The sequence below is a fragment of the Peromyscus maniculatus genome, chromosome 8, assembly GCF_049852395.1.
Source record: "Peromyscus maniculatus bairdii isolate BWxNUB_F1_BW_parent chromosome 8, HU_Pman_BW_mat_3.1, whole genome shotgun sequence".
Lineage (NCBI taxonomy): Eukaryota > Metazoa > Chordata > Mammalia > Rodentia > Cricetidae > Peromyscus > Peromyscus maniculatus.
This window is the reverse complement of record NC_134859.1, coordinates 92,642,347-93,138,551: the sequence shown is the minus strand read 5'-3', so window position 1 is coordinate 93,138,551 and position 496,205 is coordinate 92,642,347. Positions and strand designations below refer to the sequence as shown.

The 496,205-nt window shown below is 40.6% G+C and overlaps 2 protein-coding genes, 1 long non-coding RNA gene, 3 other non-coding genes and 1 pseudogene across 32 annotated transcripts; 3 read left to right on the top strand and 4 right to left on the bottom strand.

Moving 5' to 3' along the window:
- Positions 1-21,276: 21,276 nt before the first annotated feature.
- On the top strand, positions 21,277-32,177 carry Cyb561 (cytochrome b561). Of its 4 annotated transcripts, none has more exons than XM_076543547.1 (7): positions 21,277-21,394; positions 26,848-27,001; positions 28,074-28,285; positions 29,189-29,287; positions 29,534-29,637; positions 30,065-30,222; positions 30,409-32,177. In XM_076543547.1, the coding sequence occupies exons 3-7, from the start codon at positions 28,087-28,089 to the stop codon at positions 30,599-30,601; spliced, it is 753 nt and encodes a 250-aa protein (XP_076399662.1). In that variant the 5' UTR covers positions 21,277-21,394; positions 26,848-27,001; positions 28,074-28,086; the 3' UTR covers positions 30,602-32,177. The 4 variants fall into 4 exon arrangements, with proteins under 4 accessions (XP_076399662.1, XP_076399663.1, XP_006970581.1 ...); XM_076543548.1 differs by having other exon boundaries at positions 21,296-21,394; positions 26,853-27,001; XM_006970519.4 differs by lacking the exon at positions 21,277-21,394 and adding an exon at positions 25,038-25,795 and having other exon boundaries at positions 26,853-27,001.
- Positions 32,178-37,945: 5,768 nt separating this feature from the next.
- Positions 37,946-376,512, bottom strand: Tanc2 (tetratricopeptide repeat, ankyrin repeat and coiled-coil containing 2). 24 transcript variants are annotated; one of them, XM_076577705.1, is made up of 28 exons: positions 376,398-376,512; positions 319,659-319,748; positions 270,859-270,930; positions 241,264-241,446; positions 198,598-198,708; positions 184,530-184,678; positions 179,206-179,392; positions 167,967-168,230; positions 156,245-156,370; positions 137,741-138,022; positions 132,264-132,397; positions 123,504-123,735; positions 110,001-110,167; positions 105,873-106,480; positions 88,400-88,508; positions 76,282-76,404; positions 75,546-75,782; positions 69,779-69,964; positions 67,593-67,686; positions 57,662-57,795; positions 55,882-56,005; positions 53,296-53,471; positions 52,878-53,010; positions 52,315-52,344; positions 51,399-51,490; positions 49,486-49,632; positions 46,902-47,002; positions 37,946-45,258 (listed from the first exon to the last, which is right to left on the bottom strand). In XM_076577705.1, exons 2-28 carry the CDS (start codon positions 319,723-319,725, stop codon positions 43,290-43,292), a joined length of 6,237 nt encoding a protein of 2,078 aa, XP_076433820.1. In that variant the 5' UTR covers positions 319,726-319,748; positions 376,398-376,512; the 3' UTR covers positions 37,946-43,289. The 24 variants fall into 24 exon arrangements, with proteins under 24 accessions (XP_076433820.1, XP_076433828.1, XP_076433818.1 ...); XM_076577713.1 differs by lacking the exon at positions 376,398-376,512 and adding an exon at positions 359,982-360,360 and having other exon boundaries at positions 241,375-241,446; XM_076577703.1 differs by lacking the exon at positions 376,398-376,512 and adding an exon at positions 359,982-360,359.
- Positions 113,949-114,969, bottom strand: LOC102907980 (nucleophosmin pseudogene; annotated as a pseudogene).
- Positions 171,428-191,856, top strand: LOC121831481 (uncharacterized). The gene is made up of 3 exons (XR_006074948.2): positions 171,428-171,828; positions 189,650-189,813; positions 191,698-191,856. It is a non-coding gene; the product is annotated as an uncharacterized LOC121831481 (long non-coding RNA).
- On the top strand, positions 189,976-190,079 carry LOC121831868 (U6 spliceosomal RNA). The gene has a single exon (XR_006075470.1). It is a non-coding gene; the product is annotated as a U6 spliceosomal RNA (small nuclear RNA).
- Positions 300,128-300,260, bottom strand: LOC121831917 (small nucleolar RNA SNORA51). The gene has a single exon (XR_006075512.1). It is a non-coding gene; the product is annotated as a small nucleolar RNA SNORA51 (small nucleolar RNA).
- Positions 333,550-333,656, bottom strand: LOC121831837 (U6 spliceosomal RNA). Its single transcript, XR_006075442.1, has one exon. It is a non-coding gene; the product is annotated as a U6 spliceosomal RNA (small nuclear RNA).
- Positions 376,513-496,205: the final 119,693 nt, after the last annotated feature.

Genomic DNA, 496,205 nt, shown 5'->3' with positions numbered 1-496,205 from the left:
GCTCATTCTCAGGCCCAGCTGTGTGGCAACGTGACAACGTGACATCGTCTATAGTCGTGGGTTAGGGGCTGAGGAGTGAGGAGCTGTGCCTTACAGAAAGACGACAAAGTCAAAGGTTAATTACTGTTATCAGGGACAGGTTGGAGTCATCACCCTCCCTCTCCCCCTGGGTGACATTTTATTAAGAGCTGGTTGAAACACAGCTTCCCCTACTACACCATACTTTCCAGGAGGGTAGAGACGAGGTCAGTCTGCCTTCTTCTCTGTGGCTTTCCCAGAACTTAGCACATACCTGTTACAGAGAGGGAGGCATGGAGATGTGAGGAAGGAATGGCCAGCGTCCATGTTCACACCTCTGGGTGGAAGCTCCAGTACCCACAAGAGTAATCTATGAAGAGCCAAACCTCACCAATTTGGAACTTACGGTAATACAGACATTGCAACCTTGATATCCTGAAAAGTAAAAGTTAAAAATAGCTTTCTCTATTTTTAGGGTCTTACTCATGAGGGAGAGGAGAAATAAAAATATACCTTACATTTGTCTGGCATGTTGGATGTTTCTATACCCTTAATGTGTGAATGGTATAATTTGACATTTATGATGACCTTGAGGTAGGGTAATTTGCCATTTATGATAACCTTGAGAGCTAGGGAAGAGGGAAGGTCCTCTACTGCCAGCTCCCTCCCCAGCTGCCACTGAAACTGTGGAGGAGGCTCCCAATCCAGCAGGAAGATTGAATCAGGGTGGGGCCAGGAGGAGCCCTGAAGATCCGCCTGTGGAAGTACAGCCTGCTTGTTCAGGCAAGCTCTCATCTTTTAGATTCTTCCCAGTTACTAGTAACCACAGATAGAGGAAAATTAGCCCCTAAAGATGTCGTCAACAAACCTAAGCATTGGTGGCACACTCCTGTAATCCCTGCACTTGGGAAACAGAGGCAGGAGAACCAAAACTTGGAAGTCAGCCTAGACTACATGAGTTCCAGGTCCATCTTGAGCTATATAGGGAGTCCCTTCTTCAAAAAAAAAATAATAATAATGTGACAAAATCAATAGTAGAGGGGCTAGAGAGATGGCTCAGTGGTTGAGAGCACTTGCTGCCCATGCAGAGACCCTAGGTTCCCAGTACACACATTGGGTGACTCCCAATGCCTGTAACTCCAGCTTCTGGCGGGGGGGGGGGGGGGGGGGTGGGGGGTGGTGGGGGGTGGTGGGGTGTCTAATGCCCTCTTCAGGCCTCTGTAGGTACTGCATGCATGTGGTGCACACACATACACTCCTATACATTAAAAAAGAAGAATAGAATTGGGAACTCAAAAATAAAACCTTACATTTATTTCTATTGCTTTTGTTGTCACTGTTTTGCAACATAACCCAATAAGCCATTTTAATGTCACTTGAGGGAGATGCAGGGTGATTTTGCCAACCAACCCTGGTTATCAGTTTGCTTCTTATAAAAAAGATTATATTCTTTTACAATAGGGGTTAGCCTTTGATTTTTCAGTAAGGTACAGCTTCAAACTAAGAGCAATTCTGCTCCCTCTATCCCCTAACTGCTAGGAGAATAGGTGTGTACAAACTACTATTCAGCTGTTCAACTGATTGTTTTTGTTTTTGAGCACTGAGAAGGTGGAGGTAATATCCCTGTGAGTTTGAGACTAGCCTGATTGTCATAGAGAGATGAGAAATCCAGGAAAACCAGGACTAAATAGACCCTGTTTCAAAACAAAGCTGTGTGTGCGTGTGTGTGTGCGTGTGCGTGTGCGTGTGTGTGTGTGTGTGTGTGCGCGCGCGCGCGTGCATAAATACCGGATCTCAGGAGCTGAGAAGGAAAGCCTGTGTTCGGCATACATCATACTGTTTATATAAACAGTTTAGGAGCAACAAGCCCTGTTCAACTGATTTGCGTGTGTGGTGTACGTAGATGTAGCTGTAGTGTGTGTGCCATGCACATAGAGGCCTGTGGCCAGTGTCCGCTGTTTCTCAATTGATCTCTACCTTATCTTTTGAGACAGCGTCTCTCACTGAACCTACTGCTCGATTTGGCTAGACGGGCTGGCCAGCAAGCCCAGGAATCTTCCTGTCTCTGCCTTCCCAGCTCTGGGCTCCTGCTGCTATGCCTGGCTTTCCACACAGGTGCTAGGGTCCAAACTCAGCTCCTCTTACCTACATGGCAAGCACTTTTCTGACTGAGCCATCTCCCAGGCCCCTCCATCGAGTTTTTGAGGAGGATGCCAGGATAACTAAATGCAAGGGTAGGGGAATTATTTTTTTCTAAGACAGATGGATTGAGATCTTGAGGCCAGCCTCAAGCTAGACTACACAGAGAACAGTAAAAGTAGACATAAAAATGTTAGCAAGAATATAGAGAAATTAGAAAATTATAATCCTTATATATTGTTGGAAAGATAGTAAAATGGGGTGGAGAAACACAAACAACACACACACACACACACACACAGAGAGAGAGAGAGAGAGAGAGAGAGAGAGAGAGAGAGAGAGAGAGAGAGAGAGAGGAGAGAGAGAGAGCAGGAAGGATTGGAAACTGCCCATACGAAAGTTGTGCTGAAATGTTAACGGCAGTATATTTTATTCATAACTCCAAAACATTGGAAACAATCCCAATGTCAGCCAATTAATGAAAGGATAATCAAAATGTATTCACACGATGCAGTATTCATTCCTCCAAGAAAGGAATGAAGTGCTGATACATGCTACAACATGAACGAAACCTGAAACACTATGCTAAGTGAAAACAAAAAAACAAAAAACAAAACAAAACAAAAAAAACAGTCACAAGACTGTACGGGAATCTGTGTACGTGAGCCGTCCAGAATAAGCAATCACTGAGCAGAAAGCCGGTTAGTGGTTTCCATGCCTGGGACAGGACGGCAGAGAGGCTGCCAAAGGGTATAGATTTTCTTTAAGGATGATGAAAGCGTGCTGAAATTGGTAATAATGGTCGCACAACTCTGTAAATGGAAAGGCCACTCTATATACTTTAAGAGGGGAAATCTTATGATATGTGAATTCTATCTTGGTAAACTGTTAATTAAAGAAAAATGCCCAGAGTGGGGATATTGAAGAACACTTACCTACCATGTGCAAGGCCCTGGGTTCCATCTCCAGGATTATCATCCTACACCAAAGTCCAAAGGTTTAATTATAGCATCATGTGCTCATCAAGAAATCTGACCAGTGATTGGTTTTGACTCGCAGAGTGCATGCATACTCCCCCTTTCTTAGTCCAAACCTGCCACCCCTCAAGACCCAGCTCAGGTACTGCCTCTACCAGGGAGTAGCCCTTGATTCCCTGTCCCATATGGGCCCCTCCTTCTAATGTATTCCATATCAGCTGTTGTCTATAGCACTGGGATTGAACAAAGGGCCCTGTGTTCTACCACTGGACTATACTCCTATCCCTCTTTATGGCTTTTTTTTTTTTGAGAGAGAGAGAGAGAGAGAGAGAGAGAGAGAGAGAGAGAGAGAGAGAGAGAGAACCTGGTAGGCAGGCAGGCAGGTAGACTGACAGACTAACTTGCCACATTGTCCATGCTGGCCTCCAAATCGCAATTCTGCCTTAACCTCTGTAGCAGTTGGTACTATAGGCTGTAGCACCATACCCTGCCAGTGGCTGCACCCTTACACGGGCACTATTGTGTGACTGTTTGGGGAGTTTATTTCTCCTCACATCAGATAGAAAGGACAAAGACAGACCAAAGACACAGTTCTACCGGAGTCCAGTTTCAGGAGCCAATGGATGTTTTGGGAGCACTTACAGGAGCCTGGAGAACTTGTGGGCAGCTACAGCACCAGTCTCCTGTCAACAGTTATTAACTACTTCTATCCCTGGGAGGGGAGGGGCCTCCCGAGCCTTCTTGGTGTTCTAACCCCTTCCATGAGGCTAACCCCTAATGGGCACAATTGTGTGAACATCTGATGAGGCTGATCACTGCCTCTGTGACTCAAGAGAGCAATGACTATCTCCAGCCTTGAGGAAACAGCCTAACAACACTCACCTCAAAGAAGGGTGAGGCAGCAGCCTCAGACAGAGTAGGAAAAGCCAGGACCGCGCACTCACACACACCTTAGGACCTTAGCCCAGCACCCAGTTTGAGCCTCTGCTTCCCATGTGTGCAGTGATGGTGATAGTGTTTACCCATCCTCTCTTTCAGGCTTGTGGGAAGATGGATGCAGGTCCTTCATCAGTTGTACAGCACCTCACAGAACCATCATGTTTGAAAGGGTGGTCTGGCATGTGCCAGCAATCCCAGCACTCAGGAGGCAGACGCAGGATTGAAAAACAACACCAAAATATTATTAATATTGTCAAAAGTATCCATGGATGACCCTCCCCTGCATGATGGTGAGCTGGGAGAAGACTGGTGTCTTTAACATAAAAACTGGGGTGAAGAAGAAACTGGTCCTCCAGGGCACTGGGTTGAAGGTTGGTTTCTGTAGTAGGTGGTAGGGAGGAAGGTGGCTATTGCCAGCTAGAAGGGACAGGCAAAGTGGCTTAATCCCAAGGAAAGCGGGGTTTAGCCTCAGTGGATCAGAGGTTAGGGTCCCCAGATTAGAAAATTGGAGCCAATCGGGTATGGTAGAACATGCCTTTAATCCCAGTCTCTGAAGGTCACAAAACTCACTATTTTGGGTTTTGTTGTTGTTTAGGTGAAAGCAGTGTTGGGGAGCGACCCTAGGACCTCGTGCCCAGTAGGCAAGCACTCTAGCGTTGAGCCCTACTCACTATTCTCACTACCTCAAAACCATCTACAGTTACTGGGGTCACAAGCGTCCGATTGTGCTCTTCTAGCCTAAAGACAGAGCAGCTTGTCCTGACAGCGCCAGCGGGCCATCGGATCCCGCGTCCGGGTGCCCGGAGGATTCCTCCCGCATTTCTGAACATGGTCTGGCAGTGCCGAGCCGGCAGCAGCGTGGGGATGAGGATGCTGCGCCAAAAGTAGCCAAGGCAGACACTGACAGGTGGTCACGCGCCTGTGCCCGCCTGGAGTAGGGGGTGGGGCAAGTGCGGCTGCGCAGAAGAGCCTCCTTTTGGGACGTCAGGTTGAAACCTCTATAGCATGCGTCAGGAATGGGAGACAGGCTTTCACTCTTCAGATGCCTAATTAATGGGGTGTGTGTACATGACATGTAATGCATGTGAAAGCTAAGAAACGTGATAGAAATGTAACACACACCACACTACCATACATCCGTCCATCTTTCCCATCCTTCATTTCGAGCGCCCCCCCACTACCGTGCCATGTGTGCGCACATGCGTGAGCGCGCATGCGTGTGCGCATGTGTGTGTCGTGGAGTCGGTTCTTTCCTGCCGTCTTTATGTAGGGTCCCGGGATGAAACTCCGGTCCTTGCGTTTGTATGGGAAGCTTTTTTTTTCCAAGCCGAACTATTTCACCTGCCGCTGAACGCTTCTATTCCCGGTGCCAGAGTAGCGCTGAGTGGAAACAGCCCAAAGGTACAATGGCTGGGGATAAAAGAACACAATGTGCTGTATCCGCACATGAGATATTATCTGATAATAATAAAAAAAGAAACTGATACATATCAGGGCTCAGAAAACAAAAGACCGCTGGACATGTGACTCATGTCTGTAATCCCAACACTTGGGGAGGCAAAGCCAGAATTGCCACAGTTTGAGGTCTCCCTGGCCTCAAGAATGAGACACTATCTCCAAAACAAAACACAAGCTGGGCGTGGTGGCGCACATCTTTAGTCCCAGCATTCTGGAGGCAGAGCCAGGCGGATCTCTGTGAGTTCAAAGCCAGCCTGGTCTACAGAGTGAGTTCCAGGACAGCCAGGGCTATGTAGAGAGACCCTGTCTAATAACACACTATGGCATACTGGTGCTGGGGATGAAGCCCTTGCCTAGCAGGAGGGGAAGGTGGGGGGCAGCAGGGAGGGATTGCTAAATTTTATGTATTTATAGCCCTGCATGGTGTGAGCTCAGGGACAGCCAGGACTACACAGAGAAACCCTGTCTCAAAAAACAAAACAAAACAAGAAATAAACAACAACAACAACAACAAAAAAGAGTTCAAGGTTGTCTTTGTCTATATAATCTGTTGGAAGCCAGTCTAGGATCCTGGGATGTGTGAAACCCTGTCTAAAAGAAAAGTACAAAAGGACATCTAAATTCTCACTATTTATCAAGTAGACAGGGTATAGCTGTGTGGGAAGCTCAAATTGACCGTGAACTTGTGATCTTCCTTCCTCGACCTCTCCAGAGCTGGGATTACGGGCGTGTGTACCCAACCTACCTAAGTCTTTCTTTAGATTCCCACAGTTCAGAGCATCTCATGACCTGTCACTTTTGTAATACCCTCCCAAGTTTTAGTTCTATAATAAGTAGCATGTCATGCGTCATTAACTAACGTAGGTCTCATGATGGGCAGTAAAGTGATCTGAAACTCGGGAACCACTGCTGGCTCTGGCTAGGAGACACAGGACACAGGCGACCAGGACCCAGCTCCATGCACAGCCCTCCAGGAGCCTCCTTCTCTCCTCACCAAAGCCCTTTGCGGCCCTGGGCTGCTTTTCCTCTCATTGCTCAGGCCTTTGAAAAAACCCTTTGTTTTCACTGCTTCACATCCTGTCTCTCAAACTGACTGGCCTGCGTCAGGCCCTTCATTCCAGGGATTCGGGATCCAGCAGGCGGAGGGAGGGTAGGCGTCCCACACCACTCTCCGATGCCATTGTCCGGCTTTCCTTGTCGTTTAGGGGATATTTATTCTCTTGTTGCTACTGAGGCTAAACATCCTGTCAAGTTTATGAAGCACAAACTTAGTGTTTCTTACTCTTACACATTCTTGCTTGTTTCTTTTGCCTGTTTAACTAGATTAAATTAATTGCATGTAGCCCCAGTTGGCCTGGACCTCCATAAGTAGATGAGGCTGGTCTTGAACTCACAGAGATCTGCCTACCTCTGTGTTCCAAGTGCTGGGGTTAGAGGTGTGCACCACCATGCCCAGAGAGTATATTGATTTTTAAAGAGACCGTTCAACACAATGGATTTTCCTAGAGCACTAGCCTAACACTTCCCCTTCCCATTGCCCTTCCCGGCTGCTCCACCTTCCACAGCCCCTTCCACTCTCATAAGTACCCAGGACCCTCGCCGCCGCCGCTGCCCGCTGCCGCCACCACCACCATCTCACCATCATTACCACAGCCACCACCACCACCACCGCTGCCTTAAGATCATTTTTTTTCCACTCTCATGCTTCCCTTCTAGTTTCATCACACTCCACCCCTACCCCCACCCCTACCCACACCCCCACCCCTACCCACACCTCCACTCCTACCCATGCCCCACCCCTACCCACACCCCACCCCTACCCACACACACTCCACCCCTACCCACACCCCACCCCTACCCACACCTCCACTCCTACCCATGCCCCACCCCACCCATACCCCACCCCTACCCACACACACTCCACCCCTACCCACACACACTCCACCCCTACCCACACACACTCCACCCCTACCCACACATACCTCACCTCTACCTCCACACACTATGTGAATTCTTTCTCTTTCGTTTGTTTTTGTTTTCCTGGGGGTTAAACACCCCAGGACCTCCTGCCCGCTGGGCAAATGCTCTATCTACCACACCCCAGGGCAGAGCCCCTTAGGGATGGTGTTGATGCTGTCCGAAGTCAGCCGTGTTTGGGCAGCCTGGTCTCACTGTGACAACCTGCAGTGGTGAAAAGCTTCAAGTCTTTTTCACGTGAAGAATCACTGGTTTGGTCTGCCGCTATCACTCAGTGGTAGAGCTCTTGCCCAGATTTAATTCTCAACACCACAAATAAATAAACATTTCTAGTTCCCTCACCACACAAAGACTGCCAGGTTCAGTCTTATTGCTTCACTCATTACTATTATTATTATTGATTGATTGATTGATTTTTTTTTTTCCAGTGCTGGGCATGGACCCCAGGGCCTTGTATATGCTAAGCAGGTAGGTACTCTACCACCAAGTTACATTCCAAAGCAGTTCTTTTCTTTCTTTTTCTTTCATTATGATGCTTTCTGGGAGGTTGCTTTAGAGGCCCACGTTGGCCTACAGCTCGAGATTCTCCTGCCTCAGCCTCCAGAGTGCTGGGATTACAGTACTGAGTGCAGTATTACCACCATGCCTGGCTCTAATTCTGTCTCTTGTTTTGAGATGGAGACTCAGGTAGCCCAGGCTAGCCTGGGCATGTGTGTGGAACTCAGAATGTTCCTGCTTCCTCCTCCCAGTCCTAGCACCGTGGTGGGTGTGTGTATCTGCCCTGTTTTCTGAGACATTCCTTTCCTCTCTTACTTGAGTATTCCCTCCAGTTTTAGGTCAGATATAAACTTAATGAGTAAGACATTGCTTTTAAAAATGGTTGAGTTAGTATTTAATAGGTAGAGTTTTAATCTTGGAGAAGAATCCTGTGATCGGATGGTGGTGATGGTTGTACTACATTAAGAATGTGTTTCTTCTTTCTCTCTGGCAATGTAGAACTCACTACATAGACCAGGCTGGCCTCGAATTTACAGAGATCCCCCTACCTCCCAAATGCTGGGATTAAAGGGGTACACCACCATACCAGGCAAGAATGTATTTCTCAAACTGAACAGTGGTGGTGCACACCTTCAATCCCAGCACTCAGGAGGCAGAGGCAGGAGGATCTCTGCACGTTTAAGGCCAGCCTGGGCTACAGATCGAGTTCCAGGACAGCCAGGGCTACACAGGGAAACTCTGTCTTGAAAAACCAAAAAAAGAAAAAAGAATGTATTTCTTACGGTGCCCTGTACATTTAAATGCTACAGAGGGTGGTGCAGTGGTTAACGGCAGCACTTGCTGCCCAGCCTGACAGCCTGGCATCTCTTTGGGCACCACATGGTGGAAGGAGAGAGCCAATTCCCACAGATGTCCTCTGACCTGTGTATACACACGATAGTAATAATAATTTTTTAAAAGAAATTAAAAACAGTAAAGAGGTTGAGTGCAGGCCCACATCTACAATACCAGCGTTCGGGAGGCTGAGGCGAGGACTGCCACAGGTTCAAGGCTGTCCTGGATCACATAGACAGCTCCTTAAAATAAAAACAAACCAGAAGCCTCGGGAAAATAAACAATTCGAAAGTTGACATGCTGCCGAACAGCCCTGGAGCCGTTCAGTGTGTCCAGCCCCGTCTCTAGACTTCCAGGCAGCAAAAGGGAGCTGGGCATCTTCCTGCCAGCCTGGGAGGCAGCCTGGCTCTGCCGCAGCTTCGAACAGCGCCGGTGTATCTTGGCCTCCCAGGCCAGGAACATATGAGTAATCTGTGACTCACATCTGTCCTTCCTCTCTTGCCTAATCTGGCCTGGTCTTCTTCGGAACCACCTCCCACTTTCCTTCACTCCTTCCTTGGCACGTTTCCAGCGGGATCCAGGAAACACAGGCCCTGTGCTGGTGATCGGCGACACAGTGGGGACAGCCCTGAGCATGGGCAGCCTGGCCTCACCTGCACAGACCCACCGGGGTTGACCCGAGGTGGTTCCTGAAGAGCTTGAAATCCATCAGTGTTGTGACCTAGGGGAGACTCACATTTCAGCAGAGAGTTGTGGCCAGGGCGTTGTGGTGGGGGTCGGGGTGGGAGCAGGGGTGGGGTGGGGGTACAGGGGAGGAGGATGTCAGGTGACTGAAGAGTCACCCAGTGCTCTGCATGAAGGGACCAGGGAGTGATAGATAGACTAGCTGGGAAGAAAGGCAGGCTGAGCTTCCCGGCTAAGGAGGGTGGATGTCCCCTCTCCGGACACATCATTTTCCCTCCTTATCTCCAGAGCAGGGAGAGCAGGGAACCGGCAAGAGTGGAGGCCCCGAGATCAGAGGCTGTGACTCAGTAGAACTGTGCGCTTGAGGCTGGTCCGCGGGTGACTCCCTAGACGTCCAGGTTGAAGGGAGGAAGGGGAAGAGAGGAAAGGAAGTGCCCCTCACAGAGGGAACGTGCTCAGACCAGCTTAGGCGAGGGCTTGGAAACAGGCAGAGGGAGGTCTGGTTTGGGAGGCGGGTCTGCTGGGCCTTTGCTGGGAAGAGAAATGACCGCACTAAGGTATCTCACCCTGCAGCTGCCATGGACTCCAGTGGTCTGGTCTCCTTCCCACAACCACAAGGGCCTTTGACCTTTTCCTGTTCTCTGCATGCTGATGGTCAGACTTCCATTCCAGAGAACTTGCTAGGAGGCATTCAGCCCTCTCCGAGAGCCCGGGAAGCGGCTACCAGGGCCTTCTCTAAAGCTAGACCTGTGCTGGCCTCCTTCCTCAGTTTACCAATATCGACGCCCTCCACCCAGGGCGCTGCAGGGATGTGGAGAGCAACTTGACCACCCTGTCTCCCTCGGCGTTTGAGCCCTTCACCTATTTCCACTAAGGCACTGGGGTGTTAGCTGAATGAGCCGTACAGGGGTGGAGCCCAGCACGGCGGGACAGGGGCGCCAAGAGAACAGCGGCATGGCCTGATCTTTCTCCTCCCCACAAACTTTGAGGACGTCCCGTCTAGGTGTAGATGGTGCCGAGGATCACGCTCTTGCCTTGTTGAGTTTGGTATGCAGCATAGGCTGGCCTCAAGTTGGCAGTCTTCCTGCCTGGGGATGCACGGGTGTGCCCATGCCCAGCCGAGTTTCCTACTCTTTCTGTTACTGTTTCTTCGCAAACTGCATTGGGTATTGTTACTGTTTAATCGTAAATCTTAAACCTATTTCTTCCTGCTTTGCCGCTAGAAAGTCAAAGTTCCTTCTGCTGCTGTCCTTAGGTGAACAGGGACAGGATGGCAGCTCCCTATTGGTCCTGTGGGGCCCTCCCCACTGCCCACCCTCACCCCAGCACCCGGCATAACAAACTGGCAGGAATGAAGGTTTACTAAGAAGACACCCCTGTGCCCTTCCCTTGGTGGCCAGATACTGAACTAGATCCCGGGGAACTGGAGTCCTCCTGGGAGCCCCATATCGGCCGAAGCCTGGTGCCAGCCGGAGGGCAGAGCTCACCTCTTCACAAGATTCCACACGGCACGGTTCTGTCCGAAGACCTTGCAGGAGAGGCTGGAGGGGTCACACTGAATAAATCTTTTTTCTGTTCTTCATCGTTCACCACCCTCCCGCTGTGTGTGGGGGGGGATGGTGGTGGTGGTGTGGCGTGGTGTGGAGTGGTGTGGCGTGGTGTGGTGTGGTGTGGCGTGGTGTGGCGTGGCGTGGCGTGGTGTGTGCATGTGGAAGCCAGAGGTCAACACCAGGTGTCTTTTCTCAATGGTGTTTAACTGGAAGCTGAGCCTCCTGTTTTGCCTCTGGTGATGGAATTCCAAGTGAGCCACAGCTGTGCCTGGCTTGCTTTCATTTGCCTGCCTGCTTCCCTCCTTCCCTTCCCTTTCCTTCTTTCCTTCCTTCCTTCCTTCCTTCCTTCCTTCCTTCCTTCCTTCCTTCCTTCCTTCCTTCCTTCCTCCCTCCCTCCCTCCCTTCCTTCTTTCCTTCGTTTTTTAGTCTTTTCTTTTTGTTTTTTTTTTTTTTTTGTTTTTTTTTTTTTTTTTTTTTTGGTTTTTTTCGAGACAGGGTTTCTCTGTGTAGCTTTGCGCCTTTCCTGGAACTCACTTGGTAGCCCAGGCTGGCCTTGAACTCACAGAGATCCGCCTGCCTCTGCCTCCCGAGTGCTGGGATTAAAGGCGTGCGCCACCAACGCCCGGCTTTGTTTTGTTTTTTGAAACAGGGTCTCTCTATGTAGTCCTGGAGCTTGATATACAGACAAGGCTGGCCTTGAACTCACAGAGATTGGTTTGCCTCCTGAGTGCTGGGATTAAAGGTGTGCACCACCACACCGGGCTTTTCTTTCTTCTTTTAATGTAGGCCTGGGGCTCACTCAGGTGTCCACGCTGGAGTGGTATGTGCTCTGCTGACTGAGCTAGCTCCCAGGCCCGGTACTTGGCTCTTTAATTGGCCTGCTGATGAGCATGCTGAGCCTTGCTCAATAGGGCGTCAGTGCACAAGCTTTTGCTCTAACGACTCTGGGAATATCAGCCCTTTGCAAGTCTTCCTCTGCGCACTTCTTGAATCTGTCCTCTGTCCTGTGTCCTCTGTCCACGCGCACTGCCTGCCTCACACAGACCCTCGCTGCCTCGCCAACCCACTTCTACACTGCTGTGAAAGTGTTCGTTAAAGTCCACTCTGCAGAATCTTCAGCAAAACCTTCCTCATGGCGGTCACCTCAGGGATAGAAGCCGCACTAGCCACTACAAAGTCCTCCCTGCTGTGGCCCTGCCTCCTCCATGTCACCAGGTTTGGTTCAATTGCGTATGGACCTCAGGCCAGCTGACTCTGATAATGTGTTCCTGAGTCAGCAATAGAGGAAATGGAATGCCGAAGCTTAACCCTCCACTCTTTTGAGGTGGGGTTGCAGGAAGTGGTCTGAAATCGCCCCCTGCTGTAGTGGGTAGCTGTGCCAGCTTTGACCTCGAAGCACTGCCCCTAGTGTGGCAACAAGTAACTGCCACCCCCGCCTATGACCTGCCCCTGGGCGTGGCCGAGAAGAGACCCCTTAAGACCCCAGATGCGTACACGCTTGCTCTCTTGACTCCTCGTGGTCCTGGAGGCTGGATTGCAGACCAAGTCAGAGTTCTCCAGAGAACTACGCTGGACTGCACCTCATCTCTCCTGGATCCTGTAATCGACCCCTTATTGGTTGTAAGTTACCCCTGAAATAAACCTCCTTTAATTACCAGATAAACCACGTGGAATTGCCTCGTTAACTGCCGCTCTACCCTGCTTTTCCTTCCCAGTGCTGGAATGACAAGCGAGCCATTATGCACGGCTTAGGACGCCTTTCTCAGCACAATAGCTTTATTCTAACTAGCTAGTCTATGGTTTTGTAATTAAAATATATTTCTTTCATAAAATGGTGATGAGAATGAACGAGGTTGTTTGTTGGCTTTGGTTTTTCGAGACAGGGTTGCTCTGTGTAGCTTTGCGCCTTTCCTGGAACTCACTCTATAGCCCAGGCTGGCCTCGAACTCACAGAGATCCGCCTGGCTCTGCCTCCCGAGTGCTGGGATTAAAGGCATGCCCACCACTGCCCGGCAAACGAGGTATTTTAAAAACGCCCTTGGGGCTGGGAGATGGCTCGGTGGCACCTGTGCAGCAAGCCTGAGGCCCTGAGTTCAGATCCCCAGAACTTATGTAAAAGTTGAATACACAGCATGAGTGTCTGTAGTCCCTGGGCTCCTATAGGAGACAAGAGGTAGGGATGGGAGAATCCCCACTGGGGCCGGCTAGCCGAGCATCCACAGTAGCAGAACCACAGAGTCAGACTAGGTGGGAGGCAGGGACACAGGAGCTGTTTGTCATGCACATTCACACGTACAAACATGTCATTCACACACCAAAAACACATTTAAATATTTAGAAGATGTTTGAAGAGAATATGATGGCAGACACCAACCAAACCACAAGTCCGTGCTTGGCAAACTATATAATAGGCCTGCAGCTCTAGCCTTCCTTTGGGGGCTTGTGCACTGCAGTTCCCAGGCTGTGACCTTTCCTTTAAGTTCTGCCTGGGATACTCCTCACTTATTACCTGCTCACCATCCCTCCTCACTCAAGGTCTGTGTGTAGAGGTTGACAGCCCAGCCTGGGTGGGAACTGGTTGGAGCCAAGACTTCTAGCCAGAACTCTGTGCCATGATGGGCAGAAGAGGCTCTTCTGGGTGGGAAGATGGCTGTTCTCAGTTCACTTGGAGTCATTTGCATTGTTCTAAGTGGCACCTCTAGAGGACTTTTGTTCAGGTGCCAGACAAGTCCCAAAGCAAGGAGACGGTAGAGGCCACAGCAGAGGCCAGGGCACGCCGTTCTCCTCGGGAGGCGTGTGGTGGGTGTGTAAAGAGGGGAGAGTTGTGAGGAGTCAAGAACTCTTCAGGGCTGGCAGGCTGGCTCAGTGCTCGGTTGCCAGGCTGACGACCTGGGACCTGCATGGTGAAGCAAAGGACCAGCTTCTATAGGTGGTCTTCTGACCTCTGCGTGTGCATTGTGCAATGTGCACAGGTGCGTGTACACACACACACACACACACACACACACACACACACACACGCACGCACGCACGCATGCACACACACACACACACACACACACACACACACACACACACACACCATACAAAAATAAGGAAAGGTAATAATTTTTTAATCCTCCAAGAAGCCAGGTATACACATACACCTGCAGTCCCAGGACTTCAGAGAACAAGACAGGAGGCTCACAGCAGGGGTTAGGCTAGCCTGGTCTACATAGGGAGACCTAATATCAAAACACAACAGACTCGCGATATCTGTCTATCTGTCAGTGTATTTGCTGAGGTGACAGGCAGAAACCCTACAGCCAGTCTATGGCTTGTTGAGTATTGAACCCAGGGCTCCATGCACGGTAGGTGAGCACACTACCATCTGAGTGACATCCCAAGACCAGTTAAGATTTTAAAACAGCGTCTAAGTAGTAACCCTGTCTCTTCGGTAGCCTTAGGATCTGCACCTGAGCCCCTGTCCTGGGGAAACATTTTTGGTGTCCCAGTGCTGGAGGCTAGGCCTTGAATCACATGCGCCCAGGGTCTCTGAGCTGTAGGAGTAGACGGGTCCAGTGGGAAGAGGAGGAAGGACTGAGGGTCCCACAGGGACCATGGGGACAAGCTGAAGGTGATTCCCTGAGCTTCAGCCACTGCCTGTGGCTTCCTGGGTAAGGGAGATTGGGGGTGAGGTCAAGGAAGCCTTCAAATCAAAGGTTTTCTCCTGATATCAGCACTCAAGGCAGAAGGCAATGGCCAAGACCAGCATGAAGAGAAGTAGGAAACATGGCGGCAGGAGAGTCCAGAGCATGGAGAGGTGAAACTCTGGACTCAGAACAAAGGCTGTTGCCTGGCTGTGACCTTGGAAAGTCAGCTGGTCTAGCCACCTCATGGCTACCTCATCTTGTAGATTGTGGTGGTTTAAAAGAAAATAGCCCTGAAAGGGAGTGGCACTATTAGGAAGTGTGGTATTGTTGGAGGAAGTGTGTCACTGTGGGGTGGACTTTGAGGTCTCTTTTGCTCAAGCTTCCCTCGTGTGACTGTCAAGATGTAGACTCTCAGCTCCAGCACCATGTCTGCCTGCACACTGCCCTGCTCACCATCACGATGATAATGGACTGAACCTCTGAAACTATAATCGAGCCACTCCAATAATTAAATGTTTTCTTTATAAGAATTGCCGTGGTCATGGTGTCTCTTCACAGCAATAAAAGCCCTAACTAAGACAGAAGTTGGTACCAGAGACTGTGGTACTGCTGTGCTAGGCCTGACCATGATTTTGTTTGGAATAATGTGGATTTTAGGACTGTGGATTAGAAAAGCAGTTGAACGTTTTAAGTGCTACTTAATGGACCATACTAATGGGAGCATGGGAGACAGTGGTGTTGCGTGAGATTTGATGAAGTGTGGGGGGGCTCACTCAAGAGGTTTCAGAGGAGAAGAATTATAGTATGTTGCCTAGAGATCATTCTTGTGATATTTTGGAGAAGAAAATGGCCACATTTGCTCTTGTCTGAAGAGTCTGCCTGAGGTTAAAGTGAAGAGTTTTGTATTAATTCCAAAATTTTGAGGAGAAAAAGAGCACCAGGAAGTGGAATGGAGCTAAATTCTATGTTCAAGGAGATAAGCAGATTAAGAACTGGAATAGAGGGAGTAGTGACCTCAGGGCAAGATCCCACCCAGCTAAATTTCCAACGTGTGAAAAGGAACTAAAGAAAAACTTAGAGCCAGGTATGGTGGGGCACACCTTTAATCCCAGCACTGAGAAGGCAGAGGCTGGCAGATCTCTGAATTCGAGGCCAGCCTTGTCTACAGAACAAGTTTCAGGACAGTAAAACTTAGGCAGTGAAGGACAGAAAGCTGGTGAAGATGTAATTGAATGAGGGAGCCATGTTCCAGCCCCAGCAAGCAGCAGAACTTGGCAGCTTCAGGCACATGGTTTTGGCTTTAGAGTTAAGGACAGAAGAAACAGGTTATGAAATTTGCCTCCATGCCTAAAGAAAGTCACTGAGGCCAGGTGTGGTGATATTTTATTTGTGCTCTAACAAATTAAGCTTGTCTAGAGATGTCAGGCAATGGTAGCACAAGCCTAGCATTCAGGAGGCAGAGATTCATCCAGATCTCTGTGAGTTCAAGGCCACAATGGGAACAGAGTCAGGGGTGGTGGCACATGCCTTTAATCCCAGCACTAGTTAACCATAAAGGTCTGGAGGTCTGTACAGACAGACAGGAAGTAAGATGGCAGGGCACAGAAAGGTATATAGGCGTGAATTTATAGGAAGTAGCTCTCTCTTGGGCTGAGGATTTCCTAGCAGTAAGAACTTGTGGCTGGCTTGTTCTATTCCTCTGATCTCTCAACTTTCACTCCAATATCTGGCTCTGTTTTTTTTTTTTTTTTTTTTTTTAAATAAGACTGTTTAGCAATTCGTGTTATCGCCAGGCATGTATCAGGGGTGTTCCTGATAGGGAGGCCATTGCGTGAAGCTGTGAAGTTGAAGCCTGGATTGCTTTGGAGAACCCAAGATGTTGGAGATGCCAGAGCCATGGGATATCTGCCGAGAAGAGCTGCCAACAGGGAGTGGAGCCAGCCCAAGAGAAAGAAGTGTGCTGCAGTCAACAGAGCTGAAAGGAGTTGGAGATCTGAAGAGCGCTTTGACATCAGACATAAAGATGTAGACTTCAGAGTTTGCCCAGCTGGTTTTTGGTCTTGCTTTTGTCCAGTATTTCCTCCCTTCCCTGCATTTTGGAATGGTAATGTATATTCTGTGCTATTATATGTTGGAATATATTATATTATCTGTTTTTTTATTTTGATTTTTACAGAGGATTGCAGTTAAGAGATTGCCATGTATCTCAGAAGAGACTTTGGACTTTGAAACAAGTTTAAGACTGTTACAGACTACGGGGACTTTTGAAGTTGGACTGAATGCATTTTTTTTTTTTTTTTTTTTTTTTTTTTGCATTATGATTTGGCTATAAGCCTTTGGGGGCCAGGGTGTAGAATGTGGTGGTTTGAAAGAAAATGGTCCTGAAAGGGAGTGGCACTATTAGGAGGTGCGGCCTTGTTGGAGGAAGTGTGTCACTGTGGGGGCGGGCTTTGAGGTCTCTTTTGCTCAAGTTTCCATCAGTGTGACAGTCAGTTGACTTCCTGTTGTCTGCAAGATGTAGACTCTCAGCTCCAGCACCATGTCTGCCTGCACACTGCCCTTCTTCTTTCCCCAAATTCTCTCTGCCCTGAAAACCCTGCCTAGCCATCGGCCAATCAGCTTTTAATTAATAATGAGAGCAATACTTCTTCACAATGTACAAAAGGATTATTTCACAGCAAGCAGAGGCAGAGGGCAGGGCAGATGTACTTATCCATTCCTGCTTCGGGGCCTTTGTCCCTCCTCAGCTCTTCCCTGGAATTCCCTTCCCCAGGTCCTCATGGCCCTCCTGTGCCCTCAGACAGTCATCTCAGCACTGGCTCAGCGCTGGCTGCCTCTGCTCTTTGCTCTCTGCCTGTTGCCTGCTTTATTACCTTTTCATAATGTTTGCTGTGTTGAAGCATGACACCTAAGCCTCATACGATTAGGTTGGTGTGTAGACATCTATCCACCTGCACATGAACGTGTCTGTGTGTGGAATTTGTTAGTTCACTTTTCCACTTCATTGGAGTTACATGAAAGCAAGGTCCTTGTCTGTCTTCATTAGTACAGTCTCTCCAGGGCCTAGAACAATGCCTGGCACACAGCACATGTCCAGTAAACCCATCTTAGAAGGAAGGAGGAAGAGAGGGAAGGAGGAAGAGAACCGGGAAAAGGAGGGAGGGGAACCATGAAGAAAATGACACCTAAAAGCGTGGTCCCCAGTGCTGCCACACTGAAGGACAAGGCGTAGACGGACTCCCTGGTGGGCAGACAGACAGGGAGAAGGGCCATGGCTCGGTAATAAAGTTGGTGAACTTCCAAGATGGCCGGCTTCTTCCTCACCCTGGACCTGAGACAAAAGCCTGGCAGCTTCAAACAAAGGCTTGTGGGCTTCTTCTCCTACCAGCAGGCCGCCTGCTGATGGACCGGCTCAGCAAGTTCAAGGCTGGGTGAGGACATGTTTATACAACAGTTGTGGCCAATCAGCAACTCGTCTGTCTTCTGACTGACCAATCCTAACTTAGGGGAGGCAGACTCTTCTCAGCCCTGGAGGGAGACTGGGTTTTCTGGCTTCCAGAGTACCCCTCTGCTTGAAGGTCTTTTTCTCTGAGTGGTTGCTGTGTGCATGTGTGTCCTCTGTCCTCACCTCCAATAAATGCTTTTCTTCAACTGCTGAGGCTCTCTGTCTGCTCCTGTTTGCAGGTTCGAGATTTTCCCCTGCTTTTGAGTTCTTGAACTGGCAGAGAACATGAACCTCATCAAGACCCCTAGCCTTTAAGGAGACCACTGCCTGCACAAGGCTGGTTCCCTAGCCAGCTGGTGTCCTGTTCCCTCAGGGTCTAGCAGAGGGAAAGTCAATCTGACTGTCATACCTCACTGCTTCTCCACATCTGGGTTCAGTAGCTACAGGCCTCCTGCTTGTCTGAGTCTTATTTTCTCAGATGAACCCGCCTTGGGATCAACCAGGGGTGGGGTAACCACTCAGTCTTTGATGTCCCCGGCCCCTTAGTGTCCCCTTCGTGTTCCCGAGGTAACTCACTGTCTTCACCGTGGCTAGTGCCCAGCTCCATGGCACTTTTTCCAATGGATGCTCTGACCGTTCCTGGGTCTCTAGGACTTCTTGGTCACCTCCAGTGCCCATGCATCTGGAAGATAAACTTTTCTTCCAGAGTGATTCATGGTTCTATTTTTAACTTTATCACAGTCGCCATCACATAGCATACACAGTTCCCAAGGGCCTGAGGATGCTGCTGCCTGAGTCTGAGGATGGTGTAGACGGAGCCTGAGAATGTTGCTGTCTGGGCTGAGAGCTGGCCAGGGGACATTGCAGGGCAGGGCCCAGTTTTCAGAGCGGAGACAAATTTGTTTGGCTCAGGCATGTGGATTTTCGCATCCCTCTTGACATTCCTCTGGATTCTAGGGACTCCCAGGAACACTTGGGAGCTAGGCCTACATTGGACTTCCTGGAGAAACGACCAAAAAATTAACAACTATCTTTAAAATAAAAACAGGAGACCTGGTTACATTCGAGGAACGATTAGGATATATTCATGCTAAATTCTTAAAATAGAAATTTAACTGGGAATCCTGACTTTCCCCTCAGCTTTCTGAGCCAGGTAACCCCAGGGGGGCAGGGGAGGCAAAATCCATCAATCAGGTGGGAGTGGGTCTCCTCTCTGGCACCCTGGTTATGAGACCAGGATCCGCTGTGTCTGGTGCTCTTTCTGCTCCTTAAAGCATTTGCTCGGAGCCCCGAGCTGTCCCTAACACACCGAGTCTGGGGGAGTCGAATCTCTAGCCCCTCCCATACTGCCACACTGGTGGTCAGGAAATGCCTTCGGAAGCAGTGAGCTTGGGGACGAGAAGGAATGAGTTTAGGGATGATCCAGGAAAGACCATTCCAAGGAGAAATCAACACTGTGTGTGTGTGAGAAACCACGAGGTCCGCAGAGCAGCCGATGCCAAGGGAGGATTTCTGTAGACAAACATCTTCAGCTTCCAAGCCTGGACCACATGTGACGGTGGCCGGAGAAAGGGAAGTGGGGGACTGTTCCTCTGCTCACTACAAGCACATTGCTCGGGCTTTGGAGGCAGGGATTCCTGCACCAGGACAGGGGGAAAGGTGGTTCGGAGGTCCCCGTTCTGAGCTGGGAACTTGGGCATCTGGGCCAGGCTGAAATTCAGTGTTTGAAAGCACTGTGATGTGCTCCCCCATTCTTTAAAGTGGGGTACATGGACCCTTACAGCTGAGTCTCTATAAGCTGGGGCAGAGGTCTCTCCCTCTCTTAATATTACATCTCACTTTTGGCAGGCCCTGAGGACACTGTGTGTGTGTGTGTATGTGTCCCCCCCCCCTTCTAGAGCCCTACTACAGGACTATTGGGGACAAGAACCCGTAGGGTCCCCTGAGTCCCCAGCAGGCGTCTCCCCAGGCTTTGGGAGACACTGAAAGCCCTTGCTCTGTAGCCAGGGAACTCAGCACTTGAACAAGATCCCATCCTGCCAAATCTGTCCCTCCTTTTCCTCCCAGAAGCCCCAATATACCCACCAAACAATGAGAAATGGCTCAGCTCCATCTTTAGTTTATAAGCACACCAAGGAAGCTGCTGCTTACCATAACATGTCCATTAGCTTCCTCCAGATTAAAGCTACCTTAGCGCAATTCCGGCCCTTGGCGCTATCTCAACCATACACTAGACAGCATGCTCACTTATGAGGGTTCCCCCTCTAGAAGGCCCCCACCCAATTCTGGCTTCGGCCCGTGGGAAGCTCCCAGTGTGCTGAGGAGCTCCAAGGACTGCCTTCCTTGGGGGAGGGCAGGTGAGGGAGGTCAGTCCCACAGTCAAAGATGCTTTGCCTCACGGGAAAATACCCCATTGCTCCCCCATTCTTGGACCCATGGTGAGTCTGGCCAGGCATCCAACAGGAAAGAACCTTTTGTTCCCAGCTTGTAGGAAGTCTGAGCTGGGCTCTTATCTACCCATAGCACTTCCTGCATAGGGGGCCAGGATCCGCGGCCCAAGCTCCTAGCCTCGGCCTTGGCAACCTCCTTAAGTACAGACCTTGGCAACAGGTCTAGGCCTTAAATGAGAAGTTGGAAGAACCGTATCTATCCTTAGATTGGCGTCTCTCCCCTCCGTGTGTGTGTGTGTGTGTGTGTGTGTGTGTGTGTGTCCGTCCGTCCGTCCTGGAGTGGAAAAAGAGGGAGGCAAACTATCAACAACAGTGTCTGCGTGGCGGGTGTGCAGAGGCGGGAAGGACAGGGTTATTCTCAGCCTTCCAGTAAAGTGCAAAGTGCCATCTCCGCCCACGGGGGCTGGGAGAGGCGACCCCGGGGTTCCCGGAGCTGAGCTTGGGCCCAGGCGGGGCCTGACACCTAGCGGCTGCCCGAGCTCGGAAGAGAGCTAGAGGCTAGAGACCGGGAACCGGGGCGCCGAACCCGCACCGCCAACCCTCTCCTCCCCACGCTGGTCCCGAGCCGGCTCCCAAGCTGCCGGAACCCGGGTCGCGAGTGCGGGTCGGTGTGCCGGCGCCTGGCGGTACTTCCGGCGCAGGTGACCGTCGCCTCCCCGCGCGCGCTACCGCCGCCCCGCCGCCGCCCCGTCACCATGGCGACGCCGTCGCGCCGAGGCCCGCGGAACCGGCAGAGCGGCCGGGGCGCGGCGCGGCACGGGGACGCGCGCAGGCCTGGCGGCGGCGGGACGAGGTAGGCGACAGGGCGCCGAGGTCCACGCGGAGGGGCGGCGGGGACCGCGGCCAGGCGACGCGGGGCTTCGAGCCGCTCTCCCGCGCGCACCTGCCCGCCCCGGCCCGGGCGCCTCCCCGCCTGTCCCCTGCAGTGGCCCCGCGAGGCGGCGGCCTGACGTGGGAGTTCCTGCTGCTGGGAACCGGGAAAGGCGGCCTGGGGACCGCGGGCCGCGTCTCTGCGGGAGTTAGAATGGGGACCCTGTGACTATAGTCAAAATAAAGTGGGTGGGAGTGGACCCATCTGCGTCTGCCACGACCGTTCTTAGCCGAACCCTCCACTGTCCCCGCGCCTGGTTCCTGCGCTCAGGTGCGGGCCAGGTAGATCCTTTCTTCCGCATCCCGCCGTCCTCGGGTGGGATTAAGAGTTCCTAGACTGGCAGGTAGCCAGGCTTCATGCTTTGGCCTTGGAGCTGACGCAGGTGCTGAACTTCTCGGAGGAAGGGATCTGCTGTCACCTTTGACATCTCCGAGTGGTGGCCTGGCCACCTCCCCTTTCCGGTCACTTCTCTTACCCCTACCCTCTTTCCCGTGCTCCACCACAAGTCACTGAAGGGTCTTTGTGGACTCTGGCTTCCCTTTTGGTTGCCATTCTGTCTTGGCAATCTTGAGAGTTTTTAAAAACTCTTTAAGAAAAGTTCCATCTCTTGGATTCTGCCCTGCTGTTTTCATAGCAAAACAAAGCAATGCACAGCACCTCCCTTAAATACCTTGATTGCTCCCGGCACTCCGATCCAGGGGGAAAATACTGGAGCGCTCCAATCCCACCCCTTGTAGGAGGAGCTCCTGGAACCAGAAGTGGAATCGCCCACAGATGCCCTGCCCTGCCGCTGTCCCCGGGTGGGCAGAGCCCAGGCTTCTTGAACTCACAGAGATCTGAGTGCTGGGATTAAAGGCCACCGTGCCAGGGTCCACTCTCCATTTTTGAATTAGCTGATAATGAATTAGAATACAAGTGGGAGTATAAAATTTCAGAGATTAAAACTACCATCTGGGTCCTGTGTGGTGTCAAGTGGCTGTAATCCTAGCGTTTAGGAGGCTGATGCAGGCAGACTGCAAGTTTAAAGCCAGCCCGGGCTACAGAGGGAGATCCTGATTCAACGTCACTGTTTGACATTCTTCCATACTCTAGACGCTTCTGTTCCATAGGGGCATGGGTTGGTGGTGGCCTTAGGCCAGGGGTTTGCGCTGTCCGGACCCTCTGGCTCTTTGGGGTACTATCCCCATGTGTCGGTTGCCACCACTATGACCCACAGGTGATAGCATTTTTATTCAACTGCTGTTTGGCTGAGCGCTCACCAGGTGGCAGGTACCGTACGAAGCATTTGGGCATATTTTTCCCATTTCACTTTCCTTCTGTCCAGTAATACAGGTCTGCATGCCCCTCCTCCTTACAGCTGAGGAGGCCAGCTCGGAGAAGGGACACGGCCTTCCTGATGGTACACACGGCAGTTACCAGTGGGCACACTTTGAATCTTGGATGTCTTTGTGACCCAGGCTGCACTGTAACTCTGAGATAGATGTTAGGTGCTTTGGCATGCAGGGGGCCCATTCACCATAACAGTAAATAATGACATTTTCAGATTACATTGCTATAAAGACAGCATATACATTGGATTAAAAATGAAACCATTTCGACCCTTAAAGTTCACCTTTTCCCTTGTGAAATGAAATAACCCCTTTGTTTTTAACCGCTGTGAGTTCTGGCGCAGACTCAAGGACCACTTTCTGCCTGGAGCATCTGGGGTGCCCCCTGCAACAGCTCAGCTCCTTTCTGCCTTTCGTCCCACCACGTTTTAGGGGCTCATCCATCAGGAAAGGCTCCAGTCCCTGCCCCCACTGTAATCTTTGAAAACTCAATTAAAGCCTGCAGCTGATAGGGAGGGTAGTGGCCAAGCCAGGTTTCCTATTGCCCAGCTCCCCTCTGCTCTGCCTGCGCCTCCTGGGCTGTACAGCATGTGCAGTGTCTGGTACCAGTAATGAGGTTAGCCATGGTTGCCTTTTAATAAAACACACTGGGCCTGGAGAGGGAGCGTGATGTTCAGCACAGGCTAAGCCCTGCGGGTAACGGTGTCCCTGTGTGATTGCATTACGTGGGAGCCAGTCTGCAGGTGATGTGTAGAGATTGGGATGTATCTGCTTGACTGTCACGGCCCAGAGATCTGTCACCCCACCCTGAACTCTCAGAAAGGAAGGAGAGTAGCCATGTAAGGGGCCGCATGAGCCCCTGTGCCTTGCAAGACTCTAGTGTGAACCAAGTGGGATGTTGTAGTTAGGAAGCTGAGGCAGGGGGATGTCAAGTTAGAAGCCAGCTTAGATTACATTGTGAGACCCTGTCTTGAGAGGAAGAAAAAGAAAGGAGGAGGGGAAGGCAGAGAGAACACAGGTCTGTGGGAGCTGAAGAAACCTGGGGTCAAGAGTGGCCATTCCAGGCTGCGGAGCCATGGTCTACGGTTCCGCCCTGGGAGCACAGGCGAGGACAGCCAAGAGTGAGCGGCATCCACATCAGGAGGGAAGAGTAGGGTCTCCTCACCGTTGGGGTGACCGGGCACCATGATGCAAATGTACATGCTTACAGGGGAACAACTTACAGCCCCTTTCAAGCTTGCAGATGCCGCAGGCTGAGCAGCTCTGTCCAGAGCCCTGGGGCATCTGCCCTAAGCACAGAGAACTGTTAGCTGTGCTGAACTGAGCTGCAGCCGGGAACATTTTTACTGAAGGAGTCCAGGAGGCACAGGACAACACAACGATTTTCGTTTTTGAAGCAGGGTCTCCCTATGTAGCCCAGGCTGGCCCGGCACTTGGAATCCTCCTGCCGTAGCCCCTGAGTGCTGGGGTTGCTGCTGCTTTATCTTTTCTGTAGCTCCTGATTTTGCACGTACAGCAAGCCTCCTTCAAGCAAGCCGAGCCTGCCCGAATGGAGTGGTCCCGCTTGGCGAGCGAGCGAGCGAGCGACGGCCCTCTCAGGCCTCTGACAACCTCACCCTCGCATCCAAAGCAGCCATGTTTCTGGAGGCCAGTCTGCCTCACTTTCTCCTCAGGCTGGCCTTCTTGCTCTCAGGACCGCTTGGCTGGGTGTCCTACCCAAGAGTAAATTAAAATTGAGACCCCGCTGCTCACTCACCCCCCTGAAACCCCCTTTCTCCTGCTCACACCCATTTTCTCCCGGGGAGCTGCGGGCAGTACCCGGGTTTGGTGCCGTGACAGTGAGTGGTGAGCAGGGACCAGGGAGCCTCCCTTATTCAACAGGGGCCACCAGAGCCTTGAGTGGCTAAGTGTTTGGAAAGTGACAGTGTCACCCTCGTTACTACTGAGCATTAGAAAGTTCAGTGCTGGTGGGAGACTTCGACCACCGGGGAGGAGACCCAGGAGAGTGTCCCCTTTGTCAAAGGATGGCGCCCTTTTCCTAGTCTGATGGGAAGGGCCATGCAGGGTTGCCTTGAGTTTTTAATACTCCCCCCCCCCCAACCTCCGCATCCTGTCTTGGGCAGTGCTGGGGATCGAATCCAGGGCCCTGAGTAGGCCCAGTCTGTGCGCTGTCATTGAGCCACATCCCAGCTCTCTATGGCCCTTCGTGTAGCATCTGCTACTCCTTGTCTTGGCAGGGCCCAAGTCTTTGCTGGGGAATCCCAACATCTACCAGCATCTAAGGAGCAGTGGTGAGCGGAACAGCTGTTTGCTGGTGGTGACTTTGAGCGTGACCTCCACTGTCTTTGAGCCCTACTTTCCTGTCTGTTACACTGGGGTGGCACTTGGTATGCTAACAGTACTGTTGAGGGGTAAATAGAGAGGGTAGAAGCGCCTGGCGCAGAGCACGAGGCTCCCAGGCTGTCGGTCCCGCCCTCCTGATGCATACAGGTTCACTTCACCCTAAGGTTGGGTGTGCCGGCAGCACTGGGGGCTCGCTTCACAGGGAATTCAGGACGCCATTTCCAGTGCGGGATGGTAAAGCCACCCTCCCACCCGTTACCTTGTGAAGACACCTTCTCTAGGGTCTCTGCCCCTTTCGGGAGGAGACTGACTCGGGCAGAAGAAGCAGGCAGGGCCTGATGCTGCAGCCCAGATCTGCCCTTTGTATTGTATGGAGCGTGAGGAAGCTGTGGCAGGTCACCTGCTCCTGCTGCTCTTCCTCGCTGGGAGCTAATCAGATTCCGCTGTGCTCCGGGCTCTGGGGAGCTGAATCTAATAAGGGAGGAGTGACCTGGAGAGGAGGCAGGACAAAGGACGGCAGGGGACAGCGTTCTCTGTTGGGTACCTGAGGAGTCTTGGAGGAGGGTGCAGTGAGGGACCATCTTGTCCTCAAGGAGCCGGGCACATCAGCAGAGAGCGTCGTGGGATTAAATCTAGAGCAGAGCCCAAGAGGGTAAGGAAGTTTTGGGGAGCCTTGAGGACTGAGGCGGGGCTGGAGCTGCACTTGGGGACAAGGTAGTGAGCAAGATGCCATTGCCCTGGAGTGAGTCTCCAGGGCAGTGTAGCCGCATGGAGCAGAGCAGGAAGTCGGGTCTCACCAGGAGAAGGCTACCAACAGCAGGTTGTATTGCTAACCCAGGGGAGCTGATGCCTCCGTGTGGACCTGGCGGGAACACAGTGGGGCTGCAGAAGGACACGTTAGGATCATGTGGCAGCAGCAGGCATTCCTCTGGCTGGCCAGGGCGATATGACTTAGGAAGGGAGGCATGTTCCAGTGTGTCAGGCAGACTGAAAACGGAGAGGCTTGTGTCATGAGTGGATAGGACAGCGGAGCTGGCTGAGAGGAAAGTGATGACTGAGATCTGGGAGCCCCTGAGCTGTGTAGCCTTCAATGGACCCCCTGGGCAGGAGGAGGGCAGCCCATGGCTATCTGGGGGCTTGAGAGGGCGTGGTTGTGATGAGAGAGGACACTGATCCTGGATGAGGCTGATGTGTCAGTGAGGTGGGAATCTGAGGGAAGACAGAATTGGCCTAAGATTTTGCAGTCACATGTGTGGGGACAGACAGGAATAGCAGCAAGAGTTCCAGAAATAGGGGTTTACTCCTGGCTGGGGCTTCAGAAAGAATTGCCACACAGCAGGCATGACTTGGAAGAACATGTCAAGAATTTGAGGAAGAGGCCAGCCTGCTTCACACAAGTCTCTGAGTGGTGCCTATCCCATGAAAGCCAAGAGCCAGCCCCCCTGTAAGTTCAGTCAGCAGGGGTTAGGGGCTCAGCCAGAGACAGAGATAAGGACAGTGCGGTGGCGTTGTTGAACCGATGAGGCAGAAGTATGTTCACCTGCATGAAAAGATGTGTGTCACTACAGTAAGATGGGTTAGAAGATGTCATGTGCCTATTTCTATGAAAAATGTGTGTGTTTCTCACAAATGCATGTGGGGATGCTGGTGACTGGCTTTGGTCTCTCACAGTGTCTTATTAACTGCCTCGTTCTTCTTTTCAAGTGCAGGAGTTGCTGTCGGAGAACTGGAGTTGGAGCTGGAGCTGACCCACTGGAGGAGCGGGCAGACCCAGCCCGGCCCAGCCAGAACACCAGCGCCGCTGGTGTTGGGGAACCTGCTGCTACAGCTTCTGTTGGCTGCTGCCACGCACCTTCTGGTACCCACTGCTGCTGGGTGGGGCTGTAAGCGTAAGCGGGAGCTCTGATGTCCCGCTTGGGGGTGGGCATGGGTGGTAGGTAGTCTTGTCCAGCCAGAGGAGGACCTTTGTGTACTCGGCCACTGCCAGCCCTGAGGCAAAGGGAACCGAGGCCAGAGCCAGCTTGCTCCCCTCCACCCTTTCTTCTCATGGAACATGGTGGGGGCAGGAGAAGATTCAGGGGCAGGGTTGAGAGCTGGCCTGGGGTTGGCCTGCATGCACAGAGCCTCTCAAGGGTCTTCTGGTCCAGGCGGTGCCTCCTTAGATAGTGACATAGGACTCTGTCCTCCTGCATAGATCATGGGCAGTTCAGTAGGGTGAATGGGAACACATGAGTTCTGCACGTGAGGCCACATTGCTGGGGCCTCTGGTTCTGGAAACCTCACCTGAGGGAGGACAGCAACCTCTCTCACCCTTGGTGTGGGCAGGAGCTGGAAGGGTCAGACTCGGGGTGGGGGTGGGGCTCCCAGGCTGGCCTGTGCTCTGGCACAGCTACACAGAACAAGGGGACCCTCTCTGGGGTGCCCTGGCTCTTAGGATCAGGGGTTGAGGCTTACAAATGAGTGACAGAGCAAGGCTTCCACTTCCCACCCGGGAAGGACCTTCCCACCCATCTGGAGAAAGGAGTGCCAGGCGCCCGGCAGCTTGAGGGCATCTGCTGTGTCTCTGGTGTGTCCGTCAGTCCCACCCCAGAAAACCCAGGGCCTCGGGAAAAATGCAATGACAAGGCAGGGATGGGGTCCATGCTGTCACCAGAACTCGGGGTGCTTTTAAACTTGTGCCCCCCTTTGTATGCGGAGCCCAGGTCAGGTTTTCTCTGTGGGAAGGCCTGGCCTCCTGCTGAGGTGTTCCTAGGATTTGGGGACTCTGCCCCAGGATGTTGACAGGGGTCTTGGAGGTGGGAGGGCGAGTGTGCACAGCTTAGACCCGGGGTGGAGCAGGGGGCAGCTGCCGTCATCATCGTTGTCGTCATCCGCAGCTCGTACCTTCTGAAGGTTGTGGGAGGCTCCCTAGAGCTCTGTCTCTCCTGCAGCTGGGGTCTCGACATGGAGCACGGTGCCTCCTCCGTGCCTGCTGCGTTGCCGTACTACGTGGCCTTCTCCCAGCTGCTGGGCCTCACCGTGGTGGCTGTGACTGGTGCGTGGCTGGGTCTCTACCGAGGTGGCATTGCCTGGGAAGGCTCTCTGCAGTTTAACGTGCACCCCCTCTGCATGGTCATAGGCATGATCTTCCTGCAAGGAGATGGTGAGTCCCGGGGCTAATCCGGGGAGCCCGTGGTTGGAGGGCCGCAGCTGCTCTCCAGCAGGCTTCATTGGTTCTGCGTCTGCCTTCAGCAGGGGGCAGCTCAGGGGCCACCGCTGCCATCTGGAGCAGAGCCAGCCTGGGTTGTGAGCTATACTGTCTTCAGGGGCAGCTGGAAGTTGGGAAAGGTAGACACGTGTGTACGCGTGCATTGTTGAATGGGGATGTGGCTGAGCTGGAGTGCCGGTCCTTGGGATAAGAGCCAGCAGGTGCTTGGCCTGAGTACTGCCTGCAGGGAGCTGGATTGGGGTGGGAGGAACCGGCAGCCACCTCCCAGCAGCAGGTCCTAGAGGCATCCAGGGGCCTGTCCTCCCTCAGTAGCAGTGGGGACTAGGCAGGATCACATTTCGCCTTGGACGCTGGGAGTCTGCCTGAGAAGAGCAGTGATTATCTATCCAGAAAGGCTCCTGAGTCGCGCTCTTTGCTAATAGGTACACGAGGTCTGGCCAGCACCTCAGTCTGACTGCACGATAAACCCTGAACCCCCAAATCAATGAGTTACAGGACACCTTGCAAGGCCCAGCGGCTCCCAGGCCTAGCAGTTGCCCTGAGTGGGTACTCAGGGCAGAGTCCTGCCTTTGCTGCCTCTGATGGTGGCAGGAAGTGTGGCATAGCATCCTTTCCTGGTCCTTGAGTGTGCACGGGCCAGAAAGACTCAGGGGCAACCTTGACCCAAACCAGGATGGGTGCGAGGTCCCTGTGCAGTCCTGTTCTCTCCTCCAGTTTCTTTCTGGGACTGTCGGACCTTGACAGGCTCTTGGTACAGATCTCTGTGTAGCCAGCCAGGCTTCCCTGTGTGTCCAGTACAGGCCTACACACTTAAAACGTTCTCTCACTTCCCACAAGCTCTGCTGGTGTACCGTGTCTTCAGAAAAGAAGCCAAACGCACGACCAAGATCCTGCATGGACTGCTCCATGTCGCTGCTCTCATCATCGCCCTGGTGGGTGAGTTCTTGGACACAGCCTTTCTTCCTCCACCGCTGCTGCAGGATATACAGTCCCTACCCCAGGCTTCTTGGCCTTGTCCCACTCTCCTCCTCCCAGGCATCCCAGGCAGCGGCACTGGATCCTGGCCATCATCGGGATGGACCAAAGCCCAGAAGTTCTGGCTAGCAGTTTGCCCTGGGTTTCCCTTCCTCTCCCTTTTCCATGTTCAGCCCTGTCCTCAGATGGCCCCTGTCTCTGCTCCAGGCTTGGTGGCCGTGTTCGACTACCACAAGAAGAAGGGCTACGCTGACCTGTACAGCCTGCACGGCTGGTGTGGGATCACAGTCTTTATTCTGTACCTGGTACAGGTGAGTCTAGCTCCATCGAGGCTCAGATACGCCATAGAGGGCCCATTCTTCCAGGGTGCCATGTCCAGAGAAGAAGGAGCAGGTTAATAGAGTTGGATGTTGTTTTCAGAGCCTGAACTGGGTATACACCCAGGGCTGTAGAGGACAGGGCGCCCCAGACCCTTTGGGCGCCCCAGACCCTTTGCCCTGCCCACTGACTGTACAAGTGTTGAGTCACATGCCTCAGGTTCCCAAATCCACGGGGTGATGAGCTGCTGTTGGAGGTCCAAGGCCTCAAGGCAAAAGGCTTCCAGTACTGGAGAGCAAGCCAGCTTCCCTCTAAGTGTTCCACGCTCCACTGCGGGCACGTGAGGGATGCAGGGGCTTTAGTGGCCTCCTGGTGGGTCATAGCCAGCTCAGGGCTCAGTGGAGTCCTCTCTTCTTTTAGTGGCTCATGGGTTTCAGCTTCTTCCTGTTCCCCGGAGCTTCGTTCTCTCTGCGGAGCCGTTATCGGCCCCAGCACATCTTCTTCGGGGCCGCCATATTCCTCCTTTCTGTGGGCACAGCTCTCCTGGGCCTGAAGGAGGCCCTGCTCTTCAAACTCGGGTAAGTGTCCTGAGGAGGAAGGGTCCCAAGTGCCCTCTGCTTCACTGGGAGCCTCTTGTGAGCTGGCTTTTCTCTCTGGGAGGGTGGAAGGGCTGCCCCTGAGAAACCTGAGGTATTTTTAAGGCCTGGGCTGCATTTGTCCTAACTGGGACCCTTGGTGGCTTCTCCCTTCACCATACCCTACAGGACCAAGTACAGCACGTTTGAACCTGAGGGGATCCTGGCCAACGTGCTGGGCCTGCTGCTGGTCTGTTTTGGGGTAGTTGTGCTCTACATCTTGGCTCAAGCCGACTGGAAGCGGCCTTCCCAGGCTGAAGAGCAAGCCCTCTCCATGGACTTCAAGACGCTGACGGAGGGAGACAGCCCCAGTCCCCAGTGACGGCCTGGGGTGGTCCTCCCGGTTCTGTGGGTTCCCAGATGTCTTTCTGTTCCTCCCTGCAGAACCTGAGTCTTTAGGTCCAGGAGTGCAGGGCAGCAATGTTAGTTTAGTGGGGTTCCATGTTTTGGGGTTGTCCTCTGCTTTCCCTTTCTCGCTTGTGGCTTTTGATGCATCCTGTGAGCCCTGTGTAGGCCCTGCCTGTATCCGCTGTTGCCCTTTCACATGCAGAAAGCTTAGTCAGGGGTCCCGGGGGTCAAGCCTGGTCTTGATCCTTAGGGGAGCTCCACCCTCGAGGCAGCAGATGGCTGGGGCTGGGCCTGGGGAACTGGCATGGGAGGCCAAGACTGTTGCTTGTGTATTCAACCCAGGAGTCCCAGCAGCTCGGGAAGCACGTGTCCTTGGCAGTAGAGCAAGTGATATTATGTGTAAAGTATGCTGGTGTTCAGAATAAGGTCCCCCAGAAGGGCTGAGCATGTCCCGAAGGAGCCCTGCCATGTGGCTTGGCCACAGTCGCGGACCTTTCTGTTCTCTAATCCCTGAGCCTTAAATAGGCTTTTCAGGGAAGGGCCTGGGTGCTCAGAACGCAGGTTTGTACCCGCCCTGGTGGACGAGGGCAGGCTGCTGGCCGTGAGGGGCCTCCTGACCTCCAGCTGCCCTGGCGGATCCTCCCTCCAACAGGGGCTGAGCCTGCCCAGGCTGGCCTGCAGAAGGAAGCCAGGCCTCAGCCTGCTGTTTGTCTTGCTCTCCAGGGGCCTGCTGGGGTGCCCTGGCTTGGCTGAAGCCGGCTGGGAGGATGACTGTCCTCCCACACCTGGCCGGGTCCATGTTCTCGGGACAATAGGACTGGAGTGGAGGAATGGGATTTGTCTCCTGTGGTGTGGCACGCAGCTTCAACCCCTACTGCCTGTTGTGGTGTTAGCTGAGTCACTGTTTGGCTTGAGTCTAGAAATAATGTGATTAGAGCATTGATCTCATGCTTCTTGGGCTTGGCAAAGGCTCTCTCTCTCTCCTCTCCAGGAGCCTCACGGTTTGTGACAGACACGCTTAACTTAACGGGAAACGAGCAGTTTCTGAACCTGACAATTTCTTTAGGTCAACAGGCCGGTCTTCTGTCAGATTTCTAAGAACTGTGCTTCGGGTGATGTCTCTTTCCCCAGCTGGGGTGAGCCCCTCCCCCTGGGGCTGCCCATCACCCTGGCCATCTCTCCATCTCTCCAGTTGCAGGGATGATGAGGCTTCCCTCCCGGGTGGACGGCATCTGCTGCAAGGATAGGGATCTTGTCAATTCTTTCATCAGCCGGCACACTCGTACAGTCAAATGTTTACATGTGGGAGACTGGTCCTTAGGCAGAGCACTGAGTGCCATGGTGAATCTCCCTTGCCAGACTACACAGAAAATTACAACTTCGAGAGCCTGTAAACTTGTCTTTTTGCCAAAGTGTGTGATGCATGACTAAGGACCAAAGAAGGCCTCTAGCAGATGTGTGCGGTTTCTTCTGTTTGCCTGTGGCCTGTCTCCTGTGACGTACAGAGTGTTGTTGGTGCAACAGATGAATCAATAAATGTCTACAGCAGACCACTTGCCTTCTGTTCTCATTTGCTGAGGCAAGAAAAGGGTCTAAAGCTCTAAGCTGTCAGATTCATGACATTAGTTCTACTAGGGATGAGAGAAATTGTCCCCAGGGTGGGTACAGCAGATAAAGTGACTGACAGGTCCTCAGCACAGGACTGACATGTCTCTGTGGTGGTGAGGTTTGGCCCCAGTGGAGGGGATCCTGAAGGGCTCTAGCAGGCCTGGGCATGGCAAACATGGTGCCCCCATTTTTTGTCTTACCTTTCTCCCCCATTCCCTCTTCCTTGTTAAACTGTAGATTCCATTCCTAAAGCTGGCACCAAGGTCTATTTCCATATTTGGTCACATCTTCCTCCTGAGGCTAACCACTAAAGTCCAGCCATCAAAGCATTGAAGTCCAGCAATCAAAAACCCCCTTTTGGCTCATCTAATTAACATGCTCGGTCAAAACAAACCAACTCATCCTAACACAGGGTTTCCCCTGTACCTTTATAAACCGCCATTTGCTCGTGGGCCATATGTAGGGAAAAGGGGCTGGCTAGAGAAACCCACCCTGAACCTGGAGCCCAGAATTAGGAAAGGATGTCTCAGATAAAGCAGTGAGAGAAACACAGTTTAGCTCAGATCAGAGCCATCTCTGCTCCTGTCCAACTGACTTGTGAAATCAACCAAGCACAGAGCAGGAGTGAGCTGTTCTCTCCACCCTGGTAGAGGCAGCTACTCTCTTGGACTCCTCCTTCCCAAATAAACCTCTTTCTCAAAAGAGTATTGGGTGAAAACCTTCATTGACAGCTGAACAGAAGAACCTTGCTAGGACGTCCCATAGTGGACTGAGCAAGGGGGAGCTGAACAGAAGAACCTTACTAAGACATCCCATAGTGGCCTGAGTGAGAGAGAGCTGGTAACACTGAGCCAGAGATTGTGGCTCTCCAGGAGAGGAGCAGGATTGCTGTGTCCCGCGGGGAAACCATCCCCCATCATACCATCATACCAGGTATATCCTGGCCTTCCCGAAGAGTCAGGATACCCTGACTTTCCCGGAGAGTCAGGATACCCTTCCTTGCTGAAGCAGTTCCAGGCCTGACTCTCCCGAGAAGTCAGAAAACCTTCCTTTCCAAGGCTGGGCTGTTTCTTTGCAGTCTCAGCCATCAGAGCTGTGCTAAACAGCTCCAGGTGTCCGGGACACCTTCAGGGCAGAGCTCTTGTTCTGAGTAGCCCTGAGGTGTCCGGGACACCTCGCCCTCTAGGGCTGAGCTGTCTCCTCGCAGTTTCAGCCATCAATTTACTTGCACGGTATCTGTCTCCTCTCTATCCAAAGGCAATCCTTTGTCCCTCCAGGGCAAGCACCCTTTTCCCCCCCCTGTTCCCGTCCCCTTCTCCCTCTTCCTCTGTCTCCTGTCTTTGTCTCTTGTCCCTGCCCTCTGTCCCTCTGGGGCAAAAAAGTCTTCTTTGTGCTGAGAACTTGGTCTGGGGTGTCTTAGGCCAACTTCGAGGTCCTTTCAGGGCCTTCCTTGTTTTTTCCCTGCCTGGGCCTGGGAAGGTTCATGCCCAAGTCCAGCATCTATTTGATCCTTTCCACATCTCTTTCTGATCCTTAAGAAGAGTGAAGCTTTTAAGAATGAGCTGAGAGTCTACGTTAGGTTGATTTATGTGACTCATACAGGAGCTATGCTTATGGTAAATTTGGGTGGGTCTCACCGTGCCTCTCTATGCATGGTGGTACATGCCTGTAATCACAGCACATGGCAGCAGGAGTATCTTGAGGCCAGCCTGGACTGCAAGGGCAGGGCCCATCTTAAAATAACAGCACTGGGGGTGGTAGAGTACTTGCCTAGCATAGGCAAGGCCCTGGGTTCTGTATTGGGACAAACAAAATAAGCAAAAACACCCTCAATGACATAAACAAAGCTAAAAATACCTCACTGGAGGGCTCGCTATTTCTTATTTTTTTTTTTATTTTGTTTTACAAGACAGCATTTCTGTGTGTAGCCCTGGCTGTCCTGGAACTCACTCTATAGATCATGCTAGCCTAGGACTCAGAGATCCGCCTGCCTCTGCCTCCGGGGGTGCTGGCATCAAAGGTGTGAGCCACCACCGCCTGGCCCAGAGCTCACTATTTAAAGGGAGCTTACAGCAGATCCTCTCATAAGTAAGGGGTTCCCCAGACTTTGTTCAGCTTTACCCTCTGTTGCTGGTTTTGCCAGTGTGTAGGGGCCAGAATCCAGGTCCTTCCTCTAAACCAGGACTCGCGACCTTCCTGATGCTGTGACCCTTTCATACAGTTCCTCATGTTGTGGTGACCCCCAACCATAAAGTTACTTTCATTGCTATTTCATAACTGTAATGTTGCTAGTTATGAATCGTAATGTAAATTATCTGTGTTTTCCAATGATCTTAGGTGACCTCTATGCAAATCATCTGACCCACCAAGGGGTCATGACCCACAGGTTGAGAACCTTTGCTTTTAACCAAGGCTTCCTTGTAGACTTTCACTTAATTAAAGGTATCTAAGCACGTGGCTCAGTGCATGCACACACCGTCACTGCCAAACACAGTGGGAGAAGGCAGAGGGATCCTGATGGTGAGTACTAGGTCTCGCTCATCTTACTTCTGGGTCTGGGTTACCCCTGAATCCTGTGCTTGTTAGGAACTTTCTTTCTTTCCTTCTTTCTTTCTTTCTTTCTTTCTTTCTTTCTTTCTTTCTTTCTTTCTTTCTTTCTTTCTTTCTTTCTTTCTTTCTTTCTTTCTCTCTCTCTCTCTCTCTCTCTCTCTCTCTCTCTCTCTCTCTCTCTCTTGGTTTTTCGAGGCAGGGTTTCTCTGTGTAGTTTTAGAGCCTTTCCTGGATCTCGCTCTGTAGACCAGACTGGCCTCGAACTCACAAAGATCCGCCTGCCTCTGCCTCCCGAGTGCTGGGATTAAAGGCGTGTGCCACCATCGCCTGGCGTTATGAATTTCCAAGTGATCCCAGACACTGGCGGCCAAGGCTGCACCATGGCTCTGACTCCTATACCGATCTCAAGTTAGATGAGAGCCAGAGCTCACTCTAGCTGGCTTTGGGGTCCTAAGTCGCAAAGTCAACCTTCTTGAACTCTGGCCACCTGTAGCAAGGTCTGCATTCGGACCCAGTGCAGACTTGGCTTCTTCAGTGTCCTTCTGCTGACTTTCTCCTTGGCCACCCTTTGAGAAAGCAGCAGCAGGGCAGGTCAGTTCTGAGCTCTGCCTTTGCCTCTGTGACCTTGAGAAGCCTCAACCCTCAGGATCCACTCTGGCACATGCACTTGGGAGAAAGCAAGGTCATCTGTTATAGGCTTGTGTAAAGAATACAGAATTTTCTCTGACCCTGGCTTTTAAACCACTCATTGTGAACCTTTGCCAACTGCAACAATGACCAGTCTGGAAAGCTGTCTACTGGTATATTAGTGGCATGACTATTCTCGGGGCAACCAACTGCTTTCTGACTGAATTTAAGGCCTGCTCCACAGACAGTCATGCCTGGTCTGACTGGTCCAAGAGCCTGTGGCTGGTTATTGGCTCTAAAGGAGAATAAACTATTCTTTTGCTAAGTGGACATAATATCAACTTGCTTTCTAAATACTTGGGCAGCTCTCAGCTCTCACCAGTGAAGCTTCTTTTTGCAGCAGATGGCAGTTATATAGAGAATGGTCCAAGTGCAGAGAGTAATATCCCATCCTTCTCCCCAAGGCTCAGGGATCATTATGAAGGAGGGAGGTGCAAAAAGATCTTAAGTGCCAAGGACTGTTCCTAAAAGTGTCTTTTGGACACGAGAGGGTCAATGCACACTAACTTATAGCAATTATAACTATGCACATGACCTGCACAAGATCAAGCCAGCCAAAAATGCAAGCATGGATGGAGGGGCTGATGAGGCCCAGTCCTCTAGTGGAGGCACTATTGGCAGCTGATGGCTTCCGTGGGAAGGACAGTTTCCTTTGGGGATGTGGCCCTTGCTAGGCTACTCTTGCTCCAATAGATAGCCTTACACCCAGTACATACTTGTAGCACTAACTAAACACAGTGGGTTAAAAAACCATGAAGTTAGGAAGGAGACATGGGCGAGGTCTGGGAGGAGTCAAGAGGGACTGAGGGGTGAATATGATCTAAATCCACATGTACGAAATTCTCAGTAAGAACTATTTTTAAAGAGCCACCGGGAAAGGCAGAAACAACAAGTTTGGAGACTGGGGCAGTACTTTTTACCTCCCCCTCTGACTAGCCCGGTGTTGGATGGAGTAGCCTGTGATGTTTTCAGCCATGTGCTTAAATACTTTTAAGTAAATAAGGGTCCACAGAGGGAGGCTTTGCTCTGGGTCTGGCTGCTGTGTGTCACAGGAGTGTCAAGTCCCTAGTTCAGTCTCTGGGTGGATCCAGCCCAGATGAGAGAACAGACTCTTTTGGTCCTTTAACCCTGGGCTTTCCAGGGAACACAATGACTCAGTCATCAGGGCCTCCATGCTCCTGCGGCTTGACTTTTAAGCTGTCCTGCTCCACTCCCCTCTACCGGATCCTGCCTGACTTTTCCTGGTCCAATGGAGAAGTATAGCTCCTTCATACACCAGCACAGGGAAGAACCTACCCGCAGAGTTACCAAAAGGCAGCTAGCAAGGGACGAAGTAACAAGGAACTTCTGAGAACTCATGAAGGTATCCGCTGCTCATTGCTTCACTGAGTGGCTTTTTATCTAGGAAAATTCTTTGAAGAATTACTCCCCCCACCCCGCCCCAACTCTACCTTGTTTTATTCTTTCAATACTCCAGGAATCCTTTATAAGTTGGGGTCTTGCCAACTATTTTCTTTTTTTTTTTTTTTTTTTTTTTTTTTTTTTTGGTTTTTCGAGACAGGGTTTCTCTGTGTAGCTTTGCGCCTTTCCTGGGACTCACTTGGTAGTCCAGGCTGGCCTCGAACTCACAGAGATCCACCTGGCTCTGCCTCCCGAGTGCTGGGATTAAAGGCGTGCGCCACCACCGCCCGGCAAAGTTTTTTTTTTTTTTTTTTTTGTTACTATTTTCTTTTTTTAAAAAAGAATTTCTAGAAGCTGGGTGGTGGTGGCGCATGTCTTTAATTTGAGCACTCGGGAGGCAGAGGCAGGTGGATCTCTGTGAGTTCAAGACCAGTTTGGTCTACAGAGCAAGATCCAGGACAGGCACCAAAGCTACACAGAGAAACTCTGTCTCTAAAAACCAGAAAAAAGAAAAAAAATCCTAATTGTTAATGAAGCAAACAGTTTTCAGACCTGGCATGTGGTTCCTTCCAGAACCTTCTCTACTTTAAGGTGACTGTGGCATGCAGGCTGTGCTGACTAAGCCAGGCTTGGGAGGCTAAGGCAAAAGGATTACTAGAGTTCAGGAGTTCATGGTCAGTTCCAGAAAACACAGTGAAGCCATGAGTTAATCAGTCAAACTCACTCCAAACAAGCTGTTCCTGTACAGCTGCTACTGAAGAATAAGGCCCTTTAACTCCACACATGGGCAGTCTTCACTGAGGTTCTAGAGCTGTCTGTCTTGGGCCAACAGCTCCCTCAAGTGCTCTCAGTGTCCACCTTAGAGACACTCGACAACTTGGTGAACAGAGACAGAAGGCATGACTCTGAGCCTCTCGTGGCAGAGCAACCACGTCGTCAGGAGTCTGGCCTTAGCCATAACCCCTGAATTCTCCCCGGGGTGGCATCCTCAGCACTGCCGTTTCAGGTAAGGGCGAGCTTGGAAGTCAGTTCCCTGAACAGAGCACAAAGGAGAAAAGCACCAGACACAAGGTTTCTCCAAGTGTTGACCATTTATAAATAAGTACATTTGCTTTCATACATACAGTTCATTGTACAGCTGACGCTCTGTATACATGGGGCAGGAAAATGCATTCATTTGAACTTTTCACATCTATCTCACACAGCTCACATGTACAGACAATAAAACTGTTCAAGCAAGTACAGCAAAGGAAATGTCTTCCTTATACACGGGGCTGGAGGCCTCCGCTAGGTGTGGGGCATCCCCACCGCACGAGTTCACGACTGTGTGGTGTTCAATATATTAGGCTAGAGAACAAACATGCATTGGATAATATACTGTACAGAGAAAGTCCTTTACATCTGAGTTATAGAAAACCTAAAGGAAAACTAAGTGCATTAAAGCTTTTTCCAGCAAGTGTCTTGAAAGGACAGCAAAGAGGAATAATCAAAATCATATTAGTACAAATCACTCTTTAATTGTAGACTGTACATGTCTGTACTAATTAAAATCATCTTGGATTTGGAGGAGACAGAACAGAGAGACACAGACGCTGTGCTAGATGGAAGGGAGGCCATGCCTGAGAAGGGCACCTGCCCTGAGCCCCACAGGAACTGGCCCACCTCGGCAGGAGTCAGCCAAATGTTCAAAACAAAACAAAACAAATCAGGACAGGAAGTATAACTTACAGGATTCCCAAAATAATCTGTGAATGAAGTGGCTATCTAGAGCTGGCATTTCTAGTTCCCCCCTCCCCCCAGTGAATGGGTACACAGTAAGGCAGGTACATTCAAGTACTGAATTTTCCAGAATTAACTCTCTGTCTGGTCCTGGGGATTGAAGGGAGTGATTTGAGTCCTAGCCAGATTTTCTGGTTAGTGATTAGCAAAGGGAAAAATCCAGCCATCAAGTGCTACAGAAACAAAGCAGCTAGGCCACGTCCTTCCCACAGAGTAGGTCTATCTGAAACCAGGAGATGGTGCTGGCTGGCATCTGTGTGCAGCCAGCCGCAGCCTGACTGGTCAACTTAGTGTAGAAATCACAGTCAGCAGGAAGAAATGAGATGATAGGGTGAGGAAACATGAGAGTAACACTTGATTTTTGGTGTCCAATTATACGTTCATTTGGTACTGACTTTCAAAGCTCTGACTGTGGCCATTATGTGGCCACAAGCATCTCAGGGTGGCTCAGCTGCTGTGAGGCATTGGACACCGGAATGAAGGTTACCAACACTTCAGCCCTTGAGTGGTCTGTGTTACAGAAGGAGTTGATGAAGACCCAGTGAGTATTCAAGTAGCTCTGCACAGTGGCTCCACCAGCCCCGTTGTGCTTGTGTCCAGGCCCCTAGCCAGCCACCTTTTCTTGGGAGCAGCCAGAGCTGAGTTCAAGGCATTGCATGGTGAAGGTTTCCATGACGCGTCTTTGTAGGTAGCTCTTACCCCTAAGCCCTTTGTTCATTGTTAGTCATGGTAGATGGTCAGTCTGGAATTCCCAGAGGAAAAGGAGAAGTCACACCTCTCAACAAGCATGCGGCAGGGCAGGACGGCCTTCATAGTAAAGGCGGCAGCAGACCGCTTCTTGAGAACTGGGCAGCCAGGCAGGGTGGGTGGGGCTGCTGAGCACTGGAAGGCTCAGCAGGAGATGGGCACAGAGGCAGCACATCCTGCCACTGGGGAGCCTGTTCCACTGAGTGGCAAAGATTCAGTGAGCAACTGGTTTTGTCCAAGGCATTTCTGCAGTAGAAAAATAACTATCTTTAATCAAACCCCCAAACACGATACTTCTGGAGTTATAAAAGTTGGAGGCTGAGTGGAACTGAAAGGATGCTTATGGGGAGAAAAGGCTCCTTTACATACCCATCCACCAGAGAAAGGGAACTCAATTTAACCTCCCAAGAAAGTGGTGTTCGGAGTCTGTCTTGCTACAGGTGCATGGATGCATGAAGGCCCTCCGGTCTTTGTTCCCTTCCTCCTGAACCCCCAGTCTATGGGCCTGCCCAGCAGCTCCACCAAGCCGGTCCCGCTAAATATGATGCAGAGCCACAGTGACACCTAGTGGTAGAAGATGGTGAAGCACACGTGACATCCACATATCCCACTGCATATGACTAAACTCTAAGGAAAAATACTTATGGATATTAAATTAGATACTGGTTTAAAATTTTTCTGTTGGGTATATCTCTGGAATATAAAAATACCGATATTTAGAAGGGGGTCATAAACTACTATACAATATAAGGGCTGAGAACACCTTTCTCTAAGCTGTTCTGTTTACAATAATTTAGGCAAAGTGGTTAATAATCCAGGCTTAACTAAAACCAGGAAACTTAGATTCTGGACAACCACCTCGGATACTGTACACGATTCTAATTAGTGGAATTTTCCTGAGCCATCGAGTTTCAGTTCAACACCTAGAAAGGGGCGCCTGGGGAAGAAACGAGAGGGGTTGTGCTCTATTAACTCGGGACTTTAATAGTGCACTCTGCAATCTGGACAGACACAACAGCAGATACAAAATGATCTCCATTTGTCCATGCCAAATTCTCGTGTTACACAGGTTTTCCCTTTACTTTGTAAATAAACATTAATTTTAATTGTTACTTGTGTGCCTTACTGATCCAGTAAATAAATGAACCATGTCTCAGGAGTCCCTAAGAAAATTGCTGGAAAGCACTTTAAAATCACTGCAAATATTTTCTTGTGTTTAAAAATTCTTAATCTTTTTGAGGCTTATATACAACAGTTATTTCTTGTGCTATAAATGCTGTGATCCACTGCTTGACTTCTTTCCTTGTTTGTTTTTCTTGAAAACACTAGAGACAAGAGTGACTGCTAATTTCTAATGAAGACATTATCACACTTAAATATCCAGTATTGATCAGAGTTACAACTTCAAACAGTAAAGTGCACCCATTTATAGACATGATGTGATGGACACCTGTTAGTGCAAGAGTTCGGGGCAAAGGAACATGTTTGGTGAGAAACCTACAAGCTGAAGTTTGTCACCTGTCTCTACTTAAGGGGGTTGTGGATTGAGTGAGCAGAATTTGCCAGTTTCATTTGAAAACTTTCTTCCATCCTGAAGCTCGCCGTGTCTGGCAAATGCTCATGGTTGGGAAGGGAGGGGCACGCTGAAAATACAGTACTAAGATCAACCCATGGCAGTGAAGTAGCAAAGCAGGGCACAGGCATCTGCATCTAGGGAAGACCCTTGGTTTTTCCGGCCTCAAGAAGCTCCTGTTGGTGTTTTCTAGTCAAATCCACTGGCACCCAGTAGTGACAGCCATTCTCGTATGATGGCCAGGAAAGAGCTGTAGTTTGACACTGACCTCTCAGGTAGGGTAGAGACGCTAACTCTCTTGCTTTTCCTGGAATAATGAGGGGCCATGGGGGAAAGAGGCAGTTGTGGTGTATTTATATGACTGCATGGCATTCTAACCCACCTGGGCAGGTAAGTGTAGCTTTCCAAACAGGCAGGAACACTTTTCTAGTGGGTTGTGGTAGCTCCCTTAGAGACCAACAGGGCTGTGTCCAGGCCACACCAGGAGCCAAGAAGCTGCTGTTCCTAGCTACAGGCTAACTTCACAGCTATAAACTTCTTCCAGATGGGAGAGATGGAGATACAGACAGGTGGATGCACAGGTAGGAAGAGATCACCGATGCCTATCCTAGTCTAGGAGAATGGGGCAATTCTTCCATAGCAAAGCGAAAACTGTCCTGCTTACAGAGATGAGTCCTGATCCATTTTAGGCTCGGGGTCTATCTACTAGCATAATCTAAATCAGTGAAGAAAGGTTTTTTGATCTCAGTGTCATGTTCTGCATGTCTTATAGGTCCTTTCATAGAACCTGTATCCCAAAGAGGTCACAGCTGGGTTTTGTTCAAGACACTGTCCTTCCTGTAGCCCCTTACTACCAAGAGTAAAATGCCCCCTAGGAACACAGGGCCAATACCCCCTGGTTAGTTTGCTGGGCTGAGTTACTTGGTTTTAAGAGCTGACATGAGCTAGAGACAGGACTGTGCTGCAGCTTTGGTTCCTGTGTTCTTGCTGCCTACCTCACAGTTGTCTCAGCTCTTCCGAAGTCAGGTGAGCAGACATCCACAAGACCTAGATGTGTAGACATTGATGGAAGATAAGGCCTGTGGTCATCTCATGACCCTACCCAGGGCTCAAAGGAGTCTGCAACACTCTTGGCCATTTCTGATTTTCAAAGATTACCCCTAAACACTCCTAGATAAAGACATAATTCCTTTAACAGTGAGTAATGAAACCAGAGGTCTTAAATGGAGTTAACAGTTGGCATGGAATGCAGTGGCCTGGACAGAAACCCTGGGATGGGTCTTACAGTCCCAAGAGAATCTAAGCAGGCTCTACAAGAACCTTTCCTTCCTAACACCATGTGGGTGTGAGACAGTGAAGGGCACCTGGCTTCAGGTGGAGATGCACCAGCCAGACCGCAGCAGTCTGCTCAGATCTAAAAAGCAGACTTCTCCAAGACAGATTTCTTCCAGTGAGAAGCAAGAACAGTCATATTTATCCTCGTGTCTCCTCTATTCTCTGTATCTATTCTCTCCTCTAGCCTTGGAAAATCAGTAGCCTTTAGTGGCTAATTGTTGGTTAAAATTGGTGAGTGCTTTAAAAATACCCACAGTTCTGGAATTTCCTTGGCTGATCAACTTATTTAAAGGGCTGAATGTTTACTAAATGTTCTTAAAATGCCTCTTGGAAAACATGGTAACATTTCAAATAATTATAGTGGTCTTTTCTTCCGATTTAGCAGCTTGCTTGCTTGCTTTCTCACACTCCCCTAGACCCTTTTATCCCAGGGGAAGACCAGCAATACAGTAAATGAAGATTCTAGACCCGATGCCTGCAGGGAGCTGGAGTCTGGGAAGGTGACCACGGCCCGGGAATGCACCGGGGCTGGCCATGTGGAACACTGAATAAGAATGCAAGACAGAGAGGCATCACACACTTCCTAGAGTTTCTAGAAGAAAACAAACAAGAACATCTTACTTTTCAAAGGAAAAAGACATTCACACAACAAGGACATCAGGGAAAGCGATTGTCTCCTGGAAAAAGCTGACCAGTATGTCTGATCTCCCTGGTTAAAGCTCACGGCACAAAAATCTCCTCGTTGGCATCGGAAGAGAGGGAGAGAGCATGTGGCTGGGGCACAGACCCGAGAAAGTCCTGGCTCACCAGAGGCCAGCTTCCCAGTCAGCTGCATGCAAAGGATTTCAACATGTGGGCTGTCACCTCTGAACACCACACAGAAACTACATGAGAAATTAAGCCAGAGAACTACCTCAGATGTGGAAACCAAGCCTGAAAATGTGCAGTGAAAACATATGAGTCTCACTCCAACAAATGTCTCTTAAACATTAGACTCCACAAATGGTCTCTTTGGTTTGATAGGCGATGTCTGCCCTTGTCGAGAGTCCCGAGACAATTGCCTGTACAGGTTGTCCTGGTATGCCTGAGCCACGGGTAGGGTCCGTGCCACCTTCACGTCAGGATAGGAGGAGGCCTGGCTGACTCTTTCTAAGAGGTCTCCACGTGACCCATTAGCCAGCATCCCATGGGGGCTGTAATAATCGTCCTCCAGCAAATGGCCATTCTGTGCATTGTTGGTTTTGTTATAAAAGGCAATGTTGCTAATGGATGATGGTGGACTGAAGGACTCCGGCTGAGGCAGGTTGCCTGGAGATGTGGGACTGAGAACGGTATCCACTGACGACACTGCCCAGGTCCGATTCTGCTGGTGAAGGTGGGGGTACTGTTGAGTCCGGGCTGTTTTATCTATGATCCCCATGAATGGTGTGGTCCTGGATCGGGTGGGCTCACTGGGGTAACCTCCCTGAGTGGGAGACACTGGCGACAGCTCGTCACATGACCTATCATAGGTTGGTTTCAGCGGGATCTCCATTTGCTGAATTGAAGAGGAAGGCCGGAAGGTGGGAGTCAGGTTGGAGGTGGATGCGATGCTGTTGCTAGATGGAGAGAAGCGAAGGCCCACGCTCTGCGAGTGCAGCAGGGGCCTGGGGGTCGGTGGGTGGGGCTTGATCTCATTCGGGTTGATACTGACAGGTCTTCTGATTAGATGTGACACATCAGGGGAGCCCAGCTGGCTGGAGGAACGTTCCAGATCTAGTTTTGAGTGACAGACTGGATAATAAGATGCTGACTGGCTACGCCCAATCTGTGGTGTCTGGCTGTACCTCATGCCACCTCGGTAGGCAGAGGAGGGTCGCTGTGGCAGATCTTCTTTGGTCAATCCTCCATGCTGACAGATGGCACCGGCGCTCAGGCTGGCTTGGACATGCTGAACGGGTCTCCCGTCTCCCACAATCCCCCCTATGGATCCCTGATAAACCAATCGGCTCTGACTCACTCCCATGTCTCCCTGTGGAGACTGGTATTTACTAGCCATTGAATGGGCTACTTGGCCATAGGCTCCTGTTGGGATGACAGTACTTGAGTGAACTGCTGAGCTAGGCTGGTTACTTCGGACAATCTGGGCCTTGGCAGGCTGTAGCCTGAGCCCTTGCTGGGGAACTGCCACTGGAAGCTGAGGCATCTGGTAGGGCCGCTGGGCCATCTTGGATAGTGGAGATTTTGGTCTGCCGGGAAGCTGACTCACATTTGTTTCTTGCTGATACCGTACAGGAGAGCCAGACTGGGATCTATAGACACTCATGCTCTCAGCCGGAGGACTGGCCCGGTACTGAGGGCCTCTACGGAGAGGGGAAGGGGGAGGGCTCGGGTATTCCTTGCCTTGTCCTCCCACAGGAGGTGGGCTAAACCGGTAAGATGTACCCTGGTGAGCTGGGGAAGTATGTGGTGGGCTTGGCCTGTAATGAGAGTTCTGGTGAGTTGGAGAAAGAGCAGGTGAGGTGGACTGATAACCTTGTCTAGTGGGAGACCCTACAGAACTGTTGGACCGGAAATCAAAAACCTGATGAGACCCAAGAGGTGAGCTAGAGATATATGCTGAGTCCCGATGGGCTGGAGAGGAGGGTGGGCTCTGGATTACTGGGAGCCCCTGAGTGGGTCGAGCCTCTGTCTGGAGGCCAATAGAAACGTTTTCAACATCCTGTTCCAAGTACTCCTCCTCAAATATGTCTTGTACAGAGTATATATCTTCATGTGGGGGCTCAGGCTCTGCTTCTTCCTCTGGTAACTCCTGCTGAGGCTGCTGGGGTGGTGGGGGTGGCTGCTGCTGCTGCTGCTGCATCTGCCTACACTCCTCCTCCACTCGCATCAGAAGCCTCTGGATCTCACGGTTGTTTGGACAGAGCTTGATGGCCTCTTTCAGGTCCTCTAAGGCTGCTGCAAACTGTCTGCTTGACAAAACGCAAACATAAGAACGGGAGTTATTCTGAGTGACATGAATCACCAGGAGCCGAGAACACGGTCACCGGTTCAGAGAACTGCATCAGGTAGCATCTGTGGGACTCCAAGAGGGTCTGTTCAGTTTGACTAGTCAGGAAGGGAAGGAAGAGGCTGCTAGTCTAAGAGTCTAGAATGATTTCCCAGACATTTTGGCCTTCATCTTCCCTCTGGCCTCTTTGGGGTTAATAGAGAACGTCTTCATCTGTCAGTCAAGACAGGCCCTTCAGGAAGAGCTCATGCCAAGTAAAGCCTAGGCAGGGTGAGGGTGGGCTGGGGTCGTCCTTTACAGCATCACTGTCAATCAGCTTAGGAACAAAACAGTAAGTAACTGCAGTGTTGAAAAACATTGCTGATCCAGTGTTAATTTTTTTTCTGGGGGGAGGGGGCAGTGTTTGAGACAGGGTTTCTCTGTGTAGCCCTGGCTGTCCTGGAACTCACTGTGTAGACCACGCTGGCCTTGCATTCAGAGAGATCCTCCTGACTCTGCCTCCTGAGTGCTGGGATTAAAGGTGTACATTATCATACCCAGCTGATCTTGTGGAATTAAAAAAATATTCTCAATATTTTGGCCTAAACTTTAGGCCTCTTACACCCTAGGGATGAAGCCTGTCTGTCTTCTGTCCCTTTTCTCCATCACCTAAGAGCACTGCTGTGTCTTTCTGCCAGGTCACAGCCCACAGGAATTACACTGGCTGGTCAGGTGACTGGGAGTGTAGCTGAGCTTAATTCAAGGCCCTCATCTACACAGGAGGGAGTGAACCATGGAGACAGTCCTATCCTCCCAGGTACAACTACCCAGGAAGTGGATAACTCACTTGTGAAGAAGGAACAACCCCAGACGGAGAGGATTAACATTTGACTTTCTATAAAAATGTCCCGACTCTATCTAGATCACAGCCTTCAGTGTCACCAGGCTTGGTTTGATTTTTGGAGACATACCCCCCTAGGTCATAGCAACAAATTCCAAACAGTTCCTTCCCATGCATGGAAGAAGGCAGATGCTGGGCAGGAGACATCAAGAACAGTGAATGGCAGCTTTTAGCTCCTTCTGGAGGCTTTCTTGTTCAGTGGCCAAGGCACAGCAGTTGGGCACAAGGAATGGGGCCACCTCAGCCCTGGCAGCAGGGTCTCCTCTCTCTCCCTCTGTGTGGTAGTTTAGGTGAGAAGGGTCAATGCCATCAGACTTAGGAGAACCCTCTATGGAGGACTAAATAATCTGGGGAGTCCCCAAATGCTTGGAGGAAAGGACAAGAATCTGTAGGTGACTGTCCTGCTCTTCCTGCTAAGAAGGTAGATGGGCGGTTTGGCCTAAGTGGCTTCCCCTCTACGTCATCAGTGTCTCTTCATGCCATTGGCTTGGGGCTGAAAAGGTGACTGAGATATGACATACACTTCCTGGAAGAAAGTGCCTTTTTCCATTTGACTTTTCTCCTAAGGCGCCCAGGAAAAGTGCCGACTGTGAGCTCTATCCTGTGTACAAGGTCTGGCCCTGAGTTCCACAAGGGCAGGCCCACTGGGCACACACTGCAGGGCGGCCTGCATGGCCTCGGCCAGATTTCTGGGTACTGCTGTTCCTCACCCTCCCCTGCCTCACCTGCTGCTGCGCTTTGCCCTTGCTCTCGCATAGTATGCTTCATAAGATTTCGGTTTCAGCTCCAGGGCCTTAGTAGCAAATTCCTCCGCCATTCCAAAGTCCTGCCATTGCAACAGGTATGCAGATGAGTCATTGAAGAGATACATAAAAGACAACTTGGGAATAAAACAAGTTATATCTACAATTCTTTGACATTTGTGGGTGGAATGCCTGGGGTTCGTGACATGTCTGGCATGGCTCTAACCATGTGGCCCACAGACTTTAAGTTCCTTTCTGCCTTCCTCTGTGTGGCTCTGAAACCACTATGAACTTTCTTTGTCCAAAGTATTAAAAAATGTTTGAATTTGGCCTCTTTTTACTTTTCTAGGAGTTTTTTATATCCCAGAAGCCAGATGTCAGCCCTCTGTAATAAGGACCCTAAAGCTGGAAACCTAAATTCTCCACACAGGAGGAGACACTCATCCTGTTGGTCCTCCTTCCTGCTGTGACTTCCCGAGGGTCACTGAGGATGTACCCAGAGTGCAGGTGAAGGGTCTGGGCAACAGCAGGGAGCACCAACTGGAGCCAAGATGCCATGGGGATGCCAGGCAGGCAGGCACAGTCCTCTGGTCTGTTCCAACTGAAGCAGGGCGAACATTTTCACACCTCCCGTTTCAGGGTAAGGCCAAGCATAATGTAACACTTAAGTGCTGTACATACCGGACATATAGTAAATGTTCCATAAACTGTTCTTTGTATTGCTCTGGCTGGTTCCTTCTCATATTTGATCCCTTACTTATGAAACACTCAAAATTGAAAAAAGAAAGAAAGAGAGAAAAACAAACAAGCAGACTCTGGCTGTGACCAAGTTCTGTGCTGTCTCTGGAGACACCTGGAGGAACATGGTCTCAGAGCTACCGGTGTTACTATGACAACCTTCAGGAATAGAGTCTGAGGCACACAACACTGAGCAGGCAGAGCCTGTGGTCTTTAAGATCTCCTTAAATACAAAGCTAAAGGGGAATGTTTTAATCTTCATAGGGAGTGGTTCTACTTTTGAGACCTGGTCCTTGCTATGCACCCCAAACTAGCCTAGAACCTCCAATCTTTCTACTTCTGCCTTGAAGTACTGGCATTATAGATACATGCCACCATGTTCAGCTTGGGTTTTTCTTTTCTTTATATGTCAAAGCCATAGCTGAGCATGATTACATTCACAATTCCTAAGGCAGAACACGAGGTAGAACAAAGGCCCTGGGGCAGAGGTAAGGGTTCATAAGACATTTCCTAGTGCAGTGCAGAGACTTCTGCTGCTTAGCACAGTGTTGGTCCATGGGGGTAATTATTAGTTCTGTGGATAAATACAGAGCTACCAAGGAAGCAGTCCAACCTGCACGGGCTATGTTCTATCCTTGCTGTTTCCCACCTGCCCCTTTACTTACTTGAGAGACAATTGTTTCTGAGTATGAGAGTGGAACCTCTCTTCTTCCTTGGTGCTAGAACCCACAGCAGGGTTTTGTGCATGCTAAGCAAGAACTCTTAGATATTTTTAAAAAACTGATTAACTGCTAGGGAAAAAAGAAGCCAGCAGACTGGCACACACTGCTGAGTTTTGCTGTCTTCTAAGGGGAGGGCCAGAGACCTTTGGTACTGACGATTTTTTGACATGAGAAACCTCATGCAGGACTTTCCTATCTTGTCCCCAAACACCTTCCTCACTTCCATCTCCACCCAAAGGTATCTCTTCCATGTCCCCACTCCTCTCTGCCTTTGAAGGTCAGAACTGTGTCCTCTGAGATGGCCAAGTCCATCCCAGGGCTTTCACTGTAGGTCTCAGTGCTGGACTAGATGATGCAAAGTTATATATACAAGTCCTTCTGGGCGTGATGGCAGATCCTTAGCTACTGTAGCCAGAACCTTTGTCTGGACAGCTGAGTCCCTTACTGATCAGAAATGCCTGCTTGGTTTGGATTATTTCTGTCTCCTGAGGAACTGGGAAACCTCTGGTGATGTCAATGACTCTTCATGACTGTAAGCATTTCCAGTGTCTGTGAGAGGCTCACGAGTGTCTGTTGGACAAAGAAGCACTGGCTGAAACTATACCTGCAAAGAAGTGAGAAGAGCCAAGGACAGCGAGGGAGATGACAGAGGGCCAGAAGGGGCATGACACACTGGAATACAGAGGTGAGGGAAGAGGTAGAAAGTTCAAGAACAGTCTTAGACAATTAACCTTGGAATCTACAGCCCTGACGCATATGACGAGGGAGTGCACTAGAAACAGAGTGACTGGAATCTAGGCCTAACTGCAGCTGAGATTCTGCTGAGGACTGACTGGCGTGTGCATGGAGGGGACAGTGTTCTGGTCACTTTAGTGGATTATGAAAATGCAGAATGCTGCCAACTGCTCATAGCACTGGCTCTTCTACAGCTTGAGGGATCTGTGTGCAGTGTGGATTTATTTCAACTGCAAATGTCAGTGCTGTGTGAAGGACAACCAAGTTTCAAACGGGGCAGACAGGATTTTCGGGGTCTAGTATAAGTTAGTGAGTGACATGAACTTTCAACTTCCAGCACTGCAGAAAGAGTGGGGATTAGAGGAACTTACGTTCATTTTCCTGCGACATCGAGAGAGGTTGAGGAGGAGAGACACTTTTAGCTCCCGGAAGGTTTTCAAGTCCTCACCAAACCCTTCTCTAGGGAATTTCTTCAGAGCATACTGGTAGCGCTGGGCAGCTTCCTTTACTTTACCTTTCTAATGGGCACAAATGAAGAGTACAATGTTGGTTTGCTGAGTGGCTGAGATCGGTTCCTAGCTGTTGTCTGCTCTTGGCAGTTGTTACAAAGGCTAAGTGTATTGGTCCTGTGGAGTTGAGAGCAGAAGTCTAGTCTTTTCTATAGGAAACTCCCTTGGCAAAAAAAGGAAGGTCGAAGGAGACACCTAAAATCACAAGTCGGAGAAACAAAATCTTGGCAAGCAGACGTGACAGTTTGTGAACTGTTCTCTAGGGCTGACCTTGATCACTGGGAGATTCCTTCTTTCCTTGAACTGCTCTCATTGGGACATATATGACTTCCTAGTCCCAAAACTCCAGAGTGATTGATTGCTCCTCCCTAGCTTCTGGCTTCTGTGACTCCTGTCTGATGCTCTACCTCACTGTCCCATAGAACAGATCATTCTCTTCCTCAGGAAACATGCAGGACCTAAAATGGTCCAGCTGTGGTTTCTCTAACATAATGGGAGAAAATTGTATTAATTGCCTCTTTCTATTTGTGGATCAGGCATGAGGTAGGATGGCTGAGAGGAGAAGCTTGGAATTTGGGACTCTCACTTTGTAGGAGACATTTTCCCAAGCTGAAATAAATCTGACCAACTCAGGGATCCTGCTGCAGAAACCCTGGGCTCCCGTTGCATTTTGCACCTGAAAAGCTGTACATAAAGTGCAGAAAGATGCAGGTGGAAGCTCCTACCTTTACTCTCCTCCTCCGTACAGCTGCGACTCTCGAGGCAGCATCACTTTATTCAACTTTCATCATCTTTTAATTACAAGTGTAGAGTTTTCCAAGGTAGAATTCTGGATGTGATTAATAATAGCTCGGGATAGCAGAAATGATGTTGTGATCAGGGCTTAGACTCTTGAGAGTGACATAAAGGTCCATAAATGTGATACGGACAGAAATGAAGATCTTTGAATTTATGTGATTTTATGTGATCAAGTTTGGATCAAGGTTCAAGCTTTCTAAAAGTCATGATTATCATGATGCGCTCAAAGGGTGTCCAGGAACTGAATTCTGCTCAGGACCTTGTATATTTATAACACAAGGGAGCTTTACCATCGTTCTTTCAGATCTGTGATGTTTCAAGGATGTCTGCTGCTAAAAACTGGGTTGGAGTTATTTACCTTCAGGGACGATCCACTGAAGTGACTGACCTGGAACACCCTAAGAGCTTCCTTCTGGCCAAGTGTGTGTTAAGGGTACCCATTTTTTAAAAGCCCTGAGTCATTCAGTGAGTGACTTTAAGCGAATGTGTAACAATCACTGTTTATCCTATTGAAAATTCTATTATTACTGTAAATTTTTTTTTTCCAGGCTGCCCTCCAACTCCTTCTAGAGCCAAAGAGGACCTCCAAGTGCCTGATAGTCTCCTGTCTCTACCTCCAAAGTGCTGGGGTTACAGGTGTGTGTGCGGCCATGCATTAAAAATTAAGACAAATAAAACTGGAAATAGCTATAGTATATATTCTGTTTTTAATTGCCCTGTGAGTTCCTCGTTTAGAAGATTCCATGTAAAATCTGTTACCAAACTGTAAGTGACCAGGTAAAACCAGAGTTTTCTGGTGATGTGCACGAAGCACTTGTTGGCCGTTTTGGCTTTCTTGTCAGGAAGGCAAAAACCTCAGGACCCTAACTTAGAAGCCATGAGTAGGGAATGGCTTTCTACCTTTGCTTCTATAGAAAATAATGAAAACTGTCAAGTTTTCAAGATTCTACATAGAAAACAGTTCTTCCTGCCCTCACCTTATAAAACATGTCCCCCTCTTCCATCAGCTTGCTCAACAGGATGATCATGATGTCTGGTTTGGAGGTGGCCATCGCCCATGTGGCTGGACCTGTAGTGTACAGGATGCATGATGGGTAAAGAACTCATACAATGTAAGGTGGTAGGAAGCTAGGTGAAAAAAACACCCTGGGGGATTTCTGCTGAGAGAACAACTTGTTCCACAATAATGACCTCATCTTTTAGTCCTGGGAGAATTTTAGTGACTCCCACTGCCAAGAAGCTGCACCGGACTGTTTGTATTCACCTTAAAATAAGAGCATCTGAACTGTCCCAGTTTGTGCCACACGAGAGCAGTAATGTCTGAGTGTACATATGAGCACATGATGGCTTAGTTTGGAATTATTTTAAGTCAGAAGTTGGAAGAAAGGGTTTATATTAAAGGTTACCATAAGATTAGAAAAATCCAAAAAAGAATAATTTATTTTCTATCTGAGGTAGAAAACTCCCACATTTAGACTCAATTTTGAAGTGTGTACTCTGCAGAAGGGAACCTCATTAAAGACTCTGAAGGCTCCCTTAGAGCTAAGGACCAAATAAGACTCCCTGGGATTCATTTGGAACCAGGGGCACAACTCAATGTCAGTAGATATGAAACAAGCATTAATAAGAACTACTTTCACTCATGAAAGAAAAGAATAAAGTTAAATTGATTAGTTTACTAAGGACTGAATTATTTACCATCTAAGCTTTTCAGAGTTAGTTATCAAAAGTTCAAGTTATTCTCTGCAACAGTCATTAAAAGAATCTTCTTTGAAGGTGAAGTAAATTAACAGATTAGAGGTGTAGGGAACTCATGCAGGCTAAATCAAAGAGGAGAAGGCAAAGCTGACCAAGCCATCAGACCACGCCTGATGCTGACAGCGGGGAATATACCTCGTGGGCGACTCGGTAACGTCTGACAACCTTCAAAGAAAGGAGAAAACAAAAAGTTGTAGGAGAGGAAAAAAAAATGGATGAAGGTGAAAAAAAAAGAAGGAAAAAGCAGCAGTGAGAGGCAGGCAGCAAAAAGCCAGCACATCAGCCAACCCTTGTCTACAGTCTGTGGGTGGGGGAGCAGCTGGGACAGCAGCAGCAGGGGCTGGAGAGTCTGAAGCACATACAGAGCAAGGGAAAGCAAAGGCTTACGGCACTGCAGGGAGCCAGGATGCTCTCAGGGTAGGGCCAGTGCAGAGGCAGCGCTAAGATGTGCACAAGCTCAGCGCAGCCTCCTGGCTAAGGCTACAAAGGGCAGGGCAGAGAGTCATGTGACTCTGGACACAGGTTTCTATAGACTATGGCTCAGATGGTACTCTCTCTGGGCCAGTAGCCTTTGTTCACTTGGACAGTAACTGGACCGGGGCAGAGGGAGAACTATATACATTCACACCAAACACCCAGGGCAGCCAGACCACTGGCCCCTGGGCACAGATGGTCAATATCACCTTTCTTTCTCTTACCTATTTTGGCTCCTTTCTTCAGTAGAGTGACTACAACAGAAGTGTTCCTGCAACCCACTGCCCTGTCCAAAGGGCGCATCCCACTGTAGTCAACATGCTCAATCATGGCCCCGTGATCCACCAGGAACTGGACCTAAGCAAGGAATGAGCAGAACTGTTAACAGGCACAATGCATACAGCTTGGCCCTTTTCAAACTGCCTGTCTGAACCGGGATATAGAAATAATTTCAGACCATAGTGATATTCTTGGTTTTGAATAACGGTTTGTATATTCCTGCCCTCCAGCAATTATAAATCTGGAGAATTTATGTTAGAATCACCGAAATAGTACTTCACATTAGGTCCTAGATTAATTATTATTATTGTCGGATAACATTCCCTGTCCTTACTTTTCTGAGGTCTGTTTAAAGGCACTCACCACCTCAGCATCGCCATAGAAAGCTGCCAGGTCCAGTGGGGTGCGGCCATTCTTGTCAGCATGGTCTGTAGCAGCTCCATTATCCACCAGAGAACGCACTACTGAGAGATGGCCCTTCAAACAAGCCCAGCTGAGGGCTGTCAATCCTTCTTTGTCCATTAGGGCAATGGAGGCACCTATAAGAACAAATGAGAATCCTGTGTTAACAGGACTGAAGACACTAAAATTTGTAGCAGAAAGGAGTGCTGATACTGAAGGTATATATGCTGCCAAAGAACAGCTTTTACTTCTAGATTTTTCTATTTTGAGATTGACCCTGGTTGGCCATGGTGACATATACCAGTAATCCCAGAAGCAGAGGAAGTAAGCAGGAAGATCCTGAGTTTGAGGCTAGTTTGGGCTCCACAGTGACTTCAAGGCCTGCCTGAGCTACGTCTCCATATCCTAAGTGCTGTGATTACAGGTGTGTGCCAGCCCAATTTGTGTGGTGCTGGGGATTGAACCTAGAGCTTTGTGTATGCTAGGCAAGCACTCTGCCAGCTGAACTTTATTCCCAGACCTCAAATTACAGCTTACTTAAAAAAAATTAAAATCACATTAAGTGTTCCTATTCTAGAATATTCTACAAATAATGTAGGCTAAATAATTTTTGTTGACTTAGTGAAAACTCACTTAAGTGAAAAAAACAAAATAAAACACCCAAAGAAAATATAAAAGGACTCAAAGATGCTGAGTAAGGCAGAACAAATCTCTGGAGTGTCTACTGGCATGTGGCAAACATGGTAGTCACCTAAGGGTCATCAGTGCTGAAGAGGCCCTGCCTCTTCTATTGGATACAGTTTGTTCTGGAACATTGCTTCATGCCACATCTTAAAAATTTCGGTCTATCCCCTCTGAGTGCTGCTCCCCTCCTCTAGCAGAAATAAAAATAGGTATCATGAAGTCAGACTTGTTTGGAAATTTGTATTGGGGAGGCAAGAGCTACAATATATCCTGGAAGAGCAACTCTTGATTTTAGCCACCTTTGAGTGTCAGGTTGTGGAAACAAATCTTCCTTGAAAGGACAGAGCTGAAGCCACAGCAAATCTCTTAGGAGAAGCCTAGCCTTCCTGCTCTTTGGCTGTTCAGGTCTGGGTATGGTTCTTCAGAAGGCTGGTTTCTCTTGAAGGAAAGTGCATATATGTATAGATAATTATATATATTTAAGTCTGGTTTATTAACAGTGCAGGCTAACTGGAATGATGTCATTCATGGTTTCCAATCTCCTCACTATCCACTGCTTGATGCAAATCCACGGGCTCCACTAGATGGTGCTGCAGTGCCACTAGTGATGAGCCTTTTTTTTTACTACAGCTGTTGGGGACACTACTCCTGCACAGGGGCTGAGCTTCCAGCAGCAGCACAGGCTGAAATGATTACCATTGTGCACCTGCAGGGAAAAAGCACACTAGGCTCATAAAGGACACCCCCTTTGACTTGTTTCTTATTTACCAAGGATGTGGGTATGCTGGAAGATGCCACAAGGAATTTATTATAACTTAATGGTAATATCCCAAGTCTCCAAAGAGGGTCTCATTGTTACCAAGTGTCTTCCCTTTACCTTTTGGATTCAAGAAAAATATTAGCTGTGCAGGCCGACAAACTGATGCCCAGCTTCACCTGGTGTGGTGGCACACACCTTTAATCCCAACACTCGGGAGGAAGAGGCAGGTGGATCTGTTTGAGTCTGAGACTAGCCTGGTCTACAAACACATTCCAGGCCAGCCAGGGCTACATAGAGACCCCACACTACCACAACCGGCGGCAGCAGTGGCAGCGGCAGCAGCAGCAAATTAGCTTCTAAAATAGATGCATATTTCTTGGGTACACATTAAAAAGATTGAAGTTTGGAGATTATTGATTTGAAAGAAAGAGTTCAGAACGTGCTGGTTTCATAACAATCCCTCAGGCTATAAAGAAAAAGAGAATGTCAGCATAAAGAGAACTCCACAGTGTATAAGCGGGCAGGCTGGGAGTGGTGAGGCACACCTGTTTAAACTTGGCTTCCTGGAAACTAAGACAAGAGGATCACTTCAAGTTTGAGGCCAGCCTAGTCTACATATTGATAAACCACACACACATGCAAAAGAGCATAACACACACACACACACACACACACACACACACACACACACACACACACACTCCACAAGAAAGTGCCAGGTGATGGAGACAGAAAATAAATGTGAGTTCAAGGCCAACATGGAATCTTATTCTAAAAAACTGGAGGAAACAAAATAAATAAGAGGGCAGGAGCTTCTGGCTTTGTATTTTCTAATCAACTGAATTAGTAAATTATTATTATTATTATCATTATTATTATTATTATTTTGTGGGAATGGTGGTTTGAGATAGGGTTTCTCTGGAACTTGCTTTGTAGACCAGGTTGTCCTCAAATTCGCCTGCCTCTGCCTCCTGAGTGCTGGGATTAAAGGTGTGCACTACTACTGCCCAACTGAATTAGTAAATTCTTAACATGTCCTGAAAGTCAAGAGTTCAGTGGGTTATTACAGGCTTTATTCACAGCTCTGGCCTCTCAGGACTTACCTTGTGCAAGTAGGAAGTCCACAGTTCCTAGATGGCCTTCAGAAGCAGCCATCATCAGGGGAGTACGACCCTGCTTGTCTGCCATGTTGACATCAGCTCCGTGGGTAAGTAAAAGATCAACAATCTACAAGTGTAGAGAAGCAGAGACTGGTTATTCTAAGAGCTATTGAGATGACACATGCATGTGGTCTCCTGCAGTATGAATGACTATTTGCAGAGGTGAGTCCAATCTATAAGTAGTTTTCTACTTATGAGTTTCTGTCCAGTCCTAATGACACATAACTTACTCTCTTAACTCCTGTAGGGATAAGAAAGTGAGGATTCATCATATGAACATCTGACTAAGACATTAAGTTAGAAGAAAAAAGACAAGACAATATGTGGTCTGAACCATCCCATAATGGAAGTTTCAGCGCAAGTAACTAGCCATGTCAGTTCCATTTTATCACTCTCTTAGAGGCTGCAAGCCTGCAGCAGCAGTAAACATTTACCACCGAACTGACTACAATAAAGTGTTTCTGTAACAACAGTGCCTTTTGTTAAATATTGTTTGGCTTCTAGAGCCTTTTTTCTACTCAAGTACTTCCAAAGATCATTATCAGTATCCTTTTCCATCCTAGTGCATAAGTTAATGGTTTCTCCAGAGTCCAAACCTCTGGAAAGATCAAATAACTAGAGTTTGCATAGTGTGTTTTCTTCTGCAAGTCTGAAACATCTGTGAGTAACTGGTCTGCGGGGGTCTACTGAGATGTGAACCTTTCAGGCCACTGGCAAATACTGTCGCAGGAAAAGGAGGTTGCTCCACGACCACAGCAAATCAATCTAGCTCACAACAATGGTTTTGAGTGTTAATTCCCCACCACCCTTTCTTATGAGCAGTGTCTCACTATGTAGTTCTGGCTGTCCTAGAACTCACTCTGTAGACCAGGCTGGCCTTAAATTCAGAGATCCACCTGCCTCTGCCTCTCTAGTGCTGGGATTAAAGGCATTTACTACAATGCTGCCAGGTGAGTGTTAATTTCTTACATTCTCAAGTAAGTGGAACATTAGTAACAAAGGTGCTGTGGATATCACTCTATATAAATAAAACACTGATGGCCAGTGACCAGGCAGGAAGTATAGGCGGGACAAAGACAGAGGAGAATTGGGGAAACAGGAAGAAGGAGGGAGGGACACTGCAGCCACTGCCAGGAGAAGCAGCATGTAAAGATGCCGGTAAGCCACCAGCCACGTGGCAAGGTATAGATTTATAAAAATGGGTTAATTTAAGATATAAGAACAGTTAGCAAGAAGCCTGCCACGGCCATACAGTTTGAAGCAATATAAGTCTTTGTGTTTACTTGGTTGGGTCTGAGTGGCTGTGGGACTGGCGGGTGATAGAGATTTGTCCTGACTGTGGGCAAGGCAGGAAAACTCTAGCTACGCAAAGGCCCATGTCCTCAAGCCTCATGATTGCTGAGAAACCCATTTGTGGCTTCTTTTTTTTGTATCAGAAGTTTCCACCAGGAACTCATTTTTTTTTTTTTTTCCTCAAGACAGGGTTTCTCTGTATCGTTTTGGTGCCTATCCTGGATCTCACTCTGTAGCCCAGGCTGGCCTTGAACTCACAGAGATCCACCTGGCTCTGCCTCCCAAGCACTGGGATTAAAGGTGTGCTGCACCACCACCACCACCACCACCACCACCACCACCACCACCACCACCACCACCACCACCACCACCACCACCACCAGGCCAGGACTATTTCTTATCAGAGGGCTGGAAGCAGTGCTGTACTTACCTGCCAGTGGCCCTGGCGGACAGTGCTGAATAGGGGCACCGCTCCTCTGCGGTTTGGCTGGGCCACTGCTGCCCCTTGTTCCAGAAGCAGACGGCACACGTCCAGTTTGCCCCTTCCAGCTGCGGCTGTCAGGGCTAAGGGCAGATAACAAATACTGAGGATGGCCGTCTCTCCTCTTTTCTAGTGTTCAATGTTAAACATGGATTAATATGTTTTTAAACGCTATGTTTCATGCAAACACAGTAAATCACTGTCTGATTAATGTAATTAATTAACAATTAATGTAACAACTTTACCTCCAAGAATAATAATTTTGGCTGCCTTTTCCAGAAAGATTTTTTGAAGAAAAGTAATAAATAAAGACATTTAAAAGGGCTCATAATATCTGGGGCCAATCATAATAATGAATCATTGAAAAATCACTTTGGTCAGATTCACCTGGTTTCACTTTTCTATACCCAGATTGTCTTCTCTGCTATGGGTATCTCTTTTTTGAGGTTCTCAACCTAGTTACAAATCTATCACTCTATATGTGAGTGGAATCTAGAGAAGTGACTCTGCAGAGAAAATCAGTGGGCAAAGTCTTGGCCAACCTCTACTCCTGTGCCTTCAAATCTAAAGAGCCAAAGGCAGGAAGTGTAGCTTAAGGCCTAGGACTACTTTTACTGTTTTTTTTTTCTTTAAACTAATTAAGACAATAAGTTTTAAAAAACAGATTTAAAAGCATCAGTGTCAGAATTGTTCAAAGTAAGATGGTCTTAAAGATGAGAAAACAGGTGTGAAAAAGACAAATTTCTTCCCCTTATGGGGGGAGGGTTGGGGTTGGACAAGATCTCACATGGCCCAAGCTGGCTTCAAACTTACTTTGTAGCCAAGAATGACCTTGAATGTCTGGTTAGGGATTACAGGTATGCAACAAAACACTAGGCTTTCTTCTTCTAAACATAAAACAATGGAGCCACAGACTTAAAGAAAGCCATAAGGAGACTATAAAGGATACAGGAGAAAAATCAATCATTTTCTTTCTATACTATTGTCTATTATGTTCTTTGGTGCAGTGGACATTCTGAGTGCATATTTCATTTTTTTGTACTGTTTGTGTAATAGGAAGAATAATTTGGAGATATACAGACAAACATTTATTTAGCCATGACATTTAAAATGCACAGGTTTGTTTATTATTTGGAGGTAAGGTCTCCCTATGTACCACAGGTTGGGCTTGAACTTAGTGTTCCCTTTTAGCTTCCCAATGCTGGGAGTACAGGTGTATGCTACCATACCTAGCTGGAATTTGTTGTTTTAATAAAAAAAAAATCTGTATGTGTATGGTGTTTGTGCTGATGTGTGCCCATGTATGTGCAGGTTGTCAGAGGTTGACACCAGTGTCCTCCTTACTCTCTGCTGTGATTTGAATAAGATGGCCTCCACCTCCACAGGTTTGTATATCCGAATGCTTTGCCACCAGGGAGTAGAACTCTTTAATATTAAAAGGATTAGCAAGCATGGCCTTGTTGGAGGAAGTGTAGGTAGGGTGACAGGCCCAATCTCTCTCTGTTTGTAGATCACTAAGTATGTAGCTCTCAGCTACTGTCCCAGCCCCACACTTGTCACCATGATCCCGTCACAACAGACTGACCCTCTGAAACTGTAAGCAAGGCCCCAACGAAACATTTTCTTCTCTAAGAGTTGCTGTGGTCATGGTGTCTCTTCACAGAGCAGTGACTAAGACATTCTCCATTTGACTTTTGTTGAGACAGGATCTCTCACTGAACGTAGAGCTCACTGATTCAGCTGGCCAGCAAGCTCCTGAGTTATAACTGTTTCTACTTCCTCAGTTCTGGGCTTACAGATGTGTACCACTGTATCCAATTTTGTATGTGGGTGCTGGGGATCTGAACTCAAGTCCTATATTTGTGGGACAAAACTTTACCAAGCTCTCTCCCCAGCCTTGAATTTAATGTTTTAAAGACTGGACAAAAGTTAGGAAAAATAGAAAACTATTAGAAAATAGTAGGAGTTATGCTTCATTAGTGTGTGTGTGTGTGTGTGTGTGTGTGTGTGTGTGTGTGTGAGAGAGAGAGAGAGAGAGAGAGAGAGAGAGAGAGAGAGAGAGAGAGAGAGAGAGAGAGAGAGAGCGCGAGCGCACAGATGTTTCCCCAACTTTCAAATTGATTTGGGAAACTGATGTAGTAGACTGACAAAAGATCCTTCCTTTATCACAGCCATATATTCTAATGACAACCCAAAACTATTAGGCTACACCATCGATGCTGGGCCCTCACTGGAGCTCCTCTTGGTTGTCCTGAAGATCCTGCAGCTTTGGGTCTGCAGGACTGGCCCCTTCACTTGCAGCAGCAGATCAAGATGGGGTGGATGTTGGGTTGGGGTGGGTCAACTTGTAACCCTAGTTTTGGGCCTGGGTAGTTGCAGGGCTGGTCAGCTTGCCAGTTCCCCCTTGTCCTCACCACCAGGGTGAGCTCCCCCACATTGCCCTGGCTAGTTCACCCCTTGAAGCAATGAGCAAGGGGTGGGGCCAGTTCTGCTTTCATGTCCTCAGGGTCAGCTCTCCCACACCTACACCATCAGGGCCAGCTCTACTGTGTTACCCGGGCAAGACGCAGGGAGCACTCTCCCGAGTGCTGCAGCTGGCAAGGGGCAGGGACAGCTCTCCTTCTCTTATGACCTCAGGGCCAGTTCCCCACCTGCCACAGGTGTCAAGGGATGAGGGAGCACCCCTGACCCATGCCACCATATGGCAGATGAAGGATGAGGGGCCAGCTGTTCTACATTTGTGTCCTCTGGGCAGTTCACCTACACCCTTATCAGTAGGGACACCTCTGCTGTGCTGCTCAGGTGAAGTGCTGGGCCCACTTTCCTAGTGCTGCAGCTAGTAAGGAGGAGGGTCAGCTCCCTCACCCACCACAGGTGGTAGGGGAAGGAGGGGAAAGGCATCTTTCCCTCGCCTTCACCACCACATGGTAGCTAGTGGGATGTGGCCAGCTGTCCCCACTCTCATCCTCAGGGCCAGCTCACCTATACTTCCACCAATGGGGTCAGCTCTATCTACTGTGCTGCCCAGGTGAGGGGTAGGGACTGCTTTCCTGAGTGCTGTAGCTGGTAAGGGGAGGGGCAAATCTCCCCTGCCCACACCTCCACAGAACAGACAAGTAGTGGGGACAGATCTCTCATGCTCACCTACACCAACAGGGTCTGCTAGCTCTCCTGCTCTTATGACCTCAGGGCCAGCTCTCCCAACCACCTCAAGCACAGAGGGGTAGGGGCAGAGACCAGGGGCCTTGAACTAGACCAATGACTCTTTGCAGAGAACACTTGCAAGTGAAGATATATGGATAAAAGGGTTTAACTGTGTGACTCACTGTGTCACACTACAGCTCACATGATGAGATTGATTTTTCCTTTTTTTCCTCCTCTTAAATTTTATTTTATTTTTGGGAGGAGGTTGCAAGGGCGGAGGGCAGATATGAATAGATGGGGGAATGGATGGGATCAAGAAGTATGATGTAAAAGACAGAAAGAATAAAAAAAAGTTTAAAAAAACTATTAGGTATGCACAGATTTATTTTATTTTGTTTTGAGACAGGGTTTCTCTGTGTTGTTTTGGTGCCTGTCCTGGATCTCGCTCTGTAGCCCAGGCTGGCCTCGAACTCATAGAGATCCACCTGCCTCTGCCTCCCGAGTGCTGGGATTAAAGGTATGTGCCATTGCCACCCGGCTAAATATTTTAGTTTTCAAATGATGGATTCTAATCAAAGAAGCTAATGAAATTAAAATCAACTGGTCACTTGTAATTTTTTTCACCTAAGTGGAAATTACAGCATTTAAAAGATTTGCATTTATTTATTTGGTGTCTACATATAAACAAATGTGGACAGAGGACAACTTGTGGGTTTCAGTTCTCCCCTTCTCCCACATGAGTCCCTGAAACAGAACTCAGGTCATTAGGCTAATGAGTGAGTGTCCTTATTCACTGAGCCATCTTGCTGGCCTGGCATTTGCCTTTGGCTTTGGCTTAATTATCTGTAACCGAGCCATATGCCAAACTAAAACTCACTATAATTTATACAAAGCTAAGCTTTCAAATAATCTGTTCCTGCCCTAAGGGTAAATGGGTTCAAAAGGGAAAATGTGGCAATTTTTAAAAAATATATGTACTCAATTTCATTTTGCAACTCTTGACATTGGCTTTTCTGTTTAGATTGTCACAGGAGGGCAGAACTTGGTCCTCTCTGGAGTGAAGGTCATTTTAAGCCCTAACCGAATGTACACAGGGGTACAGTCTTTAGTTCTACTTCTCAAGCTCATCTATCTATCTATCTATCTATCTATCTATCTATCTATCTATCTATCTATCTATCTATCTATCTATCCACCCTATCACCCACTCATCCATCTATCATCTATCTGTCTGTCTGTCTAAAGAGAGACAGAGTCTCTCTACACACCCCTGAACTCACTCTGTAGACCATGCTGGCCTCAAACTCATGGAAAGCCACCTGCCTCTGCCTCTTGAGTGCTAGGATTAAAGGCATTCGCTACCATGCCCAGCTCAAGTTCATATTTTTAATAGTTTAAAAAGTCGTTAGTCATGCACAGGCATTTGAACACAAGAGTAGCTAAAAACTTAAGACATGCTCTATGCCTCAAACCACTTGGAAAATTTCTAACTCCCATATTTTGATTCTGTTTAAAGTAACTGCTAGGTTATACAGTGTGGCAAACTTCCAAGTGTGTATAGGCCAAGAACATTCTTTTTCTTTAAACAAAGCAAAGCTGATAGCACTCTGGAGAAAATAAGACTAGTATTTCAGAACCAAGCCTTTCACTAATGATGCCAGTTCACAGAACACATTATTCACAGACAGTACTCGCCTGGGAAGTGGCACTGTCTACTCTAACAATTCTATTACTCTGGTTGGCCCATTTCTCTCTATGGAATAACACAATTTTATGAGAGAGAATGTTCCATTTGGCCTTCTTCTTTGTTGTATAATCTCTGTTGTTTAGGTTATGATGTCATTTGGCAGAAACCTTCAGATGCTAGCTAGACATGGTTATTATTACAGCTGGCCAAAATTTCATCTCAAAACAATGCAACTATGTAGAATAGAGTCTGGACTTCTCAAAATCATGACCAAGGAATCATGGATAGATTTTTATGAGTATTATCAAAAACTGTTAAAGAGCTTTTGGAAGAAAGGAGATTAAGGTGAAGCACTTTCCATAAACCGTAACAGGAGAAAAAGAAAAACTTTTTCCAAGAGACTAGAAACGGACTTTGTTTCCCTAGCTGATCAACATCTGATGAGATTATCTCACACAAATGGTTTGTGGTGTGTGTGTGTGTGTGTGTGTGTGTGTGTGTGTGTGTGTGTGTGTGTGTACGTGTATGCATGCTTGAAGAGGCAGGTACGATGTAGCTCAGAGATGGGGGAATAGCTTGGATGGAATGCTGACACTACACTGAATATAGAAAAGCAAATGATTCTTTTTTTTTTTTTTTTTTTTTTTTTTTTTTTGTGTTGTGATATATATTTTTTATTTTATAATACCATTCAGTTCTACATGTCAGCCATGGGTTCCCCTATTCTCCCCCCCCTCCCACGCCCTCCCCTTACCCCCAGCCCACCTCCATTCCCACCTCCTCCAGGACAAGTCCTCCCCCGAGGACTGTGATCGACTTGGTAAACTCAGTCCAGGGAGGTCCAGTCCCTTCCTCTCAGACTGAGCCAAGTGTCCCTGCATAAGTTCCTGGTTTCAAAGAGCCAACTCATGGAATGAGCACAGGACTTGGTCCCACTGCCTAGATGCCTCCCAAACTGATCAAGCCAATCAACTGTCTCACCTATTCAGAGGGCCTGATCCAGCTGGGAGCCCCTCAGTCTTTGGTTCATAGTTCATGTGTTTCCATTCAGCAAATGATTCTTTTTATCTATTTCCATTTTAAAGGATTGCAACATATATGATCAATGGAGAAAGGTGGTTGGGGAGACAAACTGATTACTGCATCTACAACATTAATTAAACTTTAATGGAGCTATTTGTTACATGCTGTCTATTCTCAACAAACTCACAGTTGACTAAGGAAAACAGATAAATACACCATAGTGTGATAATCACAACAGTGATATCCTGTGGGATTGAGAAGTAGTATCTCATGAGGCATCCAGGGAGAGAGGGCAATCTGGGTTGCGTGAATGCAAGATAAGAAAGGATAAGACAGAATGCTAGACAAAGGTATGTATGAAGGCACTGAAGTGGAAACAATGTATGCTTGTTATTACTAGAATTGCCAGAGAAGATAAGCAATAGATGAGCCTGGAGATCATGACCGGTCTTATGCTACAGTAAAGAACTTAATTCTACAAATAATATAAACAAAGGTTGGTTAAGTAGAAAAGTGATATTAGACTATGATGTAAAAGATCCCTTTTTGGCTACATTCTGGGACATCAATCAGAGAGTAAGGGTAGAAAGTCTTAAAGATCAGGAGGTAGTCAGCTGCAACAATCTTGACCAAAGATTACACAAGTACAAAGTATGGGAATCTTATTTTGTGAACTCGGTCTTTATAGCTGCTAGGAGCTCTAAGTGGCTGGTCCTGGTCTATACCTGTACACAAGGAGTAGGAAAGGACAATGTGTTTCCTTACTGCTTTTCTTGTGTTGTTCCCTAAGAAGTCTGTGACAACCCTGTGTGATAGGAGGGGACAACCTTTTATTTTTGTGTTGGCATAAGAAATAATGGTTGTAAGTTTCTCCTTTTTAGTGGTGTTTTGGATTTTATATAGCTAGCCAGATAGTGAAGAACAGATGTAAGATGACATCTGGAGGGATTAAAGAGGCTGCCAAAGGAAGACAAAAGCACCAAGCACACTCTAGTGATCTGATTTTAGGAACTACAATATGTAAAAATATTATCTCAGTACTATTTTATTATATTCTAAGATGCATTTCATTGATTCTAGATTCACTGCTACCCATATTAACATCTCTGAAACTGGGATATGACACGATTGTTGTGAGAGTAAGGAACTTGTATTAGTACAACCGACAGAAATGTCTTTTGTTTCTTCTTTTTAGTGGAGCTTTGGGTTTGATAGTTAAGTAATACAGTTGTAAAACTCTGACCACTGTATTTTCCCTCCGTAAAGTTTCCTCAATTAGGTCAGGGTTGTAGATGTGAGACTTCTACCAGCTTAAAAATAAATACATATCTTATATAAATATATGTAAGATTTTGCCACTGAAGCAAATGTCACAATGCAATCGCCATTATAAATTGTAAACCATGTGCTATAAATGAGAAAGAAACATGCAGACTAAGTACAAGTCACTGCAGTTAAAGAAGCAAGCTGAAGTTCATACTACATTAGTGCTAAGTTGTAGGGTCATTTTCACATAGCAAAGACAGCAGTCATTCCCAAAAAAATCTCTCTGAAGTCAATTAATTTTGTTTTGGTTTTGTACATAGCTGTGGCTAGCCTGGAACTTGCTATGTGGACCAGGTGCAATAATCTTTCTGCATCTGCCTCTCCAGTGTTGGGGTTACAGATGTATGCAACAATGCCTTGCCTTAAGTAATTTTTTTTATAGATTCAGAAATTATATTTTGTTCAAATGTATATTTAACATTGTTTTTAATAGTAAAATTATTGCATGTAAATACCAAGTTAAATATAATACAATACTGACTATAAGCAAATGGACATGAAATTTTACTTTTAGACTTTTGAGGTGGGATATGTATATTAACATTAATAAAAATTTATGTGCTTTTAAGTAGGAAATATTTTAAAATTCTGAGTCTATAAATATTTATTCTTTTCTTTTCTTTTTTACATAACACAGTGAGCATGAAGAGGTCAAAGATTACCTTAGGGAATTGCTCTTCTCTTTCTATTATGTGGGTTTAGCAGACTAAACTCCAGTCAACATGGTAGGTTGGCAGCAAGTGCATTTATGTTTTGAGCCATTGTACCAGCCAGGACATAAAGTTTTATTTAAAAATAAGAAATTCATATTCAGCTGGGCAGTGGTGGCACATGCCTTTAATACTAGCATTTGGGAGTCAGAGGCTGGAAGATTTCTGAGTTTGAGGCCAGCCTGGTCTACAGAGTGAGTTCCAGGACAGCCAGGTATATACAAAGAAACCTATCTTGAAAAACCGAAAAAAGGAAAAATAATAACAACAAAACCCAACCAAACAACCAAACAAAAACCCCAATCAACTAAACAAACCTCCCCTTCCAAAAGAAATTATTATTTAATAAAAATTTAAGCCCCCCTGTTTATAGTTAGTTTCTCTCTCTCTCTCTCTCTCTCTCTCTCTCTCTCTCTCTCTCTCTCTCTCTCTCTCTCTCTCTCTCTCTCTGTGTGTGTGTGTGTGTGTGTGTGTGTGTGTGTGTGTGTGTGTATGTGCACCCGTATTTACCTGTGGAAATCAGAGGTTGATGTCTTGGGTGTCTTCCTTAATTACTCTCTACCGTAGTTTTTGAGACAGGATTTTCACTGTTGTTTCTGTTAGACTGGCTAGTCAGAGAACCCCTTGGATCTGCCTGTTTCCATTCTCCCAGTGTTGGGGCTTCAGATTATGTTGCCATGCTTGACTTTTATGTGGGTACTGGGGATCCAAACTCAGGTTCTCATGTTGTACAGCAGGCAGTAAGCTGTACCCAGTGAGCCATCTCCCAGACATAGTTTAGACCCTTTGAAATCTTTCTAAGGACTCCTTTGAAGTACAGCACTAGGATAAGTTTGATATTACACATTATGATTATTGACCTTATAATTTCTACCCATTATGACTACTGGACCAGCATTTTTGGCCACCTTCCTACTCCCATACCCTTGGTTAGAAGGGTCTATCAGGAGGTATGGCAGCCCTGTACTGGAGAAGGTTTTGCTGACAGGAGAGGTAAACCAACATGTCCCTTCTGTAGTTCTAGGTTCCATATGGAGAATCCTGGCTGGTCCCCATCCTCTGACTTCTCTCAGGATGGGGTTCCAGGGACAGCAGCTGTTTCTAGCTACATATTTTCCTTTAATCTATCATGGGCTCTTAAGCTGCAGCTGCCTGGCATCTGCTCTCTTTGGCTTTTACAGAGGGAAAAATTGTTTGAGAAGAGAATTCCTGGGCTCTGGACCATTACACATGTAAAAGAAGTCATGAAATCGATGCACACTTTTATCAGAAGAAGAAAGAAAACAATTCAAAAAGTTGTTATAACTTTTAGTTAAGTTCAAAATTCTTATCTGATTTTTAACAACATTCTCACCTTTACCAAAAACCATACCCTTCTTCTTTAGTGAAATATGTTACCTACATTTGTCAACTCATTATTAGTCTCTTTCTCCTGGCAAATATGACACACATCTGGGGTAACTCTACCGTTTTCTCTGCCCCAGTCTCACAAAGACACATCAAAGCTTACTAATGTTTCTTCAGATGCTCCAGTTTAGACTTGGAAGAAATACAACATTCACTACCTGCATCAATCACAAGGAAGAGGCTACTGCTGGTGAGGCCAGGCCCACACGATAAAGAAAATGCTTCACTCGACATCAGAGATTGCATTAGATCAGTTGGCATCTAGCTAGCAACTTTAGTCACAAGGTAAAGTCTGAAAGGTCACAATTATCTTCTGTTTTGTTTATCATATTGTAAGGAAAGTTTATCGTTTAAAGATAGTTGGAAACAAGAGTGGTGATTCTTTTAAAAAAGAGCTAAAGGAAAGTGGGCTGAAAGAGGAAAATTGACTAACTTTTCACTTGGGCTGACCTGGTCTCCAACACAAAAGTCTTAAGACAGAGTGCTGAAGTATGCCAGACTCAAAATAATGGTATGAGAGACCCAGAAAGTCTGCATGAGCACAACAACACACCACTAAGACAGCAATGTCCAAGACAAGTACCTGTCTCTCCCCAGAGACTGTCAAAACTGTTGATCTGTGCTCGCTCCACTTCCTCTTCATCTTTTTCTGGAAGATCAAGTAGGTAGGAGACAATCTGAAACAAGAAGTCATGTCAGCTCACACTGAGGTGAAAAGCTATGCTGTTGGCACTAATCTGGGAGCTTTGGAAGACAATCCTCTAAGCATTTCTTACATACAAAAGAAATCAGTATTGATTGCCTCACCAAAGAAACTCCAAACCGTTCTGATGGAAAGCTGTCCTATCAGATATAGTTTACATGTTTTTCTTTAACATAATCCATATATCATGTGATTTAAAAATTATATATATACTTTTTTGTTTTTTGAGACAGGGTTTCTCTGTGTAGCTTTGGAGCCTGTCCTGGAACTCACTCTGTAGCTCAGGCTGGCCTTGAACTCACAGAGATCTGCCTGCCTCTGTCTCCCAAGTGTTGGGATTAAAGGCATGAGACACCATCACCCAGCTAAATTACATATTCTTATTTAAGCTAATGACAATAAAAACCCAGGAAAGAAATATGGAGAAAATTGAGGCCTCCATCTCTTTAAAGGGATTGTTTTCTCTTTTCCTCTCAGAAGTATGAGGGCTCTCTGGGAGGTGGGAGGGAGAATGACTGACTGCAAACCACCAAGAAAAGTGACAGCTGTTTCCAGGAACCTGACTGTACCGAGAGTTAAAGACTTTCCATAGACAACAGACAAATCTCAGCTTTGCTTTGTATTTCCTTGGAGACAGCCCAAGCCAGCTGAGAGGGCTGCTGCTTCACTGGAACATCCCTTGCAGTGGATGGGCTGGGGAGTAGTGGCCATGAGAACTGATTCTAAAATTTTCAGACATTTTACAAGTTGATTGTTAAACAAAGCCAGTCATTTATTAAAAATCGAGTAACAAATAAATTGTATGAAAATGAAGAATAAAATACCTAAACTCGGGCTGGAGACATAGCTCACTGGTAAGAGTGCTTTCCTAGAATGAGTGAGATCCTGAATTTGATCCCAACACCACAAACAAACAAACAAGCCCCTCAACTCTGAAACTTTCTCAATTATTTAACTATATCCTATTATTATCATCTGCAATATTAAAGTTATTTATATTTACTGTATACGTATGGTGGAAACATTGTCACCACGTGCAACTGTGCATTCTTCCCACCTTCATGCTCAGTGACGTAACACTGGCAGTTTAAAGTCAGCCATGGTGGGAATAGTTACAAACTTTATAAATCAATGTTTGGTTTAGAGCTAAACCTGAAATATGTTTCAGTTTAATCAGCAGAGTTTACATTAAGGTGAGAGACAGTTTAACAGTAAATCAAATATCAGATTTAATGGCAACAAAATTATTGGGACAAAGAGGGAATTAGATGAAACTCTATTTGAAACATCATAGTTAGGTTACAACCATAGGTTAGTTAGTTAGATTCCAATTTGGTCAAAGCCAATATTTAGTTAACCATTCAATTGAGAACACTGTTTATTAAACCACGTGTAATCCATTCTTTAGATTGGTAAAATTTATAATAACTTAAGCATGTATGTACCTGCTCCCTGGGTATACTCTTCTCCTTTCCTCATGGTCCGTTATTTAACATTTCACAGAATACTACCAATTCCATGTATTTGCCACAGTTACTAATAATGTAGAAAATACCATCTGTATGGTGTCAATTATTTACAGAGAATCCTTCATACAGCCTTGTAAAAAGGTTTCAGTAACTTTACTTTATGGATGAAAAACTAGGGTTCTAAGACATTAAAAAAACTGTAAGATCTAGGATCAAAACAGATCTTTCTGAGGTTCTGTGGGTTACGTATACTTCCTGTCCAACAATGTCTGACCATATGTCCACAAATCAGTAACCCCTCTGTGTCTTGGTGCCATTCTCTGCTAAATAGTGGTGAAAGTATGGGAGGAGCTGTGTGAGATAATTTCCAAACTCCTCTCTGACTCTCATGTTTGTTCCGCACACATAATTCTAGGTACCATGGTATCTGAGTAGTGCTTTGTGGAGTTTAATCCCCTTATTCTTCACAATAGTGATTAAAAGCTTTGCACCAATTTGGTTGGCATTTTTGTAGTATGCAAGTTTTCCCCCTATAGTTTCCTAGGTCCTTCAATACATAACTTGGGGGAAAAAAAAAATCCCATCGCCTTTTCTTACCTCAGTGTAGCCCATGCTGGCTGCAGCAATGAGGGCCTGCTGGATGGCATGGCTCTTCTTAAACACTCCTTGCTGCTGGCCTGCCATTGTCCAGTCACACTGAATCAGAAACTTGACAACCTCTAGATGACCCCGCAGAGCAGCATGAACCAAAGCACACTGTCCATTCTTATCCAAGTGATCTACCTAAGGGAAGAGAACAGAGACCTGTATGAACAAAGATTGGTGGCTGCATTCTAACCTAGTCATACTGGCCTAGTGCAGCATGTGTCTACATCATCCTTTCCCACTCTCTGAACTTAGAGGAGGATACTTTCTATTCAGGCTAGATCATAAATGATCTCCAAATACCCTGGGCAACCCTCTGTGGAGAACTTCTTTCCCCAGAAAATGAGGTAAGGTTTTTGTTTCCACATTAAAAGAAAACTAAAACAGAACCCTCAGGTGAAGCTGAGGTAGTTCTCTTTGCTCTTAAATAGTTCTTTTCAGACCAAGACTCAAGAGACCTATGGCTCTACTGGCACAAAAAATTGTCCATGTTGTTCCAAAGAAGAAATATCCCATGTCATGAATCACTCAATGACTACTGAACTTTGGCAGAAACAATTTCTTCTTCCAGTAGGAGGGAGGGAGGAATGTCAAAGATCTGGCCTAAATGGCTAGAAGCACTTGTAGCTTTACTCTAGATTAAGCTCCAAAAGCAGTTCAGTGTTGGTTCAAAGTTTAGGTTGAAAGATTGATTATGATCCACCTACCAGAAGGTCCTTAGACAGAAGTTTCCAGTCAGAATGTGGTTATCTGTCTAGGACACTTAGAACATCTGAACCTAAGTTTTGTTTTGCTACCACCCTGTAACCTACATGATAACTTAATGCTAATATATGCAAGCATCATACAGGATAAAAAGGTGGAAAAGTAATAAATTCTGCTATCAAGATTTTCAAATAAGAGAGGGGGAGAAGTGACCAAGCCTGTCTTAAAATATATATATATATATATATATATATATATATATATATATATATATATATATATATAATAAATTAAATAAGGAAAGTCAAAGCACAAAGACTTACTATGATTTGGTGTGTTGTATGAACATTTGTGTGCATGCACATGTGAATGGTGGATGTTTGCCTTAATTGCTCTCTACCTTATTTTTTTGAGACAGGGTCTCTCACAAAACCTCGAGCTCACTGTTTCCGTTTGGCTGACTGGACAGTAAGCCATTGCGATATCCCTGCCTCTGCCTCCCACCAGTGATGGAGTTACAGATGTGAGTCACTGCCTCCAGCTTTTATATGGACACCAGGATTTGAACTCAGATTCTCATGCTTATGAAGCAAGCATTTTACTGACTAAGCCATTTCCCCAGCCTGCTAAAATCAATCCTGAGTACAGTCAGGACGATATGGTAGGAAGTCTTTCTCAACTGGCTGAAATAGGAACTGATTGCCTTATTCTAGGTTTTTATGGTAGGCACCTGAAAGAAGAACTTTATAAGATTGGAAGCATGGATACTTTTCAATGCCAGACCAAGTAATCCAGATTTTAATCATCAGGTAGTTTTCATGTTCAGAACTGAATCTGTAAAACCTAAGGGATGAATGAGATTCTCACTCCCTTAGTAGAAGGCTGATTCCAGGGCTGGTATGTAACGGGAAAAGAAGAGGCTGGAACATTTTGTGGTGCAAAAGAAAAGTTGTTCTAAAAAAATATTAGAAACCAATTTGAACTAATGGCCGATTCTGGGACAATCTGACACTCTAACAAAATTAATAATAATAATAATAATGAATAATGATAATGAATTGCAGACTATAGAATAAAATAAACATCCATGAATCCACATATACATATACATAATGAGTGACACAAATACATAATGAGTAAGTATTGGATAAATACACGGGGGAGTAGGGACAAGGCCTCACTACGTATGTAAAGCTGCCTCTGAGCTCATGAGCTTCTGTTTCAGTTCCCCGAGTTCTGGGATTCACAAGCACAGTTTGAGACAGCTCTTCTTTACAATGGAATTGCTCTCAATAAATAAGTCAAGAGTGGAAATAGAAAATCACCCTTTAAACAGGCATCATGGCCATAACCTCTCTCAGTAAAAATCAAGAACTGATCTTAACACAAGTAAACAAAAGTGTGAGGTGCAACAACCAATTTGTTTATCAGGTCTCAAATCATCTCCTTGAAAGAGATTTTTCTTATTACAAAGGGAAAAACATACTTTCAGAGTTACTACTTGGAAGACACTACCCATAACCAAGTGATAAGAGTAATCATCTTATAATAAGATATATGGACATCATGTACCTCACATACACATTTCAATTAAGAGATGGAGATCACCCCTTGCGATCCTTTCACCAAATGAATAAATGGAAATATAATGAAATATCTAAATTGAAACTTTCTACAAAACAACTGATCAGAATTCTTCAAAAATTTCAAATCATAAAAGACAATGAAGAACCAAGAAGTCTCCTAGACCAGAGGAGGACTGAATGGAATGAAATGTATTAAACAAAATGCAGATCACTTACTGCAGTGAGAAAAGGGCCTTAGTGGGTCAGATGGAGAAATTTCAGGAAGGTTTATTTATGGGTTGACTAATCATATTGTATCAATATTAATTTCTTAGTTTTGATACTGTTATTACTGTTATCACTTAAACTGTTAACATCAATGAAAAGCTGGATATAAGATGTATGAGAATTCTCGATTTTTGCAAGTCTAAATTTTTTCAAAATAAAAGATTTCAAGAAATTAAGGAGCTGGACATAGTGGCATATGCCTTCAATCCTACCACTTGGGAGGTAGAGGCAGATCTCTGTGAGTTTGTGGCCAGCCTGGTCTACATAGTGAATTCCAGGACAGTCAGGGAGGGCTACATAGAGAGACACTATCTCAAACGAAACAAAACAAACACAGAAAAAAAAGAAAAATTAAAGGGTGCTGTCTAGTAGGTCAAATCATAATGACAGAAGAGGACAAGAGCACTAGCTGGGATACAGATGAACGGTGCCCAGGCATTTTCAAGATAAAACTGAACAGAGTTGGCTACTCAATGATTTGGTAAAGGCAAAAGAGACACAAATATCAAAGGGTCTTCAGCATTAGCAAATTTTAAAAGCAGGAAGAGAAAGTCATGCAGTAAAGACAGTGAGTTATTTTGGAAGGTTAATGTGAGGTGCCAGTGAGGCATCTGGGTATAACTGTCACGAAGGCTGCCAGGAATGTGAGTCAGAGCTCAAAGTTTCTTCTCAGGAATTAGCATCCTGGGGTCAAGAATCACTCAGATGTGAGTATAAGAACCAGAAGGCAGTTGTCTTTTACTCCAAAGCCTATGATTTTAATGTTGAGAGAGTATGAGGACAAAGACCAGAAGGCGGAATCTCAGTGAATTTATATCAGGAGAAAGAGAATAAAGAGAGAGGAGCAGCCACAGAGGCGGGAGAACTTGGACAAGAGCAGAAGCTGAACATTTCCACATCGCAGGGAGGCTCAGGGATGGGAAGGGCAAGAACTACATTTCTGGTGACTGGCAAAGTAGTTCATAACTTTGGGAGAATCTTAGTTGAGTGATGGAAAGTTAGAGTTCTCTCTCCTTTCTTTCTAGCACTCTTTATTAGGTATTCTATGAGATTTAGACCACTTTATCCCTTAATCTCCACAATCTGTGAATTGTTTTAATATATGGAAAAAGTGAGATTAAGGAAGGTAAGATAATATGCTTAGATCCTACAGGAAGGAAGTGTGGACTCAGTTGTGAATTTAAACAATTATGTTTGATTTTAAAGCTTATGATTTTAATAACCCAATTTGTTTATCACTCATGGAAGCTGATTACAAGTGGTTAGGGAGTAGTGAGGAAGCGGAAGTAACTCTTAGGACAGATCTAAGGGGTGCAGAAAGGAAGGGGAGAGGTGAGCTGTAGCTTCTGGTTAGCAGCTGAGAGGAGTTTCTTTTTAAGGTAGGGAGACACTTCTGGTTTATAGATATTGAGAAAAAGGTAATGTGAATTAAGAAAAGAAATGACATAACAGGGAGAAAAAAGAGCAGCATGCCAGGACCAAGCACAGGCAGAGGCAAGTGTTGAGAGGAACCAAGTACTTCCTTGTTAGGCAAGAGCACAGGCCAGTGTAGGAAAGAACTTGTGGCGGATGTTCGCAGAGACAGACAGACCCTTCCTTCCTCCATTTTTCTTTTTTTAATTGAGGGCCTTCCTATATATTCCAACTGATTTTGAACTTTTGATTCTCTTGTCTCAGTCTCCCAAGTCCTGGGGTTACACCACCACACCTTGTTTTTAACTTAATCTTTCTAATACTAAACACGGAAGAGGTGACAGGATTTTGAAAAAGAGAGTGAACAGTGTAACCATTCGCTCTAGGAGAACAATGAAAAACAAGTAAAACAATGGCACAGACAGAGAAGATTCATGGACCTAGCTAGGATGTGAATTTATATCAAGAGTGACATCAGGACCAGATATTCTCTCTAGAGCATCCATTCAAACAAAGGGGACATTGTTACGGGTGGGTAATCTGTGTCACAGTAACATCTAAGATTCTGTGACTTCATTGAGAACCCCAGGTTTCTTTTCCCAAAGAAGTCTCAGAAATTTCACTTTCTTCCCTGGTGACAGCACTGAACATCTCAAAATGAGGTCACACATATCACTGAGGTGTTACTGGGAAACCACCAACATTCTTAAGTTTTCATGACAATCAAAATACCACAAGGCTACAATTTTCCTTGGTGGCCTACATTTATGAAGCCAGTGGTTTTCTTTTACCAGTATTTTGAAACTGAATTCTTCTATATCAGTGGCTTGGAAAATATTATAAAGAAAACATTTTGGGGACTGAGGTGATGACTCACTGGGAAGAATGCTTGCTTTGTAAGCATGAGAGCCTGAGCTTGATCCCCAGCACCCACATGAAAGCAGGCCATGGCTGTGTACCTGCAATACCGATGTTAGTGGGTAGAGACAGGAGGATCCTGGGAGCTCATTAGCTAGCCAGCCTAGTTGAAAAGTGAAGCTTCTGTTCAATGAAGGATTCTTTCTTAAGACAATAAGGTAGAAAATGACAGGAGGAAGACACCAGTGTTCTGCTCTGGTCTCCATATGTATGCACCTGTGTGTGTGCATGCACCTAAACATTCATGCATATATTCCCTCATACCACATAAAAAACAGTAACATACTTTGGGAATGTTTTCAGAGAACTGAAATGTGCTAATGAACATTTTGGGTGCCCTTGGCTAGGCTGTGGATCTTTTCTCCAAATCTTTAGGATGGTGGTTTTCAAGGATCTTTCACATCTCTACACCTAAAGTTTCTTTCTCTATATAAAAGCCTTCGGGTCTGCAGGCACTGATCAGTTCAGACCTCCCACTGCAGGCTCTCTGCCCCTTGCTTCTCTTCTGTATTTTTGTTAGAAAGGGGATTCTTCTGTGATCAATAGATACCTCCTGGGCTGTTAGGTAGGAATTTTTGTGGTTGCTGATAAATGTTGTTTTACAAGTCCTTCTCAAAGATTTTAAAACTATGTCCTGATGTAATATGTATTGGAAAGGCCATGAGGACAAACAATGGGACATGAGCTCAGTGAACCCTCCCTTTGATCTGCTCCATACCAGGGTCGGGTACACCTAGACTGCTGAGGTAACAAATGAGTTAAGAAGACTACACTGGGAGGAAAGGAAAAGAGAAGAGAAGAGAAGCAGCAGCAGAGTGGGCAGCTGTTACCTTGGCCCGTTTCTTGCACAGCAGCACCACGATGCTCAGGAACCCTGCTGCTGCAGCATAACCCAGAGGGGTCAGGCCACTCTCAGAAGAGGCATCCACGTTGGCCCCAAATTCCAAAAGCAGGGCCACCATTTCTGTGTAGCCAAGGTGAGACTGGACACATAGGATGGGGGCATTATTTAAAACCTCTGTCCGGTAATTAATATTGGCACCTCCCAAAATCAGCAGTCTGCTGACCTAGAAACAGAAACAATAATCAGACATCAGTCATAATTTTTTAATCATTTTTAAATTAAATCACTTGAGACTCTACAGTAGTGTTCAGTAGCATTTAGGAGCCATCTTTTTTATTCTTTATTTGTTCCCTTTTGACTATTTTGTTTTGGAAAATAATGTAAAACATCTCCTTTATATAAACTGCTCATTGGCTAGAATGAGAGCTCACATACTGAGCGCTGAATATTGGCTCACTTAAGCGAATTCTTGATTTTAAGAGTTCCTCCCCAAATAGAGGCTACCTGAGATCAATTTACCCTTCAGAACCAAGTATCAGTTGGCTATATAACAGCCTTAGTCCTCAGTTACCAGAATAAAACATAGCAATTTAAAATACATTACAACTACTAAAAGAGTATTCATTGTAAACAGTCAGAGATCAACTAAATGGCTACTTGATACCCTTCTAGCTATATTTTCCAGTCAATTCTTCAATCTATTTGCAGTTTCTTTGTGTTACCTTTATATTTGGAGTGTAGAGATTTCGTAAAGAGGCCAATGCCATGGAAAGGCCTTCTGTACTATAGGAGATCCAGAGACCTTGGAGGATGGAGGATGATACACCGACTTTTTTACTCAAACCCTGAAAAAGAAATATAGAGACAATAATATGGAGACAAAAAAATTATTAATAAAAATAATTTTTGTGAGACAAGGTCTCTTTATGTAGTAGTCCTGGCTGTCATGGAACTCGTTTTGTAGACCAGACTGATTTCAAATTCACAGAGATCCACCTGCCTCTGCCTCTCAAGTGCTGGGATTAAAGGTGTGCACCACCACTTTCAGTGAGATAATTACATTATTAACCCAGTTAAAAAGTATCATCAGTTGTGAGTGAGTAAGTGGCCCTTAGGTTTTTGGTAGCAATGAATGAGTGTAGAATCCCATTTTAACAATGTTCATACACTGCAAAGCTGGTAGGGACAAAGACTAGTTTTAGAGAAACAAATTAACTTAAGTTGTCTCCAGTAGTATATGACTTAACATCTTTTTTTTGCTCTATATCTGAATATAATTTATTTTCCTATTAGCTTCCTTAAGTAACTTAAATCACTAAGATAATACTGTGGCAGAGATAATTTTTTATTAACTTATTTATTTTTGTTTTATGTGCATTGGTGTTGCCTGCATATATGTCTGTGTGAGGATCATGGATCTGCGGGAACTGGAGTGACAGACAGTTGTGAGCTGCCATGTGGGTGCTGGGAATTGAACCTGGGTCCTCTGGAAGAGCAGCCAGTGCTCTTAACCACTGAGCCATCTCTCTAGCCCCGGCAGAGATAATTTTATCCTTGATTTTCATTTCATTTTCTTCCTGGACATTTGGGAAAATTATAGTTACTAGCCTCCTTTGCAGCTAGGTGGATCACATGACTCAACTCTGGCTAAAAAAAAATCTAGGCCTTAGAAAAATGTCTTGTTTAGGCTGGCTCCCAACCCCACTGTGTGCTTCTGCAGACTTTCTACTGTTTCTCTTACAGTAGATGCAGAGGATCCAATGGAGAATTTTGAAGCCTAAGGTGATTTCAGAACTATTACACAGAAGGAAACTGCACAAGTGATCTGCACTAGACTACAGTGTAAGAGAGAAATGAATAATTGTCTTTAAATTGCCCAGTGGCTAGACACTTTCCACCAAGCATCTTGCTCTTCTGCCAAAATATGGGTGAATTAAACAGAAAATCTCAAGGGAAGGAAAATAGTAGCAATAAAATTTGGGAGCTTGCATGCCTTTAATTCTAGCACTCGGGAAGCAGAGGCAGGTGGATCTCTGAGTTGGAGGCCAGCTTGGTCTACAGAGTGAATTCCAGGACAGGGCTACAGAGAATGCCTGTCTTGGACCAAAAAAAAAAAAAAAAAAGAAAAAATTGGGGGGCGGGGGGCTAAGTGTTCTGGGGAAGAATGTTTTTAAAAAAATGTATGTTACTTCTGCTTGCTTTGCCCCTTAAAATGTAAACTGTTCTATTCATTTGATATACTACAGAAGGAACATTTACAAAGAAATACTTGTTGCTTATGGATATAAGTTTATCTAGCAAAATATCAAGTCACAGTGGGTATGCCTTTCCATAGAAGGCAGAGACTCTTATTTTCCAGAGGGAATTCTTCTAGAGAAAAGGTGCAAAGACAAATAATGAATGCCATGGGAAGCTGGACCTGTGAACATTGTCAAAGGCTTTTCTGGCAAAGGTGTCTTTTTTCTTTCTGTAGGGATAATGTGATGGCATAAAAATTACGTGTGTGTGTGTGTGTGTGTGTGTGTGTGTGTGTGTGTATAAACACTCCCACTCACACACACATATATCTTAAGGAACAGTTTATGAGTATACTGCATGAGGGGAGTGGGTAGGGCAATAGCTAAAGTACTGCCTACAGCTGAAATAAACATTTAGATTTTAATTTTTATTTCTTATGGTATGGTGGCTTCCAGCACTCAGGAAGATTAGACAGGAATATTTAAGGCTTGCTTGGGCTACACAGTAAAACTGTCTCAATTAAAAAAGAAACAAAAATCAAATTGGGTTATTTATTTTTAATTAATTTTTTAAATGTAAAAGTTTAAATGTGCTTTGATAATTTTATACAGTACTGTATTTATATCATTTCCAAACCTCTCCCCATTCTAATTCTTCCCATGCCCATCACTCCAAGTTCATGACTTCTATAGTTACACACACATACACAAGCACACTCATGCTCTACTGAGACCATTTAGGGTTGCTCCTATCTATGTGTGTTTAGGGTTGACCACTTGCATGCATAATTTATGAGGAAGTTCATTTCTGAAGAAGACTGGTTTCCACTCTCTCAACAGCCACTGACTGCTTCATCTGTATGTGGGGCCTTCTAAAATTTTCCTTGTTCAAATTGGCACGTTGACTGGTGTTGCCACTTTGCAGGTCATGTTTAGGCAACCAAATTCATGGGTGCAACGTTCCTATCATGTCCAGAAGACATTATCTAACAGCAGGCATCCTGGCTCTTTGGCTCTTAGAATCTTTCTGTCCCCTTTTCTGCAATGTCTTATAAGTGGATTTTTTTTTCTTTTTGAGACAGGGTCTCATTCATGTTTTCCATGCTGCCTAATTCATTGCACAGCAGGGATAACCCTAAAATTCTGATCCTCCTGTCTTTTATCGACCTAATCTGGGGAGAGGAAGATCAAGGAATGAGAGAGGATGTCAGAGACCAGGGACCAGCCACCCAGCCACCCAGCCACATAGCAAGCCATGGAGGAAGAAGTAAAGAAAGATATGCAGAAATAGAGAAAGATAAAAGCCTGGAGGCAAAAGATAGCTGGGGGTAATCTAAGTTAAGAAAAGCTGACTAGAAATAAGCCAAGCTAAGGCTGGGCATCTATAAGAACAAATAAGCCTCCATGTGATTTATTTGGGAGCTGGTTGGTGGGTCCCCCAAAGAGTAAACAGTAAAAAACAACTAACAATCAAGTGATGGGATTACAGGCATACAACCCTCATACTTGGTTTATTATATGTTGCACTGAACCCAGGGCTTTGTGCATGCTAGGCAAACACTCTATTGGTCATATCCCTAACCTGGATTAAAAGAGAAAAAAGTGCCTTTAATGACATGACTTTGTCAAAGTGGCTGCCTGTGTCTAAATATTCTCAACATGAAACACACAGCTGGACAAAATGAGGAACAAGGATGCTAATCACTTCCACCCATCCTCTTGTTTCATCCTATCTTGATTGCAGAGAAAGGACAAGAGGATGAACCCTAAGAGCTGGTCAAATCTTGGTAGGGAGGACCGGTGGAATCTCAGCAACACAATGCCTCTGGGAGGATGAAACAATCTAGTTTAAAGCCCTCACATTATAAGGAAATTATTGCTCCTTTAATCCTCTTCCACTATTTAAAAATGGCTAATTAATTTACAAATTTTCCATATTGTTTACAGCCTTGAGGAGTTCTGTTCTGAATCTTTACACTAGAGTCGTCATCTAGTTGCCAAAAATTAGTCACACTAAAGGAGGAAGGGTAGACAACAGCATCTAATCGGTCATTTTTTAGAACTTCTTTTAATTTGTGCTAAAAACAAGGATATCAAATTCTTATTTGGCTAATTAGTTAATATGCAAACACACCTAAAATTATGAAGCAAGCCTATCACTAAGTTATGATTGCTTGTTTTGACACATGAGATCAAATATTTTAGAGTTCTTTTTCAAATAATTCCAAAGCTCCTCAGTCAGGCTTAAGAGTTCAGTTATAGGGTTCATCTTCACTGCAGAGCCTAGAAAATCAGGAAATATAGCTCCAACTCCCCATTTGGGCCTCAGTTTCTTCATTTAGAATATGTATGGGCTTCACCAAGACCTTTGAGGAATGATATAGTACATTAACAACTTGGTAGAAAAATCACCATAAAGTATCAGTATCAATAGAAACATTTAGCAGTGAGGCCCCACCCCATCTTACACATTGTAGGCGAGGAAAAAGAAAGGGAATATAACATTTACTCAGCATCTAATGTGTCAAGTTCTGTATTTAGAACCTTCCATGCATTAGCTCCCTCAGCTGACTTCACTCTGCACAACGCTGCCTGGGAGACAGAATTTACTATTTTAGCAGAGGAAACTACCTAGAAATGATTAAGTAATTTGCTCAAAGCCACAAAGTTACTGGAGCTGCAATTAGAAGACAAGTCTTTTTATTTTTTAAAGACTTATTTATGTATAGTGTTCTGCCTGCATGTATGCCTGCAGGCCAGTAGAAGGCACCAGATTTCATTACAGATGGCTGTGAGCTACCATGTATGTGGTTGCTGGAAATTGAAATCAGGAACTCTGGAAGAGCAGCCAGTGCTCTTAACTGCTGAGCCATCTCTCCAGCCCCATTTTTATTTTAAAAAAACTCTAAAGTTTGGGGTTGGAGAGATGTCTCAGCAGTTAAGAGTACTGACTGCTCTTCCAGGGAACCCAGGTTCAACTCCCAGCACCCACATGGCAGCCAACAACTGTCTGTAACTACAAGATCTGACACTCTCACACAGATAGCTATATATGCAGGCAAAACACCAATGCACATAAAACAAACAAACAAGCAAAACAAAACTCTAAAGTTCATGTTCTGTCTACTACACCAAGATTACTAAAAAGTTCACAGTACCTGATTCAGGATGTTACTTCTGAATTCTCAGCTGGAAAAGTAGCAACTACAATAGACAAAGCAGTTGATTGCTGGCTCTTTCCTTTACTATAATTCCAAATCATTCTACAGTTGGCCCTCTGTTTCATCCCAGACAATGCCATTTACTCCTATGGCTTCATTTATTTTTATGATTTCATCTGGGCATTATATGCTTCTTGTAAAGAATAATTAAAAAAATCAAACTCAATGGTTTAATTTTTTTTTTTTAGTGACTCACAAGTTAGGTTGGTGAGTCATTTAACCTTGTTAAGAGCTAGAGGGAAAAGAAATGGAAAGGCTGGGTCCACATGGCGGTAGACAGGCGATGTCTCAGCACTTCAGAGAAAGAGGCAGGAGGATCACTGTAAAATTGAAGCCAGTCTGGTCTATATGTGAGTCTCAGGCCAAAAAGGGCTACACAGTGAGATCCTGTCTCAAACAAAAATAACCAACAAAACAAAAACAAAAGAAAAAGACAAAAAGATAACAGAAAAGGCAAGACCAGACAGTGGTGGAAGGATTACAGAGCAGCACTGGGAGTCCTAGTGCAGGTGGAGTAAACACACAAGAAAGAAATCTAAGATATAGAAGCAGAGTCTAGACCTGGAATATTAGCTCTACCTGTACTATAGACTTTTGATTTCTTCTGGTTGATGAAGTTGACTCTTTGCCCCTTTGAGATACAAGGAAAGTTTCAGTTAAAACTCAGCAAAGATAACAGAGTAAATGTAATTTTATTACCAGCCAGCATGTAGCAAAAAATAACTCAATTACTTAATCTTTTTGAATATTTCAAGAAAACATGAAAAAACAAGAGCAATCTCTTCTCCTAAGAACCATCTTATGCATGATTCAAACTCATCTAACTTTGGGACTGAGCTAGTGACTTTCTTAGAAGTTTATTATTTGTAAAATTTGTCATTAGCAACCCACTTACAGATGCACAGTTGTCTTTTTTAAAAAAATTATTTATTTTACATCCCAACCACAGTTTCCCCTCTCTCCTCTCCTCCCATTCCTTCCCTCCACCTTCTTTTTGCACCACCAACCCCACAATTCACTCCTCTGTTTCTGTTCAGAAAGGAAAAGGCTTTCATGGGTATCAACAAAGCATGGCACATCAAGTTGCCATACGACTAAGACTAAGCTCCTCCCCTTGTATTAGGGCCAGGCAAGGAAATCCAGTATGGGGAATAGGTTCCCAAGAGCCAGCCAAAGTGTTAGGCACAGCCCCTCTTCCCATTGCTAGGAGTTCCACAAGTGGACCAAGATACACATCTGCCACACATATGCAGAGGGCCTAGGTTGGTTCCATGTAGGCTCCCTGATTGCCGGTTCAGACTTTGTGAGCTCTTACGAGCCCAGGTTAGTTGTTTCTGTGGGTTTTCTTGTAATGTCCTTGACCCCTCTGGCTCCTACAATCCTTCCTCTCTCTTTTCAGTGGGATTCCCCAACATTATCATCATTATCATTTGACCATCACATACAGCCATGTTTGAGTGTAGTAAAGGGAAACTGGTCAGCAAAGGGGAAGTGCTCTTCCTTGCAGAAAAGGGACTGAAAAACCAAGGCCCGTGCGGCTTTTCATCTGTTGTTCTTGCAAATCAGGTTTTATTGTAATATAGCCATACTTATTTATTTCTGTAATGTCATACTGTTTTTTAGCTACAATGGCAGAGTTGTAGTGATAGTAAAATAGACTACAAAGCCATATGTAGTTATTTACAAAAACAGCCTGTGAACTATTGCTGTAAGAAGTGATGGGGTGATATTTTCATATGGAATTTATGCTTATTAAGTCTTATTTCATGAAGAATATTGGTAATTTTGATCCTAAAACCTCATATTTTATATATATATCTTTTATATTTAATATTTTTAACAATTTTGAGTTGTTACTATTTTATATATGAGAAAAGCGACAATAAGTGGTAAACTTTACTATTTATTTATTTGAGATGCTCTTCTCATCTAGACTCCTAAATTCTGGGATTACAGGTGTGAACCACCATGCTTTCCCTCAGTTTATACTTAAACTCATGCCATTTGTCCAAGGATTTTTCTTCTATTTACAAGTTTTCTCCCTGGCCAATATTTCTGTTCTAATAAGAAATGCTGTATGATTGACTAACCAAAGGAACATTTTAGAGGCAAGAATTCTGGAAGAAACTGCAAGGATACTCTAACATCCTCCCAGTGACTAGACTCAATCATATTAAAATACCCCAAGTTACAAACTGGATTGGAATATCTCTGGCCACAACTTTCATAATCATGCTTTCTTGTAGTTTGAAAAAAACCTAAAGTTGAGTACAGTGATGCTTGTCTATAATCCCACCATTTGAGAGGCAAAGGATGGAGGATGAGGAGTCCAAGGTAATCTTTTACTACAGGGAATTCTTGGGGCCAGTCTGGGTTACAGAAAACTCTGTCTCAAAAGGAAAAAGAATCCAAATGACAACTACAGGCTATAAGACAATTTTAAGTGATCAGTAATATGTCATTAGGAAATGCAAATCAAAACCACAACGAAGCCAGGTACGATGGCATGGGTCTGCAATTCCAGCTCGTGGGAGGTAGTGGCAGGAAGATCAGAAGTTCAAGGACAGTCTCAACTACATGGGGAGTTTAAAGTCAGCCTGACCTACATGAGACTTTATCTTAAAAACTAAACCATACCATACCACACAATGAAATACTACTTTGCATTCACTTTTGGATGAAACAAAAGACAGATGCTTTTTTCCCCTCTTTTGGTGCTGGGGACTGTGTTATACCACTAAGCACTATTTCCAGACTGGTATGAGGAAACTAGAACCCTCACACACTGCTGGTGGGACACTTTGGAAAACAGATCAATAATTCTTCAAAATGTCAAATCCAGTTACTATATGACCTAGAAATTCTGTTGCTTCTTGTTTTTGTTTCTTTTGAGATGTGGTCTTGCTATGTTACTCAGCCCAGCCCAAATTTGTGCCTTAGATCTCTGAGTACTGAGACTATATACACAATTCTACTTCTAGGTATATACTCAAGAGAACTGAAGACAAATCTGGGTGTGGTGGCTGCACACACACAAATCAGGGGCAGGAAAATTATGAATTTTTTGTATAGTATGGTTGTGTAGTAAGTTCCAGGCCAGCCAGGCCTAGAGAGTAGGAGAGAGATAGTAAGATTAAGTAAGATAAAGATGGCCAGATAAATAGATGATAGAGAACAGACTGTCCATATAAATCTGTACCTTATTATAAATGTACTAGATGTTACTGAGTTATAGATGTAATAAATGCCATGTTAAAGTAGCTAATTTTCTTTAAACAAATAGAACTTATTTGCTAATGTACTTAGCAATAAATAGTATTCACAGTATTCATTCATATTCATTTCAAAAGTGGAACGACTCAAGTATTTTAATAAATGAATAAATAAAATTACATATCCACAAATGGAATACTATTTTATAATAAAATGAATAAGGTACTGATCTATACTACAATATTAATAAACCATGAAAATATTATGTTAAGTGAAAGAAGACAGGGACAAGCGAACACATTATGTAGTACCATTTCTATGAAATGTTTTGAAAAGTCAAATTTACAAGGCAGAATGTAGAGTGAGAATTGACTTAAACTGGTAATGAGGCTTATGTTTTAGGGTAAATAAATATATTCAACGTTTGTTGTATGAATTCATGAAAAAGCTGATTGGCTGTGGCCTTGTGGGCCCCAGCTCAGGCCCAAGCTACACTCGGTCAGTTGTGGTGGTGCACGCCAGTTGGATTTACTGAAGGAGGCAGAGGCAGGAGGATCCCAAGTTTGAGGCCAACCTAGGAAAAGCTTCGGCTGGGGCCGAGCCACAAACAGCAGTGGGACCATGGAGGTAGCAGTGACTACTGCTCCACGTTGCCAGCTCCTTCTCATCATGTTGGTGACTGTGGTGATGCTGCTACCTGGGACGAAGGGTTTACTGCTGCTGGTTCAGAGAAGAATTGCCAGGACCATCACGTTACAAGAAAGCATCGGCAAAGGTCAGTTTGGAAAAGTTTGGCAAGACAAATGGTGGGGAGAAATTGCTGTGAAGATTTTCTGTTCTAGGGAAGAATGTTCATGGTTCCTAGAGACAGACATTTATCAGACTGTGATTGCTGCAAATCACAGAGGAGGAACAAACAAACAAACAAACAAACAAACAAACAAACAAAAAAGTCTGCAGTCAGCCATGACCACACCTAACAGTGACTTTGAAATCTTCAAAAAGATGACAGGACTCCACAATGATTATGGTAAAGCCATTAAGCTGATTAACACCACCAAAAGATCGACTTTGGACTACAAACTGCTTAGGACAATTTTGAGATGGCTAGCTGAGATGATCCAGCCTGACAGACTACTTGAACAAGGACTTGAAACAAGCCCTGCACTTTCTCATTATGCAGCGGCTGGGCAAATGAAATAGGACTTGACAATTAACCCAAAAATTTTCTTTTCAGGATCCCCTAAAGATGGAAGTAATTTTAAGAAAACACCCATATTCCCAAGAGCTGGGATGGGAGGTTTTTGGTTGTTTAATGAGTTATGGATATTGTTATTGTTTATGATGGTTGGTTACAAGTTGTTAATTGTTAATGGTCAGGAAAAAAGCTGAACATGGAGATTAGATTCAGAAGTTTTGTTTAAAAAAGGAAGAAAAAAGAGAAAAGAATATAGATATGAGATAGATCACTGAATCTATTCTGAGAAAAAAGATAAAGAATAATAGGATAAATGGGTAGATCACTGAATCTACACTAAAAAGAAAAAGAGGAAGATATAAAAATGACAAAAAGTGGATTACTGAATCTATTATGAAAAGAAAAATACTTTTAAAAAGGAATTACTTGTTTTAGATAAGTAATAAAAACTTTTTGTCTGAGTTTATCAAATGTTACTGGACTGGACATTGTTAACATATATAATGGAGTTTTTGTCTGAATCTGTCAAATGTTAATGGACTAGACATCCTTAATGTAATCTTGACTGTGTATATTGTATATACTTATTGGACATAATTTTTCTTGTATTATAAGCTTTTTTTAAATTTTAGACAAAAAGAGGGGAAATGTTCCCCAAAATATTGTGCATCCTAATAAACTTATCTGCGGTCAGAGACAGAACAGCTACTAGATACAAAGGCTAGAAAATGGTGGCACTCACACCTTTAATCCTAGCATTTCAGAGGTATCCCTCTGGATCTCTGTGAGTTCAAGGCCACATTGGAAACAGCCAAGCATGGTGACACACGCCTTTAATCCCAGAAAGCAAACTTTTAATCCCAGGGAGTGATGGTAGAAAGGAAAGATATATAAGGCATGAAGATCAGAAACAAGAAGCATTTGGCCTGGTTAAGCATTTGGCTGGTTAAGCTTTTAGGTTTTGAGCAGCACAGTTCAGCTGAGAGCCATTCTGGATGAGGACTCAGAGGCCTCCAATCTGAGGAAACAAGACCAGCTGAGGATCCGACGAGGTGAGGTAGCTGTGCCTTGTTCTGGTTCTCTGATCTTCCAGTTCACCCAAATACCTGGCTCAGGTTTGATTTTATTAATAAGAACTTCTAAGATTCCTGCTACAATAATGTTAGTGATAATGGCATAAATCTAAGTAAACTAAAACACCCCCCCCCCCACACACACTCATGCACACACACACACAACTGGTGACATTAAACCTCAAAAAGGTATCAAAACAAAAGAATTTAAAAGTCTTGATAGTCAGCCCAACATTCAGAATCGTAGGCCTTTACCCTTTTCTTATTCTAAAGGTCGTTAATGACATAAATACATTTTTCATGACCAATAAGGGAAATTTAAAACTCTAAATAAATATCAGTTGGACTATATGAATGTCACTGCTCAGGGTGGAACTGGTTATGGCCATGTCTATTTTTGACTCTGCATGCCCCTTAGCTGACAGGGACTAAGGACTTCAGTCTTAGAAGCTAGAGCCTCTCAACAGCCTCTGCAACACCAGGAACACCAGAGCCTAGTCTCCACTCTTTAGCTTGCAGCCATGTCATCACTATGCTGCACACCAGAGGATTTACAGCCTGAGTCACACGGAGAGCCATTCTTATCTCACACAAGCATGCTGTCTGCATCAACGTAAGATAAAACTGTGCTCATGACAGAAACATACAGTTTAAATGTAGGTTCCTATGTGCTAAGGCCACATTTGGTTAAATGAAGCTTCATATTTTTTCTCTATGAATGTGATGCTTATTTTATGGTGTACAAAGGCAAGCATCTTCTTCATCTTTAAATCTTATCCCTTGCAGACTGTCTTGTTAGAAGACTGACAGTTATCTCCTCTCTAACTGGAGGACAATTATTTTAGTGTTTATGGATGAAGGAGATACTTTACTTGGAACTGGAACCCTGTCTGCTGTATTAGTTGTACTTACTTGGTAGGTACCGTTCCTACCAAGTAAGGAACCGAATTAAGGCTATTTTGATACAACGATTTGTTAGACAGACAGTTATTAAAGTAAAGGACTTATCACAGTGGGTTTCACTTCTGTCCACTTGATAAACAAACTTCTCTGGCTGTGTGCTTACATACTGGGAAGAACTGATGAGGCTCTTGGAGAACTGTTAATCTTTACGTCTCTTGGGGGTTTGTCTGACCTAGAGAATTGTTTAGGATATTTACATTTTTCAATTCCAAGTCAGGGAAGAACTCTGAGAAGACTATAGGGATTAGAACTATCAGAATTCATGTATTCCTGGTTGGCTTTAAACTCTCAGTAGTACTCAGCCTTTGCCTCCCTTGCTGATTACTCACATGCACCACCATTTCTGCCTGAGGCTTTTATTTCTGCAGTGCTGGGGAAAGAACACAGGGCCTTCTGCATGCTAGGCAAGTGCTTTATATTTGAGCTACACCATGAGCCCACAGGGCTGGGACTGTCGAACACAGTAATCAATAGTGAACTGTGGACTAAAAATAAGAACTATTTCCTCCTGTGCTTCCATGTGGACTATAAATTCCTCAGAATTAGAAATTACATAAATGTATGTTTAGCTAAAATAAAAACCTTTGACTTACAACACAGCTGTCTTCAGGAGATGACAGGTCATATGTAGAATACATATAAGTGTGTGTATGTGCTCTTTATGTAAATGATATTGTGTATATATCCCCTAAAATGCCTAGGTAAATGGCCTATTAACCTACTCAACCTCTCTATGGGGAGGTATTTAACTTCTCTGTCAGAACAGGGTTAGCACTTTCTAAAGGCTGAGGGATGAACAGGACACATGATTCAGGAAATGGAACAAACTAATTTCAGAATGTAGAACTATATGGGAATAGGTTTCACTCCCTACATGTAGTGTTTAGGAAAGTCTGCTAGAGATGGAAAGAGAAAAGCCTCAGTTCTCTAATTACCTTAAAGATGTGTGCTTTGAGGATGTGATGTCCCAGTTCAATAGTCTGCTGTCGGTTTAGTTTTCCCTCTTGGCGGGAAAACCAGAAGGCAAGTAATGTGTGGCCACTCCTGCAAAGAAAGAGAGTCATTGAAAAATTTTAACCTCAGTTTTGCCTTGACTATTCAGGTCCAGTCACTTCTCCAATAAAACTAGGTACCATTAAGCTAGGATTCTGGGGAAAATATTTGTTACTAGGCAAGTAACATATTTGGATATCATTTCCAGTTGGCTTATTCCTATCCTTCAAACAGAAAACATTAAAAGATTTTTTATTTTCTGTTTTTGTCAGCAACTCCTCATCAGTACTAACAAACAGGTCAGTGCTCCTCAGACTCCCTGTACTCTTCATCAATACTAACAGGTCAGTGCTCCTCAGACTCCCTGTACTCTTCATCAATACTAACAGGTCAGTGCTCCTCAGACTCCCTGTACTCTTCATCAATAATAACAGGTCAGTGCTCCTCAGACTCCCTGTACTCTTCATCAATACTAACAGGTCAGTGCTCCTCAGACTCCCTGTACTCTTCATCAATACTAACAGGTCAGTGCTCCTCAGACTCTCCATATTCTGTTCTGTATTCTCACTCAACTAGGTCATCAGTCCTCAAGCAGCACTACCATCTAGAGCCTATGCATCTTTTTTCTATCTGGATTTTTCTTCTCACCCTAGGCCTCAGTTTTAGAGCCACCCATTTATTGGATTTCTCCATTTGGAGTGTCCCTTGGTACCAAAACTAAACATGGTCCAAAATAGATTGATGGCTTCTTCCTAGAACTCCTCCCTGACAGCGTCTGTCAAGCCGCAACCTTCTCCTTCCAGCTGAGTACAGTGGAATACTTTCTTTTTGAGGCCACCAGTAGAGATGTATGATCTTTAGTACAGTATTTACTATACTGTTGCATGCTTTCTCTTCCAGTAGACTGAAATCCCCTGTATCTCTCTGATAACAGACTTCTAATCTGTTCATGAACGTGAAAGGCCTTCTTCCAAACTCTTGGATATTGTCTTATCTGCTCAGCATGGCCAAAACTGTCTCCTCGGCCCAAACCACGTGATCCGCTGTCCTGAGGACAAAGCCAAAAGCAGGGCTAGGATAAAAAGTATTGGAAAAATTCAGCCTGAGCCCTGACTGTGTAGCATCCAAGCTGCTCTAATTTTGGGTTACTTTAAATAAAGCATTTTTTTTTTTTTTGCTGTTTAATCCATTTATATTGGAATCTTCTGTTCTGTTCCAGCTCAAAGTATCCTAACGATAATCTTTTAGTGTTAATCTCACACACACACACACACACACACACACACACACACACACACACACACGCCACCCAATTATTTGTGATGCTGAATAGCAAGCCAGGGCTAACATTTTACCGAGCTGCATTGCATTCCTTGCTCAATGATCTCTTTCTTTTTTTTTTTTTTTTTTGGTTTTTCGAGACAGGGTTTCTCTGTGTAGCTTTGCGCCTTTCCTGGAGCTCACTTGGTAGCCCAGGCTGGCCTCGAACTCACAGAGATCCGCCTGGCTCTGCCTCCCGAGTGCTGGGATTAAAGGCGTGCGCCACCACCGCCCGGCGATCTCTTTCTTTTGATACAGGTCTCATGCTACATGATGCTACTTAGGCCTCCAAACCCATTTTTAATTTTCGAAACTACAGTTCTGTATGTATGCGTGTATGCATGTGGAGGCCATAGAACAACATATCCGAATCACTTCTCTCCTTCTACCATGTAGGTCTTAGGGATTAAACTCAGGTCATCCATCAAGTTTGGCAATAAGCACCTTTACCCTTTGTCCATCTCACCTGTCCAACCTTGAACTTCTGATCTTGCCCTACCTCCTGAGTCCTAGATACAGGTGTGTACTCCCATACCTGGTTTATGTGATGCTGAGGATCAATTCCAAACTCTCCTACAAACTAGGCAAGCACTTTACCAACTAAGCTATATCCCCAGGCAATATATTCTTTTAAGCGTCAATGTACATCTTTGTGGTATATGTGAGACATATATGTATGTACTCCTATTTACATTATTGAGAGAAAATCTAGATCTATATTCTCCATAATACCTAATACAGCCTAATTCATGTAAAAATGTTAACAATGTTTTTAGGACAAAAAACTGGGCATTAGGGTCTCAGCAGTGTAGGGATGTGCCACCATGCCTAATTTTATTTTAGGAATTCACTTAGTAGAAGGAGAGAATCAATTTCTGCAAGTTGTTCTCTCATTTCCATGAGTACCATGACATACCTGTGCACCCCTAAATAATAAAAGCACATAAACAAACAAAAACAGCAACAAAAAAAAAAACCCTGGACTTTTTTTTTTTTTTTAATTAAAAAAAGGTCAGTATCTGGGCAAAATGACATATACCTTAATCCTAGCACTTAAATAGACAAGGAAGATCACACGTTGAAGGCCTGTGCCCTGGGCAACAGCCTGGGATACACAGTAAGATGGCCTCAAAACAAACAAACAAACAAACAAACAAACAAACAAACAAACCCCCTCAAGCAAACAAAAACAAAACAAAGGAGGAGGGAGGATACTAGATTATCTTCCTCCCTCTCCCTTTTTCCCCCTCCCTCTCTCCTTTTGAACCTGGAGACTATGAGGTAAGGCAGCTTCTATGTTTTATACATATACCATTCCAAATCTTCATTTTAGTAAGATTTTGAAAGAAATTCCAAATTTTGTCTCCACAGAATTTCTAAACTACAATGGATGCTTTTAACCAGGCAAGGTTAATCACACAGGAAGGAAATGATTTAGGTGGAAGAATGCCCAGACAGGCTTAATCTGTGTGGACTCATCACTATCATCTTGAGGTCTGAGCACAGGGTTGTTTCACACTTACATCATCTGAAAATGCCCACTGAACTTTCACAGAAAACAAACTGAAAGCTCCATTTTAACGGTAGTCTGTCATAACAGAGCTAGGAAAGTTAGGTGTAATGGAGGCAGAGACCTCAAAATTCCCTCCAGCCAGTAACAGTAAAATTTTTGGAGCTTACTGGTGTAAGAATTATTTTTAAGTGACTCATCCATGACTGTACAGTTGTGATGACAGCTCCTGAATACACTCCTGATCTACTTTTTAAGCTTTAAGTCCTAAATAATGAGAATCCATATCTACTAGGGTTATAAAGGTAACAAAAAAGCTTGTGTCCACAGTGAATGGGATTTTGAGTTAAGACACAGAATTGACTTTGTCCTAGTGATTTCATTTATTTATACTAAGATACTTGAATCTCTTCAGTGTACATCTGTACCTAGAGATAACAATGTTTGTTACTGCTGCCACTGATAGGGCACTGAGTATATCAATAGCACATAATACAGGGTGAGGAGGGGTGACAACTATCATTTATTTCTTTTTGAATAGAAGCATGGCAGATTTTTTTTATACAAGAATGACTTTGCTGGGCCTGTACCTGTAATTGTACCAAGCAGTCAAGAGGCTGAGACAGGAGGATTATAAGTTTGAGACAAGCCTGTGTTATAAATTGAGGGGAAAAAACCAACAATAACAGTTCTGAAAAGCTCATTGAACCCAAAGCTTATAGTGTCTGGGACACAAAATTAACAGCAATTTATGCCACGTGCTGGCATTTCCAGGTTTGTCTTGTACCCAGATGTTTCTCCGGTCCTGCTTGGCCCTGAGGTCCAGCTGAATCTCTCCTCCTACCCATGGTCCACAGATGCTTATAAAATAATTATATTATAATTATTAATATAATATATTAATTACAAACTGTATGGCCTTTTATTTTTTTGGTTTTTCGAGACAAGGTTTCTCTGTGTAGCTTTGCGCCTTTCTTAGACTAGCTCTGTAGACCAGGCTGGCCTCGAACTCACAAAGATCCGCCTGCCTCTGCCTCCCAAGTGCTGGGATTAAAGGCGTGCACCACCACCACCACCACCACCACCACCACCACCACCACCACCACCACCACCACCACCACCACCACCCGGCCTGCTAGCTAGCTCTTATAACTTAACTCAACAATTTCTATTAATCTGTGTCTCACCATGTGGCTTCGTGGCTTACTGGTACTTTCACATCTTGCTTCTCCTGGCAGTGACTTGCAGTGTCTCCCCCACTTCCTTTTCTTCTCTCTCTTTCATTCAAATGTACCACCTAACCTTATTCTGCCTCGCTGTTGGCCAAGCAGCTTTATTTATCAACCAATCAGAGCAACACATGTTTATAGCATACAGAGAGACCTCAGAGCAGTGTCTTATTCTTCTGTGAAGTGCAGTACCACTAGCTAAACTAAAGTCTGAATGTGGTCTGCTTCACTTGTGCAGATTTGTTTCTCCTCCTATCATCTGCTCACTCCTAAATGTTATTCTTCTTGGCTCCTAGATCTCTAACATCATTGGTAACTGCTTAGTTGTGATTTTTCTCTTAACCTTTGATATTTTTCCCTTCTCTTATTTTTTTTCCTTACAGCATTAGGCCCTACTTACTGTTTCATTAAAACTACCTCCTAGGGCATGGTGGCACACACCTTTAATCCTGGCACTCGGGAGGCAGAGGCAGGTGGATATCTGAGTTTGAGGCCAGCCTGATCTACAGAGTGAGTTCTAGGACAGGCAGGGCTACACAGAGAAACCCTGTCTTGAAAAACCAAACCAAACAAATAAAACAACAATTCCCACCTCCCAAAAAAACCCACACCACCACCAAAAACCAGCTATCTCTTGACAACTGTGATAATATGTAGGGACTTCTCCCATGTCTTCCAATTACTCCCAATTCTTCCTTTACCTTCTTTTCTTCCTAGGTAGCTCCTGTCTCCTGGCTTCAACTTATACTTAATGTGAATGACTTCCACAGAGACATTTCAAACACAAAGATTTATTCTTTGCTTCTCTAACTGCTTGCTGGCTCTCTCTCCCTCCATTATCTGACTCCTGGTTTTCATTATTAAGACCAATTAGAATTTGTGCTACACTGACCTTAATGGGAATGCTTTGAGTTTTACTCCATTTACTCCATGATGGTGGCTATAGGCTTGTTATAGATAGCCTTTATTATGTTGAGGTATGCTTCCTTCATCCCTAGCATCTACATGACTTTTTTCATGAAGAGATGTTGGATTTTGTCAAAGACATTTTCTGTACCTATTGAGATGATCATGAGTCTTACGTCATATATGTCATATAAATTTGAGTCCATTTATATGACAAATTTCATTTATTGATTTACATATGGCAAAGGTGAACTTGGTTATAATGAATGACTTTTTTTGATGTGATCCAGAATTTGGTTTGTATTTTATTGAGAATTTTTGCATGTAAGTTCATCACAGAGATTGATTTGTAATTTTCTTTTTCTTTTTGTCATGTCTTTATCTTGTTATGGTATTAGAGCAATACTGGTTTTATAAAAAGAGTTTGGAAGCCTTCCTTCTCTTTCTATTTAAAAAATTATTTATGTGTATGGGTGTCACATCTGCATGAATGTCTGTGCACTACATGCATGCCTGATGTCCAAGGAGACGAGAAGGGCCATTGGATCCTCTGGGACTGGAGTAACACAAGTGTGAGCTGCTATGTGAGTACTGGGAATAAACCCAGGCCCACTGCAAGAGCAACATATGCTTTTAACTTCCGAGTCATCTCTCCAGCCCCCTTCCATTTCAATTACATGGAATAATTTGAGCAGTACTGCTGTTAGCTGTGGTCAAAATTACACAGTCGATGGGGAAGGAGCTTGTGAGTCCTCATCTCAAACTGAGGAGATGTGAGAGCTGATGGCCGCTGGGGAAGAGCCATCTCTCTCTGGTGGTGGTGTCACTAGCAGGTTGCCCATGCTCCAGTGGATGCTCCCACCATGTGCACAGGAGCAGATACTAGATGGATTTAGTGGGACATTAACAGGGGGGAAGGAGGGAGGAGGACACTGTGAAGTGCGTATGTTGGAGGGGCCAAGGAGGGCTTGAAGGAGGATATTGGGAGTAGATATAATATAATCAAAACACACTGTATACATATGTAGAGTTCTCAAAGGACAAACAGAATTATAAACAAACAAATAACAATTAAAATGTAGTTTAAAAACACAAAAGCTTAGGAGTAAGTTGGTATTTTGATATATATATATTACATATATATACATATATATGTAATGTTTAAACTAGGTTACTTACTTCTTCAAACATTTATATTTTCTTCATGATAAAAGCTTTCTTCCCAAGTTGCTTCTGGTCATGTTTTTTTTTTTTTTTTGTTGTTGTTGTTTGTTTTTTGTTTTTTGAAACAGGGTTTCTCTGTACAGCCCTGGCTGTCCTGGAATTCACTCTGCAGACCAGGCTAGCCTCAAACTCACAGAGATTCGCCTGGCTCTGTCTCCTAAGTGTTGGGATTAAAGGCGTGCATCACCACCGCCTGGCTGGTCATGGTGTTTATCACAGCAATCGAAACCCCAAGACAAAAGTTTATAAAGATTTTCTTCTATTTTGTCAGCTGTTTCTTCACTGTGTTGACTGATTCTATTACTGTGCAGAATCTTTTTGAATTTGATGTAATCCTATTTGATTTTGCTTCTGCAGTCTTCTAAAACTCTGTTTCATTTCATGTCCTGGGATTTCTCCTCAATTTTTTCTTTTTAGCAGTTACAGTGCACCCCTTTGCTGTCTTTGTGTCTTGCTTTGATTTTCCTCATTCTCTAATGGCTAGTTCCTAATGTCTATAACTATAGCTAAGTTTTCTGTGCAGTACTAAAATTCTGGGAAAAAATACAGTTTATGCTGGTGATCTCCACTTTCATTTCACATTAGTTTTAATGTAAACCTGGCTTCTGTTATCAACCATTCTACTCAAAGTTTTCTGGCAAAGCCACAGAGAGCTCCCTAACTTACATTTCTTTGTGATATTGATAAACTTTGAACTTTTTTGGCTTTTATAACCTTTGTCTTCCTTGTTTCTCTTAACTCTTAAGTTGTCTGGCTGACCATTCATCATCATTTCTAGCATTTAGTTAACAATTCTGTTTTCATGCATCTCAACTTATTGCTTTATATTCCCTTCTCATGCTTATTATTATTATTTTTAGACTAGATCTCACAAGTGGGTCTCAAATTTGTGATTCTCCAGTGTTTGCCACCCAGTTGCTAGGATTACAGGTCTTTGAACACCTGCTTCAAAGTCTTGACCTGGGGCTACAGTTTAGTTCTAAGTGTCTACTGTGATTTACTGACAACACCATACTATGAGCTTTCCATTTAGTCCATCTTCCAAAGCCACATCTCTAACATCTCTAAATACAGTCTGTGCACCTTTCCTTGGAAACAATTCATTCTGAACATGCCCCAAATGGGACTCATGTTCTCAGAGGCATGTTCTTCTCCCAGTATTGATGATGCTAGCTGGCCCATCCTCTAGAAAATTCTATGTTGATTAGGAGCAACATCGTCCTCCATCATTCCCATATATTCTGGAGTCATTTTGGACTCTTTTATCTTTACCTTTGAGTACTTAGGAGTATTTCTGTTTTTAAGATTTATTTATATTATGTATACAGTATTCTGCCTGTACGCCAGAAGAGGGCACCAGATCTCATTATAAATGGCTGTGAGCCACCATGTGGTTGCTGGGAATTGAACCCAAGACCTCTGGAAGAGCAGCCAGTGCTCTTAACCTCTGAGCCATCTCTCCAGCACTTAGGAGTATTTCTGAAATGTCTCTCTCACATATACTCTATTCACTATCCTCATGATACAGGTCTTAGCATTTCTCACCCTACACAATTGTCATAACCCCCCTAACTAGATCCCAACCTGCAGTCTCCCCTTCTTCAGCCTACCTTCCACATGCTACTTGTCAGAGCTGTCTTTCACATCACCAGAGCTAACGGATCACTTTCTTCTTCACAAAGAGTGCTAAAGGCCCTCTGTAAAGTCGTCAAGATGCCACTCAAGGCTTTCTTCTTAGTGATACTATCTATCATTTTTTTCTGACCAGGCATCTCACTTTCTCATTACAGTTACTCCCAATCTCCCAAAGGCACAGCATATTTTCACATTCCTCCCTACTTCTGTCCTGCTACTACATTTTCTTTTATGCTTACAAAGTCCTGATTTCTCCAGTGGAATCCAATTCATTTTTCAAGGCAGAATTAGAATGTTACCTTTTCTAAAAAGCATTTCTTCTTTATCTAGGTTCCTGTGACAATTTATACTATGATTTACTGTTGGTTACTTGTCTGACTTCCCTTTTTTAGAAGGCAACAGCTTTATACCATAGGGTGTCTGACTCATCTAAGTTTCTCTAGTGGCTGGCATAGCTTTTACTGTAGAAGTTCCATAAATTCTTACTAATAAATAAAACTAAACAGAAGGGTATCAGGAAGAGCAACACAAAAATTTCCAGGTAATTTTCACTACTTGGTTCAGCACTGAACTTGCAGGTATTTCTGCTGCCATGGTGAAGACTATGAAATGAATGTAAATATAACTCAAATGCTGAGGACAGATTGATAACTTGATTCTTACTTTTCATCTTAAGAACCCTGTCTATAGTTAAACTTTAGTTGTGCTACCTTAAAAGTCTGCTAGTTACTATCCCTTCTCAGCAAAAATAATCCATGTGTCTGTGCAATAATTCTTTCCACTGACCTTAATCAGATAGTACTACTTGGGTATATATGTATGTATCTATTCTTTCTTTCGAGAAAAAGTCTTAGCTCAAACTTGCTACCTAGCCAAGAATGCACTTAAACTTTTTTTTTTTTTGAGACAGGGTTTCATTGTGTAACAGCCTTGACTGTCCTGGATCTAGCTCTGTAGCCCAGGCTGGCCTCGAACTCACAGAGATCCACCTGCCTCTGCCTTCCAAGTGCTGGGATTAAAGGCGTGTGCCACCACTGCCTGTCAAGCTTGAACTCTTGATCTTCACATCTGGACCTCTCAAGTGCTGGCATTACAGGTGTGTAGCAATTTTATGCAGTGCTGGAGATCCAACCCAGGGCTCCATGCTGGCCAAATATTCTCTTACTTGAGCCATATCCCTTTTCACAACTTTTTCTTGGAAGCTGAGTTGAAAATGTTTTCTAATCCTGTTGTGCTACTGTTTCACATCTGAAGCAGATATGTAGGAACATGATGAACTAGAACTAGAAGTAAGTCTACTAAAGATAAAGCCCATTAGAAATGACTAGAACAGCAATTTTGGGAACAGTCAATTTGCACAGGGATTTGATGCTTTCTCCTACATTATTTCAACTCTTCCTGGGCTTTTCTGCTCTACAAATGTATCATTGCTCTAGAATGGACATCTCTGACCCAGTGAGGTCTTCAGGCAGGTAGTGAGGCTTCATGAGGCAGAAAAGCTATGACTTTACTGGACGGTCATAATTTGAAGTAACAGTAGCCATAGAAAGGTAGTCAATTTCTCACACTCCTTCTATGTCCTTAGTTCTTTATGTTTAGCACTGCACTTTGCTTTGAATTATAGCTAGTTATGAATGAGTCTATTAAAACCACTAAACTGTAAGTCCTTACTTCTTTCTTACTTACATTTGAATCCCCTGCAGTACTTAACTCTGCACCTCAAATACATTATTTAATAAGTGTTTATTGATGCTTGCTGGATGTTGGAATACATGTTTTCATTTAATTTACCTCATGATAAGAGGTAAAGAGTGAGCAAAAAAAAATATTGTCTATGGAGCTGTGAGAAGAGTGTTCTAAATATTTTATGTGATGGGGTTAGAATTAGTAGTACTTATAATTTTTTCAGTTATTAATTTATCACTAAAAATTTACAGTGTGTTTACTGTGTGCCAGGCACTCTACTAGTCATTAGGAAGGCAAAGATGAGATAGAAAAGTTATTGACCTCATTGAAGTGACTCAAATTCCAGAGGAAAAGTAGACAATAAATAATTATCAACATCCAATAAGTTAATAAACTTTAACACCAGTTAGAAAGGAAATAAAAAGGTTACTAAGGACTCAGAATCCAGGAGTGACTTAGTAAGGTGACAAACAGAAGTCTCTTTTAGGAGGTGGCGTCTAAGCTAGTCTGAAGAGGCAATAGGAGGTCTCACGATGTAATGAGACAGGGAAATCATTTAGTGCAAAGGTCTAGAGGTGAGAAAGAAACTTCTAGAAGTGGCATAAAATTGTATAATTTAGAGGCAAGCAGAAGCTATTTATGCACACAGGGCTTTGGTTTGTTCTGATGGTAAGAAAAGGCACTGAAGGGTTTCTAGAAGAGTCGTGGTATGAACTGTGTTTGAAAATAACCTCTCTTGTTGCTGGTGAGTAGACTGGAGGAGGGCAAGAAGAAAGATGAATCCATGTGGGAGACCAGAGTGTGGTCAGTGGGGACAAAAATAAATGTGTACTTACAAATCAATTTTGGGACTTAGAATCAATTAGATATGCTGATGGTTTCAGTAAATGAAAATCTCACAGCTGTGGGTTCTTACAGTTAAGAGGGTAGAAAGCTATTAGTGTTGATTTTGACTAAACATGGAGTTTTATCTGCTTTTGAAGGTCTCTAGAGATGGTGGAGTGAATTGCTCTACTCACAAGAAAGAAAATGTGTTGTCAAGTCTCACTAAGCTGGCAATAACTCCTACTGATTGCTGTGCCATTAATCCTGGTTTGACAACCTCTGGGATTCTTTTGATTCGATTAGTGTTATTTCAGAGGCTTATTAGTAGGATAAATTAGCCTCTACTTCTTAATGCTACTTTTTTTGTATAGACGTGTGTATATATATGTGCATCTGTGTTTGTGTAGGTGCATAAGTATTCATGGGGGTGCATTTATGTGTGTGTGTACATGTACACGCATGTGGAGGCAAAAGTTCAACTTTGGGTTTAATTCCTCTGGAGCTGTCATTTTTTTTTTTTTTTGAGACAGGGTCTCTCAGTGGGACTTGGTGTTCTCTGAACAAGGCAGGCTAGCTGGTCAGTGAGCTCCAAGAATCCATCTATCTACACTTCCCCAGTGCTGAGATTACAAGTGTGTGTCATTACACTTGGCTTTTCTTTTATGTGGGTTCTAGGGAATCAAGCTCAGGTCATCAAGCTTGTATAGCAAGCACTTAACCAATTGAGTTCTTCTTTAACCCTTTATGCTACTTTTAGTATTAAAAATGCCTTTGTTGGGTACATGGGTACATGCCTATAATTTCAGAACTTGAAAATTAAGGCAGGAGCTTATGAGCTCAAGGGAAGCCCAGGCTACACATACGACTCAGTTAAAAAAAAAAAGACCCTTAATCACCTCTCCATGTCCTTCCTATTTAATATTTTTAGATAAAGTTATTTTAAGACATTCCCTTCAGAAAAGAGCAGGCTTCCCAGAAATATCAACAGAACATGGCCTAACAAGTTACAATAAGACTAGGCATATACCCTCATATCAAGGCTTGACAAGGCAACCTAGTAAGAGGAAAAGGATCTCCCAAACAGGCAAAAGAGTCAGAGACAGCCCTCATTCCCGCTGTTAGGAGTCCCACAAGAACAGCAAGCTACTCAACCATAACATATGCAGAGGACCTAGGTCTGACCCATACAGGATCTCTGATTGTCCTTCTAGTCTCTATGAGCCCCTATGAGCCTTGGTTAGTTGATTCTGTGGGCTACGTTCTTGTAGTGTCCTTGACCCCTCTAAGCCAGTATTTTCTATACAGACTACAACCACCTTTAAAATAAGCTACATATGCATATTTAAGAAGACAAAGCAGTGTTACTCTCTAAAAGAATAAATACAAGCCCCTTTTGGTGTTGTTTGCTGGCTCTTTTATATAAAAGTTTCACAAATAGTAATGGCTGAACATTTATGCTGATCAAGTCAGAAAACAAAGCTCTCTGCATCTCATCATAAGCAGAACTTTCATTGTATATATTGACTTAGCACATTTCTCATGGGTTTTTATGACAGTAGAACAGTACATGTAGTTTTCAGTTTTAACTGGGCTTTTAAAATTCTTTAAAAAAAAAAAGATTTATTTATTATGTATACAATGTTCTGCCTGCATGTATGCCTGCAGGCCAGAAGAGGGCACCAGATCTCATTGTTGAGGGTTGTGAGCCACCATGTGGTTGCTGGGAATTGAACTCAGGATCTCTGGAAGAGCAGCCAGTGCTCTTAACCTCTGAGCCATCTCTCCAGCCCTAAAATTCTTATCATCAGCCTTTAATCCTCCTTTTGGATTTGGAAAAGGAAAAATAAATGTTATACCCATCTTCTGATGGTTAGACAGTTTTTCTACTTTTAGACTCTGGGTCTCACTGTGTAGCCCAGACTGGCCTCTAACTCTGATCCTTTTGCTTCAGTCTCCTGAAGCTGGAACTACGGGTAAGAATCAACACATCTACTAAATACCTGATTCACTTTTCTTCCTTCCTTTCTTTCTTATGATGGTGGGGATTGAATCTAGGGCCTTATACATGTTAGGTAAGCACTCTACCATTTAGCTATCTCCCCAACCTCCTGTTAGACTGTTTAAAAGACAGAAATACTTTGCTTATTTGACTAATGATTTATGCTGAATGAAAACAAACTTGTAAGACTGAAGGACATACTAGATTTTCATATACTTTCTCATTTGTATCATATCACAAAAACATGACATTGGGTCAGAAAAGTATTACTTTACATTTCAGTTTAAAACTTATTTTTAGATGATAATTAGATAATAGAAAAAAGTATTCATTGATTAAATTAGATAAATTCTTAGCAATATTAAGGTCAAAGTTTCCCTGGAAAACACTAAATCTAAACCATGACATTGGAATAATGATTTCCTCCTTGGTGATAGAGAAGCCTTAAAAATGAAAAAGACATCAAGGAGCCAATTCTTCCTAGGTGGTAGGGTCACTTACAAATAGCTAGGTATTAGTGGAGAATGTCTGGTACATGAGAATGCCTAAGGGCTGATTTAGTTTCAGGAGTCTCTGTCTTCTTTCCATGTTTCATCAGATTGCTAAGGTCTCTACAAACACTTCTAGGAAACAGAACCCACTTCACACTTACGGACTTACTGTGAGACACTGCAATATCTACCAGAAACACTAACATTGTGCTTCACTGAGGGCAAGATTAAATGTTATCCCACTTGGAGGTTCATGTGTGGAATTTGAAGAACAAACAAAATCCACTAACAATAATTCATCATTTTGTACACTGGCTAGACAGAGCTCTGGTATAGACAATTTTCACTTTAAGGTAGATGCTTTCTTCTTCCTTTAAGAAAATAATTTATTTATTTATTTTTATCTTATGTGCTTTTGTCTTCTGCCTGCATGTATGTCTGTTGGTTGGATCTCCTGAAACTGGAGTTATAAGCAGTAATGAGCTGCCGTGTGGGTGCTGGGAATTAAACCTGGCTCCTCTGGAAGAGCAGGCAATGCTCTTAAGTGCTGACCCCTCCCTCTACCTGCCTCTTTCTTTTAAACCTTAGGCAAACTGCTTACCTGATACGTTGCTCTAAGAGCACCAAGTCCCCAAAAGATACTTCACTAAGTGAACATATAGTTCATGCCCATATATGAAACAAACAAACAAAACCCCATTAATTATAAACAATCAACTCTGACCATGAAGAAGCAAGTTAAATATAGAATTACAGTAAAGGATTTGTGCTTTGCTGTAAAGATTTGCTATTCTTAGTTTGAAGAAATCAGGTCAAAACTAATTTAAGCTTCTATATCATGATATCATAGGTTAGGTTGTATCAGCTCTATATAAACTGTATGAGTTTCACAAGTTTATTGTGTTTAATTCAAATTCTTCAAAATAAAAATAAATAAGCCAACGTTTCTAATTTCTGTGTCAAAATAGCCCTCTCCCCCAGCAAAATGTTAAATCTGAGAGCTGTTCTTAGGGGAGGCTTGGTATCATGAAAATTGAGATAATGAGGAAAAGAAACAGAAAAGAAGTATGGAAATGTATTCAGGCTGAGCCCAATGTGGTATTGAAATGTTAAGCAGTAATTAGATAGCACCACAAGGCTGGTATCCCTCAGCTACCTCTCAGCCTCAAATTTCTACTTATGAGAGTTACTAATGTGTTAGATAGAAAATGCTAGTGCCCACTTTTCTCAGCCACCTCACTTAAAACGCACAAGTCACCTGAAATGAGTTTTCCACCTTCTTACTATTAGCATAATAGCAGGGATTAGTTTATTAGATTAGTGTGTTAATCTATATCTCAATGCACAAGGAAATAAAAAGGACAAATTAAATTCAGGATCTGATATTGATGAACAGTGGGAAACAGAAGCAGAATAAGGCTGTAAGGTCTAGGCCTGTGAATGCTCCCAGGGACTTTCACAAAGACAGAAAACACCAAAGCTTTTGATGTCAGAACAATGTTTTAAACTGGGCATGGTAGTGCATGCCTGTAATGCTAGCAGCATTTGAGATGCTGAGGCTGGAGGATTGGAGCCTGCTCTACATAGTATGATCCTGGAACAAACAAAGTTCTAATGATATAAATGATTTACAGCAATAGATTGCTTAATCTCCCCAACACAATTACTGAGCCAGAGAAAGAGTCTGTTTTTAACCCATTTCTTTCTGTCAAAATTATGTTGATGAAATGTTAAATACTTCTCTCTATTATGTCAACTCTCTGCCCAGATTCTGGGACAATAGGCACCGTGATATTTAAATTGGAAAAAGTTCAACATCAGCTCTGTAGCACTGACCTCTGGATCTGTTCCTCCTTACATCACTCCAGATCTTTTCTGTTTAGGAAGTAAACATGTCTTTAGGTAGTCTACTGCTATTTTTGAAGAATATCAACTAATTTTTGATATCAGTAGAATACTTTCCCTGTGTCTAATTCCCTAATAAGGTCAACAAGTTCACAGTGGAAAAACTGCTTAAAGTCTAGAAAATGGGCTAGAAGAAACAATGCTGTGTTGTCCCTGAGAGTACTCTCTAGACATGCACATGTTAGGCCCTGTGTAGCTAATGTCGTTAGAGGCACTGAGTCAGTCTACTCTGGCCTACTGAGGACACTGGGTACTCTAGACAGAACTGAAGAGAATGTGGAAAACAGAAGGGAGAAAATGTACAAAAAATGGAAGCTGAAGGCCATAAAGACAAACACTGAATGAAAAGCAGTTGCAGCTATTTTCTCTGAAAGGCTGAATGGGATCTGCCCTTTAGTTCCCAGTTAAATTCCACTTTGTTGGCCTAGGAAATCTCAACTATGAGATGAACATGGAAGTAACAAGGCTGGAACTGTCCAATGCTGAGGAGCAGCTTGAATTCCAACTGAATGAAATTTAAGGGTGGTGTTTTTGATAACTCCTGGACCTGTTTACAAATATACTCTGTTCTCTCTTAAATAAACTATGATGGCCATTTAGCAGCTGTGTCAGTAAATCACCCAAGAAGAGACTACCCAGCACCTGAAGCTGGAGTGTCTGCACCGTCTGTCGTTGCTCTTAGTTAATAAACAATATTGGAGAGCAAGCCCACATAGCTATAATATGCTTCATAAATACCGCATTTTCTCCTTTGGGAGCCCCTGAGGATTCTGTCCTTTGTAAGAAAGATATTATTAACTCAGTGGTAGTCTGTTTGCCTTGGACCTTACCTGCTTTTCAAACATCTGATATACTCCAGGACAGGAAAATAGATCAGTTAGCAAGAGATTGTTTGAGAATTGGCCTCAAAGTGTTTATTAAGTGTATATTAATTTTTTTAACTATACAGTTTTTAACCCTGCCAGAAGCAATATAAACCAGATTTACAGTAGTTTTCTTATCTGCCATTTCAGTTTCCAGGGTTTTAGTTAGCCATGATCAACTAGAAATATTAAATAAAAAAATTACATGAATAAGCAATTTATAAGTTAAATTGTGTGCTTTCTGAGTACTGTGATGGAATCTAAGACTACCCTACGTTGTCCTGCCTGGGACCTAGCCATTTCTTTGTCTAGTGTATCCATGTTGTACAATTGTACACCAACTAATCACTTAGTACTCCTCTTAGCACACTGGATGTCATGGTGCCTGTGTTCAAGTAAACTTTATTTTATTTAATAATGTGGGCTGGGCGGTGGTGGCACATGCCTTTAATCCCAGCAATTGGGAGGCGGAGGCAGGTGGATCTCTGTGAGTTCGAGACCAGCCTGGTCTACAGAGCGAGATCCAGGACAGGCACCAAAACTACACAGAGAAACCCTGTCTGCAAAAACAAAACAAAACAAAAAGTCCCTAAAGCCAAACAAAGTATAGTATTGCTGATTGACAAGTTGGATATGCCAAAGAGGATCTGTGAACTTGTTAAGTGTCTCTTTTAAGTGGAAAATATAAAGGCACAATAAGATATTTTGAGAGACCACATTCATGTAACCTTTATTATACCATACCACTTTGTTTTGTTGTTTTTCACTTCTTATTGTGACTAATTTATAAATTAAACTCTGTCATCAGCATATGTGAATAGAAAAAGCTATGATGCATCTATGGTTGATTCTCTTTGCACTCTCAGGTATCTGTTGAAGGTTAGAAGACATAAGGCTGGGTGTTACCTTAAAGCAAAATAGTTTCATGAACATCATACAACACATGCAAGAGACCCAGACTTGGTTACTTTAAAAAGCTGTGCATCAGCCGGGCGGTGGTGGCGCACGCCTTTAATCCCAGCACTCGGGAGGCAGAGGCAGGCAGATCTCTGTGAGTTCGAGGCCAGCCTGGACTACCAAATGAGTCCCAGGAAAGGCGCAAAGCTACACAGAGAAACCCTGTCTTGAAAAACCAAAAAAAAAAAAAAAAAGCTGTGTATCAAAATGCTAATAGCAGAAGGGTTGTTCTTCACCTAGTCACAGGACTAAGTTATGACACTCCTGAAGTGTCTGTTACTACAAAGGCAAGGGAGGAAAAGGCACACTCTCAACACTTTCTTTGAAATTGTACTAGTCTGGGTATTATATTATAAGAGGAAGGAATTATTTCTGCTTTTATGTAGGTCTAAGGTTTGGGATTATTATGTAAATGTTAGCTCCTACAGAACTCAACAGTTCCTCTTCTTTCCATGCAAGCATGCTTCCTTATTTCCTGTTCTAAGAAAATATCATAATTTCTTTTCTGCCTAGCTTAATATCATCATCAAGATACGGAACTAGCTTTCTAATGAATCAGCATGAAGAAATAAGCTGAGAGGCATGCCCACAAACGTAGTTGTCAGAACAAGGTCTGGTGAACAGCAGGGGCATAGGGGCAATAAAAGCCCAGCAGTGACAAGCTTTAGCCTCTTTGGTGAGTCACAGTGTGAGGAATAGGCACTACACTGCTAAACTCACTAAAGGCAGCCTGGCCTTGAGGAGAAGAGGAAAATCTCTGTGAGAAGTGTTCAATGAAGAGCAATCCCCACTGCTTTCCTACCCATGCCCTATGCAATACATTGAAAACAGGCTCAGAATTACTTCTCACAAATCTATGTCTTACCTGGGATCACAGAGAAATTTGGTTTTCTCTCCTTCTTCTCTCCAGATCAGCCATTCTCGAAATGAGGGGTGCACAAACATTCGAGTCATGTCTCTGCGCTTGATTAGGAACATGGAGAGGTTCTCCATTCTTTGCTGAAAGTCTTCCCATTCTAGTGTGCCTTCAATGCTCCCAGCATTGATGGCCTGGAAGATATGTTCATCAGTAAGTGGGTGGAGAGAGGCCACTGCCACATTCAGGAGAGGCATCACCCGGTCAAAGGAAGACTGAGTTGGGAACTTCATATTGCACTGGAGTAAATAAACCTCAGAGAGTGAGACAGGAACCACTTTGTAGCTAGAGCTCTTTAGCACTAGGTAGCCTTTCTCTATAAGGTCAAATGTTAGTTTCAGGTATAGATAAGACCCTTGACTGAGGGTCTTGAGGTGAGAACTGAGTTTGCCAAATGTAGTATTGTCCATCTTGCCGTTAAGTGAGATGTTATTCTGAATCTCTGAGCTGCTGTGAATCCGGTGCAGGATGTAAGCCTGCAGGTCTTGGTCTATGGCTTCATTCTCTTCTAGTCGATCCAAAAAAATCCTATGGAAAGGCAGCAACTTGGTAATTTCCTAAAATAGATGGAGAGAGAGAAAGAGAGAGATAGAGAGAGATAGACAGAAAGACCTTCAGTTTTCCTTAACTCTCTTATAGACTATGAGGTCCAGAATTAAGTCTGCATTTCTGAGTGGCCAACGAGAAAAACAGTATTAAGCATGATATCCATAGATTAAAGCAAATTATGCACACAGTAAGAACATGGCTTTTCCTAATACTGAGACTTTTTATGAGTCTTTGTAAAGGATACTTTAGGATCAAATTTAAGAACGTTTCTTTCCATTCTCTTTATTCCTTATACTCTAGCTTTACTGAAACCTTACCACCTCACTAAAAAGGGGTTATTGCCAAGATTATCAATAATCTTAACTTTGTCAAATCCAGTAATTAGCTTTCAGTTTTCATTTTCTCACAGTCTCAGTGTGTGACAGTTGACTACACCTTCCCACAGCATTTTTGGGAATTATTTTCAGCAGCCTGCTCTTAGGACATGTCTTCATTTTCTTATTACACTGATCAGTTTTACCCAGTCTCTTTTGCTAGCATCTCTTTCATTTTCCAGCCCACCTCAGGCTAAGGTCTCTATTAATTTTCCTTCCTTCTTCAGTCTTTCGCATGCTTTAAAACAGTTCTAAATATCATCTATTTTGCCAGGTTAGTCAATTCTCCTGAGTTTTCACCCTGTATCTTGGTGTACCCAGCAATTTATACTTTGCTGTTTCACAGATAAACTTAATGTGACTAAATAAAAATTATTAAATTTCATACTCAATCACAAGACATTCCCCATGTCAACAAATTGCTGTTGTTGTCACTAACCCTAACACTAAACCCGTGGAGGCATCTGTGATCTTTGCTCCTGAATATAGCATTTGCTCATGTACTCACTAAACCCCCTGAATTCATTCTTGTTTTCTTACTCATATTCACATTTAATATATTATCAAGTCTATTTTTTTAATTTTTATTTTACCATGTAGCTATGCTGGCCTTGAATTATCTTGCCTCAACTTTCAAAATGATGACATCACAGGCGTGAACTATATCACACCTGGCTGATCTACTGCTTTTTATTCTTCTTCAAGATATTTTCCAAATCTGACTATCTCACATGGTTTCCACCACTATCACTAGTTTAAGACATCAACATTCACCTGTATTTCTGCTTATAATCTCCATCCTCTATAATGTATTATTTACACAACCAGAGGGATAAATCTTTAAAAAAGGTAGATCAGATTTCATCACTTTCTAATGCTCCTTGGATGGGCTTCTTCCATCTACCTGAAACGACCGTTTCTATCTCTTTATATTATTTTATTTTTCTTCATAGTACTTGACATTACCCATAATATTACAATATGTTTAATTATATTTATTTTTGTTTGTATTCCTTCCTAAAAAAGTGTTATGAAAGCAGAGACATTGTATGTTTTAGTCATTACTGAATCCTCCCTAATTAGAACAGTGTAGGACATACACAACTCAAGAAATGTCTATGGAAGCAATGAAAATGCACACATGATTTTATGAGGAAAATAATTTTTAGAAATTTTTCATTGAAGAAGAGTGCAGTATCTTGGAAGTTACTGCAGGTCTCTCTATCCATGAAGACACTGAAATTTGGACTTATGCATAAAATCTGGAATAAGCATAGTACTCTGTCTGCTCTTTGGCACAGTTGAAAAATTAAGGTTTTTCTGCTCTATCTACCGAGACACTTAAAATTGCTTCTTCAATTATACATGATACCATGTTAGAACAGATTATCATGACAATATTGCTTATGCATAAGTATCAAGAATAGAGATCATAGCTACGTGTGGTGGCACACATCTGTAAATCCAGTACTTGGGAGGTTGAGGCAGGAGGATCATGAGTTTGAGGGCAGCCTGAGTTACACAATGAAATGTTGTTAAAAACAAACAAACAAACAAACCAAAACAAACAAAAAACAAAGCCAAACACAAGATTGTGTTTCTGGAGATCTCTCCTATTTATATTTTTAACAACCAAGCTATTACCCAATAATTAGACTGTATATGAATTTAGCTGTAAAGATCATTATGTTGATCTAGACTCTGTAACTCAAATGACCTGCAGAATAATAGAAAACGTATGTAAGGTGACAGGATTAGAGATACTGTTTCTGGTCAAGAGGGTAGGAAATATAATTTCCCAATGTATAGGAATAGTAGTAAAAGCTGGAAGAAAGGAAAAGGAGGAGACTTACTGTGACTCTTCTGTGTATTAATTATTTTAAGTGGGCTCTATCAAAATAGTGAGATGAGTTATTAATTATTGTAAGTGGGCTCTATCAAAATAATGGATGAGTATATATTCTGAGATCTTTTTTTTCTTTTCTTTTCGAGAATTCTATGAGATCTTAATAGTTATCAAGAAGGGATTTTGTTTTTAAAGATAAGAAATACTGTTCCGGGGCTGGAGAGATGGCTCAGCAGTTAAAAGAGTATTGACTGCTCTTCCAGAGGACTAGGGTTCAATTCCCAGCACCCACATGGCAGTTCACATCTGTCTGTAACCTCAAAATCTGACACCCTCACATAGACATACATGCAGGCAAAACACCAATGCACAAAACAATGAAAAAAATTATTTAGCCGGGCGGTGGTGGCGCACGCCTTTAATCCCAGCACTCGGGAGGCAGAGCCAGGCGGATCTCTGTGAGTTCGAGGCCAGCCTGGGCTACCAAGTGAGTTCCAGGAAAGGCGCAAATCTACACAGAGAAACCCTGTCTCAAAAAAACAAACAAACAAACAAACAAACAAACAAACAAAAAAAAAACCAAAAAAAAAAATTATTTAAAAAACTCCCACTGTTCCAAGCCACATATGAACACAAAAGAATGGGAGCTACAAACTCTACTCTAAAGTCCACAGCTTACGTATTTTTACAGGCTCAACTCTACATTCCTGATTCTTTCAATGAGTAGGGGTGATAATTTAAAGAAAACAAAACCTTATGTCTTAGTTGTAATAAGTTTAATCTAAAGACCTAATATTGCCAATATTCACTACAAGATGGCATCTATAGAAACAACTTTACATTCACACTACCCCCCCCCAAAAAAAAAAACCCAAAAATGAACTCAAGTAGAAGTGAGGGAAGAAGCAGAAAGTCTGAACTAGATTTTGCATAATTTTAAATGATTAAAAATGTGAAATGGAGTTCAAAGAGTGAGACATTTTGTACCACTAAGGAATAGACTTTCTTCTCATGCTATTTTCTTTCCTCCTTTAAAACCGATCTAGAACTCAGGACCCTCTTTCTTCTGCTTCCCTCATGCTTGGATTACACACCCAGCCCTTTAGGGCTATTCTGAGAAACATTTATGAAGCCTTTTCCAGAGAAATGGGAATAGGAACTTGAGAGTCACATAAGGAGAGAATGTTTTTTTATAGATCATGTCTCTTAAACTTAAGCAGAGCTAAGAGAACTGGGAACTGGAACTTTTTCAGTTTAAGCTCCCTAGGAGGGAGATAATTTATGGTTCAGAAGCAAACAAACACATACCTGTAAACTGGTCCTAACTGTTACAATTAGTTTGAGCCAAGAAGGAAAATTTCCAATCATTTTACTCAGAAATGATACAATTGTATCCCCATAATCCGGTTTGTGAAATTCTGCTTCATTTAATCCATCAATTAAAATGATGAAATCTTCATCTGGGATTTTTCTCTCTGAGATAGAAAGAAACAAATTACTTCACAATTACCAAGTGGATAGGTAAGTTCTCATTGTGTCTTCGATCACATTATCAGTCTGGAAAAAAATGTATTAGGAAAGACCTCTCATGAGGCGTTGGATACTCAGGGTGTATAACTTATTATAAAGACATGCAGTCATTGATTTGGTGAATTAACTGTTTTTCATCAGGCCACATATACATGAGCACATGCTTTTGTTTGTATGTTTTTGAGACAAGTTTCTCTGTATAATAGCTTTGGCTATCCTGGAATTAACTCTGTAGACCAGGGTGGCCTGGAACTCAGAGATCCTTCTGCCTCTACTTCCCGAGTGCTGAGATTAAGGGTGTGCACCACCATTGCCAGGCTTATGAGCATGTGTATTATAATTTCAGGAATACAATATTTTCATTGTGAGAGTCTTAAAGTTGGAGTTATGAAGATTTGCATGTGGAAATCCACTGTTTTCTCACACATATAAAATTAAATAGATTGAGGTTGTTTCTAGCATAGCTTAAATATAATAATATCATACATTCTTTTGTGAATTCCTTAAAGACTGAGGTGGTATACAGAACTATATGTGAATGTGTTCTGGGAAGAGAGGATGGAAGAATGGGTCATGCATCCATAGAAAGTATCTTTCTGAAAAACATCCCAAACACTTAAGTGTAAATAACAAGAATTTGTACCGTATTTTCTTTTTCTTCTTCTTCTTCTTTTTTTTTTTTTTTTTTTGTTTTTCAAGGCAGGGTTTCTCTGTGTAGCTTTGTGCCTTTCCTGGATCTCGCTCTGTAGACCAGGCTGGCCTCGAACTCACAAAGATCCGCCTGCCTCTGCCTCCGGAGTGCTGGGATTAAAGGCATGTGCCACCACCGCCCGGCCCGTATTTTCATTCTACAGTGTCATATGGATTAACATTTTTAAAAATTACATTTGTGATATATGTGTGTGTGTGTATGGAGTCAATTCTCTCCTTCTATCATGTGGGTCCCCAGAGGTTGAACTCAGGTTGGCAAGCTTGGAGGTAAGTGCTTTTGCCCACTGAGGAGCCATCTCATTGGCCCTGGATATTTTAATGAATGATAAAAAATTAATTTGCTTATAAAATTAAATTTCATTTGCATAAAGTTCCAGTAGAGTACATTATTCATTATATGACTAAAACACAGAGTATTTCTCTTTTCTAAAGTGGGAACTAACATGGGGCTGGCTACATAGTTTGACAGTATATTTGTCTACCATATAGAAGCTACTGGATTTGATCTCTAGTACTTTTGAAAAGGGAAACATTTCTTCCTTAATCAGGATAATGATATTTTTTTAAATCCCTGTGAGGTTTACTTGTTTAAGATTTTCCTTCTCCTCTTGGGAAGTGTTACTTAAAAGTTACCTAGGAATGTAGGTTTAGGAGATGCTGACAAATAAGTTTATTTAAGTCATTATCATATTTCTTTTTTTAATACAAAGAATTTCCTAATGTTATGGACATTATAAAACAATGAAAGATACTGCCAATTTCTTTTCCTTTGTCTAATGTGGTTTGCCAGCTACACCCTCAAAAGATTCTAATGATCTTTAGACTGCTTGTTAAATGAAACTAGTCTTATAAGAATGTTTCTTTATATTCATTTTCAAGCTTTTACAGAATATTAAAAGAATTTTTAAAATTAAAATTAAAAAATGAGGACAAACAAAAATTGCTACTTCATATTTTGCCACATATGAACACTTTTTCTTTCTGGTTTTTCAAGACAGGGTTTCTCTGTCTAACATTCCTGGCTGTCCTAGAACTCGATTTGCAGACCAGGCTAACCTCGAATTCCCTGAGATCCATCTGCCTCTGCCTCCCAAGTGCTGTGATTAAAGATGTGGCCACCTGGCTACTATGAACATTTAAAATGCAACTACTATTTATTTTTTGGTTGTGAGCCTCACCTTTAATGTCTAAATTAAAGAGCCATGTCTACAGCCTGTAACTACTATTTATTATCAGAATGTTGTCATAGAAAAATATTTTAATTAAAAATAAAGATATCAACTTTTATATACTTTTAAAATCCATTACCTATCCCCATTCAAATTCTAGACAGTCTCATTTTCTTATTTTTCATGGACTAATTGAAGACTTAAAATTGTTTGCCCCTTATGAGTCATTGTTCTAGTTGACAGTTCCTGGAAAGGTTTCCCAAGCTCTCTGACTTTTGTTTTAAACCATGTAAATAACATTCCCTGGGTATTCCTCATTACCTCTGATTACATACAGCCTCACTAAATCTTTGGAGTCTTCCCTAGCAGTCCCATTCTAAAACTGTACGTAGCTGCCTGGGATAAGTAATGATCACAGACATTGCAAGAGAAGAGGCAGCAGCTACAGCTGAAGTCACAACTGAATCTTAAAGTGCTTCTATACTAGTACATCCCTCAGGAGTTACTAATAAAGAACCACAGAGCATTTTTCTTCATCAGAGTTATCTTTCCTCAGTTATGATGCTACCTTCTGCTTTCATTTCATATTGGTGGCTAAAGCAAATGCCTACTAAGGAACTTCACACTTTTGGAATCTTTAAAAATTTTGGAAAATATTCTATTTTTTTAAACTAAAAGTGTATTATTTGAAATCTAAATTCTGACTACAAATTGAAAAGTTATTTTCCATAAAACTTTCCTGGGAGGAAAACTCTAGCTACCTCTGAGAATAAAATGGATATATAGTAAATGGAGGCCATTTCAACTATATACTCATACAACTAAAACCCTCATCAAATTAAAGAATGTTTCTGCCATTCAAGAAAATTCCTTTAGGTTCCCTTCCTGTCAGTGCTTAATGGGCAACTAACCATTGTTCTGATTTCTACCACCACAGGCTACACATACATTTGTTTCTTTTGATCAATATAAAGTTTCTGAGACTAACATTGTTGAGTGTAGTATTTGTTTCTTTTTATTACTAAGAATAATTCTATTGAACAAATATACAGCCTGCTTATCCACTATGCTGATGGACATCTGGGTTTATGTACTTATTAGGATGATTATATGGATGATCTTTTATTGTTAATATGATAAATCACAGTGATTAACTTCCAAGTGTTAACTAACACTGCATTCCTGGACAAGCAGAAACTAACTTTGCTATTAGCTTTTTTCTTCTTCTAGGATTCTGTTACAATGGCCATGAGGAATTATGGCCTATAATCTATTTCTTTTTTTTTTTTGTTTTTTTCGAGACAGGGTTTCTCTGTGTAGCTTTGCGCCTCTCCTGGAACTCACTTGGTAGCCCAGGCTGGCCTCGAACTCACAGAGATCCACCTGGCTCTGTCTCCCAAGTGCTGGGATAAAAGGCGTGCACCACCACCACCCAGCCTATAATCTATTTCTTCTTTTTTTTTTATTTTTTAAAGATCTTTATGGTTGACATTTTGATGTCAATGTTATACTTGTCTGATAAAAATAAACTGTGACAAGTTCTGTTTTTCTGAAAAACATCTGTATCAGACCGATATTTTTTTCTCAAACTGTTGACTATAATCATTAAAATCATTTGAATCTATAGTTTTCTTTTTTTAAAAATACTGAGTTTATTTCACATGTATATTTGTCTCCCTACCATTTCCACATCTGACCACCACTATTACTATGTCCTATCATAACATTCCATACATACTTAAAACCAAGTAAAGGGTGGAGTTCCATCCTTGAAAACTAAACAGGCATTTTAGACAACACATTCTTGGCAATGGAACCTGGACAACATTTATCAAACACAGTAGGGAAAGTTCTCACTTTGCATTATAAAAAGGACAGCCAGATATATCAACTGTTACAGAAATTAAGTAAGACGGAATTATTTCAAACTGTTTAAACCATTTTCTTAAAGAGACTTCCTCCACTGCCAGAGATCTTGAATAGCCTCCTGGTCAGTCGTCCGGAAGCAATTCTTCACATAATTAATGAACTTGGCTTCCACTTTGGGAAGAGAACCACCTTTTTCTATACTTGCTTGCATTTTTGCCTTAATGTCTTCTACAGAACTAGGTCCTTTTGGTGTTTTAGGAGTCTTTTCCTGTTTTTTGAAAGACTCTTGACCCTTTGATCTTGGTGTTGATGGTTTTAAGTCTTTTCCATTTTGGTTTGATTTTTGTGCATTTTTGGCTGGGGTATCTCGTACAGATTTCTTCACTGGAACTTTTTCTTCAGCTTCCTCATCATCAAAATCATCATCATCATCATCATCTTTATCATCTTCATCATCTTCGTCGTCATCCTCATCATCCTCGTCAAGTTTTACTTTTTTCTGCAGAACCTTGTTACCACCTCCAGGAGCAGATCGTTTTCCAGACATACTTAAAAGTTTTACATCCTCCACATCTTCATCTTCTGACACTGCATCTTCCTCTACAGCTACTAGGTGCTGTCCACTGATGTGCACAGGCCCTGAACCACAGTTCAACCTTAAGACCACAGGTGGTGTAATTTCAAAGCCCCCAAGAGAAACTGTTGGTTGTACAGACATTTTCAAAGTTGCCAGTTTTACTTTAATTGGACTGCCTTCATAGTTCATTGCTTCTGCCTCTACGATGTGCAATTCGTCTTTTGCCCTTGCCCCTAAACTAACCGTTCTTAGTGATAACTGGTGCTCATTCTCATCATTATCCACCTTAAAGTGATAATCCTTGTCAGCTTTTAGTTCACAACCATTTTTCAAAGTAGGTTCAATGTCCGAAAAGGTAGTTCTGAGGCCTGAGAGGGCTCATGTCCATGTCCATCGAGTCTTCCATGAGGTGGAGGCGCGCACTGGAGAGAAGTCGGACAGAGGGAACTGCCCACTGCTCCGCAGAACAGACACACAGGATGGAATCATGCCAGGGCTGAATCTATAGTTTTCATAATAGATTTTTTCTCTTTTAAATTATCATTAAATCTAACTGATATAATGCTATGTAGGTTTTCGATTTCTTTTAGAGTTACCAACTGGTAAGTTGTGTGTTTGTTTTAAGAACAACCAGGGCATTTTAGTGAATTTGATGAATTTTACTGTTGTGAAGTTGTTTATAATGGTTTCTTTTAAAAAAATATTTTATGAATTTTAGTGTATCAGCCCTTCATTTCTGATACTGTTTCTTGAACAGTGGCTGAGGCTTGCTTATCCAATTTCACATCTACTTTCTACTGCAGTTGTTTCTGTTTTTTGATTACTTCCCTCTTTATACTGTTTATTTTCCTTGTATTTTTCTAGTTTAAGTAAGAAACTTACATAAGTGATTTTATATTACTCACTTTAAAATATTACACATTCTTTGTATGACCTGTTCTTTGACCCATAGATTATTTAGAAGTAGATTAACTTATAAATATTTAGGGGCTTTATCTCACTGATTTCTAATTTAATTCCATTGTTTGAGAACACTGTTGCAATATTTTAACTTTTTGGGGTGTGCACACCCACATATGCAGGCCAGTGGACAACCTAGGTGCTGTTCCCTATGTGTTGTCTTTCTTTTGAGACAGGCTCTCTTAATGGCCAGGGACTTGCCAAATAGGCTAGAATGACTGTCTAGTGAGCCCTAGTGACCCAGCTGTCTCCTTCTTCCCAGCACTGGGATTACAAGGTGTACCTATATTCCTGTTTTTGTTTTAAAATAGGTATTGGATATGAAACTTAGGTCCTTATAACATGTTAGACTAAAGTAGCTCCCTAGACTGATATCATAACTTTGATTTTTGTTTGTTTTATGTACTCTAACCTAGCCTTGAATTCACAGTCCTCCCACATCAGTGTCCTAAGTGCTGGGATTCTTGGCATGCACCACTATACTCAGACAACTTTTAGAATTTTTGAGACTTGTTCAGAGTACAGTTTATGTTTTCTTGAAGAAAATACATATTCTGCATTTATTGGGTAATATTCTTTAAATATCAATCAGAGTAAGTTGGTCCAAATCTTCTGTATCTTTAATTTTTTCCCCCTACTTGTTTAAATAGTTACTGAGTCATTAAAATCTGCATCTGTAATAGGGCATTGCTTATTAAACTCTTTGATCAGTTTTGGATTTATGAAATCGTGATACTAGGTACAGAATTTAGAATTATTATATTATATCTCCTGATGAATGGCTTTCATGTCTATTAATTATCTTTTTTTTTTTTTTTTTTTTTTCGAGACAGGGTTTCTCTGTGTAGCTTTGCGCCTCTCCTGGAACTCACTTGGTAGCCCAGGCTGGCCTCGAACTCACAGAGATCCACCTGGCTCTGCCTCCCAAGTGCTGGGATTAAAGGTATGCGCCACCACTGCCCGGCTTAATTATCTTTATTAACACTCCTTGTCTAGAAGTCTATTCCGATATTAATAAACTACTCTAGATTTCTTACAGTTTATGTTATACCCACTATTTTTCTATCTTTTCATTTTCAATTGTGTCGAATCTGAGTAATTATGTAGACAACATATGGATCAAGATCTTGTTCTTTATTCAGTCTGACAGTTTCTACATTTTAAGTACTTACTCTATTTATATTTCACAACTAATTTTTAAATATGAATTATCTAATTTTTTCTATTATTTTCTTTTTTCTTTTTGGTTAACCATACAATTTTTAATGTTTTGTAAATTGTTTTTACAATTGCTGTTTATGACTTTAAGGGTGAGTAGAAACTAACAGAATTAAGTTGAAGCAATTGAACTCACTCAGAATTATATTAGTAGGGATATCTAAAGCTGGTTATAAAGAGATAAATGAGTATATGTATCTTATAGTACAATTATAAACTGTTTTTATTATGGTTGAGAATTTGAAGCAGACTCAGCAAACATCTTTATATTCTTTTTGAACACCTATAAGGCACAGCCCTTTGTATCATTGACCTTTTAAAATACCCAAGCAGTGCCAGGCTTGGTGGTGCATGCCTTCAATCCCAGCACAGGGGTGGGAGTGGGACATGGGGGGGGGGGTGAGGAGCAGAGGCAGACAGTTCTCTGTGAGTTTGAGGTCAACCTGGTCTACACAGTGAGCTCCAGGACATCAAGGACTATATAGAGACCATGTCTCAACAAAATAAAACAAAAACATGAATATGAGCAGTTTCCCCTTTTATGCCTCTATTCAAAATTTATTTCCTGAAATATCTACCATGTTCAAAGTTAAAATAATATGAATGATAAAAGTTGAACACGGGTAAGTTTTAAATTCAATTGCATACAATTTAGTCAAAGAGGTAAGTGCAGAAACAACTAATATTTGTACATCATGAAGCTTATCTGGCATATAGTAAATACTCATTAAATGTTCATGTTAAACAGGGCAGTGGTGGCACACGCCTTTAATCCCAGCACTTGGGAAGCAGAGGCTGGCAGAGCTCTGTGAGGTCAAAGCCCGCATGGTCTACAGAGCTAGTTTCAGGACAGCCAAGGCTACACAAAGAAACCCTGTCTTGAAAACCAAAACACAACACAACAAAACAAAATTCATGTTAAATTTTAAGATTTTTACATGTATATAATAATGTGTTGAGTAGCACAACTGAGATATCTAATCATTATGTTTTCTGTTTGGCTTCCAGTGCTGATAAAAACATTATGAATGGAGGGAGGCTGGTGAGGTGGCTTACTAGGTAAAGGAACCTGTTTCCAGATCTGATGACACCTATGAAATTAGGTAAAAATACAGTGTTAGGTATACAGATACTGTGTCGGCTTAATAGGAAGGAATTTAGGGCAAGAGTAGAATTTCCCTAGTGCTGGACCTGGTGCACAGAAAACAGCATCCAGGAACAGGCAGCCACTGCAGACTTAGCAGTTTGAGAAAGAAAAGCCGATATGAGGCAGTAAGCAGGTGTTTGAATATTCACTTGTAGAGAATTTGAAAACTAGGGGAGTTAAGGTAGAAGAGCAACAAGTATAGAGGTTCTTGGAGTTTGTATAGGAACTGTGTCCTTGGTTTTCTGACTAAGAGACTCTGGATGCAGACTCCTAGGGGAGAATCTGAGTCAAAATGCAACAATATTATGAGGAACATGGGCCAGAAAAGATTCCAGTGGAAGCTTTTGGCCTGTGGTCACTAATTCAGGACAGTTTAGATCTGAGTCCTGAGTGCCAGGGGGAAATTTTCCCTGAGGCGAGCATGGGTGAGACAAAACCCTCCGCTCTGCTATAGCTGCTGCTAGATGGGAATGCTTTTACAAAATCATTCAATCAGTGTCAGTTCCCTCTTGGCCATAAAGCTGAGTTTAAGGAACAAAAGTCTTGGGATGAGACAAGGGAGGAACTGAAGGGCTTGAGGGACTTAATTTCTCTTTCTCAAAAACTGGAGGCTCTTCAGGTCTCTCCTCAGAAGGGTACTCATCTCTCTTCTGTAGGGGCGGAATTAGACTCACCTGGGGGGTCATCTATCAGAATGGGAAAGTTGCTCATGATTGCCCTGGCGCAAAAACCTCCCAGAACATGGCAAATGCTCGATGCTAGTCCTGTGTCTCCTCTTCAAAGAAGTGTTAGAGAAGCAGCTGGCAGAGGGGAGAAGGGGCAAGGGTTTCAAATGTTCCCCATAACTGAGCAGCAGGACACCCAGGGTAATAATGTGCGAGTGCATGTTCTGATTCCTTTTAAACAACTTAAGGAATAAAAAACTGCATGCAACCAAGATGGCCTGACAGCCATGTTTACACAAGCTTTGTTAGAAAGCCTTCCTTTAGAGGCCTTGCCTCCTGGGACTGGAAACAAATGGCCAGAGCTTGTCTGTCAGGTGGAGATTACTTGTGGAAAAGCGAGTTTGTGGAGCAATGTCAGGCCACAGCTGAAATAAAAGGGTCCGGCAGATTCCCATTACTTTTGATATGCTTGCTGGAGAAGGCCCTCATTGGGAGACAGGTCAACAGTTAAATTTTGATGTGGCAGTGTATGCTCAGGTTAATGCAGCTGCCAAAAAGGCCTGGAATAAGCTTCTACCATCTGAAAGACAAATTGAGGATATATCAAAGGTAAGGCAAGGGTCTGATGAATTGTGTCAGGATTTTGTTTCTAGGCTAATGCAAACAGCAGGCAGGTTAATTGGAGATTCAGAAGCTGGACTTTTGCTTGTTAAACAGCTCACCTATGAAAATGCTAATACTGCTTGTCAAGCTGCTTTGAGATCTTTTAGAAAGCAAGGAAACATCTCTGACTATATTGAACTTTGTTTGGATATAGGGTCTTCATAACACCAGGGGATAGTCATGACTGAGGCATTACAGGGAAAAACAGTCAAAGATATTCTTTACCAGCAAAGAAATTATGGCTTCAGGCAAGGGAAAGCTGTCAGACCACTGAGAAGCTGTTTTGGGTGTGGCCAGATGGGACCTGAAAGGGAGTGTTCTGAAAGGGAAAAAGCTTAAGGGCAAATAAGGAAGCTGGGTTGTGCCTGAGATGTAAAAGAGGGACACACTGAGCTAATAGATAACTATCAAGGACAGATACACAGGAATCTGTTTCAGGGAAATGGATGGAGGGGCCAGCCCCAGGCCGGGGCAAAGCAGATCTCTGGGGTAATTCTGCAGGCTGTCTCCCAGAAAAGAAATATATTCAGGACCTCTATAGAGAAGCCCCAGGTAGTGCTGGATTAGATCTCAGTTCTTCCATCTATACAGTTTTGACTCTTGAAAGGGGGATGCAGGCACTCCTTACTGGTGTCATGAAATGTTTCTCCTTATATGGGGATACCAAAAATTATTAAAACTGATAATGGTTCTGGATATAGTAGTAAAGCATTTCAGTAATTCTGTTCCCAATGGCAAATTGAGCATAAAACAGGTATTCCTTATAATCCTCAAGGACAAGACAAGTGGAGAGAGCCCATGGGAGTCTCAAGATGCAGCTTCTAAAAGTTAAGAGGGGGGAATTGTACCCTCAGTCACCACATAATGCTCTTTTCATTCTGAATTTTTTGAATGTGGATGTCCATGAGCAATCTGCTGTGGATAGATTTTTGGCATGATGGCACGGAGCGACTTTTGCTCAGGTGAAATGGAAAGATCCTTGCTCAGGATTATGGAAGGGCCCCAACCATGTTTTAATATGGGGTCAAGGGCATGTTTTTGTTTTTTCACAAGATGAAAATGAAGCTCAATGACTGCCTGAGTACTTGGTGCAGTGTGTAGAACACAGGAATGTCAGCTCTGATGATACTGTAACTGCTGATGCTCCTCCACAGGAGCTGGAGTGAGAGCAGCTGAATAGTGTTCTTGATCCACTGATGTTTCATCCTGCAGTCTGGGGAAAGCAGGAGACTAAGAGGGCCCTCCAGACTGCTGAGAAGGAGTTTGGAAGATTTTGTCGATATTTGGTATTCAAGGACTGAGACTGTGAAAGCTGGAATGTAAATGGAGCCAGAGCCAGAGCCATACAGCTTCTGGTTGCTAGTGGCAAATCAATGTGTGGCTCCTTTACGAGACAGTTCCTGATTCCTACTAACAGAGCAGACAGCTTTCCAAAGAGCTGTGTAGCAGCTCAGTTACCTTGGCAACCACCTTTTCCTCAAGACAAGGTTCCTTGGGAAAGATTGCCATAAAATGCTGCTGTAATTGAGAGTGAAGTTTCAGCAATGCTTGTTTGAACTGAGTTGAATTGTTGCATTCAGGAGCTGAAACAAATTTGGGTAAAGGGACTGTCTCTCTGGCCAGCGATTGGCCTACCAGGCACACTTCCATCATGGTGGTGTGCTGTAACTGGCTCCAGGATGGCTGGGAGGGCCCATTGGGGAAGGTGGCTTGGCACCGCCCCAAGTGTTACAGCCCCCTGGCAGCAGTGCTTGCTGAATCTCAGGGCCAAGGGAACCAGATACAAAGACTTCAGAGCTGCTGGCGAGTTAGGCTCTAATTTCAAACTTTTAGTGGAACTTTAAGATTGTTACTAGAACCGACTTTTTTTGAGTTTTTGCAAACCTCAGAAATTTAACAGTTTTGCGTTCACCTACAATTTTAACTATGGTGACTCACAATTCATGTACCCTCTGTCTTGTTGTAAGTAAATGTAAATAATTCTGTTAAGAGATCTCTTTTAGATGTTTGCTAAAGTTTGTAAAGTATAAGCAGTCCTACAGAGTTTGCTTTTGGATGTAAGTTTGTAAGCACTGTAAATATGGATAGTAATATTCATGCTAGAATTATGTTAACTTGTTGATTTTAATGAACCATGGTTTGGTGAAGCTAAGGAAGTCTTTAGGTTTGATGCAGCTGCACCAGAAGTTTATTGATTTATTTGATGCATTGGCATCAAGAGTTTATTGATTTAAAAAAGGGCTTGGTGCAGCTAAGGCTGTTAGAGACATCTTTTTTTTTTTTTTTTTTTTTTTTTTGTTTTTGTTTTTCGAGACAGGGTTTCTCTGCGTAGCTTTGCGCCTTTCCTGGAACTCACTTGGTAGCCCAGGCTGGCCTCGAACTCACAGAGATCCACCTGCCTCTGCCTCCCGAGTGCTGGGATTAAAGGCGTGCGCCACCACCGCCCGGCTCGAGACATCTTAGATCCATTCCAAAAGGACATTCCATCTTGGTTATCCTCTACTCCTTTACTGGGGGTATGTGGCAGCCATAGGGATTGCTATGGTTGTTCCAGCTAGTTGCAAGCTCTTAGTAGGGATCTGAGTCAGAGCTGAGTTAAGCTCTGTACTTTTCCCTGCCAGAGGCTGGTAGTCAGAGATAGGTAAATCCTTTTTGCTAGCTGCCAACCTAAGATAGAGTACGCTTGACAGAAAGTGTATGTCCATGATGGGTAAGGCTGATTAGTGAAGAAGATCACCTAAGGCAGGCACAGTCTATCTGAGGGGTTTGAGGGGCCCTTTAAATATTAAGAAGGGGGAGCTGTAGAGCCCCACAGAGTCTCTACAAATTTTGTGCATGCTAATAAACTTATCTGGGGTCAGAGACAGAGCAGCCACAATATTAAACATAGAGGATAGGCAGTGGTAGCACACGCCTTTAATCCCAGCACTTGGGAGGCAGATCTAGGCAGAAATTCATGTGTTCAAGAATACAGCCAAGCATGGTGACTCACGCCTTTAATCCCAGAAAGCAAGCCTTTAATCCCAGGGAGTGATGGTAGAAGGCAGAAAGATATATAAGGTGTGAGGACCAGAAACTAGAAGCATTTGGCTGGTTAAGCTTTCAGGCTTTGGAGCAACACAGTTCAGCTGAGATTCATTCTGGATGAGGGAGGACTCAGAGGCTTCCAGTCTGAGGAAACAGGACCAGCTGAGGAATTGGCAAGGTGAGATAGCTGTGGCTTGTTCTGCATCTGATCTACCAGCATTCACCCCAATAACTGGCCCCGGGTTTGATTTTTATTAATAAGAACTTTTAAGATTCATGCTACAGACTTCCTCCCTTCTCATATGAACCCTGGGAAAGGTTCGGGAGCTGGCCTCCCATAGAAAGCTATAGAGGAAGAGACCCACCCTCATCCTCTGGCCTCTGTACATGTGGATGTGTATATTCATGTGCAGGTACTATATATGCAACCCTCCCCACACACCAACCCACTTCCCCACACCAAAAAAAAAAAAAAAATTAAAAAAGGTAAAAAAAAGTGTATAGCAGAGAGAGGTTTAGGAAGTATGCACTGGCTTAAGGAGGAGACCGTACTGAGGCTTTAATGGAGACCAGGGCTGTGGAGGAAAAGGGAGGAAAGGCATGAGTATGAGAGGAAGATAGAGCCCATTAATTACATTTTCATTTAAAAAATTAGCTTTTCTGATACAATTTATGTACCACAAAATGTTTATACACCCTTTTAAGCATCTTTCAAAGTGAATAGTTAAGTGATTTCTAGTATAAATACTCAAGTGTACAACCACAGGATGCTTTATTTGCATGGACAGGGCAATAAATATACTGCAGATATTTTCCAACTATACAACGTTCTATAGTATAGAGTTTCTAAGCACAGAAATCCTGTAACAGTGAGCAGGAGCTACAATTTTACTGATTTATTCTAATTCCACAGAAAGGATTAGAAGCTCTACTACGTTTATTATAAGAAAACTGAAATTTAGAAATCAAAATGAGAATTTTTACAAAGGAACAAAGAAGTATCAGTTTCTACAGGAACTTGTTCTTTCAAAATAGGGTCTTATTATATTGCCTAGGTTGGGCTTGACTTCCTGGACTCAAGAAGACCACTTACCCCAGCCTCTTCCAAGTGTTGGGACTACATGTGTGTACCATCACACTCAACACAAGCAGTCTTTTATAAACTATATTCTGTAGACATCAGCTATGGGACATTTAGTTTTGGCAATGTAATAAACATAATTATTTCTATATCATGACCCATGTAACCAGGGCTCCTTAAGACCTCATCTATACCTTTGTGGAGGTTCTCCAGAGGCTCTAGGACTCCCCTCCGGAAGGAGGCCATGGGGTCTTGAACACAGGACCGGAGGCTTAGCATGCTTTGCAAGTGAGGCTCCCGAAGAAGCTGCTCCCGGTAAGCTGTCAGCTGAGGTGAGCGGCAGAGCAGGGCAGCAACATTGTGGACAAATTCTGGTACCAGGCAGGTGTAGGCATTATCTGCTTGGCAATAGTGATAGGCAACCACCTACATAAAGACGAGATTGCAAACAAGCTTATCAGCAACTATGGTTACCATATGACCACTCCCCCTAACACTGTCTTTGGTTTCTCCATTTCCTCGTTTTTTTTTTTTTCCAAATAAAAATAAAAGCTACTAACTCAACTGTATAATTTATGCATAGTCCAAATTTAGATAGAACATTTCCATTGTATATACTTATAATATCACAATCTAAAATTAATATTTATAAATAAAAATAGGATATTCCTTCTGGATTATACGAAACAGGAAGCAAGACTGAGAATGAAGATGTAGATTAATATTGCTAGCATTTATTCAAAACAGTAGTATAGAAAAGGCTACTATGTAACAAAGCATTAGAAATAGAACAATTAGAGGAAAATCATGTTACTCTCAACAGATATACATGCTTATATCACTTTTTGGTTACAATTGTGTTTTTTTTTTTTTGGAGACAGGATTTCTTTGTGTAGTTTTGGTGACTGTCCTGGATCTCACTTGTAGATCAGGCTGCCCTGAAACTCACAGAGATCCGCCTGCCTCTGCCTCTAATCCCAAGTGCTGGGATTAAAGGCGTGCACCACTGCCACCCAGCTACAGTTGTGTTTTAAGATAAACCTATAAAATAAAGTAATTTAGATTTAAAAATTATCAGTAGATATTTTCTGAAAATCCAGATAGAAGAAAAGTACCAAAATTAGATAAAAGAGGTGATATGGGCCATGAGTCTTAATAACATTTAGGTTCTGAGCTTTCTGGTTGGCTGTTTTACGCTACTTGTGAGAACTGTACAGAATTTACTCCCTATCTTCTGTTCTGGCTGTTCTTTTTGCCTCAAAAGAAAGTGCAAAAGAGGGTGCCCCTCCTTTTGATAGGGTTGCATGTAACCAAGGTTGGCCCCAAACTCCTGATCCTTTTGTCTCCATCTCCACAGTATACTATTATGCCTAGCCCAGAGGGTGATTTTAATATATGTCACTCTTCTTCTGGCTCTTACTCCTCAGAAAAGTGATGGGATACTGTGGAAAACATGGCATCAGTAGGAGAAATTCAGCTTGATACATGGAAAGAATCTGACATGGTGCTCAGAACAGAATAATCACTTCTACTCTCCTCTTACTCATCAGCGCCATCATCAACATTCTACATGTTCATTTTAGCTATTAGCTTTGTGCCTATAGGTAACTCTGACATCCTACTAGCACTCGGATGTACTGGGAATGCTTTCTTCAGTTACCTCTCATAAAGGAGTTCTAGTCTGAAAAAAACTCCAAATCTATGTGTGGTCATCTCTTTAATACATTCTGGAAATGCCAACTCTTTTAAACAGTCGCTTGTGAGAAAAACAATGAAGTCTGAGCTCAATATAGGGACTAGAAATCAGAGGTTGCATTTAAAAAAGCTCCACTCTTTAGGTACACTAATCTGTGCTTTATTATCTATCTTAAAGACAGTGTAAGAAGCCCAAAGAGGCCTTGTCTTCTCAGTCAAAAAGCAAAAAAACAGCAAACCTTTGAATCAATATATAATCACACCTTTGAATCAATATATAATCACACCATATTTTGCTTCAACTGATTCCAGATGTAGAGGCAATGTACAGCTCAGCAAGCCTTGTATAATTTAACTGCTTTTTACCTAATGCAATGGGGTATCATTTTACAGATGAAGATATAATATTTAGAAGATTTTTTTTCTGATTTTGTTAAAAATCATGTGTGTACTTGGATAAATGGGGTTTCATTTAACAAAGGTCAGTGTTAAAAGTTCTATTTTCTTTTGTTTTTTTTTTGAGACAGGGTTTCTCTGTGTAGCTTTGGAACCTTTCCTGGAACTCACTCTATAGACCAGGCTGGCCTTGCACTCACAGAGATCTGCCTGCCTCTGTCTTCCCAGTGCTGGGATTAAAGGCATGCACCACCACTGCCCGGCAAAAGTTGTATTTTCTAAAGCTGCTTCTCTTTTTAATTTTATTATTTGGCATTAAAATATAAAGTCTTGATTTCTTTGGAGAATTCAGGTAGAAAATCCATTCAGATTTGCAAGGCGTTCAAAAATAGGTTACTAACTACACATTTCAAAGTAGTTATGTAGCATGTATAAGCATATAAATTCTGTCAAAACTATCAGATAGGCACTGAGATGTCAACACCCATGTAAAAACAGCTGTGTGTCAGTAATCTCAGTGCTGGGAGGCATAGATAGGTAGATCTCTGGCCAGTAAGCATAGCTTATCAGTGTGCTACAGTTTCAGTGAGAAACCCTGATTGAAAATAAGATGAAGGGCAACTAAGGAAGATGTGTGTGTCTGATGCTTGTGGAGGCCAGAAGACAGCATCAGATAACCTGGAACTGGAATTACAGACAATTATTAGCCGCCATGTGGGTGCTGGGAATTGGACCTAAGTCCTTTAGAAAAACAAGTGCTCTTAAGAATCGAATCATCTCTGTAGCCTTTCAAATTATCTTTTGATATTATCTAAAACTTTTCCTATATATAAAAGCAAGAAGCAAGCCTAGACTATGTATTTTTCCCAGTCTTGCATTGTACCAGTGATAAAAGCACATTTATACAGCACTCTACAGTGCTGAGGAAGTTATTATACTTGATTTAGTTACAGCTTCGTGGAAATGACTCAGAATGAATCTGCCTTAATAAACCCACAGACACAACCTTTACCCTGGTTGGATTCTTATTTCTCAAATAATTGTCTTATTCTCATTTATAGCTATGTCTTTCTTATACAATTAATTTTTCCATCCCAAGATGTATGTACGTTAACAATCTTTGAAGAAAAATAGTAAGTAAATATGCTCTTCCTACAAGGGAAGAACAAAAGGGGTAGGCGACATATACTAAAGGATGGAGGTCAAAATAGTATTTTGCTTGGAGGCTGGTAAAATCTCTAGTGGTAAGGGTGACTGCTGCCAAGCCTGAGGACCTCAATGCCTGGAATTCACAACTCTCATATATTATCTTCTGACCTAGACACTTGAGTATACACATAATAAATAAATGCAATACAGTATTAAAATATTTTTATTGGCTTAGAAATATAGCACAGTGGCAGAATGCTTGCTTAGCATTCATGATATCCTGGTTTTCATCTCTAGTACTGCCAAAGGTGGAGGGAGACAACTTTTGATTTAATGCCATACCTAGTAAATGATAAAACATATCATAAACCTTATCAAAGAACTGAGTGGCAGCAAATCTTCCAGGCTTATGTTAAAAGTCTTGGGCTTTCACACACCATAGAGTATTTTGTACTTCAAATGAATACCTATGGAAGAATTAAGCTAACTGTGTATTAAGGAAGAACAGTTTTGAATATATGGAACCCATTTGGACAGAAAAATCTAGCCTACACAAGTGGCGTTTGTGTCTTTTAAATTCTAGAGTTATAATAGCTCTGCCTTTAGGTTAGCTCTAACATTTGTAAGGCCATCCAATACTCAATACTCCTGATTTATTTATCAGTGCTATCCTTCAACTCTTAAGTCAGTTTAAACAAACAAACCTGGAACTCACTATGTAGATGGGACTGGCCTTACAGCGATCCTCCATCAGCCTCCTAAGAGCTGAGATTAAAGTCTGAGTCACTGAGGCTAGAGAGACGGCTTAGTGGTTAAGAACATTGGCTGTTCTTCCCAACAACCCGAGTTCAATTCCCAGCATGTATATGGCTACTCACTGCTGCCTGTGATGCCCTCTTCTGGCCTCATTGGGAACAGCACACCATGTGTTGCACAGAAAAACATGCAGGCAAAACACCTATCACATAAGATAAAATGTGTGAGCTACCTCCACACCAGCTACTTTACTATTTCTAGGGATCTGAAGACTCACTGTAAATAACTACTTTATCTTCCTTTAGTCTTGTCTCTTAACTCTGATTCTAATCTTCACTCTGGGACTACAGGTTAAAAATAGTTCCCAGGCTTGGGTTCTGTTTCAGTAATTTTCCAGTTTAGAGCCCTACCTTCTCTGCCTCCTCCCCACCCCCCCTTTTTTTTTTAAAGAAATGAGACTTTTATTTTTTAACTTGAACTCATTTCAGACTTACAGAAATGTTGCAAAAGTAGTACACAGAGCTTCCATTTATTCCTTATTCAGTCTCCCTTATTAATATTTTATATAATCATAATTTTAAAAGCCAGCAAATTAACATATAATAATTTTACCTTAAAATCTAAACAACACTTAGTAATCTTACCTAAAGACATCACTCAAATTTAAGATCCTTTCCTATTCAAAACTCATCAGGGACTCCATATAGCATATTTCTCTTTAGTCTCCTTTTATCTGTAAGAGACCTTTAGTGATTTTTCACAACTTTGATGTTTTCAAATATTGACTAGTTATTTTGTTCAATGTCTCTCAGTTTGGGGTTGTCTGATGAACTGAGACCTTTTCTTGGAAGAATACCACAAAAGCAGTGTTGCGTCCTTGATGAGTCAATGTTTGTATGTTTTGGTGAGGGTGATCTGCTTTGCTTAGTTGAAGTTAAGATTCTGCAACTGTCAATTTGCTATCTTTCTTTTTGTGGTTAAAAATACCTTAGAAGAGAGAATTATGTAAGTCATATCTCTCTCTACATACTTGCCCATTAACTTTGCTCTCTACCAGTGGATCTCTTCTGCAGCAATGATTATCATGATGCTTGATGATTTTCAATTTCCCTTTTTCTATATTTGTTATTTGGAATCCCTCTGGATTTATATGAGCTGGGGATACAGTGGATAACATCTAAGCACTGACTTATTCTAGTGTAAGAGGCAGATTAAAAACAAACAACAAACACTGAAGCTGACAAACATATATTTAGGTTGTTTTCCCCATATTTGTATCCAGAATGTAGAAGAAATCTAGGTCAGTATTAGTTTGAGAAGATAAAGTCCCTAGACACATGAAAATATTATTTAAAGGTCACTTGCTGCTTGACTTGGATCTCATTTGTCCTCAGTGTTCTCTTTAAGAATACCTACACCAATACTAATCAAACTTCACGCCACTGCCTTGTATATATTCCCTCCCTCCCTTTACCCTTCCTTATGTGTTGTCTGACATGTCCATATTATGTTCAACTTGCTTAATGTTACCAGACTGCCAAAATAATGGCTGCTTTTGCTTACAACTTTAACAGTAGCAACACCACTTCCAAGAACCAAGATCATTTGACATTTTTCTTATGTAGTATAGGAATGGCAAGCAACATTGAATTCTTTCTTACATAAAAATTCTTTTTTGGGAAAAAAACCAGCTTTTGTTTCTTTATGACATGTCTTAAAAGTAGCTGGTTTCTCTAATTAGCTGATTTCATATGCATTATCTTCTTAAAGATTAAACATTGTCATGGTAAAGAGCTGCTGGCCACATAGAAACCCCCCCCCCTTTTTTTTTTGAAAAAGTGTAACTCAGCAAAATCATTGAAAGGTGGAACTTCAACATAATTTTTTTTTTTACTTTGAAGGCACATTCAATGACTGATAGATTTTTCCAAAAGAATACTCAGCAAAGATCCTTCTTGTCACTAGAAAAATAGCAGTGGTTAAAGGCACAGGTTTTGAGCACCTGTCCCATCTTTTACAGAATGAAGACAATGATAATATTCTTAAAGAGGTACACACAGGCCCTGAATCCTAGCTCTGTTATCTATTAACAGCATAGCTTTGGAAAAATAATCACTGGAGCCAGCGTTTTCTCCATATAACATAGAGAGAATAATGACTATCATATAGGGTTAAGATACATGGGGTTAAAAAAAAAGCAAATAAAACAAATTCCAAATAGTTTAGAGTCTCCATACTTACTACATCTTCACTAAACAGGAGCCAATGTGTTGCTATTAACCCATCCCATAGGTGAATTTATATACACAAGAAAGACTCTGAATGACTCGTGGTGCCTTGCTCAGAACATAGCAATGCTGAACTGAAGACACAACTAACAGGTGCTGACCTAGCAAAAGCTGCTACAATCCAAGTGTAGTGTTTCTTCAGTGTACAAGACTGTTTTATTAAAGTTCTGACCAACTCTTTAGTGGCTCCCACTAATTAGCACAAGAAGCAGCAAGAGCACTATGAACTGCCAGTGGTAATTACTGATATTGAGGAATTGACATCAAGGACTCTCAAATCAAGAGGCTCTTGATATATATTTTTTTAAATACTGACTTGAGAATCTCATTTAAGAGTCAGATGTCCACTTACTGGTTAGTTAGGGTGAGAAGCCAGGCTGCTGCTCTGCTCTGTGCTCCCACAGCACACCCTTCTATAGCCCAACTGTAATACAGTGGCACACTTCCTAGGATAATACTCATTTTTCAACGAGGAGCCATTTCTTATACAATGTTTAGCATAAACTTACACATGCTGAAGCCTCACATGCAAAATTTATTTGTATGTTGCTCTTAGAATTCTAAAATTTATTTTTGAACTAAATGTAAATAGTCATCGATTTCCAACTTAAACAATATTTAGCATTTTTTCAGTATTAAACATAAACATCAAGTCTAAGGAGAAACTTACTGTATAATGTTAGTAAAAAATTAAAAACATCCTATTTCAAGGTATAAACAGACTCATTTATATTTTGTTTAAAGGTAACACAGTCATGAAATTTAGAATGTGATCACTTCTTCAGAAAGGATAAACAGTCACAAATATCCTTCTTACTATACTTAAAACTTTTCAAATATGGAAAATAAGTATCTTGGGATTTCTTTCCTTGGTGAGAGAGGGAGTAAGCCGTAACAAAGAGGAGAGATAGAATATCTTTTATTTTCTTAGCACCCACCACCATCTGATGTCTTATGTATTTACTTGAGTACTGCCTTTCTCCTATCATAGAATGCAGGCTATACAATGCAGAGACCATTTGTGTTGTGTGACTCAGTTCTAGATTACTGAACATGGGTTCCAAGCACACATTCTAAGTGAATAACTGGATGCTATTCTGGGACCTCTTCAATATTTATCTATTTCTGCATTTATTTAAATTACTCTAAAGAACAAGCTGGACCCATATTTATAAGAAAGCAGAGATGTCTCCTACTGTTACAACGAGTTGACAATGAATATGAGGCAAACCTGGGGCTTTTCTGGAAGTCTGTCTAAATGTGTACTTACTAAGAGGAATGATTACACCCTACCCACCCCATGGAGTTTCACTCTGTAGCCTAGGCTGAAACCCACTGTCATTCAGTCTTCCCTAAAATTCCTAGAGGCCCTCCTACCTCAGTCTCCTAAGTACTGAGATTAAGAGCCACCACACCTCACTTAGAATGGATTTCTATAAGGAAATCTGAAACTGGTAATATTACAGACCATCTGTAAAACTTCAGAAAAGCACAAGAATTAAAAGTACCAGGTACTCTGGAGGATGAAGTTGAGGAAGGGAACCCAGACCAGAATTTTCTCCCCAGCATCTAGACAGGAGATGTTTATTGTCTAGAGACACTGGGAGAGTGCAAACTTAGGGCTATCCCAAACAGGGCAAAGAAGTGAGGCTGGTGCAGAGTTGAAAACAAGGGCCTTCAGTAAAATCTGCACAGTGACTACTGGACCGCCAGCCTCACTCTGACCAGCTCTGGAATGTGGGTATTCAGTATACACATTTTCCAGGTAAAAGGCTAGAAAATTCTTTGTGAAAGGATGTGAAAAATTTAAGAAAGAAATTCCCTAAAATGTATGGATACCGATTTCTGGGTATTTCCAATAAAGAATGAATCCTCTAAATGCCCTTTGTATACCCAAGCAAACTTGGACACATGAGATCTCTCTCCCTCTTCCTTTCCTTCCCAAGACCTCCCCCAGGGAGAGGGAAGGAAGGAGGGAGAGAGGAGGAGGGAGGGAGAGGGGAGAGAGAGAGAAAGAGAGAGAAAGACAGAAAGAGAGAGAGAGAGAGAGAAAACACTAGAGGAATAAAATTTAAAAATGCTTTATAAACAAGGTAACAACTGCAGAAAAAGAAAAAAAAAACTATTTGATATTAAAATTATGATAGCCAAAAATGTTTTTTGTTTTGTTTTTTTAATGAAAGGGTTGGAAGATAATGCTGAAGAACTCTATCAAAAGGGACTGGGGATGTATAGTTTCTGGGGGTTGATAGGTTTGGTAAAGAAGTCAACTGAGTTTTGAGCATTATTTGCTTTTCTATGTGCATATGTTATTTTGAGAAAGATAAGAAATTTAAATTAAAAATATTATGGACTAGATGGTATAGTAAGAGGATTTGTGAGCCAGTAATAAAAATGAAAACTGTTGTTTACTTATATGGTGACTTTGGCTAAACCATCTAACACTCTTATCTAACCCATTAGAAGACTTTGCTTCTAAGTCTTGAAGGTTCTCATCCCATCAGAGTATTTTTATTTTTTGAACAAAAACAAAAGTACAAAGAGAAGCTTTTCTTCATATTCTCATGAATACTTTACATATTTTTGTTTATTTCTGCCAAGAGTCTCCCTATCTTTGCTTTAGTGCTAAAACGGAACTAGAAGGTCCCCAACTTGGGAATCCTAGTGTACCTGTGAGGCAAGTCTTCGCATGGCCTCCTCCTGCCGTCTGCGCATTTCTGGAGTTCCTGGGCAGCTTCCACTGGTAATAGATGAATGGGCTGAAGGCGGCTGGGTGAGTGGTAGCTCTCTGTTGGCGTCTACATCTGAATTAAAAAGATGTTTAATCAGAGAATCATAAAACTCTACATTGGTGGTTCTCAACCTTCCTAATGCTGTGACCCTTTAATGCAGTTCCTCATGTTGTGGTGACCTCCAACCATAAAATTATTTTGTTGCTACTTCATAACTATAATTTTGCTACTGTTATGAATCATAATGTAAATACCTGATATATAGGATATCTGTTATGTGGGTTGTGACCCACAGGTTGAGAACCACTGCTCTAGACTAAAGGCAAATTGAATTCCATATTGTTCTATGACCCAGCAATTCCATTCCTAACTATATACCCAAGTGAAGTTCAAAACACATTTCTAAATAGAAACTTGCACATCAACATCCAGAGAAGCATAATTTATAATAGACAGAAAGTAAAAACAAGTCAGATGTCCATCAATTAATGAATGGATAAATGTGCTACCTCCATACAATGGACTACTACTTGATGATGAGTGAGTTACACACACATGCTTCAATATAGATGACACCTTATCAGCCCCCCAAATCTCAAGTATGTGCTTCTACTTATATAAAATGTTCATTCAGATGGGGAAATCTGTACCGATAGGTAAAGTAGGAGCTTTCTGGGGTAGAAGATAGGGAGTCTGAAGGAAAGTGGGGATTTACTGCTGAAAGATACAAGTTTCTTTTAGTGGGATCAAATATTCTAAAATTAGGCTGTGGTGACTGTAATAATACAACCTTTGGATATATTAAAAATGCAGAACTGAGCATTTCATTTTATTTTGAGACAGAGCATTACTATGTAGGCAGATTTCATTATGTATACAGTAGGCTCACACAGAACTTAACAGCAATCATCGTCCTGCTTTAGTTCCGTGTCCTGGGATTACAGCTATGATACACCATGCTCATTTTATCTATCTATCTATCTATCTATCTATCTATCTATCTATCTATCTATCTGTCTGTCTGTCTGTCTGTCTGTCTGTCTGTCTGTCTGTCTGTCCGTCCGTCCGTCCGTCCGTCCGTCCGTCCGTCCGTCCGCCCGCCCGCCCGCCCGCCCACCTACCTACCTACCTACTAACCATCTGTCATCCATTCATTCATCTATCTATGGCTAATCCTCACTTAGCTACTAGGACTGGCCTCAAACTCTTCCTTGATCTTCCTGCTCTGCTTCCTGAGTGCTGGGATTACAAGCGTACACTATGCCCAGCTGGGAATTGAGCATTTTAAGTGGGTAAAATAAGATTTAAAAAAGAGAAGAAACCTTAAGACTTTTCACTGGTTCTTGCTAGTGGTAATACATATCTTTAGATTAAACAAAGAAACTAGACTTCTAAATCACAGAACGGAATATAACATACAAAGGCTGTTTAAAACATGGTAACGGCTGGGCAGTGGTGGCGCACGCCTTTAATCCCAGCACTCGGGAGGCAGAGCCAGGTGGCCCTGTAAATTCGAGGCCAGCCTGGGCTACCAAGTGAGTTCCAGGAAAGGCTCAAAGCTACACAGAGAAACCCTGTCTCAAAAAATCAAACAAACAAACAAACAAACAAAAAATCCCACCATGGTAATGTTATGCTGCCACTGAAAACTACATGGAAACCAAGCTTCAAGTGGTTTAAGTAATAAAGTATTAAAAAATGAAAAAAGAGAAATGCACTATCTATTAGAAATGACAGAACCAAACAGATAAGAAAATATTTTAAAAACAGGAACAAAAACTATTTGTAGTTATTGGATGGCCAAAAGCTGTAAGAAGGAATAGACCTCTTGGTCACCCTGCAATACCTGCTGGGGTGAGGGTACAAAAAATGGCAGTGAGGCAGGTCTGAAGAATGTGTGACACTTTGAGTTAAAGTTCAGTGACTGTATTACATTTGCTGGTCCACTCCTGTCCATGGCTCTATGCTCCCTTGTTTGGAATTTGATTTTTGAGTAATTACTGTCTAAATACTCTGTCCTCTGGCTATTCTCTCTCTCTCTCTCTCTCTCTCTCTCTCTCTCTCTCTCTCTCTCTCTCTCTCTCTCTCTCTCTTTCTCTCTGTCTCTCTCTCTGTCTCTCTCTTTGTCTAAGTGGCTTACTTTCTGTTTGGCACACAGAAATCAGTAGAAATAGAAGTTAACAGATAAGCACAAGTCAGTGTACTCAGCAAACTAGCAAAATAGATTACTGAAATGAGCTGAGTAGAAATTACTTAACTGAGTAGCTGTCTGGAGGTTTGGCAGTTGCTGACAAATGTCAAACCCAGGTAACTACACTGGGACCTCCAATGATAGGAAAATAGTCACATATCAGGCAGAACTTCCCTACCTACCGTATTGAGTAAGTCTGTAGTGGATGCAATAATGTCTGAATTATACAACAGTCTATTTTCACAAAATGTTTTTGTTCTTTGTGTGTGCTGGGGGGTGATGAAGGCAGAGAATGATGGGGGAGTCATACCTGTGAAAGTAGGCGGAAAGCAGGATGACAGGCTAGTGTCTGCCTTGACAGTTTTTCTCTACCTTCTAAGGGAAATGACAAGGAGCGGGTAGGCTGTGGAGCTGAGTGTGGGGGAAGGAGAGCTATGCAGGAAAGTACTGCAGGCTAAACTGCTCACATCTTTTGCAGCAGTACTGCTCAGTGTGGAGGAGGCAGAAGAAAGAACAACAGATGACACACAGAGATAAGTCAAAAGCTCTGTAACTTTCCAGTTTTTCATTATTACTACAACTGTATCATGGCATCACTGCCCGAGGGTTCAGAAAGCCAGTGGGATTCCAAATAAGCCTACACAAGTTTAATGTATGTTAAACTGTAGAAAATTGGGCCAAGCATCTGATATTATTCTTTTTCCTTAACCAAAGAACTTCTGCTGCTTTGGGTAATATTTTATATTTCAGCTCATATAGTAACAGATTTAAGCTGAAGAATCGTTTGCAGGCTGGAGAGATGGGTAGGTGGTTAACAGCTCTTCCTGCTCTTGCAAAAGACTCAGGACCCAGGACAGGACCCAGGATCAATCTAGCACCCACATGACAGTTCACAACCATCTGTAACTCCAGTTCCAGAGGATGTGATGTCCTCGTCTGACCTTTGTAGGTACGAAGCACACACGTGATGCATATACATATATGTAGGCAAAGCACACATTAAAATGTATAAATTTTAAGTTACAAAATAAAATAAAATAGCTTGCATCCTATTAGTCCAGTATCCTTGACTCTTTTTTAAGAAACACAAGTTCTTTGAGGATGGTAGAGGCAGAAGGTAGTTTGATCACCAACAAATTATGAGAACAAATATTTTTCATAAAGCAATGTGGGCTCTGTGTAGCTCTGACAGAGACAGCAACATCTACTCTATATTCTCCTACTCCCTTTTCAAGTTTTGAAAGTTAACTAAAGGGTCAGATCTACAGCACCAACAGTGGAGATGATCTTATAAATAAGGAGTATTTCATTGTTTTTGGAGATTCCCAAGAGATAACAGGCAACAGTTATTAGAGAATAACAATAAACTACCTTTGGAAAATCTGCTTTGGAGAGTGTACAGACTGGTTTTTATTTTCTCTTGTTCTCCCAGGCTTATGTGTGGACCCCAGAGACTCTGCTTTTAGGCAAAGCAGTTATCCTTGGCTTTGGGAATTTATCTTTTGTTAGGAATGATCCTGCCATTGCTATCTGCCACACTGATATACTGAGGAGTCAGAGAAAGTGTTAGCCATCCAGTTTTCTTTCTGGCACACTCAAATAGCTTAACTCCTGGACTACTCAGATAAGCAGTAGTATGGTGTGATAGATATTTAAGCATTCGAAGGAAATCCTGGAATAGGTGTGGAAATTCACTTCCAACCATGAAGACATGTTCTTTGACTCTACATTTCAGCATAGAAGCTATTTTTAAAACTCCTCTTCTTCATTATCATTGTTATTTGCTATATCAAGGACTGAACTCCATTTCAGGCATGCTGAGCAAGTACGCTGTCACTGGGCTACATCATTATCCTTAAAGCAGTTCTCAACAATCAGCTAGTCATACTTCTTCAGTTGCAAATGACAAAACTGAGATCCAAAGAATTAATGCAAATTTAAAGTGACAAAGTACTTTATTATAAGCAATTTGAATGCTGTGGCATAATCCTAAGTTCTTGACTCTCACAATATGATGTCAGTCTACCTTAGAAACAATTCATTTAGGAACATGAGCAAGGTATTCCTCTTAAGATAAGAGTTCACCATATAATCTACTCAGCAAGCTTTCTGTTTAGATACCAGGTCCTTTTACATGTTAGGTATTCTTAAATGTACCAGAGACAATCATCTCTTTGATATAGAGCCTGCTAGGCAATTTCAAAAGTTAAAAGGTTTGGAAGATATTCAGTGAGTTCCTGTTATGTTTCTAGACCCTGTACTACTACAGTCTCACACAAACCATTTCCAGTGTTTGTTATATCAAGTGTGTGGTGGAGTGTATGATTAATTTGGATCAGTAGAGCAAGTCCTTCCTTTTCTGTTCTAAAACAATCAAGGAGAGGCAGATTGGTTTATACAGGAAGAACTATTACACACATCCATTTTCTTTCTTTCCCCAAATGAGTTTTACCATAAGAAAAGGCAGCTGAGGAAAGGGGGAGAGAATGGCTTCTGAAACCAGGCTTCTTTGCTTCCCTATATAATGGCTGTAAAAACCTGAAGTCTCAGATCACTTATCTGTGAAATGAAGACAACAGGAACTGTCTAACTGAGTTGATAAATGACGGAATGAATTAAAATTTGTAAACACTTGAAGATTATGTGGTACATAGCTATGTGAGTGTTTTACAAACAAGTAATCAAGATCCCAGTGGTGACCATTAAGCTTGTAATGAAAAGAACCTGACTACACATGAGAACTTTGCAACCTTCCACAAGGGAGAAGGAAAAACCCTTCAAGGGCACAGAAGAGCTCAAGTTCAAGCAGTGTGGCACTGACATCAGCTGCAAAGAAATGAAGGCTACAAACAGACTGTGTTGTCACTTAACAAGAAGTGGGCACAGGTTAAGCAACCTCTGACAGTGACAGATACAAATGACTCTACAGGAAATTGCTGGAGTCATTATCCAAAAGATTGACCAACAGGTAAGCATCATGCATTTATTCCACAAAAAGGTTTTTCTTGCTACACTTTGGTGACTATTCCGTGTGTGGGCTAGATATACACAGAGTATTATGTTCTTTTTCTGAACTTCGAATTAATGGTCTTCACACAGTTCAGGTTTCATAGATTAGGAATAAAAGGATATGTGGTCTAATATAAAAATGTCAGAAAATATTTTAGGGACACAAAGAAGGGAACATTTTTTTTTTCTTTTCTTTTTAAGGAAGGAATACTTACGTTTAGGGGAGGCATGTGGGCTATCAGAGGCGATCTGTCTCATCCGTGTACCATGGCAGCTGAGGGCCACCAGTCTGGAGATGATGGCAGTTTTGCCAAACCCAATATTTCCCACAATCACTACTCCTTGGTTCACGTTGGCATTTGAACTCTGAAGCTGAACATCGATCTCATGGAATACCCAATCTCTGCCAACAAACACTGACTCTGTGGTGATGCTGGGCACTTCAAAGAGTAGGGGCTTCAGGGAGATATCTGGAGGTCTGTAAGGTGCAAAGCGAACTGGAAGGAACAATAAGAGACAACAGAACTTAATTTAAACTGTCATCATTGAGAGAAACAGAGGTGGGGAAATAGTTTAAGACCACTAGAGTTACAGTACGATGGTATTAGGGCTTTTCAGGAAATAACAAAACTCTGAAAGTTGGTCCCACAAATAAACAATGAAGATATGCTAGAGCCATTAGATACTCCAGAGGGCAGAACTAAAAAAAAAAAAAAAAAAATAGTAAAACACAATTCGTAACAGTAAGAAAATCAGAGCAATCTTAAAAAAAATTGTTAAGCAATAGTAAGGCCCCCATACCAGCAATCATCAGGGATGCAAGAGCAGTGAAAGGATCCTAAGGAGTGTGTCTGGACTTGGGGAGATAATCTTTAAGTGTTGGATGTGGGAAAAGGCAGAGGTGGAGCTCCTCAGGAGGGACCTGGGCAATCTTAGAGCTCTTTCCGAACCACTAAGTATGTATTCCAATATTTAGTAACCAATATGTGGTTGAACCAGTATGTTATTTGAAAATCAGTCCTATAGAAAAGCAATGCAAAGTAAATAGGCTTGCTTAGTCCTTAAAAATAAAGAAAAATAAAAAAATGAAAAGACAATGAGAACAGTAAGCTCCTTAGTTCATGACATTTTGTTTTTAATCTAACATTTATCACATTAGTCTGCATGAGTTTACATACTGCATGTGTACAGGTGCCCTCACAGAGGCCAAAGGGTGTTAGATCCCCTGGAGCTGTAGGTAAAGGCAGTGTGAGCTGCCTGATATGAGAGCTGGGAATTGAACCAGCATTCTCTGCAAAAACAGTAAGCATTCTTAACTGCTGAATCTTACTTCTAGCCCCTAAAGTCTATTTTGTTATTAACATAACCATAATACATCTTTATAAAACAGAGGTAAAGAATTTGTTTTAGCAGATTATACATTATATATTTGAAAGTCATGCTTAAATTTCAGTGTTATCTAGAAACACCAGAAAAAGGCTGGGGGGGTGGCTTAGCAATTAAAGAGCACTTGCTGCTCTTCCAGGGGGCCTGGGTTCAGTTTCCAGCACATGGCAGCTCACAACTGCCTATAACTCCAGTTTCAGGAGATCTGAGTCCCTTTTTTGGCCTCCATGGCCACCTGCATGCAAGTATTTTATACACACACACACACACACACACACACACACACACACACACACACACACACACACTAAACCTTAAAAACCCCAGATAATTCATAGAACAATGCAGAAAGCAAACATTTAAAAATGTTTATCTTTGAAGTGGGGCATGGTGGGAGGTAGAAGCAAAGAGATCTTCATGAGTTCAAGGCCAGCATGGTCTACATAGTGAGTTATATAGCGCTCTCTCTCTCTCTCTCTCTCTCTCTCTCTCTCTCTCTATATATATATATATATATATATATATATATATATATATATATACAAGTCTATATAGTGAAACCTTGTCTCAAAACAAAATGAAACAAAAAAAAAAACCAAAAATACAAACTAAAGCAAATAATATATACCATTAGAAAAAGCGTGGTTTTAGTACATTTTTTTTGGAAAAATTAGTGTTCTCAGTTTTATTGGTAGAATTATTGTCCAACTTGTAGGCAAATAAATAGTAATATTAGTGAATGCCACTCTGACCTTAAGATTCTGTTTAAGAAATTTACTCTAAAGAAATAATTCGAATCACAAACATACTGACATTCTTGGCAGCATGTATGATGTCAGATTATATAGATACTAAAATAGTAAATAATACAAATTTTGCATAATTATAAAAGTGTGTATATTTATGATATAAAATAGAATACATATTATTACTACATTTAAAGTATATACAATGGGAGGTAATATACACCAATAAAGCATAGTCAATGGAATCTTTGATATAATTTTCTAAAAATTAACTTTTTAATATGAGTTTTAGTTATATTAAAAAGAACTAAGGCTTGAACAATGAGGCTACTAAGGTGCTTGCACAAAACGAGGATCTGAGTTTAGACCACCAACACCCAGGTAAATGCTGGGTGTTGTGGCAGGTTTCTATAACCCCAGAGCTGGGGAAAAGGAGGCAAGTGAATCCCTGAAGCTAGTTGGTTAGCCAGTTTAGACAAACTGATGAACTCTAGGTTCAGTGAGAGACCTTGCCTAAAACAGAACAAAACAGGTGGAGAGTGCTTGAGAAAGATGTGTGGTATTGACTTCTTTCACATGTACGTACACACATCTACCCCTAAACATGGACACTTTAAAAAGGCCTAAAAATGAACTGCTATTTTCCACATAGGTAGAGGAAGAAAGTATTTCATCTAAAACTAAACAAACAATCAGTGAATTGAACAAGCAAGTTTATATTTTTGAGTGTTTTTCTCCAGTAATCAATATGTATACATATGAAAAATATATATTTACTTGATGATTTTTGTGTCATTTTAGCTACAGACTGTATATCCCTAGTTAAAAATTTAAAATCTGAAATGACCAAAAATTTGATCTGGTCCTAAACATTTTGGATAAGTTAGATTCTTCAGGATAGGACAGCTTTTGGACTAATCTCTGTAACTTGCCATTTAACTATGGTCTGGACATTCCTGGACATTTAGTATGTGCTTCTTGTTTGATGTTGTTCTTGTTGGTTGGATTTCTATTTTTGTTTATGTTACTTCCATTCCCCTCCCATGGACAATACTTGATAATTGTTCCTATTGTGCACAGTTTTGTATTAGGTTAGAACTTTCTTATTTAGACAAAAAGGGGAGATTAGTGGGTACCTGTTTCATCTATGACCTTGAGGTACCAGCCCCTAGGGTATGGCTTCAGGGCTAGCTTAAGACCAGAGGGCACATACGTCTCTCTTGTGGGCTTGGATGGTGTGGACTGACTCAGGTGGCAGAAGTAGTGTGGGACTGACCTTCCAGGACTCTGTGATGATTTTGCCTTATTCTGTTTAGTGTGTTGTTCTCCCCAATTTATATCTCAATAAACTCCCTAATGTTCCTTAAGCAGACTCACTTGGATTTCTCATTATAATACTCCAGCTGTATTAGAGGATGACTGAAATGTAAAATTGGCTCTTTCTGCCAGGATAGTCTGAATGTCAGGTGAGCAGATGATTTACACCTCTCTCATGGACAATGGCTCACTGAAGTGGATCTAATACAAGGACAGCATCACTGAAGAAAGGTAAAGACATCCTGAAGACTTCTCACTGCAGCAGTCCTGGAAAGTGCTAAGAATGGAGGCGATACAATTGTAAAGGGAAGATAAATCTTAAGGTTTTCTAGTTTCAAGTCTAAGGGCTTATGGAGGTGAGAAGAACCCAAATCTTGGTGCAAAATGAGATTTTATCACTGTGTAGAAATAGTTTTCTTACTTTAAAGTTCTTTCTTCTAAACAATTGAAGACAAAGTCTCAACATATAGGGAAAAAGAATTAAAACTTGAGATACATTGGAGTATGCTCAAATTTAAATTTTAACTGAAGTAAACAAAACCATCTATTGAATTAATCTCTATAGAAAAATCAAAGTACTGTACCACATTCAGTAGTGGTTATATGGCACTTTTATACCCATCCAAGCACGGCACTCTGTTTGAATTCTACAGAACATCAAAATCTAATAAAACCCTATGCTTGCTTTCTTAATGTTACACAGGCCACTGGGAAGAGGAATATGTATGTGTGGGATTAGGTCTGAATCTACAAGACAAGTTGGCTGAAAATTACTATCATATTATATTAAGGACAGAGATGCTTATATGAGTTGCCATAAGTACTTGCTCACATTATGGCAGGACGCTGAAAAGGAGTAGAGTTCACAAGATCTGCATGAACAAAGCAGAAGTGGTAAAAGGACACCTTTCTCACGTGATATTTGTGGCTCTGACTGAGACTAGAGTGACTAGTGCTGGCACTGGACCTGTCTGATGACAAAAAGGACCACAAAGCTCCTTACATACAAGTCTCCAGTACCTCTCTACACCCTTCATGGCCTGCAAGGCTCTGGATGGTCTGGACCTTTCCTTCTGGTTCTCCAATCTCCATCTGCTGTTCTGACTACACCAGAAGTTCCTTCTTTGGCTGTTCACCTGATAAGCTTTTCATTCTTCAGGTTTCACCTTCAAGTTACTTTGATAACTTTGTAGAGTTTGTTCCTCTACTTCCATCACTTTCTTTATGCAAAGGCTTGTTTTCTATCAGAGATACAGACTCGTTTCTATCAATGAATTATCAAAGTACTGTTTTTACTTCCTTTACTCACATTGTAATCTAATGCAAGTTTATTTTTGTTTGCTTTTTCCTTATTTATTCTCATTTCCTTAATTACAGTGTAAGAAGCAGGAGCCATTACTATTTTTAACAGCATATATAGAATCTGAGGTACACAGTAAAGCATCAAGACATGCTTTCTGAATGAACATTGAAAAGGGGACCCCCTCCAGGGAATTTTATTGGAAGGATTGTCACATATTAGGAGAGGAGATCAGTGAAGTGTTTTGTCACTGTACCGGAGCCCACGCATGTCTTCAGAATGTAATTAAAATGAAAGTTCCTGTTATTTAAGAATCAAACATGCCCTAGCAATCTCAGCCTGTCTCACAAGTCTTGAATATTTTTCCTTTCAAAGAGTTCTTATCTCAGTCACCTCTGCTGACTTCTAATTGTTCCCACTTCCCTCCCTCAGATTTTCCCTGTTAATTTTTTAGTTTTGGACCTGGCTTCCCCAATTTCACTTACTGCCTCAGGCATCTCATACTGAATATTCTATCAGACCAATTTTTATTACAATGATTATATTATTCCTTCCAAAATCTCCAATGTCCCTTTTCTGCTACATTAAATCTAAAAACCCTCATCAGATTCTCAGTAATATAATGTCACTCAATCCCTATAACCCCCTTTTTTATTTTGAGACAGAGTCTCTTACTACATAGAGTACAATCCTCCTGCTTCAGTCTTATGTCTGATTTATACAGTGCTGGAGATCAAACCCAGTGCTGGAGATCAAACCCATGGTTTTTACGAATGTAGGTAAACACTATTAACTGAACTACATCCCCAGCCCTCTTATTTTAGATTAAATCCATTGCTTCCTTTATCTCATAGTACATGTTTAATGCAGTCTTTGCCTGGCTAAGCCTAATGTATCAAATTATTCAGAGTAATTTTTGTCACTTTACTTTTTCTGATAAATGAAATATGTGAAGTTTTTTTGTATGCCTTGCAATTTGAGAACTTGATTTTTAAATACTATTATGTGGTAAGAAGGTAGAGAGTTTGAGTTCTTCCTTTGAAGTTTACTGTTGTTCCTTGTTTTGATGCTGTAGTCATTCTTTCATTTTTGACTTTTCCAAAGTAGCTGTAGTCATTATTTTGAGACAAAGTCTCAACACACTGCTCAGACTGGACTCAAACTCTTGGGGCCCACGTTTCCTGCTTTAGTCTCCCGAGTAGCTGGGACTCCAAGAGCATGTCACTGTGCCTTGCTTTCTCAATCAGTTTGGCAAAGACTATTTTATTTCCTTGTAATCTGGCCCCTAAAGTCTCTGTTCTATCATCCTGGTAGTCAACTGGCAGTCTTAGAGATTCCATCAAATGTTGAAATTCAGTACCATTTTTTTTAAATTCATCATTCTCCTGGTTAAATTTTGCTTCAATTCTAGAGAGGTGAAAAGTTGGACAGTTATTTTGTGGGCTTACGGCTCTTTCACTGGATGGACTGACTCTTGGAATTCCTCCCTTCATCTCTGTCTGCAACGGCACTTGCATCAATGGCTAGCAACTCAGAGGGGTTGTGGGGTATTTGAGTATACCCTCCTAGACAATGGATCGAGGAGGGAGAAGGGGAAGGAGCTGGGGCAGAAGAGGGAAGGAGAAAGGGTGAGCTGGCTATCTCAGAACTCCAGAGAAGGAAAACACACAGCTCAGCTGGCATGACACACTGCTACAAGCCTTAGGGAGGTAAAAAGGAAGGGGGCCCTTGTTCAAACCTGCCTCAGGGGTGAACTCTTCTGATAGAGAAATCATAGACTTTCACAAAATTCTTGTAATATTTTTATAGATGTGTCTGTCTATTTAGGACTAGAGACCTAAGTCTACATAACTGATTTCAAAATTTGAATAAAAACCTAATTCTGATGGCAAGATCCAGGCCTTTTCTATTATATTGCATCTTTTCTACAGGATGTGAGCATTACCCGGGGATTAATTAGGCTTACTGTTGCTTGTTTCCTAATTTTAAGAATTTTAAGAATTATGTTTGGAGGCTGGGAAAATGGATCTGTGGGAAAAGAGCACGTGCTGTTCCAACATGAAGACACGAGTTCATATCCTTGGTATGGCTATACATGCCTGTAAACCCCAGCCCTCCTGAAATGGGTAAGAAGAAGACATATCTGTCCATAGACTGCATTTCCAGTGAAAACAGTTCCTGAGGGACTGAGTTGCTTTCTAAACAGACTTATCTCTTCAGGTCTAAGATTACTTTATATCTGGTTTCAAAGGAGGCTTTTATGAATATGATTAATGCTAATTTATAATATGGAGTAATAGTAACTCAATGTAAATCTCCTATTTTAGAGAACAATTCTATTAACAACTTCTGGCACTGGGCATGATAGCACATGCCTGTAACCTCAGCATTTGGGAGGCAAAGGCAGGAAGATCACTTCAAGTTTGAGGTCAGCCTAGGTTATATAGAGAGTTCCATGTCAATATTGGATATAGAGTAAGACAAAGACAACATTCTCCTATTGACATAATGCTGCATTACATCTTACCCTACTGAGAAAGCTTTGACATTTTAAAAAGTTATTTTAAAATTTTTCTAAAAATGTGATCTATTCACAAAAGTCTCAAGAGAAGAACACAGACAAAATTAGACCAGTACCATATGGTAAAACAACTGTAGGCACCAAGAACAGCCAAGAAACAGTTTCTGTACCTCAGTACTTAGGACTTTTGTCAGACTGACATTAAAAGAAAGCCATATTTTTAATGTACCCATATTTTAATGTACTGTGGGGCAGGGAAGTAACAAATATTCGTAACTGAATGTTTCTTTCTTTTAAAGAGCTTTTCTGTGGTAGAAACCACTGAAATATTCCACTGAGAAGTTACTATTGCAACTACAATGGCGTGAAGAGAGAAAGAAGACTTACTCACTACTCTTCAGTAGTATATATGGCTTTTCCACTGTAGGCACCAGACAGCAGTCTCAGGGCAGCAAGAATGTAGAAGACCATCTCACCCCACCTTTAAAAAATGTTCCAGCAAACTATACTATCTGTAATTTACTTTGAAATGCTCATAGAAAGTCAAGTTGAGTATGATGTGGGTAGATGAAAAGATATATGAAAAAAAATAAAATGAAGGTGGTGGGTACATAAGCACTTATTAATTTTTAAAAACCCTTTACATAGCTGAAAAAATTTCCTAATAAAATAATGGAGAGAAAACATTATAACAAAGCATTCAAATAAGATAAGCTTTGGAAAGAAACTTTTTCAAGGGATATGAGAACCACTCCCTTGGGCTTGTGGGATAGCTCAGTGGCTAAAGATGCCTGCCATCAAGCCTGATCAGAGTGTAATCCCCAAGGACCCACATGGTAGGAGAGAACTGATTTCCACAAGTTGTACTGGCTTCTAGAGGCACATGCTATGGTGTATGTACAAGCCCACATGCACACACACACACACACACACACACACACACACACACACACACAATTAATAAATAAATATAACCCTCTCCCAAACCATTTCAGACAGAGTCAGTGTGTGCATCTTTTCAACGTAAATTATACTTGTGTCAATGAATGAACTATTTCTAGGAATGTTCTCTTATGAGCTTGTCACTAATTATAATATAGTTAGATTTATAGAAAAAATTATTATATAGTTAGATTTATAGAAAAAAACATCTTTTTGAAAAAGCAAGGGTAGACTTTAAAAAAAAAAGAAAGAAAACCAAATGAACCCAAGATGTATTGAAGTCAACAAAGCTGCTCATCCAATGAGACTATAAACAGCTATAGGGGAGAGGAGGTAGAAGGAAAAGGAGGACTCTTGTCTAAATGGCTTGACTAAAGCACACTTATTCATGGAAAATAGCATGACTTGAAAACCAAGTCAGTCATAGGACTGGCAGAAGCAAGACTGTACACAACAGACAGGATCTGGCACAAACAAGCACAGCTGTACTAGCTTACATTCTTCTAGAATGAATACAAAGCCTAGCCTGGAAGCACCCCTGTTCCTCAAAGCAAAAGACAGTTTCAGGTTCATTCTTAGGGTTCATGCCATGCATACAATTCTCTACACAAACATGTTTCAAACAAAATCTGACATTACTAACAAATAACACAAACACACACACACACACACACACACACACACACACACACACACACACACACACACGGCTTATTTATTTAGATGGGGTTTTTCTAGGTAGATCAGGCCTGGCATGGAACTTACAATCCTCCTTCATCAACCTCCCAAATCCTGGGATTATAGGTGTGAATGTGCTTACACTCAGTTTAGTTAGTCTTTTTAAAAAAAGTTTTTAAAACTTTATTATTATTATGTAAGTGTGCATGCATGCTTGTGTGTGAGACTATGGATGTGCATGTTCCATGACACACTGGCTCTGGCTTATTTAAAACTTTATTATTATTATGTAAGAGTGCATGCATGCTTGTGTGTGAGATTGTGGGTGTGCATGTTCCATGACACACTGGCTCTGGCTTATTTATTCTTAATTATTTAGGGCTGGAGAGAGATGGCTCAGCAGGTAAAGACACTTGCTACCAAGTCTGATGTTTGATCTCTAGGACCCTCGTGGTCGAAGAAGAGAACTGACTCCAACAGGTTATCCTCCGATATTTGTGTGCACACAAACATATATATATATATATATATATACAGTCCACAGAATAAAGCTTAAAAAAAAGACACACAGAGGAAAATATTTAACCAAGGTAGAGGATCACTTGTCTCTTGAGTTTCCACAAGGACTGATTAATTGACAAGAATCAAGCCTTGTTTGTTTTAGGTTCTCTAGAAAAAAACTAATGGAGGCAGGTATTCTTATCTCAGGAAATGAAATTTTGAAGATGTGAAACAATTTGAATCAGACCCTATAAAAATAGTGTAGAGACAATGGTCTAAAAACATGTTTATGCTAGATCAATTCTGTTAAAAAATAAATTGATAAAGCAGAAACACTATTTGGATGAGCATGAAAACATGGCAGATTGGGTAAAATGGTAGACACAAGACTAAGGTGCCTCAGTTTGGATCTGTTACTTGCTATCTGCGTGACCTTGGGCTAGTCACTTACATTAGCAATTTGTAGTTTTCTCATCTTCAAGTAAGGTAAACAGCACCACTATGAAGAGTAATTGCAATTGTTTATTACTTTATTTTCCCACAGCATGGACCCAAAAGGACATTTAGTGAAACCATTTATCTCTCACCCACAGATACTTATTTTAGAAAACAAAAAGGATACCAAGAACATACTGGCTCTTTTCAGGCCTTCTTCCCTTTGAAGTTTCTGCTTTATCTCCCTCCTTTCTTTCTTTGACCACCCAAGTTTTTCTTTTTTTTAATTTTGTTTTTGTTTATTGAGACAGGGCTTGTCTGTGTAACAGCCTTGGCTGTCCTGCAACTCCCTTTTCTACACCAGGCTGGCCTCGATCTCACAGAGATCCACCTATCTCTGCCTCCCAAGTGCTAGGATTAAAGGTGTGCACCATCACTGCCTGGCCCATTTTCTTTCAAAGAATCCTATTAGCAAGATTCTTTCACAGTAATAACTCAGAGCCTGCCTCCAACCTATGTTACTGTACTGGAATTATTCTGGTTTTTGTCACTGATACCTTTCCATTAAGTAAGTAATTTATTTTCAGTTTTTATCTATAATCACTGTTAGGATTTCACACTGTTAAATCGATCCCTAACTCTCGATGGGTCTTCCTTTATGGTCACCTCTCAAATACTAAAACCCTTGGTTTATATATTACTGTCCTCCCACCCCAATCTCAACGTGACAGACTGAAGTGTGTCACAGCTTTTTTAAGAGATGATGGTTTCCAGGCTTATGTTTCTATTTAGACCTCAACTCTAAACTCCTGTGCAACATTTCCCACAATTCATGACTATTATCTGTGTAGCTGTGCATGGTGGTGGAGGCCTGTAGTTCCAGCTATTCTGGGAGGCTAAGACAGGAGGATTACCCCTTCAAGGCTTTCCTGGGCTAGTGAGTGAGTTTCATGCTGGCTGGCCTGACAACTTAATGAGACCCTCTCTTAAAATAAAAAGTGCTTCAGGGTTGCAGCTGGAGCTGGGTGGCTTGACTTGCACACAGGAGGCTCTAGGTTCAATATCCACTACTTGGGGAAAAACAAGTCATCTACTTGGATATTTAATAGGAATCACAAAGTTAAGAAATTTCACCAAGATTATCTAATTTCCTTAATCTATTCTTGTTTTTCCATTTGTCTCCATAGTTAGTAAAGTATCACCATGTATTTTGGTCTTCTAAGATAAAAACTTGGGACTTATCTAGGATTTCTTCCTGCTGCATCATAAAGATCATTAATGGTCACAGTGTTACCAGTTTTTTTAAAGACAAGGAATTGTGTATCACTACGTAGCTAAGGATGACCCTAAACCTCTGATCCTCCTTCCTCTGTTTATGTGGTGCTAGGAATCACACCCAGGGCATACTGGGTAGGCACTCTACCAACTGAGCTGTATCTCTATACCCTGAACTATATCCTTATATTCCTATAAGACATATAAGACATCGTTCTTATAGGAAAGTATTTGTTTAAAAAACAATCTAGAATCACTCTTGATTGGAATCTTCAGGAAGAGGACAAGGCTCTTCAGAGAACAATAAAAGAAACAAGAAAAACCCAAGTCCTGGAATGATTACTACTATTTAAGTACTTCATCAAAATTAGTACCTCAATATATATAGAAAATATAAAAAGTAATGCCTTAAAAATGAGAAGCATTTGAGAACATAATTATATAACTATGTCAACACAGTTTGAGTTTTGTGTTATTAGATTGCTGGTATTGGAAATGAGATATATTTATTTTTGGATATATCAAAACTAGTTATTTTAATTATTTAAAATTTAAAAGTAAACACGTCTAGGTAAACGTTTATTAATGAAATGGCTATAGCCTCACAAATGAAATTTCCAGTTCTGTAATTTTATTAGTATCTTGGGAAATTATTCCATAAAAATATTTTACACATAAAATTTAATCATTTTAAAGAATTAGAAAATGTTTTGGAAAGACATTAGCCAAGTGAATTTACTGACATTATAGTTACTTCAATTGATTGTTTTACACTTTGAGGAAATGATATGAATCTTAATGTGAAGCTGATCCTTGAAGTTTAATTCAGTTGAAAACATCTTTTATAAGATGATGTGGTGTAAAATCTTTCTCAAAGGTTATTTTCCTCCTGCAGTCTAGTAGGAAAACTTCTTAAGCATTAGCTCTTATTTGGGTTTTCTAACTGTAAGATTTAGTAATTTACCAAGTAAGACTGGTTTATATAAAAACAGGATCGGTGTGTATGAAGAGCAGCTATAACTTAGTGATTAGTTAAAACAAACAAAACAGACAAATCCTGAGGACAGCCGGACACCTCAGTGGGTGAAGGTACATGCTGCTAAGCCTGATGGCCTGAGCTTGCTCCCCAGGACACAGACAGTGGAAGGGGAGAAGCTACTCCTTTAAGTTGTCCTCTGATCTCCACATGCATGCTACAGCACATGTGCAACTTCCTTATCCTAACAGAAGAAATAAAATGCAATAAAAATTAAAAAAAAATCATGGCACAGTCTAGTTTTTATCAGATGTTCAAAGAAATTCAGTTTAAATAGTTAATTTTCAATTTTTAAGGCACTCTGCAGAAGAGCTGGCTGTGGGAAAAGGGAGCAATCTCATGTAACTAGAACATACAGCCTACTATCTTAATAGGTACTTGCATTTTGATGAATGTAAGCTTTCTCTAGCTTTTGAATTTACTTAAGAAGGATATTTAATATTGCTTATAAAAACAATGAACAGTGATAACACTATTGATGGGACTAGTCCCTGTAAATGTGCTAGCCAGTTAGGCAATACCAGCTCGGATGACTAAGCAACCCCAGGGCTACATGACTCAGTGGGCTAGTGCAATAGCATTCAGCTTTATGACATGCATCTTAGTCAGCTTCATAAAGAATTCATTGTTTCAGAAATGTAAGGGACTTATACATGCTGTGATGTGTTGATTTTATTTAATGAAAACTAAACTTACTGCTTGGAAAGCAGGAACTCAAAGCCAAGTTAACTGTTCCAGGGCCAGGTTTACAAAACTGTGCCAATGAACCAGGTAAACATTTGCACACATACCCTCTATCCTAGTGTCTACCAAAGCAGCAATTATCTAAACAGAAACTCTGTAAATGTATTTATGCAATGAGATTCAGTCAAGGACCTAGGGAAACCAACATGTATTGAGAAATGAAGTTTTAATTAGAAACATGTAATCTCTTCAAGCAAAATTGTAAGATTATAATTTAACAACAGGCAGGTGAGAGTCTTATCTCTAATAAATTTTTATTAATTTACCACAAGTAGCTACTATTATCTGAAGTCACTATGCTAGAATTTATATTGTGCACCTAATTCTCTGGTTCCCTTTTGATGTTCTATTATAAGATGTATTACTTCTATCTGCAAAATTATATCTTTTTTCCTTTCAATAGATAGCAAACATAGTTTCTGTTTTTTCTGTGGCATGAAAGACTTACTTCATTAAGGTGGTCAAAAAAAAAGTAAGATATTTCAGTGTATTTTTAGCATAACCCTATATTAATACATGGTGACTAAATAAAAAAAACCAGAACTCTTAAGTAATTATAAAACTTTCAGTTAAAAGTTTCATAAAGTTGCCGGGCGGTGGTGGCGCACGTCTTTAATCCCAGCACTTGGGAGGCAGAGCCAGGCGGATCTCTGTGAGTTCGAGGCCAGCCTGGGCTACCAAGTGAGCTCCAGGAAAGGCGCAAAGCTACGCAGAGAAACCCTGTCTCGAAAAACAAAAAACAAAAAACAAAACAAAACAAAAAAGTTTCATAAAGTTAACTAAATGTACTATTCTTTAAAGACAGGTTTTAAGGGGAGGCTTGTAGTTATATATACTCTGCACTAGAGTATCACCTTTTATGACTACTTCAAAATTTGAGTTTAAGCTTTTAGGGGCCAGGCGGTGGTGGTGCACGCCTTTAATCCCAGCACTCGGGAGGCAGAGGCAGGCGGATCTCTGTGAGTTCAAGGCCAGCCTGGTCTACAGAGTGAGATCCAGGAAAGGCGCAAAGCTACACAGAGAAACCCTGTCTCGAAAAACCTAAAGAGTTTAAGTTTTTAAATAGGCGCTTGCTAGGGATCTACCACCTTGCTGCAAAGGGACCCTTGACAGTGTACTTGTGTAACTTCTCTCTATGGTTGGGCTGAGTTTCTGGAAACATCAATTTTGGTAGAACAGTTGGTCAGAACAGCTGTATTGAAAAACAAAAGGGCTTTTCACTAATGAAGCCAATGTTAAAATTTGTGACTTGAAGATCCAAAAATTCTAGCTCAGGATTACCATAATAACTTTTGCGTCAGTAGTCAAAACACAACTACTATTATGATTAAACAATTTAGTTACTGCTAAGGTAATTTTAAAATAAACTCTATTCATAAACCATGCTCATAAACAACTTCTAACATTTAAAATCTCTCAAAATATTCCCTCTTTTGCATTTCTATAAACAGACCATATAATCCTTGAGACCTAACACTCATCTTCAACTACAATGATATTCTCTAAACTGCTTATTAAAGAGTCTGAGGACCTTTGAGGGTTTCCAAGATATGTTTGGTGTCCTTAAAACTGAAGCTGTTCTCATGAAACTAAGATGTTACTTTCCTTTTACTGAGTTAATTTTTCACAATTAATTTTACAGTGGAATTCTACACCTTCTTGATGTTAACATGTAACAAATCATGTTATTTCATGTGCATGAGGGCTTTTTTTTTTGCCTGCATGTATATATATATATGCACACCATGTGTATGCCTGATACCTGCAGTGGTCAAAAGAGGGTAGTGGGTTCCCTGGAACTGGAGTTAAGGATGATTGTGAGCCATCATGTGGCTGCTGGGAAACAAACTTGTGTTTCTGTAAGAGCAGTAAAGTGCTCTTAGCCCCTAAGCCATCTTTCCAGCCCTGGATATATAGACATTTTAATAATCTCTATTACTTAAAAAACCTACTATTATATTTAATAGCTAAAAATAGTATCTGACATATTAGTTTATAATATGGTAAATACTACCTCAAGTCATATAAATAAAAGCTTTTTAGAATCCTCAATAATGTAAAAGTATAGTCCTACAGACTATACTCAGTGTACATATTTCAGGCCGTCTTTATACTTGAAATCAGCTAGACAATACAATTAATTACCACTGGATACACTATAGCTGCATAGTATACAACTTTAAAGACTTTAGCATCATATAAAACTAGAACTGTGACTAAAAAAACTATTTCAGGGCTGGAGAGATGGCTCAGTGGTTAATACTGTTTGCTAATCTTACAGAGGACTGGACTTCAGTACTGAGCACCCACAGTAAGCAGCTCACAATCTCCAGTAACTTCGGCTCTAGGGGATCTGAAACCCTTTGCTGGCCTTAGTTAGCACCTGCCATACATGTGTACATACACCCACACTCACACATAACAAAACCCTATTTCATAGGACTGGGAATGTAGTCCAGTGGCAGAAAGCTCATGGCAATGTGTAAAGCTCTAGGTTCAGTTTCCAGAACAGCTAAACCAAACCAAACCACACCAAAAGCTATTTCATAAAACTCGATAATACTTTAAAATGCAAACACATGCACATGTATTCTAAGCTAGAAGTATATTCAGTTTGTTTTTTTTTTACATTTAGTTATTTGTGTATGTTTGTGCCACACTGACTGGGGTGGAGGTCAGAGGACAGCTTGTAGGAGTTAGTTCTCTCCTTCCATCTGTGGGTTTCCAGGACTGAACTCAGGTCATCAGGCCTGAGGGTAAGGGCCTTGACCTGCTGTGCCATCTCACTGGCCTCTAGAAATATATAATACTAAAATCATTTCCAATCATTTTATTGGTTTTTAGGGAACAAGGCAGTTTTATTCAACTATAATCAGGAAAAGTGGATTTCAAATTGAAATCTGACTGTAATTGTATGTTTTTAAATGAAATTATGAAACGTAATGTAATAAGCTTTTGAAAATGATGTCAGGAAAACAATCTGGTTATGTACCTAAAAGGAAGTGGAAAGTTTTAGATATAATAATTGTAAATTATAAAGGCTTACTAAGAAGGTCTATAGTCTGTCCAAGTTGGCTTTCTTTTCCCATTAATGTTCTTTATTTCATATCATAAGCAATTCAACTTCTTTGTAAACAGTAATCAAGATAACATGTTACTTTTTGAGACTTCATTATTCTTCAGAGGCTCTACCTGAATTAGGGTATGCTAATTTTAGAAGGCCAAACTATTAAATAAACACCCTAATTCTTTTGGATCAATACACTCATCTAGAAAGCATGTTCTAACCTTTTAGACTGCCCAGTAGAAACCTCTTGAGAGAGGAGACTGAAACACGAACATAGCATCTTCACTAATGGGAAAGATCCAGCTTGAGTATTAATGTAATTTTTTTTGCAAGGAGTATAAAATTAGCATCATTATAAACACATTTTCAGGCTTTGTAAAAAGTAGGTATACTGGCCGGGCAGTGGTGGCGCACGCCTTTAATCCCAGCACTCGGGAGGCAGAGCCAGGTGGATCTCTGAGTTCGAGGCCAGCCTGGACTACCAAGTGAGTCCCAGGAAAGGCACAAAGCTATACAGAGAAACCCTGTCTTGAAAAAAAAAAAAAAAAAAAGTAGGTATACTTTGAGAAAATCTTTGGATGTACTTTTATTATTTGAATGATCAGACTGAAGCTTGATGTAATGAAAAAAAAACTTCGTTATAATCAAGAAATAACTGATATTTGTGTGCAAATATCAACTTCATCAGAATTGATATGACCTTATATCACCAAAATCTTATTAAGCCTTTAGATACCAGAGGCATATATGTGATATCAAATAACAGTAGGACTCAATATTAAGACCCTAAATTAAAAGAGCTGAAATTTGTCATCTTTTTCTATGTAGTATACAACTGTGATTAGAAAATGAAACACTGTTATGTTTTTCAGTATTGGAATACAAGGTGATGTCAATGTGGAAGATCTGCAAATAAACTGGAAGGTCTAGACAGATCAGCACTTGTGTTTAATTTTATTTAATATTCCTGTGCATTGTAGTCCTGGAACAAACAAATTATTCTTCTTATTAAATTTATTCAAGCTTTGGGTATCGTAAAGTAGTGCTTGACATAATTCCATTTTCTTTTTGAAAAACTGTTTTTTAGACTTATTTATTTATTTAGTGTGTTAATGGATGTGTAGAGGCCAGAGCACAACTTTTGAGAGTCAGCTCTTCCTCCAACATGTGGGTCTCAGGAATCAATCTCAGGTTGTCAGGCTTGGTGGTAAGTGCCCTTAATCTGCTGAGCCATTTTGACTTGCTGGTCCATAATTGCTTTTTCTAGAGGGGTAATACAAAACTGAATATACTAAGCAACTAGTATATGGTAAACTATAAAAATGACAAATATTATGGAGAAAGATTAGGAACCAAACTAAGAGATTATTAACTACTGTTAATGTGACTACTGTAACATATTGCAATATAGTAATGCAAAAAATCATTTTATGCTCCCATTTGCTTAGCCATTATTGAAAAGCTATGAAGAAAATGGTTCCCAGAATGGGCAGTAGGCATGAGTAAATTCTTTCCTGTATGAGAAATGCATGTGTAAGGCTGCTTAGGATAGGACATAGGGCAAAAGAGGAGAGCAAAAGCAATATGAAAATAAGCTATAAAATAAAAAAATGCCTGAGCTATAGATTGCTAGATATCAGAGGCATGCTATTTGTTAAAAGCTATCTGGCCAGGCGGTGGTGGCGCATGCCTTTAATCCCAACAGTCAGGAGGCAGAGCCAGGTGGATCTTTGTGAGTTTAAGGCCAGCTTGGTGGTCTACAGAATGAGATCCAGGACAGGGAACAAAAATACACACAGAAATCCTGTCTCAAAAGAAACAAATTCTACCAGAGAGGGTTCATTCTGAGCAAAGAGGCACAGAGAGCAGAACAGTCTTCTCAATGAGATTATTTTCATAATAAAATGAAAGAAAAGACTGCATTTCTTTTATAGCATGTACATTGCCACAGAGAAGGTAGAGGAATAGGTTCCTTTAATAGTTAATATTCATGATATCAACTTGAATGGATTTAGAATCACCACAGAAACACACCTTTGAGGAGTGTCCATGAAGATATTTCCAGAAAGGTTTAACTGAGGAGAGAAGACCCACCCTGAACGTGGACAGGACCATCCCATGGCTTGGGGGCCTGGACTGAATGAAAAGAAGAGTGTGAGTTTTGGCACTGCCATTCATGTTTCTCTGCTTCCTGATGCAGTGTGACAGTTGCCTGTGTTCCTGCTGACACAACTTTCCTGCTATGATGAACTATACCCTCCAACTGTGAGCTACAATAAGCTCTTCCATTCTTAAGATGCTGTGCATTCTGCTGTAAAAATGAGAAAAGTAACTAATAGAGTGCAGAAGTGAGTGAAAGGATGCTTGTTAGATGTTGCCAGCACTGTCTGAAACACCAAGAAGATAAATGTATTACATGTTACTAGAAATGGTCATTAGAAAAGAAAAGAGAAAAATTCTATAGTAAAATACAGATCACTAAACAGTTTACCTGCAATACAGCTAGGACTGAAGTTGGTCAACAGCTACCTCTGAAATTCAGGACCTTAAGAAGGTTGTTTCCTCCACCACTACCAGCTCTTTCCATCTGGTTTTTTCAATAATGACGTTTCTATGAGTATAATCTATTTGTGGAACTATCTAGTTACATATTAAGTAGATCATCTCACTTCTTAAAAGGAAGATCAAGTTTGGGGATCGGAGAAAAAGGACTTAAAAACTGTCCACTTTCATTTGTTCTCAGGCACCCCTCCAGCCCTCTGTGTTCTGACCTCTTAGATCCTGCTGTGTACGAACACCACCCATACTCTGTCTTGGCATTCGAAGAGAAGTTCTTAAAGGAGTATGTCTCTGCTCATCCAGGTAAGCAAGATCCTCCAAGTGGGCAGAGCTGGTGGCTAACAAGACAGAAAAAATATAGTTACCATACGTAAGTTTAGAAAACTTAAAAAAAAAATCTAGTTGCTATCTTCCACATCTTTGAATCAAAGCTTACACCAGCAGAAAATACACCCTTCAACAGAATAGAATTCACTTATTCTATGCCTTTAAAAAACCAAGTAATTAAAGAAAAACTTAAATTTCCTTCTACTTGATTCTTTAAGATAGAACATCATGATCTGTCACTTGCCAAGAGGTTCTATGACATTAACAGAGAAATATATTTCCTATTCAAATAGAGAACAGAAACAAACTAGAAACGCCTAAAATTATCACCTCATTAAGTTGTAGATAACAGTACAAACAAATTAGTATTTGAAAATAAGTATCTAGTCCAATATAAAATGCAACTTTTAAATGTCTGAATCATGAAAATTACAATAAAAGAAACAAAAGGGAAATTTCTTGATGTTGCTGAAAAAACAGACAGATTTCTACTAAAAGTAACGGGGAAATGAAACCTTGTTTTATATGAATGCTTCAACTTGGACGGAATACCAGAGTATTGATCTTATTGCATGAAAACAGTTACCAACTTATTACTGATGATTGGCATGAATATGGCAGAAGGGAAGAAAGCCCGAGGATTATATTTTCATGACTGCTGGGTCTCAAATGTTTTGCCACAAATTTACTACAGAGTACTTTCTATGTAAGAAACTATTACATGTGAGCTCTATAGAGGGTGGTGTGCTAGTTAGTTTTCTGTCAGCTTGACACAAGCTTCAGTTATTTGGGAAGAGGAACCTCAGTTGAGAAAATACCCTCATGAGATTGCTTATAGGCAAACCTGTAGAGCATTTTCTTGATTAATGAATGATGTGTGACAACCTAGCCCATTGTGGATGGTACCATCCCTGGGCAGGTGGCTCTAGCGGGGAGCTGTATAAGAAAACAAACTGAGCATGCTATGAAAAGCAAGCCAGTAAGTGCATTTCTCCATGGCTTCTGCTTCAGTTCCTACCTTCAATTCCTGCTTTGACTTCCCTTAGTAATGGAGTGTGACCTAAGAGTTGTAAAGATAAATTAAACTCTTTCCTCCTCAATTTGCTTTTTGTCATGGTGCTTTATTACAGCAATGGAAACCAAACTAAGAGAGATGACATGGTGGTTTGCCTTGAAAGCTTTACAAGCCCTTTTACTATCAGTAATATATATCACCTCATCTGATACCTGATTATAAATGAGCAAAAGAGGAAGCAAAAGGGGTAGAGAAAACAGCCTAGAATTTTCTCATCTTAAGGAAACAAGCCCACAGATAGAAAATATAGTAGACCACAGGCAAGTTGTTCATGGTGACTGGACTTGGGGGATAATACTTACTAATTTGTTCGTTAATTTATTCACTCAGTAAAAACTACAAAATTGGCAATAAAAATGTCAACACAGTCTCTTAATAATACTTTTGCCATGCTTTTATTTTTTTTTTTTTTAAAGATAAGGCCTCACTATCCTTGGCTGGCCCAGGAGCTGTCGACAACACGATCTCATACATAAAAAACTTCAAGTGTTTTTATGCACTGATAGCAAATATTCTAAAAAAAAAAAAAAAGAATAAAAAAAGTCTAATTTATAATAGGCTCAAAAACAATAAGTGAAATATCGAGTGCTGTGGGACGGTCTGTATGTCAAATTGCTCTGATTGGTCAATAAATAAAACACTGGTTGGCCAGTGGCCAGGCAGGAAGTAGGTGGGACAAGGAGAGAGGAGAATTCTGGGAAGCGGAAGGCTGAGGCGGAGAGACACTGCAGCCGCCGCCATGACCAGCGGCATGTGAAGATGCCGGTAAGCCACCAGCCACGTGGCAAGGTATAGATTTATGGAAATGGATTAATTTAAGCTATAAGCACAGTTAGCAAGAAGCCTGCCACGGCCATACAGTTTGTAAGCAATATAAGTCTCTGTGTTTACTTGGTTGGGTCTGAGCGGCTGTGGGACTGGCGGGTGACAAAGATTTGTCCTGACTGTGGGCAAGGCAGAAAACTCTAGCTACAATCGAGTAATAAATTTAATAACCAAAGAGGTAAAAGAGCTCTAAAATGAGAAATTAACAATAAAAGAAACAAAAAAGGGCTAGGCAGTGTTGGCCCACGTCTTTAATCCCAGTACTCGGGAGGCAGAGGCAGGTGGATGTCTGTGAGTTCGAGGCCAGCCTGGGCTACAGAGCGAGTTCCAGGAAAAGCACCAAAGCTACACATAGAAACCCTGTCTTGAAAAACAAAATTAAGAAAAAAAATGAAAAAGGACCCCAAAATTGGAAGGACATTCTGTGCTCATACATTAGAAGAATTGATAGTTAAAAATGTCCGTACTTTCTATATCCAGTAACTTTAAAAGAAAAAAGATTGTAATGTGTGGTTCTCTTGAAATTTTTTTATAGGTGACTTAAGTATCTTAATAACTACTATAGGAGCTTCAGAGCAAAGGAAGTGGCTTAATGGCCCTGCAAGGAATTCTCCTGGTGATAGCTTTTTATATTATCAAGTAAGAGATTCCATCTCAGTGTGTATAAGCAAGTCTTTCTCCTAGAGTAGGGGAAATGCTTTTCCTTTGTGACAAGATGTGAAGGTATGCCTTTTTTGTATGTATGCATTGTATACTTTGTATTTATATTTATATTTATAATTTATATTTTAAGAATGTGATAGTTCAGCCTGAATGTCTTATAGGGCGGGCTTCTGTTGATGAGGGAGGGAAGTCTTTTTTTTTTTTTTTCTGGAGACTTTTTTCAGATAACATCATCTGAGTCATAACCAGCCTGGCAGTATGATGACCTAGATGCAGAGAGAACAGCTCCTTGGTGAATGATAAGTAAAGGCAGAAAAGAAAATGTCATTATCTCCATTGGGGAATGAACATGAGCTCGAGATTCTTACTACTGATGAAAACAATGTCTTTATATGCAAAAAATTAAGCAAATGAAAGCAACCAATATAAAGTTATGGAATCTACTATGTTTAAAAGTTATCAACTTATCAAGCTTTTTCCACAAAAGTAAAGAATTGACAAAAAACAATGAAGATCAAATGTCCATCTCAAAACACTGCTTTTACAAAAGCAGAATGAAAAAAAATGAATGAAAATGATACAGTAATCCTGGAGTAAAAAGAAGCTGAAATTATTGATACAAGTGGGATCAAGTGGATTGAGAGGCGGCTGTGCAGTGTGCCAATCTTTCTTTTGCCTCATACAGGCTTCTCTTCATAATCAGAAGAGTTGCTTCATTTCATCTTGGAGCAGGAAACAGCAGACTGCTGTTAACAGATAAGTTTAACTTGAATCTGCAGTATTGCATGTTAGGGAGAAGTGCTTATTTTTCTAAGAGCTATGGAGGTATTGAATATGTCACTTGCCTGACTCTTTCTTTCAGGGATTTCAGGATAGTGAGTTTTCCCATCCAGCTTTTTAGAAATTCTAGGCCTTGTGCCAGTGGGCTTTCATGATGGGATAGGAGGTAACAGTCTCTTGCATCCTAAATAATTTTATCACAAAAGCCTTGTATACATGATTAGTGCCTGCTTTAATCACACTGCTTACAAAACTAAGGAATCTTTTTCATTTGATTATCTGAAGACCCTGTGAAAGGGATGTAGCATGCATTACGTGCTAGAAGTCAGATATGTTCATCTTGCTAAAATTTAAATGTGTTAAATGTAGTTGTGCTTAAAACCATCAAATCATACAAATTAATAAAATACTTCACTAGAGAAAAAACAAACATCCATACTATTAAAAGTGATCTATAGACTCACTGAATCCCTATCAAAATTCTTTACAGAAGATATTATATTACCCGACTTCAAAATACCCTATAAAGCTGTAGTAATCAACACTATATGTTTGGGCATAAAAATAGATACTTAGGTTGAAGGAACAGAATAAAGATTGAAAAAAAGCTATACAAGCAACTCATTTTTAGCAAAGGTGCTAAGAATATACACCAGGGAAAGGAAGCTTCTTCAGTAAATGGTGCTGGGTGGCTGGATGTGCATAAGCAGTAAAAACACTCATTACTCACCATATGAGAGAAAACATGTCAAGGTTCCCAAACTATGAAATCAATCAAAAACAAAATGGAGCAACCCTAAATGGAAAAGGGATTTTGGAGAAAACTCAAAACAGAAGTACAAGGAGCCAAATAGGATTACATCAAACTCTTCCTCCCTGCCACTTGAAGCTTCTCCATTCCCAAGTAATTTTCTGAGAAAATTGTTTGTTATATTGTGTCAAACCTCTCCTTTTGTCAAAACATGCTCTGGTTATACTTTTTCTGCTTCACTGAGTGATCTCCCAGTCAAATCATGAGCCCAAGTTGGCCTCAATTTACTAAGCTGAGGGTGGCTTTGAACTCCTGATCTTTTTGCCTTCACTCTTAACTGCTTGTATTTATAGGCATGTGTCTCTATACTACTTATTTACTAGGTTGTTTAGAGCAAGTGGTAAGATCTGATTTATTTTTGATCATCCTATCTCTTCAGACAATGACATTAATGTCCTGAACAGAATGCTCAGTGCAGGCCTACTTACATTTAGTGATCTGTTGACTATCTCCTCAATCCCATCACCTTTGCTTTACTACTTGACACTACTAAAAATATGCTTGGCCTGGTGATGTACAGATCTTTCTTCAGACAATGCTGATGCTGCTTTTACTTTTTTTGACAGAATATCATCTATCATATTATGTAAATAACTTATTATGTTTATTTTTTCCAACTAGAAAGTAAGCTTCATGATGATAGAATCTTTTGTTTCCTAATGGATTATAGTTAAGTGCTTTGAACAGTGCCTGTTCATGATCAATAAACACCTGTGCAATGATTGAATATTATACATTTATATCTGTACCTTCATCTTTGTATCTATATCTTCATCTTGAGTTTCAGGTATGCTTAAAAAAATCAACAAGCAAATTAACATTGTTCTTATGGGGCAATTTTGAAGATAACTATAACAATAATACCATCATCCTCGACAAAGACTCTTGAGAGCTTGGCAGGGACCAATATATTCCCATGTCATAACGCCACTCTTACTTTGAAACTGTACAGGCAAATATTTTTGAGATAATTATGGCAGGTTAAATTAGTATCATAATGTTTAGTGAACATTTGGCAAATATATAAGATAATTATATAAATTCAAGTGAAATGAGGGAATAGAAAAACAAATATGCAATAAAATATTTTAAGTAAAAGGAAAAAATCTAAAAAGAAGTCAATAAATCCTGTCATTTTAAAATTTTGTTTTTAGTAGAGGAAGAGGGAATAGGAAAAAGAGAGAAAACTTATTTTAAATTAGATTTTTATTAGATTGAAATAGCTGAAGACCATATACTCGTAAACCATTTAACAAATAAAAGCATTTTTAAAAAAGTGAATATAGTTTAAATACATTCTGGGCAGAAAACAAAAAAACAACCCAGAAGACAACATTTGGTAGAGAGCATTTCAGAACCAACTCCATACTGATTGTAGAAGCCCATTTAGTTTTCTTCTTATGTCAGCTGCCACTAATGCAAACAAACCATAGGAATACAGCCATCACTCTTGCTGAGCTAGAACAGGGAGGTTGGAAGGACACTTCTGTTTCCTACTCTTGGGCAGAAGCCACTTTCCTATATTTATACTAATAAAGTCATTATTTTGACTGCTGAAAAACCCCTTTGATTTTCTATAAGATCTTCATTATAGTTTCTAATTAGATTCATTTACATTCCCGTAGATTCCCAATCTGCATTTACCTGCTTAAGATCTTTTCTTAGAAAACTGTGCTGCTCCAAGAACTAGCAAGTGGATGGAAAGAGATTATATTTTTAATGGAGTTTGTGTTTTTCCAACAGAACCCTCTTTCCCACACAAAGCACAGACGACAGCTGCTGCAAACACTTCCTGCTTCCCACATACCTCCAGTTCACTGCCAATCTCATTTTAAGACAGCAAAGATGACCACAGACAGCCAGCTGATAATTCCAGCCATGCAACCACAAATCTACAATAGTCACTTCCTTCCAACACAAAGCTTAAAAACAAATATACAATAGCAATTCAAATTATGCATGCCACAGAACTCAGAGTTTAAAAATTTCATTGTTTAGAATTTTAATTTAAAGGTATATGAAATCTAAATTTGTATTTAGAAAACTGAGAAACTTCAGGAAAAACCCAAGCTGCTGGCTGTCATAAGTCAGCCTCAGTCATTTCACCACTCACGAGGCAAGTGCTCTCCCTCTAGCTATAATCCCTAGTTCATCAAGGTGAAAGTTTTTATGCCTTTAGCAAACAGTACTATCCTTGATGTAGAACCTGGAGCTTGTAATCAGCACATTTATCCTCTTAATTTATGTTTGTCATGTTTCTAAAACTATACAGCTAAATCTGCTTGACCAATATATTTATATTTATAATGCAGTTGATTAAATACAGATGATTCTTTTAGGAACTTTAAACATTTGCATATGTGCTGACTACTGTCCCTGCAAGTAAAAGTGTTCTAAAACTCCAAACAGGGTCTCTGTCTCACAGAATAATTTTGTTTTTCTTTCACTTAGGATTTTCTTTCTTTTTTGAGACAAGGTCAGCATCAAACTCACTAGGTAACTGAGGACATGGTCTTGTTTCTTGCTTCTACTCCCCACTTTCCCACTTCCAAGTTCTGGGACTACAGGTGTGTACCATCATGGGACTCAGGCAAAAGAGGGTGATTTTCTTCCCTAAGTAGGCAGAAATACCTAACATAGCAAGACTCACTTAAGAAATTATTTCTCCAAATTTTAAAAGTGACACAAATGGTATTTTAACTTTTTTTTTTTTTGTAAAGATAGTGCTTTGCTAAGTGTGTCTCCCAGTCTGGTTGCAAACTAACCATTAAGCTGCATTAGCCTCCCAACTGCTAGTTTTATAGGTGAGTCAGCACACCCAGCAGTCAATGTAGCTGTTCACACTGTTATTCAACATTATTTGAGCTCTCTGTATTACTCATATTAAGTTTAAGAAAGAAGGGACGTTTAAAGGTTGTATTTGACCAGTCCTTTATTTCTAACATCCATATCCCTTTACATGATGCCTGGGCTACGTTTAAGAAAACTGAACAAGCACATGGGCAACGAGAAGAAAAGAGGGAGGGACAAATGCTGCACACTTTCTCCTGTATGTAGAATCTTGATTAAAAATATTTTCTATGAAAGTAGGAAGGAGACCATTTCTGGGGATCACATGACACCATTGCTAAGTAGGGACGAGGGAGGCTCATAAGGAATGAGTACGGGCAAAGTACAATGATATATGAAAATAAAATGAAGCCTACTTTTTGTATGCAAACTGAAAATTTTGATAAAACAAAGAATAAATATACTTGATTTTATAAAAGAAAGAAGAATAAATATACTTGATTTTTTTCCTATTTCCTATTTGAAAACCTCAGTTACTTTTTTACTTTTTTTTTTTTTAAGATTTATTTATGTATTATGTATACAATGTTCTGCCCAGCAGAAGAGGGCGCCACATCTCCTTATAGATGGTTATGAGCCACCATGTGGTTGCTGGGAATTGAACTCAGGACCTCCGGAAGAGCAGTTAGCGCTCTTCATCTCTGAGCCATCTCTCTAGGCCCTCTACTTTTTTTTATTTTATGAGACAAGGTTTCTCTGTGTAGCCCTGGTTGTCCTCGAACTGTCTCTGTAGGCCTGGTTAGTGTCTAATTCAGAGAGCCACCTGCCTCTGCTTTCTGAGTGCTGGAATTAAAGGTATGTGCTACTACACCCAGCTTCTCAATGATTCTTGATTATCAAGGAGGTGTACCTTCCTCAGTTTGCGGGACCATTTCTATGTACATATTAAAAAGAGTATGAAAATATGTATGTATATAGACAGAGGTAAAATGTAAAGATGGGACTCTCCTGAGTTAAGGAAATTAACCTAAAATTGATTTTGATATATTATTTAAGCTAATCAGATTCTTATACATTATATACTTAGCAGGGTAATTCCCTATGAAAGTAACTATTTCCTTACATTCTGGAAACATTTTAAATTTACAGTCCACTGAATGTTTGAAAATGACTCATTTGGTTCACAGCTCACTTTCCTGTCTCTGTGGGAGCAGACTAAAACCATGGTTTCCAGAGACAGAAAACATCTAAAACAAACCATTGTCTGACCGCTGATTTGCCCTCTATGTAACAGTAAACCTGTTTGTAATACAACCAACACTGACTGTAAAAATTACCTGAAAAAGTATTTTGTTCAGCACTGCCATATATACTATTCCAAGAGTGTAAGATCCTAATTCTTCAGGGTCATCCTATCTGGCCTCTAATGGTACATTCATTTTTTTTTACTCTAATTTTACCCACTTGCTTATTGAGTGGTTTATTATGTGTGCCACCTTTTGACAGTTGGTTTTCTCCCTTTACCAAGTGGGTTCTGTGGATCTAACTAGGCAAGAGTAATGCTTATCCTAGCTGAGACATCTCATTAGACCTTCATTTTCCTTTAAAGATGTCTGATCGGATAGGTGTTCTGCTAGCTAGAAAGACTTAAAAATGACACTTCTGTGATCTCCTGGCATAATGATTAAGGATAATATAATTTTGTTTTAAGATTGGGGAGAAGGAAAGGGAAAGGGAGACACAAAGTATGTAGAGGAAGGAAATATTCTCCAAACTTGAATTAAAACAAACTCAAATGACACAGAGAAACTAGTATTATAATGTATAATATAAACAATGCACATGCAATTAAAATGATAAAAAGATATGACTAAGATCAATGTCCACCAATAATTTTGATAGTCTTAAACAAAATTCAAACTTTGGTGCTTTACAATATATCAATACAAAATTAAAAGATGATCAACCAAGTGGGAAAATATTTGCAAACACAGGTCTATAGTCAGGAAAAAAAAAAATATATATATATATATTTAAAATTCGGTAAGAGGGCAGACAATTCAATCAAAAGCTGTACCAAAGTTCTGAGTAGAGATTTCACTAAGGAAAATGATTAAGTACTAGTAAGTACATAAAATAAGCTCAGTATTATTAATCATTTGCATAATGCAAATTAAATCCATAATCAAATTATCACCTTACATTCATTAATTACAATAATAAAGGTAAAACAAATGCCAATTGTGGAAAGGATGTAGAGAAACAGGAACCCTAGTACATTGCTAGTTAGGAATGTAAAATGGCACAGCCATTTTGTATACTTTGTAAAATAGTATGTCAGGTTCTTAAAAAGTTAAATACAAAATCTAACATATGAATGACAAGTACACTCCTAAGTATCTATCTAAGAGAAATGAAAACATGAATGTCTACAGACTCACATACATGGTCAAAGCAGCACTATTAACAGAAATAAACTGACTGTCCTTCAACCAGTAAGCAATATTGTTTGTGAACACTTATTTTTCACAGACATTCTGAGTATAATCACTAGGTTTTAGGTAATATATATTTAGCTTTAATAATACCAATGTATGACATACTCTCATCATTAATGTACAGTGATTTTAGTTGTATAACATCCCCATCAATGCTTGGCAATGCCATTCCTTCTAATTTTGTAGCTATGATTGTATGTGGTATTTCATAATCATAGACTGTGAAGGATCTCATACTTTACTTAGTGAATCTGGATGATGGAAGAAGACAAAAAACTTCAAGGTCAGAATTGCAAGTTTATCACTCAGGAAAAAAGCAGTAGCAGAAAACAAACATGTTTCAGTTCCCTAATACCAACTTCCACAGGCCAACATGAAGGGGGGTAGGTGATATACGTAACTGGCTGCAATATGAGAGGCACTGTAACTAAATGAGAATCAATATGCTTTATTTAGAGGGACCTAAGAGAGAAAAATTGCTGTCACTATATAAAGGTGAAAAATCTTCTAGATGAGCCATTCCTTCATCATTATACCTGATAACAGATGATGATCATTTATTTCCCAGAGGTCAGAACCAAAAGAACAGGTAGGAAGGGAAATGAGTGGCAAGAAGCCAGCACCAACATAATGAACCATTTCATTGTTTGTTTTGCAATAGTCTTGTGTTTGTACCTCATGCTGGTCTGGAACTTACTATGTAGCTGAGACTGGCCTTCAATTACTGACTCTTTTGTCTGTATCTTCAGAATGCTGCAACTATAGGTGGGTACCACCACAACTGGCTGCAGAAGTAATAATACCCCTGGAAAGTAAGTCTAATGACAATAAATGTTTTATTATTCCTTATCATGAAATATTTGTGTCCAGGAATTAATTTGTAGAGAGGGAAAGACAAATGTAATTTTTATTTTATAGTCTGGACAAAGTGCAGATGATGACACATTTTGAAAATGTCACAATGTCTATTTCTGTAAAACTCCTGGTTTGATTTATTAAATAGCAACATAGCTGTATTAAAAATATCCCTGACATCACTCACGTGTAGTTACTGAGGAAAAAAATGACTTAGTATTTCAGTTACTTATCTTCCTATATCATCCTTTTATGACTGAGCCTGCTGGTAGCATTTGAATTGGGAAATGAAAGTACCTGGTCTTCTATACTAAGAGAAGAAGAGTTTTGTGAAAATATGAATGGAGAGAAAGAAGAAGTTGTGTTTCTTGTTGGCTCATTTGTTATCCCTTCAAACAATGGATGATGATTTCTGATATTCAAACTGTACCAAAATATTCTTTGATTAAATAATGGTTATTAAAATTCAAGCTTTAAAAGCTAAAACCTCAAACTGAAATTCTTTTTTGTTGCAATACTGGGAATTGAACCCAAGACCTTATACATGCAATGCTACACCACTGAGCTACATCCCTAGCCCTTAAAATTTTTATAAACAGTAAGACTAACTAGTTTATATGTGGTAATATTTTATCTGTGTCCCCCAATAAAGTTTATCTGAGGATCAGAGGCAAAAGCCAGTCACTATAGTAAACACAGAGGTCAAGCAGTGGTAGCACATGCCTTTAATTCTCACTCAGAAGGCCGAGATCAGTCTGGATCTCTGTGAGTTCAAGGCCACACTGGGAACAGAGCCAGGTGTGGTGGTACATACCTTTAATCCCAGCACTAACCATAAAGGTCTGGAGGTCTGTACAGACAGACAGGAAGTGACAGAGCTGGGCAGAAAGAGGAAGTGATATAGCTGGTAGAGAGAAGAAATGAGTTGGCAGAACAGAAAGGCATATAGGCATGAGTATACAGGAAGTAGGTCTCTCTGGAAGTTGCAGAGTTGGTGAGGTGAGGTTAGCTGCAGCTTTTCCTATTCTTCTGATCTCTCAGGTTTAACCCCGATATCTGGCTCTGAGTTTTTTTTTTTTAATTAATAAGACTGTGTTAACACTTCATTCTACATTTATATACTTTGTTGGCCCTCTTTTTCATTTTGTTATACATTTCTGCAAATCACAGGAGAAAAACTAGGAAACCACTTGATGAAGATGAACTTTCTCTTAGTTTCAAAGACATATATGTTACTGAAACTCAAATGGATGACTTGTCTTATTTTAATTCATTACATATTCAGCAAAATAGTCCAAAAAACAACTTACCTGCTACTGAATTTGGCCGAGGCATGAGATACAAAGGAATAGACTGTACTGATTGGGATAAAACCGTTTCCAAATTCCTCTCTTGGATCTTATTGAGACTGTATGTGGAGGCAGTCATGTTTTCATCTACTCGATACAGACAGGAGTCCATGCTGGATTTCTGAGATTGCCATGGTTTTAGGTTTCCTCCAGATCCTAATTCTTTACTGCTTTCCCCAACATATTTTGTACGCTCCATGTTTTCCGAATAATTTGTCAATGTAGCTGAAAAAGAAAGTATAAAACAAATGTGTTTAAAAAAAAATCAAAAGAAGAAATTAATCAGTTTATGATAAAAAAATCATTAGTAGATAAGAATATTACTAACATTATCTTTCAAAGTTACTATGTCCATTTGCCCCTAGAAGTTTAAATAACTGAAACCATTATACAATCGTATCTTACATATATATTTTTTAACACTTTATTTAAATAAAACAAGCAAATTCATATACCAGTGCCAAGGGAACCGAGAACAAGGCCCATCAATGCTAAAATTTTAGAATTACCAAAAATGTACTTGCATATTTTCATGGACTGCCATAGGGCACCAACAATCCCTCCAAACTCACTATCCCTCTCATTTTCTTTTCCCCACTTAACTTATTTCCTGGCTCATGTTTACATTCACACACACACACACACACCAAAACATATGACTAAAATAACAGTGAGTAAGTAGAAATTAATACAGTAGAAAGAACCTGATCAAATAAGGAAGCGACACAGGCCTTCCTTATCCAACTCTTCTCAGTTCTAATCCTTTCATATCACTTGTAAGTGGCTTGCTAAAGAATAATGATTTTAATTAAATCAAAACCTGAAAGGTCTTCTGGAATTATATCTAGTCTTACTAATAATTATACATGAGTAGGAACATTTCATAACCCCAGAAATGAAAAGATGAAAAACAGTAAAGTCTAAATTATTGAATTTTTAGTAATAACTACAAAAGAATGATGGATATCATCCCAGGAGAGTTTTATACTTAGTCCATGTTCTCTTCCCATAATTTGAAGGTTTCTATTGCCAAAGCAAAGAAAGAAATTGAGGAGGTAATTTCCATAATCCTATTTAGTGAAGTATTCTTTCTGTAAATTTAAGTGGAGTTTTAGATTTCTGTAGTACAACAGAAGGTGAATTAAAAAATAAAATCTAAACTTTTCTTTAAGAAAAAAAAAAAAGCCAAGATTTTTTTTTTCACCACACAAAGGAAAAAGATCTGGAAAAAGGAACTTATCTAGAAAAGGCGACAAAAGAAAAGATTCAACTCTGAGAACTGAGGGAAAAGAGTGGTGGCTCGGGTCTGTAACACTTGGAACACAAGGGGGATGATTACAATTGCACGGCCAGCTGGGCTACACAGTAGGCCAGCCTGGTCCATAAGAATGAGACCCTGTCTCAAAACTAAACTGAAACCAGAGAAGAGGTACACATTCAACAGCCCCTCAGAAGAAATGAAATTATAACCATCACTGAAAACTTTTAGGAACTTGTGAATGTTGGAAGTCAAATCCTCATATTTAGTGCATAGTAATTAGTTGTAAAAGCCATAAGAAATGAATAACTTATGATCAACGGTAGGCAGCTAACAAAATGAAGCAAGGAAAATTGTGTTCCTGTATCTTGGCCAGTCTTTGTAAACAAGGATAAATCAAGGTAAGTGGAAACCAAGGATGAAGTAGGTGGTGGTAACTTTAAAAAAGAAAGCAGCTGTGGAACCTGGAAACTGTTTTAATAGGAGAGCATGGAGAACAAATTAGCGACTGAAAATGACTCAGGGACCTAAGAAGTAAGGAAATAACACCCAGAAGAGCTCAGATATGAATTAAGTAATAGTTATTTCTTACTAGATAAGCTTTAATAATAGTAATAACAATAAATTCATATTTAATATTTTGTAACTTGTATTTTTGGGTGTGGTAATACCTAAGCATATGTTCTAACACTGAATTACAAACCAGCTCTACTTATAACTTTTAAATTGTGTAAATATACATTCCATTTGGTCATCAATACAACACTCTAAGCAGGACTGGTGTTTCTATTCTCATTGTACACATGAAGAAATGATGCTTGCTAAAATTAGGCATCTTGCCTACTGTTACTAGAAAGCAAGTGCCTTTTAAGTAACTATTGGGGGTCTTAACCACTTACTAATATTGTAGCAATTCTTTTGTTGATAATGCCTTACTTTCTGCACCATATTGTATGTTTCTAGAGGGTAGCTACTATACTTTCAGGGTTTTATTTTCATATTTAAATTTAAAAACTTAGTACCAGGGAGTTGGAAAGATGACTCGGTGGTTAAGAGCACTGACTGCCCTTCCAGAGAATCTGGGTTCTATCCCCAGCACCTGGAGTTATGTAACATGGTAGCTCATAACTGTCCAGAACTCCAGTCACAGGAGATCTGACACCCTCTTGCTGTGGATCATGCTCATTGTTAATAATAAAACACTGATTGGTCAGTAGCCAGGCAGGAAGTATAGGTGGGGTGACCAAATTAAGAATGCTGGGAAGAGGAAGGGCAGAGTCAGGAGTTGCCAGCCAGACGAAGAGGAAGCAAGATGATAATGCTGTACTGAAAAAAGATACCAAGCTGCATAGCTAAACATATGTAAGAATTATGGGTTAATTTAAGTGTAAGAGCTAGTTAGTAATAAGCCTGAGCTACTGGCTAAGCATTTATAAGTAATATTAAGTTGCTGAGTCAATTATTTATGAAGTGGCTGCCAGGTATTTGGGAGGTGCTGGTAGGACAGAAATTTCTGCCTACACCCTCTTCTAGCCTCCAATGGTACCAAGAACATACATGAAACACAGACATACATGCAGGCAAAACATCCATGCACATAAAAAATAAAGAAATCTTAAAAAAAAACCAAACAAACAACTTAGTGTCAACTTTATAATTCCACTTGAAAAAAGGAGAAAACAAGTGAGAGGATCCAGACTAACCCCCACTATCATCTTTCCCAAATCACAGAGAAACAGGGAACACTAAACTCTGTTTCTGGCTGTGCTGCTCTGGCAGTTTTGGAGGATGCTGCAAATGTTAACAAGATGCAGAAAATAAATGTGCTCATTCTTCAGTGCAATTTTTATAGTACTTGTACTAAAAATATTTCTACCTAGGGTATAAATATATATGTTACCTGGGCAAGCATTTAAGTAAAGAAATAATTTACTTTGAAAAAAATGTACATGATGACATATTTTGGAGATATATAAGTGAAGTTCTAAAATATGTCAGTACTGGTAAAATGTTTACACAGCTCCCAGTATCATATTATATTCAGGTATTTTAAGACTGGGAAAGGTTTTTTATTTGTGTTAGGAAAACAAGTAGAAGAGACCAATTAGACTTCTTTTTTAAGGCTACCACCAAAAAATAAACAGACTTTGAACTTTCAGCTTTTTAGAAGGCAGCTTTCTCAATAACAGTCTAGGATTTCAACAAATGAGAAAATTCATTGACATGATTCTTTCCCAGCTCTCAGCCACTCCAGATAACAATTCCACATTCACTAACTTTGGTCACTTGCTTTGACTAATTTAGACTAGTTGGCAATGTGGTGGTTTGAAAGAAAATAGCTCCCAAAGGAGTGGCACTATTAGGAGGTGGGTGCTTGTTGGAGGAAGTGTGTCACTGTGGGGTGGGCTTTGAGGTCTCTTTTGCTCAAGCTTCCCTCCGTGTGACTGTCAGCCGACTTCCTGTTGCCTCTGAGTAAAGATGAAGGACTCTCAGCTCCAGTACCACATCTGCCTTCCTGCTGCCATGCTCCCTGCCATGATGAAAACAGACAGTACCTCTGAAACTGTAAGTGAGCCCCCTAAATAAATGTTTTCATTTATAAGAGTTGCCGTTAGCATGGTGTCTCTTTATAGCAATAAAAACCTAACTAAGACAGAAGTTGGTACCAGGAGTGAACTGTGACTCTGGATATGTAAGCCAAATAAATCCTTTCCTCTCCAAGTTGCTTTTGATTGTGGTGTTTAATCACAGCAACAGTAACCCTAACTAACTAAGATACCCTGGGAGCAATTACCTTTTAATCTAAGTTTCTCAAGACTAGGAAGAAATTCTATCTTTATTATATTAGAGTATACATAGTTTTACAGCCAGACTGAACCACTCTGCTTATCTTCACAGATGCTTAGAAACTTGGTACTGGCTACTAACCAAGACAAAGGAAAGTGGAATATGTGCTGTTTAAAGTTTGAAACTTCTTTTGGTGCACCCAGGACTAGCTGTTTACTAATAGCTTATACCTGAAGGATTTGGACAGCCTGTTTTGGCTATGTGGCCAGAGGGCATCACTAATTTCAGTAGAAATTTCTAGAAGCTCTCTGTGACAGCAAGGCTGTCTGTACAAATCTTGGTTCACACTCAGGTCAGAGCACATGTGATTATAGAATAGTGGAGAGCTTCATCTGGAAGTAGTTGGGTCCACTTGTGCACATCTGCACTTTCTTCTGTTCTACAGTACCTTTATGAAAGATTTTGTAATAAGTGCTTTCTGACAAAGTTTATATAGCCTTTCAATGATCTGACCCTATTAGTTATCTATAGATTTCTTATAGGATCACAATACAGTACAAGGATTCAAAGATTATATCTGGACCATAGTCTCTGCTTAACAAAGTGGTTGCTAACCTCATCAGGTTAATTATGAAGAAAAATGTCATTTGGTCTTTTAAATTACTTAAATGAACAAAGTGTCCAGATTATTTTACAAAATACATCTTGCAATATAAATATAGTCCAATGACTACTTCAGATCTTCTAATGCTAAGTATTACTTTGCATTTGGACACTTTGGAAAGATGATGGAGTTGAGAATACAGAACCATAAAACTCAGTAGTGAGCCTGCACATTTCTGGAAACAAACGAGAAAGGCATGAAAGAACTAATTCAAATTATCTAGCACTCAGCAAATGACTCAGAGGGTGACTTGGAAGAAATAAAGAACATAACATTCTGCTGGACTAAATATTCCTCCAGGAACAAAGGAGGAGCTGTTAACTTTGCTTTTTAACTACAGAAGTGAAACATAACCATTGAACAAAGGATATGGCCACAGAAATTTAGTCTGTAGGTGCTAAATGATATTAAGATATAAAATTGGTTATTTCAAAAAACTCAAGACTGAAAGAAAAAAATAATCCCAAGATTTAACTGAAAGGGGGACTCAAGATTTAAACTCTTCTGAAGGGAACTGTGATTTTCAGGTAAATAAAAGGCAGAAACAAAAATGGATTCACACTTCAGTTCATCATTTGCTACACATCCATTCCAAAAGGATCTAAATGAAACTTGGTATGAAAAAGGAATGTTAGAAATTATATGTATACATCAACAATTTTATCTCAGAAAAACTGGGGTTATAAAAATTATTGCTTAATGTAACAGTGATAGATTATAATTAGTAGTATGATAAGGCACAAAATTTTATGCTAAAAAATTATACCAATACAAATTACAAATATGAAATTACCCTGCAAGTATTTGACAGTTTTCCACCTCAGACTTGAGGAGCACTATGATGGAAGGAAGCATTGTGAAGAAAATATGATGCCATTAGAGAATGCTTTCTTGATACATACTGTATCATATTTAAGGTGAATCAAGACCACATAGGATCAAAATACCTAGTAATTTGAAAGTTTTCAGGATTCCAGAGAAGACATTTACATATTTATAGTATTTAAAAAATTGAGCTCTGACCTCTTGGCTTTCTTCTTTGCATTGGTTCTGTGTTTCTTATTTAATAAGACGGTTGGTTACATCTACACATTTCTAGTTTCCTCTTTATCATAAATAGGATTTTAAATATTTTGGCATGCTTGCCAGAGGCTGATGCTGGGTATCTTGTTTAGCTGCTCTTCATCTTTTGAGAGGCAGCAATCTCCAAGGGATCCTCCTGTCTTGGCCTCCCCAGTCCAGGGGTCAAAGGAGCACATTACTGTAGCAGAGGTGGGACTTGTTCTCATGCTTGCATGCAAAGTACTTTATCAGGGGAGCCATCTTCCCAGTTCTCCTTCATAATAATTTTTGGTATTTTTGGACCTATTTTCTTAATTTTGTTTTTGAATTTTTTAGTTGTTAGGATATAGGAGTAGGATTTATTTTTGTGTTGATTTTGTATTATAGAACTTTGTTATATGCTTTTTACCTACTCAATATCTATTTTAAATAGGTAAATCCATGCATTGACATGTATACTGTAATAGCAGAGATATACTTATTGCCATGACATTCATACTAGCCACAACATATATAAATGCGCTGATTTGGTAGTCCTTCCACAACATATATAAATGCTCTGGTTTGGTAGTCCTTAAAAGAAAACCAATATAGAAAAAATAGTTAATTCCATTTGTTAATCGCTCTCATAGTTCTTGGGGGTCTCCAAGTTTTTTTCTTATTTCTTCACAAGACTCGACTCACTCCTTCCATCACACTTTTGTCTTCTCTGGCTTTGGGGGTACTGCACTGCTCCAGCTCTGCTATTTACCTATTACTTGATTTTGTTTCTAGTGGTTCATTTTTCTCCCACCTTTAATACTTGCTGCTTTCTTTGTGTTCATTATGCTTAGCTTTTTTCTTTTGCATATGATGGGAAGTTTATATACGAAATGCAAAGTAAAGAGAGACATAATTTTATAATCATTGGATTTACTAAGATTATTAAGTCAAATAACCCAGGTCTACAACTTCATATATGAAATTCTGAATTAGTTGTGCTACAGAATACAGAAATTTTCTAATTTTAGAAAGGCTAAGATTCATATATAAAATTACATACATGATTGGGGAGTAGCATCTTAGTATGAAATATAATAACATTTTTCTAATAAAATCTATAAATGTAAGTGGTGATCAGGAAAAGACTATAAACAACCTCACAGTTCAGATGAGATCTTGTAGTCAAACATATTTGGTGTAAATTTATCTTAAAATACTCATAGTTTGGAATTTTTGGAATTACAGTAGGAAGTCATGACAAAGATATGAGAAAAAAAGAAAAGAAGTTTTATACACTGCTGGAAACACTCTGCCACACTTTATAAAGTTAACTAATCATAAACCACATGACCCAGAAATCAGGTATAAATTTGAGGACAGCTGTGAACAATTGTAAATGAAATGTGAGGAATGTATAATTAGTATACTTGAGGTAGTTAGAGAAAATGGGTATTACATAGTTCTTTAAAAAGTTTTATATTAATTTAACATGCCACTTTGTGTATTTCACAAATACACAAACACACACACCACTGAATATATACTTTGAAAGGCTACACTGAAATTTAAGAAGCTATAAACATATTAGAATACCTACAATGGAAGGGATTGAGGATAAAGGGCAAGTAATAAACTGAAAAAAGCTTGACACAGACTAATCTGCATATACAAAGGAGTATTACTAATTACACTCTGTACTTACAGCCCAGGAAGAGAAAAACACTAATTTTGTCTAAGGATAAATGTGAATTTGCATATACAGTACTGAAGGGTAACACTCTCTGGCCTTGAATGATAGAAAACACTTGTTTCCCCATTTATTTCTTATCCCTAAGTGCTTACTTAGGGTTGGTTAACAGCCAAATTTTCTGGAGTCTAGAGAGAAATCTAGCAGTTGGTAAATTAATTAAAATAACTTTTACTTAAGAAGGGAGGGCAACATGGTTCATTGGATAAAAGGCATTTGCTGTCCAGCTTGGTGACTTGAGTTCAATCTCTGGAATCCACATAAAGGTGGAAGCAGAAAACTGATTCCACAAATGCCCTCTGACTTCCATGTGCACTGAAGCATCACATTCTGCCCCCAATTATGAGTATACAAACATGTGTGCACATACAGAAATTATAAACAAATAAAAGTTTTTTAAGCAAATTTTTGTTTTTCTTTACTTTTTACCCTCTGAAGTAGGATCTTGCTGTGTAGCCCTTGGTGGCCTAGACCTTCAACCTTTCTTCCCTACCCTCCTGAATGCTGGGCTTTTTAGATGTGCAATGTTTGTTCACTTTTTTTCCCCATAAAAGTTTACTATCCTTGTTTTGACAAAAATATTTAAAAATACTTGCTTACATTCAAGTATTTGTTCTCTATGCTGCCAATGGAAAGTTTTCTTTTAACTTATATTTAATGTTATTAATTATAATTTTATTTGCATGTATCTGTAGAACCCTGAGTTCCTAAAGCATACGATGAAGACCCAATCCTATTGCAGTCACCTTCTGTATTCTGGAGGATCTTGTCACCTGGCTCTAACAGATACATTCCCAACTCAGTAATGACAGACTAGAAGGAATGTTCATTTATGCTCAAAGGAAGCAATCCTGAAGCAATTACTCTAGCTCCTGACTTAATCCCATTTTTGAAGAAATCTTCATTTTTCTTCTTTCTCACACACTCAAATTTTGACTATATTCCAAGAAGATATGAAGATTTAAATCTTTTCTTAAAATAGGATGTGCTGTAACACGACACAGGAACACACCATGTATTGCAAATGTCTTCTTGAATATTGCAAAATATGTAGCTTCTAGCTCTGGTTTCATTTTTCTGAGTTCTTCCTTTGTCAATGACCGTTTTCTAAGCTTCTGCAGTTTCTTCTTGAAGTATCAGAATCAGGTCTTGATGGTGCTGGCATGATGATGCAACTGCAATCTATACTACCAGTGAAGGATCATGAAACCACATTGCTCAACAGAAAACTCACTTTGACAATTTGGCAATGACCTCTCTGTGACTTGCAGAGAAACAATTCGATGAAGATTCACATTTATTGTTTTAAGTCTGGGGTCTTGTCAGGGCTGTTGTCCAGGCCTTCCTGCACCACGGCTGCTCCAAGGTGACTGCTCAGTCTTACTGTCTGTATTTTAGACTTCCTCCTTAGTCTATGCAATGTTGGCCCTAGACTAGAACACTCTTATCGTCCGGTTGTCAGGCAGAAGAGAAATACACAGAAAACACACTTACATTCAGAAATAAAGCCCAACTTTCTTCACTAAGACGTTTTCTCTTCTCGGAGTATAAACACAGCTTTATACTGCTATTGTTCTTATCTGAATAGAATGTATCTCAGACTATTTGTTAAAATATACTTAATAACCCAATTATTAAAGGAAATATATTTAAAAAGACACAGTTCACTACATTTCCCTCCTAAAGGCCTTTTGACTGAGGAAGGCCTTTTGGCTGGGCTTTTTCAGCTGAAGCCCTTTCGGCTGGAGCTCTTTCAGGCTGAGGAGTTGGTGAGGTAAGACATGGTGGATGCGGCTTGCTCTGCTTCTTTGATCTTTCAGCTTTCACCCCAATATCAGGCTCCAGGTTTTTTATTAAAAGACTGCTTAGGAACTCGTGTTACAACTCTCTTTATCTATTCAGCTGCTGACAGCACTGTGGCTGACAGCATCATTTGGCTGCTATGACTAGTACAGGGTATGGACATACATAGGTATACATTCCTACTGTATGCTGACTGAGACTCCTTTAGCTGTATACCTTGAGTGGTATAGAGGACCATATAACATGTCTTTTATGGGTGATGGTGGGGGGGTGTTTACATATATTCATAGTGACTGCACTAACGTACATTCTCCATCTATTTTCCCATGTTTTTCTCTAGTTATTTCAAAGTTTTAGGCTTCATATTAAGTAAGGTCACTGATCTTCTTTGGTTTTATACAGTATGAGAAACAGAAATTTAGTTTTATTCTTATTTTTATTGATTCTTGTGGATTTCACACCATGTATCCTGATCTCATTCATTTTCCCTCTGCCCTTGCAACTTCTCCTCGACCCAAGATAAAATAAAATAAAATTTAAAAGAAAAAAAAAAACTCATTGTGGAAGCTGTACTGTGGCACAGTGAGTCACACAGTATACCCTTTAGTCCACACATCTTTACTTGTGAGTGTGTATTATAATGAGTCATTGGTGTGGTTCCAGGCCTCTGGCTTTTGCTATACTGTCAATACTGGTTCCTCACTGGGACTCCTCTTTGATAGCTTGCTGTTGCCCTGGGTTATAGAGGTCCTGCAGCTCTGGATCTGCAGGACCAGCACCTTCATATGCTTCAGCAGATCATAGATGGGATGGATGTTGGGATGGGCCAACTCCCAGTCCTGGTTCTGGCCCTGGGTAGGTATCTGGGTTGGTCAGCCTGCCAGCTCTCCCTCAACCTTACCACCAGGGCGAGCTCTCCAGCACTAGCTCACCCAATGCAGCAGGCAGTAAGGGGCAGGGCCATTTCTCCTAGTCTAATGCCCTCAGGGCTGGCTCACTCACACCCATATTGCCAGGGCCAACTCTTACTATGTTGCCCAGGTGAGGTTCAGGGTCCACTTTTCTACAAGCTGCAGCTGGTGAGGGGCAGGGCCAGCTCTCCTGCTCTCATGCCCCTGAGGCCATTATTCTTAATTTTTGAGGGACATTGTCTCACTGAATGTGGAACTCCCATTTTATCTATACTGCCTTGCCAGCGAATCCCTGAGGTGGGCTGGAGAGCGGGGAAGACGAACAGAGTGATGAGTTCTGCTCTGGAGAGGGAGAGGAAGATCATTTACTCTGCCTACTGTAGGCTCACGCCTTTAGGCTGCATTCAGCAGTAAACTACCTAGGCTCAGAGCACCATGTCTCCACAGTAACCCACAGCATGTTTTTTTTTTTTCTTGTCATAATACATTAGTCTAAGGTCCCAGAATCATAAGCAACAGAACAAATTTATTCTACTTTGTTAAGGGCAGAAAACAGGATGTCCTACTGATAAGAAACACGGTCAGAAGGGGCTTCCAAACCTCATCAAAGGACTGATACGCACAGGAAACAGACATACCCCAGGACAACTCAAATTGCAGATCTTTAGCCCTTTAATCTTAATCTCCTTTCTCTGTTTTCACAAAATTCTACTACACTAGTGAAGAATTAACTTTTCTAGACAACTACTGTGACAGCAGAGACAAAATATAGAATTTACAGAAACTAGTGTATAGAACATTATCAAATAAGGCCTGAAAAAAAGTGATTAAATAGAAATAAATGTTTTTTATTTTGTCGACCTTTATCACTTTAACATTTTAAAAAAGAACAAGTTTACATACATATCTCAAAATATACTTCTGAAAACCTTAAACTTGCATTAAAAAAAAAAGATACAAAATGATTATTATAAAAAGAAACTCACCAATGATACCACTGTCCCTGCTTTCTAGGGTGGAGGTTGGGCTCGTGACAGCCCCATAGCTACAGTCCTTGGCAGCTGCACTGGTACTGACTGGCGGGAGCGTGGAGCAGGGGCTGCTGGCTGGTGGAGAGGCAGTGCTGCTAGTCAGCGTGGAGCAGGGGCTTATCCGCTGGGTGATTGCTGAGGTCTGAAAAACCAGAGTCAGTACAAAGTAAGGTCAACTGATAAGCTGTTAAAATGTATCTCAAGGCCAAACAATAACCTGATTTAAAAAATCAACAATAATATCCATGTAGCCTTTACAACTGTTTTTGCTTTCTACGATGAGATCCCATGTTCTACAATTAAGGTTAAACTTGACCACTTAACACGAACAGAGACTTGTGGCAAGTTTTTCTGCTTTAGACTAACAGAAATGTCTTTTTAAACACAAAGTGCTATTTCCAATCAATGAAACTTTTCAGAAGGCTTGGAACTTTGTCTTGTTAAAAACTTTCTTTGGCTAGAAAAAGAATGACTCTGCAGCTAAGGAGAAATAAAAAAAGTTCTTAATGAAAAGAAGGATCTTACTGATACACAGGGCATGAATGCAGAGCAAAATACCTTATTTTATAAGCTTTTCTATTAACACAGAGTAAATGATGTTTATTTAACACAAAAATCAATTCTTGTAAAAAGTAATTATGTGTAAAGATAAATTTATATCTTGAAAAATTCTTATATCTGAGATTCTCTAAGTTTCAGAAGGAGGATGACCCTGAACTACTGACCCTCTTGCCACTACCTCCCAAGTTCTCCTATTACATGAAAGCACCATTATGTCCAGCTTTCCTTGGTAAGTTTTTAATATGAAGGAATTAAAAGTTACAAAAGGTTGGTGGTAATATATTCTGGTTTGTCCAACAAATGAGAGATCCAATTTTTTCTTCATCTCTTTCTACCCAAATAAATTACTGATGTAGTGAATAAAAGTACTTTTTTTTGTCAAACACTAAAGTCATAAGTGATCAAAGATGAAATTACTTGAAGAAGCACTACTGATAAATTTTAACATGTTCAAATATTAAATTTGAAAGAAGCCTTTCAAATATTTTACATATAGTCTCCATCAATAGTCTCTTTGCTGAAATTGAGAATCTACATTTAATAACTAGAGAATGTGTTGATTATTAACTGCAAGAATATTAATAATTTTCAACTAATTTGATAAGGATTTCTGGATGCAATCCCCTATGTTTAATTATCTATGTTCAATCTGTGTTGGATTTTAGTTTCTGTACTATGCCTGGTCATAAAAGACACATTTGACTTAAACAGAAGTAACAGTATCATCACATTACAACCAAATAAATCATTTTAATCATATTAGTAATACTAGGAACTGATTTTTCCTTACAATGAAATAAGCCCTCAAAATCTATGAGGTAACTTTCTTCTACTATATAGTATTTCTCCAGAGAAAAGAGGAGTTTCAATTTCTTTGTAACCTCTGTCTTTTATAATTCATTGGTCACTAGAGTATCAGCTTTAAGTGGGAGTGCAGCAAAACCACTTATAAGACATACTGAAAAAACAAAGCTCCAACAAATTCTGAGCCTTATAGCACCTCAACTTAAAAATTCAACACAACTTTTTTTTTTTAAGGCCCAGGTGTTCATTTCCCTAACATGTAGGATGGCTCACAAATACAACCAGGGTTTCGGCACTGTGGGAGAGGGATCATCTCTGGCCTCTTAGGGCGAGAGGATCTTGGCCTTAGTATGAACTGAGAAGGGAAGGAAGGTGTTTTCATTCTTTTGCCCTTGCTAGAACTGGAGGGGCAGAGTCACCCCCACTCCTTCCACCTCTCAGCCAGGAAGCCAGCTTGCTGACATACTGCATTCTAACTGCTGTAGTAAGTGGTAAAGGGACTAGCCTGGTGCCAACCATTATAGGGAGGTCAATACACAATTTTACCTTTCCTGCACTCAGTTCATGTAGCTTGTGGGATGATGAAATGAACTGTACTCCGTATTGTCATACACTGAAAAAAAGTTTTATTTTGGGATAGATCCATTGTAAACAACCCATTTCTATTTGTAGACAAGATTCTCATTCTGGTCTTTGTCAACAGGCAGTGTATCACGTACATAATATAGGCCATGTGAAGGTTTACCCCAAATACACAATTTTTACTATCATTTTTTACAAAATAAAGCAGTGTCATAGAATACATGCTTTAAAAGCCTTAAATATAAAAGCAAAATCTATAATTGTTTAGAAACTCAAAAATGGTTGAAGGCTTAAGAATTAAAAGACGGCCCTTACATTTATATATGGAGGCTAGTGAACAAGATATAGCTGTTATTTTCCATGCTGCAGGTCAAATGGGTATCTAATTAAGTTATTCCAACTCTAAAAGTTTTTAGCAGTTTTCCAATTGTCCTTACCATTCTCCAGAGGGAGCAACATGAAGTTCACAATCTGGACTTTTTAAAGGTTCCACATAAATTCAGGTGAGTGGCTAGTGAGATGGCACAGTGGATAAGAGCCCTTGCTATGCAAGCCTGATGCCCTGAGTCTGATCCCTGGAACCCACGTGATGGAAAGAGAGAAATGTCTCCATAAAGTTGTCCTCTGACTTCTCTATACATTCATGACTATCCATGTGCTCCTCCACACGTGCTTTTATACATACACACATCATGCACACACATACACTTGTGCAATCATAATACTTTTTTTCAATCATATTTAAAAAATGCAGGCTAGCCGAAGATAAAACTCCTAACATTCATCCTAACACCTTAGGGACTTGAAAGAAGAAAATAAAATTATTGAAGCTAATTATCACTTTCAGTAATTGTTCTTTTACAGAAAATGATCTATTCTAACCTGCCTGTTAGATTCTGTCACCATAGTACTAATCTGGGACATCTTCACTATAGGGTCTTCCTGAATGCTAGTCCATCTTTGTCAAAATGCATTTAGCTCAGAAGAAAGTTACCAAAGATAATGACCTCCTAGTTCTTAATGATCTTTCTAGTCTACAAATTCCAGTAGTCAATAGAGCCACTTTTTTTTTTTTTTTAAAGATTTATTTACTTATTATGTATACAGTGTTCTGTCTGCATGTATCCCTGCAGGCCAGAAGAGGGCACCAGATCTCAATGTTGATGGTTGTGAGCCATCATGTGGTTGCTAGGAATTGAACTCAGGACCTTTGGAAGAGCAGCCCTTAACCACTGAGTCATCTCTCCAGCCCAGAGCCACTTTTTATGTGGTTTCAAGACAGCTAAAAATATTTTCCAAGAAGCTACAACTGTCATTTTTTTACATTTATGTAATGCTTAGCCAATTTTAAATATTTTTACATATTTTCACTTATTTCTTACATTTAGGCAAAACACTCACACAGATTAAATAAGAAGAAAAGAAAGAAATGTGAAAACGGGGACCAGGGAGACAGCACAGCAAGTAAAAGCTCTTGTTGCCAAGGCTGATGACCTGAGTTTGATTCTTGGGACCCACACAGTGAAAGGAAAGAACTAACTCAGACAAGTTGTCCTCTGAGTGCCATACTTCTGCCATACGTACACAAATAATAAGTATGAAAATGAAACTATCAAAAATATGAAGGTAATGAAATAATTTTCTAAGCCATAGTCTTACACATTTTACATACTAATTATACTGTATATTACTGTATACTTTATTTATATGGCACTTTCAGCTTACAAAGTATTATTTTTACAAAAATTCCTATTGTCTTGTCACCCTTCTTTTCTTTTTTTCTTGGTGAGAGGCAAAAAATTAATCCAGGACATTTCATTTGCTGGGCTAGCATTCTACCTCCAGCTATTTCCCAGCCTTATGTTTTAGAGTTTTATTTGGAGATGTGGTCTTACAAGTGTATTTAAAAGTAAGGCAAAGTCTACATACTTGTGACTTGATTTGAAATCACAGTGACATGAAGAGTCTCAAAAGCAAAATGACTAATTTTATCATCTCTGAAAAAATGTGGCTTTGTAGAAAAAGATGAAGTAGTTGGCTATAGGAAGGAGGAGGGTATCGTGATAGTGGTAATTATTAGGACAGTCACAGGTTAACCTGACATAAATATCAAGAAACTAGAAGTTACCTTAGTTATCTGGGAGTTACCTCAGTGGTAAAGCCTTTACCTAGCAAGTACAAGGCCCTAGGTTTGGTTCCCTGGATATGGGTAGGTCAAGATATCTCCCCAGGCCTGAATAAATATTTCACTATAAGGCACTGAACTAGTTAGGTTTCTATTACTGAGAAAAAGACTAAAGGCAATTTGGGAAGGAAGGAGTTTATTTCAGCCTACAATTATAGTTTATTATGAAGGGAAGTCAGAGGAGGAACTCAAAGCAGGAACCTGGAGGAAGGAACTCAAGCAGAGGCCACGGAGGAGTGCTGCCTACTGGTTTTTCCTGCTAGGTTGCTTTCTTATCTAGTCTTAGACCACTAGCCCAGGTAGGGGTGGCACTACACACAGTGAGCTGGGCCCTCACATCAATCATTCATCAAGAAAATGCCCTACAGACCGGCTTACAGGCAATCTGACAGAGGCATTTCTCACTGAGATTTCTCTTCCCAGATAACTCTAACTTGTGTGAAGTTGATAGAAAAGTAGGACATTACCTAAAAGAAAGTTAACTATAAAATAATATTTTAAAGCTTTCTGAGATGGATACTCAGACCATTAGTTTCTCAGGTTTTCAACTTTTCTAATAAATGCATTCAAAAGTAGTCTTTATTTTTTTCAGTAAACCTTGAGTCATATCCTATACATTATACTTAGCTTTCATGCAACAGTTTGAAGTCTTTTCTAATTTCCTGGATTCAAAGGCTGCTGAGAAGCGCATTATTTAATAGCTAAGAATTTAGGGATTTTTAACTTTTAGCTGTCATTTTCTAAGTTATTTTAACATTAATTCTACTGTGGTAGAAGTAATTGGTAGTTTTAGAAATGGATTAGGATCTGCTCTAGACTCAGCATATTATTAATCTGCCAATAATGCACATATACTTGGGAATAGTGTATACTCTAATTTCTCAGTGCAGTGTTAATCCCTCAATTCTGTCATTTGAGTAGCTTATTTGTTATTTAGTAATTCATTAGTTTTCTGTTTTTTACATATATAAAACACAAACAAGAAATAGAATGATTATGGAAAATTAAGTTATATTCTAGGCCTCAAAATGAATTCTTACAATTGATATCATTCCTTCCAGAATGAGCACATATCCAATCATCTTTCTCTTCCTGCTATAAAATGCTAATTTGCATTGTTTAGCCAAGTTGATAAAGCATAGCTTACCTGATTTTCATCCTGTACCTCCATGCTGTACTGGTCACCTGGCTGTACTTCCGGGACTTTCTCTCCAAGGAGGAAACCCAGACGAGTCATGAGTGTGTTTGCTGCCTCATCTACAGATGGAGGTGGCCCAAGTTCCTGTTCAACATCACCTGGAACAAGAAGACAGCAAACATGAATCTTAAAAATAAAATGGTCTACTTTTATTACTGCTTTTATATTCAGTTTGGTTTTTTCTTTAGTTTTCACATTCTAAACTCAAAAATTATAATGCTCCAGACTATCAGCTGAATTTTTAAACTTCTGTGTGGGTTCATGTATGCTCCTGTGCGTAGAGGCCAGAGGTAAACCTCAGGTGTTCCTCAGGAGCCATCTACCTTGTTTTTGAGATGGGGGTCTTTCAGTGGTACTTGGGAAGGTTGACTAAGAAGGGCTGGCTAGTTAGTCCTAGAGATCTACCTGTTTCTACCTTCCTGGTATTGGGATTATAATCCTGGGCCACCACAACAGGTTTGTATGTGGGTGGGAGACTGAACTCAGGTCCTCCTGTGTGCATAGCAAACACTTTAATAACTGATCCATCTCCAAGCCTTTGATTCCCCTACTTTTAAAGACGGTAATTTTCACACACAATCTACTGAGACTATTCTCAATCTATCTACAGGAAATACTTGAATTTAAAAAATGTTTTTGTAACATGCCAAACATGTTCCTGTTTTTTTGACCAGTAGCTTTCAAGCACAGTTTCACTCTTGGGATCTACGTTTCAGCCACAACAGCTATTTCATTCAAGTTCTTTTGATGGTTTTTCTTTTTAAAGAGTTCATGCAAGTACTCCTTCTTATATTCTGAAGTAATTTCAACCTTTGATGAAGTTTCAAAATAGGACTAAGAATCTTCCCCCCCTTAGCCATATAAAAGTTATAATTTCTCCTCATCCTCCAAAGCTATGAATTTTTTATAAACACGCTCTTTTGTATAACTCACAAGCCAGCACAGAAATCAGGATCCTAACTCTTTCCATTACTATGACTTCAGCCCCATGCTGAACCCAAGCTTGAATCCTTGCTTGGTGACATGCTCTGGAGCAGGAGGGGGCATTTTAGCTTTACACAACTCACTTAGTTATCAGTTCATTTTTAAAACTCTGAAACAGTACTGTTAACTGCCATGACCTTGACTCTTATAAGGCTTACAGTCCAGGTGTTTAGTACAATGTTCCTCAATTTAACTTTTGATTCAGTCCAGGTTATATATGTTTTGGCAGAAATGTCAAAAAAGTTTTGCTATGTTAACTTTGATCACTTTGTTATGCCAGTGTCTGCCAGATTTTTCTATTTTAAAATTATACTTTTCCCCATTGTAGTTAATAAGTATTTTGATGGGAGGACTGGAATTATGTAAAATGTTCCATTTCCTATAATACTTTGTGGTGATTATATATTTACATATATATATACATATACAAATTCCATATCTATCTCTCTCTATATATGTAATTTTCCTTTAGGCTGTTTTTAGGTGCTCTAATTCTTTGACATTAAGTACATATACAATGTTATATAACCACAGTCACTATCCACTTTTAGAACTTTTCACTGTCCCTAAGAAATACAGTCCCATTAAACAGTGATTTTCTTTGTCCTCCTCCTCTTACCAGCCCCTAGTGACTGCTAGTCTACTTTCTTCCCTTGTGAAGTTGCCTAATCTAAGCACCCTGTGTAAATAGAATCATACAGTATTTTACTCTTTGGAGTCTGGCTTATCAGTTAGCATAGTGAGTTCAAAGTTTTTAGTGTTTTAACATGCATCAGAATGTCATTCCCTTTTAATAGAATAGTATTCATTTACCTGTTGTTGTGCATCTGGATAAGTTTTCAGCTTTTAGCTACAGTGAACAGTAAGTATGAACAGTGGTGTATAAATAGATCCTTGTCTGACTCTTCTTCAATTAATTTTTCCTATTTTGAGTATTAACGTTTCCTAGTTGGATTAATTACTGTCATTGTTTTCAAATAGTGACTTTTTCTACCCATCCATTTCACTGATTCCTATCTTATGTGGTGGGCTATAATTGGTTACTATCAGTATTGATTTAGTTTAAATTGTTTTAGATTTAGCTAAGGTAAGCAAGCTCCTTTAATTGGGCTCTTAGGGCCTTTTAACATATTCTTGCCATGTTTTAGACACAGCTCTATGGCACATGATTTTTCAGGCTCATCTGGTATTTTCCCTGTCTCAGCTATGGAATTAAATAATCTCTTCAGAAGTCTTTGTTCTTCTTAGAGAAAAAAGGTATTTAGAACATCAACAGCTATATACTAGGTGTGTCAATTGTTACTGGGATATCACTTCCTCCAGGACCTGTTCAGTGAACAGTCAGGTTGTATTCATAGATACATATATTTGCAAAGTAGTATTTGTATATACATATATGTGCAAATGTATGTACACATATTATTTCCATTTTTGTTTGTAAACACACACACACAGAGTTCTCAGTGACATCTCTAATTCTAACTCAATACTTTAGAATTAGTCCATAAGATACAATTCTCTTCCTATAATATTAACAAAGTAGGCCTCTGTTCTTCTTAGTCTGTTCTCCCTCCATGTAACACATTTCACTGCTACCTATGGTGACGCTGTACACAAATGTCCTTATGTTGGTTGTGCTCCTACTCTAAGCTAAGGTGCCTCAGTCACCACCACTTCATCCCCCTGCCCCAACTGAAACAGAATTCAGATACTGTAAATTTTACCCCAGTCAGTGAATAGTTGATTCAGTGGCTTTCAGTTTATTCATAAAATTACATCGCTATAACCACAACCCAATTTTAGAATATTTTTATCACTTCAAAAGGAAACTATGGCTCATTTTTGCCCTGAAATTTAGATCCTTAAAATCCCCAATCTCTGGCATTCATTTTAGCCCTCTTGCTTAAAGAATGTTACATTCTTTCCATACAATTAGCTTTTTGGGTTTCTCTTCTAGATAGATTGGCATTTCAATGGCTGCCAACTATAAGAATTATCTTTCCCAAACTTAGCGTTGTCTGCAGCCACCTCCCCCGCTAACCTTCGACTATTCATTCCTAAGATTTTTTTTTTAAATCATTGAAAACTGAGCCAAGAAGCTCAAAATGATCCACCATAAATGTGATATGGAAAAGTTTTTCCATGATATATTTACATGGACATAAGTCAGTATTTTTCAGGTTTTAAGTTCAGATGTGCTTACTCTCACTTTGTAAGAAGTCATACACAGATCCTATAGAGTATTTTAGAATGCTTTTTATATCTTTTTACCACAGCAAGCTTTAGCTATAGTGTCACATGGCTTGTCACCAAGACACAAAGCTTTTTATAGTTTATGATAATCTGCATTAAACATTTAAATACTTCAAATGCTAAGAAAGGTTTTGATTTTTACCATTCAGTTTCCCATTTACCTTGAATTCCCTCCTAAGGTCACAAATGGGACTATCAGACAAGGGATGCATGTATATTTTTGTATATTAGTATTAAACTAAAGTTCTGTCTGTGGAAAAATTTACACAGAATTATCATTGAATTTATGCCAAAGGATCTATTTTCCTTTCAACGGGTACCATAAATTTCTATGCAACAGAACAGAAATAATAGGCAGAATTATTTATATACTATAAATATGTGTTTATGTAGTATTATATCCTCAAATGACTGAAACTTGTTTATTGATTAAATAAAACAATAAACTGCTTTCCTTCAGCTCACAAACAATGCCTTTTCTCTGCTATATGTTAAATTAATTCTCAATTTTTATAATAAATTCTAGATCTCTAGATATTCAAGGGCTCCATTTCATTTTCTCCTAAAAAGCTGTAATTACCAAATATTTTCTAAACATAAATTTTAATACTGGGTTTTACTAGTATTTATAAAACACAAAAAAGATAAGGCTATAATCTATATGGGAAACAAAGGATCACTATATGATTGTTTAGTGACACACAATACTTAATATATATAAGTTGATATTCTAAATACTTTACAAATCTCAACTTATTTAATCATTAAAAATTATTTTTAGGCAGTATTTTGCCCACAGCCCAAGTTGAACTTGACCTTGTACCCTTCTGCCTCAGCCTCCTGAATGCTGGAATAGTAGGCATGTCACTGTACCTGGATCAACTTCTTTCTTCATAAAGAATGTGACACTATCTTCTGACTGTAAGAAGACAGTAGTGCTCTTGCCTTATCTTCCCTCATCTACTTCTAGTACTTGTCAAACAAATAATCCTATAATCTCAGTGGCTTAAAACAGAGCAGGTTGTTTCAATCATTATAGGTGTAGGAAACTCCATTTTGTTGTGTTCTGAGATAGGGTCTCACTATACAGCACAGGCTGACCTTAAACTCATGATTTTCCTGCCTCAGCCTCTTGAGTGTTAGAATTACTGCCATGTACTCCCACATTCAGCTTACCTTACTTAATCTTTATAACCTTATGAAGTAGGTATTATTACTATAACTTTACTTAAGATTAGACTGAGGCATATGGAGTATAATCAGTTCAAAGTCACACAAGCAATACACACCAAAACTAGGATTTTTTACTCAGACTCCCTTACTCCAAAATCCAGGCTTCTAATTACCATGATTTAGTGCATTGCTGGAAGGAAATGGTGTAACTAATGAATGCTGAAATATGAAATGGTGAGGGTGTATGTAGTGATCGAGCATTTGCCTACCATGCCCAAGAGCCCATGTTTGGTCTCCAACACTGTAAAACAAGTAACTTAGTAGCAGGCATACTGTTTGTAGTATTTTAATCTCAGCAATCATAACACACACATATTCTATGGTTTGCTGACCTTTATGCTATCTTGGTCAGAGACCACATTAGATTCAAGGCCTTTTAGCTATAGAACCCACCCTCATGGTCACATGTACTTTGTAAAGGAGTTTCTATGTAGTCACACCTTAAGCTTCATTGTGCATCTGAACTGGGAAGGACTGTTGCCAGGAAACTTTTTCCAAATTGTACTATGTTTGAAAATGCAGACAGTGAACTAGTTGGCATTAGATCCCCCAAAGTCAAAGTCAATCTTAACCGCGTTTTCATTCTCATCTCTTTGCAGATCACTGCCTGCATTGACACCTGCAGGGTCCCCTCACAGGTATACATAGGAGCAGGTGCCTGTGGAATCCAGAGGGCTTTGAATTCTCTGGAAATGGAGTGACAGATGCCCGGGAGATGCCTGATGAGGGTACTGGGAACTGACCTGGATCTTCTGCAAGAGTAGTAAGTATTCTTAACTTCTGAGTCATCTCCCCAGCGCCACCCCCCCCCCAAATTTCTTAATATACAAAAAAATCAACAAAGAGAAAATTTGGCAAAGTAAAGTTTATTAATAAGACACTAGTAAAGGGGTGAAAAGATAAGCTACAGAGTGGCTACAGATAACTGCAATTTGGCAGCACATACACTAAAATTTAATGATTCAGGGAAGATGATCATGGCCCATGTGCAAGGATGACACATAAACTCAAGAAGTGCTCTATAGTTTTAAATAACATCAGGATTAAAAAAAAAGATAACTGCAATTCATATAACCAACAGAGGCCTATATCCAGAAAATAAATCCCTGTACCCCAAATCAATGAGAAAAATCTAATAAAAATTGAGAAATGGCTTTCTGCATGCCTGCTATGCATGCACTTCCCATTAAATAAATATAACTTAAAATTTGTAGCATTTAACACCTGCATTTTTGCATCTCATTAGGAAAATTTAAAAAAAAATTGACATTTAACAGGCAGTCATAGAATTGTTCATATAAACAAAATCTGAACTCAACCGTCAATAATGGAAAATGAAAGAAGAGCAATCAAAACATCTGGCACAGTATTAAGAATACACACCAAAGGATTTCATTTATATAAGCTAAAAAGGCAGTGAAACAAAAGATGCTAGAGATGGGTAAGGGCATGGAGGAGGTATGAGGAAAGTGTCTGAATACAAGTGTAAGAACAGATAAGGTTCTCTATCTTGAGTCTGCTAGCACCTGATATATAGGAGTATATTCACTTCACAAGATTTCAGGACAAAGAATTACATTCAGACACTTTCTATATTTATGTTGCATCTTAATTTAAAAAAATCACAAACAATGAATTAAGGACATAGGACACTGACTTTCAGAATGAAACAATTTTTTTAAAAGAAGGAAGTGGAACTTATGAAAATGATTTCATTTTTTATATATATTTCAACTTCATTAGCTATTTAAATTGTTCAAATGAAGGATATTAATTAAATATCAACAAACTTAATACCTTACAAGTCTTGATGTTCCATGTAAAGGTCTTGTTTTAAAGACTTAAAGGGAAATTACATACAAAATGTGTTATGATTAAAGCAGACCATCAGGGTGCTGGGAAATTTGGTATGAGGACCTAAGTTTGGATGAGCTTTAGAGACACATTTAAATCACAGTACTACTTGAAATGAAACTTCTTCAGTTATATTCTGGATCTTACTATCTTTCCAACCTTCAGGGAAGTATGATACAAAGGGTGATCCTTCCTCTCTCAAAAATTAAAAATAATGTGTTTAGGTAAATTTTTCCCACTGGGTATCAAACACATTCAATATTCTTGCAATAACAAATCACAAACAACTTTACCAACTCCTCTTCCCATACTTTTCTAGTGATTACAGCGAGCAACAGTTAAAGTCTACAGAGAGGCCGATGTATATGAGAACTATTTTAGAAATCAAAGGAAGTACGAAAAATCATAGAGAAGAAATGAATAAAATTGTTTTGGGAGAGTGGAAGGCAGAAGATGGAAAAGAACTTTGGAAGAAGTCATATCTGAAATTAATACTTCAATGACTTTGATATTTAACAGCAGACTTAAAGAAAAGGAGCAGAGAAAATAATTTTCAGATACAAATTCTGCTTGAATTTCCAATTCAATACAAATACCAAATTCTATAATAAAATCAGACTTAATGCAGAATATTTTAATGTTTTAAAAACTGATGATTATTTTTAAACAACACATTACCAGTAGTGTTAAAAGCATTAACCCTAATGTTTATTAAACCACGACTACCTAATAAATTCCTATGTTCATAAAAATATATTAAATCATTTAATCTTTATAATATCCTATTTCACAGGTAGAAAAATCCGCAAAGATGAAGATCTTGCTTGCTCGGAACTCAGTGTCAGTTAAGCAACTGTTAATATTTTAAATACAGGCTGTCTGGTTCAAGAGCCCATATTCCTAAAAAAATGAATTATTATGTTAAAATGTGATTAAAAAATAAAAATGTGATTAGCAAGTATTTGGTTGTTTGATACAGGGTCTTTTAATATAGCCCAGCTTGGTCTCAAAGTCTCATCAGGCCTCTTGTTTCAGCCTTCCAAGTGCTGGATAACAAGGATGCATCACCATATCTGCTCCTGTGATTATTATTTTTTTCTTTAGCAGAATGCACTGGAGTTATCTCATGTTAGACGATATAGAAAAAATACTTAATAATTTTAAAACTTTTTTTTTTAACTAGAACTTCAGATGTCCAGCACTGTGTTAGGTGTTCGATACACACTTATGAAATATGGGCACCATTTCTATAACCATGGGAGAAATAAAATGCAATTTAAATCACAGCAAATTAAATTCTGTGATAAATATAAAACAAGCAAAAAAATAAGCTGCTGTAAAAAAGCTAGTGAATATTTCAGAAGACATTTTATGAGCCTTTACTTTTGAAGATACCAATCAATTCTCTACTCAGCAGGTATACACCACCTGCAAAAAGTACCTTCTGCTTCAAGTAGGCAATACCCAGGGAGAAAATAATGATTATTCTCCCAAGAAGCAAATACCTAATAGTAAATGATTTAAATCTCTAATCTGTATTCTAACGTGATGGCTGCATACAAATAATGAGACATTATGCCCATTTTTTAAATTCCCAGCATTCTCTTAGCATGTTCATTCAATGCTACATTATTTTCAAAATCCATTCATTACAAACTACTGATTTCTCATCTATTTAAATATGACACCTCTTTGTGCTAATAGTAAATGGATCTATGTGTTCTGTCTAACAGAGGTATAAAAAAATCATTATCTTGACCCAACTACCAAAGCAAACTTGATTATATTTCTGTTTCTTAGTTCTTAAATGATTACCTGAAATTCTCCTCTTAGGAATACTAGGAAAAGGTGTAACTCCCAGCAAGTGTTGAAAAGGTACAGGAGCTTTCCCATGTTCTTACAAAAATAGCTCCCGGTTGCACAAATCAGTGCCTACCAGGGATCAAAGTCATGGCCTCTGGCACCTCCCCACTTCCAGAGCAGCTGGCATTAAGGCACCACTCCACATTTAGTTCTCTTGGCCACAATTAAAGAAGCAGAAGAACAAATGGAGTCCAAGTGAAAATACTGACAACTGTTGAAACTGGGGTACATTCATGGAGATAGTCACTCTAAGTTTAAACCCTTCCACAGAGTTTCTTGGGCTTGGGCACATGGCATTACTCAGATAATGGAATTATTATGAACTGGAGTCTGCATAGCTAGACTCTTTTTGTGATCTGGTGATTCACCAAGAAACAAGTGGTTTCTTTGGCTGATGTCCATTCACCTTCGTTCTCAGAATGAGTATGTCTAGACCTACTCTTTTTGAGGCACATCTCAGTATGTAAGCTAGACTAGGCCAAAATTCACAGTTTGACCCAGATGAGTTTCAAACTTGTAATCCTCTTTCCTCAGGCTTCTGAGGACTGGAATTATAGTAGTATACTCAAAATATTTTTTTTCTTTTGTATGTATGAAAGTTAGAACACTACACAGCTAGCAGGTAGAGGAATCAGAAATTCAATTTAGATCAGGGTTGAGGATTTAGCTCAATGTAGCCCTTGGTTTAATTCCCAGTACCTGTCTCCCCTGTCAAAAAAAAAAAAAAAGATATTAAATCCAGGTCTAACTCAAAAACTTGAGTTTTTACTCACTAATACATGGGGCCCAAGAATAGGACATTAACGTGACATGTAACCCCAGCCACACTTAAGATCTAACTTTAGCACCACCTCACTTTGATTTCCCAATAATCTCAATCATCTTCCTCTTGGGCTAGCAATGTTATAGTTTGGTTTTTCTCCTAGATTTTTTTTCTTTTTTTTTCTCTTTTTTTTCTTTTTTCTCCTAGATTTTTATGAATATACACCCATATATAAAAAAAATATATTTATATAATTTTTAAAATTACAGAAATGTCATGTTTAGATAATGTTGCTATGATAGGAAATTGAGACACAGATATATTATTCAACATGCTATAGAGCATATGACTAGTGAGGGAGAAATTAGAATTGAAACATACTGACACTCGTTTAACTCAAAATGATTCCAACTCTGTTTGTCTCTCCAAACTTTAAATATTTCTGATTATTTAGAAATTGCTTAAGAGTTGTACACCACATTTCAGGGTTATCACTACAATATATTAACATTTCTGAGCATTCACGGTAAGCCAACCATTCTGGTAAATGCATTGATGTATTGGTCTGATTTAAGATTATCTCCATTTTTATAGATGAAGAAACTTAGGCTTAGAAAGGTTAAGTGACTCACTCAAAAATCACACAGATAATAGGGAATGCTATAAGCAGACAAGCTTTAAAGTGCAGAGTGAATCTACTTTCTTACTTGGAGAATTGTTCAATTGAAATGATTGATATCAGTTGGTTACCTCTTTTCAGAAAAATAAATTACAATCCTGTCACATATTAAAATAAAAATTCTCCTTTTTAATGTATGAATAGTAAAGTATACTTAAAGGATGTATATGGTAACTGGGTTAGAGGGCAATGTGTTTCTGGACTGACTATATGGTATCTACCAGCCATCAAGAACTAAGCAATAAATTCTGCTTATGACACTAGACAAATCCCTTATGCTCCCTAGGTCTTAGCTTGTTCACTATGAAGCAATTATCTAACCTAGTTCTTCAAGTATCCTTTACTCTGGTAGTTTAGTTATGGTGGTATTATAAATTATTTCCATGGCTGCAAAGGTAGAACCAAAGTATACCATTTCTTACATATTCACACGTTTTGTGTATATGAAATTTTTAATTTGAGGAATTATAACACATAAATATTTAAGACTCTAGGGCTATATAGACTGAAGCACTCAATTTATTAGACAAATATTCTGGATCAACAGCTACATCATAAAATAGCTTTCCTTAGACTGTAGACTAAACATTAATGGCTTAGTCTTGCTTGATTCAGAATTTCTTTTCACGTGAAGAACTACACAGAAAATACAGAAGTATAGAGATGCCAGGTACAGATGGACAAACCAAGAAAAATATGTATGTCCTTATTTCAGACACAAAAGATCTATTCTTCTGACTTAAAATGTATAGAAACAATGCCAATTACTACTCCCAAGAAGTCAAGAGTAATACAATAAACCCCACAGGCTTTCAGCATTGTTTACTGCACCATTTGTAAGCAGTCCAAGAGACTTTACACCAACTGGCTTTTTTGTTTGTTAGTTTGTTTTTCGAGACAGGGTTTCTCTGTGTAGCTTTGAGCCTTTCCTGGGACTCACTTGGTAGCCCAGGCTGGCCTTGAACTCACAAAGATCCACCTGCCTCTGCCTCCCGAGTGCTGGGATTAAAGGCGTGCGCCACCACTTCCCAGCTGGCTTTTATTTTTTTAAGAAAAAATTTTCATTCATTTTACACACTAATCAAAGATCCCCCTCTTCCCTCTTCTCATTCCCCCAGCCTCCTCCTCCCAACCCACCCTCACTCCCACCCACAAAAAGGCAAGGCTTCCCATGGGGAGGCACATCCAGTAGAGACAAGTCCAAGCCCTTCCCCCTGCCTCAAGGCTGCACAAGGAAAGGGAGATATAACAACTGACAACAAGAAAATCCAGAGAATCATCAGGTCATACTTCAAAAACCTGTACTCCACAAATTGGAAAGTCTTAAAGAAATAGACGATTTTCTGGATAGGTACCACATACCAAAGTTAAATCAAGACCAGATAAACAATTTAAATAGACCAATAACCCATAAGGAAATAGAAACTGTCATTAAAAGTCTCCCAACCAAAAAAAAGCCCAGGATCAGATGGTTTCAATGCAGAATTCTACCAGATTTTCAAAGAAGAGTTAATACCAACTGGTTCTTTAAGTATGAAACATCTATCAACAGCTTTGCCATCACCTGGGAATTTGTTAAGAAATGCAAATATTCAATCTATCTCAGACTCACTGAATCAGAAACTCTAGGGATGGGCCTAAGCAATGTGCATTTTCGACAAGGTCTGGTAATTCTGAAACCTGTTAAGATTTGAGAACCACTGCTCTAACCTTAGTTTACAACTGTTGCTTCTATGAGACAGTTCCCTAAATTTTGCAGACAATGAGTAAAACAGGTAGACAAGAACAGTGTTAACTGCTTTATTATATATAAATATAAAATAACATATACCGTTTTTTAGCATATCTTACATTAAAAATTATAAAACCCATGTATTTGATACTTGTTTTGTAAAAGTAGAAAAAAAACCCTTCTTTCTATTCTCTAAAGTTCTGATCATTGAGTCTATGAAACAAGCTACAGTAGACAGGCTAATAGAAAAGGCAGGCAAACATATTGCATGCATGCTAGGCAGAAAACCAAGTACCAAAATGCCCAGTAATATCAATATGCTTATAGTCCCTCTTCACAGAGGAGAGAGGAGAGATGATGTGGACAATTCAGGGCCAATAAATTATTTTTTAAAAAGATAAACAGACTTTCAGAAGAATAAATGGAACCGTGTGACAATGTTTAGTTGACAAGTAGACATCGTGTCAACCTTCATTCTCCTTTTCTGTGACAGTCACTCTTCTTGGCTGGTGAGATTCCCTAGAGAGGACTATTGATAACTGAGTTGCTTTTGTCAGAAAGTCTCTCTTTAGGCAGATAATGCAACTTCAGAGAAAGCCTGTCCCTGTGCTGCTTCTGGAGAGAGAGACAGGGAAAGATAGGAGGGCAGAAGGTCATGGAGGTCTCAGATCCAAGGTTGCTTCTGAAACCTTCCAATCAATGGAGTCAGCATGACAGTGCATTGTACTCTGGGGTGGCCTTCTGTAAGTCTCAAGTTTGTTTGATATGTACTCATTAATTTATTTTGCTTATTGCTAATTCTTGATACTACCTAGAGATAATACTATCTTCAAGTCTCATGTTACATTCTCATCTCAAAAGAAAACTTATTTTTAGATGCATCTAAAAACATTATTCTAAAAGAACAAATCAGTACAAAGTTTCTATGCTATAAATCTGTTTCAGATTATAAAAGGAAAGCCTACAAAGCATTGTAACAAGCATTCTGGCATCACTGAGTCTTCCTGGTGTTCTAAAGTCTTAACTGAAGTTTGGTTCTACCAACAAAGAAGTCATGCTTGTAGGAAATATGCATAAATAATCACATTGCTTGGACTGCCCAGAGTGATTTAGCACAGATTCCCAAGTCACAGCTCCTCTGCTTCATGACCAGAGTAACAGCTACAATAGACTAGTGATATAATTAATATGGTGCTAAGGAGATTAGGCTCCCCTGACAGTCATTCTGACTTGTGAATCTAGAAAAGGAAAAGCCTCTGAGGGGGCTAGAAATATAGTTGAGTGGTCGAGGGTTTGCCTAGCTTGTATGAGAACCTGGTTAGAGCCCCGATCAAAGGAGTAGAGCAGAAAGAGGAAAAGAAGGAGGGCATAAAAGAGATGAGAAGAAGAGAGGAGAAGGAAAAAAAAAAGAGTATTGAGTAGAAAGAGTGTCAAGAGGGGGCACTTAGGAAAATCAGTAGAGAATTCAGCATTTATTGTATGTTATAACACGGAAGCTTACAAATAAATGCAAAATACAATATACCATTTACCAAGAAGTGTACCTCAACAAGGGACGAAGAACCTATGCAGTGTTACCCAAAGAGCTTTTGTTGCTCTGGGAAACAGAAACTGGTTTTTAATACAAAACTATGACTGACTTAACAAAGAACAGTCTAAGAATAAAATCCCCAAGGTCTTTCAATATTCAAAATGGATTCATAAAGTCAAATATGTCTTATTAATCTGGGTGTGGCCCAAGTTTTCCTCTACTGTTTTATATTAACTTGTCCTATCTGGCTTCAGAGATATAGAACCCTGACATTTCAGATAAGAAAATGACACCTATTTTGAAGTAGAATCATTCTGTCTTCTCACTCCAAGTAGAGGGAATATGTAGTGGGTTTTTCCCCCACAGTGGTTTAACATCAATTTTAATAAGCAGGAATAAACAAAAGACCTAAAAACAAGTATCTCAAGGTTCTTTACTACTGTTCTGATCTGTATTTTCAACCAGAGCTGTGAATGTTTCTGATACAATTCTATAGAGTCACTTTAAGGAGTGTGTAAAGGATGTTGCCAGGCAACTCACTGAAATCTGAAAGAATTTAAGCACTGATAATCAGCCTGTCTCAGTTTGGCTCCCACACAAGAAGGGTTTTAGTGAAGTCCCCATGTGTTTGCAGGCTATTCACAAGAAGAGGTTATCTGTAAAAGTGAGTGTCCAAAAGGAGTCAAACTCAGGTATCTAATTCAAGTTTAATGTTTCTATTATCCGAAGTGTTTTCTGAAATTATCCAGAATTTCATAGGAATTAGGCACATGTCAAGCTTAAAAGATACAGTACTGAATGAACATTCTTACACATATCTTTAACGTTCCTGTCTACACATGGCCAAAATAACATGTCTGCAATTATTTCAAATCACAAAAATAATCCTGAGAATTTCATTTGCCAAAATTATTTTGCAATTTATCTTTGAAACTGTTTTAAATACTTACTCTCATCAATAAAAACAAGACGTACAGTAAAAACCTATGCTCTTTTAGGAGAATAGATAACAAGATACAAGAAATAACATATTTTTATGAGTAGTACACATGCAAAGCACTGCTCTGCTGGGTGGGCCGGATGCAATCCTCCCTTTTTCAAAGCAGACACTGCATGCATGCTTACCAGGGCAGTATGCATCCACGTCCAGTTTCTGAGCTGAAGTGAGGGTTGGGGAGCCAAGCTCGGACTCTGGAATTCGTGGGCTCTCAACAAACTTTGCCTTCCTCAGAGGGGCTAAGGATAAAAAGAGAGAGAGACAGAAAGAGAAGGAAAGAGAGAGGAAAGTAGAAAAGAAAAGGGGTGAGAAAAAGGAAAGAGGAACAGAGGGAAAGGGAAAAGGAAAGGGAAAGAGAGAAACACAGAGGGGTCATGAGTAAGGGGAACAGCAGGCAACAGATGGAAGCACTTAAATGAACGACACACTCTGTCAGACTCAGATCAGGTTACTCTATTTTTTGTGCCGGAAAAAAAAAATTAACTGCATTCCTCATACAGGAGATGGGTCTTGTTTAAAAGTCACTGAAAATGGGAAAAGCTAAAGTCTACTATCCAAAAGTCTGAGCATAAATTGTAATTGTCTACTACCTTTGGTCACTTCCTCTCTTTATAAAGAAAGAACTTTCTTATCTCGGCTTTCTATGCCATAAAATAGGAATATTAACTATGGAAAGTACTGAAAGAAATTTTAAGATTCTATCACAACTATAACAAAAAAGTTTAATATATCCGAAAGAACTGCTCTGATACCCAGTCATGATAAATATTAAAAGTGTGATTAAATATTGATGTAGTTTAATAAGGAAATCAATCATTTAACTGCTCAGCCTTTAATATAAGAAGTCAACAATGCTAGGATACTAAAAGTATGTGTAGGCTATGCCAATTTGACACTGATACTAAAGAGATATGTCTTAGTTACAAATTTAATCATGAAACCTACAGTATAGTAACATTCCATACCATGAAAATCATTCAATATTATATTAGTATATTCATGAAGCTGTACTTCATATTCATATTCAAAATCTTTGTGATAGAGTCTTATTATATAGCCCATACTAGCCCTGAAATCAGATTCCCAAATGCTTGGATTAGAGGTGTGTACCACTTTGCCCAACTGGGCATATAATTATTATTTAGTGGTGTGTGTGTGTGTGTGTGTGTGTGTTAAGATGCATTACTGATTTACATTCAAATGCTCAGTTAAGCATCTTTTTAAAAATCAGTTTAATATCTTAAAAAGTCGAAATTAGGTGGATTACTTTGATATTTTTCAAACTGTATTATATTACAGTCTAATGAGATAAAAGTGCTTAACATAGCACTAGCACTCGAAAGGATCAATTGGATGTGGAATTTACTTGAATGCATTAGCCCCATAGCTACAGGTGTCTTAAGATATGTGAATATGAAGCCGGGCGTTGGTGGCGCACGCCTTTAATCCCAGCACTCGGGAGGCAGAGCCAGGTGGATCGCTGTGAGTTCGAGGCCAGCCTGGGCTACCAAGTGAGCTCCAGGAAAGGCGCAAAGCTACACAGAGAAACCCTGTCTCGGAAAAAAAAAAAAAAAGAAAAAAAAAAAAAAAAGAAAAAAAAAAAAAAAAGATATGTGAATATGTAGAATCACACTACTGTTTTTTAAAAGTTTTTTCATGTGCTTCAAAATCCTTATCCATTACTGATTCCCCAAGGGATTCAAAGTTAATCCTAAAAGATGCTATAAAAAAAGTCACTGTAAAAAGTCCTTGTCATTAAAATGGCTAAAATTCTCCTTTATTATTTTTGGAGGATAAAAACTATCAATTATGAAAGAATTAAAGATTTTTTTAAATGTCAAAACTTACAAACAACAAAGTCACAATTTAAATCTTAGTGTATGTACATAAACTATAAGTACCTGCTAAAAGCACAACATAAAGCCTGTCATTGCCTCCACAGGAGCACTAACTCTCAAGACTATGGCTCTTACCCAAAAGTAAACTTTGGAAAAGCAAAAATTTCTCCTGTGCTACGAGTATAATATTTAAGCCTGTTTTAAAAAAACATCTTTGTCAGAAATGAAGATCTTGCGAGTTATATACATGGGATTAATAAGAAACACCCAAACATCTCATTATATCCCCAACTGATTAAAAAATAAGGACATTTGATTTATATAGCACTGCTTAATAAAAAGAAATTAATTAATTAATGGGTGCATATTATGTGGGGGTGTGTGCCTGTGCATGTGGCAGAGGCCAGAAAAGGTCACTGGATCTGTTTGGGGTCAGAGGCATTTTTGGGACGATGCTTGTTACTCTTAACTGCTGAGCCATCTATTTAGCTGACAATTTTATTCTTCAAGCCCCTCAGTCCTTCTCTAGGCTTTTATTAAATCACAGTCCTAGCTTTAGAATAATGATTACATCTGCTAAGTTCTGACAAAGAGAGCACTGGTTCTTGATCAAGGGAGTTTTTAGTATAAAAAAAATCTAGGAATATGTTTTATGATAAAGTTTGAGTAATGGACAGGACTAGCACCTTAAGGTAAAGATAGAAGAAAGGAATTGAGGACAACAGAAGAACTTAGGGGAGGAGCAAAGGATGTTTGAGAATTATGAGATGGAGTCAAGGGGAAAGACCATGGTCTTAGAGAATACAGAAAAATGCAAATAGCCGAAGACTACAAAGGCATTGTGGACAATGGCATACAGAAGAATTTGCAATGGTTATGGAAGAGAAAAAAAAATGAAACCTATTTCTAAAATAGATACTTTTCCAGCAAGTGGAGTTATCAGCTCTGTGGAGCTCAATGACACTCTGACGTGTTTTCCCTTCTCAGGGAATTGAAATTGAGGCTATCTTTAAAGCTCACAATGGGTATTTCATTTGTTTTTCTCTGTACCTTTATTTAGTAGATATTTAATGAATTTTACTATCTACCCTCATCACTACCTCATTTGTCTAATAAGGGGGTTAAATTATTGATTTGTTTGAGTCAAGGTCTCATTTTCTAGCCCTGGCTGGCCTAGAACTTGCCATTTAGACTAGGCTGACCTTAAACTTGCAGTGATCCTCCTGCCTCTGTCATCAGAACTCTTGGATGGCAGGTGTGTGCTGCTATGTCTGGCTAAATTATTATGTAAGATAATAATGGTGATCAGATCTACATAATTAACAGCTAGTGTTATCTGTAAGTCAACAAAACAAAAGCATAATCACAGAAAGGACAGGATGACCAAAAGTCATAACACTGTCAAGTAAAGGACATAAAAGTATAAGTCAAAGATAGTGCATGATGTTTTTCTTGAAAGCCCTGAATTTACATAGATTTCTTTGTAAAAAAGAAAAAAAATGCTACCTAACATGATTATAATACATAAGAGGAATGCACATCGAGTGTTTACCCAATCAAAACCAAAAATAAAACAAATGAAAACGGAGTGGATTAGATGAGTAAAATTAAACTAAAACTCAAATCAGGTATTTTGTCCTGACATAAGTGATGACAAGAAACTGTTGCTCTGAGAAGTGATATGAACCAACACTGGGAACCTGATTCTTATGCTACCAGGAAATCTAAGTTTGAGGATGTAGGCTGAAGAAAATGCTTATGGATTTAAGAAACATAATCATTTGAAAGGTCTAGTTCATATTTCTAGCACTTACTAGTAAGAAACCGATTATTTACATAGCCTTAGTTTTCTCAGTCATAGAATTTTGTTGAGTCTCAGTGAATTCTAATCATGAAAAATACTTAGCATGATGCTTAGAAATGATAACAGCTCACCTATAATTTATTGAGACATGGAATGGTGAAGGCTACAGTTATGCAAAATAAGCAAGATTTCAAGATACAGCATGCAGAGGAAGATAACACAGTAGCAGAACAGTGAAAAGATGGACAGAGAAGGATTTGAAAGCAAAAGCTTGAGCCCAATTCCATCCTCTGCTTTTCCTAGTGTTAAAATCCCTGCACACATGTTGCCTACAGTCAATCTAAGTTCAAAACAGTACCTACATCCTGGATGAGTTGTCAAGATTACATTAACTGAATAAGTCTAAAAGTAAGAACAACACACCTTTAACACATTTTCAGAAAATTAAGGAAGAAGTTGAGATAAGAACAACTGACCTAGAAAAACAGGCTATTTGTAGTACATGTGGCTAAAATGACAGTGTGCATAGGAAATGAACACTGATATCACAGTATGCAACTTAAAAGTCTTGCTAAGTAATTGTTCAAGTAAAAAGTGTTTTCCATTCCTTTGTAACATTTTTTGTTGTACTGTGGATCAAACCCAGAGCACTTTCACCACTGAGCTACAGCACTAGACCCTAAAGTTTAAAAGCTATTGTTTTCCACCATAATACCCATTGATAGTTTTCTTAAAGAATTTATTAATATTTTCTAAGTTATATAGTCTGAGACCTTTTGGTACTCCAAAACAGAATGGAATGCAAGAAAACAAAATTTTTAAGAATATTTCAACCAGTTGTATTAGTACACACATAATCGCAGCATCTGGAAGATAGAAACTGAAAGACAAAGAGTTTCAGGCCATCCCTGGCTACACAATGAATCTGAGGGCTAGCCTGGCCTTTGTAAGACCCTGTCCCAAAAATGAAAATGAAAAGATATTTCATTGGTAGAAAAACATTTCAGCTATGAATTTCATTTTAGGAAGAACAGTAGAAGTGTGCAGATCAGTAGTAGAATATTTACCTAATAAGAAAGAAGCCATGACTTTGAGCCCTAGTGTTACAGGTCCAACACGCAAACCAAAGGCCAGTAGGAAGAAGTTCATTTCTGTTTGGGACTTACATATATAACTTCTCTATTAGTGATATGAAACTTCTTTTAGAGCCTGATTCTAGCTGCAGATAGACAGCTCTAAAAATGACTGATGCTTTCAAAAAAGCTAAGCAACAAATATATGACAACTAAGACTTAGATAACTACTTTATACATTTACCTAAATCCACCTGACCTTCATACATTTTCATGAAGAACACTCTTAACCATATTTTGAAAATGGGACATAAGAATCACAAGACTTCTTATGAAGGGCCACAGCAATTAAATGATAGAAAACAATCTATATGTATTTTTATTTCAAATATTATTTCATTGATAATACTGCTCCCCAATATTAGGGGACTACATTGAGTTATGAGATGTTTTTAGCTAATTCAAAAAAATGGAAGTGAGCATCACGGAAGTACACAGCATGGCAGGCAAGATCCTGTCTTCATCCAGTTCTAAGCACAGGGGCAATTATGACTTGCAGTTCTTATGCAATTTAAAAAGTACTATGTGTGGAGACATACAGGCCCGGTGGCGGCTGGCAGAGACATACAGACCCGGTGGCGGCGGCTGGCAGAGACAGGCTGGCCCAGCAGGTGGCAGCCAAAACGCAGTCACAATAAAGACCAGAAACAAAGCTATTACCCACTGAAGAGCTAGTGAAAACAAGCTCTTAATCAAGAACTTGGAACAAGGATGCCTCTAACCCCAACACCCGAGGAAGAAGCTATCTCCGTGGGACAGAACCAGAATGAATCTGAACACTCTGTCTGAGGCCAACCCAGGGCCCAGCTGCTGATCCTTCGAAACCCAACAACTTGGAGGTGTTGGTGAGACTACCCCGCTCAGCTGAAATCCATCCGGGAGAGGATTCAGATCCCTACAGTTTGAAGTCTGAAGAAACAAGATCAGCTGAGGAGTTGACGAATGAACAAAACGTGACCTGGGAACACAGAAGAAGGCGCTGCCCAGCCACCAAACCAGACCACCAGAATCATAAGTATATACTTCACCGACTGAGATCAGCTGCCCCTGAAGAAACAGCACAATAGCACCAATTTAACCAAGAACTCCTAGTGAACCAAGACTAAAAATTAGAACAAGGGAGACACTCTCAGAAACAGACACCACCTGCACCGAGCAGAGGAAGAGATGAGTAGACGCCAGTGCAAATATACAGGCAACAACATAAAGACCTATATGGCAACATCAGAAACTAGTGATTCTACACCTGCAAGACCTGAACATATCAAGACAGAAGAAACAGAAGAAATCAATCCTAAAAATGACTTTAAGAAGATGATAGAGGCCCTTAAAGAAGAAATAAAACATTCCCTTAAAGAGGAAATGAAAAACTCCATTAAAAGGGAAATAAAAAAAACTCCCTTAAGGAAATGGAAGAAAAAACGAACAAAAAATGGGAAGAAATCAAAGAAAGCCAATAAAAAGCAATTAAACAGATGAAAGAAACATTCCAAGATCTGAAAAATGAATTTGAGACAATAAAGAAAACACATGCTGAGGGAATGCTGGAAATAGAAATCCTGACTAAATGAACAGGAACTACAGAAACAAGCATAACCAACCGATTGCAAGAGATGGAACAGAGAATCTCTGACACTGAAGACACAATAGAGAAAATAGATTCGTCAGTCAAAGCAAACACTAAAGACAAAAAAGCCGTAACACAAAAACGTCCAAGAAATTTGGGACACCATGAAAAGACCAAACCTAAGAATAATAAGGATAGAAGAAGGAGAAGAATACCAACTCAAAGGCACAGAAAATATATTCAACAAAATCATAGAAGAAAACTTTCCTAACCTAAAGAAAGAAATACCTATGAAGATACAAGAAGCTTACAGAACACCGAATAGGCTGGATCCAAAAAAAAAGTCCCCTCACCACATAATAATCAAAACACCCAACACACAGAACAAAGAAAAAATATTAAGAGCCGCAAAGGAAAAGACCAGGTAACATATAAAGGCAAAGCCATCAGAATAACACCAGACTTCTCTGCCTGCATGTATACTTGCATACCAGAAGAGGGCACCAGATCTCATTACAGATGGTTGTGAGCCATCATGTAGTTGCTGGGAATTGAACTCAGGCCCTACTGGAAGAGCAGTCAGTGCTCTTAACCTCTGAGCCATCTCTCCAGCCCCTACCACCAGACTTCTCAATAGACAATGGAAGCTAGAAGATCATGGACAAATCTTATACAGACACTAAGAGACCACAGATGCCAACCCAGACTATTATACCCAGCAAAACTCTCAATCACCATAGGCGGAGTAAACAAAATATTGCAGGATAAAACCAGATTTAATCAATACCTGTCCACAAACCCAGCCCTACAGAAAGCACTAGAAGGGAAAATCCAACCCAAAGAAGCTAAACACATCTATGAAAAATCAAGCAATAGATAATCCCACACCAATATACACCAAAAAAGGACAACACAACCACAGGGCTTTGCCCTGGAGGAGGTGGGAATGGGGGGTTGGCTTGGGGAAAGGAGAGGGGGTGGGAGGGGGGAGAACAGGGGAACCCGTGGCTGATATATAGAACTGAATGGTATTGTAAAATAAAATAAAAGGAAAAAAAAAAGGACTATGTGACTACTCTGGCCAATAGACAACAATGATTCAGCTTCTGCATAAGTTTATAGTCTGCCTCTTCCTTGTTAACAAAAATCATGAAGCAAATCTCATGCCGAGATAGTAGAGCTAGAAGACTAACTATCTTGCACTTATTACCAAATTCAACTGTCCTAGAGAGCTGTTCAAGCTTGTTAGATAAATCAGAAATAGACATTTGTTGCATGAAATCACAAAGATTTTTAAGGCTGTTATGGTATCAGGCCTATTATAACTAATTAAATAGCTATAAAGTAATTCTCATTTTAATTACATGTCAATCCTTCTATGACAAGGAGAACATTTTAAAGTAGCACTAATACCAACTAATCCGCATTTTAAACTAAGAGTAACAGTTTAGCTTTTAAAGCTGTTCGAAATTTTATGAATCTATCTAGTTGATCTTCTACTCATGGTATGCACTGATTTTCCAGTTTGATTATAAAATATTATTTTCTTAAATTTTTATTTTATTTTGATATATATATATATATATATATATATATATATATATATATATATCTGTGTAAGTGTATCCCGTGTGTGTGTACTCATGGGTGTGCACCCTTTGGAGGACAGCTGGAGTCACATACAGTCATGGGCTGCCCAACATGGGTACTAAGAATGGAACTCAGCTACTCTGAAGAGCAACAAATGCTTTTATACACTGAGTCATCTCTCCAGTCACTTATATTTTTAAAAATAAAATAACCTATTTAAGGGCTGGAAAGATGGCTCAGGAGATAAGAGCACTTACTGATCTTTCTGAGGACCTGAGTTTGGTTTTCAGCACCATATGGTAGCTTATAATCATCTATAACTCTAACCTAATTCTAGGGATTAGATACCCTCTTTTGGCCTCTGTGGGCACCAGGTATGCATGTAGTGTACAGATATACATTCAGACAAATACTTACATAAAATAGAACAAATCTATCTTTAAAAAATAACCTAAAAATAAGAGCACAGCACTCCAGAAAATGTTATAAACAAGTATGGTTGTAAGCAGGTACAGCAAAAACTTGTGAAGATGCTAAGCCAAATGAACAAAGCTGATAAATAATTTTATCAATACCAAACTGTACTTTAATAGGGAAACTCAATTTAATTCTCCACTTTATGCCCATTCTCTGTTGGGTTATTGTGGTGGTTTGAATGAAAATGGCCCCCATACACACACAGGGTGTGGCATTATTTGAAAAGATTAGGACATGTGGCTTTGTTGAAGCAGGTGTGGCCTTTTGGAGGAAATGTGTCACTAAGGGTGAGCTTTGAGGTATCAGAAGCTCAAGCCAGGTCCAGTGGCTCACTCTCTCTTCTAGTTGCCTGCTGATCCAGATGTAGAACTCTTAGCTACTTCTCCAGGACCATATCTGCCTGCATGCCACCATGCTCCCCACAATGATGATAATGGACTAAACTTCTGAACTGTTAACCAGCCCCAATGAAATGTTTTCCTTTATAAGAGTTGCCTTGGTCATGGTGTCTCTTCACAGCAATAGAACTTTGACTAAGACAGTTGTGAACAAAACACTTGTTCACAACTGAATTTAAATTGGTACCCAGTCCCCCGAAAAAAGTGACTAGAAATCTGGGTATGTAGCCCTTGGTAGTGACTTTCTAGCATGTACAAATCCCTGGTTTGATCCATGATGCCAGAAACAATAACAACAAAACTGGTACCTAATATGAAGGATACAACTGATGAAATATTCTCAGATAGTACGAATAACATATCAGAGTCATCATTGGGATATTGGTTAGGTAAAAAAAAAAATTGGGAAGTATCAGGTATAAATGGGAGACATAATTAGCAAGCTAAAGAACTTTCCACATGAACAGATTTAAGTCATTTGAACAAGGTAGTTGTTTGGTTAATCAGAATAGCCCACTCTGTTAATTTTCCTTGCCATCTTGCAAGAGGACCAATCCAGTTCTACATACCTTTAATAGTTTTCCCATTGATGGCACAGTAAGAAGTCAAAAGTGAGGAAAGAGAAAGTAGAGACTGAATGTGTTTTTACATGTTTCAACACAGAAAAGCTAAAGTTACTTTGTGAAATCAAGAGTAAATCATTAAGTCATTCATGAAAGCATTAGATTGATTAGTGGGCTCTCAAATTCTGTTTCTAAACTGTGCTAGGATTAGAAATGTCTAAAAATGTGTGGAAAAGCTTCATTATGGTAACTCACAAAACCTCACACAGAAAGAAAATGTGTTTCCTATAACAATGAGAGAGAAAATAAAAGATAGATAAGAAAATAAGCATTTCATTTCAGAGAATGAAAGAAAGAACAGAGTGATGAAGAACTAGGGATGGGAAGGGAAGTACATGAATTGAAGTAGTCCTTTCAAAACCCAGGAAGAATAAGAGCTAACACCAGATTTACAAGGAAGTAGCAAATTTTCCATCTCAATGAAATGCTGCATATTCAAATTATCTAAGTATAATTATATTCAAATTCAAACACTGAAGTCTGTCAAGCTCATTTTTACCTTTTGTATTTATAAAAATATATTTCTATTACAAAGTCCTATTAAGACAGCTATAGTACAATCATGTTTCTCTTTGTTTTGGCCTGGCTGGGTAGGTAAGAACTGAAATAACATGATCATCTCATCCATGGTGATTTAAAACAACAGAACAGACTGTCACTTGCTACAGATGTTATTACTATACCATGCAGCCCTGCCTCTCATCTCAGCCTTCTAAGTGCTAGGATTAGAGAGTGAGCCCCATGCCCAGCATTAATACTACTCCTCTGTGCAGTGTACTCTCCACTAGTATTTTGGAGCCCAGAAGTCCTTGCTGTATTCTAACACTCTCATCTTCATTTCCTCAGCTCAGCAGGACTGTCATTATCAGATCTCTCCACAGAATACATTCAGGCAATAAACCAAGGTGCACCTAGATCTTGACCCCTGCCCTATCCTTTCACTCGGTGATTATGTAACCATGCTATAAACAGCTCAGTGTCCAAAAACAGTTGTTTTCTATGGGAAGGCAAGTCTAACATTAGTTGCATCATCACACTGGGAAGAACCTCTTGTGATGTTTCAACTTGCATTTTTGTTTATTATTGAAGAATGTGTCTGACAAGAGACAGCTTTGTCTTATATACTGCTGTGTCCTCAGCATTGCCTATAATCATGCCAAGCACAGAACAGATATATTATTTGTTGAATAAATTAATTTTATATATTTATTTATACATTTTTGGAGGTATAAGCGATCTGTTCATGTCCTTCACCATTAGTAACTAAAGTTGACGAAGACTATTGGTTCTAAACTGTACTCAAGACTCTGGAACATATGTTATATTTTTGTGCAATTATGTTGTGCCACACAAAAGGATATACTAGATACAAAGACAGACAGAACATATAAGCAATAAATATGGAGACAACATGGTGCTAAAAAAAAGCTGCTCAAAAAATGACTGCAAAACCTTAAGACATTGCAAGACATTAATTACTGAAGTTAATGGAACTTTGAATAAATTAAACAGAAGTTCTCATTTCAAGGAGAAATCAGATGTAAATTTTTATCTCTATATGACATTACAAAGCAAAAGGAAAAACTGTTGCGGAGGATAATACAAAATGCAAGAAACAGAAATTGTGTAACTAAAAATTATCAGAGATCCTACTTCTAAAGTTTTATAGCATATGGCCTTCCTACTATTATATATAAAATATTAATGTCAACATCTAAAAAAAACTGATGACTTCCCCAAACATATGTCTATGTGTGTGCATATATATGGACAAGTAGGTACTCATTATGTGCACACATATGCACGTGTGTGGAAACCAGAAGTTGATGTTGGGTGTCCTCTTCAATAGCTTCCCACCTCACTGAGACAGGATCTTTCAGTGAAACTGGAGTTCATCCATTTGGCTAGTTGGCTGGCCATCAAGCCCCAGGGATCCTACTGTTTCCAATCTTCCAGCACTGGGATTACAGGCATACACTATGTGTTTAGTTTTATTTAGGTATTGAAGATTGAAATTAGGTTCTTCCTTTTATCAGCTGAGCCATCCCCTTGGCTCTGAAGCACATGACTTGTGAAAGAAATATGCAGACTCTAAAGATAGCAAGTAAATTCACTTGGTGATAGACACCTGTAATCCCAGCATCAGCCATGGCTACGTAGCAAGACTGAGTTTCAAGAATAAACAAATAAAAGTGAGACTTGTGTTACATGACCTACTATTGTGTGGTCTTTAACAAATTATTACATTTTTTCAACTTTTTAAGATTCCTTATCTTAAAAATGTGAACAATAAAAATCTCTCTCCATTACAAGAATTAAGTTTAAAGTATAAAAGGTAGATTCAATTAAAAAAAAAGCTATTGATATTTATTATTCAGACCACTAAACAGACTTCAAAGCTATATAATGTCACCCAAAGCCTCAGACAGAGCTATCCCTGGAACAGAAACTGAAATGTGTATATGGGATTCATTATTTAGTAATAGCATATATAATAGACTCCACTTACTTCTCAAGGTCATCACAAAGATTTATATGAATTAATCTTTGTAAAATCAGCATAATGCCTTACATTACTATGGGCTCAACACTAGACATTTTGTAGTGTATAATGATGATGACAGTGGTGGTGGTGATGTGTTCACAAGCAATGGAGGAACATAGAAAGATACACAGTAACTTTTAAGATACTGGTCAGAGTGCTAAACCTTACTGAAGATTACTTACAACATCTAACTGCGAAAAGTAATTTGCTCACAGTTCTTGGATTAGTTCTTTCTGCTTCTCTATCTTTGCTCCTAAATAAGAAACTGGTATTTAATGGATAAAGATTATTTTTAGCAGAATATATATTGTACCAAGTGTACTTGTGTGAAATGTCTTCTACAGTACAGAATGTTTGAGGCAATTTGTTTATGTAACACAAGAAAGCTAAAAACAAAATCACTGAACATTTTACCAGTGATTTAAAAGTATGCTAAGTTACATATTAGAACCCAAGATCCTGAGGTTATAAATCTGAAGCATAAACTCTTCCTGTTCTATTACTGCACATGAATAACCAAACTTCACTAGTATATACACTTTATAGGTAGGGCTATCAGATAATCTCAGGACAGAACTCATCACATAGAATGCAGTCACACTGCTGTTTGTCCTTCTGCATTTACAATTAATAGTGCCTAACAATATGCTAACTGGGTAAATTTACACAAAATTCCTTGAAGAAATAGTTTTTCCTACACTTGAGAGAGAGAAAAAGACTTGAATAATATCAAGGTACATGATAGGCACCTGTCATTTACTGGCTGCTCAGAACTGTTTTTTTTTTTTTTTTCCCTCTCCAAAACTTTAAGCAAGTTATCTGAAGATTTTAATTATTCAGTGTAGAGGTAGAAGCTGCTACAATTTACGTAAGCATGAGCATTGTGCCAGTACTAGAATAAAATCAGCTAAGAGTAAGCTAAAAGAGGGACCAGGGAGAGGGCTTAGTGGGTAAAGTGCTTGCTAGGAAAGCTTGAGGTTCTGAGTTTGGACCTTTAGCACCAAAAGTAAAAAATCTGGGCATGGTTGTCTATACCTAAATCCTAGCTCTGGAGGCAGAGATAGGGGGATTCTAGAGGCTTTGGCCAGCCATTCTAGCCATAATGGAGAGCTCCAGGTTCAGTTAGTGATCCTGTCTCTAAAAATAAGGAGAAATGATTGAGGAAGATAGTTCCAGTGTCAACGTCTGGCCTCCACACATGCTTGCCCAAAAAAGTGCACCTACACACATGTTCCAAGGATAACTGATTACAACTATGTATTTCAAAGTAGTTGGATTTTAAATATTCACAACACTAGGTAATGATGAGTGGGTTATAGATAGTCCAATTACCCTGATTTGACCATTACATACTGTATACAAGTACTAAAATACTACGGTGTATTCTACAAATATGTATAACTATTATGTGTCAATTTAAAACCTTTCAAAATTAATAGATTAAAAGTAAATGTCATCCTGTCCCATGGACAGAAATGACTATGGAGATATTTCTAAGGATTAAGTGTGAATGCCAATAACTTTCTGGCTTGTTTTTGGAATGTGCAGTTGTTACTAGTCACAATAGGAAATTCACACCAAAGAACACTGAGTAATTCTAACTCTGGCTCAAGAATCACATTTCTCTGACCTTAGAACATTAGTCAGAAATTATCAGTCCTGTAAGAGGGCAAGTTGCTTTTCAGTCTCTTGAAGCCCTGGTATCGTCTTGGAAGAGAACAAGAAAAAGGATAGGTAGATGACTGGTGGACAAGAAAAACAGGGTCTGAAGCTGAATTGCTTTCTCTGCTAGAAAGCAAATCATGGGAGGAAGGAAGCAAGAGAGGACTGGTATAGGGGTAGGACTAAGGATTGCATTAATGTGATAACAAGAGAGTTGACACACAGAGTGTAGGCACTGACTTGGCTGGGATGTATTTCTTGGGGTTTTGACAAACCTCCTGTACTTTGAACTGAATAAACGCACTGCTCTGTTCACTGTGACATTCTTAAGATGTGGAAAGAAAATCTAGGAGAATGGAGATAGCAGTCATGTTGCGTAACACAGTAAAGAAAGGAAGTAAAAAACATAAAATTTCTACCTTTAGACACTGTCTAAAGTCAGTAAATTCTGTCCTTTCATTAACTAATGTATCTCACTGGATGAATGGCAAAAACCCCAAACAAACAACAAAATTGTGTAAAAATATGGAACAATGAAAGCTAAAGAGGTGAACAATAAAATCAGTCTTCATGAAACTGGCACCACAACTGGGCATGGTGGGACATGCACAGCGCTCAGGAGACTGAGGCAGGAGGACAGAGTTTGAGACCAGTCAGGGCTACAAAGAAAATTTGAAAACAGCCATAAAAATCACTTAAGCTTCCTTTGTCCAACCGTGCTCATATACTAATGGTATAAATACAGGTAATACTAAGGGTTCACTATATGCAACACAATGCTAAGCACCTGGTACAGCATTTGTTGAAATCCATTCTTAAGAGACAGTTATTCTTATGCACATTTTATAAAATACAATACGAAAATTTGACATGAATAACTTGTGACCAGTTAATCAGTATAGAAGTGGTAATGCTGGATCCTGATACACCATGGATGTCTGACTAGAGTCCAGGTGATCAGCTTTTGCAAGTTTTTTCTTAAAAAATGACCTACTGGCCTGATCTACTAGTCCTGGTAACAGTCTTTAGGTGTCACAAAGGGAACAGAAAGTATTAATTAATTCTAGAAGCAGTTAGATAAAAGTCAGTAAAGAAAGCTTCTAAAACTGGAAGCTCAAAGCCACAGTGTCTAGGACAGGGTTATCCTCAATGTAAAGCTGGACTAAGGTTTCTAGGTGTGATGGTTAATTTTTATACTCAAACTGGCTAGATTTGTTATCACTTAGGAGACATAGGGATGTTTATTAAGGGCATTTCTAGAGATATTTAACTAACAAAGGAAGAGCCACCCTGAATAGAGACAGCACCATCCCATGGGCTGGGGTCCCAGATAGAATAAAAAGGAAGAAAAAAAACTAAGCATGACGATTCGTTTCTCTTTTTTCCTAACTATGACACAATATACCCAGCTGCCTCACATTACTGCTGCTGTGAGCTGGACCTTCAAACCATAAGTACAAAGTCTTCCTTCCTTAACCTGCTTTTTTTTTTTTAAATTTATTTTTTTAGGTATTCTGTCACAGCAATGAGAAAAATAACAATTGTAAAGTTTAGATTTAGAAAAGAGGCTGTGAGGCTGGGAACATGGCTCAGTTTGTAAAGCATGTGCACAGTGTATACAAGGCCCTGGATGCAGCCCTTGGCAACAATAAACAAACGAATAAAAAATAACAACAAAAACCAGAGCCAGTGCCAGTAACTGAAATGAGTAATGATGCAAACAGTGAAGAAATATTAAAGCATTAAATCGATGACCACAACAGGGAAGTCATTTTTACTTCACCACATTTCTATCTTGCTATTTTCTTAACAATATACTATTTGAGAAGTATCAAAAACAAAAATAGAAGCATGAAACAAAACCACTGTGGAGAGATAAGCTATGACAGATGTTTTTCAAAATCCAAGACATAGCCTAGGAAAAATTATATAATTACACTTAAAATCAAATTTCAAAAAGCTAGAAGTACAAGAGGTAACTTAAAGTTCAATGTCATATTGTACACACAAATGAAATATTGTAATCTAAGTAAACTGAGTATTACCATACCTACAAAAGTTTCTCATTAAAGCAACAATTTTTCTCCAAAGTGAGAGATGTTGAAATCACTAGACATTTGGTTCAATGTCAAGAATTCCACTACATATCAGACAATACCTATCTAATGGTGAATACAAGGAAAATAACAACAAATTTTATTTTCCTTGTTGGCAAACTAAACCTGTCCTTTTGGGGCACTTAATCATGAGGCAGTCATGAGGTCAGTGCACCTCTACCTCAGCTTAGGTGACCTGTATTTTAGACACCAGAGCAACTTTCAGTAACACATTTTGAGAGCAGGTCGAACTTGACATAAAACAAATTAATTCTCTCTGTTCTAGGCACTATAATGTCGTCAGTGAATCCTAAGAACTGGGATGAGGAATGTGACTCATATGGCATACCTCCATCTAGCCTTAGTTTAAAAGAGTTTATCATCACAAATCTGATCAGTCAGTAAAAAATGGTGAGTCATGCGTCTCAAGCTCTCACTTTTAACAAAACCTTAGTGAGGAAATGCTCTTCCCATTACAATTAGATTATCTGCTTTGGCCTGCTTAGATACAGGAACTGAAACAGAGACTATTACTGATGTACCAAGCACTGTATTCAACAAGTGTTCATGAAAGATTTTGTGACTGTCTACAACATGCCAGGCATGGGACTACAGACTGAAGATAGAATCGAGGATAAAAACTGTTTCTGTCTTATAGGGAAACAAAGCATATATTATACATTTCTTATGATTCAAACTTAAAAAATTAATTTATTCACTTAATACTTATATGACCTAATGAAAAGGCTTCAGGTATTACCTATCTCTTGAAGATAAAAAAGGAAACTGAGGCACAGAAGTGTTAAGTATTGCCCCCAAAGAGAACTGATTTGTGTTAGTCAAGATGCAAATCAAGGCAGATTCAATCCAGAGTACACACACACACACATACTGCATCGCCTTAGGCTATACTATAATGACAAATAATTTAAAACTTAGATTTCTAGGGTGCTGGAGAGATGGCTCAGCATTAAAGGGATCCAGGTTTGGTTCCCAACACCCACATGTCAGCTCACAATTGTCCGTAAGACTGATCTGAGGAGATGTATGTATGTGTGGTACACACACACACACAGGCAAAAACCTCATACATATAAACTAAAAATATGTAAAACAAACAAAACACCTCACATTTCTAATAAATGCTAAAATTTTGAAAAGCTCATTCTGTACTGAATTTGTAATTTCACAATTTTATACTTCTCATTATAGTAATGAGGCAATATATTTGTTTCTTACCTTTTTTGTTTTGGTACAGGCTTCTTTTAAATCAAACAAAAATGAAAAGTTTAAACTACTTTCTGCTCACTTTTAAAACATACTAAGTAAAAGTGAAAATGGTTTCCCTTCTTATCAAATGAAATGATAGGGAGGAGAAAGAAGTAAAGAAAGGTACAGAGAGACCATCTGGCCTTGCAATTGCCATGATGTGATGATCATCATCGGTTATTACTGGGTAGTCAGTCTTATAGCACACTGTCAGCATTTTATTTACCCTGACAAACTCTATAGGTATTATTTCTCCCATTTAATGAGCGAGGGAACTAAGGCATAGAGATGTCATCCACAACATGTCTAGTGTTACACAGCAAGCAAGTGGCAGAAATTTGTAAGATGAGCATGCTAAATTGGGAAAGACAAACATTTTATTCTTCAAAGTCTTGATGAATCCTATGTACAACCATATAATATAAACATCTCTGAATAATCAGAACTCTGAAAAGTATGTTCAGCTGTGAATTTCTTAGATGCTTCCTTATCCCACATCTACTCCTGCCAATTTTAAGTAGCCCTTTTTTCTCTTTGTTAAATAAACAGAATATGAATATTAGTAAAAGCAGAACACTATAGCTAAGAGTTTCTACAGCTCAGGAAAGTTAAAGCAGAATCACATTACAATAGATTCTTGGGCCTTTATGAATCTATTTTCTCTATGCAAATTTGAAACCAGTGCTCCAAGAATCTCTAAACTCTCATCTGCCTTTTAACATAAGCTTTAGTCTTTGGTAGATGTTTCTTAAAGTTTACTTCTTGACCCCTTAAGAGTTGATACTGGAGATAAAGACCTAAGTTGGAATCCTGATCAATCATGCCTAATTTGTGTATGAACACGAACACACACACACACACACACACACACACACACACAAAACCAGCATTCATCTTACTGACTGCAACATGAGCAGCTGCCTCGTGTTCTTGTCACTAGGATAGACTACACCCTTACACTGTGAGCCAAATAAACCCTCCCTTCTTAAGCTGCTTCTGTCACAGGACAAGACAAAGAACTGAACACGGTCTATGTGTATGACTTTGAAATGCAGAGGTTAAAAATTTGTCCTAATCGCTCTCTACTCCTACCGAGGCCACCAATACCCATCCTTAAACCTTGCTGTCAAGGATGGCTCTTTCACAGTACCAACTTGCTTGTTTTGTTTTGTTTTTTTCTTTTAAATCTTTTTCTCTTATATTTTCTCTGCTATCAGCTTAGTTTACCACTGTTCCCAAAGGCTGTTTCAATTTGATGTCAGTCATCTTCAGCATCCTTTCATAAAAGATTTACTCCAAATAAACCGATGTGTTTACTATCTGATATATTCTTACTTTCAAGATTTTTCTGGTTACTTTATCATTTTATTTTCTAATACAAATAACCAATATAAATTTTTCTCCAACTTAAAAATCACTAATCTGCTGGGTGTGGTAGTGCACACCTTTAATAGCAGCACTCTGGAGGCAGAGGCATGTGTATCCCTGTGAGTTCAAGGCTATCCTGGACTGTGCATTAAATTCTAGGACAGCCAGGGCTATGTAAAGAGAGCCTGTGCTAAAATACTAAGAAAAAAATTTCAAATCTGAAAGATTTTTCAAGTAAAATTTATCTGGAGCATTTATGTAAATTGTAATTTCCCCATCATCTCTGGAGTGCCAAGATGACTGCTGAATTGTTCACTCCACATCAATATTTTTCTTCTTTTCTTAGAACTCATAGAACTTTTATGAGCTGGCAGAGTGCTTCTTCAGGCACTTGTTCCACGTGATCTTGTAAAAGTTACTTACATTGAAAAAGGTTGGTTGTCAAATAAGTTTTAGAGATATGAAGGGGTTAAACAGGTATGTGCCTTTACTTCATAACTTTGGAGAGGTTTAGAGGCAGCTTCTCTATCATCATTCTTCTGTTGCAACACAACAGATTCCTTTCTCATTCATTACAGCTTGACTCAACTCCAAACTACTACTTTTCTCTCTTTTGAATGGTGTGGACCTTCCAGTTTGAACCAGATTCACCTTCATCTTACCTCTTGATTCTTAATCTCTTTCTCCACAGAGATGCACATGCTTCTTTCATCTCAGAATCTCCATTTTTTTATTAAGAAATTTTCTATTCATTTTACATACCAACCACAGATCCCCCTCTTATCCCTCCTCCCACCCCCCAGCTTCCCCACCCCCAATCTACTCCCCATTCCCACCTCCTCCAAGGCAAATTCTCCTATGGGGAGTCGGCAGAGCCTGGTACCTTCAGAGAATCTCTACTTTTATTTTTATTTTTTTTTAATAGAAAAAAAGAGTCTATTTGTTCTATTGTTCCAGAGGGGTGTCAGCATGGCAGAAAGAGCAGGAAGCTGAGGGCTCACATCTTGACCTGCAAGCAGGAAGCAGAGAGAGCAAACTTGAATCTCCACTTTTAAATGGAGGTGATCCAAGTAGCATGTTGACAGAAATATGTTTGGGTATGTAAATGCAAAACTCCTATAAGTTCATTTAAATATTTGGGGGAGATATATATTTTGACGATAAAATAAAAATAAATGCACACTACTTTAGGAGAGAAAAATGTGAGACTTTCTAGGAATGTCGAGGTTTGTTTTTGTTTTTCTTTGTTGTTGTTTTGTTTTTTTGAAACAAGCCTAAAGTAACTCAGGCTCAACTTCTACCTGCTACGTTAGCTGGAGATGACCTTCAACTCCTGATCTGCCTACCTCCACATCTGAGAGGTGAGACTGCAGCTGTGTGCTACCATCTGAAGTTTTTGTGTGGTGTTGGGGATTGGATCCAAGGCCAGTTGCATTTTAAGCCAACACATCGCCAACCCTGGGTCTGCTTTTAAATTAGACATCATAGCCCATTTGGTAAACATTCAAATTTCTGTCCTAACGGAACTCCTAAGGGAAAGCTCAAGCAGCAGCAATTTGGGCCAACAAAGAGTGAGGAGAGAAAGGGGAGGTATCACTAAGAGAATAATCTTCTGTGCCAAGTACACTTGCTGCTTCACAGATATTATCTTCCCGAGTTTTGTTTAACTTTACTTTTATTTTATTTTTGCTTTTTGAGGCAGGGTCTCTCTATGAAGCCTAGGATAGCCTAGAACTCATGATCTTTCTACTTCTAATTCATAAGTGCCAGGATTACAGGCATGCTTCACTCCATCGGGTTCATTACTTTTCATTTTGCTTTATTTTGGCACCGAGTCTCATGTAGCCCAGACTGGCCTCAAACTCAAGCTCAAACCTGCTATCTAAGTGAAGTTGACCATCCTCTCTTCACCCGTCAAGTACTAAGTTTTTGGCATGTGTCTCCATGCCCAGTAATCTATATTTAATGCCTAGATGATGATGATGACGACGACGACGACGACGACGACGACGACTACTACTACAAAAGTATTATTGCATTGATTGTATAGTAGAATAACAAGGAAAGGTAGCCTGCCCTAACTTGCAAGGTTTACAGTATAAAAATATAATCATGTAATGTAAGGGGGAATAAAGAACACGCATTTATCACTGAAATGTTATGACTTATTCTCATGAGGATAAAAAACAGGATAACTGGGACTCTTTGGTTTTACATATCAACTTAACTTTAAGTTTTAATATTTTAGTTTTAGTATTTTTTAATGAAATTTTATTATTGGTATTACCATATTCTTGGGTATTTAGAAGTGTTATTAGCACATTATAAAAATTTTAGTCAACAAAATTGAAGAGACAAACTTGAGTCTTTTTTATGATCTTTGCATATTGTGTATTCAGTATATTTATTATATTTCATCCCAATTAAAAGCAGTATCAACTATCAATTAAGACATTATATACCATGTGAATAATACCAAAAAGACTTAAAAATATTCCAGAAAACAAACTGCAAGACAATATCAAATAATTATGAAACAGAGGCTTAATTTTTTCATAGAACACTGTCACTTAAATCTATAGCTTGAATGTTCTTCACTTTAAGAAACCTAATGTATGACATAGACATGTAGCAACCCAACAGAATAGACTGATTATTTTAAAAGGTCCCACTGCAATATCTTCTAAAATATGAAAAATTCCAGGTAAAATTTAAATTAGCCAACATATATAAACAAACAATTTATATGCCATATTGAGTAAAGCCACAAACATGAAAATCAAAGGGTATGCCAAGGAATATTACTTGAAAATAAATAAAACAATAAAAAAATCCTAACCTTATTAAAAAATTCAGTCTTTGTTACTATTATTGAGAATTTTGATTTCAGAAATATAAAATCCTTTATACACATTTATGAGATTTATGAGTACAGACTACAAAGGAGCATCAACTTATAATGTACATAGTAGTTCAGTATATGTAAAATTTTAAATTGCAAATCAACACTTAAAATGCAAATATTAAATTTATTTAATATGTTAATCATAGATAAGAGGAGCAAAAGGAGCAAAATTGTTTTATTAATGACATATATAACTGTGAGTGTGAATAACAGATTTTACTACATTTTAATATACTAATTCTTCATATTTAAAGGTTTCCTAAACAATGGTCAGATTCATACAGAGATTTATAGGTGAAATTCTCAAACATGGAAAGATCAGAAATCAAAAGTACAAAACATGCTTTCATTTAACTATGTAAATCAAAGATACTCAGTCATGTCTAATGTGCATTTTCTGAATAACATGCTTCAAGAAAACAAATAACAAAAAGAATAAGCCCATATCAAAATGCTTTTTTTCTGTTTTGAGATGGCTGAAGATCAGCCTAAATATTCTAATTTAAAAAAAAAAAAAACCCAGTTCCTAGTTTTAGGTCATCTCTAAGTTACCATAGTTAGCCAGAGAGCTAAAAAGAGAAAATGAAAAAGCAGAAAATGAGCAGTCTAAGAAAATCCAAATGTAAACTAAATTTATCTAAAGGTAGTAACTACCAAATGATCTGAAAAATGCAAGTTTAAAAAGGGTAGACATATAATTTAGCTTAAATTTAACTGATAAAGTAGACCCAAATCAACATGACTAGCAAATAAAGCCATTTAAAAAAAATCCTTGCATCCTCAAAAAATGCAGAAATATTCATTTATTTCTAAACATTTCAGGTAATGATAGGACAGGTATGATATACTAAAGAAGCTCACTTACCAAGTCTAGATTTCTGTAATTTTTTAAAAAGGAATTTACTCACAAGGCTATTGCAATGGAAAGTAGAGATTTATTCTGGAATCATAATGTTCAAAAAAAAAATGACCTTCACATTTACATAAAAAACCCTAACAGTTCAAAACTGATTTCTCTGCAATAAATGTTCTTTTTTTAAAAAACAAGAAATTTATTTAAAGGTTCATGAAATAATACATAAAAAACAATTTAAAAATTAAATAAATGTGCCTGATGAAAATTTCTTAATGGGTTCTCTGCTAACTAGGTGTTGGGAGTCTCTTAGGCTGAATTTCTTTTCCTACAAATCTCAAAGTAGGCCTTACAGCTCAGAAACCATGGAACATACAAATATTCTGATTATCATACTCACAGCCTTTACTCTTCTTTCCTCATCTGTCAATACTTTGCAGTTTGCTTCCCATTTCCAGGCTTATTCACTGGCCATGTTCTCGTGCTGGCACATTAGTAATGATCCACACTTTAATCTTCTCCAGCCAGCTCTTCTTACTGCCCAGAACTAACTATGCCTCACAGGTGATAGTTCTTCTAGCAGATGTTGATTATAGTCCCAATGCACAAGAGATGCTCCCGAAGGGGCTTACAGCCCCTAACAACATCACCTGCTTCCTTCTGTATCCACATAAGCAAGCACTGTTGTACCTGTTTTGAACATCTAATGATTTCAAGAAATATTATACAGATGAGATCTTTTCATTAGATTGCTTGACATGAAGTTATTTTTTTCCACAATACTGCAGCAAATAGATTGTATGATTCCATTTGAGAGAAATATTTTTTATACAGGTTCTCTCTGTGGCGCAGTTTAGTTTACTCTTCTGCTAGAGAAAATTGCTGAAGAACTGGTCCTGAGGTTTCTAATGGCGCAGTGTTAACCAGAGTGAATGATTCACGGATGTTCTTAACATTCAGGAGTAACACGGAAGACTAACAGTGCAGCCTAGGTCCAAAGCTGATGAATGGCGCAGTGCTGCTGTTGTCATAGCAACCAAGAGAAAGGGGGAAAAAAGCAGCACCATAGAAGGAGCTGTGACATGGATTCTGGGAACAATTTATATTAAAAAGCTGTAAGCATCTCGTGCCTTAAAGCTACAAACTCCTCTAATTTCTCTTTAGGAATCTAAATTCTTGAATTTCTGACTCTGAGTTGTGTAAATACACATTGCAAAATACAGTAGCTATGTTAACAGCTACAACCCCCCCCAAACTATAATAAGGCAATTTAAAGGATCAATATAGTACTTTGAAAGCTAATACATAAATCTGCAGTATCTTCATAATATATTGGGTCAGATTTTAAAATTAGACACTGATATATAGCTACAATGTAAGAATTACCTAGAATCTAAGACAACCGAAAGTTGTTTTTAAATACTCAGATATATTTAGATCAAATACCTATTATTTAGATGATATACATCAGATACACTAAAAACTGCAGCATCATCAACAAACTGACTCATGAAATTGGAAAGATACCAGTTTCAAAGACAGATATGCCATTGGATTCCTTTTACATACAAGAAGGTTCAAAGATACCAACTTCACTAAAGATGCTTATTTCCTTCATTCCCAACAAAGAAATTACTGCATCATTTTGATGTGATAAGGTTACTGTTCCACCCCATGCTTCGAAAGGCCTAACTCTCTATTTAGACTGGAAAAAACTTTTTCTATGTAGTTTTTCCTCACCTCTCAAGAATCCAGAATAGTTCCTTCCCCTCCACTGGATAGTAGGATAGCTTCCAAAAGGACTTATGGGAGAAGGACTTAAGAACGGTATCAATATATGGATTGCTGAAATAGTATTCTCCTCTGCAGTATTCTATATATGGCCCTAAACTGAGCTGTGAGGGAAAAATCTTTTATTATATTCCTGAGGCATGGACCATTGGTGCTATTCTACTGCATCTATTTAGAGAGGGCAATTGCATATTAAATCATTCTTTTTCATAACAATGTGTTTCTTTTCCATTATCACTCATTTTATGAAATGTTCAGACACAATATAAAGCAAAATAATTATGAAAATTAATGCATTATTGTTCTCTTTCATAGGCTGGCAGTACAATAATAATTCTAGTATAAATTATGTATTTGTTGGTCAAAGATTCCTGATGCATTAATCTCTAGGAATGATAAGTCACCACATTAAATGTGACTAAAAGGACTGCGGTGCAGGACAAACCACATGCACTTCTGACTGTAGCTGTAGTATGAATCTGATTGCTTACCAGGCATCACTCACCATGGGTAACTCAGTAACTCCTGTCACTAGATTCGTCATCAGCAAAGTATGAACAATAACATATACTATACTTTCTTCCTAAAGTTACTGTGCTAACAGAATAAAATAAAACAACGTAATGCCAAGACTTGAAATGCAATTTTACATAAAAATACCTAGTTAAGAAAAATAATAAAGATAAAAAGGAGAAATGGGCTTCAGTAGATTTCAACCAAAAAAATGGTCTGAAAAGTTAAACATTTTCTAGGATAGGCCTTTTTTTTCCTTTGAGAGGGGAGTGAAGGAAGAAGAGGGAAAGGGAAGAGGGGTGAAGAAGGAGTGAGACAGACAAATTTACTGTTACTACATTGCCTGGCTAGTCTGGAACTCATAGATACTCTTGCATTAGCCTCTTAAGTACCCAAGATTAGAGATATACCATAGTACTTGGATTTCTAGGCTAGTTTTCATGTCTGATAGCATATTTGGTATCATCATATTTATACACTTGACACAGTGGCTGTTTCTTTTTATATCACAGTAGGTGAGGAAGCCTTGGAACACTGTTAAAGGATTATTTGAGGTTAAGTACATAAATATAATTCTACAGCCTGTCATGACATACATCTCTCAGAAGATGGTAACAGTGAGAAAGTAAAAGCAGTTTCCACAGAATGATGATACTAACAAACATACAAAGTAAGGAACTTGCTTCAGATAATCTTCAACTGCTTTTTACTTCACCTAACTAGAAACTGTAAAGTCAAGTAAAAAGTGAGCATTCATGTTGGATTTGAAAATTTCACAGCTGGCATGAGTTGGTTCTGTGCTCCCACTGTAGTCTAATCTCTTCTATCTAGTAAGTCTTTAAAATCAAATATCATTGTACTGGCTGATTGTGTGTCAACTTGACACAAGCTCTAGTCATCAGAGAGGAAGAAGCCTCAGTTGAGAAAATGGCTCCGTGAGATCCAGCTGTAAGGCATTTTCTCAGTTAGTGATCAATGGGGAGGGCACAGGCCATGGTGGGTGGGGCCATCTCTGGACATGTGGTCCTGGGCTCTATAAGAAAGCAGGCTAAACAAGCCAAGGGGAGCAAGCAAGTAAGCAAGCAAGCAGCTCCCATCCATGGCCTCTGCATCAGCTCCTGCCTCTGGCTCCTTTCCTGTTTGAGTTTCTGTCCTGAGTTCCTTCAGTGATGAACAGCAATGCTGAAGCATAAGTTTTATAAACCCTTTCCTCCCCAACTTGCTTTTTGGTCATGGTGTTTTATTACATCAATAGAAACCTTAACTAAGACATTTATTGTGTCCCAGTGGTTATTTCTGAAGAAAATTCTCTTTAGTTGTGACTTTAAAATATCAACAATTTAATACTTGGGGTCAAAGCACAAGTTTTTTTTCCTCAAAATGTCACTATACAAACCAAGCTGAGGTGATCTATGCATTAGCTAGATTCAAAAAAAAAATACTGTAAACTTGGAAATCATTTTCCCATTGTGTTTATGCTTGGTAGGAACTGAAAGATGAGGATATGGTAGAGATACATGGAAAGACAAAATGCCTTGTTTTGCTTAAAATGGTTCCTTTAACTAAAAGGCAAAAAGGGATTTAAGGAGTATTCCCTTGACTACTAATTCCTAACTCCCTTATGATTAATTCAGAAAACAAATCTGAATTTACATGAAGTCCTTTACTATTTTTATGCCTGTTCTCTTTCCACTCCTCCTCCATTATAAGCTTTCTCCAAAGGATGGGCACTATTGAGATGAGATGAATATATGAACTCTCCACTCTCGCAGAGAAATATCAGGTCTTACTTGAATTGTTACAGTAATTCAAGCTTTGGTGGGATTTCATTGTGGGCCTACATCTTTCCTATGGATGGTTGCAGCTCCAATCAGGACTTCAACTTGCAACAGTGATGACAAAGAGAAGAAGAGAAAGAAGTATGCTCAGAGGTAGGTGCATTCCTATTATGTGTGAGGCTCTAGCTTCAATCACCAGAACCCTCTCACACAGGAGTATATATATTTTAAAAATCATAAAATGTGATTGCCTACACATTGGAAATTTACTAAAGATCAATAAAAGAACAAGATACTTCCAACTCTGAAGGACAAGCTGTCAGGACTAGACATACTGAGCAGCAATGTTTTTGTTTCAAGAATGTCATGAATAATATATAAGGATTTCTGAAGGTTCATTATGCTCTGTTTTCACTTTTTATGTTGTTTTTATAACCTAAATACTAAACAAAACTTTCCCAATCATATGCTACTACCTTTAAATTACAATTACAACACTTAAAAGAGATCACTAGCTCAAAAGGGCTTTTCTTGATGTTTTTATCAGTAAGTGCTAATACATTATCCAATTCCAAGTGGTCAGCCCCAAATACATGTACATACAAACACTAAATGGGCTCAGTACAATATATACAAACATATATATTAACAGTTATAATTATAGAAGAAGCCATACATTTGAGAGGGAATGGGAGGCGAGAGACACAGGAATTGGAGGAATTGGGGGGGGGGCCGCTGGTAGAAATTGTAATTGCAGTACTCAAGAAAAAATTTGGAAAATTTACCAAATAATGTAGAAGAATATTTAAAAAAATAATCACTTTCAGAAACAAGAAACAGACATTTATCAGCAACTGGGAAAACACAGTTGTTCAACTAACTCTACTATAACTCAAAACACTGCTCACTAGACTGATAGAACAAAATCATCAATGGGCTTTTGTAGAACATTTGCTAATGGTACCATTTTGTGGTTTTCACAATTCATCTACCAACATGAAAGAATGGCTGACATTTGGGACAGGAATGGTATATTTATAATAAAAGGCAGCTGAATGAAAAGTCTTTAAGAACACTCTGCCCTCTGGTGTTTAAAATTCTCATCAGAGGGATACTTTTTCTAGAGATGTGTTTATTGCTCTTAAATGCTGAATTTGTCAATTTGGTTTAGTACTACAAAATTTCTACTATAAATCAAGTATACATTTTTTGTTAAACCTTACATAATCCTATACTATAATGTACTGCTTGTTGAGAGACCTGCTAAGAACTGCTTTTCAATTACGGGTATTTGTTTGCCCTGTGTGAAATGGTGTGAATGAGAAGTATTCTTAATGGCTGACATCACTTAGTTCTTACATTCCGCATTTGGCATTCTGAAACTCACATTCTACAGCAGGTGAGCATAAAGCAAGTAAGAAGGACAAGGTCAATGAAGCATAAAAACAGATGGTTTCTAGGAACCATCACATAAAACTGTAGTAAATTTTATGGGGAAGATCACAGAGGAATGAGGGATTCCATTTTCCTGGTATATGCCATGTTGTAAAATGGTGTCTACCTCTTAGAACCATTACACTGCTGCTAAAAACGGATATAAGGGAGTCAGTGATTGAATGATGGACAACTTTTCTACCTCATAGGATTTCTTTTATTGCATCTCCTCTACATATTTACATCTTGAAAGAGTTTAGCTCTCAAATCTAACTTATAATTTAAACAAATCAGAATTTCAAGTAAAAATGAATTTGTCATTGCTGTGGGATGTCTTTCTGAACGTTGTGAATAAGTGTTACTCTGACTGGTTGATAAATAAAGCTGTTTGGCCTATGGCAAGGCAGCTTAGAGGCAGGAGGGAAATTCAAGCAAATATACAGAGAGAAGAGAGGACAGGGAGACAGACACCAGCCACTGCTGAAGGAGCAGCAAGATACACCAGCAGATTGGTAATGCCATGGCCATGTGACAACTTATAGATTAATAAAAATGGGTTAAGTTATAAGAGTTAGCTAGCAAAAAAGCCTGCCATAGGCCATACAACTGGTAATTAATACTAAGCCTCTAAATGATTATTTTTAAGTGGCTGTGGGACCACGGGGGACTGGAGAAACCTTCTAGCTACATGTCAGAGTTAAGTTTTGTTTTTTTTTTTTAAGGCAGTGGTGGCGCACGCCTTTAATCCCAGCACTCGGGAGGCAGAGACAGGCGGATCTCTGTGAGTTCGAGGCCAGCCTGGTCTCCAAAGCGAGTTCCAGGAAAGGCGCAAAGCTACACAGAGAAACCCTGTCTCAAAAAACCAAAAAGAAAGAAAAAGAAAAAAAGAAAAAAAAAAAACAAAAAAAACCTCTCAAAACAAATAAAGAGGTCTATATAACATGGCAAGAAAAGGTTTTCTTATTTTATTTAATTAACATAGTTTCCCCTCCATTTTCTCCTCCTCCCCCCACCTCCCATCTACCCCACTCCCCATCTACTCCTCCTCTGTCTCCATTCAGAAAGGGGCAGGCCTCCCATGGGCTTGAACAAAGCATAGCACATCAAGTTGAGGCAGGACAGAGCTCCTCCCCATGCATCAAAGCTGGGCCAGGTAATCCAGCATGGAGAATAGGTTCCCCAAACAGCTAAGCACCAGGACAGGTCCTGATCTCACTGCTAGGAGTTTTACAAACAGACCAAACTACACAACTGTCACACACATGCAGAGGGTCTAGGTCGGTCCCATGCAGGCTCCTTAATTGTTGGTCCAGAGTCCATGAGCTCCCAGGTGCTCAGGTCAGCTGTCTCTGTGGGTTCCTCTGTCATGACTTTGACCAATCTGGCTCATATTCCCTCCTCCCTTTCTTCATTCAGCAGGACTCCTGGAGATCGGCTCAGTTTTTTGGTTTTTTTTTTTTTTGTTGTTGTTTTTGTTTTGTTTTTAAATGCTGAGTTTTATCCATGTTTATAGGACAGAATATTACAGATCCACAAGCAGATAAATACAGTGCTATTTCACAAATAAGTCACCCCTGGGGCTGGAGAGATGGCTCAGCAGATAAGAGTACTGGCTGCTCTTCAAGGATCCAGATTCAGTTCCCAGTACCCACGTGGCAGCTCACAACTGTTTCTAACTCCAGTTCTAGGGGATCCGGCATCATCACACAAATATACACACAGGCGAAATACCAATGCACATGAAATAAAAATAAATTATTAAAGAAAAACAAGCAACTCACCCCCAAATCATACTTATGTCACAATAAGCAACTGTCACAGAAAGAAATTGTTTACAAACACTTCTGTATTCCTTTCATCCTAAAGTACTGTCATCTTCACTTTACATGTGAGCCAACAGAAAAGCCAATCTACCTAGACAGTGAGCTTGCAAATAAATGTGTATGGAATTCTATAAAATAATAATAAAAAAACTTTAAGTTTAATTATAAAAACATTGCAAATTTTAAAAATCACATTTTACTACATTTATTTAGGTGGGTGGAGTAAGTGAGGTTATGGTGTTCATGTGGGAGTCAGGGGATAATTTGTGGGAACTGGTTCTTTCCTTGTAGGGAGGAGGCCAGGAAACCTTGAGTGAATGTGTAAAGCACAGATAAAGTCCTGAGTGAATGTGTATTGTCTGACATGGACACAGTGTACAGGCACTCCTGCAGAGACTAGCGAACTCATCCCCACTGTGCTGTACCTAATCAACATACTGAGCTTCTGCACTGCTGCAGTAATTGGTGCCTATCCATCAAAGTGTGCACAAACCAAATGGCCCAGCTCTTCTGTGTGTGTCTGTGAGTCTGTCCTTTTTTTCATTAATTTGCCACACCAGTCAGGTTTCTACACCCAAGTTGTGCATGTCACAGCACCTTCTACCACGTGGGTCTAAGGGATCAAATTCAGGTCATGGGGTTCACAGTGCTGTAGAATATTATTTTAAGGTGTGTTACTTTTGTTTATGTTGTATTTGTTTAACTCTGTGAAGCTGTGTTACTGTGCCTGTGTAAAACACCTGATTGTCTAATAAAGAGCTGAATGGCCAATAGTGAGGCAGGAGAGAAAAATAGGTGGGGCTGGCAGGCAGAGAGTATATATAGCAGAAGAAAACTGAGAGGAGAGAGCTAGCAGCCAGAGGAGGAGGAGGACTTCAGGGGCCAGCCACATAGCTACACAGCAAGTCATGGAGTAAGAGTAAGATTTACAGAAGTAAGAGAAAAGGAAACGCCCAGAGGCAAAAGGTAGATGAGATAATTCAAGGTAAGGAAAGCTGGCAAGAAACAAGCCAAAATAAGGCTGGGCATTTATAATTAAGTATAAGCTTCTGTGTGCGAATTATTTGGGAGCTGGGTGGCGCCCCCTCTCCCCCCAAAAGAGTAAAAACCTCCCAAAAATATTTTGACATCCCAACATGGGCCGTATTTCCATAGGGCCTGAGAAAGCTGGGGGGGAAAAAAAAAGATTTGGCTTCTTGAGGCGCTGCTGTTCAGCTGGCAGCACTATATAAAAACTGCAAGCTAAGTAAAAACCACCTGTGCCAACACAGTTACTGGCTTCCACAGCTTGAACGGTTGAACGAAATTCTTGATCATGAACTTCCAAGTAAACCATGAGCTTTAGGCTTGGCTCTCAGGAACCAAGACGTGGGAGAAGCCAGGTGTAGGTTAGCAGTTTAAAAGTTTGCTCATGTGGTCAAAATAGACTAGAGATTTGCATTAAAAGTGGTCCACACAGAAAAATCTCTTAACAGGTTCTAGTGTGTTTAACAATGTGTGCAGGCTTAAGAAAAAGGGTATAGTCATAAGAAAAAAATGAATAGTTTATAAAAGAATCTTTAAAGAGAGAAGTAAAGTAATATAAAAAAGAATAAGCCATGTAAGATGGGAAATACACAGAGAATATGGATCATATATGTTATTGTTGATTTTGAATTTTTTGATGATAAGCAAACAACAGCTGCTAAAAGACATAGGATTGTGAACTGGGCTGCTAAATTGAACCAATCTAGATACTTTAGAAATGTCTTAACTTTTAAAGTAAAAAAAAATGTATTTTACAAATGGAAATCAAAAATACTTTGGAGTTTTATTCCACAAGAGATGAGAGGCTGTGGATTCCTTCAGGGTTAATATGCATCAGGTTTGATCAGGCGAGACCTCCTGAAACTTGACAGGTGATATCTATTAGCAAAGGTTACTGCTGGTCTTCCCAGGACTTGGTCATTATCTCAAAATTTTCTCTCTGGGACACTAAAGATATTTTGCCCACAGACAGCAGGAAGAAGTATTGAGAAACTACACCCACATTCCACAGAGAGTTGTGGGAGGCTTTTGTTTATTTGATGGGCCATAGATGTTTGAAATCATTTAGGGGAACATAGAATATTATACAAATTTAAAGTTATTTTTGTTATACTGTATATATGTGTGTACCCTTATTTATGGGACTTCTGTATATTCATAAAAATTTAAGGTTATTTTTGTTACAACATATTATATGTATGTTCCTATTTTTGTTTGAGGTACTGTGCCTATGCATTTTATTTAAAAATGTAAGGTAAAATTCTAGATTTTTGAAAGTTATTATTATAAACTATTTATGATAATCAAGAAACATGGGTTAGTAGTCATTTATAATAATCAAATTTGTAGATATGTTAGGTATGCTTTCCAGATCATATAGAGATATATTACAGATAGTCTTCAAACTTTGCAAAGACCTACAGAATATGGCATTTAAAATGTTTTGTTAACATAGGGTTTTTCATGAAAATGAGACACATTTGCTCCCGGTAGCACTAATTTACTTCAGAGACGATGGGCATTGAAGAAACTCCTTATGGAGTTTACTTCCACTGTGGCAAGGTTAGGCACTAGGCAAAAAAACCTGCTTTGGCCTGAACTGCATGCTGTGCAAACTGGACATGCAAGACCCACAGGAAAGTGACTGCTGGACTTTGCCAAAATAAGGCTGGATGGTCCTCCAGGGTTTATAAAATCATAAAGATCAACAGCAAACAAGTATTAGTTTGTGATATATTCTCACTACTATACATTCTTCTACTGTCTATTTACCCCCTGGTATTTTGTCTGCCCTAATCCTTCAGATACTAATTAACTTTTGGAGATTAGGTCTCAGTATATAGCCTGGGCTGGCAGCAAACTCATAATGCTCCTGCCTCAGCCCTTTGAGTGCTAGAACTACATATTCTGACACATGTTTGATTCCCTAAGATTAACAGGTTCCACTCATGTCCTATTACTCTCAATTATTTAACTGCTAATTCAACTCTAATGTTCAGGGTTCCTTTTAAGAACTTCATATAACTGATCTTACACACTTGCCCCTCCATCTCAAGTCCTAGCTCGATCTTTCATTTGCCACAACTCTAAAAGAAATACTGAACAACTTAGTTCTATAATTTAGATTTTAGATAAGCAGACTTCTAATAAAAATGTAGAGAAAAGCTATGAGGCAAGAGTTGACAATTTAGGATGGAAAACAGATAGTATAGACAAAAAATGAAAAGTAATTTACATATTATTAATCATATAGCAGTATCCAAAGAAATAAATACGGTCATCCCCCCAATTTTTAAATTTAGAGAGGAAAGGGGTGCTAGGGATTGAACCCAGAGCATCATGCTAATTGTCCACTGAGCTACATCATGCCTAGCTCTGACAAAAGATGTGTCCAAAAAGGGACGTATACAGAAACAGAAAGGACAGAATCAAAGACAGAGTACAAAAATCCTCTAGTCATATTGTCGAGCAAGAACAAAGCCCCAACTAAGAAGAACTGTTTTAAGATAGCAAAGTGAAGACTGTGAAGGTATTAAAACAAACAAACAAATAAACCATGAAAAAGGGACTGACCCACTGCATAAGAAAGATAATGATGTAGTAATTTGTCTGTAAACTTGCATTTACAATTCATCTTTTATGAGCTAAACTGCCAATATTAACTTCTTGATATATATATTATCTTGCTTGATCCATGAAATACTTTGTAAGACAAAAATAACAAGTACTCAGAGTAAAAATGTTCACATAGGTAAGTAGCAGATCCAGTCAGATATGCACCCCAAGAATATCTGATTCCAAAGTTTTTCCAGGACAAATATTCTGCTTCAAGCAACAGAAAACTACAACTCTTGTACAAAGTTGACAGAATAAAAGTTGAGACCCTTGGGTCAATTTTAACAGCAAGATGAAGAATCATTTTGTATTACTTGATACACAATATCACAAAAGACTGTCCAAACCACAGCCTTACACAAAGATCATCACAACCACCCCCAACCCCCAGACACCCACTCAGCATTAACTACTCAGCGGTAGAGTGGTACCATTTCTTTTACTGATCCTTGGGGCCATGGATCATTGTTTCAATTACCAGTGCAATTTTCCTCACTTCTGTCTTTAAAGCTTCTCTTTCCCTGAAGCACTTCAACTAAACTCAGTTTACCACAGCATGCATGTTCCCATTGCAATGCTATTTTCCCCCAGATGAACCTAATCTTCAGAGGCTCTTAATCTGATAATTGCTATAGTTTAAGGTGCTCCATCCAAAATTTGGAGCTTAATGGCCAATATAGTATTAAGAGGTAGTAGGGTCTTTATGTAGTGATTTAGGCAGGAGGGTTCCTTCTTTTACAGTGTGGGATTAGATTCTTATAAAAGAGTTTTCACACAACATCCTGTTTTTTTTTGCTCTCTCATCATTACCATATGAAGACATGAGGACCCCTTCCTTCCAGAGAATGTAGCAACCAGATACCTAGTCTTGAAAGCAGACAGCAACTTTCCCCATACAACGAAACCTGCCAGTACCTTGATCTTGAACTTCTGGACTATGAAAAAATAAATTTCTGTTCTTTATAAATTACTCAGCCTTGTTTCATTATGGCAGCACAAACAGAAGAAGACAACCTTTATTTTGCCTTAATGTTTAAGGAAAATAATGCTTAAATTAAAAAGCATAGAATAAATATCATAAAGAGGTCACAGAAGTGTAAGTTATGAGGAAGGAGTTTAAAAATATATCATCAAAATCTAGTCCCACACAATTTACATTAGAGAGTTCTAAAAGAATATGAAGAAATGAACATGTAACTACTAACAGTAATTTGATAAAACCAGACAAGAAATTCAGAGAGTTATAGGTCCACAGGATGTTAAAATATGGATGTATAAAGTCTTTGCAAAAGAAAAATGCTCACTACGAGTTAATATGGGGTTAGAAGAAAATGCAATTCTAAAATATTCCAAAGTGATCTCTCTCTTGTGCTTTTTTCTAAAATTAAAAAAAAAAAAATGACAGGATCCTTGAGTGCAGCCAAGGCTGGGATTGAAATCACAACCCTACCTCAGCCACCCCCAAGTGCTAGGATTACAGGTCCACATCACCGGTCTGGATTCGTGTACATATTGGTACCACTAAGCAACATAGCTTCAGCATCCTCTTAATATTAAGCAAAATCTCTAAAGATTAACAAAATCTCTAAAGCTAGAGAAAATCATGAGGAGTACTTTCAGAATCTATAAAGTGTTGATAGCAGGAAGATGCTAATTGTATACCATATTATTCTAAAAGACAGAACTAGTGCTAATGGATTGCTGTAACTAAGAAACATATTTCATCCATGGAAATCAGAGCAGGAATGACAACTATTCAAGAAACAAACAGGCTCTGCTACAAAAGAGAAAGTGTTTAGAAAGAGGTTGCTGCTACCCACTTAGACTGCTGTGAAGACTGAATTTCCTCACATACATAAAGTACTAAGTGCTGTCTGGAACACAGTAATAGCTCAATAAGCATTATATATAATTATCGTACCTACCTCTATCATTAATACTTGAAGGTTAAGGTTTGGTTAGGCAAAGGTTTACCTGCAGCATCAGTTGGGTCTGCTGACTGCAGGCATATTTAATTCTGTGGTTATTAGGCTGGTTGTTATTTCTTGTGTCAATTTTGTATCATGTTTTCTTCCATTTTTTTGATATTGTGCTCTAAAACTGTACACTATATTCTCATTATTATTAGTGGCTAATTCATTTCTTGTCTTTTAATGTTGCTTATTATTTATCTCCTTTCCTGCTTTAATTTTTCAGTATGAATTACCATTTCTCTTTAAGACTCTACTTTCTCAGTCTTTTCCAAGAAGTGGTACCTCTAGTAACATTTGGTTAATTTTAGTCACTTCAGCTTTCTAGTTTGTCGATTTTTTTCTATTTACTCCTCCATATTTTATCTCCTATGTTAAGTGCTTAACTAATTTACTTTAATGACTTCTCTTTTGCTAACAAAGCATTCAGGGTAATGACTTTTAACAGTGCCCCAATGGGAACATTTCCTAACTTCTAATACACCTTAGACTAAACTTCTGGATTTTGTTTTGTTTTGTTTTTGTTTTTCGAGACAGGGTTTCTCTGTTTAGCTTTAGAGCCTGTCCTGGAACTCACTCTGTAGCCCAGGCTAGTCTCAAACTCACAGAGATCCGCCTGTCTCTGCCTCCTGAGTGCTGGGATTAAAGGCGTGCGCCACCACCGCCCAGCGATTTTTTAAAACTTTTTTTTTCTATTTTTAACTCAAAACTTACTTTAAAATTCTTTAAAAGTTTGCAAGTAGGAAAATAATTATTCCTTCTTTTTGGTTGTTAGATTCCATTTTCATTTTTATTTTTACTGTAAATGTATACTACACAGATTTTGTTACAACTAAATATATGATCAATACTTAGAAACGGTTCAGTGTAAAAACGAATGTGTTTTTTCTATACTTAATAATTAACTGCATTATTCAAATCCCTCATATTCATTATTCACTGAGTTATTAATTCTGAGGCACAAAATCTATATTAAATATAAATGCATCAATTTTCCTTTTTATTGTTAACAATGTCTGCCATATGCAGTGCTTTTTAAAAACAACTTACAGAATTATAATTCACATACCATAAAATTTACTCTTCCTCCACTTAAAACAGGCTTTGTATACTCACAGACTTGTGGATCTATCACCATCACCTATGCTTGGAACATTTTCATTACCCAGAGAATACCTCACACTCTTCACACTAACTTCACATACCCGTCCCTTTTGTACTAGGAAATCACTAACTGTTATGTTCAGTCTCTATTCATGACATTCCATAAACTAGAATTTCACAAATAATTATATGACCTTTTGTGACTGGCTTATTTTATTTAGAATGCATTTACAAGGTTCATCCAGGCTGCAGCATGGAAAAGTAAATAATTTATTTTTGTTGTCAAACAATATGGCAGTAATACATTCTCTTCCATTTATCAGCTAATGAACATCCAAGCTGTTAGCCTATGATGATCATACACCTCTTACCTGTTTGGTTCTGTTGGCTTTAATAATGCTGACTCATGAAAACTGAAATTATTTTTACTGAAGGAAGTAATAATTCCCTAAAATTTTCTACCTTTAGTATTGAAGGACTTAGTAAATAATCTCTGCAGGACCAGAAATAGTTCCTGCTTGCTGTTTTTAATCACTGAATTAACCTTAGGATTTATAGAAGGTAGGTCTTCATAGTCCAAAGATATTGAAAAGTCTTCATATATTTATTTTTGTATTACAAAAAACAAAAATGGGAACATAACAGCCATTAAAGATGAAGCTTGGACTACTATGTACACCTATTACATTTTTAAATCCACTATGTTGGACTCAGTGGGGCTCACGCCTTTAATCTAAGCAATAGAGAGGTAACAGCAGGAGGATCCAGAGTTTAAAGCCAGCCTTGGCTATAAAATAACTTTGAGCTTAGCTTGGGTTAGATGTCTCTGCCCCCTCCCCCACAAAAGGAATGGATAAGGCACCTAGAATGCCGTTTTTCTAAAATTCAAAATATGTACTCATATTCTATAGTATGTCTAGTAAGTCAGACTGTAAAAGACTAATAACACATTCTAGATCTTTTATATTTTCAAATTAGGTCTTTAATAATTTTCTTAGAAGGCCTATGAGATAAAGCTACATTTCCTTATTTATTCTTAGTTTTATGAGAAAACTATCATTTGGTCAATATTTAGTATATGCTAGGAGGTATGTCTAATAAATCATATTTAATTTTCACATCAATCCTAATAAAATTCAGGCTCATACATTTTGAATTCCATTGTTTCCCAAAACTGTAAGGTAAGGATAAACGCTCGATGAACAAGTTAGATCATGTAGATTAATTTAATGTATAGGCCTTTTTTAATGTCAAAAGAGCTTTAAGGTGATTCTCACAGAATGTTTCTAAACTAAGTAAATGTTTCAATTTGATCTATGACAAAAACACTACTTTGTCTATAGCCAGTATTTCAAATGTCCAAACTTATTATAATCAGATCATTTATTATGAGTTACCATCCACAATACATTGCCTAATCTATTTGGTGGGAGTATCTGAAGATTAAACATCAAGAAAGTGTAAGGGCTTTCAAAGTTAAATGAAAGTCACTTCTAAAGCTCAGAAAGCCCATTTAATATAGTTGACAGAAACTCAAGTCTCAAGTTTCGTAGACATTTTAACAGTTATGGCTAGCATTTTACTACCTACTCTAGGTTAGATACCAACTTATAAAGTTTACGGTACCTATCTATTTCTTACTGTTCTATGAAGTACATAATGTTATTATCCTTATTTTTACAAACAAAGAAAATGAAATACAGATTTTTTTTTAAATGAGTTTGAACAAGATTACACAGCAAATTTGTTATACCACCTCATGGAGTTTTTGATTTCAATTTTGCCACAGGGTAAAAATTACAAACATTAAAAATGACATAAACTAAACTTATGTCATCACTGTCCCATTTTTTAGTAGTTACATGTCTCTACCATAACCAAATGCCTGTCTTTATACTTGTGTGTGTATATATCAATTTATAACACACATGGATCCATATTAGTGACAATTAAATTTTCATTTTTATATGCAAACAACACTATATATACATGCATATAAACATAAATTTTCAAACTCATTCAAGTTTATTTGTAAAATTCAGAACAAAGTTGTTTGTATTGATGTTTACATACACAAGCATAGGTAAATGGCATAAACTAACTAGCAATGAATCAATGCACTCTTTAATATTTATAGATTAAGAAATATCAAGTCTTTGAGATACAATTAAGAAATCTTGGAAAGAGCAATAACTAAGAACCTGGCACTAATTAGGGCCAACAGTGTGTCTCTGCACTCTTCCACATCACTCCCATTACACAGCAATACATAACTAATTAACCAAATGAACAGTGGCTCCTATTCAAACTTCGGCTTTCTAGTTTTCATTTACTGCTTAAACCATTTGACTACATCTTATGTCATTAGAAACAAAAACAAAAAAGTAAATGAGATACAAATATCAAAAGGCAGGTATTCAACTTATCTAATGCTCAATTTTCTCATTGGTAAAAGATCATTTCCTAGCTGTATTATTTTTCGCAAATTTTCAATTTAGCAAGCATTTACCTCTTTTACCTCTCTGATTTAGTTAACTTATTTGTAAAATGAAGATAAATGTAAAACTCTATTAGTGAAGCATATACCACATAGAAGACCTTCAAGTGAACATTTCTAGCACTTCCAAGTGAATATTTCTAGCACTTTTCCATTATTCAATAAAAATATGATTTCAAAACATATACAGTTTGTTTGTTGATTGACTGGATCTCCTAATGTAGTCCAAACTGGCCTGGAACTGACTGTACAACCAAGGCTGGCCAATAGCTCATGATCCTGCCTCAACTTTCTTAGTGCTGGGATTATGTGCATAATTCACTACACAGTTCCTCAAAAACAGTGTTTTTTTTAAAGTTCCAACTGGCATCTAATACTAAAAGCAATTTTCAAAATATGCTCACCAAACTTAAAACAATCTTGTTTCAGTAATGACGGCTAACACTGAGTACCTAAGATTTACCAAACATGGTTTTAGGTTAGTAAAACCAGTGTATCACCATAAGACACAACCACATCCCCACTGTATAGAAGAATACAAGGATGGAATGACTAAATCAGATGTGGAATACAAACTTAAGCAGTCTTACCATTGAGCCTATGTCTCAACTGCTTTTGCTGTATCAACTTATGTTTTTACTAAATAGAGCAATGCATCTATACATTTAAAAATTACTTTCAAGCTCTAAGTTATTTGTATCTTTTAAAGTAACCTTTTGTTATTCTTACTCTTTACAAAAAGTCAAAATATCTGAAAAATGGAATTCTTTCTGCAAACAAGTCTTCACATACATCTGTGTTAAAGGACTAACGTAAAAATATGTTGAGTACAAAAGCTGCCTGAAAATAATGACATGAAAAGGTTACTCCTCTGTAGTATCTTATAATGACTACAAAAGTACTTATCTTGTTTGAATTAAGGACTATTTAAAAATCAGGAAAACATGTATAAGGTTAATGAAGAGGGTCAGTGAGACGGCTCAGTGGGTAAAGGCACTTGCTGCCAAGCCTGATGACCTGAGTTCAATCCCTGGGACTCATATAGTACAGAGAAAGAACCCACTCTTGCAAGGTTAATGAACACAGATTATTCTAGTCCCTCACACTCTATTTTCTCTCTACATGCTTACCAATAAGATCCAAAAAAAAAACATTGAAGTGGATCTTATTACTCCCCATTCCATCTCTGCTTATATCTTACAAAGTAGGCTCCTTGCCATGGTTAAAATTTCCGACTCCTACCTGCCTCTTGATTTCATTTTTTATTAATCTCTCCTCTGACATACTCTGTCAAACCTCACTTGAGCTCTTTATAGTTTCTGAATATGCCAAGATCATTTCTGTCTTAGGATTTTTCATACTGTTCCCTTTGCCTAGAAGACCCAGACTCCAGCTCTTTCCTTAGCTCTTCCCCTAAATTCTGCTCCTTCCCTTTCTTACCCTTGCATTATTCCATAAAAAGAAACTCCATTTCTACCCCAATTTCTCTGCACCCCATTCCTTATTTCATACCTTCATAGTGCTTGTTACTATCTAAAATCATTTTACTTATTGGTTATATCCCCTTCCCCCTTAAACAGGGTCTGTGTAGCCTTGGCTGTCTTGGAACTGTGCAAACCAGGCTGGCCTCAAATGCACAAAGATCTGCCTGCCTCTGCTTCACAAGTGCTGGGATTAAAGGCTTGTAATACCATGCCCAATGGTTATGTATTTCTTATCAATCTCCCTCACAACAGAAATATAAAAACCTTAAATCAAGACCTTGTCTTTTACACTGACATGTGTTATCTATAGAAATACTTAGAATTTAGTTATGAATAAATATCTGTTGAATAACTGAGCCTTATGTGTGTATACTGAAAACAGAAAACCAAACGTTAGAAAGCCATAAAAGAAATAAAACAGGTTAACTGTTTGGTAGGCAATATACATATAAGTAATACTTGGAAGTTTAAATTCATAGAAATAGATAAATTAGTTCATTTTAGCCCCAATGGCTTCATTAAATTTGTATCCTTTGGTATGTACCTCTGGAGGGTATTTCTTTATTGTCTACAGTTTCTTCTTTTAACTTTCCTTTTATTTACTTATAACAAGACATAATTAGGAAAAGGGTAACTGATAAGCAATCTACTGACCAAGGATTTCTTTTAAATTTTGAAATAATTTCACTTATTCTGTGTTAAATAGAAAAGTTTATCATCTGCCTTACTTGGGGGAATAACGGCCAAAGAAACATTTTTACAGAATCTTCTTTTAGTATACATATTTCCTTCATTCAGAAGTTTCAAAATTCACTCTCAATCTTTAATTCTTAGGTTTTGAATTTACTTTAGTAAGTAAAACTTTATGAGAAGTTCCGCATACTTTAAACACTGTGGAATTAAAATTCAGAGGTTCATACATGTTACTAATCAACTATACCCCAATCTGCTGTGCCATGACATCACCTCTGAGATACTAAGTTACTATGTTATTAAATGTATTTATCTTTTAACAAATATAGCTTATTTAGATTAACATTTGAAGTTGATGTAAGCAAATCAGGTAGGTACCACAAAAACCCAGGCAATCCACCTCATTTCATAGAAACCCAAACTTGTTGCACTTTTTCCAAGAGGTGTGGAAAAATGAAACACAACACACAGCAGCTATCAGTTTGCATTTTGTGTTTTTAGTAATGACACCTTTTACTACAAAAAAGAAGGATTTCTAAGCAATCAAAGTTTATTCTTGTCACACCATGTTAAAGTTGATTATTTAGGCTACTATGTCATTTAGGTATTTAACCAATTTTTTGTTTATTTGTTTAGGTCTTATGTTTGTTTGTTTGTTTGATAGATACAGGGTATCTCTGTGTAGCCTTGGCAGTCCTGGAAATTACTCTGTAGACCAGGCTGGCCTCGAACTCACAGAGATTCACCTGCCTTTGCCTCCCAAATGCTAGGATTAAAGGCATGAGCCACCATTACCCAGCCCTATTTTACCAATTTTTTCTAATGATCTGAGTCAATACTTTGACTCACTCAAGTTACCTAAAATACAATAAGCAATGTAAAGAGATCAAACTTACATTTTATGAAACTACAAAATAACGAAATGTTGTATTTCGGTGAAAATTATAAACATTGAGTGCTTCATTCTATTTAGAAGAGTCCAAAAGTCTCAATTTATCCTCTTCCTATTTTTTTGAACTGTCATGACAACCAAATCTCCCTACTACCTAGCTCAAAACCAATCACAGAGGAAACAATCAACATACCCTTAATTTTATGCCTTTATGCACTCAGAATCCATCAATACCAGTCAACTGACAACTATCACGAGTATGCTACCAATAACGCCATAATGAAATTCATCATTTTGTACAATTAAAATATAATAATAAAAATGTTTGGTTTTGGTTTAAGAATATACTGATAATGTCAGAAGAACCTAACAACATGGCCCAGGCTTACATATTTTCACATGGAAATAGTCTTCATTTATATCTTACAATTTCTGCCCTGAAAATGTTGAGGATAAAAGTCCATTTAATAAAGACCTAGTTCCAAACTTAACATAAATTGAATGAACAATACAAATCATGAGATATATTGAAACTCAATGGAATTTCAACATACAAATCACAATAAATATCCCAAGAAGTTATAATGTTCTATGGGGAAAAAAATCTAAGTCATCTTTGAACCCTAGAGATGAGATCTACAAATAATTATTTCAAATAAAACCATGGCTAATGTTTATACATTTGTTGAAATGTCAAGCTCTAATACAACTAAAATTATAATGTCTCCATCTGTTAATATGACAGGAACAAGCTGATAAATGAAGTCAGAACAACAGTGTATTCTGGTAAAACTAAGAACTTCCTGAAAACCTAGAAAAATATGTCCACAACAGATGGGTCACTTAGAAATGTCTGTCAAACTGAGTACTGTTCTAATTCTCTAAATGAAAATCAGTAGGAGCTGTACTTTCTAAGAGTCTTATGACACTAGGAAGACCAAAGGGGAGGAAATCTGAAGATGAACATACACACATCTGATGGGATTTAAAGTGTCATACTATCAGGTTTCCTGTCAAACATACTATATTCAGGTAAATTCCTTACCAGTTAACTTCTTCACAGGTTGGAGCCGAACACTGATAGACTGATGTGTGAGTAAGGGGGAGGATGGAAGAGAGCGAGACATGCCCTCCATAATCCGAATGTGCTGCATACCTTCACTCACTGGAAGTGGTGGAACAGCGTAGTCTGGCTCAAAAGCACAATCGCTTTCTGTGGAGATGCCACCTGTTAATAGGAAAGGATGGTACAAAAAAGCTGATGAGAACAGAGTCTTCCTTCTTTACTAAAATGTATCTTCTAGGATGATTCAGAATAGCCCCTCCGTGTGTGTGTGTGTGTGTGTGTGTGTGTGTGTGTGTGTGTGTGTGTGTTTATCACTTATGTTGCAGAATATTTGAATATTCGTTTACACTGTGAAGACATGTCTTTGCAAAGGGGACTTCTGACCAGTTTCATAAAGAGATGAATGGCCAATAGCTAGGCAGGAAGAGGTTTGGTGGGCCTTCCTGGGACTCTGGGAAGAAAAGCGGAGTCACCAGGAAGAAGCAGAGGAAGCAGGACGTGCAGGAGGAGAGGTAACAGCCTCAAACCATATGGCAGGATATAGACTTAATAGAAATGGGTTAATTTAAGTTATAAGAACTAGTTAGAAACAAGCCTAAGCTATAGGCTGAACTTTCATAATTAATAAGAAGTCTCCATGTCATTATTTGGGAGCTAGTTGGTGGGACAAAGAAAGACTTGATACATATGGCATCCAACATGGAGGCATGTATTTACACATAGGACCTGAGAAAGCTTAAAAATAAAGTTCAAAACATGCAAAAACGCAACCAGACATGACTTCCTAGTCTGGCAATCTCTCAGAGATGAGGCTCCTGGCCATTGCCTGCAGGCTTGAGCTAGCCAGCCGCATATGTAGAGTCATGCAGTATATTTAATGCTTGTCTCATGCAATCAAAAAGGCTGCAGGCATGCAGTAAAGCAGTCTGGACCAGGGAATCAAGAAAAATCTTTAAACAGATACAGAAATAAATGGGTATAGACAGCCATAATAAATAACCAAACAAATAAATAGTTTCAAGATTAGTAAAGTCTTTAAAGAAAGAGTAAAGTAATATAAAAAAATAAGCCATGTGAGGATGGGAAAATATTGTAACACAGGGAGTTTGGACCTTAATTTGTTAATTTTGAATTTTTTGAATACTAATGAACAGGGAACAGAACCTGCTGAAAGACACTGGATTGTGGAAGGGACTGCTGAATTAGGGATGCTTGGCTTCAGAATGGAAGTTGGGAAATGGGTTGTGATGGGGAAGAGGTCGTGCTTTTGTTTCCATGGGAAATGAAAAGCTATGGATTCCTTCAAAGTTAATCGAGATCAGATCTGACCAGAGGAGACCTCCTGAGGATCTTGGATATAGACATAAGGGAAAAAGCCAAGAAAGGCTATAGGACAGGTGACATATATGCTGATCCCTCGACATGGGAACAGCTCTGAGACCGGAGGAGACATAACAAATCTTGGTGGCTGCAGAATCCTAATGAGCTATTATATTCTTTCAGATGACATGGATGGAGATTTATTTTACTGTTTGGTTATGCAGTCCAAACAGACTTATAAAGTTGACAGGTGTCTTTTACCTGCTTAAACATAGAACAAAAAATCATCTTTAGCTGACTTGTGTACATCGCACATTCCATGCTTGTGTTAATGCAGATACATATTTTACCTTTAAAAGTTTATGTGTTTTCTGAAAAAAGGACCAGATGCCAATAAAGACAAGTATCCCAGGTGATCCAGCCTCTCTGAATGTCTGTTACAGTTTGCTCAAAATTCTGCATCCAAAACAACTTCAAAGCTGCTAGCTGAAATAGTCCAGCCTCACACACTACTCTAGCCAGGACTTCAGATAAGCACTGCACTTTTCTATTACACAGAGATTGGACAACAAATAATACAGCTAGCTCTTCTAGGACTTGACCATTATCACAATTTTCTCAGGGTCCCTTAAAGATGCCATTGCCCCCAGACAATAAGAAGTATTTAAGAACACAACGCTCACATTCCCAAGAGGTGGGGTGGGTGGTTTTTGGTCATTTGATGGATGTTTGTCATTGTTTAGTAGGGTTGGTTACAAGTTGTTACTAGTCATGATAAGGGAAGAAACTGAGCAAGGCAAAGTTAGATTCAAGGATCTCTTTCTGAAAAGAAAAGGGATGGGTATAGGAATGATAGAATAAAAGGGTAGATTATTGAATCTATTTTAAACTAAAAAGCAACTATTAATCTCAAATATTTTCATTGGTATGGATTTTTGTATATTGATACAAATTTAAGGTTATTTTTGTTAGAAAATATTGTTTCTACTCTTGTTTAAGATATTTTTGCATACTGATACAAATTTAAGGTTATTTTTGTTATACTGTATATATGTTTCTAGTCTTGTTTAAAGTATTGTACCTATGCAGCACTTTTAAAAATGTAATGTAAAAGAAATGCAGGTTAGTAGTTAGTCATCAATAATAATCAAACTTGTAATGTTATATATATTTTCAAGGTTAAATAGAGATATATTTTAGATAAACAGGTGGTCTTCAAACACCGTAGAGACCTACAGAATATGGCATTTAAAATGTTTTAATAACCTAAGGCCTTTCACCTAAGTTATAGGCCGAGCTTTCATTAATTAGTAAGTCTCCATGTAATTACTTGGGAGCGGGCTGGCGGCACAGAGGAAAGACTCATTACACACACAAATTCATTTGTATATTTACTGAGAGGGAAGAAGGAAGGATGGGTGGACGGAAGGAAAGAAAGAGGTAAGGGAGAAAGGAAAAGAGAGAAAAGAAGAGAGAAAACACATAGAAAGACTGAGTCTTACACGGATATCTCTCATAAGATTAAATAAAGACAATAGTAGATTGCTAGGACTGCAAAAACAAACACATCTTAGAGAAGATGCCATGATAGGTCTCCATGTACTCATTTATGTAAGTATGCATATATAGCATCTGGCCATTAATTAACAGTAACACATACACATTGAACAAGATGTATCAGAAAAATCATGCAATCTGGGGATATAACTCATGCGCAGAGTGCTTGCTTCACATGCTCAAGGCCCTAGGTTCAATCTTTAGTACTGAACAAATAAGTAAATGTAAAAGATAGAGAGAAAAAGAGAGAAGAACAAGGGGGAAAGCCAAATAAGCCAGAAATCTGACAAAAAATACAATGTGTTGACAAACAAATTATAGCATTTAAAGGAGTATGTTTAATATGTTAAGAAACTAAATGTTTAGAATTTTAGAGTGTTAAAAAATGAAATTTAGGGCTGGAGAAATGGCTCAGAGGTTAAGAACACTGACTTCTCTTCCAGAGGTCTTGAGTTCAATTCCCAGCAACCACATGGTGGCTCACAACCACCTGTAATGAGATCTGGTGCCCTCTTCTGGCCTGCAGACATACATGCAGAGAGAACATTGTATGCATAATAAATAAATAAATCTTTAAAAAAAAAAAAAAAAAATGAAATTTAAATTTAGATGAATTTGAAAGCAGATTTACATAGAAGAGAGAACTAGAAATCTGAAAGATGTGTTGGTAAAACTTAGAATGATAACTAGAACGTCAAAAGAACAAAAAAGAAGGCTGATGAGATGGTTTGGCAAGTACAAGCACTTGCCACTAAGCCTGACCAACTGTGTTCAATCCCCAGGAAGCATTGGAAGAACAGAACCAACTCCTGCAAGCTATCCTCTGACCACCAAATGCATACTGTGGGCACATATGTGCCCATGCATACAAAATATTTTTTAAAGACTTAATTTTACAAAGAATGGAAATGGATAAATGGTACCAAAAGCACGAGCAAGAGAAAAATGAATAAACTAGATTTAAATACAAAACAAAAAACCATTTTGTGTATCAAAGGCTGTTATTAAAGGGGTGAATATAAAATTCTCAGAATGGGAAAATATATGCAAATATTTCTGATATGAGTCTAAGGTCTAGAATATACAAAGAATTCTTATAACTCAACAACACACACACACGCACACACCAATTAAAAATTGGGCAAAGGACTTTTACAAAGGATTTATAAATGGCCCTTCTGCATGTCAAAAGATATTGAACAATCTTTCTATAAAAGTAAATCAAAGTCAAATGAGACCCTTCTTTATAGTCACTAACATAGATGCCACTTTTAAGAACAAAAAAAGTATAAATACTTTAAAAATGGGCCGGTGAGAAGGCTCAGTAGGTGAGAATCCTGCTGCCAACCCTGATGACCTGAGCTCAGTTCTCAGAACCCACATGGCGGAAAGAGAAAACTCACTTCTGCCAGTTGATCTTGACATGGATGTGTGTATTGTACAGCATGTATCTTGTTTGCATTACAGTATGTGAAATTTATGTGTGTTTGTGTTATAGTATGTGTATTGTAGTGCAATCAAGAATGAGCAGGCATTTAGCTCTAACCACTTATTTTTCAGTCCACAAGTATTGAAATCATGGCTAGTTTCTTCCCTTACCAACCTTTTGCAATGCATGACTAACAGTTCTGCAGATTACCAATCCAAATAATCAAAAGTAATTGGTAGACATATAGAGAAACTGAACCACCATACTAACGGCAGGAGTGAAAAATGATGTAGCTTCTGTGTAAAACAGGTGGCTCATCAAAAAGTTAAACACAAAATCACATATAACTCAATTCTTTCATGTATATTGCCAAAAGCACTGAAAACAGATTTACAACCAAAACTTAGATATAAATGTTTGCAGAAGCATTATTCGTAATAGCCAAAAAGTAGAAACAACCCAAATGTGTCATAAACTAATAAATGGATAAGCAAAATGTGATATAATATTTTGCATAAATATTATTTAGCTATCAAAGGGACAATGGCCTATCAAATGCTCTACAGTTGAAAAAATCTTGAAAGCATAATGCTCAGTCAAAGAAGTCACAAAAAGGCACATACTATATGATTTTGCTTATGTGAGATGCTCTGGAGAGATGAATCAAGGAAGACAAAAAAGCAGACTGTAGTTTTCAGAGTATCCTAGGAAAAAGGAGGGGACAGCTGCTCAACAGGCCTGGTGTTTTCTTTTGGAGTGATGGATAAAAGAGCAGTGATGTTTGTATAACACATGAATATGCTAAGAGCTACTGATGGTACATACACTTGGAAATGGTTGAATTTTATGGTATGTGAATTGTAGTGCCATGAAGACTGACACAGGTATTTACCCGACCACCTATTTTTTCAGTCTAGAAGCCTAGAAATCATTGCTGATTTTTTCCCTTACCGACTCTTTGCAACACATGACTAACAGTTCTGCAGATTACCAATCCAAAATATATTTCAAAATGCCATGTTCTATCTACTTTCCTACTACTACCTTAGTCCTGACCACTACTAATGTGCCAAAAATTTTCAGGAGGCAGAAATCTAGAATTTATTCCTTATCCTTGGATTTTAGGAATTTGACTAGGATATTGAAACTTTATTTCTTCTTAGTCTCTGATCACCGTGTGTAGTATGTTCTATTTTCCCTCCCCCTGCCTGATCAGGTGGATAGTGTATCTCCTAGACCTATTTTTCAAGTCTGTTTTTCTAACATTAGGTTTCTAATTACTGGGCTTCATGAACATATCTGAAATTGATTAAACAAAATTATATTATTTTACAGATTTGTAAGCAAAGAGGTATTCCATTAGAGAGTAATTTACAAATTAAAGAATCCTAAAATCAGCACTACATTTTTTAATAAAGGAATATATTCAAAATGCTGCATTTTGTTTAGTGAAGTACCATTTTCACTTACACTGTTCCGCTGTTAAAAATGAGCTGATAATTTTAGGATCTGATAATCCTCCTTAAGGAATCATAGTGCAATTACTCCAGTTTGGCTGTCCTAGTTCATTTCTCTGCTTAGAAACGTTTTCTTTTTATCTTCTTTGTCCTATAAAATTATGCTTTGAACTCATTGATGCTACAAACAAAATCTAAAAATATATGCTTCAAGTAAAATGTTGATGAGTATTAACAGAATTTGGCTGTATCATAGCTTCTCTTAAATAACCAGCAATCTCAAAATTGCAACAGAAAAAAACCTACTTTATTCTTATGAATCTGCAGTTTGACTGTGGATCAGCTGGTATACATTGAGCTCAACAGTACCAGGCTAGTCACCAGATATCAGGTTCTATACCCCATCAATGTATCATTAATGGTGGGCCTAGCTACTGAATGGACAAGTGAAAACATGGCGTGCTATATAGAGAAACAGAGGGCTTTTCTATTAGGGAACTGTAGATTGAGCTCTGAAAAGAGTGAGACCAAATAAGGGTGTGAATACACATGGAGGCTGGAACAGACAGGCAAAGTCAGAGCACAAGGGATCACTTGGTGCCCCACTTTTGTCCTAAGGGTGGAGGATAGGGTGGTAACAGGAAGAACAGACTACTATTCAGGCATTCCCCACACCCAGGTATCATACTGGAATAAGGTCTCTGGTACAAGGGTGCATCACAGGTGGCCCACAGGCTCACAGTGAGACAACTGGAAAGTGGTTCCTACACCAGCTGTGTTGCTGGGCTTGCATATGCAGAACAACTGACAAGCATTCAACCTATCAGAGGTCTCAGCAACCAGCAAGTTCCAACTGAAAACGCAAGGTGAGGCTCAGTGTGCAAATTGTCATTTCTGGTCGAACCTGTTCAGAAAAAAAGAAAGCAAGTCACTATCCTGTAGTTTATCTTCTTGGGAGGGGGGAGCAAAGTGTCTCCATTATCGACTTAATATTCGTCTATTTGATCTGCTTGAGTTTTATTCGGATTTTTTGTTTTGCTCACTACTTGTGCTATTATTTTGTTCTCCATCATTATTACCTCTCATTATTCTATCCATATTCTTCTTTCCTATCTTGCCTTTTCTCTCTCCTTTCCTTTCGCTATCCCTTAGTTTGTATTATTATTATTATTATTATTATTATTATTATTATTTGCTAATACTTTTACCTTTGGTAACTTTTATATCCTTAAGTTTTCATACAAGCATGTATTGTAGCTTAAATATGAAATAATTACCACAAGCTCATGTGTTAAAAGTCCTGATAGCTCTCTATTTGGTGAATATTCTGGAAATTTCAAGAGCTAGGGCCTATATGAAGAAGGTAGGTAACTGAGGTCCCTGGCCCTTTCTGTCTGTCTTGAGTTGATTGACTCTCCTTTGCCACAGCCTACCACTGCCAAAGTGTTCTGCTCTACAATACAACCAGAAAAATGGAGCCAAGTGTCCAATGACTCATTTCTCTAAAACATGAGCCAAAATAAATGTCTCATGACTTAAAATGTTTCTGTCTGAAAACAGGTCACAGCTCTACAAAAGTAATACAATACCTAAGATTAGTACTAATAATATGAACATCAATGTAATACCTTGGCCCTTTTTTTTCTACCCTTGGGGGTATAGATGTTTCCAATTGCTTTTTACTATATTTAAATATCTGGTTTTTCAGTTGTTATAACTGCAATCTGATTTCTCTTTTGAGTGGAAAGAACAGGCTACTAACCAAGAAGACCCTTATGAAAATTAGAGGATACATTCATTCCAAAAGATACAGATATCACTAAGTAGAAATACAAAAAATATTATGAAGTAACAGAATATCACTTATTCAGAAGTTCACAGCTCCTTGGTAACCAAATCTAAACACATGCAAATAGCTGAAACAACAAAGAATTTAAAAGTCTAATTTTTAAAATGATCAATGACCTCAAAGAGAAGATGAATAGAACAAAGAAGTCAATTCAAGATTTAGATGAGAAATTCACCAATGAGATAGAGACAGCAGAGAGAGAAAATCTTGGTAATGAAAGGCTTTTTTTAGGGTCTCACTATTTAGCTCTGGTTGTTCTAAAACATATTTTGTAGATCAGGATGGCCTCAAACTCACAGAGATCTGCCTGCCTCTGCCTCCTAAGTGCTTGGATTAAAGGCATGTGCCACCATGACCGGCTGGAAATAAAAAAAAAACAATGAATCAAAATTTTAAAAATCAATGGAATATCGCCAATAGAATATTGGAGATTGAAGACAAGGTTGTGAAATTATTACATTCAATGGCTTTAGAGTTAAGAAGAGAAGAAAGGGGTTACAGAATTGGCCTCCATGACTAAAAAAAGACAGAAGCCCAAGCATGTGTTGGGGGAGGGGGCGGGGATGGTAGTGGTGTCCCTGAATGGAGGCCTAGTAGAGAGGCCATTGTGTGAAGCTGTGAAGTTGAAGCCTGGATTTCCTTGGAGACCCAAAGATGTTGGAGATGCAGAGCCATGGGACACCTGCTAAGGAGAGCTTCAAACAGGGAGTGGAACCAGCCCCAAGAGAAAGAAGTGTGTTGCAGTCAACAAAGCTGAAAGGAGTTGGAGATCTGAGGAGCACATTAATATCAGACATGAGATGCAGAGTTTGGAGTTTGTCCAGCTGGTTTTCAGTCTTCCTTTGATTCAATATTTCCTCACTATGCTCCCTTCCCTATGTTTTGAAAAGGTAATGCAATATTCTGCATTATTAGGGAGTGTCTATGGGATCCCAATGACCAACGACTCAAAATTGGCCCTGGGCTTTTTATTTGATAGCCTATTGTATCTGTAAGAGTCACCTCTACCCTAATTATAGGAAACTAAAAAATGTTATTAAAGCACATTATAGGCTAGGTCATAAAATAAGTCTTAATAAATACAAAAATTTAAAGAAATTTTGTATTGTATCATATAACAATGGAATAAAACTAGAAATTAGAATCAAGGGAAGTCTACAGATTCTATACAAACATGGAGACTGAATCGTGTACTTTTGAAATAAAATTGAGACCTTGAGTAATGGGGTAAATTTTGAAATTCCTATAATCAAGTGAAAATGAAATACTACTTATATATGTCTGTGGGATATTGTGAAGACAGTTCTAAAAGGATTTATGAGTATCTACATTAAAAAAATTAGTGATATCAAATAGTCTAATGATGTAAATAAGGTTTTAGCAAGTCAAAGCCGAAATTATTGTAGTAGGTGAAAAGATAGAATGAATTATCAGAGCTGAAATTATTGAAACAAATGTGTCCTAGAAAGAACAGCATAAAGGATCAACGAAAATAAGAGCTGACTCTTTAAAAGGATACAAAAGATTGACAAAATGAATGCCAACTAACCAAAAGAAACAAGAGTGGATAACAACAGGTACCACCAAGAAACAAAGGATCACTGTGGAATATTTAAATTTTTATATAGTTCAATAACTTATAAAAACAACTTTAAAAATAGAACATTTGATACAGATGACCTACCAAACAACTCAAACAGATCAAACCTCAATGAGACAGAAACAGTAATCAGATATCACCCAAATGAGAAAGAGAGTCTAGAACAGACACTGATGAATTCTAGTTGACCATTAAATAGAAAGGGAGGGAATACTTCCAAGATCACTTCACAAAGCCAACATTACCCAAATGTCAAAAGCACATTGAGAGCAGGCAGAATGTTGTGGCTCACAGCTGTAATCTCAGCACTTGGGAGAGTAAAACAGGAGCAATGCCATGAGTTTAAGGCCATCCTGGACTAAAAGTAAGTTTCAGATCTATGTAAGCTAAAGAATGAGATCCTATCTCCCCCTCTGCATCTACCCATCAAAGACAAAACCAAAAAGAAAATTTAGATGAACACAGATATAAAAATCTTCAATAGAATACTGGTTCCCTGTAATCAACAACACACTAGACAGATGAGTCACCATGATCAAATTAGTTGTGTTCAAGCAATGCAAGGATAAGTCAACATGTGCAAGTCAGTAAATGTAACACAGTACATAATTAAAATCAAGGACAAAGTCACAACACAATTTAAACAGATGCAGAAAAAAGAAAAATAAATAAATAAAACCATCCCTTTAGGTTTAACATTTCTTTATGACAAAAGTACAGAAGGAATTACAAGTTAAATAAAGGCTATTTCACACAGATGCTTATAGTGAACATGAAATGGACTGAAGAATGGAAAGTATTTTATTTAAATTTAAGAACAAAATAAAGGTGTCTACTTTCTCCACTCTTACTCATAAAGTACTTTAATTATTGGACAGAACAAAAGGCAAGAGAAAGGTACAAAGGTGACAGAAATAAGAGGTGAAATTATGCTTATTTATAGACAATATCATCCTTCATTCAAAGACACAAAAAATTAATCTAGAAAATTCTTTGATCTAATAAACATATAAACACTTTAGCCAAGTAGCAGGACAAAAACAGCATATGAAAATAAGTAGTTTCTGTATATACTAATATGTAACTCACTGAAATTCAAGTCAGGTAACAATCCACTCAAAATAACCATAAAACAAAAAACTTGAAGACATTAAAGACCCCTCTATAATGAAAACTACAAATCACTTAAGAAAGAAATTGAAGATACTAGAAGATGGGAATGTATCCCATAAAGGAAGATGAGAAGAAAATTGTTTAAAAGGCTTTTATTACCAAAAGTACCAAATGTACAGATTCAGTGCAATTGCCATCAAAATGTCAATAATATTCTTCATACAAATGAGGGAAAAAACTTCCAATAGAAAAAAAATCATATGGATCTACAAAGACTTCAAATAGTTAAAATAATTTTTCACAAAAAGAATAATAAGGAAAACTGTATGACACTGGCACAAATACAGACTCAGACCAAAGAGAAGACCCAGAAATAAACTAACACGGTTATAACCATCTAATTCTTTATCAGGATGTCAAAAACTCACACAGACAAAAGAAGCCTCTTTAACAAATGATGCTAAGAAAGCTATATACATGCAAAAGACTGACACTAAACTCCTTTCTTGTACTCCAATAGCTCAGGAAATTACAGCAGGAACTAACAAATGAGACTGTAACATTTAAACGTTTCTGTACAATGAAGTAAACAATTAAAAATCAAGAACTATCCTACAGAATTGGATATACAGAATATACAGAATTTAATAAAAATTTAATTAAACACTAAAAGAGAGCAAATAACCCCTTTTATTTGAAGTCACTTTTAAATGAAATAAAAATAGAAAATGTTTTTTAAAACGCTCACTATCTTTAACCATCAGGGAAATGTAGATCAAACTACACGTAGATTCCACATCACCCCAGTCAGAATGGCTGTCATCAAGAAAACAACCCTAACAAATATTTACATTGAGTGGAGTCTGGCTAATTCCTGTGAAATCGTCAATATAGCTAGCTTTCCTAGGATCCCTACACAAAGCACTTTCTTTGTTAATGACACTAATCTCCTTAACAGACCACCTTCCTTACAACACTTGAAACACTCCTTTTCTGGACAAAATGCACATTTTTCAAATTGTTGCAGTCTGCTTGTTGCTCTTAATTCTTTTTTCACACCTGGCTAAAAGCAGTCGGTAATAACTACACACTCTGAATGCTACACTATCTCAATGTTTTCTCTACCAAATTAATCCATTGCTTTTAATTTAATCTTAACTAAAGTTTCAGTACACACAGAATATAGACCAATTCTTTACTAGAATATCAAATTCTCTCTAGGCTGATTCTCAGTAGAGTCTTCCTTCTCACCTGAAACTTCGCGAATCTGCCCGGCAGTGTCTAACATCGCTGATGTTCTGGTCTCTTGAGGTCCCACTAGAATCACCAGGTAAACTCTGGTTACAATTTTCTAGCCTTTCCAACTTTGCGAATTCCTCCTGCAAAGTGGTTCCAAGGCTTAAGAATCACACATTAGGTTCAGTCATAACAACCACCCTTCACTTCTTTGGAACCAATTTTCTGTATTGGTTATTTATTTATTTATTTATTTTGTATGAGATAACTTAAAGGAGGAAAGATTTAGGGGTGCTCATGGTTTCAGAGGGTTCAATGCCTAGCAGTTAGGCCTCACACACTTGGGGCAGAACATCACAGCTGGTAGGAATACGAGATAGAGGACAATGACACTACCTCATGGCAGACAAGAAGCAGAAATTGAAGTAACTGGAGACTAGGGAGAACCTTCAAAAGGTTCCTGCTCAGTGACCTATCTCCTTGAACTAGTCCCCACTCCTTAAAATTTCTAAAATCTCTAAAGCAGGATCACCAGCTAGGGACCAAGTATTCAAACTACATATTCTAACTACAAAAAAAAAAAAAATCTAAATGGAGTGATATCATATTCATGGGTCTAAAGATTCCAAGCCATTATGCCAATTTTTCTCAAAAGTGATTTATAGTTATAAGGCAGTACCAATGAGAATTTAACAGGATTTTTTTAAAAGAAATTCATAAGCTACTTTAAAATGTAGACACACACACACAAAGAAAAGAAATGAGAGCATCAAAACACTTTTTAATAAAGAAAACAAAGCTGGTAGCCTTGTATATAATTTTAAGATTTAGTATAAATTTACAGTAATCCAAAGAATATGCAGTACTGGAAAAAATGGACACTAAATTAATGAACTATTAACTCCACAAAAAGACCCACATTTCAATGGTTTGGATATGATTTGTTTCCTAAAAGTTCTTATGCTAGAAGGTTGGTCTCCCATGTATTATTACCATGTGATGGTAATAAAAGATGGTAGGACCCATAAGAAGCAGAAGTTAGCAGAAGATGATTGGGGGCATAATGACATTTGTGAGAAGATTAATGATAATCTGGCAAGAACTGGCTAAAAAAACAATAGTCATGAGAATAGATTGCTATAAAAGGACAAGACTGGTCCCACTCTTCAATTTTTTTGCTTCTACCATTGCCTATCTCCTTCTCTCTTGCATATTGCTACTACCCGGTACCCTCACACATTCTTTCTAACAAAACATGCCAAAACTAGAGCTTAATCAATCTGGTGGAAGGCAAACTCAACTCTTGACTTCCACACAGGAGAAGGAAAATACTCTACTACAGCCCTATCTGGGTATCGTGTTCTACCTGATGAGAAGAAAAAGAAAATGGAAAAGCAAGCAACCAAGCAGACCAAAAAACAAACAAACAAACAAACAAAACTGAGTATAGAAGGAAGTGTCCAATGAAAGTGTGTAAGATCATCAAAAGACTAAATATGAACCAGAGAACAAATAACTGTTTTCTTTCCTATACACCTGAACACTGTAAACACTAAAGGTGTATGCAACCCTTTAATACAGTTCCTCATGTTATGGTGACCGCCCAACCATAAAATTATTTCTTTACTACTTCATAACTGTGATTTTGCTACTATTATGAACTGTAACATAAATATCTGTGTTTTCCAATGGTTTTAGGCAATCCCTGTGAGGTCATTTGACGTCCAAAAGAGTTGTGACCCACAGGTTGAGAACCACTGTCTTAGACCAAATGTACTAATTTCTTAATGGACAAATCTGTCAAACTTCTTATAAAAAGAAATGAGGACCCTAAAAAAGCTTTTACAAAAAACAAAACCTTCTTTGGCCTCAGGAATAGGAAAAGGGATTGTATTAATAAACTTTCTGTTACTTGTACAAAAATATCTAAGATACTCAACATAAGAGAGGAACAGGCTTATTTTGGCCCCTGGTTTTGATTCACTACTCTGGTTTCCAAATGCAGTAGGTCACTTGTGGAATTTACCTACATAACTTCATAAATGTTTAAATTAAACAAAGATCCCAAAATGAAAATTCTGAATCTGTGAGGTGAACATGATCATGTTGTTGGACATCAATAAAACAAACAAACAAACAAACAAACAAACAAACAAACAAAAACCCCAACATTCTCCTTAGTATTTAAATAAAACCTAAGTGGTATAAAAATGTATAGGATAAAATCTTGTATAAACTGACATATGAAGATACAGGAAAATCTCAACTTGAAAGGGAAAAGTCTTAGATGCAAACTCTAAGATGGTACAGACAATGAAATTAAAAAACTTTAAGGCAACTATTATTAATAATGTTCAATGAATAAAGGCAGATATTTCTGTTATGACTACAAAGATATACTTAAAATTCAGCATGCATTGCACTATTTAGAACACACTAGTCTTTCTATCAGTCACATTTCAGATGCTACACATTGCCAAACATTACATACTGCACCATGAAATTTGGTTCTATCTATAAAACAAAGTTCAGTCAGTTTCCAGAAGGTAAAGTACAAAGTGTCATCTAACACCAAGGGTAGAAACACACAAAGGTGATTAACTACTATAACTTCCTCATTCAACTCTCCATAAGAGGCCTGGATGGAAGACAGACAAATCTTGGGGAATGGCTATTACTTTTTAAAACTTATTTATGTTGCAACTCTTACAACTGCTGTTTTCGATGTGTTTTGTTAATGAAGCAGATCAACAGATCCCTGATACCTAGATTACATTTGACGGCCTGAAATGAAACCATTAAAAAATGTATTTAGGTATACCATCACTGTTCTACTTCCTATCAATTCTGTGGCTCTAAGTAATAAACTATTCACATGCCTTTTTATTCCATAGGGCATTATGTTTGTCTACTACACTGGTAATATGTCTACTAGACTTACTGAGCAAGAAGCAGGAACTAATTGTGATAATTTGATAAGGTCCTTATTGTAAAACCTGAGGTAAATCTCAGGACAGACTTTTAACATTTAGAGACGGAAAATGCCATCCTCTGCAAAGAACTATTATCCTTCAAAACAAGCAAGTGAACAAACAACAATAAACAGTTCTAGTTCAGCTCTGCTCCTTAGAATGAATGTTTGGTCATTACTATCATGCTACCATGTACGTAAGGCAACCAAGTAAGTATTTCTAGACCAACAAAGCAATATGGTTGGATGTGCAATGCATCACTTCATCAGAAGATCTAGAATCAAATGTAATTTAGATGATTAAGTGGCCCAAATGTGCATGGTATCTACTTCTGCTATACCACTTATTCTAAATACATGATTCTCATGATCATTTACCTGACATGTAGATGATATCAGCCCCACTCTAGGGAGGAAAGGTCATTGTGAAGAAAAACATTCCTAATGGCAGAAACTTGAGCTAGGCACATGGTTGTTCATTCATTTTGTAAGGAAATTAACAGGTTGTTAGATATTGACTAGTCGTGTTGAATGGTTTAAGAGGTTATTTGGGACTTGGAAGAATACATAAAGTGATAACAAAAAGATTTGGGGATGAGAAATGAAGAAAGAAGTCTCTGAAAGATCACAAACTATAAAAGTAATCCATGTCCCATGTAAAAGCCGGCCAAAGAGTTAAGTGGTCACATACAACAGCAGGAAGCACCACCTCCTTCCGGCCCTATAGACCAAGATCATGAGCAGAGCAAATACCACTACATTTCCCCCTTTTGTCTAAATAAGAAGGTTCTAAACTTAATGCAAACTATATACAATAAGAATGATTATCAAGTATTATCCAGGAAAAACAAAGGGTAAAAGCATAAACAAAAATGGAACTACAACCAACAAGAACATCATCAAACAAGAAAGACATGCTCAATGTCCAGATCATAGGTAAATGGCAAATTACCGAGATTACTCCAATAGCTGTCCTATCATGAAGATTCTAACTCTAGTACTAATATGTTCTAGCTAAGACATGAGAAGATTATAACTGTAACTATCTAGTCTTCATCAAAGACCCAAAAAGGAACATAATAATACCTGATAAAATGGAAAATGCAAGCAAGCAATTTCTGAAATTCCTGCGAGAAGAGACAGAGAGAAGGAACTGCTTAACACAGCAGACAAACAACCTGATTTAGGGACTCAACCAATCTCTTTATCCACTCACTACCTCTGCCCAATGGACTCATTAAGGAGGCAGAATTTAAACATACATTCAACAGGATGGATTGCATCAACATTAAACTGATAGCCATAGCAAAGTGTCCAGTTTGGCAGGGCTCAACACATACACTGGTGATCAGCTAGGTAAATAAATTCAATACATGTTATCATTCATGGCATGATCTGTGAGCTACCTCTCTGTTCCTTCCTAGCTCTTAGTAATTTCCCCTACCTAATAATTCTATGTATTTTAAGTAAATTTTGATACTTTATCTACCATATATACATTTTATAGGTTAAGTTTTCAAATTGTCTTATTCTGCCCCCTTGTGGAAAACAGCTCTTTTTCCTTTTACTGTGAATAAAACATTAAATCCAACTTGCTCCTCCAATGACATAAAATACTTATTGATTCTATAATAATTTTACTTTAGATTTTACTAATAGGTTCCTTCCTCAGCCTTTGCCATCTAACTGTCCATGGCTATCCATTAAGAATTATAGGGAGTTTTCCCCAGGTTTCTGTGATTATCTCTTATCAGAAAAACTCAGATAATACTTTAAATCAAAGTATTTCTTCTATACATTCAATATAATTTCCAACCTTTTTAGTGGCCAAGCTTTTATTCCTTTTCTTTCATAAATATGGATAAGTAAGGAGTGACTTTTACAAGGTTTCTATTGCTGTTTAGACAAGTTATCATAATGCTAAGTAGTCTAGCATGTTCGGACACAAAATGTGCTTGGAACTGCAAATTACAAAAGATTATAAATAACTTATTACAAATAATTTCGGAAATTTAAACACAGGTGAGGAAATGGTAGGATACATTATTGGTTACTTACACTACATATGATTGTATCAATTTTAAGAACCAGTTTCAGGATATTCTATAGGGATGGCCATGTTATATTGCTTAAAAGAGAACAGGAAAATGAAAACTTTAAAATATTCAAACTAATTTATGCAGGTATGTATCTATATACCCTCGCATATGCCAGTATGAGCTCAGAGAAACATAAAATAATGATGATGGGATAATTTTTAGGTAAGTGTAAGAACACTTGCTTCTTAAAAGTTTGTTTTCAGCTAATGAGATTATAACATTAGAAACTAAGTATGGCTAGTACCCCAACAGACATTCTAATACACATCTAACATCCCAAGATCATAAAGAATTATTGGCTAGAGGGCAAATTTCAAGTTTAGTTTTGTGAAAAGTGTTATAGTGAAAACAATCAGCAAAAATGAATTTCAGAAGTACAAGAGGACTGCACATAAAGATGTTTCAAGAGAACTTATCATGTAAGTTCAGATCTTCCAAATTCAGCCAATAGCAAACAAATCCACAATTTAAATATCACAATGAAGAGTTTTAAATACATACTACCAACAGGCATACTTGGTGCTTGTTTACAAATACCAGCACTCAAGAGGCAGAGGCAGGAGGTTCTCAGCAAGTCAAAGTCATTCTGGTCTATCACATAGCAAGTTTCAGGTCAGACAGGCTACAGAGGAAGAGCCTATCTCACAAAAAAAGAAACAAACCAATTAAAAAAAAACCCCAAAACATGTAAAGTATTTTCTTATGGAAAATAATGCTATCTAGGTATGGTGATACAATTTCCACCAACTACATGGCAGCTCATAACTGCCTGAACTCCAGTTTCAGGAAATTCAATGCCCTCTTCTGGCCTCTGCACAAACTGGGCACATATGTGGTATACAGACATACATGCAGGCAAACACCCACACCATATAAAATAATAATAAAGTCATAGAAAACAGAAAGTAAATTCAATTAGATGGAGAAAATTGTAGCCAAGATCAGAGCATGTATATGAAGATACAACATAACTGAAGTCCAGTGTATTATCAGGTCTGGCTTAAGCATAAAAGGGAAAAATGTAAGGACTAACATCCACGGACAACAATATGAGTAAATAGAGCACAAGCAGTCAGGCTCGTTTCCCATCTACCACATATATGTGGTTAACAAAAGACATCAGAGGTTTCTCTGCCCCTAAACTGAATTAGAGAGTATGGGTATGTCTGAGAGAGTAAGCTAAAGCAGCAGGTTACTACAAGACAGAAAAGACTCTTAAGTCAATATGCTAGCACAGTTCACCAGATACCTTACATGTCCTTGACTGATGGAGAAGAAATATGAAATTGAAACTATCTGTAGTCAGACAGGACAGATTATCACATGACAAGGTAGCATCTGCTATTACTTGTTTGTTTTAAATGGACATGCATCTGTTTTGATTGGCTGATATTTGTAATAAATTAATTATTGGGGATTTTGAGTGTTATACATCCATGAGGAAAAGAAAATATCACATTAAACATAGAGGGGCAGCGGGTGAGATGGCTCAGTGGATAAAGGTGCTTGCTGTCACACCTAAAAATCTGAGTTCTGATCCCAAGGACCCACGTGGTGGAAGAAGAGAACCATTTTATGCATGTTGGATTGAGAAAATGGGTGAAATCTACTGCTTCTCTTTTCATCTTTTTCTTCCAGCTCTGCCCAAGGCAAGCCTGTCTCACAAGCTGATATATCTAACCTAAGTATTTGAGAGAAGAAAACTCTATGACTACAGCACTAGTGGTATAAGAAATATAAGAGAACTTCAAGGAGAAATGGACAAATCCACACTGACTGACTGAGATGTCAACATTCTTCTCTTAATAACTGACAGAACAAGCAGACAGAAAATCAGCAAAGATAAAGAGGACATGATTGAGCATTATCAACCAATCAGGCCATGACATTTATAGAACCTTCCATTTTTGGCATAAAGTATGTTCTTTTTGAAGTGCTCATAAACATTAAGGCAAATCGTTTTATCATACACAGTGGAATATACCTACAACCTCAGGACTCAAGACTCAAGCAGAGAAAAGAGAATCAGGAGTTAGATGTTGGGGAATATTATTTTAAGGTGTATTACTTTTATTTATGTTGCATTTGTTTAACTCTGTGAAGCTGTGTTACTTTGCCTGTGTAAAACACCTGATGGCCGAATAAAGTGGGAACGGCCAATAGTAAGGCAGGAGAAAGGATAGGCAGGGCTGTCAGGCAGAGAGAAGAAATAGGAGAAATCAAAGAAAGGAGGAAGTAGCCAGAGACGGAGGAGGACCCAGCCACCTAGCCACCTAGCTACACAGCCAGACATAGGAGTAAGAAGGAAAGAAAAGGTACACAGGAATAGAGAAAGATAAAAGAACCCAAAGCCAAAGATATACAGGATAATTTCAAGTTAAGAAAAGCTGGCTAGCCACAGTCAAGCTAAGGCCAGGCATTTATAATTAAGAATAAGCATCCATGTGTGATTTATTTGGGGAGCTGGGTGGTGGGCACCCCAAAGGAGCAATACAAACAACAACAGCTGGAGGCTTTGATAGCTGATTTTCATTGTCAACATGATTGAACTTAAAGTCACCATGGAAACACACTTCTGGTATGTTCATGAGGGTGTTTCCGGAAAGTTTTAACTGATCTAGGAAGACCTACCCTAAATGTGAGCAGCACCATTCCATGGGCTGGGATCCAGACTGAATAAAAGAGAAAAAGTGAGCTTTTTCATCCCTCTCTGCTTCCTGACTACAGATGCAAGGTGACCAGCTGCTTCATGAGCAGGCCACTGATGGTGCCTTCCATGCCATGATCCCAATCAAGCAGATAATAAAAATATTTGTACCACACACAAAAGCTGATAAAATTTTCTACTCAAGGCTTAGATGCCAGCTACGCTGGGCTATACCATGTGACTAAACTCATTCTGACTTCCTTCCCAATACAACTTTGGTTCTCGGTGAAGTTCACAACTCTATGCTGCCCTATCTTTTCATTGTCATCTTTAAGGAACTTTCTCTTTTCTTTTTATTTTTTGGTTTTTCGAGACAGGGTTTCTCTGTGTAGCTTTGTGCCTTCCCTGGAACTCACTCTGTAGACCAGGCTAGCCTCGAACTCACAGAGATCCACCTGCCTCTGCCTCCCGAGTGCTGGGATTAAAGGTGTGCACCACCACCACCCGGCTCTCTTGTATTGATGTTCCCATTTCCTGTAACCTATTTCTTTTATTTGGATGACGACTTTGTCATTTTGATGGGTGGCATTCATCCTAAATTTCTTTAAGAAAAAGCACAAGACTACAGATTATTTTTGAGAACTCACATGCCTTAAAATACTTTAATTTTAGCCAGGTGTTGTGAAGTACATCTGCAATTCTAGCACTTTGGAAGGTAAGGCAGGAGGATTAGTACAAGTTGAAAACCAGCCTGGGCCCCATGATAAGACTCAGCCTCAAAAAACAAAACATTTAAATCCTGTTTGTATAAATAGTTTCAATGCACTTATTGTAAGATTGAAATTATCTTCCTCCAAAATTTGAAAGATACTTTAATTTTCATCTGGTTTCAAATGCTTCCACTAAGAAGTCTAAAACTAATGGATTTCTATCACTCTCTGGGTTAGAGTTGCTGTATTTTTTTCTTTCTCTGAAAACCTGAAAGATCACCTGCATGGCCTCAGTGACTTAAATTTTCACAACATGGCCTTAGTTTATCTATGGTTTCAGCTACAGTAAACAACCTTTTCTTCTTTTCTTTTTCTTTCTTTCTTTTTTTTTTTGGGTTTTCGAGGCAAGGTTTCTCCGTATAGTTTTGGTGCCTGTCCTGGATCTCACTCTGTAGACCAGGCTGGCCTGGAACTCACAGAGATCCACCTGGCTCTGTCTCCCAAGTACTGGGATTAAAGGCGTGTGTCACCACCTTTCATAAGCTAATACACAGCCTTTTCAATCAGGAAACTTGTGTATTTAATACAAGAACATTCGTTTGAATCACTTTATGAATGATTTTTTTTCCTGCTTTCTCCTTTCCTTTGAGACCTATTATCTGAATAGCGAAACTCTTGGTTCTGTAAGTTTCTTCACACTTTCTATTATTTCTCTATCACTTAGCCCTTTTGCTATACCTTCTCAGATTCTCTCAATATTAATTTCTAGTATTTATATGGGGCTTTGATTTCTGACATCAGAATTTCAGTGTCTAAGAGCCACTATTAAAAGATATATAGCATCATCCTTTTTTATAGTGCCTTCTTATTTTGAGGCTGTATTATTTTCTCTTAGTTCTGAAAATAGTTAACAATTCTAAGCTAGGTGTGGCACATACCTATAATTCCAGCCCTGGAGAGGCTAAGGCTGGAGGATCAAGACTTCTAGGCTAGCTACCCTGGACTACAAAGCAAGATTCTGACTCAAAAATTTTTTTTTTATTATTTTCCTCTATAAATTGATATCTTCACGTTGCTTTATTCTATTTAATGTCTATGTCCACATGTGGGATGACTCATCCCTAACTGGCTTGAGGGTCAGAAGGCCCAAACAAGTAAAAAATATACTTTCTGAGAGCCAGCCTGGGTCTGCCTGATGGTCTTAGCAACAGCAGCTGAAACATGATCTGGAGATGACCTGGACCAATGAGAGACAGCCATGTCACACCAGCTGATGCATATTCATCAGACCTCCCTCAAGGGTAGGGTGGAGGGTATATAAGGCTCACCTCTTCCTGAGTAAACTGAGCTTGTTGTTTCGACATTCTCCCTGAGTCTGTGTGGTTTGACTCTGCGCCTACTTGGCCCCCACCCCCAAAAGGGAACAACAGCAAGGACCCTGCTACATCCACATACTATAGTGATTCTTCAAATAAGTCTTGATTAGTTGCTCACATGAAATAGGAAGGGACGAAAAAACTGAATAGGAACATGGATAGCTGTAGTAATTTTATCTGGGCTGTTTAGGAATCTAATGACTACATTAGTGTATCTTTTTAATTAGGTTTCTAAAAAAAGATTTTCCTCATTTTCTGTCTAAAGGGCCAACTGTACCAATATTCTGAGAGCCCAGTGAGATAAACAAAAGAGAAAACACCTGGGTCCAATACTTCTATTTTAGCACAGGACTCCTTCCCTTAACTGTCTTTGATTTCTTTCAGACTGAAGAGTATGTAAAGAATAAATTTTTGACCTTTGCCGGAGTCATAAGTGGGAATAGAAGCCTCTGATAAGTGGCTGGCTAGTTAAGTTTTAAGATGACATCCCTGGAACTCAACATTTCTCTATCTGCCTTTAACCAAATCCCCCTCCCACCCTGTCTCTACAAGCTGCCAGTCTTAAGCTTTCTGAGACCTCTAGAGGATGAATCACAGGGCTTTGTTTATTTCTACTGCTACTGCATTTAGAGTTCAGTTTTCAATGATGTATATATCTCCAGGTCCTAACAATACATGGAGGTTGTCCATTTCTAATCCCCTGTACTGATCTTTCAGTAGGTTTCTGGGATGAACAAAAGTAGAAGGGCAGACTCACCCATCCTTTATTCCTGATAATATGTCAACTACTGTATACTCTAAACTGGATCAGGTAGTTATACTCTGAATCCTGGAAATAATTCTTTTATTGTTTAATTTCTTATTAAAATTCAGTTTGTTCTTACAGATTTGAAAACTACTGTAATTGACAAATCTGAGAAAATAATTTTATGTACCTATATCCATGACATCTAATAACTTGTTTCCAATTTTTATTGTTTAATATTAGTTTTATACATTAGGATATTTCTTCAAGTATTTAGTCAGCCTTGGTTGGCTACTCATTTAAGAAGAGAGGAGTAATAACAATTACTATAGTTTTAACACTAATTTTCTTGTTAGAAAATACATGTTCTCATTTTCTTTTTTAAGTAGGAATATGTTTAGAGACTAAAAATGGACATGCAAATAAATCCCTATCATTTGCAATATTACAGATCATTTAAAAATGACTAAGTATTGCTAGTATTGGTAAAACTTCAAAAATAGCCATGTCTTTTTGTAACAGGCCTCCAGCCCTTAGCACATAGCCCTTGACACCATAATAGACGTTATTTATTATTTTGGCCATAAAACAGCACATAGATGGTACCATCTGCCAAAATGAAAACAAAGACCTAATCCATCAAACCCATAGTTTTGGGAAAAGTCATTAAATAACCTTGCATTTTGACTTCTGTAGTTCCACTTCTGGCTAACTGTTTTTGCTAACTGAAGTATGTCAACCCACGATACAACTGTGCTTCAAAGCTCACCCTGAGAAAGGTTTGGGGTTACACTGGGACACCAAAGACTCAGTATAGTCTCTGGCTGGCAGATGAAGGTTTTCTATGCTTAAACACCTGTCCCAGCACTCGTCTGTGGTTAAAAAAAAAAAAAAAAAAAAAAAAAAAAAACATAACATTTTCCAAAACATAAAATTCTATACAAAACAAAACAGTATAGCTCTAAAATATAGAGGAACAAAGTTGAGGGAAAAGGGGTATAGAACTATGGAGTAAATAAATGGCCCTGGAGCTTTTACAGGAACAACACACCAATATAGCTATCAGTTGTATTTTCAGTTCTTATTCTCTTGGTGAGCACTTCACTTACTTAATGCCATTTATTTAGGTGTTTATATCTAACATATTTCAGATACTTATTCTTAGCACTGAGAATACAGCATTAACCAAAGTAACCAAAAGGTTGTGCTATTATGAAACATTCATTCAGAATAAATACAAAGATGATAAGCACTGAAAAAAAAAGAAAAGAATGGAAGATGCTTATGCAATTTTGAATGAATTATGAGAGACATCAGAAATTTCAGTGGTGTGGACTGCTTTTACATGTTCACTTCAAAAAGTTAATCAATACACTGCATTCAACCTGTCCACCCAGCCAGCTCTCTTATATCCTTCCTTCAGGGTTCAGTCTGGTATGTATCCCTAACCTACCAGATCTAGGCTGGGTCCCACATCTAGTGTCCATGTTTTGTCTGGCCACCCCTACTGTGGTGGTTTGAACAAGAACGGTCCCCATAGGCTCATATTTAAATGCTTGGTCATTAGGGAGTGGTCTTGAGAGGGATTAGGAAGTGAGACCTTGTTAGAGGAAATATGTCACTGGGAGTGAGCTTTGAAGTTTCAGAAGCCCAAGCCAGGCCCAGTGGCCAGTGGTTCTCTCTCTCTCTCTCTCTCTCTCTCTCTCTCTCTCTATCTCTATCTCTATCTCTATCTCTATCTCTCCTTGCTGTCTACAGATCCAAATGCAGAACTCTTAGCTACTTCTCCAGCACTATGTCTGCCTGTGGGCCACCCTGCTACCTGCCATGATGACAGTGGACTAAACTGTAGAATGAATCTTAAAAGTTCTTATTAATAAAATCAAACCTGAGCCAGGTATTGGGGTGAACACTGGAAGATCAGAGAAACAGAACAAGCCACAGCTACCTCAACTCGCCAGATCCTCAGCTGATCCTGTTTCCTCAGACTGGAAGCCTCTGTGTCCTCATCCAAATGGGTCTCAGCTGAACTGCTGCTCAAAAGCCTAAAAGCTTAACCGGCCTCTAGTTCCTGGTCCTCACGCCTTAAATACCTTTCTGCTTTCTGCCATCACTTCCTGGGATTAAAGGCTCATTTCCTAGGACTAAAGGCGTGAGTCACCATGCCTGGCTGTTTCCAGTGTGGCTTTAAATTTACAGAGATCTGAATGGATCTCTGCCTCACAAGTGATAGGAATAAAGGTGTGTGTGCCACTATTTTCTGGCCTCTATGTCTATCTAGTGGCTGTTCTGTTCTCTGACCCCAGATAGGTTTATTAGGGTGCACAATATTTTGGGGAATTCAATATCACCACACTAAACCTCTGAAAACTGTGAGCCAGCCCCAATTAAATGTTTTCCTTTATAAGTGGTCATAGTGTCTCTTCACAGCAATAGAACACTGACTAAGATAGCTACCTATGTCATAACTAACCTCTAGGCTTCTTTCAGGACCTCCTTATCCACCAACCCATGGGTCCCTCTCATGCCATATCCAACTTTTCAACACAGCCAGATCTACCCCAACAATCCAGGATTAGAGCAGGAGGCACATCCTGTACACCAACTCAGTCCCTTCTGTCCATCTGATTTCATTATACTCAAGCCATTTCTGACCTTTATACTCAACCTACCTACACATCTACTCTTCTAACTCAACCTACTCTATCATTTTCAGACTTAGAACTACCAAAAGCAGTCCATGTGCCCAGATCTCATTGCAAATACAATGGATCAAGTCAGTGTCTTCTAAAACCTACGAGTCTTGTAGAAATATTTGTCAATGTGAATTGCCTAGATGAACCTCAGTACACAGAATTTAAAACAAAAATCATAAACTTCATTGCTGTGGAATAATCCTCTTGTACACTGTAAAGATTTGTCACTCATTAGTTTAATAAAATGCTGATTGGCCAGCAGCCAGGCAGGGCAACCAAACTAAGGATGATGGGGAAAAAGGCAGAGTGAGAGAGTCACTGGCAAATACAGAGAAGCAAGATGAGAATGTCATACTGAGAAAAAGTACCAAGCCATGTGGCTAAACATAGGTTAGAATTACGGGTTAATTTAAGTATAAGAGCTAGTTAGTAATAAGCCAGAGCTATCAGTTGAGCATTTATAATTAATATAAGCCTCTGTGTGGTAATTTGGGAAGTGGCTGCCAGGTATATAGGAACTGGCCAGCAGGGGAAAAACGTCCAACTACACTTCATCAAAGAATTCAGGACTTTAAAGAAGACACAAAAAACTGCTCAATGAAATTAAGGAAAAAGAACTTAAGAGACTAAAACCTAAATGACATCCAAGAAAACACAAATATAAGACTGATGGCAATGATGAAAACAACCTATGACTTGAGAATGGAATTCAAAAGGAGAAACACACAAGGACTCGAGCTGAAAAGGGCCATAGATTATCTATGGATGCCCAGGGTCTGGGCCACAACATATGGCCATGTTGGTGTCTAAGGGCCGTGCTGCCCCTGGGGCCTTGATGATCTGGGTGGCCTACAATGTCACACAGGGCCATGGTGTCATCCGGGCCCAGGCTGCTGCCATGGGCCATGTCTGGGTCTGTGGCCCAGCAGCAGCCAGGGTCTGGGTTGATGTCCCTGGCCCCTGTTGCCACTAGGTGTAACACAAATTGCGAAACGGTATTATTAAAAAAAATACCCCGAGTCAGGTATTGGGGTAAAAACCTGAAAGATCAGAGGAATAGGAAAAACCACAGACAACCTCACCTCACATCTCAGTCTCCTGTATACCCACACCTATATGCCTTTCTGTTCTGCCATCTCACTTCCTCTTCCTGCATAACTCTGTCACTTCCTGTCTGTCTGTACAGACCTCCAGACCTTTATGGTTACTGCTGAGATTAAAGGTATGTGTCACCATGCCTGGCTCTGTTCCCAGTGTGGCCTTGAACTCACAGAGATCCATATGATCCCTGCCTCCTGAGTGATAGGATTAAAGGTGTGTGCTACCATTGCCTGACCTCTATGTTTACTATAGTGGCTGGCTTTTTCCTCTGATCCTCAGATAAACTTTATTAGGGTGCACAATATATTGGGGACACAATACATCACCACAACTAGGGGCTAAGCAGATGCCCAGCATCTGGACATCCACCTGAGACCATGTTGGTGTCCGAGGGCCTTGCTGCCTCTTGGGTCATACTGATCTTGGTGGCCTGTGCTGCCACCAGGACCATAGTGATGTCCAACCTGAGCTGTTGCTGAGGGCATGTCTAGGTCAATGTTCCTGCTGCATCTGGAGTCTGTGATAATGTCCATGGCCTATGTTATCACAGGGGGTAATAGCAACCATGAGAGTTGAAATACCAGGGCCATGCTGAGCTGGCCCCATCCCTCACTGGCCTGGGATAGCTGACCCTGGCCCTCACTCAACACTGCAGCAGGAGAATTGCCCCTACCCACCCACACTTAGGAGAGACAGCCCCACCCCTCACCATGGGCATAGAAGAGCTGGCTCTGTCCCTCACCTGAGGGTGCGATCCCAGTGGCCCTGAATGACCAGCTCAGCTACCACCCTCATCCTGGGCCTTGGGTTGGCCCACCCTAACATCTACCCCATCTATGACCTGATGGAGCTCATGAAGGGATTTGGGTCAACAACAGGGTATCCGAGAGGAGTTTCAGTGAGAGTTCAGTGATGATGGTGTGCCAGAGGCCTTGAACCAGATCAATGACTCACTACAATGAACATTTTGTGGGTGAGGCTAGTTGGACAAGAGAGTATGCTGTATGACACTCCGAAGCATCCAATTACACAAGGATGAATGAACAGGTGCTGGAAAGACGGATGATGAGGTGGTTTTTTTTTTTTTTTGCTTGTTTATTTGTTTTGTTTTTAATTAATTTGGGGGGGCATGCTGCAGGGGTGAGGGGTAGATATGGAATTACTTGGAGGTGAGTGAGTTTGGGGATGCATGTTGTGAAATTCCAAAAGAATCAATAAAGAATTATGTTAAAAAAAAAAAAAAAGTAACAAAACCTCAGCACCAAGCAGGAGAAGGCCCCTTTTGTATTGTCAGCCAAGGTTGTCCAAAAGACTACAAAAACATTATAGACTATTGCTGTTGCCCTTGTTTGCCCCCTACTCTCCCAGAGGAAGAAGATAAGTCCCTGTCGCTGAAGCCACCATGCACTTTAGGCAGACACAGGGTCCAAAGGCCCTTTAGCTGGAACTGACTTAAATGCTTCCTCCCTTAGGAAGCATTCATGTGCTAGAAGGTGCCATGCAAGCTTCCAAAGGAGGGAAGCAACCAACAGTCTTACCCAGCTCTGACACCTGTGAACCACAACCAGTATGGCACAATAACCCTAAGGGTGCAGTAGTGGCAAGCATACCTTGTCAGTAACCAACAGGTCTCTAACTGGGTTTAAGACCCACTCACCAAGAGTGAAGTTATGCCTAATAATGGAAACCTATCCAACTACCCAGAGTGAGTACAGTCATGGATCTTAGAGGAGAACCTGTAATACACCTACAATTTATGTATAATATGATTTTTAAAGGTACTTAATAGTATGATTATTAAACCAGCATGATCCCTAACTACTCTCTAAATATTTGTCCTTATACCCACAGATAAATGTAGTCCTCATCTCTAATCAAGATGGAGACTATTGCAGAAAACCACAACCAATCACAATGCAGAGTTATGGAGCTTAGTCCTGATGAATAACAAAACAAAACAACTACCACACCTAAGGCTCATGAAACATTTTAGAAGAATGGATGGAAAATTGTAAGATCCTGAAGATTAGGAAGTTCACTGTGAGACTGTATCTCCTAGTAATGTCAGAAGCTATATTCATAAAGCTTCACCAACATGACTGCCTAAATATGAGCTAATAAGGACAACAGACCTGTCAAAGTCTACACAAAGAACTACAGGTAACTAAAGATTGCTGAGAATGGGAGAAACAGTGTACCTCAGGGAAGAGCATACCAATTGGTTCAGTCCTGAAATGTGCATCTAAGTAAAATTATACATATCGAACAGTTCTTACTTAGTGTGTGTATATATATCTATATATACACACACACATATATATATACAAACATATATATGTATATATACACACACATATACATATATATTAAAAAATATGGGAAGGTTTAGAAGAAGGAAAGGTGCTGTGGTATGGTCTTTCTGTACACTGTGAACATGTTTTGCTCTCATTGGTTGATAAATAAAGCTGTTTGACCAATGGTGAGGCACAATAAGGTTAGGCCGGTACATTCAAACTGAAGATGGAGATGAAGAAGAAGGGTGGAGTCAGAGCAGACACGATCCAGCTGCCACATGGCAATACATAGATGAATAGAAATGGGTTAATTTAAGATCAAAGAGCTAGCTAGCAAGAAGCCTGAGCCATAGATCAAACAGTTTGTAATTAATGTTAAGTCTCTGATTGGTTATTCAGGTACAGGCGAGCAGGAAAGATTTATCAGGCTATAGAAAGGGAAGGAGGAAATGATGTGATTATATTATAATCATGAAAATAAAAAAGTGAATAGTAGCCAGATCAGAAAAAATAAAATAAAAAAGCATAAAAAACCCACAAAACCAACTTAAATAGAAAAGTGAAATAAGATCGGGCGGCGGTGGTGCACGCCTTTAATCCCAGCACTCAGGAGGCAGAGCCAGGTAGATCTCTGTAAGTTCGAGGCCAGCCTGGTCTACAAAGTGAGATCCAGGACAGGCACCAAAACTACACAGAAACTCTGTCTCGAAAAATCCCCAAAAAGGGGAAGGGGGGAGCCGGGAATAAGTAGGAAGATTCTAAAAGAATACAGCAATTTTACCATTTCTTTTCAGACAGCTATGACAACAAATATTATATTGATGAAAAATTTTAAAGCCAATATGTGGGGGCTGTAGCTGTAGCTCAGTTAGGAGACTACTGGCCTAGCATTCATGAAGTCCCAGGTACAATTCCTACCCTGTATCACATAAACTGGATGTGGTGGTACACACCTGTAATCTTATATTTAGGAAGAGGCCACAGAACCAGAAGTTCAAAGTTAGCCTCAGTTATATAGTTGGAAGTCAGTCTAAGCTACATGAAAAAAAAAAGAAAGAAAAGAAGAGAAAGGAAGAGATAGAGGGATAAAGAGGAGAGAGGAAGAGGAAAAGCCAGGATGTGATTAACTCCAACAAATGATGGTGTTAAAATTTTACTTTGATACTTTCCAAAAGTAGTATCTAGACATTTATCATTAATGTTGGAAAAAATTTTAAAGTCTTAATATCATTTTAAAAACAGACATGAGGCCCTATTTGATTACATCAATAAACTAACTCTAAATGAGAAATTAACAATACCTTAAAGAAACCCAGCAAAATCCCAGTCCCCAAATGAAGTATGAAGGAATAGCTCACACTGAAAATTTTTTACCTTGCCCAGAGCGGCTTTGGCGAGAATCTACACTTGACTGTCTTCGATCCGGTGGTTCCTCGCTTCCTCCATCTGCATTAAGTTAAAAATAGCATGAACAGATAATGAGTTTGACCTAACTCAGGAGACATCTGTATCATGAAACTACTATGTGTATGACTTATTTTCATTTCTTATAATTTGTATCGTTAAAATATTTGAGGATTTCCCTATGTAAACCAATGGCTCTTGTCCTTATTCTTGTAGAGACTGATTTAAAAAAGCTCAATGGAGGTAGAAGTGCTTTTTCTGCTCCACCATATATACACATGAAGGAATAAAGGGATTTTATTGAAGTTCATTCACTGCATTGTAGCTTAGAATGCCTAAATGATAGACAATTGCTTGCATAAAATATGTCAAATAATTTCAAGGACTGTATGCTTCACCGGAGTAAAATTACATTTACATGTTTCATAATATATTTAAAAAAACAACAAACAGGTGATTCAATAAAAAAAAATCAATAAACATGCAAGTGATTCAATAAAAGATAAAAGCAGACAAATTCTGAGGATATTTTACCCATGATTTTTTAAATTATATAAAAATATCCATTCATTATCTGCATTTTCATTTTTCAAGAATCAAGAATATACCTCTTACTACAATTTTTAAAAAGCTACAACAAATTTACATTCATAAATAATTCCATTTGTTATACAGAAACAAAATAACCCATGGCAAATAAAGCACAAAAATGAAATTAATAGATTAAGAATTCCATAAAGCATATGTAAAATTAAAACAAAACAAAACAAACAGTCTAAAATCTAGGCTTGGTGGCACATGTCTATACTCCTAGGACTCAGGAGGTGGAGCAGAGAAGATGTAGAGAGATTAAATTGCTTCAGGTCAACCTGTATAACATAGAATACCAGGTCAGCCTGAGTTAAATCACAAACAAACAAACAAACAAATCAGCCTAAATAAAACTAAAGCTTTAACATAGTGGCCTAAACTTACAAACTTTTCACTTCAATCAAATTTAAAATATACTTAAGATTCAGTAGCTTGCTTTATTTTATGCAACCACTTATTTCTAACTGAATAAGAGTAAGAAGTAACAACTCTAAGCAGGTTTAAAAAGCATTACTCTTTTTTTCCCCCATATATGCTCTAGGGATAAAATCCGGGTCCTTGTGCTTGTAAGGCAAACATTTTACTGACTGAGCTATCTCCCCAGCCTTGCTTTAACTTATTATTCTCAGCTAAATAAGATTAAAATAATCAAGGCTGGGTTGAAAATGCTCTTCTCAGTTACTCTGTCCTTTTATGAGTGTTTCCCTAGCTTAAGTCTTTCTGCTGAGCTTTAGCCCTACATAACTGATGTTGTCCCTTACATCTCTACCTGGAGGGTTGCCAGGCATCTAAAACACTACACAGTCAGGACCACACCCTGGAGGTCTCCCCACATTTCTTCATGTTCCTGTTTGACCAAATGCCACCACCATCTAGCTATAGCTAGGTAGACTAGAACTGGGAATCACCCTTCAAACTGAATGTGCACCCTCTCCTTGCTTTTACCCCACGACCTTTGTCTACACCATCACCATACCCTCTTAGGTTATTGTAAACACTTCCTTACCAGTCTATCTGCCACACGGACCTGGTGCAGTGTTCCCAAAATGATTTCTTCAGCTGAACTTCTTGTTCTCTACTCTCCATCCTAACTGAAATGTTTAACATGTGTGTACCTCTGTCTCTTATTTTAAGATGCAATATTGCAGTAGCTGGGCATGGTGGTGTCTGCCTTTAATCACAGCATTCAGGAGACAGAGGCAGGAGGATTTCTGGGTTTGAGGCCAGCCTGATCTACAAACAGGTTGTTCCAGGACAGCAGGGCTATATAGAGAGACCTTGTCTCAAAAAACAAACAAACAAAAAAACACACTGAAACTAATTATCCTGACCACAGGACTCTCTCCATCCAGCTTTATGTGTAGCATGCTCTGCAGTACTGTCTTCACTCCAGCACCTTGGTTTTCTTTAGATCTTTCTTCTTACCATTTTCCTCTCACCAATGACCCTGGCCCAGAATGTCATTTCTCTTGTAAACCCCTCCTTTCTTGTAATCTGAGTTCTAATGAATCTTGTTCAGGGCTATTTGCCTGGACATCTTTGGGCAGAGCAAACCTTTCCATGACCCTGGGCAGTTCTCCTTCACTAGTCATACCAGCTGTAATCTTAAAAAACATTACTCTTGTTCTGTCATCTATTCTACTTCCTTCTGTCCTGAGAGCTTGACTTTTTAAATACATGGCCTGTTTTTTAATTTTTTTTATAGAAATTAAGTTTTTAAGAGTATATTTACCCTATGTAAGACTTAATAGTAATTAGCCAGGCGGTGGTGGCACACGCCTTTAATCCCAGCACTCAGGAGGCAGAGGCAGGCAGATCTCTGTGAATTCCAGACCAGCCTGGTCTACAAAGTGAGTTCCAGGACAGCCAGGGCTACAAAGCTACACAGAGAAACCCTGTCTTGTAAAACAAAACAAAAAATACTTAACAGTAATTAAATTCATATATATCAAGCATATTTATCCATTTTTGTTCTTCTGCAGAGGGCTTACCTAGTAGGTACCATGAGGATCAACATCAATTAATTGATTTCATAAATACAGTAATTGTAAATACAGAAAATAACTGGCAGAAAATATTCATATCTTAGTCTATTATGAACTTGGCAACTTAATAAACTATTCTGGTTTTAGTAGGATTTTAAAAATAATTCAGCAAATCAAAAGATACTTCAATAGAAAGCTATATTTTTGTCAGTCTGCAAATATTTTAAAAATAAAACCAATTTCAAATATTTCTTTGGTTTCTCCCTATTACATAAGTTATACCTGAAATACCTCATAGATGTGCTAAGAAAACAAAATGCTACTTGAAATACAAGGTTAAGAATCTTTCCTTTAACATAATAGGCTAAAATTTTAAAGCAAAAAGGTCCCTATACATTATTATTCCAGAATGAGTTATCTGCCTTGGTTGAAATTAAAACTCAAATTCTTCACAGTTCTGGGACTGTCAAGGTAGCCAACGGTTCTTCCTAGCTTTAGACTTATGGCGCTACAATAACAATTTGCTAGGCAAAAGGTGCTTACCACTGCAATAATGGCACAACTGTTATGGGAGTAACCAGCCAAATTCTGAGACCCACTCTGAAGGAGGGAGTTCACGTGCTGCTGTGGTCAAATGTCCATGGTTGGGTAAGGTCTAGGCACTAGGGGAAATTTACAGCTATATGTTCATAGACTAATGATGTCCTCAGCCTAATCAAAGAAGTTTCTTTTTACAGCAAACAGCATTTAAAACAGATCAAGGGATTAAAAACAAGTGATTGTTACATGCTCAGCATTGAATGGGCACCCATCCAAGGGACAGGGAACATAAAGAAAGGGCAGAAAACATGTAGAAGCCAAACAACAGAGAAGAGGGCCATGAAATACTCTATTAAAGGTGTGACAGCAAAGGCACTCATAAACTCCTAACAGTTAGTGCTGCCTGTATAAGGCTGCACAGGACAGTGAAAGGAAAAAATGCGGGCCATAGATAGGGGAGAGGCACATGGGTTCCCACCTTATACAGGATGCTAAAAGCAGTCAAGGGCTGCTGGATGAGAGGAAGGCACTGTCCTCCATCATACTGCTTGATTAGTGTTATTCATGCTCCAGGGCAACAGCCTCATTCATACCCATGTCCCATATGAGTGACCCTGGTTAAATCAGTAGATCACAAAGCAAAATGAAAACAAAACAAAAAATAAAAGTGGGATGGGGGCTTGGTGGGAAGAAGGTGAGGTACTGATGCGGTGGGGGAGAAAATAAGAGAGGGTGAAGAGAGAGGAGTATGTTACATACATGTATGAATTGTCAAAGGATAAATTAATTTAAAAACTAAAGAGAATCTTTTTAAAACCTCATTATTTTTAAGAAAATGTACATATTTATATCCTTTTTAACTCTATGTTAAAGAAAAACAATTTTACAGATTCTTTTTACAAGGCTTGATATTTTATTTATTGTGGATTTTTGAGACAAGATTTCTCTGTATAGCCCTGGCTGTCCTGGAACTCATTTTGTAGACCAAGTTGTCCTGGAACTCATATATCTGCCTGTCTCTGAGTGCTAGATTAAAGGCTGTGCCACCACACCTGGCAAGGCTTGATATTTTAAATGACCAACTCAAAATCAGAATTTGTTGTTTTTAACCCTCTGGGAATTCTTCCACCTCAGATGTTCATGAATTAATATCCAATATACCCAAAAACCTTACAGACTTCTGTTTAACGTGTATTTCTCTTATTAATAGTGAAACTAGGGCTGGGACGATGGCCAAGTGGGTAAGGCACTTGTTACATTAGAATAGGACCTGAATCCCCAGAGCCCAAATAAAAGCCTGGTACATGCCTATTAACTGTAGCTCTGATTTGGGCAGAGGCATGCAAATCTTGAGGGCTCAGTCACCAGCCAGCCTAGCTAAAAAAAGTGAGCTTCCAGTTGAACTGGACACCCTGTTGCAAAAAAGTAAGGTGGAAAAGCAATTAAGGAAGATATCTTAATGTTTGGCTTCCTCACAGGAACAGATGAGTGCTCACAGGTATGTTATGTGTGCACATAGGCATCTGTGTACTCTCTTCTAAAAGTTAACAACCTAAAAAAGTAAATGAATTTATTAAAAAACTAGTGAAGTTGAATGTATTTCACTAGTTGTTTGGTGGTTGTGTAATCTTGTTTATATCCTATTTTTGACACTTTGTGTGTGCGAGGCAGGGAGGTAGGATACTAGTATTATTAAGCTCAGGCAGCCAGGATCTTGTGCGTGCTCAGTGAAACACTATCCCCTGAATGATAGCCCCCGCCCATTGCCACATCCTCTAATCTTTGTAATCATTGCAACTGCTATTTCATTTTCTCAGACTGAGTTCTAGACCGTTGTTTTTAGTTTTTAGATTGATTAATCAATAGTGACTTGGTATGAATTTCTTTACATTTTTCTGTTTAAGGTTCAATGAGTTCTTTTGACACGTATGATAGATATTCAGCCATTGTTTAATACTGTTTTATCATCACATTTCTATTTCTCTTCTTCTTGAACTCCAATGGCACAACTGCTAACCTTCTGTTTCTGTCCTGCACATCTCTGAGGCTCCCCATTTGTTTGTTTGTTTGGTTTTAGATTTTGTTATTTTGGGGGTTTAGATTTTGATACTTGGTATTTACATAGTTTGAAGGTCATAGATTCCAGTTCTGTCTATAGTCTACTAATGTGCCTACCAAGTATACTTTTTCTTTGGTTACTACATTTTAGTTCTAAAATTCCTATTCAATTCCTTTTTATGTATTTATTTTCTCATTAAAATTTTTGTCTATTCATTTTGAGAAGGTTCATATACTGCTGTAGAAACATTTTTTATAGCAGACATCTTTGTCTAGTCATTTCACTGACTCAGCCTGGTATTAACATCTCTCAGCTTTTCCCTTACAAACTGGCATTTCCTAGTTCTCTTTACATCACCTTTATATGTAATTTGTTAATCTTTGTGTGTAATTTTAGATTATATTTGAAATTAAATTACGATTCTTCAAGTCTTATTTAATCTACTGGGAAATGTCAGCTCCATTTCTGAAAACTTTTATTCACAGTTCTAGTCTCATCTATCTTTCCTATATGCCACCCAGCAGTTGGTCTGTATTCTGGTCAGTGATCTCTTAGAGCAATACTGAAAAGTTTTTGGAATGATAATTTCAGTCAGATCCATACTGTAAAGCTCAGATGTGAACCTTGGTGTTCATACCTTTCTGAGCTTCTTTTCCTGAGACAGCTTTCTCTACAATCTTTTCAGTATTTTCCAGCTTCCTGGTACTCCTGGAAAATGAGTTGTAGTAACAAACAGCTCCACTAATAGAGCAGGCTCTCCTCTCAGAATTTTGTCTTATATGGGTTTCGTTAACATGGTGGGAGGATAGGGCAAAAAGAAGAGAAAACACGGGAGATTAGAGAGGACTTGTACATGATCTGTTTCAGCGTGAGTACTCTTTTCCCCTCTTCAAATCAGAACTAGAACACTCCTATTAAAGATGTCTGTCTGTACCATGGTGCCCTTTAACTGCAGTAAGCTCTAACTAGCAGATATCACAGGAAAAGAAAATTCTGAACTCACGAATGGTTCCAATTTCCCCCCAAATCTTCCCATTGTTCCTTCCTTTTCAGTCCTCAGAGTTATTCCATGCACTGTGTCCAGGATAGCTGCACTCACAACGGTAAAGACAAGTTAAACTAGGGTGACCCCCATCTCATGTGGACCTGGATCTTGCCTCGACTTCCTATTATGGTATTGTCAATCTTTTTATTGTGTCTTCTAAACACCAACCCCTTGTTTATGGGGGGGTAGGAATCTGTCTACCTGTCTCTATCATCTGTCCCTATTTATCAAATTTCCAGAGCATATTAACAGACCCATTCAATATAGACTTAAGCTCCAGGAACACTTTAGCAGCCCCAAGGTGTGGATTATAACATGAAACACAGGCACACACACATGCAGTCACACATACTAGTTTCCAGCATCAATATCAAGTGCCTCACAATAGACTTTAACTCAGCTCCAGGGGATCTAATACCTTCTGACCTCCACAGGCAACTGCACTAAATTTTTTTAAATGCAAGAGAGGAAATGAGACTAGGAAATCTTAGGGAACAAGTTATGGTATTTTTAACATTACACACACACACACACACACACCCCAAAGCATGAAGCTATTTAGAGTTAGAACAAACAATCATGAAATTCCTCCTTATAAATACATAAATTTTAGATAATCAGAGAATTTGTTAATCAGTATACTAAGTAAAATCCAGTAATAATCTGGAAAGAATATGAAACAATGTCTTCAATACTAAAAAACGCTATTAAAAGGTTTTCTATTCCCATTATTTCATAAAGTATTAAGGAAAAAAATCACTGCACAAGATACAGTTTTTAACTAAGGGATATGTAAACACTAAAACGGTCTTAGAAAAATAGGAATCTACAATATTTAGTGATTTCCTATGATGACAATCAAGTTACAGAAAGACTTACAGTAATAAGATGACTGGGATGGAGCAACAGCGCAGCAGTTAAGAGCATTGGCTGCACTTCCAGAAGACCAGGTTCAATGCCTACACAACAGCTACTACACAACGGCTCACTACATCTATAACTCCAGTCCCAGGGGTAACAACATCTCTTTATTGAAGAATGGCACAAATGCAAGGTCCTCTTCTATCGACTTTCAGGATAACTATCAAGAAGAACCAGGGCTCCTTCCTCCATATTACAGCACAGTGCACACACCTGTAAAGTACACTATTGCAATAAAGTCAGTAAATATTTGTATCTGTATGACATCATTGTCACAGAGTTTATTAGTGATTAATGACTGTAGGATAGATTGGACTATAAGATATTAAAATCATGCCTCTGAAAGCTCTTTCATCTTGATATTTTTATATTATTTGGCATGCAGTTGGTACTTTTTAAATTGCTGAATTATTTTTATAGGCCAGCTCTCTAACACATTCATATAATAAAGGCAAGCTCAAGAAAAAACAGTGGTACTGATATGGTTTGGAACACAGTTTAAGGAATCCAGTGTTTTCCTACTCGGACTACTTCTACAAAAAGAAAACATGTTTTCCACACTACTCTCAACTATATTTCACTAAGAATTTTCCTATGGAATCCCAGATCCACCTATATCTAGGTCATTCATTCATTCATTCATTTGTGCTGTTATGCTGTTAAAAGTTTGAACCCAGGACCTAAGCATGTACTCTTACCACTAAACTACACCCTAAGCCCTTAAGTTAGTTCTTAGAAACATTTTTCTACAGTATTTTTCCTCTAAAGAAAAAAGACATATTCTACACCAAATAAAATAAACCAATTAACATAATGCACCTTTGTTATAGCTAATTCTTTTTATAAATGTATATTTTCAAAGCTTGCCCAAATATGAAGATGTCAAGGAGGCCAAGCAGCGGTGGTGCACGCCTTTAATCCCAGCACTTGGGAGGCAGAGCCAGGCAGATCTCTGTGAGTTCGAGGCCAGCCTGGTCGACAGAGTGAGTTCCAGGACAGGCACCAAAACTACACAGTGAAATTCTGTCTCGAAAAACCAGGGGGGGAAAAGTGTCAAGGTTTTTATATAGCCAGTTTAAAAGCTCTAATTTTTTGAAAAGATTTTAAGTAACTTGCTTGTAATGAGTTGGTTGTTAATCTATAATTGCCTGAAGCATCCAGCATATTCCAAAATAATTTGATCTGTAGCACAAGAAAAGTTCTATTAAACTCAGAATGTTTTGACTCTGAAGCTGGAGATAAGCATCAACAATGATGACTAATGTGGTGATATATTGTGTCCCCCAACATAATGTGTACCCTAATAAACTTATCTGGAGATCAGAAGAAAGAGCCAGCCACTAGATCAGACACAGAGGCCAGACAGTGGTGGCACACACCTTTAATCCTAGCACTCAGGAGGCAGAGATCTGTCTGGATCTCTGTGAGTTCAAGGCCACGCTGGGAACAGAGTCAGGCAGTGGTGGCACACACCTTTAATCCTTTAGCACTTGAGATCTCATGCCTTTGCTTGGGAAGCACACATACCTTTAATCTCAGGAAGTGTCATGGCTGGGTGGAGAACAGTATACAAGGTGTGAGGAGACAGGAACTAAGCAGGAGCTCAAATGAGACCTGCAGGGGTAAGGACTCAGAGGCTTTCAGTCTGAGGATTCTTGGAAACAGGATCAGCTGAGGAGTTGGTAAGGTGAGGTTAGCTGTGACTTGTTCTTGTTTCTCTGATCTTTCAGCTTTCACCCCAATATCTGGCTCTGGGTTTTTTGTTTGTTTGTTTGTTTGTTTATAAGACCTTTTAAGATTTGTGTTACAGACTAATAATACAAAAACAGAAGAGACTTGCTAATTGTAAATGAAGCAACCACAACAATTAATGTCAGTATTTTAAAAGTAGATGACTGCTTTCAAGGCACACAATGAATATGTAAAATGCCAGGCCTAACACGGAACTAAGTAAACAGAGTAAAGAAAGACAGACAGTTTACAGAAAAGTTGCTAAGACAGAACAAGGGGATCCCATAAACCCCACACCCAGTTCCCTGTATAACTATTTGTTACAACTAATGAATCAACAGGATATGTTACTATACCTAAGGTCTATATTTTGTTTAGATCCCTTAGTTTTTAAACTAATATCTTTTTTATGTTCTAGAATACCCCTTTACATTTAGACATTATGTCTCTGTAGGATTCTCAGACTGTGACAGTTTCTTAGGCTTTATTTATGGTGTTCTTTATAGTACTGAGGAATACTGATCATAAGAAGAATTTCCCTCAGTTGGTTTTCTGATGTCTTCCTCATTATTACCATGAGGTTATAAGTTTTTGGAAGACGCTACGAGTTATGTCCCAAAGAAACCCAGGACAAAAATCTAACTTTGATATGCAAATTGTCCAATTAGCATATCAAAGTAGACACTGGCTACCAGGTTCTCCCAGCATAGCAAGTAACTGTTACAGTGTCCTGGCTCATCTTAGCACCTCTCAACCCCTGCCTAAACCTTTCCAGGCCCTAAGCTTTGCTCCCCTTCCTCCAGCTTTTCTTTTCCTATAAAACCCAGCCATTCTGGCCACACACTCTCTCAGCCCTGCTCTTGGCTCCTTGTTGTGGGATATTTGTACACTGAGTGAAGATGTGTCATTGTGATTGGTTTAATAAAGAGCTGAATGGCCAACAGCTAGGCAGGAGAGAACAGGCAGGACTTCCGGGCAGAGAGGAAATCTACAAGAAAGATGGGAGATGCCAGTAAGACACTGAAGAAGTTGGAGTCCAGAATGGAAGAGAGGTAAAAAAAAAAAAATTAAAGACCAAAAAAAACCCCCACATGTTAGAACATAGATTAATAGAAACTGGTTAATTTGAGTTATAAGAGCTAGCTGGGAACAAGCCTAAGCTAAAGGCCAAGCATTCAGAGTAAGTCTCAGTGTCGTTATTGGGGAGCTGGAGGTCCCAAAAGAATGCCAAGAAAGAATGACAAAAGAATGACAAGAAAGACTAACTACAGCTCCCTTTCACCTCTCTCTTCTCGTCCTCTCTTGCCTTCCCTCCCACCCCGTCTCTCTTCTCATGGCCCAGTTCAGTCTGCTGGTCATGTCTTGTCTTCTACTTTCTCTCCCTGCTCTAACTCTTCCAGATGCCTCTGGCTGTGCTCTCCCTCGCATCTACAATAAAAACCTTCTCCTCAATCATATCCAGGAGCAGTCATGTCCTCCTTTTTATTCATCACAGAGGTAAGCACTTATTCTCATCGCATCCTTTGAGAGTGTGTGCTACTAAGAACATGGAACTAAATAGTGTACATACATAAACATACTCCATAGAAGTGAAAGAAGAGTGAAGCTCCAGCTTTTTAGACTGTACCAACATTAACAAAAACAGCTGTTACCTATATGACCCATGCTATGTGTCAGGCATCATGCTAAGTGTTCTACATATGTACATTACTCAATTTTCAGCAAAAGCCTATGAAATATACATGAATTTTCCCTTTAACAGATTACTAATGTATTTTTAAGTACAAAATCCTGATATTGTCTCTCCTACATAGATTCAAATCCATTATTCTACTAGGGAACCTATATTTCTCTATCTACTACAAACTGGAAAGGCCTGTCTATGTGTTAGAAATAAGTTCAGGGTCTCAGCAAAAAAGACCACCACTCCAATTAAAATGTCTCAACAAGTCAAAACTTCCTGTCTGACCAGAAGGCTGTGTTGATACTCACCAAAGCAGAAGAACAAGCACAGAAGGACAGTAAGTTCATTTGTTTTTTATTATCATGTAGAATAAAATGTCTTTTCTACAGTGGCTGGAGTCCAACTTCACAGTCTTTTGTAATTGGATTAGTCTTAAAAGAATGGTACAAAGGAAATGAAGGAAAGCAGGAAGGTGTTATCACTTAAGTTCTGAGAATTCAGCATGGTCTCTGCATAAACAAAAGTTTTACCAGGTAGAGGGAATTAAAATATTTGCATAAGGTAGGGTGATGTAAAGATTTGAGGTCCTTGTTGTAAACAAGTATTTTACAGTGTTTGATAGAAAAGACTAATATTTAATGTTCATTACAAATAAAAACCAGTCATTTCAAATCTCAACTTGGATATCTCAATTATTCTTTAAACTCATAATATCCAAACATGAAATTCTCTCCTTCTGCTCACTCCTTCAAACCTAACTCTATCAGAGGTCTCCATTTCAATTAATTCAAAACTGAAATCTTGATGAACAACTTGATTTGATTAAAAAGCATCTATGATTAGTAAAACATATCTCTGAAAGCAGATATGTTTTAAAGTGTGGATGTTTCCAAAATTAGCTATAGGGTGAGGGATCTACCTTAAATATGGGTGTCTCCATCCCATAGGTTGAAAGGGTGAAAGAGAGGGAGGGAGAGAGGGAGAGAGGGAGGGAGGGAGGGAGGGAGGGAGGGAGGGAGGGAGGGAGGGAGGGAGGGAGGGAGGGAGGAACTAATGTAGGTTTCCTGGCTGCCATGTCGTGAACTGCTCTACTCTGCCATGTCAGACTTGACACATCTAAACCAGCAGTTCTCAACCCGTGGGTAGATGACCTTTTCACAGGGGCCACATATCATATATCTGCATATCAGATATTATGATTCATACCAGTCACAAAATACAGTTAACAAGTACCAATGAAAGTAATTTTATGGTTGGGGGGTTACCACAATATGAGGAACTGTATTAAAGGGTCACAGCATTAGGAAGGTTGAGAACCACTTGCTTAAAGTAAACAAAATAAATCTTTCTACCCTGAAGTTGTTTCAGATATTTTGCTAAAATGTTGAAAAGCTTGATACACTCACCAATTCTGTCCTACCATCCATCCATCCTCACCACTGCCACCACCTGCCTTGCATTATTTTAGTTTTTTTTAAATTAAACGTATTTTTATTAATTCTTTGAAAGTTTCATACAATATATTTTGATCATATTTACCCCAATACCTCCCCCTAACTCTTCCCAGACCTACCCTCAGCTCCCTACAATATTTTTTTAAATAACTCACTGAGTCCATTTTGTGCTGCCCATATACTCTTGCTGTGAGGTCAACCATTAGAGTGTGGTCAACCTACCAAGGACCACGCCCTTAAAGAAAACTGACTCTCGCTCCCCCAGAAGTTATCAACTGCTTCGAGCTCCTCAGGTAGGGGTAGTAGTAGGTTCATGAACACACAGTTGTCAGGCTTGATATTGGGAGGAATCCCACAAATGGCTCTGAACTTTTTATTTACCATCTATCCATCTGTTCCCATCTCCAGCATGCATCCGTCCCTTCTTCATTCTTTCTCAACATACATCTAAACACAGATTCTAGCTAAATAATTAATTAGAATGCAAATTGAATCACAGCTGCTGTGAGTTCCCAAGGGCAATGGTCCTGTCCCCGCCCCCGACCTCTGGTTCTTAAAATCTTTCTGACTCCTCTTTCATGATGACCCCTAAGCCTTGGTTGGTATGTGTGTGAAGGGAGTGATACAGATATTCCATTTATGGACAAGCACACCACCGACACTTAATTCTCTGCAATTTAACCAACTATGAGTTTCTGTGTTAACTACCATTCACTGCACAAAGAAACTTCCCTGATGAGGTCTGAAAGCTGTACTAGTCTGTGGGTCTAGAGATAATGAATACAGAAGGCAGTTTGATATTGTGTCCATTTAGCAGAATAAAAGTAGTAAGTTCATCCCTGGGGCCTGTGTTCACCATAGGTTCTTGGTGAGATTTATAGTGCTGGTCATGTGTTTCTTCCTGTGGAAGAGGTCTTAAATACATCAGAAAGCAGTTCCGTTAATCTAGTAACATTTGTGCCACTACTGAACCATGAGCATATCTTGCCACACCAGTTCTTATTGTAGCTCACAGTTGGGTTAAGACTGTTGATTTTTCTCTCAGCTGACTCTATTACACCTTCCGGTACTATGAAAGCTATGCAGCAGAGGGGAAGCTTCCTGATGAGTACCAACTTGATTTCTCCATCCTGTGACCAAAGAGTATGATGTTTTCAGCAATGGATTCTTACCATCAAGTTCTGGTAAGCAGCCAAGGGCAGTGACATAGCCTGTAATGTTTTTGTTTTTTTTTGGGGGGGGGGGCGGGGGGGATCTCCAAGACACTTCTGACCAACAGCTTAAGGGGAGGTATCCCACAACTGGCTCTGGACTTTTTATTTACCATCTATCTGTTTCCATCTCCAACGTGCATCCATCCCTTATTCATTCTTTCTAAACATATATCTAAACACAGATTCTAGCTGAATAATTAATTAGAATGCAAACTGAACAGCCACATCATTTAACACTTAAAATGCTTGACAGATCTCCCATCAGAAAAGGCATAAATTCTTAACACAGCTCAGTTTCATTTAAAATCAGTGTCTTGTTTTCCTAACATTGGCTTGCTTTCTGTTTCTGATCTCTCTCTCCCTTCAAATGTCTATAAAGACACCAGAGAAATAACTCATACCTATGGAATCAGGATAGAATATTTTTCATTCCAAATTAATATTTAATAATGTAGAACTCTCAAAGACAGTAAGAAATGTTTTATCTTATTATATCATTTTGGTTCATAATAAAATCCTTACATTCCTTCCTCTATAGACAGAATAACAGCTGATAGACTATAACACAAATTGCTAAATGGTCTTATTAATAAAAAAAACAAACAGAGCCAGATATTGGGGTGAAAGCTGAAAGGTCAGAGAAACAGAACAAGTCACAGCCAATCTCGCCTCACCAACTCCTCAGCTGATCCTTGTTTCCACGAATCTTTAGACTGAAAGCCTTTGAGTCCTCACCTGAGGGTCTCAATTGAACTGCTCTTTAGTTCCTGTTTCCTCACACCTTATATACCTTTCTCCGCAGTCACTTCCTGGGATTAAAAGTGTATGTGCTTCCCAGTACTGGGATTAAAGGTATGTACCACCACTGCCTGGCTCTCTTTCCAGTGTGGCCTTGAACTCACAGAGATCCAGAGTGATAGAATTAAGGGTGTGTGCCATCACTGTCTGGCCTCTATGTCTAATCTAGTAGCTGGCTCTGTCCTCTGACCCCCAGATAAGTTTTATTGGGATGCACAATACATCACCACAGATAAACTGAAAACTAAACCTTCCCCTCCCCTCTCTAACCACATGACACAACTTTTAAATATATTAACATTCACTGCCAAGACCAAAGTAGTAAGTTAAAAGATCATAAATTATATAAATATGACTCAAAGTTGTTCTTTCAAATCAACTATACCAAATAATGTTTTGGTTTTCATTGACTCTACATATGCACACACTTGTGTGTGGGGATGTCCTCATGTACCTCAGGCTGGCTTCTAATTTGAGTACGTAATGTAGCCAAAGAAGATCCTGGAACTTCAAACATTCTTGCCTTCATCTTTTGAGTGCTAGGATTATAGGTGCATGATAGCTCACAAGGTTTATGTGATGACTGAGACTAAATCCAGTGCTTTATACATTCTAGACAAGCATTCTAGGCTATACCTCCAGTTCATATATATGTTTTTTTAAGTACTCAGCATAATGCCATACATTTGTGGGTACCTGAGTCTTAATATACTGTTTGACTATTATAATAATGGCAAAGAGAATAAAGGTCTAAGATCAAAATGTTTTAAGGAAAAAATGTTTTTAAAGCTAACAACATGATGATATATGCAATACAGAAATTCAAAGTACTATTCCTTCCCTTGGATTTGTCCTTAATAAAGCTCTTGCTAAGGCTATTACAATCTTTATTACTCTCCCAAGAAACAAGGGAAAATAGATACAACAATGATTAAATCTCTGGGTAATAAGAATCATTTGGATCCAACAGACATAGAAATAGTTAATCAAGTAAGAAACAAAGGGTACAAAGAACCTAGAAAACAGACACAGGTGTAAATAAAAGAAACTACCTACCAGAGAAACTGGCATTCCAAATCACTAGAGAAAGGAAAGGACCTTCAACAAATAGCATAAAAAAATGACTATCTCTATTTGAAATAAATAAATGATTCCCTTCTCACACAGTAATCATTTTGCTGTAAGATTTACAAAAAATAAATTCATGTGCATTAAAATTAGAAATGAAAATTCTTATAATTATTTATTGAATATATTTATGATCTCCAAGAGTCTTCAAATAACATGAAGGATGAAAAATAATAATAAAATTGAATAATTTAAAATTTTAACTTACTCAACATCAGTTTGGGTATTAAAAAAGCAAAATTTTAAGATGGAGTATATAGATTGAGAGAAAATACTTACAATAAAAGTCACAGACCAAGAATCAACCAAGAACAGGGGCCTATAAACCACAGGAGAACAAGCATTTTAGAGTTGCAGATCTTACTGAAGCAACAGAATAGTTCGGGGAGTGGGGTGAATTCCAAAAGACCTTTAAGCAAAGCATTTCAAAATTACATATGAAAAAGCCTGTTGGCAAAGTGGGAAACTGGAACTTCTCCAACTCCCACCATCACTTTCTGGTTCATTATAATACTAAACTTCACACCCCTAGGTGGAGGTTTAAGAGGCTAATAAGATATATGATGAAGTTGTATGCAGAATTACATGTAACAGAATACACCCATTAAACCCGAACTCTATATAAAAGGGCTGTTTCAGCTACTAAAGGCTCTTTGCTCAGGCCACTTTGTTTCCTCCCTGGAGAAGTATCTTTCCTTAATAAATCTCTCACTTTGCTACTGTTCATGTATTTCTGTCCAATCTCTTGTTCTAGGACACATTCCAGAGGTGCACACTGAATCCCTGTATCAGCCAATATCAGTATGCTCTCTATCTTGTATTTCACCTCTGCAATTCTAGCATAAAATAAGCATTAACAATGTACAAATGAGTATGCACATATTCCAATAAAACTATTCACGAATACTAAAATTTGAATTTCATATAATTTTCAGATTATAATGAAAATGACATTTTAGACTTCATTAATTTTTTGAATCATTTAAAATAAATGTAAAAACCATTCTTAACTCATAGGCTGCATAAAAACAGGTGGCAAGGTACATATGGGTCATTAGCTATAGCTTACTGGACCATCTTTGAGATATACAAAGAATTTCTATAATCAGTAAAAGATAAATAATTCAATAAAAACATGCATGAAAGTTATAAAGTTATTAATAGGTGAGAAAACTATAAAGGCCAATAAACACATGAAAGAATATCAACCCTCACTAGAAATTAGGTAAAACAATTAAATTAGTGAGATGTCACTTTTTACTCATGAGAGTGGTAAAAGTTAACTCCTACTATATGAACATTGGCAATACAGGAACTCTCTGGGAAATATGAGTGTGGACAGTAACAATGACAGAGAAATTATTTAGCAAAGGTAAAACATAAAGAATCTATATGATGTCAATTCCATTTCTGGGTACAGTATACCCCCCCCAAATCCCAATGTACATATAAGGATACTCATTGCAGCATTACTTATAATCTCACACTCACATACCATAATCACAACTAACAAACAGAAATAAACTCAATTTTCTATTAAGAGGGAAATGAATTAAAAACTAATAAAAAATTGAACACTGCATAAAAGAAGGTTAACATATACCAATGAAGGGGGGAAATCAGATTATAGAAAACAGAATTTTATCACTGCTTAGCAAACTTTAAAACAAATAATATTAAACTAAAAACTTCTAACAGATACATTTTTAATGTGCTTTTCAACTCTGAAGATGATTCAAACATCACTAGATTGGGTGGGCTTTGGGGGGAAGGGTTGTTTGTTTACCAAATTCTAAATCTGTCTTCTTTTTTTTTTTTTTTTTTTTTTTTTGGTTTTTTTCGAGACAGGGTTTCTCTGTGTAGCTTTGCGCCTTTCCTGGAGCTCACTTGGTAGCCCAGGCTGGCCTCGAACTCACAGAGATCCACCTGGCTCTGCCTCCCGAGTGCTGGGATTAAAGGCGTGCGCCACCACCGCCCGGCTAAATCTGTCTTCTTAAGTGTGTACTTTCTATGTCTTTCTATGTTGGAATCTATATTTTTTGTTTGAAAGATGGTTTCATACAGGCCAGGAGAGCCTCACACTTGCTATGTAGCTGAGATTGGCCTTGAACTCCTAATCCTTCTGCCTCCACCTCAAGAGTTCTGGGATTATAGGCAGACTCTACCCTACCCAGCAAAATTAACATTTTAGAAAACTCAAATTCATGTTCTAGAAAGTTCACTGTTACTGAAAAATTAAATATTGGAGGCTGGAAACTGAAATTTAAACAAAACAGGAAGAAAAAGAAAAAAAATCCTGAAAAACAAAGAGGAAAAGAGAGAACAACATTCAGAAGTTTTAATCAGCTGTGCTTTAGATCTCGCAGCCCATTACCCAACTGATTTTTACATACACTTGCTATGGGCTTTTAAGTACTTTAGAACTACACATCTGCACTTACTGATGATAACAACCAATGATTGAAAAGGATTTTAGAAAACAAAATACCGTGGGGCAATGGTGGCGCATGCTTTTGATTCCAGCACTCAGGAGGCAGAGGCAGGTGGATCTCTCTGAATTTGAGTGCAGCCTCGTCTACAAGGCGAGTTCCAGGGCAGTCAGAGCTACATAAAGAAACTCTCTCCCCCCACACACACACACAATGCCAGTTAAGGCAATTATACACACACACACACACACACACACACACACACACAGAAAAACCAGTTAAAGCAATTACACACACACACACACACACACACACACACACACACACACACACACACACACACACACACACAATGCCAGTTAAGGCAATTCTGAAAGATGTAACAGAAAGGTTATGTTTTCTCTACTCTGCAGTTCTTGCCAGGATATATATATGTACAATGTAGGCTTCTGGTGGTTAAGCATACAGCCAAATGCTAACATTTTATCTTCACTAATTAAGAGAAAAAGATCAGGAACATACTGGTTGAGACACTGGGTTCACCATATACTGTCTGTCAATGTTGATCAAGTCTCTGCCTCAGTTTCCTCATCTGTCAAAATTGTAAAATAATGGAATTTATCACATAAGGCTGTGAAAATTAAATTGATTTAGATATACCTGTATATGTGCCTGTATATGTGCCTGTATATGTGCCTGCTTGCTAATATTTACACACATTTTACTATTATTATCCATTCATCAAAAACTGAGAATTTCAGATATTTGAGTTTGAGGCCAGTCTGGTCCACAGAGCAGCTAGGACAGCTAGGACAACACAGAGAAATTCTGTCCTGAAAAAAACATGAAACAAAACAAAAAACCCTGGGAACTCACTGGGTATTGTGACCTTATCCTACATACTAGAAAAGTAGAATTGACAAATATCTATATTTTCTCTCTTAAAGTACATACTCATTCTACTATGTACTATGAGATAGACAAGTGAACTAATGTACAGTTTTCAACTTAACTAATTAATTCCTGAAGGGTATTTCCAATCTATGCAAGTTTATGACTAACTTTAAAGTCATTTAATCTTCCAAATGCTAAAATTCAATGAAAAGGGCTTATGGTTTTTTCTTCTACCTTTAGTATGTACTAATCTAAAATACTAATAAATATGTAGAACTCTCAGAAACTTCTCCCAATTCCCTCCATTCTAAAAAAGTAATGAGTTCTTCCTCTTTTGTTACACTTTAACTATACATCATTCTGAAAAATTATAATTACCCTCAAAATCTATCCCATCTTTTAAATCACACAATGTAAACAACAACTAAACAGAATAACAAGAGATTTTGCTGCTTAGCTAAACATTTATCACTTTATTTATAGTATAAAGCCTTATGTTTTTAAGCTGTAAAAAAAACTATGCATTTCCCTTTGATAAAAGTATTCATTTTTGGTTGAAAACACTTGAGCTCAATCATCTTACTTTATAATGCCCTCCTTCAACAAATGGTATTCTATCTGCATCCAGCTCTATTGCAAATTTACAGTACTAATCCTTGCCAGCCATTTTGCTTTTAGCTTGTGACACTTGCAGCCAGCTGCCTTCAGCCAACTCTATTAGAAAATAAGCACAGAATGGAACCTATTTAATAGAGTTGGTACTCACAGAAAATACCTGTATCAGATGTTCCTTTTAAAATATACTTTCTTTGGCGCACACCTTTAATCCCAGCACTCGGGAGGCAGAGGCAGGCGGATCTCTGTGAGTTTGAGGCCAGCCTGGTCTCCAAAGTGAGTTCCAGGAAAGGCGCAAAGCTACACAGAGAGACCCTGTCTCGAAAAAACCAAAAAAAAAAAAAAAAAAAAAAAGACAAAAAAAAACTGTGTATAAAATATACTTTCTTTTATGATGCTTGGCTATTTCCTTTCAATATAATCTGATGTCTTTATTTAAGATAGTGATTCTGGCTCACAGCAATTGTTCCTCTCCCAGATTCTATAAAGTTGACCCATTACTGTTTATATGTAAGAATTTTCACACATGCCTTTTATCCCAGCACTGGGAAGGCAGAGGCAGGAGAATCTCTTGAGTTCAATACCAGCCTGGTGTACACAGTGAATTCCAGGACAGTCAGGGCTACACAGAGAAATCCTGTCTTAAGGGGCAAAATAAGAATTTTCAAGTTGTAATAAACTATAGGAATGTGTGGTGACATTTTGTTTATGATCTAACAAATAAAGCTTACCTAAAGATCAGAGTGTAGAGCTAAGCCACTAGTTAGTCATAGAGGCCAGGCAGTGGTGGCACACACCTTTAATCCCAGCACATGGGAGGCAGAGGTAGACAGAGCTCTGTGAGTTCAAGGCCACTCTGGACTACACAAGATTGATCCAGTCTAAAAGAGAAACAGAGCCAGGCAGTGGTGGAGATTAATCCCACACATCTTTAATCCCAGCACTAGGGAGGTGGAGACAGGAAGTGATATGGCTGGGCAGACAGAGGAATGTAAGGTGAGAGGAGACAGGAGCTCTGGCCCCTTTAGGCTGAGAATTTCACAGCGGTAAGAACTAGTGGCTGGCTGGCTGGTCTGCTTCTCCGATCTTTCAGCTTTCACCCTGATATCTGACTCCAGGCTTTTATTATAAGACTAATTGGGATTCGAGCAACAGGAATGTTTTAAATATTTTCTGCTAAAAACATAGAACAGTTGTGTATTTGTTACTGTGATTTAAGCTACAGTCCAGCAGACCATCTAACCAATAATAAATACATTAAAGATAACACATTATTCCCCCCATCTCAAGGGTATTTTTATAATAGCCAGAAAAGAATAATTCTCCAACTGTTTTTGACTAGTAGCACCCTATTCTTTGAATATCATTATAAATAGTGTGCCCTTAACTAAGTATCTCCAAAATCTTAAGATGACAACTATTTAATGTAATTTTAATATAATGGGAAACGGTGAGACTGAACAGTTTCTGTTAGTATCCTGTGCTTCAAAGTTTCCACCATGTACTTACTCTTCTCTCAACAAGCCCCAATCACTCACACCTCATGAATGTCCTAAAATTGTTACTAACTCATTCTGTCATTTGAAATTATTTTTAGAGATTCAATAAATAATGCTATTTAGGAAATTCATCAGTTTGATAAGACATAATCCCCTTTTAATAACAACAAAGGGAGGGAGTTGTTTGCAGGTAAAGACAAAGATCTGCAAGGCAATATATACTCAAAGAAAAGAATAAAGTAGACACCTGAACATCAGTTTCTACTTCTAACACCCTCCTCATCTCCAAGGCATTTCTGTTTTCACTGTGATGCCAGCTAACCATCGCAGCTGCTGTGAAAGCCTCTGGTTAAAAAGGATTTCAAGGCTGCTGTTTCTTGTGAGGAACCAATCAGATTTCTTTGTTTCATCTGCAACATTCCATCAGGGTTATATAACATTTGGATACATGAAACATTCTAATAATACAGTATGTTTCACTCTATAGTTAACTATTTACTGTCATGAAATTTGGCACATAAAAATCCCATATTTTTCTTTTTTGTTGTTCAATAAAAAAAGATCAGAAATATACTACAATCTTTTTTTATTTCTGAAGATAGAGTTAATTTGCTCAGTCTAAAAGAAACTGTTCTGAGAGTACATACGAAATGCACTCTGCAGACTACTAAGATTAATGCTGATTCCGAATGATTTCTTTCTACAGTAAAGTGGGTGAGGTAATCTAACATAGTGGCAGACAGCCATATAGTTGTTAATTCTAATCACATACAAAATGTCTTTACTATGGAACAAAACATTATAAATAGTTTTAGAAATCAGTCTGACTGCATTGCAATTTTTAATATCACATAATAACCAAGCATTTAGAATTTTTCAACAAATATTTGCTCAAATAAGAAAATCTGAACTAACTTGGAATGTCTTATCCACAACTAACCAAAATAATACACCAGCAGCACTGTAACCTACGTGATCAGAATCCTTGCAATACACTCTCCATGGAACCACACAAATACTCTTCCTCTCAGCCAGAGAAAATACTGCACAACTAAAATACTGATTTTCTATGCTGGTAAAACAACTCAAATGTTTAAAACATCTTAAGCTGGAGCTTGTGGATATAGTATGTTTCTTCTTTTTACAACTCAAAAGTCATCCCAAATATGATGGTAACAAATCAACACAGGATTAAAACAGTACCCAAAGCATAAAAAAGAAGAATCTTTTGGGTGTGGCTTAAGAAAACATATCTTGTTTCAACTGGACAGCTCCTTGGTTACAGGCACCTACAGAGATGCAAAATACACACATACAAAAGCAAATTGCTTCAGGAAGTGGGTGGGAACTAAGCCTCCATGATTTTTAGTGCTTGATGTTCAATTGTTTCATAGTGTGCTTCTAACACAGCAGTGTCTTGGATCAATGCTAACATAGCTCAAGAAGCCAATGACAGTGAAATTTTACTTGTCCTATTTCCTCTCCTTTATTTTATACTCACTGTCAACATGGCCGTTCTTACAAACATTTTGCTTTCATAGAAGAGGTAATCATTTAAGTCATGACTATGTGCAATGCGAACTCCACTGCATTACAGTCATCAATAAAATATGAAGTGCCAACTTTAGTGCTCGTCCTACTGATTTTTCCCCTATCTCACTAGAGAATGATTACTGCTATTATAAAATGAATGATATAAGGAGAAACATTAGCAAGAACTCAAACAAATAAGCAACAGAGAAAATACAAAGCACATTAAGTGTTTACTAAAAAGCAAAGCCAAGCTAATACTAGTAGGAAAAGAAAACCTTTCATAACACATATCTATATACACTAAAGCCACAAACATTTTATAAAATCAATCTGTTCGTAAGTACATGCCACATACCAGAACCTCTATATATAGAGGGTATGCAGATTTCACAACTATAACAGTTTCATTCTTAAATGGCAATGATCAAACATTAAAACAGCTACGGAAATCTGACATGCTGATCTCTGCCTAAGCCTCTAGACTTGTTAAACAATCTCTTTTCTGATCAGTGTAGCAGACCCACCTCTGAATCATACTGACGGTTATTTTCCCCCAAGTCCTGAATGTGCTGCACCATTTTGTTTGTCTTCTGGACAGTCGAGAAACCGGCAGAACAGCAGCGAAGGAGTGCACTGGAGTCAGCAGAGTCAGTGCCAGCCTCCTACTGCAGCCTGTATATTGAACGCACTCAAACCCACAGGTGCCTACGTAAAATCCTCCAGCTGCAGCCTGCAACTCAGTGTTTCCTTCAGCAGCAAATCTGTATGCTACCTCCACTTTGCTTTAACCCAACAAATGACAGAAAGCACAACAATGTGGCACTTTTGAAAAAATTTGTACAATAAATGTTCACATTGTCTCTAGTAAGTAGAAAACTGTATGACTTCAAAAAAAATCATGATGATCAAAGGGATATCACTAAAAGGGAAATGCATTTCAAATATTTCTAAATTTCAAACTAATCATTTTTAAAGAAAATATAACACTAAAAACTAATAATCTTAATCCTCTTATGAAGCACATATAAAGATAATTTTCATATACCTTAAGTCTATTATATACAATTGCATGAACAGGAATACCTCTACCCATATTTGTACATCAAATTATTTATTAGAAGAAAATATGAGACATATTTTAAAGGACAAAATTAATTTAAGAAAACCAATGCTCAATGAATGACAGACAAATCAAAAGATAGAGAGTAAGGTTTTTCACATCAACTTCAAATGCATATATTATTATCCTATCAGAACTAAAAATTCAAAAAGTAGTCAATAAAAATAACCTTAAAAACAAGTAAATCTAGCCGGGCGTTGGTAGCATACACCTTTAATCCCAGCAGAGGCAGAAGGATCTGTGAGTTCAAGGCCATCCTGGTCTGCAGAGCAAGTTCCAGGATAGGTCCCAAAGCTACACAAATAAACCCTGTATCAAAAAAACTTAAAAAAAATAAATAAATAAAACTTTAAAAAAAATAAAAACAAGTAAGTCTAACCCCTTGGTTTTTCAGATGAATAAATTAAGGACCAAAGAGATTATAGCTAAGGTATCTTTATAAAGGTCACACAGCTGTCTAGTACCAGAATCTGCCCTTCTAAATGTACCTTTTAATAAACCATAGCTACTGAAACACATTCAAGCTTAAACAGTTAACATGAACACTCCTGTGACCCTTAAACAAAGTAAGTCTATGGCAAAAACAAACTTTATGAAACACAAATATCCAAGCTCCAGTTGTTTTGCAGGTCAACTATTCCAAACATTTAAAGAAATAACACCAATTCTACAAGATTTCTTCCAGACGATGGAACTCATTTTCAGGACAGATTTACTCAGAAAATGAATCAGATAAAAGCATTACCCAGAAAAGGATGAATATGCCTTACTGTCTTAGGGTCTCTATTGTTGTAATGAAACACCATCACCAAAAAGCAAGTTGGGGAAGAGAGGATTTATTTGGCTTACACTTCCATATCACTGTTCAACATTAAAGGAAGTCAGAACAGGAACTCAAATAGGGCAGGAATCTGGAGCCAGAAGCTGATGCAGAAGCCATGGAGGGATGCTGCTTACTGGCTTGCTACCCATGGCTTAACTCAGCTTGCTTCCTTATAGAACACAGGCCCATCAATTACTAATTTTAAAAATGTTTTATAGTTAGCTGGATCTGATGGAGGCATTTTCTCAACTGAGGTTCCTTCCTTTCAGATAATTCTAGTTTGTGTGTCAAGATGACATGACTAGCCAGCACACTTATGGATACAGAAACATGTATGAAAATCCTAGGTAAAATATTACCAAATCCAATACAATAATGTATGACACACCAAGGGTGTGATTTTTTTTTTTCCTGCAAAGCTAGGCTAGTTTTTTTTGTTTTTGTTTTTGTTTTGCTTTTTTTTGTTTTTTTGGTTTTTTGGTTTTTTTCAAGACAGGGTTTCTCTGTGTAGCTTTGCGCCTTTCCTGGAACTCGCTTTGGAGACCAGGCTGGCTTCGAACTCACAGAGATCCGCCTGCCTCTGCCTCCCGAGTGCTGGGATTAAAGGCGTGCGCCACCACCGCCCGGCTGCTAGGCTAGTTTAATATTTTAAAATAATTTGTCCACCATATAGTCTGCTATATGAATGATTCAAATATAGTCCACCATGTGAGCATCATCTACCATAGTGGTTCCTAGAAAAATTACATGATCACATTACTTGATGCAAAAAAAATCATTTCAAAAACATCTAAAAAAAATTACAAAACTGGGAAGAAACTCTACTAACTTCATAAAGAACATATATATAAATATAAATATATATATATATTTATACATATAAACCCTACAGTTAACATCATACAAAAAAACAAAAGAATGGATGTTTCCCACACTAACACTGGTACTAGGAAAGAGCATTAATGCTCAACACCCTTAGCTACCTTTGTAGTAGGGGTATTAACCAGTGTCATAAGATGAACAAAGAAAATACATGCATGAAAGTAAAGAAACTATCTTCAAAAGACGTTGTCTACTTAAAAAATTTCAAACACATATAAACAAAGACACATTCAAATCTTAGAACTAATTAGTGAGTTTAACAAGGTCATGGGATACAAAGTAAGAAGGCACATTTATATATACAGGTTTACTAAATTAGCAAGAAGTCACTTCCCTATTTCTGCCCTTACCCTAACTCCTTGCCATCTGCTAGCCTATAAGCCTAGTTTCAGACTGAGGGCAACAAACCTCTTTGTGGGTGAACCACCTCCTTTCCTACGTAAATTGCTTTTCCCCCTTTCCCATCCTTACTCCATCCCTCTGCCATCAGCAAACCAACAGGCCTACTAGTTCCAGACCCGTGGCTGTGAACCTTTTTCATCTGTGAACCTCCTTTGCCTGGTCTAGCTCTAGACTCATCTTTGCTTTGGGAGCCATCTTTCCATGGTCCAATTAAACAGTTTATCTACCAGTGTTACCTGGCCTACCTCGGGTCATGCATCCCCTGCACTGGCCCAAGCTAAGGAAGACTAGATTATCACATCAGACACACACAAAAAGAACAAGGTCTGTGGGGGGCCCATCCCACCTTTTTTCCCCCAGGGTACTCTTGAGGAGTGAGGGATAAGAAATTTAAATAGAAATATAGAGGGAAGAGAAAGAGAGATAGACATACAGGATAGCCTCGGGAGGGCCTAGGTCCTAATCCACTGGCCCCTTCTGTCTCTTCTAAAGGGCTTTTTAAAGGAATGCCAAGTTGTGGAGCAAAAGACCTTCCCCTAGCACAGCCAAGTGTAGACCCTTCCAAACATCTGATAACCACACACATGCTCAATTTATCCCTTTATGCAGCCCTGCTGGGTAAAGCAAGCTCAGATCTCACTAGAAAACCTCTGTGTGCTCCCACAAAAGTTCATATGCCCAGGTCAAAAACAGCATGAATGGCCAAAACAGCGTGTCTCCCATCAAATCCACTACTTCTATATAAATGTTCTCTAATAAGAACTATCTAGATCAACTTTCTCCAATAAATAGGTCGTCTGGACAAAAAAATAAATAGAAAAACCTCAGAATTAAAAGGTATCTTACATCAAATGGATCCAACATATCTACAGAATATTCTATCTAAATGCCAAAGAACATACATTCCACTCAGATGCATGCGGAAGTTCTTCTAAAATAGACCATATCCTGGGATACAAAGCAAACTTTAACAAATACAGAAAAACTGAAATAACCCCATGTATCTTATCCAACCATTATACAATAAAATTTAAAACTGACAGCAAACAAAACTCCAGTAAGTGTGCGAACATGGACATTAACTCATTACTTACTGAACAATGAATGGATCAAAGAAAAAAATCAAGAAAAATCAACATGAAAATAAAAACACAACAACTAAATTTCTGGGACATATTAAAAGCAGTTCTAGAGCCGGGCGGTGGTGGCGCACGCCTTTAATCCCAGCACTCGGGAGGCAGAGCCAGGCGGATCTCTGTGAGTTCGAGGCCAGCCTGGGCTACCAAGTGAGCTCCAGGAAAGGCGCAAAGCTACACAGAGAAACCCTGTCTCGAAAAACCAAAAAAAAAAAAAAAAAAAAAAAAAAAAAAAAAAAAAAAAAAAAAAAAGCAGTTCTAAAAAGAAAGTTTATAACCCTAAGTGCCTACTAAAAAATCAGAAAGAGCACAAATAAATGACTTAATGAAATAACTCAAGAATTTGGAAAAACAAGAACAAACCAAGTCCAAACCACATAGATGGTCAAGAAATAACAAAATTAAAGCAGAAATGAAGTAAAAACAAAGAAATAATAAATCTAAGAGATGGTTCTTTGGGAAGATAGACAAGATTGACAGATCAATAGCCCAAATAACTACAAGAGAGAATGAAAGGACCAAAATTAGCAAAGTCAGAAACAAACACAAACAGACACCAAAAACAATACAGAATATTGTAAGGGAATACTTTTTAAAAAAACTTTTCCATTAAGTTGGAAAATCTAAAAGAAACAGATGAATTTCTTGTTTCATCCAAACTACCAAAGTTAAAACAAGAAGAAGCCAATAACCTAAACAGACCCATAACAAAGGAGATGGAAACAGTAATAAAAAAATTGTAGGCCTAGATGGAGTTGCAGCAGAATTCTACCAGACTTTCTAAGAACTACAACCAGTACTTCTTAAACTCCTCACAAAACAAAAACAGAAGGAACACACCCAAACTTGTTCTATGAAGCCAGTATTACTCTAATACTTAAACCAAGTAAAAATACAACAACAAAAAACAAAACTGCAAACCTATATCCTTGATGGACAAAGAAGCAAAAATCTTCAATAATATACTATCGAACTGAATACAAGCACATATCAAGATCATCCACCATGATCAAGTTCTCTTTATCCCAGAAAGGGATGATTCAACACACGTAAGTCAATAAAAATAGTAACTTATATAAATGGGCTTAAAGACAAAAATCACATGATCATTTCAACAGATGCAGGAAAAAAAAACTTTAACAAAATCCACCATGCTTTCATAACCTAGAAAGTAGACTGGAGAGAACTTACTTCAACACGATAAAGGATATATATGACAAAACCCACAAGCAACATTATCCTAAATGGAGAACTTAAAGCGATCTCATAAAAATCAGGAAAGAGACAGGCTACCCATTATCCCTACTTCTTTTCACTGTAGTGCTAGAAGCCCTAGCTGAAACAATAAAATAAAATAAGGAAATTAAAGGGATACAAATAGGAAAAGAAGTCATCAAATTATCCCTATTAGCAGATGATATTACAACAGTAGAGATCCCAAAACTTCCACCAGAAAACTTCTAGAAACAATCAACAATTTCAGCCAAGTGGGTGGATACAAAATCAACTTAGAAAAATCAGTAGCCTTTCTATACACCAATAACAAACACAATGAAAAAAGAGATCATGGACATACTCCCATTTACAGTAACATCAAAGGCAATAAAATACCTTGGAATTTAAACCTAACCAAGGAGGTGGAAGATTTTTACAATGAAAACTTCTAATCTCTGAAGAAAGAGACTAAGAAAGACACTAGACAATAAAAAATTCCACAAGGATTTAGAGACAGACCAACATTCCAATTTATATGGCATAGCAAAGGATTTTAAATGGATGAAATAATTTTGGGGAAACAGAAGTTATAAGGATCACACTATCCTAAGGTTTATAAAGCTCTAATAATGACAATGCCATAATGGTGAATGATGTAAACACAGATCTATGACTGGAATGGACAGTGCAAAAATGTGCCCAAATAAATAGGGTCAAATGATTTTTAACATTAGTCCAAAAGTAATTCAAAGGAGAAAGGATATTTTCAGCAATGAAAAAACACAAAAACTAACTTTAATTTTACACCTTGTGTTAAAAATAGCCCATCACAGATCAGAGATCTAAATATAAAACTTTAAAATGGGGTGTGGCAGTGCAGGCCCAACACTCAGGAGATGGACGCTGGCAGATCTCTGTGAGTTCAAGACTAGCCTGGTCTACATAATGAGTGTCAGGTCAACCAGAGTTGCAGAGTGAAACCTTAACTAAAAATAAACCCTTTAGAAGATATACTTAACTTAGGTTAATTAAAGTGTTTTGGTAAGTTTTTGTTTTTATGGTTTTGTAGTTGAGGTTTTGGGGACTGAAGATTGAACCTGAGGGTTCACACATGCTAAGCACACACAAAGCTACACCCGTAGGCCCAGGGTTTTAGGTGTGCTACCAAAAGCACAATCCATTTTTAAAAATGTTAAGTCATCAAACACTGTTAAGAGCACAGACAAAACACATATCTAACAATAGACCTGGATCTCTGAAATAAAATAAACTCTCAAAACTCAAGAGTAAAACAAATAATGTAATAAAAATTATCAAAAGATATTTCACCATAAAGAATATATGAAAGGCAAATAAACACAAGAAAAGATGTTCATTAACAAGTAGAGAAAAGCAAATGAAACTATGGTAAGTAGGCCTAGTGGCACACTCCTGGAATCCCAGTCCAGGAAGAAGCACAGTGACACTGGCTGCTACTGGGATTAGGTGAAACCAACAAAGTTCCAGGCTCCTGTGTTCTTTTTTTTCTTTCCTACTCATATCCATGTCTCCCCATTCACAATACAGACCAGGCACAATGGCCTAGGCTGAGGTGTGCATTGGGTAGGTTCATTCTGCCTCCTCTTTCTATACAGTCAGTGTAAGAACACAGCCTGTGGTAAGCACAAGGAGGCTTAAAGTTGTAGTTTTTGGGTTTTGTTTTTTTTTCTTCCTTTTTGGTTTTTTGAAACAGGGTTTCTTTGTGTAGCTTTGGAGCCTGTCCTGGAATTCATTCTGTAGCCCAGGCTGGCCTCGAACTCACAGAGATCTGCCTGGCTCTGCCTCCTGAGTGCTGGGATTAAAGTCGTGCGCTGCTGCTGCTGCTGCTGCTGCCGCCGCCGCCACCACCACCCGGCTCCTGTGTTCTTTGAACAAAGAGCTGAGCAGTGATATCAAATGACAACAGAAACAGGACAGCAGACTCAAAAAATAAACTTCCAAGGGAGGAAGCAGGCAGAGCAGAGAGAATTCAGCAGCTCAAGAGCCTACTGCACTAAAGATCGGGGCTTTTATGTTATTTGAGAATGATAATATGACTTATATATAGCACACAAGTTTTCTGGCTGATTTGCATACTGTCAGCTCTACCAGTTAAACACAATCCTGCATATAACTTCATGCATCTCTTATTAAATCTTAAGTCATTACTAAGTGTTATGCATTTTAGTATTATAATGAGCCAAGGGTTACTCTTAGACCTTAGTACCTGTGCCAGTAGTGTGAGCCAGTCCATCTCTGCCAGGAGTTTCCAGCCTTCCTCTATGCCAACTTGTTTTCCCATATGCTAATTCTGCACCCTACTTCCCTGCCATCCAAAGACAGCTGTTATATTGGAGGTCAGCCTTGGCTACATAATAGACCCTGCTCATTGACAACAACTACAAAATACAATGAGACAGCACTACATATTTAATAATGTGCCTAAAGTTTACCTTTTAATTGGCAATGATCAAATGCTACCAAAAATATGAAACTATGGGAACTTTTAACCATGGCTGGTAGAAATGAGACTAGTACAACTACAATGAAAATAGTTTGGCAGTTTCTTCTAAAGTTAAACATGCATCTACTATATGAACCAACAGTCTCACTCTTAGGCACTGATAACCTAGAAATATGAAAATGTATGCTTATGAGAGATGGCTCAGTGTTTAAGAGCACTTGCTGCTCTTCCAGAGGACCTAAGTTCTGTTTCTAGCACCCACATCAGGCAGCTCACAACTGTCTACAAATCCAACTCCTAGAGATCCAATGCTTCTTGACTTACACTCATGTGCCCATACCCAAATGTTGATACACACCTATACAGTTAAAAATAATAAAAATCTTATAAAAAAAAAAAAAAAACCTAGGTATTGGCAGAAGTTTCTGGGTCCAACCAGCAACTCCCAAACACCCAGCAGCTGCTTTCCAAATATTTGACTCAGAGACTCAATATTATTTATAAATACTCAGCCAGTAGCTCAGGCTTATTACTAACTACCTCTTATGCTTAAATTAACCCATAATTCTTATCTATGTTTAATCACGTGGCTTTCTACCTTTGCTCAATATGACATTCTCATCTTGTTTCCTTCTGCATCTGGCTGGTGACACCTGACTTTGCCCTTCCTCTTCCTGGCATTCTTAGTTTGGTCACCCTGCCTATACTTCCTGCCTGACTACTGGCCAAACAGTGTTTTATTAAACCAATTCGAGTGACAAATCTTTACAGTATACAACAGAATTATTCCACAGCACCTAGGTGCATCAGTGTTTATAGTGGCTCTATTCATAATCACTTCAAATTGGAAAGAACCCAAATATTCTTTAGCAGGTGAAGGAATACACAAACTGTGATGCATTCATACAACAGAAATATCACTTGGCAATAATAAGGAAAGCCTACTGCTTAACAACTTGGCTGAATCTCAAAGGAAAAGAAATAAGCCCTAAAAGGTGATATACTCTATTTATATGACATTCTAAAAATAAAAACTACTGGGATAGAGAATAACTCATTTGTTCCCAGGGTTATGAGTGGAAAACTGTAACTACAAAGAGATATCATGATCTACCCTGTAGCACAATGTAAACTAACTGTTGTAATAGCTGCATTTGTGTACATGCTACCAACAGTCACCAAAGTCAGAGACATAGTGTCATCTTTGAACATAAATTCTGAGAATTGCATAATGAAGACAAAGTGACATAGTAGGAAATATATATATTTTTTTTTCTGTTCCTGATAAGATTTCCTAAAAGTCTTGTAATTTCTTAAGAGGGATGACAGGATCATCTTTTGTCATATTTGGTTTTAGTCCCTTGTTTATAGACATAAGAGCTCCTAGGGTTCTTGAATCTTATGACAGGGATGATGAGTGTCTTTTTGTATGTTAACAGTATGATTGGTAGCTGAAAGCCCTTGGACAGCTTCAGGATAGGGACTATCACTTGACTAGAGAGAACTTTCAGCATTATCCCTTTGAGCCCTGGGGAGGGGAAGATGCATGAACATCAAGTTCAAACACCAAAGGCCAGTGATTTAATTAATCATGTCTACATAGTAGAATCTCTACACAAAACCCAAGGCAATAGAGTTCTTGGTCAATGAATGTATCCAAGTGAAATATACCCACATCAACCAAAGTGGATGTCACTATCTTCATAAGGACAGAAGCTCTTGTGCTCAGGATCCACCATTATCCACATCCTTTTCTGACAATTGCCCTTTGCCAACCCTTTCTTTGCCACAGCTGATTTTCACCTTATCCAAAAGTGGATGATTACAAACTTACCCAATTCCTACCACAATGTATAACTGGCTTTGTCTAAGGGTTAATAACAGATCTGTTAGACCAGAATTAATTCATCTATAGTCATATTCCATGGGTCATATGAATTTGGTCTATATCTCCCTCTTGGTACCTGGACTGTATTATGCTAGAGTTTTTCTGTAGCATTTATCTCTCTTCCATGTTCCAGTGAACACACCCAGCCAAGTATTTTGCTTATAGGATGGAAGATGATGTAAAGTGGCCAAAAAAAACCAATCAGAAAACTTTGTTGCTAATATTTGAATTTGAAAAAACTTGGCCCCTAGAGACACAAAAAAGATATATCTTAAAAACCATAGAAACCATAAAGAAAACATAAGTGGAAATCTCTCATCTGTTCTTATTTCTAGCAATGAGTTCCCTAGTCAAGAACAATCATGAAAACCTATCTTCTGGAATGATCAGGTGGTCAGTTTACCAGGCAGGGCCTATCACACTATAACCTTATCATCTGAGGCCTAGACCTCAGCTTTGTAGGTCAGAGATCAACTCTTAACGATCTTCTAGTTGGAAAAATTCAGAGGCTGATTTACACAACAGTTCTACATGTCTGAAATCTTCATATCAAATTAAAGTTATAGAAAAATTTAAATTCTTCCCACCTTACTCATATTTGTGCAAATTTGCATTTGTATTTCTAATTCTTGCTACATAAGTGTTTTGTTGTCCTGATTGGTTGGTTTTTAAATGCTATTTTAATTCTTTTAACTTTATTTATAGTTATGTATGTCAGCTTGTACTTAATGGGCATGTAAATGGGGATGCCTACAGAGGCCAGAAGAGAGCATCAGATCCCCTTGAGTTGAAGTTACAGAAGATTGTGAGCTGCCCAATGTGAGTGCTGGGAACTGAACACTGATCCTCTGCAAGAGTAGCCAGTGCTCTTAATCACTGAGCCATCTCTCCACACCCTATTTTTATCTTTGTCACATTTTCCATGTTTTAGTGTAGACATTCGGTAACCTCACAGAAATTGCACAATATTTATATGTTTTAACTTTAAAGCTCAGGCTTCCTCATTAGACCTTGTGTTCAGGCTTCTGAGTAGAAAGGCTGAAATATATAAAACATATAAATAAACCCATAAGAAGGTAAGCAAGGTGGCAGACTTCATGCTGACCATCCACTTCCTTTTTTAATGCTAACAGAAACCTGGCTTTATTTTAGGTAGCTCCTCCCAGGAAAGCTACAATTCTCAACCTTGGTACCTTGGTATCCATTCTTGATTGGCTAAAGGACTTTAGTAACATTTGCAATTCCATTAACTGCTTGAATAAAAATGACAGGACCCAATCTGGCTAATAGGCTATAAGGTGAATTGAGGAGGGACAGGAAAAGGGCCACCTAAGAAAACCCCAGTTGTTTTACCCGTCTTTGAACACTGCTGTGTGCAGAACGTAAGGGTTGAAGATAAAGCAGTCCTCCTGCTGCTGCCTAAGAACAATCTAAGAATAACAACCGATGTCCTGAAAATAAAGTAGAAAGGGCAGTAACTCAGTCTTTGATGATCCTACTGAGCTCCAGAATGAACCTATCTGCTATCTTCCTACTACTGGAAGTTGTGTGAACTTATACATTTCTTTAATGCCACAGTCACTGGGACACAGGACAAAAAGGCAGGGAAGATTATGAGGATATATGAAGACAAAGATCCCTTGACCCCAGAGTCTGGCTGAAGCCTTTCTTCACCTGAGAATCAAGAATTCCAACACAATTATTTACTATAAAGGTTATTGATACTATAAAGGTTGTTGACACAGACAGTATTTCTTTTATACAAAGATAATTTCAAAATATGATGATAAAATAACAATGAATCATGCTAAGGCCTAAGTATATATGGCCTTTCTCCTTTCCCAGCTATAAACCTGTAATTTTCTAGGATTCTAACAAGAAATTCCATTCAATCCCCTTGGATAACCCTAGAGCCCAGGGTTTTCATTTTATCAGGTTGTAATTCCACCCGTCACACCTCCTCTGAAGCCACCAACACTCTCACTTATCAAAACAGAAAGGAAAAGGCAAAAACAGGTTCTTTCGCAACCCTTTATATCAGTGGTTCTCAACTTTAATGCCTGCCATCCTTTAATACAATTCCTCTTGTTGTAGTGACCCTCAACCATAAAATTTTTGTTGTTACTTCATAACTGTCATTTTGCTACTGTTATGAATTATAATGTAAATACAATTTGTGTTTCCCAATGGTTGTGAAAGGGTCATTTGACCCCTTCTCAGGGATTGTGACCCACAGGTTGAGAACCACTGCTTTAGCTCTAAGTCAAGAGCCACCGAGACAGTCTATGTGGCTCTTGCTAAAATGTAAATCCCTTTGAAAAACTCACACCCGACAATGCTCCTTACTCCTTCTCTGAGTGCCTTCTATCAACCCCACAGTTAAGTTTAAAGCTAAATGTTCTCCTAATAAACTCATACTCCTCTTCCTAAAATTTATTTCTGTGGGGAAGTCAAGGATCCAGATTTACCTCAGGGAAGACCCCTAAAGGGTAAGGAAACTCTCTGCTGGAGGAAGTTCTTGGTGGTTACTATAATGTCTCTGAGGTTTTAAGCTGGACTATTTTGTTAATTCTGACTATTCCAATTACTACAAGAATAAATAAAACTGAGAACTGAGCTTGATGCTAAAATCTTCTTCTCAGTTTAAAATCCTGCAGTGGCTCCTTTGCAGTATTAATATAATCACAACTCTTTAGCATGGTAAATAAAATACATCATTAGCTTAAAAGTGATTAACTGTCCATCTTTTTAGCAATTATCTAACTCACCTGAGTTCTGGGAATAGCAAGGATTTCTACAGTTACCATGAGAACCAGTTTTCTATATACATTTAAGAGCAAATGCTGCTTCCTCTATATGGTGCCCTAAGTCCTATACAGACTTCAAAATTCAATTTATAAGCTAGGTCTGATGATGCAATCCTTCAAATCCAGCTATTCTGGAAACCAAGAAAGAAAGCAGGCCTGGAACTATAGAATGAGTTCAAGGTCAGCCTGGACTATTTAATTAGATCTTGTTTCAAAATAAAAAGTAAAAATAAATAAAAAGTTTGAGATATAGAGCGCTTTCTAGCATGTGAGAAGCCCTAGGTTTATTCTCTAATTCAGAGAGAAAAAATAAATTCAATTCTCCCCCTCTGCCTTGCCTCTCAACTTGCTATTGGTTTAGAACTCTCTCTCTCCTCTTCTCTGTTAAAGTTCCCCGCTTGTAGGAACAAACCTGGAGCATAACTCACAAATCCAAAGACAATGTAAGCACCAAAGACTAAGTAAATTATAAAAGGAGATTTGGAGAGAGTTCTAAATTGTTTCCATTCTAGCACTAGATGATGCATTTGTAAAAAAGCATCTGCCACCACAGAAAATTCTAATAAAAAGACTACTTTAGCATATATAAATTATACTGATTCATTATACATGCATACATGTTTATCTTGTCTTTTGATTATACTAATCTCATGTTCCACTTTCTTACCCTCCATCCTACTTACTACCTTAGTCCTCTGCTTTCATGACTTTGGTTTTCTTTTTTTATTATTATTTTAGGTATACATATGGGTGTTTTGCCTGTACATGTGACTGTGCACTACACGCATGCCTGGTGCCCACAGAGGCCAGAAGATAGTGCCAGATCCTCTAGAACTGGAGTTACAGACAGTTGTGAGCCACCATGGGAGTGCTGGGACTCAAATCTATATCCTCTTGAAGAGCAACCAGTGCTCTTTACCACTCAGTCATCTCTCCAGCCTCCCCACTCCCCATCACCTGTTTTTGAACAGTGTCTCACTATGTAGCCTCAGCTGGCCTGAATCTCTCACTATGTAGATCAAGCTGGCCTCAAACTCAGAAATCTGTCTGTCTCTGCCTCTCAAATGCTGGGATTATGTAGCATGAATCTTAAAATGTCTTATTAATAAAAACAAACCTGAAGTCGGGCAGTGGTGGTGCACGCCTTTAATCCCAGCACTCGGGAGGCAGAGCCAGGCGGATCTCTGTGAGTTCGAGTCCAGCCTGGGCTACAGAGTGAGTTCCAAGAAGGGCGCCAAAGCTACACAGAGAAACCCTGTCGAGGAGGAGGAGGAGGAGGAGGAGGGGGAGGGGAGGGGGAGGGGAGGGGGAGGGGGAGGGGGAGGGGAGGGGGAGGGGGAGGAGGAGGAGGAGGAGGAGGAGGAGGAGGAGGAGGAGGAGAAGAAGAAGGAGAAGAAGAAGAAGAAGAAGAAGAAGAAGAAGAAGAAGAAGAAGAAGAAGAAGAAGAAGAAGAAGAAGAAGAAGAAGAAGAAGAAACTGGAGGGGGAGGGGGAGGGGGAGGGGGAGGAGGAGGAGGAGGAGGAGGAGGAGGAGGAGGAGGAGGAGGAGGAGGAGGAGGAGGAGGAGGAGAAGAAGAAGAAGAAGAAGAAGAAGAAGAAGAAGAAGAAGAAGAAGAAGAAGAAGAAGAAGAAGAAGAAGAAGAAGAAGAAACTGGAGCCAGGTACTGGGGTCAACACTGGAAGATCAGAGAAGCAGAACAAGCCACAGCTTCCTCACCTCGCAATTCCTCAGCTGATCTTTTCTCCTCAGACTGGAAACCTCTGAGTGCTTATCCAAATGGATCTCAGCTGAACTGCTTCTTGAAAGCCTGAAAGCTTAACCAGCTCTAGTTCCTGGTTTTCATGCCTTATATACCTTTCTGCTTTCTGCCATCATTTCCTGGGATTAAAGGCATGAGTCACCATGCCTGGCTGTTTCCAGTGTGGCTTTGAACTCACAGAGATCCAGATGGATCTCTGCCTCCCAAGTGATAGGATTAAAGGTATGTGTGCCACCATTTCCTGTCCTCTATGTCTATCTAGTGGCTGTTCTGTCCTCTGACCCCAGATAAATTTATTAGGATGCACAATATTTTGGGGAACACAATATCACCACAGGATTAAAAGCATGCACTATCATGTCTGGGCTTTTCTGTCATTATTATTATTATTATTATTATTATTTTAATCTAGACTTCCCATGAGAGAAAACATGTAATATTTTTTCAACATGACTTTTTATATGTATATTATTTACTTTATGTGTATGAGTGTTTTTGTTTGCATGCCTGGTGCCCATAGAAACAGAAAAAGGCATCAGATCCCCTGGAACTGGAGTTACAGGTGGTGTGAGCTGCCATGTGGGTGCTGGGAACTGAACCCAGAAACTGCAAAAACAAGTGCTCTTAAATGCTGAGCCATCTGTCCAGCTCCTACTATGGCTTATTTTGTTGAATGTGATAATCTCCATTCCCATCCACTTTCTTGCAAATAACATAATATTATTATGGCTGAATAATACTGATATACATATACACACACATGTATAAATATATCTTATCCCAATGTCTTCATGAGAGAGAGAGAGAGAGAGAGAGAGAGAGAGAGAGAGAGAGAGAGAGAGAGAGATTGAGTATGTGTTAGGAAAATAACTAGATAGTATGGTAGTTCAATTTTTAGCTTTTTATATTTCCACCAGTGAGGTATGAAGGTTCTTTACCACTATACCTTATCATATATATGTATGGCTATTTGTTTCTATGATAGTCACTCTGACTGAGGTTAGATGACATCTCATAATGGGGTTTGGTTCTGTTTGGAGCTATTATAGGGTATAACATAGCCTAGGCTAGTTTCTAACTCTTCATGTAGCCAAAGATGATCTTGAATGCTGATCTTCCTGCCTATAACTCCTGAGTGCTGGGGTTAGAGACATGGGCCACTACAGCCAGTTCATGTGCAGAACTGGGGACCTTATCCCCAGTTCTGAGTAAACATTTTTCTTATGGTTATTTTGGCTATTTTGGTCTTCTGTTGAAAACATTCTGATCAATTCATTTACTTACTAGATAATTTTTCTGGTGGGGGGGCTCAATTTTTTTCAATTTCTTGGATTTTTTTCAATTCAAGTCTAGATATTAATTCCCTGTCAGATGAATAGCAGCTACCAAAGGTTTTCTCCATTCTGTAGTCTATGTCTTCATTTAATGAACTGGTTTTGCTGTGCAGAGCTTTTTAATTTTGTACAATCCTATTTGTCAATTCTTGGTATTATTCTCTGGACTATGGGGCTCATTCTCAAAAAGTCCTTGGTGTGTCTGTATCTCAAAGTGTTTTCTGTATGCTTTCCTCTGGTGGTTTCAAAGTTTCAAGATCTTTGATATATTTTGTTTACTTTTATGCAAGTGAGAGACTCTATATGTGAATATTAAGTATGCTTAGCACCATTTATAGAAGAGCCTATCTTTTCCCCAGCATGTTTTTGGCACCTTTGTCAAAATCAGTTGGTTAGAGTTGTGTGGTTTGTTTGTCTCTGTTTTTCTGGGTCCTTTATTCTGTGCCATTGACCTACACACATTTTGGTGCAAACAGGTATTACAATTTACTTAGTATTATTCTTTTTGCTTGGTTATTTAGGTTTTTTAATGTATCTGTATAAATTTTCTTTTTTTATTGATGTGAAGAATGTCATTGGGATTTTTGATGAGGCTTTTCCGGCATCTATTGAATATTCATGTGATTACTGTACCTGACCTAATATGTCCCATGTTAGAGTTACTAAACTAGTTCAAAGTGACTAAAACTATATATATATATACACACACACATATATATATTAATAGCAAAAGACTAGAATAATGAGAATTTCTCAAAAAATTAGCAACAACTGAGAGACATTCATTATGAAGCATTATGTTATAATGCACTAATGATACAAGGCAGGAAAGAAATATCTATTCCTAGTAAAATACTCTTTCTGGCATTGACTACATTCTAAGCAATCTTGCAATAACTATAAATTTTGCTTAATACAGTCTTGCCTAATCAAAACTATCAGCTCCTCCAATTAAATCTGTATCAAGCAAATAAGGAAATCATCTCAAAATTTCCAGTTTTATACACATTTCAAGCTAATACAACTATTTAATATAATACTTGCGTGCAATTTTGATTAAAGAATTTAACATCACTCATAGTAAATATTTAATAAGTTTATGCTATCTGGGCCCATTAGGTCAAGCCTATAATCAGAGTTACTTGGGACGTTAAGGCAGAAGGATTAAGTACAAGGTCAGCCACCCCGACAGAGGAAGATCAAGGCCACTCTTGGCAACAAAGCAGCATTCCCTGTTTCAGAATAAAAAGTAGGAAACTGCACACTTATAATCATAGCACTTGAGAGATGGTAACAGGAGAATGACTGTATGAACTCTATCTTTAAACCATAGAAGAGAGGGGAAGGAGAATGAGAACAAATATGCAGGAATATATATTTGAGTATGCATGGCAACCATAAAATGGTACCACAAATTTGCAGAGGCAGAAATCTAGAATCAAAGTTTCTTTTTGTTTTGTTTTTAATTTAAGCCAGGCATGGTGGCATACATCTATAATCCCAACACTCAGGAAATTGAGGCAAGAGGATGGCAAATTTAGGGTCAATCCACATTGAACGGAGGCTTTAAAAAAAAAACTTAAAATACTTAAATTTCTTAAACAAAAAAAATTTGATATATTCAAGTGTAAAACTTTTAGTATTAAAACTATTATTTTATCTTAGTAAATGCACTGTATCAACATGTGACATAAAAATATACCGTAAGAAACAAAATTAAATGTTTAACTTGTTACTTAAATCCCTTCTTAAAATGAGAAACCAGAATCTATTCTTTAAGTATTTTTATTAATTGTACACATTTATTAATATAAAATTGTAAATAATATATCTGATATGTACTTGGATTTGTTTGTTTTCAATTTTTGTTTCTAGCTGTCCTGAAAATCACCAGGTAGACCAGACTATCCTGGAACTTACAGGAATCTACCTGCTTTTACCTCAGGATGCTGAGATTAAAAGAATATGGCACCACATTGGACTTATACTTGGATTTTTTTAAAGTAACTGATCTATGGCAATAATGCCAAATTAAATCAGTTCAAATGACTCAACTTAATCTTTTTTTTTTTTTTTTTTTACCAAGGAACATTTAGCAAGCCACCCTATCTAATTCTTAAAACTGCCATCCTGCTTTGAGATACACACCAAACCAGAATAGGAAACAAATGTCTGGGGTCAGGCAAAGCCTTTTCTGTTTAAAATGACAAGAGGGATGGAGCACACGGACCTCTTCATCAGAAAGCTTCCCTGCTTTAGTGTCAAGAAATGCAGTACAGTCCTAGTGAGGGAAGCAGGGACAGCTGCCTGCTTCTGGCTGAGGATCTACACAGAACAGCCCTCTGAAACTGCTAGCAGTCACTCACTGCCTTTTCCAACTATACCTATGAGGTGGCAAGTCATCAGTCTAACTGACACAGGTGATGACGACACAGTAAACAGTGTGACCATTTACAACTGACAAAATAGTCTGGGTTTTAAAGTAACTTGCACAGGGTCACACTTAGTAAACTAGACTTTAACAGGGATATGTTTTATGCTAATAAAACTTAATCCTGAAATATTAAAAAAAAAAACCAAAAAAAAACCTATGTTGAGCTTGGTGATGTATATCTTTATGCAACTGTTACACTTGGGAGAAGGACACAGGAGCTAGAGTACAAGTCTGAGACCAGTCTAGCTACAAGAGGATTCATTCAATCCTTAAAAATAAATACAACATATGAGCTTGAATTAATCACTTTATGAAAGCTTTATCAAAGAACTCCAATCAGCAGTAAGAAATCACTGTGTTAGCCGGGTGGTGGCGGCGGCGGCGGTGGTGGTGGTGGCGGTGGCGGTGGCGGCGGCGGCGGCGGCGGCGGCGGCGGCGGCGGCGGCGGCGGCGGCGGCGGCGGCGGCGGCGGCGGCGGCGGCGGCGGCGGCGGCGCACGCCTTTAATCCCAGCACTCGGGAGGCAGAGCCAGGCGGATCTCTGTGAGTTCGAGGCCAGCCTGGTCTACAGAGCGAGATCTAGGAAAGGCGCAAAGCTACACAGAGAGACCCTGTTTCGAAAAACCAAAAAAAGAAAAGAAATCACTGTGTTAATCTCAATCACCTTATAAAAGTTGAGGACAGGGAGAAACTTATTATGGATAGAAACTCATTTCCTTTAAATTGTTTTTAAAAATGGGTCACAAAAAAAAAAGCTTGTAGCGTAAACTCTACAGTTTCCTCGGTCTTCCTTCTCTATCAGCAAAGATGGAAACTGCAAACTTTGTAAGTAACAATCTATAAAAGTGGAGAGTGAAAAAAATCTTTGGGCTAAAATATTAGTGTGCCACTAAAAGAACTTACAGTATCAAACTGTTTTTTAGAGTCCTAAGGAAAAATAATCCTCATGTTTTAATAAAAATTTAAGGGGCTAGGGAGAATTGGCTGCTCTTTCAAGGACTGGAGTTCGATACCCAGCACCCATGTGGCAGCTCACAATTGTCTGTAACTTAAGTTCCAGTAGATCTAACTTCCTCACACAGACATACATGAAGGTCAAATACCAATGCACATAAAATAAAAATAAATTATTTTTTAAAAAAGGGTTGAGGCTATAGAGAGATGGCTTAGTGGTTAAGAGCACTGACTGCTGTTGGTTTTAAAAATATGCGGCACTGTTACTGTTCGGGAAACGTCAGAGGCACAAAACCCAGTAACAAGAGCTTTATTAGAAGGGGCAGGGGAGACGGACGAACAGGTGCAGAGAGAGAGTGGGGCTTGGGGGAGAGCAGAAGAGAGAGGAGGAGTCTGTGACCGGCTTTTTAAGGATTCCCCTGCACATGCCATGCATGCGGACTGCGGGACCGAGCTGGGCGCATTCACGCAGCGCACATAAGAAGGCGTAAGACCCCTTCCTTAGCTACTGAACTGTGTATGTGCAGTTATATAGCTGGAGTGGCAGAATTCTAACAACTGCTCTTCCAGAGGACCCAGGTTCAATTCCCAGCACTCACATGGCAGCTCACAACTGTCTGTAACTCCAGTTTCAGGGGACCCTCACACAGACATACACACAAGCAAAACACCAATGCACATAAAATAAAAATAAAGCAATTATTTAAAAAAAAAAAAAAAAGAATTTAAAATGAGCCCAGGAAATGAAGGTGATTACAATGGGAAAAAAAAATGTAGTACATGTTTCTAGACAGCAAAACACTAAATATATAATCACTGTGCATATTACACGGGCCTGAAATGATGCAATGCAGAAACTAGCCAGTCTGCAGCCAGAAACTCCAGAACAAATGATTTATTTCCTCTTGTTCCTTTCACTTCCCAACCACTGTAGTAAACACACTATCTAGACCACTTCCTCATGTCTCCTCTGCCTCTTTGTGGGAGTCTGCCAGAGTCCAGCTTCAACTGACCTGTCGAAGGGTTCTTGAAGGGAGGAGAAAGGAATGAGGAAACGACTGATAGAAAGATATAAAGAGACAATAAGAAAGACAGAGACACAGGATAGCTTCAGGAGGGCCCTAGATCAATACCTAGTTGCCCTGAGGTTTATTCAAAAGAACTTTTTATAATATGCAAAGGGCAGAGACAAAAGACCTCCACCTTCCAAGATCAAAGCACAAAGTACCGACCCTTCCAAACACCTGGTAACCACACCCCTGGCCAAACCACCCCATTATGCAGCCCTGCTGGGTAAAGCAAGCTCAGAATCTCTGACCCTGAGTAAGGTCTCACCAGATAGCCTCTGCGGGTTACCACCACACCTCTTCATCCCTATGACACTTCTTTAGCCTTCTCATCATCTCTTAACAGTGAGATTACTGTAATCCTTTGTTTTCTTTCTTTCTGGATGTGTCTTGATAAGCTGCCCAGGCTAGCCTCTGACTACTGGGCTAACAAGTTCCCCCTGCCTCAGCCTTATGAATAGCTGTGATTACAGTTGTGTGCTACTGTGACTAAATATAGTTTATATACACTAACAACACAGTTATTTTCCTTAAAATGTTATTTATTCATAAAACAAACATTACTAAGCACTTGCTTGCTATGTTACAAACAAGATACAACAGCTGAAAACAAAATGAACTGCCCAGGCATGCCTTTGAATACCAGCACTTGGAGGCAGTCCAAGGCCATTCTGGTCTATACAGCAAGTTCCAAGCCACTCAGGGCTCCAGAACGAGACCCTGTCAAGAGGGGTAGGAGATTGAAGGTGGTGGTGGTGGTCATAAAATGTATGTTCCTAAAGAAAAAATAAATAATAGAGCAGGAAAATAAGACATATTTAAGATAAGTTATTTTTGCTACAAGAGACAAAGAGAGAGAGGGCAAAAATTAAGAGAAATGTAAAAAGGGGATAGTTTTAGATCTGGTGGCCAGCAAAGACCTCAATGAGAAGATGACATCCAAGTTATGGCCTTAATGAAGGAATGGACCTAACAAACACCTAAACATAAGAAACAATATGCATAAAAGACAAAGTAGGAGAAGGCACATGGCTAAAACAGAGTGAAGGAAGGCAAAAAGAGTTACAGGAAATGAAGTCAAAGGCAATTAGTAACATATCTTAAGAAAACATGAACAATATGAGCTTCTAATCAACCCAATATTGATTTCTTATTTAAAGACTGTATTTCACCTGTGTTCTAAACACATGCACTATGTGTCACTGAACTACATATATCCTCAGGCCAACTAGCTATACAATGTTAAGCTAAAGTTTTTACCTCTCACCCATAAAATGGAGTGGAATTTTCTATAAAGATTAAATGAATAATATATGTGAAAGTTATCTTTGTGAAACGCAGGACATTTGTGAATGTAAGGTAACTTATCTAACACACGCTTCACTGAACACAATTCTGGCTACATGACCTCTTTACATTCTCTTACAATGAAATACAAATATAGATGAGTAAATAAAAATATAGAGACAGTATGAAGTACTGCAGGAATAATAGGAAGCATGCATGAATTTCTGATCCTTGAGATAATTAAAAACTATAGTAAGGAAGCATTTCTGAAAGCTCATAAACAATACAAAGTATTTCATTAAATTTCACATTGGGAAGACAGGTAATAAACACTCTAAGAGCACAGGCAAAAGAACAATCACTGTGAGCCAGAGTGAAATACAAGTACAACTCTAATGGCTAAGTAGGACTTTTTTTTTTTTAAGTGACTCAAGTATAAATAGCAAGTCTATTCCAGACAAGGCCAATGTCATGATTATGAAGAAAAAATTAGGTATTATAAGACTGACGTGTATAAAGTAGAAACTTTCTGAATAACACTTATAGGACATAGGTATAAACAAGTTAGGACAGGTCAGATTCTGCCAAACTAAGTTTCTAATAGTTCTTTATAAAAATTGGGCTGGAAACACAGCTCAATGGTAGAGTGCTTACCTAGCATGTGCAATGCCCTAAGTTTAATCTTTAATACACACCTCTTCTCAAAAAAAGGTAGGGGCAAGAGCAAGTCAGAGAAAACAGTTTATTTATGCATTAACTCAATTGCTATAAATTTTCAGGTAACATTCATGATTATGAGAACATCTAGATGATTATATTAGAAAAGATTTTTTAAAGAAAACAATGTAGAATAATTTATTGATTTATATGTATCTTAAGGACAAAATGGGAATGGGGTGAAATTCTTTGGTGGTAGGAAAGAGAGCAGAAGGAACAATGAGTATTTAAAAAGAAGATGTGGTGGTACTTGTATTATTATCAGTCTGTAGCTCAGAACTATATTCTAAGACCTAAGGAAATCTGCTACAGGGTTCTATGATAAAAGTTAGTACTCTCTAATAAAATTTATGACCATAACAGTAATTTACTCAATCTAAACATTGGTAGAGGACTCATCTGCAAAAGCAGAGATCCACTGAGATCAACAGAAATCAAGAAAATTTATAATGAATGTGTGCACTGGATGGATGAATAGGATCAGCAAATATATAAATGAAAGAATCTGGTTGTACTCAATAAAACTTTTTTCCTTCTGATATTTTGAGACAGGATCTTATGTAGCCTAGCATGATCTTGAAGTCACTGGGTAGGTTACTCAGGCTAGCCCTGAATTCCTTATTATCTTGCTTCTTCTTTTCAAGTGGTGGGATTATATTAGAGGTGTGTGCTACCACAACACTTGCTAGATTTGGCTTGCAAGTCATGGTTTGCTAACCTTTGGTATAGAAGAGGAAAGCCCCCCATTCACTCAATCATCCTACAAGATTTTCTGCAATTGAAGAGATCTACACAAAACTCACAAAAATCAAGTAAAATAAGATAAAGAAAATTATACATCTAAGTGTATCATGTCAAACACTGATGGCCAAAGTAAAGACAAATAAAATTTTAGCACCTGTAATAGTTCAAAGGACAAACAATGAGAATTATTGTTTCTTCAGAGACACTATAACCCAGTAAGACAATAAAATAAAAAAAAAACTATTTCAGTGCTTAATGAAAAAGCACTTCCCCTCTAGTTTGATACCCAGAGAGAATGACTTTCAAACAAAGGCAAAGGTGGAAGTATAGAGTGGTGGAGTGCTTACGTTTTCCTACTATGCACAAAGCCCTGAGTCAGATCCCCAGAAGTGAGAGGGAGAGAGAGGGATGAGGATGTTCCAAGCTAACCCCCAACTGGTCTGGCTCTCTCTGCTTTCTGCTCTGGTGCCTACTTAAAGAAGCAGCAGCAACCTCGCGTTATCACTGCCACTGAGGAGGTGCTCCCACTCCCATGCCTACACTGTATCCCCTTAGACCACACGCCAGAATAGTGCCTTCCTTCCTTAAGATGCTTCGCTCAAATATTTCACCATAGTAACCATACAATAAAAATGTCTTAAGAGAATTCAAAATACAAATATAAAACAAGAATTGAAGGCTCTTACACTGTCCAAGAAAAGGGCCAAAGTACCAATCAATATAAATTATTGATAAGCTAAGGATTGATATTTGAATCTTTATAGTACTTACTTAAAAATTATAAGAGAACATTATTTTCAAGCTACTAAAGGAAATAAAAATAAAAGGTGTTTTGGTCAATCCAAAAACCACAAGAAAGAAAGAAAACAAAGGAGCACAGAACAGGTAAGACAAGTAAAAAACACAAAGCAGTGTTTTATATTGAAAACCAGATACATCCTCAGTTCATGTGGACTAATGTGTTTCCTTAACACAAACAGAAAACAAAAAAACCTTTCTGGAATGAATGAAAAGTAAGTCCACTATCTACAAATAACAATCATATGAGTATTCAAAGTGAGTGAGTAAAACAAATCATATATTGCAAACACTGATCAAGATGGCTGAAGCAGTATATTGATACAAAACAAAGTTAACTTTTAACAGGAATTTCTAGAAATAGAGAAACATTCTATAATGGTGAAAATCAATTCACCAGGAAGACATAAGAACCCTAAATTTGAATTTATCCAATAAGATAGCTTCCAAACATGAAGCAAAACTGTCAGGAACTAGGAGGAATGAACAAATCCATAATCATAAGAAAGTGTTTTACCACTTCTTTCTCAATCTATATTTAAAAAATAATACCTAAGGATATAAAATATTTCAGGACTACCATCAACAGAACTGATCTACACTATATACAGAACCTACATTATTTTTAGGTACATCCAGAACATTCACCAAAATTTGCCATGTGAATTAAAAAGCAAATCTCAATAAGTACCAAAACTATTTAACAATACAGAAAAGATTATCAGATAATGATACAAATAGTCTAGAACTCAACAATAATGTGTGGTATTGTACAAATATATATTTGATCTCTGTAATGTTTCCTAGTACTTAGTTCTAAAAACCTCTGGAATTTTCAAAGTCTTTAAGCTTTATTTGTTTGTAAGGGGATGACTAGTGGCTGGTGGCTCTTGGTCAGCTGGTCAGCCTTAAATGGTACCTTATTTCTGGGAAATTACATGATTAGAAGGTTATACTCAGCTTGGCCTTTGATTTCTTGGCAGAGGAGTTGAACTAAATCAATCATACATACATAATGAAAACTCCATAAAATCCCAAATGTCCAGGCTCAAGGACTTTTGGGTTGGTAATCACATGGTAGTGTTGAGAGGTGACAATTTTTAAAAGGATGTGGAAGCTCAAGACTGTTCCCAATCTTCCACCCAACCCACCTCTTCCAATGAACTGTTTACTGGGGTCTACTCTTGTAACAAACCAGCCATTTTTAAATAATTTGTCTTCCTGTGTTCTATGAACTATTCTTTTTTTTTTTTTTTTAAGATTTATTTATTTATTATGTATACAGTGTTCTGCTTGCATGTATCCCTTCAGGCCAGAAGAGGGAGCCAGATCTCATTACAGATGGTTGTGAGCCACCATGTGGTTGCTGGGAATTGAACTGAGGACCTCTGGAAGAACAGCCAGTGCTCTTAATCTCTGAGCCATCTCTCCAGCCCTTCTATGAACTATTCTAACAATAGACCTGAGAAGAAGTTCCAGGAATCTCCAGTAGGTGAACAATGAGAAAGAAGCTTAGGGTAACCTAAGAATCCACCATTTACAATTGGCAGCAAAGGTGGAAGGCAGCTTGTGGGTCCTGTGCTTACTCCAAGTAGCATTATTTTAGCTGAATGGAAAATATCCAGCCAGTGTCTACCAAAGAGCTAAATTGAACTGTGGCCACAACTACTGACATCAGTAAAGTGAAAAAACATTTTCCTTAGTTAGTGTAGAAGTTTCTGTCAAAATAAAATAATCAGGAAACCAACAAATATTTAGAAATTAGTAAATTTAACTACCTGAAGATCCAAGAAATCACAGTACAAATTACAACATTTGAAATGAGTGATAATGAATAAACTAAGAATGTGAATTTATAACTAAAGAGAAATCAGGTTGAAAACATTATAAAAAGTACAAAGTCTATCACCCTTTAATAACAACCGCATATCTAGTACATTTCTGTTCAATATCGTCTCCCAAAAGTTTTCTTTTACCTAAAACCCCAAATTATCCTGTTCTTTAAAAATATAAGCAAACATACACATATAACTACAACAACAAAAACCTTAATAAACTTTAGCGCTTGTAAGAAATATTCAATTCTGCTGGGCGGTAGTGGCGCACGTCTTTAATCCCAGCACTCAGGAGGCAGAGACAGGTGGATCTCTGTGAGTTCAAGGCCAGCCTGGGCTACAGAGTGAGTTCCAGGAAAGGCTCCAAAGCTACATAGAGAAACCCTGTCTCAAAAAAACAAAACAAACAAAAAAAAAATTCAATTCTTTTTGAGACTGGATCTTATCCTGTAGCCAATGCTGAACCAGAACTCACTAGGTAGTCAAGACTGACCAGCAGCCTTAAACTCATGAGCCTGCTGCTTCAGCCTCCACAATCCTGGAATTATATGGGTATACCATAGTGCCTATAATTATATCTTTCTGCATAAATCTATGGGGACAGTCCTATTTTTAATGATTTCCTCCATTAAGAGTATCTATTACTATAATAAACTCCTTTGTTAATTTTTAAAATAAACATGGGTCTAGAGTTTTTAATAAATAAATGTCTAGAAACATTATTCTCTCATTAAATAGAAATAAGTACTTTTTCCTCACAGTTTTTCTTTAGCAGACTGCTGCTGATAAATATTCAAGGGTCCTACCTTCTAATAAAGAATATGACAGTCTATAAGAATGTAAACCTTCTTATGTTCCAAATTTAATAAACTACTTAATAAAATTTTGAAGCATGGCAGCATTAGTTCAGATCCCTAAGACGGCCTGTACTTCTATCACACAGAGTAAGTATGGGGTAGCCACTTACCACTTGATCTGTTTTTCCGACTTGATTTCCCACCAGTAAGAAGCATCTTGAGACTATTCCGAAACATGGTTGTGCTCTTTTAATATAAAACTGTAAAAGAAAACAGGGAAAATAAGTTAAGACATTTTTTATTCGAAATACTTCTAAGTTTAATTTTAAAAGCGAATCAGCAATTAAGTGTGTATAGAGCTATACCTTTTCCTTTTTCTTCTCTCTTTCCGATGCCAGCCAGAACCTGAGTGTGCTTTTTCTGGTACTTTGGGCTTCACTCTTTCTCTAAAGCTCCCTTCCTCATTATGTGGTTTATTGTCCACCACGTGGCTGACCCCACACTAGCTTGACCCAAAACTACCTGGTTTTTTTCCCTCTTCTCTTCTCCATGCTCCTCCTCCAGGCAGCTGCCAAGATTTACAGCATGCCTGCCCTGGGGGTTTTCTTTCAAACTCTAATAAAACTATCCTCAAGCTTCTGTTTGAATGCATTCTTAAATATTTTTTATTAATGAGACTAATAATCTCAATAGGGGACCACGATTTCACCAGTATCTTATAGCAACCACGAATAGAATTCTCAAAATTTCTAGTACCAACAGCACTAAAGATTCAAAGAAACAATTAGCTAGCTATAAATACATCCTACATTTCATTTGACTCTTCAATTCTGGAACAACTTCCCTGTCTCCTCTTTCTTCCAGACTCCTTTCTCAATCCTCCCTTTTTCCCTCCCCAACACACACACACACACACACACACACACACACACACACACACACACACACACTTTACAAAACTACCTATTCCCTATCAACAAATCAGAATTGGTTTGTCCTGAGCAGGCAGGAGAAAACAAGAGCCTGACCAGTACAATTAAGACAGAAGAAGACGACCCACACTGGGTGGGGAGGAGAAAACCCAGGTCAGCCAGGCACCTTGTGGCACCGAGAGTTGGTCACTATTATGCTGAGCAAATACATGGTGGAGTATGGAAGAGAGAGAGACAGGCAGACAGACAGAATAGTTCACGTCCTGTGGAGAGAGGGAGATCTGAAGAGGTGAAAGCAGTGAAGAGCAGGCTAAAGTGGGTGGCCTGCTTGCCATCTAGGGCCATGGTGATATCCAGGCCTGTTCTGCTGCCAAAGGCCATGTCTGTGGTCTCTGTTGATGTCCATCACTCCTGTTACCAAAGAAGACTGAAAGAATGAGGCTGTACAGAGCTGGCCCAGCCCCTCACTGGCTGCAATACTAGGGAGATCTAGCACTCAGGAGAGCAGGCCCTGTACCTCTCCTGGGCAGCACAACAGAACTGACCGTACTGACAGGGGCACGGGTGACCCAGCCCCGAGAAAGTCAGTGTCAGAGATCTAGCCCCACCCCTCATCTACCATGTGGTGGTATGGGCGAGGGAGAGAAGCCCCCTACTTCCCATCTGTGGCAGGTCGGAGAGCTGACCTTGCCTCTCACCAGCTGTTGCACTCAGGAGAGGGGCCCCTCCACCTCGCCTGGGCAACATAGTAGAGCTGGCCCTGTTGCTGTAAGAGTGGATGAGCTGGCCCTGAGGGTGTGAGAGCAGGAGAACTGGTCCTGACCCTTGCTGCTTACTGCATAGGGTGAGCTAGCCTGAGCAGTGCTGGAGAGCTCACCCTGGTGGTGAGGATGACAGAGAGCTGGCAGGCTGACCAACCCAGCAACCACCCAGACCCAGACCCAGACCCAGGGATATGAACTGGCCCATCCCAACATCCACCCCATCTATGATCTGCTGGAGCATGTGTCCTACAGACCCAAAGCTGCAGGATTTCCATGAATCAGAACACAACAGGATATCTAAGAGGAGTCCCAGTGAGGGCCTAGTATCTATAGTGTAGCAGGAACCAGAGGCCTCGAACCAGACCAATGACACATTGCAAGTAAAGATATATGGACTGAAGGGTATAACTGTGTCACAGTTTCCATGACAAGATTTTTTTTTCTTTTCTTTTAAATTTTATTTTATCTTGGAGGGAAGTTGCAAGGGCAGAGAGTAGACACAAAGGGACGGGAAGATGAATGGGATCGAGATGCATGATATGAAACCCACTAAGAATCAATAAAAAGTTAAATTAGGAAAAAAAATGAATCACATACACACACACACAGAGCTATACTAAATACACTGATTAAATTGTGTTTTTAAATTTATATGTATATAAATATGTAACCATAATAAATAAAGAATAAGAGACAATGAATGTGAGAAGGAATGGGCAAGAATTCTTGAGGAGTTGGAGAGGACAGAGAGGGGTGAAGTGATATAAATATGATACATATGAAATTCACAAAATTTTTTAAAAGTTATCACGAAGGTCCTCTTTTACCATGCGTTATTTCTTAACATGTAAAATATAAAAATACTTCTCCTCTATGGTAGTTATAAACTCTTTTCCCTCTAGAACTATTAGCCACAATATATCCTTCCTTCTAATGGAAAAAAAAAAGCCAGAATTATCCCACCTCTGAAGACTACTGAAGCTCATAAACCAGAACCTCTCTTCTCTGTACTGCTCTAGGTCAAAGAAAAACCCAATTGTGCTTTTCATCACATCCCCTAACACTGTTTGCAAGAACTCTGATTAAAAAAAATCATCTGCTCCCAATGCCATGGTGATGTCCAGGTCAGAGCTGCAGCTGAGAGCCATGACTGGGTCCGTGGCCCCAATGCAGCCAGGTTCTGTGTTGATGTTCGAGGTTCCTGTTACCATCAAAGGCCATGTGGATGCCCAAGATTTGGGGCCATGTTAGTGTCCAAGGGCCATGCTGCCACTGGGGCCATGCTGATCTTGCCACCCCTGGGCCAATGTTGACATCCAGACCCAGCTGCTGCCAAGGAACATGTGTGGGTCTGTGGTCCTATGGCAGCTGAGACTGTGTTTAAGTCTGAGGCCCATGTTGCCACCAAAGATATATGGAAGCCAGGGTTGGGGCCGCAACATATGGTCTTGTTGGTGTCCAAGGGCTGTGCCACCAGAGCCACCCTGATCTGAGTGGCTTGTGCTTCCACTGAAGCCAAGATGTTGTCTAGGCCCAAGCTGCTGCCAAGGGGCATGTCTTAGTCCATGGTCCTGCTGCACCTGGGGTCTATGTTGATGTCTGTGGCCCGAGTCACCTCATGTAACCATAAGAACCATGAATGATTAAATCAGAGGGCCATGCTGCCCTGCCCTTCGATGGACCTGCCCCTCATGGGAGAGCTGCTGTCCCCCTCCATGGCACTCAGGAGAGATGGCCCCACCCCTCACCATAGGCAAGGGAGAACTGACCCTGATGGCATGGGCACAGGGGTGCTGGCTCTGCCCATCACCTGAGGAGGGTGGCCCCAGTGGCCTGGACTGACCAGCTCAACTACCACCCAGGCCTACCTAACATCTACCCCACCTAGGACCTGCTGAAGCTTGTGAAGGAACTAGTCCTGTGAAACAATATATGCAGGATCTTCACAACCTAGGGCATCTGCAAGATATCCAAGAGGAGTCCCAGTGAGGATCCAGTGATGATGGTGTACACGAAACCAAAGGCCTTGAACGAGACCAATGATTCGTTGTGATGAACATTTGCAAGTAAAGCTGATTGGACAAAATGATATACAGCGGCTCCCAATGACACTAGGACGGACGAAGAGGTATTGGAGAGACAGGAAAGATGGAGGAGCGAAGAGGTTTTGTTTTTTGTTTTTCATTTTTTTTATTTTTGCTTGCTTCTTTTGTTTTGGATTGGTTTGATTTTTTTTTTTAATCTTCTTTGCGCTTTGCGGGGAGCACTTCAGGGATAAGGGGAAGATATGGAGACTGGGAGGTGAGTGGAATTAGGATGCATGATGTGAAATTCCCAAAGATTCAATAAAGAAATTATGTTTTAAAAAAAATCATCTGCCTTTTTTGGTTTTCTCGTAACTTTTCTTCTCCTTTGTACTGAACAATCATAACAACAGTCTTCAGTATGTTGTATATAAAAATAAACAATGCCCGCCTCTATTTTCCCTTGTGGTTCCACCACCATGCCTACAGCCTTGCTCTTCTTTTCTGTGTCCTGTGAAGGAAACTGCACAAACATGAAGAGCTTACATCTACAGAAAATATTAAAATCAAAGCACAAAGAAAGGTTAGAAAATGTGGAAAAGAGTATTAGCACCATATTCAGCCCACTGAAAAGTTATAGCATACACATAACTGAAAATTCAGAAAGTTATATTTGAGGTGATAAGAAGCAGGAATTTTCTAACTAATCAGATATATGAAGCTATGGCTGTAAAAAAAAAAAACAAACAAATAATAAAAACAAAAACACCAAGTAATCATAGCCAAAGTGCTAAGAATATCTACAACAGAAAGAAATCTCTGAAACAGCTAAACAAAATGTTGTACATAAATGTTAAAAAAAAATCTATTACAGATTGTAAAATTCTTTGAAAAATGAAAATGAAGTAAAAATTTTTTAAAGCAAAACCAATGTATGATTAGCAGAAATGTCATAAAGGGGTTATTCTAATAGGAAATTAATATTTAAATATCAGATATGTAAGAAGAGTCACAGAATGGATTAACCTGTTGGTACATATGAACTGCAAAATAGCATCAATTTCAAAAGCTTGATAATTTCACATGTAAAAGCTAGAGAAGTAGATCAGTGGTACAGAGCTTCCCAATTTTCATAAGGCTATATGCTCAATCCCAGCACAATAAATAAAACATAGGCAAACTTAAAATGATGACAACAACCTAAAAGGTAGAAGTAGGGTAAATGAAATTAAAGTTTCTAAGATATCCTTTGGGATGCATAGCTGTATGCACTTGTCAAAATTCAGCAAATGTTTACAGCAGACTTACATATTATATGTAAATTTTACCTCAAAAGAACAAAATAAACAAAATTTTAGCTCTAATGATTTCATGCTTAAATATTTAGCAAGATCATACTACAGAGTGCATTTTACTTTGAAATGAATCAAAAATGATGAAGACATGCAGAGGCAGATAATGAGATAAAAGTAATCACAACAAAATGCTAACCACAGAATTGGGCATGTGGTGCACAGCTTTAATCTTAGCAGAGGCAGGTGGATCGCTGTGAGTTCCAGAACAGCCAGAGCTACATAGTGAGATCCTGTCTCAAACGCCCTCTCCCCCAAAACAAACAAACAAAACTGTTAACCATATACTGTTGTGGGACATTTGTACACTGTGTGAAAATGTATTGCTGTGATTGGTATAATAAAAAACTAAACGGCCAATAGCTAGGAAGAGGCTAGGACATTCAACAACTTCCAGTGACAGAAAGGATTCTGGGAAGAAGAAGGGCGGAGTTGCCAGGCAGACGAGGAGGAAGCAGCATGAGTACAGAGAAGAGAGATGAGGTAATGAGCCATATAACAGATTGCAGATTAAAATAAATGGGTTAATTAAAATTATAAGAGCCAGTGGGATAACCCTGAACTAAGGCTGAGCTTTCATAATTAATAAGTCTCCATGTCATTATTTGGGAGCTGGCTGGCAGGACAGAGAAAGATTCACTACAATATACTTTAAGTGTGGTTATTCATGTATTAACTAAAACTTGTGCTGTCAATGGCTTATAGCTGCCCTCACTTCTGAGAACTGCCCTTGCTCAATGGAATAACCCTTGCACAGAAAGTTTCATGTTTCACTGTCCTCATTGTCCTCACTGTGAAAGCCAATGACTTATTAAAACAAAGGTACAAAAGATGAGCTTTCTAAACTCCAAGAGGGGAAGACTATGTGATAAGATTCATGTATCAAAGTCTTTATCCACATTTCTTATGCTTTATTTTTCTTTAAAACTTCATCTCCTGGGCTAGAGAGATCATTCAGTGGGTTAGAGAGCAAGTATAAGGACCTAAGTTTGGCTCTTACTACCCATGTGAAAACAAGTGGATGGAATCCCCAGCACTGTAGGGACTGGAGACAGGAGGACTGATACGAGTTTGCTGGCTGCCAGTCTAGCCCTAGGTTCCATGAGATCCTGTCATAAAGAAAAAATATGGAAGAGTGATAAAGCAGGACATTCAACATCTTCCTCTGGCCTCTGAGAGGGTGAGCAAACAGGTATGCAGACCTTCACCACACACACATGTGAGCACGTAACACACACACAAATACATTTATTCAATGTCAACTCCCCACTAAATACAAGCTCTAGGATGGCAGAGAAGTTGTTTAATTCATTGTTGCATAGATAAGGTCTAAACACATGAAACACTAAAAATGTACATTTATTAAATTTATCCATTATATTTTTATCTGCATATCACTGTCCACATCAAACCCTTTCACAGAAGGCTGATCTTATGAATTTGAAAGAACAGGAGGAGTATATGTGAGGGTATGGAGGGAGAAAAGGGAAGGGAGAAATTATGCTCTCAAAAAATAAAAGAAATATTAAAAGTAATTAAGGAAGGAATAAAAAGGGAAGAAATCATTGGAGGGAGAATCTACTAACAGGGAAATATTTAAATCCTGGCACTGAGATACTATAAACTATAGAATAAGCCAGGCGGTGGTGGCATACACCTTTGATCCCAGCACTCGGGAGGCAGAGGCAGGCAGATCTCTGTGAGTTTGAAGCCAGCCTGGTCTACAGAGTAAGTTCCAGGAAAGGTGCCAAGCTACACAGAGAAACCCTGTCTTGAAAAACCAAAAAACCAAACAAACAAACAAACAAAAAAAACCTGTAGAATAAAATGCATGGTTCTAAAAGATATAGCATGTCTCTTTGTTCTAAGATAAAAATCTAGCCAATTTTTATCAGGAACAAGTCAAAGTGATATGAACAGTATGGTCTTCCTACTACTACAATATTTTAATCTATGCACTTAGACATATATAAATAACCATGGACGTGTGAGAGAATACAGAGTTTTTTTATATAGTTTGTTGTGGGAATTTGGTACTATAGTCAATTATATGGGGCAGCTTGGCTCAATGGGCATGGTTTTCTTTGGAGATATGTGACCTGATAAGATCCAGAGGGAAGGCTAGCTCGCTCTCTCTTGGACTGTGGAGGGCTTGCTGAGGTCACGGATAAGTGACCTTCTCTGGACCTTCCCTATCTCCCTTGGGAATGAAGAGGCAGTGACAGCTGGATCAGCAGTGGCGATGGTGTTTCTTTTCTGTATCGTGAGTGCACTTTGAATAAACCTGACTTTATCCCAGACCTCCTTGCCCGCCCTGATGTCCCTGTTATTAAGTAACATTTCATCCTTCTAAAGTCTTTGACAGAGCTTAAGACTAGATAATTATAGCTATAGTTTCCTTAATTATGACAAAGGATAAATTAGATATAAAACTTTAGACTCACCAAAATAGGATAGACAATTAAATGTTTTCTCTGATTTTGTCAAATACAAATAGACTAGATATTGTAACTGTAATTACTGCTTGATAACTATTTTGTTATTTGTAATTTTACTATGATAAGGTTAAAATCTTCCTTTTTGATTAGACAGGAAGGAGGAAATGCTGTGGGAGGACCCTCCTATATGCTGTGAATGTATGTTCCTCTAATTAGTTGATAATAAAAGCTGATTTGGCCGGGCGTTGGTGGCGCACGCCTTTAATCCCAGCACTCGGGAGGCAGAGGCAGGCGGATCTTTGTGAGTTCGAGGCCAGCCTGGGCTACCAAGTGAGTTCCAGGAAAGGCGCAAAGCTACACAGAGAAACCCTGTCTCGAAAAACCGAAAAAAAAAAAAAAAAAAAAAAAAAAAGCTGATTTGCCCTGGCAGTGGTGGCGCACGCCTTTAATCCCAGCACTCAGGAGGCAGAGCCAGGCAGATCTCTGTGAGTTCAAGGCCAGCCTGGTCTACAGAGCAAGATCCAGGATAGGAACCAAAACTACACAGAAAAACCCTATCTTGAAAAACCAAAAAAAAAAAAAAAAAAAAAAAAAAAAAAGAAAAGAAAAGAAAAGAAAAAAAAGCTGATTTGGCCTATAGCAGAATAAGGCTAGGGGGAAAAGCCAAACAGAGATACAGGGAGAAGAAGGGCAGAGCCAAGGCAGACACAAGCCAGCCACCCAAGGAGCAAGACACCAAAGGACTGGTAAGCCACAGGGCACATGGCAATACACGGATCAATAGAAATAGGTTAAGTTGTAAGAGTTAGTAACAAGCCTGAGCTAATGGTCAAGCATTTATAATTAATATAAGCCTCTGTGTAGTAATTTGGGAAGCAGTTGCCAGGTATAATCGGGCTTACAAGACAGAAAATTCCACCTCCAATTACAATAATTCCCACAGGAGATGCATACAGGACTAAAAGTGAAATAAATAAGATTCAATGTGACACACACTTGTTTATCATCTCTAGTTTCAAAATGTTTTCATTACCTCAAAGTAATTTATTCATCATTGAAATCAACACAAATTTTAATTAAGTCAGTAAAATTCTCTATGAAACTCCACAAAGCAGATAAAATATAAGAGTGGAAGGCTTTCCAGTTGACTGACTGTCTCCTCAGGTAATTTCCCTATCGATCTACAATGTCCCACTATATGACTCTAACACATACACCAAAAACATGCAAAATCATTTCTGAGAGCTTAGATTTTTAAATTCTTTCATTCACTTACCATCTAATAAAATACTTTAATGTTAGACTACATACCTCTTTTGTCACCAGTTCAATGAAAGGTCACATGAAAAGAGGTGTCTTTACAGAACTGCAACTTATATCCCTGTATCATTTGCTTTCTTTGGTTTCTTCTAGCCATATAAAACATCTAGTATGTCTAAGAGGTTAAACTATTATTTTAGAGGAATAAGTCTAGGCACTAAGCAGTCTCATAAATAACATCAAGAAATGACCAAAATACACATAAACACTGCAAAGTATCTTTTGTTTGTTTTGTTTTGAGACAGAGTTTCTCTGTGTAGCCTTGGCTATCCTAGAACTAGCTCTGTAGACCAGGCTGCCCTCAAACTCACAAGATCTGCCTGACTCTGCTTTCCAAGTGCTAGTATTAAAGGTGTGTGCCACCATTGCCCGGCTAAAATATCTTATTTTAGCACATGCTTTGGGAAAAATCCTTCAAAAATTATATTCTTATGGTTTTCAATGCTTCTTTGATTCTTAGATATGTGACAATAGATGGCCCACTACTTTGGGCCTTTTTCTAATATTAACTATAAATATATAAAATGTCTCCTAGTCTTTTATTTATTTGGTTCTTATTAAGATCAAACTAAGTATAAGCCTTAAACAGGCACTACAGGAAATTTTTTTAAAGGTTAGTAAGCAATTTTTGCCTAAAATGAACATGTATTGTGGTAATGAGAGTTAAGAGAAATGAACCCAAGTACCATTCACAATAGATGGAGCTATGCATCATCAGAGTTTACAAGAAAGGGAGATTAGAGGTTTAAATGAACTAGTTTATGTTTAATGTGTGCTTTGGCATAAGAAAATAATTTCTGTTAACAATCCCTCAAAGTAAGGTCAAAGTCACATTTATGCAAAAACCTTAGCAGCTAAAAATATTACCATCCTAAAGGAGAGCAGAACATTAGTCTTGCTTCCTTCTGGCTTTGTCTTCTGGGAAAAAAGTTTCAAAGCTGTTTCAGACTGTTGGCTTTAAAAATCAAAATATCTAAATCATACTCAGTGAGATTCACCTTGTCATTTGTGTCCTAATTCTGGAGCCCTAATTGCATACCATTAAAGTTTTCTAAAGTTTTTCCTCATTTATTTTCCTCAAAATTCTTGATTTGCCTATTTGGGGCTATAGATCAAGAAAACTGTTATTATTAGCTGCCCTGTAACTTCGTAAACCATCCTTATATGAACATGATTACTCTTCTCAACATGGAACAGGAAAACCTCATTACACCTTGAGCAAAGCTTAAGTATTGAAGAGAAGTAATTAAAACAAGAAAGTAGGTACCATCTAAGATATCCTGAAAACAGAGTAATATGATTTATCAGATATTTGTACCTTATCTTGTAAGAAAAATTACTCTCATTAAAATATTATGTGAATAAAAGACTGTAATTATTAGACTTACTTTAAATACCAACATACTAGTTTAAAAGATCATCAGATTTAATTAAGATATTTCTAATAGTACTCATGTGAAATATTTACTTAAATAAGACTTGAAGTGAACAAAATTATGTAAACAATAGAATGCAGAGAGAATGGGCTTTGGACAGGTTAAACTGTGTTCATACCTCTATCCCAATGAGTTTCTGTGGGGCTGCACCACACTTGGCCTCTGACTCTAAGTTTCTCCTTGGCAATGAACATACCAATGTGTAAGGCTGTTTTAAAGAACAAAAATGTACCGGGCAGTGGTGGCTCATGCCCTTAATCCCAGCACTTGGGAGGCAGAGTCAGGCAGATCTTTGTGAGTTCGAGTTCAGCCTGGTCTACAGAGCGAGATCCAGGAAAGGCGCAAAGCTACATAGAGAAACCCTGTCTCAACAAAAACAAACAAACAAAAAAAGAAAAAAAAATGTATGTTTGCCTATCATCTGCTAATAGCTAGTTATCTGGCCAAAATTCTACTATCTTCCATATTAGATAAATACTACTTTGGGATAAGGAAGCAAAGTGCCTAAAATAAGAGCTTCTCAAACTCCCCTGCAGCCTATGAGCCTATGACCAAACATGTAGCTCAGTTAATATCAATGAGATCAAAACATAAGGATTGTGGGCAATGCCTTGAAGGAACAGTTTGGAGACATAACAACTACCTTGCTATTATAGGGAGAAGGCCACTATGAAAGATAGTAAAGGAGAATAGAGGATCCTGTGCCCTTAATGACATTGGAGAACTGCCATAAGCCCTGAACTGCCTCTATAGAGATTTCCTATTACCTCCCCAAAAAAAATTCCTATTTGATTAAGCCAATGCATTTAGATTTTTGTTACATGAGGCTGAGCACAATCTTAACTGAATATGTAAAAAATAGAGGAAAAAGATACTAGTTCAATAAAAGCATTTATTCCCTAGAACATTCCCAGTATCATTTAACAGTGGGTGTTAACATTGGTAGCATTAAATTATTTATTAGTAAAATGATGGAATAGTTGACACATCTAAACTCAATTATTAAAAATAGGTATTATAGTAATTAAGATAAAAATCCTGGAAGCAGGGGATCAAAGAAGGATTGGTTTTAACCATGAAAGATGTTCTTGGTGGAGTAGAAAGGAGTGAAAAATATGACTAGGTGAGCATTTGGTAGTGAAAGCTTAAATGCTCAGGCACTAGTATTTTCACCCTACTTTATACCACAACCCGTAAGCTACTATCACAAATACATGAACTATATGAATTTAAAACAGCTGTTACAAATTTAATGAAAAATAAAGATTCAAATAAGGGAGATAGGTTGGGAGAGTAAACACAAGTAGAACTGTGTATTCTATTTTCAGTAGAGTAAAACTTGAAACTATTTTAGATTTATTTATTTTTATGTGTATATATCTATTCCACAAGCATGCAGTACCTGCACAGGCCAGAAAATTCATTGATCTGACAATGGAGTTACAGAGGGGTGGGTGCTGGGAATCAAACCCAGGTCCTCTGGGAGAACCACCAGTATTCCTAATCACTGAGCTGTCTCTCCAGCCCTAGAGTACAATTTTAAATGGGGAGTCAATGGTAGATCAGATCACAAAAAAACTAAAAATTAGGAAGAAAAAAACCCTCTAACCTTAAAGTAATAAATTACAAAAAAATGTCAAGAGGATTACCAAGTTAATTTTCTAGATCAGAATATAAAGAAGTAGTGAGTATAACATGAACTAAAATAGTCACAATAACACCTAATAAAATCATCATGGAGAGACAAAAAAGTACGAGAACAAATCAAAACAAAGTCAGAAATCAGGAATTTTTAAAAAATAGAGAAAAGATGACTTAAAAAGTTTTAAGGGCAGAATTTTAAATTAATCCATTTACACTTTAAACCCCATGTGCACGCCTTTAATCCCAGCACTCCAGAGGCAGAGGCAGGTGGATCCTCGAAGCCAGCCTGGTCTACAGAGGGAGTACCACAACAGCCAGGGCTACACAGAGAAACCCTGCCTCAAAAAACCAAATAAATAAACAAAATAAAGTAAACCCTGTGTCCCCACTTTATAGCTCCTCTCCTACCACCTAAGAACTAGTACCACCTTTCAATCTTGTCTTCTACAACAGTGGTTCTCAAGCTGTGGGTCACGATACCTTGGGATCGTATATCAGATGTCCTATTATATTACAATTCATAACAGTTGCAAAATTACAGTTATGAAGTAACAACAAAATGATTTTATGGTTGGGATCACCACAACATAAGGAATGGACTGAAGGGTTGCAGCATTAGGAAGGTTGAAAACTACTACTGTACAAATTATCCCAGTCTTCTTCTTTAGCATGCCCTTCCAAGAGCTATTAAAATCCTATTTTCTCTATTAATTTTTCTGATAATCTTTCTATGAGTTCACAACATTAAAATGGTTCTTCTAGATATACTTCTGGTAAAACATTCAATTTGTAGAAAATTATCAAGAGGAATAAAATGAAGTTCACTAAAAACTACTTTGATTGACAGTTCATGAAATTTGCTTTAAAATTATAGAATAATATTATGTAGGCATTTGAGGGGGGAGGTAGAGTATTTTAAAATCTGGAATTGAAGGGCTTCTTGAAGTCAAGATTTAAATTCCAGAATCCTTAAAGGAAAAAAAATATTTACGCATAAAAATTTTAAATTAAAATTTTTAATTAAACACATAAAACAAAAAAAATGCCATACCAAAATTAAATAGTAAGCAAATAAGTAATCAGAAGAAAATACCTGTAACTAAAATAAATCGTTTGAGTTATATAAAGAGCTCTTACAAATCAAAAAAATCAGTAACATAAAAATATAAGTTAAGCATCTAAACAACAAAGTACAAGAGATTTTATGTACATGGTTATGTACTTAACTTTCCTAAAAGTCAGGAAAAGTCAATTTAAATAATGTTCAATTCACTAGACTGACAAAAAGCAAAATCCATAGTGTCTACAATAAGCAAGAATGAGTGAGAAGTGGGACCGTATGCAACTGGTAGCCGTGTGAACTGGGGTGGTTGTTCATGGAAAAGGTGAATTTAGTCATATCTCTAAGTTTTTAAAGACAGATCATAACTCTACAAAATAAAAACTCTCTGACATTCTTCTAGAAAGCTATTCTAGAAAAAAAGTCACACATGCATTAAAAAGCACACAATCATGTTTATTCCAAGCACTGCTGAGTTCAAACTGACAAAACAGTGACACTAGAGCTACACATACCGTCATGAAAAAGACGGAAACACACTACATGAAAAACACAAAATGCAGGGCACCTAAAATATGATCCCTTTATGTATAAAAGACAAAATACATGTTCATCTGTGCATTAATACCACTGCACAGAAAGACAGCTGACACAAGAACACCTAAGGTCTGTAACTCCAGTTCCATGGGATCTAAAGCCCTCTTCTGGTCTCCAAAGGCACCTGCATACACACAGTGCACATATATTCATTCAAGCAAAATGCTCACATGTAAAACATAAGTAAATAAATAATTTTAAAAGTACATTCAAGCCAGATACTATGGCACACACCTCAAATCCCAGCTACTCAGAAGGCTCAAGAGGAATAAAATGAAGTTCACTAAAAACTACTTTGATTGACAGTTCATGAAATTTGCTTTAAAATTATAGAATAATATTATGTAGGCATTTGAGGGGGGAGGACTACAAATTCTAGTCCCACTTTGACAACACAGTGAACTCTATCTCAAAAAATAAAATTATATATGTGTGTGTATGCATAAAATTATACACACAAATATACTGAATATTCACATTTTATTTGTTTTTTTAAAAATATGGAACGCTTCATGAATTTGTGTGTTATCCTTGTGCAGGGGCCATGCTAATCTTCTCTGTAACATTACAACTTTAGTATATGTGCTACCAAAGCAAACACAAATATTTACATTTTAGAAAACAAAACTGAAGGAAATATTTTCAAAATAGAAGTTATGATAGTGAAGTTAAATCCAGGGGGCAGATTGAGGGAACTGTGAGACTTTTCTGAAAATGTGAGAGTTTCTAAAAGAAAATACAAATAAATGAAGGAGAAAATGAAAAAGTATAAGAAAACCTTTCCATAGTATGGCAATGCAGATTGTACCCAGGGCCTTATGTATGCATTCTATCACTGAGCCCCAGCCTCTTATTATTTTATTTTTATTATTAAGACAGTCTTATTCAGTTGACCAGACTGGCTTAGAATTACCTCTGTAGCACAGGCAGGCCTTGGATTTGAGATCTTCCTGACTCAAGTTTCCCAAATGGTTGGGATTATAGGCCTGAGCCACTAGGCCCAGCTATTACAAAATAATCTTCCACTGCAACATATTGAACACTGAATTACCAAGACCTACAAATCATATAGCTGCAAAAAAAGAGAGAGAGAAAGGATTCTTACAAAGCAGTATTAATTCCCACAACACGATGCTAAAAATGTCCAAATGCAAAAAGTATTATGTACTGCCTTTCCAGCTTAAGGAAATAACAAAACATAAATATATATGCTAATTTTAAGAAATAATACAAGATGCATAAAGCAAAGACATTTGTCATTCAGCCTGTAAAGTGGCTAAACTATAACACTGAAAGAGAGCTCTGAAAACTTGCCAGAGCAGATACCAAGTCCTTTTGATGAAAAAGTCCCAATCACCTCAAAACTTTTGAAGCCGATGGTAGGCTAAAATAAACTACAACTAGGATCAGGTCCCAAGATAAAACAAGGTGACACAATCTTATATCCAGTCACTAGACAGATGGGTTTACCTTCACTTTTACCATTCTTTTATATAAACGGATACCATACAACTGAAATTTAAAGAGGCTTACGAGGAGAAAATGTGACTTAAAGCCTTTTAGCTCTAAATTCACTCTTCATTTGTTCTGAAAATAGACCTGAGCCCTTTGAATGTATCTTCTTTGCCAGTTTGGTGCAGTGGTAAACTTCATGAGTAGAGAGGACACTGGCAAGAGCTTGTGGGAAGGAATGGTTTTGCTTCTAAGTTCCAGAGCACGTGGCTTCTCCAGTATTTGGTTCCTACAGCACAGACAGCTGCTCTAGCATCAAACTCCTCACTGCAGTGTGTGCAACCTCTCCAGTCCCCCCTTCAGTGCTGCAGAGCAGCAAGAGTATCCAACAGGCAGCACTTTCCCTCTGGTGGGTTTATATTGGAATACTTTTGGTAACCACCAGTACATTTTACCATGGCAAGAGAGAAGTTCTAGAGGCCAAATTTCAAAAAAGTTCCACCTGTGTGATACCACCATACAATTTCTCTGCCATTCAGAGAGCCATGGTCATGACCTTTCCAGCAGAATCTGGATGCCAACCAAGGGTTGGGAAGCACTCTTCCTTGAACTTTCTAAGTATAGAAATAACGATTTCTCCTTTTATCTGTTATATTCCATATCAGGTCTTCCTAATCAAGCTCTCATTACTCTAATTTCTTCTTATAATTATTAATTCATTATATTAAATGTTCCCTGTTCAAAATACTATATAGTACTCTTTCATAACTGGACTCAAAATTGATATTAAATAATTATAATAAAATAAGAAATAAAGTTGGGTTTTGCTGTGGGATGGTCTGTATGTCAAATGTGTTGCTCTGATTGGTCAATAAATAAAACACTGATTGGCCAGTAGCCAGGCAGGAAGTATAGGCGGGACTAACAGAAAGGAGAATTGAGAGAACAGGAAGGCAGAGGGAGACACTGACAGCCGCCGCCATGACAAGCAGCATGTGAAGATGCCGGTAAGCCATGAGCCAAGTGGCAAGGTATAGATTTATAGAAATGGATTAACTTAAGATGTAAAAACTAGATAGCTAGAAGCTTGAGCCATTAGGCCAAACAGTTTAAATAATATAAGCGTCTGTGTGTTTATTTTATAAGTGGCCTGTTGGACTGCTGGGTTTGGCGGGACCTGAAGAGAAAATTCTCCAGCTACAGGGTGTGGTAGCATACAACTTTAATCCCAGCACTCAGGAGGCAGAGGCAGGCAGATCTCTGAGTTTGAGGACAAACTGGTCTACAGAGGGAGTTCCAGGACAGCTAGGGCTATATTCATTATAATTCATGCACATAAAGTAGAACACTAGGCAAAGTTAAAAGGAAGTTAAAAGAAGGGGGGCTATTGGTTGGAAGAGTTAACTGCATAAAATGAGGGATGATGAAACCTTCTTAGAAGATAAATATGTCCTTTATCTTGTTTGAAGTAACAGCCATACAGACTGTGTGGCAGCTAGTTTTATGTCAATGTGACACAAGTTAGAGTTATCTGAAAGGAGGGAACCTCAACTGAGAAACTGCCTCCATAATACCAAGCTGTAGGGCATTTTCTTAATTAGTGATTGATAGGGGAGGGCCCAGCCTACTGTGGGTGGTACTGTCCCTAGGCTGGTGGTCCTGGGTTCTATAAGAAAGCAGATGGAGCAAGCCAGTAAGCAGTACCCCTCCATGGCCTTTGCATCAGCTCCTGCCTCCAGGTTCCTGCCCTGTTTTAGTTCCTGTCCTGACTTCCTCCAAAGATAAACAGTAACATGGAAGTGTAAGCCAAAATAACCCTTCCTCCCCAACTTGCTTTTTGGTCATGGTGTTTCATCACAACAACAGAAGCTCTAAGACAGTGTATACAATTGTGAAAACTCATTAAACAAAACCTTACTTTATTTACATTTTATTCCTTATAAGTCATACCTTAATTAAATTAGAAAAAGAAATCTATGGCTCCATGGAGAAATATAAGATTATAAAACAGGACAGGAATGTAGCTGAGCCTAGAGCATCATGTTCTAGAAAGCAAGAAAGTGCTGGAAATAATATGGTACATATAATAGAAAATCAAATTGAGCTATCCCACTGATCCAACAGGAACCAACTAGAGTACTAGAAAGTCACAGAAAAAATTATAACCCACTGAATAAAATTAACTCGAGCTCTGACCTCCACAAACATGTGCATGTGCACTTTTACTCGTGTAAACACATATAACTACACATACACACAAAATAAGAAATTTTTTAGACATCAAAATTAGTAGAGGGACAAATGAGGTCAAAAGAACTGCGTCTTTTTAACATGAAAGAAGTGGCATGTTTGATGAGAATGGGTTAATTAGAAAAGAAAAGAATTGCTGAAATAGCATTCCTTTTTATTATATTTATTCAGTTATTATTTTATTGAGACAAGAGTCTCTCTCTACATAGACCTGGTTGTCCTAAAACACACTATGTAGATCAAGCTGGCCTTGAACTCAGAGATCTGCCTTATCCTACCTCCCGAGGGCCAGGATTAAAGGCATGTGCCTAGCTTAAGTATCTGTTCTTAAATAGGCATCAGGAGATAGAATCTACTGCACAAATGTAATGGTTACCTATAGAAGGAAGTGTGTGTACTTCTTCACCATAGGTAGATGTAAACATTAGTAAGTGCCTGGAAGTAGCTTCTAGAGGACTGCTCTCAACTTTTTCAGTAAAAAAAATGAAGAGGCATTAGTTAAGAGAAGGATGGAAAGTGTTAAAAGTGTAAGGTGAAGCCGGGCGTTGGTGGCGCACGCCTTTAATCCCAGCACTCGGGAGGCAGAGGCAGGCGGATCTCTGTGAGTTCGAGGCCAGCCTGGGCTACCAAGTGAGCTCCAGGAAAGGCGCAAAGCTACACAGAGAAACCCTGTCTCGAAAAACCAAAAAAAAAAAAAAAAAAAAAAAAAAGTGTAAGGTGAGAGGAAAAACCATAAAAAAAAAAAAATGGTCCACCCTACTCCTGCACTATATAACATGATTACCTGGAAGGATTAAGGTCCCACTTGAGGTTTGCGGTCACGAATTTAAAATAAAACCAATCAGTAATGTTGTATGCTTCTCACTAACCACATTCAGCTACATGGGTGTAGGAATGGAAAAAGTGGAAAGCTGGATTTAACAGGAATGCAGTTTTGGCTCTGTAAGGACAATGAATCAAGAAAGGAAATTTGAGAGCCTAGTGTTTAACTCAATAGTACAGAAATTGCCTCATATTGCAAGGCCCTAAGTTAAGCCCAACACTACTAAGAAATAACAACAACAAAGTTTCTCTAAAGAAAATATCAAGGGTTGTATGCTGGGATAATTAGGATTGGTTTACAAGGTTTACAAACCTTACAAATAAGAAAGGGAGTAAGGCTACTGAGAGACCGTATGAACAGGGTAGAATCAACGGATTAGAAAACCACGTAGGGTTAACAGATTGTAAATCGGGGTTAGAAGGAGAAAGATAGAAAGAAACAAGTGGTAAAGAGAAAGATGCATAAAACTGAAATTATGGGGATTCTTTAGTTGTTAATAAAGAATGACTAAGTTGGAAAATCACACCATTTCTGTAAGTTAAATTCAAAATACTGAAAGATCAAAATGCTGAAAAAATATTTCATGATCAAAATTACCAAAGATTAATGTAAGAAATAGTACTGCTAAGAAAAAGAGAGCAACAAATAAAAGAGAGGGTGACTCTGGGTAATAATTTGGCTGACATATGTCTGCCAGTTCCTGGGAGCTAGTCTTTAAATCCTGGTAATTTCCTGAGTGATTCAAATATCTTTTTCATTCATGGTAGGATTAACAGTAGCTCCTAGACAGTTTATGGTAACAATATAACTCAAACGAGTTCTGGCTACACAAGTAAGACCAACCATGTGATTGGTGGGCTGTGGCTTTGAGCCATGAGATATCAACCTGACCAGAATAAAGAGAAAAGCTACAGACTGAGTTCAATCCATGACCAATAATTCAATTATGCCTACATAATGAAATCTCCTTGAACACTAGATACTAAGGCTTGTGGGAGCTTCTCAAGTTGGCAATACTGTGTGTGTGTACTGTCAAACATCCATGTGACAGAAAGAAGATTTGCCCTGAATCCCCAGGGGAAAGATACTAAATCTCTCCCACCCTCTATACCTTTTCTTTCAGCTCATTCTGACTTAAATCTGTGATGCTACCATGAAACTACTGCTATAAGCACATTGCTTTCCTGACTCCTCTGAACTGTTCTCATGAATTATCAAACCCAAGAAGATGGTAAGAACCCTCAAATTTGTAGTCCACTGACCAAAAATTAAAAGTGGTCAGCCTCTAGACTTTTGGCTGGTATCAGCATAAAGATCTCTTGTGGAGAGCTGAGCCTTTTACTTGCGAAGTTTGTTCTAACTCTAAATAACCAAAATCAAACTCATTATAGGGAATGAACCAGGAGTTACGATCAACTAGGGTTGTAAATAATATAATCTGATGACATGCAGTTCAAAGCCAGAGAATTTTAGAAGAAGAGAATGACCTCAATGCTGCCCACAAGGAGTAAAAAGGACATCTTTCTCTAACTCTAGCTCCAGTGGTTTGAGACCTACAGGGAAGTCTTACAGCATCACTTAAGAGGGTGTCTGAAGAAGCAATGTCTTAAGAAGAAGAAGATAAAATTTCTATAGAGCATTCCAAAAGTTTAATAGGTTATAAAGATGAGAACAAATAAACAAAAGATGCCCACTAACATGGAACATACAACACATGAAATAGTGGAAATCCTAGAAGTATTGGTGAAATTATTAAGGCCACTCCACGTAGTTAAAAGGAGATTTATTTAATGGCGTAACTTACAAATGAAGGAATAGGTAGGTTGAGGGTTCTGGGAAAGACGCAGCAGTAGTCAGCGATGTTCTCTGGAGAACTCTCCTCCATCCACCTCTAGCTTCCCGGCTCCCAGCAGCAAGAGTGCATGGCACGTCCAGATCTCAGGTCTCCAGGCCCTCCCTTGGCCCCGCCTTGTGGGCGTGATAGTTACCAAAACCTCAATGGGGGTTGGAACTTCCAGACCAAAGCTGGAATGGCTACCCACTACATAGAAGTTAGGATTTCAAGAAAAAGATAATAACTGTCTTAGTTAGGGTTACTATTGCTGTGATGAACACCATAACCAAAAACCAAGTTGGGGAGGAAAGGGTTTATTTCCAAATAAAAAAGCCTTACACTTCCACATCACTGCTCAGCACTGAAGGAAGTCAGGACAGGAACTCAAACAGGGCAGGAACCTGGAGGCAGGAGCTGATGCAGAGGTCATGGAGAAGTGTTGCTTACTGACTTGCTCCCCATGGCTTGTTCAGTCTGCTTTCTTATAGAACCAAGGACCCGCAGTCCAGGGATGGCACCACCCACCATGGGCTGGACCCTCCCCCATCAATCACTAATTAAGTAAATGCCCTGCAAGCTGGATTTTATGGAGACAGTTTCTCAATTGAAGTTCCCTCCTTTCAGATAAATCTAACTTGTATCAAGTAGGCATAAAGCTAGCCAGCACAAGTAAGCAAGTGTACCAAATAGTGCAAATAAGTCAAGCAAAACCAAGTCTAAAAAAGGACCACTGACTAAATAATGTGAAAGCCACTGATAACCATGATAAGCAATTTCAGTGAAAAGATGGGGGAGGAAGCCTGACTGGAACAGTTCAAAATAGAGAGAGCTGACTTTTCTAAACTCTGGAAGCCATTCAAAAGCAGACAACAAAGAAGTGTTTACTCATCGATACTAGGGATTGTTAACTGCAGAAGAACTACTCATGCCTTTGCTATTTTCTCCTGGAGCTATTCTCTTTCTTCCCATTTGCATCCTCCAAAATGTGGTTCAATGAAGGTAGGGAATGTCTTGAAAACCAGCAACTTTGTTTCCACTAAAATACAAGACTTAACTTAGTTGCAGACCTCAGATAATTTAGCCATCCCAGTGGCACCTGCTGGGAGAGAGCAGGGTCTCTATTATTCTGGAGTTACAGTAATCCTATCTGGAGGAGGCAATGAACTAATTGATTATCTGAGGATCTAGCAGGAAATTCAAGGCAGTAAAACAGCCAGTGTTAATGATTCCTCCGTATTACCCCAGGTACTTGTTTTCAACAGATACAAAGACAACTTAATGGAAGAAAGGATAATCTTTTCAACAAATTATTCTGGACCAACTAGATATGTCGACATACAGAGAAATAAACTTAGATCCTTACCTAACACCAAAAAGTAATTCAAACTGATCACAAAGCCAGAATTCCAATCCTAGGAATGGGCCCAAATGAAATTAAATCATTTATCCACATTAACATTGTGTATGAATGTTCACAACACCATTATTCATAAAAGCCAAATACTGGAAAGAATTCAAACATCCATTTGGTGAATGGATAAACAAAATGGTACATTACACAATGGAATAATATTCATCAAGAAAATGAAATGACATATTGATACATGATCAACACAAATTAACCTTAAAAACACGCTAAGGCAGCCAGGCAGTGGTGGCACACGCCTGTAATCCCAGCACTCGGGAAGGCAGAGGCAAGTGGATCTCTCTGTGAGTTTGAGGCCAGCCTGGTCTACAGAGCTAGTCCAGGACAGACTCCAAAGCTACAGAGAAACCCTGTCTTGGAAAGAAAAAAAAAAACCACGCTAAGGCAAAGAAGCCAGAAGCAAAAGATTAGATTTGTATTTGTAAAACAAAACTGTATACTATGGATTTCCAAATGCCGGTTATAAAAGCAAAAAGCAGACAGTGTTTACTCGAGCAGTTTCTTAAATTTTCCATTCATGATCCCTTTTCAACCCAGAAAAACTTTACACAACCCCAGGTGTACAGGTGATTAAAGTAGATAATACAAATCAAACACTTCATGATAAATCATGAAGAAGTTTAAAATAATTCTTTGGCATACATAAAATTTTACCATTTATTAAAGAAAAAAGCAAATTTGTAGCTACTGAGATGGATGTGCTTAATTATTTTTACAAAAATAATTAATTCTTGGTTGAATAGTTGATACTACATGATATACCATATCTTCAGCATTTTTCTTAGTTGATCAATATTTTTATTTTATAACTGTCAGTGCTGAGAACATCATTTTACATAAATATGTAGTATAAAATGGCAAAAGTGTGTTTAGACCCACTTCAGATATTGTTAGAAATTCCATCTTTCTTCCAAACCAAAATACATCAACAACTCAACAATTTTTAAAATCAACATTCTAACACAATGCAGCCTAAGTTGAATTACAACACTGAGCTGTTAATGTGCTGAAAAATGACAGCAGAAAAACATTAAAAGTCTTTGTTTTCCAAAATTAAACTACTGTTTTCTATGGGTGCAGAAAACCATATGGGGGAGGGGAAGCCACAAATCATAACATACAACAATATCAACTCTAGCTAAGATGTCAGGCAGTGTTCACTGGAGTTGTATGCCTTGATGGCATGTACACTCCAAAATGCACAAGTTGCATGTTCAAAACCAAGGCTAAAATAAAGTAATACAATGAGCAAGCCCTACCAAAATCATCTTGGATTCATTACACATTGGCTTTTGATTCATTTTTGGTTGTTGTATATTCAGAACTTTCTTACTATTATCAAATGTTTCATGATCCTCACATTCACTCTGTAAGCCCATATGAGATCATGATCCACAGTTTAACATGGCCTAGAGCTGGAGTTAGGAACAGTAGTTGATTGCAACAAGATAAAGGAAATTTTCTGAGGTGACAGAAACATTCTAAAATTAAATTGTGATGACTGGCTAACTCTATCAATTTACCAATGAATCATTTAACTATACATTTAGCAGAAAGCTGTGAAAAGAGAAATATCAGACAAGTGAGTAAAGATAACTCACTTCTGTGACATCTAGTATAAATGGGAGAAAAGAGGAAGGATGGTAGCTAGAAAGAGATGATCAAGAGAGAGTTTCTTTAAAATTGAAGAAATGGGAATGTTTTTTTAGTTGTTAGCAGTGGAAAAGAGAAAAATACAGAAGCAATGTCCTTGAAAAGGTGAGAAGGCAAATGGACTCTAGTGGACAATTGAAAAGAAGAAAAGATGGTTAATCTATAGTAACACTGGTAAAGATGCAGGTGACAAGAAGATTATTTCTATTTTCTTAGTGCTGAGGAGGAGGATAGAAAGGAAATGCTGGAAATCTGAGTTCAAGGAAAAAATATCATTTAAGTGAACAAGAATATAAAAGAACCAGAATACTAAACAATTAATTTAAAGTTGTTGGAGATTAAGCAATAATTTAAAATTGTCAAAGTTATTCTACTCCAGCAATAGTTACTTATAAGTATACAATTATAAAACATAACACTGGTACTAACTGGTATTATGTTTTACCACGTGAAAACAACCAAAGGCAAGAATTCAAATGGGTTGAAAATAGATTCAGGAGAACAACTATAATGACAGGCTTGGAATCCAGCTAGCAGAAAAGGATGTGAAAGATAGTTGAGTGTTATAGAATGGAAAGGGTAATAAATGAAAAGGTACTATTAGGAGCTAAGGGTACAGCTAAGTATGAAGGAAGCCCCAGGATAGACGCCCCCCAGCACCACATAACTATAAGTGTGGTGATTTCCACTTGTATTCCAGCACTGGGGAAGTATAAAGGTATCGATAAGGTAAAAGAATTAAGGCTACTGTGTACTGTGCTGGTTAGTTCTTACCATCAATTTGACACAACACAGTCATCTGGGAAGAAGGGACCTCAAGTTAGAAATTGTCCAGATCAAACTAGCCTGCGGTCACTACTATGAGAGATTGTCCTGATTGATGATGATGTGGAAGGACTCATCCCACTGTGGGTAGAGCTATCCCTAGGAAATGTGGATCTGGGCTATACAGGAAAGCTAACTTACCATGAAGAAATGAGCCAGCCAGTAAGCAGCATTCCTCCATGATTCCTGCCTTGAGTTTCTGTCCTGACTTCTCCGGCTTGAGAAGTCCTCCATAGATTGTGACCTGGTGTTAATCAAATAAACCCTTTCCTTCCCATGTTGCTTTTGGTCAAAATGGCTTAGCACAGCAAGAAAAAAGAAGAGCAGGTACTATTAAGTGAGCCAAATAAACAAAAAGGTAGAAATCGGTATTATGGAAAGCTGTGATTGATAAGTTCTGAGGCATGGCTCTAAATACTGGTTGCACATTAAATTCATCCGGAAAATTGTTAACATATTAGATGACATCTCCCATAAACCAAGTCCACATAAACAAAAGTAAGTCCTAGACATCTGTGGTTTTTCAAAATTTCTCAGACAATACAGATGCACCCAGAGTTCAAAATTATCTGTATAGCATACAACACAGAAATGAATGGCTAAAACAAAGACAAGATCCTGGAAGTGGCAGAAGTGTATCAGTAGGATCCTCTGCATGGATACTGAAGTCATCAGTAATTGCAACTGGAGGAGCAGGAAAGTGACAATGAGTCCAGAAGTTGTCCACACACAGGAAGAAGAAACCAAGAGATTATCTTTGTCTCAGTAGGACATGACTACAGAGCTTGCAAAGGGAAAAATGTGCCTTTAGAATGAGAGCTATGTATTCAGTTACAGCAGGGAGATGAAGTGGAAAAGAGATTAAAAAATAAAAAGAGTTTCACAAATGACTGACAGCTCTAGAAGGCACAGAGGAAGATTCCTGGTCATGAAGAGGTAAAAATTGGGGTTGGACAGGAGTGCAAGAAAAAAAGGGTTCAGACTCAACTAGAGAGAATAAGGCCAGGAAATCTCAAAGTCATATTTTTTAACACTATAGAAAAAACAGAGAAAAGCTATGTGAAGTTTGAAAAGGCTTTTCTGGACTGGGCCCAGCTACACTCTAAAAGATTTTAAAAATTAATTTCAAATAAAAATGTCACAGAAGTTATCAGGGTCAATTCCATACACAGTTGTCATTATAAACAGATTAACACCTACAGATAACAGGACCTATTCTGCAGAGCAGAACAAAAACATAACAGCCCATTTTAAAAGGATCTAAAATATCTTGAGAAAAAAACACAAGACGTGAGAGAGCAACAGAAATCATAATTTTAAAAACTAATAATAAGGTACCAAAACTCAGGAAATAATTCAACATAAAAGGGGGGGAAAACAACAGTAAGTAAAAACAGTTAATCCCTTAAGAAAAGTAAGGGCTAGAGAGATGGCTCAGAGGTTAAGAGCACTGACTGCTCTTCCAGAGGTCCTGAGTTCAATTCCCAGCAACCACACAGTGGCTCACAACCATCTATAACGAGATCTGGTGCCCTCTTCTGACCTGCAGTCATACATGCTGTATACATAAATAAATCTTTAAAAAAAAACAAAAAAAAAAAAAAAGAAAGAAAGAAAAGTAAATGAGCCAGGTGGCGGCGGCGGCGGCGGCGGCGGCGGCGGCGGCGGCGGCGGCGGCGGCGGCGGCGGCGGCGCACACCTTTAATCCCAGCACTCTGAAGGCAGAGCCAGGGGGATCTCTATGAGTTCAAGGCCAGCCTGGGCTTCAGAGCGAGTTCCAGGAAAGTCGCAAAGCTACACAGAGAAACCCTGTCTCAAAAAAACAGAAAAAAAAAATTATTTGTGTATAAAAAGAAAAGAAAAGAAAAGTAAATGAGTCAGGTGTGATGGCACATGCCTTTAACCCAGCAACTCTGAAGGTGGAGGCAGGCAGACCTCTGTGAGTTTGAGGCCAGCCTGGTATACAAAGAGAATTCCAGGACAACCGAGGCTGTTACACAGAGAAACCATATCTCAAAAACACAAGAGGAGCCAGGTGGTTCTCTGTTAGAGTGAGATCCAGGACAGGCACCAAAGCTACACAGAGAAACCCTGTCTCTAAAAACAAAAAACAAAAAAAAAAAGAAAGGAAGGAAGGAAAGTATATGATAGAAAAGAATAAAGTCTTAAAACTCAAAAAGATTTGCAAGAAATACTAAAAGGGAAAAGTTCTAAGTGGGTAAATGAAAACTAAGTATATTGATGACAGGAGCCCCCAAAGAAAATTAAAGGAACAGAGTAAAAGGAGAAAAAAACCATAATTCATAGACTATTTTCTAAAATTTAAAAAAAAAATCAGATCTGCTACATCTTTGAAAAGGACAATTATTTCTGACAATATTAACTCATAATGACCAAAAGAATGTATTTCAGGAAAATTGTTGAACTTTACAAAATTAAGGGAAAAAAGGGATTTGGGGGATCCCAAAGGAGATTTACAGAGTTCTTTAGAGTCAAGAATAAGAGTCTAAGAAATAAAAGATGAACTGGCAACACGGGCTTCTCACAATATAAATCAGATAAAGTTCTTAGGATTAGACTTGATAACCTCAGGGTGTGTAAGCATGTTAACAGTACATGTGTAGAAAACAGTCCAGAACCCACCACTCCTAGAGCTGCAAATGGCAGAATGGATGGTAAACACAAGAACAGTCCTGAATAATGGCTTCAAAATACTCATTCTACAGAACACAATTTTGCCAATAAGCACAAAAAAAAAAAAAAAATCTTTAAAAGGGGGATTCAGGCCAGTATTTTCAATCTGTACAGAGAAAAAAAAAAAAGAGTGCTTGCTAAACCTGATGCAAGCATATATGGTATCTTAAAGGACCAGTCCTAGGATTATCACCCACATCATCCACCCCAGTTTCTGAAATGCTAATGTGTCTGTACTGCCAATGCTATCAGGCTTTAACAACCAAAGGTCAGTAGTAAGAGCAAGGCCAGGGAAAAGGAAAACAAAATGTCCCCAAAGATTCCAAAATAAATACTGGTCTATCATCTTTCAAGACCAAAGAACTGTATAAAACTACACTGTCATTCTCATGGGCAGGCATGCTCATGGCATTGTCTACAAATACAAAACCTACCAACTCTCCCTAAGACAGTAATGTAATTTTTTCAATCTTACAACTTTAGTCATTTAATAAGATATTAAAATTTTAATGTCCTGTCTCCCTAGAATAAACCTACTTGATCATGATATACTGTCTTTTAAATGCACTTCTGGATTTATTTTGCTAGTACTTTATTCAGAATGCTTGCTTCTCCGGTCAAAATAGTGGACTAACAGCCCTAATAGTTAATAATATCAGTTAAAAAAAAAAAAAAGAAACGAAACAATCTTACCATCCATCAGTTAGATAGAACAATAAATGATGGTGCTATGAACACTAAGTACCCAGCTTTTTAAAATTAGAATTCCATTTACTGAATAGAGAGCTGTGATAGATGGTTAAATAAAGAAGGCAAGTCATTGAGCAAGTAAATAATATCCTTTATTTTTAAAAAGCTTATAAATGTATGTATATTTGCTTATATATTTTTGAACAAAGAGAAAGACACTGAAAAATATCCAAATATCAGCTAATGTTTGTTGCCAAAAGGAGTGTAAATAGAAAAGGGAAGGCTCTAAGAAAGGAAAATACTATCATTTTATTTACCCCTTGTTTATTTATTTTAATAGTTACATTCAGATATATTACTCTGTAATTTAAAAAAAGAAAAGCAGAATAGTGGGGGAAATGGAACAATACCCATTGTTCATTAAAGTTAGTAACAATTAACAGTTGTTAACAATTAAACAATTCTTCTTTGACACATTCAGAGATAAATTACCTTTTAAAAAGATGAAGAGTCCTTACAAAGTTCATTATTTTGAAAATGTGGAGCAATAGGGGCTGGAGATGTTTGAGAGCACTGGCTGTTCTTCCAAAGGACCTGGGTTCAATTCCCAGCACCCATGAGGCAGCCTACCTCCGGGGGGATCTGACCTCCTTACACAGACATGAATTCAGGCAAAACACCAATGCACATAAAAGTAAATAAATCATTTTTTAAGATGCACAACAATAAATGGGAACCGAACTTGCATAAAAGTGGTCTTTCCCAATGGGCATTAAATGAGATACTTTCAAGACAAACTTTACTGGAACTTCTTACGTAGCCAAGCATAACCTCAAACGCTGAAGTTCTTAACCTCCTGCCTCTGTCTCCCAAGTACTAGGATTATAGGCCTGTACCAGCAAACTTGGTTAAGTGGTACTGGAGCTCAAAGCTAGTACTTCATGCACACTAGGCAAACACTACTAACTGAGAAACACTGCCAGCCCAAGACAAACTGTTTTTTATTTTATGACTAGCACAAGGATATTGATTTGTGCAGACTCATTCTCCCTCTCTGCTCTCTGTTGTAGGATATTTTGACTGCACTCTGACACTCCCAAGACTGCCAATAAAGTTTACCTTGAATCAGAGGGCCGAGCTAGCTACTAGCTGACCAAAATTAGCCACAGAGGTTTTGGAGGACCCAGGACAGATAGAAAGACATGGGAAGTAGTAGGGAGGGGATTAGAAAGAGTCATGGCCCTTTGGATCAAGGAAGAAGAGAGAGAGGGGAGGTCACTGGTGGCTTCTCCGCCGCCGCTTCTCTGATCACTCAGGTTTATACCCCACATCTGACAACTGAGTTTTTATTACTAATAGACTAATTTAGATCATCATTACACCTCTCCTCTCCCTCCCTCTTTCCATCTCCCTCTCCCAAAACCTCCCTCTCCTACTGCAAATTGAACCTAGGGCCTTGGGCCTGCTAGTGTTCCACTACTGAGCTATATCCCCAAACTAAAATTGAGATTCTGAACAACTATCCATACTATAGAAAGAACAAAATTTTTTCAGAATGTTTTTATATAGCAGATAGACAAGTCCTTTGTTTTATTATTGTTGTCACTGTTAAGTAAAGACTACAGAAATAAATCCTCTAAACAGTTCACCTCATCTAATCCTATATTGTTTAGAAAAAAGAACAACTACAAAATCTATCAACCTGGAGCACTGGTGGGTAGTGGGAGAAGCAAAATTCACATTATTCAAAAAATTAGGAAAGATGTTTGTAAAAGTTGAAAATATTTACATGACCAAACTGAGGAAAAATTTGTCAGTTTCATTGTTTCAAGAAACAGTGTGGCTTTTCTCACTTAGATAATTTAATTCTATCACCATAAAACCCTCTAAAGGTAAAGTTTTTAAAAAGACCTTCACAGCTGGTGAGTGACAGAGCAATAATTCACACCTGTTTTGCTGATTTAAAACTCGTAACACATGTTCTTTCTACTACACAATTGGTCTCTCTTGGCAGAAAGTCAAAGCTGCTTTTTTGTTTTGTTGTATTTATTTTAGACAGGCCCTTATGTAGTGCAGGCTAGCTTCAAACTCTTGCCTCAAGTTCCTGAGTACTAGGAATACAGGCTTATACAACCATATTCCACTTAAGGCTTCTTAAACTGAACAGTGATTCTTAAATAGTATTGTCTCTTTCTAATATTAGAAATATCTAACAGCTTTCAAAAGTAGTCTCTCCTCTTCTTTAAACTCCTAGAAAAGGAAGAAAGAAGATCAATGCTGAAGCAGGATTTGAGTGTAGGTGGTTGGCAATGGTTATTTGTTTATGTGCTTTAATAAGTCTTCATTCCACTGGTCTACAAACCTAAATACCTTCACCACCACCCAGCTGACAAGCCTAGAGAACCCTGCAGTTTCATGGAACTGGAACAGAAACGGATTTCTAGAACATAGCAAATCATCTATTAAGCTTTCATAAACCAGCAACTAGAAATTGCTAGGACACTCTCCCTCTCCCATGCAAGATTAGGAACAAAGGGTTAAAAAGACACATTTAAGCAGAAATACTAAGATCTGAAGCAGATTCTCCAAGTCTAAAATGACTAAATCATATATTATCTACATACTTGATCCCATCTTCAAGTTCAATAAATATAATCTATTATAAAAAAGATCCACAGTAAAAGGGGGGCTTCCGTGACAACAAGAAAACGAGAGCTAAAAAGAAATACAAAAAGAAAAGAGAAGAAAACTAGAGCCATGTTTCTTCCTATCTATTTTTAAGACCAGATATGCTGATATGATATTTAAGAAGAAATGTGTGTCTACTGCTCTAAATCCATTTGGAACAAGTAAGGGTTTTCCATCATTCTTATTTATATGTACTTTTCCTTGTAAACTTTATGTCTGCTATACTTGCTAATATTTATAAAAATGAACAAATGGGGGCTGGAGAGCTTTCTTTGTTTGTTTGTTTTGTTTTTTGTCTTTTTTTTTTTTTTTTTGAGCTGAGGATCGAACCCAGGGCCTAGCAAGCGCTCTACCACTGAGCTAAATCCCCAACCCTGGAGAGCTTTCTTAACAGGTAAAGTGTCTGCTATGCTAGCGTGAAGAATAGTGTTCAGATCTCCAACACCCAGGGAAATTCCACGCAGGCAGAGTGGCCTGTTTGTAATTCCTAGCTTTGGGAAGGCAGAAAAATTCTTGGAGCAAGCTGGTTAGCTAAACTAGCCAAATCAGCAAGATCCAGGTGCAAATGAGAGACTGCCTCAATATATAACAAAGCAGGAAACAATCAAAGAGACTGAACATCAACCTCCGTACTCCACACACACACTCACACACCTGCCCACACATATGTAAACACACAAATGCACAGTACCACACACACGCAAAAAATGTTCTGAATAAAACATTTAAATGAACATATAAATCATATAAAATCTTCTTCACAGTGCCTTTGCCACAAAAGGAAAACAGTAAAATAGCAACAGTAAACTTTAGAAAAATGAAAATACTAATTAATATGCTACTTGTTTTTAAGTATATTTTTCAGAGGTGGAAGAAATATCTAGGACACAGAAATCTGAATTATAATTTTAGCTTTTGAAAAACAATATGAAACTTCTAAGCACATGCCATTAATCCCAGCACTCGATGTCTTTGTGTTCAAGGCCAGCCTGGTCTACATAATGAATTCCAGGACAACCAGAGCTACACAGTGAGACCCTGTCTCAAAAAATACCAAAAAGAAAAGAAATTTCTACCCTTAATTGAAAGAAAGAGAATAGTAGTGAAAATCAGGACATACACATGGCAGGAGTCAACAAATATCTAAGAAAATGACACACCCTAGAAGTGTTCCAATTTTCCCAAAATAACTAATGCACACTCAAACCTTATACACAGGGTATCTGTATAACAAAGACAAATACATATACACATAACATTTTTTTATGGAAAATACACAAGAAACAGAAATCTAAGCAGAGAAAACTATTCTATATTCCAAATTCCTCTCTGCTTTGGATACTTAATTTTTTTTTCTTCTTACTCTCTTTCCTTATTTTTTTTTTTAATTAGACAACTCGTACTATGTAGCCTTGGCTAACCTGGAACTCACTATGTAGACTAGGCTGGCCTGGAACTCAGAGATCTGCCTGCCTCTGTATCTTGAGTGTTGGGATTAACGGTGTGGCCACTGCACATGGCTCTGCTTGGGACAGAATCCAACTTTAGAGTTAGACATAAGAATGTTATAAAGGAAGTACAATAGGGGCTTTTCAAGTAAGCAGTACTAAGGCAAAGTAGTGACTTTTCCTCAATAAATAGTATTTTCTGTAAAAACCTTCAATAGACATATATAACCCCTAACATTAAAGGAACATTAAGGGCACAGACTTTGGAATAGAATAAGGAATGACAAACTTTTTTTTTAACGAAGTAAATATTTAGGCTTTGTAGGCCATACAGTCTCCATGGCAACTACTCAATTCTGCTGTTGACCTGAAAACAGCCACAGCCAATATGTAAGCAAATGAGCATGTTCCAATAAATTTGTCTTTATGGACATAGATATTTGAATTCTTATAATTTTCACATCATGAAGAACTACACTTTTAATATTTTTTCAACCAGTTTAAAAAATCTAAAAACTATTCTTAGCTTTCGGGACACATAAAAATAGGTGATAGGCTGGATTTAGCCCATAGGTTATAGTTGGTTAATTTCTATAATACATACAGAAAGTAATTTGGCTCAAGTTCACACAGTGAACCTTCTAATCTTCCTCCTGCCCCCACCCCAGGAAACATAAAAAAAAGTACAAAATATAGTTATCTTTAGGGACAGTTTTAATTACAGTCTAAGTATTAGTCTGAATACTTAGATTTAGGTATATGCATATGGACACTTTTTATACTTTCCTGAGACTGGGTCTCACTATGTATCATCCCTGGTGGGTCTGGAAATCACTAGGTAGACCAGGCTGGCCTGGAACTCACATAGCTCCCCAGCCTCTGCCTCCCAAATGTTGGGATTAAAAGCGTGTGCCACCACACCTGGCAAAGAATGAGTTTCTCTGTGTAGCTTTGTGCCTTACTTGGATCTCTCTCTGTAGACCAGGCTGGCCTCGAACTCACAGAGATCCGCCTGCCTCTGCCTCCTGAGTGCTGGGGTTAAAGGCATGCGCCGCCGCCGCCTCCGCCGCCGCCGCCGCCACCACCACCACCACCACCCAGCTGGATGAAGTTTCAAAGGCATAACTAAAACAATCTTTCCTCAGTAAGTGGACAGTGAGTACCCACTATGTACTGACTATACTGACACAAAAGAAAAGATGAAAAGTGGGTCCTGCTTCAAGGAATCTAACAGACTAGCAATGAAACAGTCACATAAATTATTAAATATGTTTACCTGTACAAAGGGAGAAGATAGAACACACTCAAACCCAATTAGGTGAGTAAGAATAACCTTTTCACTCAAAAGATACTGTTTAGTTCAAGACATTAAGAAGAATTTGCCTACAGAACAATATAAAGGGAAGAGGTAGTCCAATGCAAAGACAGCTTTATATAGAAAGGTATGAAAATGTAAGAGATTATGTATTAAAGGAATTCAGAATTATTGAATAACTTCAAAACGAATATGGCAAGTAATAAGTCAAAAGAGGATGCAAGAAAAAGACTGTGAATTACCTCATATGGTTGCTAAAGAGTTCTCATTTGATCTTTTCTATGATGAGAAGCACTGAAAGCTTCTGAATATAGTAAAATGATCAACTAAACATTTAAAACTATCACGCTGGGGCTGGGAAGACAGTTGAGTGGGTAAAAAGCTGTGCAAGCATGAGGACCTAGGTCTGAGTCTCCACACCCTTAGGAAATAGGAGGTATGGCTGCATGCACTTGTACCTCGGCACTGGGAGACAGAGGCAGATGGATCTTGAAAGCTAAATGACCAGGTGGCTGGCTAGGCTAGCCTAGCCAAAAAGCAAACTTTCAGTTCATTGAAATCCTATGCCTTAAAAGAATAAAGATAGCAATAGAGGAAAGCATCCATTGTCCTCCTCTGGCCTCTACATGTACAGGTGTATACCTCACATTCATGTGTATGAAATCACACACACACACACACACACACACACCACCACCACCACCACCACCACCATACATATAGAGGGGGGCATACATATCACTCTGGCAGCAGTGTGGAGGGACCTATGAAAGAAAGGTACATAAAGAATACAGATGTCTTCTAGGCAATCTGAATTTTTTTTTTAACACACCAAGATCATTGACTAAAATGCTTGGTTTAGGTGACTGACATCAGATTAACTTGAGTTCTAATAAAAAATGACACTTCAAAGGCCGTGTCTAAAGGAGCCAAAACTATACAATGGAAAAAAGAAAGTATCTTCAACAAATGGTGCTGGCATAACTGAATGTCAATATGTAAAAGATTACAAATAGATCCATATCTGTTACCATGCACAAAACTCAAGTCCAAGTGGATCAAAGACCTGAACATAAATCCAGTTACACTAAACTTAATAGAAAAGAAAGTAGGAAGCACTCTTGAACTCATTGGCACCGGAGACCATTTCCTAAATAAAACACCAACAGCACAGACCCTGAGCACAACAATTAATAAATGGGACCTCTCGAAATTGAGAAGCTTCTGCAGCCAACAGAATGGGAAAAGATCTTCACCAACCCCACATCTGACAGAGGACTGATCTCCACAGTATATAAAGAACTCGAGAAAGTAAACATCAAAATACTGAACAGTCCAATTAAAAAGTGGGCTAAAGAGCTAAACAGAATTCACAAAACAAGAACTACAAATGGCTGAAAGGCATTTAAAGAAATGCTCAACATCCTTAATCATCAGAGAAATGCAAATCAAAACGACTCTGAGATACCATCTTACACCTGTCAGAATGGCTATGATCAAAAACACCAATGAGCCGGGCGGTGGTGGCGGCGGCGCACGCCTTTAATCCCAGCACTCGGGAGGCAGAGCCAGGCGGATCTCTGTGAGTTCGAGGCCAGCCTGGGCTACCAAGTGAGTTCCAGGAAAGGCGCAAAGCTACACAGAGAAACCCTGTCTCGAAAAACAAACAAACAAACAAACCAAAAAAAAAAAAAACCACCAATGACAGTCAATGTTGGAGAGGATGTGGAGCAAGGGAACACTCCTCCACTGTCGGTGGGAATGTAAACTTGTACAACCACTGTGGAAATCAGTATGGCGGTTTCTCAGAAAATTAGGAATAGAACTACCTCAAGACCCAGCCATACCACTCTTGGGCATATACCCAAGGAATGCTGATTCATAATATAAAGATACACGCTCAGCTATGTTCATAGCAGCACTATTTGTAATAGCCAGAACCTGGAAACAACCTAGATGCCCATCCTTGGAAGAATGGATGAAAAAAATGTGGTACATATACACAATGGAGTACTACTCAGCAGAGAAAAACAATGAAAGCATGAAATTTGCAGGCAAATGGATGGAACTAGAAAAAATCATCCTGAGTGAGGTAACCCAAACCCAGAAACACAGTCATGGTATGTACTCACTTATAAGTGGATTCTAGATATAAAATAAAGAACAATCAGACCACAACCCATAGAACCATGGAGGCTATATATATAGCATGGAGGTCCCTAGGACGACTGTGGCTTATAATAAATTTCGGTTTTACTCAATTATTGAAAAAAATAGCCAAATGAATGGAAACACATGAACTATGAACCAAAGGCTGAGGAGCCCCCAGCTGGATCAGGCCCTCTGAATAGGTGAGACAGTTGATTGGCTTGATCAGTTTGGGAGGCAACTAGGCCTGTGCTCATTGCATGAGTTGGCTGTTTGAAACCTGGAGCTTATGCAGGGACACTTGGCTCAGTCTGGGAGGAAGGGAATGGACCTGCCTGGACTGAGTCTACCAGGGTGATCGCAGTCCTCGGGGGAGGATTTGCCCTGGAGGAGGTGGGAATGGGGGGTGGGCTGAGGGTAAGGGGAGGGAGTGGGAGGGGGAGAATAGGGGAACCCGTGGCTGATATGTAGAACTGAATGGAATTATAAAAAAAATAAATAAATAAAGGCTGTGTCTACCATAACTGAAAAAAAGACAGAAATTGATTCTATGGGAAGAAAAAAAATAAAGTATAATTAAGACTAGCATCGACCTAATTCTTTTGTCTCTTAAGCTTGGTCATGTTTATCATCTACTAAAAAAAAGCAAACAGAAGCTGAACACAGCAAGATACTTTGGTGTGGCCCATACAATAATCAACTCACTTGATACTTTCAACATCCACAAACACAGTTTTCAAATGATTTTTTTAATAAACTGACTTGGTGTTAGAAATATAGCTCAATGGAAAAACACTTGCCTAATACACACAACGCCCCATGTTTAATGCCCAGCACTACAAAACAAAAGTAAATTGATCTAACAAAAAGAAATGTGTTTCCAGAAATAATTATGGTACTACAATTATTTAGAACTTTCTAGAGTAACAATAAGTCCATACTTTTTCCACATCTACTACCTGCTTAAGCTTTCTAAAACTCAGATATTGAGTTCTTGGTTCTCCATCTACAATAACTTTGATCTTGAAGACTAACGGTAAGTTGTCCTCTAAGAGGAAAATGACCTCAAAGTAGAAAATATCTCCCTTAAGCCTTAAGCTTTTAAGGCTTCTATCCATAATTTTTTCAAGAGACTCACCAGGGATACATACTCTCCATCATCACCTTATCTCCCTGTTCTGTTTTTCTTTTTAATCTTAAGCAATTTTCAACTAGTATGTTACTAGAAAACATGCAATTCAAATAAACTGAGATAGTCTTCACAATAAAGCACAAACAATTTATCTTTACAGTATGATCTATCTTTCTACCAAGTAACAGTATTTGATGACTGCAGGCATATTAAGCAAATATGATGATGTTACTGGTTAATAATAATGGTAACCAATAATAATTCACAGAGAAAAGAGAAATGTCTAATAATTAAGCTAGCTTCCAGTATTTGTTACCTTCCTCAGACTAGTACTAGAACAATAAACCACCATGTGTAGCAGCTTGCTCTAAGTCCTTGAAAGAAAATCTGGATGCTATCAGTGAAAATATTCTCCTTAATTTTGGGGGACTCTGAATTCAGTCCACCATAATTCAACTCGTGTGCCCAACTATTCTGTTTCAGATTTTAACTGTATTTCAAAAAGAAAAGAAATATGACAAAGAAAGAACTTTATGCATTATTACGTATAGTTATTCTACTACATACTCAGTAAGTTATCAACCATCCCAGTATTTCCCTTTCGGAACTTCTGTTATTAGTATATTCCTGTTTAGAGTCTATGTTCTTCTTCATTCAAAATAATTCATAATTATTTAGAAAATACTAAAGGAATAAAGTCAACTATAAGAAGGAGAGCTTGCATGGCATAGGTAAAAAATCAATGTTGAGGGGCTAGGAGTGTAGCTTAATGGTAGAGCACATGCCCAGTACACACAAAGTCCTGGGCTTACACTCCAGCATCCCCGGGTGAGGAAATATTAGTAACAGCCAGACAAGGTGGCACATGCCTTTAATACCAGCACCAGGGATGCAGAAACAGAAGGATAATTCAGTGTCAATCTGGGCTACATATGGGGACCCTGTCTCAAAAGAAAAAATAATGTTAATGATAGAAGAAGGAAATAACCAATTAAGGTTTAACAATGTTGGTTGTAAATTTTTACAGTAAAGATGCAAACCAAATTACATTTGCAAGTAGAATATTATCAATACAAATTCAGAGCATGTCTGAGCCTATATTTCAATTTGTTGAATATACTAAAGTATATAATTTTATATCCTGAAAATTTTGTCCATAATAAATATGTTAAATCCCATAATACCAACAAATGTATATTAGGGTAAAAGAGTGTTTGGTTACGTGAGATATATGATTCATAATATAATCAGAAGAAATTCTGTGAAAAGAATGACAGAAACAGGTTGGCAAAGAGAAGAAAATAATTATCACAATTGTGAGAGGCAATAGTCCACTTCCTAAAACAAGTGCAAGTGTATGAGGAACATGGACTACACTGTTATTCTTTGTACTTTATTTATTTTTGTAAATATTTCATATGTAATCAACATCTACAAAATAATGGTTTAAGTGTTAAGAATATTCGGATCAAACATTTGTTTGGAAGAGTTGATTATTCATAAAGATCTAATCCATTTTTGCTAATCATATTTTTAAATAAACAGAGATCATAAAATGTGAATATGGAGGGAAAATAATAATTTCTTCTTGATTTTCCAAATAAAAATAGCAATAAAGTAGCCGGGCGTTGGTGGCGCACGCCTTTAATCCCAGCACTCGGGAGGCAGAGCCAGGCGGATCTCTGTGAGTTCGAGGCCAGCCTGGGCTACCAAGTGAGCTCCAGGAAAGGCGCAAAGCTACACAGAGAAACCCTGTCTCGAAAAACCAAAAAAAAAAAAAAAAAAAAAAATAGCAATAAAGCTTTACTGGTACTTTTAAAGAAACATGGCATGCGCACGCACATGTGCGTGTGCATATGCATGTGTGTGTGTGTGTGTGTGTGTTTATCAAACTACCTGAAAGTAACTTTTTATTTCTAAAGATCCCCCTCAAAGCAAACACTACTATAAATATTTTTGATCACATGAAAAGTCCTGAGTAATAGTACTTACTGCTTGTAATCACATAAAGCAAATTTAAAAACAAATTCCTAAGAGAAATGTTCTACTATAACTACTCTTTGCATATGTGTAGGCAGGTTTATCCACATCTAATAGTATTTGCTCTATGATGGACATGTGCATTTTAAGCATAGTATGCCTTGTCAATACTAATGTGCAAAGACAAAATAGTATACTGATGAAAAACAGAGTCTGGAGCCAGAGTTTCTAAACTGAAACAGTGTTTCCACATCTCAGCTACATTATCTTTGGCAAATTGATCTGTTTTCCACTTCTCATGGGTAAAATGGAAATAACAATATATATCTCATAGGATTTTGTAACAGTATAAACAATGTACAAGATTGGCACAAAGTGTGTGCTACATAAATATATACAATTACTCTTAGAAGTAACAGAATACCATGTTCCTGAACATAAGTGTAAACATTCTTAGCAATCTGAATTGACTAATATCAGATACTATTTAACAGGAACATCAAATCTTAGATCTATGTTTCTAGCTCTGCACTCTAAAGTAAACAAGTGATTAATAAATCTACACAACCACTCTAATGATATAGAACAATCTGAAGATTGTTTCCCCAAGTGCAGCCAGCTATCAATTTCTTCCCTTACACAAGGGGGCAGTGATAACAAGAAAAGAACAGGCTCTGCAACACCTCTTCTTCCAGACAGTAGGGGGTGGCAGTACATATGGCTTACAGTCAGAACAAAACAGGAAGACCCAACAGAACTGCTCTTTATTCTCTTCTGGCCCTCTTCTCTCTTTAGCTTCAACAGAACCTCGAGGTAAAGGAAATATCTACAGAAAAGACTAAAGTTCAAATAAATCAAGGAAAATCCAATTTTGTTTTTGAAGGAAATGATAATAATAAATGATCCTGGAACCAGGGCGAAGCCAATCAGCATGAATTTTTGTATTATCTGGCAAATTACTATAGTAAGAACGATATTCAACCAGGTAATTCAATTTATAAGAATTCAACATAACACGTTAAATTTCATCAATAATTAAATGCAACCTAGGGAACACATCAGGTATTTCTGCTTTTGTTTTAGTAACATAGACACCCGGTGTATATACATGTTATATCACATAGCTCATCTAGCCATCTTTTGTTACTTTTGAAATTCCAGTATGTTCTGACAATTCTCTCAAAACAGATGTTCTTAAATGGAAGTCACAATGTTTTGCAGCATGTAGATACACACACAAACGCACACACACACTCACACACACACATTTAGAGAGAAAGATGGAGGTGGAGGGATCGAGAAAGAGAGAAAAGGAATATTTGTTTCATTTGTTTCTGTCTTGTGCTCACATTCCTAAGACAATTTACCTGGCAAATGCTACAAGGAACACTACATCTACAGTATCCAAGTTGTTGCTTTTTATGCCAATTTAATGTATTCTGTTTTTATCTTATCTCACCATCCCATCCCAACAGCTAGAACATACCAGAATATTTCACTATTGCCAGTCTCTGCAATTTACCATTGACATCGCTTTCGGCTCCAACCCTTAAAATGCCTGAAAATTTATCCCTTTTGTTCACTGTATTGTTTTGTTTTCCTTGTTCCACTTATTTTCACCTGTGTAAAAGCCAAGGCAGGGACACAGATGAAAAATAGTTCCCTTTGGCTAATGATCTTGAACACACAATTATGGTCAGGATGGTTGGTTGGTTTGTCTTATTGTTTGTGGGGTTTTTTTGTTTGTTTCCCTAAAGAGGAGCAGAAGAGAGAGTGAAAAACGTCCAATCTTCTTCCTAGTGCTAATTATCATTGTTTATGTTTTATGAGAAACATTTTAAACATTCCACACCTGGAACAGAAAGACAGGCTACAATCATCAAGCTCTACATGCTGATGACAAAACCTGAAATGATTTTTGGCTCCTGTATTTTTTCTTTCCCACCTCACAACCAGACAATCTGCCTTTTTTTTTTTTTTTTTTTTTGCTTTCACGTGGGTACTATATCAAAAAAAAATTGCTTATCACAGCTCCTCTTGATTTCCTATGACAGAATATGTAGCAAAGAGCCCTATTAGTCTTTTATTATACTACACCTCCTTCCCCAAAGGAATTATTAATATTCCTAATAACACTTCTACCGTGCATGTCTACGCCACGGAGGCCAGCCCATCCCGAGCCTTTACCTGGCACATTTCACAACTACTTCTATGCTGCATTCAGGGACACATTTTGCAACTCGTTCTGCACCGCATTCCCTGCCACGTTTAGCAATCTGCCCCGCATCTCATCCCGGTCCCCGTCATCCAAAGACTCTCTCCAGGTACCAAATATCAAGACTAACCTCGGTGACAGCCAAGTGGCCGAACCCCGGAGCCCTCCGAAGCCGCCCTCGGTCCCACCTTCGGAGGCAGCCTGCCTTCCTCACGTCTTCCACACCGGAGGCACTTCAACCCGGCTCGCCCCCGCCCCAACCCCCGCAACGGAGGCGTCGCAAGCGAACGCCCCTGTCACCTCACCCTCACCGACCCTTCCTCCCTGCTCCCCCCCCCCCCCCCGGTCCTTACCTGCCGCTCTGAGGGGCGCGGCGCACCTCGGGGTCAAGCCCGCGTGCCCGTGGTCTCCGGTGAGGACCGCGCCGCCCGCGGACGCGCCGCGGAGGATCCGCGCCTCGGTCGGGCTCGGCGGGGCCTCGCGGCCGGCGAGCACTGGCAGCCCGCGGCGGTCCTCCTGTCAGCGGCGGCGCGGGGGGCAGACTCGCCCCTCAGCACCGCGGCGGTGGCGGCGGCGGCGGCGGCGGCGGGCGCCTCGCTCCGCCTCGCGCTCGGCACAGCCCGGAGGTGAGCGCGAGGGGGATGGGAACGGGGGCGGGGCCGCCCGAGGAGGCGCGCAGGGCGGCGGAGGGAGCGCGACGCCTTTCGCCTGGGGCCCCGCGCTAACGGCGCTCGCAGCTGGCCGCGCCTGGGCGGGCGGGCGGGCGGGCGGCTGGCGCGAGGCGGCTGTGGCCACCGGGCCCCGCCGGAGCAGCGCGCGCCCAGCAACCCGCGCCCGGCCGGCCGCTCTCTAGCGCCGCCGCCGCGCCGGGGGCGTCGCACCCTCGGAGGCCGCCCGCAGCCCCGCCCCCTCCGGGCCGAGCTGGGGAGGAGCGCGAGCGCGGAGGGAGAGCGCGTGCGTGGGGGCGCGTGCGTGGTGGGGCGCGCGCGCCCCCGCCCCCTGCCCCTCCACGGCCTGGGGGCGGGGAGCCGTGGCGGGAGCCGGGGGAGGTGAAACCCCGCGCCGCGCTGACACGGGGGGCCCTGGCGCCGCAGGACGTGTAGGCATTTCGGGTCTCCTCAGAGGGCTTGGGCTGGTGGGGTCGAAGGCATTTGGGGAGGAAGAGGGGAGGAAGCTCAATAGCTGACAAGGCCCTACAGGGTTTGGCTCCGCCCCCGGGATGATGTCACTCTCGAGGTGGCTGCTGCTGTCACGTGCGCCCACTTCTGGGGGCCTTTCCTCCTGCTTTGATGGCATGAACGTTCCTCTAGACTGCCCCCCACTTGGGTCACCACAGGCGAACGTGTCACTCAAAGTCGGCGAAGCCAACAAGTGTCAGTTATTCCTCTCCTGATGCTCGATTGCAATATGTAGACTGCTTTCAAGATGCCACAGTTGCCTATGGTGGAGATTAGAATAGGAATGGGAAGAAAAACAATGGCTTGGGGTGGGGGGTGGGGGCGTAAGGGATAACGGAGAAAGAAAACTGACATCTAGAATAATCACTGATGATTCGCCAACCTTAGCTTGCTAGACTTAAGTAAAGTTGCAATTCTGCCTTGGTCATTACCAGCTTGAATAAGAGTTAATGTGATTTTAAGGCAGCCAGCAAAGCATGCAAACTCATCCCATTAAGACCCTATTGAAGGATATTAGGTCATATTTCCCCAAAAAACTCTCCACCTAGATTTTTCTTCCCCTTGCTTCCTTTCCCTCAAACCACGAAACAGCCGTTCAACTTTGCAAGATTCTTGGAGTAAAATTTTTCCATGTGCTGCAAGATGTTACAGAGCTATCATCGTTGCATATTTTGCTTGGGTGGACTTCCATTCCATTAACTGAGATGACTTTTTAGTCTGCCTCCTAATGAAATGCCATGACTGGAAATTGATTCACAAATTACATCAATCAAAGGTGCTGTGTCTATGCAGTTTGGAAGGGAAAGAGGTTGGTTGATTGGTTGGTTGGTTAGTCTGATAACAGTCCGTTTGAATCTACCCCCATCCCAAAGCATTTTGCTGTGTAATTTCTTTGATTTTTTTTAAATTATTAATTTCAAAACAACACAAAAAAGTGAATATGAAGTCATGTCCAAAAACCAGCCCTTACAGTGAACACTTGATAATTCTGAGGTAAGACTAGCATTGACTATGGTTAGCATGGCAAGGTTGAAAAACTGACATATGGACTCTTGGTTCTAATTCCAAAAGTGAGTTCAGTCTAACTAAAACCCATCTACCTATTGTGATAGAAGCAGGGTACTGATTACTTCCATTGTAGGTGGGTGAGGGGGCACAAGGGGGGAATAGTCTAGATTGCTGAAAATGGTCACAAGGTGCAACACACTTAAAAAGTAACCTGTTTTAACACACAAAGAAACATTACATTTCAACACAGTTTTACAGTGAAACATGACAATGTCATTATCTTGGGGATCACAGAAAACAGGTTTGATCAGTGTCACCCACCTCTTACCCTGGTACACAAGCTTAAGCAAGTCTTGAACCTTCTTTTCTTCATCTGTCTAGTGTGGGTCATGATACCTCACAGAATGGTTATGAAGGTAAAATGAAAAGTTGAGAAATATTTAGCACAGAACATAGTACACAATAAAGTGTTCGTGGAACAATAGCGACTATTACATTGTTCTTACACCTGAATTTACCCTCCTTAATTCTCGTTTAGTCTTTTTATTTATTTTAAAGATTATTTTGTATCTGAGCCTTGCCTTGTGAGTTTTGCTGAAGCTAATAACATTCCTTCCCTTGAGAAGTAACAAAAGGCAGTCAGGGGTATAATATGTTGCTTTTCAAACTAGTTCAGGTGGCAGCACCTAGAAATTATGTTCATTGTGAAGCACCATGAAATATTGGTAGATTGAATTCTGCCATATGGACCTGACACAATTTTACCAGCACTAAAGTTGGTTATATTATGCTTATGGAGATATCCACGTATTTTAAAACATAATATTATTTTTTAAAAAAATAATATGTCTGTGATTTTTAAAAATCTATTTGCAACTTTTTCACAGGGTTTAATAATAATTCACAAAATAGAAACCTTTAAACCCATTTTCCTGGAAATTGGAAAAGCACTGTAATCATCCAGTTTTAGCAGCAGATGTCTTTATTGGATTTTTGCACGGTAAGCTTTGATAGCTGTGGCCCACACGGTCTCTTGCTCCAATAAAGCAACTCTGAACCACTGTCCTCATTTCTTTTGAGTGATCCTTTCCGGGTCCTATATTTATATTGGGCAGTGCCTGTGTCCACTGGGATGAGCTCAGTTTCTGTTCTGATCGTCCAATATGCTTCCCTTCACCCAGCCCTCTCCCACACAGTCCTACAAGCAAGCCTGGGAGTTTGCTATCAGTCTGGCTTTGTGAGGGAAACAATATGTGATTGCTAAAGGTGAGAAAGTGGCCCAGCAGAGACAGAACAACACCGAAGCCATCTCTTTCCTCAACCCCTCTCCCAGATTTCCTTTGCTTCCCTGTCATCAATACCCAAAATTCTGAGACTCCTGATATTTTTACTTATTAAAAAGCCACTCTCATTAAGATGATATTTAATCTATAACGTAATTTGTACATACAATATACCTCATAAGAAGGACTTGCACTAAATCCACAAAGTGCCCTAAACTTGCCCTAGACCTTCCTGCCGTCCTAGTGCCACCGCCTGTATCTGTCCAAATGGCCTTGACCTGCCTCCTTTTGTATGATAACTCATCCCAGCATGCCCTCTCCTGACATCTTGAAGTCATAAATCCAGGCCCACCTTTTCCTTTGGACTTTCTCTCTTGAATAAACAGTACTAGTTACCATTGATTGATGGCCTACTGCATGCAAGTACTTTACGGTCTTAAATATACCTCCCTATGTAATCCTTCTGACAGCAGATGAGTAGCCTCAAGTTTTCGATCTGAGACCCTGAGTTTAAATGATGAACTTCCCAGGGCACACTCAGCAATGGATACAGTCCACAATCTGTCCTCGTTGGCTTTGCTATTGGTTGTGATAAAACACTGACCAAAATCAAGTTGGGGAAGAAAGGGTTTATTTTATCTTACAACTCCAAAGTCATAATCTACCGCTGAAGGAAGTCGGGAGGGACCTGAGCTCAAAGCAGGGACCTGGAGGCAGAAACTGAAGCAGAGACCATGGCAAAATATTGTTTAATGGCTCACTTTCTTTGGCTTGTTAAGCTTCCTTTCAGATATAGGCCAGGAGCACCTACCCAGGGTGGCACTGCCCACAGTGGGCTGGGCCCTCCCACTTCAGTCATGAATCAAGAAAATGTCCCCATAACCCATGCTCACAGGCAAGAAAATGCCACCACAGACATCCACAGGTCTAATGGAGACAATTCTTCAGTGGAGATTTCCTCTTTCCAGGTGACCCTACTTTGTGTCAAGTTGATAAAAACTTACCAGCTCAGGACCCAAACATAAATACCACTCTTTATCACTCACCCTCAGGAGAATATTGTTTAAAATGTAAATAAAAAAACATTTTAAAAACTGTTTTGGGAAAATGTGAGCCATCCTGGAATGAAAGTATTCTGATTTTCTTACAGCACTGGGAATAGAGCCTAGGACCTTGTACACTCAGCAATTGCTCCTGAGTTACATCCCCTCCCCAAAGGATTCAGATACTTGTATACATTAATTTTTTCTCATAAATCTCATTTTCTTTTGATCTCCAACCAACGACTTCTAATGCAGTATCTTCAATATTTCCCCCACCAACTCCCACCTCAGCCTTTTGATGAATATTTTATAATTTTTAGACTAACAGTTAAAAACATATCCACAAAGAGGAGCTACTAGTTAAAAGGTTTTAATAAATCCCTTCTTTGTGAGGTGAAAAATTCATGTAAAATGTTCATAAGCAAGCCATCATGTATTTACCACTGACTTTTATAAATAGTTGACAGGTATTTGTACTTACTGCATGTGTATAGCTGTGACACATGCCATAAGGCATATATAATTGATGTGAGGGAAGTCTTGTATGCTGTCCCCTCACAATCTATTTGGGAAACAAAATGCCTACAACATTTAAAAATGAATACAGTGTCTGCTAAAATAAGTGTTACCAAAAGTAAAACAGTGAGTTCTGTAGTATTTCACAAGAAGGAGAGAGAGAAATTTGACAGGGGCGGTACAGGACTACTTCTTGAGGACAGTAAAATAAAAAGAGGTAGAAGGAAAAGAGAGGAGGAGGAGGAGGAGGACAGGCCCTGGGACTCTAAAGGTTGAGAGGAGAGACTGGGATAAGAACAAACAAGAATGGGCCCTTTCTGGAAAGGAGCTGCTTTTGAAAATGAAGAGAACCATTGCTGTAAACTACAAATAGACAGACTGAAGATGTAAGGAAGAGGCTGGGGAACAGTGAATGTGGCTGAGTCAAAGCATGTACTCATAAGGAGATCTCAGTTGCTAAAAGGGTGGACAGGTAGACAGAACCAGACCTCAGAAGGTCTTTCCATGTAGAAAAGGACCCGCCATCAATCTTTGGACATAAGAATGACAGAAAGGTAGTGTTTGAACATTCATCCCATAGGGTAAATTTCAGTGGGAAGGCACAAATGATAAGAATCTGGTTAAGAAGATAGTGCTGGTTCATAAGCTAAAGAGGATGGTCCCTGAAAGTCAAGGAGCATGGCAGTGGAAATAGGAACAGTGCCAATGAGAACTGCATGAGAAGAATTAACAGAACTTTCTGGATAACTTGATACATGGGCTAAAAAACAATGAGGGACTTTGAATACAGCATCATGAAAAGTCTAGCTGCCCAGAATACTTGCGTATCAGTGACGAAAAAAGGAGATTCAGAAAGGCTAGATGCTTTGAGGCATTTGCAGTGGTTCTTTACAACTTTTAATTACATATCTCTTCCTATGAGACTCTGATACATTATTCAGAGAGGAAAATGCACTCATATATATTCGATAATTTGTAATGTACACTCATATACTTGACACCCAGAGAGCTCTTGGTCCAAGCTGGGCCAATCAGAGCCCATTCTGGAATTTTTCATCTTTATATCCAAAGGATCTTCACTCCCTAGTGGTAAAATCTATGAATACTAACGCAGGAGCCTGGGAAACAGAATGCTCAGGCATACCCTGTGAGGACAGTCTAATGGAAAAAAGAATGATCTACAGATCAGAAATGAGAAGTAGATAGACCATGTCCTAATGCCCGTCCAAGTCCTTGGATCTGTCTCACTCCTGTCCCTGGGATCTGATAGATACCCCAGTCCCTTATTGATATTTCTTCATGGTTAGGTTTATTTGAACCAGATTTCTGCTAGTTAGCTAAGAGTCTTGATTAATAGACAGGTTAAACATGAGCATTTAATTAAAGATATTCTCTCTATGGGCTCCGTGTTTAACATGCTGGAAAGACATGCAAGTAGAAACAGGCACTCGATGCACAGGACTTAGAAGAGAATTCAAGGACAGGAACTATAGCATGAGTCAAGAGGAGGGCCCCTGGTCTTAACTGACTGCCATCAAGTCCCTATTCAAAAATCATATAATCATAAGCAGGTTATCCTACATCTCTAGATCTTGGGTTACTAGTTTGTGAAGAGGAATTTTGAAACTATGACTAAGTTTTCAGTATGTGTATTTTACTACAATAAAAAATTGGGGGACTGGTGAGATAGCCCACTGGGTAAAGTTACTTGCCATTCAAGCCTGACAAATTAAATCCCCAGAATCCATTTGTCTTAGGGTTTCTATTGGTATAAATAAACACCATGGTCATGCCAACTTTTTCTTTCTTTTTCTTTTCTTTTCTTTTTCTTTTCTTTTTTTTTTTCTTTTTTTTTTTTTTTTTTGGTTTTTTTGAGACAGGGTTTCTCTATACAGCTTTGCACCTTTCCTGGAGCTCACTCTGTAGCCCAGGCTGGCCTCAAACTCACAGAGATCTGCCTCCATGCCAACTCTTAAAGGAAAACATTTAACAGGGTGGCTTACAGTTCAGAGGTTCAGTCCATTATCATCATGGTGGGACATGGCAGCATGCAGGCAGACATGGTGCTGAAGAAGGAGCTGAGAGTTTTATATCCTGATGTGCTGGCATCAGGAAGTGAACTGAGACACTGGCCATGGCTTGAGCATATATGAGACCTCAAAGCCCACCTCCACAGTGACACACTTTCTTCAACAAGGCAATATCTACTCCACAAGGCCACACCTCCTAATAGTGGCACTCCGTTTGGGGGCCATTTTCTTTCAAACCATTACATTCCACTCCCTGGTCCCCAAAGGCTTGTAGCCATATCATAATGCAAAAATTCATTCAGTCCAACATCAAAAGTCCTCATAGTCTATAACAGTCTCAAACTAAAAGTATTAAGTTCAAAGTCTCTTCTGAAATTCATACAATCTCTTAACTGTAATTCCCTGTAAAATCAAAATAAAAAAGCAGACCACATACGTCCAACATATAATGGCACAGGATATACATTACCATTTCAAAATGTAGAGAAGGGAGCATAGTAAGGAAATATTGGGCCAAAGCAAGACCAAAAACCAGCTGGGCAAACTCCAGACTCTGTATCTCATGTCTGATGTCAAAGTGCTCTACAGATCTCCAACTCCTTTCAGCTTTGTTGACTGCAGCACACTTCTTTCTCTTGGGCTGGTTCCACTCCCTGCTAGCAGCTCTTCTCGGCAGGTATCCCATGGCTCTGGCATCTCCAACATCTTGAGGTCTCCAAGGGAATCCAGGCTTCAACTTCACAGCTTCACATAATGGCTTCTCTAGGCCTCCATTCAGGGACAACCCTGACACATGTGTGGGCTTGTGTCTTTCCTTAGTCACTGAAGCAAATTCCATAACCCCTTTCTTCTGAAATCCTTAACTCGAAAGCCAGAACCATTCGGCCAAAAGCTGCCAAATTCTACTGCTTTTACTGAGGCTGTGGCCCCCTTGTTCAATTACATCTTCACCAGCTTTCTGTTTTCCATGGTTTCCTTCATGTTTTCATGGTTTCCTTAGCTTGGTTTGGCTGTTCTGGAATTTGTTCTGTAGACCAGGCTGGCCTCAAACTCAGAGATCCACCAGCCTCTGCCTTCCAGGGGCTGGAATCAAAGGCATGCAAGACCACACCTGGCTCTAAGCTTTTCTTTAATTCCTTTTCATAAGTTGGAAACTTAGCTGGGTGGGATCTTGCCCTGAGGTCACCACTCCCTCTATTCCATTTCTTAGTCTGTTTATCTTCTTGAACACAGGCCTTAACTCCACTCCACTTCCTGGTACTCATTTTCTCCTCAAATTGTTCTACATCTTGTTTGTTTTCTTGCTCCCTTGCTCCTTTTCATTATAAATCTTCATTAGAGTTGCCACTAATAATCACACGACAGTCTATACTAGGCTGTTTTGAGATTTCCTCTGCTAATGGAATTGATCCAAAACTCTTCACTTTAGCCTCAGACAGACTTTTCAGAGGAGGGCAAAAGCAGCCACATTCTTCACCAAAATATCACAAGAACAGTTATTAGGCCACATACTAACATTCTTCTCCTCTGAAACCTTTTGATCGGGGAACCCACAGTTCAAATCACACTTAGCACCGCTGTCTTTCATGCTCCTTAATGGGCTCCTTCCATGGCCCATTAAGCAGCACTTAAAGTGATCAACTACTTTTCTAATCCACAGCACCAAGGTCCATATTCCTTCAAACAAAAGCATGATCAGGCCTATCACAGCAATACCCCAGTCCCTGGGACCAACTTCTGTCTTAGGGTTTCTATTGCTGTGAAGAGACACCATGACCATGCAACTCTTATAAAAGAAAACATTTAACAGGGTGGCTTACAGTGCAGAGGTTCAGTTTATTATCATCATGGGAGGACATGGCAGCATGCAGGCAGACATGGTGCTGAAGAAGGAGCTGAAAGTTTTATATCTTGATATGCTGGCATCAGGAAGTGAACTGAGACACTGGCCATGGCTTGAGCATATATAGACCTCAAAGCCCACCTCCACAGTGACACACTTCCTCCAACAAGGCAACATCTCCAAATAGTGCCACTCTCTTTGGGGGTCATTTTCCTTCAAACTACCCACCACACTGTGTGAAGGTGAAAGAAGAGAATAAATTGCACGAAGTTATGTGTCCACACATGCTCATTCACATGCTCGCTCTCCCTCTCCCCAATGATAATAAACAAAATAAAAATCATTTCTTTAAGAATCATGGGGAAAACCCTATTTTATTGTATTGATATCAGGATTAAATTAGTAAATGTAAAAAAAAAAAAAACCTGGCTTATAACCAAGTTTCCAAAGTGTTGTCATTCAGTGTTATAGGCGTAAAGTACATTGTTTAATGTAATCTTCATAAAACTGTAGAGATTAGAATTATTATTCCCATTTTTTTAGATGAAAACACTGAGGCTTTGTGTAGCCTGCCCTGAGTCCCATACTAATAAAGTCTTAATTTAAATGCTGATCTAGAATAATTGAATAGAAACTAGAAGGTTTTCACTACAATTGGTAGAGAATACTGTTCATCCTAAGAATTAATTTATCAAAATAAGGGGGATTAGCTAACCCTAAACCATTTGCAGACTGAATTCATCACTTCTAAGAGGGGAAGGGGATGCACTGGACTTTGGACTCAACCTACCAGGTCCTGAGGTAGGCATGTCCCTAATGTAATGTTCCATACATCTGTCTAATATAGGTTAATATCTATCATAGTTTAGTTTCTGTTGCTTATCATACAATATCACACACTGGGTAATCTAGCCAGATAAATCTTTCTCTCCTGCTAGTACCCAAATAATCAGTAAGAGGCTTAATATTAATTACATTCTGTTTGGTCTATGGCTCAGGCTTCTTGCTAGCTAGCTATTACACCTTAAGTTAACCCATTTCTATTAATCTATATTTTGCCACATGGCCATGGCATTATTAGTCTGTTGGCATCTTGTTCCTTAGGTGGCTGGATGGCGTATGCCTTGACTTTGCCCTTCTTCTTTCTGTATCTTTCCTTGGACTTCCTGATTGTCTATAACCTGTCTTGCCATAGGCCAGAGCAGCTTCATTATTCACCAATGGTAGCAACATATATTCACAGAATACAGAAAGCCATCCCACAGCACTTCCCCTTTTCTGTCTAATAAAAAAGGAAGGTTTTCATTTTAGCATAGTAAAATTACATATAACAAAACAGTTATCAAGCAAGAATTTCAGTTACAATATCTAGTCTTTGTATTTCATAAAATTAAAGAAAATATTTTATCATCTATCCTATCTTTGTGAGACTAAAGTTTTTTTTTGTTTTTTTGAAACAGGGTTTCTCTGTTTGTTTTTGTGCCTGTCCTGGATCTCGCTCTGTAGACCAGACTGGCCTTGAACTCACAGAGATCTGCCTGGCTCTTCCTCCCAAGTGCTGGGATTAAAGGCATGCGCCACCACTGACCAGCGAGACTGAAGTTTTATATCTAATTTACCTTTTATCATAACTAAAGAAAACTATAATTATAATTATCTAGTCTTCCACTCTATCAAAGACTCCAGAAGGATATAATATTATCTGAGTAAACAGGAAGTGCATTGCAAGCAGCTTCCAAAATTCTAGAAATGACAGAGACATCTAGCTATCTGGACAATCACCAGTCACCCAAAGTTCTTTCATAACATTGGTGCATCCATCTTCAGCCTATAGGCTTAGAGTCTCTGGCAGACTTTTTAACTGAAGCAGGAACTTTGAAACTGTCCTACCTACATTGGCAGTTTGTCAGTCATTTTCCTTTGTGTCTTATAGAATGCCTGGCAGTTTCTTTCATGAAGCAGGAACCCTGAAGGACTGTCCCACCTTGTTTTGGCAAATTCAGCCATCATTTTCCTGTGGGTCCTGCATATCCAGTTTATATAGCATATTGTCAAGTAGTTCAGGCAAGAGTAGTTTCTTACCCAAATGGCTAGCCTTTTCAACATTGTAAGCAAGCTCCATAACACATTTCTTTGATGCCTATCATCCTCTTTGAAGTAATTGGTGCTGCCAGGTGTAAATATATCTAACTGTCCAGAAAAGTCTAAGTTCTTAAAACATTTTAAATGCCATATTCTATAGATCTTTGAAGCATTTGAAGATTATCTACCTAATTGAAATATATCTTTGTATACCTAGAAAACTAACATGACTATAAGTTTGATTATCATAGATGACTATTAATCTATGTTTCTTAATGATACATTATAATTTTAAATGAGTTACATAAATATAAAACCTTAAACAAGAGTAGAAATATATATACAGTATAACAAAATTGATCTTAAATTTGTATTAAAAAAACCAAAATTCATAGTAATATAAAATATGTAAGATTAATAGTTTTTTGGATTAGATTCAATAGTCTACCCTTTTTTCCCTATCATTTATATATCATATTCCCCTTTCTTCTTTTAGAAAGAGATTGACTATGACCAATAACAATTTGTAACTAAACCCTCTAAATAAAGACAAACATCCATAATCCATTTTTTGGGAATGTGGGCATAGTTTTCTAGGCTATTTCTTGCTGATTGGGGGCATTGGCAATCTTATGGGGATCCTGAGAAAATTTAGGATTATGGTCAAGTCCTGACTGGAGTAGCCTGTGAGGCTGCATCATCTCAGCCTCACAGCCTACTTGAAGCTGTTCTGGATGTTGGATCATCTGGAGATTTCTCAGGGGGTCTTCCTTGATGGAACCATATTCACCTGGAAGGAATCCACAGCTTCTCATCTTCTGTGGAGACAAAAGCAGAACCTCTTTTCCAAAGCAACATATCCTTAGATCGAAATTTTGAAGTCAAGATACCTTTAAGATATATATATATATGTATGTTTAATTTAGCAGCCCCTAATATCAAACTCTCTGCAGTTAAAAATCCCAAAGCATAATAACATATGGTATCCAGACTCTCTGTGTATTTTCCAACTTTACATGGCTTTTTTAAAATTTTATTTCTTTTTTTAAGGAATTTCTTTATCCTTTTTCTTTTTTTTTTCTCCCAAGCCTATGTATAATTTTAAACACAGTGTAACCCATTGAGAGGGTTTTTTTTCCCATCTGAATTTGTTTTATTGTGTATCTTTAATCCTTTTCTGACCAGCAGGGTTTTTAAACTAAGCTGCATGGCTAGGACACAAGTGTGGCTTTGGCTGCTGACCCTGCTCAGCTTTTCAACATGGTACAGGTACCAATGAGTCACACTCACCTCCCCAATTCTGGGAAGCAGTTTAAGTAGCATGGAGCTGTGTTTTTAAGCCCGAGGCTGTGCTCCCAGGCCCGGAGGCAGTGGCTGGGAGAAGCCTCTCTGCACCAGTCTATGGGAGAGACTGCCGAAATCCGCCACACCGCTGAGTTCATGGTGGCTGGCGGCCAACTCCATCGCAAAGGCAGCTGTCAGGAAATACATCTCTGCGCTGCTGCTGGCATGAGACTGTGAGACTAGGAAACCCGGTGTGGCTCCGTTTCTGTGTGTTCAGAATCTTTTTTAAGCTTTCTCAGGTCTATTTGGATCAGTGCCCAATGGTGGGCACCAAATGTAGCCAGATAAATCTTTCCCACTCCCTGGTACCCAAATAGCCAGTCAGAGGCTTAATATTAATTACAAACTGTTTGGTCTATGGCTCAGGCTTCTTGCTAGCTAGCTATTACATCTTAACCCATTTCTATTCATCTATGTTTTGGCACATGGCCTTGGCGTTACTGGTCTGTTGGCATCTGTTCCTTGGATGGCTGGATGGTGTCTCCTCCAAATCTGCCCTTCTTCTTTCCATATCTTTCCTTGGATTTCCTGCCTGGCTATAACCTGTCTGGCTATAGACCAGAACAGCTTCTTTATTAACCAATGGTAGCAACCCATATTCAAAGCATACAGAAAGATCATCCCACAGCAGGATAAGTCATAAGAGTTTCATTTTGGTGGGTGGCGGTGTCTCACACCTTTAATCCCAGCACTCGGGAGGCAGAGCCAGGCAGATCTCTGTGAGTTCAAGGCCAGCCTGGTCTACAGAGTGAGATTCAAAACAGGCACCAAAACTACACAGAGAAAACCTGTCTCGAAAAACAAACAAACAAACAAACAAATAAATAAATAAATAAATAAATAAAAGAGTTTTGTTTGGTCCAGGCTCTGAACCATATCTGGTGATAGCCTTTTTTTTTTTTTGGCATGTGACCTAGCCAAGCTGACATTTGTAGTAGACTCACTCTCCAAATAATCTAGTAGTCCATTAATCACATGAATGGATCAATTCATCTATGAGGACAGAGCCATATCGCATCTTACCTGGTACTAACTCTTAATATCTTATGATGTGGACTAAATTTCACATTGAGTTTCATCTACTTCAAATAATCAAATAGATAAAAAATAGGGATAGAATGGGAAAAAAACATTTATTACATCACAAATGTTCTAGCCCATGTATTAGTAATATTTTCCACTGTCAAATTAATAAATTAGGCTTTTGGAAAATAAAAATAATTTATCATTATTTCAGTTAATACTAAATCACCCTCCCTGAGTCCAATCAACTCTAAATCATGGACAGGCAGGAATTTCAGGCTTGTAAAGGACAAGATTGTGGCTCAAGCTAACCTTTGAGCCAACCTCCCTTCAAAGAACCTTTACTTTACCAGCATGTCATTTCAACTTTTGACAACTTGAAACTGTGAAAATAAACTAACTTACAAGCAAAAATAAGATGTGTGTTGTAGATTGCATCGCTAGGAACTTGTTTATTTGGGAGAAAAGAACATCAGCAAAGCAGAGAAGCAACAGACAGAAAATACATCCCTGTGCTTGGTACTGAGCTGACTCCTTGCTTCTCTCCAGTTAGAAGGTATAAATCTTGATAGTGCTCACTCCATAAATGATAATTGGACTAGTAAAACAGGAAGGATAAAGCCTCATTTGGAATATCCTTTAGGTAGAAACTTAGTTTATTTCCTATCTAATTTCAGTTGCTGTTAGTTTTTTTTTTTAAACAATCTCACTGTGTAACTCAGAGTGGCCTCAAGCTCACTGTGTACTACAGAGTGGCCTTGAACTCAAAATCCTCCTGTGCTTCCTCCTGAGGGTTAGGATTATAGGTGTGTATCACCTTGAGTAGCTTGAAGATAGTTAGTCATCAGCAGATACATAGTTGCCACAATTCAAAATGGCTGAGGAATGACATTAAATAGTGTAAAAGTTTTAGTTGCTCTAAAAATGGAGACATAAACATTGACAATAATCAGGTGTTTTCTGTTCATAAATGCCACCTTTTTCTTAAGGGCAGCATTCTAAAGAAATGATAACACTGTTGTTATTATGGGTGCTTATTACACTCAGATAAAAAGAGAATGATATTAATGCACCACTAGTGAAATGAACTTTGAGTTGGTTCTCCAATAGTTGCATGTGTTTTAATGAATCTGGCCTACCCCTGCACTTAGAGTCCATAGTATTTAAACAGCAGGTAATAAGTACTAGGGGACAGTCAGCAAAAGTGATCAGTCATTGCAGTGAAAGGTAACATAGCCATGGTTTAGTACCAGAGATCAATGAGGCAAGAACCAAAGTGGAGCAGGAATACACAGAGTTGTGTAAATTGCCTTTGTTTCCTTTCGTACTATCAAATATACTTAATGGTTAAGCAACTAGGGCTTTGGGTGAAAGTGAAATTTTAAACAGGAAATTTGCATCTGATAGATGTAAAATACAGATGTTTTGTTAAAATAACATGTAGATGAGATGGGAGTAAGGAAAAGAAGATGTTGATTGAGCTTTATCCAAGTCATCTGAAACCAAAAGAGCAGTTTTTTCTAGGTTTGGTCCAGACTGTGACGCACATTGTGATGGGAAGAGAACAAATCAGGAGGCAGTCGAGGAAAAGGGAAAGGAGCATTTTAATATTATGTTACCAACCTAATAATTGTAATGAAACTTCACTTATGTGGAACTTGGCCACCTGGCAATGTCTGTCTGGAGCACAGCAAAGACTCGAGGGAATACAGGAGATGAAAAAAGACCTCCATCTCTGGAAATAGTCCATGCCTCAAAGATCATGTCCATCACTTCTAGACACGCACCAAAGCTTTCTCAGAGGCTATTAATTTTTACTGGATTCAATTTTAAAGGCTTTGTCAATCTGGTTTCCAAACCCTTGAAAAAGTAAACAAGAAGAAGGAAGAGAAACTCTCCCAGCAGGCCAGCAGATAGCAGTCAAAAGAGCAAGCTGGATGCCTGCAGACAGGATGGAAATCAGAAACTGCAGAAACATCCATTTAATGGTCAAAAGGCCTTGGGGGAGAAATTTTGAAAATTGATGCCTATATTAACCATGAGTAATCAAGAAAGTTAATTTGCATTCCACACAAAGACACTTCCTGAATTAGGCAACATGCAATGTCTTGTAAGTCATTCCATAAAGCACATAATAAAAAGGTGAAGGTGTGAGATGTTTCATATGACATCAAGAAAGGCAGAGAGGTAAGATGTACAAATCAAGGTCACAAAGTAGGCACCCCAGGTTAGAAGTTGGAGCTTTTGAGGGGATAATGGTCCTTGTTCCTTCTTGACTGTTTCTATTCCCAGTGAAGGGCCTGGTTGTGTCAGCCTATGTTATGACACTGCTGTGTGTTTATCTTCTTTTTATTACTTTCTTATCATGTCCAAAAAGCAGCTAAGAGATAGAAGGAACAAAAGACCAGTTTATAAGTGTAAGCAAAGCACTAAACATTTCAATTCTGTTGGCACAGCAGGCAGGCTGTGAAGTCCCAATTATTCTCAATAAGAAGCTACCATGGCCACATAGTAAGACTGCTACTACTTTAAAAAAAAGATATTTTCAACTTATCTTAATTTTATGTTATCTATAGGATGAGACAGATAAATGTCACATACATTTTGAAGGATAATATAGAACAGAGATATGTGTATATAGAATAAAGATATATAGACAAAGGTGAACACTACACTAGTTTCTGGAATTTTTTATTTTTTATTTTTTTTTTTTATTTTTTTTTTTTTGGTTTTTCGAGACAGGGTTTCTCTGTGTAGCTTTGCGCCTTTCCTGGAGCTCACTTGGTAGCCCAGGCTGGCCTCGAACTCACAAAGATCCGCCTGCCTCTGCCTCCCGAGTGCTGGGATTAAAGGCGTGCGCCACCACGCCCGGCTTCTGGAATTTTTTAAATTGGAAGCAATCTAATTTATTAACCAACATTAAAAAATAGCATCATACATAAATGTTTGATGAATAATTATATAATTATACAATTATACTTTATTAGGCTATTTATATGATCTAAAATTATGTTAAGAATAAGTCTGGGAATTATTTATGCAGTATAATTGTAACTAGGTACAAAAATTTAGGATGGAAAGCTCCTCCGAGCAATAGCCACAAAACCAGACTTTAAACCTAGGAACAAACTATATGTGCAACACACACACACCAAGAAATATATTTACCAGAAGACATTTTCAAAACCTGAAAAAAATGAAAAGTTATATCATGACCCCTTATGGGAGACTCAGCATTGTAAAGATGCTATTTTATGCAAACATTTGTCAAACATAATGTAGTTAATAATCAAAATTACAGTAGGTTACTAATGAAGTTGGCATACTAATTCTAAAATTCATCTGTGTCCTGCTTTGTTTCTCTGTTGCTGTGACAAACACTGGACAAAAGCAACTTGCAGAAGAAAGATTTGACTTACAGCTTGTAGTCTGTCACTGATGGAAGACAAGGCAGAAACTCCAGGCAGGAACCTGAACGCAGGAACTGAAACAGAGGCCATGGAGGAGTGCTGCACATTGTCTTGCTCTTCATGGCTTGCTCAGCTACCTTTCTTATACAATCCAGGCCCAAGTGCCCAGAGATGGTGGCACCACCCACAGAGGGCTGTACTCACCTAGATCAATCATTAATCAGGAACATGCCCTGCAAATTCCCACAGGTTAATCTGATGGCGGCAATTCCTCAATTGAGATGCCCCTTTCCCGGGCATGTGTAGTTTTGTGTCAAGTTGACAAAAACTTTAACAATCTGGAAAAGTGTATACTTCAGAATGATTATGATATTTGTTTATTTATTATGTATTGACAGGGTCTCACTACTTAGCACCTCAAACAGACATCCTCTTGCCTCAACCTTCCAAAGCTGGGATTACGGGTATGAATTGTCACACCCAGCTAAGTATATTTTTTAAAAGTATAATGCTGGGTCTCTTCCTACCAGATAGGAAAATATTTTATAAGCCAGAGGTAGTGGTGTATGCCTATAATCCCAACACTCAGGAGGTTGAGGCAGGAGAATCTGAGTTTGAGGCCTGCCTAGGTCACAAAGCCAGATTCTGTCTCAAAACACAAAACAAAAGGAAAACATACTTTAGAGTCATAGTAAGATGAGGTGTTGGCTCTCAAATAGAAAAATAAATTAATGAAAGAGATTAGATCATTGTTTGCAGACATGAGTGAAAGCATGTCAAATAGCTGACAGTGGGTGTTGGGACAATTAGTTCTTCATTTAAAAAAAATTATCTTCTACAGCAAGCACACCATTCAAAATAAAGTGACTTGCACTTCCTTGTGAACCGATACGGGCCAAGGCCTGAAGGGTCAGCAGCAAACACGGACTGCTGGCACATCCAGAGCCAAGCAAGCAGCAGCTGGCAGGGCTGGGGCTACAGTGGACTCCAACATGGCAGAGAGCAGGTGAAACAGAGGACGCAAGAATAGGTCTCCCCCTCCCTGCTCCCTCCCGCCTCTCCCTCTCCTCCCTGCATCTCTGAGAAAGGCATTATAAACAAGGAGTGGCAAGCCTGAAGTGTAGGGGGATTCCTGAACAGGAGACACCAGTGTGTTTGTGTGTCCTTATCTCTTCCCTGGTTCTGCCGCCTATGCTGGGTTTGTGTAGGACAATCCTCCTGCTTTTAGAAAATGCACACTGAAGCCAGACCTGGTGGCACACGCCTTTAATCTCAGCGCTCTGGGGACAGAGACAGGCAGATCTCTGCAAATTCTTGGCCAGCCTGGTCTACATGGAGAATTCCAGACCAGCCTGGGCTACATAATGAAACCCTGTCTGAAGAGAGAGAAAAAAAGAAAAAAGAAAAAAAGGAAGGAAGGGAGGGAGGGAAGGAGGGAGGGAGGGAGGGAGGGAGGGAGGGAGGGAGGAAGGAAGGAAGGAAGGAAGGAAGGAAGGAAGGAAGGAAGGAAGGAAGGAAGGAAGGAAGAGAAGAGAAGAGAAACACTGAAATATCTAGTGTTTAGGGCTTTGTGTCCCTTTACTTTTAAACAGCTTAGAAAAAGAAGTGTGTATGTCGTCTTTTGTCGAAAGAAGGAGAGAAAGAAGAAAGGAAGGAAATGTGATGAGATGCTATAATAAGGACTCAAGGTGGAGAGGTTATTGTGACTTTCTGTAATTTTGAAATTATTTCAAAACAAGTTCAAAAATAAATTTCAGATGGATAAAACTTCAAATAATTTCATCTCTTAAAACCAGGGGTTCTCAACCTTCCTAATGCTGCAACCCTTTAAAACAGTTCCTCGTGTTGAAGTGACCCCCAACCATAAAGTTATTTTGTTGCTACTTTATAACTGTCATTTTGCTACTTTTATGAATTGTAATGTAAATATCTGATATGCAGGATATCGGACATGCAACCCCAAAGGGGTCACAACCCACAAGTTGAGAAACACTGCTTAAAATATATTAAAAATACTTTCTTTTTTTTTTTTCTTTTTTCTTTTTTTTGGTTTTTCGAGACAGGGTTTCTCTGTGTAGCTTTGCGCCTTTCCTGGAACTCACTTGGTAGCCCAGGCTGGCCTCGAACTCATAGAGATCCGCCTGCCTCTGCCTCCCGAGTGCTGGGATTAAAGGCGTGCGCCACCACCGCCCGGCTAAAAATACTTTCATACGTATACAGAAATATTTACTATTCATGACAATTTATTGTAATAATATTAACAATAACAAAAAATTAAGACAGGAATGGAAAGATAGCTTAGCAGTCAAGTGTGCAGATTGCTCTTGTCAAGGGCCCAAGTTCAGTTCCCAGCACCCAAACCATAAAGCTGCCTGTAGCTTCAGCTTCCGGGCATCCAGCATGCTCTCTGGCCTCCACAGGCACCTGTACTCACATGTGCATACCTACACAGACACACATGCATACACGTAATTAAAATAATACTTCTGAAAGATAGAAATATAGGAAATATGCGTTAATAGGAAATGGTTAAATATATCTGGACTATAGAATGTTCTACAAGCATTTAAAAAAAATACAGTTGATTTATAACTACCAACATGGCAGGATTTCCAAGACATGTTGTTACATGGAGCAGGAAGTACATAAAAAAAAAAGTATGATCCCATCTATTTTATTACAAAAATAAAATAAAATAAATGTAACTGCTATGGCCCAAAGAGATGGCTCCCTGGGTAAAGGCACTTGCCAGGAGACCTGAGTAACCTGAGTTTAATCCCTGGAACTGACATGGGAGTCTCGAGAGAAGCAACTCCTGTAAGCCGTTCTTCCACTTCTGTTCATGTGCTGCAGCATGCGTGGAACCACACATGTGCATAGACTCAGACAAATAAGACAGCTGCTGTGGTTGAGCACATGTGTGTGTGTGTGCGTGTGTATGTGTGTGTGTGTGTGTGTGTGTGTGTGTGTGTGTGTGTGTGTGTATTTGTGTGTGTGTGTGTGTGTGTGTGTGTGTGTGTGTGTGTGTGTATCTGTGCTTATAAACACACAGAAATGTCCATGAGGACACACTAAATGAATAGCTGACTCCAGAGATATTCTCAGTTTCCCACAATAGTCACATAATACTTTTATTACCTGAAGAAAAAAGCCTAAGTCGGGGAGGGAGAGGCAGGAAAATCCATTTTTTCAAAGAGTTCTATTTAAACTGATTACAGTACTTAATGTTGGAAACTGTCTTTAGGTAACTGGAAAATTCCTAGTCCAAACCACACATATAGGGACTTGGCCTGGCCGAGGACTGTGCTCAGGTACACTTTATCATTAACTTAATAGAGGATTAGGCAGCCTGCTGAGCCTCTCCTCACTTGCTGGGCCACAGTCCAGAAGTGAATTCCCTTGCAGCTTTCCAAAAGGAGGTCAAACAAGTCCTCTGGGACTCTCAACAGAAAGTTGCCAAAGGCTAAATTTGGCATGGAAGCCAAGGCCTGGTCTGGATAAACTGTGCCAGCATATGTCAGCTTGCTTTCAAGGCCCTGATGAGAATAGGAAGGACTCAAGAGCTGTTTCCAAGAGCAGCTTAACAGGCCAAGCTGGAGTCTGGGGCTGAACCTGAAGATGTAAGAGTCTCCACTGCCTCCTCGACCGCTCCTACCCCTGTTGGAAGCAGGTTTCAAGTCCCCTTTTCTGTCCTCAAACAATCTATCCTGCCAATCTGCCCACTCCAAGTGTGGCCCTGCTCAAGACAGAAAAAGTAAACCAGGAGTGGGTTTTCGGTTTTGGTTTTTGTACTCTCTCTCTCTCTTTCTCCAAAACTCCATTTTTCCCCCAGGTATAATCTGCCAGTTTTATAAGTCAGTGACTGTTTTGGTCTTCTATTCTCCTCTGATATTTTATTGACTTATAATTCACATATACTACAATCCAGTATTCGAAGTCTATAATTCAGTGCCTTTGATCACAGGGGGACAACCATCACAATATGTTTCGAATACTTTCCTCACTCCTGTTTCTCCCCAACCCTCCCAGGCCTCCACATGACTCATCTACTTTCTCTCTCCTTTACTCTACTCATTTAGCATAAATGAAGTCATTGGGTACGTGATGAGTCGTGAGTGGCGTCCTTCACTTCCCTTACTGTGTTTGAAGTTCATGCCTGTGGTAGTATGTGTTGCTATTCTCTTTTGTTTTCCTTTCAGTTTCTTATTTTGTTTTGAGACAGGTTCTCATATGGTCTAGACTGACTTTGAACTCTTGATCCCCCTGCCTCCACCTCCCAAGAACTTTGATTAGAGGTGTGCATCACCATACCTGGCTTGTATCCGAACTCTAAATGGCTGGATAATAGTCTGTATGACACTTTATTTGTCTGTGCTGGTTGATGGATATTGGAATTGTTTTCACTTTAGAGAAATATGAACAGTGACACTGTATCAGTACACACGTTTTGTGTGTGTGTACATTTTTCAATCCTTTTGTTATATACCTGCAATCGATGGATTGTGTGGTAACTTCATATATTTAAGTTTTTGAGAAACTATTAAGCTTTTTTCCAAAGCAACTGTACCATTTTAAAATCCCAGCCAGTGATTTATGTCAGTTTCAGGCTCTCTATATTCTCACCAACACTGATATTTGTCTTTTTATTTTATTAGTATTTGTATGGGCTGGAGAGATGGCTCAGCTATTAAAAGGTAGGCTCACAACCAAAATTATTTTATTATTATTATTAGTGTGTGTGTGTGTGTGTGTGTGCGCGCGCGCGTGCGCGCACGTGCCTAAGGAGGCCAGGATCAGAGCTCCTGGAACTGGAGTTACAGGTGGTTGTGAGCCACCTGATGTGGTGCTGGGAACTAACTCTGGAAAAGCGGGAAGCACTCTTAACTGCTACACCGTCTCTACTGCTCTCTCCCCAACCCCCCCCCCCCCATGTTAGTCTTTGTTCTAGAGGATGAAAAATAGCATTTCGTTCTGGTTTTAGATGGCATCTCCATACTGACTACTGATATTGCAACATATTTAGACCAGTGAGATGACTCAGCAGCTAAGGGCACTTGCTGCCAAGCCTGACAACCTGAGTGTCATATCTGGGATGCACATGGTGGAAGGAGAGAAATGACTCCTGCAAGGTGTCCTCTGACTTTCACGAGTGTGCCGTGGCACTCGTGTGACCACACAAACATATGCACAGACACAAAGTAAATAATTAAATGTAATGGAAAGAACGTACACATGGCTTCGGGGCTGGAAAGAAAGACGGCTCAGTGTTTAGGAGCGTGTACTGCTCTTACGGAAGATCCAAGTTCGATTCCCAGCACCCACATCAGGTGGCTTACAAAGCTCCTGTAATCCCAGCTCCAGGGGATCTAAGATCCAGATGTCTCTGGCCTCTGTAAGCACCTGCATGACATATACATATAACCCCATACACATGACTTTAAAAAACAGTAAAAATCTTAAAAGCATATTTTCATGTGTTTGTTGGATATTTATATGCTTTATTATTGTAATGTGATTGTAAATGACAATTTATTAATATATTAAGATTGTTTAGTGCTAGTATTGGGAAACAAAATTGTTTAATATCTTGGTATTCGATCTTCCAGCCTTGCTGGACTGGTCAGTATCTCAGTAGTTGTTTTTGTTTTTGTTTTCAAGGCTGGTCAGCTTGATAAGTGCCAAGAAGCTTGCTCAACTCATCTGGGACTGGCTCTGTCCTGTCCCACCAGCCCCTTCCCTCTCTCCTGACTACTGTCTCTTATTTAGTTAACTCCAAGAGTAAACACTTAGCACATCCCTTTTGAAAATCTGCCTGCCCCGGGCTGCCTCTTTCTGACCTGTGGCAGGTATCTCTTTAGCTACTAATCCTACAGAACTCAAGTCCCAGCCACTACTCACCACATAAACTGGTGATACTGACTTTTCCAAGTGACAAAGACTACAGTGAATTCCTCGTCACTCTGTCTTCTGAAATCAGATTTCACGCACTCATTCATACCCTGCAAACTCTATCAGTGCACCTAGGTTTTGTGCTGTTTGGGATCCAGTGTCACTGTGTCATAATTTATCCTTATTGTTAACAGATACTGTCTTGATCCCTTCAAGCTGCTGTAATAAAACACCATAAGACAAGTGACTTAGAAACAGTTCTACCAATTCATTTCTTACAGTTCTAGAGGCTGGGGAGTCCAAGATCAAGGAACTAGCAAATTCTATAGCTGGTCTGGAGGGTCAGCTTTTGCGTTCATGATGCATCATCTCACTGACTTCTTGCCAAGGGAGCAGTGTGAGAGTCTGGGGAGACTCTTTTATAAGGCTGTTAACCCCATTCATGAGGACTCTACTTTCATAAACTAACTAAAGACCCCAATATATGGATCATGGTTAAATATATATATATGCAAATATTTCAGTATCAGAAAAAAAATGACCAGAGGTGGTCCAGGAACAAAGCCTCAGACTGTTGTCCACTAAGTCAAAGATTACTTTTGCTATAATTGCTACTACAAAAGTATTCCCTTAAATTACTTGCAGCTAACAAAAGTATGGAGCTGGCAATAACCCAGTGGCAGAGTGCTTGTCTAACAATACATACCTGAATTTGATCTCCAGTACTGCCAAAAAAAAGTGGGTATACATTATAATAACAATCTCCAAAAGATGCTATTGTGTGAAAGAGCAAATTACAGAAGTCTGTATTATACTGGTTTCTATCATTATTACAAGAAATCAGCACAAAATTAATGGCTTAAACAAGACAAATTTATTATACTTCTTTAGACTGTAATCTAGCATAAGTCTCACCAAGCTAAAATCAAAGTGTCAGGATTGCATTCCTTCCTTGGGGACTCCTGGTTTATTTGGCTGGTAGCATGCTTGGGTCCTATATAGTTACAGGATAGGTCTCTGTCCCTTGTCTCCTTGCAGCTAGGGAATTCTCCCTTAATCCTAGCATCCTGTCTCTGGTCCTTGAACATAACCCTCTATAATCCAAAACCAGCAACCACATATCAAACCCTTCTCCTACTGCCATGTCTCTGAGGATCCTTCTGACTCCCAGCGGAGATGAACTTTTCACATTTAAGAATCTTTGTCATTAGATCGGCCCTGCCCAGTTAACCTAAGCAGGGGGAGGGAGGAGAATGCAGAATGCCTAACAAGGGTAAGGGTTCTTTGGGGGCAACAAAAAAGCATTATGGTTACACAGTGATGAGACCCGTACAACCATGGAGACCCTAAAACCCACAGACTGTAGTAAAATGGTGCATTTGAAGATGTGCACAGTATAGTCTAATCTGTTTTAATGGAAAAACCATTTTAAGTGTATTTTAATTATTTATGGGGGCTAGAGAGATGGCTCAGCAGTTAACAGCACTTATTCTTGCAAAGGACCTAGGTTTGGTTCCCAGCACCCACATGGTGGCTCCAAACCAATCATCTGTAACTCCAGTTCCAGGGGAACCAACACCCTTTTCTGACACACTTAGTTCCAGGTATGCATGGTGCACATATGTATACACAGACAAAATAACCCTACACATAAAATAAAATAAATAAATCTTAAAAAATTAAATTATTTTAATTTTAAGCCATCTCTCTGGCCCCTATTTGAAATTTTCTGTTTGTTTTTTGGTTTTTCAAGACAGGGTTTCTCTGTGTAGCTTTGGAGCCTGTCCTGGAACTCATTTTGTAGACCAGGCTGGCCTTGAACTCACAGTGATCTGCCTGCCTCTGCCTCCAGAGTGCTGGGATCAAAGGCGTGGGCCACCACCGCCGGACATATACAATGTATCATATCCAACCTCCCCCTTCCTAACCTCACCATGCTTCCCTCCGAACTTCATGCCCTCTTCTTTTTCATTTTCAACCTTTTTGTGGGCACTGACAGATGCTGAGATGTGGAAATGAAAGGATTTTGTCTCTACTTTTCAAGAGCCCAGGGTCTAAAACAGGAGACAAGTACATAAGCTCTTCATTTTAATTGAACTTTGTCAGGCCTAGGTTAGAAGTATGCTTTGAGATCAAGAGGGCTATCCTAGGAAACCTGGGCTTTGTTCTAGAGGCAGCAGGGAGCCGCCAAAGGCTTTTCAACTGGGAACTGATTATCAGTTGTGCATTAGTCCCAGCATCCTGGCAGCCAGGAATGAAACTGATGTGGAGGCTGCATAGCTGGTCAGAGAGAACAGAAGACAGACGCAGTATGTGCGGTCAGAAATGATGGGAGCGTGAATGGAAAGCAGTGGTAGTGTGAACAAAGAGATTCATTAAATACGGAATAAGTAAAACAGTACGAGTTGGTGTGATAAAGATTGAGAAGAGGGAGTTTAGGGTGGCTCAGACCTGACTCAGGTCACTAGGTGGATGGTGGCACCATTATCTGAGAAAATATATATATATGTGTGTGTGTGTGTGTGTGTGTGTGTGTGTGTGTGTGTGTGTGTACACACACATATATATATAAAGAAGTTTACAGGCTGAAAGAATGGTCTCAGTTTTAGACAACACTTAAATATAAGGTACCTGGAAAATGATACAGAGCACGTGCCCAGTAAGCAATGATGCTTTGATCTAGCTACTTAATTTCTCTCTCTGCTGGAAACTCTTGATCTCTAAGATGCCACCTTTGTAATGAGATCCTAGGATAAAAAAATGTGTGTATGTGTGTGTATATGTTTCACCCAGAATTCAAACATATAGGACTATTCATCTAATGTGTTTCCAGGAAATCGTAAGCTATATTAACTATTTTTATTGAGACAAGGTCTCATTACGTAGTTCAAGCCTACTTCTACCTTAGTCTTTCAAGAGCTAAGATTACAGATGTGTACCGTATCCAGCTCATACAAACTATTTATTAAAGATATGCCTGAGCAGGCTTTGATAGCACATACTTGTAGTTCCAGCATTGGGAAGCTGAGGCAGGAGGATCGTGATTTCAAGGCTAGCCTGAGCTACATAGTTAGATGCTGTCTCAAAAACGACCATGTGTCTGACCCTCCAGATCAGTGGTTCTCAACCTCCTATATACTTGAACATAACTAAAGGTGTATACACCCCTTTAATATAGACTTTCATGTTGTGGTGACCCTCAACCATAACATTATTTTCATTGCTACTTCATAATTATAATTTTGCTACTGTTATGAATTAAAATGTAAGTATCTGTGTTTTCTTATGGTCTTAGGTGACCCCTGTGAAAGGGTTGTTCAATTCCCAAAGGGATCGCCACCCACAGGTTGAAAACCACTGCTCTAGATAGATACTTAACTGAGAGATATACTTATATACACAGTTGCAAATTGACTTAAGCCAACTCGGTGAAAACACAAATGTATCAGAAAGAGCAGATAGGTGATAATTTGCTACCCTAAAAGACAGTATGAGATTTGTTTAACTAGTGAATTTAAATCAACCTACTGTAAAGAAGTTAACATTTTCAAAAACAACAAAAGCAAGCTGTTATTTTTTGTGAGCCACATATTAGGTACCACATTAAGCCTTTTACAGGTATTATCTTTTTATCTCACATTAATCCTATTGTGGCAGATAGTATTCACATTCTCATTTTATAAATAAAGAAACAGAAGCTTAGAGAGGTTAAATATATATATATATATAACAAAGATCATTCATCTAATAAACAGTAAAGCCAGGATTCAAACCAAGGTCTCTCTAACCCTAAAGTACAGATTCGTGATGTGAATCTTATTTTATACAAAGGCATGATTATGGGATTAGAGAGATAACTCAGTTAGTAAAATGATTGCCTCACAAGCATTAGGACCTGAACTTGGCATTCCAGCACCCTTGTAGGAAGCAGATGTATTGGTGTGCCTCTATAATCCCAGTTCTGGGGAAGGGGAGGATCCCCGGATCTTGCTGGCCAGTCTTTCTTGTTGTGTTGATAAGCTCCAGATTCAGTGAGAGACTCTGCCACAAACAATACAGTGGAGAGTGTCTGAGGAAGACAGCTGGCATTGACCTCTAGCCTCCACACATGTGTACACCTATGAATACACATACATCATAAAGTGCATGGTTATGCATTTTGGCATATACTTATAATCTAAGCACTGAAGCAGGAGGATCATGAGTTCATGAGCTATATAACAAGACAAGGTCTCAAAGGAGGAGGGATCATGGTTAATGGATATTTAGATCAGTTTAATGATGAAAAACAACAACTTGGTACTACATACATTCTGGTTAAATTCCAGACTTACTGTCTAGTCTTCATGTGAGAGCCTGTTCTCTCCCTTGTGGAAGTAACCATCTTATTAAATAAGAAACACAGAGCCAATGTAAAGATGAAAGCCCAAGAGGTCAGAGCTAAGAGCCTTACCTGTCTGCTGCAGCTATCCTCTCCAGCCCAGACACCTACTTCCTGTGTTTTTGTCTTTATATAGACTTTCTGTTCTGCCTTCTCATTGGTTGTAAACCCAACCATATGACTGCCCTGTCACTGCCCGTCTGTACAGACCTCCAGGTCTTCTATGGTTGGTATTGAGATTAAAGGCATGTGTCTCCAATGCTGGCTGTATCCTTTAACACACAGAGATCTACTTAGCTCTGCCTACCAAGTGCTGGGATTAAAGGCGTGCACCACCACCCCCACACTCTTGCTATGGCTCTAATAGCTCTGACCCCCAGGCAACTTTATTTATTAACATACAAATAAAATCACATTTCAGTACAAATAAAATATCACCATACTCCCTGTCCACCTTCTCTTCCTCTCACAACATTGCTCTGTTTAACACATCGAATAGACACATTCAGTAAACAAGGAAGGCTTTGGCTGAGATGGAAGAATTTATGGTATCTCAACAGCCCTTTCCTCCGACGCATCCCTGACCTGTGCTTCTGTAGTCAGGATTTCTGAAATTACCATTGCTCAGTCCACCAGCCCAGCAACAGAAAAACTGTCACAAGAAGAAGAAGGGCCAAAGCACATGCTTATTCACAACAAGATGAGCCAAGAGTGTCAGAGGAATTTGCTGAGTGGGAATGGTGAAGTAAAGAGTGATTTGTTCTTCATAAGAGAGTTGTTTGTGCTTTTTTCAAGAAATGAATGGAAGCCAGCTGAGCAGGGCATTGCTGGCACATGAGCAGTTGGTACATAAGAGAATGGATACAACAGAATGGATGCACAGATGGGCTAATATGTTTGAATGGGGGGCATTTCTGGACTCTTCAGAACCTTGTAGATTACTTAAGCAAGGAATAATAGTTCCTGCCTATTATTATTATTTTCTGAATGGTGACCTAAAGTTGGAGACAGAATTTTGCTAAAGAATAGGGCTTTAATGTAGCATGCAGCTATTTCTTCTTGGAATTGTTGCACTGAATTAATTTCTTTTTCGTGGTGGGAATGCACCTTGAATAATCAAGATGCATTGTATTCAGGATCTAATTTCCCAAATGTCAGCATGCAATACGTTTCAAAAGTAATTCACTTTGCAATGTGTTTTTCCCATTACACTCATAAGGCAGAAATTATTGCAAATAATAGCCTGGGAAGCTGGGATCATCATTATATAAGCCAAGGGGTCTGACCAGGCCACTGCCAGTAAAGGTTATTTCTACTGAAAACAGAAAGAGAATTCCACATTATTTAAAAAACAAACCTACTTGATGTCTCCAATCTCCTACGTTCCCTTGATTCCTCAAGCCCGTCTGTTTGTAGTTGCCTAAGCATGGCTTACTATTTTGCCTCTGTGTTTAGTGTGAACTCCTTTCTGCTTAGGAAAAGAAAAAGAAAAACCTATGCCCTTTCTCTTCCACATATTCCCTTCTAACCTTCAAAACCAGGATTTAGCTCTTTTCAGAAGCCTCCACATATGTGGCACACACCTTTATTCCCAGCACTTGGGAGGCCGAGACAGGAAAGGAGTGATTTTGAGGACATCCAGGGCAATATGAGACTGTGTCTCAAAAAAAAAAAAAAAAAAAAATCCCAACAACAACAAAAACCTACCACTAAGGTGGGGTCAGGTGTCAAGAGAAAGAGAGACCTTCTCTAATTTCCACATCCCAAGTGTGATTTTTCTAAGATTTCTTAGCTGTTACAGCTTTAGTCTGCACTATACCATATTTTCTTACAGCTACCAAAATGTTCCTTTGGATTCCATCTCAGGTTGTTTTATGTGTGTATGTTTAGGGCTCCAATTCGATTTCACATTCTCTGGAGTTCTCGAGAGCTGTGTCTTTTATTTCTTTAGCATCCAGGAATAGCACAATGACTCACATCAGAATGTCATAAATGCCATACCTGTGGATACACTTCAACCATCCTTATACTTTTGACAGTGATCCCAAGACAATGTTATTGAACAAGCATCAGATGAATTTCAAAAGGTTAAAGATGAGATGTGAACACCCAATCTGCCCCGTGTGGGTCTTTCTTCCAAGAACAAGTTAACGCTTTTCTCTTGTCTGTTTATTGTAGTTGTCTTTATAAAATTTCAGGATAAAAATTAACTTTAAAAATTATTTTTTTAGATGTATGTGTGTGGAAGAGTGGGTATATATGTGTATGTGCAGGTTCTTACAAAGGCTAGAGGCCTTCCATACCCCCTGAAGCTAGACTTACAGGTGGTTATGGACCACCAATGTGGGTACTAGGAATCTAATATGGTCCTCTGGAAGGCAGTACATGCTCTTAACTACTAAGCTATGTCTCCAGCCCCTTGAGATAATACACACACACACACACACACACACACGCACACACACACACACACACACACAATTAGTGGTTGGAAGAATCAATGCTAGAAAACATGATGTCTAACTGTTTATTATCAAGATATTCTTCAACAAATGTAATTATTCAGTAGACATTTGTTAGGAATATATTACAAAGGAATATACTACAGTAGGTACAAAAACTATGTCAAATTTATATTCCAAGAAGCTAAGATACACACAGTGAAATACAAACAAAAAAGAGGGTAAAATGTGTTGGTACCCAGCAGTGTGATGCTGAAGACATGGATGAGATGTAAATGGAGTAGCGGCCAATGAAGGGATTATGATGTTAATTTGGCCTCAGGTGATGGGTAAGGAAGAGACGAACAGAACCGTGTGCTATTTATGAGTGGTCATGGAGGTCCGCTCCAGTTCTATGAGAGATGCCCTTTTCTGCGGTTTTTATTTCCTGCATCTCTGATCTTCTTGGGGGGAGGGATTCTTTTCACTCCCATCTAAATCATTTCTGTTATCCATTTCTTCCTTTAACAAGTGTTTGTTGACAATGAATACTCTGTCAATTTAAACTTGATTTCTGAAGATATAGAAAGAATTTCCCTTTGTTTCCCTGAGTATAGAATTCTACATTTGCTCTTTTTTTATTTTTATTTTTATTTTTATTTTTCTGCTCTTTAAAGATGCTATCCCGGTATCTTCTGGGTTTCGTCAGTTCTGTTGAAAAAGTTAACTGTTAATATTGCTGTTGTTTATTTGAGGACAATGTGTCTTTAAAAAAAACTCTGAATAATTTTAATGTTTTAATGTTTGCTTACAGAGCTGGGGATATAGCTCAGATTGGGAGAGTGCTTGTCTTGAACTCCTGAAGTCCTGGGTTCAATCACTAGCACCACCTGGCTGTAATCCTAGCACTTAGGAGATGGAAGCAGAAAATCAGAAGTCCCAAGTTATCCTTGGTATCTTGTGAGTTTGAGGCCAAGTTGGACTACATGAAACCCTGCTTTGAACAACAACAAAAAGCTTTGGATGTATTTGCATATAATTTTCAGTGGTCTAATTAAATGCAATTTTTTTTAACCTGGTTTCAGATTGATAGAGTTGCTTGAATTTGTGATGTAATGCTTTCTATTAGTTTTGGAAACTTTCCTGACTGGTATTTTGGGTACCGCTCCTACCTTGTGTGTATGGGTCTATTTTTGGCCTCTTAATTTGTTCAAGTGATCTCTGTGTCTCCTTTCACCAGTACCACACTGCCTTAAACACAATAGCTCTCTATTAAATATTGAGGATAAGAAGTATGAATAGTCCTATTTTTTTTTCAAAGTTGTTTGAGCTATTCTAGTTCCCTTGTCTTTCTGTCTGAATTTTAGGAGCACTTGTCAACATATAAGAAAACAGAATTTTTAAAATTAATGAAGAGGACTAGGCTTTTACTATTTCTGAATTCATAGCATTCCTTCCACTTCTGGTTATGAATCTTTTGTTGAGAGCAGCTATAAAAATCTGATTAAAACACAAACCTATCAGGCTTTTTCAAGACATCCGGGAGCAATCAAGGCAGCCAGAACTTCGGGATCATAAAATCTTTAAGAAAAGAAGAAGAGTGAGCCTGATTTTATGATTGCAAATGCCCCTAAGTATTTGACAGCTCCTAAACTGCACATGTGCAGAGGGTCACAGAGCAGCTACAAAGAGGCTGAGCAGAGCTGGCGGTGGTCTTATAGTCCTTGGAAGATGGAATCTGAATTTGAGGGCCTGTCGGGGAGAAAGAACTCTAGCAAGTGCCTAAGCTTGGAAGTGAGGGCAAGCCAGCCTTACCTGGATGGGATGATGTTCCTGAAGCCTGTCTCACTGCCAGAAAATAATTAACTCTTCTATTGGGGATAATATCATGATTCGGGGCTGGGGGATGTGACTCTGTTGTATAGATCCACCTAAGTTGTTTATCTCTTTACCAGAAACACATCTATCAGAATAGCCTTAGCAACCACGTGACCAAGTACTTACAGAGATGCACAGCTACCAGAACTCATATGCTGTCTGTTAGCATGAAAAGAGTACAGACACTTCAGAATATGAGTTGACAGTTTCTTACAAAGTTAAGCATCCACTTAGCCTTTGTGACAATGGCGTCTTTTCTAGTATTTATTCATGAGAAACACAGTCTTATTTTCACACAAAAACCTGTACCCTGGTGTTTATGGAAACTATTGAGAGAGAGAGAGAGAGAGAGAGAGAGAGAGAGAGAGAGAGAGAGAGACCCAGAAACAACGCAGATGTCTTTCTGGTAAAGGATAAACAACTGACAGGGGAGGGTCTGCATAAGGAATACTACCCTCTGTATAAGGAATATTATCCAGCAATAAAAAGGAAAGTGTGGATTCCTCTTGAAGCATGATGCTAAGTGAAAGGGAAAAAACTCAGAAGGCCACACTCTGTGGTTTGAGTTACACAGTATTTTAGTACAGGAACACAGAACGACACGGTGAATGTGGTGCCAGGATTTGGAATGGAATAGGGATCCGATTATAAAAGAGCACAGAGGATGCTGGGCAGTGGCAGCACACACCTTTAATCCCAGCACTCGGGAGGCAGTTCCAGGTGGATCTCTGTGAGTTCAAGGCCAGTCTGGTCTACAGAGTGAGATCCAGGACAGGCTCCAAAACTACACAGAGAAACCCTGTCTCAAAAAAACCAAAACCAAAACCAAAAAAAAAAAAAAAAAAGGCACAGAGAGAATTTGTGAGGAGATTGGAACTGCTCTATGTCTTGACTGTAATAATGACAACAGCAATATATATGTTTTTGAAAATTCAGAATTTTACAACAAAGAGGCTTGTTTATAAATTTTGAAAAGATGGATAAAAATAATGAAAAGCTTAACTTTCATTATTTTCCTTGTCTTTTAAAAAACTTTATGTAAAAATGAATATATATATTGTATATATACTGTATGTATATATATTGTATGTATACAATCACATAAAACGTGAGATTAAATGTAAGGCAAATATCCTTGAAATCTCATTAAGATCAAGAAATTGAACTTGAGGGCTGGAAAGATGGCTCCAAGGCCAAGAACATTGGTTGCTCTTCCAAAGGACCTGAGTTCAATTCCCAGCACCCACATGATGGCTCACAACCAGCTGTAACTCCATCTCCAGGGGATCTAATGCTTTCTTCTGACCTCCAACACCAGACATATACATGGCACACAGGCATACATTCAGTCAAAACATCCAAACACATAAAACAATGAAATTAAACATTTAAAAAAATGGAACTTGAGGTATAGGGAAGTAGGTTGATGGTTAAGTATGTTCTCAGCATGGACATAGTTCTAGGTTCAGTCACTAAAACACAAGAAAGGAAGGAAGAAAGACAAAGGGAACTCATCTCCCACTGTAGAATTCCTTTTGAAGGGTCTAGCTTGAATCACAAGTCTTTCCTCTCCTATAAGTGACCACCATTCTGACTTACGGTAATCACCCATGATTACTATCACTCAGATGTGCATTGTGCATCCCTAAACACAAATATCTTGTCCATTAAAACAAAACAAAACTCTGTTCTTAAACTCCATTTTAAGACAGGTGGAGGTAGCACACGCCTTTAATCCCAGCACTTGGGAGGCAGGGGCAGGCAGATCTCTGTGAGTTCAAGGCCAGCCTGGGCTACAGAGTGAGTTCCAGGAAAGGCGCAAAGCTATACAGAGAAACCCTGTCTCAAAAAAAACTTCATTTTAAGCTGTACAACTCCTCTGTTCTTTCTTTTTCCTTACCACTGATCAGGTCTGAATTTTGCTGTTTGCATGCTTGTGGTGAGGTTTAGTACGTTCCTCTGTTCTCTGGGATTCCTGAAGTTCAGCTGCTGCATTCAAGACTAGATATGACTCAGGTCCTATCTTTTGCCAAAGTCTTCCAAAATAGAGTGTAAAGGTGTTTGGTATCTCCCTTATGGTGATGTGGCCAAGGGATCAATTTCTGGCAATATAAAGAAGGCGTATAATGTCTGATTACATTTTTATCTTCATATTTCCTGAACTTAAGAGAACAAGCCTCAGCCCCAGAAGCTCCAACAGGTTATTCCTGCCCATCTATCCCCAGTATACCCATTAAAGAGACGAGTAATATTGAAAAGCAGAGCAAGATCTATTTAATGTGGCTACATTAGGAAGAATAACAAAGGAACCCATTGACACCCCTCCGGACTGGCTTTGGAGTACTGACATGAGTTTCAAGTTTAAGTAGAGGGCTAGGAGTATGCATAATTAAGCAGTCCTGGTCAAAGTGTGATGCCACACATCATTGATTTATCATCTCAAATTGGGTCTGTCTTGCAGACAACCTGATCAGTTGTCAGAATCACAGGAAATCTCTTCCTGTGAGGCAAACTCTTCCTCTGTCTGGCACTAAGGCTTCAGTCTTCTTCTTCCTCCAGCATGGGATTCCTAGAGGCATTTTAATTAGAGATAGTCCATTGTTTCAATAGTCTGGTAGCTGAAGGGATTGTCACAGGTGTCCTTATGGTGTCCCTGCAGAATATCTCTTTTCTTAACTGTGGTGACTTGAATGATAATGGCCCACATCGGCTCTTATGTTTGAACACTTGGTCCCCAGTTGGTGGAAAATTAACTAAGATAGAAGTTGGTACTGAAAGGATAACAGCACTGGTTGTTCGGTGGAAGAGTCACGAGCCATGGTTACCAGAGTTAGAATGGGCTTTATTAGAGAGAAGAGGAGATAGGACAGGAGAAGCCAGGCCTGGCAGAAAGAGAGGCGGGGAGAGAGACAGAGACAGACAGACAGAGACAGAGACAGACAGACAGACAGAGCGAGAGAGCGAGAGCGAGAGCGAGAGCGAGAGCGAGAGCGAGAGAGAGAGAGAGAGAGAGAGAGAGAGAGAGAGAGAGAGAGAGACTGGGGGAACATGGTGCTGCCTTATAGAGGCCAGGATGCACCTGTGCGCACAGGCCCATGTGCAGAGATCACGCAGTCACCTCAGCGCGACTACCTGACCTCGTAACCATGGGTGTGGGTCACACAGGACATATGACTTAGCAGAGATGACTAAGTGTCCCGCCGGGCATGTCTGACCATGGGTTGTGGTTGGAATTCCTATTAGGTACCAAGAGTGGGGTATTTCTGTGACAAGCCTGACCAGGCTCTTCTTTGCAGGAATGTGGAAGACTTCGTGTGTCAGAGTATGTAATTTGCTTTTTGATTTTACAAGTGGGGGTCACAATTAAAAGACTGCCTTGAATCTCAGAAGAGATTTTTGAACTTTGGACTTTTAAATAGTGTCAAGACTGAAAGACGATGGGGACTTTTGAAGTTGAACTAAATGCATTTTACATTATGATATACCTAGAAGCCAATGGGGACCAAGGAGTAGAAAGTGGAGCTTTGAATGAGAAGACTTGTTCCCTTTGGTGGAACTGTTTGGGAAGGATTAGGAGGTGTGGCCTTGTTGGAAGAGGTGTGTCACTGGGGACAGGCTTTGAGGTTTCAAAAAGCTCACTCCATTCCCAATATACTCTCTCTAGGCCTCCTGCTTGCGGATCAAGATGTGAGCTCTCAGCTGTTCCTGCTGCTGTGCCTTCTGTCTTAGTTAGGTTTCTCTACAGCTGTGAAGAGACACCATGACCACAGCAACTCTTAGAAAGAAAACATTTAATTAGGGTGGCTTGCTTACAGTTTCAGAGGTTCAGTCTATTATCATCATGGCAGGGAGCTTGACAGCATGCAGGTGGATGTGGTGCTGGCTACATCTTTGTTTGTAGGCAACAGGAAGTTGACTGAGACATTGGGCAGTATCCTGAGCATAGGAAGCCTCAAAGATGGCCCCCACAGGGACACACTTCCTCCAACAAAGCCATACCCACTCCAACAAGGCCACACCTCCTAATAGTGCCACTCCTTATGAGATTATGGGGGCCAATTACATTCAACCATCACAACTTTGCTCCCCCATCATGTAGTCTAACTCTCTGAAACTATGAGCCCAGTTAAATGATTTCTTTTATAAGGTGCATTGGTAATGCTGTTTTTATTTCATCACAGCAACAGGAAAAATAAGATACTGACAATGATCTCATCAGCAGCTGTTGATGCTTAGCATATCTTTTCATTCTTAGAGTTGCAAGATGCCAATGTTCTATCTTTTCTTGTTGTTGTTGTTGTTGTTTTTTCCCCAGTTGGAAACATTATCAGGAGACACTGCTCCTTATCTCTTTCTCTTGGTTACCCAGCAGTGCCTTTTATCTGGGAAATGCAGAATAAATGCAGTTCCTGTCCTTTCTCTGCCAGACGTCAGAATAGCAACTTAGTTCCCTATCATCGCCTACAGGTAGGCATTTTCTGTTTTGGAAATTTCATAATTAAGTCATGTGTTTAAACGTGTGTTTGAGGGCTGGGGAGAAGGCTCAGTTGGCAAAGTGCCTATCACATAGAGCCGGAAGTACAGATCCCTGGTGTACATGCGGCAGCCTGACTTGGTGTCTTAGGGAATGCTGGGGGTGGGGGCAGAAACAGGAGAATTATTGGAGCTCATTGGCTAGCTAATCTAACCCAATTGATGAGATTTGGGTTCAGTGATACCTTTCCTCAAAAATGAGGTAAACAGGAATAGAAAAAAAATATATCATATTGGTTGACCTCTGGCCAACACACACACATTTGTACGCATGCACGCACACATGCATATATACCCACATACACATGCACACATATAAATAGATAAAAATATTTGATAGGTTTAATTCATTGAGATTTTTATTATCTATTGAAATTCAAAAGTCCCGTCTTCCTTGACTTGACCCTTCTGTACTTTTGATACACTGGTAGTTTTTTATGGTCCCTTGTAAATGTAACCAACCATCTTATTAAATAAGAAACACAGAACCAATGCAAAGAAGAAAGCCAAGAGATCAGAGCTAAGAACCTTACCTATCTGCTGCAGCTAGCCTCTTCAGCCAAGAGACCTACTTCCTGTGTTTTTGTCTTTATATAGACTTTCTGTTCTGCCTTCTCATTGGTTGTAAACCCAACCACATGACTGCCTTGTCACTGCCTGTCTGTACAGACCTCCAGGTCTTCTATGGCTGATATTGAGATTAAAGGCGTGTGTCTCCAACGATTGGCTGTATCCTTGAACACACAGAGATCTACCTAGCTCTACTTACCAAGTGCTGGGATTAAAGGCATGCACCACCACTGCCACACTCTTGCTATGGCTCTAATAGCTCTGACCCCTGGGCAACTTTATTTATTAACATACAAATCACATTTTAGTACAAATAAAATATCACTGTAGTCCTTGCTATCAATTTTGATAACAAGTACATTTTTGTATATTTCCTACCCCAGCCATTTCTTCAGGATACCCTGCTATCTTTTTAATGGGAAATGGCAGATAGAGATCATATTGTGGGTCTTAGGAATGTTTACTGCTTCTGGCTTGGGCATTATTTTTGATGTTTGCTTGTAGTTTTCAGTAGACAGAATAGACAACATTTGCAATACACAGAAAAAGAAAATGCACACAGGCATCAATATGTCCAAAGATAAAATCCCTCATGAATTTATATTGACACTTCCTAGTCAAACCTGTTCTCTGTACTCAGGGTCTTTGTTGTCAGTGTCTATCACTCCCTCAAATCTCTATGTCTTTTTGAATTTATGAACATTTAAAATATTTTCTTTTTTTCCTAATCCTCTAAAGGGATGACTGTTGAATTTATTCACTCTTATTTTCTTTCTGGCTTAGTCATTTCTTAAATTACTTGGCTTTATTTCTAATTATTTCCTGAGTTCTGTCCCTTTATTTCTGAGTTTCTTATTCTTATTTTGTTATTTCATATTGCATATTATTTTCCTAATGCCTTTTATCTTGTTGGAAATAATAGGCTACAGTTTTAATCTGTTCTTTGAGTACTTTTTCTGGAATGATCTTGCTGCCTGTGGGGATGTTATCCAGTTCTTTGTTCCTTATTTTTTTAAAAAGTAAAAATTATGTGACCTTGATATTTCTATTTTCCCTTTTAACGTGAAATTGCTTTTCTCAAACTTTTGTTTTAAAGTAACATGCCAGTCAGGAAATCCAGTTCTTTAGAGGGCTGTCTCTGTTGGTTAAAGGACAAGGCTGTTTGCTTCAGGATATGTCACCATTCTGCTCTGCAACTTTTCTTTCCTTCATCTTTTGTCCATGTCCTATTCAGTCCTCATTTCCCTCCAAGCCAATTCTCTTCAGTATGAAGCTCTGTTCTCCAAGAGGTCCTGGCAGGTTGCTTTTGAGAGCTCCCATGAGAGAGCTAGGCTGCTCCAGCCTCTTAGCTCTTTTCCCAATAGGCTTGACACTGTTATTGGCCGAACCTGTTTATGCTGTTCTTGGGTTGGCCTGTTCCCTTTCCATTGAGGGCTCTTGGCTATTTTGAACACAGGCTATGTCCTTCTGTTTTCTGGTGCATTTGTTGTAGCTTCCTTGTCTTTCTCCCAGACACTGACACCACGCAGGTCTTGGGGCTATTGATTATTTATGCCCATCCACTTGTATTGTAGCATTTATGGAAACATTGTTACCTATCTCTATGGTTTAAATGTGTTCTCTGGAAGTCAAATGTTGGAAATTTGTTCTCCAGGGACCTATATTAATAAAAATTGGAATTAGGGCCTTTGGGGGCAATTAGGTATGAAGTAAGTCCTAAGGGCAGCTTCCTCATGATTAGGAGCATTAGTGGCTTTATAAGGAAGAGACCTGAATTAGCATACTTCCCGTCTTACCACGTCATTCCCTCCACCATATTAGGACTCGGCAAGGTAGCCTGCACCTGGTGCCATGTTCTTAGGCTTCCTTGTTTCCAGAACCATGAGCTAAATATTCCTCTCTTCTTTTGTATTATCCAGCCTATGGTATTCAGTGACAGCAACAGAAAACTGATGAAGAGACATGGGTTACAAATGTTGTTCATGGGTTCTTAGTTGCCCTCTACAGTTATTGTCTCTATTTTTATATAAGGATTCAGAAAGGATGAAAAACTATGCTGTTGACACTGTCATCTTCCAAGAATCCTCTCCCAAGTTATTTCAATTATAAGTGTATTCTGTATTATAGTCCCTTTGGGAGGTTGCTCATAACTTATGAGTGCTGACATATTGCTTCCATTTAGGCCTGGGGAGGTTAAGAGCTTTAAATCTCAGCTGTTTGGGATGTCGCAATTAATGACCAAACATACGGAAACTAAAATATGAACCTAGTGTACTTTTTAAAAATTCAAATTTAATTACAGCAGAAACATCTCTGAGGATTTGGGGGTTATTTTTAACAATAAATGAAAGAAACCAGTTGTGTTTATATTCTCAGAATTAACACAATGCCGCTTTCTTTTATGGAGTGCAGACGCATAAATGACTTGTATACAAGTCTCATAGGCTATATCCGCATACATTGCTGCAAATCTACTCTTGTCAGGAATTTGTTAGAACTGGCACAAAGAAGAGAGACAGGTTTTTCAGTAGCAAGCAGCGACTGATAGAGCTAATGGGCCAGCCCTACGAGAAACCAGTACCAACCTTCAGAACTCGGAGATGTCTCAAGCACTCATCCAGATCATCGTCTTCAGAGTCCAAGCATGTTTAAGCACAGGCACTTGTTGGCAATTAATAACATCAGGAAGAAATGGGTTTTGCTATCTAATTTTCTCTACCCAGATGACAGGGTGTGGTAGCCGCAAAACAGAGCACAGAGAAACAATGCTTAGGCGCTACATCATAAATAAATAAATAAATAAATAAATAAATAAATAAATAAATAAATAAATAAGTAGATAGAAGAGAGCTGTGGTAGCTAGGAAACAACAGCATGGAGAGCGCATTGAAGAGGAATAGTTAAGGAGCCAGGGGCAACTCTAGGGCCATGTTATAATGCTATGCAAGTGGCATTACACACGGTTGCCATAGCTACAGAACCACATGAGCTATAGACACATAGGCCCTATGGACCCACCCACCCTGCTGCCGCTGCCTTCCACACCTGCCCCTGTGAATTCTCTACAGCACCAGTGTACTGAGGGAAAAGGCCATATGGCTTAGATCAAAATATTTCTTTCACTTCTAAAAACCAGAATGCAAGAGATTCAGAGCAGAAGGGAAAAAAAATAGAAAAATGATTGCTTCCCAGGGGTTAAAGGCTTCAGAACAGCTATTTAAGGAGGAAAGGTCAGTGGCCCTGAATGCACACCTGCATTTCTACTCCTCTGCCTCAACAGCAACACAGGAAGTCGTAACATTATTCAAAGAAATACACGTGGATTCAAGAGGTAGAGAGGGGTTGATATTTTGGTTCCCTGGTTCTATCCTGCAGGATGGAAGAAATACTTTTGAATGTTTCTGGCAAATTTAAGTCAAAGCCAGGGTAGGTTGAAAACAAACCAATCAATGGAGGCTGTTTACGGTGGAGGATGGGAAGTGGGAGATAAGCAGAAGAGCAGAGTGTCTTGGCTGCGAGGTCCTTGCATATCAGCCTGTATTTGGGGATGGGACAGTGGGAAATGAAAAAACAAGATCTCCATCTTGAGGCACCCAGAAGAACACCACATTTCCCATGGCCTACTCTTCCTGGAGAACTAACTTGCACTCTGTCAACTAGGGGACTTGCTTCTTCGTGTTCCTGTGTTAGGACGGGAATAAAGTAACTTGAGGACTTGCTGGCTGTGTTTTAAAGATTTCTGATGAGGTGAAGTCTCCATGCATTTTTATTTGCTGACGTCATGGAAGCCGACCCTGTCTGAAGAGTCAAAGATGATATGACACAGAGGAAAGATGACTCTACTGTCCTCATTTGTGTCCTAAGACTACTAAACAAAATGTCGTAAGCGGGGTGGCTTACAGGTTCTGAAGGTTGGAAGACCAGAATCAGAGTCCCTGAGAAGCCTGTTATGAATCTTCCTTGGCCTTCTCTCAGTTTCTCATTGCTTACCAGGAACCTTTGTTTCTCGACTCCCAAATGCCTCACCCCGTCCTCCATTATCACACCACATGCGTCCTTTCTCCACACCTCTTCACAGTGTTCTTTTCACAAGGACACCAGTCACATTAGATTAGGGTCTAGCCTTAATCCACCATGACCTTGTTTTTGTTCGCTGCCTTTGCTATTTCCAAATATAGTCACATTCTGAGGTACCCAGGGGACGAGACTTCAGTATCTCATTGGTGAAGGGTGGAGACCCAGTTCAACCCTCGACACCGTTCACCCAGCTCCTTTTGAATCCAAGCCCAGGCATTTCTCAGCTGCACGGGTTTAGGTGGCTCTTTTAGCCCCTCTGAACTGCGGTTTTCTCCTCTATGAGAAGCTGCAGAAGTGGGGGGTTACAATACGTTTCTCAGAGTTGTGGCCGCGTGGATAAGCAGAAGGTGAAAAAGACAGTAGCACACTTGGTGGAGAGTGGTAGCGTGGGCCTGTGGGGCCCCACTTTTTACTGGGGAGTGGGGAGGTAAGCACTTCTGACCTGACGAGTGAATACTGAGATACAAAGGAATCAGGCTCTGTGGACAGAGGCGCGTGACCAGAGTGCTCTATATCAGTGGTTCTCAACCTGTGGGTCACGACCCCTTTGGGGTTGAATGACCCTTTCACAGAGGTCACCTAAGACCATTGGAAAACAAATATTCACATTATGATTCATAATGGTAGCAAACTGTTATGTTATGAAGTAGCAATGAAAATAATTTTATGGTTGTGTGTGTGCGCGTGCGCATGCATGCAGAGGTCAGAGGACAACTTCAGATGTTTTACCTCAGGAGAAGTTCACCTTGTTTTTTAAGATAGGGTCTCTCATTGGACTGGAGCTCACCAAGTAAGCTAGGCTGGCTGGTTGGTGAATTCTAGCGATCTGCATCTCTGCCTCCCAGCATTGAGATTACAAGCATGTGCTACAACCCTGGCCTCTTCTTTTCTTCCTTTCTCCCTCGCTTTCTCCCTCCCTTCCTCCCCCCTCCCTTTCCACGAGTTCTAGGGATTCAACTTAGGTCCTCATATTTGCAAGGCAAGCGCTTTATGACCTGTGCTCATCCCTCAGCCTTCCTTCTTTAGTTCTGGGCAGTCTTTATTTATGATCTCCTTGAGCCCTGTTCCTCGTGTCTGCTTGCCATTTTATCTATATGGGTCAAGATGGGCTTCCTGCAGAACCAACAGTCCCAGCATGAAACAAGGTTCAGTCCTCACACCTCGCTGAATTTAGTGTTGACTTGTGGTTCCCACACCAGAAAGTCCGTATTCTAAGAGCATGGTGCTGGTTGCCTTGGCAAAATCGAGAAGGGAGTGTGATGAATTGTACACTGAATCTTAAGTATTCTTCCCAGAACTAACACTCACATGCATTGGCCAAAGTGAGTCACATGACCACACTAACTGAGGTACAAATGCACCATATGTCCAGAGGGAGAGCAGACAGTGTCTAGAAGTCCCATCATGACTTACTCTGGATTGTTTTAGGTGTGGCATGGAGGCTGTCATTCTCTCCTCCCTGCCTCCCAGCCCCTTTCACTTGGCCCTTGGCCCCTTTCTGAACTGTGTACCTTAAATAACTCATGAGTCCTCTCCTAACTGCATCTAGACTGCAATTCAACCCAAACACTGGGCTTTAATTTTCTAAAACTGTATTTTTCACTTCTAGAAGAAAAATCTTTTTCAAATTCCCCCGTTCCCTCTGTTGCCGCGGATTCTGTTTTCTCCCTTTTATTTTTAGTACTCTAAAGTTTCGGATTGGGCTGTTATTTCTAGTTGCAGGAGTTCAGAACCTCTTGTGAACTGACTCTTTCAATGATCTGTTCTGTTGCCTGACTCACACATTTCTAGTGTGAACTCGTCTTCAGTGAGGATTGTCCCACAAGCCTGGCCGTAGAACTGCCCCTGGATCTGGTCATATCCTCTTAAGGCCTCAGACAGGACCTCAGGTGTGAGTTCAGGCCCAACACTCCACTCGTGGAGAGCATGGCCTTCCGTTCTGCTTTCCAGTGAATAAATCCTGTCCACACACTGCCTTAACTAGATCTCCAACTTTGCTAATACTAAAAAAAAAAATGTTTATTTTATACATGTTTTGCCCAAATGTATGTCTATACAACACATGTGTGCCTGATGTTCACAGAGGTCAGGGAGGGCATTGGATCCTTTGGAACTGGAATTATGGATGGTTGTGGACCACTATGTGGGTGCTGAAAACTAACCCAAGTCCTCTACGTGAACAGTACGACTCCTAACCACTGAGCCACCTCTCCAATCCCTAATCCCTTTTTGAAAAAAACACAGAGTCTCCTGGAGCTCAAGCTGCCCTAAACTCGTTAAGTAGCCTAGGTTAAATGTGAACTTGATCCTCCTGCTTCCACCTCCGAGGGGTTGGTATTACAGGCATAGAGCATCACACCCAGTTTTGAGTGGCACTGGGAACTGAACACTAGGGCTTACACGTGTTCCACTGAGTACTCACTGAGCACATGCTCAGCTGCATTTTGTTAGTGTGTCTTGTGTCCAATAGGAGGAACTTCTGTAATTCCCGTTTCAATAATGGTGCGGGTCCTTGTGAACGTTTTTTTCTTTTGGAAACATGGTCTTTTCTGTGTAGCCCAGACTGGCCCCAAACCAGAAGCAGTTCCCCTGTCTTAGCTCGCCATGTTCTGGGACTGCAGGTAAGCACCACCACCTCTGGCTGACAAATGGTTCCGACCTTTGTGATTTGGGGTTATGGGTACCTGAGGCCCGCCTCCACCCCATTACACGTCTTGCAACCTGCTGGACTCCTCACACTGCCCCTGGGACACCGGCTCCCAATCACATGGCCTGTTCCAGGTACCACCATCCCAGCAGTTAGTCACTGTCTGTTCTCTCTTGTTACTACGGTTTTCAGACCTTCCTTCATATCTATGATCTAGAGACATTTCTTACAGTATTTGAACTCAGTTATTTATTTAAGAAAAAAAAAATGGTTTGGTGTAGAGAGCCATGGAAACCTTGAGTGAATATGTGAAGAGTGAATGAAACCCTGAGTGAATGGAATTGTTGACACAGGAACAGCCATGTCAGGGATCAATGCTTCAGACCCATCAAGTGGCAAAGCCTTCCCCGGGTGAGGCTCAGAGGGATAGCAAAGTCTTCCTCTGGTCCCAGTGCAAATGTTGACAGAGTGTGCAAGTATGAATGTTTACAAATGATTGACCATTGTGTGCAAATCCTAGAAACTGCAATTTCCTCCTCCTGGGATTTTACAGCCTGAAAATGCCTACAGAGACCTCCTCCCAAGACTAGCTGTGCTGTATATAATGAACACGCTGAGGTATGGGGTTGTTTCATAGTTAGTGCTGTTCCACAGGGCCTGCCTAGCATCAGCTTCTCTGCATGTGTCTGTGTGTCTGTCTTTTCTTCCTTCCCTCCACTCTCCTAGTCAAGTCAGGGTGCCAAGCCATGCAGGATGCAACAGTTTGGTTTTAAACAGCCTTTCTGTGTGTTTGGACAGGGATGAGATTCTTTTCAGTCATCTTTTAAATAGAATGTTTCTTTATTTTTGAGTCTTTCATACATATATACAATGAAATATGATCATATCCCCCCTCATTTCCCACCCCCAAGTCCTCGTTTCTCCCTTAACGTATTCCCTACCAATTTCATGTCTTTTTTTTTTTTTTCTAAATAACCCACTCAGTCCAGTTAGTGCCTGCCTGTGTGTGCATGGGTGTGGAACCATCCACTGGAGTATGAGAATCCCAGTTGCCACACACTAAAAAGGAATGATTCTCCCTGCAGATAGCCTAGTTGGTAAGGGGTGGAGTCTGCAGAGTGTCTCCCCTTCCTGTGTCATAACTTCGGCCAGCTTGATCTTGTACAGGTAGCCACGGCTGCCGTGAGTTCACGATTGTGACTAGCATGTCACATCCCGAAGACAGCATTTTGCAGTACCCCTTCCCATCCTACGGCTTCTACATTGCTTCTGCCTTTCCACAGTGCTCCTGAGCCTTGAGAGGGGAGAAGCTTGTCAATCACCTTAATTTTCCATATTGACTGGAACTTTCTATACCTTTTATTAGAAATCAATTGAGCATAAGCGAGCTGAATAGATGACATCTAAGGTAATGAGGGGTCAAGAAACTGTTTCTGAAAAGGAGGAGACAGGACACGTTCACATACTCAAGGAAAGACATTGGATACGAGAGAAATAGCAAATGGCAAATATACAAATGAAGGCAGAGGAACTGGGTCAGAATCTAGATGGGGATCTTAAGTTCAGAGCATGGGTAGAGGGATCCGATGGCAGACTCTTTAACTCCTTGAGGATGGGGGGGGGGCAGGAAAGGAAGGGTTTGGCTTCATATAAGATCCCGGCCACAGAGCCTGGTACCTCAGTTTGCTCTGGTGTAGGATACAAAGTAAGACAGAAATGGAAAACTGAAAACGTCGAGGCTTTGCAGTAGTAGGCAGGCAGACGTAGGAGAATGGAACAAATATGGACACCACCAGGGACTTCAATCAGACCTGCATCTCTAATGCACTAACAACACAGTGGCTGGGTAATGTTTTCTTCTCTCCTAGCCCACCGGAAGGAGAAGAGACTCACGTGGTAGGAGGCTTGCAAGGCAGCTGCTGGCAAAAGACAAAGGCTGGGGAACAGAGCATGGAAGGGCACGGCTGAAGGGAAAACGCGGGAAAACCGAGCCGACCACAAACTGACCTTACCCTGGAACAGTAACCAAAACGGGATGGACTGGGCCACGGTTAATGATGCACTCTCCCAAGCACAAGCAGACCTCCAGAAATGTCAACTCATGACACAGTGTCACCCTTGTGATGGGGTTTTCAGCTTATGTGTTAGGTAACAATTGTCTTGACTTTGTGGCAACAGCTAGTCTATGTTTCTGCTTTTTCTGATCTTGAACACAGTCTGCTGACATTTTTCACAGTGTTGGGCTTGAACTCCCAAAGAGAATATGTGGTTGATATAGCCAGTATCTGCCTCAACTAGTACCTTGTTCCAGGCCATTCCTGCAGCCTTTGACCTGTAGATCATGTGTCCAGCTGTCTTAGAGTTTTTATTGCTGTGAAGAGACACCATGACAACAGCAATCCTTATAAAGAAAACATTCAATTGGGGTGACTCGCCTACAGTTTCAGAGGTTCAGTCCATTATCATCACGACAGAGAGCATGGCGGCATGAAGGGCAGACATGGTGCTGGAGCTGAGAGTGCTGCCTGTTGACCAGAAGGCAGCAGGAAGTCAACTGTCACACTGGACAATATCCTGAACATAGGAAACCTCAAAGACAGTCCCCACAGTGACACACTTCCTCCAACAAAGCCATACCTCCTAATAGTGCCACTCCCTATGATATCATGGGGGCCAATTACATTCAAACTACCACACCAGCCTTGGTCCAGTCAGTTGATGCCTAGGTGACAGGCTCACATGGCAAGAGATATGCTTAATGCATAAGGGACCTCTCAGAAAGGTCTAAGACTTTCCATAGCACCTTCTAGAAGGAATAAAACGACAGGCAGCATTTTCTGCAAAAAAATTTCAAAGAGCATTTCTCCTCCTATACTTCACAATAGGTCTCTATCCATTTCTTCAATTTTTAATATCTTTTCAACTTATATAGCTGGACACTATCCAAAAATCTTCCACATAAAGTACCTAGTTCTAGAAGTCACATATACAATGTTTGCTTGGAATTTGCACCCTTCCCACTACACACATATATATACCCATACGCTCACTTATGAAGTTCACATGTTCTGTTATTTTTAAACCCCTGACTTCCATTTTAAGGAAAAAAACTACTTTCTACATATAACTTTGTTCCTGGCATGCCTACAACTACCATGGTGGTGTGGAATCTTTCAAAGTGTGATACAAATGAGTGGTTTCAGTTTCAAAGTGGGATCTTCACCACTTAATATAAACCATTCTGGCAATGACTAGCAGATTCTATTATCTAGAGCAGGCTTTTTTGGTAAGAGACCAGAGAGTAAACATTTTAGGTTTTATAGTCTACATCCTGACCAGTATCTATCACAGCCCCTCAACTCTCTCTACACAGTCATAGACAATCTGTAAATGAGTGAGCATGGCTGTGCTCCAGTAAAACTTTATTGACAAAAGCAGGCAGCAGGCTGGACTTGGCCAGAAGGCCATAGTTTTGCAACCCCCAATCTAGAGGGTAATTATTTATGGCTTCAGCTACTTGGCAGAATAAGAACTGAATCTCACAATGGTGATGCTTTTTCCTAACAGATGGCAAGGAATTTCGAGATTCTATGGACTCTTTTATGTGAATTAAGTTATACAGTGATAAATAATTGAAGGTCACCAGCTCACACAACCGTGGACTCGCACAGTGCTTAGCCGGTGTGGCCATATGCAGTAGCCCCGAGCAGATTTCACATGGTTTTCCTTCAGTTCCAACTTGAGAGCAGATTGAGGAAAAGGAGCAGCTCTTGTGTTCCACCTGAGGAGGTTCTCTTGCTCTCCTGATTGGTTCGGACGTCACAACAATGGCCTCAGACACATACATAAAGCAAACAAGGACTTTGTTTGCAAGGACCTTATGGTCTAGAAAGGTATATTCATTTCTTAGGGCTGCCCAAACAAATACTGGAGATTGGAAATCTTAAACAGAAATGGATGATCATTAAGTTCTGGGGGCTAGAAGCGTGGCTCAGGAGTCACCTGGCAGGGCCCTCTGGGATCTGTAGTTGAAAGCTTCCTTGGCTCTGCCTAGCCCCTGGGGGGGTTACCTGAGCTGTTTGGTGCTTCGTAACTTATAACTGCAGCTTTCAGTGTCTGCCTCCATTGTCCCATGTCCCTGTTTCTAAGGATACCAGGCATATTGGATTAAGCATCCACTCTTCTCTCGTATGACCTCATCTGAACTAATTACATCTGCAAAGATACTGTGTCCTTATAAGGTCACGCTCTGTGGGACTGGGAATTGGGGCTTCAATATATCTTGTTTGGTGAGACACAATTCTGTCTATTACATCACGTAAGGATAAATGTGAAAAATTATAGCAGCTAAGACAGAAATCTGTGCAAGGGACAAGGTGAGGACAGGGGCAGAAGAAATAAATTGTACTTGGAAGGGTCATGGAAGGGTCTATGGATGAGGCAATGCGTGAGTGGATTTTGGTTGGGGATGAAGAGTGTTGTGAATGAGGCGTGAGAATGGAAGAGCGTCCCTTGCAGGTGTCACAGCAGAGGCAATAGTGTGAGCAGCCTGCTCCATCACATTTCCTTACCACTGGAAAGGGGCTTTACGCCTGTCGTCCACAGAAACCAAAATGAGGTCTGGGAAGATGCTTCCGTGGACGTAGCATTCATAGCACAAGAATGAAGACCTACGTTTGAATCCCCAAGACCCACATAAAGCGGAGCATAGTAGCATGTCTATAATCCCCATGCCCCACGGTGAGGATGGCTTTATGGCACTTCACATAAGATGGAGAAAGTGTCAACTGTTTAAAGAATAAATACACCATAGGTAGCTTGAGGGAGCCTTGACATTAACTGTGAGAAGGGACAGACCCTCCCCCAGCCCATCACCCAGTCAACACTTAGAGTTGAGTGATGTCTCTGTCCAGGCTCTGTGAAATATGATTAAATGTGTTATATGTCACTGTCCCCAGTTTACAGATAAAAGCATGGAGAGTTGAAAAGGTTAAATGCATGGTCTGACTCACACAGCTAGGGGTTTTATTTCAAAGATAATCTTTTTTTTTTTTTAAATCGCACAATTTAACATATAAATGCGTAAATAATTATTTGGCCACATTTAACAGAGCAGGTACTAGCCATAAATAGTTATTTAATAACGGAAATTAAAATTCTGTTTCTGGATTACACTAATCCACTTTAAGGGCTCAGGAGCTAAGGGCTAACATGGGATGTTTCCTTGAAGAACAAGATGCTCACATCTGAGTGCCACCACATTGTCCGCTTTGTGTTTGAGATGGAGCTGGCATAGTACAGCAATTTCCGACTATTGCAGGCAAAGGAGAAAAGATAGAGTTAGCCACAGTGTGTGGAAGATGTGTTACCACTCTCCTAAGGACTGTAATCCAATATTTCAACTAAAGAAAAGGAAAGGGTGGTCTTACAATCCACCAAAGTGCAACCAAATCAAAAGAGCCTTCCCTGTGGCAACTGTTCTGTGTTTTCACTGTAATGAGCTGTGCATTTCGGCAAAATAACCTCATCCATCTCATTAAATTAGCCATGTCAACTTAAATATCATGACTCCATACAATGCTGTTCAAATTTGCTCTGAAAAATATTTGCTTTATAAGAACCATAAATGTTATGAGTTTGTGCCTGCCTTTATTTTTAACCAGTTTAGGACAATATTATACTCAAAGCAATGTAATTAAATATAAAGGCTAGCGAAGAATTTTTTTTTTACTACATTCATCACCATGGCATTTGTATGGAGATCAGAAGACAACTTTTGGGAGTTGGTTCTCTCCTTCCACCTGTGAGTCCCAGGGATCGAACTCAGGTCACAAGTCTTGATGGCAAGCGCCCCGCCCCTCCATGTCACCTCCTGGTCCCAGTGAAGACTTTTTATTTATCTTTAGAAGAGACTGTTGGACCCCTGGGCCCTGTCCAATAGCCCTTAGGGTGAAAGAACCTGGACAGGCCCACCTAGCTTTCCCAGTGCCAGTGTCCTAGCAAGTCTTATTAACCAGGACACTCCCCGCACCGGGGTGCCATGATTCTACCAGGGGCTCCACTGCGGCACAGCCGCGCAGCTGGCAAGGCTTCCCACTGACGACGCACTTTGTGCCATAATTTTCTAATCACCCCCCTGTTTTAGAATTCAATTAGTGCCATCTGATTTATACTATTCATAAAGCAGAATTTCCCACCACCGCTTCTTAGCTCTCAATTCTCAGAACATTTTGCAGGGAGCAAGGAGACCACAAAACAAGACTCATCCTTCTGGTTTTCTGGCACATTTTCCCCCTGTCTTAATCAGAGCCACTGTTCTCCAGCACTCTGCTGATGGGAAATAGGACTCAAGAGCGTCATTTTCATATTACCACTTCACAATGTTTTCCTGAAGAATTTCCTATCTTCTCACTTAATCTTCGGCCTCCAGCTTTCCCCTTGAAACCAACAGACGAGTCTCACATTCATCCTCACCATAAATGAGAGCTAGAGAGCAGGCTGAGGGATTCCTCAGTGTCATGCTTAGCATGCATGACACATGGGCTTGAGCTCCACCAGGGAAAAGAAGAAGAAGAAGAAACAGAAAACGGTCTAGGCTGGCCCCTCTCATTCACCGCACCCCAGAGCAACAACCAGCTCCAGCTCCTCACCACTGATGGAGACTGTCAGGGGAGCCCATTCAGGCAACTTCTATGCCACGGGGCAAGTATACTGTTACTTTTAGTGATATTACTTTGAGACAGATCCTTATTTATGCTGTTGGTTTGCATTTACACCCCCCAGAACCTGACTGCAACTTTTATTGCTAATTTCCAAAACAGGACTTGGTAAATATCCCCACTCTTTTCTGCAAAGTGAGACTAGGAAAAGGCAGCTTCTTAAGCAACTGACAAGAAATCTACCAAAGCCGATGAGCTAAAGGGAGAGTATAAAGCGCTGAGGACAGTAAAGGGGGAGCAACCACTTAGCACTGTTTGAAATACCCCAAAGATACACCAACTCACGCAAGTCAGGGTTCCAAATGTCTTCCTTTGTGCCCCGGAGAAGATGCTCCTGGCTTTGAGATAAGTCAGTAAAGCAATCTTTTACTGAGATTTTTACAAGTGTCGTTAATTATAACTGCTGAAGGTCAATTACACTAAGCTAATAATAGTGCTCACCATTTATTTGGCTTTCCCCCCATGTTGCATACTATGCCAAGCTATTTACATATATTATCATATTTATTTATATAGCCATGTAGTGAAGGTAGGTAGCATTATTTCCATTTTACAGATTTAAGAACAAATGATGAGCCTTAGGAATTAGCCTGAAGTCAACCTAAATGTTGGAATCAGGATTTGAACTCAGAACTTGCTCAATTCCCAGGCCCGTACAGCCTTGCAAGCAAAATATAGTACACTAAGGATCATAAGGAGCCGGGCAGCAGTGGCGCACGCCTTTAATCCCAGCACTCCAGCCAGGTGGATCTCTGTGAGGTCGAGGCTAGCCTGGTCTACAGAGCAAGATCCAGGATAGGCACCAAAACTTCACAGAGAAACCCTGTCTCAAAAAAAAAAAAAAAAAAAAAACATAAGGATATATATAACAATGATTTATATTCTCATTAATTTGTTGCTGCTCTTCAATGTATTTTTTTAATAGGGTCTTGCTATATTGCTCAAGTTAGTCTCAACTTTGCAATCCTCCTTCCTCAGCCTCCTGAGTACCCATATTATAAGCATGTGCCACCACACCTAGCTTTCAACCTAAGCATTCTTATTTTCTATATCTTCTTCAAAGTTTTAGGAAAATATTGAAGCATTTATAGATTGAGGGGTAGAGGACTGAGAATCAAATTCAGAGCCTCAAATGCTAGACAGTTGTAGTACTGAGCTAAATTCCAAGCTCCTACATCGTGTTTAAGTTATAGCTCGGGGTGTTGGCAACTCAAATACCCTTCACAGAATTACCTGCTTTTCTGCTTTTAGTCCACAAGGTTTAGTCCAATGTCTCCAACGTACATTCATCTCCAGCCGTAGGGAGAAGTGATGCCCTTTTCATTCCAAGGTGAGTTCTTAGTAGTGTCCTGTAAGGATGGCATCACTTCTATACTAGGGCCACCTTTATGAGGGAGTTTAGCCACCAACAGCTGGACATCCACAGGAACCCTGGCACAGGATAGGAGCAGGAAAATGAATTGCCCACATAAGAATTCAAAGGGAACTTTAGAGCCTGGGCATTTCGCCCTCTGCTCGCTTGGCTTGCATCCTAATTTCTGTCCATCAACATTACTTACGTTTAGAAAATCAGAAGCAAAATTTAGACCCCGGTTACCTTGAGATCTTCATGTCTATACTTCGCCATGATAGATAAGCTTTTCGTAGTTAACTCTAAACTAGTCTCCCTGTAGTGAGAGTTATCCCTCCCTTCATGCTTCCACCTCCAGGCCCAGAGACAGATCAGAAAGCTTGCTTACCCAGTAGGACTTCTCACTCAGTTAATTTCAGGGAAAATGTATACTTCAGTACAAAGAAAAATATTGTCAAGAACAATTATATAGTTATTTCATAGGCCATAAAACACATTTAATAAAAATTGATCTAATGTGAAATCTGAAATATTATGAACTTGCCTAGTGTAAAAAGGGTGTGGTACACAAACAAATAATGTCTGCACAATTGTAATTTATGAAAGAAAAGATGTTGTAAGTGAAGAAGAAAGTTATACACTGAACTGTATCCCTTAAAACCATCATGCTGAAGTCCTGATTCCCAGGATGACAGAACTCGAAAGTGAGGGTTTGGGGAGGCGATGAGGTTTGGATGAGCTGTGAGGAGGAGGCCTTCATGATGAGGTTGGTGATTTTATAAGAAGAGACATCAGTGGTAGAGTGTGGGCTTGGCATGCAGGAGAGGAGACCCTGTGTTTGCTCCGTGTCGTGGAGGAAGAGGAGGAATGGGGGAAAGAGAGACAGAAGAAAATGTATCAGGAAATGTGCTCTCCCTGCCATGTGCTGGCACAGTGAGAAGCTGGATGTCCGCAAGCCAGGAAGAGAACCCTCGCTAACGGCCAGCTGTGCTGCGTCCCATTCCTAGACTATGAAACACTAAATTTCCGTTTTCTCAACCGTCCAGGCTATGGCACTTTGTTGTGACAGCTCAAGCTGACCAATTCACCATTCATTTAGAAATACCTGTTTGCATACAAAGATAACAATTTTGCAGTTACTCTCTGTGTGTGTGTGTGTGTGTGTGTGTGTGTGTGTGTGTGTGTGTGTGTGTGTGTGTGTTCACTAAAGTAAATCTGGCAACTCTTCTTGGCAATGCCTTTAACTTCAAGGTGATAAAAACTGCCTCTAAAATTTTTGTGTAATGCAGTTGTTTTTGCTTTTAATAATTTGAATGGGATTGTAGCCAAATAGAATCTCTGAAGTTTAAATCTTCTGACCAAAAGCTTCAAAGAGCCTATAATGTATAATAAAAGCCACACGTCAGTACATTGACACTGCAGAAGTTTGTATTTTAAGGTGAGAACACCGAATCAGATGGGTTTATGTTGGTGGATGTTGAAGTTGAGTGTTGACTCTATCTGAGGCTCATTGGACCAGTCTCACAGCTTTCCTGGCTGCTTTAAAATAGACATAATGTTTACCTTCTGGGAAAGGGGAAATTAGTTCCATTCAGTGGAGTATCACTGGGTATATCAACCACACTCTAGGGCAGACCCCAAGACCAGGAGTAGAAGACCAACACAAAATGGACTCCATGGTTTTTAGTGTGCTTTTTATTGGTGGTAGTGGTTTTTTATTGTTTGTTTGTTTGAGAGAGAGAGAAAGAACATGAAGTTGGATGGGTAAGGAGATGGGGAAATTTAGGAGGAACAGGAGAAAGAAAAGAATATGATCTTTTTAAATTTAATTAATTTTTTTTTTTTTGGCTTTTTGAGACAGAGTTTCTCTGTGTAGCTTTGTGCCTTTCCTGGAACTCGCTTTGTAGACCAGGCTGGCCTCGAACTCACAGAGATCCACCTGCCTCTGCCTCCCGAGTGCTGGGATTAAAGGCGAAGAAAAATAGTTAAAATATGCATAATGTGAAATTGTAAGTGCCTTGTACAGGCACACATATACATAAGCTGTGTACACACTAATGAGTGGACACATTCAGCTTGCAAAGTAAGAATGGTTCTTTAGAGCCAGGTGGCTATGGCACACACCTTTAATCCTAGCACTCGGGAAGCAGAGCCAGGCAGATCTCTATGAGTTCGAGGCCAGCCTGGTCTACAGAGCGAGATCAGGCACCAAAACTACATGGAGAAACCCTGTCTTGAAAAACCAAAAAAAAAAAAAAAAAAAAAAAAAAAAAAAAAAAGAAGAAGAAGAAGGAGGAGGAGGAGGAGGAGGAGGAGGAGGAGGAGGAGGAGAAGAAGAAGAAGAAGAAGAAGAAGAAGAAGAAGAAGAAGAAGAAGAAGAAGAAGAAGAAGAATGGTTCTTTAGTTGTATTGCCCTATAATCTTTTTTTTTTTTTTTTAATGGAAAAGAACCCAACCTCCTGGCCTCTTTTTAAAACGTGCAAAACGGTGCCAGTTGATTGGGATGAGAGAGAATGCTTCACACTCTATTTTCACAGCTGTCTTATCAGTTTTCCTGGGCTGAATTAGAGTGGAGCGCGGGGTTCAGATTTTCGGGATGGAGGTTTGGGGGCTCTGTTGTTATATTTGAAGATAAGGCTGTCTTCTTAAGCTAACCTTTTGGAGTAGAGATAATTCTCCAGAGAGGAAGAAAGTAGGGCTTTAAGAATGTCTTCATGGATTTTTACAGGGTAGTGTGAGTTTAATGGCCCATGGAGAACCCTGCCAGCATTGTGGGGAAAATGATTTGGTATTCAATTATTTTAACTTGGGAACGTTCCCAATCTAGACAGACTTGGACTAGATAAAGCCTCTCTGTTCCACCCACCCCTCCCCCACCCTATAATTCCCTGAACCCCAGGTGCAGCGGGCTTGCTTTGTTCAGAGGGGAAGTAGGGCATGCACTGGGTAATTAAGGAAAGCACCTTTTAGGGTTTTGCCCTATTGACGTCACACCATGGATGCCTTCTCTTGGCTTTGGTATGGAAATGAGAATTTGCACATTTCCAAGGGAGTGTCTCTTGCTGTTTGGTTAGTAACTGAATAATCATGTGGGTTCTTACCTCTCTACACAATGTAGATTCCCCTGCCAGAGCTGAGGGCTTTATAAGAAGGGGGAAAATTTTTTTTTTTTTGCAGAGTTTTCATTTTTCTCATAACCTAGTTTTAGACTGGAGATGTGGGTGGTGAGCATCCAGGCCCTTCATGGGGCATTACACAATCTATTAGAGTTACACAGAGTGCAGAGAAGGGCCTATAACCCACTTTTTAAAAAGTGTTTCATAATATAGATTCTGAAATGCTGGAAAATTCTTCAGGGCATGAACTTATCGATACTGTTTCTTGATGGAAGAGAAGTCTTGGAACAATGAAGTACTCATTGCTCCTATCAGAAGCTGGAAGGGGAAAGGTGGATGAGGGGGTTGGCTGAGGGTTTAATAAATTCTTTGCCTTTGGGACGTGTCAATCACCAAAGGTCCAAGGATTTGGACCCCAAGCCCAGGAAAAAAAAAATCCCCCAAATTTGGAAGATTGCAGTTGGCAATTTTTCACAACAGACTTTCTTCAGAAAGTTTAATTAAAATAAAAGCATACATTAACTATCTTTCTCTTTGTCCCTCCAGAACTTTTAAGGTAAATTTTTTTGTCTACTCTTCCATCATCATGAATCATATGCCAGGAATCATATGTCAGGAGCTCAAGAGATATGTGGCCATGTGACTAGATAGTTGGGAAAAGTTCCAGAGAAATTTGAGTCACAATGGTCCTAGACTCCAGGGTCCTTTCACTGATTTATTTTCAAAAACAAGCAAACGTATTTGGTGCCTGTTGCACGCAAGGTGCCATTGTAGGTGCTGGCCCTGGGCTGAAACAAACAAGCTTCTCAGAGAACTTGCACTCGAAGGTAGATAGACTCGCCCAGGAAAATGAGCACCAGACGGGGAGTGATAACGTGACGTAAACCAGGAGGGGGTGGATGGCAGAGACAGGTGAGTGGCTGGTAAGGCAAGGCTAAGAGGGTGACATGAGACCCGGATACTGGGTGAAGCCAGCTGGGAGGAAGGAAGGGAATTCAAAACCCAGGGAGAGGTGACAAGCAGAATGAGCACACCAAAGCTTACTGTGCTCAAGAACAGCACAACCCAAGCATGGCAGACTGGGGAGAAAGCAAGGGAGACGTGAGAAGGAGCAGATACCTCATCATGTAGAGACCTGAAGGTCAGTTGATGCTAAATGTGAGAGAAAGACATTCAAGAGTTCTAAGCAGAAGGGCTGCATTTGTAATTTAAAATATTACCCCGGGTGCTTACTATGTGGAGGGTGGATTATATAAAGTAGTCATAACTGTAATTCTGGTGAGAGGTGATGGCTGGTGCCTTCTGCAAGGATGGAGATGGAGAGAGCAGGCTTTTAGTCCGTTCTAGAGGTGGACAGTGCCTGTTAGTTTACAAATAGTTCAAATGGCTCCTTGTTGGTCCAGTCTTGTTCACTGGAAACTGTTTCTTTCCCCCTTCTCCTCCTCATCTTTCTTCAGACAGGGTCTTTCTACTTAGTCCAGGCTGGGCTCCAACTGGCTGTGTAGTCAAAGACTGATCCTGAACTGAAGGTCCTCCTGCTTCAGTCTCCCTGGTACTGGGATTACAGGCTTGTGCCACCATACCAGAATTTTCTGCATTTTCATCTGACCTTCTTTGCCCACTCATTCCCTCCCATGCATTTTATTTCCAGCTCTTTGCTGGTGAAGACTAAAGTCTATTTCTAGGCTGGGGTGCAGCTTAGTAAGAAAGCACTTGCTTAGTGTTCACGAGGTAGGGTTCAGTTTTCAGCACCACATACACAGACATGCAATAATAATAATAATAACAACTATTAATTTGTTTTTCTGTTACTGTGCTACAACACCATGACCAAGAACAACTTTGGGAAGGAAGAGGTATATTTCAGCTTACAAGTTACAATCCATTATGGACAGAAACCCAGATGTGTGTTGCATGAATCTTAAATTGTCTTATAATAAAAACCCAGAGCCAGATACCAGGGTAAATGCTGAAAGATCAGAGAGACAAAGGAACAAGTCACTAGAGAAACTTCTCATCACTACTGAATCCTCAGGTCGAATGGAAGGTGAGATCCTATCTTCATGAATCTTCTGACTCTGAGTCCTCCACCAAAAAAGCTCTAGTTCCTGTCTCCTCACACCTTATATGCTTTTCTCTGCCCAGCCATTTCACTTCCTTCCTAGTGCTGGGCTTAATGAAGTGTGTGCTTCCCAGTACTGGTAGCAAAGGCATGAGATACCATGTGCTGGGATTAAAGGCGTGTGACTCCCAAGTACTGGGATTAAAGGTGTGTGTCACCACTGCCTGGCTCTGTTTCTCTCCTAGACTGAATCAATCTCATGTAGTCCAGGGTGGCTTTGAACTCACAGAGATCCAAATGAATCTCTGCCTCCTGAGTGCTAGGATTAAAGGTGTGTGCCACCACCGCTTGACCTCCATGTTTAATCTAGTAGCTGGCTCTGTCCTCTGATCCTCAGGCCAGGCGAGCTTTATTTGATACACAATGTATCACCACAGACATGAACCTAGAAACAGGAATGGAAGCAGAGGCCATGCAACAGTGCTGCTCACTGGTTTGTTCTCCATAGCTTGCTCAGCTTGCTTTCTTATATAACCCAGGACTACCTGCCCTGGCATGGCACCACACACAGTGGGCTAGGCCCTCCCACATTAATCTCAGTCAAAAAAAAATACCCCATAGACATGTTCACAGACTGTGGTAGTTTGAATGTAATTGACCCCCATAATTTCATAGGGAATGGGATTAGCACTCTTAGGAGGTGTGGCTTTGTTGGAGTGGAGATGGCCTTGTTGGAGGAAGTGTATCATCGTGGGAGCAGGCTTTGAAGTTTCCTATGCTCGGGATATCGCCCAATGTCTCAGTTGACTTCCTGTTGCCTGCAAGATGTCGTACATCACCATACTCCTGCCATGAAGACAATGGACTAAGTCTCTGAAACTGTAAGCGAGTCACCCCAGTTAAATGTTTTCATTTCTAAGAGTTGCCGTGGTCATGGTGTCTTTTCATAGCAATTAAAAACTCTAAGATACAGGCCAATCTGGGGAAGGCAATTCCTCTATTGAGGGTACTTCCTACAAATTGACAAAAATAGCAAGTATAGTAATAATAATAATAATAATAATAATAATAATTTTCAGCCAAGCTCTCTCATCTCAATGCTAGTCTTACACATTAATAACAAATGAATGCCTCATAAGCACCTCAAAGCCAGCACACCAAAGCCAAATATGTTGTCTTCACCATAGACCTGCTCTTCCTTCTCCCCTCCCACCGTGGAATGGTTCACACACTGGCCAAGTAGAAATCTGGAAATCACCCTTCTCCTGCTGTTCCTAACCGGTACACAGTGTCCAGTTCTCCCTGTCCTGACAGAGGGGATGGTCAAAAGGGAGCTTGACCAAGCATGGAAATGGTGAGCTATTAACCAGAGTGTCCTTTAGGAAGGGCAGGGCTTCGATAGTTAGGCCAAAGCTGTGATACATACCAAAGGTGCCTACTGGTGCTTCTCAAGTGTGCTGAGCAAAAGAATTTTCTGGGGCACTGCAGGAGAACAAAGCAAAGCCTGAGATCAATAAACCCCAAACACTGGTGCTATGGGCTGATTCTGTCTCCCCCAAATTCTAGCTGAAGTTCCAACCTTTTAAAACTGGGTAATTAGCTGAGGGTGATGGCACCCACCTGTAATCCCAGCACTGGGGAAACTGAGGCAGGAGGCTCTAGAGGTCAATGTCAACCAGACTAAATGATAAAACTTTGTTTCAGATTTCTAAATGGAAGTAATTAAAACTAAATATGGTCTTAAAAAGTAAGATCCTGTCAGATGGTGGTGACACACACCTTTAATCCCAGCACTCGGGAGGCAGAAACAGGGGGATCTCTGTGATTTCAAGGTCAGTCTGATCTACCAAGTGAGTTCCAGAACTACAGAGAGAAACCCTATCTTGAATGGAAAACAAACAAACAAACAAACAAACAAAAAAAAACAGTAAGAAGGAAGGCCACCCCTGAAACCAGCTCTGATAGTACCTTGATGTTAGACTTCTGATAGCTACAAAATTGAGAGTATAAATTTCTAGTATTTAAATGATCCAGACTGAATAATTTTGTTACCCTTACAGACTCAGGATGCCCTCAGACTCTCTGTCCTCTTGCTTTGTTTCCCTAAGTATTAGAATTACATATATATACCACTATATAGGCCACATACCACTGGCTTAGGAAGATCTCTCTCTCTCTCTCTCTCTCTCTCTCTCTCTCTCTCTCTCTCTCTCTCTCTCTCTCTCTCTCTGTGTGTGTGTGTGTGTGTGTGTGTGTGTGTGTGTGTGTGTCCATATGTGTGTGTGAATAGACTCTCTGAGTGATTATGATACATACCCAGGCTGGAAAAGCAGAGATAAACAGAAAGTTCTAGATACCTATAATAAGATAAATACAGTCAAAGGAGAGAAACCAGGGAAACCAAGATCAAGAGGCCTAGCAGCCCAGGTGAAAAAAAAGAAAGCCTGGAGGATGCTTTGGCATCTCTGGGTGTGGTCTCTCAGGCTTCCACTGGTATGCCAGGGTAACTAAGGCTCATAGAATAGAGTAACTGTTCCCTTAGCGGGTATCAATTTCTGGCAATCTCACCTTCTAAATGTTTTCAGTGTTGTATCCTTCCTCATTAGCATTAATCCCTCTTCCTGAAGTCTGTTATAGGTATTATAGCCCGTGGATCAAATCTGCCCTTATCTGCTCTGTGAATATAGTTGTTTTGGAACACTGTTACTCTTATTTGCTGTGTAGTTAAGGATGACCTTGAACTTCTGATGCTTCTGCTTCCACCTCCTAAGTGCCTTCTTGCCAGGTACAGGGGGTTGAACCCAAGGCTTCTGCATGCAAGGCCAGGCATGCAGAAGTTCTACCAACTTCACTGCATCCGCAGCTGTCCCACTTACCTATTCATATGTTCCATCAACCGCTCTTGCACTGTAGTAGCCAGGTTGATTGTGTGCAAAAGAGACTTCAGCCTATGTCATCATCACTTACCTTTTACAGAAAAGGTTTGCAAATCTCTGTGTGAAAGATGCCTCTACTCTGATGGTGTTAAGAATAGTCATTTACGTGCCAGTGCCTCACTGGCCCAAAGAAATGAGAAGCTTTCCCAGTGTGCTCATGGAAGAGAACCTACTCTATGCCAGACTCTAGAGTAAGAAACCAAGATAGGACAGTGAGTGTGTTATTCTTACCCTTAGAACCAAAGGAAAAGGCCCAATATTAGTTATATTAGTTATTTTTCTGTTGTCGTAATGAAACACTATGACCAAGACAATTGATAGAAGGAAGAGTATTTTTGGCTCAGGGTTCCTGAGGGTTAAGTGTCATCATCATCATGGAAGGAAGGGTGGCAGCAGGCAGGCATGGCAGCCGGAACAGTTGATAGCTCACATCACGAACCAGAAGCAGGAAACAGAACAAACTTCGGATGACAGGAGATTTTGAAACCTCAAAGCCCACCTGTAGTAACAACACACTTCCTCCATCAAGGCCATACTTCCTAAGCCTTCCCAAACAGCCACCAACTGGGGACCAAGTATTCAAATGCCTGAGAACATGAAAGCATTTCATTCAAACCATAACAGGCCCCTTTAAGGACCCCTCAATTTAAAGGGTATTTCATATTAGAGATTAGAGATATATGAAAAAGTACACTTATTCAAAAATACGTGGTGCCTCTTGCCACTTAGATCACAGTGGTACAGCATAGACAGCAAGTCTAAACAATCATTCTGTGATTATCACAAATTAGGTTCTAGGAAAATACTTCCTTACTTCTCTTACAGTATGTCCTCAAAACTAAAGGTGGCCAGGTCACCACAGAGTCCTATGGACTGTGAAACTACTGAAGGAGACATCGAATGGCAGACTTGTCTTTTATAAACTGTTCTTTGAAAAGTTGACCTCTGTTTTCTTTACCTTTGTCCAACAGTTTATATTCTAAAGAAAAGTCACACTTCAGTGACTAGGGCATTAATTCCTAGAGTCAGCTATTCTAAAAGGAACAGGAGAAACATTGACCAAAGACCACCTAGTCATTAACCATTCTTCATATTCACAGAATCTAGGACATCTGGTGACCTCCAAAAGACATCAGACTGTTCATCAAAGAAGTGGACCATTGCAGGGTGATGATTATCCTGGTACCCACCCATTTGTGGCTAATTTACACATCCTTAAATTTCCTACATGAACCTTCATTTGTGAGTGGAAATGGTTCTTATGGTGGTAGCCACCATCTTCCCATCAGCTAGCTCACTGTGACCACTGGCCACTCGACCAATTGGCTTCCAGCAGGGGCTGAGCAGACCAAGCCTTTTGCTCCACGATGCTGATGTTGGGGAAGATACTTCTTAGGAACACAGAAGTATTTGAGCAGTGAAAGGGCTAGGTAGGAGAAAATGCAAATTACACAACTGTCAGTCAGCAGTTTTAGCAAGAATGCTATAGGTTGTTGCAAAAGAAATACACTCTTCCATTAGAACCGAGGGTCCATTTTCTTACTTCTCTTAATTATTCTTTCACTTTGTGGTTCTGAGAGTATTCATGAAACAGCATGATATTAAGTAACTCATACAATATTTGCGCATAAGTAGGTATAGATATAGCAAATGAAGTGATACTAAATGTTGCTAGATCCTAATGCTCTGGCTCTGGGAGGAGGGGGGGGGCAGTGCAGTGTCAACGGCACAGACACCTGAAATCAGTTGAAGGCAAACAGCAAATTCGTTTGTTCAATAATGGGGAAGGCCTTATATACCCTCCTCCCCGCACCCAGACTGTGTCCCAATCTGGTGGCATTGCATGTCTGTCCCTCATTGGCTGAGCATGACCAGGAACTCTGACAGTATTTGTTGCTAGGCCCTCTGTCAGACTCCAGGTTGGCTCATAAGGAAGTATGTTATATGCATGCCTTGGCAAATGGTTTGAGCCAATTTCCTTGACCCTATGGGCCTGTCCTACTACATATCCACACTTTTATTTTATTATTGTGAGTACTCAGCAGAAGTTGGAGTTTTTTGCTCCAGCCTTGTGGACCCAGCCTCAGGGGGGCTCAGCAACTGGACTGTGCTACTCAAAACTTAATGTTATCAACTACCAGACACTGCACAATAGGATTGGAGTCCTTTTATTTGTGCATAAAGTTTAGAATCTGTTTTTTCATGAATTAAAATTTTAGCTTTGAGCCGGGCGGTGGTGGCGCACGCCTTTAATCCCAGCACTCGGGAGGCAGAGCCAGGCGGATCTCTGTGAGTTCGAGGCCAGCCTGGACTACCAAGTGAATCCCAGGAAAGGCGCAAAGCTACACAGAAAAACCCTGTCTCGAAAAACCAAAAAAAAAAAAATTAGTTTTGAAACATTTTGATTTCTGAAAGTGGCACCCTAATTTATCTCCTCATCTCTGGTCTTTCATCTTTGGTATATATTTGTCATTGTTTGAGATAGAGCCTTATGTAGCCCAGGCTGGCTCCATATTCCTAATCTCGCTTCTGATTTTCCTAGCTCTGTGCCATCCAGTTTTAAGCAACACCAGGGATTGAACCCAGAGCTTTGTGCATGCTGAGCTACATCTGACATTCACCAATATAACTCTTATTTTTACCTTTCTTCTGATACAAGTCTTACCATGTAGCTCAGGTTGGCCTAGAACTCACACTGCCTGCACTGGGGTCACAGATGTGTGCTACCAGGCAAAGATTTATTTTGGCTTTTAATTATAGCATAGAGTTTTGATTAATTTAGTAGAAAATGACATATATATATAATATTCATGTTTGCTTTAAAAATTTTTATTTTGTTGGTAAAACTGTATCCACATGTAATTCTCATGCAATAAATTTTACTTTTGATACTTTATTATTAGCAATTAAACATACATTATGTGAAAATGTAGATTCTAATGACATAATTACTAGGTTTGTCAATATGAAGACAAGGAAAACAAACTGTGTAAAATAAACATACAATAGCTCATAAATTATGTGTCACTTCTGTTATTCATCTAAGTTCATCATCTGTTAATGCAACACCCAGACATTCACAATAATAATCAAATTGTCTTCAATATTTTGCCACCTTTTAATCACATAAAAATCATAGCTTTGCACATATTTTTTAAACCCCATATGAAGGAATATTTATCAGGGTAAGAGTAAAAAGGTACTCTTACTTGACTGATGGTTAGCTTGATTGACAATGTTTAAATGTTTGCTCAAGTGGTACCTGAGGCTTTATTGCCCCAAACCCACTAAATGGAGAAAGACTCAGCCTCTGTCTTTAGGGAGCTTTCAGTCTACTGGCACAGGAATGTAAATCGAACTGGGGCACGAGCAAAGGAGGGCTTCCTGAAGGAAGTTTTGGGCTAGCAACTGTAGGAGCCAATCAGGGAAAGGAAGGGAAGGGCTGACATAGGGAAGGGACATAGAAGTAAGTCCTGGGTAGACGACACGGCGTGAGGTGGAATGGCAAAGTTTCCCATAAAGGGCCAGGTAGTATGTGTTTAGGGTTTTGTGGGCCACACGATGTTCATGTTCTCATGCCTCCTGTTGTAACACAAAAGCAGCCACAACCAATACATAAGGAAGAGGGAGTGGTGGTGATCCCTACAGGGCAACAGGTCCCCCGGATGTGGTTTGCAGATGTCATGATATATGAGAAAGCCAGAGCTGAGAGAAAGCTTTCTTCGGGGGCTTCTAATCCACAAATACAGCTGGTGCATAGGGGTCAATGAAGCCAGTGAGGGATGAGCCTAAAGAGTTCAGAGCATGACTTCAAGATACAATTTGTGGTGTGGACCTGTAATCCCAGCTACTCAAGATGCTGAGGCAGGAGGATCACAAGTCCAAGACTAGCCTGGACAGCTCCTGTCTCAAGAAGTAGGGCTGGGAAGATAGTTCATTTGGTGAAGTTCTTACCTTGCAAGTATGAGGACCTGTATTCCATCCCCAGAACCTGCTCTTTAAGAAAAGTCTGCATGGTGGCCCTGTTCTAATCCTCGAGTTGGGAAAGCAGAGACAAATGGATCCCTGGGGCTCGCTGGTCAATTGTCTGGTCTAATCAGTCAGTTCTAGACCACTGGGAGACCCTCATCTCAGAAACAAAAAGTGGGCAACACCTAAGGAAGACTAACACACACACACACACACACACACACACACACACACACACACACACACACGTAAACAGATAAATAGATAATAAAAAGAAGGCTGGGAATATGGCTCATTTGCCTGAGAGACCCAGGGGCTTATTACTGCAGACATCCTAACTAGGGCAGTAGTGGGCAGAGAGAAAAAGAAGTGGATGGGATGGAGAGCTAGCCCGTGAGTGGAGGTGTGGAAGTGGGAGCAGGAAGGAAGGTCAAGGCTGACTTCCAGATTCCTGGCTGCTAGAGGCTGGATGGCGGGAGGTGGGAAGACTTGGAGAAACAGATTTAAGGTGAGGTTGAGTACATTGGTGGGATCTATTCTCCGCATGCTCAGTTCAGTACCTGCCTCACTCCCCTGGCTCTGTGTGCACAGAGGCTTTGGTCAGAAATGTGCCTGGCAGGTCTATGACAATGCAATCTATAAATACTGAGCAAGTCAGAGGGAAGGAGACATGCCGCGCTAAATATGCTCTAGGTACCTTTGTGATGACAGTCCCAGGGAATAATTGTTATTGACAGGTTTTTCTCTCACCTATTGGGACCGCAGGCTTCAGCTACTCAGGTTCCCTTTTATTCACAACTAATTTAACAACAGCACAAGGACCTGGTGTCTGCTGGTGACAATAGCCAACTTGGTCAGGAAAGACAGCTTCATCGCGACAGTAAATCTGGTCACCCAGATGGACTGGCACTTCAGATGTCACGTGTCCCAGTGTGCATGGTTTGCTGCTGGCTCAGAGTTGGGGTGGGGGTAGGGTAGGGGTGAGGATACAGCTGTTACCTATGGCCCCTCGCCCATTGCTGTACAGACTGGATACTGTAGGCGGCGAAACCTGCAAGAGCCCTGAGCGGGACAGTGAAGGAACGGGCTAACTGAGCCCTCCTGACACACGGCCTCCCCAGACTTGCTTCGCTGTGAGCATTGCTCATCTATCAAGCCAGAACAAGGGTAGAGTGCATGGCAGAAACAATTTAGAGATTCTCCAGGTGTGAATTTATGGGCCGGTGGCATTTGCCATCAATCAGAAGTACACTCCGTAGACTACCTGCCTTAGAACAAATGCTGCTGAGTCTGAGAAGCAACGGCCCCGATGGCATGGCAGGAAGCAGGTGGACCTCAGGACTGCAGCTGGAGTGGTGCAGACCTCCATCCCAGAGCCTGGATGATGGCTGCTCAGACTCCCCTCTTGCCCCTTTGCAATCTGCATCCACCAGACAGCCCAAGTGACCTTTTTAAAATGTAAATTGGATTGTGTCACTCCTCCATTTAAAAGCTTTTACCAGTTTCCCTTTGCATATAGGAGAAATTCCAAACCTCTCACTATGGCCTACAAGCATAGCCACTCTGCTCTGCTTCTCCTGTCCCCCACCCCCACCCCCCACCCCCACCTAGATCCCTACAGTCCAACCACAGTGGCTCTTGCCTGCATCCCAAGCTCTTTCTTACTTTAGTATCTCTATTGTTCCCTTATTCTAGAAAGTTCTCTGCCCCTAACATAACAGCCTAGTCTCACATTTCAGATCGCCATTTAAAAATGACCTCCTCAGTGGGACAGTTACCAATTACTCAGGCTAGGTAGCCTCGGTCCCTGTCTTATTCCTACAGATCACCTCTTCCCCCTCTTCCCCTTCCTCCTCTTCTCCCTTCCCCCTCCTCCTCTTCCTCCTCTTCTTCTTTCCCTCCCCATCTCCCTCTTCCTTCTCCTTCTTTTCAATAATAAGAAACATAATTTATAATATTTCAATTACTTATGTGTTTATTTATGGTCATCTTCCATCACTAGACCATATGTTTCGTGGACTTCAATTAGTTTGTCTGCTACTCTACTCTAGACTAGCACAAGGCCTGGTGTGAGAACAGTCTACAGACATTTGCTGAGTAAGTAAACAAAACCTTACCCAGCTACTCCATCAGGGCATGCATCCGTCCACAAGTATGCATTATGTGTCTGTATTATATGAGGATATAGTCTCTACTCAGTTACTTAGTGGGTTAGAATTATTTATTTTCATCTCTCCTGATTCTGGATGTTCTCCTCCTGCCTGGAGACAAGGGTTTCTCTTTGTAACAGCCCTGGCTGTCCTGGAACTCACTCTATAGACCAGGCTGATCTCGAACTCACAGAGATCCACCTGCCTCTGCCTCCCCAGTACTGGAATTAAAGGTGTGCACCACCACTGAACAGCTGATTCTAGATGTTCTTAGTCTGGGCAGCTCTGGAATGTCTCTGTAGTAAAATGGCGGCTAGGGCTAGTCTCATTTGAAAGGCCAGCTGATGCTGGCTGCCAACAGCACGCACATTTGGGCTGGCAACTGTAGCTCTTACGCATGGCCTCTCCATGTTTCTTGGGTTGTTTACATATTGGTAGCTGACTTTTAGCTGTAGTGTCCCCAGAGCCAGAGATTGTATCTAGGAGTCTCAGACAGAGACTGTAAGATTTCTTATGACCTGTCCTCAGAAGCTAGTGTCATTTTAACTATATTCTATTAGTCATGAGTAAATCACAAGGCAACAGACTCAAAAGGAATAATTTTACAAGGGATTAGCTGCTGATCCCTGGCCACTGGGGCCATTTTGGACACCAGCTACCATAGTCCTTCAGATCTTGATTCTGTAGACGTTTTTATTCTTGGGCGATATTTTTTTGTTTGTTTGTTTCTCTTATGTTCATGCCCAAACCTTCTCGTATTTGTGTTCTTTACTGTAACGACACTTGCTGGTAGAGATGGAGCATCTCTTCCCCAGTCTTCAGGGTCCTGAGATGAGTCATTCAGGGCCCGGTGACTCAGGGAGGCTGGTGTGAATCTAGAGGGGACTTGTGGCTGGAGAAGCAGTGGTGGCCCAGCAGGTCCCACGCTGCTGGTCAACATCCAAGAGCTCAGTGCTCACTGTTCATTACTGAGAGCAGCGCTGACCCTGGCCGCCACTCACAGCACTGAAATCACCGGCTATGAGAGCCAAGTCCACGGAGAAGTGAATCTGGGATAGTTTCAAGGGTAACCATGCCAGCCCAGTCTCGTTCCGCCGTGCAGGGAGTGTTCTCTTCCAAATGTGAGCCGCTCCCCCTTACCACCTCTCTGCAGCCCTCCACCCTTTCCAAATGTCCTTCCAGCTGCTATTTTCGATTTTGGCCTCCAGGCAAATGTTTCACTGTAGCAAAATTACTGTAAAATTCCTTCCTGTGCTCCTACAGATAATGGAGCTCTGACTCCACAGAACCCAGGGCCATTCCCAAGAGAACCCCCAGAAACGCACTGCTTCAGAAATGGCCCAAAGGCAATCCCCAAAGATGGAGCTAGGGAAACACAACTATTGTGAAAGGCTCTTGTTATAGGGGTGGGTCAAACAGTATGATTGTTTTTAATAGCACTGACTGAATTAAATCTAGGTCCAGTTCTCTCTCTCTCTCTCTCTCTCTCTCTCTCTCTCTCTCTCTCTCTGTGTGTGTGTGTGTGTGTGTGTGTGTGTGTGTGTGTATCAAGTCAGTTTCAAAGCAGTCAAAACAACCGAGGTGCAGAAAACAGTAGTATAAAGTTTTGCTGATGGGCCTGTAAACATATAAACGTGGGATATAAAAAGAACGTCAGTAGGCAGCATGTAAACAGAAAACCTTGTCCAAAAACAACCTGCGAAACTGCAGCGAAGGCAACATCTTTGAAAACAATGAGTCATAAGTCTTTTCCTCCCCGCTTTCTCTTCTCAGATGGACAGAGGGCACAAAGGAGAAGTAGCAGGAGCGGTGATGCTAGAGGGTTCCATTACTCTGCCGTTTCAGCCCGCGTGGAGCAGGCTGGGGACGGTCTGAGTTTAAGAAGTAAGTCTCGAGGCCAGACTGTTGTTCAGTGGGAGCTGGCATGGGTTCTTCAGTCAACCCCGGCACAGAACAATGGCAACAACCAATAGTGAGGCTCACATGACATGTGTCAGCAGTGGGGATCTTCAAATGAAATATTGCTGGAAGCCTGTGTGTGGTTTTGAAGCAATATTCCTAGATTCTGATTATTCCCTCATGCTTTAGCTATAAACATCCATTTTTTCTCTTTATTATTATTTCTTATTAGTTCAGAAATGAGAGTTCAGATATTTGACCTATGGGGTCTATTTTGAGGTTTTATTTTCATTATATATATTGTGTGTGTGTGAGCATGGCTGTGTGTGGGTATGTTCAGGTGAGTGCAGGTGCCCTAAGGAGTCAGAGGTGTGGACTGCTCCCCAACCTCCACCCCCCGAAGCTGGAGTTACAGACAGTTGTGAGCTGCCTAACACTGGTGCTAGGAACTGAACCTGGGTCTTCTGCAAGAGAAGCGAGCACTCTTTTTTGTTTGTTTGTTTGTTTGTTTTGTTTTTCAAGACAAGCTTTTTCTGTGTAGCCCTGGTTGTCCTGGATCTCACTCTGTAGCCCAGGCTGGCCTAGAACTCACAGAGATCCGCCTGGCTCTGCCTCCAGAGTGCTGGGAGTAAAGGTGTGCACCACCACTGCCCGGCTGAAAGTGTGCATTTTGAACTGCTGAGCTAAGTCTAGGTCAGCCAAACCTAACCAGTTCTTAAAGATGTGAACACCTTTGTGTTTGCTAGCAAAGTCCCATGTCCAGAGGCTTCCGCAGCTCCCAAAACAGCACCACCCACTGGGGACTGAGTATTCAAATACATGAGCCTATCGGGGCCATTGCACATCCCAACAATTAACACCTCCATGTTTAAAAGACAGATCCTGAGACTTTATCTGAGTAAACCCATCTTGGTTAAACTCAGAGAAATTAACTCTGAAGTAAGTGTTCAAGTACAAATTGTAAAAGTGTAAAGGCATGAGAAAATAAACAATGAAGGATGTGTTACCCAGCCAGCCTTTCTCGTGGATAACTCAAACCCAACCTCGTCAGGCAGCTCTGAGAGCTAACACCGAGCGCACAGGAGGGGTACCCCATTTGAAGATGGGGAGATGGGGTAGTTCCTCATTCCTGCTGATCCCCGGCTAAGGGCTGCTCAGAGGAATACCGTTCTGGCACTTCTGGTCTGCCCTATGGAGCAGTGGCCAGAGTGCACCTTCAGACAAGGAACTGGAGGAGCGGCAATGAGAAGCCTGCTAGCTCTGCAGCACAGTTAATCGGGTCGGAGCACTGCCGGCATCTGCCACATTCCATCCAAGAGTTACCTCAGCTTTGAGGTCATGAAGTCCTGTCAGCAGGTCAAACGCAGACAGGCCAAGTCACTGACCCAGCGGAACCTGGTATGTGCCATCCAAGAAGGGAGAACTCGTGACAATTTTCCTGTGTGTTCTTCAATCCCGTATGTTCATGTCTGCATACCACGTTTCAGGGAACCCACCCCATTGGGGTGAAAAAAGGTAGCACCCATGATTGGCTCTACTGCAGCTGCCTAGTCTGACAATTCAGGGCCTTCTGGTTCTTGTGGCAAGATCTTCATGTGGGTGGAATTATAGCCCTGCCATTTTAAAACATCCTGCATCACACAGAGATGACTCTCTGAACGGCACAGCTATCCAGTGTGATCAGGACAGTCACACCTTACGCTTCACAGTAGTTGTAGGTTTGGAAACATGCATATTGATCATCACTCTTCTAACTTTTCATCAAAGCCCATTTCCAGCAGAGGGAGGCAAGCCATGTACCCCAACTCTACCAGTACTCCAATGTGGATATCCTTGAATATAAAAAATATTTTACATGACTTAGTATTGAGTATCATGAATATGGTGTTTTATCTTCCATATCCTTTCCTAGAAAAAAAGCAGGTAGCCCCACTGCATCATTGCTGTGTTGCTCTCATTCATCATAGCATCAGATCTCTGATCTCAAGGTTGAGCCTCTGTCATAGGCTAGACCAATCATGGTGCCCCACTGGTACATGTCTCCAGCAAAGTCCAGTTAAGAGCTTTTTTGAGAATCAGTGTATGAGGAACTGGGCAGGTGGCTCAGTTGGTAAAGTGCTTGCCACACAAGCATAAAAGGCTTGAGTTTGGATCTTCAACACCCACATGAAAAGCTGAGTACAACCATGAGTGTCTCTAGTCAAAAGTTTTCCTGTGTCCCGCCCAGTCCCTCAGCCCCTCGGGCCCAAGTAAACACACAGAGGCTTATATTACTTACAAACTGGATGGCCTAATGGCTCAGGACTCTTGCTAGCTAGCTCTTATAACTTAACTCAACCCATTCCTGTTAATCTATATGTTGCCCCGTGGCTGTGGTATTACCGGTCTGCTGGCATCTTGTTGCTCCCTCGGCAGTGGCTGGCTTCTCTCTTGCTTCCGACCTTCTTCCCTCTATATCTCTGCTTGGACTTCCCGCCTGGCTGTAAGCTTTCTTGTCATAAGCCAAAACAGCTTTATTTATTATCCAATGGGAGCCACACATATTCACAGCATACAGAAAGACATCACACAACAAGTGTCTGTAATCCCTGAACCAAGGAGGCAGAGCCGAGAGGATTCCTAGAGCTCAGCGACGAGCCAGTCTAGCTAAATCAGTGAGCTCTAGGTTCAGTGAGAGACCCTGTCTCAAGAAGTCAGGAGAAGAAGCAATTGACCTGTACTTGGACACACACACGTGCAAATGCACATCAACACATACACACATAAATATATAATACAATGGGTTCATGTGCACAGAGAAAAAGAAGTGATTTTCTTCTGCGGGTCTGGAATTGTCATTAAGCAACAGAAATGTAACTTGGAGAAACCCTACATGCCATGAGGCCAAACAGCAGGAAGTTTCAGAGGGCTAGATCCTGATATCACTGTAGATCCTGACATCACTGTAGATCCTGATATCACTGTAGATCCTGATATCACTGTAGATCCTGATATCACTGTAGATCCTGACATCACTGTAGATCCTGACATCACTGTAGATCCTGATATCACTGTAGATCCTGATATCACTGTAGATCCTGATATCACTGTAGATCCTGACATCATTGTAAATTCTGACATCACTGTAGATCCTGACATCACTATAGATCCTGAGATCACTGTAGATCCTGACATCATTGTAAATTCTGACATCACTGTAGATCCTGACATCACTATAGATCCTGACATCACTGTAGATCCTGACATTATTGTAGATTCTGACATCACTGTAGATCCTGACATCACTGTAGATCCTGACATCACTGTAGATTCTGACATCACTGTAGATCCTGACATCACTGTAGATCCTGACATCACTGTAGATCCTGACATCATTGTAGATCCCAACACTACTGAGGAACCTTTAATCAGATGTATCTGAAGCTTCACAAGCTTCTCACTTAGGTGAGCCCCTCTATAAAAAGGGCTGGGTGTGCATGTATATATCTATATATGCTGTGTGTGTATGTAAGCTAGTTCACTTACAACTGAAAAACTGATGACTTGTGTTTGAAAGAAAATGGCCCCCAAAGGGAGTAGCACTGATGGGAGATGTGCTCTTGTTGGAGTAGGTGTGGCCTTGCTGGAGGAGGTGTGGCCTTGCTGGAGGAGGTGTGGCCTTGCTGGAGGAGGTGTGTCACTGTGGGGATGGGCTTTGAGCTCTCCTATGCTCACGCTACACCAGTGAGACAGTTCACTTCCTGTTGCCTTTGGATCAAGATGTAAGCACTCTCAGCTCCAGCACCATGTCTGCCTGCATGCTGCCTAGCTTCCTGCCATGATGATAATGGCCTAAACCTCTGAACTGTAAGTGAGCCACCCCAATGAAATGGTTTCCTAATGAGTTGCTGTGGTCATTGTGTCTCTCCACAGCAATAGAAACCCCAACCAAGACAACTTGTTTAGTAAAATAGACATGGAGGGGGGTTGCCTTGTTTCCCCTATGGCTTTATATTTCTCCAGCACTTACCTCCTAAGAACATGTGGGGCCAGGTTTAGAATCACAACTTTTTCTTTCTTTTTGAGACAGGGTCTCATGTAGCCCAGGCTGGCCTCCAACTTGCTGTGTAGCCAAGGATGGCCTTAAACTCTGGATCCTGCTAACTCCATATCTCTAATGTTGGCATTACAGGCATGCAGCCATATATCTGGCTTAGGATCAAGACTCTATTTCTGAGGTATTTTAACTGTGCCTTTGGCTATTCTTCAAATCAGTGCTGATTCAGGGTGTTTGCCCCAAAGCTCCCCTCACCCTCACTGACCACTTGTTCTATCAGCTACCACGTGTCTGGGACCTTCTGCCCCTCAATTGATACATTTTCATGCACAGACATTAACTTTTCCTCCTATAGCTACCCTTCAAAGAGGGAGTAAAATAACCTTCAAATAATAAATTCCAGATGGACACGATGGCTCACATCTGTAATCCTCAGGATTACAGGAAAAATTAGGAAGCAGAAAAAGGAAGATAGAGAGTTCAAACACATCCTGAGCTTCAGAAAAAGTTCCAGAACAGCCTGGGCTACAGAGTGAAGCCCAGTCACGAAAGCAAACAAAAAACCAACCACCACCAATAAAAGGTGGGGGGATGGAAGGAAGACTCTACAGAAGTAAGTCACAGAGGAGAGACTTGGAGTGTGTTTCTGGATCAGAGGCAGGTGACATGCCATCAATGCCATCAACAGCAGACTGGAGAACCCTGTGATGAGTAGGCAGTGAGTCTGGTGTCTAGGATCAGAGACAAAGGCAGAACCCACCCCAACATGATGACTACAAAACATTTCTCTTTGATTGACACCTAGGATCTGCTTAGCTCTAAGCTTGTGCACTGCAGATGTGCTCCGAAGGAGAGGAAGGAAGATGGGATTCGATTGGAGACCCGCAACATCATGCCTGGTAGTGCAGTCCTAGTCAAAGCCCGCGGGTGAGGAGGTCACGGGCACTGAGAGGGAAAGCCGCCATTGTTTTGCAGTGACCTTGTCAAACGGCCTTCTAAGTAGTTCTGTTTATACATAGATTAGTGCTGCCCTTAACCTTGGCCAGTTTCTTTGTGCTGTCGGCAGCAGTGGGCGAAGAGACACGTAAATGACCAAGTGACTGTTGAGAACTCAGCCCTAAAGGAGACGTCTAAGTCAGCCTTACCCGGCCCCGGGCTCAGTGAACATCTCAAAAGAGGAATCGGAAAGAACGGTAGAGCCAGAGGATGGGGAGGAGCGTTGTGAAACGCTGTCTTCTGAACGTGACATGGCCATTGTACTCAGGAATTCACTGCAGCTCCGGTGACCCGCACAAGACCAAGTAGAGCAGTCAGCTCCGATTCCAACAGGCAGCACTAAGATTAGACTCAGTGAGTTATCTAAAAAAAGAAAAATGTGAGGACATGAAGTGAGGAGGGGGACATGTTGGGCTGCTTGGAGGAGGAGCGGAAGTCAAGGGTGGATGTGGGCAAGATACATTGTGTTACTTATATAAAGTTGTCAAAGTATAAGATACTCCTTCTTTTCCACTCAAGCCGAAAGAGAGGCAGACAAGACACCGAGAGTGAGGGAAGACGCAGAGGGCTTGGCAGAGCCAGCCGGAGTGTGAGATGAGGCATTAGCAGATGTGCAGCAGGGCTGGAGGAGGCGGGGTGGGCCAAGACCGGCTCCTGCAGGAAGTGAGTCTTGAGCCAGGCCCTGAAGGAAGCAATTGACAAATGTAAACTCTCCAGCTGGCCCGAGGGAGGAGGCTGGGCATCTGCAGGAATTGTGTAACTCCAATGTGCTTCGACCTGTTTGTCTGCAGACTTAGGCCAGCTCCGGAGCTGGGGAGCCTGTGTCTGGGTCTGCACAAACCCCCGTTTTGGTCAAAAGAATGCAGCATGTTTGGCACTGGGTGTACCCCATGGATGATGTCATGTCTGTAGCTCAAAGTCAGCTTAATGTCACCTGTCAAGAAAGAAAACAGAAAATACAGTTGTTCTGGTTTATTTTACCCTCTGTTTCCAAGGTTCATTTTTAGGTTAAAGATTTTCATCTTGACTACAGTCCTTTGTATACAAAAGTCATTTTATCAAAAGCTTGGTTCCTTTCAGTGAAAGAGAGCCTCTGGAAATGTAAGGTTTTTTTTTTTTAATTTATTCTTATTTCTATGTATGGGAGTGTGTCATCTATGTTTGTTTATGGCATGTATGTTCAGATGCCTGTAGAGACCAGAAGAGGGTGTTGGATCTCTGGAGTTGGAGTTACAGGAAGGTGTGAATCGCCATGTGGGTGCTGGGAACTGAACTTGGGTCTTCTGGAAGAACAGCCAGTGCTTTAACCATCCAGTCCTCTCTCCAGCTCCTGGAAATGCAAATTCTTGTTGACATGTTGTGTTAATTAAAACAGAAGTCCTCTTTAAAACCAACAAAAGCCAAACAAAATCTATTCTTTGCTTTCCAAGCAGAAAGAAAGCAAAAGAGAGACATAATAATAGAGTCTGCAGATTGTTCTTTCTTTGAGAAAGATATCAGCTATAACTTGCTCCTTAGCCATAATGAAAACACATTTTGAAGTCCCTTGCTTATTCTGGCGAGATAAAAACAAGTTGTAATGAAACCACTTCTGTCAAGACTAGACGCTTTCTTCTTATCATCACTGTTAAAGGCGATCCAAGAAATACTATTTAAGGCTAATTTTGTTGGCCTTTTGAAGAGACTTTTGAAACCAAATAAAAAAAGGCTCAGACAATGAGCTGAATTGGAAGGACCTCCTTGGCAGTCAGTGTCAAATTACGTTGTTCCCCTGTCTATGGGTAAAGCAGAGAATCACCCTCTTCAGGGCTGCCAACCCTACGACAACCACTACAAAATTTAACAATGAACGAAAGTGACAGCTTACTCCACCAGATTGGGAACACATCTGAACTTGCACAGAAAGACAGCTGGACTTGAGTTCATTTCCCTAGGGCTGGGTGACAGCGATACCTAATGAAAACAGTGATGGACACATATTTATTTTCGAGGCGTTAGTAGCCTGAGCTCTGGTTCCAGTCTTACCGAAGAACCGAGATCAATTTTCACATCTTTTCACTAAATGGATGGGATGTGAAATTACTCCTACTGACAATAAGCATTCTCAAGGGCTCGGGTAATTGTGTAGCCCAGCACAGCAAAAAAGAGGCACGAACAAAAGCACCTAGACAATTGGTTACCATCAATTTCCTCTGGTGCCGAGTGGAACTGCAGTTCTAAACAAAAATGAGGTCTTGGGCAAACCCAGCCAACAGAATGCAGGTCATAGGTGATTTCTTTTTTAGTAATTTCTGGAAAGTTTGTGACACCAAATCTAGTCCTACCCAGAATTTACGGATGAAGAAAGGAAGGACTACCACCATTTCTGGTAATTTCTGCACATCGGTTCCCCTTCCCCCATCTCACTCACTCCATCTTTAATTCGGCCCCATTTGTGAGATGAGTACCAGATGACCTCTTTGACAGTAGACCTTTCACGACAGCTCTATTTACATTCCCATCTTTAGAGATCTGACCTATGTGGGTTGCTAGGCTTGGAGACAGTACATTGGTTTGTTTTGTTTTGTTTTTGTTTTCTCAAGTGCACTGTCCTATGTAGGACACTGTAAGACAAAAGCAAGCCCACTGTTGAGGGGAGCTAGGGCCCAGGCAGAGAGCTGCATGGAGGATGTGCAGATCTAATAGTGCCTTACAGAGACAAAAGATGACCCAGCATCAGGAAGCCTCCCTCTCAGGAAGATGCCCCCAGGTCAATTTCCTCACTATTGTAAAAATGATGCATTCCCTCTAAAAGATGCCATCTAATTCAACCCAAAGTAAATCTAATAAAAAGCACTTTATGTGTTCGAATAAATAAAACTGAAGTAGGAAGTTGCTATTTTGACAACTTGACAATAAAAGTATAAGCAATGGGAAAATAATTTTGAGGAAGTACATCGAAAATTGGAATTAAAAAAAAATGTTACAAGATCAGGTTTGCCCTTTAGGAAATCCTGGTTCCGTTTAGGATCTGAACTGTCAAATAGTCATCAGAAAGAATGTTTCTTTCACACCTTTACCTGTCCAAAGTTACATCAATAAATACAATTTTCTGTTCCTATGTGTTATAAAAGAATTTCCTTCTGTAGTCCCAGAAAAGCCAGATAGGAAAGGGCAGCCAGCATTTACTTAGCATCACACGTTATATTAGGGGCTGGATATAGGATATATCTCATAAAAATCTAACCTAAATCAGTGTTCATAACACTGTGGAGTTAGTTGTTAAACCCCAGAGAGCCTGCTCCTCAGCCTGGCTCCTCCTCCCACATGCCATTATGGCACACAGCTTCCTGATTTTTCAGAGAAATAAGATACAATAAAATTTACTCGATAGAAAATCCATAATGAGAATGATGCAATATACTGTGTATTTTTTTTTAAAGCATCTTACTTCAAGTTTTATGTTTCTGGCCGGGTGTTGGTGGCGCACGCCTTTAATCCCAGCACTTGGGAGGCAGAGCCAGGCGGATCTCTGTGAGTTCGAGGCCAGCCTGGGCTACCAAGTGAGTTCCAGGAAAGGCGCAAAGCTACACAGAGAAACCCTGTCTCGAAAAACCAAAAAAAAAAAAAAAGGAAGATCAAGTTTTATGTTTCTGGTCTTCGTTTTATTTTACTTTTATAAATTTATATGTTTTAGGGTAGGGTGACGCTATGCTCATTCTACATGTTACTAGTAAATTAAATTATTTATTTCCTCCCCTTCCTGATTAAAAATAAAAAATTGGTATCTGAGCCTCTTAGTCATGTTTTGCTTTGGGTTTTTTGTTTGTTTGTTTGCTTTTTGAGACAGAGTCTTACTATGGCCAGTGGTTAGACCAGAACCCACTATGGTAGCACAGGCTGGCTTTGAAGCTCTCTCTCTCTCTCTCTCTCTCTCTGTGTGTGTGTGTGTGTGTGTGTGTGTGTGAGTAAACTCTCTCTTCTCTCTCTCTCTCTCTCTCTGTCTCTGTGTGTGTGTGAGTAAACTCTCTCTCTCTCTCTCTCTCTCTCTCTCTCTGTGTGTGTGTGTGTGTGTGTGTGTGTGTGTGCGCGCGCACCAGAGGTTTGAACTCAGGACCTTGTACACAGTAAGCAAGTGTTCTACCACTGAGCTACAGCCCCAGGCCTTGGATTCTTTGTCATGTCTGTCATTTTCTTCTCTGTGTAGGCTTCCATAGCTTGTGCCTGACCTTTGGACTTGGGGACATCAAACAAAATCATAGACCTTAATTCTCCTAAAGAAATATGTTTGTTTTTACTTAACTGTGAAGATAGAAAACACTTGACAGTATAAACTGGTTTAAGAAGGGTTGAGATCAATTGATGGATCTCAACTGCCCAATAGATTAAGAGGCATTAAGTAATTCAGGGCTGTGTCCCTGATTTCTAAGACTGATGCCGTGGAAAGCAAACACCTTTCCCTATAGAATGCTATTGGGAAGATACTAGGAGAACCATTGAGTTAGTTTTGGTTGGTTGGTTCTGGAGATAGGCTCGTCAACCCATGATCCTTCCGCTCCTGTCTCCAGAGTGCTGGTGACCTCAGGTGCATACCACCAAGCCCTGGGGAAACTCCATTTTCCTGGCACTTCTCAAACCCATTTCTGCTATCTTTCCTTCAAAGGCCATTTTTGCCTTTAAATTATCTTCTCTCTGCTAATTTGACCTTCTTTTCTTAGTTGTCCCGAGGTCTTGATAGAATAACACTTCCCCAAATGGATTCTATGAAATACTGTTTCACTTTGTATGTGTGTGTGTGCGCGCATGTGCATGGATGCCCACTTGTCCCAGTGCTTGTCACAGTGCATGTGTGCAAGTCAGAAGACAACTTAAGGGATGAAGTTCCTTCCACCCACCATGTGGCTCCCAAAGACTGAACTCGGGTCATCAATCTTGGTCGCAAGCACCTTTATCTACTGCGCCATCCTGCGGTGCCCTGAAAGTAAAGACTACATTTGCTAATAAGACTCTTTCGAATGAATTCCTTAATGGAGTGTACCTCTGGTAAAGGCCAAGTAGTTCATGTTAGACCAACCATTCTGGAGACAAAGCTAGATTCTTGAGAAGATACAATTCTTGAAAAATATATAAAATGAACAGTTATGGAAAGTTACCAAAGAATTATTTAGAAACAAAACAACAACAATAATAAAATCCAAGCCAGGCCAGGCATGGTGGTACAGGCATTTAATCCCAGCCACATTCGGGAGGGAGAGGCAGGTACCACTGTGATCTTGAGACTAGCCTGGTCTATGTAGGGAGTTCCAGGCTGGCCAGGGCTACACAGTGGGGGGGGGGGCACCAGATATAGAACAGGGGCGGTTGGGCGGGAACAATGACATGACAGCAAGACTGGTGAGTTCAAGGTCTGAAGAGGACCCGCATCTCTAGAGACCGTTTCTCACGTTAACCTCAGATGTTACTAATGACGCTTTTCCCCTGAGCATTCCTTAAGGGGCGTTCCCACTGCTGTGGGTTGAATATAGTTTGAGTCTCATGAGCCCCAAAAGTCACTTGCAGCAGAATCTTGGTCCTAGGTGGGGCAGCACTGGGTGGTAGTGTAAGCTGAGAGAGTCGGGGCCTACTGAAAAGTAGTTAGGTCATTGGGTCTATAGCCCTTAGAAGGAACTAATGCAGATCTTGCAGAGTAAATTAGTTCTCATAAAAGTGAGGGTTTTTTTAAAAATTGTTTTAAATTTATTATTAGTGTGTGTTTATGTATGTGTGTGAGCATGTATATATGAGGTCAGAGGACAAGTTTGCGGAGTTGGTTCTCTCCTTTCACCTTTACATGAGTTCTGGGAATTGAACTAAGGGCATCAGGTATGTACAGAAAATGCCTTTACCTGCTGAGCCAACTCACTGGCCCTGAGAGTGAATAATTATAGAAAAATCAAGACTAATCTTGGCCTCCAGCTTCCTGTCTCACCATGTGATCTCTTCCTTTTACACTCCACACTGACACCATCTGCCATATTGTAATGCGGCCAGACAGGCCCTTGTTAGAGCCAGCGCAATACTGTACAGACTTCCAGATTCCCGAACTGAAAGTCAAGTAAGTCTCCTTCTCCAGAAAATCTCCAGGGATTTTGCTATTGCTGTGGAAAATTGTCTAAGACATTTATTGATGTGAGGTCTCCTAGTCATCCCCAAATGCTTCTTAAGTCCTTCACCAGGAAGCAAGGATTTTAATGTATAAATTTGGAGGAGCATTTGTGGTGTGTCTAATCTGCCGCCTGTGGACCACACATGCTCAAAGCTAGTTATGAATGTGACCCAACATAAAATAAATTAAAAAACAAAACAAAAGCCGGGCGGTGGTGGCACAAGCCTTTAATCCCAGCACGCGGGAGGCAGAGCTAGGCGGATCTCTGTGAGTTCAAGGCCAGCCTGGGCTACCAAGTGAGTTCCAGGAAAGGCGCAAAGCTACACAGAGAAACCCTGTCTCGAAAAACTAAAAAAACAAAAAACAAAACAAAAAAACAAAAAACTGCAGTCCTCAAGCATGACCTTTGTAGATGGTAATGTCATATCACACAGGCAGAAAGGATGGGCATGCCTGCAAGAGAGATTCATGAAAACTCACATTCTGTCTACCAGTACTACCAGCACAGAAATAAAACTATTTCAAGGCAGGGATGGTGGCACCTGCTTGTAATTCCAGCACTCTGGAGGACAAGGCAAGAGGATCACACGGTTTAGACCAGACTTAGCTACAGAGTAAGACTATGTTTCAATTAACAGCTGGGCATGGTGGTGCACACCTTTAATCCCAGCACTCGGGAGGCAGAGACAGGCAGATCTCTGTGAGTTCGAGGCCAGCAGGGACTATGAAGTGAGGGTGAGACCTTGTTTCAAAAATACATCAATGAACAAAGTAATAAGGTGGCAGCTGATTTTTTGTCGGAGAGATGGAAAGGCACTGGTGGAAGGATTTGAACTGGAGGATCACTGGAGCGCACTTGTCCTTTCCTACTGGGAGAGCTCAGGGTTACCCACTCCTAGAGACAAGCAATTCTAAATCCACCCTCTGGAGGCACAATTCGCTTTCAACCCAGTCAAGCAACTAACACATGTGATAGGAACTAAACAGGAAGTCGTGTGTCGTGTCCCCCCCCCCCCCCCCCCCCCCCCCCCCCCCCCCCCCCCCGCAAAGCACTGATTGCCACTGATGCCACATGTTCGATCCTATTTTTGATGTCTGGTAGTCCTGACCTTTGCTTCTCGTTGATGGTGAAGCCTCTGTTCCCACCCTCCATTTTCCTCTTATTTGATAGCAGTTCTCCATTTTCTTCGGGAGTCCTCTCTGAACTCCCCTCCTCTCTAGACTGAAGAGGAGGAAGCCATCTGTGTAGCTGTTAGGAGATCGTCTCCTGTGTGAGGGTGAGACTTTCAGTGAGGAAGTTATTTGGGCCCACCCACACTCCCCTAGGTCACCTCCCGTTCATGCTGCTAGGAATAAGCCCACCAGACCTGCTGATTTATAAAAGCAGGCTTTGCGTGAATGGTTCTTTGGTCAGTCACTGGTGCAAATATGGGGTAAATTCACATTTGTGCGTGTCTTTCCAGAAAAAAATCAACACAACAAATATGTATACACATACACAATTATCAATTGGTTGACGTGTGTGTGTATGTGTGTGTATGTGTGTGTGTGTGTGTGTGTGTGTGTGTGTGTGTGTGCGCCTAGGCCAATGGTCAGAGGTCAGTCTTCAGGAAATGTCTATCTTGTTTTCTGAGACAGGGTTTCTTTCTTTCTTTCTTTTTTTTTTTTTCCGGTTTTTCGAGACAGGGTTTCTCTGTGTAGTTTTGGTACCTTTCCTGAAACTCACTCTGTAGACCAGGCTGGCCTTGAGCTCACAAAGATCCTCCTGGCTCTGCCTCTGGAGTGCTGGGATTAAAGGCGTATGCCACCACCGCCCGGCAAGACAGGGTCTCTTGCGGGCCAGGAACTTACCCATCAGACTAGGCTGGCTGGCCAAGGAGTGTAGCTAGAGTTTTCCTGCCTTGCCCACAGTCAGGGCAAATCTCTCTCACCCGCCAGTCCCACAGCCGCTCAGACCCAACCAAATAAACACAGAGACTTATATTGCTTACAAACTGTATGGCTGTGACAGGCTTCTTGTTAACTGTTCTTATATCTTAAATTAATCCATTTCTATAAATCTATACCTTGCCACATGGCTCATGGCTTACCGGTATTTTCACATGCTACTTGTCATGGCAGCAGCTGGTAGTGTCTCCCTCTGCCTTCCTGTCCTCTCAATTCTCCTCTCTGTTAGTCCCGCCTATACTTCCTGCCTGGCCACTGGCCAATCAGTGTCTTATTTATTGACCAATCAGAGCAATTTGACATACAGACCATCCCACAGCAAAGCGGCCTCAGGGATCTACCTGCCCCCAGCTCTGGCTGGGCTTTATTTATAATAAATCCTGAAGTTTATTATTTATTGTTTGTATTTTAGAGACAGTTACTATGGGGCCTTAGCTGGCTTGGAGTCTCTATGTAGAACAGGTCAGTCTTGAACTCACAGAGACCTGCCTCCCTCTGCCATGGAGTGCAGGATTGAAGACGTGCACAGCCACCCCCAGCATCAGTAGTATAAGCATTCAGCCCTTTACATGATATCTAGGGACCGGACTCAGATCCTCATGCTACAGGGCAACTACTTTACTGGCTGAACCATCTCCCCAAGCCAACTCTGTCTCACATGCCCTGCTTTTAAGAGAAGTTTCAAGACTTCCCCTACTTGCAAGCTAATATATTCATTAGTGTCAGGGATGCTGGCAGCAGACACAGAACTCCGGGGTTAGAAACAAAGAGCATTATTATTCATGGCACACCAAGTTACACAAAGTGTGTCATTTCATCAGGCCCTCTTGTTCCCGAAGTCTCGCAAGAATAACCCAGAGGGGTCCATGAAGATACTATGCACACAGTAGGTGTGCAGCCAACTGAGGAATCTTGACTTAGGGAGCTCTACATTTTTATAATGAGCTGCACCCAAACTTGCCCAGCCTTTACCTAGAGGGAGAAATGATATCATCATTATACCCAACAGAAAACCAACCTGACTTTTGCTCCAGAAAGAAATTTAATCTCTATCTTCCAGCACTCTTCATTATACAGCCATTCTAGAAAAGATAGTCTAGGGCAAAAGCTACCAGTATCCTTGCTCAGGAGATAAGCCGGAGCTTGGGTAACCCACAGGGAGTATTCTCCTGGCAGCTTTCCAATCATTGTTGGGCAACTTTGTATTTTAACATAATTCCAAACTTACAAAAAGTTTGCAAGAATCATCTAAGGAACTCCTTTATAACCCCATGCTTACTGATTTCATTCTGCAGCATGTACTTTCTCTCTATAGACAGACAAAAAATACATACACACGTAGAAGACAGACAGATGTGCTGGATACAGACATTGCTAGATAGTAGTTACCTGTGAGAAACTATTATCTGAGAAGGTTGAAAACAAGTTGAGAACATTATACCTTTCTACTGATAATTTAGTTCTAGTTTTCTAAAAACCAGGATGTTCTGTTATATAACCTCAGGGACTTTAACTGAATCAGAGAATTTAAACTCAGTACACCATTACTAGCTCTGGTAGTCTGAAAGAAAATGACCCCCATATGGAGTGGCACTATTAGGAAGTGTGGCCTCGTTGGGGGAGGGTGTCACTGTGGAGGTGAGCTTTGAGGTCTCATATGCTCAGGCTACACCCAGTGTGGGACACAGTTCACTTCCTATTGCCTGTGGATCAAGATGTAGACATCTAGCCAGGCAGCAGTAGTGCACGCCTTTTATCTCAGCACTCAGGAGGCAGAGCCAGGCAGATCTCTGAGTTCGAGGCCAGGCTAGTCTACAGAGCAAGATCCAGGACAGGCACCAAAATTACACAGAGAAACCCTGTCTTGAAAACAACAACAACAACAACAAAAAGATGTAGAATTCTCATCTCCTTCTCTAGCACCATGTCTGCCTGCATGCCGCCATGACCCACCATGATGATAGTGGACTAAACTTCTGAAACTGTAAGCCAGCCCCAATTAAATGTTTTCCTTTATAAGAGTTGCTGTGGTCATTGTGTCCCTTCATAGCAATAGAAACCCTAAGACACAAGCTAATCCATAATTTATATTCAAATTCCACCAGTTGTCCTAAAGGCTTCCTTTATAGTTGTTTTAATCTAATCCAGGATTGGGTCTAGAATCATGCACAGTTATCAGTTGTGATGTGGATTCACCCTTATTTGTAATTAGAAACAGTCCCTTGATCTTTGTCTTCTTGTTTTTATCATGTTTTTAAACTTGAGGACCAGGCCAGATGTGGCAGTACAGCGCCTTTAATTCTGGCATTTCAAGCAGAGCGGGAGGATCTCTTTAAGTTTAAGGCCAACCTGGTCAGCATAGGGAGTTCCAGGACAGCCAAGGCTACACAGTGAGAACCTATCTCTAATAGATAGATAGATAGATAGATAGATAGATAGATAGATAGATAGATAGATAGATAGATAGACTTGAAGATTGATTTTTCCACACTGTATACTTCCAATTGTATTTGTCCAATATGTCCTCCTGGTTAAATTTGGGTTGAGGAACTGAAATAATGTTGACTGTCCCATCATGAGACATGTGATGGAGTTTTATTTAATGTTGATGGTATCAAATGTGACCTTTTGGTTGAGATGGTGTCTACCCAGATTCTCCACAGGAGAGTTACTATCCCCCACCTTGGTATTTAATATGCATTGTGGGACAATATTTTGAGATTGAGAGAGGGAGACAGAGACAGAGAGACTTATGGATTTCCTGGAGCAGCCATATCTGATGGGAATGGCAAAAGTCATAAAGCCAGCACACCTGCTTGACAAAGATCCAGCAAAACTGAGCCTCATGATGGCCACTGTGCCACTTAGGGTTTTGATCTCCATGTGTTACATGCTTGGGGACGAGGCCAGATGTGATAGCTTTTAATATTTGTACAATTTGGGGACATTGGATTGATGGGAAATTTCTTATGAATCATTTATGCCTTCTCCAAGGAGTACAGCTTCTAAGCTCCCCCAGGGAAGTCCTGAGCATACTACCCCTCCCACTTTTAGGGAGATATCCTTATCTACTTGAAGGTCTTCCTTATGCCCTCAAGGTTGTGACGCACATAAAGAAGCCAGAGATCTCTTTATGAGACTCTGAGACATTCTTAAAACATCTGCCCCTGTGCTTACTCAGGAACAAGATAATCAAAACAAAGTAAACTTAAAAAGGTCAACCAGATTTGGTGGGCTAGAGGAGTTGGCTGCAGATCAGATTACAAGCCTTTTCCTGCTACACACTCAGGCAATTACGTGGCAGATACAGCAACACAGTTAGAATGGCTGGAGTTACCGCTGCCCTACATAGAGACCTATATCGATGGGTAAAGAATGGTGTGGAAAAATGATAAAAAAAAAAAAAGAAAGAGGTGTCATGACCTCCCTAACTTAGATAAGTTTCCTTAGAAAAGTGCAGGGCCACTGATGTGTCATATGATCAAGGAGCAAAAGAGTGCCAGGATTAGACATAAATAAATTCCATAAAGATGTCAAATGTAAACACTGTATTATAACAAAAATTGAATAATTTCAACAGCTTTAGCCTAAGGATTCTTCTTGGGCCTATTAACATTCTGACCATTAAGAGTTAATAATACACTACTCGGGACATGGAAATCTGCTCAGGCTGGCCTGGAGATTTTCTTTCTGTTCTAGCATCCTTGAAGCCACAAAGAGCTGTGAGCCTAAAACAGGCTGTCATATGCCTCTAGATTCTTAAACATTGGGTTATGGAGTTGATGAGTAAAAATGTTTGTAAAAGATAACTCTGTTCTGCCACAGTTTATCAACGATGACTAAAATATATGCAAGAGGGAGTTGAACACATGTCTGGGAACAAAATTGATATAATCTATGTTTTGGGACAACATGAATCTATCCATGCTTACTGACTTCTGTATAAATAAAGAGGCACCCTGACTGCTAGTTAGTCAGGCTGCAAGATTCTCCCGACCACCACGGCCGGGCTCAATCCTTTTCTTGCCTACTAACTAGAGCTTAAGATGGTTTTGTTTGTTTCCCCCCCATAGGGTAAAATCTGTATATACAGCACAATCTTAACTATACCACTCTATGATCTAACATTGTGGAAAGTTCTCTCGTGTTTCTCTCCACGCTGTTCTACTTTCCGTTATCTTCTATTGCTGTGCTAAAACCCTGACCAAAAGCAGCTAGAGAGAACAGGGCTTATTTCAACTTACATTTTCAAGTCACAGCCCATCACTGAAGGAATTCAGGGCAGGTATACAAGGCAGGAATCTAGAAGCAGAGGCCATGGAGTGCTTCTTATTGGCTTGCTCCCCATGGCTTGCTTGGTCTGTGTTCTTGTACAACCCAGGACCACCTGCCCAGAAATGCACTACTCACAGTGGGCTGGGCCCTCTCACATGACTCATTAAGAAAATGCCCCACTGACATGGCTGCAAGCCAATCTGATGGAGGCAATTCTCAACTGGGGTCCCCTCTTTCCAGGTAACTCTAGTCTGTGTCAACTTGACAAAACTAACCAGTACATTGGCCGTACATAAATGACTTCTCTGTTGCAGAGTCTCCTGCAAATGGAATGGAGTAGTATGTGCCCTTCTGAATCTGGCTTGTGCTCAGCATAATGTCTGATGGATACATTCATGTACAGCATCTACCAGTGGTTAGTTTCATTTTAGTACTGAGTATTCTTCTATTAGATGAATATACCAATATTTAAAAACTATATTCTTATATGGATATTTGAAATGGATCCAGTTCAGGGTTGTTATGATCAAGGCATTATTATTCATTTACAGGATTTTTCACAAGTATGTGCTTTCATGTCTGCTGGGTAAGTATATATGGGTGGCACTGGAAACCAAGGTCATAGACTAGTAACTTTATGTATGTATGTATGTATGTATGTATGTATGTTTTTCAAGACAGAGTTTCTCTGTGTAGCCCTAGCTGTCCTGGAATTAGCTCTGTAGACCAGGCTGATCTCAAACTCAAAGATGTGTCTGCCTCTTTCTCCTGAGTGTTGGTGCTAAATGTGTGTAACACCATGCTCAACTTAGACTAGGAGCTTTAAATTGATGAGAAACTGCCCAACAGTTTTCCAAAATGGCTGCACTCTGTTACACTCTGCCAACGATGCTCCTGATGACCTTAGGCCTGCAGTAATTATGACTTTAACTGGCCTAGTGCATGATAGAAGAACAGCATTTGATATGGTTCTAATCTGTGGCTCCCTGGCTGTGTGCAAGTTTTTATGTAGACTTGTTTCCATGTCTCCTGGGTGTTACCTAGCAATGGAATATATTTAATATGTTTAATCTTCTGAGGAACTTCAAGGTTGTTTTCCAAGGAGCCACATCATTTGCATTCCTATGAGCAATGTATGAGGGTTCCAATCTTTCCCTATGATCACCCACACTTGTTATTTAATACTTGTCCCCCACACTCACATTTGTTTGTTTGTTTGTTTGTTTGTTTTGGTGCTAGGAAGTGAACCCAGACTCTCCATGCATGCTAGCCAAGCATTCTGCCATTGAATAATATCACCAGCCCCAACATTTGTCCTTTAAAGTTATAACCATCACCATGATAAAGAATCTCAACTGAGATATTTATTTATTCTTAAAGGTTTTTAGGGTTTTTTTTTTTGTTTGTTTTTGCTTTTTTTTTTTTTTTTTTAGCAAATCTTGGTATGTAATCTAGGCTGGTCTTGAATTGTCAAGATCCAATATTCCTTCCTTTGCTCCCAGGCCTGAGATTAAAGATGTGCCCCAAAGCCGGGCAGTGGTGGCACATGCCTTTCATTCCAGCACTCGGGAGGCAGAGCCAGGTGAATCTCTGTGAGTTTGAGGCCAGCCTGGTCTACAGAGTGAGATCCAGGACAGGCACCAAAACTACACAGAGAAACCCTGTCTCGGAAACAAACAAAAATGTACCCCAAAACATCCAGCTCTTCTGAGATGTTTAAATGGCAAAATTGAATAGTAAAATATATATATATAAAATATTAAAAAAGAAAAAAATTAAAAAATATTTTAAAAAAATTTATATCTGTGCTGAGAAAGAGGCTTGATAAACTGTTCCCATGAGAATTGCTGGTAGCATGGTGTGGATACACATGTGTGTGTATGCACATATGTGTGACTATTTGGTAGATGTACATTTGTGGGGTACATATGCACATGTGTCTGTGTGTGTGCGTGCATGCGTGAGTTTGTAGTTGGAGTGTGTGCACAGTGAAAGTCACCATGGGAGTGAGTGAGAGAGAGAGAGGATGGGCACACCCAACTCATCTAGCTTTTTTGAAAACGAACAAGCAGGCTTACCATTGAGTAAATGCTGTCTTTAAACATCGAGACCCAGGAGGAACTAGAACAGAGGAGAAACACCCCGTGCAGAGGCAGGCGGGCCTGTGTTTGGATCTGGCTTTACCTTCACCCAATTATAAGTCCTTTGAGCTTTGGTTTGCTGGTATGTGAAATGGTGGTAATGATACCTGTGTGAGGATTAAACAAGAGTAGATGGTTAGTGCTTTGTGGTTAGGAAGGCAGTTTGCTCATTATGATGGCCAGAGATGTCTTTCTTCTCTCTGACCTCCGTCTATTCTTAGGCAGGTGGAATAATCCAGAGAGTGGGAGTTTTATATGCAGGTGGACTTCAGAAAGGATACTTTGGTTTGTTAATTAAAACCTGTGACCTCAAGCATGTTACTTAGTGTCTCTGAGCCTTAGAGGTCAAGATACCTGGTTAGGTTTATATGCAGATTAAGCCGCAGGGTTTATATTTAGGTCCTACCACAATACTTAGCAAGTAGGACATATTCAGTACAAACTATCTCGCTAAAACCTGTCTTCCTTAGACAAGAATGACCTCACAGGCCGTGGGCAAATGGGGGAACTGACAAGCCTCAGAAGTCATGTTGGTTCCTGCACAGTATTTTTTCCTAGCACATTAATGATCTGAAACATCCAGGGGGAAGCTTTCTCCATGTAATCACCCCTTCAACACAGCAACCTGGGCATTCTGAAGGCCTTAAGGAAAATCACAGAATACACACAGCTGTCTTCTTCAGCTGCAGGGAGGGGCTTAGATGAGGGCCAGTGTGTTTCCTCCTGTCAAGCTTGTCCTAAAGTGCAATTGGAGAAGCTGTGAAGACATTTCTGTTTGTACTGGAAAGGTGAACTAGTTAAGAATGCTGCTCCATGCCGGGCGGTGGTGGCACACGCCTTTAGTCCCAGCCCTCGAGAGGCAAAGGCAGGTGGATCTCTGTGAGTTCGAGGCCAGCCTGGTCTACAGAGGGAGTATCAGGATAGGCCCCAAAGTTACACAGAGAAACCCTGTCTCGAAAAACAAAACAAAACAAAAGAATGCTGCTGCTGTGTGTGTCATATATGTGCACATGTACATCTGTGCATGTGTGTGTCACAGCCAGAGGTCAGCCTCAGGTGTCATTCCTCGGGAACCATCCAGACCTTTTGAGAGAAGGTCTCTCCCGGGGACCTGAGGCTCTCCTGTTAGGTTAGGCTGGCCAGACCGGCAAGCTCTAACCAGGGAGCTGTCTGTCTCTGCCTCCCCAGCACCAAGATTACACGGGCATGTCATCATTGCTTGGCTTCTTCCACAGGTTTGGGGGTTCAAACTCAGGTGGGAAAGCATTTTCCCAGCTGACCTATCTCCCTGGCCCCTGGCTACTCTTTCAACACACTGTTTAATTGTAACGAAGCTTGTTCTTGTTAGAGGCAATCGGCCTCCCAGACCTCTCCTTCCAGAGAGAGCTATGGCAGGAGACTCAGGGCCGAGACACAGTGCACAAATGTTTGTGCATGTTGAGGCTTATGAAGTCCAATATTTCATGAATTTGACACTGTTTCTGTGAGTGCTGAAGTTCTAAGGTTGTACACATTTTGAGTGTTCTTTCCCAACCTCATTTTTCCTTCACAAGCTTTGTTATTTTTAAAAGGTCATTTGCAGACCACAGAAATATATAGATGGTGTTATAGCAAAGACATCTGTCTAAGTCCCTTCCCCTCTAATATTCCTTACGTACTATAAAATTATGCAGGTGATCGTTCATCGACATAAAATAAAATATTACTCTATGAGCAGAACATTGACAATAGTGTGTCTCACTGATCGTGTACGAGGAGTAGTTCTTTAATCCCCACAGCAGCCTTTTAACTAGGGGCTGCTGTTACATTATTTTATGAATGGCAAGACTGAAATCTGTAACAGGAGGAAACTGAGGTTGAGTAATATGCCCAAGGCATGCAGCTAGAAACTAGTACTGTGAGACCTAAAGTCATTTTAACATTCGCATCTCATTGTTCTGTCTGGTTGTTTCTTTAAAAAAAAAAAAAAATCAACGGGTTATGCTCACATTGTTTCTTTAATGTGCAGGCTCTGCCCTACTGGAAAGCCAAAGTAAGTGAAGCTGTTAGTAACTCAGAGCTATTTACATTTCACAAGTCTCATGTTTCATTCCAAGAAGTCAGGCTCATCAATTATTTGCATTTGGTAACATGCTAATTGTACAGATAATTAGCCCTGAGACGAGACATGAACATGAAAGTATAATGAATCGTTTCTGCTAATTGCTCTTTTCAGTTACGGACAGCCACCAGTTTGAAGTATTAACAGCTCTTATATTCAGTTTGCTAAATCTTCCTCTCACTTCAGGGTTGACAAAGAGACTTTCTTGCTCATGCCAACCTTGCCCCATTGGTTAGACCTTTAGATGCTAGCAAGTGTGGGTTGGCAACAGGTAAGCTCCACAGTTGCCATCACTGGCCTGAATGCTGGAGAGGAGAGTCTGCCAAACCTCAGAGCTCAGTGACCACGCTTTCTGCTCCCTTAACACTCCTATAAACACCGGAGGATTGAAAAGGAATCAGAAGCAGATCTTGTCCTAAGGAGAAAAAAAAGCATAAATGACTATATACAAACCAAAATGTGCCAAGTAGGCCAATACTATGGCCCAGTTGGCCAAATGGTTGCTTAGCATGCACAAGGCCCTAGGTTTGATCCCTTATACAACATAAATTGAGTGTGCTAGGGCATGACTACAACCCTTGTACTTGAGAGGTAGGGGTAGGAGGATCAGAAGTTCGAGGCCAGCCTAAGTTATAGAGAGAATTTGAAGCCAGCCTAGGTTAGGAGAGCCTGTCTGGAAAAAAAAGAGAGAAAAGGGCGGGGGAGGGTTAAAAATTCAAAGTGCCTTAAGAGTAATAGATACGGGGCAGGAAGGGGTAAAGGAGAGGAAATGTTATTTCTAGTGATGAGAAGCCAAGAGCAGAGACGGGCCAGAGCATGAATCAAATGCCACTTTTGAAGTAAGCCTCAAAGAACAGGTAGACACGGAGGAAGGGAAGATTCAAGGAGGTGAGAGACTCTGCTTCTGTCCCTCTGTGTTTGAGGTAGATGCTAGATCACCTATTGTATAAAAAAGCAATGTCCAACAGCAGTGTGCAGAGGGGAGAGTTTAAAGCAGCTAGGATGTGGGGGGTGGGGGAGGGGAGGAAACTGGGAAACGAGGGCAGGACCAGGGTGTGAAGGGCCTGGGAACGTGGGAATAGGAATGTTCTAGAACAATGTCTCTCAAAGTGCGTCCACAGGATATTCACCATCATTACAGAACAGAAGGATCCTGCTGGATCCTGTTGTTGACTGTACCTGAAAAATATTGAATTAAAAACAATTGAAGAGATTTCCATGAGGCAATTTTCAAGGCTTTTGAAAATGCTGTGGATCTCCAGGAAGGGCCTGGAATTTGCAAATATCCTAAACTTCGTGACTACAGAAATGTTTTTCTTGGAGCGGTTTATGAAACTAGCACCGTGCAGGGACTTGGTGAAAACAAATGGCCCTGTGGTGAGGTGACATCTGAGGGACATGTGTGGCATGGCCTGCTGACTAGCTGACTGACCTAGGAATCTCTACTGTGTTTGCAAGAACAGGGAGACTCTCTCTCTCTCTCTCTCTCTCTCTCTCTCTCTCTCTCTCTCTCTCTCTCTCTCTCTCTCTCTCTTCCTGCCCTGACATAAAGCCTTCAGGGCTCCAAGAGTGCTCTGTTTTGAATCTCCTACCTGTCATCCCGAATCCCAGACTTGCTGCCTAATCCCCTCTGACCTCTACACAATCTGCCTTGACTCCTTTGCCACTGCCCTGACGTGCACAGTTTCAAGAGCCTCTGGTGCTTCTGGTCAACCCATCCTGTCTCCAGCAGCTCTGGAGTCCGCGGTGCCTGTGCTGGCTCCCACCTCTCTTGGCTCAGAGACAAGAGCTGCTTGCTGTGTGCTGTCTTCATAGATGCTGGGCTCGCTCACGCCTGATAAGCCCCCTCTGCCACTCTCCCCAGTGACAGTGGCTTCCAGGTGAGAGTCCATAAATCTGTTTGGGAGGGATGAGCAAGCAGCTTCTATATTTAACATCATTTGGTTATCTCCTGTGGAGGGGGCAGTCTTGGCAGTGACATGTTCAGACCTGCACGGGCAAGGCCCTTGAGTCGGTTGAGTGGACTCGGGTAGGATCACACGACATCTAGATCAGAAGGTGCAGCTTCGGGAGGGCCGTTCGTGTTCACTGAAAAGCCGGTGTGGTGGGATAAGTGAATCTGGGCCAGTGGGAGAAACCTGGGCAGGCGAATTCGAACAAGAACGAAGAGCAGGCAAGAAGACAGATGGCAAACTGTAGAAGATGAGATGCCAATTGCTATGACCCAGGAGGGGACTGGAGACTCACTAAGGATTCTGTCTCCAAAAGGCTACCCTGTTTGGGGAACCTGCTGGGAAGACTAGAGGGAGAAACAAAGAAAATGTTGCCAACTTTTACTCTAAACGCAGGCTGAAAGATGCTCTTTTGATGAACGAATGTAAAGAAAGAAATAATAAGAGTCAGGGCATCGCAAGTGGTCTGGGGGCCCACTGGGCTTCTAGACAAGGCCAGGTTAGAAGCTGGGGGGCTGACAGGGTTTACTACAACTTAGGAAATTATGAAAGGAGCCAATCTTGTGAAAATTAAGAGCTTCCCTTAGGTTTTCTCAAGGTTTCAAGCAAGTAGGAGGAAAAGGTTACTAAATGTATTGAATTCATACAGGGAGCTTGGGTGTACTTTAATTTTAGAGCAAGTGACTAGTATACACAAGGTTATGTGTTCAGTACCCAGCACACATACACATGTACATGCACACACACACCACCACCACTACCACCACCACCACCACCACCACCATCACATACCACACAAAAACCAAATGTAGTGTCATTTCTCTGCAAGAGGCAGCACAGCCTCAAAATAGAAACAGGTTCAAAACCTGCTTACATAATGTTGTGACATCTGGCACAAGGATATTATCCTGAGGGAAATCTGATTGTTAGAGATGACGTAATAGGGAAGACAATTGCATATTTGTAACACACAGCCCTTAGCCTCATTCTCAGCATCACTGGGGAAGAGTTTGTAGCATAGGGTAAGATTGTATATATCAATGCATGTATTATGTCATCAAATGCCTGCCTTATGTTCGTTCCCACACCAGGCACATATATAGATGTGTGTGTGTGTGTGTGTGTGTGTGTGTGTGTGTGTGTGTGTGTGTGTAGGTACACATAATCTTTGGTCCTCACTATCATAATACAAATGTAATTCCTGGCCTGAGGAAATGGCTCAGTGGGTGGAGTACCTGCTGTGCAAGAGAGAGGGCCCAAGTTCAAATCCTAAGAGCCCATGCATGGCTAATCTTGGTTGCCCACTGGTGAGGTTGGTTCTGTCCAGTGCCACGTCTGTCTGGTCACCTCTGCTGTCCTTCCTTATGGGGAGGTCTCTTCATGGATTACCTCCATGGTCACAAACTCCAGAGGGCTAACTGATCAACACTCTCTCTTTTTTTTTTTTTTTTTGGTTTTTCGAGACAGGGTTTCTCTGTGTAGCTTTGCGCTTTTCCTGGGACTCACTTGGTAGCCCAGGCTGGCCTCGAACTCGCAGAGATCCACCTGCCTCTGCCTCCCGAGTGCTGGGATTAAAGGCGTGCGCCACCACCGCCCGGCAACACTCTCTCTTAATCAGCTGCTGTAGGGGCTTTGAGCTTCCTTGTCATAGAGAATTTGGGGCTGGAATTGTGTCTGCTGATTGGCCTGGTCTGCCCCTCCCTCTGCCTTCTGCCGTTCCTCCTAGTCAGCTCAAGTGCTGGGTTTGAACAAGACAGCCGTATCTTCTGATTCCTGTAAGTCAGAGGTGCTCAACCTTGGTCTCTCGGCACTGCCAGCAGAATGCTTCTTGTCCTTTACGTGAAAGAATGTTTAGCCTCATCTCTGGTCTCTACCTTCCAGATATGGCTAACAGCCCACTTATCATCTGGGAGGCAGAATCATCCATGGGGCAAACCCACAGCTGTCACTCAAAGGCACAAGGTCTCATGCCCTTTCTCAGCACACCGGACTCTGCCCAGCCCCCTAGGAAAGGAAGCAAATGTGGGGTCAAATGACACCTGTGGGCGGAGTCTGGCTTTTCTGGTTGGAGGGAGGGAGGGAGGGAACGCATCACAGATTGCTGGCTTAAGACATACTTGATGTCCCCACGAGACGTTAAAAATGTAGAGCTTTCAATGTGCAGATGGCTCGCACTGCTTAATTACAAGCTGAAAGCTCGCTACCATTTCCCACCCTCTCCCTGTGCAGCAGCCCACCAGGAGCAGTGGAGGCATGAACAAGGAGGGAGCCGGTGCCCTTTCCCGCATCCTTATCACGCGCTAATTATTTTATTCTAAAGAGACAAAGTAGAGAGAATGTAACATATGATTCTGACGACAAACACTTAAAAAAAATCTGCCTGCTTTTCCTAGAGACTAGAGCATAGGATCTGGTTGCTAAGCAACTGGGAACCGGCAGACTCTCGTACTGGCCATGCTGGTTTTGGAAATGAGCCATAAAAGGAATTCCCCAGTGAGAAGGGATCCCATACCATTGCCTGGTTGCCATGGACACCATACATAAGTGATGGATCCTAGGTTACAGGCCCTGCTTAAGAAAAAAATAAATAAATGTTGTCTCTGCTTAAAGACTGAACGGTAACGGAAAGATGAGGAAAGCTTCTTCCTCTACATTAGCCATGCAGACATGCCCTGGCCCCTTCCCCACATGCTCCCGGGAAAGAGTCCTCTGAATCTAAGTGCCTGAGACATTCCATCCAATTTCAACTCAGTTTTTCTTTAATATGTCTCAGTCTTTATAGGAGTTGGAAGGGAACCCGAAATCTGGAGAGCAAATTTTTAAACAAGAAAAGATGCTTCAGTGGCAGACAGGCTGTCTGTCTGCTTGTCATCCACCCCTGTCTGGTGTCCACACAGCACTGGGATCAGACGCAAGGACGACTTTCTGCAGTGGCACGTTCTATGGGAATTTTACAAAACAAGAGAAATTATCAGAGGACAGAGACAATAGCCGTGACTCTGACATGAAATCCGCATGTCACGCAGAGCGAGGTGACAACAGGCTGCTGCAATTCTGTCAGAAATTAGAAACAGGCTTCAGATAATAGGAGTCAAAATGTGAGGCAAACACGAAGATGTGGAGCTTGAAATGCAGAGGTGTAGGTTGCGCTGGGCTTCCCATGGAGAACGGAAGGGACAGGCCGCAGAGCATCCACAACTGCCTCCTCTTAGGCCATTTGACTCAGTGGACTTGAATAACCTCTAAATGTGCCAAGGAGACCACAGTCCAAAGAGCCCATTTACGTTACCCCAAAATATAACTACCCTCAGTCACACACATTGACTACCTTCTGGTTTTTCTGGGCCGGGAATCCAGAAGCATCTTGGCTGGGACCCTCTGACTTGGGATCTTTACGAAAGTACCGTGAAGACAGCAGAGGAGCGGCTCCTGGGAGGATCAGGAGCTCTGCTGGGTATGGGCGGAGGCCTGGGTTTCTTGGTCTGATGTTTTGTCAGTCAGGTACAACATAATGGACATTTCCCCTATAGCCAAAAAGCATCAAAGCAGACATTATTTTTTTAATCTAAGCTTGAAAGTGATACCCAGTGATGTGTCACAGGTCATTTGTTAGATTGAGGTCACAAGACCCAGGCCACACTGAGGGGAATGAATTCCGTGAAGGGTTGAGGTAAGATTCACTGAGGACTTCTCAGACAGTCTGCCACAAGAACCAAGTATCATTCTAGGCGAAACCCATGAAGAGGAGAGTTTGAGCCTCCTCTGGGCATGGGAGATGAGGGAAGGGTGAGTCCTGGAGACTACAGGGAAGCCAGAACCAGAAGCAGAGAGGAGAGAGAGGAGAGGAGTGAGCAGGGGAGAGAAGTGATGATGATGATGATGATGAAGTGAGCAGGGGAGAGAGTGATGAGTTAGGATGAAGGGCATACATACACTGTAGGAAAGTAGAGAAAAGAGGAAGCCGAGTGGGAACGAACAGGAAGTGAGAGAAGGAATCAAAAGCAGAGAGAAGAGTAGACTCAGGGAAGCAGAAACAGGAAGGGGTGGAGAGCAGGAAGCGGGGCAAAGAACTTCCAGACAATGAGCACAGAAGGAGGAAGCTTAGGTGAGAGGTGAAAGCCGTGGGGCGAGTGATGCTGTCGAAACTAACTGACGGACAGCAGAAGGCGCTACCTTAAGGCTGGTGCAAAGGGAACAACTAAATGACACGGCCGTAATAACGAGGATTTATCGAGTGCTGACGATTTCATGTCGCCTGATGTAGCCTTTATGTCAGCCAACACTGTAGAGGGCGTTATTTATAGTGTCTTGGAGATGAAGAAATTGAATTTGAGAAGGATTAAGTCCCTACTCAAGTCCACATGCCCAGACAGTGGCTATGTGTGCCTGGAAGCGGAGGACAGTACTTCTTGCCAGGAAATTCATAGTTAGCGTGGCCAAGGCAGAAGGGACTATAGAATGGAGAGTTTGTGTCCGTATATACGGCACATGGATGTCAGCTCCTGTCTCCTCTGATGCTACCTGCTGATCTAATTCTCAGCCCAGACTGGGAAAGCCGGACCCCTTGCTGGCAGGAGTAGGCTCACTGGAGCAAAAGGTCCAGGATGAGTGCCCCAGTTTATCCCAGTTTAGACCCACAGTGAAGCTCTTTGGCCAAATCATGCAGTTATTTCTCCACATCTGTATTGCTAAGGGTTATGGGGGTGCCATGCTTCATTCTTGAGATCTCCCCAAGTGCCTTGTGCTATCTAAATTAGGTATTCAAAAAGCTTCGTGGGGCCCAGCATTTACCTCTGCTGAGTCCAATGAGAAACTCCACAGCAGAATTTATACCCAGCTCTTCACCAGCTACACCACTCAGGGCAAATTACTAAAGCACACTGGAATGCAGTGTCCTTATCAGCAAAGTAGGTTGACTAGAAGATCTTTGAAGTTTTTTTTCCCCCTAGTTCAGAAACTTTACAAATTACTTATTAAGGATGAGAATTGGGAGGCTAAGTAGAAATGGTCAGTGACCCTAAGGCCGTGTCACACAGGGTAGAACTGACAGGGAACTCTTCTGGATTTCACTTGCCAAGCTGCTAATTCATCAATATGCATGTCCATGGAGGCTCAGCTCAACTCTTAGGGGGGCCTCTGTGTGCAGCAGAGATTCCATGAGCCCAGTTCTCCCCATTACCGAGATGGGGGTCTGGTGCTATGTGAGGAATTTAGAGAGGCTTATCAGTTCCCACAACAATAGAGACCGACAGGGCAGGATTAGTTCAGCTGCCAGAGTGCCACAAGGGGTAAACAGAGCAGTAGGAACCATCGGAGACAAGAACATCCAAGACTTCCCAGAGATGCCACGCACGTCAGGAGCCTGGATTTCATCAGCTCTTCAGTCGGCACTGCTCAGAGTGAAAGACAGTGTCACATGCCTCTGTGGTCCCTGCTAATGTGGACAAGTTACAGATGGCTCCTCGCTATACTATGATACTATAAAGCAGCTGTTCTCAACCTGTGGGTCACAACTCCTTTGGGGGCCAAACAACCCCTTCACAGGGGTTGTCTAAGACCATTAGAAAACACAGATATTTACATTATGATTCATAACAGTAGCAACATTACAGTTATGAAGTAGCAATGAGAATAATGTTATGGTGGAGGGTCACCATGACGACATAAGGAACCGTATTAAAGGGCCGCAGCATTAGGAAGATTGCGGACCACTGCTATACAGAGACTTGGAAAAGCATCTAAGGGGAAAGCCCGTGCTAGACGCGGGGATCTACTAACGGTGAAGTAAGCTGACCTTGCGGCTAAAAGATGCACATGAGTCTCTGTAACTGCCGTCTTCTGAAAATGACAGCTGGGTCCCCAACTTCCACTAGGACAATAGGAAGAGACGGAAGAATGACCACTGTTCACAAGAGGGATTTCTCTTCGCAGTGGGTTCCCTGACGCCGCATTTGAGAGCCGGCTTAGCTCATCACCTTCCTTCAGAGAAACGCTCTGGGACGACGAGATAGGAAGCACTGCCAACTGAAGAGCAGTCAGAAATGAAGACCAAACAACTCTGACGGTCTAGAGATGCGGCTCCCTTGGCAAAGGGCTTTCCTAGCGTGGATGAAGCCCTGGGTTTAATACCCAACACTGCCGAAATTAGGCACAGTAGTGCACACAAACTGTCCCAGCACCAGAGCAGTGGAGGCAGAGGAACCAAAGATCAAGGTCATCCTCAGCTACACAGTGAGTTTGAGGCCATCCTGGGCTACTTAAGGCCCTTTAGCAAAGCAAAAACCAAAAGGTGGGGTGAGGTGGGGTGGCTAAAGAGATGGCTCAATGGATGAGATTACTTACTTCTCTTACAGAAGACCAGAAGCAGAACCCATATAGTGGCTAACAGCTGCCTGGAACTCCAGCTCCAGAGGATCCAATGCCATCTTCGGACCTGGCACATGTATAACACACACACACATACACACACACACGCACACGCACATGCACACGCACACGCACACACACCATGAAAACAAACAATGGAACACATAGGATAAAAATAAATTGAAAAAAATTAAAGAAAGAAAAAGAAGAAAAAAAGAAATGCTCATGAGGGGTACAAGAACATTATCTTGATTTGCTCCTGCTGTTTCTGTGTGACAAGCCACACGGTGTACCTAGAGTGACAGCCAACTGCATCCTTGAGATTCTTGTGTCTATAGTCGCCTGAAACACGCTGGCTGGGGACTGTGTTCAGAGCAGGCAATGCTATCTCTCAGCAGTGCCCACACTGGACCATCTGGTTTACCTCCAACATCATCTGCTCCCAAGGCTATCTCGGAGCAGAGATGGGGAGGGGGAGATGGGAACAGAGACATTCTAACCAGAAGGGCACCTGAAGAGGAAGCAGCTTAGAGCACTTGGGCTCAATTTCCCTCAAAGCTCATAATATAACTGTCAAAAATGGCACAGTGAACCTAAATTATAAGATAATTATGTTCAGTCCCAAATTCAACACAATAAAGGTTATTTGTTCTTCATCCCTAGCAACCATCTCATAGAGAAGAGAAAAATACCATCCAAAAACAAAATGTAAACCCTCAAAGCAGTAATAAAACCAGCACACAACTATTCATTTCAAGTCTATTTTGAAAAGCCTTTGATAATACCAGTAATTCCCTATAAAGCTGTTCTCTTGCCACAATTCCTTTCTGGAGATAGAAAAGGGTTTTGCTGTTGTACAGCCATTCCTTTTAGGGAGATAAAGTCCACTTTATTTTTCCCTATTTTAAATGTTTGCCATTCTTTGTAAAAAGAAAAAGAAATAAAAAAGGAAGGCAGGAACCTCCGATCACCTATATCTAGCTAAGCCTACAACATAGGCCGGGGCTCAGTGACAACAGCAATGAGAATTATCCCTGTTTTGCACTACAGGATTCATGTAATGGTCTTAACAAGGTGCTTAAATGGAGCCCAAGAGCCTTGTCCAAAAGATCCTGAAATGGCCCAGTCTCAAGTACAAAGTGCAATGGTCCATCCTTTCCAGATGTTTTGATGCTTCTCAGAATGCACCCTGGGTACTAAATAGCTGTTTTATATCCTGACTTGGATTTCACCTGGGTACCACTGGGCAGGCCTACCACAACTGAACTAAGGATAGAGGAGCTTGGGCCACCTTTGGTTGCAACGGATACCTACTTAGATGAATCATATTAGTATGGGGTGGGTCATAAGAACCCCATGGACTCCAAGAAGAGGTTGTCGTGTAGTCTTGTTTCAGAAGAGTGGGAAAGCTGGCTGCCACTGTTGCTATGGGGACGTGATGTGGTTGAGAAGGGGCTGTGTGCAGAGGTACTCACACCTAGAAGAAAATAGGGTGTGGGCAATGACTAGGCTCGTTAATGCAACAGGACATAGAAAACAGGAGACTGGCAGGTGGGGACAGAAGTAAGATGATGAGCTGAAGGAGGGGTTGGGAGATAGCTCAGCAGGAAGAATGCCGGCTGTGTAAGCACAAGGCACTGCCGAGTGTGAGCCCCAGGGCCCATAGGAGAAAAGCTGGGCCTGGCGATGCACGCTCCAATCCCAGCACTGGGGAAACAGGTTCCTGGTCCCTGCTGGCCAGCCAGCCTTAACAACTACTTGCTAAAGCTAGGCCAGTGAGAGACCTTGTCTCAAAAAACAAGGGATACAGCCCCTGAGGAATAACATCCAAGGTCATTCTCTGATTTCCACTTGCATACAAAAACGCGCATCCACACCTGCACTCACATGTGTGTGCACAAACCTGGGTGAACACACATAAAATAAAATAAAAATTAAATGCTAAAGAAAGGAGGAAGGAGGTAGAGAAGCTGAGAGCGATGAGCTGGCGTTAGGCTTTGGTTAGTGCCAGCAACTCTCTGGCACTGGAGAGGGACCCTCCGTGATGTGTAACCAGCCTGTGTAATAGTGAGAAGTCTTAAACACAGGCTTGGCCTAATTTCTCTGAATTGGTCTGTCTGGTTTGCATGGTCTTGTGGACTACTTTTGAAGAGATAAAATTACATTCACTGAATGGATATACATGATCTTAATAGCAAGTTCGAGAAAGTCTGTGTCCTTTTCATACTTAACTTTCAAAGCTTTAGTAACATGGCTTATGTTATTATATATATGTTAGATGTAATCCCTACTTGTATTTTGGATGTGTTCAGTTTGGGTCATCGGGTTGGTTTTCACATACCTTTGAGCAAAGAAAGAGAGCCTGAGCTTCATGAATCAGTTCTATATTTCCACTTGAATTTCTTATCAGAAAATGCTCCCTGTGTACCTGTGATGTTAAAGGCACTGGGATAAGCACTTGTGTGAGTCCAGCTAAATAAGACACAGGCCTCTCTCTCTCTCTCTATGGAATTTGTAAGAGGGGTCAGAGGAATTGAACAGCACTAAACAATGGTACCACTCCTTAAGGCATAAAGACTGGCAACTGTGTCGATGCAGGCTGTTCCTGGGACCCATCTCAGCGTCGATAACATCTCTTCTACACACACACACACACACACACACACACACACACACACACACACACACACACACACACACTGCAGTCTCTTTCCACCTGAATCCTACCCACCCTTCTCATCCTACCCATTCCATAACTGCCTGGTTTGATCAGATTCTTTCCATAGCATGTGACTGCTTTGGAATCTCTTCAATCTCTTCAATTCATGTAATAGACATTATGACTACTGGCTAAGTGGTACCTGTGTGTCTTCCTAAGTCAACTGACCCAGTGGAAACGGCTCATAAAGACTATGAGCAGGGGCGGCTGCCTGAGCTGCTGTGTACCTCAGTCTCGTGTCCTACCCACACACTTGCCTACTGTTCTCTCGTTTGTGACTCCATTAGGGACTTTGTACTGCGGTGTGTGTGTGTGTGTGTGTGTGTGTGTGTGTGTGTGTGTGTGTGTACATCACAGTGGGCTGGCCAGCCCTCCTTCCCTCTCCTGCCTTCCTGTGTACAGTTTCCTTGGTGCTGCTACATGCCATGCAGGTGTCGACAGGACTGTCTGGCATTTTTTCCCACCAGTCCTCTCCTGGGAAATTGGCTTAGTGCCAAGGTTTGGCAAGGACTGATTTGGCATGGTGACTATGAAGATGCTCCGGAGTTAGCCTTACAGTCATGCCAGATGCCTGTCACTGGTTCAGTAGCTCCTGCCTCGATTCCCTCTGTCCTGATTCCAGTGGCAATAAAGGTTAAATCTCCAGGATTAGCCTGGCAGGCAGCTGCCACGGTCAGTTCTTGTCTCTTATGCATGAATCCTCACCAGACCCTTCTGGGCTATAGCCCAAGTGCTGTGTGTAGGGGTAGTCAGAACCTTCTCTTAGATCTTACATGACAAACCCTTACCAATAGCAGCTGATTTTCATGTTCCTCTCTCTGAGAAAGGTCTCTTGGTGGAGTCCAACTTTCTTTTAAACTCTTCCTGCCACAGCTGCCTGAGTGCTGGGGTTACAGGCCCTTACCCATCATGCCCTGGCTAAAGCATCTGGTTTTTGTTGTTGTGTGTCTGTTTGTTTCAAGACAGGCTTTCTCTGTGTAGCAGTCCTGGCTGTCCCGGAACTCACTCTGTAGGCCAGGCTGGCCTTGAACTCACAGAGATCTGCCTGTCTCAGCCTCCCAAGCGCTGAGATAAAAGGCATGCATCATCATGCCCGACTTCATATCTGTTCCTTATAAACTAAGGTAAAACTAAGGGGCAGGTTTTTACCCTAGTTCTTATCACCAATTCTGAAAACCGAATTCACATACTCTTTGACTCCACACTTAGGGTTCCATCCTGTTCTTCGGAAAAGTCAAGTATCTACTTCCACAATGACTGGCGACATCACACAGTGGTCTGAGGCGTACACAGGCCATTTGAGGTGGACTCACCAACTATGGCAGCTTGTCTGGAATTGGGAGGCTTCCTGGGACTTGGCACCTGCAGCATTAAGGGCAGGAAACTCCCAGGTAAGGCAGACCAAGTTGATCACACTACCTAGAACTGAACACTGACCTCCTAGACCAGCTCATGTTCCTATACACTATGGGCTAACAGTTTGCCCCAAGTTTGACTTCTCTTGTGTGAGAGGAGAGTGGGGCAGGGGTGGGGACAGGAGTGAGTGGAGGTGACCACCTGTCCTGGAAGCCACTACAGGACTGGTGGTCAATAACCTTGAACTTTAATATCTTGAAAGACCTTTGTGATTGAAGGCAACGCATTTAATTTCTGATTCCTCACCTGTAAAATTGATTGGGCTAACCTTTGGGAATTAAAGTTTCTTCTAACTTTATCCATCTCTCTCTTTTCTCCCTGCCTTAAACACACACACACACACACACACACACACACACACACACACACACACGATTCCACTTTATTTTTTAGATGTTTCTCTTCGTGCCATGTCAATCCACATTGGAGCCTAAGGTAAAAGAGAAACCAGTTAACATTGGGCCTCATTTTATTTAAAATAGTAACATTTTATTCGTCAAGGATTTTGTATTGATTTGGGTTTTTAAGCAACGCATAAAAATATTAATTTTTGCCGCTGAATATTTGTAAGCTGTGTGCTTGGTCCTCACTCACATTCACCTTATCCTGATTCTAGCTTTCTTAGCCTTGCTCTGTGCGGAGCTGAGGACAGAGTGAAGAAAGGAGGAAGTCCCCCAGAGAGGCAAGAAAAAGACTAAATGCCACGGAGTTTGCAGAATTGCCTAGGGTTGGTCATAATGCTAATTTTATTAATAATGAGCTACCTAAAATTTCTAGTTGTTTTTCTGTGTAGACTGGATCAACTCTTTGAGTATGGGGCCCTCATGTCTGGGGGGACTTTATTTAATTAATTTATTGTTTTGTTTTGTTTGTTTGTTTTTGAGACAGGGTTTCTCTGAGTAGCCTTGGCTATCCTGGAACTCGCTCTGTAGACCAGGCTGGCCTTGAACTCATAGAAATCCACCTGCCTCTGCCTCCACCTCCTGAGTGCTGGGATTAAAGGTGTGCGCCACCACCCCACCCCACATCTGGGGGGTGTTTGAATCTCAGGCTTCTGTCAGGTGCCCAGCCCTGAGTCACATGCTGAGCTGTTCCAATAAAATGGCAGGAGACGGAGAATTCTAGATCTCAACGCCAGCTCTGCTCTTGACCTTCCAAAAGACAATTATTTATCACTTAAAAGAGTTTTGTTTTGTTTTTTAACCACAGACAATAAAGCATAAACAGCTGGAAAACCAGAAGAGAGAAACAGCTGTTTGGTGAATGCTACCAGATAACAGAGAAGGAATTTATATTTGATCCTTTGCTCCCCCACCCCCAGATTCAAGAGGATCAGGGGGAGGTATGACCTAGACAAACACGCCTCAGGGGACTCAAGGGGTTCCAGGACCTCCTCATCCTGAGGAGGGTCACAGCTGTCCTCATGGCTGCAACACACCAAAGGATGCTGTTTGCAGCAGGTTCTGGAGAAAATGCTGTCAGACCGGGGCTTGGGATGGGAGCAAAGGAGGCCATAGGCAAACGCCATCAGTGAAGAATTCTCTTTTAGAGGACAGTTTCAGCGAGCCGCTTTGCTTTCAATTAGAAGCCTTAATAAAGACTAATAGCTAGAAAATGGATTCATGCTGCAGTCTTCTCCGGCAAGCCTTGATCAAGTTAATAAGCAAGAACTGGTGTTGGGATTCGGGAGTGAAGGGAGGCGCTGGCCAGGACTCTCTTCTCATTTGACCCCTAACTGGCTATTGCCCTTGAGGGAATCATTTAACCCTCTCTATGCTTCCTTTCTTCATCTTTAAAAGAGGGTCTTAGCCTAGATGGCCAGCAGGATCCCTTCCGCCTCTGACTCGATCTAGGAGGCGGTCTACAGCAAGGCCTGGGGCTAATGTTTCTAAATGTCCTCTCCCCACTGTACCCTGGTACCTTTCATCCCCCACACAGGGAGTGTTACGTTGTTAATGAGTAGGTTTCAATACATGCAGACTACAGAGCTTTTGTATGGCTTTGGGAAGGATGAAGGTTTCCCTTTCAGCTTGCAGAGGGTTCTAACAGAAGCCGGTCACACCCCCACACAAGGGGAAAAGAAGCAGGAAGAATCCTGAAAATCTGGGACTCGGTTGCAGGCAGAGAAAAAGCATCGTGTTGGTATTTTTAAAGAGCTTTCCACTCTGTGTGCAACACCTTTGTGCCTCCTTCATGTGTTTCTCCCTCTTTTTAGCTCCACAATGAGCTATTTCAGGATGTCGCTTGCCTGCGGTACAGCCATGCAGTTGAGAGAGGCAATTTAATTGTCATGGTTCCTTTTCTTAGTCTTTCAAGACCTTTTGTTATGGTGAAATAATTTTAGGCATTCCAAGCACAAATCCATTAAATTCTTGCCTTACTTTACTAATGAACTACTGTGGGTGGGAAAATTAATTTTATTCCACCCATGAAACATATCTGATAAATTTCTAGAGTTGGGAAACGAAGCTTGCAAATACCAAGAGTTGAATATGACTCTTAAAAAATAACTTTGTTTCCCTTATGCCAAGGTGGAGCAGAAGAGAAGTCTATAAAAATAGTTCACAAGAGGCTGGAGAGATGGCTCAGCAGTTAGGAGCACTGGCTCTTCCAGAGGACCTGGAATTCCCAGCTCTCCCATGGCGGTTCACAACTGTCTGTAACTCCAGTTCCGAGGGATCTGACACCCTCACAGAGACATACGTGCAGGCCAAACACCAGTGCACATAAAATATTAAAATAAAACAATTCTGTTAAAAAAAATAGTTTGCAAAATGAAAATAGTTCAAGAGGTCCCATCTCAGGTTGATGTGGTGGGAATTTTACAGGTTGCATCTGCCTAGAGACTCATGTTAGTGAACTGGAGACTCTTTCGAGTGGCCATGATGAGATCAGATGTTAACACATGTGTTTAAAGCGTGGTGCTGCCCGAGGTTCAGCTCTGAGGGAAAGCATTTGCATAGCCTGAGTAGGTCCCGTGGTGCTGAAGGGCCACAGTCTACAGCTCACCAGCGCTGTCACCCCCCCCACCCAGGCTGTGGCCATGGCATTTCTCTGCTGGTTTACACACCTCGAGGACGGGAGAACAAGTGAGCAGGCTGTGCACAGGCTGTACCAGCAAGGGCTGGAGAAGCCGCAGCCTGGACAGTCAAGGGACAGCTCTGGTCGCATTGTTCCTTGGACAGGAAACCAGGCATCGTCCCCCTCACACAGGAGAAGGCAGAAGGTTGGGCAAAAAAAAAAAAAAAAAAAAAAAAAGGAAAGAACACAGTTCAAAGGGAAGGTATCTCTTTAGGGAGATCAGCAGAAGTCCCAAGGCAAGAAAGGTCAGAGTCCTGTCCCCAAAGATAAAAAAGTTTCCCAATTACTGAGGCCCTTGATGAGCGTGGAATTCAGATCGACTATTCGGTGCTTCCTCATTTCAATCATTCCTTTCAAAGCCAATTCATGGCAGTGCATTAGGCAGAGAAGTAGACTGCTGATTCTCCTTCGGTCAAATTTAATTCCAATTTCGGCCTCTAAATGTTTTCAAACTGCTCTAAAGAGTTCTTGGCATCTGGTGCCTTCCCTTCATCTCACTTAAAAAAAAAAAAAAAAAAAAAAAAAAAAAAACTCCTTTTTCATTTCTTTTCTTTCTTTCAAAACCCTAACCAGTAGATCAGAGGATACCATCCGTGTGAGTAGAAAGAATCCAGTCCATAGGGAGGCAGATACAAACATCCCCATCCCCCTGGGGTTGGGTGCTACATTACAAGTTTCTGCTCTTCCCCATGTAGCTTTTGGATGGATTCTCCTGTGCAAGTTGGCCACATTCGTGTTCTGTGGCTCTGACGTAATGACTGAGACATGTTCAATGGAGTTCACGTTAGGGCCAAGTTTAGGGCTTAATATAACTCGGAAAATCAGTGACACACTTTAAAAAGAATTAATAAGTAAGAGGAAAACGACAAAGCAGATGTATTTTTTTCAGTCTATAAAATTATCGTTATATTTCTCTACACACTGGCACACACACACATGTTCACGTGCATGCAACTTGATCGCCCTCCCCCGCCCCATTAAATGGCAGTGAGCCATGAAAAACTACAGAGAATTATAAGCTGAGTCTGTGTTTAAAAAAAGAAAAAAGATTTCTCTCCTCAAGTGACAGAAAGTTGGATAAACGCTATTTTTAGATGAAATATATCTAATGTCCAGATGTGGTTTCCCACATGAAGAGAAAAACAAAGCTATCTAAAGCCCTGCACGGGACTTGGAGACACTGTGTAAAAGTTTTTGGTGATAATGATTTATCATGGAAAGAGTGAGTCACGTGATCCCGGCCATCAGTCTCTGCACTGGTTCCCTTGGGAACCGCATCTGCACACGTGGCTCCAACATGGAGATGATCTTGAGGTTTACATTCCTGAGGTAATTGCTGCTAACTCTCTAGGCTTGCAGCTTTTTTTTTTTTTCCCACCACATTTCCTCAGGCAAAGAGAAAGAACAAGATGTCAGGACGTCTGTGCTAAGTCAGTCAGTTCTCTAGTGGATGTCACCTTGAGAGGTCACCTGCTCACCCAAGCAATCTTGCTTCTGCTCCGACAATTGGGAAGTCCTCCTACTTGTCCACTCAACCAATAAGCACCTTCAAAGTTCCTGCTCTCTTTTCAGTGTGAGCGTCAAGTGATGAGCAGAGCAAGTGTAGTCTACTGGAATTTCAAGTCTAGTTTATAAATTACAGGAGAAAATCAATCTTCTTACTTAAGTGACACCAATAATGGCGTCTCGTTTGATCACAGCCTTCATCACTGTCCCCGCCCTGACTAATGTCTAGCCATTAGGAAAAAGTCAATCCCTGAAATGCAGTTACAGAAGATAATCAAAATAATGTGATGCAGGCTTCAAGAGAAGAGTCACCAAGCGAATGACTGAGCGATGACATCATCGCTGAAAGAAAGGCAAGGCTTCTTCCAGTGACTCTGGAGTGTATGCTTGAGGAGGACATCACTCCCAGCAACAGCAGCCAGGAGGCACGGAGGAAGCAGCTGGGAGAGGGAGCGTCAGGAAACGAGACCGAGCAAGTCTAATTGGAGTCCAGGCAGGTGCTAAAAGCCGGGGCTGAGGAGGGAGTGGCACTCGTAGGAGAGAGAGGCATCCCATGAGAGAAGCTTTTCAAGAGCTGAGCCCCAGATGGCTGGAGAATCTTGGCCAAGTTGCACAGGAGAATCCATCCAAAAGCTACATCGGGAAGAGCAGAAACTTGTAATGTAGCACCCAACCCCAGGGGAATAGAGATGTCCAGGCTACGCCAAAGAGCCTAGCTGCCAGCTGCTGGACAAGCGGTTAATGTGTCTCTAAGAGTCAGGGCGGGAAGGGGCTAACAGCCTGTCTTCGTGGTTCCAGGGCAGTAACTAGCTCCCCATCCCTTGGTAGAAGTAGTCACAGCTGCTCTAGAACCTTCCAAATATAGATGATCTGGCCCCTCCCTTGTCCTGAGAAGGTGAAGAAACTCAAGGAGAACCATGAAGTCATTGCTATCCATTTTTAAGAATGAAGATGGAATGGGAATCAGGGCTTCACTTGCCATTATTCCTTTTTAGAGTTTATTTATTTTTATCTTAGGTATATTAGCATTTGTCTGAATGGATGTCTGTGTACCACGTGTGTGCAGCGTCTGTGGAGGCCTGAAGAGGACATTGAATACCCTGGAACTGGAGTCACAGTCAGTTGTGAGCCATCATACGGATGCTGGGATTCGAACCCAGGGCTTCTAAGCAACAGTCAGTGCTCTTCACCACTAAGCCATCTCTCCAGCCCTACTTGGCACTATTTCAGGGTCATCTCTCAAATGTCCAGTACCCATCTGAAGGTGAATAGCTGGGAAGGAGCCCCTCCCACCACTGACAAGCTGTGCCCACTGCTGCCTGGCGCTGAAATGGTTCTGTTGCACATGGCTTTGCATGTAGCTCTGCAAACCGCCCTCCTCTAAATCCTTCATGAACAGGCGATCTGGGGAGATGTCTAGACAGTCTGAGTGTGCCTCGTAGGCTTGATGTAGAGCTGGGCTGCGGTAAACAGTTGCTGCTTGGGTTCATCCACACTAGTCCATACAGCTGAACCAGCCAGGAAGCCAATGGTCCCTCCCTCCCTCTCCTTAACAGTCCCCAAGAAGACAGTCCCCAAGAAGACAGTCCCCAAGAAGACAGGCTTTGGGCCTAGTCGGCCATTCACAAGCCCATTGATGCTAACCTACTTAGTCCGTACTTCTGTTTCTAACTTTCAAATTCTTCTTTTATTTTGAGACAAGGTCTCACTAAAATAACCCAGGCTTGACTCTAACTCACTGTATCATCCAGGCTGGCCTGCAGGCTTGTGGCCTCTTTATTTTTTAACTTTGTTTTCTCCACCAATCTTCACGTAGTATTTTGTTTAATAAAACTAAAGGGCTGCACCAAGGGAAGTTCTGCTTCTGTCTATCTGTCTGTCTGGCTGGCTGGCTGGCTAGAATTTGCTGTTCTAGGCCAATAGTCGCAGTCATTTTAGCCATATGTAAGTTCGACAGAGCTAGGCAGTGTGTTAAGGGGAATACTTGCATGGCCTATTAAGCACAAGGCATGGATGGAAAATTGGAAAATAAGAAAAGTAGTAAGAGGAAGAGTGGGAAAAAGTCAGGGAAGGAAAAGATCAGTGGTGGCTGTATGATTTGGGAGTCCTTTGTCCCCACGTGGAACACGTGTAGCTACATGGTCATCTAGTACTTTGCAATTTGTCTGAGGGAGTCTTTGAACAGAAAAGGTTCAGGTAGGAACCTCCAAGGTAAAACATGACCCATCAGTTCACAGCAGCTTCCTCACCCTGCCCGTGGCATAGGGTGTCTGCTGTGAAGGTGGATGTTAGGTTCTTAAAATGTTTTCCAACGCTTCTCTGGTCTTTTACTTCATCCTCCTTATATGAACACTGCTACGAACTATAATGAACCACACCCAATTTTTTTTTTTTTAGTGGGGCAAAGGTGGTTGTTTGTGAGACAGAGTCTGGCCATGTAGTTCAGACTGGCCTTGAACTTGAGATCCTCCAGGATGCAGGGATTGCAGACAGTCACCACCACATCCAGCTCACATCCAAAGTTCTAAACATGAGCTTTCAAATATTTTCATTTCAAGCAAATGTTCTCCTTAATGTGATTAATCGCTTCTACTGGCTAATCTCCAATCCATATCCTGAGCTCTGTAATCAGAACAAATAATATAATTGTCAGTTATGGATCGAGGTTACCGTTTGCCAAGTAGTTGCAGTGCAAGTCTTATTAATGGTTACTCACGGAGGCACTGGTACTTAGGTTTTCACTGGAGACATCCAACATCATTTGGTTATTTTTATGTTCATAACCCTGAGCAAAGGCCTCCTGGTGTCGTTTTTTAAGCCCCTGACACCTCCCGAGTCTCTTCTGATTGTTGACACTGAAACTGTTAATCAACCCTCTATTTAGAACCTTAAAACCAAGTAATCCACCATGTCTCATAATCCTGTCATGCATGATCATTGCCCAAAATAACCATCGCCTTTTGGGTCATCCATCCTCTCTTGCACCAACAAAGTACAGTTTAATTACAGCACAGACTTCCTTCTGACTTCCAGCGTCACGGGTCCAGCAGCTTACTAAATCATCTCTCGTATGTTCTTAAGACCCTGTCAGCTAACACACCGATGTTGAACCCCCTGCCTACCTGTACCGACATCATACACACAGATGCTTAAACCAAAGCTTTTTCCTCCTTTTTCTTGCCTGTCACACCCAAAAGATGTTTAGATGTCGTTTCCTTCGTTGTTAAGGGTTTAATTAAGGTCATCTTCACTTTTCACCTTTAACCCCCTGCCTTGTACCTCAGTTTCCTGTCAGTGACCTTTCAAAGTCACAAATCTGACCTCCTAACTACTTCTGCCTAAAATCTGCCAATAAACATCTTTTGCCTTCAGAATTGGACCCAAGTTTCTAGCCTGGAATTCAAGACTCTTCATCAGTCATTCTGGTGTTTTTCACCACCCCACCCCACCCCACCCCAGGCCAACACTCAAAGATGGGGCCAGCAAACCCCAGACTGTTCCTCTGAAGATGGCTCCCCTCTTAGCTCCCCTCCAACCACTGGTTAACACCAGTTCATTCGCCAGAATGCTGAGTGTTGATGGGGCCCTGCTCTGGACCTCTACACATCTATTAGCATTTCTAATCTTCCCAAGAATCCTGTGGAACTTGTAGACGCTCCTACCTTTGCCCAAGTTAATAGTTAGTGAGAGTAAGCAGACTCAAACCCAGGCTTGCCAGACTCCGGGGTCTTACATTCTTTCCCCGGAGCCAAACTGCTTTACCTCAGAACTCCACTCACATGTCTCCTTTCCCAGGGGCCCTCCCTGACCCTTCACCCTGATGTTTTCAGAGCATCCAGCCTGGGTTTTCCTCTTTCAGGCTCTCAGCCTCAGGCACCACCCACAGCACAAGTGTGTGTCTGTGTGTCAAAGGCTATGAGCATCCACCAGACAGATGTTGGCCCTTTTAATGGTCCAAGTAACACCTGTTCACAGACATTAAAGTTCAAATAATATATAAGGTTACAAGTAGCCTCTAGCTCCAGTCCAGCTTAGAGGTAATCCATGCTAACCAGTTCCTACAGAAACATCCAGAAATGTTTAGAAGTATGGTACTATGTATACATAGAGATTTTTGCCTCCACAGACGGGCTCAAATTACACATACCTGTCTGTGATGATTTCTTTTCCACATTACATCTTAGACTTGTTTTTGTTTTGTTTCGTTCAGTAAATGTAAATCTATTACAATTTTGTCAGAAATAAATCTCCATGCATCATTTTCACAGCCCATCTAAATGAATACAGCTTATTGCCTCAAGACAATTAAGTCAGTCCGGGTGGGAAAATACTAGCTACCTGTTATGTGTAAAAGAAACACCCAAAATATGATCAAATGATACAGAAAGATGAGAAAGCCACATGATTCACTGAGTAAAATAAGAACACATGAGTTTATCTCCTTCTGTCTCTGGGTATATGTGGAGAGAGAGAGAGAGAGAGAGAGAGAGAGAGAGAGAGAGAGAGAGAGAGAGAGAGAGAGAGAGATGAAAATAAACAATAAATGGAGGACAAGAGGAGCCTTATAGGAGATAATTTTCATCCATATATGAAAAGAAGAAACAGTGAAAAGTTGCCATGTGGCTCCCAGAGTATTAAGTGACTCAGGCAAGAATCATTAAGTTCTCTTAAACCAAACAGCAAGGCCTTGAGGAATAATGGGATACTTGCACTAACTTCAAAATACCCATACAGAAGGGAGATAATGAATTCAGGAATGACAAGGGGAGGCAGAACGTCTCAGCAGTGAAGCCACCACCCCGACCAAGTGATCTAAATCAATACAGTAATTACTAGAACATGGCACCACCTGTGACACCCAGAAGGACTCGGCCCTGCTTCCGGAGCATCTCCGTCAGGAAGCATAAACTGAATTCAGTCTCATGAGGAGTCCTCAGCCGGCCCAGATCAAGGGGCATCGCGCAGAGGAACCAGGCTCCTCGAGAAATGTCGACTTCATGAAAGACAAAGCTCCAAGGAAGCGTTTCCTATTGCAAGTGACTAAGGAGAGGTGACAGCAGACCGCAGCCTGTAATTGGGGACTTTCTTTGGCTACTAAGGATAGTCTGGGGACAAATCCCAACGACCTTTCAAAATTACAAGTCTGGTCTTGCAAACACTTCTACTTAACAGTCCTCCCACAGACATGGTTCGCCTTCAAATACAGCCGAATCCTCAGCATGGGATTCAGTGTTCTTCTAAGTGGTCCTGTCTGTCAAAACCAGAGCCCCTATGCCTAAGGGACCAGACTTTCAAACTTCCTGCTGTTCGTCAATTTCATCATCGTTGTTGTGGGTTTCTTGTTGTTGTTGATCTGTTTTGAGGCTGGGTCTACTGTGTTGCCCAGGCTAGTCTCAGGCCCCTGAGATCAATCCATTCCTCCTGCCTCAGCCTCCCGAATAGCTAAGATTACCGGTAGGGGCCATCTCACAAAACAAGGGATAAGACTATTGTTAAGATATCTCTTCATAGCCTCACCTGCTTTTCTCCCAGCCCCCTAAACTCCTGGTAACCGCTAATCCATTTCTGCAAATCTCAGCTAACTATTCAGGAGGTAGGGAAGGAACCATCACGTGAGCCCAGAAGTTTGAGCCTAACCTGGACAATAAAAAAAAAAAAACCGTTTCTTCCCTTCCTCTTAAATTTTTTTAAATGATCATTTATTTACTTATTTATTTAGTGTGCTTGTATGAGGGTGGGGGTATACATGTGAAGGTCAGAGGACAATTTATAGGAGTCCGGTCTCTTCTTTCAGCATGTAGGTCCCAAAAAGACTGAACTCAGGCTTGATGGCCAGTGCCATTTTACCTACTGACCCGTCTCTCTGGCCCGAGACTCTGTCCTTTAAAAATAAATAAATAAATAAATAAATAAATAAATAAATAAATAAATAAATAAATAAATAAATAAATAGAACACAGCAGACAAGGAGGGAAAAGCCATATTATACAGTATCTGTGGTGGTTTTACTCACTAGGCTCACATCTTGGAGGAGTTCCCCAGGGACTGTTGGGTTTATCAGTAACTTCTTTTGAAAAGTGACTTAAGAGCTGAGAATAGTTCAGTTGATAGAGCACTTGCTCAACATGCAAGAAGCCCTGGGCTCCGGTCTCCAGCTGCACATGCTTGTGAGCCTAACACTCAGCAGGTAGGAGCAGGAGGATCAGAAGTTTGTCATCCTCAGCTACATAGTGAATTCTAATCCACCAGGACTACTCAAAAAAAGAAAAAAAAAAAGGGACTTACTACTTTTCATTGTTTAGTCCTGTTTGGGATCTATTACAGTTTCTTTGTGTTTGGGATCTATTACAGTTTCTTTAGCCATCCATGAAAGCCATGTGGGTTCTTCTCAGTGTTGTCTACTGTGAATAAAGCTGTGATTAGCATTCATGTACAAGACTTTGTGTGAATACGGTCTTCATTTTGGGAGGAATAAATGTCCAAGAGTAAAATTGTCGGGTTGTGTGGTAGTTGCATGTTTAGTGTTTAAAGAAATAAACAGATTGTTTTCCAGAGTGGCAGCACTCGATGCTTTTACCAGCAGCTGAGAGCAATCCCGTTCTTCTGTCCTTGCTGATATCTGGCATTATCATCATTGTTGTTTGTTTGAGCTCTAGGACAGGCATGTGACGGCATCTCATTGCAGTTTCTGTTTCTATCCCCTGGTGTAGCCACCACTGAGCAGCTACCTCGCCCTGTGCTGATCTGCCCTGTGCTGATCTCTCCTGTGCCGATCTGCCCTGTGCTGATCTGTCCTGTGCTGATCTCTCCTGTGCCGATCTGCCCTGTGCTGATCTGTCCTGTGCTGATCTCTCCTGTGCCGATCTGCCCTGTGCTGATCTGTCCTGTGCTGATTTGCCCTGTGCCGATCTGCCCTGTGCTGATCTGTCCTGTGCCAATCTGCCCTGTGCTGATCTCTCCTGTGCTGATCTCTCCTGTGCTGATCTGTCCTGTGCTGATCTCTCCTGTGCCGATCTGCCCTGTGCTGATCTCTCCTGTGCCGATCTGCCCTGTGCTGATCTCTCCTGTGCCGATCTGTCCTGTGCTGATCTGCCCTGTGCTGATCTGCCCTGTGCTGATCTGCCCTGTGCCCTGTCTTCTCACTCTCGGGCGGAACCTCAGTTTGCTTTTACTACTGAGTTTTGCGAATTATTTACATATTCTAGACTCTAGTTCTGTGGCAGATACGTGACTCCCAGATATTCTGCTGTGTGGATATATGTACAGACTATGTGTATTTAATCCTGCTAAGGATTCGAGACAAAAGTTTTAAGGGAGTGAGATGGCTCAGTGGGTAGAGGTGTTTGCTGGCAAGCCTGGTGGCCTGAGTTTGGTCGCTGGAACCTACACGGTAGAAGGAGAAAATCGATGCCCTTACGTTTTCCTCTGACCTCCATTCATGGCATGTACACATGTACACACACACACACACACACACACACACACACACACACACACACATAAATACAATTTAAATTTTCAAGACTTAAGTTTCTATACTGCCAGCATTCAGCTTGCCAGTTTCCCCATTTATGGGTGATGCTGGATGCCAATTTAAGAACTCTTTGCACAGCCCTAAATTCAAAGATTTTCCTTCTTTTTTTTTCTTTAAAAATATATCATTTTATACTTCATGTTTCAGTTCCAGATCTTTCCTGAGTTAATTTTGCTATAAGATGTGAAACTCCGGTTGTTTTCTTTTGGAGCTCATGGTGTCCAAGACCCCAGCATCATATGCTGAGAAGACGAGCTGCAAAATCAATGAGCGCCAGGTGTGGTGGTCCAGACCTGTAATCTCAGCACTCGGGAGCTGAGGCAGGAGGATTGCTGTGAAATTAACACTGGTGTAGGCTCCAGAGTGAGGCCTTGTCTCTAAGTGAAGCAATACCAAAATACAGCTCTTCATCTCTATTTGTGAGAGTTTTCTGTCTGTGGGTTGCCTTTGGTATAGGGCAGTGGTTCTCAACCTACGGGTCATGACCCCTTCGGGCCAGTGATCCTTAAAAAGGGGTTACATACCAGATATTTACATTACAATTCATAACATCAGCAAAATTACAGTTATGAAGTAGCAACAAAATAATTTTATGGTTGGGGTCACCACAAGATGAGGATCTGTATGTAGTAAAGGGTGGCTGCATTAGGAAGGCCGAGAACCACTGGTGTAGGGTCATGGTAGCATTACAAATGACGGGATATATTGCTCCCTTTCCTATTTTCTGGATGAAATAATGTAGAATTGCTTAGTTTTCCAGTGAAGTGCTTTGGACCTGACATTTCTTTTTGGAGAGGCTTTCAATTGCAAAGTCTATTTCCTTTTTCCTTATGAGTTATTTAAATGATGCTTCCTATTGGTTAAGTTGTGGCATTTCTGTTTTTCATGAATTTATCTGTTTCATTGAACCTGTCAAATTCACGTGTATAGCGTTGTCTGAGGTATGCCTTTGCTAGTTTTCTGACGTCTGTAGGGTCTGTTGTGGTCTCCTGTGTTCTGCTTCTGACGGTGATCATTTTATGTCTTCAGTTTTTGGCTTTCTCAGTCTTGCTGGAGGTCATCAATTTTATGTTGTTGTGTTTTGTTTTTTTCAAATACATGGTTCCTTGATTGTTTCTGTATCAAATTTGTTTTCCTTTTTTTTTTTTTAGGCAGAGTTTCTCTATGTAACAGTCCTATGGCCCTGGAACTCACTTTGTAGCCCAAGCTGGCCTCAAACTCACAGAGATTCACCTGCTTCTGCCTCCCAAGTACTGGGATTAAAGGCATGGGCCACCACCTCCTGACTTGTTTTTCCTTATTATTGTGATTCATTTTGCTCTTCTTTATCAAGTTTCTAAGGTGGGCACTTTGGAACATCTTTCTTTTTCTAATGCATACATTTAATAGTCTATGTTTCCGTTTCCAAATTGCTTTGTCTGTGTCCCATCAATTTTGACACATTGTATTTTCATTTTCATTCAGTTCAGTGTATTTTTAAATTTCCCTTGACACTGCCTTTTTCTTTTGTGTCATATTTTGTAGATAGGTGCTTTTTTAGTTTACAACTGGTTGGAGATTTTTCCTATTATTTTTCTGTTACTGGTTAGTTTGGCAATTTCAATTCCATTTTTTGTTTATTAAAAAAATTTAGATCTATATATTCTATTTTACGTGTGTATGCTGCTTGCTTGTATGTATGTGTACCATGTACACGCCTGGAGCTGAGGAGGTCACAAGAGGGTCTCTGACCCCCTGACACTGAAGTTACAGGTGGTTGTGAGCCACCACGTGGGGGCTGGGAATTACCCAGGTCCTCGGTGAGAACAAGTGCCCTTAAGCTCCGAGCCTCCCTCTGGCCTCACCTCTTTTTAATTAGCATCTATGGACCACTCAAACTCACTGTAATTGTTTGATAGATTAAGACTTGTGTCTGCTAATTTAGTTTTGCTCTCTGTTCCATTTTTCGTTTTTGTTTTCTTTTTCCTGCCTTTGTGTGTATCAGTAGCACTTTTTTTTATTTTATTTTAGAATTCCATCTTGACTTATATTATACTGTGTTAGAGTATATCTCTTTATAAGGCTTTCCTACTCCCTATCTGGATATTACCCTGATTGTCCATAACTCATCACAGTCTACTGGTGTTACTGTTTTTCCAGTTCAAGTGAAATAGAGAAAAATTATCTCCTGGAGTTGGAGAGATGGCTCAGCAGTTAAGAGTGCTGGCTGCTCTCCCAGAAGACCCAAGTTCAGTTCCCAGGACCCACTTCAGGTGGTTCACAACCACCTGTAACTCCGGTTCCGGGGAATCTAGTGCCTCCACAGACACCTGCACACAAGCGGCACACCCTCATGCAGACACACAAATGAAAAGGAAAATTATCTCCCAAGGTGGGTGTGGTGGCGTATACCTTTAATCTTGGTACCTGAATGGCTGAGGCAGAAGGATGACAAGTTTGAAGACAACCTCACCTACATAGCAAGAACCTGTGTGAATAAATAAATAAGAAATAAACTATCTTCCTTTGCGGCCTTTTACCCCCCATCATCCTCCATTTATAATACAACAGCCTACCATTGTTCCTCTACACATCTGAAACCAAACTGGAGGGGGGTTGGGGGTGGGGCAGTGGAGGAGGAATCATCATTTTTAACCTCAGTTATCAAATATAGTTTTAGAAATTGAACAATAGAAGCAAAGGCTGTTGTAGTTTTTGGTGAGAAGTTCACTGTCAGTCAATTCCCTGGTTTTCTTCAGCTACTTGGAAGAATCTTCTCTTGGTCTTAATATATATATATATATAAACTATGATCTATCTTGATGTGAATGTCTCCAGGCTTATCTTGTTTGGGATTTTCTTAGTCTCTTGAATTTAGAGATTTGAGTCTTTTGCCAAAGTTTAGGACTTTGCAGCCATTGCTTAAGGTCTGTTCAGCTTATTTTGCTCCTTTCTTCATTCTGGGACTCCAATGACATATTTTAGTTTATTTTTTTTTTTATAGTCCACCAGTCCTTGAATCTGTTCCTTTTTCTTTTTAAGTCAGTTCTTGGTCTGCTGTTAGGACTGAGCGATTTCTGTTATTCTGTCTTCTGTTCGGCTGATTCTGTTCCCTGCTGTCCCCATTCTGCTATTACATCTATCCATTTCAGTCAATCTATCTTTAAATTCTAAAACTTGTGTTTAGTTCCCCTTTATCACCTCTCTTTGTTTCCTGGGGCCATTTACTTTTGCATTTATTTCTAGTGTGTTCACAGCTGCCTTGAAACCACCATCATGTAATTATAACATCCCTGTCCTCCTCCGGATGTTGGCATCTAGTGACGCATGTTTCTTTTTCCATTTAGTTTGAGATTGTCTTGGTTCTTGGAATGATGTGTGATTTTTGATTAAAAAAAATGGGCATTTAAATATTACATTAAGACAATATGTACCTTGCCTGTGTGTCAGCTGGCTCCCCACACCCCATGGGTTTCCGGCAGGGAACGAGGTACCATTGCATTGCTGCCAGTCAAGGCAGAAGCCATGGCTTGGTCCTGTTGACCCCTGAGTAGCAATTCTCACTGTTCCTGACAGAGGGAAGTCCTGGCTCCCCAGGCAGTCTCCACTGCCCTGAGTTGGCAGTTGCCTTGTTACCACTGGAGGATGTCAAAGTTCAGACTCTAGCGGGCATGAGAAGAGGCCGGCCAGTTCTGCCGATTAAGTGTCGAAGTCTAGATTTTCCGCACTGCCCTCCAGGGCACCAGCACCATGGGAGGTTCTGGAGAACTTACGTGGCCTCTCTGACATGACACTGCTTAGTGAGTTGCCCCACAGCCTCACGGTGTAGAATTATAGGCTCTACACTCAGTCTTGGCTGGCACAAGGGAGATAATGTCTTTGCTCCGGTGCTTGGTTGAAATCAAATAGCTTTTGTCTATGCCACTCAGGTTGGGCTTTTGCTGTAACAAAACACCTTGGACTGGAAATTTGAACCAGTTTAAAGTATAGACATTTACTGCTCACAGTTCTGGAAGATGGGGAATCTTGTTAGCCAATTTGGGCACCAGGGAGGACTCTCTTCCTGTTTGTAGGTAGCACTTTCTCGCTGTGTCCTCATGTAACAGGGAGTAAATGATATGCCTCCATTTATTCTTTAAATATGTATTTACCTATTTATTTATTTATTTATTTATTTATTTATTTATTTATTTATTTATTGTATATGTGCCTGCACAGGTCACATGGGTGCATGTGCTGCAGAGGCCAGAGCAATGGAATTACACGTGGTTCTGAGCTACCTGGCAGGGCTGCTGGGAACTGACGCCAGTCCTTTCCAAGAGTAGCAGCCCGCACTCTTAACTGCCAAACCATCTCTCCAACCCCTTCTTCCAAAGCTACCAATCTCACAGTGAGGACCTCACATTCATGACCTCACTCAGCCTCAATTATATCCCAAAGGCCTCATCTCCAAACAGCATCACACTGGGGGCTAGAGATTCAACGTAGAAATTTTGAGGAGACATCATTCAGTCTATAGCATTACCGAAAAATTTCCATCTTGCTAGGCTGCCCTTTTCTTGGTCTTTTAGCTAGAGAGAAAGGGATTTTGATAAGGCTTTTTACCTGTGTCGGCATTTCCAGGTGGCTTCCTTCTTCAGTCACAAGCCAGAGAGTCAAAAAGGAAAACCAAGAAATATGGTAATGTTGTCCCTTGAGTCCTGTGGTCCCCAGACATTCTCCCTTCTCTTTCCACCTCCAGGAGCCTTCTTGTGATTGTTTTGTATGTAACATTGGCATCTATAATAGGAATAGGAAATTGTGTTGTGTGTCAATGTGTATGTGTTGTGTGCATGTGTGTGTGTATGTGTGTATGTGTGTATGTGTGTGTGTGAGAGAGAGAGAGAGGGGGGGGGGGAGGGAGGGAGAGACTCACTACTGGGCATCATCTACGAAGTATTGGCCATCAGTGTTTCTCAGTGGCTCATAAACTTTAGTTGATTCATGCTGTGGGATGGTCTTTCTGTACACTGTGAATATGTGTTGCTACCATTGGTTAATAAAGAAGCTGCTATGGCCTATGGGAAGACAGAATAGAGCCAGGTGGGGAATCCAAGCAAAGAGACAGGGAGAAGAAGACAGAGTCAGAGACACTAAGTGCTGCTAGGGGAGCAAAATGTAATGGTTCCAGGTAACACCATGAAGCTTCGTGGCAAAACATAGATTAATAGAAATGGGTTAATTTAAGATGAAAGAGCTAGTTAAGAAGAAGCCTGAGCCATAGACCAGACAGTTTGTAATTAATATTAATCCTCTGAGTGATTATTTTATAAGCTGCTGCGGGCCAAGTGGGACACAGGAAAACTTCTAGCTACAGATACATTTGTATACTTTTATACAACACGTTGAATTCCTTGAAAAATAAAGTTATATTCTGTCAAGAATCATGGAGTAGGGTATAAACAAAATTGACTCTGCCCAGTGAATTAGAACACCAACTTTGGTGCATGATATTTCTTATCTACTTTGCAAATCCTTTCTGCAGAAAACTAAATTGGCATTTCACATTTGGGGAACTCAGATTCCTTGTTCTATTTAAGCTTGCAGAGGTTTGAACTAAATAGGGTGGCCTTATTTGCCCTAGAACAGTGGTTCTCATTGGTCTCCATGAATCTTGGGTGTGTGCTCACAAATTCAAGCCATTTTCACAATAATAAGATACGGTATGTCTTACCCATGTGTAAAATTTGCACTGATACCATACAGTTATGGGTAAAAGTGCTGATGCCTTAGCATGAATCAAGCTGTGGTACAAACCATATGAAACATGTCTGAAAAGCCATTGATTTAAGTGAATTGAAGACAAGCCACAGACTGAGAAAATACTTGCAAAACTCACATCTTATAAAGTGTTAGTGCCTCAAATATACAAAGGACTCTTACTTACAACTCAACAATAATGCAATTAAATAATGGATGAAAGATGTAAATAAACACCTTGCAACATGAAGCTTATATGAATGATCCATTGATTTAAACAAATAAAATCCACAGACTGAGAGGAAATATTTATGAAACATACATCTCATGAAGTATTGGTGCCAAATATGCAAAGAACTCTCAAAACTTCACAAATAACCCACTTAAATAATGGGCAAAAGTCATTAATAAACACTGTATTCCTTTGAGACAGGGTCTCCCACTGAACCTGGAGAGAGGCTGCCTCCTGTCTTCTGTCCCCCACAGTGCTGTGTGTGTGTGTGTGTGTGTGTGTGTGTGTGTGTGTGTGTGTGTGTGTCTACAGCTGGCTGGCAGTTTATACCCTGACAAAGTAACTTCAGGAAGAGGGGATTTACTCTAGCCCACAGTTCAAGGGTGCAGTCCATCATGGCAGGGAAGTCAGAGCCAAGGGAGTGGGGGGCAGCTGGCCACATCACCTCCACAGTCAAGAAACAGACAGTGAGGAATGCTGTTGCTCAGCCCACCTTCTCCTTTTTATGCAGTCCAGGATCTCAGCTCAGAGAATCTGGTCACCCACAGTGTATGTGGGGTCTTCCTACCTCAACTGACCTAATCAAAATAATCACCCACTAGCATGCCCAGAGGCCCATCTCCCAGGGGATTTGAGACATCATCAAAATGACAGCTGAAATGAACTATCACAACATGAATCTGTAGAAAGGCAGAAAGAGCCATAAGGTGAACTGTGGGCTTTAATTGATAATACTGTGTCAATATTGGTCCATGAGTTGTAACAAATGCACCACAATAATGAAGTCTAGCTGGATTGGTGGGAAATGCCTGCACTCACAGCACTCAGAAATAAGGAGAGTATGTGGCCAGCCAAGGTTACATCATGAGTTCAAGGTCAGTCTTGGCTACAAAGTGAGATTCTGTCTCAAACAAATGGTAAGGAGAGGGGACAAGATGACTCAGTGGGTAAAGGCACTTGCCACCAAATCTAGGGACCTGCGTTTGATCCCTGGGACCCGTGTGGTGGTGACAGAGAACTGACTTCTGAAAGTCTGACCTCACATGCATGCCATACATGAGTGCACCCAGCCCCCACCCCAAGTAAATCAATGTAGTGAAAACATTTAAGTCCCCACATAATATTTCAGACTTCACATTGCTACTAACCTTTAAGAAACTACCACCAGTTGAATTTTGGTTGGAAATTCAAAAAGAATATTCATAATTCGTTTTAAAGGATGTTACAACACCATTTTCCCCAACTACACAGCTCTGTAGGGGCAGGTTTTCTTCCTATACTTAAACCAAAGCAACATGTTATAACAGATTGATTGAAAATGCAGACAGGAGACTCCAACGGTCTTCTATTTCGTTAAAGTCTAAAACAGTTCTCTCCTCTCATGAGACCGTTTGTTCCAGAAAGTACAGTTGTTTGTCAATGCTGTTAGCATGTAATGGTTTATTACTATTTTTAAAGGAACCAATAAATGAACATTTAAAAATATGTTTTCGTTTCTATTGTTGTTTTCTTTGTGTTGAGACAGTGTCTTACGATGAAGCCCAGCTGGCCTCCAATTGGCAGTGATCCTCCTGCTTCAGCCTCCGGAGTGCTGGAATTATAGGTATGTGCCACCAGGCCTAAGTTTCTGTGCGTTCTCTCTCTCTCTCTCTCTCTCTCTCTCTCTCTCTCTCTCTCTCTCTCTCTCTCTCTCTCTCTCTCTCAGGTTACGTTCCTCAGGAACTGTCCACCTGGTGTTTTGAGACAGACTCTCCCACTAGAAACTGGGTTTGCAAAGCAGGCCAGGCTGGCTGTCCGTCAAGCCCCAAGACCCCACCTACCTTCACTTTCCTAGTGCTAGAATTACAGGTGCCTGGCTCCCTGCAGCTTCCCCTCGCCCCCCCCTCCGCCACCCCCAGATAGGGTCTCACTATGTAGCTCTGCCTGTCCTGAACTCACAGAGATCCACCTGCCTCTGCCTCCCGGATGCTGGGATTAAAGGCGTGCGCCAAGACACCTCACTGTACCTGGCTTGTTTTTTTTAATGTGGATTCTGAAAAATCAAATTCCAGCCTTCCTTCGTGTTTGCATGGTGATCACTTTACCCACTGAGCTTATTCCCAGGGCCCTAATTTCTTACACAGTAAATATGGATATACAGAATCCACACAAACAGAAATCCTTCAGAGTCTTCCAAAGTTTTTGAGTATAAAGGTATCCTGAGATCAACAGGCTTGAGAACTACTGCTCTAGATCAGTGTGGTCAGTTAAACTTTAATCTTTAGGTCCCCTTTTAGACAGTTTACCAAGTGAGCCCCTAATAGTAACTGTATCCACCAACCAGAGAAGGTGCTAATATCCAGAAAGTGGTCACCAGGCTGTCTGGGTACATTTCAGCTTTTTTTTTTTTTTTTTCAAATATGAATTTGGAATTTGTTCAATTTTCATTCTTCTGTTATCTCCCTTTAGAATGAAACATTTCAAAAGAATATAATGAAACATGAAGGTAAATAAAAAACAGTGAATTCAAATTTATGGTGTGGGAACATAAGGCTTGCTATTACAGCTTTTAATGGCAGATAGTTTACAATAAACATTGGGCTTAGCCTGGTAGAAAATAGTCACAGACGGGAGGTAATTACTTGTCCATCTCCAAGCATCAGAAACTCTGGACTCCCTCCAGTTGAATAATTCAGATCTGCCAACTGTCACTCACTGCTTTTTGTTGTTGTTGTTGTTGTTTTAATTAAATTGAAAGAGGGAAAAGAGGGAACGAGAGCTAAACCTCCCTTTGAAAAGCATCAAAATGCCAGGGAAGGATAAATCCTTGACCTGCCTTTTACAGGGCCTGTATCAAGCTCGAGTAGGTGCAAACGGGATGTATATGGCCATGCCGGGAGTGCCTGCTGCCAACAGATCTGAATATTACAGGGGTTCTAGAAACAGTGGGAGGAGAGAGGCTCCATCCCCTCCAGACAGGCATGCAAATGGACCTCTTAACCAGCCTTGCATCATCTCATACGAAATAATAAATACACCAAATAGAGAAAAAGAGAGGAGCAAAATTAGGCAGAAAATCTGCTGTTAAGATATGTGGGCAGAACAGCTCAAAATAGAAACCCGACAGCTTCCCAGTGACTTGAAGGGCCTAGATAAAGAAAATATAATCGCTCCAATTCTTATTTAATCCTCCTTCCTCCGGCATTCTTTGTTTAATTTGGTCAGAAACTGTTAGCCATCTCTGCTTATTTGAGGGCAGTGAACTGCTCAGAGAAATACCTGAACTAGAGTCTCGCCAGCACACATTCTAATTTTAGAGTCTTTACATTGAAAAAAAAAAAAAAACTGTGGCAGAATTCAAGGTCGAATATGGTGATATTTTATTTTTATTAAAATGTTATTTGTATGTTAATAAATAAAGTTGCCCGGGGGTCAGAGCTATTAGCAAGCCATAGAAAAGCCAGGCGGTGGTGGCACACGCCTTTAATCCCAGCACTTGGTAGGCAGGGCTAGGTAAGTCTCTGTGTGTTCAAGGATACAGCCAGCATTGGATACACACGCCTTTAATCTCAATACCAACCATAGAAGACCTGGAGGTCTGTACAGACAGGCAGTGACGAGGCAGTCATGTGGTTGGGTTTACAACCAATGAGAAGGCAGAACCGAAAGTCTTTATAAAGACTTTAACACAGGAAGTAGCTCTGGTTCGGAGAGGTAGGACCACTGCAGGAGGAAGGGTAAGGTTTTAGCTCTTAGCTCTGACCTCTTGGCTTTCTTCTTTGCATTAGTTCTGTGTTTCTTATTTAATAAGATGGTTGGTTACATCTACAGTCGTGCGTGCGTAGGGAGAGAAAGCAGACACTCATCATATAGTGTGTATCTCCAGTACGATACAAGAATGACTGTTGCTTATGCTTGTTATATATGCATTTCAGATTAAGGGGTAATTAGGCATCAACTCCAGCTGTTAACTAAGGAGGTTTACCTGTTATTAATTGATACCTTAGATTATTTCAAGTCAAGGGCTCTCAGTGGCATGCTAGGTACTTACTTATCTGGGGTGTTTCTTGCTAAAATAAACAATGTGTGTAATTCTTCTTTTGACTTCTTTATCATTTCCCTGGCTAAGGGGCTGTGTCAGACCACAAAGGAAACTTCCGGTTTATTGTACAGTGTATGAAAACAGTTTTTCTTTACAGCTGTGTTTTAGCAAAACTAGTGTCTATTCCACAGTGATGTTAGTAAATCTGACTCATCTTATGTTCCGAAGGGACTTAAAAATAAATTAAACTGAATCTCATGAACTGAGAGGAGTGGGGCGTCATTCCAACTTCCTTATGACAATGTATGGTAGCTCCTAGGGGCTGCACCCTGAAGATGTGATCATGTGGGGAGTGAGGGAATGAATGAGCTCCAGGGAACGGAGGCTTGGTGTTCCTGTGTTGCTTCCCTTCTGGTGCTGACGCTCGCATCTGTCAGCTCCCGGGGCCTAGCAGGAGCAAATCCGATGGTACCCGGTCAGTGTTTTAGAAACCAACACAATTCAGTGACAACGCTGGGGAGATGGCGCAGTCAGCAAGTGCTTGCCACACAAACACGAGAAAGGGGGTCGGAACCCCTAGAACCCCCGCAAAAACATAAAATAAAAACAAAAAGCCGGGTGTAGTGGCACAGACTTCTAATCCCAGTGCGATGGAGGCAGAAACAGGCAGATCCCTGGCTCTTGCTGGCAGCCAGTTTAGCCTAATCAGTGAGCCCCAGGGCAATGAGAGGCCCTGCCTAAAACAATCAGCCGAACAAAAGAACCCACGGTGGTGGCTTTTGAGGAATGGTACCCAAGGCTTCTGACCTCTACACACACTTGCACACACATGCACCCACTGGAAAATGAACACACACACACACACACACACACACACACACACACACACACACACAGCCTTTGGTGATGAATATGAAGAAATCTTGGACTATCTCGGGTAAACTTTGAAGGTTCATGGGTAGACTATAAGTTCATGAAGTCTACTTTCTTTGATCCTTACAGCTTTATCCTAAAATTTGAAAAACTTCACACACCATGATATTTCAGGAAAACAAAAGCAATCAAAGAATCCAAATTTCTACCTTCTCCACACTTTCAGAAGATCTGGCCATGCTAGAGCCACCATGATTCACTAAATGACAAGAAAATCAAGAACTGCCAGGCTGCTCCCCTCCCTGAGACACACACAGCTAGCTCTCTCCTAACCCACCCTTCTGTACGCAGTATCCACAGGGTTCCGGGTGGAAAGGGCCCAGGATGGAGGAATTCACTGCACTGCTTCTCTGCAGGGGAGATGGAACCGAAAAGAGCGTCAGGATTCGAGGCCCCACTGTGCTCCCTCCCAAGCTGTGAGACCTAAGAAGAGTCACTTAAGTCAGACTATGAAAACTAGACATGTTTCTGCTCAGTGTGTGTGTGTGAGTGTGTGATGTATGTGTGTGTAAATGTGTGTGTGATATGTATTGTGATGTACATGTGTGCAAGTGTATGTGCATGAAATACCTGTTAGATGTCTTTCTCCGCCACTCTGCACTTTACTTTTTGAGACAGGATCTCCCACAGAAGCTGGAGCTCACTAAAATCAAGTAGGCTTGCTGGGCGGCGAGCTCCCAGCATCCACCTGTCTCCACCACCCTAGCTAGTAATGGTGTTATTAAATGCATGCCACCATGCCTGATTTTTTTTTAACATGGGTGATGAGGATCCACCCTCTTCTTCATGCTTGCAACAGCAACCATTTTACCAACGGAACTGTCTCCCCAATCCCGTTTCTGCTTATAGCCCACGCCATACATTGGAATCACTTGGAAGACTTAAAAAATCGCCTTACTTAGGGCCAGTGTATCTGATTCTTTGAGAGGATGTCCAGGCATCAGTACTTTCCGAACACTCAGTAAGAGACTCTAACACAGAGAGAGGGGGACAGGCATGATTTAATATGATCACAGAGATTCTTCCCCTCCCCCTGATTCTGTGGTCTTCGTAGCTTGAAGCAAGTGCCAGAAAACTAGAAATAGCTGTTCACACCAGTAATAGCTTATCTGCCAGAATGCCAGCAAAGACGAGCATTTCTCCCCCCACCACGGCTCAGTACTCATGTGGCGGTCTGAGGACAACCTCGGGTGTCAGCTCTCACCTTACACCATTTTTTGACGGAGTCTCTCTCATTGTTCACTACTGCATACGTCATGTTATCTCACCAGCAAGTTTCCAGCAACTCTCCTGTCTCTACTTCCCGTCTCCTGTACAGCACAGAGGGATGGCGGAACGGTGCACTACTGCATCCAGCTTTTCACATGGGTTCTGGGATCCGAACTCAGGTCACCAGGCTTGCTGCAGCGAATGCTTTTCCCATGGAACCACTTTTCCAGCCTCTGAAACAAAACCTTGCTCTGTAGCCCAGTCTGATCTCAAGCTCCCAATGTAGCTCAGGCTAGCCTGGAATTCACAGTGGTTCTCTAGCCTGTTTCTGGAATGCTGAAATTATAGGCATGCACCACCATGTCTTGGTTTTTTTCCTTCCATATACTTTAAACCATCTGTAGTATTCATATGATACCTAGTACATTGTAAGTGCTGCAGAAAGAGCTGCGAAGTTGTGTTGTTTAAGGAATAATTACAAGAAAACTGTCTACATGTTCAGTATAGACATACCAAAAAATATTTTCTTTTGTTTGTTTGTTTGTTTTTCAAGACAAGGTTTCTCTGTGTAGCTTTGTGCCTTTCCTGGAACTTACTCTGTAGACCAGGCTGACCTTGAACTCACAGAGATATGCCTGGCTCTGCCTCCCGAGTGCTGGATTAGTGTGTGCCACCACTGCCCAGCCAAAAAATATTTTCTATCTGGGGCTGGATGTAGTTCAGTTTGTGGAGTGCTTGCCTAATAAGTGAGAGGCCCTGGGCCTGATTTCCAGTACTGTGGAAACCCAGCCTGGTGGCACACACCAAGAATACCAGCACTCTAATGAGAGAAGGATCAGAAGTTCAAGATCACCTTCAGCTACATAGCAAGTTCAAGGCCAGCCTGGGTTACATGACACTTTGTCTCAAAAAATTATATATATATAATATGTTATATATATACATACATGCATAAGCACAGACCCACATATATATGTGTGTATATATGTGTGTGTGTATATATGTATATATATACATATACATATATACACACACATACATACATATACATAATTTCCATCTTGTAAGTTAGTTAAACCATCCAGAGTTTGGGAGTTTGGAGGGTTGACTACATTTGAAGTGCAGACTCTCTCGAGTACTCAACAAAAGCAGGGAAGGATACAGGACAAGGACAACCAGGACAGGGATGACCGCACACCAATCTCAGGGACAACTGTGAGGAACAGTGTGCCGTTTTTCCCCGTCTTTCCACCACCTAGGAATGTGACTTCAGTACATCTACCTGTTTTCACACTTCCCACACGCACAGGCTCACTTCGCCCATCCTGCCCCTAAATAGGCGCATACAAATGCTGAACAAAGAGCTAAATTAAAGGATGCCTTTGGAGACAGCCGACAGCATCTAATTGTGTCTTCCAGCAACTGCCTTGTCCCTGGTACTCTCCAGGGCTTCAAAGCAGTTGTTTCTGTGGCCTGAGGGGGGCGGGGGGGGGGGGGTTTCCAACCCACAGATTTAAGTCAGGCTCATAGCGGCCCCCACCCTGGCCTTATCATACAGCCACAATGGAGGGCAGGGAGGGAACAGCCTGTTGGGCTGAGCTCTGTGGAAACAAGGCCAGTTCCAAGGACAGAAAAAAGTAGGCTGCATTCCAGGATACATGGATCAGGAGTGCCAGGAGCCTCCAGCTCTCCCAGGAACTCTCTCCTCCCTGAGCCAAAAGAGTTATTTAGATACCCTGATGTATATGCGTGCTCCGGGTACACCCCAGATCACTCACCTTTTTCTTACTACAAATACCACATAGTTTCTGATCAACTCCACTCCATAAACACTGGCTGACTTCGTGCGCCTGCACTAGGCAGCTTTTGATAAAAATGTTTGGAGGTTTCCTCCAGACAGGGAGGGGAAGGAACATGTGAGAAGGAGGAAATGGGCGCAGAGGCTGGCAGAGAGGAAGACTAACGCCACCCAGCTCGTGGTCTAGCCAGTGTCTGGCACCGCCGAGAAATGCTTCCATGGGAAGGGACCTACCCACCAGCAGGCTCTGTGGCAGGCCTGGAGCAATCCCTAGAGGCACTTCCGCTGTCCGGTGCACCGTGGGAACCTTGCCGCTGATCCTGTCTGCCCTCCCCCAGTCCCACACCTACCTCTATTGTAGAGCTGACTCTAGGTCTTGTTTATCTACCTTCCTCCCCCACAAGCACAAAGGCTACATCTTAGTCCTCTGGGAGGCCTAGCGCTTGGCCCTTAAGTGCTTATAAACATATGATGAACGGTTACACCCATAGGTCTTCTCTGCATATTTAGGGGTACCAAAAGAATGTCACCCCACCATGGCAGGCAAGTGAAGGAGGTCACAAACTTTTTCGTCAGACTCTACACATATTTTAAACAAAGATGAAGGGGAAGAGGTACAGGGCATGTCGAGACATGTGTCCCCCTGTACACACAAACCCATTTAGATGCTGCCAGAACGTTGCCTCTGCCCTTGCCTGTGTGCTTGTGTGTCTGCCTCACTGTGTTACCCTTAGAACCAGGGGTCTCGGTGAAAAAGATCGTTAGGATAACTTGTTTCCCTTTAAAATAAAGAAAAAGCAAAACATAGCAAAACTTTCGCCACAATCAGAGGGTTATCATAATTTTTTAACAAAATGACCTGACAGTGTTTCCCAGCATTGGCGATAATGCTGCCAATGTGTGCCTGGCAATCAGAAAGCTCGGGGTTCCAGCAACAGTTGTGTGGCCTTGGATGAGGAATACAGGGAGACTCTTTGTCCTCTGGCTGCTTCAGTGTATTAAAGAGAGATAATAGTATATTCAATGGGTATGAAAAAAGCTTAACATTAGTCTGCATGAAGCTCTTTGAAATGCATGAAGGGCATCACAGTGTCTCAATTCAACACTTGTCCTAGCATCCACTCAGAGCCTTTTCTGGGCATTTGTAAAAAATCTCTGTGTGGATGTGGCGTGTGTGCATGCACACACCACACACACACACACACACACACACACGTTTTAAATGGCTTAATTGCTTTTAAAAATTTTCAGTAAACACATTGGAATGATTATGAGGCATCTGTGCAGTGTACTGACTGCAAGTCTGCCATGATAAGAGCTGTTTGAGAAATGAAATCGCATCCATGAAAGAATAGCAATGAGTCAATTGATGACATATTGCATTAGCGGTGGCCTCCGACCCATATGATGCCAACCAAATGCTTTTTCCTTTCTCTGTAATTTAATCATTTTTCAATTAGATTAATTTCTTTAAAACCACACAGATAAGCCACTTGTGTTACACACACACACACACACACACACACACACACACACACACACACACACACGGATACAGATGAAATAAAGGACAGACTGTAGTTGTGTGTGACTCTCTATTGTTTTATTCTGGAAATGAGCACTATCTTGGGTTTTTTCCCTGTCTGACAAGATTTTTTTCCAAAACTTCTTATTAAAGTAAGAAGTCAGGGGACCCCCCTCTCCCCCTCAAAAAACAAAACCTCATGGCAGAGACCCAGCCACCACAGTATGAAAGCATGCAAATGCAGCTAGGAGAGGCCCCGCAGTATGGCTGCTGGACACATTGACGGCTGTTTTGAAAACACTGTTTTAATGCAGACTAAGCAGCTGGAAGGTGGTTTTGTGAGGGCAGTTGGTTGACAAGCCCGCCCTACACGCCTGTGCTCAGGCTTGCTGGAGAGTGTGCTCCACACACATCCAGGAATTTGTTTGAGGATGGAGCGTGGTTAAGTCATGGTTGAAGAATGTTCTCTCATTATCCTGACTCAGAGGGTGCACTGAGCCACAGGAGAGATGCTGTACAGTGATACCTTCAGTTCTGTCTGGGTTTCAAGAACTGCTTCCCCGGCGCAGAGGACACGTCACTCACCCGAGGTTACCTCATTCACGGAAGTTGACCCTGGGGCGTCTTTGTCACAAAGCTGGAGGAAGACTGCTTTTCTAGACTTGGATTAAGCCCCTGATCTGGGGGGGTTAGATTGAGGAGCGGAGGGTAGAACCAAGAAAAGAGTAGTTGGGAAGAGACCTCTTTCAGTGGAAGGAGAAAAGCAATTACAAAAGTCTACAAAACCAGCCAAGAAATTTGTTTGGGAAAGAGAAATCTGAGATCTGTGGTTTGGCAAATAACAATAACTTGTAATGAGAAAGAGAAAGGCAGGAAAGAAAGGGGAGACAGGGATGAGGAGGTGGGGAAGGAGAAAGGCAAGGCCCAGGTCACCGCAAGTATCCTAGAAAGGGACCTGGAGGGTTGGAGTGACGGCTCCGTCACTAAAGTGCCGAGCAAGTGTGAGGACCTGAGTTCGGATCCTCTGCAACCATGAAAACAACAACAATAACAAAAACCCAGGCAGGCAGTGTGTGCCTGTAATCCCGGCATGTAATCCGTGGAGATGTGACACAGGGAGACACCTGAGGCTCGTTGGCTAATCTAGCTGAATCACTAAGCTTGAGCTTCAGTGAAAGACCAGTCTCAAAAAAAAGAAGTGGAGGGATAGAGATGTGACTCAACGGTGAAGTGCTTGCCTAGTGGGGGCGGGGGGGGGGGGGGGGGGGCACGGCGAACAAGGCACAACACCTGGGTTCAATCGACAGTTTACCGTAACCGGGTCTGGTGGTAAGTGCCTATAATCCCAGAATTTGGGAGACGATGACAAAAGGATCAGAAGTTCAATGTCATCCTCACCTATGTAGCAAGTTTGAGGCTAGACTGTATGAGACTGTCTCAAAAACAAAAAACAAAAAACAAAAAAAAAAAAAACAAGTTTGTAAAATAATATATGGTAGTGAATAACTGAGGAAGAAACCTAAAGGCATCTGGCCTACACACACACACACACACACACACACACACACACACACACACACACACACACACGACAAGGAAATGCACAGTAAGGAGAGGCTGGAAGGAAAACCCAGGGTAGTAGCCACAGTGCAAGACTTAAGGTTGTGTGTCCATGTCCTGGAGGTAGCAGAAGTAGCTAACGATTTTTTCTTGGTTGTCTTTTCTCATGTCAATTGACACACACTTTGCTTGAAGGACTATTTGAAGTTTCCTTAAATACTAGACTAGGAGTCATAAGGTCATAACTACCATTTCTGTGATGAACTTCCTTGTGGACCCACACAAAATTCTCCACATGAAATGCACACAGGTGAGCACACATGCATGTATGCAGATGCTAAGGAACACAAACAGCTTAAAATCATGGCATGGGGGAGGGAAGAAAAATAAACTTTGCATGAAGAGCTGGGGACGCAACTCAGTGGTGGAGGGCTCTCCTGGTATGTGAAAGGCCATGAGTTTGATGCCTACCCAAAGCCTGATGACCTGAGTTCGAACCCTTGGTCCCACAGGGTAGAGAGAACCAACTCCTGAAGTTGTGTTCTGACTTCCATACTTAGATATTGTGACACACATATATCTGTGTGTGTGCACAAGAACACACACATACACACACACACACACACCAAATAAATAAATAATAAATAAATAAATGTAACTTTTTAAGAAAAAATAAGCAAAGTAAACAAAAAACCCAAACCTCTCCTGTGAGTTTCCGTGGTGCTTAGAATAAAATCCAACCTCATGTCTCAGAGCCCTTATCACCTTTTCCTCACAATGGTCCTCCAGCTGCATGGCTTCTCTTTATTCCCTGGATCCCTAAACTTCCTTTGCCTGAAGTCTTTCCCGGTCTGGTTATCTCTACCCCTGGAGTCCTCCTCATCCTTTTAGGTCTCACCCAGACGGACCATCTTCAACCACTCTGTCCAAATAGCTTCTCACTCTCCCTCCCACGACTCTCAATACTTCCTGTCATTGCACCCTATTAGTGAACACATTTACCACCTGTTGGTATTTATTGATACTTATTTGTCTAGGCATAAATCGTCTTTGACACTTATAGCCATTCAATAATCATTTGCCGATTAAACAAACACATTTGGTGTTCACAGCTTTGAGTACTGGCGGCAGCCTCCAATAACCTTTGTTAAATCTCCCTCCTGGCTACCCCAGGTCTAGTTCACACCTGTACCTGGAAGACATCTGTGGGGCCTGTAAACACCCTAAAGCCAGGTAAGGGGAGGAGAACAGCTGTGCTCAGGTGGGGCAGAGGCAGCGCATTGAAGAAAGACGTTCGAGTGACCCATCTGGTGTCGTCTGTCACATTACAGAAACAGAAAGAGAACCACTAAAGAAAGACATCTGGGCTGCGGGGGATGGGTCAGTGGATAAAACCACTTGCTGGGCAAGCATGGCGGCCTGAGTCTGACTCCCCAGAACCCCAGACACAGTAGTGCACATCTGCAATGCCAGGACTTCTAAGGTGAGATAGGAAAGGGAGACGGGGAATGCTGGGAAACTCTTGGGCTGGCCAGCCTGCTCTCCTAGAAGCAAATAACAAAGAGCCCATGAGAAATGGAAAGTGAGGCCCAATACTCGAGGTTATCCTTTGATCTCCACACACGAGCCATGGCACCTGTGTCTTACACACACACACACACACACACACACACACACACACACACACACACACACACAAGACTGTGCATTACATATATACACGCACATATGTCATGAAATAATAACGATAACAAAAAGACAGGAGGGCAATCGTAAAAGATGCTTTATGTCAGGGATGAATGTCCATCGCTGTGTTTGGTCCCCACTCCATCCCTGGGAGAGTGGAGGGCACGCCACAGAGCCAAAGCTTCATGAAGCAAACCTTTCAAGATGGATGCCTGGAAAGAAGGCTACCCACCCCGTTCCTCTGGCCTGCCTGCTATTTGCAGCCCTGGTCTTCCTCGCTTGCTCTGCACTTTGGCCTGACTAAAATGCCATAGTCTAGTCCAGTGAAACCCACGACGTACTTGGCGCTTGTGTTTCCTGCCTTCTTGAGAAGGGTCTCTTTTGTTTGCTTGCTTCAGCCTGAGTACTATTTGTGTAGAAACAGATTTGATGCTCATGTGATATTCTCCGCCCCCCCACCCCAGTTCTGGAGATTAAACCCAGGACCTTACACACACTAGGCAAGCGCTCTACTGCTGAGCCCCACTGATATTTCCCATGTGGGATTCTTGGTGCTCTCTTAGCTTCTGAAGGGAAGGCTGAGCCTTATGCAGTCAGGGACTGAGGATCAGCCCACAACTTGCACTCTTGGCTAAACATGTATGGCCTAAGTTTATCCAAAGTCCAAACAAATCTGATACTCCTTCTGGACAGAAGTCAAATTCTTTCCTTTGGTAACCATTTTTCAGAAATGAAAAAAAAAAAGGCAATATATTCTCTCAGAGTTCATATAATCACATCTAATCTTACATCAGAGGCATTAATTGCCATAATGGAAGGTTCTAAATACTCCAAATCTTCCAAAATAGATAAAGCAATAAAAGCTTCTGAGAAGCATTTTGGTGCTGGGGGATCTAAACCCTCTAATGAATTTGTCCCTCATTGTAAGACAGTATGACAGGCCAGCTACGATTCCAAAGTAGGAAAACTCTAAGAGCCCTCCTAAAGGGCATGCTTTGTCAAGGAATTAATTGTAGGGAGTCTGCCAATCTCTAACAGAGTCTACTTTATTCCACAGAAGAATTGGATCTGGAACATCTGATCTTTGAAAACCCAGCCGGCATTACTAAATTTCATATCGTTCATGGATGGCTGCAAGCTTCAAACAAGATCCACCCTCAATAGTAGAGGTGAGGTCATCATTATAAAAGGGGTCTCTGAAATGCAGCCTAAAAATTAGCCACAAAGATAATGTTTTAAAGACATAATAAGACTTTGAAGACATTCTTTGAAGTTGTGGGTGATATACCTTTGGGTGTCCTCAGACTTCAAGGAGAATGAAATGTACACATTGTTATTTATTAAGCAGCACAATATTATTTATTAAGTGGTGCTGTTTTCCATGTGAGAGAAGCCGTAAAGCACATCGAAGCCCACTGTAAGAGTTTAGTGAGGGAAGGGAATATACAGCGTGTGCATAGGCCTATGGAATGATCATGCAGGAAGACAGGAGGTGGAATGGGTGGAACCCGCTTTTATAGGTTGCCCCGCACAAGCACACACGGGCTTATGTAGCTACGCCACACATACACATAGATTATGTGATCACGCTGCTAGCAAATTATGTGATCACACAGAACACAGATTACATAGGACGTAAGGCCCTGTTTACCTGGCTACTGGACAGTGCACACGTGATCATGTAGCTGGGGGAGTGGCTAGGAATTCTAACACACGTGAAATGTAATCAAGGGTGGTAGGTCCCATGTGTTAAGCAGTAACTGTTTTTGAGAAACTTTGCCTTCATTGTTTTATTCATCCTCACAGCGTGCTGTTGAGAAGGCTCTGATTATTCTCCTTCTAACTATGGGGATCTGGAGGTCTGAAAAATGGTAAGAAGCTGTTTGTTATCACATGGCAAATGCCACTGCTGGAATTTAACCTAAGTCTTCCTGAAGCCATACTATGCTGCTAACAGAATAAATGGAAGAGGAATGACCCCCAAGGGGCTGAGCAAGAGGGAACCTAACTGAGGCATGAGGTTGTAAAGTCTCCAGAAGCTCTGAGGGGGATCACCCAGATCAGTCATCGGGTGGAGATGTCCCTGGACTGAAGGAAGGTTGTTCTTCAAGGTCTCCTTGTGCTGCTGGGTAAATCCCTTAAGAACACACAATTCCCTTAAACCTATTTCAATATGCACCAAGCCTTCTGATCTTTAATTCAGTCTCCTGGGGGATGCCTTTGCACAGGAGAGTGCCTTGCATGCCTAACAAGGGTCAGCCTACCAGCTTTATACTCTGGGGGCAGAGGGGAAATATAACGTGAGAGTAAAATTACTGAGAATCAATTCCTAAAATGATTGATTCTGAGGTAACAAAAATGGATCCCTGGGAGTGGGGAGATGGCTCTGTCAATAAAGCTTCATGCTTGTGGAGATCTGAGTTCCGATCTCCAGACTCCATAAGGAGAGCACTGTGGTCCATGCTTGTCATCCCGATGATGGTTGAGATGGGAGAGGACTGGCGAAGCCCTGGAGCTTGGTGGCCAGCTAGCTTGCCTACTTGGCAAAGTTCTAGGCCAGTGAGAGACATTGTCTCAAATAAAAGGTGGCTGGCCCCTGAGGAATGACACCTGAAGTTATTTTCTGACATAATGCACACTATTGTATATATATTCACACATGTGTATGTGTGTGCACATGCATACACACACATCTGTAGAGAGCACACATGAGGTCTTTATGCCCACAGATAAGCACTAAGGAAACCAGGAATGTTAAACATGCAGGCTTGTCTCCTCAACAGAAGGGATGGATACCTGTGTCTCTACCCAGAGGCTGGGAGAAGATGTGGTTAATAGTCTGATGTCTTAGTAGGGGTTTCTGTTACTGTGAAGAGACACCATGACCATAGCAAGTCTTATAAAGGAGAACATTTAATTGGGGCTGGCTTATAGTTTCAGTGGTCTAATCCATTATCTTCATGGTGGGAGACATAGCAGTGTGCAGGCAGACATGGTGCTGGAGAGATAGCTGGGAATTTTACATCTTGACCCACAACAATAGGAGTGGTCTGGGACCCTGGGCCTGGGTTGAGCATATATGAAACCTCAAAACCCACCCCCACAGTGACACACTTCCTCCAACAAGGCCACACCTACTGAAATAAAGCCACACCTCCTAAACATGCCACTCCCTCTGAGCTTATGGAGGCCAATTACATTCAAACTACCACACTTGGTGACCTGTGCTCTCTGCAGGGCCAGGCCACACCCGAATCCTCCAGGCTATTACGTTTATTCTAGGATCTTCCTCTTTTATTTTGAGCATTGCTTCTCAGTCAATGGAACCCATCCATCTTTAGGGGAGATGTCACATACACTTTGTAGCTTGGTGACCTCTGAGACCACAGCTGATCTTCCCCTAGGCACTTAAGCCATATAGAACCAATCTTTATGGAAGAGGTCATGTATACTTTGCAAAAGTGTTTTGATGTAGTCACACCTAAAGCTTTGTTGCGAATCTGGGATTGAGATCATTGTCACCAGGAAACTCCCCCCCCACCAAACTGTAGTGTACTTAAGTGCCTAGAAAGTAAACTTCCCAGTGTCAGACTCTAGAAGTTGGAACCAACACCAGCTACTAGGTCATGTCGGACCTGATTTCCTTCCTGCCCCCCTCAGACCATTACTCTGCCTGCCGGTCTTGGAGTTAGCAGGGACCCCACGCACAAAAGTTTCCTGATCCTATAAAACCCAGAAGCAAATCCTGAGTCTTCAATGACCTACTAAGCACTCTACTCATATGTTTGTGTATGTGTGTGGTGTATGTATGTGTGTGTGCATGCATGTGTGAGTGCCGGTATACATGCTCACAAATGTCAAGGTCTGGGGTGGATCCCTGCATCTTCCTTGATCTCTCTATCACCTTATATTTCGAGACAGGGTGTTTCACTGAACCAGGAGTTCAGAGATTGGCCAGACTGGCTGGCCAGTGAGTTCTGGGGATCTACTTGTCCCCACACCGTACCCCCAGCCTCCCACCTTCCAATTGTGCTAGGTTACAGATGCATGTGACACGCCCAGCTTTGCACGCGAGGGCTCCGAACTCAGGCCCTCACGTTTGCACAGAAGGCGGTTTGCCACCTGAGCCCTCTCTCCATCCGGCCTCCTCCAGTCCTCTTAAAGACATTAATATGTCTACTTTCAACGGGAGACATGAACAGATTGCCACAATGGCACCCTGTCTAATGAAACATGGCAACAGGGCAAATGCAGAATATCACAACAGCCCACAACATACTTAGTCATTATCTGGTTCTAAAAACTATTCGGGGACTGGTAAGA

Bases quoted from the DNA above. Each gene is read 5' to 3' on its own strand.
- Cyb561 (XM_076543547.1), top strand. From the start codon at position 28,087: ATGGAGCACGGTGCCTCCTCCGTGCCTGCTGCGTTGCCGTACTACGTG. The intron at 29,288-29,533 runs GTGAGTTCTTGG...TCTCTGCTCCAG, and splicing joins TCTCATCATCGCCCTGGTGG to GCTTGGTGGCCGTGTTCGAC. The intron at 30,223-30,408 runs GTAAGTGTCCTG...CATACCCTACAG, and splicing joins GCCCTGCTCTTCAAACTCGG to GACCAAGTACAGCACGTTTG.
- Tanc2 (XM_076577705.1), bottom strand. From the start codon at position 319,725: ATGTTTCGGAATAGTCTCAAGATGCTTCTTACTGGTGGGAAATCAAGT. The intron at 179,393-184,529 runs GTAAGCTATGCT...CTGGTTTTTCAG, and splicing joins AGGTACAGGATGAAAATCAG to ACCTCAGCAATCACCCAGCG. The intron at 49,633-51,398 runs GTGAGGGCAGGA...TGTGCCCATTAG, and splicing joins AGGGGGACATGTTTTATAAG to AAAGGTAAAGTAAAGGAAGC.